At 40.6% G+C, this 532,347-nt stretch overlaps 4 protein-coding genes, 1 long non-coding RNA gene and 1 pseudogene across 14 annotated transcripts; 2 read left to right on the forward strand and 4 right to left on the reverse strand.

The window, feature by feature from the left end:
- Positions 1 to 13,815: 13,815 nt before the first annotated feature.
- LOC140464531 (CREB-binding protein-like) lies at positions 13,816 to 218,554 on the reverse strand. 5 transcript variants are annotated; one of them, XM_072559707.1, is made up of 31 exons: positions 217,777 to 218,554; positions 214,746 to 215,488; positions 157,017 to 157,193; positions 156,132 to 156,306; positions 146,255 to 146,368; positions 144,664 to 144,897; positions 131,438 to 131,543; positions 129,103 to 129,237; positions 128,194 to 128,311; positions 120,225 to 120,420; positions 99,452 to 99,505; positions 96,610 to 96,734; positions 95,027 to 95,212; positions 93,435 to 93,854; positions 91,819 to 91,998; positions 90,783 to 90,978; positions 90,187 to 90,305; positions 86,369 to 86,608; positions 85,120 to 85,208; positions 77,694 to 77,804; positions 70,152 to 70,208; positions 68,931 to 69,008; positions 58,741 to 58,808; positions 45,299 to 45,449; positions 43,784 to 43,930; positions 43,345 to 43,458; positions 41,882 to 42,047; positions 40,314 to 40,481; positions 26,115 to 26,276; positions 18,533 to 18,814; positions 13,816 to 17,808 (listed from the first exon to the last, which is right to left on the reverse strand). In XM_072559707.1, the coding sequence occupies exons 1-31, from the start codon at positions 217,859 to 217,861 to the stop codon at positions 15,619 to 15,621; spliced, it is 7,386 nt and encodes a 2,461-aa protein (XP_072415808.1). In that variant the 5' UTR covers positions 217,862 to 218,554; the 3' UTR covers positions 13,816 to 15,618. The 5 variants fall into 5 exon arrangements, with proteins under 5 accessions (XP_072415808.1, XP_072415807.1, XP_072415805.1 ...); XM_072559706.1 differs by having other exon boundaries at positions 13,817 to 17,808; positions 77,694 to 77,774; positions 156,039 to 156,306; XM_072559704.1 differs by having other exon boundaries at positions 13,817 to 17,808; positions 156,039 to 156,306.
- On the forward strand, positions 38,142 to 38,794 carry LOC140464770 (elongation factor 1-beta pseudogene; annotated as a pseudogene).
- A 12,078-nt stretch (positions 218,555 to 230,632) lies between the features above and the next one.
- adcy9 (adenylate cyclase 9) lies at positions 230,633 to 405,720 on the reverse strand. 3 transcript variants are annotated; one of them, XM_072559711.1, is made up of 10 exons: positions 403,649 to 405,717; positions 301,248 to 301,435; positions 283,648 to 283,752; positions 282,762 to 282,961; positions 271,881 to 271,983; positions 252,332 to 252,537; positions 248,214 to 248,373; positions 246,678 to 246,826; positions 238,348 to 238,386; positions 230,633 to 236,926 (listed from the first exon to the last, which is right to left on the reverse strand). In XM_072559711.1, exons 1-10 carry the CDS (start codon positions 405,360 to 405,362, stop codon positions 235,771 to 235,773), a joined length of 4,020 nt encoding a protein of 1,339 aa, XP_072415812.1. In that variant the 5' UTR covers positions 405,363 to 405,717; the 3' UTR covers positions 230,633 to 235,770. The 3 variants fall into 3 exon arrangements, with proteins under 3 accessions (XP_072415812.1, XP_072415811.1, XP_072415813.1); XM_072559710.1 differs by having other exon boundaries at positions 230,633 to 236,929; XM_072559712.1 differs by lacking the exons at positions 230,633 to 236,926; positions 238,348 to 238,386 and adding an exon at positions 239,077 to 239,970 and having other exon boundaries at positions 403,649 to 405,720.
- On the forward strand, positions 405,647 to 421,265 carry LOC140464534 (uncharacterized). The gene is made up of 3 exons (XR_011954940.1): positions 405,647 to 405,757; positions 417,024 to 417,143; positions 419,674 to 421,265. It is a non-coding gene; the product is annotated as an uncharacterized lncRNA (long non-coding RNA).
- On the reverse strand, positions 420,709 to 480,676 carry srl (sarcalumenin). 4 transcript variants are annotated; one of them, XM_072559716.1, is made up of 8 exons: positions 480,613 to 480,676; positions 461,890 to 461,949; positions 451,310 to 451,435; positions 443,384 to 443,479; positions 436,925 to 436,957; positions 432,538 to 432,654; positions 426,307 to 426,540; positions 420,709 to 425,276 (listed from the first exon to the last, which is right to left on the reverse strand). In XM_072559716.1, exons 1-8 carry the CDS (start codon positions 480,668 to 480,670, stop codon positions 424,465 to 424,467), a joined length of 1,536 nt encoding a protein of 511 aa, XP_072415817.1. In that variant the 5' UTR covers positions 480,671 to 480,676; the 3' UTR covers positions 420,709 to 424,464. The 4 variants fall into 4 exon arrangements, with proteins under 4 accessions (XP_072415817.1, XP_072415816.1, XP_072415814.1 ...); XM_072559715.1 differs by having other exon boundaries at positions 461,773 to 461,949; XM_072559713.1 differs by lacking the exons at positions 461,890 to 461,949; positions 480,613 to 480,676 and adding an exon at positions 460,813 to 461,766.
- A 6,721-nt stretch (positions 480,677 to 487,397) lies between these two features.
- tfap4 (transcription factor AP-4 (activating enhancer binding protein 4)) lies at positions 487,398 to 507,466 on the reverse strand. The gene is made up of 7 exons (XM_072559718.1): positions 506,966 to 507,466; positions 496,289 to 496,454; positions 495,759 to 495,857; positions 494,124 to 494,294; positions 492,979 to 493,122; positions 492,602 to 492,769; positions 487,398 to 488,145 (listed from the first exon to the last, which is right to left on the reverse strand). The coding sequence occupies exons 1-7, from the start codon at positions 507,403 to 507,405 to the stop codon at positions 487,978 to 487,980; spliced, it is 1,356 nt and encodes a 451-aa protein (XP_072415819.1). The 5' UTR covers positions 507,406 to 507,466; the 3' UTR covers positions 487,398 to 487,977.
- Between the last annotated feature and the right edge of the window lie 24,881 nt (positions 507,467 to 532,347).

Genomic DNA, 532,347 nt, shown 5'->3' on the forward strand with positions numbered 1-532,347 from the left:
ACGGTTCCCTCGTTCAATCACTCTCTGTTCTACAGATTCCTCAAAGGGTAATTAGTTCAGTTGAGAGACATAGTTTCGCAAGCGTGCTGGCAGGCAGAGTCCTCTGCACTGCATGGCAGGGTGGGGGGGTTGGTGTGATTGAGGTCCAAGTCCACTGAGCGGTACTGGGGGTTCGAGGTCCTTGAGGTGCGTTTGGGTTGAGGTTAGAGTCCTCTGCACGGTACTGGAGTTCAAGTCCCCTAAGGTGGGCTTGATTGGGGTTCAAGTCCTCTGCACGGTACTGGGGTTCAGGTCTACTGGGTGGGTGGATTTGAGGTTCAAGTCCTCTGCACTGTGCTGAGGTTCAAGCTCTCTGTGTTTAAGCAGGCTTCAAGCTGTGTTTAAGTGAGTTTCAAGCTCTGTGTTTAATTGGGATTTGGGTTATCTGTACTTAAGAGGGATTCGGGTTCTCTGCGTTTAAGAGGGATTCGGGTTCCCTGTGTTTAAATGAGATTCGGGTTCTCTGCATTTAAGTAGGATTCGGGTGCCCTGTGTTTGGTTGGGGTTCGAGCCCCTGTGAGGAGTAAAGTGAGAAAGGGGTTAAAGTCCTCTAGTGGCGAAATTTAAGCCTCTGAGTCTTTGTTCTGGGGGAAGACAGTGGCTTGGATTGCAGCACCATGTGGTCCACTGCGAGGGGTTTCTCTTTTTGTAAGGTTAATTTCAGAGAGAGGATGGGAAAAAAACACTGAGAAATGCTGAAATTAAAGGTGTACTAATACAGAATTTAGTGTGGTTAAATGTGTGACTGTCTTCATACTAATAACCACCTTGGCAAGGAAGGAATGAGTGGAAATGTAAAGATACTTTCAGCAGCTAACATCGTCTCTAGAATTCCTCCATTCACAGGTAAAGCATGCCTTCAGACCACCGCCCGCCCCTCCACAACCTGTTCCAACAGACTCAATCAGCTCCCCAGTCATGAGCATAAAGAGTGAAGTAGTTAACAACAGTGTATGTTTTTTGTCAGTAACCTTCCTACGGACATTAAACCACATGAGCCTTACCTTGTCTTTTGATCATTTAAGGGATATGAAGCTTCACTGATCAAGCTAACATCACAACAGCCAGTTGGCGTGGTTACATTTGACAGCAGAGTGGGAGCTGGAGCAGCAAACAATGCTGCATTCACCTAGCCCTGTTGATGCTGCACTGCACACTCAGATGTGCTGGTATCCTCCATCTGAAGCATCTCTGTAAGGACGGAAGTCTCGTCAGTTTTGTGAAGCATTTAACTGCCCTTACCCAAGGAATCAGGAGTGATGCAAGAACAGAATGAATTTTGTCTTCAGGTTGGACTTTACTGGAGACAACTTTGGAGAATTGGGTCATTTCCACTCAACTTGGAGGGGATGGAGTGGTCATTAAGAACTGTGGATTTACGAACTTTACTGGTGAAATTTTTTTCTACATGGGAGGATTCTTCAAATTCTAATTACTGTAATACACAAGTAATTTGTTTTGTTATAATCATTGTATGTTGTGTGTCAATAACGTTCTTAAATACTGGTTGTCAGAGTCTTAAGAAAGCTGGTAATGCCATCTTGGTGATTTTCATGAAATGACAAAAGGAGGGAATGAGAATGTGTATAAGGTATGAACAGGCAGGGAAAGAATTAAGTTCTGAGATTTGTGAACCAAGAGGTTCAGCTGAGCATGACCCAGATCAGATAAGAGCTTACAGTTAACAATGGAGTGCTGGAGGTGAGGATAATGGGTTAACAAGGTGGAAACGCAATCATTATGTAGAGCCATTTAACAAGATGAGATAGCATTCAGTATGCAACATCAGTTAACAAGGTGAAAAGTATTCATTATGTGAAGCCAGTTATTCATTGTATAACAGCAGATGGCTTAATCGTTACTACTGATACTTGCTGATCCAATTAATATGTATGTTGCCTTATCTGGATGCTCCTCCCTGTGAAATGACTATATGGTTCATTGAGAATCTGCTGTTCAAGTGAAGATCGAGAACTCCTGTCTCTGTGCACATGGGTGATCATTCTCTCTCCCTCCAGGGTCCAGAATAAAGATGAAGGAGGTAAAACTATACTGTGTCTCTGAGCATTTTGCTTTGACTGGGTTGGGGGAGAACAGGACAACAGACCAAATACTGTCCCATCAGTCTACTCTCGATCGGTAAAGTTATGGAAGGTGGTATCAACAGTGCAATCGAGCAGCACCTGCTCAGTGACGCCCAGGTTGGGTTCTGCCAGGGCCACTCAGCTCCTGATCTCATTACAGCCTTGGTTCAAACATGGACAAAAGAGCTGAATTCCAGAGGTGAGGTGAGAGTGACATCAAGGCTACATTTGATCGAGTGTGGCAGCAAGGAGCCTGAGCAAAACTGGAATCAATGGATATCAGGGGCAAACTCTCTGGTGGTTGGAGTCATATCTGACACATTGGAAGATGGTTGTAATTGTTCGAGGTGAGTCCTCTCAGCTGCAGGACATTTCTGCAAGAGTTCATCAGGATAGGATTCTAGGCCCAACCATCTATAGCTGCTTCATCAATAACCTTCCTTCAATCATAAGGTCAGAAGTGGGGATGTTCGCTGATGATTGCACCATGTTCAGCGCCAGTCACGACTTCTCAGACACTGAAGCAATGCATGTTCAAATGCAACAAGATCTAGACAATATCCAGGCATGCGTTGACAAGTGGCAAGTAACAATCGTGCCACACAAATGCCAGTCTATGATCATCGCCAATAAGAGACAATCTTACCACCATCCCTCAACATTCAATGGTGTTACCATCACTGAAACCCCACTAACAACGTCCTAAGGGTTATCATTGACCAGAAACTCAACTGGACTCACCACATAAGCACACTGGCTACAAGAACATGTCAGAAGCTATGAACACTGCTGTGAGTAACTCACCTCCTGACACCCCAAAGCCTGCCCACCATCTACAGGCACATGTCAGCAGTGTGATGGAATTATCTCCATTTGCCTGGATGAGTGCAGCCCCAACAACACTTAAGAAGCTTGACACCATCCAGAACAAAACAGCCCACTTGATTGGCACAGCATCCACTCCCTCCACCACTGATGCTCAGTAGCAGCAATGTGTACTATCTACAAGATGCACTGCAGAAAATCACCAAAGATCCTCAGAAACCACCTTCCAAACCCACGACCACTTCCATCTGCACGGACAAGGGCCATGGAAACACCATGACTTACAAGTTTCCATCCAAGTCACTCATCATGCTGATTTGGAAATATATTGTCGCTCCTTTATGGTTGCTGGGTCAACATCCTGGAATTCCCTCCCTAACAGTCAACGCACAGCAGGTGGACTGCAGTGGTTCAAGAAGGCAGCCCACCACCACCTTCTCAAGTAGTAGAGATGGGCAATAAATGCTGGTCAGCCATCAACATCCCACAAATTGTTACAACATGCTTACAACCCTTCTGCTAGTTAAACCAAACACCTAGAAAAAGCTCACCTTGCCTTGTAATCTAGTAAAGTATGAGTGATGGAGAACTCCCAAATTCCACTATTTAAAAGAAAAAAACATCAATTTATTCTTTAACTCTCAAAGTGAATACCAAAGAACAAGTATTTGCAACTCTCAGCTCCTTTCTCGTAAATATACTGTTCTAATAAAAACACATTAAAATTACATCAACTTAATTTCAAAACCACACAGCAGCTTTCGTCATTGGTGTCTCTCTTCTTTCGGCTGAAGATCTTCCTGGATCATCATCTTTCTTTTACTGCGAATGTTTTTCATACAAAAAAGGTAGCTTTGATAGAGAGTGTTTTTGCATGGCAATCTTTCCTGAAGGCAATTACTACGTTGATTGCAGTTACTCTCTGTCTAACTTTTCCAAATGTCTGCTTCTTTATACCCCAAACATTGGATTGTCTCATTGGTTCAATGTTGGCAAAACAATACATTCAAAATTGATTGGGTTTTAGTATCCAAGGGCATAGTTTCAACTGATTCGTTAAATTCGTTTAGTCTGAACTAGCATTACCCATAAGTCCTCTGACCACTCCATCTGCCTAGACAATTTTTCAAATGAAATAAAGGCTTCGACATCTTTCTCATCAAAATGTGGCAGTGTTTTAACATTTGTATATCTCACTATCTTCGCTCTTCATCGCTATCCTGTTATTTTGACTTTGTTGACTAATTTGCAACTTCTGAAGTTCAAACTCTCCCGTGCTTTCTTTCTTCTCTCTTTGCTTCCCTAAGAACTCACTCTCTCTTTTTCCTCTTTCTCTCCCCTTTTCTTCTCTCATGGCTCTTCTTTCCCTTTCTTTACCTTCTAACTCCATTTTCCTCAATTGTAATTTAGATTTTTCTAACTTATTTGTTTCCCTGACTCTCCTAAATTTTCTTGACAATTTCAACTTTACTTACTTTGATTAGACCCAATTTGAACCTCTTTGCTGATTCTAAAAGTATGGCTTTTTTCTATCATTCTAAACTTTTTTGTCAAATTTAGGAATCATCTTCAAACTCCAGAACCTCTTTAGCCATTTTAAGAGCCATTACTCTCACTTTTAATTTAACCAATGACAAGTAAGTGATATTAAACAATTTGTCACACTTATGTTATATTTAAAGTTGTCAGGACAGTGAAATCACTACAACTGTTCTTCAAACTTCCATTGCTCTGAGGTTTATTTGGAACAAAGTAGTGGAAGTAAATGGCTTGCTGCTGTCTATTGATAGAAACCGGTGTAGTGTTGTAAGCTTTCACCTGTAACCATTGTTTCCACTTTCTTTTCCTCGCCATATCCAAACACACACAGGTGTTGCTATTATTTCAATAACTTCTGCCATTTCAGGGAAAACCCTGGTCTTTTAGGGTCCTACCTTAAGCTTCTATTCTTTGTTTCTTTTGCTCCTTTGCTGGTTGACTATTTTCTTCTGCTCCATTATGTTGGACCTTGGGTCCTTTAACTGCTCATACACTACCACATACTTTCTAGGGGTCTCTGTGAGCCACAAAGCCTTTCCAGGCATTTATTCAAATGATGTTAATCCAGTTGTCTGCTGCACGTTGCTCTCAGTTGCTTTATTGTTAAGACTATCCATCCACCCTCTCCCTGTCTGTTCCATTTTATCAACATTTAGTTAATTTGTTCCAATGTGCTTGAATTCTGGAAATATAATATAGGACATCCTGCTTTACTAGTAGTAATTGGCATACTTTCTTCATGAAATGGTTTTCTTGATCCAAATCTATTTGGAGAGATATTCCTCATCATGACTTCTCTTAGAATTCTTGCTGTTGTCAGGGCTAAGCACTGGGAATGCCTCCATTCTTTGCATCATTAGTTCATTGTTTACTAGACAGGTTTTCCTTCTACTATTAGTTAGGGTACTGTGAAATCAATCTGTAAATTCTTCCAAGGGTGCTTTGATCTAGACTGGTTGGCTAACTTGACTTTATTAGCCTTTTCTGTAATATGTTTTTCTTTTGACAATACTTAGCTATAGCCCAGCATAGCTGAAAAATGTGTTGCTGGAAAAGCGCAGCAGGTCAGGTAGCATCCAAGGAACAGGAGAATCGACGTTTCGGGCATAAGCCCTTCCTCAGGAATCATATAGCCCAGCATATTCTAGGCTACCACCAATAATGGTCCAAAAGCTGCTAAAAAGCATTCCTTCCTGTTGCAAAGAGCCCACAATATAGTTCCAACAAGTTCTACCTGGAATCATAGGGCGACCATTCTACTCTATTTTCTCCAAACACCTCCTGTGTAGGCCCCTTTCCTTTCCCACTCATGTGCTTAGCAGCATGGTGTAAACATGACAATCTCTCCATCAACATCAGCAAAATAAAGGAGCTGGTCATTGATTTCAGGAAGCGGTGTGGAGGTCTGCATCAATGGTGCTGAGATGTAGATGGTTGAGAGTTTCAAGTTCCTGAGAGTGATGATCAGGATGATGAGGAAATTCAGCATGTTGTTATGAAGGTGTAAGTGTATACTGTACTTTTAAGAAAATTGAAAAACAAGCAAGAACTGACAAAGCACAGAGAGTCCTGAACAAAGTAAAAATGTAACACTTGGTCGAAACAAATAGCTGCAGAAAAGTTGGCAGAAAACAAAAACAGATTCAAATTTGGCCAGTTTCAATTATGCCCCAAGATACCGAAATCCACTCAAACTTGAATTTATAGTTTGACATCAAAACCAATGAAATGATCTGATGTTTTGGGGTATCAAACCGGACATGTTGAACAGTTAGGAGGAGAACTGCCAAAGACCAACAAATGTAGACAGCTAGCTGAAGAGCTTTCTGAAAGGTACCTTGGGGAGTTTGTGCAGCAGAACATTGATGCCGACCTGGAGAGAATCTACAGAGGAAAATCTACAAAGAGAATTGGCAAAGCTGGCTGGTTTTGAAATGTGATTTTGTTATTGTAAATCTTAATTGGGATTTAAACAAAATCTGACTAGTATTGTAGAGTAGGAGGTAAAAGATAGATTTAAGAGAAAGGAGTTGTAAATAGTTGTTCGTTTTAATATTTTCTGTTGGACTTAAAGAATGAAGTCGTTAATTTTTACTTTAAATAGTGACTTCTGGGATAGTTCTTTGCCTCTTGAAATTTAACAGTTTACAGCACATGGTGAATCTTTACTATGTTGCTGGTTTAAATTAGCAGAGGAATTTATCCCATGTTGTAACAATGTCAACAAGAACTCTTAAAAACTTTTATAAATGCATCATAGAAAGCAATTTATCTAGATGCATCACAGCTTGGTATGCTAATTGCTCTTTCCAATAGCACAAGAAACTCCAAAGAGTCGTGAACTCAGCCTAGTCAATCACACAAACCAGCCTTCCATCCATCGACTCCATCTATACTTCCCACTGCTTTGGGAAAGCAACCAACATAAGCAAAGATTCCTCCCACTCCAGTTATACTCTCTTCTACCCTCTTCCATCAGGCAGAAGATATAAAAATCTGAATACATGTACAAATAGATTTAAGAATAGCTTCTTCCCAGCTGCTATCAGGCTTTTAAATGGGTCTTTCAAATATTAATTCTGATCTCTCTCTCTGCATCTTCTCTACAGCTGTAACACTATTTTGCACTCTGATGGGTAGCCTGTACGGGTACATTCTGTCTGTAAAGCAAACTTTTCCCTCAATCTCTGTATGTGACAATAAATCAATCTCCACAGAGTCTTTCCTCATGTAATTTTTAACAGTGACCTCTTCTGATCCAATAGCACTTGCAGACCACAACAATGAAATCGTTATTAGGGTTTTCAGGCATTTTTTTTGCCTGATCTGCTCACTGATTACTTTTTTGGATGGTGTCATTCTGTTAAGTTGGTCCTGACTTTTATGACTGCTAGGCAAAAATGAGGACTGCAGATGCTGGAGATCAGAGTCTAGTTTAGTGTGGTGCTGGAAAAGCACAGCAGGCCAGGCAGCATCCGAAGAGCAGGAAAATTGATGTTTCAGGCAAAAGCCCTTCATCAGGAAGGATGACTGCTGCCTTGCCTTGGAGACTCTGTCCTACAAGTGCTTGTGCACTCTCTTCATATTTGATGCGACATCTTCCTGATGTTACATATCTCCTCCTGGCCTTTGTCACCAAGTAATTGTGTACATTTTATTGGGACAGCCTGCATAAATATTTGCTCATTTCTATAACACCACTTTAATGTATGTGAATTCTACTAGTTTGGCTGCCTGAGCAGAGGATTCCCCTTCTTTGCTTCATTATTTTCCAATTCCGTTTTACAATGGATTAACCATCCTAGTGCTTCCCATCTATGTATCCTCCAGATTTCTATAAATGTCACTTCCCTTTCCTCATCTTTACCCAATATCCTGGAATGGGCCTCTCCCTCACCACCTATGGAGGCTGATGTAACCTAGTTACCTTTCCTGGATACTATCTTGATTATCTTCAAGACCTAACCATATAATTACAGCCAATATACTTTCCCTGATCTGGAATCCGATGGGGGCCACAACCTGCTTTTACACCCTTCTTATTCCGGGAATCCTTCAACTTATGGTTCTGCTTCCCCCAATAGCTGCACTTAGTATCTCCTCATCTCTTCTGTTTGCAATCCCTCATACAATACTCAGTCTTACGAGGAGTTAAACACTGGTCAGACGTGATGGTCTTATTTGATACTGTAGAAATGTCCACTGCTGCTTTGGTGGTGCTTGGGGCACAATTTGCTTGTTAAATGTCATTTGCATTTGTCCATTATAAGATGATGCCATAATCATAACTCAGATTCTCACCTAGGATTTTACTTTACAGGTTATGAACTCTTAATAATTTCAGATTTAACAGATTATTCCAGATGGGGAATGTGTGTTCAGGAGGATTAATTTTGTACCTATTCTTCTTTTGATATATTCAATGGAAGTTTCTTCAGGATTTTGGATACCTGATGATTATTGCTCCCCAATTAGCCTGTCTGTTATCCAATGTACCTGATACTGTATTCTTAAAACCATCAGATTTTTATTGGGACAGCAGTATTTGCTGCAGTTTCCCATGATCTGCCTTGGATATTAACCAGACATAATCCATTACTGCTTTTTGCTTGAACGATGGCATGCACATTTTTCATGGATTTCCTTCTTCGGATTGCTTCCAAAACATAGTATTGCCACAATTGAGCTACAGGTTGCCAGAGGTCTTTCATATCACATGCTTTTTAGCCAAGGTGAAAGTCTTCTATATGGTTTTGGTCAGTCAGGTTTTGTCAAGGGCTGTTAGGGACATTGCCCAGACCCTCTTATGCCTGGAGAAAAAGGATGGATAAAGGAACATCGTGAGGGCCCTTGGCTTTAGTGCTTAGCACACGTATTAGTATAAATTAAAGGTAACACTGGCATAATTATTCCTTTCCTTTTTTCTGAATTTTGAACTGTTCTTTCTCTGTCTGGGATCCATGAAGGATCTTAGCTATTTTACCCAGAATCATAGCTACCCAATAAAATTGTGACACCTTAGGCTGCCTACCTAAATCCTGTTGCATCACAACTGGAATCTCAAGTTAGTTACATGCCTTTTTTTGAGGGGGAATGCACTTGTCCTATTTTATCTTATGATAATCCTTATTCCCAGTTGGAATTAAACTTCTGTTTTTTTTAACCCAACTGCTATTCGTTAATCTGCTTGGTTTGCTCCTTGTTTACCCAAGCACCATACTGTCTTTAGTTATTTCACCTGCAGACTTGCTCTTTGGTTCAAATGTTTGAATTGACCTACCAGTTCCCTTGTCCTGAATGCCAACTTTCTTATCCACTAGGTAGTGAACCTACTAAGCCGTTACCTGATATCAGTATGCAAACTGGTATCAATGACTGAGCTTAGATTCCTATCAACTTCACCAACTGTTGGTGAAGAATGACTACCAGAATCTACGTGGCTCAAGCAAGCAAAGATTTCAATTGAAAATATGCAAGACTGAAGCTGATCTTAATTACCCACAAACCTTCTCAAAGTAGGTTTCAGCACACATTTACAATTCTCAAACTCTGATGCTTATGTTATCACAGCCTTGCTTCACGATGGGTTACATCAGGATCGCCAAAGCTTGGTTTGATCCTCTGGCTTTGTTTATTTTGATTCTGTAGCTAAGTGACAAAAAGTGTGCATGTCTATAATTGACACCTTATTCTGAGATACATCTTTCATGGGTTTGTTGAAGGGAGAAAATTGTCAGGAAACCAATTTTGAGTTGCCATATATTTTTTGAACTTGTATCACGGTGGTAACGTGATACAACATAATGGAAACTAATTTCAATCCGAAGTCAGGACTTAGTCTCTGCAAAAATACTACCATTGACAAATGTAATAGCACCAAGTAGTTGATGAAAGTAAGACTTCTCTCTTATGTTGAGAGAACACCTGATTATAGGCCCAGGATTCAGTCAATTCGGATAGAAATGATGCTACAAAACTATTGTTGGCAATGGACAGTGAATGTCTTTATCCACTTGCTACAAGCATTTCTCCCAAGTAATGATCATTCCAAAGGAGTACTGATTCCATCAACTGAAAGATGGCAGCAGCTTGTAATCAGCAGACTCCTTGCCCGTATCTGAAATGGACACAATTTTGAATATTTCCTGTGAAACATTTTGCAATGCTTTATTACAGACACTTTCTGTATGCAAATTGTTACAGATCTATCCTTTCAGTCAAGAAATAGTGCTGCTTTCCTACTAAAAGAGATTCTAACAAATTAATGGACTGGGACTTTTTTTTTGGAAGATGACATGGAGGTTTCCACTTGATAGACCCATACACTCCACCTATATAGACTGTAGAATCTCGACATTCCTTTCCAATAAATAAAGTCTTAGAATGTACTATCCTCAACACAAGGATTAGACAGTACTATGTTTTTCAACTCATATGTGTGAAATTTTGGATTGACTTTTAAAGTTCTGATTGCACACAAATATCCATGAGTCTTCACACACTCCCATGAAGCTGGGACTAGAATTGGAGAATTTTTAGAGATAGAGGGCTTAAAAATACAACAAAATAGAGACACTGGTTAATAATCACACATCTCCCACCAGGCCACAGATATCCACATCTGAACATACAAGAACAGATTGAATTATACATAGAAAGAACATGGAAACATAAAAAGCAGTAGCAGGCTAGTCCGCTCTGTAGGCCTGCTCCACCATTCTAGATCATTGATCTAATCTGTCTGGATCATCAGATAACATTCCGATGTTTTACCTAGATATGATTAAATAGATATCTTAAGAATTCTGTATCTCAGGTGACACATGTACTAGATTATATTTGTTCCTTGATAATGGCGACATCATAAAACTCATTCCCATTTGTTTTGATTAGAGGGCATTAGGTGTCAGCTATGCGTGTGGCACTGAATTGCCACATGTAGGACACACAAGTGCAAAGGATCATTTTGCTTTGGAAAAGGGTAGAGAGTATTAACGTTAGGATTCACAAGACTTTGCAATTGTGCAAGGCAAGGCAGAATGGATGAGAAGGTTTTATTTTAATTAACCTATTGCAGAGGTGGGTTATAGGAATATGTAGATAAACCTCTGTGATGATGTAACTTTAGTCATCATGTGTTTGTGTGTTGTTAAAAAGTTGGACATTGTATAGAATAGAACATATTGGTCTGTAGCTTTACCATCAAGTTCAGTGTAACGATGAACATGGTTTGACAGTTAGAGAGAAATCAGGCCTGAGCTTGTACTAAGTCCCAAAGAACCCATAACACACCACATTTAAACACCTATTATTGTTGCATATTAGTGATTGTGGAATGAGGTGTAGATTGTAGAATCCAGACAGTGTGGATGGGAGTCTTTTGGCCCATCAGGTCTGCACCAGCCCTATGGGGGATTCCTCCCCCCACCCCTCTCCACCACCACCACCCAGTCCCCATGCCCTGCATTTATCATGGCTAGTCTACCTAGCCTGCACATCTCCAGACACTATGGGGCAATTTGGTATGGCTGGTCTACCTGGCCTGCATGTCTTTGTACTGTGCGTGTGCACACGCATGTGTCTGTGTTGGGGGGTGGGGGGGGGGGGCGGCGGTGTTGGGGTACTTGCAGGATGCCCATGCAGGTTCTGTGCAGGCAGTGTGGGGTTCAGCTGAGACCCTGGTGCTGTGGGGCAGCAATGCTGCCTATTGAGCCATTTCACTGCCCAGTTAATCCCCAGCTTTCTTGTCCTTTCCCAAAGTTGTTTGATATCTCTTGTAAAATCCCTTTTCTTTCGTTTGGCATCCATTTTTGTCCTGATTGCCCTTTGTGCAATGCTGCATTTATCTGTACATCACATTCTACAAATGCATAGTCAGCTTCCTGTGGCTCAGTCCTTGTCTCACTCCAGAATTTGATAACCATGGAAGGTGTGCTGATAAGGTGGCCAAAAAAAAACTGAGTTCTAACCAGAAAATGCTATCAACACATGTTGGTGGCAGCCATTAGGAAGAGAGAGAATCCTGGTTAGCAGTGATGGGAATACATAGAAGCCTTTACACATCATTATCTAGACGTGATACTTATTTACACAAGATTTCAATTTCTTGCAGCTTCTGCTATTAAAGCTTTAACAGTCTGCATGCTAGTCACTTCAATTGGCTTGCAGAAAGTGAAACATTATAAGTGAATGACTTTTTAAAAACTTTGTTCGTAAACCCATCCGAATTGTCACTATCGGGTTTGTTGCTCTAACATCACTAACTATAGCTGTGGATCAAAGAATAAAGTCACCATAGTCCCATTGGGTGGCTCTCTCATTAGAGAGAGACGATTTTGGGCAAGTTTCACAGGCTACCACTTCACCACAGCACAGGAAGAAGGAAGCATTGATGAAATCATCGCTTTACAGGTAGTAGGAGAGGCTGGATAGGTTGGGACTTTTTTCACTGGAGTGTAGGAGGTTGAGGAGTGACCTTACAGAAGTTTATAAAATCATGAAGGGCATTGATAAGGTGAACAGCAAAGGTCTTTTCCCTAGGGTTGGGGAGTTCAAAACGGGAGGGCATAAATTTAAAATGAGAGGAGAAAGATTTAAAAGGGGCCCGAGGGGCAACTTTTTCACAGAGGGTGGCTCGTATGTGGAATGAACAACCAAAGGAAGTGGTAGACAGTACAGTTACAACATTTAAAAGACATTTGGACAAGTATATGAAAGGAAAGGTTTAGCAGGATATGGGCCAAATGCAGGCAAATGGGACTAGTTTACCTTGGGAAACTTGGTTTGTATGGACAAGTTGGACCAAATGGTCTGTTTCCATGCTCTTTAACTCTGTGACTCTAGGTTAAATAAAGGTTGCAAAACCCCTCCCTCTTCCAGTTAGCTTTGTCACAGTAACCTCAGGAAGAGTAGCAGTGGTGGAAGTCCCTTTTGGTTCCAAGGACATAGATGTGTTCCAAATATATCTCAACAACATACTTTCAGTGCCAGGCCTTTTTCCATTGCAGTTCTGTCCGACTGCCACGTCCCACATCAGCTTCCTTGTTCCATTTCTCATCAGCAATGCCAAGTTACGCTTTATGTTGAATTCTATATCTTGGCATTGCTACTGTGCTACAAATGTCTACACTGGGTACTCCATTGTTTGTGAAGGTCAGCAAAGATGCTATCTAAAGGGACTAATCGGGAGGTCATTTTATTTGAGATTCTGCTGTGACGAGTGGTTATCCAATCATTCTGAACTTGTGCTAGGTCCCAGGGGTGACAAACGGAAGGTTATTACACAAGGAAAAACTACTTGCTTTAGAAGTCACAGATATCCTTTGAAACCAGTATAAGGTACATATTCCTTAAGCTCAAACAGCCCCTCTTCGTTGTTGGCTCAATGGAAGACAAAAGCTGCTACCTTCGGTTGTCAAGTCTGGAACCTCTCTCATCGGTCTCCTCACATTCACTTAAATTCAGATTCAACACATTCTCTACGATATGCATGAAAATCACTATGTCTACAGCATCGACATATGCTTTGGATACAACAGAACACCAGGTCAGTTCCTGGGGCTTCCTGGTGTCTTGATTTTAAATATATTTCCTCCAAATTAAACAGACATGTGCACTCCTTTCATGTTAATTTTAAAATAAATATTTGCAGCAAACAAGTACACAAATAAAATAAATTAAAAGCAACGTTAAATACTGGCAAGTTGTTTCACTGGGGAATGAAGAATAACGCACATTAAACAGACTCCAATTGTTGCAAACCACTTTTCAAAAACCAAATCTGATACAGAAGTTGAGTGGGTCAACAGAAAGAAGAGGAATAAACAAATACACAATTGCTGTAGCATTTTATACATGTTACAATAATGCAGCTTTTATTTTGATTGATCTTAACTGTAGTTTAAGTAGATCAGATGAATGGATCATCCAACTTTTGTAAAGAAAAAACGTGCAAGGATCCCACAGAAGGCAAATAAAAACTGTCTACCTTCCTATGCGTACACAGTAATATTGATACATAAAATGAAACACAAAGAGGAATACATAAAGCAAAAATAACAAAAGAAAGCCCCAAACACTCCGACCATCTGCTATTTGATATACCCAGTGATAGGGCATGAAGCTTAAACTTTTCACAGTTGAGTATCTCATCGATTTTGTATAGTTCACAAACATATACAGCAATGCCTGCATGCAGGCAGCTCAGATTAACTTTCAGAGAGTCCATGAAAATTTCAACAAATCCATCAATGGCAGCAAATGATTAGCAGTAACCATCCTTCTATATCCTCAGCTGAAGTAACACCACTGGTGAGAGTAGATTGAGGACGCATAGGAATTAAGTTTCTGAAACTTTACACCAGTTAAAAACTGCAGCAACACAATTTAATTTCTTGTTTTCTTAAAAAAGATAGTTTTAAAAATAAAAACACGACGACTTACTGAAAACTGCACAAAGGGAGAGCACAGCAGCAGGGACCATCTCTTCCAAATCACCGTTTATGACTCTGGTCGTCAATCCCCCCTTTCTCCTGGGGATTCTGACTGACAACAGGGAGGGAGGCATTTGTGTATTGGGGAAGAGTAAAGGAAAAGGATTAGTGAAAGGATAATCAGCGGAGGTCAATGGCTTAAAGCAAGTCTCAAAGTCCAGTTTTCAGTAGTTTCTATTCTCAAAAACCTTTTTAAGGATTAAGCTTTTTAGCTTTGGAAAACTGAATTGAAGCTTAACAGGACTCACTAAGACCGTTAACATGGGGATGTTTGATGGTGGTCAGGAGGCAGTGGGGGAGAATTTAAACACATATTCCCTTTTACTTTTCAACACACCTCTTTAAATACTGAAGAAGTACAAACCTGTTTTCTGTTGCACACAGTTTATTTAACAATATGGTATATAAGTAAGAAATGAGTTTTAACCAGTTTATACAGTGATTGAGAGTTTTGTTTCCTTATTTATAGTAATTATATAACTTGCATGATTTACACTATAATTGCTTTCTTCTCATTTCAAGTTTCACAGAGAATAAAGGAGGAAAGGAAAGGATATGTCTTCTATTAAAATCAGCACAATCTATCAGTGATCATCCTAGTTTCACTAAAACCAGTTTATCATGAAACAAAGCAACAATTTCTACATCTGCAAGACAAAGTTTGGCTTTTGCCAGTACGTGTGCAATGGTCTATTCCTATCTATACAAATTTAATACTTGAAACGTCCGCACAGACTTCACTATAGAAAAACCTTCCCAGAACACGTCAGAAAATTATTGGTATACATTATATGTTGCATTTTTCAGGAAATTTTCTTTCCTGGTTTTAAACACAAAAATGCTGAAAGTCTGAAAAATACAAAATAAAAATATGAATAATATAACGAACTTGCTTTTTCTCCATTTAAAAAAATTAGGCAATGAGTCATCAGCAACAAAAGCAAACAGGAAACAAAAAAGGGAAAAAAAAACACGACCAGAATGTGCAACCAGTCTGAACAAAAAATATATTCTTTGTGTTTTAACAGCAATTCATCCCTCAATGACTGAGGAAGTTGCAGTTCCTTCTAGGGATTGATCATCCCCAGACAGCTGAAATTTTCAGTACAAAAAGTCTCAGGAAAAATTGCTCCCAAATGCTACAAGTTTTCTTCCACAAACTTTTCTAGTGTGTCACATGTAATAGTGGAGCTCGATAGGCTGGAGCTATCAGTACCCAGTCCTAAGTCACCAGTGGCGCTATGAATAGCACTAATACCAGGATTAGTCAGTTGTGGAAGCATTGCATTCTGTTCTGGGGTGCTAAAATGTCCCTGATCCATGGGGTTAGCCTGGGGCGCAGCTAGTCCTGGGTGTGGGGAGCCAGTCTGGGGAGAGACATGGTGGGGAGAAGGTTGTGGCTGTATCCTTGGTGATGGGCTGGAATGTGGAGGCTGGGACTGAGGCCGTGGTGAGGGTACCGGCTGTGGAGACCGCACTTGGTTGCTGAGGGAAGTAGCAATCTGTTGGCTCTGAAGGTGAGATGACTGCGGCTGTCCTGAGAGCATGTGTTGCTGGGGGCTCATGGAGTTGGGCTGGCCCGGTGAGCCCATTTGCTGCTTCATCTGTTGCTGTTGCAGAATCCGCTGCTGTAGCGTCTGTTGGATGGTGGGAGTCCCATCGGCTCCCATCCCTGGTTGATTCAGCTGGTTTAACTGTCCCATTTGGGTGATTTGTCCCAGAGGCCCACCTTGCATGGGCATGTGTTGCTGCATTCGTTGCTGTGGCATTGTTTGTGGGTAAGCTGGTCCTTGTGGTTGCTGGAACTGTGTGTGACCTGCTATTCCTCCAGCCATGCCAGTTCCCTGCTGCTGCTGTATGAGCTGGCACCTGATGAACAGCTCCCTGTACTGTGGGCTAATAGTTGCCAAGTTAGGGTTGTGTCCAGGGTTCATCATGTTCATTGTTTGACTCTGGGTATTCATGTTGCCCAAGTTTTGCTGCTGCGGGGATAAGGTAGGCCGCTGAGCAGCTGCCTGCAAAGGATTCAGATTCTGCAGTTGATTCTGCATACCTGCTTGAGTATGCATGCCTGCTTGTTGCATTCTTGGCTGAGGTTGAGGTTGCATTCCAGGTTGTGACTGCATGCCAGGTTGGTTAGCCTGGTACTTAGCTGTTCGTTGCTTTATGAATGCTGCCATAAGTTGTGGGTTGGATTTCAAAATATTAAGCACCTGTTGTTGTTGCTGTGGGGAACTAGGTGATTTCAATGTTCGTAAGAGGTCCTGGAGAGCATTTGGGGAGATGCTGCTACGTGGAGATTGCTGGGCTCCTGGCATTCTCTGCCCTGATGCCTGTGCTGAAGTCATTTGCATGCCACTTCTGGGCACGCCAGTCTGCACAGGCTGTGACTGTGATAGTGTCGTTCCTTGTGGCCACTGTCCAGGTTGCATGCCAGGAATTACCTGACCCATTGGAGGCCGAGTGACTTTCATACCAACAGCTGGCATCTGATTGACAGGCCCAATCTGTTGCCCAATCATGTTTTGCCGTGCTATTCCTAAACCATTATTCATATTTGCCATTTGGTAAAGCTGCTGCTGCTGTTGGGCCTCCAACTCAATCTGCCTAGCCACTTCCAATGCTGCAGCTGGTGGAGGTTGAGCAGGAAGGGCCTGGGGAAGTGGTGATACCTGGCTTGTGGGCTTTCCTTGTGAAACAGTGGTTGGGGTTTGCGTCCTTGGTGGATTGGGGAAGCCACTTGGCAGGGTGTTGGATGGTGGGGTCAGAGGTGGAGGTTGAGGCTGTGGTGTCTGAGGGGTGCCGGGTTGCTGTTGTCCAGTGGGTGTAACAGGCGCGGTTGAGGTAGGAGAAGGCAAACTTTGCTGAGGCACATTTCCGCGCTGCATGGTGGCCATCCTTCTTCGGAGCATCTGCGCTTGCTGCAGCCGGTGTTGCAGCTGCTGCTGACGCAGCTTGTGTTTGATGTTGAGACAGAATGGCACAGGACATTTGTTCTCTTGGCAGTGTTTTGCATGATAACAGCAGAGGGCAATTAACTGCTTACAGACAGGGCAGCCTCCATTAGTCTTGCGTTTGCAGCCCTTGGTGTGCTGGACAACTCGCTTCATTTTCTGGCAGGATGGTAATGAGCAATTGGCATTGCGGCACTGGCAAGCATGAACCAAAGACTGGATGCAACGCTGGATGCTGAGGCGGCGAGATTCTTGTGGACTCTTGGAAAGTGGATCTGGTTGGTTACTGCTCTCATCATCTAATCCTAAGCCCCATTTAACCATTTTGTGCTCATGGCCTTTAATGTTGTGGCAGTTGACACATAGATCATAGTCCTGGAGAAGAGGAGAATAATGAAAAGTGAGAACTACTACATTTTGACAAACATCTGAAAATTTATCAGTAGCTGACAAATAATGCATATCAAGACTTTATTATATGTATATAATGTAAATATATCCATTATCTTCATAATTCAACACATTTATCATTTTGATGTTTAGAATATAAATATTGAAAACAATTACTAACATACATTAGAAAGGAACTGAATGAAAGATCTGTGTTCTTAAAAGCTGCGGTAGGGAGAACATTTCTGGCACTTGTCATACCTTTCTTCCCAAAAGGTGCCTAGTATTACTAGGCTATAAGGTCAAGACACCTTTTAGTGCCTTTATCCAATATGTATTCTCCACATCTGTGATTGTGGGCTGTAAGCATCGGTAGGCTAAATGAACTTATTGGACATTACTGGTAAGCTCCCTCTCATCGCTACCCATTTACTGATACAAATTTACGTGAGATGATGATTTTGCACCCTCATTTCTCAGTGATTCTGCAGGCAAAAGGCAGCGATTCTTGCTGGGTTAACTGAATCAACCCAGTGACTTGTGACCTGAATGTTGCAGCTGTACTTCACCAACCAAAGCTGGCTAACACATACTTCAAATTATCATCCCTTTAAAAAAAACTCTCGAACAAGAAATTAAACATTTTCAAGGATCACTTAATTTAAAATACTTTAAAAACAGAGGAATGGCAGGAGTTAGCAAATCTCACCTCACAGACTGTACAGTGCCATCGTGTTTCTACGTGATGCTTGCATTCGTTGCACGTGTAGACAAATCGGTCCTGGCCTTGATTGTGCAACTCCACCAGCATACACATGGTGGACCACTTCGCACGGCGCAATGATGAAAACTCCAAATGCTTGTCCCTGGCCAGTGTCAGGAATGCGTCACGGCCATCCATCAAATCACAGCTCAGCAAGGCGTCAGGATCCACAACGGAAGGCAATGTGTTCACCACTGGTCCAGCATGGAAGTGGATCACAAAAAATACCTGTAACAAATTGTGCTATTAGAATGGAACAAGGAAGACTGGGAGAAGTGATGCATTTCTTGCTCAATAGCGTTAATCTAAAGAATAAATTTAGCTAAACCAAAAATAGGTAAGTTTGTTCACAACTATTTCACAGAAATGGAACCATGCCACACCCTAATATCCCACCTCAGACACTCCAATATATAATCACATTCCATTTACAATTATAATATGAGGATAAAGGGAATTTCTGTAACTGTCTTCTTGGATCTGATCACAAACTTCTACAGACAAAACATCTTATACCTTGATGATTACTACAGGTCTTGATTCACAAGGACTAAGTGGGGTCGTGGGTTTTAGATGGTTGTCTTATTATGGGTATCTGTCTGGAGCTGGCAGGGATGATGAGTTCATACAATATACTTCATCCTAAATAACAGAGAAAGAGGCACCACTGAAATCCTCACAGCAAAACACCAACTTAACCAGTCAAAAGGGGATAACATACCTGAAATGGTCAAAGCTAGGAAAAAAAAGTTCCATGCTCTAGTTGACCTTAGCATTACCAGGTTAGCCAAAACAGTCTGAATAACAAGTGATCCACCATCTAACTTCTAAGTTAGGTTTTAAACTCAGCCTTGAAAGAGTAACTGAAAAGTAACACTCCTTTTTGATTATGTCCCCTCTCTTCCTCCCCATTTCAAATCAGGGAGTGGAAATGCTGCAACTTACAAAGCTCTTCAGACTACTGATACAGGAACAAGTGAGATCCCAGGGTGAAATGTGGCTCAACAGACTGTATTTTGTTTTGTTCTTAATTTAATGGGGAACTCCATCACTGAAACACAATGCTGCAGATTTGAGTGCTAAAAAATACACTCATGCCAAAAAATGCTAAATTTCACATTTTGTCTAAGGCATGGGAAAATCCCAAATTTCCTTTGCACTCACTTCTCTTAATGCTACTTGCCTTTTCCTACATGTGGCCTTGATAAGTCACTTTTACTTTGGCAAATTCACTTTTAGCCAGATTTATAATCAGATTGGCTTTTTGTAAACAGTCAAATAGTTCTGTCAAGTGGTGTGAATGTTGTTCTCAGATTTGGTTAAATACAACCAAATTGTTGCTGCAATCCATACAACTTTTTATCGGTTACTTATAACACTGAATAGTACAGCATGGAACATGACACCAAATTAAACTAATCCCTTCTGCCTGCCCTTGGTCCATATCCCTCTATTCCTTGCATATTCATGTGCTTATCCAAAAGTCCTTTAAATGCCCCTATCATATCTACCTCAACAACATGTTCCAAACTCCTACTACATGTGTAAAAAAACTTGCCCCCCGCATCTCCTTTGAACATTCCCCCTTCACCTTAAATGCACACCCCCTAGTATTCAGACATGTTCAAAGGTCACTTGTCTATTTTACATTCAACAGCATGTCTTTACATCGAAGAGATTCATTCAAAGTTACAAAAGCCCTTACTTATTCACTCTACCAGCCAATGAAACTTGCCAAAATACTTTTATTGTGCTTGTCCAATTCGTTCAACGCAGCTTTCCAATCTTGGAATAGGGTTGGAGTCCACTTTTATTATCACGATGACACTGGATTAAACTATATAGAGTTTCTGTGATCAAACTAGTTTTGGCACCATCATGATTGTAAGCTTTACCCATAACATTATTCAATTATGCCATTGCCCATCATAAACTGATTCTCTTCCCTGACGACCTAACCTATCTGGATTGAGTCTGTCAGAATGTTGTGATACACAGACACTCCACCCCATCATTAACAATATGAACAGCCAAAACTGTTTCTCCTGGATTATTCATACAAGTGGATTTATTATTTTCCTTCATAAGTCATTACAATAGGTTCCTGGTAGATAAAACACAGTGCCATCTAACCTTTTAAGCACATCTATTATCCAATCCAATTGAAAGCTTAACTTTTGAATTTTTAACTTCAGATTCACTATCCAATTAGCCTGATGTTTCTATTTCACTTTCTTCTACTTTCATCATTCCTTTAACTACTGTCAACAATCATGATATCTAATATGCTAACTTGATATGACTACTGATTTTTTTTCTTGTCTGGAGGATTTACTACATAATTCATATCGTAAGAGTTGCTTTTTGATTCGATACGCAGCATTCCTATTTATCTGAGATCCACGTACAGCAGCAGCAGCTTCCAGAACCAAAGTCAATGCTGAACAGCATGCTGTTGCCTATTGCTCTCACTGAACCTTGCAGTGGGCGTGTATACAAACACACAACTTAGAGTTGTTGATACGGTCAAATGAATCTTGCGTTGAATGGTTCCTCAGAGATGGATAACAACACTAACTTCATTTCAAGCAATAACATTTTGAACTTGAAAACTTGAAGCACAGACTGCAAGTTTAATCTGAGCTATGGCTTATCAAATTTTCTTTACTAGTTTAAGTGGTCCTCTCATCTCATGTCTATATATTAGTTCAAAAGAACTAAACCCTGTGAACTCATTTGGAGTGCCCCTAAATGGGCAACAATGACAAAGGAATGCCCTTGTCCTCATCATTAGGACATCATTGGCAATAAACTCTGAGCATGGTCTTCAAAATCTGATGCCATATTTCCAATGGACCTTGAAACTAAGAGAGATAGAAAGACGTAAATTGTTTTATTCCCAAACTAGTCACCATTTCTTTGAATATTTGCAGCATAAAATTTGAACCTTGATCTAATTGTATTTCTTTGGGTAATCCACATCTTGTAAATAATTGAACTAACTTTTCAGCTACTTTTTTTGCAGTAATTTTTCCTAAGGGTACTGTTTCTGTAAATTGTGTGGATACTACCATTCCTATCTTAAGGTAGGGGTCCTACACTGTCTATCAAGACTTAACTAAACTAATTTTCAAAAGCTGGTACTGGACTTAAAGGCGCAGGTTTAATTAATTAGGGTTTCCCACATATGGTATATCCAGCAAAGTTGGACCACATCTTTATGTAATCCTGGACAATAAAAATATTTTACCATTTTAACTTGTGTTTTCCAAATATATAAATGACCAACCATTAGAATCTTGGGAGCTACTTGAAGATTTCATGGTAACCCGATAGAGCTATCACCTGATAGATCACTGACCATTCCTTATCAGTTAGTATTTGAGATGGCTTCAAATTTTCTCATTATTACCTAGCTTTTCAAATAATAATACTCAAGCATAGTTTCTGATTTAATGTGAGTTGGCTCTTACTAACAATTCTTTCAATTCATATTAAAGATGGGATAAACATATCCACCTTATTCTCTTTACTTGCATCCTTTTTAATTATATTTTCAAAAATGTATGCAAATACTGAATCACCAAATCATCTCCCTGTTTCATAGGTTCATTTCTTTCTTGTCTAAATCTATTAGCCTGAAATCCAGTCACAATGCAGTCAGGTAACAACCCAACGTGTTCCTCCTGAAATATTTCAGCTTCTTTTACCTTCAATCATTAGTAAGGCCAATATCCTTAAATTTGTCCAATAATTTCCCAAAGTAAAAACAAATTCCTTCTACAGGAATTAATCACACTATTCCCACTACAAATTCTCCAGTTATAAAGTCATATTAGTTTACTTTCCTAATTTGAAGCATAGGAAGATACACTTCTTTTGATACAATACTCAGAAACACAAATGGTCTGTTTCTTCTTCTCAATTTTTAAATTAGAATTCTCACGACTGTCCTGCGCCATCACTCTCTTCTTAGTACATTCCAAAGAAATGTGTTCTCTTTGTACCACTGCTACAGTTTTAATTTAAACCTCTTTTCCTGATGCCCCCCTTTTTTGGAGATTCCTTAGATATTTGTACTACTGCAACTGGTCTCTCATTTTAATGCCTTGGAATTGGCTTTGGGATGTCCATTCACATTACAAGTGAAGCAAGTTAATATCTTTATATCACTTTTTTGGTTTTAACCTTTGTCCTTTATTACTTTGTGGTATATTTCTGTCTATTCTTTAAAACTCTCTCTTGCATTCCTAGATTTTCTATACCTCCAAATTTCACTGAGGATTTTAATATAACCATCTTTCCACCTATTACATATCTGAGAGAGATATCATGGGTATCTGTCAGAACTGCTGATTCTTGGTCTTTAATATTTGATGCACATCTAAATAAGTTTTAAGTTTACAGGAATGCTAATTCTGAATTCTTTCATAATCACAATTCTCCTTACATTCTCAATTTTTTTTCTCCAGCTTTAGTGATCTTAAACCTTGACCCCAGACATTTGTTTTTGTTTGCCAGTTCTGCAAAAGGTCCAATTAGGTTTCTTTCTTGTAGCTTCAATTGATAAGTTACTGGGAAGTGTTTGTAAGCATCGAGTATTGCCTTTTTGACAGTTTCATACTCTGCAGATGGCATTTCTGACAAAATGGTTTTCACAGTCATTGTTGTATCTGTCAAAACACTATCATTAAGGACCAAATATCTTTTTGCCATTCGATCTGTTTAGTTGCCTTCTTTTGACTCCGTCCACAGAAAACTTAGGCATTTAGTGCAGGTTTTTAGTGAAATCAAATTCCTCCTCGGAATCAGAATTATCCTCAGACTTACTGCCTCCCCCTCCTTCCTTTACTCGAAGCTTTCCTTTGGCCAACTCATATTCTCTATGATCCCTACCTCACTGGAGTTCAAATTTTCTTAATTTACCTCTCTTTGCTTTTCTTTCTCCTCCTCCCTTCCATTTTAAGTTTTCTTAATTCTATTGCCCATTTCCATTATCTTCTGATTTTCTTTGTCCTCTAAAGTTTTTTTAATTTCTAACTGTATCTAAACTAATTCCAGTTGTGATGCCTCAATTTCAGGTTTACCTTCTTCCAATTTTAAATGTCATATAATCGTACAAAGCAACTCATCCTTATGTGATCCTGCTTTTAAACAGAGAACAAAGAACAGCACAGCACAGCACAGCACAGCACAGCACAGAAACAGGGCCTTTGGCCCACCAAGACTGCACTGATACATAATATCTTTCTAAACTAAAAACCTTTTGTGTCTATGCGGTTTGTATCCCTTTACCTCCTATTCATTTATCTATCAAAGGTGCCTCTTAAACATTGCAATTGTATCCACCTCTACCACTTTCTCTGGCAGTGCATTCTGGGTTAAAAAAAACCCTGCCTTTCACATCTTTAGAAACTCACCCCCTTTAACTGTAAACCTACATCCCCTGGTAACTGACATTTCTACGTGGGGAAAATGACTCTTTTACTTCTAAGTTTTCTACTAACTGTCTCAGTTTAGCTTTAATCAACTATTTCAGATAACCCACAATTAGATTTTCCACTTCCAGAAAGCCCTTTGCAATATTCAAAGCCATCTTCAAAATTTGTGCAGTAAACGTCACTTCAATGCATCTATTTTGTGTCTAGAACCACCACATAATACTTATTTTAACAAAGGAACAGAAATCGCTCTCAAATCCTGTGAACCCAAATTCTGCAAGAGCCCCACTTATGATGTTATTATTATTGGACAAGCTAGACCTCAGACTAAAATCTAATTGACACACTATCATATTAAAAACACTCAATGCTGTAGAGTAGGTTTTAACAATAAAACAAAAATCTATTATGCTAAAAATGTAGAATAGAATAAACCAAGCTTTTTATATATAATAATTTGTAAGATTTTAAAATAGTCCCATTTGTCCAAAAATTACCACTTTATTTTATTTATTTTTTATTTAGATTCCCTACAGCATGCAAACAGGCCATTTGGCCCAACCACTCCACACTGAACCTCCGAAGAGTATCCCATCCAGATCCATTCCCCTACATTTACCCCTGATTAATGAACCTAGCACTATGGGCAATTTATTATGGCCAATTCACCTGACCTTCCCATCTTTTTGATTGTGGGAGGAAACCTACGCAGATACAGAGATACATGCAAACTCCACATAGACAGCGGCTTGAGGTGGGAATTGAATCTGGGTCCCTGGCGCTGTGAGGTAGCAGTGCTAACCACGGAGCCACTGTGCTGCCCCAACAGTGCACAAACATGAGATCATTCCTTTCTCTATCAGATCCATAAGTTTGACTTACATTTCTTTCAATTCCTGGTCTTGAAAGTGGAACAACCTTTTTCTTGATTAGTTACATAATTGAGGTGAGACTTTCTAAACTCTGAATAACTCCTTCAGGGTTCTAACCGAACACTTCTGGTCTGAAGCTTTCAACTTACATTAAGATAACCTATTTACAACCTAAGTGAATTATTTTCTCCAGGAGTAAAGGCTCATACATTTAACTTCAACCAGAACTTCTGCAAATAACTTTGCAAGTTATGATATTTTCCAGCCTTGAAGCAAATAAAAATCAATTCCTGATTCTTCTAATCTGAAAGCAAGCAAATGTATGCAATGTTTGCTTTGTCCAACCATAAAACTCTCAATTCCCAATATCACTCCATGAACTCTCTTTCTCATGTTTTTTTAAAAAATCAGGGCTCTAGAAATACTGACAGGTCAAACATTAATAGAAAGTGAGGACTGCAGATGTTGGAGATCAGAGTCGAGAGTGTAGTGGTGGAAAAGCACAGCAGGTCAGGCAGCATCTGAGGAGCAGGAGAACTGACGTTTTGAGCATAAGCCCGAAAATGTCCATCCTCCTGCTTGTCGGATAGTGACTGACCTCCAGGTCAAATATTAAACCATCCTCACACAGACACACAAAAATTCACATATCATTAGCTAAAAATCCAAACTCCCAATGTTCTAAAACTTTAGTACCCAGCAATGTTGCTGGTTAAGTTCAGGAGACAGCAAAACAGAATCAATATAACATGTATAAAAGTTTAACTGATATCTCAAGGTATAATATGATTGAATTGGATTATTCGGAAATCTGAAATGTTAGCCTTCATTCTTTAACTTCCACCTTATTAATTTTTTCCTAGCCTCTCAAGTGAATGCTGATGCTTCCCAGCGTGCAGGCTATGTTCTGTATATTTATTGAGGCATTATTCTTGGTTGTGCATTGATCATGATGATGAATGAGTTGTCTGGTCCTAGTTGATGGTTTTCCCCTGAAGTTCAGTTGAACTTAATCATTGTTTATAAATGGACATCTAAACACAAACTGCTGTGTAACAAGCAAGTCAGTGACCTTTCTCCTCTTAGGGGATGCTAATTTTAAAAGAAAAATCATATTAAAGACATATGTACCCCATATTTTCCAAAAAAGTCAAATGTACAGGAGGAAAAGGAAACATATTTAATTAGGCAGAATTTAAGAATTACTTCCAGTACCTCTTTATGCTTTTCCATGGTTGCATACAACTTCTGTGACAAGTCGTTAGCTACATTTGGCATTCCAGGTTTTTTCTTGTTGGCCCGGCTAATGCTGCTTTTATTCTTATTTGTTTTTTTGTTGTTCTTTTTCTTTGCATTTTTGCTGTCTCCTTTCTTTCCCTGGAAATGGGTATAAAAAGGATAATTAACAATCTTAGATGCCTAACACAGAACAGCAATCCACCATGACTGTTCTTCTAAAGAATATTTTAAATATAGAATGCAACTAAAAAAATCTTGACAGCTTTATTTTCATATACATGCTAAGATTTTGTGCTTGGAGTCTACTTCACTGCAGACTCTTCGATCACAGCATATGGATTTAAGAGCATAAGAATTACAGGAGGTAGTTCATATGACTTATCAAGTCATAGTTAATCTATCTCAATTCCATTTTCCTGTCCATTCCTTATATTCCTTGATTCCCTCAGATCAAAAATCTGTCACCCTCAAACCTGAACATATTCAACGACGGAGTACTCACAGCTCTCCAAGGTAAAGAATTCTAAAGATTTTCAATGCTGTGTGAAGAAATTACATCTTAGTGCAGCTCTGAATGATATGCCTCACCCTGAGGCTGCCATGTTGCGCCAGTTTTCTCAGGCAGGGGAAACAACCCAAGTATTTGCCCTGTTAAGCTCCTTCAGAATCCTGTACGTTACAATAACATCACCTCTCATTCTTCTAAACCCCAGAGAGTACAGTTCCAATTTGTTCAGCCTCTCATCACAGCACAACCTTCTCATCCCAGGAACCAATTTAGTCAATCTTTGCTGTATGACCTCCCTCAAAAATAGAGACCAAAACTACACATAATATTCCAGTTGTGTACCCCACACAACTGTATATAAGCAAAAGTGTTGCATATGCCTATAAATCTGAAACAAGCATAGAGAATGCTGGAGAAACTCAGGTCTGGAACAATCTGTGGAGAGGGCAAAACAGAATTAATGTTTTGAGCCTGACATTAAAAGTCATTAAAGACTTGAAACATCAACTCTGTTTTTCTCTCCACAGATGCTGCCAGACCTGCTCAGTTTCTCGAGCATTTTCTACATTTGTCCCATATTATTGTAGCAAGATTTCTTTGACTTGCATTCTGGTCTCCTTCCAACAAAGGTCAATGCACTATTTGCATTTCTAATCACTTGATGTACCTGCAGGTTTTGTTTCTTGTAAAAGTTCAGGCCTCTCTAAACATCAACGTTTAAATGTTTAATGTTTTTAACAAATATGCTCTTCTGTTACTACAACTCAACTGAAAAACCACACACATCCTGTAATTAACCTCCATTATTCCATCTTGTTGCCCAATCACTTAACTGTTATATTTTTTCTGGCTCGTCATGTGCCCTACTCACATTGCTTATTAACATATCTCTTGAATAGTAGAACTGTATGCCTTTTTTTGTTAGCTCCTCTAATTGTGGGGCGGCACGGTGGCAAGGTGCTTAGCACTGCTGCCTCACAGCACCAGAGACCTGGGTTCAATTCTCGCCTCAGGCGACTGACTGTGTGGAGTTTGCACGTTCTCCCCGTGTCTGCGTTGGTTTCATCCGGGTGCTCCGGTTTCCTCCCACAGTCCAAAGATGTGCAGGTCAGGTGAATTGGCCATACTAAATTGCCTGTAGTGTTAGGTAAGGGGTAAATGTAAATGTAGGGGTAGGGTATGGGTGGGTTGCGCTTTGGCGGGTCGGTGTGGACTTGTTGGGCCGAAGGGCCTGTTTCCACACTGTAATCTAATCTAATCATAATCTTGACCAAGGTCTAAATTCACATTAACCATTTACCAAAGCAGAGATTAAAGCTTGAATCACAACTTTAAATGGTCACATTTCTCAAGTGCAGATCATAACCAAGTTATCAAACCACCATGCTGATTCCATGTGAAGACTGAATTAGAAACTCATCACCAACAGACTTCACTTCTATTAAACATGGTAGAAGGATCAATTTTTAAATCATGGTTGGATCAAATAGAGTCATAGAGACATACTGCATGGAAATAGACCCTTCGATTCAATTCGCCCATGCTGACCAGATATCCTAAATTAATCTACTCCCACGTGTTAACAATTGGCTCATATCCCTCTAAACCTTTCCTATCCATATGCGCATCCTTTTAAATGTCATTATTTACCAGGCTTCACCACTTCCTCTGGCAGCTTATCCCATGTATACACTACCCTCTGTGTGAAAATGTTGCCCCTTTTGTCCCTTTTAAATCTTTATTCTCTCACCTTAAACCAATGCCCTCTCGTTTTGGACTCGCACACCCTGGGGAAAAGACCTTGGCTATTCACCCTGTCCATGTCTATGATTTTATAAACTTCTATAACGTGCTTCTGATGCTCCAGGGAAAGTAGCCCCAGCCTAATCAGCCTTTCCCTATAGCTCAAACCCTCCAACCCTGGCAATATCCTTCTAAATCTTTTCTGAGCCCCTTCAAGTTTCACAACATCCTTCTAGGATGATCAGGGAGATCAGAACTGCATGCAGTATTCCAAAAGTGGCCTAACCAATGTCCTCGCAACTACTACACTCAATGCACTGTTCAATAAAGACTAGTATATCAAACACCTTCTTAACTACCCTATCTATCTGTGACTCAACTTTCAAGAAACTATGAACTTGCACTCCAAGGTCTCTTTCTTCAGCAACAATCCCCAAGACCTTACCATTAAGTGTATTAGTCCTGCCCTGATTTACTTTTCCAAAACACAGCACCTCATATTTATCTAAAGTAACCTCCATCTGCCACTCTTCGGCCCATTGACCCAACTGATCAAGATCCTGTTATACTGAGATAACCTTCCTCATTGTCTCTACCTTCAATTTTGGTGTCATCTGCAAACTTACTAACCTTACTTCCTACATTTACATCCAAATAATTTATATAAATGACAAAAAGCAGTGGACCCAGCACCAATCCTTGTGGCACACTGATGGTCACAGGTTTCCAGTCTGAAAACAAACCCACCACCACCACCCTGTTATCTACCTTCGAACCAGTTCTGAATCCAAATGGCTAGTTCTCCCTGTATTCCATGTGGTCTAACCTTGCTAACCAGCCTACTATGAGAAATCTTTTTGAACGCCTTACTGAAGTCCATATGGATCATGTTCATTGATCTGCCCTCATCAATCTTCTTTGTTACTTCTTCAAAAAACTCAACAGGTTAGTGAGACTTGATTTCTCACTGCAAAACCACACTGATTATCCCTAATCAGTCCTTGTCTTTCCAAATACATGTAAATCGTGTCCCTCAGGACTCCCTCCAATAACCTGCCCGCCACTGATTTTAAGCTCACTGGTCTATAGTTCCCTAGCCTTTCCTTCCCACCTTTCTTAAATAGTGGCACCATGTTAGTCAACCTCCAAACTTCTTGCATCTCATCTGTGACTGTCCATTATACAAGTATCTCAGCAAGGGGCCGAGCAACTACTTCCCTAGCTTCCCACAGAGTTCTAGGGTACACCTGATCAGGTCCTGGGGATTTATCTACCTTTATGTGTTTTAAGATGTCCAGCGTCTCCTCCTCTGTAACGTGGACATTTTTCAAGATATAACTATTTATTTCTCCACGTTCTCTATTTTCCATACCCTTTTCCATAGCAAACACTGATGCAAAATACTTGTTTAGTACCTCCCCTATTTCCTGTGGTTCCACACATAGGTGGCCTTGCTGATCTAGTTACTCTTTTGTCCTTAATGTTAGTGGAATCCCTTTGGATTCTCCTGAACACTATTTGCCAAATCTATCTCATGTCCCCTTTTTGCCCTCCTAATTTCCCTCGAGGATGGGAATCACTCTATCTCTGCTGTCTATACCTGATCTATGCTTCCTTCTTTTTCCTGACCAAAAACTCAATTTCTCTAGCCATCCAGCATTCCCTACACCTACAACTTCACTCTAAGAGGAACATACTGTCTCTGGTCTCTCGTTATCTCATTTTTGAAAGTTTCCCATTTTCCAGACGTCCCTTGGCAAACGTCTGTCCCCAATCATCCTTTGAAAGTTCTGGCCTAATTAATACAGTCAAAATTGGCCTTCCCCCAATTTAGAACGTCAACTTTCAGATCCAGTCTATCTTTTTCGATCATTATTTCAAAACAAATAGAATTATAGTCATTGGCAGCAAAATGCTCCCCCACTGACACCTCAGTCACCTGCCCTACCTATTTCCCAGGAGTAGGTCAAGTTTTGCACCTTGTTTTGTAGGTACATTCGCATACTCAGTCACAGAGATGTACAGCATGGAAACAGACCCTTCAGTCTAACCCGTCCATGCCTACCAGATATCCCAACACAATCTAGTCCCACCTGCCAGCACTCGGCCCATATCCCTCCAAACCCTTCCTATTCATATACCCATCCAAATGCCTCTTAAATGTTGCAATTGTGCCAGCCTCCACCACATCCTCTGGCAGCTCATTCCATACACGTACTACTCTGTGTGAAAAAGCTGCCCCGTAGGTCTCTTTTATATCTTTCCCCTCTCACCCTAAACCTATGCCCTCTAGTTCTAGACTCCCCAACCCCAGGGAAGAGACATGCCCCTCATAATTTTGTAAACCTCTATAAGGTCACCCCTCAGCCTCTGACACTCCAGGGAAAACTGCCCCAGCCTATTCAGCCTTTCCCTATAGCTCAAATCCTCCAACCCTGGCAACATCCTTGTAAACCTTTACTGAACCCTTTCAAATTTCACAACATCTCTCCGATAGGAAGGAGACCAGAATTCACGCAATATCCCAACAGAGGCCTAACCAATATCCTGTACTGCCGCAACATGACCTGTACTCAATACTCTGACCAATAAAGGAAAGCATACCAAACGCCTTCTTCACTATCCTATCTACCTGCGACTCCACTTTCAAGGAGCTACGAACCTGCACTCCAAGGTCTCTTTGTTCAGCCACACTTCCTAGGACCTTACCATTAAGTCCTACAAAGATTTGCTTTCCTGAAATGCAACACTTCGCATTTATCTGAATTAAACTCCATCTGCCACTTCTCAGCCCATTGGCAATCTGGTCAAGATCCTGTTGTAATTTGAGGTAACCCTCTTCGCTGTCCACTACACCTCCAATTTTGGTGTCATCTGCAAAATTACTAACTGCACCTCTTATGATCGCATCCAAATTATTTATGTAAATGACAAAAAGTAGAGGACCAAGAACTGATCCTTGTGGCACTCCACTGGTCACAGGCCTCCAGTCTGAAAAACATCCCTCCACCACCACCCTCTGTCTTCTACCTTTGAGCCAGTTCTGTATCCAAATGGCTAGCTCTCCCTGTATTCCGTGAGATTTAACCTTGCTAATCAGTCTCCCATGGAGAACCTTGACGAACACCTTATTGAAGTCCACATAGATCACACCTACTGCTCTGCCCTCATCAATCCTCTTTGTTACTTCCTCAAAAAACTCAATCAAGTTTGTGAGTCATGATTTCCCATGCACAAAGCCATGTTGACTATCCCTAATCAGTCCTTGACTTTCCAAATACATGTACATCATGTCCCTCAGGATTCCCTCCAACAACTTGCCCACCACCGAGGTCAGGCTCACTGGTCTATAGTTCCCTGGCTTGTCCTTACCATCTTTCTTAAACAGTGGCACCACATAAGCCAACCTCCAGTCTTCCAGCACCTCACCTGTGACTGTCGATGATACAAATATCAGAAAATTTTCTTGCACAAATTCCTTTCCATCTAAACCCTCAACACTATGGGAGTCCAAGTCTACATTTGGAAAGTTAAAATCACTTACCATAACCACTCTATTATTCTTACAGATAACGGAGTCCTCCTTACAAACTTGTTTTCAATTTTTCAATGACTATTGGGGGGAGTCTATAGTCTAATCCCAGTAAGGTCATCATCCTCTTATTTCTCAGTTTCACCCAAATAACTTCCTTGAACATATCCCCAGGAATGTCCTCCCTAAGTATAGCTATAATGCTATCCCTGATCAAAAACAGCACTCCTCCCTCCTCTCTTGCCCCCTTTCTATCCTTCCTACAGCATCTGTACCCTGGAAAGGTGTAAAAATTGAAACAAGTATTTTCATTCTTCCGTACAAGTATTTTTGTTCACAATTAGTAAATTTGAAAAGTACAAATAAGGGAAAATGCTGCTTGATCTCAAATTCACACATCTCAACATTACAAAGCAAATACATTTCCAAAATGTAAAGTCTCATTTGGCCATGCAGCAATTTCAGAATGGTTGGGACTACTGCTAATTCCCAGCTTGTCTGTGAAGACTGAAAGTAAACTTCAATTATAGGATGATGACATGTCCACTCTCTGAAAGCAATTCACCATCTCCTTTGTTTTATCACATTTTTTTGAAAATATAATCATCCAATTCTGTTTTGAAAGTGAGGATTGAAACTTCCTCCATAATTTTCTCAGGTGGTGATTCCAGATATTAACCAATGACATTTTCCTCATGTCATACAGCACAGAAGCAAGCTCTTTGGCCCACCATGTAAATGGCGACCAATAAACATCAAACTATACTAATCCCACTTACCGAAATTTGGTCCATAGCCTATTATGCCCTGACATTTCTTATCCAGATATGTCTTAAATGTTGCCAGAGCATTGGCCTCCAACATACTCTGATAACATGCTTATTTCTGGGTAAAAACAAAGTTCTTCGGATCACGTCTATCCACTCACTCCACTACGTCCTCTAATTTTAAATACGTCTGTATGAGGAAAAGATTCTCACAATCTGCTCTATCTCTGCCTTTCATAATTTTTTGTACGTCAATCAGACCACCCCTCAACCTCTCCTGCTCCAGGGAAAACAAACCCAGCCTATCAGGACAAGATTCTGGTTAATTTCCTCCGCATCATCTCCAGAGCAACAAAGTCCTTCTGACAGTGTGGCAACCAGAACTACACACAGTATTCCATCTGTAGCTATCCAATGTCTTGTAAAGTTGCAACAAGACTTCCCAACTCCTATATCCTGGTTAATGAAGGCAACCATCATGTACATGCCTTCTTCACCACTCTGTCCACCTATGGCCTTGTACATCAAGGTTCCTTTGCTCCTCAATACACCTTAGAGACTTACCATTCATTGTCTAAATCCTTCCCCCTAATAGACCTCCCAAAATGCATTACCTTGTCAGGAGTAAATTCTATCTAGGATATAATGAGGACTGCAGATGCTGGAAAGTCAGTTAGTGAAGTGTGGAGCTAGAAAAAGCAGCAGGTCAAGCAGTTCTCATGACAGATCCCAATCTGAAGCATCACTGCCCTGCTCCTTTCATGCTGCTTGACCTGCTGTACTTTTTCTAGCTCCACACTTTACTGACACTTAAATTCTATTTATCGTTGCTCTGCCCAATTTACCAGTTGATCAATATCAGACTGCAGCTTGAGACCATCGTCCTCATCATCAACACCTCCACCAATTTTCGTGGTTTTTACGAATCTATTAATACCACCCTTTACATTCACATCCAAGACATTAATATACACAACAAAACAAGAGTCCTAGCCCTTACTGCTGGTCAGAAGCTTAATATCACAAAGGCAACCATCCATCATCATCTTTTGCCTCCTATTTGTAAGCCCATTTTGGATTATGTTTGCAACTTGCCTGGATCCCATGGCTTGTGGACCAGCCTTCCATGTGGAACTTTGTCAATGGCCTTGCTGAAGTCCATGTAAGCAACATCAACTGCACCACCCGTATCAATATATTTCATCACTTTTTCAAAAAACAATTAAATTAGTCCGACAGGATTTCCCTTGAAAAAAATCCATTCTGACTATCCCCAATCAATCCCTGCCTTTCAATGTGTTGACGAATTCTGTCCTTGGAACCTTTTCTAATAATTTCCCTACCTTGGGCCTAACTGGTCTATAATTTCCTGGCCTATTCTTGCTGTATTTCTCACATATCCGCTACTCGCCAGTCATCTGGTACTTAACATGTGGTCATTAAAGTGTTTTATATATATCTCTGCTTGGGTCCCAGCAATCTCTTCCTTTGCCTTCCACAGCAGCCTGGGAAACATCTCATCAGACCCTGGAGATTTATGCACCTTTATGCCTGCTAAAATATTCCTCCTTCAAATTAATCTTAACATGCTCATGAACCTCATCATCCCAATTGCAAACTCCAGCTCAAAGTCTTTCTCCTTTGTGAAGTTTCTCACTCTCCAGAGTGAGAAATATTCTCTTAAAACCTCGTCAATGTCCTCTGGCTCTACTCAGATTAGCCTTTTGGTGTCCAGTAGGCTTAACTCTTAACCCTTAACACTTACTCTTTATGCACTTGAAAAATGTTTGGAGATTTTCTTAAGTGCCAAAGATATTTGTGGACCCTCATTGCCTTCCTAACTCCTTTTTTTTAGGTACCCACCTATTACACACTCGAAATTCCCAATTTTTAATGCTCTGTACCTAACACATGCTTCCTTCTTTTTCTTTCGATATCTAGGATTCCCTGGATTTGCTGTCCTTTCCCTTCATTTTGAAGAGATATACGCTGGCCTTGAACTCTCACTGCACTACTTTTAAACGAGTCTCACTTTTTGAAGTATAGACTTACTTGCAAGTAGCTGCTCCCAGTCTATGCTTGCCAGATCCTGTTTAATGATATTGAAATTGGCCTTTGTCAACTTTTAAACACCTAATTTGTGCACTATCCTGATCTCTTTCCATAATTACTTTGAAACTTAAGAGTTATGGTCACTATCCTCAAGAAATTCAGCCACCAAAACTTTAACTACCTGACTAGCTTCATTCCCAAGGATAAGGTCAAGCATTGCCCCATTTCTAGTAGGACTATCTACATAGTGGCACACAAAGCTCTCCTGGATCCACTTTAAAAGTTCCATTCAGTCTAATCTTTTCACACTTGCTCGATCCCAGTTAATGTTGGCAAAGATGAAAGCCCCTACTTGTACAACTCTATTCCTTTAACACCTGTTTGTAACTTGCTTACTGATTTGCCCCTCTAACTCATTGACTGTTGGGAAGCTTGTAATATAATCTCAGCAAAGTGACCATCCTTTTTTTATTTTAAGCTCTACGCAGATGACCTCATTTGAAGAGCCTTCTAAGACATTATTGCTGTGGTCATCATTGCTTTTTTTTCATCTCAATTGCCATCTTCTGGTTTTTGAGCTATATGCAAATGTGAATAGTTTCTCTTCAGACACTGTGACCATACTATGGCTTTAATCAGTATATTATGTGCTGGTATGAAGGTTGAGACAGAAGTAATGAGCAGTCTGCTAAAACTCAATAAACAGCTTGAGAGGCCTTGGAGTTCTATTAAAAAAAGTTGGAACAATAGAAGTAGCCAGAGTGGGTAGGGTCAAGCTCCCACAGAACCAGAATTTTTAGTGGCTTTCTGCAGTTGCTGGGGTCTTGAAGCTGGATGAGTATGTTCTTATACCTTCCTGTTACAACTAAAAGCCAGGGTTCTCTTCCTGCTGTTAGAGTTGCATGTTAGACAATCTCTTTTACTTTTGCCTTCGCCAAAAGGTGTGTTTCTGGGATGCTACTTTATTAGAACAGTTAATTCCCAATAATTATTAATAAAAATATTATTTTGATAAACATTTTAATGGAGTTACAGTTAAGCCAATTTTTCTCTTGTTTTTATTTTGTATGTTAACTGAAGTGTTTAAAAAGTCAATAACTTGATCAATCAAATTGCATATGGAACTCAAAGCCTTATCCTTACCTTTAAAATAAGAAAAAAAGTTAGGTCTAGACTAGCTTCTTAATATATTTTGCAAGAGTTTGGTCTGGTTCATAACAAACTGGGGGGATCCTGTCAGATCAAGATCTCTAATTCCAGGTTGGGTTTAGGAAAGACAGTGAGTGGCGAGAGCTGTTTTTTTAAAATTTCAGGTGTTGCATTCAGCTGGCTTAAACAGGATGTACCATACGTAATAATGGTTCTTTCAGTCACTCAGTTTCCTGGAGGTGAAAGAAGTCACTTCGGATGTTTTACAGAAAGTTAGCAAAGCTTTCGGAATTGGGAAACAAATTGAAGTGTTGCCTGTGTCTGCGAAGAAAGGGGAAATAATTACAGTAATAGCTCTACATTTATAGCAGGCAGAATACATCAGAATGATTGGAGATTGCTAAAATTCAATTGCAAATGAAGCAGCTTGAATTAGAGGCAATGGCAAGGGAAAAGGAAATACAGCCCTGGCAGAACAAAGAGAGAAAGAAAAGTAAATGAAACAGTTTGAATTACAATTAAAAACAAAGAAAAAAGGGAGCTTCCTTGCAGAAGGGAGAAAGAGAGTGTTTTTGAACTTCAGAGATTGGAACCAAAAATTCAAAGTCTATTTAAAATGGCAGAGGTTGAGATCAAAGGTAGGAGTATTGACAAGGGCAATCCCATTGTACGCCAAAGACCTGATGAGGGTCTGTTTAAATATTCCAAGTGTCATCTCAGCTCAACAAGAAGGATGTAGAAGTTTTTTTCAATTCATTTCAGAAAATGGCTAAACAAATGGAAGGGCTGCTGACCCTTTGGTTTTGCTGATTCAAACAAAGTTGGTAGCTAGAGCTAGTGAGGTACTTGTGTCACTATCAGAGGAGTTTTCTGGGGAGCATGAGGTACTTAAGAAAGCCACCTTAAGTGCATATGAGTTAGTACCAGAAGCCTTCTGTCAACATCTTAGGAATTTAATGAGGGAACCTAGTCAAATGTATATAGAGTTTGAAAGGATCAAACAAAGTAATTTTACTGAGTGGATAAGGACATTGAAAATACATCAAAAATATATGCGTAAACCTTACTCACACAAGTAAATTCTTTAGAGATCGGGCACTTTCTTCTCAGCCAACCTGATCAGGTTGTACATTCTTTTACAACTTTTTAGCTTCCAAAGAGAGAGAAACCATTATTTTGGAGGAGCTAAAAAATTCACTTCGTGAATTACCGAGAACTCATGTGGAAGAGCAGAGAGTGAAAACTGCAAGATTAGCAGCAGAAGTGGCAGAGGATTAAGAGTTTGTTTATAAATCAAAGTTTGGCTTCCGACATCAATTTCAATCTGTAAAGGCTAGAAATTGGGGAAAAGAGAAATCCTCAAGCGACAAGGGAAAAGGAGATCTCATTGATGATAGCAAAGATAGCTTACCACAGGGTAAAAAGGAAATCCATGAGGGGGAAGAGAAGTAAAAAAGCTCAATGCTTTCACTGCAATAAAGTAAGCCACATGAAATCGCGGTGTTAGTGGTTTAGAAAATGCACTGGGAAGATGGATGTGGGAAAACAGATTAAGCCTGTGAATTTTGTTGAATTGGTAAAGGAAAGCATAGTGGAAGTTAGAAAGCTGCTTTTTAACCAAGTTGGCTGACAAGAAAGTACCAGATCTCTAAAGAATTTACTTGTATAAGTAAAGTTTACTAATGTATGCCAGGAGGAGTGGTTAAAGAAATTAAGATTTTTAGAGATACAGGACCAAGTCAATTGTTGACACTGAGAGGTGAGGAGATAGGTAATTCAAGCAAAGGATAGTGGAATCAAGGGTTATGGAGATAAGGCAGGAACAGGATACTGATTAAGGATGATCAGCCATGATCATATTGAATGGTTGTGCAAAATCGAAGGGCAGAATGGCCTACTCCTGCACCTATTGTCTACTGCACTAGACTGGCCCTAATCTTAACCTAGTCATTCTTTTATTCCTGACATAACTATAGAAAGCTTTAGGGTTTTCCTTCATTCAACGACTTCTTATGTCCCCTCCTAGCTCTTCTTAGCTCTCTCCTTTAGGTCCATCCTCGCTAACTTGTAACTCTGAAGCACCCTAACTGAGCTTTCACATCTTATCTTTACATAAGCCTCCTTCGCATGTGACGCAGACAGGTCATTGGAGACTGGGAGCTGCTGAACTTGCCCACCTGCCCCCTCTCACACATACAGACAGAATTAGGCCACCTGCTCCTCAGTGCCTTCCCACCCCTCCCCTCACACACATGGGATTCAGCGACCTCAAATCCCCCTCCAGCTGCAAGGTGCTGAATGACTACCTGGCGGACAGGAGCTACATAGAGGGGCATGTTCCATCTCAAGCTGACATAGCTGTGTTTGAAGCTCTTGATGCTCCATCATCAGTTGATTTCTCCCATGCACTTTGTTGGTACAGTAATTTTCTATCTTACGAAAGCACCAAGGCTTGCCTTCCAGGAGTTAAGCAATCCCTCGGTAAAAATGGTCCACAAAATGTAGCAGATACAACATCAGCAAAAGCTGTGGATGATGATGACAACGACAAATGATATCAATCTCTAAAATGCAGAGGCTAAAAGGCTCAAAGAAGAACGTCTAGCTCAATACGAAGTCCAAAAAGCCAGCACTTATTGCAAAATCATCTATTTTGTTGGATGTAAAACCATGGGATGATGAAATTGACATGGTCAAATTGGAAGAATGTGTATATTCAGTGACAATGGATGGCTTACTTTAGGGTACCTCCAAATTGGTTCCTGTGGGCTATGGCATCAAAAAGTTACAGATTCAATGTGTAGTTGAAGATGACAAGGTGGAAACAGATATGCTGGAAGAAGCTGTTGTTGCATTTGAAGATTATGTACAATTAGTTGATGCTGCAGCCTTCAACAAAGTGTAGAATGACAACAAACGAACACTTAATAAAAACTGACACGTCCAGGAAAAAAAGTCTCCTTCTTCCTTGATAAAAGATTCAACTTATTTAATAAACCACAGTTCCCTTGCACAACCACTTCCTCCCTACCTGACAGGTACATACTTAACAAGGACATGCAGTAGCTGTTCCTTGAACATGCTCCACATTTCAATCGTGTCCATCCTCTGCAGTTTCCTTCCCCATTCTATGCATCCTAAATCTTGCCAATCTGCATAATTGCCTTTCCCTCAACTACAACTCTTGCCCTGCAGAATATACCTATCCCTTTCCATTGTTAAAGTAAATGTAACCAAAGTGCTCACTTTCCTTCAAATCTAACTCCTGGCCTGGTTCATAACACAGTACCAAATCCAAAGTGGCCTCACTTCTTGATGGCTTATCTACATACTATGTCAGGAAAACCTCCTGCACACATTGGACAAAAACTGACCCATGCCAAAAATTGTGGTGCTGGAAAAACACAGCCGGTCAAGCAGCATCCGAGGAGCAGGAAAGTCAAAATTTCGAGCATAAGCTCTTCATCAGGACTCTGATTTTCAGCATCTGCAGTCCTCACTTTCTCCTCCAAAAACTGACTCACCTAAAGTACTTGAACTATAGCATTTCCAGTCAATATTTGGAAAAGTAACCTGTTACTTTCGCTCCTATCCAGGAATCATCTTTCCAATCTTTTCCTCTATATCTCTGGAACTATTCGGAGGTCGATAGAAAAATCCCAACAGGGTGATCTCTCTTTTCCTGTTTCTAACCTCAGCCCATACTACCTCAGTAGATGAGTCCTCAAACAAGGACAAGTAATACTGTCCTTGACTAACAGTGGAAGGCATGTGGAAGGCATTTGGCAGCCTGAAAGCTGTGTTAACCACTGTCCCAGTGTTAGCCACACCTAATTATGCAATGACATTCACGGTAGTTATCAATGCTAGTGATGTGGGTGTCTATGCTGTACTCTTGCAAGACGACAAGATGATAGAAAGATCTGTTGGGTATTTTTTCAGAAAACTGAATAATCATCAACAGAAATATTCCACAATTGAGAAGGAGATCTTACGTTGGGTGTTGGCGTTACAATATTTCAACATTTATGTTTTTAGTAATGTGTGTGAGACAATTACATATACTGATCATAACTCCAGAAAGTTTTTGGTGAAGTTTAAGGTTAAAAACTCCAGACTGTTTATATGGAGCTTATTGCTGCAGCCGTTCAATTTGAAAATCATACATGTGGCAGAAAACTTAACTGCAGACACGTTACCACAATTTTGAAGGAGGAAGACAGTGGCAGCAATGGCAGGAAAAAACAGACTGAAATGGACTGTCATAGTGAATGCTTGCATGCTTAAAGTCAACGTAATGTTTACATATTGTAGTGTACTAATAGGGTAAGGCTCAAGATTTTTTAAAAATGAAGCCATCTTTGTATATTAAAAAAAATCAATGACCCAGAAAATCCTCAGCACAGTCTCCTCAAAAAACTCACATCAGGGGTTTCACTGGGGATGCTGTTCTCTTCCCTCTTGCGTTCCTCTTCTTCCTGCTCCAATTCTTTTATGCTTTCTTCTAGTACATTGGGCCAAAAGTCACCCTCAAAATAAGGCAATTCATTTGCACTGGTCAGACGGTCCTCTGTTGCCTGTTTGAAGATATCCTGTCAGCAAAGCAAAAAGAAATCACCATTAAACAACACACAGTCTCTTGCACAAAACAATAAAGCAGGAAGAGGCTTTGCTTAAGTTTATATTATTAGTATGGAAAATGATCAAGGAAGGCCACAGAATTCGTCATTCTGCTATTTCAAAGAACAGAAACTGATTATTATTTTACAAATCAAATACATACCAACTATTCAACACTGATTAATTGTCTTAAAACTAATTAACATCATTGCTCCGTTGGAAGTATTGTCATTTCTACTTGAAACTTTTGTTGGTGTATTACTGCATTCAAGATACTATCATTCAGCTTTTGACCTATTTAGAAAGTGCAACATTTCAATCTATTTAGTATAATTTGCTGAGCACTGGCTGATAATCATGCATTCACAGGGACCCCGCATTGATTAACACTAGTTAGACTAATTTGGTTGACTTTAAGGAGGAATTTGCAGGAAAAATCAACTGATTTGGTGAGAAAGGCAGACCTAAATAGATAGTTTTAGTGTTGATAATTTAAATGAAGTGTTCAGTAATCAACTTTAAAGGAGGAATTGAGCAATCTAAGGATCTATTACACGGCTACTGAAGAATAGCTGAGTGTGCAGATAACTCTTGAACAGATATCTTTAGCTGTACGCACACGAATACTGCCTTGTACTCCATTTGACATGTCTGAACTTTATGTTTAATCAAGACTACAAAATTTTGGATCTGCACCATACTGGAACCATCAGAAAAGTCTACAAGAACTACTGCACAAAGTTTACTACAACATAAATGTATCGTGGGTCATTTATTAATCATTAAAAGTACTGGCCTCCTATTTCAGGGACTTGAAGACAACACACAGAAAGTGATGACAAATTGATGAGAAAGTACCTGAATGATAACATACTTTAAGACTTTAACCTGGCAAAAAAGTGTCAGATAATTGTATTTTGTGAATCTCTCTGCCTGATTATATTATCAAAAAGCAGTGAATATTACAAGTTGTTAAGGACCATGTGAAGTGTAATCTGCAATTTGCCCTGACCCTTGGTAAGATGGAGAACATGTGTCTGCCTGAACCAGACATGTTAATTATACAGATATTTTTAGCAGTTTGTCCAGATAGGATTTTCAGTTTTCCAAATAAAATAATTTTTATACGACTAGGGGCACCTTTCACAGAAATCTTTCCTGCATAGACCTGAAAAGTGAAACGCCATTTCACCTTCTAAGATCAAGATGAAGTCAAGCAGTTTAGGAAAGCGTACCTTTGAATACTATAGTTATACAAACGAACAGTGGGTGGCATCACAAATTACTATCACACTGAAGGGATTGAACTACTTTAGAGGCTGCGTGAAATATTTTTAAAACCTTAGGATGAAAACAGAACTTCAGAACAAACCTTATAATCATGAATGATTCGCTCAGCAAAAGCTTTATCCAGCATTTTCTTGTACCATTCCTGCAATCGTTTGGGTTTGGGGATTTTCTGATCTGCTGGGTGGCAGTGAAAGATGTAATCGTCACCTTCACTGGGAGGGCAAGCCCAGATATGGCCCTGTGTAAAGCTGTGGGAAACAGAACAAAATGAACTGTTACGGCAATAACCTAAATCACAAGAAAAACAGCAAAGAGATTTACTGATTTCAGTTTAAGTTCAAAATCAAAAACCTTAACTGTAAATAACAAAATGTAATTACTGTGAATTTTGGAAATCTGAAATTGACACAAAATGCTGGAATTATTCAGCAGGTGAAGCAGCAGTTATAGGAAGAGAAAGAGAGTTAAAATTTCAGAACGATAAAACTTGCATCAGAATTAAAAGGAACAGATACATTAAAAAGTTTAAAGCAATGGAAAGAGGGAAGGTGAAAAAAGAAAAGGAAAAGCCTTTGATCAGGTGAAAGGCGCAAGAGATTAAATGAAAAATAGATAACTTTTAAAGATACTCAATGACTGAGAACCTAGAATTCTTAGGGTACAGAATTCTAAGAATGACAAAGAAATTTCTTCTCACCCTCTGTCCTAAATGGTTGACCCCTTATCCTGAGACGAAGAACTGGGGCTTTAGACTGTTCAAGGAGAAAGTGAGGACTGCAGATGCTGGAGATCAGAGCTGAAAACGTGTTGCTGGAAAAGCGCAGCAGGTCAGGCAGCATCCAAGGAACAGGAGAATCGACATTTCGGGCATCAGCCCTTCTTCAGGGATCACTTCCTGAAGAAGGGCTGATGCCCGAAACGTCGATTCTCCTGTTCCTTGGATGCTGCCTGACCTGCAGCGCTTTTCCAGCAACACATTTTCAGCTTTAGATTGAAAGGAGTTTTTTGGGTGAACAATGTGCAAAATGCTGTCAAATATAACTTTGCAAAGCTAAAAATTTATTGCTTCTGTAGTTTGTAGCCACCATCACAAAATCTGCTGTTATGGTAGGTCTGGCCAGTCTGGTTTGTGGCACCGTCACACAATCACTGCAGCTCAAGAGATGATTAAGACTGGTACCGCTTACCTGGATAAACCGAAGCATGAAGTATAGGAGTTGGGAGGTCATGTTGTGCCGTACAGGACATTGGTTAGGCCACTTTTGGAATACTGTGTGCAATTCTGATCTCCTTCCTATCGGAAGGATGTTATGAAACTTGAAAGGGTTCAGAAAAGACTTACAAGAATGTTGCCAGGGTTGGAGGATTTGAGCTATATGGAGAGGCTGAATATTCTGGGGCTGTTTTCCCTGGAGCGTTGGAGGCTGATGGGTGACCTTACAGAGGTTTATAAATCATGAAGGGCCAAACTTATATGCATTTTTTCCCCAGTTACATAAAGACAAATAAATTACAAAGTTCAGCTTTTATTAAGATCAAACTTACCCAAGTTTTTTCACATATTCCAGATAACCAATTAAGATTTCATGATAAACTGCAGTTCGGAGGCATCTTGGGCGGAAGAAGTGAATACTGTCGAGGTAAGATATGTACACACGTCTGCAAAATTGTATAAGAATAACAGAATCAGCCACTAGCTTGGGATTAGAAAGGCCATGTTCTTCATTCATTAAAATAAATACTCGCCTTATGGGGCCAAAATAGAGCGAGTACCAGTTTAAAATACATGTTTCTCCTGCAACAAAAATTATCTTTGCTGGTGATTCGATCAGTTTTAATCATACTTACCCACTCTTTTAACAAAGATGAAATTTTTATTTTTCTATTGTGAAAACTGCTACCATTACAAACAGAGGAAAAAAGGGAACTAAAACAGACTCTCCAAATAATTTCCTAAGATACTGAGTGCACAGTTTCACACTACCTTGTATTAGGAGTTGGACAGTCTGATCCATATTCCTGTACATGCATTCCAAAGAAGCAGACATCCACACCATCAATCTCCTCAAAAGCAAAAAGTGCTTTGGTTCTATACGGAAAGGTCTCTGACATTTCACCTGTGTCCACAAACCTGAAACAAGAAAAGGGCCATCTTTATGCACAATCTGAAGGGTGGACACATTAGAACACAATACTGGATTAGTGGTGCTGGAAGAGCACAGCAGTTCAGGCAGCATCCAACGAGCAGCGAAATCGACGTTTCGGGCAAAAGCCCTTCATCAGGAATAAAGGCAGTGAGCCTGAAGCGTGGAGAGATAAGCTAGAGGAGGGTGGGGGTGGGGCTTTTTACCTTGTTTTTACCTTTTACATTAGAACACAATCCTCTCAGCTGCAGATGCAAAAGAAAATCTACTGGTTAACAAACAAAACAAGCCAAAGCAGAGTAGGAATTGAAAAAATTGTATCAGAACTCCAACTTATATTGATGCAAAAGGTCAGAAAGTGAAACATGCTTTGAGTTTATTTTCTCCTCCACATTAGTAATTTACACATTTACAAAAGTAAAGCTGGAAGTTAAATGTAGGCTTCATACATCAATGGGTCTAGTTAATCTTATGAATCCAAAATCAACACCCAGCAGGCAATGTAGCAACATCACAACTGTGCCTTATTTTAAAAAAAACTTTCTCAGACTTAGACCATCTGCACAACTGTGTTTTCCAATTCTTCCCCTTCTTTACCAATGCTACTTCCAATTTACCCAGTTTGCTCGAAATTCCATGTCACTCATTGTTTGCTCTCTCTAATCCTTTCCACTCAACTCATGACCATCTATTCCTTTATCCGGCCTATTTTCACACTAACATCAGACTCATTGCCTTTCTTAAATCCTTCTCTTCAAAACTGACACCATCTTCTCTCAAGAAATTCATTTTAACCCATCAGTCCTCCAGCAATGATACCACATTTGACTTTACTTTCCTTTCAAAGCTCCTCAAACACATCATTGTGTATTAATTAAGTATTCAACTGGACATTAACTGAGGATTCACGTTGCTTATTCATATGGGACCAGGCTGAAACTTGTGTTGGAAGTAGACAATATTTAATGTCTAATAAAAACTTTAAACATATAAATATTTGGTGCACTATTCTAGTTTTCACATCACCTGGTGACCGAAGTTCTAACATTTACCACAATCCCAGGGCAGTAACCATTCCACTCAAAATCCCAGTTGACTCATCTCTGCCCTGAATTGAAATGAATGGATTAGTTCTTACATCATCCCTCCTTGTCCTATCTGTTATTCACCTGTTATCATCACCACCTCCTGATCTACAAGGTGCCTCTCAACACCATCATCTGCAAACACCAGTTTAACTTCCACGAGTTTTGTCTGGCAGAAATTAATTATAAAACTCACCAGGTAACCATATTTTTCATTTCGTTATATATGGAGAATAAATTTAATAACTTTCATATGTTCCCTTTACTTGCCTGCTTTTCATTCCTGGTTTAACTTCCACAGTTTTATCAGAGCTGGATACCACACGAACATATACTTCGCCTGCTTCAGGATGATTCTGGCGTCGCAGAAATTTGTTCACTCTGTCTTCTAAATGATTCCCTAACCTGGTTGTTTGTAATCCTATGAACAGAAACAATATAAGCAAATATGAGAAGCAGAATGAAATCCAGTTTACAATCTGCCAATTTCTCAAGTTATTAGTTATTACTATCAACAATAATTAGTTGATAGTAAGCAATATCATAATTGAAGTACGACAGCCACATTGTACAAGATCGAAAATCTAATCAGCACATATTTATGCAACAGAATCTTTTGTCCCTGTTGAGGACAAATTGGGAGATAGCCATTTTATAGAAGGGTAAAGGCTTCCCTCATGATTCCTATGCAGTCAAGCAATCCTATCAAAGAGAATGCAACAGCACCATATCCCCAACAGCTCCTGCTAGTTCAGCCTGGTCTGACTCACTTCAAGATTCTAGTATTACTTCCCATAACGAGCAACCAGCCAGATAGATATGAGTTTTCAAATCAATAATGAAAGCCTGCACTGAGATTGGGTAAAAAAAAGAGTTTAATCAATTTTCTGAAAGATGAAGACTGCAGGTAAAGTTCTGCCATGCTATTTTACACAGGATAACAATTACTGCATTAACTATGTAAAGTAGCAGTGTAATATGGCATGAAAACAGACCCTTTGGTCCAATGAGTCCATGACAACATAATCACAAGCTAAACTAGTCCCACCTGCCTGTGCTTGGCCCATATCCCTCAAAACTTTCCTTATTCATGGTACTTATCTAGATGCCTTTTAAAGTTGTAACTGTACTTCCTCTGTGTTTTTCAAAAAGATACCCTGGTCTTTTTAAAAAGTTTCCTCCTCTCACCTTAATAATATGGAGAAAGTGAAGACTGCTGATGCTGGAGATCAGAGTCGAGAGTGTGGTGCTGAAAAAACTAAGCACGTCAGGCAGTTTCCGAAGAACAGGAGAATTGACGTTTTGGGCATAAGCCCTTCACCAGGGAGGGCTTACGCCCGAAACGTCGATTCTCCTGCTCCTTGGATGCTGCCTGACCTGCTGTGCTTTTCCAGTACCACTCTCTCGACTCACCTTAAACAACATGCCCCCGAGTCTTGAAGCTCTCCACCCTAGGGAAAAGTCACCTGCCATTCACCTTATCAATACCCTTCAGGATTTTATAAAGCTCTATAAGGTTACCTCTCAAGCTCATACACTCCAGTGAAGAAAGTCCCAGCCTATCTAGCCTCCCATTGTAACTCAAACCTTCCATTCCCTGCAACATCCTGGTAAATCTTTCTAGCTTAATATCCTTCTTTTAAGATGACAACCAAAACTGGACACAGTACTCCAGAAGAGACCTCACTAACGTCCTGTATAACCCCAACATAACCTCTCAACTCCGATACTCAAAGGTCTGAACAATGAAGGTAAGCATGCTAAATAAATGCCTTTTTAACCACCCTATCTATGTGTGGGATATAAACGTCAAAGAATTATGTATCTGGACCCCTCAGTCTCTCTGCAACACCACCTAAGGCCCTACTTTTAATTGTATAAGCTCTGCCTTTGTTTTACCAAAATGTAATTCCTTGTGTTTATCCAAATTAAACTTCATCCGCCAGTCTTCAACCCCATTGACCCAAATGATAGATATCTTTGTAATCTTAGATAACCTTCTTCACTGTACACTATACCATCAATTTTGGTGTCACCTGCAAACCTTCTAACCATGCCTTCTTTAATTCTCATCTGAATCATTTGTATATATGACAAACAAAAAAGTGGATTGAGCACTGATCCATGTGGAACACTGCTGGTCATGGGCCTCCAGTCTGAAAAACAACCCTCCACCATCACACTGTCTCCTGCTACTAAACCAATTTTGTATCTAATTGGCAAGTTCATCCTGGATCCCATGTGATCTGACTTTACTCATCAGTCTACCATGTGGAATCTTGTCAAAGGCTTTACTAAAGTTCAAGTAAACACTATTCTCATCAACCTTCATGGTTACTTCCTTAAAATAATCAATTAAGTTTGAGAAACACAATTTCCCTTGCCCAAAACCATGCTGAATATTCCTAATCATTCCTTGCCTCTCCAAATGCATATAAAACCTTCCTTTCAGAAACACTTCCATCAACTTACCCACCACCCAGGTCAGACTCACAGGTCTATAGTTCCCAGGCTTCTCCTTACATCCCTTCTCAAGGCACTACATAAGCCACTCCAGTCATCCGGCACATGACTTGCAGTTATACAAATATTGCTGCAGGAGCCCCCCGCAATTTCCTCCCTAACCTCTCATGTCTTAAGATACACTAGATCAGGTGGAGATTTATCCACCTTTATATTTAAGGCTTCCAGCCTTCCCCTTCTGTAGTGTGAATAGTTTACAAAACATCAATATTTATTTCCGAGTTCTCTAGTGTCCATTTCTTTCTCCACAGTAAAAACTGAGAATTTAAAATGCATATTCTTCACTCAAAGGATTTCACTGAGTGGTAGTCATTAATTGTTAATCAGAACCCATTTTTAATTCAACCATATAACATTTGATAACCTACGGCAATATCCTCTATATATTATTTTAAATGCATACTGCTAAGAATAAATGTAATTTGGCTGAGGTTAAGTTTAAGCTTGACTTAAACTCTGAAAAGGAATTTATTTCAAGTTTTGTGGACTTATCTGGGACGTTTACTGTGGAAAATGGAAATTTTTCTTTAAATAAGACTTCCTCGAAATCTCAGGTATGACGATAACTGCTTAAACCCAGCCAAGACTGGTCTGAACAGTGATTGGCTTGGAGAGGTTCTTGTTTCATCTGGTTCAATTGGAGGAAGGTCCGAGAACAACAGAACGTCCTGTGTTTTATCATTTTTGCCTTCAGGAATAATTCATAGATCAAAGTTATTTTCTTCTAGAAAGTAAATCTCTACAGAGAAATCCTTTTCTCTCTAGTGTTTTGTGCAGAGTGAACACACGCATTATGTTCGAGTTTGCGTTTTTGAAGTTATTTAGAGGGATAAACACTTATACTTCTACATTACTTACTGAATGAATGGTGATCATTTATTACATCTTTACTGAATATTTTTGCTTTGATAATAAACTCAATTGTGTTTATTAAGAAGCCTCGTTCAAAGATCATTTTGCTTAAAGCTAGCTAAGAAGAAGCTGCCTGAGTGATTGATGTCATTTCTGTAAAGAAAAAGTCATCTACATTGATTAAGGTGATTCTCATTTGTTCTTTTCAAAGAATGACTTACAGAATATTTCTTGAGGAAACTGTCTCTGCAGGACTTCAGAGACTGTGCATAATTAGTGACGTGATCCCCACATGCCATAACATTAGGGATTGTTCTAGATTAGGTATTTAATTAGTTATCATGGTAACTGGAAAAGGTATTTTTATTTTATGGTGTGACCTGTGGTGCAGTGGGACTAGAGTATTAGTGCACTCCAGCTATAACCCCTAAGTCTTATAGTAACTTGTCTCTAAGCCACTTTGTTTTATATTCCAAAACAGTTGGTTGCAAGGAACAGGAGATCAGGCATAAGATGCAGAAATTTCTTTGATATGATATAATGTTCCCATTCATATCAGACTGGAGTGGAAGTGGAGAGGAATGGTGCCAAGAACTAGCTGACCTCGAGGAAAACTAGCTAAGAAGAAGCTGCCTGAGTGATTGATGTCATTTCTGTAAAGAAAAAGTCATCTACATTGATTAAGGTGATTCTCATTTGTTCTTTTCAAAGAATGACTTACAGAATATTTCTTGAGGAAACTGTCTCTGCAGGACTTCAGAGACTGTGCATAATTAGTGACGTGATCCCCACATGCCATAACATTAGAGCAACAGACACTGAAACATCCCAGACTTGATCCCTTTGTCTTCAAGAATAATCCATTGGCCAAAGTGACTTTTGTTTTTAAAACAATAATCTCTGTAGATAAATCATTTTATCTCTTTTCTTCTAGAATGTGCCTTTGTTTTCGATGATACTAAAAGGATAAGCATTCCTATTACTGACTATGTAAGTTAACCAATTATTGCACCTTTACTGAATAAATTGTATTTTATCAATAAACTCATTATTTTGTTATTAAGAAACTGGTTGATAGAACTTTTTGTTTAACTGGGCATCTTGGCAGTTGGAAAAACTACTTTTATTTATATTCCAACCAATGGAGCAGTGGGACGAGGGCAATATTGTACTTTTTCAGCTTCTGTGGGTAACATTAAAAAGAAGGGGCTTAAATGGGATATTCAATTACAACATTGTTTAATTGAAAAAGTGGGGCATTTATAACTGGAAAAAGATGAATTCATCAGGTTCTTCATACTTTAATTTTTGCAAACTGGTTTTGACAGTTGCAAGACTCTTCCGTCAGTGAAAGATTTATTCATGAATGATTTGCAATGTATAACTAAGGTGAAGCTAATTGAACTGCCTAGAATATTGGTGCTGGAATCACAGAATTTTGCAGTACAGGAGGAGGCCATTTGACCCATCATGTCTGTGCCAGCTCCTAGAAGAGCTACCCAGCTAGTCCCACTCTCCAGCCCTATTTTTGTAGCCCACAACTTCACTTTCAAACATATATACCAAACTCTGAGTTAGAGTTATAAACAGCTAGGGAAGCTGATGTAATTGAGGTAAAAGCCCATCATTCGAAGAATATCAACATAAATCAGATTAGATTTGATTTATTATTGTCATACATACTGTGTTTGTGCAAAGTTCGAGTTTGGTGTTTAATTGGGATTCGAGTCCCCGTGATGAGTAAAGTGAGAAAGGGGTTAAAGAATGGTGAAATTTGAGACTCAAGTCTTTGTTCAGGGGGAAGACAATAGCTTGGACTGTGGCGCCATGTGGTCCGCTGAGAGGGCTTTCTCGTTTTGTAAGTGTTACTTCAGTGAGATGATGCCAAAAAAAAACGAGAAACGCTGAAATTAAGGTTGTACGAATACCTGGGTCAGAAAAGGAAGTTTCAATGTAAGTTTGCCATGCTGAGAGTGTTTGAATTTTAAATACTTTGGTTTGTTTGATTTTAGGACCATTGATCGTTGTTTATAATTGAATTGTTTAAGCAGTACAATTTAGAAGTTTATGGATTGTATAAAACTTGATAATGTCATACTGGCAGACACAATTTAGTGTAGTTAAATGTGTGACTGCCTTCATATTGATAACCACCTTGGCAAAAAAGGAATGAGTGGAAATGTAAAGATACTTTCAGCAGCTAACATCATCTCTAGAATTTCTCCATTCACAGGTAAAGCATACCTTCAGACCACTGCCTGCCCCTCCACAACCTGTTCCAACAGACTCAATCAGTTCCCCAGTCATGAGCATGAAAAGTGAAGTTAACAACAGTGAAGAGGAGGTCTGTACATTTTTTGTCAGTGGCCTTCCTACAGACATTAAACCACATGAGCCTTACCTTGTCTTTAAGGGATATGAAGGTTCACTGATTATGCTTACATCACAACAGTCATTTGGCTTTGTTACATTTAACAGCACAGCAGGAGCAGAAGCAACAAAGAATGCTGTGTTTGCCTAGTCTGCTGCTGCAGTCATGCTCAGATGTGCTGGTATCCTCCATCTGAAATATCTCCGAAAGGTCGGAAGTTTCGTCAGTTTTGTTAAGTACTTAACTGCCCTTACCCAAGAATTCAGATTTCTCCATAAGGTGGTGTGCAGAAGAACAGACTGAATTTTGTTTTCAGGTTGGACTTTACTAAAAGAGACTTTGGAGAACTGGCTCGTTTCCACTCGACTTGGAGGGCATGGACTAGTCATTAAGGACTGTGGATTTATGAACTTTACTGGTGAATTTTTTTTCCACATGGGAAGATTCTTCAAGTTCTATTTATTGTAAGTGGCTAGTAATTTTTTCTGTTGTAATCATTGTATGCTGTGTGTCAATAACTTGCTTAAAGACTGGCTGCCAGAGTCTTATAAAATTGATGCCATTGGTCATCATGAAATGATAAAAGGAGGGAATGAGAATGTGTATAGGGTATAAGCAGGTAGGGAAAGAGTGAAGTTTTGTGAAACTCAACTGAGCATGACTCAGATCAGATAGGAACCTGTTGTTAACAATGGAGTGCTGGAGGCAAAGGTAGTAGGTTAACAAGGTGGAAAAGCATTCATTATGTAGAGCTATTTAACAATATTGGAAACATTCAATATGCAAGGTCACTTTAACAAGGTGAAAAGTATTTGTTATGTGAAGCGAGTTAAGGTTAAGAACGTCCACTGTGCAACAGCAGATGGCTTAATCTTTACTATTGACACTTGCTGATGGCAACGGTAAACCAAACAATATGTATGTTGCCTTGTCTGGATGTTCCTCCCTGTAAAATGATTATATAATTCAGTAAGAAACTGATGTTCGAGAGAAAAGACTGAGAACTCATGTCTCTGTGCACAAAGGGGGACGTTCTCTCTATCTCCAGAGCCTGGAATAAAGCTGAAGGAGGTAAAACAGCATTGTGCCTGAGTGTTTTGCTTCGACTGAGGGGGGAGCGGGACGACATACTGAGATACAGTGAAAAGTATTACTTTGCATACTATTCAGGCAAATCATACCTTACGCAAGTAATTGATGGCAATAGATGGTGAGTCAATGAAATCAGCAAGAATTCAACTGCAGTTGAAGCAGTTTGAAATAGAAATGGAAATTTATTGCCAGGTGGTGATGAGCAGCCTTCTTGAACTGCTGCAGACATGGAGAAGTGGGAACACACACAGTCCTGTAAGGAAGTGGTTAGCACTGCTGCCTCACAGCGCCAGAGACCCGGGTTCAATTCCCACCTCGGGCGACTGACTGTGTGAAGTTTGCACGTTCTCCCCGTGTCTGCGTGGGTTTCCTCCGGGTGCTCCGGTTTCCTCCCACAGTCCAAAGATGTGCAGGGTCAGGTGAATTGGCCATGCTAAATTGCCCGTAGTGTTAGGTAAGGGGTAAATGTAGGGGAATGGGTGGGCTGCGCTTCGGCGGGTCGGTGTGGACTTGTTGGGCCGAAGGGCCTGTTTCCACACTGTAAGTCTAATCTAATCTAATCTAAAGATTTTGACTCTGCAACAGTGAAGGGACTGTGATAAAGCTCCAAGTCAGGATACTGGAGCTTGAAGGGGAAAATTCAGGTGAAGGTGCCCATGTAGCTGTTGCCCTTGTCCTTCTAGGTGGTAGAAGTCATGAATTTGAAAGAAGCTTTTAGAGGAGCCTGGATGAGTGACTGCAGCACATCATGTACATCTTAAACCAGATGGCTGGGTCTGAATCAAGCAGACTGCTTTGTCCTGGATGGTGTCAAGTTTTGAGACTGTTGTTGGAGCACAGATCTAGGCAAGTCAATAATATTTCATTACATGCCATACTTGTACTTTGTAGACACTGGGGAGACAGATGTTGCTCACTGCAGAATCCCAAACCTCTGACTTGCTCCTATAGGGAAATTATTCATTTGGCTGAAACAAAAATTGCAATAGCTGGCAAAACTCAGGTCTGGCAACATCTGCGGACAGAAATCAGAGTTAACCTTTCAGGCTGAATGTCACTCGACCAGAAATGTGAGATTTCTCTCCACAGATGCTGCCAGACCTGCTGAGCTTTTCCAGCAACTTCTATTTTGGTTTCTGATTTACAGCATTCGCTGTTCTTTTCATTTTTCTTTATATGGCCGTCCAGTTCAGTTTCTAGTCAATGGTAACTGAATGTGTGTTGATAATGATGGATTCAGCAATACAATTGCTATTGAACATCAATGGTTAGATTTTTTTTGGTGGAGACAGTCATTGCTTGGTACTTACACTGTGCGAACATTAAATGTCTGCTATCAGTCCAAGCCTGCATGCTGTCTTGGTCTTGCTGTACATGGACACAGACTGCTTCAAATCTAAGCTGTGAATAGCACAAAACATTGTGCAATCAGCAGCAATAGTCCTAACTCTGAACTTATGATAGAGGGAAGGTTATTGACAAAGCAATTGAAAAAGTGTAGGCCTAGGACGTAACTACCTGGAAGAACTCCTGCAAAGTCCTTGGGCTGAGATGATTGACCTACAACAACCACAACTATCTTCCAATTATCAAACTGAAGTTGAAGCTGAAGGAGTTCTGGAATATTTGTATGTGAAAAAGGGGATTCTAATGAAGTGAAGTGGAGACCTGCTCATAAACCTGCAGACAAGGAATGGATGGTGGTTCACCAGATAGTGACACCACCTAAGTATCATCAAGAAATATGAGTGATAACCCGTGAAGATATACAAGTTGATATTTGCACTGGTCAGGTCTTTACAAGGATGTGGTAAAACATACGATGTACGTCAGGATGTGGGAAAGCTACATGCGGTCAAAGTTACATGCTTAAATTGTATACCGGTTTTTGAGGAACTGTGTAGTGGGGTGGTGGTGGATTGTGTGGGACTCTGATAAAACAAAAATGGGACACTAATTTATCTGTATTATCAAAGGATTTGGCTATTCAATTCCCAGAGATCATATCCTTAAGAAGAATTACGTCTAAGGCAAGGTTAGAAAAGTTAGCTCAGCTCTTCAGTCAAATCATGGTTCCAATTTAGTATCTAAATTTTTTCAGTATGTTATGAGTAGTCTGAGTATAAGTGCTAAAGCCTTCAGCATATAGCCCAGACACAAGGAGCTTTAGAAAGGTACCAAACAATCAACCGTATGCCCTGATCATCATGTTATGAATATCCTCATCATTGGCACAAAAATGAATTATGACAATGCTTCAACGGAAGGTGCAGTGATGATGTTATCCAGCACAGTGACTAAACGCCTGCATACTAACCGATTAGCTTGGCGGGCAAACCAACTATTGTAACTTGAATTTCTTTTGTCATTCAGACAGAATTCATTAATCTACTAGTTTTAGCCCCTTTAAAACAACAGGCCTAAAAAGCATCCCAAATCCCAAACATTTCAACTGGGGACCATGTTTTAGTCCTTTACAAAGTGAACGACTGGAAGGATGGTCCAGTGGTTCATATAAGGTAGTTAAAAGAATTAGTAAATTGATTCCCATAAAAAGAATCAGCTTCACGTCAGAATCTGTGTTGCATTAATATGTTGAAGCATCATCACCATCAAGTGTTGGATATGCAAATACAGGTGTGTCAGGTTGTAAGCACAGTGGAGGATGAAAGTAATAGGAGGAGGACTGGACATTTTCCAGATTTAACCACCTACTATCCAAACAGCTAACACTAAATTGTTAGGAAAGATATACATCATGCTTTCATATTTAGAAGCAAAAGAACAAAAAGACCTAACAAAGTTACTCTTTAAGTTTAATGGAGTCTCTAGGGACAAACTAGGGTGTGAAGGTTTAGCCACATATGTTGTAATATAGGAGGATATATCCTTATCATCTAGGCTGAAAGAATTATGGTCAGGTGAAAGCAGAAATCCAATATACATTTGAAAATCATCGAATTAAACCCCTCAAAGCAGTTGGAGTTTCCAGTAATATTAGTACTGAAGCCTGATGGTTCAATCTAATTCTGCATCAACTACAGAAAGGCAGACTCCTACTCAATTCCTTAATAGGAGTGGTAGTGCTAGATTTCTCCAAATTAGTTTTATCAATGAGATAGGGGTAAGGTCCTTTAACATTCAGAGGTGAGGAGATATCTGCCTTTGCAAATGCAGATAGTCTTATTCAATGCTTAGTATACTATTGGGTCTTAAAAAAAAGTTCTTTAGCAACTGTCCACAGACTGACCGAGCAAGTGGTAGACAGTGTTCCTCATGGAATAGTTTATCTCAATGACATATTCAGTGTCAGAAAGGAAGACACCTTGAAACAATTAGAAGTTTTGTTTAGAAAATTACAATTGGCTGATTTGGTGATAAACCTTGTCATAGTGAACTTACAGAAGTATGAGAAACTTACACAGGATGTATCGTTGAGCAAAGACAACTGCTGCAAAGAATACCAAGTACAAACATTAATGGAGCTCCCTGATTCTTTAGCTAAACGGAGGATTTTAGAATTTTTAGAATTAGAATCCCAACAATATGGAAATAGGCCCTTCAGCCCAACAAGTCCACACCAACCCTGCGAACAGTAACCCACCCTGACCCATTCCCCCTGAATGATGCACCTAACCTACACATGATGGCAATTTAGCATGGTCAATTCACCTAACCAGCACATCTTTGGCCTGTGGGAGGAAATCAGAGCATCCAGAGGAAATCCATGCAGACACAGGGAGAACGTGCAAACTCCACACAGACATTAGCCTGAGGCTGGAATTGAACCTGCATCCCTGGCGCTGTGAGGCAGCAGTGCTCACCATTAAGCCACCGTGCTGCCCTGGTTTTTGGGTGTGTGAGGGTTTTATTACAAATTTCAGCATTAAAACTGCCCACTGACAAATTTTCCTGAAAAGAAAGTCAAGGGAGTACCAGGCATCTTTTAAGAAGTTGAAAACAGTATTAATCCATGCTGGCTACACAAAACTTCAATCAATGCTTTAAGCACCAATTGATGCTAGTGATTGGGAGTGAGTGCATTCTATTATAAGAAAATGGGCTAAGCATAGAGAAGACAGGAAGGTACTTTTCTGGAAAACTAAACAGACACGAAAGGAAATCCTGCTACTAGTTCTTAAACATTTTGAAGGATATACCTGCCATAGTTACAGAAAGACATTGGCACATATTGATTATAACCTCAAAGCCACTGTGGAAAAATGTAAAAACAAAAATGTCAGACTATTTTGACAGAGATGCTTTTCCAGTCTTATCTTTCAAAGACTATTCTTAATACAAGGAAAAACAATGGAGTGGCCAATGCTTTGTCAAGAATGCAATCTCATTAGAGGTATGTAAGCATCAGAGATAATCACACAGGTTACATATAAAGTGTGTGTGAATGGCTTAATTTTAAAGTATACATTTTCCCGTGAAATACACTGAAAAACAGAATTTCATTTTTCCAAGGGTGGAGGTTTTATGAAGATGTTTTATATTGAATATTGTTTGAAAGACTTATGAGTTGAAGAACTGTGGAAATGGGAACTTAATTCAAGTTTTATAGACATACTTAAAATGGCTCGCTTAAAAGAGGTCACTCAATCTAAAAAAAATGCGAGTAATAACTGCTTCACTAGCTATAGAGCCTAGATTAGAGTGGTGCTGGAAGCACAGCAGGTCAGGCAGCATCCGAGGAGCAGGAAAATCGACGTTTCAGGCAAAAGCCCTTCATCAGCATCTGTAGTACCAACCCAGTTTGCTGAGGTTGTTTTGAACAGTGACTACTTGGACAAGTTCTTGTTTTTCTGAGTCAATTAGAAACAATTCTGCTAAGAACAAGCTGGGTTGGAGGAAGTTGCGTAAGTGGGAGCTTGCTAAGAACTAATTGAATTGAGGGAAGCATGCAGTGAAGAAACTGCTTAGATGATCTCTTCCATTTCTGAAAACAGATTCAGGGTAAAATCTATTTGTTCTTCTGAAATAGTGATTAAAAAAATCTCTGCGGAATGTATTTCTTGAGCAAGCTCTCAGCATGCATGATCAGTAACATACCTACATTCAAGGGAGGCAATGGCCTTGTGGTATTATCGCTGGACTGCTAATCCAGAGGCCCAGATAATGTTCTGAAACCTGGATTCAAATCTTTCCATGGCAGATGCTGTAATTTGAATTCAGTAATAAAAAAAATCCGGAAACAAGGTTCTAATGATACTAAAACCCATCGCTCATTGTCAGGAAAACCCATATGGATCACTAATGTGCTTACTCCAGACCCACAGTAGTGTGGTGGACTTTTAACTACTCTCCGTGCAATTAGGGATGGTCAATAAATGCTTCCCTTGCCAGTGATGCCCTCATCCCGTGAATGAATAAACAGAAGTGTCAGAACATCAAAGCAACAGACTTCAAAATATCCAATCCTTTTGTCTTCAAGAAAATCCACTAATCAATAAAATTGGTCATATTGGTAACTAGAAAAAGTATTATTTTATGTTGTGATTAGTAGCATAGTGGGACTAGAGTGACAATGCAGTCATAGAGTCAAACAGCACAGAACAGACCATTTGGTCCAACCAGTCCATGCTGAACATAATCCAAACTAAACTACGCTCACCTGCCTGCTCCTGGTCCCTATCTCTCCTAAACTTTCCTATTCATGTATGGATCCAAATTTTAACATCCACTCAAGCAGACAAATATAGCCTCGTTTAACATCTCCTTCAAATCACAACACCAGTCTGTGCAGTCAGTAATTCAGTGGAGTGCCATTGCTGATTTTTCAAGCCCTCTAGGAGGACATGAGCCTGGAACATGATGATTCAGAGGTTGGTGTGCTATCAACTGAGCCATAGCTAACTCACTTGAAATAGGAAACTAAACTACATGATTTTCAATGGCATTGCCTGTATTTTAACATTTAGGAAAGGAGGGAAATTGTTTCCTTTCCATACAACCTGGAACACGAGTAGGTTTTAACCCCCTGAACCAGTTCCACCCATTTAATAAGATCCTGGTTGATCTGATTGTAATCACAAATCCACATTCTCACCTACATATGAAAGCCCTTCACTCCCTTGCTTACCAAAAGTTTATCCACCTCTGCCTTAAAAATATTCAAAGACTAATTTCACTGCCTTTTCAGAAATGGAATTTCATAGACTCATGCCCCTCAGAGATTAAAAAAAGCTCATCTCATCTGTTTAAAATGGGCAACCCTTGCTTTTAAACAATGACTCCACTTTTAGATTCTCCCACAGGAGTAAACATTTACTCTAAATCTGTCCTGTCAAGTCCCCTCAGGATGATACATGCTTCAAACAAGTCATATATTACTCTTCTAAACTCCATGTGATACAAACTTAGTCTGTCTAATGCTTCCTAAAAAGACAACCTAGCCATTTAAGGCATTAGAATGGCACACTTTCTCTGAACTGGTCAATATAATGATATCCTTCCTTAGGAAAGGTGACCAATATTGAACAAAGTACTCCAGATGCAGTCTCATCAGTGCAACGTAAGGAGAACTTTCCCAAGTTCTTTTTACAACTTAAACGGTCCATTTTTCAACCTGTTTTAAATTTTCGTTTCAATTTGTTTCAGCCTGTCAATAAAACGTACTCTAACATTTACCCAACAAAGTCATATACAGATTTTGCTCGAAGACTCTTAATGTTTTTATTTATCGACTCTTCAGAATACAAAGATGATGAAAGGCAAAAATGGAATCTAATGAGCAGTAGCATTTTCATTTTGAATAATAAGTACTTTTGAAGATTTACAAGTTCTAAACAAATCATTTTAGCTGCCAATTAAATGTTGGTGACATCAGTTCCCTATTGAAAGGCTTAAAAAGGATATGAATACTTACTTTTGGAGCTGAATTTGTTCTCTTTCCTGGTTTTACCAGCTTTCTTCAAGCAATTGTCACAAACAAAGCTGTAGAAAGAAATTTAAAACCAAAAATAGAAGTTTGCACACAAAATGCTTGCTTACATGGTTAAGTTCTGCAGGTAGTTATCATCAAAAAGACAAAAACTAAATCTTTAAATAAGCTAGTTTTCTACAAAACAATTATGTGCACTACACTGATTAATTTATTTATTTATTCATACTTAAGATATTATTAGGAAATATTGGGTCAGTTAGAAAAAAGGATAACATTAAGAATCCAGCAAAAGTGCAGAGTGATCGATAGAGAGGTAGTAAAAGAGAAATTCACATATTGGGCCCCAAATTAAAGCCCTTCCCTAAGTTGCCTTACCAAATGAGCCTGAGATTGGAGTTGACTGTCTCAACAGTTTTATGGAATTGATTAACAAAGCAAGTACGCAGAGTAGAAACAGCTTACAAGAGTTTCTTGAATATTACAAGACAATTTCAGTGTGGCTTTGCGATCCTTGCATTATCCACAGTTCCAGGCAATTAGTAATGACTGACAAGAAGCTTGGTGACCGAGTAGGCATAGAAACAAAATTAGCCATCACCAGGTAAAACAGTTTCACATGTGTGGGGAGTGGAGGGAGGAATGGGGGAGAAATTGCTTCACCAGCAAGACTACTTATGGAGATTATGTCCCAAACTGACCTGGGCTATTTGAAGACACATGGTAAAACATACAACTTACTTTGAGTCACAAATGGAGAAACGTTGTTACAAAGTCGTACCTTTTTAATTGGTTAAAAAAAACTAGAACATTATTAAAATGAAGAAACCTTAGTGTGGTTGTAAAGGAGAAAGGTTTAAAAGAAATGTTCATTACATTGAACACTCCTGACTGAAATATAATCATGTGACAGGTATTAATTGGGGACTCAATGTGCGTACATATGTATGATTTTGTTAGAAGTGTGGACTGTGTCTCTCTGTAAATACAAGTATAGAGAATGAAGACTAGGCATCATGCCATCCCTCACCACTGCACTCTGCATTTTGACATTGGTAGGGATATTCAATGAGGCAACCACACATTCCATTGTGGGATACACAAATACACATTTATAATTAGACCACAAGATACAGCAGCAGAATTAGTCCCACTGAATCTGCTCCACCATTCAATTATGGCTGCTATGTTACTCAACCCCATTCTCCTGCCTTCTCCCCATAACCCTAATGCTTTCACCAATCAAGAATCTATCTAGTTCAGTCTTAAATGCACTCAATGACTTGGCCTTTACAGCCTTCTGTGGCAATAACTTCCACAGCTGTAACATCCTTTGGCTAAATAAATTCCTTTCATTTCAGTTCTAAAGGGGTGTTCCTTCACTCTAAGGCTGTGTCCTCATTCCTAGTCTCACCCACTAATGAAAATATCTTCCCAACATCCAGGCCTCTCAGTATTCTGGAAGTTTCAATGAGATTCCCCATATACTTCTAACCTCCAATGAGTACAGACCCAGAGTCTTCAACTGCTCCTCATACGAACAAAGAACAAAACAGCACTGGATCAGGAATTCAGCCCATCAAGCCTGTGCCAATTCCTGTTCCTTACTTAGACCTGTTAATTATTGTCCACACATGGTTTCTATCCCTCTGTTCGCCTCCCATTCATGTGTCTATCAAGATACACCTTGAATGTTGCTAACGTGCCTGCTTCCAACATCGCCACCTATAGTGCATTCCAGGCACCCACCGCACTCAAATTTTCCCTGCATATCTCCTCTAAAGTTTCTGCTTCTCACCTTGAACCTGTGCCTTCCTGTAGTTAACCTTTCCACCCTGGGAAAAATTCTGACTATCCATTCTTCAATACAGAACATAGAATATAGAAAAGTACAGCACAGAACAGGCCCTTTGGCCCATGATGTTGTGCCAAGGTTTAATCCTGATGTAAAATATAACAACTTAACCCATGCCCCCCCAAATCAATGCTTTCCACGTGCATGTCCAGCAGTCACTTAAATGTCCCTAATGACTCTGCTTCCACCACTACAGCTGGCAACACATTCCATGCATTCACAACTCTCTGCAGAAAGAACCTACTTCTGACGTCTCCTTTATACCTTCCTCCTAATATCTTCAAACTATGACTCCTTGAACCAGTCAATCCTGCCCTGGGGAAAAAGTCTCTGGCTTTAGACGCTATCTATTCCACTCATTACCTTGTATACCTCAATCAGGTCTATTCGCTTCCTTCTTCTCTCCAGAGAAAAAGGTCTGAGCTTATTCAACCTTTCTTCATAAGGCAAGCCCTCCAGTCCAGGCAACATCCTGATAAACCTTCTTTGCACCCTCTCCAAAGCCTCTGTATCTTTCCTATAGTAGTGCGACCAGAACTGAACACAAGTGTGGTCTCACCAGGGACTTGTACAGCTGTAGCAAAACCTCGCGGCTCTTAAACTTGATCCCCCTGTTTATGAAAGCCAAAACACCATATGCTTTCTTAACAACCCTATTCACTTGGGTGGCAACTTTGAGGGATCTATGTACTTGCACACCCAGATCCCTCTGTTCCTCCACAGGTTGAACTCCAGCTCTGCATCCTGTCTATGTCTATCCTGCTCCTCTGTTCTCGTCATCCAAGGTTCCTTAATCTTACCCCTTCTTACCTGTCTCAGAGGAACAAATCCGTGCATCACTCGCAACAACTGCTCCTTAAATAGTCTCCACATTTCTGCTGTGCTCTTTCTGTGGAACAATTACTCCCAGTCTGTACTTCCCAATTCCTGTCTCATAGCATCATAAATTTCCTTTTCCCCAATTAAATATCTTCCCTCTGTAACTGCTCCTTTCCCTCTCCAAGGCTATGGTTAATGTCTCTCATAATTTTGTAAATCTCTATCAGGTTGCCCCTCAGCCTCCATCTCTCCAGTGCGAACATTCAGAGTTGATACAACCTCTAGTCATTCTAAAACCCTCAAGGCAACACCCTGGTAAACGTTCTCTGCACCCTCTCCAAAGCATCCATATTGTAACCAGAACTGCATGCAATATTCTAAATGTAGCCTAACTAATGTTTTATACAGCTGTAACATAACTTGCCAACTTATATGGTCGATGCCCCAGTCAATGAAGACAAGTGTGCTGTATGCCTTCTTGACTACCATATCCAGGAGTGTTGCTCCTTTCAGGGATCTGTGGACCTGCACATCCAAATCTGATTATCAATACTCCTAAAAGGTTCTGCCATTTATTGTATAATTCACACCTGAATTTGAGCTTCCAAAATTCATCATTTAGCATTTGTCCGGATTAAACTCCATCTGCCATTTCTCTGTCCAAATCCATAATTTATCTATAGTCTGCTGTAACCTGACAATCCACCTTACTATCTGCAACTTCGCCAATTTTGGTGTCATCTGCAACTTTTTAACCAAACCACCTAAATTTTCCTCCGCATCATTTATACATATTACAAAACTATAAAAAAGGACCCACACCTAGGTATTATCTCCAATCTGAAAAGCACCTGTCCACCACTACTGTGTCTTCAGTTTTGTATCCATCCAGCCATCACACCCTGGACACCTTGAGACTCCATCTTTTGTACCAGCCTGCCAGGAGGTACTTTATCAAACGCCTCACTAAAGTCCATGTAGACAACATCCATTGCCCTTCCCTCATCAATCATTCTTGTTACGTCCTCAAAAAACTTAATCAAGTTTGTGATTCATGACCTTCCCCATACAAACTCATGTTGCCTATCACTAACAAATCCACCCGCTTCCAAGTGTGAATAAATCCTGCCTCTCAGCATCTTTTCCAACAGCTTCCACTGATGTCAGGCTCACTAGCATATAATTACCTGGATTATCTCTAAAGGTTTCCCTTCTTAAACAAGGGAACGACATTGGCCATTCTCTAGTCCTCTGGAATCTTGCCTAATGCCAAAGAGGATGCAAAAATGTCTGTTGAGCCCCTAGCTATTTTCTCCCTTGGCTCTCACAGTATCCTACGATAAATTCCATTTGGCTGTGGGACTTGTCTACCTTAACGCATTTCAAGACACCAACGACACCACCACAGAGTATTCACGCATCTTTCCCAAACCTCAACATCTCTCATGTCCCTCTCTTCAATGAATACTGATTCATTAAGGATCTCACCAATTTCCTCTGGCTCCACTCACAATCTCTCTCCTTTCACCTCGAGTGGGCCTACTCTTTCCCTAACTACCCTCTTGCTTCTAATACAAGTATAAAGTGTTGTGCGATTCTCCTTAACCTGGATGGCCGACATTTCATGACCTGTTTTAGCCCTCCTTACTCCCCATTTGAACTCCTTCCTATACTTTCTCTATATTCTTCAAGGACTTCATCTGTTTTTAGTTGCCTTGACCTGAGATATGCTTCCTTTTTTTATGACTAAGCTGATAATTTCCTGTCATCCAAGGTTCCCGAATCTTGCCAATCCTGTCCTTCATTTTCACAGGAACATGCCTGCCCTGTACTCTAATCAACTGGTCTTAAAGGACTCAGATGTGGGTTTAGTCACAAACAGCCACTCCCAATCCACATTCTCCAATTCTCGCCTAATTCAATTATAGTTGGCTTTCTCCCAATGTAATACCTTCATTGAAGGTCCATTCATGTCCTTATCCATAAAGATCTAAAAACTTAAGGAAGTGTGGTCACTATTCCAAAAATGCTCCTAACTGCAACTTTGATCACCTAGCCAGGGCTCATTTCCCAATACCAGGTCCAGGACGGGCCCCTCCCTCACTGGACTATCCACAAACTGTTTAAAAAATAACCATCCTGGACACAACTAACAAATTGCTCCCCATCCAAACCCTTGGCACTAACGGAGTCTCAGTCAATATGGGGCAAGTTAAAATCACCAACCATAACAAGCCCTTGACCCACTAAATCATTCTTGTAAATCTCCTTTGACTCCCTCCATCACCAGCACATCATTGCTTAGATACAGGCCCAAAACTGCTTGCAATATTTCAAATGTCTGATTAGAATCTTATAATGCCTCAGAAGTCCATCTCTGCTCTTGTACTGTACCCATCTGAAATGAATTGCATTTGCCTTCCTCAATGCCACATGAACCGATATGTTAACCTTAAGAAAATTCTGAACTAGGACTCCCAACACTGACCTCTGTGGAATTCCACTGGTCACTGGCTGCCATTCTGAAAAACACCCCTTTATCACCTCTCTGCCTTCTGCCAGCCAATCTCTATCCATGCAAGCAGCTTGCGCTTTATCTTATTTTATGGGCTCTTATCTTATTTAGCAACCTCCTGTGTAACACTGTGTCAAAGGCCTTTGGAAATCCAAATAGATCACATGTAGTGGCTCTCCTTTGTCTAACTTGCTTGTTATCGCTTCAAAAAATTCAAACACATTTGTCAGGTATGACCTCCCCTTGACAAAGCTGTGTTGAATCAGCTCGATTTTACCATGCACTTTCAAATGCTTCACAATCTCATCCTTAATAATGGACTCTAAAATTTTACCAATGACCTAGGTAAGGTTAACTGGCCTATAGTGTCTCTTCTGTCTCCATCCCTTCTTAAACAGAGGTGTTACATTAGCCATTCTCCAATCCTCTGGGAGCTTCTCTGACTCTAGTGATTCCGGAAAGATCATCACCAATGGCTCTACAAGCTCCTCAGCTATCTCCTTCAGAACTCTGGGATGTACTCCACCTGTTCTGATGATTTATCTATTTTCAGACTTTCAACTTCCTCAGCACTTTCTCTTCAGCGATTACCATTACACTCACCCTCTGCTTCCTGACTTTCTTGAAGTTTTGGTATGCTGTTGGTGTCTTCCATTGTGCAAACTGCAAAATGCCTAATCAGCTCCTCCGCCAATTCTTTTGCTCCCATTACTACTTCTCCAGCCTTATTTTCCAGTGGTCCGATGTCCACTCTTGCCCCTCTCTTACCTTTTATACATCTAAAAAAGACTTGTGCAATCTTCTTTTATTTACTAAGTAGCTTAACAACATGTTTCAGCTCCCCCCCACCCCCCCAAACCCCCAATGCCATTTTTAAGCTACCCTCCCATGGTTTTCAAAAAGGCTTCTCAATCCTCTGGATTCCCACTTTTCTTCACCACATTGTATGCTTTTTCTTTTGCTTTTATACTGTCCTCGTGTCTCTGTAGTTACCTTTATTCAGTTGTAAGAGGGTTACATCTGATTCAACCTTCTCCCTCTCAATCTACAGGGAGAATTCTATCATATTATAGTCACTGCCCCCCCAAGGGTTCCTTCACCTTAAACTCCCTAATTAAGTCTGCCTCATTTCCAAATCCAGAACTGTCTATGTCCTAGTGGGCTCTTCCACAAGTCTTCTAGGAGAAAGTGAGGACTGCAGATGCTGGAGATCAGAGCTGAAAATGTGTTGCTGGAAAAGCGTAGCAGGTCAGGCAGCATCCAAGGAGCAGGGGAATCGACGTTTCGGGCATGAGCCCTTCTTCAGGAAGAAGGGCTCATGCCCGAAACGTCGATTCCCCTGCTCCTTGGATGCTGCCTGACCTGCTGCGCTTTTCCAGCAACACATTTTCAGCTCTTCCAAAAGTTTCTCCATTTCTGGCACACAAAGCACATGGAATCCATATATCCATAAGAAATTAAAGTAAGAGCAGGCCATATAGCCTCTAATCTTGATCGGCCATTAAACAAAATATTGCTGAACTGATTTCAACCTTAACCCACTTTCTTCCTTGTCCCTCATTACCCTGGAAATCAATTTAACTCAGCTTTGAATATATTCTCAGACTTAAGTAGGAGATTCCTTACCTTGAAGCTGCGCTCAATTTCTAGATGACCGTTGTGGGAGTGGTCAATATTCTCAGACTCTCAGAATCCCTACAGTGTGGAAGCAGGCTGTTTGGCCTATCAAGTCCACACAGACCATCCAAAGAGCTTCCCACCCCCACCCTATCCCTGTAGCCCTGCATTTCCCGAGGCCAATCCACCTAACCTGCACAGCTTTGATCTGCAGGAGGAAATCAAAGCACCCAGAGGAAACCCACGCAAGAGAAAATGTGTGAACTCCACACAGACAGTTGCCTGAAGCTGGAATCAAACCAGGGTCCCTGCTGCTGTGAGGCAGCAGCGCTAACCACTGAGCTATCACGCTGCCCCTAAATACTAGAACAGAGAAAATTTACAGCCCAGGAACAGGCCCTTCGGCCCTCCAAGACTGAGCCGATCCAAGTGTACTGTCTAAACCTGTCGGTCAATTCCTAAGCACCTGTATCCCTCTGCTCCCCACCTACTCATGCATCTGTCCAGACGCATCTTAAATGAATCCACCGTGCCGGCCTCTACCAATTCTGCTGGCAACACTTTCCAGATGCCCACCACTCTGTGTGAAGTACCTGCCATGTGTATCCCCCTTAAACTTTCCACCTCTCACCTTGAAAACGTGACCTCTCGTTATGGGATCCTTCACCCTGGGATAAAGCTTGTCTCTATCCACCCTGTCTATATCCTTCATGATTTTGTAAACCTCAATCAGGTCCCCCCCTCAATCTCGTTGTTTCAAATGAAAATAAACCTAACCTACTCAACCTCTCTTCATAGCTAGCACCTTCCATACCAGGCAACATCTTCATAAACCTTCTCTGCACTCTCTCCAAAGTGTCCACATCCTTTTGGTAATGTGGTGACCAGAACTGTACACAGTATTCCAAATGCGGCCGAACCAACATAGTGTACAATTTTAACATGACTTGCCAGCTCTTATACTCACTACCCCGACCAATGAAGGCAAGCATACTATATCCCTTCTTGACCACTCTCTCCATCTGTGCAGCAACCTCCAGGATACAATGGACCTGCAGTCCCACATCTTTCTGCCCATCAACTTTTCCCAAGGCTCTTCCGTTCATTGTATAAATGGCTCTAGAATTAGTCTTGCCTAAATGCATTACTTCACATTTGTCTGGATCGAAATCAATCTGCCACTTTTCTGCCCAACTCTCCAGCCTATCTGTATCTTCCTGTATTCTTTAGCATTCCTCTATGCTTTCTGCTACTCAACCAATCTTCGTGTCATCAGTAACCTTGCTGATCATACCAACAGTGCCCTCTTCCAGATCATTTATGTATATTACAAACAACAGTGGCCCCAACATTGACCCCTGTGGAACACCACTGGCCACCTTTCTCCATTTCAAGAAGCTCCCTTCAACTACTACTCTGTCTCCTGTTGCTCAACCAGTTCTTTATCCACCTAACTAGAACACCTTGCACACCATGTGACTTTACTTTCTCCATTAGTCTACCATGGGGAATCTTATCAAATGCCTTACTAAAGTACATGTATATGACATCAACTTGGCCACTTCCTCAAAGAACTCTATTAAGTTGGTAAGGCACAATCTCCCCACACAAAACCATGCTGCCTATCACTGAAAAGCCCATTCTTTTCTAAATATAAATAGATCCTATTCCTCTGTATCCTCTCCAGCAACTTTCCTACCATCGACGTCAGGCTCACTGGTCTGTAGTTACCCAGGATATCCCTACTACCCTTTTTGTTGAGGGGGACAACATGAGAAATCTTCCAGTCCTCCAGCACCTCACCTGTATTTAAGGATGCCACAAAGATATCTGTCAGGGCCCCAGCTATTTCCTCTCTTGCCTCCCTTAGCTACCTGGGATAGATCCCATCCGGTCCTGGAGATTTGTCCACCTTAATAACCTCTAGCCTACCCAACACATCTTCCCTACTTACGCCAACGTGATCCAGACTAATCAAATTTCTATGTCTAATTTCAAGATTCACCATGTTCCTCTCCACAGTGAACACTGATGCAAAGCAATTATTCAGAATCTTACCCATTCTCTCAGGTTCGACACACAGCCTTCCTTCATTATCCTTTAGTGGACCAATCCTTTCTCTAGATACCCGATTGCTTCTTATATAAGAATAAAATGCTTTGGGATTCTTTTTAATTCTGCTTGCTAAAGCTATTTCATAACCCCTTTTAACCCACTTGATTCCTCGTTTAAGACTTTTCTGATATTCCATCAGGGCCTGTTCTGTTCTTAGCTGCCTAGACCTTATGTATGCTCCCCTTTTCCTCTTGGCTAGTAGTACAATTTCTCCTGTCATTCATGAATCTTGCCCTTCCTATCCTTTGCCTTCAATGGGACATGCCTGTCCTGCACTATCTTTGAAAGCCTCCCACATCTCACATGTGGACTTCCCTTCAAATAGCTGTGTCCAATCCACATTTCCGAGCTCCCGCCTAATTTTGATATAATTGACCTTGGCCCAGTTTAGTACTCTTCCCTTAGATACAGATGAGAGAGGTCCTATGAGTATTCTAAAACTTACAGAATTGTGGTCACTGTTCCCAAGGAAATCCTCCACCGCACCTTCTACCACCTGTCCTGGCTCGTTCCCCAATACCAGGTCCAATATGACCCCTGCCCTCGTCAGACTATTGACATACTGCTCTCGAAAACTCTCCTGGACGCTTCTTACAAATTCTACCCGATCCTCTCAGCGTGTATCCTGTCAAGCCTCCTCAGAATTTTATATATTTAAAAATCCCAGTCATAAATAAAAGATAAACCTCACAGATATAGAGGTTATTTTGTGACTTGTCATTTGTCATTCATTGTATCTGAAGACTGTCAGTAAACAAAAGCAAAGCAATTTAGATATTTTATGCTAGCAAGTCAACAGAGTTGACCATCCCCAGATCATGTTAAGTTCTGCAAGAGTGTTCCTGGACTGTCACTAAGACCACGTGCAGCTCTGATTAACACAATGCAAGTGGTTAATTCTGGCTCAGGTTATTAGAACAAGAACTCATGTCAAAAGTTACAGAAATGGCAACTTAGGATTCTTCAGTCTTACAAAGGGAGATTGTATCATAAAAATAATACATAGGCACTGGATATTTAATAGACTGAAGTAAAAGCTAAACATTTTCAGATATGTAAAGACAGCTGTCAGAAAAGATTCATTCAACAGGGTGGTCAACAACTGGAATAGGTTCCTGGAGGGACTGGAGTTGAGTATACCTAAACTACTTAAAGAAAGAGTCAAACCTAATGAGATGATGGAATTTAGGAAATAAGAAACCTTTTAACCAAAAAATCAACTAGGTCAGCTAATGACTCAACAATACCACCTACCCTGAAGGCCAGATAGTTTCATTATGAAGAACGCAGATTTGATGCATTTTGCGAGCACATTCTTTACATTCAACAAAGCTAAAATGAGAAAATAAAATGTCAGGCTCCCAATATTGCAATTGTAATGATATTAATCAAAGTTGCTAACTGTACCAAATGATTAAATTTTAGAGTAATAAAATAGTTCTACAAATAACCTATAGCAAATCTGTTTCATTATTACAAGATGGGACAAAACAACCACAGACCACCCCAATAATTAAAATTGAGATAATTTGTTAGCAGTCTTGGAAGAATATTTAATTGGAACAAGAAACCAGAAAAGCTACTAAAGTCTGATTAATTGGTGCGGAGTAACTATTCCGAATGCTAAAATAGCTGCCGACTCCCATCGATAAGGGCCAATGACCTCAACTGGTTGCAAAAGTCTTCATGTCCAGGTTTGGTTACACATGCGCTGATGTCAGCATGTTCTATGTACAATGATGTCAGCGCCAGTGCTTGCTCAAACTGCTCTGTCTTTATTTCACATTCGCGTTCTCTCCCTCATCTTGATTTAGTCTGGATCACAGGAGGGGACAGCAGCTGATAGGTCTCTTTAGCAGTCTATTTTGTTCTCTTTGGCACTTTTGCTCCTCGCTAAATATTAAACTTGCTGTAATGACTCAGTAAACCCCTCTGTTCTGTTGCTTCCCAAACAACTGGCAACTCTTGTCCTAGCAGCACACCATGAGCAGTGATTGCTGCTAGGACTGCATTAGTTACTTATGAAGCTATTCAACAGCAGAAGCCAGACTGAAAGGGGAACCTAACATCTTGTTGCTGCGAGATTGGGGGGTCTCCCATGGACACATGAGGTAGCTCCTACTATGCAGTTTAGAGATTGTAGTTCAACCTAGCTCCTCTGGGCTTTTGATCAGTTGTCTTAAGCAGGGTCGCAGTCATAAATCTTAGGTGCTGGAACTGATCCCACATGCAGCATGTCTGGCCCCTGATCAGACCACAGTTTTTGAGCTCTTATTCCAGGCCCTGAATCTGGAGTCTCAATCAACTCATGAGTAAGAAGGCCACCGAATGACTTCCCCGTTATGGGTAAAATAATTGTGGGGCAGGCTCTGGCATATTACTACATTTTATGCATCTCCATTTGCCATTCCACTCCAGGGTAGTACAAAATCCCAATTCAAGTGACTGGGAATAATGGATATTGAGGATACTTACGGCTCAGGATCCAATGTATCATTTTTCTTCTTTTCAAACTGATCTTTTGAAATGGTTCTGTAGAAAGGCAATAAAAAGAAAACGGATTCTGATTTAGAAACCAATACACTACATTTTGCCTCCAACGTTAATAGTGCTTACATGACAGACTACACCTGCATGCTTCCCTATCCACACAACCAATCCATAATATTTTCTAGTCCTATATACAATATTCAATTTTGTTTGCAACATGCCAGCCAAAGTACAGTTTCCTTGTCCTTCGAATACTCCAAAAAAAATTGGAAACACAGTCATTAATAGGTTAATTTCTACAATGACTTGAGATGTACCTTTCCCATGTTACTTTCAAAAATGTTTATTTGAGTAAAATTAGCTAATTGATTCTTCTTTCTTACAGAAAGTGACAGAATAACTAACAAAGTTGCATTCAATGAAAATTGTGCATTGAAGGAAAGTAACCATTTACGTGCGCAAATCACTAAGACAAAACCATCTAATATGAATAAAACCACGAAGTTGGAACTGTTATCTGGAAAGTAGATAAACATGTAGAAAACCTTCAGGTTGCATGCAAGGGCCTTGGCTGATGTAGTGACTCAATGTTTTTCAAAGTAATTATGACAAAGGCAGAAACAATATTCTGATTCTTGATTTTCTAATCAAATAAAACTCGAGTAAGACTTATGATGAAAATATCTAACCAAAACTTTGGTCTCTCCTATTTGAATATCAAGTATTTGATGAGTCGGATCATCCAAAGCCCACCAGCTGTGAGCAAAAGTACACAGAAACCTTATGAAAAGCATAAAATAAATAACAAAACAGAAATGTCTCAAAGGAATCTAGAACAAACATAAAGAAAAAGATACAAGCTCAATTATACTATGTCTGCAGGCAAGTAGATACATCTTCCTGGGACCATGATGAACTCAAACATTGAGTGTTCGCTAATTGAATTCCCTGATTAAAGTGGATGGTATATTCTACTTAAATTAGCAAAACAGCCATAACTGAGCAGGGGAGAACTTATTTTTCAAAGTAGCAAATCAAGATGATCAGGAAATTATTGTTTGAAGGGGAGGTACAAGCAGATTCAGCAGTAATTTTCAAAACAAAACTGTATAAATATTTGAAGAGAGAGTATAAAACAATGGAGAATGAATAAGACTCTCTTTCGAGAGAGTTATCACAGACACAATGGACCAAATGGCCACCTTCAGATTGTAAGATTCAACGACGTGAGCTATTTCATGAACTTTTTGGAAACTTCAATGAGCTAGAAATTGGAACTTCATGTTCAAGAAGTTGCAACTGCCTTAAGCACTGCTTGCACAGAGGTCCCAAAAACCTTCTAAACAGGTCAACTTGTATACACATGAAGGGTGGAATTGTGCACTTTAAGAGTGATAGTGCTACATTTGAGCCCCGTGCGTGTCCAAATTATACATTCTTAGATGAAGGAGCTGGTAAGAAACAGAAAGAGGAGACCATTGAACCTGCTCTATTAATCAGTATTCAAAATACTCATGGATGAATCATTAGCTTCAACTCCACATCCCATCCACTCCCTATTTTTCTCAATTCCTTGAAAAATCAAGCCTTTACATCATCCTTAAATGTAGTGAGTAATGGTGCATTCACAACCCTTGGCAGTAGAGAATTCCAAAGATTCCTAATTTCTTTGAAATTTTTCCTGTCTGAGTTAGTCCCATATCCTAAAACTATGTTCCCATATTCTAGATTACCACGTGAGGAGACGACGAATACATATCTTACCAAATTCCTTCATAATCTTTTATGTTTCAATTATATCACCTCTCATTCTTCTAAACTTCAGAGAATAGAGTCATAGATGCAGAGCCAATTTGGTCATCATAATTCAACATGCTCATACTAGGAACCAATCCAGTGATATTATGTAGTATTGCCTTCACTGCAAGTACAGCAAACTTTGTTTAACTGGCACTCTCAATAAACTGGCAATTATATGGATGTGGGCATTGGGTATTCGCCAAGCTGGTGTGTTTTTCTGCAAAGGTTTTGCCACCTCGTTGGTGCTCTGTCTGCCTGGCATTTATATGTCTCTGTTTGTTGGTACGTGTGGTTCTGTATCTGAGTGATTTGTACATGACATCCAGTTTATTGTGTCTATTGATTTGAGTTCTGGTTGGAGTGCCAGGCTTCAAGGAATTCTCTGACATGTCACTGGTTCGCCTGTGCTTGGATGCTTACATTGTCCCAGTATGGTAATTATATATCTGAAATACCGGAGGTTTACTGTATTATCACTATCTCTGCAATGTCCAAGTCGTCAGCTGAGTGTGAGAGTGCAAAGGCTCTCTGCCTGCATATTTTCTTTAAGGCAACGTTTATTAGTATTTAAATTACCTACGCTGTAAATAAAACATAATAGTGATGTGTGTATCCTCTGCGTTACATTTCTATTCCTTAGTGTATGTTTTTATGCTGGTTGTATGGACTTCTTTAAAACCAGAATATCTGATCAACCAGCACACTCCTGGTTGCCTTGGTGCCGGTTAATAAAAAGTTTATTGGACATCCTTCCTTCATTTTGGAGACTGCAAACAGAATTCCACATGAAGTCCCACCAAATCCATTGAAGTGTAGCAAGTCATCTTTATTTTTGTATTCCAACTTTGGGTGTCACAGTGGTTAGCACTGTTGCCTCAGCACCAGGGATCCAGGTTTGATTCCAGCTTCAGGTAACTGACTGTGTCAAGTTTGTACATTCTCCCTGTGTCTGCGTGACTTTCTTCTGGGTGCACCGGTTTCCTCCCACAATCCAAAGATGTGCAGGTTATGTAGATTGGCCATGCTAAATTGTCTAGGAGAAAGTGAGGACTGCAGATGCTGGAGATCAGAACTGAAAATGTGTTGCTGGAAAAGCGCAGCAGGTCAGGCAGCATCCAAGGAACAGAAGAATCGACGTTTCGGACATGAGCCCTTCTTCAGGAATGAGGAAAGTGTGCCAAGCAGGCTAAGATAAAAAGGTAGGGAGGAGGGAATTGGGGGAGGGGCGTTGGAAATGCGATACGTGGAAGGAGGTTAAGGTGAGGGTGATAGGCCGGAGTGGGGATGGGGGCGGAGAGGTCAGGAAGAAGATTGCAGGTAAGGAAGGTGGTGCTGAGTTTGAGAGTTGGGACTGAGACAAGGTGGGAGGAGGGGAAATGAGGAAACTGGAGAAATCTGAGTTCATCCCTTGTGGTTGGAGGGTTCCTAGGTGGAAGATGAGGCGCTCTTCCTCCAGCCGTCATGTTGCTATGGTCTGGCGATGGAGGAGTCCAAGGACCTTGGTGGAGTGTGAGGGGGAGTTGAAGTGTTGAGCCACGGGGTGGTTGGGCTGGTTGGTCCAGGTGTCCCAGAGGTGTTCTCTGAAACATTCTGCAAGTAGGCTAAATTGTCCACAGTGTTCAGGGATGTGTATGTTGGGTGCATTAGTCAGGAGTTAAATTTAGGGGGTTGGGTCTGGGTGGGCGAGTCTTTGGAGGGTTGGTGTAGATTTGTTGAGCTGAAGGGTCTGTTTCCACACTGTAGGAATTCTAATTCTAATCCGCATCCCCCTTGCAATAAAGGCCAACATACCATTCGCTTTCCTAATTGCCTGTTGTATCTTCATGTTAACGCTGCGTGCATCTTTTGAGCACACCTAAGTTTGTATGAACATGAAGATTCTTTCCCTTTTAGAAGAAATCTGATTTCTATTCTTATGATCTCACATTGCCCTACATTATACTCTCTGTGCCACATTGTTCTCCATTTACCTATTCTGTCTATTCTCTTTATATCCTCCTCAAAGTTTATATTCCCACCAAATTTTGTATCATTTGCATGACATATAAGCTCAGTGAGTCAAGAATGAATTTCAAGATCTACACATTCTTCTGAGATTATGGTTGATACAGTTTCCAAAAGTAGGCAGACATTCTTAGCTGGATTTGAAGGATGACATTGTATGAGAAAACTACATAAATGCATGGAGAAATATCCCTAATCCAGGATACCAAAATATTACCTTAAAATAAAATGTGTCCTGGCAAACTTTACAGCAGGATAGAAGATTTCTAGGATATATCATTTATCAAAATGAAACAGTGCAGCTAGACACAGGTTTACTTGTAACTGGATGTCACTTGTTCTCAAAATGTGTTGTAATTTATTAGTTAATCTCAAATTTTAAAAAAGAAAGACAATGGTGTTTTTCAACACTAGAGCTACATCATTTGGTCTTTGTTTACGGCTGCAGGAACTAAAAGTCTTGAAAATAAATTTGCATTTATATAGAACTGCTCATGGTGCACAAAATATTCTTTGCACACTTTATTAAATTAATCATTACATTACTACATTGAAGTGATATTATGAATAGAAGACGGGTGAATGTTTTAAAACAAAGTCTTTCTGACTTCAAGCCAATTAAGGTGTCTGGGCACTTGGAGTTAGTTTGGTGCACCTACAAGTGAGTGAATTTAGAATATTGTGAATTGTGAAGGATACAGACACGAGGCTATATTGGGAAAGGGGACATATGAATTATGTCAAACTAGGGAATGATGAAAATCAAAGGATATCCCCTACCTGTGGGATCTTGCGCAATGGTGGCGGTGTCCCCAACCTCTGAGTCAGGAGATCTGGGTTCAAGTTTCACCTGCTCCACAGGTGTGTAAATAACATCTCTGAACAGGTTGATTAGAACTTTTTTATCCTGCACTGCCAGTATGTTTGATACATAATGCAACAGTGACTTTAGGATTACAAAATAGAAGGCAAGAAGAACTGTATTTTACAACCAGTAGAACGCAACAGGGAAATAGTCATTTTGAACCTGTACAGTGCACTAGCCAAGATGGGAAGATCTTAAAATTGGTATCATAGTATGTTCAATAGCCAATTTAGAATGCAAAAATCAAATGATTCGTTTGAGACCAGTTAAGTTGATAATTTTAGTTGAATTGAAGTTGATGACTTTGCAAAGTGAAACATTTTGTTTTAAAAATAGATAGAGACTGTTATGAAATTGTGTACAATATTCATGAATTGAAAGCCAGTGGGTGGTCGCTTTAAAAGACCGTGTTTTATCGGTGTGTGGAAGTTTCCAAACATTGTACAGACAGCCTCAAAACGGAAACAAATATATTGAAGGGCCTTACAGCTGGCAGACAAAACAGCAGTCTTGTTTTAAAGTTTTGGTAAAAAGCTGGACTCAACCAATTAATTTAAGCAAAGCCCTTAGATACTGAAAGCCGATCAAGTTTAAATTTGATGGTGTTGACAACCTTGAACCAAACTGACAGTAAAGAAATTAATAGGTAACCAAGGATATAAAAGATGCGGGCATTTTGAAAATTGGGGACAGCCAATTGCCATTTGAAGAGATAAGAACTTTCCAGTTCTCAGAGGAAAAAAAAGCACCATTTATCTATAAAGGTACATGGCATGTCTAGTGAATATTCTTGGCACCAGAAAATGATTGAGAAGGCATTTTGGACAGAGGAGATGACTGAAGAAGATACAGAAAGTTCAGGAGGATCCATTATGTGTGAACTTTGAGAGACTAAGTTTCAATTTATTGTTCTTATTACTTGGACTTATATAAGTGGGACCTGTGTTATTGGAACAGCAAACCAATAGAATTTAATTCAATTAGGGAATAGGTAGTAGTTAGGAAGCAACTGCTCAGTTTGTTAGAAATTCTGGTAACTTGGTCATTGTTGGAGTTAAATAATAAATTAGTTGTTAGCTGTAGAATGAATGAAAGGATTTCATTTTATTTAATCGCCCCTTTATAACAGATTGTATGGGTGAGGGGTAGGTTATACCACTTGTTACATTATATCAGATTATGAGGCAAGATACTCCTTTCTGTTTTGGTTTTAATTATCAAAAGGGTGCCGATCTCCGCTTCGTAACAAGACATCCAAAAATTTATCAGAGAACTATTCAGAAAGACCCAGGGCTGTTCAGATAGGTTGACCACAACATTATTCTAGTACACAATGCTGTTGTCACCTAGGGGTGAGGGGAGAACGTATTTACATAGCACTTTTACAACCACCCTACATACCTCAAAGTGCTTTACAGTTAATGAAGTATTTTGAAATGCAGTTAATAGAATCACAGAGATGTACAGCATTGAAACAGGACTTTTGGTTCAACTTATCCATGCCAATCACCTATTCTAAATTAAGCTAGTCCCATTGCCAGCATTTAGCCATATCCCTCTAAACCTTTCCTACTCACGTACCCATCCAGATTAATGTTTCAAGTGAGAAACACAGTAGCCAAATTGTACATAAACTTACACAAACTGCAACATGATATTTTGTGATGTTGATTCATCGCAACACAGAACAGGAACAGGCTATTCAGACCCTTCAGCCTGTTCCGTTATTCAATTCTGTCACATATCAAGACTGATCTGCGGCCTAACTTCATATACTTGCCTTTAGTTCATATGGCTTAATATCACTGCTAAGCAAAAAATTATCTATCTCAGATTTAAAACAAAACAACTGATATTGCATTAACTTTGTGTGTAGAAGTGCTTCCTAACATTTTCCTGAATTCTTAAGAAGAATTGTAGTTTGGATTGTGGATGAAGTAGTGGATTCATTTGCCAAGTTGGTGTGTTTTTCTGCAAGGGCTGGGTTTAACAACACATCCCCAAAAGCCTGCACCTCTGACAGTGCAGCACTCTTTCAGTACAGTACTGCAGTATCAACTCTGATTTTGGTTCTTAAGCCTCGAGTGGGACTTGAACCTGGAGTCTTGTGACTCAAATGTTCTCCCAACCGCACCATGATGACATACAACTAAAATTCTACCATTTCTCTCTTTTACCCAATCTTTCCAAAAAAGTAGGCACACTTCTTTGGTAAAATGGTATCAATGTTTAAGTTGCCAAAGTCTTAACTGAACAATATATTAGTGGCTTTTCCAAATTTTAACAGCAACTTCTTTGGGACAAAAGCAGTTAGGAAACTGGACTTAAGAGGAGATTGTAGCGTAGTTAACAGATCTATCTTAGCTGATTTAAAATACAGAAAATTCTCAGTTGCTTACAATACTTATTTACTTATTTGAGAAAACCTAAATGTCTAAGGTTAATAAAACCTGCACTCCAAACATGTTTAATATTTCAGCGATAAACTACAAGAACTGCCCTAATTGTCAAAGTAGTTCTGGATTTCTCAAAAAACATTTTCCTTCACACAGATTTAAGCCTTACATTTTGGCGTCAAACAAACACATTTTGACAGGACCATTAACTATTGCTAATTCTTAGCAAATACAAGTGATATTGGTTAAAAAAAATAAATGTTTCCCAAAGTTTTAGAATTATTCACCCAAGGCCACATTTCCAAACATTTCTCAGTTCTGTCAGTAAGGGGTACTTGGGAAAAAAACAGCTCCCAGGTTTGATGAAAAACATGAAGAAAAAAAACTGTTGAGGTAGCCAGTGCTAATTCCATTTTACACAGGAAATGGTAACACATGGAAACAAGTAAAGTTGTTACTTACGTTTGTGGTTGTGCAGGATCGTCACCCAGAGTGACACTGTCGCCTTGGATCTCATTGAAGCACTTCTCACAGAAGTGATACCTGTCAGCAAGAAGGCCATATTTGGGTGAACTGCTCGTCCACACAACACAGCCAGCCCAGCAACGGAGCCACCAATCAGAGAGGAAGGCAGATCACCACGGCGAGAGGATTGGTTGGTTGATTGATGATATTACAGGTCAGTGTATTACCAGGTTGGGTCAGGTCAATGTGGACAATGGGGTGGGGCAGGTTAAGAAAAAAAGGGAAGGGACAAACAGCACAGACAAAGTAAGACGGAACACCAAGACAACACAGAGCAGAAAGCCAAGGCAAAGCATAGATTAGCATTTGGTCTCATTGGACAGGTTAAAAAGCAACACCACTACATAATTAAATCATTAAAATTTGATTCATGGGCATCTTGAATCTTTTGGATTACTAATATTTTTACCAATCAATCTTTAGCATGTTCCTTGGGTTAGTTTATGGTTACTGTGCTTGGTTAATAACTACTCTGTACCAAGTGCCAGTATATTTATTTTTAAATTACTTGGAAAGGTTCACATTAAGTCATTGGCAGTTAAATGAAAATTAAAAGTTACAGTTTACCAAGCTTCATTCTTAATCAATATTCTAAACTGCATGCTTCTGTGCAAATATTCAACAGACACTTGGCAATTTTGTCCACACAAGTGGCATGTAGCTTTCTTCCTGATAATCTTTAGAGCCCAGTATAACCTGATTTATTAGAAGCGACAAAATTTTGGATCGCACAATTATGATTTTGAAAGATCATGGACAATACTTTGCGACTCAGAAACTGTAGTTTATTAAAAAGGTTCCTGGGTAACATACTTTGTTTCTAGGGGATCCTTGGCCTCAATGGAATTAGCAGGGAGGCAAGACAGAGGTCAAAACACTATTGCCATGAAAATATCCATGTATGAGTGAATTGTGTCAGAGTTAATAACATTTCATGAAGCATTATATTTGCAATGACATTGTTATTTGAAAAAAATTGACCCTATCCCAAAAAGGTTTTATCGCCATCTAAAATGGCCTGATTCTTGCATCCAGTCATTCCACTGAATGCCTTGGTAAGTAAACTGTCAAAACAGGACGAACTTGCACTATAATTACATTAAACTAACAGAAATCAAATTTACATGGTATCATTCAAATTCTCAATTATTATTTGAATGTTATGTATTGTAATGTACAGCGTTTGGAGTTTCTGAACTGTCATGAGTGCATTTTGCCATAAAGAATCTATTTTGGACCAACTTAGTAACCCAATTTTTCAGTGCCTTTAACTTGGGGGAAAAAAATCTGCAAAAAGATGAGGTTGGCTCGTGTATCCCACATAGGGTTTAACACCAAGGTTACCTTGCATCTAAGCTGCCTCATTTTTATCTGAAGTAACACCCAAAAACATGTTGAACGGAAAGCCCTGGGCAGGTAGACCAAAATGATGGGGGCTATACTTTGCTACTACCTGGCAAGCATTCTGAAGAGCCCTAAAATGGACAATTTGTTTTCAAAAACCTCCCTGGTAAGACCTCTCCACAGACTGCTTGCAGTGAAAGGTCAAATTTGAAAGAAATATGGAATTTGTTCCTCTGCAAGGCCATGGATCCTGGGGCAGATGTCATACTGAGACCAACAGAGATTTTTATTGATACTCTTATCTAAATGAAGCAAATAGGTGGAGGAATGGAACTGAGGTACAGATTAGACACTTCATAATTGAATGGTAGAACAAGTAGGAAAGCCTGAGTGGTCTTTTCCTATTCCTTAGCTCCTGTCAATTATTTTTGGTATTCCTACTTGCAGAACAATAATTCTTTGCCAGTTTTGTTTTTACTTTTAATAGAAAATTTCTCTCAAACCAAAACATCAAGGTAAAATTTGAACCATTTACCAAGCAGCTCCTTCACCTGGATGATGTTATTGATCTTTAATTCAAAATAGTACCCACCAGTGTGCACTCTCGACCATGAGAAAACCCAAATGCATGCTAAAAATTTGAGAGATAAAATAACAAAGAAGCTGGCTGGGCTGCGATAAGCTGCATGGCCACAGAACAAAGCAAATCTGGTCACCTGTAGTAGAAGTGAGGGTAACTATGCAAGACAAAGATTCATGGGAGTTTGAAGGTGAAGGGTGAGCAAAGGGACTGTGAATGCATCCACAAAGCAGTACCAAATATTACACAGCAGATACATATGCATATAATCGAGAAATCTACATTAGAACTAAGGGTGTCACAATCGAAAAGCCTAACATTACAACATTAGGATTTGAGAGATTTATAAATTAGAAATTTGTATACATAATTAAACATTTATCTCTGCCGCAACAATAGCTACCACATGGGGGTTAATTAAAGCAAAATTCCTTTGCAGTTTTTAAACGTATTTGTAATTCGTTAATACTACTCCATGAGGTTGGATTACCTTTTCTGTGCAGTACATCCTGAGACGCAAGGTGCACTTGCGCACAAACAACTTTGTCTCCATGCACACAATTCTTGGATGGTGTCAAGACATTTTTTTTGGGGTGGGGGTGGGGTGTGGAAACAGGGTATAGGCTTCTTCAGCATTGTTTTTCTGCTGCTCCATGTTAAGACACCAGGAATATACAACTATTAACTGTGGCTGCCAAACTTTCCCTGTGACAGATTTTCTTGCCCCTTGGGTAAGATTCATTCATTGCTGGCTTAGCTAGCATCTACTGCCCATCTCTAACTGCCATTGAGAAGGTGATGGTGAGCTGCTTCTTGAACCACCCCAGTCCATTTAGTGTAAGTACATCTGCAATGTTGTTAGGGAGGGAGTTCAAGGATTGTGATCCAGTAACAGTAAGCTGCTACATCTTGGACTTGTTTGCAGAGAAAGGTGGTCGCCTAATACAAATGTTGTCCACAGCTCTGTAACATCAGGAGCATCAACATTTCATGAAAGATAAATATTAATATTGAAAATCAAAATTACTTTTGAAAAGCCTGAAATGGATAATGATAAAAAGTATATGTTTCACAGGATAATATTGTGTCAACTTTATTACTAGGGCCTTCTGTTTCACCAAGGTGACTGGCAGTACAGGTCTTTCTGCTATAACATGCATTTCGATAACACAAATATGCTGTAATGCGATTGACGAATTAGGGACATTGTTTCTAAAGTGCAAACTTTTAAAATGTGTGTTGGCTGTAATGCGACTACATAGTCAACACTTTTAAGCGCTGTTTCTAAATAGCGGGGTTGCACAAGAATGCAACCATTGTGTTGTAGAAGAATGACCTGTACTGCAATACTTACTCCAGAGTTGTAATGCTTTCCAAATTTCGATTAGGAGCAAAATGATGGCAAAATGCAATTTGAAGGTTTTAAAACGTCAGCTAATAAGGATCTGTCTATTATGTAAATAGTCTAAATTGTCTATCGTACATTCAACAGGAGCAGCTAAGCTCTGGTTTAAATAGCAAATTCAGTACTGGAACGAGAGCCGCTCAGCCATTTAAGGGCACATCAAATATCCCTACAGTGGCCAGTCCAAAGTAACAATTTCATCAAAAATTTAAATAATTGGTTTAACTATTGTGGCACCCTTAGGCCTAAGCAAACATTGTGTGGTTCCTGTAAATTGTTTAATTATTTACCAAATGTTGTTCTTAAACAGAACATGATACAGATTGTGAATAATGCAGTAATAGACATTGATTGGAAACTGAGCAGTTATAATTTGGCAACAGAATGGTGTGTCCATCCGATGTCAAGCAATCTGGCACATTATTCAATGCCACAGGTGCAATAATGAATACTGCTAGTAAAAGGTCACCAGTGTAATTAACAGACTTAAAGTAGATCTTGTTAACTGATCCCAATCTTTTATTTTCTTTAGGAATTTTATATTCAACAAGTCAAAATTGAGAATGTCCTTAATCCACAAAATAAAACGGCTGTACATTTGTCCAAATCAGTTTAGTATAACCAAAGGACTAAGCTGCACCATAATAAATTTAAGTTCAATCCTTCATATGAAGCATTAAATTGCAGAATGTTCTTTTGTAAAGGCAAATTCATGATACATTTACTGAAACCACACTTTCAAAAGATTATTCTGTCCTTCAACCAATTTTGAGGTCTATGGTTATAACCAGACACTGCTTTCTGGTAAAAGCTTTGGTACTGCTGTGAATTCAGTTGTGTCCACATGACCATTAAAAAAACAAGAAACAACCAGTAGGTGAATGAAGAGCGTGAACTGACACCCTCTTGTTGGCTCTCTCATGCACACACACCCAAACTCCTGCCTCACTGTAAGGTTCTGAATGGCACCAGCAAGTTCATTCAACTATCTATATAACACACAGAAACACTTACAAACGCATACACACAATCTCACTCAAATAATAGCAGTGAATTGACATATACGTACATTCTGGGAAAAAAAACAGCATTTAATTTCGTTGTAACAGCATATCACAAACTTACATTAAACTGGTGTACATATTTGCAAAGCGATAACATTTCTGGCAGTCAAACTGATATCAAGCCTGTGTATCTTCATCCAGAATCACTTACAAAATCAATCAATCTTATTTTGAGCATTATTCTCTGCAAAACATTGAGATCGCAGTCTGATATTTGCTTTATTGGCAGAATTGCTCCTCAAAGAGCACATCCCACACATCAAATTTCTAAAGAACTTCAGTTAATTTGCTTAAGATGAATGGACATTGATTACTCATCTGGGTAATTACAAAACTGTCACTTAAAGCTTAGGTGAGATTTGAAGATGACAAACGTACATGTGCATAGCAATATTATGACATCTGAAACACAAGAATACAATCTTATAACAAGGCTAGTATCTGAAATGCTAAAGCACAGTGTTCATTCACGGTTGCAGACCCTTGTTTGTGACCCATTATTTCTAATTTTATTTGGCAAATAGAATGGTCTCTGGCACAAGATGAATTATTGATTTAGTACTCAAGACATTTATTGCCACTGATGTGTAAATCTTGCTCATTATTCAGCAATGTTAGAGCATGCTTGAGGAGTCATTCACGCACAGACTTGCAATGCATTTGGATATGTTTTTGGAGCCAAAACTATTCATACATAGTGCTTACTTGGAGTACAAATAAAAGTTTTAAAAGCAAAACAATGGACAACAGTATCTGGGACTTTGTGCACCCAGAGTTCCTTGCTGGTGCCAATTAGAACCTTGCCTATGACTTTTTTCCGTCCAGCAGCTCTCACAGCCACAGCTCTGCACACAAAATATGCTAAATTCAACACAGCAACAAAAGGAAATTGATATTAGACAATATGTTTAAGATTTGGCTACATCAATCCCAAACAGATTCTCCAAAACAAGTTAATTGGAAACTCTATTGGATGACAAACCATGTCCATGAACTGGTTAAATCACCTGTGTCACTGCACATGTTTCTGCTCTATGTCTCCCCTTTAATTAGTACTATTTTCAGAAAACTGAAAGCTGCCATTACTCAGTCAAATTCCAAATGATTTTAAATGGGTTAAACTACATGCAGAAAAATGTTTGGTAGTGAAGTAGTAAAGGTAGTATCTCAATTGTTTTTGTGTTGATATTAACATTGGACTGCAAGTTAGCATAGCTGCAAATTTAGTTTAAAAACTATCAAATAACTAAAATATTGGATTGATTCAGTCAGCTCTTTGAAGGGCTAATGCTAAATGTAGCCATTAACATTTTATCAATGTTTCAACTTCAAGTGATCTACTTATCTGATGATGCAGCACCACCCTGCTCTTTCCAGTACTCCCAAAGGATTTGGTTGTTTTTGATTAACTCCTCAGCTGATCTCAAGTGTCAGCCACCATTAATGTGAACAAAACTACTCCTAGATCAAAGTGACCCCAACATTATATACAAGAACTTGAGGATGGAATAGTGACTTAGGAAGAAAACCTATGCAAAGTTGTTACAGGAACAAGATTTTAGAACAGCCAACTTAAATATGAGTCAAGATGAGAGACTTAAGAAACAATTCAGGTCTTTTTCAATATATAATTTCAGTTACATCACACTGTAAACTTTTGCTATAAATTCTGCGTCTTACAATCTTATTCTCCACAATCACCTGATGAAGGAGCAGTGCTCCGAAAGCTAGTGCTTCCAAATAAACCTGTTGGGACTATAACTTGGTGTTGTGAGATTTTTAACTTTTCCAGCAGAGATAAATATCACACTTTGAAGAATATATAATGAACAAGAGCCTAAGATGTTATTGATTTTACCAATATCAACAGTTGGAATCAGGGGCCCTCCAAATTAATAAAAATTCTCCAATCAGGCAGTTGAGAATAAATATGAAGACCCCAATAAAACAGCACAACTAATGCAAATAAACAAATGCCTATCAACTCAAATCTTAATTCTTTCACGCTCATAACTGAAGTAAAAAAAAAATTAGTTGCTAAGAGCACGAAGAAACAAACTTTTTTTGAGAGCAATTTAATAAACAACCAATTCTTCTGACCCCAACATTTGTTTTATCTCATTCAGTGCTGTTTCTTTCTCTGCTCCATTTGACAGTTTACTATTTTAGCGAATAGAAATTTTAGCCCCCAGTGCTGCAAACAACTTAGTAAAAGGACAACACAGCAGCTAATGATGGTACAAGTACATATAGAACAAGGACTGCAAAACAGAATGCAAACTTTTAGCATTACACTTTTGTGCCGAGCAAAAAGATGGACTTGAGCTTTCAGAAAGTGCTATGATTTCTGAAAAACAGCATTTCCAAACACTGAAAGCACATCTCACAGCAATCTGGTTTTCAAAAAGATCCCAAAGATGTGACAAAAAGAAATTCATGAAGCTGCATTAGACTCTCAAAATTGTAAATTGTCATTGCTCTCCCTTTGACATATTTAAGACAGACATTTACATATTTATCTTCTCCACCTTTGAAACAATTCAAACATCATCTCAAACTCAGCAATGCATTAAACATATTTCACAAATAGTTCAGCCTGAAAGCACTCTTTGTGAACACTGATCTACACTAGCACATCTAATACAAGCTCCAAAGTACGTAACACAAACAAGGACCAAAATAAATAAATCTCTCACAAATTAAAACCTATAACTGCGCAAAATCACATAATTTAATATGCCCAAAGTCACTGGTTTCCATTCTTTACAGTTTTAATCAACCCTACAGTTCTTTTGTACTTTCAATTTATGTGCAGTTACAAGAGACCGAACGGAAGCATCATGCTTTCTTAAAGTTGCAGCCAGGTAATGAACTTGGTTTGTCACTGGGAGGAGAATCATATTTTATTTGTCTCTGCCTGCCTGCCTCCCTTCCATCCCTCAACATATTATTTAGATTCCATGTACTTACCTGTTCTGATAGCTGAAATAAGTGGCATCACGTGGGATTGTACACAACTGTTTGCCATAGCAGCACAATGTCTGAGGAGAGAACTCGTACTGTGAAGTAAAGGCAAAACAACAAATTAATATGATTTACACCGTGATAATTTGGATCAGATGCAAACATTTTGAAGTGGGATTCTCAGCATTCTCACCTTTTGAGAGTCTTGCACTGTGGTGTCAGTGCACCTATCTCCGAGCCAGGATGAGTGGGTTCAAGTCCTAACAGCGTTATAATGTCTGAACAGGTTGATTCAAACATCAGCCTTCTCAGCTCTACATCAAAATGTAGCAATGACATGAACCATCTGTGCTACTTTAAATACAGACTATGAATCACAAAAAAAAAGCTCCGGCTATCCATGATCAAAGGGTGGGCCACGTGGGTACTCCTTTAGATTTTGTATAGTGAATTAGTTGACCAAAAATTGGGAGTTGCATAATTTTAACATTTTCCATTTCTAATATCAGGAACAGAAGATCCTTCAGCCATAGGGCCAGGCTATCAAGCTTTACTTTTCCATTATTTTGATTATGATTGGACACGCTCCACCTTTTTGATGTTTATCAACACCATCTTTTCTTAACTTGCTTAACTTAACTTAACTTTCTTAACTTTTCTTAACTACAAACCTCTGGAAAAGATGGGATTTGAACTCTGGCCTTTTGGAGCAAAGGACACCACCACAAGCCCCTTTACTTAGTATGCAACCATTTAAACAACCAATTCAGTTGTCTTTATTGGCAATTAATTACAATCCTATTATAATTGGTGAAAATCCCCATTTCCTACTCTTAACTAATTTGTACTTGCAATGGAGACCTCTCCTTAGTGAAAACAATTGCTCAGTCAAATTTATCTTACGGCTTTAATCTTTAGAGACTAGAGGTCAACAGAAGCAATTTATAGAAAAAGCAAAGGGAAATAAGTTTGACGAAGAGAAAAATGTAGAGAAAACATAACACAAATTTCATTCAATAGTTCCTGTTGTAGGCAAAGAAATATTGGCTTCTGCAAACTCTCACTCTTATCTCGTCATTTTTGAACATGCCTACTTCACAGTTGGAATGGAAATGATGGATAATAGCACATTACACCAATAAGTCAAGAAACGTATCAAAAATTGATGAAATTTTATCAAAACTCTATTCCTTCAGTTACAGTTTAATAAATTTTTATTTCAACACAAAATGTTCATTTTTCATAAAAAACTTACCTTACGTCCACAGCAGTAGCCTAGAGACTGCATGACTGGATCAATCTCCAGCTCAAAGACCTCAGCCAATTTTGTACAGTATTTATATACACGTGAGGTCTTGCGGTTGTACAACCAAGCATTATTGAACATTAACCATACATCTTCCACATACTGCCACGGCTCCTGGTATTGCCCAGTGTCCAGCTTGCGTTTTATTGTTGATAGATCCATGGGGTTTTTCACTATGTCAAAATAGTCCTTTGCACATTGTGGGAGTGGGTAAAACAAAACAAACACTGAATAACAAATTGTAATGCTCTACAGTGTCGAACAGAGTCTACAGCATCACATTTATTTTTCAGCTTGAGAGAAATATAACAGCAGGAAAAATCTGAGTAACTGTTAACCACTGTTCAAAAATCAGACTTGAATAAAATGTTCAAAACAATATGTAGGTGAGCTTTTTCGATCCTTAATGACATAGAAAATTGCATGCATCAAATATTGTTGATGGTGTCTGTTCTATGCACGTACCTGAAGCAAAATTTGTAATGGACCCTTTCATAAGATTTGAAAAAGCTAAGAGGAATTTGGGAAATAGAAGTAGGCCATTTGTTTTGCCATTCAATAAAATCATGCTGATCTAATTACAGTCTTAACTCCACTTTCTTGCAATAACCCCCATAACCCTTAATTCCCTTGTCAATCAAACTTCTGTTTGCCTCAACCTTAAATATATACAATTACTGAGCACCTACTGCTTTCTACAGAACGGAGTTCCAATGACTAATGATCCTCTGAGACACAAAATTATACTTAGCAAATGACATAAATGAAGGTCATTTTAAAAATATGAACTGTGTCCCCAGTTCTAAATACCCCACAGAAGCTCTAATCATTTCTAGCTTGTATCCTGTTAAGCTCCTTCATGATCTTACATATTTTAGCAAGATCAACTCTCATTTTCTAAATTCCAAAGGTATATGTCCAATCTTTCAACCTTTCCTCATAAGATAACTCTTAAAACCAAGAAACAAGTTGTGAATCCTCAGAGCTGCATCCAAAGCAAATATCCTCTTCCTTATGTAACGGGACTAAAACTATACACTAAGTTGGTTCAATCTCACCAATGTCTCACTGTACACTTTGAACAAAATTTTAGTTTTATACATCAAACTGCTTGCAATAAAGGTCAACAATGCATTTGCATTCCTAATTACATGCTATTTTGTGACACAGATATATGCACAGGAACACTAAGATCCCTCTGTACCACAGAATTGTGCAATCTCCTTTCATTCAAATACATTTTACTTTTACTTTTCTATTCTTCTCAAAGCCAGCAACCATATGCTTTATTTCATCTGACAAAATTTTGCAGACTTTTTGTATCCTCTTCACAACTTGCTTTCCTAACCATCATTCAATCATCTGTAAATTTGGGTACAATAAAGTTGGCTGCTTCACCCAAGTCACTAATATAGACTGAAATTGTTGAAGAACCAGCACTAATCCCTCTAGCAGTTCATTTTTTAGTGTACTAACATGAAAATGATCTATTTATTCTGATTTGATTTATATTAGCCAGGCAATCAACTCTCCATGTTAAAATATCACACAAACACTCTGACATCTCATCTTTTGTGGCAACTATTTGAGTGGCACTTCATTAAATTTGGAAATCCAAATATAATGCATTCATTGGTTCCCCCTTTTCAACCCTTGTTACATGCTCAAAAAACTTTAATAGATTTGTCAAGCATATTCCCTTTCACACAACTATATTGACTCTGTCTGACTATATTATGGTTTTTAAGAGACAGTTATACAGCATGGAAACAGACCCTTTGGCCGAACATTATCCCAAACTAAACTAGCCCTACCTGCCTGCTCATGGCCTGTATCCCTCCAAACCTTTCCTACTCATGCACTTATCCAAATGTTTTTTCTACACTGTAACTGCACTTGCATTCACCACTTCGTCTGAAAGTTCATTCCAGATGTAAACCACTCTCTGTAAAAAGTTGCCCCTCGTGTCTTCTTTAAATCTTTCTCCTCTCATTTGAAAAATACGCTCCCTGGTCTTGAAATTCCCCACCCTAGGGAAAAGACAGCTACCATTAACTCAATCTACATCTCTCATTATTTTATAAACTTCTATAAGGTCATCTCTCAACCTCCTATGCTCCAGTGAAAAAAGTCCCAGCCTATCTTTATAACTCAAACCCTCCATTTCCTGGCAAATCTCTTCTAAACCCTCTCCAGCTTAATAATTTTCTTCCTATAACTGGATGACCTGAACTGCACACAGTATTTCAAAAGAGGCCTCATCAATATCCTGTACAACTTCAACATGACTTCCTAACTCCTATACTCAAAAGACTGAGCAATGGATGTAAGTGCGCCAAATGCCTTTTTAACCACCCTGAATATATATGAGACGTGAACTTCAAAAGAATAATATACCTGAACCTCTAAGTCTCTCTGTTCTACAACATTAACCAGTGCCTTACCATTAATTGTACAAATCCTACCCTTGTTGGTTTTACCAAAATGCAATACCTCACGTTTATCCAAATTAAACTCCATCTGCCATTTTTCAGCCCATTGATCCAATTAATCAAAATCCCTTTGTAATCTTAGGTAACCTTCTTTACTATCCACAATGCCATCAATTTCAGTGTCATTTGCAAACTTACTAACCTCTGATCTCCTTAGTGAATTCGAGCATTTTCACAATAACAGATGTTAGATTAACTGCCCTAGAGTTTGTAGCATTTCGTCTCTCTCCTTTCTTGAATAGGAGCAAAAGTAGACCTTGGTGTGCTCCACCATTTGATAGCTGATCTGATTATCCTCAACTGCACATTCCTGCCTTTTCCCCATAATCCTTGATTCTTTTATTGATTAAAAAATCTATGTCAGTCTTGAATACAGTTAACAACCCAATTTTCAATATAGTTAACAACCCAGACTTGATAGCCCTCCGCAGTAAAAAAAACCTACAAATTCACAACCCTCAAAGAACCTCGTTCTCATTTTCATCTTAAATTCATGAACCCTTCGTTTGAGATTAGGTGTTGTTCTTAAGGTTCTCACAGAAGGGAATCAACCTTTCAGCATCAACTCTGTCAAGTACCCTAAAGAACTGTGCATGTTTTCATAAAGTCACATCGCATTCACCTATATCCTAACAAATACAGACTCAACTTCTCTTCATCAGTCAGTCCCTCCAAACCTGGTAATAAGCATAGTGAATATTCTCTGGACTGCCCCTATTGCCAGTATATTTTTATTTAAATAAGGGGCCCAAAAGTGTTTATAGTTTTCCAGTTCTGGTCTGACTAATGCGCTGTATAGTTTTAGCAAACCTCCCTTACTTTTATACTCCATTCCATTTGAAATAAAGGCCAACATCCCATTAGCTTTCCTTATTTCTCTTTGGACTTGTATGCTGGCTTCTGGTGATTCATGGATGAAGACTCCTAAATCTCTGTTGCATAGCTTTCTGCATTGTTTCTCCATTGATATAATATTCAGTTCTTTTACTCTTTCTAAGTTGCATAATCTCATATTTCCCCACAATAAATGCCATCTACCAAGTTTTTGTCCATTCATTTAACCTATTTGGCAACTATCTCCTTCACAGCCCTAAGCCAGTGTCCTCTGTATTCCGTGAACAAATAAAAGAAGCTCTCGTAAAATTATGCTGCAAATAACCCATTACTCTTATAAAAACATTTAACAATTCAAAACGCTTTGAATTCAATTCAATGAAAACTGTCTATAGTTACTTTCTCAACTGGAAAAAATTTAGCTGCCATTACTGTACTTACTGGAATTCCTAAAAGTGAAGGATCCACTGGTTGCCGGAATGGCAATGATTCTGGGTCCTGACGATACAATGCTTCAAGTGTGGGCATAAGAGCTTGTCTTAGTTCCTCTGGTTTGAAAACTACAGAGAAAAGACAAAAGTTGACATAGCTTATCAAGTAATTGCACCTGTTACAGAGACAGTCCCTCTGCCTAAGCAACAAAACTATGACACACTGCAGTTCTAGAGCAGTTAACTATGCTTTAATTAAAACTTTGCAGTAGTTTTTAATATATTAAAGAAACTCATCAGGAGTTACATCTAATCAGTATGTTTCAGGCTGCAACTGTCATTTATAACTGGACCATCTATTAAAATTAGTTTTGTAAACCATGTGTAGCTTTACAAAGCTTAACTATTCATAAGGTCACAAGCAGATCCAATCCTAATGCAAAACTTCCCAGCTACGTCATGCTAATGTGCAACAGGAATTTCACAAGTGGAGAAATGAATTTTCTTATTGTATCTTTGAATCTCCCATCTCCGCACGGACAAAATAATGTTGATAATAATATAATATCTGCAGTATTTTATTTCTGTTCACTGACAAACACATACACTTTCTCCGTGACTGAGATGGTGAAGCTGATGACTGAGAAGATGCATTGGCTTCGGCCTCCTCCTCCTCTTTGGGCTCAATTTTGATCTCTGGTTTCTCCTCCTCCTCCTCCTCTTCCTCTTCCATAGGTTCTTGCTTAGCTGCAAGACTCTCATTAGTTTCTTCCTTCAATTGAGGACAAGAAGAAACATCATTCTGCAGGTAGAAAAGAGTTATAAATAGCAATTATGTTTGCAGTGTCATATCTGTCACCTTTTAAATCACGGTATTAATATTATTAAATTAGGCTATACTTTTAAAAGCCTGTGACAATAATGAACTTTACTGCCAAAAAGGCATTTGGAAGCTTTTAGTTAGGTTGCTTAAGTACTTCGGCCACTACATATAATTCAGTAGTCCCAGCAGCTTGAGGTTAGCATTCTATTATAACAGCTAGTCAGTTCAACAAGTGCTGCAATTTCTTAAAGAATTTCTTCACCTCCAATTCCAGCTGCCCTATCACATAGTCCTTTCCTGTACCCATACCAAACTCCAGTAAAGCAACTTGAACATTCGGGTTTTCAAACATCTTACTGTCATGCTGAGGCAATCTCAGTGATTTTGTCTACTGCTACTTCTACCCCAAACCATTCTCTACATTCCACTGACTCCAAGTACTTTGTTTCCTCAGGCAGGCTGGGTCAATCCTAAGTTGCTCAAGCCAGAGAAAATAAATGCATTAAAGGCAGGTTCCTGCTACATCCACAGGATATAAATGGAATCGAAAGGTGGCCAAATATCAATACTCCACATTTGTAGCTAACATCTTATGTCTGGAGTCCAAGTCAGTGCCTGTAAAATTCCATAATATGGTAACCAAGACTCAGGTAAACTGCAATTTCAGTTCCCAAATTTTGTGAAATACAACAAAAACAATGATGTTGATTTAGGAAAATGTCCAATTCATTTTGGATTACATTAGGTCAACTCACCAAAGGATAAGTTTATACTTACAACACATGAAATGGCTAAGGCAATATCTGTTAGTCCTTGTACCTCAGTTTTGATATCCGTCTGTGTTTCTGGTACTTCTGATTCAATTTCTTCCACTTTGACTTCTGACTTGGCATTAGACGGTGGTGCTTCAGCTATGAGTTGCTGTGAATTTGTGTCTGTACTAGTCACGGAGGCTGGGGTAGCTACTTTACCATCTGCACTTGCTGCAGAGTGAGACAGCTTTAAATTTAGGAAAGAAATAAAAATATTCAGCTGCGAAAACAAAATCTTTCTAGCACAACGAGCAGCTGTGAACATAATCTTGAACAGCTGAGTTACAAAAGTTAACAAGTGGTGTGCAGATCATAGTTATTAATGTGGTATATCATTTACGGCATACAAAAAAAATGAAAATATTATTTTTGGTATAAATTGTGCCACAGATGCATGCAGAAATGTTACTGCTGGCCTGATGATGCCAGATTGTACAGCAAGCAGTGTAAGTATACCCATGATACTAAATACATCTAACATCTTAGCATAATGAACACCGCAGATAGAACTGTTTCTTATATTTAAGGCTTTTGCAAAAAGGACACACCCTTGAGCAGGTTATCAACTGGAATGGTACTGGTAAAAATAGTTGGGTTAGGGAGGTTATAATAGTCCAATGGTGCAAGACAGAAAAACTGTCTTCTACCAGCTAGCATCTGAAAAGGCAGGAGACGCTTTTTACTCTACCCAAGTCTGAATACCTACAGCCAACAAAACCCCCAGAAAGCGCCAGGCTCCCATTGCTTTGCCTTATCTTTTTAAAGCAGAAAGCACTTCTGGAAGTTTAAATTTCAGTTCTTTATTTGTTTAGTTAATGTAAACCCATGAAACCAAGTAATAGCTTCCTTATGTGCTCAGTTATTTGCCACTAAGCCTGTAAAAGGGACAGTCCTTGGTGATGTGCAGTATGTTTGTAATGGCCCTCCAAGGGCATAACAGTTTTTACTGAGGTTCTAGTTATGGAAGTTGGCTGTGCAGGTGCCTTGACTTGCCTTAAACCTGTTTTGGAAGGGCAACTCTCAATACAGTAGTTCAACCTTGCCATTTGACAGACAGGGTTGTCACAAGAAACTTGTTAGTGACTTTCCATGTATCCCATTTCCTGATCCAAAGGATGAAAGAAATCTCAGTTTCAGACCATTAGTTTGACACTTTTCAATCCATGACCCTATCAAAATAACAGTATAGTACTCAATTAGCAGTTTCATGATGTAGACCTATATTCATAGGATCAAGGTTGAGACTGGCCAAACCCAAATTCACATCAGATATTCAGCAAAAAGTAAAGTACCTTCCTATAGTCCTCAAGTGAGAACAGCCTTTTTTGGATAGCTCAATTATGTGTTTTTGTCATTCATGTACTTTAAATGAGTAGAAACACACAGAAAATTTCCAGTCATGGGATTAACAAACAGTAAAAGACGTGGAAAACATCCTGGTTTAACTTGCAATATTGAGAACTTCTCCATATTTATGATAACACTCAAATTATTAGGGAATACAGTGATTAAAATATTTTCCAGTGTAGAAAGAAACAAAATTGATTCAATAACTACCACTGGCTAAACTCTCATATTGCTATTGCATAAGCAAGACCTTCATTTGGTTCTAAGACTACTTACTGGAGTGGCAGGCTGAAGTGGCCCAGTAGCCTGCTGCATTGGTTGTGGTGTTGCTACTGTTTGCTGAGATTGTACTGGAGTTGGAGGCCGTGTTGGAGTTTGGGTCCGAGGTGGAGTCTGATTTGGGGTTGTGCTCTGCACTGGAGTTGGCGTTGAGGCTCGCCCTGAGGAGGAAGCTGGAGTGGAGGCCTGAGACTGGGAGGTTGTTGGTTGAGGAGAAGTCATGCTGGATGGGGCTGAGTGCTGGATAGATGGCATACTTCCTGCTGCAGTGACAACAACAGGGGCGGAAACAGATGCTGGAGAAGGAGCTTGCCGAAGAGTTGGCTGAGAAACCGGTGCACAATGCATTTGAGCACTGGGTAGTCCAATCATGCTTACAGAATTGTTCAAAGGAAGTGAAGTGCCAGGTACCTGATTCTGTTCCAAAACACAAGTACAAACATTTCACTAACTCATAAGTACTGTTACTGTAATAATTGAGAAGTTTAAATAGTTAAATTAACTATGTTTTACATGCAAGAGCTTTTAAAAATATAAAAAGCACAATAGCACACAATCAGAAAACTCCAGAGTGGCAACTGTTGTGCACCAGCATACGGACAACATTCTTAATCCTCACCATTTGTCAGCATTCAAGACATTTCAGATTGTTTCTTCAATCATGAGCGTGAAGCATTGAGAAAAGTTTGCAATGAAAGCTATATAAAATTCTGGTTTTCAGAGCTTTTTTTTAATGTGTAAGCAGTGGCATATTGGTAATCTTACTGCACTAATAATCCTGAGACCCTGGAGAAATGCACTGAAATCCCATCATGTGAGCTAATGGAAGTTAAATTCAATTAATTAATTAATTATTGGAATAAAAAGCTAATTTGATAGAACAAAAAAGATACCAAGCAGTCTATTCTGCATTACATATCTTGGATTTTATCTACCCTCTGACAACACACAGCTTTCGTTATAGTCAATGAATTGATGCTGGTTAGTGAGGGGAGAATAAAAAAGAAAGCCAACAAAAGTTCTTTTGTAAACAAGATACCAAGAGAAAGCAAAAATAAGTTTTGAAAGCACACTGTTGAAATTTTAAGGAAAAGCAAACATATAGCATTTCACTGGAACTTAAGGCTTATAGTGACTTGAAACAAAGGTAGAAGTTGCTGGTGAAGCTCAGCATGTCTGGCAGCATCTGTGGAGAGAAAGTAGAGTTCATGTTTCAAGTGTCACTGAACTTGAAATGTTAACTCTGCTTTCTCTCCACAGATGCTGCAGACCTGTCAATGTTTTCCAGATTTATGCTTTTGCTTCAGAACTTCAGCATCCACAATTCTTTGTTTTATAATTGTGATTTGATACTGCCATAAGTACTTAGCTAAAAATGAGTCTAATTAAAAGCACTTAAAACTGAGTTTTAACACTCCCTTTTAAAACCATGGTTGTTTCTACAAAAACAATATGCACTAAATTTATTTAAAAGTACAATGTTACAACACAAGAAAAGTTAAGGAACTACACTTACTGTCTTTTCTTTTATACTCCACCAACAGTACCTGAATTAATAAGTGCACTTGATGTGGTTGTGCTAACTATACCTGATTCATTCCAGACTGGTTTGCTGTTTGAGATATGCCCACATTATTCACATTCATTCCAGCAGAGGCTGCAGAGAACTGGTTCTGGCTCATAAACTGGTTCTGTGGGGAAGACTGACCAATGCTATTGGCGTGCACTCCCAGCATACCCTGGGGCTGTGGCAATCGGGAAGGTGATATTCCCATCTGCAAGAAATTAAACAATATCACAATTCACACTAAGATAAATGAAGAAAAATAAACTGACGTTGCCTTGCATTCATAAAGCATTTTTGACATAGTAGAACTGGATATTTCTCTTCCCACCCTCATCATGTAAAATATATTGGTTTGATGAGAAGATATGACATGAACAATGTTAACTTTCCCTCTGGCATTTTTCCCAGAAGATAGTATTTCTATTAGGAAAACAGGAGTTTAGATAAGAAATTCAATTAGGCCAAGAATTATAAATATGAGACATCAATGATGGCCTGGGGCAATAGGCAGGTCGTTGGATATTATGAAAAGTTAAATGAACTGAAGAATGTGAAGTATGAACTATGAGAAGAGAGTAGGAGAGCATTGGAATAATCAAGCCTGGTGGTGGAGGGATCAATTATTAGGGGACATAGGTCCAAGGTTAAAAGAGATGTGCGAGGCATGTTTTTCACACAAAGTGTGGTGAGTACCTGGAACTTGCTGACAGAGGTAGTGGTGGAAGCAGAGAACAGCAGCATTCAAGAAGCACTTGGATGAATACATGAATAGGAAGGGAATAGAAGGATATGGATCCTGTAAGCGAAGACAGCTTTAGTATGGAAAGACCAAATTCTATCGGCGCAGGCTTAGAGGGCAATAGACCCTGTTCCTATGCCGTAATGCTCTTAGTTCTTTGATGACAAAGCCATGAAGGATGGTGCCATCTGCAGATAGGTGAAGAGTAACATGAAGAACCACACCTAGGGAAAGAAGCATGGTTGAATGGTAGCATCTTATCTTGATGACAACTAATGTTCCTTCCTCAACGAATACAACTTTAAAAAAATGATCGAACACTCTCCTCCAATGTTTTCCAGCTTACTGATGATTTGGTTGGTTGTTACACCTGTCTGCGTGTCAATGCACTTTAAGTTTCAACTGAAAAGCCTTAAACACAAGACCAAGCATGTGACCTTTTATCAGTAAGTTTAATCATGGTTATTGAACCTTGCAGACTATGATAGTGTAAACACAGTTATTTTAGTACAAAAGTAAAGACACAGCCAACATTTAAATACTAAGGACATTTAGGTGCATTGATTAGTACTGGTTTGGAACAGCCTTACTATATGTAGAGGATGGCAAGTAGAAAGACAACAACATGGTCAGGATTCTGAAATACTATATGGCAGGTTTCTTTGATTGCTGTCATGCAGGAGGATTTTACAATTTCTGGAACACTTAACCTTCACTTACATAGGGCTATGACTTGTAAATTTGGCACATGAATGATATTTTTAAAGTGACTTGAGATTTTTTCCTTATGAGCAAATATGTCTGATGTAATGGTGATTTTCTCGCCTCATTAGCAACAAAATGGCTGAATAAAAAAATGTAATTACCGCTGGAATAGATCCCATGTTGCTCATCTGTACAGTATGGTTCATGGGAGGTGTTCCACGTGGTCCCATGGGCCCCTGTGGCATTTGCACATTCCCCAATGCCATGGAACCAAACTGGTTTATACCTGAGAAAACAAACGTATTCTTCTCATTAATTAAGATAGAACTACACTAAATTAATATTTGGAAAATGGGAGGCGCTTTATTATCATAACAACAAAAAAGAACCAAACTAATTCTTTTCAACACACACCAAATTCAGAATCTGGTTCATATTTCCTCAGTGAATCAGTCCACTCCTCCAAAAAATAAACCACTGCCTCTACCCGTACCTTCTCAATTGAATATGGTACGTATCAATGGGTGTCGGGGATATTCTGTTGTCATGAAAGTGTTCATAAACACACACTCTTGTCTGTGATTCTTGCTGATGACCACTCCTTCTAACCCAGCTTACAATCCTTCGTCATTTCCAGGTTTGCTTACTTCAATATTCTCCTATACTCCTCCACACTACCCACGTCCATCAAGCCTGTCCTCACTCATCTACGTGGTGTGCTTTTTCCCACAGTTTGAATTCTCATCTGTGTTCAACTCTTCCCACCATCTCTAACACTCCACAGCCATACAACCTTACTTAAACCATCAACGCCAACTTCTGTGCATATGCCCTTCTTTCAGCTCATCTCTTCCTGTTTTCCCTTCACATACCTTAGGCCTGTCAAAACTCAGACTGTCAAGGAGTAAAGGCAGAAAGGATCAAAGCCAAGTCTTTTTAAAAAAAAAACTTAACAGCTTTCACTTGCAGCGATTATATCCAGTGTGCTTTCTTTTTCTTTCAGTTTGAGCCCACATCTAATACATTTCATGGGCCAAACAGACTCCTTTTGAGACACAAGGCCTCCATGGGTCTACACATGTGCAGGTGACTCCCCCCAAACTCCAACAGAGTATAAACAATACCAAATAGCTATACAATTATCAATCTACACATGGAAATTATCTATCCCAAGACTCACTTCAATCAAATGTTTGGTTATACTTTCTAACCTGTGTATTTATGCTTCATCTTGCAGCTCTAAGAAGAGCTTTCCAAAGAATTTCAATGTTAAAGGCACTCAAAATGCAAGTTGTTATTGTTGAAGGGGAAAGCAGAAGTGTGTACAAAAAATGACATTTCCAATGGAGAGCCCCTGATTAATGGTCAGGAGTAGGAACATATCTTTCCTCTCATTAAATGCAGGGCACAGGGGACAAAAGCATCTCTGTAGTGGAGATAAGTTAACTCATTGGAAAAAAAAGGCTTAAATCCTGGAACCTTAACCAGTTAATCACTGGGTAAACTGATATATTAGGGCAACTGCAAACCCTTTTCCAAAAATAAAAGCCAGTTTGTTTCATTATAGTACTCAAATGTTGGGATCATCAATTGATAGAGGAACTGGATGTAGATTTGAGCGTCCCACAGTTAATGCGAAATAAACAACTATATCTGTTCTGTGGTTACACGGCTCACTGGCCTATTAAAAGAATTTGCCATGTAGTATCTGGAGGTATTACTTTGTATCCATAATGGAGAAGAAAAGGAATTTGCTCTTTACATACTGCTTTTCTTGACTTTAGGGTATTTCAAACATCTACAGTCAATGAAGTACTTTTTGACACACAGTTATTGTCATGATGCAGGATGTGTGGCAGCCAGTTCGTGTGCAGTGAGTTCCCACAAACAGCAATGTAATAGTGACAGTATTTTTGATATTGCTTGAGGGATAAATATTGACCAGGATATCAAGGATAACTCTCTGTCAAGGGACCTTTGATATTCATCTCAGAAAGCAAACAAGTCTTGGTTTTTGACTCATTTGAAAGATGGTACCTCTGAATGTACATCATTCTCTTTGTGCTAGATTGGACTTTTGGTATATATGTGATGCTCAATTCTCTGGAATGGGATTTGAAACCATGAGTATATGACCCAGAGGTAAGAGTTATCACCGAGTCACAATTCATTTTATAATTCCAAACACAAAAAATATTTACCGTAGGGAATGGAGGAAATACAGAGCCAAGGGATATTACTCTGAAGCTCACAAGTTTTCCAAAAGGGGAGAACAGATGAATGATGAAAAAATTAACAGTGGTTAGTGCTGAGTATTTTAAAGAAATTGCAGTAATGAAACACTAACTAAATATTAACTTACACAAGATCCTTCAACTTCACAAGATGTGAGAAATCTTAAACTGTAATGTAAAAACATTATATTTACAAGTTCTCAATCTTCGAACAATTAACAGAAACTAATGCTTTGATTGTTTTTTGTTGGTCACATAAGATTTTGTACCTGTTGAAAATTCAGTGGGCAGGCACTGCAACCAAAAATACCAAAACGCTACATTTTCACCTTCTCTCACAAAGGTAATATGAAGTTTTAACATTGAAGCTAAATGTTAAGGGGCTCTTGTACAGAAGCTCTACGGTCAGATTTGGACAGGCGCATAAAAAGGAAATGTTTAGAGGGAAATGGGCCATACACAGACAAATGGGACAATGACTCTTATAATCATTTCCATAAAATACCCATCCCAGCATGGATCACAGAATCCGAAGGTAGAACTATTTTCTTTCACAAGCGATTAATAAAACACATTTTTAACATTGAGAAGGTGCCATCTACAGGTGCAGAAAAATATTGCCATTAAAGATATACTTTTTCCAGAAACAGTCTGTTATAGGAGTTCTCAGAACATCAAGAAATGGAGTGCTGTGACCCATTTGTTGATTTTAATAAACAATATTTTGTTACTTATTATAAAAGGGAAAAAATATGGAACATTTACTTGCCTTGAGATCCTGGCATTCGATTTATGATCTGATTTGGCATAGACAAAGGTCCATCTTGAAAAAGATAAAATTATTGTAAGAATTATATCTTCTACAAGTTCTCTTACAAAAAGCATTCAGCAGAAGCACTGACTTACTATGTCACTCAAAGTAACCACTAAAACTAATACTTTTAAAATTGATGTAGATACCTTCCAATCCCTTGGACAATTCAAATGATATAGTTAAGTCTACGCAAGGGCAGTATGTAAAAATATGAAAGCCAAACAAAGCTATCAATATGCAGGATATCCAGCTTCCACACAGAGGGTGGGCTCCTTTATGAGAGTAAATCTGATGTGAAGATCCCAAAGTCTGATTTTCAGTGTTTTATCTACAGTAATACATATTCTCCACAGCTGCATTCTATCTTTAAGGATCCCAGTTCCTTCTGATTCATTTGAAAGTACAACTAGACTTATTTCCCCCCAAAAAAGGAATAAATAGTAGGATAAATAGTATTCTCCACACTCTGGCCTCAATGAGAAGATGGTCAGTTAAATTCTCTTTCATTCTTCATTTTTTTTGGACAATGGTGGAACTGGATTAAACAGCACAGGTGACAGGTCATTCTTCAGAAGTGATACTGGAATGGAAGCATATACCATCTACGTTTACTAGATCACTCTGAAGTTCTGTAAAAACATGTTCATTATCTTGTATACATCTGGCAGATATTCAACTGAAAGCTGCTTTAAATCTTTGCAAAATTAGTTCAAGGACTTTTGCTTTATTGACGCTACATACCTGTTGGTGGTGGAACTATACTTCCAAAATTATTTGTACTGAGCATTAAGACAGAAGATTGTTTTCAAAAATGTAATTTGCAATTTTCTGCAAATCTGTTCAGATTTAATTTTATTTTATAGCCCTAGCCACAGTTTGACTGTCAATGTACTGAGTGTCACCAAAGTTTTTTGTGCAAGTAACTCAAAGTAAGGTTCACTTTTACAGGTATTTATATCTACTAAAAAGAAAAATATTTGGGACAAACTCTCAAAATGCATCACTTTACTCTTAGAGCAAAGGGGATATCAGTCATAGCACAAACTTTTGATTGCGAGCAAATGATGAAATTCTCCCCACCTGCCTGAACAAGCGCAGCTCCAATAACTCTCAAGTTTGGCATCACCCAAGACAAAGCAGTTCAGTTGATTAGCATCCACTTTTTCACTCATACACAATGATAGCAGGATCTACAATCCACAAGATACTCTGTAGCGACTTTTCAACACTTCTCTAACAACACCTTCCAAGCCTATGGCACCTCTAACATCTAAATGGACAAGGATAGGACACAGAAGGAATACCATTACCTGTAAGCTCTGCACCAAGCAACACACCATTCTGAACTGGAGCCATGTAGCCATCCCTTTACTATTGTTGGATAAATATCTTGATTCTTCTTATGCATGGCAAAGTACAGCATTGAGCACGTAAGCACAGCACACAGGCTGCAGTTGTTCGTACCACCATCTTTTCAAGGTCAATTAGGGATGGGCAATAAATATTGGTCAAATCGATTGCACCCACATTTCTTGAACCAATGAAAATAAATCAGTAGGAAATGAAGAAAGGACAGGACTGAGAATTACTGTGATGTTCTTTATGCAGGAGTTTTAAGAAAAGTGTTACAGTAGCCAGTGTGTTGCTGACGTCCATGGAATCACAGTTGAGCAAGACACAGCCTTTGGCAATGGAAGAGGAAAAAGATAAAAGATATATCCAATAGCCCACCTTGAGTGCAAGGGTCACTGGAAAGTGAACTGGCTTGGGAGAGGAGAAATGTAGGCTTACAAATCAAGAGGATATAGCAGCTATATGGCTATCGATATCCAGTGTGAGACAGGAAGGGACAGAATGTAAAAAACAGCAGTAAATAGGGTCAAAGGGAGTAAAAATAGTAAAAGGTAAAATTAATGGCTCTTGAATGTGATTATTATTAGAATTAAAATAAATGCACAAAGACAGGTAACAATGTTTGCTCTTAGAGCCATTATGGAGACAGTTGCAAGATAAAGAAAACTGGGAACTAAATATTCAGGGTTTGTAACTTTTCGAAAGGATAAGCAGGAAGAAAAGGTTGGTGGGGTAGTATTGTTAGTAGGGGATGGAATAAGCAAGAAATGATCTCGGACCAGAAGTTGCGCAATCCATTTGGACGGACGAGAGATCACATTTGGAATGAGATACAGTCCTAGTGAGTATATAGTTCGGGGAATTTGGAGGCAACTGGGAGTTGGTACAGAGGGGAAGAGGTGTTTCTTGCGAAGAGGAGAAAGGGAAATGTGCCTGTAATTGGTGATAGCATTGTCAGCAGACTGGACACTCTTCTCTATAGCCAGGAATGAAAGTCCCAAAGGCTATGTGGCCTGCTTGGTGTCCACATTTAAGACATCTAATCTGGGCTGCAGAGGAACCTGGGAGTGGAAGGGCAAAGATCCAGTTGTTGTGGTCCACATATATACCATGATATGTAGAAAGAGGAAAGAGGTTCTGCTGAGGGAATATCAGTCGCTAGGGGCTAAATTAAAAAGCAGAACCAAAAAGGTAATAATTACAATTTACTATCTAAGCCACAAACTAAATAGCACAGGATTAATAAGATTAAAGAGGGAAATGCATTGCTCAAACATTGGTGTGGGAGAATTCATGGGACATTGACACCACTACTGGGGAAGGAGGAAAGGAGTTATTCTTTTGGGACAAGCTCCACTGAATCATGCTGGGACCAGAATCCAGTTAATTACATTCCTCGAGCTGTGGATAGGGTTTTAAACTAAACAGTGTTTTTTTGGTGGTGGTGGGGGCTGGGGTTAGCTGCATGGGAAACTATGGAAAAGTTAAAGTAGTTGGGCAGGGATGCTTTGCAGAAGTTGTTCAAGTTTCCACACCAAGTAATGAGAGAGCACATGGAAAGGCTCAGACATTTAACTTTGGACACAGCAGATGTCTGGAGGGGGGGGGGGGGGGGGGGGGGGGGGAGAGGCGTCATAACAGGACTGAAGGTGTTGTACATAATATGTGTGCTGTGTGCAGTATGCAACACAAGGTAAATGAACCTGTAGCAGTTTTAAATTGGTAAATGTGATGCTGTAGGTATCAAAAATCTGGCTACAAGGGATCAGGGCTGGGTACTAAATACTGAACGATGCACACCCTATCGAAAGAACATGTAGATGGACAGAGGGCTGGGACTGCAACGTTCGCAAGAAATGAAATTAAATTCATAGCAAGAAGGGATTATAAATTCCGAAGGCATAGAATCTGTGTATGTAGAGTAGAGGAACATAAAAGAAAAAAGACACTAATAGGAATTATGAAAGTCCTCCTGGCAGTAGTCACTATGTGGGAAATAGATCAGGAAATAGAAAAGGCATGTAAGAAAGACATTATTACAATAATCATGGGGGACTTCAACATATAAGTGGACTGGGAAAATATGGTTGGTAGCAGATCCCAAGAAAACAAATTTGTGGCATGTCTATGAGATATTTATTTTGGTGCAGCTTATGGTAGAGCCCACTAGGGAACAGGCAATTCTGTATTTAGTGATGTCTAATGAAGCAGACTTGATTAAGGAGATGAAAGGTGAAGGAACTCCTAGGAGGTAGTAACCATAATAATAATAGAATGTATCCTGCAGTTTGAGAGAGAGAAGCTGGAATCAGATGTAATGGTATTACAACTGAGTAAAAGGTAATTACAAAACCATGAGGGAGGAACTGACAAGAGTTGAGTAGAAAGAGTCTGGCAGAGAAGACAATGGAACAGCAATGGCAGGAGTTTCTGGGGGTAATTCGGGAGGCACACCAGAAATTCATTCCAAGGTAGAAACAAAATACTAAAGGGAAGATGAGGCAACAATGGCTGACAAAGGAAGTGAGGGACAGCATAAAAAGCAAACCAATAAAAAAGTATACATAGTAGTACAAGATTAGTGGGAAGCCTTTAAAAACAAGCAGAGGTCAACTAAAAAAAAAGCAATGAGTGGGGGAAGATGAAATATGATGGCAAGCTAGCCTGTAATGTACAAGAGGATTGCAAGAGTATTTTTACCTATGTATAAAGTAAGGAAGAGACAAGTGTGGACATTGAATTGCTGGAATAGAGGCCTGAGAAGTAGTAAGGGGGAACAAAGAAATGGTTGAGGACCTGAACAGGCATTTTGCGTCAGTTTTTGTGGTGGAAGCCTCGAAAGGTCTGCCAGAACTTCAAGAATCAGGGGCAGGAGTGTGTGTAGTGGTGATCACTAAAGGAGGTGGTGCTGGGGAAGCTGAAAGAGCTGAAGGTAAATAACCCACCTGGATCAGGTGGACTGTACTCCAGGGTTCTGAAGGAGAGAGCGGAAGAGATTGTGCAGGCATTGATGGTGATCTTTCAGGAATCAGCACTTTGGAAAATGGATAATGTAACGCCTTTGTTTTAAAAGGAAAGGAGACAGAAGACGGGAAATTAAAGATCATGGAGGCTAACTTTGGTCGATGGTAAGATTTTAGTGTCCAATATTAATGATGACATTTGGGAATACTTGGTAAAATAAAATAAAGAAAAATAGGTCTAAGTCAGCATGGCTTTGTCAAATGGAGGTCATGCCTGACAAATCTGTTAGAATTCAGTGAGGTGGGAATGAACAAAGGAGAGCAAGTGGATGTGATCTATTTGGATTTCCAGAAGGTCTTTAACAAGATACTGCACAGGAAGCTATTAAGTAAAATAAGAGCCTCTGGTGTGAGGGGCAAGATATTGGCATGGATAGAGGATTTGCGCTCTGGTTGAAGGCACACAGTGGGAAGAAAGGGATCTTTTTCAGAATGGCTGCTGATACATAGTGGGATTGCGCAGCAGTCAGTGTTGGGATCACAACTATTCATGTTATACATTAATGATCTGGACGAAAGAATTGAGGGCATTGTTGCTAAGTCTGCAGATGACACAAAAGATAAGGTAGCATTTAGAAAGCTGAGAGGCAGGAGGCGGACTTGGACAGGTTAGGTGAGTGGCCAAAGGAGTGGCAAATGGAACATAATGTGGGAAAGTGAGAAGTTATGCACTTTGGTAGCAAGAATAGAGGCATAGATTTCCAAATGGGGAAAAGCTTCGGAAATATGAAGCACAAAGGGACATTGGAGTCCTAGCACAGGATTCTCTCAAGGTTAACATGTAGGTTCAGATAGCAATTAGGAAGACAAAAACATGTTTAGATTAGCTTACTTACAGTGTGGAAACAGGCCCTTCAGCCCAACAAGTTCACACTGACCCGCCGAAGCGCAAACCAACCAGGCCCATTTCCTTACATTTACCCCTTCACCTAACACTACCTAACAACTTAGCATGGCCAATTCACCTAACCTGCACATCTTTGGATTGTGGGAGGAAACCGGAGCACCCGGAGGAAACCCATGCAGACACGGGGAGAATGTGCAAACTCCACACAGTCAGTCACCTGAGGTGGGAACTGAACCCGGGTCTCTGGCGCTGCGAGGCAGCAGTGCTAACCATTGTGCCAGAGTTATGGTATAACAGCAGAGGTGTACTGCTGAGACTGGATATGGCTCTGGTCAGAAACACAAACAAAAGAAGATGTGGAAAAGTTTAGCAGGTCTGACAGCATCTGTGAAGAGAAATCAGGGTTAACGTTTTGGGTCCGGTGACCCATCCTCAGAACCAAGGACCTTTCCGTGGAAGGGTTAGCAGAACGGAAATGTTAACTCTTATTTCTCTTCACAGATGCTGTCAGACCTGCTAAACTTTTCCAGCAACTTTTGTTTTTGCTTCTGATTTACAGCATCCACAGTTCTTTCAGTTTTATTTAGTATTTAACTCTCTGCCACTTCTCTTCTAAGCATGCATACCTTGAAGTTCTACTTCTCTCTTCGACATAATTTCCAACCTTTTTTCTTAGACACTGACATTAATTTCATAGTCACTCCTGGTGTCTGACCAAGTATTTACTAAAACTCATTTACATCGCCATATTACTTTCCTCAGTGACTGCCTCCAGCTCAGGCTCACCCCACATGGATTCCAATTGAAGTTTCATCCCTTGTGATTTGAATCCACCCAGGATCACAGGTACCTTCTTGATGTTTAAAGTTCCACAGACAGCTGCTCTCGCTGCATCCTCAATGCCATGGGGTGTCACATGTGCACACTCGACTTTTATTTCACAGCATTTCAACATGCTGGCTCAGGGTTGCACCACTCCGCAGTTCCACTTTATCCTCCAGCTCATTTGCTGTGCTAATAAGAAACTTTTCCTTTCAGGCATCAAGGCCTAAGATGCAACCACTCAGATACCATGGCTCTCTGGAATCTTACTCCCTTCCTCTTCACTCTAACTTCATCCCCTCCCCCAACACTGGATAAAAGCAAATTACTGCGGATGCTGGAATCTGAAACCAAAAGAGAAAATGCTGGAAAATCTCAGTAGGTCTGGCAGCATCTGTAAGGAGAGAAAAGAGCTGATGTTTCAAGTTGACAAAGGGTCAGTTAGACTCGAAACGTCAGCTCTTTTCTCCCCTCCCCCAACACTACTTCCGGTCAGGTATTCACCATCCCTCCTAACCTCCCCCCTCTGATGCTGAATGTTCTGTATTCAGCAGAAGTCTCAGCTTTATCCCTCTGCATCCCCACCTTAACGAATTTCGGGCATGACATGACATCAAACTCTTCTTCCGTCATCTTTGCTTCCATGCCCATTTGTTTAGACAAGAGTCCTCTCCCCAACCCACAGACCCCTTCGCACAGCTCCAACACTCCCCCCTTCACCTAGACAACTCCTTCTGGCATTTACCTGCACTCCATCAGTTCGTTGAGGACTCTCAATGTGACATGGGTTACCTCAATTTCTACTCCACCCTCACCCAATCTGCCCTTTCTCCCTCCAAAATGACTGCACTCCATGTGCTTAGATCTAACCCTGACTTTGTTATTGGACCTGCCAATAGGAGTGGTGCTATCTTCGTCTGGTGTACTGACCTCTACATTGCAGAGGCTGAGCGCCAGCTCTCAGGTACCTCCTGTGATCTTCCCCGGACCATGAACCCACTATGGTAATTAGGTCATTGTATCAACTATGGTCACCGACTCACTTCATCTGGGGACCTCTCCCTGACTCCAAGGTGACATTCCTCAGCACTGCATAGCTCGCTTCTGCCTCCTTCTGAAAATTCACAAACAGACTGCCAGGCAGACCATTGTTTCTGCTTTTTCTTGCCCCACAGAACTCATCTCTTCCTACCCTGACTCAGTCTTTTCTCCCCGGTCCAGTCCCTGTTCACATACATCTGTGATTCCTTGAACACTCTATGCCAGTTTTAGAATTTCCAGTTTGCAGGCTCCAGCCGCCTTCTGTTTAGCATAGATGTGCAATGCCTTTATACACCTATACCCCATGAGGATAGTGTCAGGGTTCTTTGCTTCTTCTTGGAGAAAGGCCTGAATCGACCCCACCCACCACTACCCTTCTCCACTTAGCTGATCTCATCCTCACCTTCTCTTTTAACTCTTCTTATTTTCTTCAGGTCAGAACGGCAGCCATGGGTACCTGTATGGCCCCAGTTATGCCTGGCTGTTTGCTGGGTGCATGGAACACTCCTTGTTCCAGTCCTATTCTGGCCCCCACCCACAACTCTTTCTCCGATAAGCTGATGATATTATCGGTGCTGCTTTCCTCTCTCGTCCGGAATTGGAAAAGTTAATCAATTTCACTTCCAATTTCCAACTCCTCCCTTCCCTTCCTTGACAACTGTTTCCATTTCTGGGGATAGACTTGCCACTAATATCCACTATAAACCCACACTCTCCCACAGGTACCTGGACTAAACATCGTTGCATCCTGCTTCTTGTAAAGACTCCATTCCGTTCTCTCTGTTCCTTCGTCTCTGTCACATTTGTTAAAGTTAGCCTCAGGAGAACATGAAAACCCCGAAATGTCCACCTTCTTCCTCAACTGAGGATTCCCCAACACCATTGCTGACAGGGCCCTCAACCATGTCTCACTCATCTCCTGCACTTCTGTCCTCACCTGCTCTCTTGCCTCCCACAACAGTAACAGGGTTCCTCTTGTCCTTATCAATCATTCCATCAGCATTCACATCCAGAAGATCAACTGCCAATTTCTGCCAAATACAGTGAGATGCCACCACCAGACACATTTTTCCCTCTCCTTCCTTGTCTGCCTTCTGCAGGGACTGTTCCTTCTGGAATATCCTGGTCCACTCTTCCTTCACTCCCAACACATTCCCACAGCACCTTTCACTGCAACTGCCTGAAGTGTAACACCTGCCCATTTATCTCCTCTGTTCTCAGTATCCAAGGGCCCAAACATAGGTGAAGTAGCACTTTACCTGCAGTTCTCACAATTTAATCTACTGCATTCGTTGCTCACCATGTGGTCTCCTCTACATTGGTGAAACGAAGCAGAGACTGGGTGACCACTTCACAGAATACCGACACTCTGCCTTCAAAAAAGTCCGTGAGCTTCCAGTTGCTTGCCACTTTAACACACCACCCGGTTGCCTGGACAACATCTCTGTCTCAGGCTTGTTATAGTGTTCCAGTGAAGGTCAGCACAAGTCAGAGATGTATAGCATGGAAACTGACCCTTCGTTTCAATTAGTCCATGCTGACCAAATACCCCAACCTAATCTAGTCCCATTTGCCAGCACTTGGTCCACTCTGTCTAGTTAACCTATCCATGCCCTTTCATGATTTTGTAAACCTCTATAAAGGTCACCCCTCAGCCTCCGCGCTCCAGGGAAAACAGTCCTAGTCTGTTCAGCCTCTCCCTGTAACTCAGATCCTCCAACCCTGGCAACATCTTTATAAATCTTTTCTGAACCCTTTCAAGTTTCACAACATGTTTCCCATAGGAAGGAGACCAGAATTGCATGCAATATTCCAACAGTGGCCTAACTAATGTCTTACACAGCAGCATGATCTCCCAATGCCTGTACTCAATACGTTGACCTATAAAGGAAAGCATACCAAATGCCTTCTTCGCTATCCCATCTACCTGCGACTCCACTTTCAAGGAGCTATGAACCTGCACTCCAAGGTCTCTTTGTTCAGCAACATTCCCTAGGACCTTACCGTTAAGTGTATGAGTACTGCTAAGATTTGCTTTCTCAAAATGCAGCACCTCGCATTTATCTGAATTAAACTCCATCTGCCACTTCTCGACCCATTGGCCCATCTAATCAAAATGCTGTTGTAATCGGAGGTAACCTTCTTCACTGTCCACTACACCTCCAATTTTGGTGTCATCTGCAAACTTACTAACTATACCTCTTATAGAGTCAGAGATGTACAGCATGGAAATAGACCCTTCAGTCCAACCTGTCCATGCCGACCAGATATCCTAACCCAATCTAGTCCCACCTGCCAGCACCTGGCCCATATCCCTCCAAACCCTTCCTATTCACATACCCATCCAAATGCCTCTTTAATGTTGCAATAGTACCAGCCTCCACCACTTCCTCTGGCAGCTCATTCTATACACGTATCACCCTCGGTAAAAAAGTTGCCCCTTAGATCTCTTTCCCCTCTCACCCTAAACCTATGCCCTCTAGTTCTGGACTCCCCAACCCCAGGGAAAAGTCTTTGTCTATTTATCCTATCCATGCCCCTCAAAATTTTGTAAACCTCACCCCTCAGCCTCCGACGCTCCAGGGAAAACAACCCCAGCTGTTCAGCCCCTCCCTGTAGCTCAAATCCTCCAACCCTGGCAACAAACTTGTAAATCATGCAAATCATTTATGTAAATGACAAAAAGTAGAGGACCCAGCACCGATCCTTGTGGCACTCCACTGGTCACAGGCCTCCAGTCTGAAAAACAACCCTCCACCACCACCCTCTGTCTTCTACCTTTGAGCCAGTTCTGTATCCAAATAGCCACTTCTCCCTGTATCCCATGAGATCTAATCTTGCTTACCAGTCTCCCATGGGGAACTTTGCCAAACGCCTTACTGAAGTCCATATAGATCACATCTACTGCTCTACCCTCATCAATTCTTTTTGTTACTTAAAAAAAACTCAATCAAGTTTGTGAGACATGATTTCCCACACACAAAGCCATGTTGACTATCCCTAATCAGTCCGTGCCTTTCCAAATACATGAACATCCTGTCCCTTACGATTCCCTCCAATAACATGCCCACCACTGACATCAGGCTCACTGGTCCCTACCACCCTTCTTAAACAGTGGCACCATGTTAGCCAACCACCTCACCTGTGACTATCGATGATACAAATATCTCAGCAAAAGTCCCAGCAATTACTTCTCTAGCTTCCCACAGAGTTCTAGGCTACACCAGGTCCTGAGGATGTATCCACTTTTATGCGTTTCAAGGCATCCAGCACTGCCTCCTCTGTAGTATAAACATTTTGCAAGATGTCACCATCTATTTCTCTACTTTCTATATCTTCCATATCCTTTTCCACAGTAAACACTGATGCAAAATACTCATTTAGTATCTCTCCCATCACCTATGGCTCCAAACAAAGGCTGCCTTGCTGATTTTAAGGGGCCCTACTCTCTCCCTAGTTACGATTTTGTCCTTAAATGTATTTATAAAAACCCTTTGGATTCTCCTTAATTCTATTTGCCAAAGCTATCTCATGTCCCCCTTTTGCCCTCCTGATTTCCCTCTTAAGTATAATCTTCTAAGGATTCACTTGACCTATACCTAACACATGCTTCCTTCTTTTTCTTAACCAAACCCTCAATTTCTCTTGTCATCCAGCATTTCTTACACCTACTAGCCTTTCCTTTCACCCCAACAGGAATATACTTTCTCTGGATTCTTGTTATCTCATTTCTGAAGGCTTCCCATTTTCCAGTCACTCCTTTACCTGTGAACATCTGCCCACAATCAGTGTTTGAAAGTTTTTGCCTCCTACTGTCAAAATTGGCCTTTCTCCAATTTAGAACTTCAACTTTTAGATCTGGTCTATCCTTTTCCATCACTATTTTAAATCTAATAGAATTATGGTCGCTGGCCCTAAAGTGCTCCCCCTCTGAAAACTCAGTCACCTGCCCTGCCTTATTTCTCAAGAGTAGGTCAAGTATTGCACCTTCTCTAGTACATACATTCACATACTGAATCAGAAAACTTTCTTGCATACACTTAACAAATTCCTCTCCATTCCTTCACACTACGGCAGTCCCAGTCGACGTTTGGAAAGTTAAAATCCCCTACCATAACTACCCTATTATTCTTACAGAAAGATGAGATCTCCTTACAAGTTTGTTTCTCAATTTCCCTCTGACTATTAGGGGGTCTATAATACAATCCCAATAAGGTGATCATCCCTTTCTTATCTCAGTTCCACCCAAATAACTTCCCTGGATGTATTTCCGGGAATATCCTTCAGTACAGCAATAATGCTATCCCTTATCAAAAACGCCACTCCCCTCCTCTCTTGCCTCCCTTGCTATCCTTCCTGTAGCCTGGAACATTAAGCTACCAGTCCTGCCCATCCCTAAGCCATGTTTCTGTAACTGCTATGATATCCCAGTCCCATGTTCGTAACCATGCCCGGAGTATATCTGCCTTTCCTGTTAGGCCCCTTGCATTGAAATAATTTATTAGTCCTAACTTGTCCCTGCCTGCCCTGACTGTTTGACTCACTTCTGCTCTCAAATGCATCAGTCTCAGATTGATCTCTTTCCTCACTATCTCCCTGGGTCCCACCACCACCCCCCTCCCTCCCCCACCTTACTAGATTAAATCCTCCTGAGCAGTTCTAGCAAATCTCCCTGCCAGTATATTAGTCCCCTTCCAATTTAGGTGCAATCCGTCCTTCTTGTACAGGTCACTTCTACCCCAAAAGAGATTCCAATGATCCAAAAATGAGAATCCTCCTCCTATACGAACTAGAGGGCATAGGTTTAGGGTGAGAGGGGAATATATAAAAGAGACTTAAGGGGCAACGTTTTCATACTGGGGTGGTACATGTAGGGAATGAGCTGTCAGAGGAAGTGGTGGAGACTGGTACAATTGCAACATTTAAAAGGCATTTGGATGGGTATATGAATAGGAAGGGTTTGGAGGGATATGGGCCGGGTGCTGGCGAGGTGGGACTAGATTGGGTTGGGATATCTGGTCGGCATAGACGGGTCAGACCGAAGGGTCTGTTTCCGTCCTGTACATCTCTATGACGAAACCCTTCCTCTTCATATACTCATCCAGATGCCTTTTAAATGTTGCAATTGTACCAACCTCCACCACTTCCTCTGACATCCCATTCCATTCATGCACCACACACTGCGTGAAAAAGTTGCCCGTTAGGTCTCTTTTATATCTTTCCCCTCTCATCCTAAACCTATGCCCTCTAGTTGTGGACTCCCCCACCCCAGGGAAAAGACTTTGTCTCTTTATCCTATCCATGCCCCTCATGATTTTGTAAACTTCTATGAGGTCACCCCTCAGCTTTCGATGCTCCAAGGAAAAGAGTACCAGCCTATTCAATCTCTTCCTATAGCTCCAATTTAGAACTTCAACTTTTAGAAATGGTCTATCCTTTTCCATCACTATTTTAAATCTAATAGAATTATGGCCGCTAGCCCCAAAGTGCTCCCCCTATGAAAACTCAGTCACCTGCCCTGCCTTATTTCCAACCTGGCAACATCCTCATAAATCTTTTCTGAATCCTTTCAAGTTTCACAACATCCTTCCAATAGGAAGGAGACCAGAATTCCACGCAATATTCCAAAAGTGGCCTAACCAGTGTCCTGTAGTGCTGCAACTTGACCTCCCAACTCCTGTACTCAATACTCTGACCAATAAAGCAAAGCATTCCAAATGCCTTCTTCACTAACCTATCTACCTGCGACTCCACTTTCAAGGAGTTATGAACCTGCGCTCCAAGGACTTTGTTCAGCAACACTCCCTTGGACCTTACCATTAAATGTCTAAGTTCTGCTCTGACAAGCTGGAACAACACCTCATTTTCCACTTGGGGACACTACAGCTTTCCAGACTCAAAATTGAGTTCAATAACTTTAGGGTTTGAACTCTATGTCTTAGCCCCTACCCCACACACCAGGCCTTGTTATCACATAGTTTGCTATTACACAGGACCTATTTTTAGCTACTAACAGTCTCCATTAAGAGCTATTCACCCTCCAGCCAGATCATTATCCACTCCTTTGTGTGTCCAACTGTTCTTCTGTTTCTCTGGGTTCTCTCCCCACTTATCATGAACTCTTTACCCTTTCCAACCCTATCTTCTGCATAAAAACCTACATTTCCCTAGCTGCCATCCATTCTGAGGGTCACTGGACTGGAAATGTTAAATTTGATTTCTCCCCACAGATACTCCCAGACCTGCCGAGCTTTTCCAGCAATTTGTTTATGTTTCTGATTTCCAGCATCCTCAGTTCCTTCCGTTTTTATAGATAGGTTCTTGATTAATACAGGGATCAAGGGTTCTGGGGAGAAGGCAGAAGAATGGGATTGAGAAACAGTGCCCATGATCGAATGATGGAGCAGACTCGATGAACCGAGTGGCCTAATTCTGCTCCCGCATCTTATTGTCTATTGAAGATAAGAAATAACATCGAATGAAGAGACTGGTAGGAATAGTATACAGGTGCTCTAAATGGTAGTTATTCAGTAGCACAGAGAATAAAAGCCACAATGAGAGCACGTCAAGAAAAGCAGAACATTAATTAGTAGTCATACAGAGAGGGATAGCCAGATTGGCAGCAATAGCCATGAGGAAGAATTCACAGTGTGTTCGAGACAGTTTCCTAAAACAATAGAACCAGGAATCATACAATTGTGGATCTGGTGATGGAGAAAGGAGCAGGTTTTAAAAGTGATGTCAGAGTAAAAGATCCCTTCAGAAACAGTTACCTTAATGTGGCAGAATTTAGTGTTCAGTTTGAAAGGGAGGGAACGTGGGTGAAAACGGAATAAGGTTTGAGCTAGCTGGAATGGACTGAGAAAAAAGTTTAGCAGCAAAGACTAAACAAAGGCTGAGGAACAAGAGCAAGCATTTAAGAAAATAGTTTGTGGCTCACAGCAAAGGTTATCCGAGTGAGAAAGGAGGATTCTCTGAAGGTGACAAGGCAATTATTATTAACAAGTTAAAGAGAGCATGAAGTTGTAAGACGAGGGCTCTCTTGGCACAATAGTAGCATCCCTACCCTTGGACCGGGAGGCCAGAGTCCAATTCCCACCTGTTCCAAAAGGTCAGCGTCATACGGTTTTACATCATGGAAACAGACTCTTCGGTCCTACATATCCATGCTGACAAGATATCTTAAACGGATCTAGTCCCATTTATCAGCATTTTCCCCATTTCCCTCTAAACCCTTCCTATTCATGTACTCATCCAGATGCCTTTCAAATGTTGTAATTGTACCAGCTTCTACCACTTCCTTTGGCAGCTCACTCCATACAGACACCACCCAATGTGTGAAAATGTTGTCCTTCTTGTGCGTAATAACATCTCTGAACAGGTTGCTTAGAAAAATAGTTCATTTTTTCTAATTGTAAGGCAAAAACATACAATGTATCAAAGATCTGTGGTAAGTCAGGATTATGAAAGGGTTAAGAAAAGAAAACGATAACCAAAAAAAAAGCTAAGATATCTTTTGAAGTTAACTTTCAAGTAATAACAAGACAGATGGTCTGAACTTCTTTAATTATAAGAATGTAAAAAACGAATAGAGAACCAAAGCTAACATAAGCCCTTTAGAGAATGAAGTGGGGCAAATAATGGGGATGCAGGAAAGGCAGTATCTTCACAGCAGAAGACACTAATAGCATTAAAAGATTACTAAACAACTAAGTAGTAAAGGAGGAAAGGCAATAAACACAACAACTATTGCTTAGAGAAAAAGTGCTAGTGATAGGGCGGCACGGTGGCTCAGAGGTTAGCACTGCTACCTCACAGCACCAGGGTCCCAGGTTCAATTCCAGCCTTGGGTGACTGTCTGTGTAGAGTTTGCACAATCTCCCCGTGTCTGCATGGGTTCCTAAGGATGCTCCGGTTTCCTCCCACAAGTCCAAAGATGTGCAGTTCAGGTGAATTGGCCATGCTAAATTGCCTATAGTGTTAGCCAGAGGGAAATGGGACTGGGTGGGTTACTCCCTGGAGGGTCGGTGTGGACTTGTTGGGCCGAAGGGCCTGTTTCCACATTGTAGGGAATCTTAAAAAAAACTAATGGAGCTAAAGACCGATATTTCCCCTGGATCTGATGGTGTGCATTCTAGGATATTTCAAGTAGCTTCAGAGATAGTGAATGAACTGATAGCAATGTTCCAAGAGTCCTTAGATTCTGGAAAAGTCCCAGAGGATTGGAAAACAACCAACTTTTATTTAAAAGAAAAAGTGACAAAATACAGGCAGGCTAGTTAGCTTAATGTCCATTATTAAGAAAATATTTGAGTAATAGCAGAACATTTAGAAATAAAGAATATGGTAATTCAGTCTGCATAGCTTCAAGAAGGGGAAAACACATCAGAATCTTTTAAGGAAGTAACAAGCAGGATAAAGGAGAAGCAGTATGACGAAGAGTATCACACATTAGGCTACTTAATAAACTAAGATCTTACATTATTAGAAGTAGTAAATAAATATGGACAAAGGATTGGATAACTAAAAGGTAGAAAGTTGGAACTAGGAGGCCATTTTCAGTATGGCAACCTTTAAACAGTGGAGTGCCACAGATTAATGCTAGGAGCCACAGTTATTTACAATATATGTTAATAACTTGCAGAGGAAAGTGAATGTACTCTAGCCAAGTTTGCAGATGACACAAAACTACACAAAGAGGATGACAGAAATAATCTACAGAGGGATATAGACAGGTTAATTGAGTGGGCAAAGACTTGATAGATGAATTAGATAGAATGTAGTGAAATGAGGGGTTATACACTTTGGCAGGAAAAATGAACTGAATATTACTTATATGGAGAAATACAGCAGAAAACTATAGAACAAGGGATTCGGGAGCATAAATCTCAAAAGGCTAACATTCAACAGGTAACAGGGAAGGCAAATGATATCCTGGCTTTTATTTCAAAAGGAATGGAGTATAATACAAGTGAGGTTTTCCTAAAACGATACAAGGCACCAGTCAGACCACAGCTGGAATACTGTAAAGAGTTTTGGGTCTCTAATTTGAATAAAAACATACTGGCATTGGAGGCAGTGCAGAGAATGTTGGCTTAGCTGATCTGGGTGTGGAAACAATGTCTTATGAGGAGAGGTTAAGTAGGTTGGGTCTGTACAGGTCATTCTGCTATAATGTGGGTTTCATCAGTGCAAATTGGCTATAATGCAATTGATGAACAGTGAACATTGTTTGAATAATGCAAACTTTCTACTGAACGGGTTGGGTGATTTTCTATTAGCAATCGTCTAAAGCGCAATTTTCTATAGTGTGAGGCTGCTGAAGAACACAACTGTTGCATCATAGCAGAACAACTTGTACTCACTGGAGTTATGAAAGGCAACCTTATTGAAACATGTAAGCTTCTTAGGGAACTTGATAAGTTAGATACAGAAAGGTTATTTCCCCTCATGGGAGAGTTTAGGACAAGAGGGCGTAATCTCAGAATAAGGGGTTGCACATTCAAGACAGAGATGAGGAATTTTGTCGCTCAGACAGTAGTGAACTTGTGTAACTGCTTACCACAGATGGCTGTCAAAGTTGGATTGTTAAGTATATTTGGAGTGGGGACAGGCAGATTTTTAAATCAGTCAGCGAATCAGGAGTTATGGGGAAAATTGGAGTTAGGAATAATAAGATCAGCCACGATCTCAATGAATGGTGGAGCAGACTCAATGGGCTGAATGCCCTGTTTCTATTGTTATTTATGATCATCTACTATAGCATCTATAATGTGTTCCATTTGATTTTGAATTACCCACTATAAGTTGAAGCAAATGATACATACTTAAACTCAGTACTCTATGAAAACACAGTTTGCAATTCTGAATCTACATTTAAATTGCCACACTGCATATACTAAAAAAAGGATGAATAAACAAACTACAGAAGGCAGCAAGGAAACCTCAATGAAATTAGAGATTATTGAGTATTGAGGAAAATTGGAGAGAAATCCTGAAAATGAAGAATGGAAAACGCACTTAAAAATACTTAATCATAGATACAAATATAGCTTTTCACAAAGCACAACCACATTCCATTTCTACAGCACCTTTCACAATTTTAGGATCTCCCAAAGGTGTTATTTAGCTCAACTGGCTAGATGGCTAAAGCGTGGTGCAAAATAAAACCAAGAGTGAGAGCTCAATCCTGTTACTGGGTGAGGTAGTTCTTGGGGTCTGGCTCCTTGTCATGACCCACAGTGTTGGTATAATCCATGATTAGTGAGCCTTGGATAAGAGGATGCTACATGAACAGAGAAAGACAATGCTTCCCAGCCAATAAAGTGTTTTTGATACGTAGAAATTATAGCACTAATTTGAACACAGTGAGATCCCATAAACAGCAACAACAAAATCAATCTTAAAATTAGATTTCAGTATTGAGGTGTGTAATTAGGAAGATTTTTTTTCTCATAAAAGCAATAAAAACTTGAAGGTGTCTTCCCAAAAGGCTAATGGATTACTTGAAAATTTCAAGAGTGGAAGCAAAACTTTCTGTTGGCAAGATCATCAAGAAATAAGGTGCAACGATGGGGAAATAGATTTGTAAATACACATTAGCCACAATTTAATGGAATAGTTGAATATTCTTGAAGGGTGATTAACCTTCCCCCTGGTCCTGTTGTGCTGACGAGGAAATATTGGTCAGGACATAGAGTCGTAGAGTTATACAACACAGAAACCAACCCTTCGGTCTAACCATGCCAACCATAAGTCCAAAATAAACTAGTCCCACCTGCCTATATTTGGCCCATATCCCTCCAAACACTTCTTATTCATGTCTTTTACCGAAATGTCTTTTAAACGTTAAAAATCACACAACATCCAAGTTCAACCTATTTATGTGGAAACACTTGCTTTCAAAGCGCTGCTCCTTCATCAGGTGGTTGTGAAGTCTAAGATCATGAGACATAGAATTTATAGCAAAAGATTACAGTGTCATACAGAGATATATTGAACAAACCTGGATTGCGAAGTCTTTCATCTTTTCGAATACAGGTTTCGGTTCATAATATGTAAATCGCAGAACCTCATTTAAAGTCACCTTCTCGAGATAACTTAAGATTTTATTTAAAAAAAAAGTGATATCTCAGCTCAGACAATAAATTAACATGTGAGATCAGAGTTTGTCTGTATACCAATCTTGAGTCAGACTGGTTCTATTTCCAAAGTGGAATTTACAAAATATTACATGGATTGACTGCCTGCAAATACAAATTCACCCAATAGACTCATATGTGCATGCATGCATGTGGTGTGTGTATGGGGTGGGGGTGGTGGTGGAGTTTTTTTTGGGGGGGGGGCGGAGGGGGGGCATGCACACATATATGAGTGTGTGCTTGCACATGAGAGTGTGTGTTTGTGTGAGAGAGAGCCTGGTAAAGTGTCTGTGTGTGTTTCTGTGGGTGTGTGCGCTTGTGTTCAGAGATGGAATCTAAGCCTGTGAGAGGGTTTGTGCATGGGTGAGAGCGTGGGAGGTGTATGAGGCAGGTTCTGCATGAATGTGACAATAAGAAAATGTGCGTATGTGTGCCTGTTTGAGAGAGAGTGTACAGTGTAGTGGGATCACCCTGTAGTGCTACATGAACACAAGATCCTGGTTGAGGCCATCCTCATGGATACTGAACTTGGCTATCAACCTCTGCTCAGTTACTTTGCATTGTTGCCTATCCTGAAGTCCACCTTGGAAGACAGTCACCCAAAGACCCAAGGCCAAATGTCTATGACTGCTGAAGTGCTCCCCGACTGGGAGGGAACACCCCAGCCCGTTCAGCCTCTCCCTATAGCTCAGATCCTCCAACCCTGGCAACATCCTTATAAATCTTTTCTGACCCTTTTAAGTTTCACAGCATCGACTCATTGGCCCATCTGGTCCAGGTCCTGTTGTAATCTGAGGTAACCCTCTTCGCTGTCCACTACACCTCCAATTTTGGTGCCATCTGCAAACATACTAACTGTACCTCTTATGCTCGCATCCAATTCATTTACGTAAATGGCAAAGGGTAGAGGGCCCAGCACCGCTCCTGTGGCACTCCACTGGTCACAGGCCTCCAGTCTGAACAACAACCCTCCACCACCACCACCCTCTGTCCTCCACCTTTGAGCTAGATCTGCAACCAAATGGCAAGTTCTTCCTGTATTCTATGAGATCTAACCTTGCTCACCAGTCTCCCATGGAGAACCTCGTCGAACGCCTTACTGAAGTCCATATAGATCACATCTACCGCTCTGCCCTCATCAATCTTCTTTGTTACTTCTTCAAAAAAACTCAATCAAGTTTGTGAGACATGATTTCCCACACACAAAGCCATGTTGACTTTCCCTAATCAGTCCTTACCTTTCCAAATACATGTACATCCTGTCCCTCAGGACTCCCTCCAAAAACTTGCCCACGACCGACGTCAGGCTCACTGGTCTATAGTTCCCTAGCTTGTCCTTACTTTCTTTCTAAAAGAGTGGCACCACGTTAGCCAACCTCCAGTCTTCTGGCACCTCACCTGTGACTGTTGATGATACAAATATCTCAGCAAGAGGCCCAGAAATCTCACACACATACCCATCCTCTCTCAGGCTTATACTCCCAACACATCCACACACACACTTTACCAAGCTTCACAAGCACAAACACACCTTTCTCATGTGCACTCATGCTCACTCTCATGCATGCACACACATGCACAAGTCTATGGGGGTGAATTTGTATTTGCAGATATATTCTATTTTACTCAAAAAATGCATAATCTGCAGGCAGTCAACCCATGTGATATTTTGTAAATTCCACCTTGGAAATATAACCAGTCTGACTCAAGATTGGGATACAGAGAGACTCTGACCTCACACCTTTAATGCATTGTCTGAGCTGAGATGTCACTTCTTTTTATAAAACCTTAAGTTATCTCGAGAAGGTGACTTAAATGAAGTTCTGGGATTTAGATATTAATGAACCAAAATCTGCATTCTGAAAGATGAAAGACTTAACAATCCAGGTTTGTTAAATGTATCACTGTATGACACTATAATCTTTTACTCTAAATTCTGTGTCTTATGATGTTACACTCCACAACCACTTGATGAAGGAGCAGTGCTCAGGAAGCTAGTGTTTTCAAATAAACCTGTTGGACTATAAACTGGTGCTGTGTGATTTTTAACTTTGATAACCCCAGTCCAATACCAGTTCCTCCACATCATGGCTACCAATGCTTTTAAATGTTGTAACTGTATCTGAATCCACCACTTCCTCTGGAAGTTCATTCCGCCCATGAACCACTCCAACATCTGGAGGATATCCACAATCCCCTTTAAATAGTGCTATGCAATTGTTTATATCCACCTGATGGGTGGTCAAGGTGTATTCAAAGTCTCATCTGAAAAATGACACCACTGACAATGCAGTATTCCTTCATGATTGCAATGAAGTTTCAGCCCAAACTACGTACTCAAGTTCTGGAGTGGAGCTTAAAACAACAAATTTTTGACTCGAGATGGGAGCGCTAGCAGAGCCAAATCAGACAGCTAGCTTTTGAAGTGCTTGTTTTATGAAGTCCAACATTCCTTTTAAGTGAGAGATTACCTTTTGTTCATCAAGCAGGAATATACTTACTAGGTGGTCGGACAGGTTGGACCTGAGCCATGCCTGGCGCCTGCGACATGCCAGGTGGCTGGCCACCTGGACCTGTCAAGGTTCCCTGGTTTGGCAACATTCCCTGCTGCTGTTTTTGAAGCCGAGAGCGCCTTTTTTCCTCAAGCTCTTTCTGAATCTTGTAAATCTTCTCTGCGAGTAGGTGATAGTATTCATCCTAAATAAAGGCAATAGAAAAATCAAGATTTAATGTATGCTTCTACCAGTTATCAGTGTATCATCTAGTTACTATTTTTGCTTAGGGTGTTTTTTTTTTAGTTCGCACACCACCAAACTGTTTAATTTTATACAAGTTAAGAGACCAGATAAGAAGATAAATTAATAGGCATCAAACTCAATGCACATTTTCCTCAATGCACAGGAAAACAAATCATCAGCAAGCTGTTTTTAAGATCAACATCTGATTTGATTTCAAATTACAAGAGGAGGGAAACTTGCTTGGTGGGTGAATTGAAAATACAATGGCTGTTAATTTCATGTTAAATTAATGAAAAGTCACAAGTTTTCTTAAGTATAATATTTCTACCAAATGCAAACTGAGCAGCATATTTAGCTTGGAAGCCGTGCTGCAATACTTTTTAAATATAAGCTTTAATGTTCAAAAGTGTTATACAGTTTTGTGGTATTCCAGTACAGAAATACCCAACTGCTAGCCAGATACAAATACTGCTTGCCTTTCTGCACCCTCACCTCAGATCTAGCTTCTATTAATGACCACCATATTCAAGCATACCAAAAGCTTAAAGTGAAGTACAGAATTGGAAATGCAACAAGAAAAAGTCTGATACAATAAAACCAACACCTTAAATTACAAGATGAATAAAATGTTAAAAAAAAAAAGGTACAACACCTGTGGTCTCTATCACAATCGCATATTATTTGTGCGCACCTCACTTATAGAGAAACAATTCAGAGCATCTGTTGAACAGTGGCCATCTGAATACCCATTTATTGCTTCTCTCCACAGGACTAACGTTCTAAGATGCCCTTATTTAAAACAACACATAACATGCAAAATAATACTAAGATTCTGCAAAGATTTCCTGTGTTTTCTGAAGACTCTCAGTCTTTCTTTTTCCTTTAAAATCAATATATGACAGGAATACATGAAAGGCAACTCCAAAAGGTTTAAGTGGGAACGCCGTGAACGTCAAACAGTTCTTAGGTTCAATTCCTGGCTTCTGTTGAGCTAACTTCACCTCACAGACACCTGGAGAAGGGTCACTTGAGCTGCAATACTGACACTTCTTTGTCTCCACAACAGCTGCTAGATCTGCTGAGTCTCTGCAGCAATTTGTTTTTGTATATGCAGAAACTTGACAGTTACTATCAGCAGTTCTGGGGTTGTCTGGTCAAGTGGGGTATGATGAAAGTATTTTATGTTTAATCAGCTTGTTTAGATATGTTATGACACACCTCCATGGCCATCACATCCTGAAATGGAACATGGATCGCCTGGCCCAGACTGAGGGGTATAGCCACTGCACTACAATGTACAGATCAATTTCATTAGGAATTTGGTTTGATATTCCCAATGTTCAAATAGCCTGACACTCAGTCTAAGATCACAGAGGAAAAATGAATACCTGAGTTCATGGAACCTGTGGAATCATATCCCAAAATGAGACAGCTTTTGGAGAGGAGACATGAAGTTAAAATTGGCTGATGGGCGGAAGAAAGACATTAATATATGTCTTTCTCAGAGGTGTTTAATTTATTTTATGGAAAGATCCTATTAATGGCACTTGATGCATTTCAGAAAGCTTTTTGAACTTTTGTTTGCTCCAGAAGTACATGAATCTAATCAGGTTAATCCGTTAAAACAGAAAACCAATTTAACTAAATTAAGAATATAGTGAGAAATGATGGCGATGCACAACAAGTCAGGCAAGATTCGAAAAAGGAAGATTATTGGTTCAGATGGAAACATTTCATAGAACGGTTCCAGTAAACAGTTTCTAATAATTCATCAACTGATTGACTTGCTTTGCACGTTGACAATTTTTAGCCTGAATTTTATTTTCACCAACACCTCTTATGTTTAATAGTTGCAATTTCTTTTAAAAATTGGAATTAAACATTTGAGGGGAAACAGATGAAATGTCCCAGCTGTAAAATCAAGATTTGTGATAAATCTTGGAGAACGCAAACCCAAAGTGCTCAATTCCAGATTTAATCAATGAACGAGCATCATTTAAAATTAATAATTATCCCACTTGAATGCAGCGTCCTTTGAAGATGTGGCAGTTGGTTAGCAAGCTGAGCTGTTGAGTTATCATGCAGAAATTTCATTACCATTCTGGGTAACGTCATCAGTATGACTTCCGTGTAACCATCCAGATGCCTCTTAAATGTTGCCAATGGGCCTGCTTCCACCACCTCTTTCGGTAGTGCGTTCCAGGCTTCAACCAAATCATGCTGATGATGTCACCCAGTATGGTAATAAAACATCTGCACGATAACCCAGCAGCTCGGCTTCATCTGCAACCCGAGTTACAGACCTCCGCAAAAACCTCTGAAGATGGGCATCATAGTTTTATTTCAAAGTTACTGACAAATTACTTGAATTATTTCAAAAGGAAATAATAATGTGCAGTGGTAGAAATCCTACCACTGAACCAGGAGGTCCAGGTTCAAATCCCACCGGCCCCAATGGAGTGAACATCTCTGAACTGGATGATCAGAAAATGTCTACATTTCTCTAAATAATTAGCAAGTCAAATAGAATGTTGGCATTTATTATAAGGAAATGGAATCTAACAATTGTAACAGTAAGGTTGAAAAGAAAATACTAATATGAGCTGGTAGGTTTTTGTTGCAGTTGTACATATCTTTGGAGAGACCACATCTGGAACACGGAGGACAGGTTTGGTCTCGTTATTTGAAAATAAAAAATTGGTTTAGAGAATTTCACACAAGGTTCACTCAACTCATTCCTAGGATGAAAACTCATCTCAAGAAGAAAAGCTGAACAGGTTAGTCTCTATTCACTGGAGTTTATAGAAATGAGCGGTGACTTTACTTAACGATGCCACATCCTGAGAGGACTAGACAAGGTGGATGTCAGGTGCACGTTTCTTTACCCGTGAGTAATGAAAACACGGGGGCACAGTTTAAGATAAGAGGTCTTCCTTTTAAGAGAGATAAGACTTTTCTTCTCAGAGGCTTATTCAGAGTGAAATTTTCTTCCCCAGAAGCTAGTGGAGGCCAGGTCTTTTACATTTATTCAACGACGAGTTAGATTTTTGTTTCATGAGGATGTCATATGTTATGGGGTGCAGAAGCAGATCTAAGACCAAAACCAGCTCAGCCAAGATTGCACTGAATAGGGCAGCAGGCTCACAGGACTTAATGGTATACTTCTGTTCCTATGTTCCATGATTTTCCTCCACTATAGTCAGACATGGAGCACGTTAACTTCAGGAACATTCCTTCTAGTCAGCATTTATTCCCAATATAATTAAAATTTAAAAGATTCCCCTGTTCTACTAAGAACAAAGAGAAAACAGCACAGGAACAGGTCATTTGGCCTTCCAAGCCTGTGCCGATCATCATGCCCTAACCAAAGTAAAAAAAACCTTCTGCCCTTATTTGGTCCATATCCTTCTATTCCCTCCCTATTCACATAAACGGGAGAAAGTGAGGACTGCAGATGCTGGAGATCAAAATCAAGAGTGGGATGACAGAAAAGCACAGCAGGTCAGGGAGCAGCCGAGGAGCAGAATAAATCGATGATTTGGGCATAAGCCCTTCAGGAAGGAAGGAGGCCTAATCCCTGGTGAAGAGCTTATGCCCGAAATGTCGATTTCCTGTTCCTCGGATGCTGCCTGACCTGCTGTGTTTTTCCAGCACCACACTCTTCATGTAATCGTTCAGTCACCAACATGCCTGCTTCCACCACCTCTTCTGGCAGTGCAATCCAAACTCCTACCATTCTTGTAACGTTAAAAGATTCAATTGCACTCTCTCGCTGGACATTAACGTAATGTCAAAGGGTTAAACAGTACAGTTTTTTCTCCAAGCTGAACATTCTGGAAGTAGGTGGGGATGACATTCTGTCTCACAGACAGCATGCAGGAATATGGATGACTATCCATCGTAATCCACACTTCATTTGGGAAGCCATTTACTACTATTCTACTGCCATAATCAAATTAAACTCTCATTCAGTCCCCTCCATTGAGAAATGCTTTCATAGCCATCCCCAGTCAATCAAATCCATTTGCGTGATCACCCCATGAGACTGAAGCATATGACACCTACATTGTCTTGGGGAATCACGAAGTCAGGAAATCATTTGCAAAAAGATTCCTTAGAATTAGGACATTTACATTATCTCAGGGGATGACCTCATCCTGCCGTTGTACGTGGGATAACTTGTTATGACGGGGGGGGGGGGGGGGGGGGGGGGGGGCGGTGCTAGGGAGTACCTGTGAGCTTTACCAACTGACCTGTATAAATGGGATGTGTTTCCTTTGTTCGGGGCCTCTTTTGACTTGACTTCGCACACCTGCGAACAGTGTCGGGGGGGGGCGTCAACTAGCTTATAGAGGCTTTAACTGTTTGCAGAAGTTGGTGTGTGCAAATTGCATCACCTGTGTGAAACCTCAGGAAAAGAACCTAACACACTCTGCATGAAAACATTTCCTTGCACATCTCCCTAAAATTTCTCTCTCACCTTGAACCGTGCCCCCTTGTAACTGAAACTTCAATCCTGGGATAAAGCCTCTGACTATCTACCTATCCAAGCCTCTCATAATTGTGTACACCTTATCAGGTCTCCTCTCAGTTGCCATTTTTTCAGTGAAAACAATCCTAGTCTATTTTAACTTTTCCTCATAGCCAATGCAGAGACCATGCAACATTCTGGTGAACCTTCTCTGCAAAGCTTCCACATCCTTCTAATAGTGTTGCGACCAAAACTGCACACAATACTCAAAATGCAGTCTACTAAGAGTTTTATATAGCTGCAACATGGTCTGCCAACTCTTGTTCTCCTGGCTGATGAAAGCGAGCATGCCATATGCCTTCTTAATCACCTTGGCCACCTGCGTTGCCATTTTTAGGGTACTGTGGACCTGCACACCAAGATCCATCGGTATGTTACGAATTCTCCAGATCATTCATATATACTACAAACAACAGAGAACTGAAGAAGATCTCTGTGGAATACCACTAGCTACCGGTCTCCCCTCTGGAAACAAAACCCTTCCACTACTACCCTCTGTCTTCTATAGCAAATTTTGTATTCATATAGCCAGCCTAACCAGAATCTATGTAATTTTAGTTTTTGTATCAATCTGCCATGTGGGCCTTTATCAAATGCCTTACTAAAGTCTATAAAAACTAAATCCACATAGCACTAAACAAGATTACATTTACCTCACCTGCTCTAAAACAACTAAAGATTAAACATAAACGAGAAAATATTGGAAAGAAATATGGAGCAAAAGTAGGACATTCAGCCCTTCAAGCTCTGTTCTGCCATTTTGACAGCTGGCCTTAAGGTTAAAGTCAAGCATCCTGCTCTATCCCCACATCCCTCGATTTTTATACCTTACAAAAGTTTAAAATTTTCAAACTTTAATATACCCAACAACAGAGCATTCATGGTTTATAGGGCAAAGAATTCCGAAGATTCACTTTTCTTTGAGTGAAGATATTCCTTATCACAGCCCTAAATTACCAATCTCTTAGCCCAACACTATACTACTAGCTCTGGTTTCCCAACATTTACATTAAAGCCTAGCATATTTCAATTAGATCATCATTCATTTTCCTAAATTGTATGAAATAGAAGTCATTCTACTCAATCAATTCTCAAAGGAAAACTCTTTGATCTCAGGAATCAATCTAGTGAACTATCACGCCACTCACTTTGAAGCTCTCTTGATTTGGTGAGGGCTTCAATCAATTTTTGGTTTAATTCTAGTATTTTAGCATAAGCCGAATTTTGCATTTGCTATCAATTTAATTGCTCGTTGACTCATCATATTTCTGAACCTCAAAATGCTTGTTTATCTAGAATTATAATGAAACCACTTGTGAGTGTTACAAAACAGTCTGTATGTTCAGTAAAGTGACAAGGGTTTTCAATGCTCCCATTTTCATAGCTGCTACTGATTGGAATATTATTTCATGTAATTCAACATAGCAGTAAGTGTTTTGTTATTTTAAAAAGGAGAAATTTTGTATGTGTTGCAACGTTAAGATTTTTAAAAATTATATCATTTTAAGATTCTGCTAAGCACTACAAAATACCTCTAACAAAATGAATCTAACTTACTCTCTACTGCCAAATTGTGTACATTTTGTCAGCATGTGTAAGGTGGGGTAAAGGGATTGAAAATAAAGCAAAAGTCAACCACGTTTTCACATAAACAACCTAAAATTGTTTTAGGGAGGAAGGAATTACTTCCAATCACCACAGGCAATTAAGTAGCCATGGTGTACAACAGGTTCTGAACAATCATTTGTTTCTGAGTATTACACTTAATCAAAGAAGAAAACTCAAAGATTAAAAGAATCAGGACACAGTACAGAAGCAGTCATTTTGGAACAAACCATGACTCGCAGAAAAAGCAGCAAGAGTAGACCTTCAATAGGATCATGGCTGATCATCAATGTCACTTAATACATTCCTGCTTTCTTTTAATACCCCTTGATATCTTTAAACTTTAGAAATTTATCTGTTATGAAAATATTCACTGACTTAGCCACCACAGCTTTCTGTGGTAGAGGATTCCACAGATTCATTATCCTTTGAGTGAAGAAATCTTTCCTCATCTCAGTCTGAAGTGGTCAACCTCATACCCAATCCACTGGTTCTAGACTCTCCCAACCAGAGAAATCTTCCTCCCCTGAATCGAGCCTATACAGCCCTGTTAGACTTTTAAACATTTCAATCAAATGCACTTTTAAATTCCAGTGAATACAGGCTCAGTCGAATCAATTTTTCCTTGTAAGATAATCCTGCCATCCCTAAGATATTCCTTATGTTCCTCCAGTGCACAGCCTCTATGGCAAGCATACCCTTGTTGGGTAGGGAGATCAAAACTGCACACAGTATTCCAGGGTCTGTACGACTTCAGTAAGACATTCCTATTTTGAACTCAAATCCTTTTGCAATGATGGTTAGTATATCATTTATCTTCCTAACTGCTTTTTGCACCTGTCTATCTACTTTCATTGACTGGTGTAGAAGGACACTCAGATCTCTTTATACATCCACACTTCCTAATATATCACCATTCAAATAATACTTTCTTCATTCTGTTTTTTAAATTGAAATGCATAACTTCTGTTCAACACCATTTACTGAACAACACCAACAGCAGGTCTGTGATTCCAGTGAAACTTAATTATGACAGTTCCACACAGGTTAGTCTAAAGGTCAACTGCATTAATTCTTTGAAATCAGGACTACTTCTAATGAATGTGTGGGCAAATTCCTTCAAAATGCGGCAGCGAATTTGACTAACGTTATTCATTATGATAAACACTTTTGCTCAATGCAGCAGGTACTAGCCACTTAATTGAAGAATAAGACCCTTAACTCTTGGTCCTCAGACCAATTATATGTAATGCACTTGTACATTTCGTAAAACTATGCTCTTTGTTATTAGAGTATACTGCTTAGCTTTAGCTGGGCACCTCAAGTTATTTAGAAACTGCAAATATATAGCAGACCCTTCATTATCTTATGAGTAATATTAATGCTACATGTAAAAATCTTTTATCAACATTCACCCACCTGAAATGTTAAGCACTTTCTTGATATTGATGGACCAGCTGTACATCTGTTTCAAGTTCGTATTATTTTACACACGCAGCTTTCTTTCTTATTTCAAAATGTGACATTTAAATGATATTGTAAGCAGTCTGTGCTGATGTAAGAAGTGGCAAAGTTCATTTTCATAAGACTGCTTACCCTGCTATTAGCAGATTCATACATATCTCCTTCCACTTTCCGAGCATATGCCACAAGGTTTTCCATGCGACGATCCTTCAGTGCTGCTGGGTCAGGAGTTGGAAATATGGCTTGCACACTATGAAAAATGGGGGGTGGTGATGATTAATCTACTTAACCATGAAAGAAACTTATATCACTCTTTACAAATTTCCCAATGCTTTTGAAAGCTATAATCTAAGAAATGCAGCAGCCAGTATGCACACAGCAATCTCCCACCACAAATTCAGTATTAAGATAATCTTTTACTGATATTGGTTGAGAGATAAATATTGCTCAGGACATGGAGGACAACTCCCTCCTTTTACTGAAATAGTTCCATGGGATTCACTGTCCTTCCAATCTGAAGATAGAAGGTATATGGTTCTAAAGGAGAGTCATATTAGACATAAACATTAACTCTGCTTCTTGGTCCACAGATGCTGCCAAACTGGCTGAGTTTCTCCAGTATTTTCTGTTTTTATTTATTATTGAAGGTAGGCAGGGCCCTTGGTTTAACATCTCAACTATAAATATTTAAAGTTCCACCATATATAGATAACTATGCTACTTGAACATTGTTAATGAAGATCATTGCTGTATTGCATGCATTTAACATTCAATAATGTTTCTGCTAGAGATTTTCAACCAGTTTTCACACAACCATGTTTAACATATATCTGACATACACAACTCAGAAATTTACTTATTCAGTTCAGCCTGGCTACAACTTCAGCCTTACAACTGCCTCCACTCTGAACAAAATCTGTCATTTGCATACAAATTGATGAATTCAAAAAAGGATTAGAGTCACAGCGTTGCAGTCATTCAGAATTCTTGCATTGAGAACAAGGGATTTCTTAACATTTTAATTAAGTATTGGATACTCACAGCTTATGAACCAGGTGATTGCGTAGATCCTGAGTTACATGTTCATGCCACGGTTTACGTACAGCACTGGTGGAAGGTGCTGCTGTTGGCAATGTGCTAATATTACCAACATTTGTGCCATCACTCATCATTTGACTTAAAGAAAGTAGGGAGACAGGTATTATTTAAAAGGAATTCAATGACATTGCAGTTTATAAAGTTCAATCTTTAGAATCTTGGAACAGTTACAGCATAGGAGGAGGCCATTCAATCACTAAGTTTGCACTAGCTCCAATAGAAATTCAGTTAGTCTCCAGTACTTTGACTGCAATCTTCCAATTTTTTTTTCATCTTTCAGTGCATATTCAACTTCCATTGAACTATCAATCAGGGCATTCTAGATCCAACTGCTCACTGTGAGAAACATGTTCTCTCCAGCACTTTTTATTTTGTCTATCACCTCAAAGTCATGTCCGATGCTTCTTGATCCTCCTGACAATGAAAAGTAGTTCCTTTCTATCCACTCTGGTTGGACCCATGATTCTGAATTTCATTATCAAATCATCTGTAAAGCTCCTTTCTCCAAGGAAAACACGACCTGCTTCTCATATCTATCCTCATATTTGAAGTCCTTCACAACCTTTTTCAAGAGCTGTGCTATATTTAGACAAAATACTCTATTTGAGCTTAAAACAGTATTTCATAAAATTTCTCATAACTTCCTTGTTTTTGTGCTCTATGCCTCTATTCATGAAGCCCTGGAACCTTTCAACAATTTTGCACGTATATCTCCAGGTCCTTTAGAATTGGAGGCTTCAGTTCATACTCCTTCCTTAGGTTCTTTATACGAAACTTTACTGAATTAAAGTTCATCTATCATGCGTCCAACCTATTCCATTCCACCAGCCTATCCATGCCCCTCAGAATCTGTCACTATTTCTAATTTTGAAATTGTGCCCTGCACCCAAAGGCCAGGCTTCTAATATATATCAAGAAAATCAGTAATTCTGGTACTGTATTTTTTCCTCCAACCAAACACCAACAGCACTTCAAAGTGTTAATTAAACTTTGTTTTGTCATTCAATCAGCTTTGTACGATGTCACCACTATCCCTTTACTTCCATGAGTCATAATTTTGTGAACAAACCTGTTGTGTAGCAGTTTATCAAAAAAATACTCCTTGGAAGACCACATACAAGACAACAACTGTACCCTCATCAATCTTCTGTGATCTCAAAATCCCAATCAAGTTCGTGAAACAAAATTTGCTTTTAACTAACGTGTATTGGATTTCCTTGAATGTATACTCGTCGAAGTAGCTAATTTTATTTTAATTTTATCCCCTCTCAAAAATTTCTCAACAATAAGGTTAAATTGATTGGTCTATCAACACCTCCATTTCCACCAAAAAAGACACTCATTTGAAATGAATGGCAGGTTTTGGAAGTTTTCATGGAAAATTTTGTTCAGCAATCCATAATTCATATCAAATTCTATAATTAACTACAAATTAACTGCTTGACTAAGCTAAATCCAGAAGATAAAACAATGAATAAACAACTTTGCAGATACATTCTAAGACATTGGAAATTTATTTCCAATAATAATATTACTATATTCAACAGGTGACTTTGGCAACACCTGCCCTTTAGCACAAAATGAATTTACAAAGACAAACCAAGCTTATTCCATACAGGAGTAATTATAAAACAAATTGAATTCATCACATAACGAGCTACTTTGACAGGTATTTAAAAATGTGTTCAAAGTGGTAAATGATAGGAAGTATCTTAAAAAGGACGGTTTGTGGGCACATGGGTGAAGGTGAGACAGAGCGAGAGGGGGGATGGGGGTGATGGGAGAGGCACCAAGAGAGATAAATATAGAGACAGAGGGAGAGATTGTGAAAGTAAAGAAGGGGCAAGGCGCAGGGGTGGGTTAACAGAGGCAGAGCACAAGTGTTGAGGAGAGGAAAACGAGAGAGGGAGTAGGGGTGGGGTAAGAGACAGAACAAGACTGAAAGTGCAGGTATGGAGGAGAGATAGTGCCAGAGAATGTGGAGGGAAGGGGCAGAATGATTATAGAGGTGTGGGAGAGGAAGAACAATGTGGGGCTGTGGAGGGGTAAAGCAATTTTGTACATGGATATGGCAGGGGAGGGAGGAGGCAGTGCAAAAGAGAGCATGTGGGAATAGAGACAGTGCATCAGAGACCACAGGACAGCATTCAGCAGAAACCAGTCAAACATGGAACTTTGCAGATCCAGCTCACATTTTCTATGTTGACTGCAATACAGAATGACAAACCAGAAACCAAATTATGCTGCTTCAAGTTTTTGAAGAATGAAAATTTCTTACTTTGGTGTACCAAGGGAAGGTGGAAGAGCAGAGTCAGACATCAAGTTTGACTGATCAGGGGTTGGAACTCCCATCCCTCCTACCACATTTATCTGGTTAGTAGCTGCTGAGAGAAAGTAATAGTCAGTAAAGTAAAGCCAATTCATAATTCAAAAGCTTGACTTTTCACTTGTATCCTACTGGAGTCATCCCAACAAATAGGTTACAATCCTTTTTTTTAGAAATAAACTAATTATTGGAAACAAAAGAAAGCCACAAATTGGAATTTTGTGTTAAAAGTGTAAAAATAATTTGCTCATTCAAGTCAGCTTCCTGACACACACAGCCTGTTAAATGATCAATTTGGAGATGCTGGTGTTGGACTGGTAACTGGTAATAATTACACAACACACAACTAGTAGTTGCAAATAAACCTGTTGGACTATAATTTGGAGATGTGTGATTTTTAATTTTGTTATATGATTGATAGACTCATCTTGCAACTTTGGGGATTAGATGGTAAGTGATGTAAACAACCTAGGGGAGGAAATCACAGGACAGAAAACCAGCCCTTACTCCCTCACTTATGAGAATATGTTTTCTGTCAAATAGTATTGTATAACCTACCAGAGGCATTTTTTTCAAATTAACAATACCACAGAGCCTTTGGCAAGTATCCACAGCCTGCCCTCCCTCACGGACTACTGGCTGGTCGTGCAGAAAACACTGACAAAGTTTTCTCTCCTCAACTGGAAAACGATCAATGCAAGCCAAGCAAGAGAATTTTTAAAATAGTGTTGAAAACAGATATTCCCTCAGATTTGCTTCTTACTTTTCTGTATACATATTTGCCCAACAGAGTTCCAAAACTGCTGCCAAAGATGCTCTCTGGTCACCAAAAGATTTATTGTGGTATAATTTCTGCGGAGGCATTTGTTTGCAGTGGAAACCAAAGTAAGTGGCAGAGGATCAAAAAGCGCACAGAACTTCTGTCTTCTTGGTCTGTACTTATATGCTTTCAACATAGAGGCCGATTCTGCCAAGACAACTTGAATCCAGTCATCATTACACAACAGACAACAGCAGCATGGACAGAAGAGCCCTTTGTTGAGGCCATCATTATTTTTATGTCATCTTTTTGGTTTGGGAATGCGAACTGTAAGCCATGAGCTTTTGGACTGATGTTCAGCTTGTTTTAAAAAAATGAAGAACGAACAAACTGATATTTGCTCATCAGGTGAAGCCTTGATTCTTGTTCAAAGCACTCTCTAGATGCTTCGGTTCTGGAGATACACTCTGCTCAAACATATGGCAGATGTCTGAATCTTAACTTGGGTCTCACAGGGAAGTATGGTGCCAGTCTAAAAAGGTAAATGTTGGAAAAAAAAATCAGAAATTGAAACCAAAGTTTGAAATGAGTTTGGCACTGTATTTAAGTCATAAGGATTGCGGCAATGAAGGCTACAGAACAATGGCTTACTGATCCCTGGTTATCCTTTCATTATCAATTTATTGAAAGTTTGGAGAATAACATCTCAATGATAAGTGAATATTCCTTGGAACCTACTAAAAGATGTTTGCACGTATCGATCTCATCAAAATCAAGGAAGATACAATCTTGTATGTTATGTGATGTTGATGTTATGGATCATGGATCTACTTAAGTTAACTGGTCAGTTACATTTCATTTATTTACCTTTTAACTGTTTGGCTGTCTGTCTTTGAGAGACTTGGGGCTAGAATCAAAGAGGAGTGGGCTTAAATAACAGATATTAATGAGATTACTTGTTGCTTAACTTTACCCTGCTAAAGCTACTGTAGTATTAATAAACTGTTAATAATTTTGTTTAAGCTATAATTTTGGTGCCCAGAATTGGTTCACAAAGTTTGATATTTGTTGCTTAAAATGTTAGGAACCATTGGGCAATTTGAAAGGTCGAGTGTTGCAAATATAAGGATAGGGAGGCTGATTTGATTTGGCTGTCTATCTCCATGTTGCAACACCTTGAATGCAAGACAGTATTGACAGAATTTGGCATCAAAAATAAATAGTAACAGGAATCAATAGGATTCAAGGGTTCAGGGGAAAAACACTCCTCTGCCTGAAGTCATATCTAGCACAAACAATGTTGAGGTTGTTGAAAGGATCACCATCTCAGTTACAAGGTAATGTCCTGAGCCTAAAACCCTTTAGCATTTTTTTCCCCCAAATTATTTGCATGATCATAGGATGTGGGCATCACCGGCAAAATTCTTAATTGTGCCTGACGAGATGGTGATGATCTACGTCCTTGAACTGCCACGGTCTTTGTGATAAAGGTACTTAATCATAGAGAGCTCCAGGATATTGAACCAGAGGTGAAGAAAAGGTAATAAAGTGCCAGGATCAGACAGTGTACGACTTGGAGGGCAACACAGATGTCATGGCACTCCCAGAAGCCTGCTGCCCTTGGCATAGCAGATGGCAAAGATTGAGAGATTTTGAAAGAATTTTAGTGAGTTGCTACAGTGTGTCTTATTTACTGCGCGCACAATTGCCAGAGTGCATTGGGCTGAGTTACTTCCTGCAAAACTTCCACCCTCTGACCTGTTCATTACTTCATATGATGAGTGTCACTGCAAAAAAGTTGTTCCCCATCCCTAATTTGTATTTCAAATGGTGTGGGATGTCTTCTTGAGTACTGCAATCCATCTACTGTTAGTAGACCCACAGTACTGTTAGGAAGGGAGTTCCAGGTGAATGCACAACAACAGTGAATGAATGGCAATATAGGTCCAAGTCCGAACACCAGGCAACTTGGGTGAAATTTACAACTGGTCTTCCCCAGTTTTGCTTCTAGGTATTAGAGAAATTGCAAGTTTGGAAGGCACTGTCAAAGGTTGCTTGGACTGTTGACACAGTTCATCATGTCGATGGTACACAATGCTGTCAATGGTGGAGGAAAAAAAATTATTTAAAGTACAGAATAGGAAGTTGATCAAGCGGGCTGTTTGGTTCTGGATGGCACGATCTCCTATTGCTGCTAGAGCTACAAATTCAGGAAGTGGAAATTATTCCATCACAATTATATCAGTCCAAGTCTGAGTGTTGTCCAGGTCTTGCTGCATTTGGACAGACTGGTTCAGTGCCAGAAAAGTTGCAAATGGCATAGACCATGATTCAATCATCAGCAAACATTCCTAATTATGACCTGATGATGGAGTGAAGGACATTGACGAAACAGTTGAAGATGTTTGATCTAGCCGAACCTGAAACTTTTATAGCAATGTCTTATGGGTAAAATAATTAGCCTCCAATAAGCACAACCATCTTCCTTTGACTATAACCAGTGGAGAATCTCTGAATTCCCTGACTTCAATTCTCCTACAACTCCCTTTGATATCTTATTCTGACAAATGTTAATATCAAGGGCAGTCAATCTCATGCTACTGGAATTCTGCTCTTTTGTTCATGTTTGGCCAAGATTTGAAATACGATCTGGAGATGAGTTGTCCGAAAAGAACCCAAAAATGAGCATCCATGAGCGAATTATTGGTGATCAGATGCTGCTTGATACTACTGTCTATGATCTCGACCATCATTTTGATTGAAAGTACAAAGTACAATGATGGGACAGTAATGAGTTTGGATATATCATTTTCATTTTTAATGAAGGTATATGTTGACAATTATCAAAGTTGTTGGGGGAGGCCAGCATCACAGCTGTATTAATCAGAGGCACAATTCAAGTCTTCACTGGAACAGCCAGGATGTTGTCAGGGCTCACAGACTTGAATGCCCCACTACACTTAGATCATGGCTCGAGCGGTAACACACCTACCCAAGTCACAGGGTTCCAAGTACAAGTCCAGGCCAGGGTTTAAGCACAAACAAAAATGCTTATACTTCAATGCAGGATTAAGGAGGTACTGCATGGTCAAAAGCACCATTTCCTCAAATGCAATATTAAACCAAGGATCTATCTGCCTATTTGAGTACTTTATACATAATTATTTTGGATGAGATGTGCAGTTGGCCCTAATGTTCTGGCCAATATTTATCACTCAAACAGGTCACTGAACTTTGTTGTGTTCTCTCCATTTCAACAATGACTATATTTCAAAAGTACTACACTGATCATGAAGCATTCTGAGATGTCTCCTAATTCTGATGATCTTTGTAAAAACGCAAGTATCTTCATTTCTTGGTACTACTGAGTCAACTGAATTGACTGAAAATTGGCATCTGTGAAGATGGAGACCTCAGAAGAAGGCAGAAATAGAACATCTGCTTAGCACTTCTGGTTGCAAGTGCTTCAGCTTTGGCTGTTGCATTCAGTTGTTGGGATCCAACGCATTAAGGATAGGGATATTCATGGAGCTTCCTCTCCCCATTTGTTGTTTAATTTTCCACCACTATTCATGACTGGACCTGTTAAGTCTCCATGAGTTTTTAAAATCAGATCTGTTATAATCAGCTTATACAACTTTTTAAAAAAAAAATAGCATGTGGATTCAGCTGTTTAACATTCATGCAGTTCAGTGCTGAAGCTTCACCAGACTGATAACTCATTCTCAGTCTACCTGGTGCTGCCTCAGGCATGCTATCCTATAGTCATCGTTGGACCACAGGCTTGGTTGTAAGGGTACAGCGAAGGATATCTTGTCATGAGGTTATCAATAGCACTGAAAATTAAGTCTGCTGTTGCTGATGGTCCTAAGCGCCAAATGGTTGCGTAGTTTTGAGCTCAACGATGCACCATGAATCTAGCTTATCCTGCAAAACATGATAGAAGTATCCTTAAAGTGAAGCCCAGATTCTGCTATACTATTATGAAAAGATGAACCTGCAAGTGGTAGATTGGCAAGGGCTGAGTCAGTGTCGACGAATACGATAATCTTCTCTCCATTGTAAAATCAGTTCCATCCAAATGCCTCTGAAAATGGGGTAATATTTGCCCGCATGCAGCAACAGCTGGCAAAACTTTAAGATTTTGGCTGATAATTTGCAACAAAATATCTGTTGGGCACAGTGGTATACAACTGGGAGAGTTGCACTGGGAGTCCTCAACATTAACTCCAGACTTATGAAGTCTCATGGCTTTAGGTAAAACATGAGCAAGGAAACTTCCTGATTACCACATATCATCCTCACTTGGCTGATGAATCGATACTTCTCCATGTTGAACAACACTTAGAGGATGCATGGAGGGTGGCAAGGTGCAGAATATACTGTGGGTGGGAGATTTTAATATCCACCAAGAGTGGCGCAGTAGCAGTACTACAGATCGAGCCGGTAGGGTTTTAAAGGTCATAGCTAGACTGGGTCTGCAGCAGGTGTTGAGGGAACCAACAAGAGGGAAAAACATGCTTGACCTAATCCTTACTAAACTACTGGCTGCAGATGCATCTGTCCATGAGAGCATTGGTAAGAGAAACCACTGCACAGTCCTTGTTGGGACAAAGTCCCTCCTTCACATTGAGAATATCCACCTTCATGTTGGGTAGCACTGTCACCATTCTAAATGGGACAGATTTTAAACAGATCTGGCATCTCAAGACTGGGCATCTTTGAGGCACTGTGGCCCATCTACAGCAGCAAAGTCATACTCCAGCACAATGTGCAATCTCATGACCCAGCATATCCCCAATCAATCATTTCAATCAAGCCAGGGAACAACCCTGGTTCAATGGATAATGCAGGAGTGCAGGCCAAAAGCAGCATGAGTCACATCTGAAAATGAGTTGTCCACCAGGTGAAGGTACCAAACAAGACTACGTACGTGCCAAACAGCATAAGCAATAAATGAGAGAGAGAGCTAAAGGATACGACAACCAATGGGCCAGATCTCTAAGCTCTACAGTCCTGCCACATCCAATCTTGAATGGTGGTGGACAATTCACTGGAGGAGGAGACTTCATAGTTATCCCGATCCTAAATGGTGGGAGAGCCAAGTGCATCAGTGCAAACCATAGGGCTGAAGAATTCACAGAAACCTTCAGCGAGAAGGTTTCTCGCTGTCTCCCTCCAGTGGTCCCCAGCAGATGCCAATCTTCAGTCATAGAGATGTACAGCACGGAAACAGACCCTTCGGTCCAACTCGTCCATACCAACCAGATATCCTAATCTAATTTAGTCCCATTTGCCAGCATATGGCAACATTTGCCAGCAATATCCCTCCAAACCCCTCCTACTCACATACCCATCCAAATGCCTTTTAAATGCTGTAATCGTATCAGTCTCCACCACTTCCACTGGCAGCTCATTCCATACACATACCACCCTCTGTGTGAAAAAGACCCTTAGGTCCCTTTTATATCTTTCCCCCCTCACCCTAAACCTATGCCCTCTGGTTCTGGACTCCCCCATCCCAGGGAAAAGATCTGTTTATTTACCCTATCCATGCCTCTTGTGATTTATAAACCTATATGAGGTCACCCCTCAGCCTCTGATGCTCCAGGGAAAAATACCCCTGCCTATTCAGCTTCTCCCTGTAGCTCAAAACCTCCAACCCAGGCAACATCCTTGTAAATCTTTTCTGAACCCTTTCACGTTTCACAACATCCTTCTGATAGGAAGACCTAATAGGAAATGCACACAATATTACACATATAGCCTAAACTATGTTTTGCACAGCCGCAACATGACGTCCCAAATGCTATACTCAATGCTCTAACCCATAAAGGAAAGCATACCAAAGGCCTTCTTCACTGTCCTATCTACCTGCGACTCTACTTTCAAGGAACTATGAACCTTCACTCCAAGGTCTCTTTCTTCAGCAACACTCCCCAGGACCTTATCATAAAGTGTATAAGTCCTGCTCTGATTTGCTTTTTTAAAATGCAGTACCTCACATTTATCTAAATTAAACTCCCATCTACCACTCCTCAGCCCATTGGTCCATCTGATCAAGATCCCGTTGCAACCTGAGGTAACCTTCTTTGCCGTCCATTACACAATTTTGATGTCATCTGCAAATTTACTAATTATACCTCCCAAGTTCATATCCAAATCATTTATATAAATGACAAAATGTAGTGGATCCAACACCAAATCTTGGGGAATTCCACTGGTGACAGGCCTCCAGTTTGAAAAGGAACCCTCCACCACCACCCTCTGTCTTCTATCTTCGAGCCAGTTCTGCATCCAAATTACTAATTCTCCCTATATTCCATGAGATCTAACATTGCTAACCAGTGTCCCATGATGAACTTTATTGAACGCCTTACTGACATCCATATAGATCACGTCCACCGCTCTGCTCTCATCAATCCTCTTTGTTACTTCTTCAAAAATGTCAATCAAGTTCGTGAGACATGATTTCCCACGCACAAATCCATGCTGACTATCCCTAATCAGTCCTTGCCATTCCAAATACACATAAATCCTGTCCCTCAGGATTTCTACTGACAACCTGCCCACTACTGAAGTTCGGCTCACCGGTGTATAGTACCCTGGATTGTCCTTACCACCTTTCTTAAATAGTGCCATCATGTTTGCCAACCTACAGTCTTCTGGCACCTCATCTGCGACGATCAATGATGCAAATATATCAACAAGGGGCCCAGCAATCACTTCCCTAGCTTCGCAGAGTTCGAGGGTACACCTCAACAGATCCTGGGGAGTTATGCACTTTTATCCAGCACCTCCTTCTCTGCAATTTAGACACTTTTCAAGATGTCAACATCTATTTTCCCACATTCCATATCTTCCATGCGCTTCTGCATAGTAAACAATGATGTAAAATACTTGTTTAGTATCACCCCCATCTCCTGCTGCTCCACACATAGGCTGTCTTGCTGATCTTTTAGGGGCCCTATTCTTTCCCTAGTTACTCTTTTATCCTTAATGTATTTATAAAAATCTTTTGGATTCTTCTTAAACCTATTTGCCAAAGCTATGTCATATCCCCTTTGTGCCCTCCTGATTTCCCTCTTAAATATATTCCTACTGCTTTTATACTATTCTAATGATTCACTTGATCTATCCTGTCTATACCTTACATATGCTTCCTCCTTTTTCTTAACCTAAATCTCAATTTCTTGAGTTATCCAGCATTCCATACACCTACCAGTCTTTCCTTTCACCTTAACAGGAATGTACTGTCTCTGGACTCTCGTTATCTCATTTCTGGAGGCTTCCCATTTTCCAGTTGTACCTTTACCTGCAAACATCTGCTCCCATTCTGATTTTGAAAGTTTTACCTAATACCATCAAAATTAGCCTTCCTCCAGTTTAGAACTTGAACTTTTAGATCTGATCTATTCTTTTCCATTACTATTTTAAAACTAAGAATTATGGTCGCTGGCCCCAAAGTGCTCCCCCATTGACACCTCAGTCACCTGTCAGGCCTTAGTCCCAAGAGTAGGTAAAGTTTCGCCCCTTCTCTAGTAGGTACAAACATATACTGAATCAGAAAACTTTCTTGTACACACTTTACAAATTTCTGTCTATCCAAACCCTTAACACTATGGCAGTCCCAGTCTATGTTTGGAAAGTTAAAATCCACTACCATAACCATCCTATTATTCTTACAGATAACTAAAATCTCCTTACAAATTTGTTTTTCAATTTCCTGCTGAGTATTGGGGGGGGGGGGGAAGAGTTTGTTTATAATATAATCCCAATAAAGTCAACATCCCTTTCTTATTTCTCAGTTCCACTCAAATAACTTCCCTGGATGTATTTTTGAGAATATCCTCCCTCAGTATAACAATAATGCTATCCCTTATCAAAAATGCTAACCCCTCCTCTCTTGCCTCTCTTTCTGTCCTTTCTGTAGCATTAAGCTGCCAGTCCTGCCCATTCCTGAGCCATGTTTCTGTAATTACTACGAAATTTCAGTCAAATGCTCCTAACCATGCCCTGAGTTCATCTGCCTTTCCTGTTAGGCCCCTTGCATTGAAGCAAATGCAGTTTAATTTATCAGTAATAGAGTCATAGAGATGTACAGCATGGAAACAGACCCTTGGGTCCAACCTGTCCATGCCGACCAGATATCCCAACCCAATCTAGTCCCACCTGCCAGCACCCGGCCCATATCCCTCCAAACCCTGCCTATTCATATACCCATCCAAATATCTCTTAAATGTTGCAATTCTGCTTTGTTCCTGCCTGTCCTGACTATTTGACTCACTCCCTTTCCCAACTGTACCAGTCTCAGATTGATTTCTTTTCTCACTATCTCCCTGGATTCCACTCCCCCACTGTACTAGTTTAAAATCCTCCCGAGCAGTTCTAGCAAATCTCCCTGCCAGTATATTAGCCCCCTTCCAATGCAGGTGCAATCCACCCTTCTTGTACATGTCACTTCTACCCCAAAAGAGATTCCAATAATCCAAAAATGTATACCCTTCTCCCCTGCATCAGCTCCTCAGTCATGCATTTATCTGTTCTGTCCTATTCCTACTCTCACTAGCTCGTAGCACCGGGAGTTGTAATCCAGATATTACTACCCTCGAGGAACTCCTTTTTCAATTCCTGCCTAACTGTCTATATTCTCCCTTCAGAATCTCATCCATTTCCCTTTTTATGTCATTAATTCCGATGTGTACAATGACCTCCCACTGGTCCCTCTCCAAGCTATCCTTGATCTTGGCACCACGGAGGCAACACACCATTCTGAATTTTTCACTGCTAGCCGCAGAAATGTCTCTCTGTGCCTCTGACTACAGAGCCCCCTAACACAATTGATCACTTAGAACCCGACGTACCCCTCACTGCATTAGAACTAGTCTTGATACTAGAAACTTGACTGTTTGTGCTACATTCCTCTGAGAGTCTATCACCCCCTACATTTTCCAAAACAGCACACTTGTTTGAAATGGGGAAAGCCACAGAAGACTCCTGCACTATCTGCCCACGCCATCTACCTTTCCAGGAGTTAACCCATCTGCCTGACTGTATCTGCGGCTTTTCTCCTTTCCTCTAACTGCCATCCATCACACCACCTCGCTCTTGTGGATTCATCATTGCCTGTAATTGCCATTCCAATTGATCTGTGAGATCTGATGGGGTTCGCAACCAAATACACTTCCTGCAGACATAATAATCCGTAACATGGAAACTCTCCCTAAACTCCCACATCTGACAGGAAGAGTACATCACTCTAATAAAGGCCATCTTTGCTCCTTCACAATCTACAGACCCAGAAAATAGCACTGCCTTTTTGCTCTGAAAAAGTGCTCTAGGATAACTTAGTACTTATGGTTTATATTTTTAAAATTTAATCAAGAGACAGATCTCAATAAAACATATAATCAAGAACCATTCTACTTGCTACTGTAGACTTACAGCAAGGTTACATGTTAAAAACTATGCACTTATCTGTCCCTGTGCTGTGAGATCTCCCACCCAGATTCCTCCAGGTCAGCTGTGAATCTAGCTGCTTGTAAACCTTTCCTCGATGCTCTCCAAAATCCAGACACAGATGAATTCAAACAGCAAAGGCTGTAACTGTGCAGATTCACAGCAGTCAGTAAGCAGCGTAAGTTTCTTTCTCTCACTCCTTCACTGACTGTGTACTCACTGCCTTTTGTCTGTCTTTCTCCTTTTAAAAATACCGTTATTTTGATCTTCTTTCCCAAAAGTTCCAAAACAATGTAACAGTTTATAAAACAGTAATTGCTGCTCCTGGAATTCGAGGAAATCACCCCCAACATCTAAAATACCTCAAAAAAAGGAGCAGCTCTTACAGAATTTGATTCACTGCACATGAAGTCAAGATATGGTTGGAGACACTGGATACCGTGATGACTATGGGCCCTGACAACATTCCAGCAAGAATACTGAAGATTTACTCCGGAACTTGCTGCTCCCCCGCCAAGGTCTTCTAGAACAACACAGACATTTACCTGACAATGTGGAAAATTGCCCAGGTAAGTGCTGTTTCAAGAAGCAGGACAAATCCAATCTGGTTAATTACTGCCTCATCAGACCACTCTCAATCATCAGTAAATTGATGGAAGGTGTCATTAACAATGCTATCAAGTAGCACTCGCTTAGCAATAACCTGCTTGGTGGTGCCCAGTTTGGTATCTGCCAGGGCCACTCAGCTCTTGACCTCATTACAGCCTTAGTTCAAACATGGACAAAAGAGCTGAATTCTAGAGGTGAGTTGAGAGTGACAGCCCTTGACATTAAGGGTGCATTTGACTAAGTATGGCATCAAGAAGCTCTAGCAAAACTGGAATAAATGGGTATCGGGGAAAAAATCTCTGCTGGTTGGAGTCATACCTGACACAGACACATGGCTGCGTATGTTGGAGATTAGTCATCCAAGACATCTCTACATAAGTTCCTCAGGATAGTGTCCTAGGCCCAACCATCTTCAGCCGCTTCCTCAATCACGTTCCCTCCATCATAAAGTCAGAAGTGTGATGTTCACCAATGATTGCAAATGTTCAGCACCATTCGCGACTCCTCAGATATTGAAGCAGTCTATGCTCAAATGCAACAAGATCTGGACAATATCCTACTTTGGGCTGACAAGTGGCAAGTAACATTCACACCGGACAAATGCCAGGCTATGATCATCACCTATAAAGAGATAACCTAACTACCACTCCTTGACATTCAATGGTGCTACCATCACTGAATCCCTACTAGCAACATCCTCGGGGGCGAACCATTGACCAGGGACTCAACTGGACTTGCCATATAAACACAGTTGCTACAAGATCAGGTGAGTGGCTAAGAATACTGCAGCAAGTAACTCACCGCCTGACTCCCTAAAGCCTGGCCACCATCTATAAAGCACAAGTCAGGAGTATGATGGAAATCTTCCCAGTTTGCTGGGTGGGTGCAGCTCCAACAAAACTCAAGAGACTTGACACCATCCAGGACAAAGCAGCTCGCTTGATTGCCACCACATCCACATGCATCCATTCCCATCATCACCAACACTCAGTAACAATAGTGTGTACTAACTACAAGATGCACAGAAGAAATTCACGATAGCAACTTCCAAACTCATGACAACTTTCAGCTAGAAGGACAAGGTAAGCAGATACATGGGAACATTACCACCATCAAGTAACCTTCCAAGCTATTCACTACCCTGACTTAGAAATATATCGCCATTCCTTCACTATTGCTGTGTCAAATTCCTGGAATGCCCTCCCTTGTGGGTCAACCCATAGGAGTGGATTGCAGCAATTGAAGAAAGCAGCTCACAACCACCTTCTCAAGGGAACCAGGGTCGGGATGACCTGCCAGCAACACACACATACCACAAATGGGGATAGCGGTTTAACCCACTGATCAGAAGCAGAACTGGTCAAGCCATATAAATAATGCAGCTATAAGAGCAGATTAGCAATTCTGCAATGAGTAACTCACTTTCTGACTCTGCGAAATCTTTCTACAATTTATAAGGCACAACTGAGGAGTATGATGGAATATTGTCCACTAGCCTGGATGAGTACAGCTGCATCAGCACGTAAGCTCAACAGCATCTTGCTCGATTGGCAATCCATTCACTACTGGTTCAGTACGCGTACCATCTCAAAGACGTACTGAGGTAATTAGCCAAGCCTATTCAATAGTGCCAACCAAGCACATGACTTTTATCACCTAGAAGATACAGGGTGCAGATATCTATGAATTACAAGCCATTCTGGATGAGTGCAGCTCCATCAACATTCAACAAGTTCAACATCACCCAAGACAAAGCAATCAGCTTGATCAGCATTTAATTGGTTAACAGCACACAGTCATAGGAGTGTATACCACACAACTCGTGAACATTCCTTCAACAGCACTTTCCAAATCCAGAAGAACTGCAGCAAACACATAGGAGTACCAACAACTGTAAATTCTCCTCGGAATCACACACATTCAGAAATATAAATCAGCTGAGTCTGGACCAAATTTCTGAAACTGCTTACTTATCAGCAGCGTAGAAGTATCTTCCCACATGAAGTTCAGTGATTCAAGGAGGTGGCTTAGCATCACTTCTCAATGGGAATTGGGGAATGACAATAAATGCAGGCCTTACCAGCAACATCCACATCCTACAAATGAATAAAGAGTGCACTGTGCCAGTTTTGGTATATGTAATGTGAGGATAGAAAGCAATTTAAAATTGGAGAAACAAATAAGTTTTTCACTGAGTATTACAAGGTATCTCCATCATAAGTAAAACTGTTAGAAAACATGACCAAAGTGCTGCAAGCCCTAATAGAACTGAGGAAAAATATGCTTTAGCATACTTTCAGTTTTGCTTTTGTGGTTAAGCCATGAACTGACAGTCTATCACCATTCTTACCCAATGGGTTGGGCCTCATTGATTGATGGACTTGAGGCTGTGTTGGCTGTTGGCCTTGTACCTGAGGCTGCGGCTGCGCTTGTGGCTGATTACCATAGGGCAGTCCAAGTGCGGCATATGCTCTCTGCATTGAGCTGGGATCGATAGGGTTTGAATTAGTGGATGTACCTTGCGGACCACTTCCAACTGCACCGACTGCATTTGGTAACCCACTTGACAGAGAACCTAATAAGGCTGTAAAATCAGATACAACAAATTTGTATGAAAGTTACTGGTCAATCAATACACAACGCCCATTTTGATTAACAGTTAGATTGCAAGAACATCTTGCATTTCTATTTCATTGAAGTGCAATGTAATACAAACAAAAACAAAACGGGCGATGCTAGAAAAGCAGAAAGTGCTGGAGAAGATCTGGTAGCATCTATTAAAAAAAAACACAGCTAATGCCAAGGGTAACTGGATTTGAAATATTAACTATGTTTTTCTCTTTACAGATGCTGTCTGACCTTCTGAGCTTCTCTCACTGTCTATTACTGTTGTGATGTAATACGAGTTGATAAAATATAAATGAATGCTTTTTCAGAGTGAAGCAGTTTATGATTTGAAAGGAGTACAGTCCATGCTTAGGCATGAAAGGCTTACCCTCCCCCACACCTATATACTATAGTAGATGGGGCATAATTTAAAAAATTTAGTCACAAATTCAAATGAATTCACTTCCTCTTGGCTATTCCACAGTAATGTGTTTGGCTAATTTTAAGTCTCCTACATTAAACATTTGAACAGAAACAACCAGTTTCAGAAAATAAAAGGTAAACCTTGATTCTCCTTCCTAATAGATAACAGATGAAAAATATTTCAGCTAGCATGTTAAGTTTCCAAGGTCATTTTCCAGTTTTATAATCAATAAAAGAGCACAACAGGAGTTTGATATGGTATCAAAATTTGAATGCAAATGATTCAAAAGTACTCACAAAGTTTGAAAAATTAAAAGATGCAATGCTGTACAAGTGCTATTCAAAATCAATCACAAAAGCTCCATTATCTAAAATTTCTGTCCTTATTATGCAGATCATGAAAGAAGGGGAATTGCATATGAATTGTAAATACATGTAGCTGTTTTTTTGTACAGATCACAAGATCTTGGTGTTCTGATTTAGGATTTACTTACTGATGAGGCAACTGTGCCAAGTCCAAATGTCAAGGCTTAATAAATTTAAATAAGTTAAACCAACAAGTAACCAACAGAATGCATAAAGAGGTATATCAGATCATTAGTTTGTTTTGCTATTTACCAGGGAGATTGAACAGGCAGATATGAAAGAAATGTATTTAAGTAAAAGAACTGAATAAACAAAACAAACTCTACATGCAAATTGAGCCAACACTTATGACATTTAACATCATAGAAATAACATTCCAAGATAACAAGCTACACCTTAGACAGGCACACACATTATCTTGCCCATATCTTAAACTTTGTAACTGCTGTTGAGCTAATTTCTACATTTAAATAAGAAGAATTTGGAAAACACATTTTCTAATAATTTATTACATGCATATGACATTGTGAATCAATGGCACTTACTCTGTTGATTCCTCTTGTCACTGGCATTTTTCAGGGGTAGACATACAGGACAGTCATGTCGAGTGCAGTTTTTCCAGTGGGAGATGATTTGCCTTGATGATGCACAGTGAGCAACTGTTTAAACAAACAGGCAGATTTCTAATATTAAACTTATGAAATCAGGATCAGATCAAACTGGATAACTACAATTAAACTGCTTTTAAAATGTCATTTAATGAAACAATGTTAAAAGGCTGCTGTGGCTGAGTGGGTCAGCACAAGACAACATGAAGCCATAGTAAATATTATCAGCAGACCATCTCATGCAGGCCCAACTTTTCCAACTGAGGAAAAGCATTTGGTACAGGGAAGCAAAGCATTTTGCTTTTAAAAATGAAATGATGGGCCACAGGACCACCTTGCAGAAAATTTAATTTTCTCACTCTGCTGAGCACCCAGTCTCTGCTCCAAAATTGTTGAGAGAAGATGCTTTGTAAGATGCTTTCCATTAGAACACGCATAGAGTAGAGGAGAGAAAAGAGAGGAGCGTTACTCAGCAATACATACACACAGCCAGAAAACTACTCAAGCCCTCCTCACCACCTGGAGGTTACTTGCACCAAGGCGCCTGGAGGGGCAGGTGTGAAAAGGGGAGAAAAAATATTTTTCAGAGAATATGCAAAACACATTAAAAAAAAATTGTTAAAACTAAGTTTTGCTTCATCCTGTTGGCCAAGACTTTTTTTGTGAAGTTTACACACTAATGTAAATTTGAAATCAGCAGCTATGGACACAGTTACAGTGACATGAAGCCATTTGGAATTATAAAGAACACCATAACAGAAAAGATTGAACTATTTCTGCAGTTGTCAAACATGACAGCTCGATTAGAACACAAAGTGCAAAGGGATATGTGTGAATTCTCCAACCCTGTGTTGATTGCAAACATAATTTAGATCTTACTTTAGAGTAATTAGCAGAGAAATTTAAATATTCTCAGATCCTCAGACTAGAGCACACTGAGGAAACTCCTATGAAAGAGGAGAGAGATTGTACTGGCATAATTATCTAATCATTGCGTTAAAAGCATGTGAACATGTATTTTTCACTACTACCAGCATTCTTGTGCTCGTTTGTGTTTTTACAATTAAACCAAAGGCAGTGTGTGCATATACTCTCAGCAAATGGAACAGTTACATTTTTGGATATTCACAATGAATTAAAACCACTTAAGACATTGTAACCATAGGCTCAGGAGCATGTCATTCAAACGATCACATCTGTCTCACTATTCAAGCTATGCAACTCCTATTCTGCACATCAATTTCAAATCCCTGATTCCCTTAGATGACAAAGATCAATAAATCCTAGCCTTAGATTTTAATGAACCAATATCTACAGCCTGTTCAGAGGGATATTTCAGATTTTTTGCTTTTACTCATGGGATGTAGGCATCACTGACTGGCCAGTATTTATTGCCTGTCCCTAATTGCTGTTGAAAAGGTGGCGGTGAGCTGCCTTCTTAACCATTGCAGTTCAGGTGCTGTAGGTTAACACAGCAACAGTGAAGGAACAGCTGTATATTTCCAAGTTAGAATGGGGAGTTGCTTGGAGAGGGGCTTGCAGCATTCCTTGCATGGGTTTGGAAGGAACTTTTTCAGAATTTTTGGTGATTTTCTGCGATGGATCTTGTAGATAGTACATACTGCTGTGACTGAGTGTTAGCGATAGAGGGAATGGATGCTCATGGATGTAGTGCCAAAAAAGCAGACCACTTTGTTCTGGATGATGTCAAACTTCGAGTGCTGTTGGAGCTACACCCACTCAGAAGAATGGACACTATTCTGACTTGCACCTTCTAGATAGTGGACGGGCTCTGGGGAGTCAGAAGGTGAGTTACCGCAGTATTCCTAGCCTCTCATCTGCTCTTGTTTAGGTGACGAGTCCAGTTGAGTTTCTGGTCAATGGTAACCCCCAAGATGTTGCTAATGTGGATTAGTTGATGGTAACACACTCTTAATGTTAAGGATGGTGATTAGTCGGTCTTTTACTGAAGATGATCATTGCTTCGTAATTATGTGGCGCAAATGTTACTTGCCACTTGTGAGTCCAAGCCTGGATATTGTCCAATTCTTGTTGTATTTGAACACGGATTGCTTCATTTTCTGAGGAGTCACAAACGGTGAGAGGCCATTTGTGAACATTGCGTAAACATAGGTGAACATCCTCACTTCTGATGTTATGATGGAGGGAATGTCATTGATGAAATAGCTGAAGATAGTTAGGCCTAGGACAATACCCTGAGGAACTCTTGCAGAGATGCCCTGGAGCTGTGATGGCTGACCTCCTACCACAACCACTTTTCTCTGAGCCAGGTATGACTCCAACCAGCACAGTCACCCCAATACTCACTGATTCCAGTTTTGCTAGGACTCAGTGATGCCACATTCAGTCAAATGCAGCTTTGCTGTCAAAGGGTATCACTTTCATTTCACCTCTGGAATTCAGCTTTTTTATTCATGTTTGAATCAAGGTTGTAATGAAGTCAGGAGTTGAGTGGACCTGCAGAACTCAAAATTGGGCATCAGTGAGCAGGTTATTGCGAAGCAGGTGCTGCTTCATAGCACTATTGATGACACCTTCCATCACTTTACTAATGATTGAGAATAGACTGATGAGACAGTAATTGGCCAGGTTGGATTTGTCCAGCTGTGTGTGTACAGCACATACCTGGGCAATTTTCCACATTGTCAGGTAAATGCCAGTGCTGCAACTGCACTGGAAGAGCTTGGTTAGAGCAGCAGCAAGTTCTGGAGCACAAGTCTTCAGTACTATTGCTGGAATGTTGTCAAGGCCCAGAACCTTTGTGCATTCAGTGCCTCCAACCATTTCTTGATATCACATGGAGTGAACTGAATTGGCTGAGGATTGGCATCTGTAATGCTGGGGACCACTAGAGAAGGCTGAGATGGATCATCCATTTGGTACTTCTGCCTGAAGATTGTTGCAAATTTTTCAGCCTTATCTTTGCACTTATGTTGGGCTCTTCCATCTTTGAGGATAGGGATATTTATAGAGTTCCCATCTCCAGTGAGTTGTTTAAATTATCCACCACCATTCGCACTGGATGCGGCATGATTATAGAAGTTTAAATCTGATTTGTTGGTTGTGGGATGCTTAGCTCTGCCGATCACTTATTGCCTAGCATACAAGGAATCCCATTTGGTGGCTTACCAAATTGACAACTCATTTTCAGGTACACCTGATGCTGCTTCTGGCGTGACCTCCTGCACTCTCCACTCAACCAGAGTTGATCCCCTGGCTTGGTGGTAATGGTTGACTGCTGTATACGCTGGGCCATGAGACTGTAGATTGTGCTGAAATACAAATCCTCATGGATGCACAGTCTTGAGTTACTAGACCTGTTTGAAATCTGCCCCACTTAGCATGGTAATTGTGATGTGAAAGTGGGACTTTGCTTTCACAAGGACCGTGTGGTGATCACTTTAATGACGCTGTCACGGACAGACGCATCTGTAGCCGGCAGAGTGTTAAGGATAAAGTTGAGTACATTTTTTTCCTTGATGGATCCTTCACCACCCGCCGTAGACTCAGTCTAGCAGCTATGTCCTTTAAAACCAGACCAGCTCAATCAGTAGTGCTACTGCCGAGCCAACCATGATGACAAACATAGAAATGCCCCACCAAGAGTAGATTCTGCACCCTTTCCATCTTCACTGCTTCCAAGTGTTGCTTAACATGGAGGAGTACTGAATCATCAGCTCAGGGAGGATAGTGTGTGGTAATCAGCAGGAGGTTTCCTTGTTCATGTTTAACCTGAAGCCATGAGAATTCATGGGCGTCGGAGTCAACATTGAGGTCTCCCAGGGCAACGACCTCCCGGCTGTATACCACTTGTGCTGCAAACTCTGCTAGTCCCCGTCGGTAGGACAGGATATATCCAAGGATGATGATGGCGTTGTATGGGACATTATCTGTATTGTCTAATTTCATGAGTATGACTATGTTGTGTTGTTGTTTGAGGAGTCTGTGAGACAGCTCTCTCAACTTTGGCACTAGCCCCCAGATGTTAGTAAGGGTGTGTTTTGCAGGGTGAACAGGGCTGTTTGCACCGTTATCTTTTTTGGTGCCTATGTTAATGCCAGGTGGTCCATCCAGGAGGTCTTAACTCTTTGTTGAGACTTCATAGTGACTGCTACAATGAATAGCTGGCAAGGCTCTTTCAGAGGCACTTGACAGTCAACCACACTGTTGTTTGCATCACAGTGCAAGATAAAGAATCCTCCCTAATTTCACTCTTCTATGACCTAGTGCTCATTTTAAGACTCTCCACGTTTATTCAGGATTCTCCTCCAAAGGGAAAAAAACACTCTAAAGTCATTCTGTTATAACGCGTGTTTTGCGAACGCGAATTCGCTGTAACATGATTGATGAATTGGGGATGTTGTTTCTACAGCACAAACTTTTAAATGTGTGTTGGTTGAAACACGACTACAGCACCAACACGTTAAGCACTGTTTATTAAGAGCATCATTCTATCACGTGGGATTGCACAAGAATGCAACCATTGTGTTATAGAAGAATTGACGACATCTACAAAATCAAGTATTGATTAAATTAAGTATCTTGATTAGTGGTTTCCTAAATGTTCCAACAGCTAAACACAACTGTGAATTATGCACCTGCGAGATGGATACCTTATTGTCTGTGCTTGATGCTCTCTTGCAGTCTCTTGTCATAGGTGAGTTGGATGAAAAGTCCTCATCTCATGAATTCAAGGCGGTAGCAGATTGATCAAGAAATAGAAAAGCTCCTGGCAAGGATGGAATTGGAACTGAACTCTTCAAGCACTGAAGTCCCATCTATGACCACCTCCTCCGCTAAAGGTAACCTTCCTTGCACAGGAGATGACTGAATCAAAGATGACTGCACCATACAAAACAAAGGCAACGGGGAGACTCCAACAACCACAGGAAAACCTTACTCCTTAACATACTGCTAAGGCCTTTGCTAAGTACATACTTAAAAGCACCATCTACTTGCAATTGTGCAGTCTCTGTGCTGACAGATCTTCTGTGGAAACGAGCTTCTCTATATGCCAACAAGAGGCGATGCGGAAGTGCCGGTGTTGGACTGGGGTGGACAAAGTCCACCAGTTTACTGATCTCCCCTTACCCCACCTTATCCCAGATCCAACCTCCAACTCAGCACCACCCTCTTGAACTGCCCTAACTGTCCATCCTTCTTCCCACCTGTGCGTTCTATCCTCCACTCCGACCTATCACCATCACCCACCACCTTCATCTACCTATCGCATTCCCAGCTAACTTCTCCCCAGCCCCATCCCCTCCCATTTATCTCTCAGCCTCCTCTGGCTCCCCCAACATTCCTGATGAAGAGTTTATGCTCAAAATGTATACTCTCCCACTCCTCGGATGCTGCCTGACCGGCTGTGCTTTTCCAGCACCACACCTCTTGACTCTGATCTCCAGCATCTGCAGTCATCACTTTCTCCTGGACAAAGAAAGAGGTCACATGATACCCAGTTGTAGTCCAACAGGTTTAGTTGAAATCACAAGCTTTCAGAGCATGGCCCCTTCATCATGTGAAGGGCAATAGTGGAAGGATGCTTGTCAGCCTGGAGGCCTGTGACGAGTGGAGTGCCTCAGGGGTTGATGCTGGGCCCATTGCAGTTTGTTATCTACATCAAAGATTTGGAATGAGAATGTGAATGTATAAGGCATGATTAGTAAGGTTGATTAGTTAATATAGTCAAATCAAGGTAGGAATTTCATGGTGAATGGTAGGGCCTTAAGGAGTGTAGTGGAACAGAGGGATCTTGGAGTTCAGGTTCATAGTTCTCTGAAAGTAGAGTCACAGGTAGACAGGGCAGTGAAGGCAGCTTTTGGCACACTGGCCTTTATCAGTCAGAACTGATGTACAGAAGTTGGGAAGTTATGTTGTACTTATGCAAGACACTGGTGAGGCTGCACTTGGAGCACTGTGTTCAATTTTGGTCACCTTGTTACAGGAAAGATGTTATTAAACTGGAAAAAGTGCAGAAGTTACAAGGATGTTGCCTGGACTTAATGGTCAAGTTATAGGGAGAGGTTGGACAAGCTAGGACTGAGGGTAGACCATATAAAATCATGAGAGGCATGGATAGGGTGAATGCACTCAGTCTTTTTCCCCAGGGTTGGGGAATCGAGGATGAGAGGGCATCAGTTTAAGGTTAGTGGGGAAAGAATAAGAGAACTTGAGGGGCAACTTTTTTTTTAAACACAGAGGGTGGTACACATATGGAATGAGGTGCCACCGGAAGTGGTTGAGACAGGTACATTATCAACATTTAAAAGGCATTTGGACAAATACATGGATAGGAAAGGATTAGAAGGATATGGGCCAAGTGCAGGGAAATGGAGTTAACATGGACGAGTTTGGGCCAAAGTGCCTGTTTACGTGCTATAGTATTCTATAAGAAGCACACAGATACAGAATTTATAGGCAGAGAGATCAAAAGATCATACAATGGTGTAAGTGGAGTCTCAAATAATAAATTTTTGCAGGTGATTACTCATATCATCTGGCACTTTTAAAATGTCAACAGCTGAATAACAAGTGAAGAGATGACCTAAAATCTGATTAAGTGAGGCAGAGAGATAATTATAAAAAATTAAAATAAGGTGGGTCTGGAGTCAACAATGTAAGGAAGATTTTACAGATACAGAACAGTGTGGAGGGGTCACGAACCCAAGATCATGGTGGAGGCCATCTTTATCAATGTCTTCCAGTCATTTGGTTTATTACTTTTTAATTTTTTGTAATTATCATCTCTCTGCCTCATTTAATCAGATTATAGGTCACCCTTTCACTTGTTGCTCAGCTGTTGATACTGTACTGACATCATCTGATACGTTTGATCACCTGCAGAGACTTATTATTCAACACTCCACTCACCATTTGTATGATCTTTTGATCTCTGTCTATAAACTGTGCCTGTGTACTTTTTGCTCACGTCACCTGATGAAGAGGCTATGCTCCAAAAGCCTGACTATAATCTGGTGTCGTGTGACTTCTGACTTTGGCCAACAAGAGAAGCAGTGTAGGATATTTTTCTTTAGCTTACTTTCTTAGATCGCTTAAAGGAATTTGATACCATCTTCAAGATTAGAGGGAAAACTGGGTGTCCACCAAAGCTTCTCCATCTTAGACCTAATCCACTGTTTTACAAGCAAAAGACAATTTGTAAGTCATCCTCCAACTACTCAAACCTTTTGTACACGTATATGGTGTTTAAGCACAATTCAAATCATATTTATGGATTCTTTCACAAGGAATCTGCCAATGCACCCATAATGGCCTGTTTGAGACTGACCCAGCACAAACACAGTTATCATTTTTGAAGAAGTCATTTTCTTAAGACACTTAGATAGTTGGTTCAAACTATAATTAATACATTTGTGATTTAAAGCACAGAATCAATTGTAAAGTGTTCCTCTTTGTAATTGGCATACTTTCCTTTAGTACAGGTCCGCATGGTGTTGAAAAGTTGTTTTAGGTTTTTAGACTAATAACACTCTATCTCACTGTGAGTATCAAATTGAAATATTCTGAAATCATATGAACATCCATTCAGGAAAAACATAGCTTCTATTTATATTGCACCTTTAAATTAATAAAATGCCGAAGGCACTTTTCAGGAATATGCAAGACAAAATAGCATACGCAAACCACAAAAAACATTAGGTCAGGTGATCAACAACTTGATCAAAATGTAAGTTTTAACGAACATCTTAAAGGAAGAATATGGGGTGGAGATATAAAGGGAAGGTATTTCAGTATTTGGAAGCTTGACAGTTAATGGTACAGTTCCAATGATGCTGCAATTAGAATTAGGAATGCACAGGTGGCTGGCAGAGATGTTTGGAGGAGTGTGGAGATGGAAGGGATTACTAAAGGGAGCACAAATTCATGCAGGAAATTTTACATTAGAGATGCAAAATTTAGAGCGAAAAAGTTTCTTGGCTCTGAGCCAATACAGATCAGCAAACACAATATTAGGGTATTGGGACTTGCTGAAAGTTAAGACATGAACAGCAGAATTCTGGGTTCTCACAATTTCATGGAGTGTACAATGGAGGAATTTCTGGTTGCACATCAGTCCTAGTCTACTGACACTGTGTGGAGAGGTGTTGGGCACAAGGGCCTCCTTGTGGGCCAGTGCCTGGCCAAACTGGTCATCAAACTGTCTAGGCAGCAAGTTAAGGAGGGGGTCACCTGTCTGCACCTCTTTCATAGATGTGCCTGTGTTCAATGTCCATTGAGGGGGAACAGAAAGTGCTCACCACCACAGCTGAGGCTTTTAGAGATTGGTGGGCACAATATCATCTCCCTGGGTAATAACATTTTGATAAGATTCCATTGACTCACCGTTTTTGTTACAATGCTCCCACAGGGTTGGTCTAACTTGATTAATGTTTTATTTGAAAGAGCAGAATGGAAACAGCTAGGTGAGCATTGCAATAAGTTAGTCTGTACTAATAGAAGTACACTTCAGCAGTAGACGGCATGTGAGAAAGGTGAAGCTGGACAATGATACAGAAGTGGAAATAAGTGGTTTTAATGTTGGCAAAAATAAGGTCAGAAGTTCAACTTGGGATCAAATGTGTTGGGATCAGATTTTGAATTTATAGGCTTAATCGCAAACTATTGCCAGGGAGAATAATGGAGATTACAATTGGACAGGACATCTAGAACAAGTTCCTACTTTTGGCATTCCCAATGTTTAATTGGAAGAAATCTTTGCTCATCCAGCATTGGTTGTCGAAAAGCGATTTGATAATGCAGTAATAGTGGAGGTGCTGATAAGAATGGTGGTGAGGTAAAGATGAGCTTTTGATAGCATTCATATGAAAACTAACACTCTTTTTATGGATAATGTTGTTGAGGGGCTACATGAGAAATGGAAGGGAATAAATAATAGATCCTTGAAGGGCAGTCACAAGAGGTAATGATGTTTCTTGGCTCTGAAACTAGAAACTACTGCAAGCAGTTTTCTGACTACTATTAAAATAATAGAACTAGGTTAGAACAGTCCTACCCAACTGGACAAAACCAAAGCAGCAGCAGAACAGGATGATGTGGCCAATGATATGACAGAATGCAGATCGATTAAGAAAGATGAACAAGGCAAGTTACCTTGGTCAGTATCACACTGGATATCATTTCTAATTCTAATAAGACACCTGCTTTATTACTATTTTCAGAAACCATGGAAGTTCAACTGGGATCAGGTATGAAGAGCAATAGTAATGATACCAAATAAGTAATCAAATGATTGATTTTCATGCTCACAAATATGCAAATAAAATGAAGTTCTGTTTAGTATATGTTGCCTCAAATTAGCGTGGTAGGAAGAAGGTTCACTACTGGAAACCAACCTGCATGGTTAGCCAGAAAGACAGTCCTTCATAGCCACTTGCAGGGGCTCAAATAAAATTTAAAGTACTATATACTTTTCAAATCTGCTCTGTTATATCCACTATGACAAAGAGCTAGACTTTTGCAATGTGCTCTTCAAGATATATGTTTGTCATGTCACCAACATTATACTTCTGTTTAAAAAATGCTGAGACATTTAAAATCAAATGTCTATTATCACACTCAGAACAGATTTTGATTAAAGGATATTTTCATGAGATTCAAGAGGACTGCATTTGAACCCTTGGCCACCTGGCTCATTAAAAGCATGTAGGTGGTGCACAAACTAATCAAGTACACTTACCCTGGCAGGACTTGCCTGCCTGACAGTGAGTCATGTGATTCAGGACGTTTTTCATGGTTCGGCAGTGGGGCAGCGCACAGGGTCGCACCTCACCGTTTGCCTGTTCTCTTCGCTGACACTTGTGGGCATGAAGCAGTAGGACCAGCTGCTGCTGAATCAGTTTGCGCTTCTCCGGATCTGCTGTCGGTGCAGATCCCATTCCTTGCGTTGGTACCTGGGATGGTACTTGTACCATCCCAACCTGTTGAACCTGGGACTGTTGCTGTGACTTGGAAAGAAACAAACAAATGAAAGAAGGCTCAAAATCCAGAGACAATTTCTAAACAAGAGGAGGGAAAAAAACAAAATAGCTTCTAAACAAAGTTGAACATTGAGAAAAAACAGAGCAGCACTGCTGCATTGGCAAGATGATGCAACATAAAATTTCTCTCAAGGATTGAACATTTTTATTTCAGGCAAGTACATCATTATGATGCTTTTTTTCAAACAAGTCCAAGCTGGCAATTAACACCAAGTAAAGTTATTTTCATCCAAGCATTGTAGGAAGAAGGTTCACTATTGGAAAACAACCTGCATAGTTAGTCAGGCAGACAATAATCCTTCGCAGCCACCTGCAGGGGCTCAAGTGAAGTTTAAAGTACTACACACCTTTCAAAGGGAAAAGGGTGAAAAAAATACAGGGCATATAAAAATAAAACACCAACTTTAACTCTGATCTCTCTGTTAGTAACTAATATTTGCAGCTAAGTTGGAAGGACATACAAGTTACTATACAGCTGAAAGATATTCCAAAATATTTCTTCTTATTAAATCATATGAATTACTCATCTTATAAGTAGCTAACATTTTCAACATGCAATGAGTTATTAGATTTTATATACTATTGAAAACATTTCCAAAATTCAAATTCTAAAATTCTTTCTACAAAGAATTTCAATTTCCTCGCCCAGCATATTTAGAACATAGAGCTTTACTTACCATGTTTGGCACATTTGTAACTTGAGTGCCTTTCAAATCAGCTGGAAAAGGAGGCAGGCTATTGGAAAGATTGCTTTTGTTTTGTAATTGAGGTCCAACCCCTGCAGTGCCTAATTGCTGCCCACCAGTTTGGCCATAGCCTTGTCCAAATAGGCTTGCATTACCTGAAATCCCCATCTGCAAAGAAAGAAAGGAAATCTAATTATTCCAGTCATACGTACACGCCTGAAATAATAAAAATCTTGAATAAAAATTTGAATCCTTTCAAAACAGAAACAAAGTCTTAAAACCGATAACATGGCCTGCTTCCGATGGATGAATTGTGACTATGTGAAAGAAACACCAGAAAATTTGCAAGCAATGTAATTTTTCTTTGCAATGAAATTATTTTCTCCTGTCAAAATGTTGATCTATATATAGTACAGATAGATACAGTTTTATAGGAAGGGTATAAAGGAATGAGTCAAAAATTAATTTCAAAAAACCATTCTCTGCTACATGTTAAAATAATCTCAATTTTTGAATAAGCAGAAATTAATTATCTAAAAAAAATTAAAGGACACGCTATCACAGTTGAGTTTGATCATTTCAGCTGGAAAACAGCGTACGGGGAATAGTTAAGGTTCTTCTCACTGATCTTTATCCAGTAGTCTACACTGGATAAGCAAAAGAAATTGCAGAGGATTGTGCTCATGTTACCACACAAGGTAAACCACCATGCTTAATTTAACCCAGCAACACAGAAAAGATATATCCTCTGCAGTAAATGTGTGAAAATTCGATAGGCCAAGAACTAGCTAAAGTAAAAGTAACAAATTTATTTCTTAGAGTATAACAGTGAATAATTAACTAACAACTATTTACAACTCTTTCTCTCACCTATCTTTTACTTTCCCTGCTATGATAAAACCCTCAGATTAAGACTGACCAAAATTCAATTTTTCAAAAACCAGCCAGATGTTCTTTTCTTCTGAGGGATTTCTGCTTCACAGGCTACTGATCAACAAAGGAACCTTTGAGAGAGCTATTTTTCAGGTAGTCTCTTTACATGCTGGTGGTTTGGCAGCTCTCTTCCCAACTGTTCAACTTTCCCCAATCTTATCTTCCCAGCACTGGACTGTGTCATTGGCTTTTAAGATTGTCAATATACTCAATTCAAACTTGATTGGAATTTGGTACTTTTCAGGGTATAATTAAACTGATTGGCCTAAGTCGAATCTGTTTTGTTGTTTCCAGGCAACCAGCTAATTTGGCTTTCAACCAAGTGTTACACTGTTATCTTATTGAGAACACTTGGTGCTGTCAGGTAGCTCTACCAGCTTTTAACTCTCTTAAAGGTACAGTACACTCACACCTTCGTAACACTCAACTATACAGTTTGTCAGATTCTCATCATTCATTGCCAAGAATGGGGAGGTAATAGTCTTGTGGTGTTATCGCTAAATTAGTAACCACAGAGAGCGAAGTAATGTTCTGGACATCCCAGTCGAACTTTACCATGACAGGTGGTGGAATTTAAATTCAATAAAAATATGGAATTAAAAGCCAGATTGTTATAGGTCATAAAAACCCCTGGTTCACAAATTTTTTTTTCAGAAAAAGGAACCGCTAGCCCAGTAAGCTATTCAGGTATAACAACTGCTATGAAGTCTCAAAATAGGCATGAAAACAGATGGCCTATTTTGTGGTATCAACCAATGCCATTAAGAGTGTGTGTGAGTGAGTGTGAGTGTATTGGGTGGGGGGGGGTCTTTCTCTGTGGGGTTAGTGCCAAAACAAGGAAAGTTGCCTTACAGACTCATCAAGCTTCGGGCATTGGTCACAGAAACAGAATCATAACTTCCAAACAATGTCATAGGCATCCCACTCACAGATCAGACCCAACAGAGATGGCACCATATTGGCATATAATCAGGAAGAAGTTGTCCTAGAACACCTGAGAGGCATTTGTTAAGTGTGTACAAGAAAATTTTCTGATTCAGTATATGGATATACCTACTAGAGAAGGTGCAAAACTTGACCTACTCTTGGGAAATAAGGCAGGGCAGGTGACTGAGGTGTCAGCGGGCGAGCATTTTGGGGCCAGTGACCATAATTCTATTAGTTTTAAAATAGTGATGGTAAAGGATAGACCGGATCTAAAAGTTGAAGTTCTAAACCGGAGGAAGGCAAATTTTGACGGTATTAGGCAAAACTTTCAAAATATGATTGGGGGCAGATGTTTGCAGGTAAAGGGACAGCTGGAAAATGGGAAGCCTTCAGAAATGAGATAACGTGAGTACAGAGATAGCACATTCCTGTTAGGGTGAAAGGAAAGACTGGTAGTCGTACGGAATGCTGGTTGACGACAGAAAGTGAGGTCTCAGTTAAGAAAAAGGAAGCATATGTCAGGTATAGACAAGAAAAATCAAGTGAATCCTTAGAAAAATATAAAAGCAATTGTGGTAAACTTAAGAGGAAATCAGGAGGGCAGAAATGGGATGTGAGATTAGATTAGATTAGATTACTTACAGTGTGGAAACAGGCCCTTCAGCCCAACAAGTCCACACCGCACCCGCCGAAGCGCAACCCACCCATACCCCTACATCTACCCCTTACCTAACACTACGGGCAATTTAGCATGGCCAATTCACCTGACCAGCACATCCTTGGAGTGTGGGAGGAAACCGGAGCACCTGGAGGAAACCCACGCAGACACGGGGAGAACGTGCAAACTCCACACAGAGTCGCCTGAGGCGGGAATTGAACCCGGATCTCTGGCGCTGTGAGGCAGCAGTGCTAACCACTGTACCACAGTGCCGCCCACTAGCTTTGGCAAATAGAGTTAAGGGAATCCAAAGGGGTTTTATAAATACATTAAGGACAAAAGGGTAACCTGGAGAGAACAGGGCCCCTCAAAAGATCAGCAAGGCAGCCTGTGTGTGGAGCTGCAGGAGATGAGGAAGATACTAAATGAGTATTTTGCATCAGTATTTACTGTGGAAAAGGACATGGAAGATATAGAATTTTGAAAAATGTCCATATTAGAGAGAGAGGTGGTGGCGCTGGATGCCTTGAAACATAAAAGTGGATAAATCCTCACAACCTGATCAGGTGTATCCTTGAACTCTGTGGGAGGCTAGGAAAAGGATTGCTGGGCCTCTTGCTGAGATATTTGTATCATCGATTGTCACAGATGAGGTGTCAGAAGACTGGAGGCTGGCTAACATGGTGACATTATTTATGAAAGGTGGTAAGGAAAGGCCAGGGAACTATAGACCAGTGAGCCTGATGTCAGTGGTGGGAAACTTGCTGGAAGGAATCCTGAAGGACAGGATTTACATGTATTTGGAAATGTAAGAACTCATTAGGGATGGTCAGCTTGGCTTTGTGCATGGGAAATCATGTCCCATAAACCTGATTGAGTTTTTGAAGTAACAAAGGAGGATTGATAAGGGTAGAGCGGTGGACATGATCTATATGGACTTCAGTAAGGTGTTCGACAAGTTTCCCCATGGGAGACTGGTTAGCATGGTTAGATCTCATGTAATACAGGGAGAACTAGCCATTTGGATACAGAACTAGCTCAAAGGTAGAAGACAGAGGGTGGTGGTGGTGGAGGGTTGTTTTTCAGACTGGAGACCTGTGACCAGTGGAGTGCCACAAGGATCGGTGCTGAGTCCACTACATTTTGTCATTTATATAAATGATTTGGATGCAAATATAGGTGGTGTAGTAAGTTTGCAGATGACACCAAAATTGGGATGTAATGGACAGCGAAGGTTACCTCAGTGTACAACGGGATCTTGATCAGATGGGCCAGTGGGCTGAGTAGCAGCAGATGGGAGTTTAATTTAGATAAATGTGAACTGCTTCATTTTGGAAAAGCAAATCAGAGCAGGATTTATACATTTAATGGTAAGGTACTAGGGAATGTTGCTGAACAAAGAGAGTGCAGGTTCATAGCTCCTTGAAAGTAGAGTCGCAAGTAGAAAGGACAGTGAAGAAGGCATTTGGTATGTTTTCTTTTATTGGTCAGAAATTGAGTACAGAAATTGGGAGGTCATGTTGTGACTGTACAGGACATTGGTTAGGCCACTGTTGGAATATTGCATGCAATTCTGGTCTCCTTCCCATTGGAAAGATATTGTGAAACTTGAGAGGGTTCAGAAAAGATTTACAAGGACGTTGCCAGGGTTGGAGGATCTGAGCTACAGGGAGAGGTTGAATAAGCTGGGGCTGTTTTCCCTGGGAGCATCGGAGACTGAGGTGTGATTGTATGGAGGTTTATAAAATCATGAGGGATATGGATAAGATAAACAAACAAAGTCTTTTCCTTGGGTGGGGGGAGTCCAGAACTAGCGGGCATAGGTTTAGGCTGAGAGGGGAAAGATATAAAAGGGACCTAAAGGGGCAATTTTTTCAAGTAGAGGATTGTGCATGTATGGAATGAGCTGCCACAGAAAGTGCTGGATGCTGGTACAATTGCAATATTTAGAGTCATAGAGATGCTCAGTGTTACTTATTAAATAAGACTTCTTTTGCTACAGGCATTCTATGTCTCTGTTTAATAAGAAAGGAGTGCACTGCATTACAAATCAGACTTAGAGTCAGAGATGTACAGCATGTAAACAGACCCTTTGGTCCAGCCTGTCCAACCCAATCAGATATCCCAACCCAATCTAGTCGCACCTGCCAGCACCTGGCCCACATCCCTCCAAACCCTTCCTATTCATATACGCATTCAAATGCCTTTTAAATGTTGCAATTGTACTAACCTCCACCACATCCTCTGGCAGCTCATTCCATACATGTATCACCCTATGCGTGAAAAAGTTGCCCCTTAGGTCTCTTTTTATATCTTTCCCTGCTCATCCTAAACCTATACCCTCTAGTTCTGGACTTCCCCACCCCAGGGAAAAGACTTTGTCTATTTATCCTATCCATGCCCCTCAATTTTGTAATTAAAAGGCATCTGGATGGGTATATGAATTAGAAGGGTTCAGAGTGCCGGCCAAGTGTTGGCAAATGGGACTAGATTAGGTTGAGATATTTGGTCAGCATGGACAAGTTGGACTGCAGGGTCTATTTCCATGCTGTACATCTCTTTGACTGTAAGTTGGCAAACTGGATCCAAAATTGGCTTGCAAACTTGAGGCAAAGGGTGATGGTGGAGAAATGTTTTCATGATTAGAAGCTTGTGACCAGTGGTGTACCACTGGGATCAATGCTGGAACCCTTGCTGTTTGTTAGGTTCATCAACGACTCAGATGTGAGGATAGAAGCATAAATTAGTATGTTTACAGTTGACATGAAAATTGATGGTGCTATTGATAGGAGGAGGACAGTCTCAGGCTGCTGTCTGATGTTGATCAGTTGGTGAATTGGGCACAACAACTTCAGGTGGAATTTAAAGTGTGAAATGATGCATTTTGGGAGGTTCAATAGGGGAAGGAGATACACAATGAATGGTAGGTTCCCAGGGAGCACCTTTGGAACAAAATACTTGATGTACAAGTCCATACATTCTTGAAAGTGTCGGCACAAGTAGATTGCCTTCATTAGCCGGGAAGTAGAATATTAGAGCAAGGAACTCTTTTACAACTTTATAAAACATTGGACAGATCACAGATAGAGTACTGTCTGTATTTCTGGCCACCAAACTATCAGAAGGATGAGACTGCACTGGGCATGGTGCAGAGGTGATTCATCAGGATGTTACCTTGGATAGGGAGCTTCAGTTGTAAGCAAAGACTGGATAGGCTGGGTTTACTTTCCTTGAAGCAGGGAAGGATGAAGGGGCTCTGACTGAGGTATACAAAATCATGAGAGGCACAGAGCGGAGGTGATAGAGTCATCAAGATGTACAGCATGGAAACAGACCTTTCGGTCCAACCCATCCATGCCAAACAGTTATCCCAACCCAATCTAGTCCCACCTGCTAGCACCCAGCCCACATCCCTCCAAACCCTTCCTATTCATATACCCATCCAAATGCCTTTTAAACATTGCAATTGTACTAGCCTCCACCACATCCTCTGGCAGCTCATTCCATACACGTACCACCCTCTGTGTGAAAAAGTTGTCCCTTGGGTCTCTTTTATATCTTTCCCCTCTCACCCTAAACCTATTCCCTCTAGTTCTGGACTCACATCCGAATTATTAATATACGACGAAAAATAGTGGACCCAGCACTGATCCTTGTAGCACTCCACTGGTCACAGGTCTCCAGTCTGAAAAACAACCCTCCTCCACCACCCTCTGGTTTCTACCTTTCAGCCAGTTCTGTGTCCACATGACTAGTTCTCCCTGTATTCCGTGAGATCTAATCTTGTTAACCAGTCTCCCATGGGGAACCTTGTCGAACACCTTCGTGAGAATCTTTTCTCCATGGTAGACATGTCCAACACCAGATGGCATAAATGTAAGATGATCAGCAAGTGGTTTAGAAGAGATCTGACAAAAACATTTTTCATCCAGGCAACCAAAATATGGAATGTGCTGCCTGAGAGGGTTGTACTTTTGCAACATTTAAGAAGCATCGAGAAGAGCACTAAAATTGCCATGGCACTGTAGGCCATGGACCAAGTTCAGGTAAATGGGATTAGTGTAGTTTGGTGCGTGTTGATCAGCATTGACATGGTGGAATAAAGCATGACTGTATGACTAGGAGTTCCTCCTCAACAAATTTGCCTATCACAGATACACGTGTCCATGACAGTACTGGTAAAAGTGATTACCACAGAGTCCTCATCAAGGCAAAGTCACTCCTCACATTGAAAATATCCTCCATCATGTTATGCATCATGCTGCATCATAACCATTACCATGTTAAATGGGACAGACTTCAAATAGATCTCGCAACTTGAGAATGGGTATTTGAATGGCATTCCGTCAGTCATCAACAGCCACAGAATTATACGCCACAACCTGAAACTTAATGGCCCAACATATCCAGCCACTTTATCATTATAATCAAATGAAAGGATAAACTCTGGTATAATGAAGAGCACAGGTAGACATGCCTACCGGGAGCAGAACCAGACATATTTAAAATGAGATGTCAACCTGGACAAGTTACAAAACAGGACTCGAATGACAAGTAGAGTAAGCAGCAAGTGACAGAGTGAAGTGATTCCATAAACAATGGATCGATCTAAGCTCTGCTGACCTACCACATGTATGATGTGGACAACTAAACAATTCATTGGAGAAAAAAATGCCACAATTATTTCCATCCTCAATAATGGGGACTCCAGTACATCATTGCAAAAAAAAAAGTCTGAAGCATTTGCAACAATCTTGTCAAGTGGATAATCCATCCAGTATTGCCTCCCTCCAAAGGTCCCCAGCATCAAAGATGACAGTCTTTAGTCATTTTGATTTACTTCATGTGGTATCAAGGAATGAGCGGAGGCACTGGATACTACAAAGGCTACGGACCCTGACAACCTTCCATCAATAATGACTTGTGCCCTCAAACTTGCTATGTTTCTAGCCAAGCTATTCTAGTGCAATTCCAACACTGGGATCGAACTGATAATGTGAAAGATCGCCTAGGTTTGCCCTGCAAATATTTGAAAAAAAGAGGACAAATCCAACCAGGTCGATTACCACCTCAGTCATCCCTTGATCATCGGTAAAGTGATAGAAAATGTCTCCAAAGTGCTATCAAGCAGCACTTGCTAAGAAATAATCTGCTCAGTGACTGTCAACTTGGGTTCCATCAGGGTCACTCAGCTCCTGACCTCATTACAGCCTTGGTTCCAAGACAGACAAATGATCTGAATTCCAGAAGTAAGGTGACGCTGATTGCCCTTGAAAACAAAGCTGCATCTGACCAAGTGTGGCATCAAAGAGCACTAGCAAAACTGGAGTCAGTGGCAACAGGGGTAAAACTCACCTGTGACTGCAGTTTCAGAATAAGGGGAAAACCATTTAGATCTCTGGAAGTTCAGTCATTGAGTATGTTCAACACAGATAGCAATATATTCATGGATACTAATGACATCACTGCTATCTAAAGATATTGGGATAATATGAAAATGTGGTATTGAATTGGATAATCAGCTATAATCTAACATGGCAGAGCAGGCTCAATGGACCAAATGGTTTACTCCAGCTCCAAGTTTTAAACTTTGATCCTTGCTGGAAAGTGTATGTGCTAGAGACCATGGAAACTGACCAAAGAGCAAGATATTTTTAAAATGGACCCCAAAGTATTAGGGGGCGTTTTTCAATCATAGAATTGAGATGCAGGAAACAATTGAAATAGGGTGACAACAAAGTCAAGTAATTCAGGAAAAGCAAACTATCATTTCTTTCATGTTGCACATACAACCTTAGCACAGCAATCGTAAAATGACAACGTTATCCAAGCAAGCCCAAAACTGTTACACTGCATACCTCGAAATTGTTAAAAATCACACAACGCTAGTTTATAGTCCAACAGGTTTAATTGGAAGCACACTAGCTTTCGGAGCGACGCTCCTTCATCAGGTGATTGTCACCTGATGAAAGAGCGTCACTCCGAAAGCTAGTGTGCTTCCAATTAAACCTGTTGGACTATAACCTGGTGTGGTGTGATTTTTAACTTTGCACACCCCAGTCCAACACCGGCATCTCGAAATTGTTGAGGGATTACCAATACCACAAACTCAGTACTCAAAAAATTAAATACCTATTCCACCTAGGGCAATTATTAAGTACACACCTATCACCAAATAAGGAAATGCTTATTTGTGCAATGATGATTTGTGATTTGAGAGTTTCAATAAGTTAAGACAAATAACTGATCAGTTTCTTATCTCAGTTTTTTTCTTCACTTCCCATAAGTACTCATATCACAACAGCTTCACATGAATCATTTTGACAGTATTACTATTTATCTTCTACAATTTAACTTTCTGCTATTATCACTGCAGTTGCAATGTTTATATCCTTCAGTATTATTTCCACATGATGACACAGCATTAGCACTCAGATTTAAATTCACCTTGCACCTCAATTTCCTTACCCAACAAATTTGTGCTAGCAAACCAGGTTTTAATTTGAGACAATACTCACAGCTGTTCCACAAGCACACAATTCTAAACAGAACATTTGCAGAAAGCAGTATATCAGGCAGCATCCAAGAAGCAGGAGAATCAATGTTCTTATGCCCGAAACGTCAATTCTTCTGCTCCTTGGATGCTTCCTGACCTGCTGCGCTTTTCTAGCACCACATGTTTCGGCTCTGATCTCCAGCATCTGCAGTCCTCACTTTCTCCTAGAAAGCAGTATACCCTATTTTTCTTAATTACTTATAGTTGGGCATTGAAGACATAGGAAACATTTATTGCCCACCTTGATTTCCTTTAAGAAGCTGGGTGGTAAATCTCCTTGAACCACTTTGGTCCATGTGAGAAAGGCACATTCACAGTTTTAAGAGACAATAATAGCAAGTAATTAAGCAGATTATTAGTGCTGAATTATTAATTGATTGGATAGATATAAATGGAAAAAATGGGATTAGTACCAGTGTAAGACCAAGTAGTTAAGGACTGGAAATACTACAGTATTAGTAATTTAGATGGTCAGTTTTTGTCCAATGTGTGCAGGAGGGTTTCCTGACACAGTATGTAGACTGACCAACAAGGGGCAAGGTCACATTGGATTTGGTACTGGGTGATGAACCTGGCTATGTGTTAGATTTGGAGGTAGGTCAGCACTTTGGCGATAGTGACCACAATTCTGTTATATTTACTTTAGCAATGGAAATGGATAGGTATATACAGCAGGGAGAGTGTAATAACTGGGGAAAGGCAATGGCAATAATGATGCAATGAAGCAAGATTTAGCATGCATAGGATGGGGAAGGAAACTGCAGGGGATAGGCACAATTGAAATGTGGAGCTTATTCAAGGAACAGCTCGATGTGGCAAGCAGGCAGGAAGTGGCCGAGCGAGGGTTACGTGGTTTACTAAACAAGCCGAGTCTCTTGTCAAGAGGAAGGAGGAGATTTATGTTAGGACAGGGATCAGTGCTGGGTCCACTACTTTTCATCGTATATTAATAATTCGGATGTGAGTCCAGAACTAGAGGGCATAGGTTTAGGGTGAGAGGGGAAAGATATGAGAGACACCTCAGGGGCAACTTTTTCACACAGAGGGTGATACATGTATTGAATGAGCTCCAGAGGAAGTAGTGGAGGCTAGTACAATTGCAACATTTAAGAGGCATTTGGATGGGTATATGAATAGGAAGAGTTTGAAGGAATACGGGCAGAGTGCTGGCAGGCGGGGCTAGATTGGGTTGGGATATCTGGTCGACATGGACGGGTTGGATCGAAGGGTCTGTTCCCATGCTGTACATCTCTATGACTCGAGCAGGAGAGGTGAAGGCTCAGTTAGGATGCTTCAGACTTACAAGTTAACCAGGTAGGTTACAAGTTAACCTAAAAGAGAGAGAACTAAGAAGAGCCAGGAGGGGACATGAGACATCGTTGGCAGATGGGATCAAGAAAAACCTGGGGCAGCAAGGTGGCTCAGTGGTTAGCACTATTGCCTCACAGCACCAGGGACTTGGGTTTGATTCCTGCCTCGGGCAACTGTCTATGTGAAATATGTACATTTTCCCCGTGTCTGCGTGGATTTCCTCCGGGTACTCCAGTTTCCTCCCACAATCCAAAGGATGTGCAGATTAGGTGAATTTGCCATGCTAAAATTGCCCATAGATTAGGTGTAGTAGTCAGGGGTAAATATTGGGGCGGGTAAATATTGGGGCAGGGAATGGGTCTGCGTCAGTTACTCTTCAGAGGGTCAGTGTGGACTTGTTGGACCAAATGGCCTGTTTCCACACTGTAGGTAATCTAATCAATTGGAAAACCCTAAAGCTTTCTATAGGCATATTAGGAATAAAAGAATGACGAAAGTAAGATTAGGGCCAATCAAGGACAGCAGTGGGAAGTTGTGTGTGGAGTAAGAGGAGATAGGGGAAGCACTAAATGAGTATTTTTTGTCAGTATTCACATTAGAAAAAGACAATATTGTTGAGGAGAATATTGAGATACAGACTACTAGACCAGATGGGATTGAGGTTCACAAGGATAAGGTGTTAACAACTTTGCAAAGTGTGAAAATAGATAAATCCCCTGGGCTGGATGGGAATTTCCTAGGATTCTCTGGGAAGCCAGGGAGTAGCCTTTGGCTTTGATGCTAGTGAGCCTTACTTCGGTTGTGGGCAATGTTTTGGAACAGTTTATAAGAGATAGGATTTATAATCATCTCGAAAGGAATAAGTTGATTAGGGATATTCAACACAGTTTTGTGAAGGGTAGGTCATGCCTCACAAACCTTATTGAGTTCTTTAAGAAGGTGAACAAACAGGTGGATGAGGGTAAAGCAGTTGATATAGTGTATATGGATTTCAGTAAGGCATTTGATAAGATTCCCCATGGTAGGCTATTGCACAAAATACAGAGGTGTGGGATTGAGGGTGATTTAGTGGTTTTGATCAGACATTGGCTAGCTGAAAGATGACAGGAGGGTGGTGGTTAATTGTGTTAGGTTCCCTTCTTGAGATTCTTACACACTTGATGCAACTGCAATACACAAACTTCTACGAATAGCCACGATTTATTTCAGCAAGTACAAGCTTTTGAAGGATCACTTAACATTCTTTGCGATGCTTGCGGAGCTGTGTTATGAGACGTTCCCACCCCACCCCGATTAAGGGAACAGTCCTCCCTTTATACAGGATTTTACATCACAGTCAGTCATACACACAAGACACCACCCCTGCCACACCCCAGAGTCACATGCTACCCAAAAACCTTGTAAAGTGATTAGGTTATTCCTCAAACTGCAACACTTATAGAGTATGATTAGATAGTCACATCCTGCCTGCAAGACAGAAAATCACACCTCCCAGAACATCCAGTCTCTTACATGTCAGCAAAACAAATTAACCCTTTAACATCTCAATGGGAAATGTTCGTCATGGAGTTCAATTACTAGTGGTGTACCACAAAGATGTGTTTTGAGGCCACTGCTGTTTGTCATTTTTATAAATGACCTGGATGAGGATATAGAAGGTTGGGTTTTAAATTTGCGGATGAAACTAAAGTTGGTGGAGTTGTAGATAGTGCCGAAGGATGTTGCAGGTTACAGAGGGACACAGTATCTGCAGAGCTGGACAGAGAGGTGGCAAATGGAGTTTACTGCAGAGAAGCATGAGGTGATTCACTTTGGAAGGAGCAACAAGAATAAAGACTACTGGGCTAATGGTAAGATTCTTGGTAGCATAGATGTCCATGTATATAAATTCCTGAAAATTGCCACTCGGGTTGATAGGATTGTTAAGAAGGCGTATGGTGTGTTAGCTTTTATTCGTAGAGAGATTGAGTTTTGCAGCCATGAAGTCATGTTACAGCTGTACGAAACTCTGGTGCCACCGCACTTGGAGTATTGCATATAGTTCTGGTCACTGCCCTATATAAAGGATGTGGAAGTTTTGGAAAGGATTCAGAGGAGCTTTACTAAGATGTTGCCTGGTATGGAGGGAAGATCTTTTGAGGAAAGGTTGAGAGACTTAAGGCTGTTTTTGTTAGAGAGAAGAAGATTGAAATGTGATTAATTGAGACATAAGATAATCAGAGGTTAGATAGGTTGGACAGTGAGTGCCTTTTTCTTCGGATGGTGATGGCTAGCATGAGGAGACATAGCTGTAAATTGAGGGGTGATAGACATAGCGCAGATGTCAGAAGTAGTTTCTTTCCTCAGAGAGTAGTAGGGGCTTGGAACACACTGCCTGCAACAGTGGTAGACTTGCCAACTTGAAGACCACTTAAATGGTCATTGGATAAACATATGGATGAAAATGGAATAGTACAGGTTAGATGAGCTTCAGACTAGTTCCACAGATAGGCACAACATCGAGGGCCAAAAAGGCCTGTACTACGCTGTAATGTTCTGTGTTCTACAATTTTTGTGGTGCAGTGGTAGTGTCCCTATTTCTGAGCCATAAAACCTAGATTCAAGTCCCACCTGCTTCAGAGGTATAAACAGAATCTCTGAGCAGGTTGATTAAAGTAACTAGATTCTAATCTGGAAAAGCAAAGTCAATTGCTATGCGTCATGAAAAATAGCTAACCAACTTGAAGTTAATAGAACAAATTTGAAGCTCATTTTGCACAGTGGTTGTGCTCCTACCTCTAGACCAGGAAGTCTGGGTTCAAGTCCCACATGCTCTAGAGGCGTGTCATGATATCTCTAAAACAGGTTGATCAGAAAACTGAAAATAAAACAAAGTGGTTTATAAAAGCTATCCACAAAGAAAGGTGAATGGGGTTCTATGTCACTGATCAGCTTATATCTGATTTGACATTGTTAGCAGAGGATGGCGGCTGAAAGGTGAAGATTGGATACTAAATGTTATTTTCTGATAAAAGATAGTAATTTGAACATCTTTTGAGAAGAATGTCTGAAATGAAGTATAAAAGCGTTGGAGTATGATTTTCAATTGGAATTAACATGGACCTTAAAATCAATGGAGAAATTAAGTAGACATATGGACATTGGTTATGACTCTACCACACAGAAAGCAAGGTATGGTGTTGGTACTGTTTCCTGCTTTAAGAATTAGGTGGAAAGAACTCTCACAGCTACAGGCTCAATATTTGGACATATAGGAAGGTGTAGATAAAATATCAACAGTGATAGAGAAAATGTATTTTAAAAATCTTCTGTTAAATGCATACAGAGGCAATGGCAAACTCTGATAAATTTAACAAGTTGGAGAGTTAGTCCACAGAAAGATGTATAATGGAATTTAACAAATGGCATTCAAGATTGAAAAAAAATCTACATGGAGGTTCCTAAATCAATGATTGCCTTGAAGTTGCTGGACTGTGCTAAGGTGTCAACATAATTAGACTCCTAGTATTAACTAGAGTTAGATTTTGAAGAAAAACATGTTTTAAACAGTTTTCCTAAGCCTTTAAAAATAAATCTCAGAAAACATTCATTTCAGCGACCTTTATGGCTCAAATGGGACATTTAGCAGCAACACAAAGAACGGAGATTCATGGCACTGTGAGATCACCAAAAGAAAACAAGCTAAAATTGTCAATATGAGTGGAGAATCATTACTAGATTTTAGAGGCAATTAGAGCATTAATTATACATAGACAACAGAAATTGGGAAACTCTAACTGAAAAATGAATCCCTGAAATATCCAAAATATTGTCAACAAATCTTTTAGCTGCCACTCAAAATGCTATTAAGCAATGAAGAGTCCTAAATGTAATAACAAGGTTTTAACATAAGTTTGAAATGACATGACGGTGACACTGATCAGACACAAAATTCTATAAGTTACATGAAATAGCCCAGTAATAAATGCTTTCATTGCAGGGTAATTCAATTGCACTGCATTGTACAAGAGACACACAACCATAGCACATGCAGTGGATTGGTCAAAGATCTTTAAATATTAAGCACTGAAGTAAGGTTAAGAAATTTGAGCATTCTACTCAATTTAAAGATTGGGAATGGCGTGTTTAAATCACTAAAGAGTGGTGATTCCCTGCAAAATAGATAGGACAAACCACTTTATCACAGTATCAAGTGAAATACCCTGGACATGAACCATAAGGTAATTATTTTGGCAAGTCTTTGAATTTACCAAACCACAACTTCTCGAATAAAAATATTAAAGGTAGTGTTACTAGCATCAGGGAATAGTAGTTTAAAAGGAGAAAGGCTAATTATATTAAAACTACATCAGCAGTCTGTCTACCCATTTTCAAGTTCCTAAATTTGTAGAAAATATGTGTTAAATGTAATATGTAAACAATATATGAGTACACTATCTCAACCAATAGTGACTCTCCCATCAATGAGACTAAGTCTGTTGCTACAACTTTGTTAACGTTATGTGATAAGACAAAAAAAGTCACCTTGCAATTCACAGACAAGGCATCTAGATTTAGTCAGTTTACAACAATATATAGTAAAGAGAAAAGATAAATAACAGGCGAGGTATTGGAAAAATAAATAGGGATACTAAAGTCCTAACTGAAAACCTGAAGGAGTTTGCCAATTCATGGAATACATGTGAAAATATGAATACTGTAGCACTGCACATGACAGCACACAGTCCTTTGTTAAAGAATTCCTGTGGGAATGAGTGATTACACAGCAGTCTTGAAGGGACTACAATCAGTACTATTTCTACTCACTGCATGCAGGTGTAAAAGGCACTCAAAAAGGCTGAGGATTCAGAGAAAATTCAGACAGCCTCACAACATTGAAAACCGATCAGAAATATGCTTTAATCCATGAAACATTGGTATCATGCAAAAATAAAGAGCAGAAAGAGTGGAAAGTTCAGCTAAGGATTTGGAAAACAGCAATTTTATAGCATGGCAATGAAACTGTTGGGTATATTGCTCAAAGTTAATTGACACTGACTGCACGCTTACAAAATCTCAACCACATATTGGGACAGTTACACGGTCAAGATGATAGCAGGTAGAGAGGAACCTCTATTATTCAGCATTCAATTAACTGAATGTCAGATTATCTGAACAAGATCGCAAAGTCTGATGCTTGGCTAACGATGTTAATCCTGTATTTGATTAACCGAACCAAAGACTCCCTACCCGTGTCCTTTGGATAATCTAAGGATGGCTGTAGAAGGTTGGCTGAATATGAGCAAAGTGATGCAGTGACATGGGAAAAAGCTATTTGTCCAGAGAACAAGAACTGAAAGCAGTCACCAAAGTAACACGTGTGCCAGAATGGGGCAGTGAATGGAGGAATGGCACCATTCTAGGGAGAGCAAGAAAAGGTAGTAAATGTGTGAGATGAGAGCTGGAAAGGATTTGGTATATAGTGCATATAGAAGATCCCAGTTGGGAAGAGACAGTTTTAATATATAGATGGATATGCACAGGGAAAAAAGTTCTCCTGGTGGGACATATGTAGCTAGATTTAGTCACTTTACAATAACACCTAGTAAAGAGAAGAGAAAAATAGTGGGCAAGGTAATGGAGAAAGAGTGTGGACTGGACTGGTGATACCAGCTAAAGTGTTAGCTGAAAATCTGGAGGAATTTGCCAATGTTGGAGATACATGTGAAAATATGAATACTGTAGTAATGCACATGGCAGCAGAAAGTCCTTTAGTAATGGAACTTGTGAAAGCTAAAGCCAGACTAGTAGCTCAGGGCTTTAAAAAGAGAAACTTGGTCAATTTGATCAAGTGGATTATGTACTGCAGTAAAGGTGATCTTAAAGACCTTCTTACCGTTTTACACAACATATTCCTAGGAACATAATTCAGTTGATTTAAAAGCTTCATTTCTGCAGCATGAAAAGTTTCAACATGAAGCATTTATGAAACCACCTTAAAAAGGTGACAAGAACGGAAACTACAGAAATCAAACAAATGTTTTAATGGATTGAATGATGCAGTTTTACCATTTACATCAACTAGTTAGATGAAGGGATTGAAAATGTGATTGCTAAATTTGCAGATTACACAAAGGTGGGCAGGAAAATATTGTTGCAAGAAACAATAATGTACCCAATAAAGATCAAGTGAGTGAGTAAAATCTTACAGATGGAGTAGAATGTGGGAAAATGTGAAGTTGTTCATTTTAGTAGGAAGAATAAAAAAGGCACAATTTAAATGGAGAATGACTGCAGATTTGAGGTGCAGAGGGATTTTGGCACAAAAAGTTAGCTTATAGGTACAGAAAGTGATTAAAACAGTAATGGAATGCTTATCTTTATTACAAGAGCAACTGAACATAAAAATAGAGATGTCATGCTTCAGTTACAATGGGCATTTCTGAGATCACATCATGAATGCTGTGTGACATAGATACACTGGTGGTGGCTGAGAGGAGGTCTACTAGATTGACACATGAAGCACTGAATAGGCTGAGCTTGTTTTTCTACTGAAGTTTAATATAGTGAGGATTGAGCTTCATTTATAAGCACCTGAATGGTTTTAATAAGGTAGACATGGAATTGATGTTTACTGTTGGGGGTGGATCCAGAACTAGGTGTCACTGCTTTAAAATTAGGAGGCGCCCTTAAAGGTCCGAAGATGCGCAGGTTAGGATGGATAAGCCATGCTAAAACTACCCATAGTGTCCAGGGATGTTCAGGCTAGATGGATTATCCATGGAAATTTAAATTTGAATGATTGTTACTTGCATTTTACAGGGATTAACACAGTAAAATACACTGAAAAGACTTCAACTGTTGCCACAATATGGTGACATTTTTTAATAGTTTAAGAGTAAGAAGAGTAAAAACATATAACGATCTCATGTCCATCTTCATTCCGCTGCCTCCACCAGGAGTCACAAATCAGCTCACCAGTGACACCATCACCTCGCTGCTGTCTGTACTGGACACATCAACACAGGAGTCGCCACTTATTGGCGCCTTTTTTTATTACTGGGCGAACCTTGCCATGCCATGTCCCATGCTGAATCTACATTTGCCCTGCACCTAGGAGTCACCAACTCTGCTGCCACCTTGCTGATAACCAGGAATCTCCACTCTGTGCCTAACTGCAACTGCAATCAGGAGCCCCTGGCTCTGCTACTGCCTCGATGACCCCAAGAGTCCCTACTCTGAGCATAGCATGTGGTCGCCACCTCACCAATGCCAGGAGACCCTGCTCTGGGCCCTACTGCAATCGACAGTCCCGCTCCAGCTGCCCTCCTCCAAGATGTCATCTTATCAGTACCACACATTTTGAAGTGTCACTGCTGCCACTTCCAATCACTGGAGGAGCTTTTCTGCTGCTGCTGCCTACCCCAAACGAGGATATTCTTTCTGCTTCCACCACTCCTCTCTCAGCCCATCGATGCTGCCAACTAACCACCAAAGAAAATAAAAATGAAAGAAAGAGCAGAAGAAAAAAGGAAAAAAAGCAAGCAGATGGAGAAAATGAGTCCCGGCCAAGAGCCCGCATGCAGCTCTGCTACTGCGCCATCTTGGGACTAGAAGAGTATATGAACCTGTATGGCAACAATTTTTCTCCACTTCCTATAAAAACATTCAAACTGTTTTTACATAACCATTTTGGCAGTTTAATTATTTACATTTAATATATTTTTTTCCAATCTCACTTCAATTCCATTTCAATATTCCTACATAACTGAACAGTATTAACAATCAAATGAAAATGCATCAGCAATATTCTTTACTTGTATTTAATGACTGAATCATGAACAAAACAATAAAATATTTAAACTTAATTACAATACTAAACGAGAAAAAAAAATTGATTTAATGTCTCATTTCAAGTTTGCAACACACCAGCATCCACAACCTGATCCTCAACCACCGGGAAATGTTGATCACCCCCAAAACAGAACCAGACTTTGGAACGTTTCACCGGCTTTGTTGCTTTCAGAACCCAATCAAACACCCAGACAGGACAGGGAACGAGCCCTTTTGAGGGACACAGGGGACAGAACAATTTATTCTATAACACTAACACAGTTAGTAGTACTGAACATGACGAGTCTCACCATTATGATCCTGAAGAGGATGACAATGTTGTGAAAGGACTGAGGCTGGTACAATTGCAACATTTAAGAGGCATTTGGATGGGTATATGAATAGGAAGGGCTTGTAGGGATATGGGTGGGGTGCTGGCAGGTGGGGCTAGATTGGGTTGGGATATCTAGTTGGCATGGATGGGTTGGACCGAAGGGTCTGTTGCCATGCTGTATACCTCTGACTCTATGACTGGTCGATCCTAGCCCTTCCCACCAGAGAAGAGGAAGGATTCCAATAACCACAGACTGAGACAGTTCCCTACTGAGATAGCCCCTAACTCAACCCTGGAGGGGTAAGCAAAGCCACTATGAAAGTTTACACTCCTTGGAAACCCCAAGAGGCATACTTAATTATGTCTGACACCCCAAACTGAAAAGCCCGGCGGATTTTATAGATTAATTATTGGCACAATCCAGATGAGTCAGGCTACACCTCAAAGTCTTTTCAGTTTGTGCTGTATAGCATTGACCCTGAACAAGGGATTTTGATGGAAAACCCAGTTGGGAGGACATAATTATTGGGCAGCCCTTTGTTGGTGCAGGTCCCCAGCCTACGGATCAAATCCAGGCAACTGGAGGGCTCTTCAAAGGACCTTGCAACAATCTGTGTATATAACTAAAGTACTAGACCCTAATACAGTAGGCAACCTTTCTCCACCAGTAACCATTTCTCAGCCCTACTATCCGCCCTTCCAATTTACCCCATATTGATGAAGGAACCAGAGGAGGAACCAATAGCCTGCTTGCCCAGTGAGGGTAACAAAATCCCCTTTATGATTGAACCTGTGGCACTGGTATCAACGCTTGAAACCTCCTGTGTGCACCACCACAGGTTTAGATTCTCACCCACCTTTATGAACATTAGCAGCCTAATCGGAAAGGAGAGACCATATCCCCTGACAGAACTACTAACTGTTCAATTTGGCTTCCAGACCTGTACTGTCCAATTCGCCCAAACCCCTGATTTAGGGAACGACCTAGCAGGAAGAAATTTATTGCGTTCCCTCAGAGTGGAGATTCTCTGCTTTGAAGAGGTCATTACCATTAAAAACATCATCACTTAGAGACAATTTTGGATTTACTGTGGCCACCAGTGGTGGGCTGTTGATTTACAGTCATAGAGTTGTACAGCATGGAAATAGACCCTTCAGTCCAACCAGTCTATGCTGACCAGATATCCCAACCCAATCTAGTCCACCTGCCATCACCCGGCCCATATCCCTTCCTATTCATATACCCATCTAGATGCCTTTTAAATGTTACAATTGCACTAGCCTTCACCACTTCCTCTGGCAGCTCATTTCACACCCATACCACCCTCTGCGTGAAAATTTTGCCCTTTTAGGTCTCTTTTATATCTTTGCCCTCTCACCATAAACCCATGCTCTCCAGTTCTGAACTCCCCCACCCCAGGGAAAAGACCTTGTCTATTTATCCTATCCATGCCCCTCATGATTTTATAAACCTCCATATGGTCACCTCTTAGCCTCAGAAGCTCAGGGCAAACAGCCCCAGCCTTTTCAACCTCTCCCTATAGCTCAAACCCTCCAACCCTGGCAACATCCTTGTAAATCTTTTCTGAATCCTTTCAAGTTTCACAACATCTTTCCGATAGGATTACATGCAATATTCCGAAAGTGGCCTAACCATGTTGTAGTTGTACAGGACATGTCCTCCCAACTCCTGTACTCAATACTCTGACCAATAAAGGAAAGCATACCAAATGCCTTCTTCAATATCCTATCTAACTGCAACTCCACTTTCACGGAGCTATGAACCTGCACTCCAAGGTCTCTTTGTTCAGCAACACTTCCGAGGACCTTACCATTAAGTGGATAAGTCCCGCTAAGACTTGCTTTCCCCAAAATGCAGCACCTCACATTTATCTGAATTAAACTCCCATCTGCCACTTCTTAGCTCATTGGCCCATCTGATCAAGATCAGAGGCCAGAGGACTTTACTCCTCCACTGCAGGCCCCCCGATCCCCATGTAACCTTTCACTATGATTCCACTGGAGTTTCCACTCAGCTGGCAGCCACCTTTGCTCCCTTCCTAGGATCGGCTGTCACTGTCACTATTACCATTATGGAGGACACTGAAGGTAAGGAGGGATCTGGTTTCTCCCCGTATTACCTTGTCTGTGAACAAGGGATATAAAGCAAAGTCCCTGGGATTCTTAGCACACCATTTACAGCAACGGTCAGACCCCAGTGTCACCGACGTGGCCCAACAGCTAACTGAAGGGTATTTAACTTATTATTCCAGCCCTTTCACTGTAGCAAGCGTACTTTGCCACCTGAATGCCGACACGATCCCTCGGAAGAACCCTTTCCCGATCTCTAGTCGGCCTCTAAGCATGAAGTAGGATGCACTCCTATGGAGCCTATATGAGGGGCAAAACTGCCTACAATGTCCCAGCACCCCCGAAGACCAGAAGCAATAGAAGGGATATCAACCTTGATAGATTTGTTCCACCGACAAGACATTCTAGTTCCCTGCCAAATCGCCTTGCAATTCCCCATTCTACTTCTCCCAAAGCCAGGACACCCAGAATGGAGATTAGTACAGGATCTCAGGCAGATTAATAGAATAGTTTGTCTTTACACTCAGTTGTGCCAAAGCCTAAGACAATTCTTAGCAGCATCTCCGCTACTGCCTGCATTTTCACCCTGGTTGACCTACCGCATGCTTTCTTTGCTCTCCCTCTAGCAGCGGATTCCCAATATTTGTTTGTCTTTACCTTCAAACATCAGCAGTACACTTGGATGCGCCTCCTCAGGGATTTGTCCATTCACCCACTTTATTCTCATAGGTATTGCACCAGCAGCTTTCAGAGCTTTGGATCCTGGGCAGCTCCACCATTGTCCAATATGTTGATGACTTTCTCCTAGCTGTCCTTTGGAATCTGCTAACGTTACAGATAACAACTGTCTTCTGAACGCCCTCCATCCTTGGGGGTATACCTTATCAACCAGCAAGGTTCAGTGCATCCTGCGCTGAGTCACATTCCTGGGAACCTTGCTCAGTGCTTCTGACTGACAGTTAACCCCAGAGTGTATCACACCCATTCTAGCTACCCCCTCTCTCCAAACGCCAAGCAAGTGCGTGCCTTCTTAGGTCTAGTTAACTACTGCCGAAGTGGCTCCCTCACATAACACTTTCCAAACAGTTAACCCCTTTGACCTCAAGCAAGCTTCAAAGACCCTCACCCTAAAAGAAGAACAAAAGTCAACTTTCACTGAATTAAAAATGGCCCTTGCCAGCACACCAGCCCTTGGAAGACCATTGTAATGACAGGCCTTCCAGTTGTACGGCAGTATCCTAGAGGACTGTGCAACTGCTGTTTTAATCCAAACCCATGGGGATTGCAAGATACCAGTGGCCTATTACTCAACTCGTTTTGACCATGTTGCCATGGGCCTCCCACCCTGCTCACAAATTCTCCTGGCTATCTACTCCCTTGTAACAGCCGCTTTCAATATTACTCTCCAAAAACTCCTGACTATCTATTCGTCACATGCTATTGTAGCCCTCCTGACGTCCCATCAGACCCAACACCTTACACAAACTCGACTTAGCCATTATAAAAGTAGCTCTTCTCTATAAAACCCCCTTCTGACTTTCTTCTACTGTTCAACTGTGAACCCAGCGACCTCCCCAGGTACCCCTCCAGGGAAGCTCTCAGAGTTCCCACCTCCCCACCATGACTGCCTTTTGCGCAATCACATCTTAACCTCCCCTCAACCAGATCTTGTAGACACCCCATTACCCACACCGGATCTTACCCTCTTTGTGGATGGCGGTTCTTCGATATCACCCTTTCAGGGTTCCTCTTTCAGGGTATGCAATCGTGAACCACATAGACAGCTCAGAATCAGCCTCCTTCGATCACCTGGTATCTGCTCAGAAAGCAGAATTCTTTGATCTAACACAGGCTTGTATCCTGACTGCAGGAAAATTGGTACATGTATACATGGACTCGTGGTATTGGTGTGGTCCATGACTTCGGCCAGCTATAGTCACAACGCAGATTTCTGACCTCCTCGGGGTCACCTATTCAAAACTCACTATATGTCTGAAATCTCCTCAAAGCCATCCTCCCCCTCCCCCTCCCCTCCCCCAAGCAATTGGCCATAATCAGATGTGCTGCCCATGTAATGAACAATACGGACATCAGCAATGGCAATGCCAGAGCTGATGCAGCTGCCAAAGATGCAAAGATGCAACACCAGCTCGCAATACTATTGTGTGCTCTATGAACCAGCAGGCACTAAAATCGATCACCTGCCTCGAAAAAACAAGCACTGTCACTGTGCAGCGTTTGCAGGGGACTCCCCGACCCAGAGAAACAAACATTGGAGATGCATGGGTGTTTGCACGCTGCAAGAAAAGGCCTTTGGATCATCCCAACCAGCCAAGTATGTATACCTGATGTTTTATTATCAATGCTGATTGACTGTCTTCATACTGATACCTACTCTTGCAAGGAGGAAATTAGTAATATCATATTGCATACCTGGTGGCAGCCCCAACTAACTGAGGCAGCCCAAACACGTTTAACATGTCAGCAAAATGATGCAGGCCAAGGGGTGCAGTGTGCAACAGGGAGAACACCCTTGCCAGGTAGTCCATTCAAATGCATCCAGCTTGATTTCATTGAACTACCACGTGTACATTGTTGTAAACACTATCTTGTTATTACTGACGTATTTAGTAGATGGATCAAAGCCTTTCCGAACACTAATAATAAAGCCTCAACTGTAGTAAAATCACTCCTGACCAAGATCATACTGAGGTTTGGGGTGCCTTGACAGCTTAGGTCAGATAATGCCTCCACTTTGTAGGGAAAATCAACAACAAGCTACGTGAGGTGCTGAATATCCAGCAGCAATTCCATTGTGCTTACCACCCTCAGGTAGCAGGCAGAGTGGAAAGAGCGAACGGGACTCTTAAAACCAAACTAACTAAGTTAATGTCTGAAACAGGCCTCAACTAGATGAAAGTCTTATTTTTAGCCCAGTATCACATAAGGATTACCCCACACTCAACCACTGGACTATAGGCAGCTGAAATTATTTATGGCTGACCTAGTAGCACCCCTTGGGATGCAAACTCAGACCCACTCACCCATCTAGACTTAAATATTATGGGAGAGGAAATGTAGAGATACTTCCAGCAGCTTGCATTGTCCCTAAAGTTTCTCCACTCACAGGTAAAGCACGCCTTCGAACCACTGACTGGATCGCTCCAAGTTCAGACACAGGTGGAAAAAGACCATTCCAGGTCCTCCTGCAGATGCCAACGGCAGTCAAGTCCAAGGACGGAGTTGCTGGCTCCACCTGAGGTGACTGTAAATGATGGCCCCTCAGATGGCCTAAAGGCTACACTTGCATTCTACAGTATCATGGCTGCCGTCGCAGTATTAGGCCTGGAGGACAATTTATTTTGCAAGAATCGTATACTTTTACATGGTAATCTTGCCCAGTCAGTAGAGGCATTATTTGTAGCCATTCCTGGGTGGAACTCCCTCAACCCATACACCACAGATACTTCAGATGCCCCCTGCGTAGGTCAAAGCAGGAAGTTTAGAAGAATGCCATCGGACAGCTGATAGATTCAGATAAGACTTAGCACCCTAGCTGCACAGGGACCCGGGGAAAAATGATACAACTTGCTATGATCCCCTGAGCTATGCACTTTGTTTCTCAGGACAGGCATGGGACTGTCCCTATGCTTTGGTTCCCACAAATACCCCGTGATCAAAAACAATGCACCCGCAGGCTTTGCCACGTGAGCAATGGAATATTCACCTGCGCCGGTGACAAGGAAAGACATTTAAATGTTACTGCAGGAAGGCAGTCCATTTGTGGGCATTGCAATGGAACCCATGTGAGCTTAGCCTTTTAGTTATATCCTTTTTACAATTACCAACTGATTGGATCAGGAGAATGCCCCAGTTGGAGAGAAACTAGAGATATAAACAGTTCACGACTGCCAACAACTGAGCGGTGAAATTCTACTGGACCAAAAGGTTTGTTCCTTCTCAACGGGACCTTTACTACGACCACCCCTATTCTCCCGGTCATGTTTGCTATAGGGACAGTACAGCGCCTCACTGCCACATGCCCACAGAAGTCACCTACCTGCCACAGAATAGTAACCCGAGCTACTAGTCAGGGGTTTGGTGCAGATTGGAAGGATCCAGTGGCTCTGGGCTCTTCCCTTGGCTACGGGTTCCTGGGGGTGCTGTACCTCGGAGGATCGGCAAGAATGATGACAGCAAAGAACTGAAATTACCTTATTTGTGGGTTAACCATCCCGGAAACAATAGTGAGGGTACTAGACACGATTAATTGGCAATTGGTGTTCAGGCTCTACACACAACAGACCAGATATGTGGTTGACTATCTTTTGGCCCAACAAGGGCAGGTGTGTACAATAGTGGGGGACAAATACATCACCCAGAGTACGGATGAATCATACAACATAACCTGCATCATTCAATCTATTCAGGACCAATTGGATAATTTTAGACAAGGCGCTAAGAACGGAGATGGATGGCAAGGATGGTTACTGGGAGGATCCTGGAGATCCTATCTACTGCATGGGCTAATGATTTTTGTTGTTATAATCATTGTATGTTGTGTGTCAATAACTTAAGTAATGGCTGTATGATTAGATTCCCTACAGTGTGGAAACAGGCCTTTCTGCCCAACAGTCCACACTGACCCACCAAAGAGTAACCCACCCAAACCTCTTCTCCCTCTGACTAATGCACCTAATTGACAATTTAAGCATGGCCAATTCACCTAACCTGCACATCTTTGGACTGTGGGAGGAAACCGGCGCACCCGGACGAAACCCACGCAGACACAGGGAGAATGTGCAAACTCCACACAAACAGACAGTCACCTAAGGTTGGAATCAAACCTGGGATGCTGGTGCTGAGAGACAACGTGCTAACCACTGAGCCACCATGCCGCCCTTATGAATAAATTGGTAGCGCCTTTCTCCATCATGGTTATCATGGAATGATAAGAGGGAATGAGATATTAACAAGTTAATTTGCTCTGCTGATCTGCAGGATATTGGATATCCTGAGACCAAGGTAGGATGTCTCTGTCTTAGGAATAGAATGCAAGGAATTTACATTCCCATCCCTTGCCATCTAAAGCCATTTGCATCATCATCCTATTCAAAATCAATAAGAATATTACAATTGGAATTTTGACTACTCCCTGCAGTTTAAAAAAAAATTCACAACAGATTTGACCATTAAGGGATGTTTTACATTATAGTGCCTCTGCAAATGATACGGTGACTACTAGCGTCTCGAATGGTATGTCTATGAGGGAGTGGGTTGTCTTGTGGGCATTACTGATTATGTTGTAAAGATTTCGTATAAAGGAAGGACTGTTTCCTTTGCTCAGGGAGATCCCTCGACATGGTTCGCAAACATTGAGAAGTGTATTAAACAATTTCTCCAGAAAACTTGTACTGTACTGTGCTTAATAAACTTTTGCCTGTGCACAGAAGTTGGTGTGCTGCAGTTGCATCAAGTGTGTAAGAATCTCAGGAAAAATAACTTAATATGTGGATCCTCCAGGTGATCCACAGGCTAGGTAAAAGAATAACGCATGCACAATGCATGGTTGAAAGATGCCAGAACATTCCAGTGACTCCCATGACATTGTACAAACGTGATGCTCATGTGCATATGAGTCATCCAGCTTGGAATTAAACATCACCTCATCAGTATCTCATTAAAAACAGTACAACTCTTTGCTTTAAATTGTGATAACACTTGTGCAGAGGCTAGCAGAAGCAGTCAGAAGACATAGCATTAGTCCAGGAGGCCTTTTGCACCACACCTAATAGTCATGATCTATAGCTCTAAGTTGGGCATACTAGATCAACCAGTAGACAGTGCTCCACAGAGGGGTCTAGTAATACTTATGAATCACCATTTCAGTAGTGATAGAAATATAATTCAACAAGGATGATTCTAGGTAATCCAAGATGGAGGAGGAGAAAAAATTGTGGTTGTAAGAGCTGCTCCATCTTTTGAGGTATTTTCACCGTTGGAGATTATTTCCTTGAATTCTAGAAGCAGTAATTACTGTTTTATAAGCTGTTGTGTTGTTTTGAAACTTTGGGGAAAAAAGATCAAAACAACGGCACTTTAAAAAGGTCGATGAGACACAAAGGCAGTGACCACGTAGTAACTTAATCAAACAGAGAAACAAAGCTGCACCATTGTCTGACCCAGCAGTGAATCTTCATAGCTGACTGTTTCTGCTGTTTGATTTCAAGTATCTCTGGACATCGGAGTTCATCTAAGAAAAGTAACCAGTCAGCAAAATTCAGAGCTGGCCTTGGAGAAACCTGTGTGGGGGAGCTCACAGCAGGGGAGCAGCTAAGTGGTTAGCTTTAAAGTGTAACCTTACTTTTTTTTTGTAAATCTGAATCGGTGAGTGGACTGGGTTCTTTTTTGATTATAGGTACTATGTTAACTTGGAGCAGTGTTTTTAGAGCAGTAGGACTGTGCTATTTTCTTTCTGTAGATGGTGCAGAAGGTGCAAAGATGGCCTTTAATAGAGTGATGTGCTCTTCCTATTCAATGTGAGAGATTAGGGAGAGTTTCCATGTTATTGATGATTATGCCTGCAGGAAGTGCATTTGGTTGTGAATCCTAGTGGATCGCATGGAGAGGTTGGAGCTGCAATTAGAGGCAATGAGGAATTTACAGAATCCAGAGAGAGTGTGATGGATGGCAGTTTTAGGAAGGTTAAAAAAAAATTTGCAGGTACAGTCGTCAGGTAGATGGGTTACCTCTAGAAAAGAAAAGTGGGGGGGGGGCGTGGTAGGCAGATAGTGCAGGAGTCTCCTGTGGCTATCCTCATCTCAAACACATTTTGAAAAATGTAGGGGGTGATGGACTCTCAGGGGCATGTGGCACTGACACTCAGGTTTCTAGTACAATGACTGGTTCTAATGTAACGAGGGATACATCAAATTCCAAGCAATCGAATATGATAGGGGACTCTCTAGTCAGAGGAACATATAGGCATTTTATACGGACAACATCAAGACATCAGAATGGCGTGTTGCCTTCCCTGGTGCCAAGATCAAGAATATCACGGAGAGAGTGCAGAATATTCCCAAAGGGGAGAAGGACCAGAAGGAGGTTGCTTTCCCCAATAGAACTAATGACATCGGAAGAGAGAAGGATGAGATTCTCATGAGAGAATAGAGGAAATTAGGCAGGAATTTTTTTTAAAAATGAGACCCCCTGGAGGGTAGTAATGCCTCGAGCTAGTGAGGATAGTAATAGGAGGACAGAGCAGATGAATGCATGACTGAGGTGCTAGTGCAGGGGTGAAGGATTCACATTTTTGGATCATTGGAATCTCTTTTGGGGTAAAAGTGACCTGTATAAGAAGGACCGCAATTGAATTGGAGGGGGACTAATATACTGGAGGGGAGATTTGCTCGAGCTTTTCTCAGGTGAAGAAAAACTCTTGTTGGTTGCATTTAAATTTTGCATGCTCAGATTTTCACTAACTGAATTAGGAATTATTCACCCTTTAGATAGGAAAAGTCAAAAATGACTAAAAGGTCCACAATACAGGTAACATTATAAATTTCAACCAAGTTTGCTGTTTCATTAATAGCCTGCCATGACTAAATCAGGTTAGTGAGTCTTCCAACATGACATGATTACACCTCAAATGTACTTAGGGAAGCGCTGTGGTAATGAAATAGTGCCACTAGATCCAACATGGAGGTGATGACCTTGCGGTATTACTCAACTATTAACTCAGAAACTCAGCTAATGCTCTGACTGCCAAGGTTTGGATCCTGTCAAGGCAGATGATGGAATCAGAATTCAATAAAAGTCTGGAATTAGGAACGTACTGATCATAAAAGCATTACAGATTTATCAGAAAAACCTGTCTGGTTCATAACGTCCTTCAGGAAAAGAAATCTGCCATTCTCACCTAGTCTGGACCCACAGTAATGTGGTTGACTCTCAACTGCCCCCTGAAAGAGCCTAACATCTCACCTGGTTAGCAAGCCATAGCTACAAAGTCTCAGCAAAGAAATGAAACCAGCCTGACATGGACATCAGAAACAACAATGACAAAAACAGTCCTGTCAACCCCAGCAAAGTCCCCCTCACTAACATCTGGGGTCGAATGCCAAAATTGGGAGAGCTGTCTCACAGACTATTCAAGGTACAGCCTGAAAGTTTTCTGCACACAATCATATCTCACACTCAGTATCTGGGACATTATCACCATCCTTGGATATGCCCTGTCCACCAGCAGGACAGGCGCAGAAGTGGTGGCATACTGGCATAAAGTCAGGCAGGAGTTGCCCTGGGAGTCGGCTTGGGAGTCTTTAACATTGATTCCGCACCCCATTAAGACTTGTGGCTTTTGTTTAAACATGGGCAAGAAAACTTTCTGCTGATCATGGAGCACATAATAAGTAAGACTCAACACTTTTTCTTTCTCTCTATTTTTCTGCCTTTATATGCTATGTTATGGTTTATTTTTCTGTGTAGTTAAGATGATGCCAGAGTGTGGCAACACTTTTCACTATTTTGTTATAAAATACACGCAACAACAAATAAACCAAATCAAACTTGGATGAAACTCGGAGGGTGGCAAGAACACAGAATGTATGGGAAATTTTAACATCCGCCTGAAGGGTGGCTTGGCAGCAGCACTACAGGCGGAGCTGTTCAGGGCTTAAGCTACAAGATGGGTTCGCAGTAGGTGATGATGGAAAAATATACTTGACCCAATCTTCACCACTGTGCCAGGTGCATCCTTATAGAGATGAAGTCCTGCCTTTACATTGAGGAAACCCTCCACAATGTTGTGTGGCATTATCATACTAAACAGGACAAGACTTCGAACAGTATCGGCAACTCAGGATTGGGTAGCTATGGAGGTGCTGTTAGCCAGTAACAGCAGTAAGATGATACTCCAACACAATCTACAACCTTATGGTGCAGAATATATCCCACTCAATCATATTAAACCGAGATATCGACCCTGGTTCAATGGACAGTGCAAGAGGGCTTGTCCGGAGTAGCATGAGACAAATGTTAAGATGAGTTGTGAAGCTACTAAACAGGACTACCTGCAAGTGAAACAGCATAAGCAACAAGACAGAACTAAGTGATCCCACAACCAATGGATCAAGTCTAAGCTTTACAGTCCTGACAAATCCAATCATGAATAGTGGTGGACAATTAAAATAATTCACTGAAGAAGGCAGCTCCACAAATATCCCAATCCTCAATGACAGAAGAACCCACCTGGCACATCTGTGAAACCAAGATAAGGCAGAAGAATTCACAGCAATCTTCAGCCAGAAGTGCCAAGTAGACGATTCATTTTGGCCTTGTTCAGTGATCCCCAGCATCACAGATACCAATCTTCAGCCAATTTGATTCACTTCACATGATATCAATAAACAGAAAGAGGCACTGATTACTGCAAAAGCGCTAGGCTCTGACAACATTCCGGCAATTGTACTGAAGTGTTATGTTCCAGAACTTGCAACTCCCCTAGCCAAGCTTGTCCATCTACATGCTTGGCATCTACCAGAAATAGGGAAAATTACCCAGGTAGATCTTGTACACAAAAACAGCAGGACAAAGCCAAGCTGGCCAATTACCATCTCATCAGTCAACTCTCAATCATCAGTAAATTGATGGAAGGTGTCATCAATAGCCCTAGCAAGCAACACTTGCAGTGACCTTCAGGTTTTGGTTCTGATAGGGCCACTCAGCTCCTGACCTCATTACAGTCTTGGTTCAAACATGGAGGAAAGAACGGAATTCCAGAGGTGAGCCAAGTGTGACAGCCCTTGACTTTAAGGCCATATTTGATGGCGTGTGGCATCAAGGAACATGAGCAAAATTGGAATAAATGGTAATAAGATGACAAATTCTCTGCAAGTTGGAGTCATACCTGGCACATAGGAAGATGGGTGTGGTTGTTAGAGGTCAGCCACCTCAGCTCTAGGACATCTCTGCAGGAGTTCCTCAGGGTAGTGTTCTAGGTCCAAACATCTTCAGCTACTTCAATGACTTCCCTCCATCATTATGTCAGAAGTGGGGATGTTTGCCAATGATTGCACAATCTTTGAAACCATTCGTATTCCTCAGATACTGAAGCAGTCTGTGTTCAAATGCAACAATACTTGGACAACATCCAGGCTTGGGCTGACAAGTGGCAACTAATATTGGCACCACACAAATGCCAGGCAATGACCATCTCCTATTAAGACAGAAAATCTAACCAACACCCCCTGAAATTCAACCTATTGCCATCACTGAATTCCTTATCAACATTCTGGGGGGTCACCACTGACCAGGAGCTCGACTGTACTCATCATATAAATACAGTGGTTACAACAGCAGGTCAGAGGATAGGAACACTAAAGTAACTCACCTCCTGACTCCCCAAAGCTTGTCCACCATCTTCAATGCACAAGTCTGGAGTGTGCTGGAATAATCCCCACTTGCCTAGATAAGGTCAGCAAGAAACACTCAACACTCAAGAAATATTACACCAACCAGAAGAAAGCAGCCAATGTGACTGGCACCACATCCAGAAGCATCCACTCCCTCCACCACCAAGGCTCAGTAGCAGGACTACCTATGAGATGCACTGCAGAAATTCATAAAAAAGATTCTTAGACAGTGCCTTCCAAGCCCACAATCACCATCTAGAAGGACAAGGGCAGCAGAAACACGGGAACACCATAAACTGCAAGTTTCCCTCCAAATCACTCTCCATCCTGACTTGAAAACATAATGCTATTCCTTCACTGTCACTAGCTCAAAATCCTGGATATTCCATCCAAAAGGGGCATTGTGGGTCTACCTACACCATATAGACTTCAGTGATTCAAGAGGCAGTTCTTCATCACCTTCTCAACAACAACTAGGGACAATGACTGCTGACCAGCCAATGATCATGTCCCATAAGTGAATAAAAAAATGTCTTCCTTAGCAAAGTTGAACAACAACTAATCTGCAATGATCATCCAACAATAATTTATTTTAGATTCAAATGATTAAGACTTGAATTAAGAGAAAGCCTGAAATATATTCCAAAATAATTTGCATTATGTTTAAAGAGTCAGCTTTTTGATTTACTTGCTTTTCAAATGATAAATCTCTGATGTAAAAATTTAAAAATCGGAGTTAAAAAATTCAAAGGAACTAATCTTCATTGCACTGTAAGTGAGCCATAGACACAAAATAAAACCTAATTCTGATTCATAGTGGCTTCTCTTAAAGTACATTATCTTTTATAGCAAAGGCATGAGGAAGAAAAACACGACTTTAGTTGTTAATAGAGCTACTACTAACCTACAAGTATGAAAACATTACCTACTTTAAAATGAGGCCTGTTTTACATCTGCTCTTCATGATAAACAGTTTTCTTCTCATTCCACAATTTCATTTGACCTAAATACAATATTTTGATTCTCTATGTGTAATGGCATAGAAGATCACCCCAACAAGGTCCGAGCAATCACAAGAAATGAAATTAAATTGCTCAGCAATATTTTTAGGGCACACGTGTCACCAAAAATCATTACTTCTCCCAAATACTGTTGATGCATCCCATCTTAACTTACTCGTAATATTCTACCTTGTAACTCACTGATGATTATTGTTTCGTTTATAATAATATGTCAGATTTTCTCATAAAACACGCCCTTATGCTGCAATCCCACAACTTATTTGCATAGAGAAGCTGGTCAAAAGCCTGGGTCCATCTACATATCTTCAGACAAAAAAGAACTTGCCAAACTTTTGATCCTGGTAAGGGTTTATTGCATGTAAACAAACCATTGATGTTAATATTAGTTGCTAGCAGGATTCAAGGTAATCCAAATGTGGGAATTTAAAATACAAGACAATTGAAGATAGTATAAATCTTGCAATCAAAGTACAGAGGGGATTTAACTATTATTTGTAAATTCAAAACAATTTGCAAATTGTCCAAGTTTGCTTCTCAAAGCTTTAGGGAATGCAGAAGAAACATGACTGCAATCCACAATTACAAGAAACAATGTCAATGAAGTAATCTGAAGTGCAGACTTGCACACTCATTCTAAGCTGCAATTCATATTTCTGAATCTACCTTTTCATAAGTATTTGTTTCTTCACCTGATTATTTTTCTTTTACTGGTTAGGCTCTTGACAGCGTGCACATATTATATTTTCCCTAAATGTACTTACAATATCATCCTTTTCATCCAAAGCTACTTCAGATAAATTGTCCAATTGTCCACGTAGTCCTAATCTTCAACAAGTACAAAATTAGGGTGCATCATACTTTATGCTGAGTATACACAATAAGCAGCTCTTTAATACAAACACATGTGCAAGAGTAAGAAAGAAATCAAATATTATATTTTACTGAACAACCACTCCACCTTAAAAACAAAACAAAATCACAAGAATACAACAGAAAATTTACAAACTGATACTAGGATCTCTCATTGGAGACAACATTCAAAGACTTCAATTATTATATAGCAACAATTATGGTTAGTTTATATTGAATCTTCTATTAGAACCACTGAACTTGATGCCACTTTACTCTTAGCCAATGCACCATCCGTTTGATCCATGACATAACTGAAGAGTGTGGCTCTTGTTAAAAGAACAGATTTAAGAAATACAGCAGATTCACAAACGTGACGTTCCTCTCCTGGCTATGAGAAATGTAAAAAATAACAATGGCTGAGTGGATCAGCACACTTCAGTCTTAACTCCATCAGAACAATCTGCATTTATACTGTGTCTTAATGTGGCAAAACATTCCAAGGAACTTCACAGGTACGTTCTCAAACAAATTTTGAATCTAAGCCATATAATGAGATATTGAGACAGGTAAACAAAAGCTTGGTCAAGGAGGTAGGCTTTAAGACACGCTTTAAGAAATGAGAGTTAGGGAGGGAATTTCTAAGCTTAGTAACTCGGCAGCTGGAGATGCAGCAACCAAACAGAGAGGCACATGAGGCCAAAGTGGAGAACTATAAACCTAAAGAGCTAATTGGTTAGGGTGGTTACGGATAGTGATGATGCCATCCACAAACTTTAAAGCATAGTTGAAAACTTTAAATTGAGACATTGCTTCACCATGCAGCACCTTAAACCAAACGTGCTTAATACATCCTAACAATTTTGACTGGGAAAAAGACCAATTTCATCATAAATCAATGATATCACTCAGGTCATAAATAGGAGGAGAGAGAAAATTTGATTTGCTGCAGATATGAACACATGGTACAGTACTACATTACAGTACTAATTTAGCCAAGATGCAGACTTGGGGGTTTCTTTATACTGAAGTGAGTTTAAAAATTTGAAGCTTATATTTACATAGAAAAGCAAAGTACAGTTATTAAGTCCAAAAATGCATCCAATAAAATGTTTGCAAAGAACACTTAGCTTCCAATTCATTTAATATGTATTAACATAGAGTCCTAAAGTCATACAGCACAGAAGCAGACCCTTCAGTTCAACCAGTTCATTCCAAACATGAACACTGGCCCATATCCCTCCAAACCTTTCTTACTCATGCACTTACCTAAGCGCCTTTTAAAACACTGTAACTGTGTCCATATCCACCACTTCCTCATGAAGTTCATTCCATACCCAAACTACTCTTTGTAAAAAATTTGCCTAACTCTCCTCTCACCTGAGAAATACACTCTCCAGTCTTGAAACCCTCTCCATCCCAAGGAAAAGACAACTACCATTAATCCTATCTATACTCCCGAGGATCTTATACACCTCTATAAGGTCATCTCTCAACCTCCTTCACTCTCGTGAAAAAGTCCCAGTCTATCCAACCTTTCTTTATAACTTAAACCTTCTACACCTGGCAACATCCTTGTAAATCTTTTCTGAACCCTCTCGATCTTAATAATTTCCTTCCAATAACAGGTAATCAAAATTGGAAACAGTACTCCAGAAGAGGCCTCATCTATGTCCTGTACAACCTCAACAGGATTTCCTCACTCAAAGGATTGAGCAATAAAGGCAAACGTGGTAAACAACTTCTTAACCATCCTGCCTATGTGATACAAACTTCAAACAATTATGTACCTGAACCCTAAGGTCTATCGTTTCTACAAAACAATGCAAGACCCTACTAAGAATGCCTATAAAAGGTATGAGCAGGTAGGGAAAGAGTTAAGTTGTTTCACAAAAACTCAAAAGAGGCTCAGCTGAGCATGACTCAAATCGGATAAGAACTTGCAGTTATCAATGGGGTGCTAGAGGCAAGGGTAATGAGTTAACAAGGTGGCAAAGCAGTTGTCATGTAGAGCCATTTAACAATATTGTAAGCGTTCAGTATGTAAGGTCAGTTAACAAGGGGGAAAAGTATCCATTCTGTGAAGACTGTTAACAAGATTACGAACATTCACCACATAACAGCAGAAGGCTTAACCTCTACTATTGACACTTGTAGATTGTAACGGTCACCCGATCAATATGTTGCCTTTTTCTTTTACTGGTTATGCTCTTGACAGCGCGCACATTTTTTTCCCCTAAATGTACGAACAATATCATCTTTCTAGTTCAAAGCTACTTTAGATAAAGTCATCTGTCCAATTGTCCATGCAACAAATGCAATACCTCGTATTTATCCAAATTGAACTCCATCTGCAATTTTTCAACCCATTTGATCAAAACCCCTTTGCAATCTCAGAAAACCTTCCTCACTATCTACTATGCCACCAATTTTGGTGTTATCCGCAAACGTAATAACCATGCTTTCTATGTTCTCATACAAATCACTAACATAAATGACAAATAAAAGAGGACCCAAAACCGATCCATGTGGAACACTACTGGTGACAGGTCTCCAGTTCAAAAAACAAATCTTCTACCACCATCTCCTGCTGTTAAGCCAATTATGTATCAAATTGATACACTTGCCCTGAATCCCACATGACCTAACTTTACTAAAATAGTTTAACATGCAGAACCTTCTCAAAGGCTTTACTAAAGTCCAAGTAAACAACATCTACTGCTCTGTGCTCAATATTTTTGGTAACTTCCTCAAAACATTCAATCAAGTTTGTGAGACACAATTTTCCGCACACAAAACCATGCTGATGATCCCTGATCAATTTTTGCCTAAATGTTTAAAAATCCTATCTTTTAGAATCACCTCCAACGACGTACCCACAGACGAAAGACAGATGCATAGATCTACCGTTCCTCGGTTTCTCCTTAGAACCCTTCTTAGGCAAAGGCACAACATTAACCATCCTCCAGTCATCAGACATCTCATCCATAGTTATTGATGATGGAAGTATTTCTGCAAGGGGCCTCGCAATTCACTCCCTTACTTCCCACCTCAGTCTGGGATACATTAGAGTCATTAGATCAGGTCCCAGAGATTTCTCCACTTTTATATTCTCTACGGCCTCCACAACCTTCTGTAATGTGAATTGTTTTTAAAATATCAAAATTTATCTCCTGAGTTCTCTAACCTCCATGTCTTTCTCTACAATAAAAACTGACAAAATATTTAATGTATATCTCTATGACTATGACTTTCTCTCCCCCACCCTCAACACAAAGACAGCCTCCTTGATCTTTAAGGCGCCCTACCAAAAATTGTATAAGTGTCCCCTTACTCTTAATGTACTTGTAGAATCTCTTTGGATTACTCTTAACCTTATTTGCTAATGCTATCTTGTATTCCCTCTCTGCTTTCCTTATGTCCTTGCACTCTTTAAATTGATTAAGAGATTAATTTGAACCCGGTTGTCTATATCTAATACAATATTCTCTTTTATTCTTGAATTGAACCTCAATATATTTATTCATCCAATGTTCCTTAATCTTACCAGCCTTACCCTTCTCTTTAACCAAAACATTATTGTCGTCCTGTTCCCCCCTCAGTCGAAGCAAAATGCTTAGAGACATAGTATAGTTTTACCTCCATCTTTATTCCGGGCTCTAGACGGAGGGAGAACGATCGCCTGTGTGCACAGAGACAAGAGTTCTCGGTCTTCTCTGGAACAGCAGTTTCTTAATGAATTATATAATCATTTTACAGAGAGGTGCATCCAGATAAGGAAACATACATATTGATCAGGTGACAGTTACAATCAACGAGTTTCAATCGTAAAGATTAAGCCATCTGCAGTTACACAATGAATCTTCTTCACGTTAACTAGTTTCACATAATGAATACTTATCACTGTGTTTAACAAACCTGTTAAATGGCTACAATGAATAATGAATGCTTTTTCACCTTGTTAACCCATTATTCTTGCCTCCAGCACCCCACTGTTAACTGCAAAATCTTATCTGATCTGGGTCATGCTCAGCTGAACATCCTGTTTCGCAAAACTCAAAACTTAATTCTTTCCCTACCTGCTCATACACTCTAAAATTTCTCAACATAATGCCTCTGAACTCATGCTATTACATTCTTGATAGCCTCCCAATTGTCAGATGGACTTTTACTTGAGAACAGTTTACTCCAATTAACTTTTGAAAGTTCGTCTCATACCATTAAAATTGTCTTATCCAAATTAAAAACTCGAACCTTTATGGAAGGCTTATCCTTTTCCATAGACATTTTAAAAATAATAGAATTATGATCGCTAGACCCAACATGTTCTCTTACTTTCACTTCAGTCACCTGCCCTACCTTACTGTGACAAAAACGATGGTGAACTTTATTCTTCTGCAATTGTTAATAAGTAATTTTCTTTATAAAAAGTTTGTACTTTGACATGATTTCAAACATGCCAATCTTCACAACGAGCCAAGAATTTGGTGGAGAAAGTCAATGATACATTAAAAATTCCAAGACAACTTCACCACAGATATCCAATCTATGGAAAGGAAAACCATTATTTGCTTAACTTTTGTTCAGGACATAGTTTTCAAAAGAACCATGAGCCTTGACTAATAACTTGCTCATTAAATGTAACACAGCCTTGTTATAAAATTAAGCCACAAGCGGCAGGAACAAAAAGTACAAATTGAGAATAGGCAACATCAAAACTTATATCAGAATCCACTTCAAAAAAGTGACAACCACAATAATGGTGAGTGGAGGCAACAACTCTGGAATTATTAAAAAGAAAAAGTGTTAAATCTTATTACAAGGGGATTCCATGAGTTATATGAATGATGTAACCTTGAACAGTTTGGACAAGTTAAGCATGAAATTCAAAAGGTAAGTTTGCACATCTTACTCAAAGATTGATTTGTTCGTATTTCAAAATAATTGCAACAGAAACTGACATACAATAATGCTGACAGTAATTAAGTATAGGATGTAGGGTGAAGCATGAAAGTCAAGGTCAAAACTTTCCTACATCACTAATCAACAGATTATAGACCCAAAGTAAAGATCTTTGCACTTTAAACTGAAATACCATTACAACAGGTCAAACGGGGCGGTTGATTACTGCCTTTTGCTCCCCTTCAGTTCTCTTCCAAATACAGCTCTACTTGTTACGGGTTACTTCATCCACATAGCTCACGGAATCCTCTTGTAATAGGATTTAACACTTTTCTTTTTAATAATTTCAGAGGTGTTGCCTCCACTCACCATTAGTGTGGCTGTTATTTTTTCTTATGAAGAAGCCCATTCTGATTTAAGTCTTGACATTACCTATTCTCAGAAAGTGGCATAAGCATGTCACATATCCTGTGTGGGGCAATGTCAGTGTCAATTAACAACAGTGGCTTAGTAGCACCACTACTGTGGGCGGCACGGTGGCATAGTGGTTAGCACTGCTGCCTCACAGCGCCAGAGACCCGGGTTCAATTCCCGCCTCAGGCGACTGACTGTGTGGAGTTTGCACGTTCTCCCCGTGTCTGCGTGGGTTTCCTCCGGGTGCTCCGGTTTCCTCCCACAGTCCAAAGATGTGCAGGTCAGGTGAATTGGCCATGCTAAATTGCCCGTAGTGTTAGGTAAGGGGTATCTGTAGATGTAGATGTAGGGGTATGGGTTACGCTTCGGCGGGGCGGCGTGGACTTGTTGGGCCGAAGGGCCTGTTTCCACACTGTAAGTAATCTAATCTAATCTACTGTCTGAATGGGCTTCAGCCATAGCTGAAGGCATAGCTGCTAGACTGGCTCTGTAAGCAGGTTGTGAGGGAAACAACAAGAGGGAAATAAAAGTGCTCAATCTTGTCATCACCAATCTACCAATAGTAGATGCGCCTGTCCACGATACTATTAGTGGAATGACCACTCTGCTGTCCTTGCAGAAACAAAGCCCAACCATCACAGATGCCAGCTTTCAACCAATTTGATTCATGTCATGTGATATAAAAAAACAACTGAAGACACTGGATATCAAAAAGGCTATGGCTCTGACAACATTCTGATGATAATACTGAAGACCCATGCTGCAGAACTGGCCCTGTTCCTGGCCATATTTTTTTTCAGTACAGCTACAACACTGGCATTTACCCAGTAATGTAAAAAACTGCCCTGATACTCAATGCTATCTATGACAAAGCAGTTGTTTAGTTGATGCCCCATACAACTCTTTCAATAGTTGCTCACTTTACTACTTGCACACAGGACTGTGCAACACCTTCAATTTGCAGGAGTCACCAAAGCTTCTCAGCCAGCACCTTTCAGCCCCACTTTCTATCACCTAGAAGGACAAGGGCAGCAGATAATTAAAAACACCACCTCCTGCAGGTTCATCTAAACTCACATACAATCTTGACTAGGAACTATTGACAATCCTTCAGTGTCGTTGACTCAAAATTTTGAAACCCACTTCTTAACACTAATTATAGTATACATACCAATAGCCTGCAGCAGTTCAAGGCAGCTCACTACCACCTTCTCAAGGGAAATTTGGGATGGAATAGAAATGCTAGCTTAGCATATCCATATCCCACAAAAGAAAGAAAACAAAATCACAAACTTTTGTAATGCTTATTTCTATGTGACCATAATTTTCATAGGAGTGGAAGTAAGGCCATTCGGCCCATCGAGTCCACTCCGCCATTCAATCATGGCTGATGGGCATTTCAACTCCACTTACCCGCATTCTCCCCATAGCCCTTAATTCCTTGTGACATCAAGAATTTATCAATCACTGCCTTGAAGCCATTTAGCGTCCCGGCCTCCACTGCACTCTGCAGCAATGAATTCCACAGGCCCACCACTTTCTGGCTGAAGAAATGTCTCCACATTTCTGTTCTGAATTTACCCCCTCTAATTCTAAGGCTGTGTCCACAGGTCCTAGTCTCCTCGCCTAACGGAAACAATTTCCTAGCGTCCACCCTTTCCAAGCCATGTATTACCTTGTAAGTTTCTATTAGATCTCCCCTTAATCTTCTAAACTCCAATGAATACAACCCCAGGATCCTCAGCTGTTCCTCTGAATCTCCGCTGGACACGCTCCAGTGCCAGTATGTCCTTCCTGAGGTGTGGGGACCAAAACTGGACACAATGGGGCCTAACCAGAGCTTTATAAAGTCTCAGTAGCACATCGGTGCTTTTATATTCCAACCCTTTTGAGATAAATGACAACATTGCATTCGCTTTCTTAATCACGGACTCAACCTGCATGTTTACCTTTAGAGAATCCTCGACTAGCACTCCCAGATCCCTTTGTACTTTGGCTTTATGAATTTTCTCACCGTTTAGAAAGTAGTCCATGCTTGTATTCTTTTTTCCAAAGTGCAAGACCTCGTATTTGCTCACATTGAATTCCATCAGCCATTACCTGGACCACTCTCCCAAATTGTCTAGATCCTTCTGCCCGCTCCGTGGCCCAACATTTCTACGCCTCCTCCCACTCTGCCGAGGACATGGAGGTCCTGGGCCTCCTTCATCGCCGCTCCCTCACCACCAGACGCCTGGAGGAAGAACGCCTCATCTTCCGCCTCGGAACACTTCAACCCCAGGGCATCAATGTGGACTTCAACAGTTTCCTCATTTCCCCTTCCCCTACCTCACCCTAGTTCTAAACTTCCAGCTCAGTAACTGTCCCCATAACTTGTCCAGGGACTTGTCCTACCTGCTATCTTCTTTTCCACCTATCCACTCCACCCTCTCCTCCTTGACCTATCACCTTCATCCCCTCCCCCACTCACCCATTGTACTCTATGCTACTTTATCCCTACCCCTACCCTCCTCTAGCTTATCTCTCCACGCTTCAGGCTCACTGCCTTTATTCTTGATGAAGGGCTTTTGCCCGAAACGTCGATTTCGAAGCTACTTGGATGCTGCCTGAACTGCTGTGCTCTTCCAGCACCACTAATCCAGAATCTGGTTTCCAGCATCTGCAGTCATTGTTTTTATCTTTTAGATCCTTCTGTAGCCTCCCCACCTGCTCAGTACTATCTGCCTGTCGACCTAACTTCGTATCATCGGCAAACTTTGCTAGAATGCCCCCAGTCCCTTCATCCACATCATTAATATATAACATGAACAGCTGCGGCCCCAACACTGAACCCTGCGGGACACCGCTTGTCACCGGCTGCCATTCCGAAAAAGAACCTTTTATCCCAACTCTGCCTTCTGTCAGACAGCTAATCCTCAACCCATACCAGTAGCTCACCTCGAACACCATGGGCCCTCACCTTGCTCAGCAGCCTCCCGTGTGGCACCTTATCAAAGGCCTTTTGGAAGTCTAGATAGACCACATCCACTGGGTTTCCCTGGTCTAACCTACTTGTCACCTCTTCAAAGAATTCCAACAGATTTGTCAGACACGATATCCCCTTACTAAATCCATGTTGACTTGTTCTAATCCGACCCTGCTCTTCCAAGAATTTAGAAACCTCATCCTTAATGATGGATTCTAGAATTTTACCAACAACAGAGGTTAGGCTAATTGGCCTATAACTTTCCATCTTTTGTCTTGATCCTTTCTTGAACAAGGGGGTTACAACAGCGATCTTCCAATCATCCGGGACTTTCCCTGACTCCAGTGACTTTTGAAAGATCTCAACCAACGCCTCCGCTATTTCCTCAGCCACCTCCCTTAGAACTCTAGGATGTAGCCCATCGGGGCCAGGAGATTTATCAATGTTAAGACCTTTTAGCTTTTCTAGCACTTTCTCTTTTGCAATGGCAACCAGACTCAACTCAGCCTCCTGACTCCCCTTAATTGTTGGGATATTACTCATGTCTTCTACTGTGAAGACTGAGGCAAAGTACTTATTAAGTTCTCCAGCTATTTCCTTATCTCCCATCACTAGGCTTCTAGCATCAGTTTGAAGTGGCCCATTGTCTACTTTTGCCTCTCGTTTGTTTCTTATGTATTGAAATAAACTTTTACTATCATTTCTAATATTTCTGGCTAGCCTACCTTCATATTTGATCCTCTCCTTCCTTATTTCTTTCTTTGTTATCCTCTGTTTGTTTTTGTAGCCTTCCCAATCTTCTGATTTCCCAGTGCTCTTGGCCACTTTATAGGATCTCTTTTTCTTTAATACATTTCCTGACTTCCTTTGTCAGCCATGGCTGTCTAATCCCTCCCCGGATAATCTTTCTTTTCTTGGGGATGAACCTCTGTACAGTGTCCTCAATTATACCCACAAACTCCTGCCATTTTTGCTCTACTGTCTTCCCCGCTAGGCTCTGCTTCCAGTCTATTTTCATCAGTTCCTCTCTCATACAGTTAAATAAAGGTAATTATGAGAGTAACACCATTACATCCAATTTTGCCTTCTCTCTTTCAAACTGCAGACTGAACTCTACCATATTATGATCACTGCTTCCGAAGTGTTCCCTTACTTTAAAATTTTTTATAAAGTCTGGTTCATTACATAGCACTAGGTCCAGAATAGCCTGCTCCCTTGTGGGCTCCATGACAAGCTGTTCCAAAAAAACATCCTGTAAGCATTCCATGAATTCCCTTTCTTTGGATCCACTGGCAAGATTATTTATCCAGTCGACCTGCATATTGAAGTCTCCCATGATCACCGTGACCTTGCCTTTCTGACATGCCTTCTCTATTTCCCGGTACATACTGCGCCCCTGGTCCTGACCACTGTTAGGAGGTCTGTACATAACTCCCATTATGGTTTTTTCACCTTTGTAGTTCCTCAATTCCACCCACACAGACTCCACATCATCTTCACTGCAACGTATTAGTAGCAGCTTTAATTGTTGATTTAACAATTCATATCTTCTTACTTTGGTTCAACTCAAGGAAAGAAGAGTTTCTTGTTTGTGTCCATTCCAGCATGGACAAAAAAATGTGGAGTTCAGGTCACAGTTATCATGATCTTATTGAATGGCGCAGCAGGCTTGTGGGACCAGATGACCTACTCCTGCTCCTAATTTGTTGGCCACAGTTGTATGCCATTTTTCAGTTGACACTGACTCACATATTTATATAGTATGAAAGTATTACTGACAAGAAATGACTTTGTTATGAGGACACACTTCTAATTAGTATTACTAAATATGTACTTAACAGAAACCAATCCTACCAAAGAATTATTCTAGAATGAACACCAAATCTGAAAGGGTACTGCTTAACAATTTAGAAATTGTAAGTTTACCTAGGCCCAAGGTAACTGTAAATATTTACTAATTAAACTTAAATTAAAATCTTTAAGTTAATGAAATTGACCAAGGCAGAAAATAGGTAAACTGTAAAGATCTACTAAATTCAATCCCCGCCACTTAATAAAAAACTGTTTGCAAAGCCCTCAAGAAATACACTAAAACCTTCAAATAGACCAAAAACCACTTGTCAGTAGCTGGTGTAAATTCCTAGCTATGTGCCATCCATACCTTTGGTTTTTCTAAACTCAATTAAAAGAGACTCTTGGCTGGCCTCCCAACTTCCACACTTCACAAGTTTAAGTAATCTCCTCTACCCTCAGAACACTGAGGTATCTGCTCTCATCTAATTCTGGCCTTTAGGACACCCGATTTAAATCATTCCACTATTGGCAGCTGCACCTTTATTTGCCAAAGTCCCCACAAGGAAATCTCCTTGCTCACCCCAAAAACTCTTCCACGTGCTTTCCTCCTTTGAGATGCTTATTAAATTTTTTTTTCTGACAAAACATTAGGCTGCCTTCCCTATACAGACTTGATATCAAGGTTTGTTTGATAAATCATCCATGAAATGCCTTAGGATATTTGATTATGCTAAAGATGGTACATAAATGCTGCATTTGAGATTGCTGCAAATATGACAATGCATAACAGCAAAAAAATCAAAATTCTTTATAAAATTGATCTTAACTTTCATAATAGCATGACAAAACTGTCAATACATGCTTATTATGCACCCATTAAAAACAAAAATCAAAATGTAACTTTACCACATTTGGCAAGCCCATAGAGCACAGATTTTACTTCTGAGTGGCGACTATGGAATCATCCTCCTTTCCATTTAAGCGAGCATTTATTGTCTATCATGGTTGTGAAAGTGGTGATTAGTTATCTTCATTAACTGCTGCAGTCCATTTCGTGCAGGTACACAAACGAAGCTGGGGGGCAGGTGCAATACGTGCTAGGACTCTTCCGGGCTAACTCATACAGATGCAGTTTAATGTGAATAAATGTATAGTTATCCACTTTGGTGGCAAGAACAGGAAGGCAGATTACGACCTCAATGGAATCAATTTACGTAAAGGGGCTGTACAGAGAGATCTGGGTGTTCTTGTACACCAGTCAATGAAGGCAAGCATGCAGATCCAGCAGGTAGTGAAGAAGGCTAACAGCATACTGGCCTTCATAACAAGAGGGATTGAGTATAGAAGCAAAGAGGTGCTTCTGCAGCTGTACAGGGCCCAGGTAAGACCACACCTGGAGTACTGTGTGCAGTTCTGGTCTCCAAATTTGAGGAAAGACATTCTAGCTATTGAGGGAGTGCAGCGTAGGTTCACGAGGTCAATTCCTGGAATGGCGGGATTACCTTACACTGAAAGACTGAAGCGACTGGGCTTGTATACCCTTGAGTCTAGAAGACTGAGAGGGGATCAGATTGAGACATACAAGATTATGAAAGGATTGGACACTCTGGCAGCAGGAAACATATTTCCGTTGATGGGTGAGTGCCGAACCAGAGGACACAGCTTAAAAATACGGAGTAGACCATTTAGGACAGAGATGAGAAGAAACTTCTTCACCCAGAGAGTGGTGGCTGTGTGGAATGCTCTGCCCCAGAGGGCAGTGGAGGCCCAGTCGCTGGATTCATTTAAGAAAGAGTTGGATAGAGCTCTCAAAGATAGTGGAATCAAGGGTTATGGAGATAAGGCAGGAAGAGGATACTGATTAGGAATGATCAGCCATGATCATATTGAATGGCGGTGCAGGCTCGAAGGGCAGAATGGCCTACTCCTGCACCTATTGTCTATTTTCAGGTAAGGAAGTTAAGTGGCTTGGAGGAGAACTTGTCGGCCAAGGTGTTTCCCTGTATTTGCTGCCCTTCTCATGTCCTTACTTGGATGAGGAAGGTGCAAAGGTGCCTTAGTGAAATCCCATAGGTGATACACACACTTGCTACTAAGCATGGGTGGTAGAATCAAACAGGTCACTTTGTCCTCAATGGTGTCAAACTTAAGTGTTTTTGGAGCTGCATTCATCCAGCCAAGTGGAGAGTTGCTCAATAGCAGTCCTGACTTGAGCACTGTAGTTGATGGACAGATCTGGGGAGTCAGGAGTTGCGTTACATGCCACAGGATTCCAAGCTTTCTCTTGTAGTTGACTGATTAAATGGTCTCATTCACTTTCAATACAGTCACCATGCATAATATTACAAATACACTATTTTAAAAGGGGACCAAGCATGAACATAAAATAATTAGCAATTTAAGGAATTCTCAAAGATGAACAAGAATTTCTAAAGAAAACCAAATTCCAAAGCCAAAACAGACCAGTACTTCTGCCTATCCTGCAACCTTCTTCATAATTAACACCCTCATAAGTGCTGCCAAAATATCAGAATATCAGCGCAATCGCATTGAATTCTATAAGAACTTGTTTTTATGACACATTAATGTTGAACTAAAATTAGTCAAAACCTTAAATAGATTTGCTTGGACATGAAACAGTCATAGAATTATAAGATAAATATTTTTGAAACTATTTTACTGGTACCATTTTCCAATCTTCCTATGATTTTTGCTGCTTACTAGATAATTCAACCTATCCTCTTATAACAAACAACAGCATATTCAGTAGATTGTATTTATGCACATCAATTCAAAACGATACTGTATTTGAATGTAAACACTATTTTAAAAACTGACTACAGTGGACTCCACACATTAATGATTTAGTAAAATTTATTACAGTGTTGTGGGCTTCCATGCAGTATGGTAATAACCATTGATTTTATCTTATCTAGAATTTACTATACATATTATGATTCCACTCTAACATCTGTTGCAAATTCAATTCCATCTCTAGGGACTACAATAATGTTTATATCAAATTGCTGCACAACATGAAGTGCTACAAGTTAACAGCAAGTGGATACTTTTGATATTAATATTTCTGGGATAATGTGCATTCCTGAAACAATCAGACCAAAGTATCTTAAAATAGAGTTCATTACCACTGTGCACTTCCACTCTGCAGCTTCATCTCCCTTGAATAACCTCATACCCTCAGTGCTTCTACTGGCATCCCCAAAGGCCCCCTGAGATGCTTTTTACGAGTTCCTCATCACCAGCAAACCCATCTTGCTTATCCTCACTCTGGTCAAATTCCCAACTGGGGCCCAATCTTGCCAACCCTCTCTCTCTCTCTCTCTCTCTCACACACACACACACACACAGTACCTACCATTAGCCATTGGAACTGTACCACTGAATCACTGCCCACTCCTCTGTTCCCTTTAGAATCTCCACTTACCTCATGGACAAGTCACTACCTATTCACAGCCTTAATATGAATCAATACATGACATGCTACTTTTGACTGAATTGTGAGGAGGATGCAGAGGTGCTTCAGTGTGATTTAGACAATAGAGTGAGTTAACAAGTGCTTAACAGATGAAGTATAATATGGATAAATGTGAGGTTGTTTAACAACAAAAATAGGAAGTAAAAATCCGAGGAGCAGGAACGTCGATTCTCCTGCTCCTCAGATGCTGCCTTGCCTGCTATGTTTTTCCAGCACGACATTTTTCAACTCTGGTACTCCAGCATCTGCAGTCCTCACTTACTCCAAACAAAAATAGGAAGGCAGTTATCCAATTGGAAAAAGAGAGCTGCTTCAACATGACTTGGGTGTCCTCATACACCAGTCACTGAAAGTAAGCATGCAGGTGAATGCAGCAAATGGCATTCCAGTGAGAGGAATCAAGTACAGGAGCAGGGATGTGTTGCTGCAATTGTATGGGCCTTGTTGAGAAAGGTAGAATTCTGTGAAGTTTTGGTCTCCTTATCTGGGGATGGATATTCTTATCAGAGAGTATGCAACAATGGTTTACCCCGAGACTTATTCCTGAGATGACAGGACTGACATATAAAGAGGGTGGATTAGTGGTGCTGGAAGAGCACAGCAGTTCAGGCAGCATCCAAGTAGCTTCGAAATCGACGTTTCGGGCAAAGGCCCTTCATCAGGAATAAAGGCAGTGAGCCTGAAGCGTGGAGAGATAAGCTGGAGGAGGGTGGGGGTGGGGATAAAGTAGCATAGAGTACAATGGGTGAGTGGGGGAGGGGATGAAGGTGATAGGTCAAGGAGGAGAGGGTGGAGTGGATAGGTGGAAAAGAAGATAGGCAGGTAGGACAAGTCCGGACAAGTTATGGGGACAGTTACTGAGTTGGAAGTTTAGAACTAGGGTGAGGTGGGGAAAGGGGAAATGAGGTAACTGTTGAAGTCCACATTGATGCCCTGGGGTTGAAGTGTTCCGAGGCGGAAGATGAGGCGTTCTTCCTCCAGGCGTCTGGTGGTGAGGGAGCAGCGGTGAAGGAGGCCCAGGACCTCCATGTCCTTGGCAGAGTGGGAGGGGGAGTTGAAATGTTGGGCCACGGGGCGGTGTGGTTGATTGGTGCGGGTGTCCCGGAGATGTTCCCTAAAGTGCTCTGCTAGGAGGCGCCCAGTCTTCCCAATGTAGAGGAGACCGCATCGCGAGCAACGGATACAATAAATGACATTAGTGGATGTGCAAGTAAAACTTTGATGGATGTGGAAGGCTCCTTTAGGGCCTTGGATAGAGGTGAGTGAGGAGGTGTGGGCGCAGGTTTTACAGTTCCTGCGGTGGCAGGGGAAAGTGCCAGGATTGGAGGGTGGGTTGTTTGGGGGCGTGGACCTGACCAGGTCGTCGCGAAGGGAACGGTCTTTGCAGAAGGCGGAGAGAGGTGGGGAAGGAAATATATCCCTGGTAGTGGGGTCTGTTTGGAGGTGGCAGAAATGTCGGCGGATGATTTGGTTTAGGGTGGATTGGTTAGATTAGATTAGATTAGTTTAGTTTACTTACAGTGTGGAAACAGGCCCTTCGGCCCAACAAGTCCACAAGCTGAAGTGCAACCCACCCAGACCCATTCCCCTAACACTACAGGCAATTTAGCATGGCCAATTCACCTAACCTGCACATTTTTGGAGTGGGGGAGGAAACCGGAGCACCTGGAGGAAACCCACGCAGACACGGGGAGAATGTGCAAACTCCACACAGTCAGTCGGCTGAGCCAGGAATTGAACCCAGGTCTCTGGTGCTGTGAGGCAGCAGTGCTAACCACTGTGCCACCATGCCACCCATGGTTAGGTGGGGGGGGAGAGGGGATGAGATAGACTCAGGCGACTGACTGTGTGGAGTTTGCACGTTCTCCCCGTGTCTGCGTGGGTTTCCTCCGGGTGCTCCGGTTTCCTCCCACAGTCACAAAGATGTGCAGGTTAGGGTGAATTGGCCATGCTAAATTGCCCGTAGTGTTAGGTAAGGGGTAAATGTAGGGGTATGGGTGGGTTGCGCTTCGGCGGGTCGGTGTGGACTTGTTGGGCCGAAGGGCCCGTTTCCACACTGTAAAATAATCTAATCTAATCTAATCTAATCTAATCATAAAAACCTATAAAACTCTAACTAGATCAGATAAACACAAGGATGTTCCTCACTACCAGGGAGTCTAGAACCAGGGGACACAACCTAAGGACACGGGGAAGGCCATTTACTTCTGAGATGTGAAGAAATTATTTCACAAAGAGAATGGTGAGTCTGTGAATTCTCTGTCACAGAAAGTGGTTGACAACAGAACGTCAAGTGTTTTCAAGGACATAGATATAGTTCTTAGGGCTAAAAGGGATCAAAGGGTATGTAGCAAAAGCAGGAAAGGGATACTGAGCTGGATGATCAGCTATGATCACGAAGAGCAGAGCAGGCTCAAAGAGCTGAATGGCCGAATCCTGTTCCTATTTTTTCTGTTTCTGCATTGGCACATTGGTGACCACAGCTCAGTGAAGGCATAATTCCTGGCTTTACCTTCCACAATCAGTTACAACCAAAGTCCCAATGCAACGCTGAGGGACTTCTGAAGTTTCAACTTTGGTAAAATCAGTGGAGCAATGCGAGTACAGTTTATCAATGTTAAATCCTTGATCTCTTCTTAGATTCATTTCAAGTTTCTCATTGGAGGCACCACCAGTTGGTTTTTCCTCGCAATGACTTTGAACTAATTGCAAAACCACTGTTTGAGCCTTTGCTGGGTTTTAAACATTGCACTCACTCACTACAAAGCCTTATTCCCACTTATAACATTGTCCGCTTTTACCTCAGCTGAGTAGCTGTTGGAATCCTTTATCAAGCTTTTGTTATCTCCAAATTCAATTACTTTAATCATCCAGTAGTCACCCATCCTCAACAAAAATTAGCTCAATAAAAAACTGCTGTGTGCATCTTCAATTGCTGAGTTTGATGATGAAATATATCAAATTATGTACATTGTGCGTGGGATTTCAAGATTTCACTAATGCACAATTACACAAACCAAAACCTGCCATTAATAAATTTATATGTCAAGAAAACTGATGTCATACAGCTATTTCTTATGGAAAAAGGCAGAAGTCCTACTTAGTCAAAACTTGCATCAACTCTCCTTTGAAAGGATCTTTACCTTTCGAAGATAACGTCGTGCATGAATTATTTCAACAAAATGTGATGCATTTTTGATCAGATCATCATTATGCTGCTAACACAACTGATTGCAAGGGATACCATATTTGTTCATGCATGGATACAGATATCAAGCTCACTCATGTGGTTTGATAACACCATCTTGAGAGTGAATTGGTATCGACAAGCCATGATGTAGCTTCTGAACACAACCTAACGTGCACACCACAACAGCAAGTGCTTAATTTCAGCACTCAACGTTCTGCCTGGTGCAGTTATTTGGAAGTATGCGCACATCGATTGTTGTATTCTTTAACCAACTAACTTGTACAAAAATACAAGCTAACACTTACCTGACAAAATTTAGGAGGTTATGAAATGACTAATGTATGAAGGAAAATGGATGTGAAAGTTCCTGCTGTATGAGTCAACTGATGGATCGGGCTACAATCTGAGGCTGATGTTCAAGTATTCGTGCAGCTCTTGTCCTAACTCACCTCAAAACATGGTATACTATTAGAAGCATTTCTCATGCGAGCTCTTCCTTTCAACACACCAAAACAAACTGATTTCTCAACAGTGTGAAATGGAGGAATTGTAATTGAAAGCAACACACAATTATAGTCATAGAGATGTACAGCATGGAAACAGACCCTTCGGTCCAACCTGCGCACGCCTACCAGATATCCCAACCCAATCTAATCCCACCTGCCAGCACTCAGCCCATATCCCTCGAAACCCTTCCTATTCATATACCCATCCAAATGCCTCTTAAATGTTGCAATTGTACCAGCCTCCACCACATCCTCTGGCAGCTCACTCCATACACGTGCCACTCACTGCGTGAAAAAGTTGTCCCTTAGGTCTCTTTTATATCTTTCCCCTCTCACCCTAAACCTATGCCCTCTAGTTCTGGACTCCCCCAACACCAGGGAAAAGACATTGTCTATTTATCCTACCCATAGCCCTCAATTTTGTAAACCTCTATAAGGTCACCCCTCAGCCTCTGACGCTCCAGGGAAAACAGCCCCAGCCTGTTCAGCCTCTCCCTATAGCTCAAATCCTCCAACCCTGGCAACATCCTTGTAAATCTTTTCTGAACCCTTTCAAGTTTCCTTCCGATAGGAAGGAGACCAGAAATGCACGCAATATTCCAACAGCGGCCTAACCAATGTTCTGTACAGCCGCAACTCCTGTACTCAATACTCTGACCAATAAAGGAAAGCATACCAAACGCCTTCGTCACTATCCTATCTACCTGCGACTCCATTTTCAAGGAGCTATGAACCTGCACTCCACGGTCTCTTTGTTCAGTTACACTCCCTAGGACCTTACCATTAAGTGTATAAGTCCTGCTAAGATTTGCTTCCCCAAAATGTAGCACCTCACATTTATCTGAATTAATCTCCATTGGCCACGTCTCAGCCCACTGGCTCATCTGGTCAAGATCCTGTTGTAATCTGAGGTAACCCTCTTTGCTGTCCACACCACCACCAATTTTGGTGTCATCTGCAAACTTACTAACTGCACCTCTTATGCTCATATCCAAATAATTCATGTAAATGACAAAAAGTAGAGGACCCAGCACCAATCCTTGTGGCACTCCACTGGTCATAGGCCTCCAGTCTGAAAAACAACCCATCCACCATCACCCTGTGTCTTCTACCTTTGAGCCAGATCTGTATCCAAACGGCTAGTTCTCCCTTTATTCCATGAGATCTAACCTTGATAATCAGTCTCCCATGGGGAACCTTGTCAACACCTTACTGAAGTCCATAAAGATCACATCTACTGCTCTGCCCTCATCAAACCTCTTTGTTACTTCTTCAAAAAACGCAATAAAGTTTGTGAGACATGATTTCCCAAACACCAAGCCATTTTGACTATCCCTAAACAGTCCTTGCCTTTCCAAATACATGTACATCCTGTCCCTCAGGATTCTCTCCAACAACTTGGCCACCACCGAGGTCAGGCTCACCGGTCTACAGTTCCCTCGCTTATCTTTAATGCTCTTCTTAAACAATGGCACCACATTTTCCAACCTCCAGTCTTCCGGCATCTCACCTGTGACTATCGATTATACAAATATCTCAGCAAGAGACCCAGCAATCACTTCTCTAGCTTCCTACAGAGTTCTCAGGTACACCTGATCAGGTCCTGGGGATTTATCCACCTTTAACTGTTTCAAGACATCTAGCACTTCCTCCTCTGTAATCTGGCCATTTTGCAAGATGTCACCATCTATTTCCCTACAGTCTATATCTTCCATATCCTTTTCCACAATAAATACTGATGCAAAATGTTCATTTTGTATCTCCCCCATTTTCTGTGGCTCCACACAAAGGCCGCCTTCTGATCTTTGAGGGGCCCTATTCTCTCCCTAGTTACGCTTTTGTCCTTAATATATTTGTAAAAAACCCTTTGGATTCTCCTTAATTCTATTTGCCAAAGCTACCTCATGTCCCCTTTTTGCCCTCCTGATTTCCCTCTCAAGTATACTCCTACTTTCTTTATACTCTAAGGATTCACTTGATCTATCCTGTCTATACCTGACATCTGCTTCCTTCTTTTTCCTAACCAAACTCTCAATTTCTTCAGTCATCCAGCATTCCCTATACCTACCAGCCTCCCTTTCACCCTGACAGGAATATACTTTCTCTGGATTCTTGTTATCTCATTTCTGAAGGTTTCCCATTTTCCAGCCGTCCCCTTACCTGCGAACATCTGTCCCCAATCAGCTTTCGAAAGTTCTTGCCTAATTCTGTCAAAATTGGCCTTTCTCCAATTTAGAACTTCAACTTTTAGATCTGGTCTATCCTTTTTCAACACTATTTTAAAACGAATAGAATTATGGTCACTGGCCCCACTGACACCTCCGTCACCTGCCCTGCCTTATTTCCCAAGAGTAGATCAAGTTTTGTACCTTCACTCGTAGGTACATCCACATACTGAATCAGAAAATTGTCTTGTACGCACTTAACAAATTCCTCTCCATCTAAACCTTTAACACTATGGCAGTCCCAGTCAATGCTCGGAAAGTTAAAATCCTCTACCAGAACTACCCTATTATTCTTACAGATAGCTGAGATCTCCTTACAAGTTTGTTTCTCAATTTCCCTCTGACTATTAGAGGGTCTATAATACAATCCCAATAAGATGATCATCCCTTTCCTATTGTCAGTTCCACCCAACTAACTTCCCTGGATGTATTGCCAGGATTTTCCTCCCTCAACACAACTGTAATGCTATGTCTCATCAAAAATGTCACTCCCCCTCTCTTGCCTCCCTTTCTATCCTTCCTGCAGCATTTGTATCCTGGAACATTAAGCTGCCAGTCCTGCCCATCCCTAAGCCATATTTCTGTAAATGCTATGATATCCCAGTCCCAGGTTCCTAACCATGCCCCAAGTTCATCTGCCTTCCCTGTTAGGCCCCTTGCATTGAAATAAATGCAGTTTAATTTATTAGTCCTACCTTGCCCCTGCCTGTTTGACTCACTTCTGTTCTCAACTGTACCAGTCTCAGATTGATCTCTTTCCTCACTATCTCCCTGGGTCCCCCCCTTACTAATTTAAATCCTCCCAAACAGTTCTAGCAAATTTCCCTGCCAGTATATTAGTCCCCTTCCATGTTAGGTGCAATCTGCCTTTCTTGTACAGGTCACTTCTACCCCAAAAGAGATTCCAATGATCCAAAAATGTGAATCTTTCTCCCAAACACCAGCTCCTCAGCCATGCATTCATCTGCTCTATCCTCCTATTCTTGCCCTCACTAGCTCGTAGCACTGGGAGTAATCCAGATATTACTACCCTTGAGGACCTCCTTTTTAAATTTCTGCCTAACTCTCTGTAATCTCCCTTCAGAACCTCAACTTTTTCCCTTCCTATATCGTTGGTTCCAATATGGACAATGACCTCCTGCTGGCCCCTCTCCCCCGTGAGAACATTCTGTACCCTCTCTGAGACATCCTTGATCCTAGCACCAGGGAAACAACACACCATTCTGCTTTTTCACTGCTAGCCACAGAAAAGTCTGTCTGTACCTTGGACTAGAGAATCCCCCAACACAATTGATCTCTTGGAACCCGACATACCCCTTGTTGCACTAGAGACAGTCTCAATACCAGAAACTTGGCTGTTTGTGCTACGTTCCCCTGAGAATCCATCACCCCCTACATTTTCCAAAACAGCATACCTGTTTGAAATGGGTATATCCACAAAAGACTCCTGCCCTAAGTGCCGATCTCTCTTACCCTTCCTGGAGTTAACCCATCTATGTGACCGTATCTGAGACTTTCCCCCCTTCCTATAACTGCCACCCATCACATACTGTTGCTGTTGCAAATTCCTCATCACTTCTATCTGTCTCTCCAACCAATCCACTCGATCTGATAAGATTCGCATCCAACAGCATTTATGGCAGATATAATCTGCAGTCACCTTAAACTCTCTTTAAACTCCCACATCTGACAAGAAGTACATATCACTGCAAAGGCCATTTTTGCTCCTTCACAATCTACAAACCCAGAAAATAACACCATCTTATTCCTCTACAAAACACTGCACCAGGTTAAATTAATAGCTATGGCTTATATTTTAAGTTTAATCAAAAGACTTCTCTCCAAAAACACAATCAAGAAAGAACCCACTGTACTCACTAATACAGCCTTTCTCTTGGACAGACTTAAAACAACAATTAACTTATCTGATTCTGTGTTGTGAACTTCGCCCAAACTGGTTCCTCCAAGATTAGTTGTGAAATTCATTGTTTGTTAATCTTCCCAGATGCACTCTGATGTCCAATGACACATGAATTCAAAAGGCAAAGGCAGTAACTGTGCAGGTTCTCTCTCTCTCTTGCACTGTCCTCACCATATGCTCCCTTTGTCTGCTCTTCTCCCTTTTAAAACTGCTGTTGTTTTGACTTTTTTTTCCCAAAGTTCCAAAACAATGCAAGAGCATATAAAACAGTAATTGCTGCTCCTGGAATTTGAGGAAATCACCTCCAGCACCCAAAATACCTCAAAAGAAAAGGAGCAGCTCTTACGGCCAGAAATTTTTCCCATTCTCCATCTTGGATTACCCAGAATCCTATAAGAAAGCAACCCACAATGTGACATTCTGAAATCTACATGCAAGGAAGAACAGAATTAAGTTGCCCAACAACAAAAATAGAAATTGCTGGAATTCCCACCTATCCACTTCACCTTCTTCTCTGACCTATCACCTCCCCCTCCCCCCCACCATTCATCTCTCCACCCCAGAGGTTCCCTGCCTTCATTCCTGATTAAGGGCTTTTGCCTGAAAAGTTGATTTTCCTGCTCCTCGGATGCTGCCTGACCTGTTGTGCTTTTCCAGCACCATTCTAATCTAGACTCTGATTTTCAGCATCTGCAGTCCTCACTTTTGCCTAGTTCTGAGAAAGGGTTATTGGGCCAAAATGTTAACTCAGCGGGTCTGGCAGCATCTATAGGGAGAATTCAGAGTTAACATTTTGGCCCAATGACCTTTCTTCAGAACTGCTGAAGTTTTAATTAAGTTTTTATTAAGTTGCCCAAGTCAGCAGAGTTTCAAACTGATCATGGTGGAAGGTCAAAGGAAATATTCTGCTTTAAGATACAACATTAAGTTTTGGACTAAACTATAATTTGGAAAAATCTACCCCTAAAAATCATTAAAACTAATTTATTTTATGACTAACTCATTTGCACTTTGCACATCCATTCAAGAACTGGATGTTCTAAATATCACAAAAACAGATCATTTTTATATGGCAGTTACAAAAAATTTTTACAAAGTCTTACTTCATACTTGAAACAGTTCTCTTCCTTGGCCTCGGAGAATAATACCTGATCTGATCTAACTAAGCCAGGGGAGATGTTCACTTTGGGTAATTCTTTCAATGTTCTTAGCCCCAGAATCTCTGACAGAGCAGTAACCGCAGACAGGAGACTTTGCACTCCACATCTCCACAAGCTTCATTCTCTGACAAATTGGAATAAAAAGAAACAAAACGTTGGAAATACTCAACAGGTCAGGCAGAATCTGTGGAAAGAAACAAACATTTCCTGGAACATTAACAGCTTCCCTTCTCAGATGCTGCCTGGCAAACGGACTATTTCCAATTTATTTTTTTTATTTCAGATTTCCAACATTCTCAGTATTTCTTTTTGTCTAATATTTAGGCTTCCTCAACATTTTCCATGAAACTCCAAAGAAAAATTGCTACCTCCCATGTTCAGACCCCAGTAACCTTTGTATATCCCCAGTTACTCAACATTTAATATTGTCAGATTTCACAAGATCAGGTGTCAAACAGCGCTGTGAAGCAAGGAGATCCCTACTAAGTGTTCGAAGTACGGTCATCCATACTTCTTTTCGCGATGTATGATTCTTCAATTCAGCATACTTTAATCAAGTCAGGAAAAGGACAGAATGAAGTTCAACATCAGCATAATAAGTCAGCTTCACAGAGTCATACAGCACAGAAACAGAACCTTCAGTCCAAACAGGACATGCCAAACGTAACTCCAAACTAAACTAGTCCCACCTGCCTCCTCTTGGCTTATATTCCTCCAAACCTTTCTTATTCATGTATCCATCCAAACGCCTTTTAAACATCGTAATTGTACCTGCATCCACCACTTCTACAGGAAGTTCATTCCACACTCATACCACCCTCTCTGTAAAAATTTTGTTTTTTTTTAAATCCCTCTCCTCTCACCTTAAAAATGTGCCCTCTAGTTTTGAGATTTCCCATCTTAGAGAAAAGACAACTACCATCCAAGGTAGAAGATGGAAACTATGAACCCCATTTCAGCAAGGCTAATATTTCAGTGCAGCGAGGGAATGTTTGAAGATGCTAACTTTTGGTTCAGATGTTAAACTGAAGTCCATTAAACTTAATCCAGCAACCTACTTGGACAAAGATGATGTCAGTGACATACTGAAGGTTCTCCTGAGCCAATATTACTCCTCAAATAAAATCAACAAAAACATAATTGAACTTGGCATTCATTGCCTTTGTTTTGGAAGACCTTGCAGTAGGCAGGTTGGTTGCCAATAAAATGGCACCTGCACTACAAAAGCAAATCATTGGCTGTGAACTGCTTTGAGATGCCTCAGAGACATGACTGATTAAATAGAAAAGCACACTCTCTTCATTTTGTTATGATCAATTCTATCTCCTTTGCTGGATTCCATGCTTCTACAATTCTGCCCTGTTTTAGCTAAACTATAATGGACTGTCTTAACTTGCCTCAGACACTAATCTCTCCTGGTAGATTCATCTGTCTGTTCCACTTCTGTCTGCACTTCGTCTGATGCAGCAACTGGCTAAACAGCTCACTTTTTGCCATCTCAAATGTATTTTCAAAACTGTTCACGGTATCCTAGGTACATTCTACTGGTCCCTTGTACAGTTTTAGCACAACTTCCCTATAAATATACTCTGTTGACTTTGAAATTAAGGCTAGTATTCCATTTGCCTTCTCTGTTGCGTTCTGAACTTGTATGCTAGCTTTTTGTGATTTATACATGAGGATCAAGTTTACTTTGGGTACATGGTCAGCATGGACTGGCTGGATGATGCAGTACGACTGTACCTTGTCTGTGATTTCATTTTTGGTTTAAAATTAGACACAAATTGAATAAATGGGTAAAGGACCACAAGACGTATGCAAACATAGTGCAATGCATAAAGACATGAGCTGGGGAAATTAGACTTGCAGAAAACAAAAAGGGTACGGAGAACGTGTGCACGCAAATAAGAAAAAGATACATTCAGGCGAGTATGAGACCAGGTACTCTGAACTAAAACACTTTAAGCAGCCTAAGATTAATAACAGTCAATGATACACACAACATACTCATGTCCCGAAACACCACAAAAATCATCCTTCAACCATGTATTCAACACATTGATTGGTCTCTTGTCTTGCCAGAAAAAGGTGCAGAAGAACATACTATAGCCTGTGAGTTTTGAAATCAATCATTGCTGGGAGATGATAGCTGTATCATTAGACAATAGATACAAAATCATTCAAGTATGAAAATCAATGGTTACAACAGTATCAATAACAAATGCTAAAAAAAATTACCTACCTTTGCCATAGCTCCAGCTTGCTGCGTGTTTAAACCCGTGTGTGCACCCATCTGTGCTGATCCCTGGGCTAAAGTCTCTGCTAACACACTACCAGAGTTGCCCAGGCCAGAGTTTGAATACTGCATACTCCCTCGTCCCCTGCCAGCGGCTCCCAATGAGCCATTCAGCACCTGGCCCTGTCCTTGTTGCGACTGCTGCATTAGACCTTGGCTGTTGCTGCTGTTCAATAGAGCTTGATGCGTGTGACTGAGATTGGTATTTATGCCAATTCCACCTGGCCCAGTCTGAGCAGCTGGGCTGCTATTGGCAGACACCATACCCGATGCTGCAGCATTGAGAAGTTTCGACTCTCCATGTTTTTGTGCTTGTGTGTTCAGTGCTTGAGAGCCAGGGGTTGAGGAACTTGAACCGCTGGCAGCCATCCCCAGAACAGAAGATGAAGTCAGCCCTTGATTGTGAGGGCTTTTGCCCAGGTTGGAGCTGTTCTGCTGGCCCTGACCAGGACTGTCCAAAGATCTGCCTGGGTTGTTGCTGGAGTTTACGTTGCCTAGTCCTCCAGAGAGATTGGAACCACTGCCAGCCCGTAAGAGCTCCGAGAGCTGCTTGTGTTTAGAAGCAGCATCCTGACCAATGGTGCTGTTTAACTGGCTCAGTTCACCACCATTGGACAGTGCTAAAGGGTCAGATGATCTGATCAACTCATCAGGTAAATCATTTTCCAAATCAAATGGTGATCCAAAATCTGTAAAACAGAAGTTATTCATGTTTAGCATTTGATTTGTAGAAGAGCACTATGTACATATTATAAGCATTTTGTATTAAAGATAAAATCTACTCAAAAATACACAAAACACAAAGGCATGGATTTAACACAATATATCAATGTATGTTCTTTAAAACCCATTTAAAAAGGACCAATATCTTGCTAAGTATTTACTTTAACATACCAAACCAACCCTAACTTAATCTTTGTTAATGAACTTCCAAACGTATTAAGATTTGTATGGCAATCAGCTATGTCTGTTAGTCCCCACTTTGAAACAGTTTGGAAAATAGCCACTTTTTAAAAAAAATTTTTTTGTCATTCAATTACAGAACGTCTCAATATTATTTATCCCAACACTTGCATTAAGTATTGGCTTCACATTAAATACTGAATAACAAGCCAAAACTTTTTGTAGACAATACACTAAATTTGACCAGTGCCTGATGCTACCTTAGGAAGATTAATCTGTTCAGCAAACCACTAGTACAACTTATTCAAACCTCATAACCATATGTGTATCCTTGTTTGTTTTAATGGTAAGCATTGCTGAAATGTGTAATGTGTTTCAAATAAAAACATTTACAGTGACTTGTAACAGTTTTAGAAGCCAAAACACAAGTCTGACATTGCATATTGTGAAAAGAGACTTTATACTACAATGGTGGGTGTAGCTCCAAAGGTAAAAGGTCAGGAAATAATATATGATTAAGTTAAACCTTGGTTTCACACTGGATTCATAAACCTGTGTATCAAATGATACCGTACAACCAGCATAACTGTCTGTGAACATATAAATGACCTGTGTTTCTTCAATGTGGTGCTGCATAATTTAAAACATCATATGCTGCAGTTCAAGCTTCAGAGACAGAATGCGCCAAAGTATCCACCACCCACAGTGATTGTACATGTCCACAAGTGTAGCATTCGACAATTACTTGCCAAAAGATGAAAGTCAAGTTTAAAATATTCATTTGCTCTCATATTTTAATGGCATAAAGTGGTAAATTGATTACCGAAGTAAATCTTGGTAAACGCTTCGTTTTGTTTTTATTTGTCCATTGCAAACATCAAACATGCAGAATTAATAGTTCAATACACTAGTTTAAAAATCTTACCCATAAATTCAACTGCCCAAAGTCATTACTGCCTTTCAATATACCCTAGTGTCAGTTGGGATATTCAATTTAAATTACTGCAGAACAAAAAAAAATGCACAGGCAACTGCAGTTTTGTTGGTTCTCTCCCGTTAAATGTGGGCATTTCGGACGGCAAACTGCAATTATTACTCAAAAGATTTTGACGATGACATCGATTTTTCGGCTCACCAGAATCCACAGGACAGTAACACGGAGGTGTCATTGTGTCAGTAGACAGCACAGAAATCAATTTAAATCACTGGGCTTCCGCCAACTACCACCAGCCATAATGCAGTCCACCGCTACAAGTTTCTATTTACAAAATAATGACCAAAATACGGAGACTGCTACTTCCAACATGCACGTTTTACACAGTGTATCAGATGTATATTTTCCAAGAAACGCTACAATCTTAGATTAATTCATTTTTTAAACGTAAAGATAACAAGTTACGACGTCATTTGTCTCGTCAGTTGAAAGACTAAACAACTTTAACCAGCAAACATTTCATAAATATATTCTACTATATTACGTATCCCATTAGTTTCAACGAAACGCTTTCCACACAGCGAAATTCAGCAATAGTCTAATTTCTCCAATGTAAGAATACTTGACTTGAAACAAATATGCGAGACAAACTTTATTTCATCATACCGAAACCAAGGTCTAACTTTATTAGCATTCTATGTGAAAATAATTGTGCAAGTCTATCACTACCGACCATAAACTGCTCGAAATAAGTTACGTAACCAATACTAAAGAATCACTTTACACCAAGCAATATTCTCCCAAAAGTAATTCATAACTCCTTATTCGTCTCTTAAATATACGACATCGAAGAACACCTTATGATCTTCCAGCGTTACTGGGCCATTCTCCCTCAAACCTCGCCAATTATACGATTGCAAAGACTGCCAGTTTTACTTTGTGAGGTCAGGAGATGGAGAGAGGGAATGAGCAAAACCTATCAATATTCTCTAAATAAAACACGGTTTTAAATTTCTACCAAAATCTTTAATTTCAAAACATACACATTCCATTCTTATTTACTACCTACAAAAAGGGGTGTTGGGAAGGTATGCAACTACCTATACTCCCCGGTTGTCCCAGGCGACATCTCCTCCTTACCTGTACTGTCACTGGCAGAGAGCGCCGGCGAGTTGAGTTTGGGCCGTTTGGCAGACGGCGGTCCATCCAGCAGGTTCTCGGCCATTTTATTATATATATCTTATATATCTGTATGTGTAAATTGTTCCCCCCTCCCTTTTCAAGCTAGTTTCATATAAAGAACATGAAAGGTGAGGGGGGGTGGTGGGCGGGATAAAGACGGACACAGCAGCGACTTTGGCAGGCCCTGGGGCCTTTGACGAGCACCGAGAGCCCGCTCCTCCTCAGCCACAGCGCCATTCCCCTAACGCGACACCCTGCTCCGCCATTCCACTCCCCCCTCACACAGGGGAAAAAAAAAGCTTTCCAACCCCTATCTTTACTTTAATATGCAGTTAGAAAAAAAACAAATTCGAGCCAATCAGTCAGGCCGCATTTTCGGCAGAGGGCCGGGACCAGGCCGGGGACTGACGCCAGACCGCTGCCGGCTCAGCCGATGAAAACAATACTTCACCCGGAGACTTGGTACGGCGGAACGAAGGGGATACGGATTTTTAAACACCACCTCCCCCCTCCCCTTCAGCCGGTCCCCTTTCTCTTATCGCTTTTCCACGGTTTGAGGCGCCCGGACCCGCAGTAATTTGACGACTGTATGGATTTCGTAACCGAATATGGGTTTTCAGGAATACTCTAGGCAGCGAGCACAGCTCCCGACGCCGTTCAATTCCTCCGAAATTTCGGATGAAATTTTCCACCAAAATGGCGGCTGTTGATCTTAAAGTTTTTTTTCCTCCTGACGTTCCGTCCACCGAGGGAGGGGGGGGGGGGCAGTGAGGGGAGGATGGGAGGAGGAGGCGGAGCCAAGTTCACGAAACCGACCGAATTCGTCATTGCTGCTCGTCGGAAACACCCGAACTACGTTTCCACGGGACGATAACGACTCCGCGTGATCCGTGCGCCGCCTGCCGATTGGCCGAGTTCGTAAGAAATAAGGGTGCAAGAGGCCGAACGTATATTACGTCAATAGTATCCCATAAGCATTGTGGGATTACTATCAAATTGACATGCGCATACAACTTAGAGCTGTGAATGAGTTGGAATATTCAAGTGTTTATAGCTGTACGTTATTAAACGTGTATTATTATTTCACGGTATTCACTTAATAATTACATTAGCACAATTAAAACCATTCGAAATATTGACTTACTACCACTTCCGATGGGCAGTTATAAATGTGATATCCGCTTAGGAGTTCTCGAAATAACTATTTTCAAAAAGTGTTTCTAAATTAAATGGGCGGGAAAATACAAATAATCAAAGTCACACCTCAGTTTTCGAGAGATGTCCTTTCGGTGGTCCAGAGTTAACGAAGCTTGAACATTTCCTTAGAGGGAGATTTTGATTCACAAACTGAGGTTGCATAAAGGGCTCGGATATCTTCCAACTGCTCTAGATTGAAACATGTATCATGCTGTGCTCTTCCAGCACCACTAATCCAGTATATGTATCATTCATCGCCAACTGAATCAGTCTCCCTCGAATTTTGGGTGTCCTGGAGTCGCAGATGAAAAGTCGTTTGTATTCTTTATTTTTTCTTAGACGTTCTACTTCAATGACTTGTTATTTTAAAAGTTTGTTTTTTATGGCACCTTCAACATTGAAAAATGTCTCAAGGCCCTTCACAGAAACATCAAACAACATGACACTTTCATAAGACAGTATTAGACAGATGACCAGAAGCATGGTCAAATAAGCAAAATGTAAGAAGTGTGTTTTAGAGGAGGTAAGAGATGGCGATGTAAAGAAGTGTAGAAAGTAAATTTCACACGTTAGTACTTTGGCAGCTTAGGGCAACTGCCACACTAGCAGAATCGTTAAAATCTAAATGCGTAAGTAGCTAATCATCTAGACGCGAAACGTTAGCTTCCATTCTCTCCACAGACGTGAACTGACCAGTTGCGATCTTCAGCATTGTTTTGTTTTCAGTGCCAATTTATGAAACGTTGGAAAAGTTAGTTTATGGGAAATACGGGATCGTTGTTACGGGATCCTCAGACTTGCTCTCTCCCCATGGATGCTACCTGATCCACTGTGATCACCAGTATTTTTTTTTGTTTTCAGTACAGATGCCAGCATCTGCAGTAATTTGCTCCTATTTTGATTTGGTATTAGGTTTGGGAGGAATAAGACCATAAGACCATAAGACATAGGAGTGGAAGTAAGGCCATTCGGCCCATCGAGTCCACTCCGCCATTCAATCATGGCTGATGCGCATTTCAGCTCCACTTGCCAGCGTTCTCCCCGTAGCCCTTAATTCCTCTAGACAACAAGAACCTATCAATCTCGGCCTTGAAGACATTTAGCGTCCCGGCTTCCACTGCACTCCGTGGCAATGAATTCCACAGGCCCACCACTCTCTGGCTGAAGAAATGTCTCCGCATTTCCGTTCTGAAATGACCCCCTCTAATTCTAAGGCTGTGTCCACGGGTCCTAGTCTCCTCGCCTAACAGAAACAATTTTCTAGCATCCACCTTTTCAAAGCCATGTATTATTTTGTACGTCTCTATTAGATCTCCCCTTAATCTTCTAAACTCCAACGAATACAACCCCAGTATCCTCAGCCGTTCCTCATATGCTAGACCTGTCATTCCAGGGATCATCCGTGTGAATCTCCGCTGGACACGTTCCAGTGCCAGTATGTCCTTCCTGAGGTGTGGGGACCAAAACTGGACACAGTACTCCAAATGGGGCCTAACCAGAGCTTTATAAAGTCTTAGTAGTACATCTCTGCTTTTATATTCCAACCCTCTTGAGATAAGAGACAACATTGCATTCGCTTTCTTAATCACAGACTCAACCTGCATGTTTACCTTTAGAGAATCCTCGACTAGCACTCCCAGATCCCTTTGTGCTTTGGCTTTATTAAGTTTCTCACCATTTAGAAAGTAGTCCATTCCTATATTCTTTTTGCCAAAGTGCAAGACCTCGCACTTGCTCACGTTAAATTCCATCAGCCATTTCCTGGACCACTCTCCCAACCTGTCTAGATCCTTCTGTAGCCTCCCCACTTCCTCAGTACTACCTGCCTGTCTACCTAACTTTGTATCATCGGCAAACTTCGCTAGAATGCCCCCGGTTCCCTCATCCAAATCATTAATATATAATGCGAACAGCTGTGGCCCCAGCACCGAACCCTGCGGGACACCGCTCGTCACCGGCTGCCATTCTGAAAAAGAACCTTTTATCCCAACTCTCTGCCTTCTGTTAGATAGCCAATCCTCAATCCATCCCAGCAGCTCACCTCGAACACCATGGGCCCTCACCTTGCTCAGCAGTCTCCCGTGTGGCACCTTATCAAAGGCCTTTTGAAAGTCCAGATAGACCACATCCACTGGGTTCCCCTGGTCTAACCTACTTGTTACCTCTTCAAAAAATTCCAACAGGTTTGTCAGGCATGACCTCCCTTTACTAAATCCATGTTGACTTGTTCTAATCAGACTCTGCTCTTCCAAGAATTTAGAAACCTCATCCTTAATGATGGATTCTAGAATTTTACCAACAACCGAGGTTAAGCTGATTGGCCTATAATTTTCCATCTTTTGCCTTGATCCTTTCTTGAACAAGGGGGTTACTACAGCCATCTTCCAATCGTCCGGGACCTTTCCTGACTCCAGTGACTCTTGAAAGATCTCAACCAATGCCTCTGCTATTTCCTCAGCAACCTCTCTCAGAAATAAATAAATACAATGTGGAAAGGATCAGTTAGAAATAAGTTACAGTAGCACACTTTTAAAATCTTATGAGCTGAAAAAGCGAGCACAATACAGTGCAAACATCTGACATCTTTCCAAGATAGATGGTAGATAGGCAACACATTTAATTCAGAGTTTGTTTTTATTTGATTTCCAGAGTCATAGAATTGTCATGCACAGAAACAGACCCTTTGGTTCAACTTCTCCACGCCAATCAGATATATTACATTAATCTCAACCCATTTACTAGCATTTGGCCCACATCCCTCTAAACCTTTCTTATGCATGTACCCATCCAGATGCTTTTTAAATTTTGTCATTGTACCGGCCTCCACTAGCAGCTCATTCCTTACAAACACCCACCGCTGGATAGAAAAGGTTGCCCCTTAGGTCCCTTTAAGATCTTTCCCATTGCACCTTAAACATATGTCCTCCAGTGTTGCACTCCACACCCCAGGAAAAAGAATTTGGCCCGTTCAACCTATCAGTGTCCCTTATGATTTTATAAACCTCTAAGGTTTTCCCTCAGCCTCTGAAGGTCCAGGAAAAATAGTCCCAGTCTATTTATTCAGCCTCCCCCATAGCTCAAAACCTTCAATCCTGGCTAAAAAAAAATCACACAACACCAGGTTATAGGCCAACAGGTTTTAATTTTGTACACCCCAGTCCAACACCGGCATCTCCAAATCATTTCAACCCTGGCAACATCCTTGCAAAGCTTTCCTGAACGCTTTCAATTTTGACATCTTTCCTACAGCAGGAAGGCCAGAATTTAATCCTATACTCAATACACTGACCAATAAAGGCAAGCATACCAAACACATTTTTCATGACCCTGTCAACCTGCAACTCCACTTTCAAAGAACTATGAAACTGCACCCCAAAGTTTTTGTTCAGCAACATACCCCAGGATATGCCATCAACTGCTGAAGTCCTGCCCTGATTTGCCTTAGCAAATCTGCAGCATTTTGCTTCATCTAATAGGGTGTATTGGCTAAGGAGGCATGTATAAGTGCTTCATGTGACGCTGTCGTAGTTTTAATGGGTCATAACATTGAACATTGCCTGGTGTGCAAAACTATAATGATCAGTGGCCAACACAAGGCAATCAGAAGTGTTGCTAATTTCCCACAGGTGATAATCTAGGGCCTCCACAGCACATTTGAAGGCATCCTTCAAATAAGCTTTGAGCATCCTGCCAATCACCTGGTTCACATCATCACAGCAAACAACAAATCCTAGGGTATGAGGCCATTTTCCACCTTGTGGTAACGTTCAAACCATGAAGGCACCCAATGATTTTTGGACCCTTTTCATTAGCCTAACCTGAGCCACATCAATGATGTGTCCTACATCTGATGTCGAAGTTAGTATGTCTGATCCTGCTGTGCAATCCAAACATTTTATATGCCAGATCCCTCATCAGTGAGGAAAACTAAAATTCCCATAAGTCACCAGACACTAGAGTCATAGAGATGTACAGCATCGGTCCAACTTGTCCATGCCAACCAGATATCCCAACCTAATCTCGTCCCATTTGCCAGCACCTGGCCCATATCCCTCCAAACCCTTCCTATTTGTATACCCATCCAGATGCCTTTTTAAATGTTGCAAATGTACCAGCCTCTACCACTTCCTCTGGCAGCTCATTCTATACATCCTCCACCCTCTGCGTGAAAATGTTGTCCTGAGGTCTCCTATCTTTCCTATCTCACCGTAAACCTATGCCCTCTAGTTCTGGATTCCCCAACCCCAGGGAAAAAACTTTGTTTATTTACCCTATCCACGCCACTCATGATTCGAGAGAAACCGTGTGGGAGGAGTTGAAATAATAGGGTCACTTACTCCCTTGAATCCCATGCCATTCTCCCATTTCAAGGTATTAAAGGTGCCCTTCAAGCAGAGCTAGAAGTAAATAGGACCCTATTTTAAATACTTGGTACTTAACCACAATTTATTTGTGTTTCTTTATGGTCTTGAACTGATTTCTAGGTCTCAAAAGTAGTCTCAATGCTGCAACATTTTGCCTCAGGCTGAAGGTTACGGGTTCAAATCTCACTCCAGATAATCTAAGTTGACCCATAAGAATAATACAGAGGGAATGGTGTATGATCAGAACCTTTCTGGCAGCTCAGATGAAAAGAAAATATCATGCCATTATTTCAAAAAGCAGAAGAGGTGTTTAAAAGTTTATTTAAAATAGACAGTTAATTGTAAACAAGGGCTTGTTGGGTTCTTTACCCAGAACTGGATTTGCCTGCAATTCTGTAAAACAAAAAAAAATTCAATGTCGATAAGCTATAGTCATTTAATCAACTAGAGCAAAGGAATCCTGATTTAGCAGCTTCAATGCCAGTAGAAAATTTCCATTCTTTTTCACTCAATTAGATGGAAATTTAGGTCTTTATGCTGTAGAGTTATTATCTACTTTCAGGGATTTATTTTAAATGCAACTAAACGTTTACACAGAAACTGAAGAGACATAATTATAGATTCATCATTTGCACCACCCAATTTTTATTGATCTGCAGCTGTTCTACAAATTGAAATTTAAACTGGAAATGTGAGCAATAGCACAAGTGAAGAAAGAACCAGTGCAAACTAGCATAGAATTACTCAACATTCACAGGACACGAAAGCCATCTAAGATAAAGGAACTCTTCTAGTAAGGATCCGCATTATAACACGGTCCAAGATTAAAAATCCTTGTTGGTCATGGGAGACAACGGAAAATATCTTCAAGCACAGATTGTTTAAAAGAACCTTAAATCAGGGAAGACTCTTGCTCCAATTATGATCCAAATCAGAGCCAATGGAAAGGGAAATTGTGGTATAACTTTAACTGGATTAAACATCAGCATCTAGCTCCTCTCCATCCTTGGATAACTAAAAAAAGAATGGGAGGAGATATTAGACAAAGGTAGTACTTGACACATCTTTAGTGCAATCAAGAATCATTCCAATAGAAAGGCTTTAAATTGGAGAGAAGGCTCATCAGAAAGACAAAATTGAATCAAGCATATAAGAAAGAGATGCAAATTATAGCATTTTTAAAATGGTTGCCAATCATAGTCACAAGCAGCTATCACAGTGAATGATAATAACAGAAGGTTAGTGATATTGGACAAATACAACACCAACCTGCACTATGAGCACTACTAACATTGCAAAACATCCCAAGGCACTTCCTGGGAGTGTTAGAACAAAATTTGACAAAAAATGCAATTAATATTAGGACAGATGACTAAAAGCTTGGTCAAAAAGGCAGGTTTTATAGAAATGGAAATAGAGGACAGGTTTAAAGATAAATATCTAGATTTGACTCAGGTGGCTGGATGGCTGCCAATGGTGGCGCAATAAGTTTGTGGGGAAATCATGAATAGAATTGAAGGTGCACTTGTCAATGAGTTGTTAGGTTATCCAATAATCCAAAGTTAAAGGTCCAGTTAAAAAGATAAGAACTCTTGGTGATGGAATTTCCATTGACACAAATGGTCCAGTCATTTAAGATTTGTAGTGATTCTGAATTTACTCTTCAAATAGTAGAGATTTTAGTAAACAGAGCCAGGAACCATTAATTCAGCATGGAGCAGCTTTTCTGAGGCAGATGAATAGGATTCTGTCTGATAGACCATACTCATGTTTCCTAGTTGAGGAATCTTACTGATGGCAGTAGTTAAGGTTGATTCTTTGAGCTTTTGTAAAATTTCATGAGTAATCCAAAAAAGGACAGAAATCCAAAAAAGACGACAAATCTGCTTCCCACAAATTATTCCTGAGTGGATGAGTCCAAGGAATGACCTATTCCAGCCCAGCTTGTATTGTTAGGATCGAAGAACTATTATGACTTGAAAATGATTTATTGCGTCTCAGCACGCAGAAATTTGTATTTATACAGAAAGCAGTGTTTAATTCAACCAAAAAACTGAGGCAGTGTCGAATTTTAACAAAGACTTCCCATTATTGAAATTTAAGCAAAGCTAATAGATGATACAAAAATAATATCCACTAAACAGCTGACAATTTGAAGAGATCATAAAGAAATTCTACAGAAATCTGTTCTGGAGTAGAGAACTAAAAAGAAAATCAAAGGATGCAGCACAAAACACAGATAGTAGCGAGTTTTGAGAAGATTTATCTCTCAGGTTAAGATCCTGGATGTAGATTTGCTCACTGAACCGGAAGGTTCATTTCCAGACATTTCATCACCCTACTAGGTAACATATTCAGTGGACCTCCAGGCGAGGCACTGCTAACAATTCCTGCTCTCTATTTATATGTTCGGGTTTCTTTGGATTGGTGGAGTCATTTCCTGCTCTTTTTCTCAGTGAGTGACATAAAATTCACTAAAGAGGAAAACAACAACAAACTGCCATTCCTAGATGTCAGAGTAGAGTGAACAGCCAATGGGGAACTTCAAACCAGCGTCTACAGGAAAACAACACAGACGCACCAAATATTGAACTACAGAAGCAAATCACCCCAACATCCACAAACGAAGCTGCATCAGAACATTATTTCAACAAGCCAACACACACTGCAGCACAAACTACGCAGAGCAGAGAAAAATCACCTATACCGTGGATTCAAAAAAGAACGGGTACCCAATGAACACAGTCTGCTAATTTCTCAGCAACAAACCTAAACAAGCAGACAAAACACGTCCAGAAACCCTAGCCACTCTCCCCTATAAAGGGGATCTCTGAAATGAGTGCCAGACTACTCAGACCCCTTGGCATCACGATAGCCCACAAACCATCAACACACAAAACCAGCAGCTAATGAACTTAAAAGACCCTATATACAGCCAACAAGCAAAACTAATGTCATTTCCAAAATACCATGCAAGGACTGTAACAAACACAATATTGGACAAACAGAAAACTAGCCACCAGGATACATGAACACCAACAAAACAACATGACCCTCTCTCACTAGTATCCTTACATACAGATAAGGAAGGACACAATTTCAACTGGGACAACACATTCATCCTAGATCAAACTAGACAGAGACATGCACGAGAACAAACACATTGAGTTAGACCCCATCTACCACCTCCTGAGAAAAAGAAAAGGAAATGACTCCATCACAGGAAATGACATCACCAACCCATTAAAAAACCCAAACATATAAATAGAAAGCAGGAATTATCAGTGGTGCTTTGCCTGGAGGCCCACTGAAGATGTTACCTAGTAGGGGGACAAAATGTCTGGAAATGAACCTTCCAGCTCAGCGAGCAAACCTACATCCAGAACACAGTGTTATAAATAAGTGCTCACTATAGGTAACTAACCCATTACTTTTATTTGTATTACAAAAATCCAAAATCAATGTTTCTTTTATTTCATTATTTGCTTCTAAATTAAGCCTACGATCCAATGTTCATGAGTTACATTCTTGGAAAATAACATCATGAACAAGGCAATGGTAAATTATCAAGTATAACAAGGAACTGTTAGTTGAGTATACATTGCAGCACAGGCAGAATATGGAGAATTCAGCTCCTGGATCACAGGCAGTAATGGTCCATTAATATGAATTGATGACACTGTCAAGACATGACTACATCATCAAACATTTCAGCAGGAACCAGATCCATTGTGTGCCTTTGGATGACTGAGAATGATGTCAAGTCTTCTCCAGCTTTCTCTTTCTGCTATTCTTGAACAAAGAGGTATACAAATTTCATGAAAGCCACATTCTGGAAACATTATTTTTTGCTTTGGAAATCAGTGAGCTTTAAAAATTTTGTTCATCAGATGCAAATGACACTGGCAAATTTGTGGCCCATCCCAACCTAACCTTGAGAGGATGGTTGTTGACTTTCTCTTTGAACTGCTGCAGTCCAATAGATGTAAGCATACCCAAACTGAAGTTAGATAGTGTTCCAAGGCTTTGACTGCATGTGATTAAGTAATGGCCTTTGTTTCCAAACTGGGATACAGTGGAATTTGGAAGTGAAGACTGTTATGAGATCAGCAGCCTGAAGGTAGAAGGTGGCTTCAGGTAGTGATGACTTGGCCAAGTATCAGCAAATTCATTTTATGCAAGATTGTGCTGTCTGTGAACTGGGTATAAACAAACAGTCTCACAGTCCTCTGTCACTGAAGATCTTTGATGAAAGCAGAGTCAGAGTCAGCCATTTGCAGGTCTGGAGACCATTCAGCCAATAAAGTCTGGAACTTCAGTCCATTATATCGCTATAGCCCTCCAAGTTCTTCAAATTCCTTCAATTTCCTTTGAAATTGAACAGGATTATTTTTGCTTTCATTACCTTCATAGAAGTTTCAGGTCATCACTCACTGTGTAAGAAGAACATTTCCCTGGTATCTCCAAAGTTTTAAATCAGTTTCTCTATTGCTTGAAATATCAGCGAATGTAAGCAGTTTTCATTGTCAACCTTATCCAAGCCTGCCATAATTTTGTACACTTCTATCACACCTCCCTCAATTAGCTTTGCTCCAAAACGTGCCCCAACTTTATATTGTATTAAACACCCCTATCTCTCATCCTTTCCACTCTCTCTCCACCCACCTTCACAAAAAAATTCCAAAGTTGTCATGCGGAACTTGAAACATGAACATTCTCCCTCCACAAATGATGCCAAATTTACAGAGATTTCCCAACACTCTGAAATGAAAACAATATCTCCTCAGGTTGTGCACTTGACATGAAGTGGATATTGTAACTACAAACTACAGTTCCAAGTATAATGAAATGCCTCAGTTAAGGTTGATGCAGCATTGAGAGAAATGGATCTGTTTTGAACTTCAGGTAATGTCAATTTCAAACTATTCATCCATAAAATATGTAGAGCTATGTGTGTATACTTTTGAAAACGATTGGAAGGGCACCTACAGGTGGTGGTGTTCCCATTAATCTGCTGCTTTTGATTTTCTAGATAAGAGTGCGCAGATTTGGGAGGTGCTATCAAAGAAGGCTTAACCAGTTGCTACAGTGCATCATGTAAATAATACACTTCAACCAAAGTGCATTGATTGCAAAAGGACAGAATTCTTAAGGCAGTGCATTAGGTACCAATCAGGTAGGTTGCTCGGTCCTGGATTGTGTGAAACCTCAAGTTATCTTAAAGTTTGAGTGCCTAAGTGGAAAATACTGACTTATAGGAGCTTCCATGACCTTCCTCTGAGCAATATAGTGTTTGGGTGGCTACCCCAGTTAAGTTTATGATTAATAGTGACTCCCAGGATGGTGATGCTGGAGAATTCAGCAACAGTAATGTCCATCATTAAAGGGGAAGTAACTAAACTAGCACTAGGTTGATGCACACATTACTTATCAATTAAAAATGCTGCATGTAAATACAATCAGGGAAAAGCTAGTAAATGTAAGAACAAAAAGATGGTTTTAGGATAGCTCTTTATACAAAGCTGTGTAGTCAGAGACATCCAAGAAAAAAAGTGTGAACACAACAAACTCAAATAAATGTGTGTCAGTACAATTAAAGCTACAGTGCAATCATTAGCAAATATCCCAACATCTGAAGAAGGGAGATAATCTTCAGTGCCTGCTTTAATTGAGCCTAAAACACTATCCTACTCCTGTAGCATTGTCCTGGAGCAGAGGCGATTGTCGAAGAACAACCATTTTTTTTGTGGTTGGTATGGCTCCAACCACTGTCGAGTAATCTCAGAAAAAAGCAGGGTAAGCCATCTATTTTGCTGCAACCCATATGTTCAGATGTTATTTGGTATCATGTTATATAAAGACTGATATCTGTGATGGTTGGGACCTTGGGAGGAAGTGAAATAATCATCTAGTTGACATTTCTGGCTGAGGATGGTGTTTATCAATTAGCCACCAGAGTTAGGAAGGTACTGCATTATATTTTATTACAATGGGAATTTAAGTTATGCAAGACTTGGCAAGATCCCACAAAGAGATTAATGGCTAGTTCTGACAAAGAGCCACTGAACTCAAAATGTTAACTCTATTTATCCCTCTACAGATGCTACCAGACTGTTGAGTTGCTCCAGCACTATGCTTTGCTTTCAGATTTCCAGCATCCACAGTTTTTTTTTGATTTTATATTAATGGCTGGATCATTTGTTTTAGTGACCCTGTCTTTGAGACAATGTTGCCTAGGCTGCATTCAGATTTTTTACTTCCACCCAAGGGGTCAGACAGAAATAAATGTCGCAACTGATAATCAGCATGAATGCAGCACTTCCTCTGCACTGGAATATCAGTCTGGACCATGTACTCAAATTTGCAGAATGGACATCAAGCTGAACTTTCCAGCTTGGCTGAGCATGCTATCACTGAACCAAGACTAACACATAAAATGCACTATCAAGTTTGTTGATTTAATGGAACTTACGTTTAGCAGATCGGAAACAAGTCAAAAGGTGTCCTGTAAGGATATGGCACTTATCCTTTAAAAATTAAGTCCAGCATTGTACTATTTTACACAAATTTTCATTTGCAGATCAATAACTCAATCAGCGGAGCAAGAAAACAGCTTCACTCAAGTTTGAAGATCCTGGGATATGCAAAATATGAGATAAGAAAACCCACCTGTACAAATGGATTAACAACTTTTTCCTTAGGAAGTATTCCTTCTTATAGCGGGACGAAATATTCTTACAGTTCAGCAGTATCATTATGTCAAACAATGATTTTTTAAGATTCTCCAAGATCTGCAAAGTTTAATTTCGCTGACAGTAGGAATATTTAATTCCATTTTTAAAACATGCATTACTCATTGAAGTAAAGACAATCAAGGAAAGCTAGTAAATATAAATACAAAAATAAACACTATTTTAGGAGAGCTCTTAACACAGAACCACGTTTTCAGAGACAGCCAAGAAAAAAATGATCACAATGTAAATTAATATATATCGATGTGCATCAGTATAATTAAGAGTTGGGTAAGAGTCTTTTGCTGTTGAAAACATTGGGGGATGGATGCTCCCTGTTTTTTAAAATGACACGCACACGGACAGTTGAACTTACCAGCCAAGTATGATTCAGTCCTCATTGTCCAGATTCCCACAGTGAAATACTTGTGCCTCACAGCACAACTCATGTTTAGCTTTATTATGAATACTGTACCAATTGACAGATGGTACTCTGAACATTTACAGTGAAATTATGTCCTGTTATTCACAGTAAAATGGTTTTTAATATACAATTGATTACAGATTGGTAGTAATAAGTCATATATTGCTTATCTATATACATATAGCTTAATATTTCACATACATTTTATCAAAGCATAGGCAAACTATTTACAAGTTAAACCAACTGCAAAGCAGCACTCCCCTTTCCACAACGCATAAACCCCATACACCCAACAGGCCACACAGTCACTGTCTTTAGTGTTGCTCAGAGAACTGCTCCTTCATGACTACCACAAGCTAGGGCTATGTTCTAGCAGCAGCTGGCAGGTCTCAGCAGCTGTGCTTAGGCCAGTTTGGTATTCCAAGATCCATCTTTGCATTGGCTGTAGCTATGTAATTTTGCAAATGTCACTGCATGGCTCAAGCTAGTGTGTGATGACATTCTTCAGGCAGAGTCTCAAATGGACAAGTGTGATTCCATATTTGGTTATTTGGGCTGAAAGTGGAAGTGCAAGGACTCCTTCAATTAAATGTTTTGCAACAAAATTATTGGGAAGATCAAATGCCAAGGTACAACAGAAAAGATTATCTAATCAAAGTGGGCTGGTCTGCATTATCTACAATTCCCCCAGCTACCCTCCAGACCAAATAACTAGCCAACCCTGTTTGCTCATCACTGGAGTGTCTCAGCACGTGGTAATTAGGATATATAAGGATTCAAGATGGCTAATTCTGATAAATATCAGTTATATGCTGTGATGGGGAGGGGAATAGGGAAGGAGAGAAACAAGAACAAAATTTGGAACAGTGTCTCTCAAAAACAGACAACACTTTTGAGAAAGGTAATAAAATTCCACAGTGATGCATTCTCAATTTGTAAAGTCTGCACTGATAGAAACTGCACACATCGTGCAAGTACGGGTCTGAACCCTGATTATCTGTTTTAATGGAAGGGTCTGTGTACAAAGTCTGTCCATATATGTGAGGTAGGAGAAAGAGGCCATTGAATCCACATATATAATGTTCAGCTGAATCCCACTCAAAAACAGACTTTGAGTGCACTTTCTCTGCACTCCAGCAATATCAAATTAGGATGGTCAAAGCACTAAAAGGATGAAATTGTTCAGCTTGGAGCAATTTGCATTCAACAGCACTGCCATACCTCAATAGAGCTGTCATGGTTATGCCCAAGTGTAAACAATATATAATACAAAGTGGGGGATGTTTATTTAAATGCAGTAGACTTTACAACAACAGTTGTTATACAATAATTAAAACCAACACCCTTTTGTCTTAAAAAGTACTGATTTGTCCTTTAATGGTCAGTTTTGGCAAATTACTTAGGGCAGGTAGGTGAGCGAGAAATTGAAAACTAACAGCTAGAATAGCGTATGCCACAAAAGATTATCCTGAAAAGTGGTGGGGTGGGCGGTGGGGAGGCTGTTGAGTGTTCACTGCTATTGTTGCAAAGCCTGACTTCAATTATGCAGAGCTTCTTATGGACAAACTACTGATCAAATAATTTATACAACTATTAAATTTAAATAGAGTTGAAAAATACTGAACAGCTGTCCAGTCTGCTAGAACCTGCAACAGATTGCTGGAATACAGGCTCCATCACTTCTGATGTGCTAATTGGATGTCATGTGTTGGTGTCACTATTACTGGAAGTAGTATAGAGCAGGCTTCCTGGCCAGAACTACAGTGACTTAGATGATGAATTGGAAAGAAATACACACATGAAACAAAAACTTGCCATATATCTGGAAAATGTGCTGAAACCTCACAGGTGGGAATTTCACTGTAAACCATGTGCAAACCTTAAGGAGATAAACTGTGGGGAGCAAGACAAATTTTTTCATTAAAAGCTATAACTTGTCTGAGAGATCAGGTAATGTTTTCCACTCACTCAGACCTTTTGGACCCTGCTGTAAAAGACGAGATTTTTCCCATGAGGAGTTGAAGCAGTCCAGGTGACATATTCTAGTAAACCCCAGCAGGCCAGGACTGGTTGGTAATCTCACACCATTATTTCTAGGCCTCAGACAAAAGATTTGAGTATGAATTATACAAAGATGAGATATATTTCATTCATTAATACAAGGTATCTTCATTCCACTTTTAACAGTGCAATTAGGGCAGAAGTTTCAATGTGAGTGAACTTGAGAGGATAATTGTCTGCAGAAAGACAGAGTACCTAGGGCTTAGAATTAACTGCAGAGCTCTTGCTCAGATACCCAGGTGATAAATTGAGAGAACAGCAACTTCTCATTCCGACTATTAGATGATCTCTGAATCAGAAATCTGGTTACTGATGTAGAACTTACTAGTGTTACAGTTCAATCTTTAATATAAATCCAACATTTAAATATTAAATATGGAATCAAATCATACTACACAATTATGATAATTTGAGGATACAAGTGGCCTAATCCCTTTGTAGTTTTTATAGTTTTACTTTTGTGTATTAAATATTCAAGGACCCATCAGAAGAAACACACTATCAAATCAAAGTATGTGTACACACAAGTTGTTTGATTGAAGGCCAGATTTGGAAAATTTGGAGATGGTTTGGACTAAAATAATGAAGCTGAGTGAAACCAAAGGCAGCTTAAAACGAATTTAGGCATTTTGTCATTTTTTATAAAAATGTATTTCATCTGATCATTTCATCAGAAAGATGCAATCGATTAAAGGGGTGACTAAATACCTCACTCATCCTTAGATTTTTGACCTGATGACCAATTTGGTTAAGAGTGTCTTGTTTACTTACTGGTGGAGAGGCATTGATCAGATCAAATACTTGAAACCTTGCCAAGACGATTATCAATTGCACTATCGTGCTGCTTGAATATGCAGTTACATACTGATCCATGCTGAACAAGTTCCCTATGTGAGTTGAGCACCCAGGATGCCACAATCAAGACCTTGTTATAAAGTAGGAATCTAGAACAATGTCATTTCAAGCCCCAATGCATCTGGATTTCAGATCTCACGAGAGAGGGTGCACAAAACATGGTCAAAGAATCTCAAACTAGATCCATCTACTTAAACCATCAGAACCTGAAAATACCATGCCACAGATCCCCATAAATATCATTTTGGGGTTGTTCAGTTTAATACTGTTCAATAAAACATAAATCCAACACTGGTTTATCATTATTACAAACATCTTAACGTTATTCCATACATTGTTTGACACTGCATCCTCAAATTGCATTTTTTAAAATATCTATCAATTCTCACCCAATGTTGGGGAAAGACACAGTCATATTAAGGGTAAATTCCAGCAGGACAGTTTTCCAATAGTTCACCCAGAGTGTCTGTGTACTTAGTGGGAAAATGTAAACCAGTACTCCACTTGATGAAATGTCAAGAATCAAGTTAAATGAAGAACTGATTTTTAAAGTGTGACAATTCATTGACACCTCACAATAAGGAGTCTGAAGAACAAATCACAGTATCAGAATGGCTTACATTTCCTGACAGTCTCAAAGTGTCAACAGTTGCTTGTTACAGGTTTCAATATGCATAAACCAAAAACTTCAAACAAAAGCAGAACTGAAATAAAATACACCATAGAGTTTATGTTGGAAATAAGAGAGACAACGAGTTGGGGAAAATCTCTTATTAACACCAGTAGTAACACAGATCTGAACAATGTATACTATTTTTAAGGGATGCACACAATTCAATCCGTACACTCTCTGAACTAGTGTGAAAACTGCATCAATAATGTACATTATTCAATTTGGTAAGATAAAGGAGGTGCCATTATTTGCATACTGTCCATCACCACATGCAGAATTTTTGTAATGATGGAATGTTTACTGAACCCTTTTATATCAAAAATCATTACAATGAAATAAATGTCATTTGTTGCTTTCATAAATTTAAGTCCAGCCTTCCAAAAACATTTAAATAAAGGCTTTGTTAGCGACAATTTTTGTCATTTGCACATTAGCCCACCATAGCCTTCCTAGAGTTAAGAGGAAGGAACAGACAACTCCATCGCTTTTGGAAATGCTGCACATGTGGTTTGGCAGAAATGTTCCTTTTGTGTAGTGATCAGACTATTCTGCTTTCCCCTTCTTGAAGGCTGGAAAGTGACTTGTTACTGCAGCAAAACCTGACTGCTGCAAGACAAAACATTACTCCGTGGGTAGCTTGTGGTCAGGTGGACCATGACTGGAATCTGCTCAGCAGTAAGAGTCTCCCACTGGTATGGGTAGTAGTCCTGCCTTATTCCACACCTCGATTTCTAACTATAGTTAACTTTAAGAACTGAAAGTAGATCTTGAATCAGAATGTGTCAGGGTTTTTAATGAGAACATTTAGCTTTTGGGGATAATCAAAACATCTGTTATTCTAACCTGGAACCAATGCAAATATTTACATTAATTCAACTCTCTATACTGAATAAGGCTGTTCAACATTCAAAACTTTTCTTATACAGATTTGAACAAACACTGAAATCAAGACTTATATTGACTGAAAAGAATTTAAAAGAATCAGAGCTCTCTAAACACCAGCATGGAAGAGTGCATATGAAACCCATCCACAGTCTGCTTTCAACATGTGGTTTGTAGGTACAGTCAAAGAAAATGAAAGACAGGGCTCTGTCCTCAAGGTTGAACTGGCATATTCATTTCATAATTTGGAATAAATCAGGACTTACTCAGGGATTGTTAATAATTTACTTGACCAGATCCCTCCCACTCCTTGTGTACTGAATGCTTTCACCAACATCCACCCTCAGTGGTTGTTTTCAGATGCCCAAATTAAAAGATTACCTTAACTACAGGTACAAAAAGTACAAGAAATAAAATTGCACGGAGGAAGAAAATGAGACAGGAGTGAGGTGTATGGACAACAGAAAAGGTGGAGGAAGGATGTAACCATAGCTTTATCCAGGGTTCTAAAATTAAGCCATGCTTTCAGTTACCTCCATCCATTCTACCTGAAGTACATACTTCAGTTTTTCCAAAGGCACTTAATATCAAAAAACAGCACAGACATTTGCAATGGAGCTGAATCCTGTGTTACTGTGATCCACACAGCAATCAGGACGTAAAATGAAATATTAAAAACCAGAAAGATAATTATCACGTCACGCAGACTACCAACGTGAACTGATTCCTCCCGGGTGAAGCCGGTTTGTGGTATGAAAAGATGCATCATAGTTGGCTAGATATTTGTAACTTTGTCAGTTCATTCATTTCCTCTGGATCCTCATCACCCACTTTGTCATCAGCTTCCTTAATCTGCTCTTTCGTGACCTTCTGACATGCAGAGGATGAGTCATTAGCCTCAGTATTAGCAGAGCAGTGACCGGATCTGTCCAAGACTGGCAGAGAAGGCACAAGATTGGCAAGCTCATCTGTAGGTGACCGCCCAATACTTCCGTCCACTTGCACTCGGATGTCTGGAGACACTGAGTGCTGGTGTGATGGGATGATCCCAGTGTTTGTGCTTTTTGGGTACAGGTATGTTTTCATCTGACCTTTACCCTTAACGTTGACCGTCCCTCGGTAATCAAAGTCATAGCCCATCTCGCTCAATATTCGATAGCTCTCTTCACTCACCTGGATCCTACACTCCACTCCTGTAGTGTCCATCCTACTAGCAATGTTGACAGTGTCACCCCATATGTCATACAGTAGCTTTGTAGTGCCAATAACTCCTGCAGTGAGGGGTCCATGGTTGAAACCAATCCTTAATTTAAAGTTGAACCATAGCATGTCCTTGTTGAACTCATCTACGACCTTCATCATTTCTTTGGCAAACTCAAAAAGTGTCTGTAGGTGACTATGCGGATGGTTGCTATCACGCCGCTGTGATGGATTCAGCCCAGAAGCTGCCATGTAAGTAGCTCCAATAGTTTTAATCTTTTCAATATTGCTGTTATATTGGGGTTTGCTCAATAATTCATCAAAATCACCAATAAGTTCATTCAGCACCCGGTAGCACTCCTTTCCCCCTTCATAGTTCTCCTCATAAAATTCACTGAAATTAACTATGCTGGCAAAAATAACTCCAACATCTTCGTGGTTTTTGGAGTAATGAGGAGTTACCTTGAGCTGATCAGCCACATGGGCTGGGATGATGTTATGAAGAAGCCAGTCTGCTTGATCCTTCATGCTCTGTATCTTGTGCCGATGAAGATCTGCCTCCACATTTCCATGGTAATTGAGACGGTAACTAACCTCAAACTCTCGGTTCAGGAACCAGACAAGCAGAAGCAACAAGACAATATCCAGAATCACCTCATGTCTGATCAACTCCAGATTCTTTGAACTCCAAGTTGGCATTGAAATATTGCACCCAGCTTCTCTGCTTTTGGGGGAGAGAAAGGGGGCATGGAGAGAGATGGATATGGTGAATTAGTTTTCTTTATGACAAGCAAAAACAAATAACTAGATGTCATGCTTTACTATACAGAATGGATTCAAAGCAAAGAACTGCCTGTAATAAACATGGATGCTCAACTGGATAACACTTTCTAACTTAGATTAATGTTACAAGGATGAAAAAGTCAAAATGATTGTGGAAATAGCAGGGGGGGAATAATGTAAATGTGCATGCTTTCAAATGAGGTTGAGAAGCTTTTAAATAGACTAAACGTTCTAATTCCTGATGAAGGGCTCCTGCCCGAAACGTCGATTTTCCTGCTCCTTGGATGCTACTTGACCTGCTGTGCATCTCCAGCACTACTCTAATTTTGACTCTAAGCTCCAGCATCTGCAGTCCTCACTTTTGCCTAAATGTTGTTCTAAGACAAGTTACAACCTGTCCAGGCCACAGGAGCCACAGACTGTGTTTATAGGCCTGCTTTTAAAACGATCCAATATTAGGTAGCCAGGATAACTCAACATAGGAAAAGGAGTAGGCCATTTAGTTCCTCAAGCCCATTCCACCATTCAATGAAATAATGGCTGATCTGTGGCCTAGCTGCATATATCTGCCTTTGGTCCATACCTCTTAATACCTTTGCTAAAAGAAAAAAATGTATTTCAGATTTAAAATTAATTCAGGGTCCTGAGGTCCAAGTGTATAGGAAACTGTGTCTTTAATGTCCTAAGGATGTCTCAAAGCACTTTACAGCCAATGAATTACTTCTAAAGTATTGTCAGTGTGACACAGGAAAATGTGGTAACCAATATGGCACATTATATCAAAGTAGAAAATTGATTCAATATACACTGAACTGTCCAAATAGTATTTGTTGAAGGATGAATGATGCTAAAACACCAACAGAACTGGTGACTCTCCTTGAAATATTGCTTTGGGATCTTTAAAAATCTAAATTCATAGGAAACTTACTGCAGAGAAAAGGAAGTCAGTTTGGCTCATGTGTCTGCTTTGCCAAAGGAACTAATGGACAGTATCTTTGCAACTTGTCACACTACAAATGTATTTTAAAATAATTTTTTTTAAGGCAAAAAGAGTTCCTCTTCCTTCCATTGTTTCAGGCAATGAGTACCAGGCCCCAGCACTCTCTAGGTTTAAAACTCTCAATATCTTGCTAAGCTTTGTGCTAATTACTTTGAATTTATGCACTTGGTTATCAATGGCAATATAGTGTGAAATGTCATTCTTCAACCCCACTTCCCTAGGGTCTGAAAGAAAGATTAACATCATGTGATATCTGCACTGACTGAAGTGTTTGATAAAATAATAATCATTAAATTAGTTGCTGAAAACCAACTTTCCACAACTAATCTTAAGAGTCATGACATGATCTTAAATCTTACCTGAATGATTCTATAGGTTCAGATGTGGGTTCTGGAAAGCTGCAAGTAAAGAACATATGTCTGAAAGCAGTTTTCTTTGTCAGGCATGTCACTTTTTCACTTCCCAACCCATCTAACTTCTTACAGCTAACCTGTTAGCCTAAAGTGCAGTTTCTACAGGTTTAATCATTAGTTTACTCAAGTTATTCATTTTCCTGTTAACTTCACTCCCGTACTACAGTGACATTACTCATAGACCACCTAGGACCAGCATGTTTACTAAAATATTGTTTTAAGAAAACAATTGATCTAAGGGCTTAGAGATTTGTTCAACTCTCTCTAAAATGTATTTCAAAATCTAGTTCCAGGTATTTGTCTTTTCTGTACCTCACTAGGTTGACTCACACTTTAAAGACAATTTGCTCTCCATCAGTTCTTCATTTTTTCGTTATTATTTATATGTGGTGAAAGATATCCCATCTTGTTTTACACAGTGGATCTTTAGCTCCTGCTGAAGCCATCACTGTAACACTGTCCACTACCAATGGCCAACAACTGAACAAATGGTAATTTCCCTTGCCCAGGTGCAAACATCAGTTGCAAGTCAGTAGCACGGAACTGTCGATTCAAATTCCCAGCTGCAAATTGAATCTTGGATATATATGGGTAAAACCTTGGGACAAAGTGATTTTATCAAAAACAGAATTATATGATTTAACATGCTTTTTGGAATTAATTCAGGAAGATTATAGACTAACTTTTGAAATTTGGAAATTTTCCTTTTCCAGCTATTTATTTATACATTATTGGCATTTAGATATTAGATTAATTTACATCAGAACTTAAGAAACAGGAGCAGAAACAGACCAATTGGTGCCTTAAGTTTGCTCCAGATAGTTGATTTAATTATTCCCTCAGCCTCACTTTCTGTTCTCCATAAACAGATTTCTGATCCACGGGTTAAGTCAATCTTGAAAATAGTTCCTAGAACTTAGCCTTCACCACTTTGTGACACTGGGTAGGGGAGTTTGTTGCTCTTGTCATCGTCCTTGGCGAAAGTGTCATTACTTAAAAGGTGACTTTCAATAGACAATAGGTGCAGGAGTAAGCCAATTGGCCCTTCCAGCCAGCACCATCTTTCATTATGATCATGGCTGATCATCCATGATCCCTTTCAGATGTGACAAGATATACAAATATGAATTGAAGGGATGGCTATTCAGCTCCCTGGGCCTACTCTACCACTCAGTAGGGCATGAATGATCTGCACTCAAATCTACATTCCTGTCAATTCCTGATATCTTTTAAACTCCTTACTTAACAGGAATCTATTTCTTTAAAAATACTTAAGGATCATACTTCCACTACCTTCTCAAGAAAAAAAGTACCAAAGACTCGTGCCCCTCACCAGTTTTAAATGGGTGACCACTGATTTTTAAACAGTGATCAAAAATTCCAGATACTTCCATAACAGGAAACATCCTCTCCAAATCCTCAGGATTTTTCATGTTTCAATGAAGTTGCCTCTCATTCTTCTAAACTCTATTAGATACAAGCCTACCCTCTCCAGCCTTTCCTCATAACATTCCAGGTATTGGTCTGGTAAACTTTCTCTGAACGGCCTCCAAAATATTTACATTCTTCCTGAAATAAAGTAACAATAATGTACACATTACTCCAGATGTTACATCAACTGATCCTTCGTCAGAACTGGTTCTTTTGGTTTTTATTTAGCTTTACCAATTCCTTGTTGTACTTGCATACTAATCTTCTGCAACTCATGTATGAGGACATGTATGTGCATCTGAGCTCAGCAATCTCTTCCCATTTAGAAAATGTACTACTTTTCATTCTTCCTGCCAAAGTGGATAATTTCACATTTTCCACATTATACCGAGTTTGCCTTGCCTTCGCCCACTCACTTAACCTATCTATATATTTCGTAGTCTTGTCCTCTTCACAATGTACTTTCCTACCCAACCTTATGTCATCAGAAAATTTGGCAATGATATCTTCCATCCCTTCACTTATACCATTTATATAAATTGCAAATAGTTGAGGTCTCAGCACCAATCCATGTTGCACAAGCTCACTGCATCTTGCCAATCTGAAAATGACTAATTTATGCTTCCTCGCTTTATCTCTCCTTCCTGTTAGCCAGCCAATCTTCTATCCATGTCAATATGCTACCCCTGCATCACAAAGTTTAACAATAGTTTCTATTATTTTCACTGCGATAGATGTAAAGCTTCCTGTTTTCAGTCTCACTCCCTTTTTTAAAAAAAAATAACGAATTCACCATCTTCTAATCTAATGGGACCATCCCTAAGAAAAAGGAATTTCAAAAAATTAAAGCCAATACATCAGCTCTCTCACAAGACACTTCTTTTAATACTATAGGATGAAGTCCTTCAGGACCTGAGCATTTGTCAGTCCGCATTTCCCACAGTTTACTTAGCACCATTTGTCAGGGGATTGAGATTCATCAGGTTTCTCCCTCCTTTCATTTCCTGATTTATTACTGCTTCTAGGACATTACTTGATTATTTTATATTAAAGATCAATACTGAATACCTATTCAATTCATCTGTCATTTCTTTATTTTGCAATATCAATTCTCCAGTCTTACTTTCTATAGGAGCAACACTCACTAATTCTTCTTTAAATGTCTTACCATCTGTTTTTATACTTCTGGCTAGCTTGCTCATGTACTGTAATTTTCTTTTTTTAAAAAAAGTTATTCTTTTGTTTTTATTGGTGCTACCTAGGGTTGCCTTCACTAGAAGATCATTAATTAATTCTACCTCATTGCACCATACCAGGTCATGCATACTTCCACTTTGGATGGTTCTGAACATTGCTGTTCAGAAAACTTTCTATGAACTCATCATGTCTGTGCCTGCTGATAATTGATGTGGTAATGTTGCTCTCAGTATTGACTTTTGGTTTCATAAGTTACACACAAATCTGGATAAATGCGCAAAGAAAAGTATAAAAAGGAACATAGCTTCTCAGCTAAGTTACATTTGCCCATCCACTTTCTCAGCTGATAGGTAGATTAATACCTTCCACTATCACCATGTTTTTCTGACAAGCATTCATTCATGCTCCACACTGCCACGTCATTACTGTTAGAAGCCCTGCATACCACTCCTGCAAGTGACATCTTACCTTTATCATTTCTTGCCAAACTGTTACCACATTTTGGTTTTCTGAACTTAGATCATCCTTCTCTTCGGTGCTAATACCATTATCTAACAGAGCCACCCATCCATCTTTTCCTATTTTTCCTGTCCTTCCTAAGTGTTCTGTAGCCATCAAGATTCAGGTCCCAATCCATTTCCTTCTGCAGCCATTTCTCTGCAATGGCTACCATATCATACAAGTATGTCTTTGTGCTTTCAGCTTAGACATTTTATTTTGAAAGTTGCATGCACTCAGATGCAGAGCCTTCAGTTTTATCTTCCTACCCTTTGCAAATTTTCATCTTATCAAATTGTTGCCTCTTAGATTTTTACATTATTCGTTACTATCATGATTTCGTCTGTTAGTATTTTTCTCTTTGGCCTGATTCTAATCTGATTTATGCCTTCCCAAATTTGATCCCTTATATCCACTGTTTAGTTTAAACTCCTCACTATTTCACTAGTTATGAATTTGACAAGAACACCAGCCAAAGCATGGTTCAGATACAGACTCTCTCTTCATTACATATCTCATTTCCCACAGTACTTGCACAGACATGGATTATTCATACAGCTTGAATCTAAGACTATCCATCTGAAGAATTTGCAGTCTTGTTCATGCAGGAAATTCCTTAAGCATACTGAAGCTTAAGCTGCAGTTCTCACTGTCATCATCAAATTAGGTTTCTAATCAGTTCGTTTTCTAATCAGAAGAAACTGTACTATCCCTAATTCTTAGATGTCCCCTCCCCTCGAATTGATACATGAACATAAAGAAAAGACAGGTAGATTGTTCAGCCCCATGAGACTACCTTGCCATTCAATCAGATCTTGGTTGAGCAGTTTGTCTTCTGAATTCAATATTCCCATCGAGGTGTAATAACCCTTAATTCCCTTGCATAACAAAAACCTACCAAGTGCCACCTTAAAAATATTCAATGATTCTCTCTTCACTTCTGTGACAGAGTGTGCCAAAGCTGCTGATTGTTGAGAAAAAATTATCCTAATCTCTATCCTAAAAGGGCAGCCTCAAAGTGCCCTCTAATTGTGAACTTACCCAGAAGAGGAAACAATTTTCACATCCACATCAAGATTTACACAGTTTAATGAAGTCACCACTCATGCTTCTAAAATTCAATAAAAATACCCTAGTCTTTCTAACCTACCCTCATGAGGCAGCTTGCTCATTCCAGGCATCAATCTAGTGAATTTCCTCCTAAATGCCTCTAACATATTGAGATAGTTCCTTGGCTGGGAGCTGATGAATTTATATGAAGAGGTAACCTAAAACCTATTTTTCCTGTAATTTAGTAATTCGCTTAAACTGCAATATTTAGTTAAGAGAAGTTTTATTGCAACCTTAAATCAGGAAAATAGACACACTGAGAAAAGTTGCAGCTAGTTAATTATTAGCTGGTTTAATCCAGTTTGTTGAACCTTCAGTTTTCAGGGAGTCTAAACAAATGCTTCCATTGATGTTGCTTTGGCTTTACAATGTTTAAAATTGGATTTTTTGAGTTAGGAGTAAGTATATATGCACGCATCGAGTGGGGACCTTTACTCTCCTAACATTTTCATCCTCCTGTAGTTCTCGCTTTCTCTGCGGGGGAGAAAGGTAATTCACGAGCATTGAAAATTTTTCTATTATTCCATTGTAATTAGTAGCGCTTAAAATTACAAGATTGCAGGTCTACTTAACCAACTGGAATATACATCCTGCAGTGAAAAAAGTCATGGATACACTATATACACCAGACTAATGTATCTGCACAAATTGCCACCAGCTACACAAGCTTGAGCTCTGGGTTTTGAAACTTTACTTCATGGATACATAACAGAGGCTGCAGCTGGAGCTCAAGCTGAAGATCCAAATGGAGAGCCAGTTTAAGGAGGTGATCACACCACAGGTGAGAAGTATATAAGTGAGTGAATAGATATCCGCCCAGCTTACCACCAAGTAGACAATGCAAGAGCCCAAAGAATATTTTGCTTGCTATTCAGTATTTCATTTTGGAAACTGGTAAGAGAAATGACAAGTGGATGGCATCAGGGTGAGACAGACAGAGAAGGAGCAATAAGATTTGAGGTTTTTGAGATCAGAGATCAAAGAAGTTTTTGACATTATCCAGGATGGTACCATACTTCCCTGGTGCCAAAATAAAAGAGATGTTACAGAGCAGAGACAGGCATTCTGCTGGGGCAGGGTACTCAGGAGGGTAGCAAGTTTCTGGGGCATTGGAACTTAGATGGCTTACAATTAAACAATACCCTTGCAAAGAAATTTGCTAGTACTGTTGGGGCGGCTTTAAACAAATTTGGCAAAAGGTTTGGAATCTAGGGGCAGATTCAGAGCAGGAAACAGTAAGCAGTACTTCGCATGTAACCTCAGCTTTAAGAGTCAAACTCACAGTATACGTAAAAGGAATTTAGCAATATTAAATCATTATAATAAACCATTTTACATATAACACAAGGAATACAGCAAATAAAACCAACAAGTTGGGGACACAGATAGATGCATGACAACATATCTTTGTGATAACTGAAACTGCTTCACTTTAAAGTAGGATAAGGATGGCAGTTCTTTTGATACTGGACAGGGATGTTGAGTTCTCAAGCTTAATACAGGTAGGGATTTTAAAAAAGATGGAGCATAGCTTTATTGGTTAAAGAATCAATTACAGCTGAGATGAGGGATGGAATGGTAATGGCTGATGGGTGTTTTTTCCAAATGGAAAGCCATTTTCAATGGTGTCCCACAGGGATCAGTGTTGCATTCCTTGCCATTTGTGGTAGATATTAATGATTTAGACTGAAATATGGTTGAGAATGTGATTGAGAACTGGCCAGGTACTGACAGTGACTAGGATGGCTGTGGACTGTAGGATGGTATCAATGGTTTGGTTTTTATGTAGTCTGTTTGGACTGCAGCAAGGTTTTTGATAAGGTCCCACATTGGAAACGGATAGCAAAGTTAAGGGCCCAAGGAATCGAATTAAATTTGGCTAATTGGAGCCACAATTGGTTGAATTGCAGGAAGCAGAGGTTCATGGTGGGGGGAGGAAGAGAGGTTTCTGACTGAACTTAAGGTAATTGGTAGAAAGGTAGAGGGGACAACAGGAAAGTGTGTTTTTTACCCATAGCATAGCATGTGTCTGGAATTCACTGCCTACTTTGCCATGAGGTAGAAACAGTCAACTCATTTAAAAGGAACATGGATTTGCACCTGAAGCACTGTAACTTACAAGGCTATGAATCAGATTCTGGAATGTGGGATTAGAATGGGCAGCTAGTAATTCAGCTGGCATTCACATGATGGATTGAATGATCTCAAATGGAATAGGATTTCATTTGCTGTCTTGATTACTTGTTGTACCTGCATACTTTCTGTAACTCATGCACAAAAATACCTAGATCTCTGTGCACCTTGGAATTCTGCAGTTCAACTGTTTTGGTGACACACTTTCTTACTTTTCTGCCAAAGTGAACAATTTCACATTTTCCCATATTTTATTTCATCTGACAGATTTTCTGCCCATTCAAAACCTCAATCTACAACCTCCTTACGTCATCACAACATACTTTCTTCGCTGTCTTTCCATCATCTGCAAATTTAGCTAATATGCCTTTGATCCCCTCATCCATCTAAGTCGTTGATACAAGTTAAGAAGAGCTAAGGCACCAATACAAACCCCTGCAGGGCTCCTATTGTCACATTGTGGCACTCTGAAAAATACGTATTTATGCATACTGTTTCCTGCTAGCCAATCTTCTAACCATGCTGGCACGTTACCTACAGTGGCATGTGTCTATTTTGCATAATAAGCTTTACATGGGACTTTGACAAAAGCCTTCTGGGAATCCTAGTAGAGTACATCAATGGGCTGTCCCTTATCCATGGCATATTTTACTCCTTCAAAGCAGTTCAATAAACCAGTTTAATACAACTTATCTTTGCCAAACTATGCCAACTCTTTGCGATTACCATGAGCTTTTCTAAGCACCTGCCTATAACCTCCTTAATGATTAATTCATCACCTCGTCACTCTGGTTTCATGGTTTCTGCCTCTCTTGAATACCTCTCTTTATAGTCTGATTGGAGACTAACCCAGCCTTTCCAGAATGGAGCAAATGTTGGAAAATTAATGTCAACCTATTTACTATATTATTAGCCACCATGTTTTACAAATCTAGGATGAAGCCCATCAGGACCAAGGACTCATCAGTCCACAGCTCCATCCATTTACACAGTATTGCTTGTGGTTGTAATTTCACCAAATTCCTCTCTTGCTTCCATCCCCTGATGATAGCTATACTGGGATGTTTTTTATATGCTCTATAATGAAGACAAACAAAATACTTGTTCATTTCATCCACAATTTCTTTATTATTATTATTATTTTATTAACACTGCATTTGCATGCTTTAGAGGACCAAAATTCACTTTGTTTGCTTTTTTTTAAAAAGAAAAGGTAGATGCAGGAACTCCTGCTTTTTTTTTAACATTTATTTCTAGCTTCCTCCCACACTTAATTTCTTCCTAATGAACCTTTTAGTCGTTCTTTATCTTTCCTTATATTCTGACTTGCCACTCACCTTTGTGCATTTGTATTTTTTCCTTAATTCTGGTGCTTTAATTTCTTCAGATAACCATTAATGATTGATCCACTCCTTGATTTTTTTCTTTTCCGGAGATAAACACTTAGAGTATTCTGAATTCATCCCCTTAAAATTTTTCCATTGCTTCCCTATATTCCATCCCAGTGACTCAGATCACTTCGGCTAGATCAACTGCATACCCACATAGTTGCCCTTATTTCAAGTTTAAAGTACTAAACTTAGACCCACTCTTGCCCCATTTTAACTGGATGTAAAGTTCAATCAATCAATCATAATGTGGGCACTGCTGTTTCTCTGAAAACAACCTAGAGATATTCTATGTTCTATCCTTGCTCCCTTCTGGACAGTGCATTCAGGTATAAACCCAATTTCTACTATCTTGTAGCTGATATAGTGTTGCCTCAAACCCATTTCATAGAATTCTACATTTTAAAACAAAATCAAATAAAGTCATATCACCAAACAGTTGTCAAAAGTATGAGTGGTGAACAACATTTATAAAGGAATCCAACCTTGTATCAGATGTGAAAAGGATACAATACTCACATGGAAGGACATAGTGTCACATACAGCAGGATGAGAAGTGATATGCCTACTATCGTGGCCAGAGAGAATCTCATCCAGGAGCTCAACTGACAGAAGTTACAGTAGTGAATGAAAGTAATGATCATTGCACAACAGAAGAACATGGTAACCTGCAGAAAGAGCAACATGTAAAACAAGTTAAAAAGTTAAAGAGCCACGAGTTAACATAATACAGGCCAAACTGCTTCTGGTTCACAAATATCATGTGCACAAATAAAAACAAAGTATGTGGAAACGGAGCAGATTTGGAAACATCTGTGGACAAAGAAAGAGTCAGAATTTAGTGTCCAAAATGACTCTTCTACAGTTCTGAATAAGATGCTACCATACTTGCCGAGTTTCCTTAACACTGCTTTTATTTCAGATCTCCAGCATGAGCAGTATTTTGCGTTTCATTTGAGTGGCAAGCATAAGTTTGTTTTTGTTTAAAAAAAAATGTAGTAAAGTGCCTTCATCTGAAAGTCCCTCTCAAGTCAGAGCATAACAATGATCAAGATCATGAGTCATATATAACACAGGTGGAGGCCTTCAGCCCAACATAGCCAGTCTTTGAAAGAATATAAGAACTAGAAGTAGTTGGCATCTGGTCCCTCAAACCCACTCCGCTATTCAACATGATCATGGCTGGTCTTTCCATGGCTTCAGCTTCACTTATCCACCCTCTCTCCATAACTCTTAATTCCCTCACTGTTCAAAACGTATCTATCTTAAAAACATTTACTTAGGAAGCCTCAACTACTTCAATAGGCAGGAAATTCCATAGATTCACAACCCTTTGGGCAAAGAAGTTCCTCCTCAATTTGGTCCTAAATCTGCTCCCCCTAATTTTGAGGTTATGCCCTCTTGTCCTAGTTTCACCTGTCAATGGAAACACCCTCTCTACCTCTATCTTATCTACTCCCTTCACAATTTTATATATTTCTGTAAGATCCCCCTTCATTTTTCTAAATTCCAATCAATATAATCCCAGTCGACTCAGTCTCTCCTCATAAGCCAACCCTCTTAACTCCAGAAACAACCTAGTGAACCGTTCTGCACCCTCTTCAGTGCCACGATATCCTTCTCAAGGGCTACCAATTAATCCCACTATCCCAATTGCCCTGTAGATCTCTTTCAGCAGTTACTGTTTAATCTGCTTCCACCATTCTTTCAATGTAACCTTGAAATCCCAAATAAGCAATCTATAAAAGGATTTACTACTTATTTTAAACAAAATCAGAATTTGAGAGAGAAACTCAGGTGGGTCCAGCAGCATTTGCAGAGAGAAAACAGTTAATATTTTGAGTCTAGTGACCCTTCTTCAGATGCTGCCTGACCTGCTGAGTTTCTCTAGCAAATTCTGATTTTGTTAAAAACAAGTGGTAAATCCTTTTTGATTACATTCTTAATTCTAGTTGAATAGAGTTTCGCCAACAATTTGTTCTTGTTTGCTTCGGATCTTCAGCACCGTGTTTCTTTGGTTTATTTATCTTCCCAATACAATGCAAAGATACTCACATTTATATTGGTTTTAAATTCACATGTAAACTGAGAGAACACAGCAACTGCAGGGAGAGAGATGAGAATGGCTCCGAAAAAATGACGAGGCAGCCAACCAGAGATCGCCTTCATTAGTCGTTTAGTGCATGGCATCACGTCATCCAGGTAAAATGCCATTCTACAATGGAATATTGGGCTGAGGTTAGAACAGGGGAGTTAAGAATTAAATCAGCAGTTCTAAATAATTTCATGAAGTTGCTGCAACTTACCACAGCCATTATATTTAAACTAAGTAGGTTTAGAACCACAGAATAAAGAATAACTTTGGTAGTACAAATAACCAGACCCAACTCTGAACTGTGCCTGCACTTTGTTATCCTGTATTCTAACACAAACTGAGAAATCTCTGAAGTCTACATGAAAAATTAAAGATCAACCTGAAGTGTTTATCCTATCTAGCTGTGTTGACAAATGCTTCCTGACGTGTTATGCTTCCAGCAATTGATCTCATTTGCTCTGTGTGTGTGCATATGTGCGTGTGCGCATGTGTGTACGCAGTACCAATCATTTTCAGGAGATGGAGCTAGATAGTCTTCCAGTGAAGGCTGGAGTTGACCATGAAACTGAACTAACCAGAGGTGAACAATCCATTGGAAATAGAACAATTTGCCATTTCACTTTGAAACGTAGCTCCTGCTTTGCAATTCAATATACTATTACCAAAGCTTTTAAGGAAAAAAACTGTAAAATGTAAGAAAACTGCACAATTATCACTGTATCACACACAAGCTGCATTGCAAAGTTCCAGATCTTTGCCACCCAAAACTCCAAAATAAGCATTTTACATCATGTTGGCCCAAGTTTTGGAAAGAATGGAAGAAAAAGAATTAATAAATAATTGACCGAAGTTAGAAACAATGCTGTGCACCATAATGGAATTCCAGTTCATAGACTGCAGTAGTCCATATTCAACCTTATTGCAATGAGAAGCAAATAGCTGTGGTGTCATTACTAGTCACCTTATAAGGGATAGCTTGCATTATTGCTAGTCTGGGACCTGGAAATTAAGGTTCAGTGCAATTGTGCCAGTCTAGAATCTTAATCATAGAATCCCTAAGGTGTGGAAACAGACCCTTCAACCCAACAAGTCCACACTGACCCTCCGAAGAATATCCCACCCAAACCCATTCCCCATTACTCTACATTTACCCCTGACGAAACTACACATCCCTAACACATTGGGCAATTCAGCGTGGCCAATTAGGCTAACCTGCACCACTTTGGGTTAGATTTTCCCTGTACATACAGTGAATTGTTGTAATGTGGAATGTGCCACCTGAAAGGATGGGGAGTCTTAATCAAGAAGAGCTTCAAAAGAGAATTGGATAAAAACCTGAAGGGTTATTAAGCAAAGTCATCCCATTCTTACCAGACCATGGGGCTTCTCTCTCATTAGGGAGAGACGACTGGTGGTGGCTTAACCGGAGGGTCACCGTGCTTCAGGTGAAGGGAGAGGTTGAGGAGGAGAGTCAGAGAATCCCGACAGTGCAGTCGGAGGCCTTTCGGCCCATTGAGTCTACACGCCACCCTCCGAAGAATATCCCACATGATTCTCAGGACCCTGCATTTGCCATGGCCAATCCACTTAGTCCTTTGTGATAAACCTCAGCCAGTAAAGGGTTTGAACCCAGGCTGTCGGCTTCAGAAAGCAGCCGACTGAGCTAAACCCATCCCCAGGAGCAGAAAGAAGGGGCAATGGAGTGGAAGCAATTATAATGTCAGTCTCATGTTGTGATTGTGCGTCAAATCTTGCCCACAGATCGTGAAAAGGCCAGTGTTGAGAAAGATTGCCAGAATGGTAATTGAGTGATTAAACTGTCCCTGGGCCCTCTGAGTAACTCGAATACAGGAGTTGAGTGGCTCCTATCACCTCTGCAGCTTCCTCCCCTCACAGTTTTTAATGACTATCTGAGCAGGCAAGCAGTGACATTCAAAGATGTCGATGCCTTTCTAATAAAGGCATTTGTTTGCAGAAGATAGGGACAAGAGTTGTTGGTAGCAATCGAGTAAGTCCATCACGATCTTGAATTCTTTACGAGAGGGCTTGCTAGGCAATTGGTGACATCCAGCACATTCACAAAATGCTCAATATTTACTCAGCTATTCAGTCTTATTTCTGAAAGATTTGCTGCTTGGCTAAAAGCTCGCCAAGATCTGGTGTCTCACATGTAATCACATTAAAGATTCCGCATGGCTGATAGATGTGTGGTAATGAGATTACGTTAAGTTTTATTTTGTGTGCAATTATAAGACACCTCAGGATTATAAGAGGATGAAACTTTGCCTAAAACTTCAGCACACAGAAGTGTCAATAATTTCAAGAAGCTGAGAGGATTTGTTTTGTTGATATTGTTTCCCATTTCTTATCCATATACAGTGGAAACGCGATTAACCAAACATGATGGACGGGCACTATTTCGTTCGGATAATCTATTTTTCGGTGAATCGATTAAATGCCTTTCCTCTGAGGCTCAGAGTTTTAAAGTCTGCTCCCTATTCAGGAGACTGCAGCAGCACACAGCGCTCGAAACCCTGCCCCCCCCCCACACCCCCCCCCCATCCCCACCAACCCGTCCAAAACCGCCGCCAAACCCAATCCAGCACCTCGCCCACTCTCCAGCGCAAAGCTCGCGAGTCCCTGCCCCAAACCCGGTCCAAATACGACCCTACTCCCAACCCTGTCCCCCAACCTGGTTCAAGCCCAACCTCCCCACCGTCTCCAGGGCATCTGGACTACATACCAACAACATCCACACTGTAAGTAATCTAATCTAATCTAATCTAATCTAATCTAAAAACAACACTGCTGCTGCTGTCTTTGTGGGGTAAGTCTCCAAATAGTGCACAGATATACACACACACAGCCACACACACAATCTTTTACTGCAAATTTTTGAAAGGTTCCATGTTTGCTCTGTACAGGACAATGTTGGAGAGATTATTCCTGGGAAGCAGTGGGGTTAGGATACAACCCTCTGTAGAACTCCAAGGAAAGTGTTGGGAGAGAGGTCAGCCATTTGGAGACGGTGCCTGTTTAATCACTGTAAACAAAAAATGCGATCACTGTTGGAAACAAGTCTTTGATGTAATGTTTCTATTGGGACCTCGAGATCTCCTTCGGATAATCTGATTTTCGGATAATTGGTATTCGGATAATCGAGATTCCTCTCGACAGTGCAACTATCTTGTCTCAGGACTTTCCCCATAAATATGATACAATGGGGAGAATGAGGGAATATGGCAGGCAGAAGAGGAGATATTGTGTTGAAACTTTTCATATTATTAATGAAAATGGTCCTTATATTTTTATCTTGGTGTTGAAATATGTTCAACAAGAGAATCAGCCAAATTCAAGTATAGATCAATTGCTGACTTGCAGGTAATGTTTCTGATTTAAACCATTTCATCATGGCTTCCTGGCCTTAACAAAAGAGATTCACTGTGATACCTGGTGAAGAGGCTAAAAAATTCAGTTTGGTACTCCAGTGCAAACTGAGGAACCACCATCTGCATGTTGACATCAACTGTGTCGCCCTACTGCCTTGACTGAGATCAGATAACTCAACACTGAAGCACCAGGATAGTTACTTCAGGACAAGGCGTCAACCCATATCCCTTCAGAAACATTAAACCAGAGACCATTAAACATGCAACAGTCTGATTCAGTATCCTGAAACATAACTCCCAGTAATCTGTGAACAATTCAGACATCTAAGTAAAAGTTGAAGTAGATAGTCTAATCCAAAGTTAAATTACCTAATTAAGGAATTTGAATTTTAAAAGCATTAATACTCAAGATTGTTGCAATAAAATGCTGCATCAATAAAATTCATGAGAGTGAGACTTATGACACTGGCCTCCTTGATTTGTGTTTTATCATCTCAAGCTTTTTAACAAAGATGCACATTTAAAGCTGACCAACTTATGGGTAGAACCCAATGTATAAGCCAGAGTCGATGCATTCAGACATTCACACAAACAATGGTTTATGGAGGGAATTGACATTATGCCAGCTCTTTCCCAAAAAGCATGGACCCCAAATGCATACAGCCCTCCATACAGAATGCTCTTCTCACCTGATGGAGATAACCAAGGAAAGAACTTGAAGCAGAATCGCAAGGACAAAAACCACAACAGAGGCATGCGAAGGAGATGCACACAATCCCTGCTTCATGAAACATGTGATGGAGAGAAAGAGGAAGACTATGGTGGAGAGAAAGACATCAAGGAGTGAACTGAATGTGGCACTGGCAAACGTCTTCTCTGATGCATTGTTCACAACCTATTGGGGGAAAGAAAGAAAAATAAAAAATACTGTACATGTTCAACAAGTTCAAATACCAGAACATTACAAACATGTAAAGCAGAACAGATGGGAAACATAATGACCCAAATGAACAATTCCATGTATAAAATGCTTAATGTAAAGAAATTGGTTAAAGCAAGCAATGGTACCACCAGTCTGTTACATCCAAGCTTAATTAAATATTGTCCTATAAATGTTAATCTCGTAGTATTTCAGATGCCTGGTGTTAACTTTGTGTTATAGCCATGGGTGATCTATTCACTTCTTTCATCTGGTTTGGATAATTTCTGCTCATTCAAAATATTTTGCAAGCCTAATTAGAACTCTATCTTCTTCAGCAAAACTGGACAGCTGAGCAAGTCTCGTTATATTTCAGCACAGCTGGGGGCAAAGTAGTCATAAAGGCTGAAACATACAAAATTACATCAGAATAATGGGATGCAAGTCAATTAAAAGGCAGTTCAGGATAACCAAAATGAGCAACAGGTTTTAAAATACAAACACTGAACTCAGTAAAACAGATCCAAAAATGCAGCATAAAAGGGCATTGTCAGGCATATGTTGCATCAAAAGAGGAACTTGACACAACCCAGCCAAAGCAACCCATTCACCCTTATAAATATCCATTCCCTCCACTGCCAGTGCTCAGTAGCAACCATGTACTATCCACAAGATGAACTGCACCAAGTTCTCAAATTTCCTTCAACAACGAGAGATTTAATCTCTACTACAGAGAACAAGTGCAACAAGAAAATACAGAATAGCACCAACATTAAGCCTCCCTCCAAGTCACACAGCATCTTGATTTGTAACTGTCATTGTTCCACCGCTGCTCGATCAAAAATTTCCAACAGGACTACGTTAGATAGACTGCAATAGCTGAAAATTATAGCTCACTAACACCTCCACAAGGGCAAATGGATATGGTACTTTAATCCTGATGTTGCTAGTAAGGTTCCTCTCAAAGTAAATTTTAAAAAGAACAAATCCTCAAGGAAAACTGGATTGGGTCACTAGTGAACAAATCATATTTCTGAAAGCAAGCTGCATACTATAAAGCATGAGGTTTTGTTTAAGCTGAAGGACCCAGGCAATTACATCAGAGGGCAGCTCCACAGAAGGAAAAATCAGGAGCTTTGCCATAGCAACTGTGAACATATTCTAGTTAATACAACTATCAATGTATGTTAGTTATAAATGTAACTGGTTCTTTCTGTTCCTCTACATCAAGTTGATAGAGTAGACAGCAGGTGGAGACAAACTGGGTATTCTCATCACTTGGTTAACATATACAAAAGAATATGACCAAGAATTAACAGTTTTCTCAAGCAGGAAGGGAAATAAGAGAGACTTAGTGTGATACTTTGGAAATTTCATTACACATCATATCTAAAAGAAACAAACATTTACATACCAATGGCACATCCATAATACTATAAAAATCGATGAATTTCTTTCTGTAGCTAATCACTTAAATATTTTGCATACAGCAACATCTTAAACGGAAGTGATAACTGTTCTCGTCATTTTTTTTAATGGCAGTGATTTCAGTATAATTACTGTTCAGCACATCAGGAGATGGATCTGGTTAGTTAACTTCAGGTGAAGAAATCAGAAAACAAGCAAAGCCATTCAAACTCTGTCAGTCTAACACTGATAGGGATTAAGACTTAGTTCTAAATTCCACTGTCTGATCATGAACTATCCTCACGTTGCAGATATCAAAAAAATACAAATCTTTTGGAAATCTATAAAAGGGAGAATAATTGGTAATTCATTCCACACATAGTTTTGGCAGATGAGGAATTAAAAGGGATACTTTCTCTCTGCATGTGAACATTGATCAAATCTAACACAGAATGCAATGCCTCCTTGTCCAAAGCTTTGTAGACAATCTTCCTTCTTACAAAACAGAATCTAAAGCATCAATCGGATTCTAAAACTACAGAAATAGAGTTTTGTAAAATCAAAGACAATTTCACTAAAGGTGTGTTAATATAAACTGCTAGATTTCAAAGAAATTTATTACATTTTTATATGGTCATACAGTATGGAAACAAGCCCTTCAGCCCAACCCGCCCATGCCAACCAAGTTTCCTAAAAGGAACCAGTCCCATTCCTCAGTGTTTGGCCTATATCTCTCCAAACCGTTCCTATTCACGTCCTTGTACCCAATGTCTTGTATAGCTATTACATGATTCTTGAACTCAGTGCTCTGACTGATGACAGGTAAATTGAGTATGCAATACATTGCAACTGGAGAAAAATGATTAAGCTTAATTAATTTTTTAAAACCTAACAAATTAAACATTTTTAAAAATACCAAGGGATATGGACTTAAAGTCAATGACACAGCAAGCTAATGGGATCTCTTAGATCAACTAGGCATAAATGTCAGAAATGCAGATCCCAATAAAGCAAACATCTTTCTTTAAAGCTTCTCTCACTTCATATTTACTAAGATGCAAATCAAAGGTGAGCTATTGGTTTTTGGGAGCAATAAATTTCATTTCAAACAACCATCTGCGCTTTCCATATAATTCGACATTGTGCAACTTGTTGGCAAGCATCTAGGAAAGTAACTTGTACATTACTGCAAAAGAGATAAAAACAGCATTAGTGCACAAGTGATAGAACATATGCAGTGTACACCCACATAACTAGGTGAAAGTAAGGACTACAGATGTTGGAGATTAGAATCGAGTGTGGGGTGCTGGAAAAGCACAGCAGGTCAAGCAGCATCCGAGGAGCAGGAGCAGAACCATCCTGACTGAAGGGATTTTGGCCAAAACGTCAATTCTCCTGCTCCTTGGATGCTGTCTGACCTGCTGCACTTTTCCAGTGCCACACTCTTGACCCCCACGTACAACTAATTGATTACTGGAATGTGGGACTGAACCAGGGACCTTTAGATCTCCAGTCTAACGCACTCCAAACAGGTCTATTTCAGTTGAGCACAAGACACAAATAGATCAACCCTACAGTTGATTGAGAGCTGGTGATGCTCTCATTGGACTCTTGTATTTCAGAATCAAGTGTGTGATGCTGGAAATGCACAGGTCAGACTGCATCTGAGGAGCAGGAGATTCGAAGTTTTGGACAAAAGCCCTTCATCATGACCTTTCTGATGGAGGGCTTTTGGCCGAAACATTGATTCTCCGGCTCCTCGGATGCTGACAGACCTGCTGTGCTTTTCCGCCACCACACATTCTATTCTAATCTCGAGCATCTACAGTCCTCACTTTCATCCTCTTGTATTTCAGAGCCGAGTTCTTAGAAATATTGGATTCAAATTCCACCTCCTCCAGAGGGGAGTTGTAAGATGTATGAACAATATGATTAAAAATAAATCTTCTAGAATGGAGCTCTTCACTAGTGGGCTGTTTATTTCAAGACATGGAAAGGTCTAGAAGGGAAGGGTGAAAACTACTGTTGCACTGTACTGTAGATTTACAGAAAAATCTTTTGAAATCTGAAAATCTTTTGCTGCTAATTCAACATACTGATAGCAGTGAATACAACATGGAGACATTTCATATCTGCCATAATGTATAGAATAGAAATAACCCCCAAATCAGTTCCAAGTCAGCTACAAATGTCACAGCTGTAGAAGTGATTTAGATTGATTTCAAAACTGACTCTGCTCAAAGAGCAACTTTCAATCCCTGACAGTGTAGCCAGGTAATTCACCCATACATGTGATTGCATTTCTTGTGCACTGATTTATTATGTTTGCATGTTTGGAAAGAGCTACTTCTTCATCTGGTTATCCAGCAGAATTCAGTGATAAATCTGAAAACGCAACAACACAATCTAAGTTACCAACAATTTGAGATGCATATAAATTAACAGAAATGTGGATTTTAAACTTTAGATGTGATCCAGGCTTACTAAACACCCATGCAGAACCAACAATTTTGTGTGAACAGTCCATACTTTATTCTTACAACTGCCAAGAACATTTAAGTGTTAGTTTCAACAAAGAAAAGTAACCGATTGGAAATATGTTGAGTAAACTGAAGTGAATACAGGGCTGTAGGTGATAAGTTTTAGTATTTTATCTTGAGACCCACTTCAAGCAGCTCTGCATTATACAGACAAAAGTTAGCAAGTACATTAAACAGAATAAAAACTAGATCACTATTAGCTTATCCAGATTGCAGTGCAGTGCTGTGCTTTATTACTGATTCAATACTGCTTTCAATTAGGAAAGCTGTTCTCAAACTTCCACATAACTCCATATTAATATTATACTAAGGAAATGAAATGGATCATTCTTCTCAATTTCATTAGTATTAAAAGTACTTTAAGGGTGACAAAGCAAGATGAGCTGGGTTGAGGCTAGAATCATTCAATTTTGTTTTTAAAATTTAGGGAGTGTTTGCTACTATGTGCTGCAAAACCTGGTAGTTCCACTGTTGAACTTTACAGATATGAGTGTGCATTGTTTAAGAGTGATGTACAGTCAGCAATTCATTCCTAGGAAGATTCTTCTTATATACTTTTTGTGGGCAGCACGGTGGCACAGTGGTTAGCACTGCTGCCTCACAGTGCCGGAGAACCGGGTTCAATTCCCGCCTTAGGCGACTGACTGTGTGGAGTTTGCAAGTTCTCTGCGTGGGTTTCCTCCCACAGTCCCACAGGTGAGTTGGCCATGCTAAATTGCCCGTAGTGTTAGGTAAGGGGTAAATGTAGGGGTATGGATGGGTTGCGCTTCGGCGGGTCAGTGTGGACTTGTTGGGCTGAAGGGTCTGTAGATTAATCTAATCTAATCTAATACTGGGAAGATTAGATGATGTAATGCTAATGCACATAACAGAGTACCTTGAGGCATTTATAAATTGGTATTAAATGCTATATAGAACACTGTAATAGAGTGATCACACGTTTCACACTCATTGCAGGATGTCAGATTTCAGAACAAGGAGAGTTTAACTACAAGAAATGTGCATGCGCAGTTTCTTACCCTAACAATTTTGAGAGTCTATGACAACCCTGGTTTGAACCATCTGACATTTTAAAAAATCTGAGCACCTAGCTAATTTATTGACAGAATTAGACCACTGTTGGAATATTGCGCACAATTCTGGTCTCCTTCCTATTGGAATGACGCTATGAAACTTGACAGGGTTCAGAAAAGATTTACAAGGATGTTGCCAGGGTTGGAGGATTTGAGCTATAGGTAGAGTCGACTAGACTAAGGCTGTTTCCCCTGGAGCGCCGGAGGCTCAGGGGTGACCTTACAGAGGTTTATAAAATCATGAGAGGCATGGATAGGATAAAGAGACAAAGTCTTTTCCCTGCACAGGGGAGTTCAGAACTAGAAGGCACTGGTTTAGGGTGAGAGAAGAAAAACTTTAAAGGGACCTATGGGGTAACTTTTTCATGCAGAATGTGGTATGCGTATGAAATGCGCTGCCAGAGAAAGTGGTGGAGGCTGGTACAATTACAACGTTTAGTAGCCATCAGGATGGATTTACGAATTGGAAAGGTTTAGAGGGATATAGACTAAATGCTGGCAAATGGAACTAGATTAATTTAGGATATCGGATCGGCATGGACCAAAGGGCCTGTTTCCATATTGTACGTTTCTGAGACTACTTCGAAATTTCTTTTTGAATAGATACCTAAGGCACCTATATTAAATTTTCCATAATACAATGAAGCATGAGTCAAAGTTGATAATCTGTGCCTGATAAAAATAGACATGGTTGAATGTGGTGAGGTGAACAGGAAGCTTCACCTCAATGTACTGCACCATGTGATGTCTGAGTTTACAACTGTTTCCACATCTCAGTTCTAGATCAATATTAGTGTGGAAAGCAGACGCAAATTGTGTGCTTTTCCACAAGAAAGAAGCTGCTCACCTGCCTCCAGTTTAAATTATTGGCTTCTCGCTTCTTGACCACGGGTGGAGCAAAGATCCAAAAAAAAAAAGAATTCTTTACCAGGATTCAGATCAGTTGTGCTGCAGAATTATGTTTTAAATTACTGGTAAGGAGACACTGAACAGGGATATATTCCAACAGTTGACTGCTCTACTGCAAGTGTCACAGATCTGAAATAACCACCTTATTTCTTTTGTAACATTCTTCTGCTGAGCATTTCCAGCATATCATGTCCTGTTTTTGCTCCAACAACCTGCACGTTTGCAGCCAAGATGCATTAGACCAAAGTAAGATGGGTCAGAAAGACCTGAGATAAAACATGCATGTGGTATAACAGGCTGGATTAATGCTATAAGTTCCGATTCAATGCACCAACTTGTGACAAAAGAAATACACAATGCCAAATGGAAATATTGCAACACAATTTTTAAAAGAATTCATTCACAAGATGTGGGTGTCATTGGCTAAGCCTGCATTTATTGCCCACCCTTAATTGCCGAGGGCAGTTAAAAGTCAACCACATTGCTATGGGTGTGGAGTCAGATGTAGGCCAGACAGGGTAAAGATGGCAATCTCCTTCCCTGAAGGACATTAGTGAGCCAGAAGGGTTTTTCTGACAATCAACAACGGTTTCATGATGATTAGCTTCTAATTCTAGGTTTTTATTGAATTCAAAGTCCATCTGCCATGGCAGAATTTGAACCCAGGTCTCTCGAACGTTAGCTGGATTGCTGGATTAATAGTCTATTGATAATACCATGAGGCCATTGCCCCCCCCACCCACCCCAGCAAGGACTGTTCACTTGAATTGAGGAGCAAAACCTAGACATTAAGAATTCATCATTCACGGGTGAAATCAGTGAAATTATCATCTTTGTTGCCTTCAGCTCCTTCTAGATCCTGGAAACTAAAATTCAATCTTGCATAGGCCTGGATAATTCAATCAAGGTCAGAAACTTTATTTCTGACCCTGAACAGACAAGAAAAAAATAAACAGCTACGTTTGCAGGGGTTATACAGTCATAGAGATATACAGCACAGAAACAGACCCTTCAGTCCAATGCATCTGCACAGACCAGATATTCTAAATTAATCTAGTCCCATGTGACAGCACTTGGCCAATAACCCTTCTAAACCCTTCCTATTCATCCACCCATCCAGATGCCTTTTAAATGCTACAATTGTTCCAGCTTCCACCACTTACTCTGGCAACTCATTCGATACAAGCACCACCCTCTGTGTGAAACCCTAGCAACATCCTTTTAAATCTTATCTAAGCACTTTCAAGTTTCACATCATCCTTCCGATAGGAAGGAGACCAAAACAGCACACAAACTTGCCTGTACAGCCACAACATGGCCTCCCAACTCCTGTACTCAATAGTCTGATCAATAAAAGAAAGCATACCAAAACATCATCTTCACTATTCTATCTACCTACGACTCCACTTTCAAGGAACTATAAACCTGCACTTCAAGGTCTCTTTGTTCAGCAACACTCCCTAGAACCTTATCATTTAGTGCATAAGTCCTGCTCTTACATACTTTTCCAAAATGCAGCACTTCACATTTTTTTTTTGAGAGACAGAGAGTCACAGCATTTATCTAAATTAAACTCCATTTGCCAATCCTCGGCCCATCTGATCAAGATACTTATATCCTGAGAAAACTTTTTTCACTGTCCACTATGCCTCACATTTTGGTGTCATCTGCAAACTTACTAACTATACCTCTTATAGTCACATCCAAATAATTTACGTAAATAATGAAATGTAGTGGACCCAGCACTGATCCTTGTGGCACTTCACTGGTCACAGGCCTCCAGTCTGAAAAGTAACCCTCTCCCACCCTGCCTGCTACCTTCGAGCCAGTTCTGTACTCAAATGGCTAGTTCGCCCTGTATTCCATGAGATTTAACCTTGCTAATCAGTCTAATCTTGTTAAAAGCCTTACAAAAATCCAGTGATGAGGCTCTGCCCTCACCATTACTTCTGCAAAAAACTCAATCAAGTACGTGAAATATGATTTCCCATGCACAAAGCCATACTGACTATCCCTAATCAGTCCTTGCCTTTTCAAATACATGTAAATCCTGTCCCTCAGGATTCCCTCCAACAACTTGCCCACCACCGATGTCAGGCTCATCAGTCTATAGTTCCCTGGCTTCTCCTTACCGTCTTTCTTCAAAATAGTGGTTCCAAGTTAGCCAACCTTCAGTCTTCTAGCACTTCACCTGTGACTATCAATGATACAAATATGTCAGCAAAGAGCCCAGGAATCACTTCCCTAGCTTCCCACAGAGTTCTAGGGTACACCTGATCATGTCCTGGGGAATTATCCATTTTTATGCATTTCAAGACAACCAGCACCACCTTTCAACATGTCACCACCTATTTCTCCACTTCTATATCTTCCATGGCTTTCTCCACAGTAAACACTGATGCAAAATAATCATTTAGTTTCTCAGAACGAACGCCTGGACCAGGACCCTTTCCAGCTGAAATGGTCTAATCCAGGCAGGGAATCCTGCTCAGCCAGGATACTGATGTCATATTCTAAGAATTAAAGATCTCTGAGGCACTTTAACAAATGCTGAGTGAAGTTTAGAACACCAGGTAAGGTGGAGAGGTAAGGAACACAGAACACTACAGTGTTCTGCCTTCGATGTTGCACCAACCTGTGGAACCAATCTAAAGCCCATCAAACCTACACTATTCCAATATCATCCATTTATTGATCCAATGACTATTTAAATGTCCTTAAAAGTTGGCTAGTCCACTACTGTTGCAGGTAGGACATTCCCACGCCCTTTCTACTGAGCAAAAGAACTACCTCTGACATCTGCTCAATATCTTTCATCCCTCAATTTAAAGCTATGTCCCCTCATGCTAGCCATCATCATTCGAGGAAAAAGGCTTTCACTGTCCACCCTATCTAATCCTCTGATCATCCTGTATCCCACTATTATGTCACCTCAACCTTCTTCTCTCTAATGAAAACAGCCTCAAGTCCTTCAGCCTGTCCTCATAAGACCTTCCCTCCATACCAGGCAACTTCCAGGTAAATCTCCTCTGCACCCTTTCCAATGCATCCACATCCTTCCTATAATGCAGCAACCAGAAGTGCACGTAATACTCCAAGTACACCCGCACCAGAGTCTTATACACCTGCAACATGACCTCATGGCTCCGAAACTCAATCCCTCTACCAATAAGAGCTAACACACTTGTACTCCTTCTTAATAACCCTATCAACCTGGGTGGCAACTTTCAGGGATCTATGCATATGGACACAAATCTCTCTGCTCATCCACATTACCAAGAACCTTACCATTCGCCCATTAGACTTTATGTCTGTTACTCCTTCCAAAGTGAATCACCTCATACCTTTCCACATTAAACTCCATTTGCCACCTCTCAGCCCAATTCTGCAACTTATCTACATCCCTCTATATCCTGCAACATCCTTCCACACTGTCCACAACACCAACTTTAGTGTCATCTGTAAATTTACATACCCATCCTTCTCCGTCCTCATCCAGGTCATTTAAAAAAAATGATAAACAGCAGTGGCCCCAAAACAGATCTTTGCAGTACGCCACTAGTAACTGAACTCCAGAAGGAATATTTCCCATCAACCATTACTCTCTGCCTTCTTACAGCTAGTCAATTTCTGATCCAAACCGCTAAATCACCCTCTATCCCATGCCTCCATATTTTCAGCAGTAGCCTACTGTGGGGTACCTTATCAAATGTTTTACTGAAATCCACATACAGCACATCAACTGCTTTACCCTCATCCACCTGTTTGGTCACCTTCTCAAACAACTCGAAGGTTTGTGAGGCATGACCCACCCTTCACAAAACCGTGTTGACTATCCCTAATCAAATTATTCCTTTCTAGATGATTATTAATCTCTCTTTAATATTCCTTTCCAAAACTTTGCTCACAACAGAAGTAAGGCTCGCTGGTCTATAATTACCAGTGTTGCCTCTACTCTTCTTGAACAAGGGGATAACATTTGCTACCCTCCAGTCTTCTGGCACTATTCCTGTAGACAATGACAACATAAAGATCAAAGCCAAAGGGTCTGCAATCTCCTCTCCAGCTTCCCAGAGACTCCTAGGATAAATCCCATCTGGCCCGGGGACTTAGCTATTTTCACACTTTCCAGAATTGCTCACACCACCTCATGAACCTCAATCGCGTCTTGTCTAATGGCCTGTATCTCAGCACTCTCCTTGGCAATTTCCCTTGTGAATACTCAAAAAATTCATTTTGCGCCTCTCTTATCTCTTTGAAGTCCATGTACAACTTCCCACTACTGTCCTTGACTGGCCCTAATCTTACCCATCATTCTTTTAGTCCTGACATACCTATAGAAAGCTGTAGGGTTTTCCTTAATCCTACCTGGAAAGAAGGTGAGTTGCAGCATGGCAGGTGGGATAACATGGGGCGCATGTCATGTGGTGGCATGGAGTACGAGCATGCCAGCTGGTGGGGTGTAGCCCATCAGGTGAGGTCGCAGCAGGGAAAACATGCCACTTAAGTGTGAGAGAGGATAGGGTAGGTCAAAATGGTCAGTGAGTGTGATCAAGGGTCAGTTTCATAGTCAGCTAAGAATCAAAGCAGGTTTTAATTCCTCTAACTTCAAGAGGAAACGGGTTAGCCAGGCAAGTTAAGTAAATCAGATATAATCTCAAGGAATCGCAGATGTTTTACTGTGTGAAAGGAGGCCATTTAGCCATCAATAGACAAGCATTGTTACATTTTGCCAATTTCCAATTTTTCCTATACTTTTTTTCTAATTCAAATAATCACCTTGAATGCCTCTCCACAGTTCCAGGCAGTGCATTCCATATCATAAGTACTCACTGACTGAAAATGCTTCAGTTCATCTGTGCATCTTTTGCAGGTCACTTTAGATCTAAACTTTCTTGCTCCTTTTATAAGAAGGAACATTTCCCCCCCCTCCTCCCCATTTACTCTATTTAGCCCAATCACAATTTTGAAAATCCCGCTTTTAAGATCTCCTCTTAAGCAGTCTTTTTTCCAAGGGGAACAGCTCCAATTTCTTAAATCTATCCTCATAACTGGTCACTCCTCACCTTTGGAACCATTCTCCAATACATTCACATCCTCCCTGTACTGTGGCACAATACTGTGGCTGAGGCCGAACAAGTGTCTTGCTCAAGTTCAACATTACCTCTTTGCTCTTGTACTCTATGTCTGTATTAACAAAGCTGAGGATAACTGCATGATTTACTTAGTGCTCTCTCTCCTGTTCTGGCACTTTTAATGATCTGTCTCCATCTACACCTTCTGCTCCTGCACAATCCTTAGAATTAAACCCCTTATTTTTATACTGTCTTTCATTGTTCCTCCTACTAAAGGCATCACTTCACACTCCTCTATACTGAAACACACGTGCCACCTATCTGACTATTTAACAAACTTGTCTACGTCCTAAGTTTGACATTGTCCTTACAGTTCACAATTCTTCCTGGTTTTGTGTCATCTGCAAGCTTTGAAATTGCCTCCTGCACATCAATTTCATGATCATTAATATAAATTATGAAAAACAAGAATCTCAAATACCAACCTCTGGGCAACTCCACAACAAAACTTACCCTACGCTGAAAAACACTGACCATTATTGTTTCCCATAACTCAGCCGATTTCCTATTAGTGTTACTATTGATTCTATCATTCCATGCCCCAGAAACTTTCTTCACATGCCTGTTGTGTAACACTGTTCAAACTCCTTCAGAAAGTCTAAGTATGCCACACTAATAGCAAGATTAAAAAGATAAGTTACCACTGTTTTAACAGGCCTTCACCTGATGCAAGAGCACTGCTCTGAATACTTATGATTGCAAGTAAATCTGTTGGAGTATAACCTGGTGTCATGTGACTTCTGACTTTGCCCACCCCATTCCAACACAGTCACCTCCACATCATGATTACCAAACCTTAGGGCTGCTCTACCATTAGTAAGTCACAAAGTCATAGAGACATACACCACAGAAACAGACCCTTTGGTCCAACACAGCTATGCCAACTTGATATTCTATATTAATCTAGCCCCATTTGCCAGCATTTAGTCCCTAATCATCTAAACCCTTCCTATTCATAAACACATTCAGATGCCCTTTAAATGTTGTATTTGATCCAGCCGTCATCACTTCCTCTGGCAGTTCATTCCAGATACATACCATCTCCATGTGAAAAAGTTGTCCCTTAGGTCCCTTTTAAATCTTTCTCCTCTCATCTTAAATCTATGTCCTCTAGTTTTGGACTCCCTTACCACGTGGAAAAAACATTGACTATTCACCCTACCCATGCCCCTCATGATTTTATAAACCTCTGTAAGGTCACTCCTCTGCCTCTGATGCTCCAGAGAAAATACCCCTGCCTATTCAGCCTCTCCTTGTAACTCAAACTCTGGCAACATCCTTGTGAATCTTTCCTGAACTCTTTCAATTTTCACAAAACCTTTCTGATACCGGGGAGACCAGAAATGAATGCAGTATTCCAAAAGTGGCCTAACCAATGTCCTGTACAGCTGCAACGCGACCTGCCAGTGCCTATATCCAATACACTAAACAAAGGCAAGTGAACCACATGTCTTCTTCACTATTCAGTCTGCCTGTGACTCAACCTTCAAGTGGAGCTACAAACCTGCACTCCAAGATCTCTTTGTTCAGCATCGCTCCCCTGGACCTTACCATTTAGTCTATAAGTCCTGTCCTGATTTGCCTTTCCAAAATGGAGCACCTCACATTTATCTAAATTAAACTCCATCTGCCTCAACCCATCTATATTAAGGTGCTGTTGTACTCAGAGGTAACCTTTTGCACTTTCCACTCCACCACTACTTTTGTTCTCATCTGCAAATTTATAACCAAACTCTGTATATTCAAATCCAGATTATTTCTATAAATGACAAAATGCAGTGAACCCAGAACCGATCCTTGCAGAACATCACTGTCACAGACCTCCAGTCCAAAAAGCAACCCTCTGTCTCCTACCTTCAAGCCAGTCTTGTACCCAGATGGCTAGTTCTCCCTGTATTCCATGCGATCTAACCTTGTTAATCAGGCTACCATGGGGGACCTTGTCGAATGCCTCACTGAAGACCATATAGAAAACGTCCACCATTCTGCCATCAATCCTCATCATCACATAGAACCATAGAACATTACAGTGCAGTGCAGGCCATTCGGCCCTCGATGTTGTGCCAACCTGTGGAACCAATCTGGAGCATATCTAACTTACAATATTCCATTCTCGTTCATATGCCTATCCAATGACCATTTAAATGCCCTTAAAGTTGGCAAGTCTACTACTGTTGCAGGCAGTGCGTTCCACACCTCTACTACAGAGTAAAGAAATTACCTCTGACATCTGTCCTATATTTATCACCCCTCAATTCAAAGCTATGTCCCCTAGTGCACGGGATCACTATCTGAGGAAAAAGGCCGTCACTGTCCAACCTATTTAACCCTCTGATTATCTTATATGTCTCAATTAAGTCACCTCTCAACCTTCTTCTCCCTAATGAAAACAGCCTGAAGTCCTTCAGCCTTTCCTTGTAAGACCTTACCTCCACTCCAGGCAACATCCTAATAAACCTCCTCTGAACCCTTTCCAAAGCTTCCACATCCTTCCTATAATGCGGTGACCAGAACTGTACGCAATACTCCAAGTGTGGCTGCACCAGAGTTTTGTACAGCTGCAGCAGGATCTCATGGTTCAGAAACTTGATCCCTCTACCAAAAGGTAACACACCGTATTAATGGAGTCATGATGCACAATTCCTCCAACAGCACTCGCCATGAACTCCAATCAATGGAAAATAGAATTTGAAAAAATTAAAATGCCCTTGCATTAATTAAAAACATGCCAATACTGTTTAAATCAGAATTAAGATTACTAACCTCCCCCTCTTCATCCTCTCTTTCAATGGGATGATAGAAATCTAAGAGTTTGACAGCCAAGGCTAATAGTGGTATCTGCTGGAAAGTATAAAGGCTCATCCTCATGAGGCATTATTCAAGTGAGTGAGACATGATTTCCCACGCACAAAGCCATGTTGATTATCCCTAATCTGTCCTTGCCTTTCCAAATACATGTAAATCCTGTCCCTCAGAATCTCCTCCAACAACTTGCCCACCACTGAAGTCAGGCTTAACAATCTATAGTTCCCTGGCTATTCCTTACTACCTGTCTAGAATAGTGGCACCACTCTAGCCAAACTCCAGTCATCCGACACCTTACTCATGGCTATCGATGATACAAATATTGCAGCAAAGAGCCCAACAATCACTTCGAGCTTCCCACGAAGTTTTATGGTACACCTGATCAATTCAAGGGCATTTAAACAAATTTATGCATTTTAAGACGTTCAGCATCACCTCCTCTGTAATAATGGACACATTTCAAGATATGGTGGTAAAAACAATGACTGCAGATGCTTGAAACCAGATTCTGGATTAGTGGTGCTCGAGGAGCACAGCAGTTCAGGCAGCATCCAAGGAGCAGTGAAATCGACATTTTGGGCAAAAGCCCTTCATCAGGAATAAAGGCAGTGAGCCTGAAGCGTGGAGAGATAAGCTAGAGGAGGGTGGGGGTGGGGAGAAAGTAGCATAGAGTACAATGGGCGAGTGGGGGAGGGGATGAAGGTGATAGGTCAAGGAGGAGAGGGTGGAGTGGATAGGTGGAAAAGGAGATAGGCAGGTAGGACAAGTCATGGGGACAGTGCTGAGCTGGAAGTTTGGAACTGGGGTGAGGTGGGGGAAAGGGGAAATGAGGAAACTGTTGAAGTCCACATTGATGCCCTGGGGTTGAAGTGTTCTGAGGCGGATGATGAGGCGTCTGGTGTCTGATGGTGAGGGAGCTGCGGTGAAGGAGGCCCAGGACCTCCATGTCCTCGGCAAAGTGGGAGGGGGAGTTGAAATGTTGGGCCACGGGGCGGTGTGGTTGATTGGTGCGGGTGTCCTGGAAATGTTCCCTAAAGCGCTCTGCTAGGAGGCGCCCAGTCTCCCCAATGTAGAGGAGACCGCATCGGGATATCACTATTTCCCCAAATCACGAGCTTTCATATCCTTCTTCACAGTAAACATTGATACAAAATACTCATTTAGTATCTCAGCCATCTCCTGCCAAACTTAAGTGGCTTTGCTGACCCTATTTACCAAAGCTATCTCATGTTCCCATTTTGCCCTCCTGATCTTCCTCTTAAGTGTACTCCTACTGCCCTTATTCTCATCTAGGGATTCACTTGATCCCTGCTGTGTACATCTGACATATGCTTCAATTTTCCTAGTGATCCAGCATTCCATACGTCTATCAGCCTTGCTCTTTACACAAACAAGAACATACTGTCTCTGGAGTCGCATTCTAATTTTTCAAGGTTTTCCACTTTCCAGCCATCCCTTTACCTGCGAATAACCACCAAACCCTTCCCTTCCATCATCTTTTGAAGGTTCTTGCCTAATACTGTCAAAATTAGGCTTCCTCCAATTTAGAACTTTAATTTCTGTATCAGGTCTATCCTTTTTCATAACTATTTTAAAACTAACAGAATTTTGATCACTGGCCCCAAAGTGCTCCCCCTCCACTGACATCTCAGTCACTTTCCCTGCCTTATTTCCCAAAGAGAAGATCAAGTTTTGCTCCTTCTCTAATAGGTACATCCACATACTGAATGATAAAGTTTTCTTATTCACACTTAAATTCCTCTATCCAAGCCATTAACACTATGGCAGTTGAGTCGATGTTTGGAAAGTTAAAACTCCCTACCATTTCAACCCTATATATTCTCACAAATAACTGACATCGTGCTGCAAATTTCCTTCTCAATTTCCCACTGACGATGTGGGGAGCTATAGTACAATCCTAATAAGGTGATCGCCCCTTCTCTATTTCTCAGCCTCACCCAAATAACTTCACTGGATGTGCTCCCCAGAATATTCACTCAAAATACAGCCATAATGTTATCCCTAATCAAAAACAACACTCCTTTCCTCTCTTGCAATCCCTCCCCTTTTCTTTTAGTAACCACCACCCCCATCCTTCCTTTAGTATCTACACCCTGGAACAATAAGCTGCCAGTCCTGTCCATCCCTGAGCCACATCTCTGAAATAGCTAAGATATCCCAGTCCCATGCTCTCAGCCATGCCCGGAATTCACCTGCCTTACCTGTCAGGACTCTTGCACTGAAATAAATGCAGTTTAATTGATCAGTCCTATCTCATTCTCTGCATTGATCCTAGCTGCTTTGACAATTTGACTTGCTCCTTTTCCAACTGCACAAATCTCAGATTGATCTCTTTTCTCACTATCTCTCTGGGTCCTACGACATCAATTGCTCAGAACCTGATGCACCCCTTTGCAGTGGAGCCAGTCTCGGTACTGGAAACTCGGGCTACATTCTAGAGAGTCCATCATGTTCCAAAAGAGCACACTTGTTTGAGATGGGGATAGCCACAGAGAATCCTGTACTACCTGCTGATCTCTCTTACCTTTCCTAGCAACAATCCATCTACCAGACTGTATCTGTGGCTTTTTACCTTTCTGAAACTGCATTTATCACACCCCACTAGCTTCTGTAAATTTCTCATTGCCTCCAACTGCTGCTTGAACCTGTCCATATGACCTGATAGGATTCACAACCAAACACACTTTCTGTAGAAGACATAATCCTCAGTGACATTGAAGTTCTCCCTCATCTCCCACACCTGACAGGAAGAGCACATCAGTCTACTAAAGGTCATCTTTGCACCTTAGCAATCTACAGACCAAGAAAATAGCACAGTCTTACTGCTCTAAAACCACTGCTCTAGGATAACTTGGTACCTATGTTTTGTATGCTATAAGAGTTTAATCTAGAGACAAATCTCAATAAAAAATAGAAACAAAATAAAAATTTATCCCACCCACTACTGTAGTTTCATTAAGTAAAACTGAGTATGGTTAGATTTTTTTAAAAATCACAGCTGTTCCCCTGCTGTGAGCAACCCTGATATTGAGTTTTCTCCAAGGTCAGTTGTGAATTTAATTGTTTATTTGTCTTAGACCAAACTCAGATGTCCAGAAATGCTTGCACGGGCAGATGACTGGTGGCAGTTTAACTTGATGGTGACCACGACTCAGGTGAGGTGAGAGAGGTTGAGGAGAGTCCTTCATGGTAACCTCAGCTGGTGTCGTCTTTGAACCCAAGCTACTGACATCACTGCACCAAAATCAACTGAGCTAATCAAGCCTATGGTTACCTTTTCAAAAAAACTCTAGCAAGTTAGTAAAAACACGATTTCCCCTTTCTTCCTAATCAACCCATCTTTTTTAATTTTATCACAAATACCTGCTTTCCCACCACTGAGAACTCAGCAAGTCTAGTAGCATCTGTGAAGAGAGAAACAGTTAACATTGAGTCCACTATGGCTGTTCTTTCAAAATGAAAGGGTTTGGAAAATAGTCATTTTTATCCTGTTGACAGAGATAGAGGACTGAGTGGAATAAACAATGAGGGTGCCCAACTCAAGTTGGAGAAGCAACACATCAATTCCCAGTTAGGCACATCACAGTCTCTAGGACTCCACATTGAGTTCACAACTCCTAAGTATGATCGCCAATCTTCACCTCATAATTCATTTCTTTCGCCGGCTATGCTGCTAGACCTGCCGGGTTTCTCCAGCATTTTCTGTTTTTATTTAAGACTTCCAGCATCCGCAGTATTCTGCTTTTACAGAAATAAGTCAAATCCTCTGAAGTATCTGACACAAACTTAAAGTTGGGAAACCAGAGTTGATTGCAGTAGTCAGGTAATTACTCAGGCATTTCAACTCACCAAAAAAGTTACAAATATAGTACTAGAACATCCACATGGTCCTGGCATGCATCTTCCAAGGACTCTAATTATCTAGGATCAGAGATTTAGACCATTATCGCACATTAAGATTTGCTATTTTACACTCATCTAGACGAAGTGAATGCCAAAGTTTCAGTTTATTTGAATAACATTCACGTCTAGATGAAAAATAGCAAAAGATCCAGCAATGAAACTTGTGATATCTCACTGGATACAGGTTTCCAGTGACAAAAGCAATCTTTGACTATCATCCTATGCCTCCTCCCATGAAGCCAATTTTAGATCCAATTTGCCAAACTGTCCTGGATCCCACAGGCTCTTACCTTCTTGACCAATCTGCTACGCAAGACCCTGTCAAAAGCCTTACCGAAATCCACATCCATTGCATTCGATGCATGGATGAGGGTAGTCATCTCCTTGAAAAACTCAAACTAACCTGTGAGAAGTGATCATTCACTGACAAAGCCATGTTGATTATCTTTTATTGCTCCAAGTGGAGATTTATTCTGTCGCTCAGAATTTTTTTTCAAAAGGTCCCCACCTGTTGATATCAGACTCATTGACTTATAGTTGTCCAGTTTATCCCTCCCAACATTCTTGAATAATAATAACACATTAGCTGCTCCAGTCCTCAGCAACCTCTCACATAGTTTGAGAGGATTTGAAAAATAATTTTAAGGCCTCCTTCTTTGCCTCTCCTAGCAGCCTGAGATAAATTTCATCTGGGTCTGGTTATTTAATCAATGTCTGCTAAAACCTCCTCCAACTTAATTGCCATTTTTTCCCAAGTATATCATAGCCGTCTTTCCTGAGTTCTAGACATACACTGTTCTTCTTCATTATGAATATAATTGTAGAGCAGTCATTTAAAACCTTATCTACATTTCCTGGTCCCAACCACAGTTTGCCACTTAAATCCCTCATTAGCTTATTCCTAATAGGTTTATGAAATGCATTATGGATTTTATCTGCCAGTGATTTTTCAGGTCTTCTTCACTTACCTAATTTTTTTTAAAAAGTACTCCCCTGCATTTTATGTACGCCTCAACAGCTTGTTGTTCTAAGCCTTTGGTATCTACAAGTTTCCCTTTTTATCCTCATCCAATCCTGTACATTCTTCACCATCCAGTGTTCTCTGGAATTGAAGTTGCACTTCATCTTTAAGGCACGTGTTGGTTCCGCACTTCTAATATTTGAAAGACTCTGCCTGCTCCAGGGCAGATTTTCCTACAAGTAGCAGCTTCCAGCACACTTTTGCCAGATCTCATCTTGGCATATTAACATCAGCCTTTGTCCCAATTCAATTCAATTGTCTGCTAGCTCATGACTAAGTAATTATCTTCAAAAAGCATATCCCAAGTCAAGAGTTGAAATCAAAATTGATTTTAGTTTATAGCAAAATGTGCCATCAGATATACTATTACTCCACAGTGAACACAACTGAGTAGCAGAAATTGTTTTAAGGGATTATCTTATTGGTTAGAAGAAAAGGCTATATGACAGTAAAGCACAGCAAACATTCCAATCAGTTCATCAATGAACGAAGGCTATACCCATACCTCATCTTGATAGCTGCCCCTATAGGCTTTCTCCAAGCCAAAGTCCAAGAAATTCAAGCTGAATTTGTTAATTGGAGGTTTGAAGAAGTATTCATCCATTAGTCTATAAATGGAGAAAACCAGATCAGATCAGAATTAATGTTAAAAAAATGAAACTCATTGACAAAAACTGGTACCTGAACATGGCAGAGGAGACGAACAAACTGCCACTGCCATTTTAAAAATCAAAGAAGAAACATATAACCATAAAGCACTCTGAAGTCCTTTATTATTTCACAGACAATCAATTGCAGCTTTGCTGTTGAATGAGGGAGAAATATTGGCTCAGACACCTGAAGGACTCCACTGCTCTTTGAATAGTGCTATGGAACCCTTTGCACCTACTTGTAACAGACAAATAAGCCATTATCATTTCATCAAAAAAAAACAGCACTCCCTCAGGGTCAGCATAGATTATGGCTCCAAGTTATCTGCAAGCCCAAGGAGTTTCAGGACTTGCACTCTCAACAGACTAAGCAGGAATTACAGAATTTCCTAAAACTTCCATGAAATTCCATAAAATGTGAAATCCTCAATTTGATTTGTTTTAAGAAGGGAGCAATCTAATTCTGATTACAATTATGAAACAGACAATTCCAACATTGCAAGCTGGTAGCATTCATGTTTGCCCAAAAATAGGGGACATGCTTATAGAGAGGGAGAGCAAGCGAGGGTGGAGCATTAAGATAGCTGTACCTGCTGGGAAGGCAGCTCAACTGCACAGATTCAGTTTTTGGAGACTTTGAAGTGCGTAATGTACCTGGACGGCTATAATGTTAGAACTCAAGAGGAAGTTTAGAAAATTAATGAGGTAGCCAAGTTTAGCAACATGATTCAGAAGAAATCCTAGGGAACGACAAACTGGGATAGTTGATGGCTGTGTTGGGGGAAGTCATGACGAGCTCTGAAGAAGCCAGTGAGCAATACTATCTCAGCACAACTGGAAGAGTGAGGCTTGAAAAACTCTCAAGCAGTACTTGGCAACTGAAGTATTGGAGCTCAGCGACAGTTCTAGCATGGTGAAGTTAGCTGCCACTTGAGGTTGCTTGAAGGCAAGATTGAATAAAGAGAAGAATTATGATCCCTTGTGATGTTTAATGAATTTCAATAATCTGCCATTTCAGTCACATTTGAGGGGAATTGCTGAGAAATCAGAGGTCTATATTTTGATGGCACTTGCTACTGGACATGCATCACTGTGTTTAATAAGCAGTTAATACCCATATGAACCATTTTAATTTTGAGTGTTAAAAACAAGGTATACAGAGGAACTTTAATTATCCGAAGGCCACGAGCAGGGAGTATTTCATTCAGTTAATCAAATGCTGGATGACATAGTTTAGCCATGCGTCGGGACCTTGCGATCTTGTTTGGATAATCTGAAATTCGGATAATCGAATGCCAGATAATACAGGTTCCTCTGTACAGAATAACCGTGATTATCAGAACGAGATGGGTGGGGAGTATTTTGTTTGGATAACTGATCAGGGTTCCCGTGGCTGCAGCAATAGCAGGAACAGGGGGCCCCAGTGGCGGCAGCAATAGCAGGAACAGGGGGCCCCGGTGGCGGCGGCAATAGCAGGAACAGGGGGCCCCGGTGGCGGCGGCAATAGCAGGAACAAGGGCCCCGGTGGCGATGGCAATAGCAGGAACAGGGGCCCTGGTGGCAACTGCAATAGCAGAAACAGGGAGCCCCTTAGTGGCGGCAATAGCAGGAAAAGGGACCCCGGTGGTGGCGGCAGTAGCAGGAACAGGGGGCTCCTTGGCAGTGACAATAGCAGGAACAGGGGGCCCCTTGGCTGCAACAATAGCAAGAACAGAGGGCCCCTTGGCGACAGCAATAGCAGGAACAGGGTGCGCCGGTGGCGGTGACAATAGCAGGAACAGGGGCCCCGGTGCAGTGGCAATAGCAGGAACAGGGGCCCCGGTGCAGTGGCAATAGCAGGAACAGGGGCCCCGGTGACGACAGCAATATCAAGAACAGGGTCCCATGACAATCCTGTCCCTGCTCCCGCAGCCAGACCAGGCTGCTTGCTCTCGCTGTGCTTTTATTTAAATTTAATAAAATTTTTACAGGACCTTGAGATCTTGTTCGGATAATCTGAAATTCGGATAACCAAGGTTGTTCTGTATATGCAACCTATATTGTAATAACATTCTACAGTTGTAAAATAAAAGTTTATTGTTGTTTGCTTAAAACTGTAGAATCTTATGGCTTTATTCTCTTAGTACATCCCCTGTACCTTTCATGTTGTCTACTTTAAGAATACACTACTGGTCTCTAGGAGAAAGTGAGGACTGCAGATACTGGAGATCAGAGCTGAAAATGTGTTGCTGGAAAAGCGCAGCAGGTCAGGCAGCATCCAAGGAACAGGAGAATCGACGTTTCGGGCATAAGCCTTCATTCCTGAAGAAGGGCTTATGCCCAAAACGTTGATTCTCCTGTTCCTTGGATGATGCCTGACCTGCTGCGCTTTTCCAGCAACACATTTTCAGCTCACTACTGGTCTCTAGCCAAATCATATCAAATTTGACAGTCCAGTCCACCAAGCGTATAACATGCGATCAGCAACAATTGTTAAGGTAGTTAGGAGTATGCAGCAAGTAATAATGGAAGAGAATGTGGTTGTAGGCTTCCCTCTGAATTCCTGATTTTGTCAGTATTTACGGTGGAGAAAGACATGTAAGCTAGAGAATTTGGGGAAATAAATGGTGATGTCTTGGGGAAAAAAAAAAGACCACATTACAGAAAAGATGGTGCTGGAGGTCTAAAGGTAGATAAATCCCTGGGACCCTCATCAAGTCCACCTCAGGACATTAAGAGAAGCTGGGACCATTGCAGGGTCCTAGTGAAGCTATTTGTATCATTGACAGCCACAGGTGAGGTGCCAGAAGACTGGAGGGTGGCTAATGTAATGCCATTATTTAAGAACTGCTGCAAGGAAAAAGCCAAGGAACCACAGATGAACTAAGTTGAAAGGGATTCAGAGACAGAATTAACATGCATTTGGAAAGGCAAGGACTGATTAGGGATAGTCAGTATAGCTTTATGCGTGGGAAATAGTGTCTCATTAACGTGATTTGAGTTTTTTGAAGTGGCAACCAAAAGATAGATAAGGCAGAGCAGTAGAGATTGTACACATGAACTTAGCGAGGCATTCAACAAGATTCCGCATGATAGATTGGTTAGTAAGGTTAGGTCACATGGGATCCAGGGATAGCTAGCCAATTGGATACAAGATTGGCTTGAAGTTAGGAAACAGAGGGTGGTGGTGAAGGTTTGTTGTTCAGACCAGAGGCCTGTGACCAGCGGTGTGTCGCAAGGATCAATGCTGGATCCACTGCTGTTCATTACTTACATAAATGGTTTGGATTAGAAGATTGGAGGCATGGTCAGTAAATTTGTGGACAACACCAAAATTAGTAGCATAAGAGGAAATCAGAGGTTATCTAAGGGTACAATAGGATCTTGATCAACTGGACCAGTGTGCTGTGGAATAGTAGATGAAGTATAAAGCAGATAAATACGAGGTGTTGCATTTTGGTAAGAAAAACCATGGGAAAGCTTACGCAATTAATGGTAGAGCCCTGGAGAGTGTTGTCGAACAGTGGACCTAAGGGTGCAGGTGCACAGTTCCTTGAAAGTGGCATCACAGGTAGACAGGGTGATGAAGGTAGTGCTTGCCTTTATCAGTCAAACTATTGAGCACAAGAGTTGCGATATCACGTTACATCTGTATGAAACATTGACAAGGCCACATTTGGCACAATTTGGGTCAATTCTGGTTACCCTGCTATAGGAAGTATGTCATTAAACTCAAAAGGGGGAAAAAATAATTTACAAGGATGTTACCAAAATACGAAGGTTTGAATTAAGGCTGGATAGGCTGGGACTCTTTTTTTTCCCCTTGAAGCAAATGAGAGGTGACTTCCTACAAGCTTATGAAATCATGAGGGACATAGATAAGGTGAATAACCAAGGTCTTTACCACAAGATAGGGCAGTTCAAAACTAGAGGGCATAGGTTTAAGGTGAGAGGGGAAAGATTTTAAAGGAACCTGATGGGCAATGTTTTCATAAAAAGGGTGGTATGTGTAAGGAACAAGCTGCCAGAGGAAATGATAGAGGCATTACAATTACAACATTTCAGACATTTGGACAGGTACTTGAATAGGAAAAGTTTCGAAGAATATGGGCCAAACACAGCCAAATGAGACTAGTTCAATTTGAGACAAGTTGGGCCTGCTTCCATGTTAGGAGAAAGTGAGGACTGCAGATGCTGGAGATCAGAGCTAAAAAATGTGTTGCTGGAAAAGCATAGGTCAGGCAGCATCCAAGGAGCAGGGGAATCGACATTTCGGGCATAAGCCCTGAGGAGGGTGTGCCAAGCAGGCTAAGATAAAAGGTAGGGAGGAGGGACTTTTGTGGGGGGGGGGGGGGGGGGAAAGAGAAGGGGCATTGGGAATGGAAGGAGGTTAAGGTGAGGGTGATAGGCCGGAGTGGGGGTGGGAGTGGAGAGGTCGGGAAGAAGATTGCAGGTCAAGAAGGTGGTGCTGAGTCCGAGGGTTGGGACGGAGATAAGGTGGGGGGAGGGGAAATGCGGAAGGTGGAGAAATCTGCATTCATCCCTTATGGTTGGAGGGTTCCTAAGCGGAAGACGAGGCGCTCTTACTCCAGGCGTTGTGTTGCCATGGTCTGGCGATGGAGGAGGCTAAGGACCTGCATGTCCTTGGCAAAGTGGGAGGGGGAGTTAAAGTGTTCGGCCACTGGGCGGTTGGATTGATTGGTGTGGGTGTCCCAGAGGTGTTCTCTGGGACCTTCCGCAAGTAGGCGGCCTGTCTCCCCAATGTAGAGGAGGCCACATTGGGCGCAGCGGATGCAGTAAATGATGTGTGTGGAGGTGCAGGTGAATTTGGGCCTTGGAGGGAAGTGAGGGGGGAGGTGAGGGCGCAAGTTTTGCATTTCTTGCGGCTGCAGGGGAAGGTGCCGGGAGTGGAGGTTGGGTTGGTGGGGGGTGTGGACCTGACAAGGGAGTCACTGAGGGAGTGATCTTTCTAGAACGCTGATAAGGGAGGGGAGGGAAATATATCCTTGATGGTGGGGTCTGTTTGGAGGTGGCAGAAATGACGAAGGATGATACGATGTATCTGGAGGTTGGTGGGGTGGCTTCCCGCTCCTCCGCCCTTGAACCCCACCCCCTCCAATCGCCACCAGGACAGAACCCCACTGGTCCTCACCTACCACCCCACCAACCTCCAGATACATCGTATCATCCTTCGTCATTTCCGCCACCTCCAAACAGACCCCACCACCAAGGATATATTTCTCTCCCCTCCCCTATCAGCGTTCCGGAAAGACCACTCCCTCCACTACTCAGTCAGCAGGTCCACACCCCCACCAACCCAACCTCCACTCCTGGGACCTTCCCCTGCATCCACAAGAAATGCAAAACTTGCACCCACACCTCCCCTCTTACTTCCCTCCAAGGCCCCAAGGGATCTTTCCATATCCGTCACAAATTCACCTGCACCTCCACACACATCATTTGCTGCACCCGATGTGGCCTCCTCTATATTGGGGAGACAGGCCGCCTACTTGCGGAACGTTTCAGAGAACACCTCTGGGACACCCACACCAACCAATCCAACCGCTCCGTGGTCGAACACTTTAACTCCCCCTCCCACTTTGCTAAGGACATGCAGGTCCTTGGCCTCCTCCATCACTAGATCATGGCAACACGGTGCCTGGAGGAAGAGCACCTCATCTTCCACCTAGGAACCCTCCAACCACAAGGGATGAATGCAGATTTCTCCAGCTTCCTCATTTCCCCTCCCCCCCACCTTATCTCAGTCCAACCCTCAGACTCAGCACCACCTTCTTGACCTGCAAGCTTCTTCCCGACCTCTCCGCCCCCACCCCCTCTCCGGTCTATCACCCTCATCTTAACCTCCTTCCACCTATCGCATTCCCAATCACCCTCCCCCAAGTCCCTCCTCCCTACCTTTTATCTTAGCCTGCTTGGCACACCTTCCTCATTCCTGAAGCAGGGCTTATGTCCGAAACGTCAATTCTCCTGCTCCTTGGATGCTGCCTGACCTGCTGCGCTTTTCAAGCAACACATTTTTCAGCTCTGTTTCCATGCTGTATGACTATGACTATAATCAATTTCAAACTACTTCATTATAAGGACACTAAAGATGCTGAACATCTGTTAATACAAGTTTAAGTTCTGGGAATGCCAGAAGCCAGTCTCTTCTGTGTTATATTCCATCACACACATTTCCCTTTTGTTCTTTTCTCCTTCCCTCCCTTTTCACCTTTTCCTAACTGGCTTAAAAAAGCCATTTATATCTAGAAGAATCTCCAATGTGAGGGGATTCCAATGATGACAGTTCTATAGATCTTATACCATATAACAGCCATGCTTCATGTTAAACAGATGAACCAAGACAAGGTAATCCAGAATAAGTTTAAACAAAAATCAAGAAGGAAAATTGCAAGTAACCAAGTAGCTAAGGGGAACATGTGGACAGCCAATGCTTTGTTTCCAACTAGGGATGCCCTCCCTAATCATGCTAGCCTATAAGTGATATGATTCAGTCTGATGAATTTACATAAGGACCTAATTATATCTCCTCAACCATTCCTAATGTGCCCAATTCTTAATTTGGTTGTGTCCCAAAGAGATTAGTCAAATCAACCACTAAGTACAGTACTTTTAATACAATAAGATTTTCTAAAGTACCTTTAATGAACACAATTAAAGCAAGCTTTACACGAAGCCATATTGAGAAAAAAAGAGGGGGAAAATTTGGTCGAAAGTTTTAAAATGCATCTTTGAGGAAGCGATGTCGAGCTTTGGAGAGGTTTAGGGACGGAGTTCCAAAGGCAATAAGATATATTAACTGAACTTGGCTATTCAGCTGATCAAGTTTGCTCCACTTTGGTTGGTATGTTTCTCAACTCTTGCCTCCTACCTGTAACCCTTGATCCCCTTAACAAACAAGGACTTTTCTATTTCTGTCTTGAATGCACTCAACGACTTGGGCTCCACAGTCCTCTGTGGCAATGAGTTCCACAAATAACCACCCTCTGACTATGCTCTAAAGAGCCATTCCTTTACTGAGGCTGTGCCCTTGAGTCAGAGTCTTTCAGACTAATGGAAACATCTCCATGTCCACTCTATCCAGGCCTCTCAGTATTCTGCATATTTCAATCAGATTCCCCCTCATTCTTCTAAATTCCATTGAATACAGATCCAAAGTCCTCAACTGCTCCTCATATGATGAAGCCCTTCATTCCTGGGATCATTCTTGTAAACCTCCTTTGGTCTCCTCCAATGCCAGCACCTCCTTCCTCAGATATTGCTCTCAATATTCCAAATGTTGTCTGACCAGACCCTTATACAGCCTCAGAAGTACATTTCTGCTCTTGCATTCTAGCCCTTTTGCAATGAGTGCTACTATTGCATTTGCCTTCGCAACTGCCAAGTGGAACTGCACATCAAACTTAAAAGAATCTTGAACTAGCATCTTAAGTGCTTCAGATTTCTGAGGCCTTTCTCCACTTAAAAAAATAGTCTATGCCTCTATTCTTCCAACCAAAGAGCATAACCTCATACTTTTCCACACTGTATTCCATCTGCCACTTCTTTGTCCAGTCTCCTGTGCAGGTCCTTCTGCAGCTTCCAGATTCTTCAATACTACTTGTCCATCCTTCTATCTTTGTGTTCTGCAACATTAGCAACAATACTCTCATTTCCTTTGTCCAGATAGTTAATGTATAACTATGAATAGTTGTGGGCACAACACTGACTCCCATCCTGAAAAAGACCCCTTTATCCCTGTTTTCTGCCAGTCAGCCAATCTTCTATCTATGCCAGTACCTTGCCCCTAGCACCTTGGGCTCTTAACTAATTTAACAGTATCCTGCGTACCAACTTGTCAAAGGCCTTCTGGAAATCCAAACAGAATGCCCATTGGCTCACCTTTATCTAACTTACTCATTACTTCCTCAAAGAATTCTAACAGATTTGTCAGACATTACTTCTCTTGATGAAGCAGTGTTAACTCAGATCTATTTTACGAGGCACTTACTAGTACTTAATAATGCACTCTAAAACCTTGACAATACCCAAGGTCAGGCTGACTGGCCTATGGTTTCCTGTCTTCTGCCTCCATCCCTTCTTAAACAGGGGTGTCATTACATAGCTCCCAGTCCTCTGGAACCCTCCCGGATTCCAGTGATTCCTGAAAGATGACCACTAATGCCACTAATTCCAACTATCTCCTTCAGAACTCTGGGTGTGGACAATCTGATCAGGGTGATGTATCCACCTTCAGACTTTTCCAATTCCCCAGCACCTTCTCCTTGGTGATGACCACTACATTCACTTCTGTCCCCTGACACTCAGTTCTGGTATGCTGCTGGTGTCTTGCACCGTGAAAACTGATGCAAAGTACCTATTCAGTTCCTCAGCTATTTCAATATTCCCCATTACCACTTCCTCGGCCTCATTTTCCAGTGGAGGAACGTTCACCCTTGCGCCTCTCTTACCTATTAGATATCAAAAGAAAAGTCTTACAATCCACTTTTACATTACTAGCTACCTTACCCTCTTTTTCATCTGCCCTCTTATTGCTTTCCTAGTTATTTTCTGTTGGTTTTTAAAAGGCTTCCCACTAATCTTCACCACATTGTATGCTTTCTCGTTGCTTTTATGCTGTCCTTGACATTCCCTCGTATTCTTCTTCTTCCTTGGGATGATTTGCTGCTGTGCCTCCCAAACTCCCCCCAAAAATCTCCTGCCATTATTGCTCCACCATGCTAGGATCCCCTTCCAATCAACTCTGTCCAGCACCTCCCTCATGTCTTTGTATTGCCTTTACTCAATTCTAAAACCACTGCATCCAATTCCAGCTCTCAAACTGCAGGGTGAATTTTATCAGATTATGGTTACTGCCCCTTAGAGGTTCCTTCACCTTAAGCTCCCTAATCAAGTCTGCCTCATTATATATCAAAGCCAGAACTCCTGTTCCCTAGTAGACTCTGCCACAAACTGCTCCAAAAAAACCTAAAAGAATAGCTGACCATAGTGTAGCTCATAAAAGTAGGGAGGCATAGGATGTCAGAATTAGAGCGCAGTAGGTTACACAGTTAAGAAATGGAGGGGCAATGGAACTATTTGAAAACAGAGAATCTTAACATTAAATTGCTGAACTGGGCACCAAAGAAAGAACAAAATGAGTTAGGATGGACAGAAGTGGACAGTTAGTGGACAGAAAAAGTTTGATGAGCTTATGTTCATTAAGGACAGCCAGAAACCAACAGAAGAAATTAGTCTAAATGCGCATTGAAAAAATATCAGAGTCTGAATCCACAAAGCTGTTTTTCACTGGTTGAACATAAATGTTTACTTTCAATTAATTCAATTTTCTGTACAGCTTTGGATAAGCTCATGCACTTTACAACCTTTAAAGTGTGGATTAAGACACAAACAAGGGCGCTTGTCAGGTAGCTGGCTTTATTTTACAAACTAGTAACTGGTCAGAGCAACAGGATATTGTTGTTTTACTCAGGACATGCTACTCAGTCTCTCAAAGGGGGGTGATCAGAAAATAGCTATGAGTTGGGTTCAAATTTTCAGGGGAAGAGGAACATGATAGATTGTGGAAATGTTAGAACCAAGGAAGGGAAGATTTTTTTCAAAATATTCATTCTTAGGATCTGAACCTTGCTAGCAAGGTCAGCATTAATTGTCCACTCCTGGTTGCTCAGGAAAAGGTGATAGCTGTTTCTTGAACTGTAGCAATTCAGCTGGTCCATCCACAATATAGATAAAAGGAGAGCGTTCCAGGATTTTGACTCAGAAGTACAATTCCAAGTCAAAGTGTCAAGAGATGTGAATTTACTGTCAAAGCAGGAGGAGAAAGTGAGGACTGCAGATGCTGGAGATCAGAGCTGAAAATGTGTTGCTGGAAAAGCGCAGGTCAGGCAGCATCCAAGGAACATCAGCTCGAAACGTCGATTCTCCTGTTCCTTGGATGTTGCCTGACCTGCTGCGCTTTTCCAGCAACACATTTCCAGTTACTGTCAAAGCAATCTTGGTGAGTTGCCAGGGCATTTTCTAGATGGTACAATGCCCTCATCACTCTGTACTAGTGTGGGAGGAGGGAATATTTAAGGTTGTAGTTGGAGTGCCTAAAAAGAAGGTTGCTCTATTTCAGATGATTTCCAGCTTCTAGAGAATTGTTGGAACTTCACTTATCAAAGCAAGAGGAGTGTATTTCATCACATTCCTGATGTATAGATGCTAGCTTGTTAGTTCTAACAAACTTTTTTGTTCATAAATGAATGCGAATGTGTGTCAAAATTGTCAAGTCAATACGGTTCAGAACAAAACATTGGCAGTGTGGTTTGAACTACATTTTCAGTCAACTAAGCATAAAGGCAAAAACCTCATACTAGTAACTAAAAGGAAATTGAAGGAAAACTATGTTCTATTCTTGCAAATGGTTAAATAGTATAACTTATAAAATAGAGCTATTAAGCACATTTCTGTAATTCATAGCCTTCAACTTTGCTGATAATTAGTATAACAAGTCAGAGGCAGGGAACTTCTGTCCACTCAAAGTTAGAGGGGAACTTCATAATTTACAATGCAAGTCAACAAACTGGACGCAAAGCTGCACAAGTGTACCGCTTGCCCTTTCTCCAAAGGAACAGGCCATTGCACCCTTCAAACCTGTTCTGTCATTCAATTAAATTACAACTAATCAGTTCCTCAATTCCATCCATGAGCCTTGATCCGTAACACTTAAACACTTGCCTAACAGATCATACCTGTCCTCCTTAATGACACTGACAAACTGAGCATCTGTTTTCTCCCGGATCTGCTTCGAGCGTAGTGGAAGCAATCCATCCAGCTGCCTCTCACTCTGCAGCATTTCAAACAGTGATGTCTGGCTGTTGTTTAACTTTTCTTCCTCTGGGGGACTTAGTAAGCCATTTTGGGCCTTCAGACTTCGCCCTGCTGATGGTGCCTACATGAGAAAAAAAGGTTCCATGACCTCACCACTTCACAGAATAGACAGACAGATGTTTAGACGGTGTTACATAGCTAATCTGTGCTTTAATAAACTTTAGTAAATGCAGCCAATGTGAAAATATAGATTATACTAAAGATGCTCAAAACATTAAATATATTATAAGGAAATGGTCTTGATTACAACATATAATCAATGCTTAAGAAATAATCTTAATAATCCAAACAATTCTAGCTCCAGATGGGGGAAAAAAGCCATTGTTGAAACGTTTCCACCTTTTACTCAGGAGTTAAAGTCAAATTTGCAGTACAGAAATAGGCCTTTGAACCAAGTACCCCTGTAATGTGTGCATTGTTTATGTTTCACCCGAGCTTCTTCCTTTAACATCATCTAACCTATGAACATATCATTAGATTATTTTCTCTATATATTTCCCCATAAACTTATTACAAGCCATTACACAAACCATTAACTAAGATATTCCACACACCACAAGCTTATGGCAGGATGGTATTACCATTGAGTCAAAACCTAAATTCAGGTGGCAAATTACATAACTGGATACAAAACGTAATAATCAATTCAATTTTTTTAAATATTTTAATTTTGTGCAACATTTGCTATTCACCATAACAATTCTGTAATGCTGTGATACAGGACCTACATTTGTTTTGGATTGGTACCTTGGCATTTTTACGCTCATCTTGACAACCATTCTGTGCAGCAGTTTCCTCTGTACTGGCACTGGATCCAGGAATGAGCATTATACTACAGGATGGACACATGGGCTGTAAAACAAAATACAGGATACGGATTAAAACGAACATACATTTTTAACCTATTGTTGTAATCAACTAGGTAAAAACAATGACTGCGGATGCTGGAAACCAGATTCTGGGTTAGTGGTGCTGGAAGAGCACAGCAGTTCAGGCAGCATCCAAGTACAATAGGTGAGTGGGGGAGGGGATGAAGGTGATAGGTCGGGGGCAGGGGGAGGGTGGAGTGGATAGGTGGAAAAGAAGATAGGCAGGTAGGACAAGTCATGGGCATGACTTGTCCTACCTGCCTATCACCTTTTCCACCTATCCACTCCCCCCTCCCCATCACCTTCATTCACTCCCCCACTCACCTATTGTACTCTATGCTACTTTCTCCCCACCCCCACCCTCCTCTAGCTTATCTCTCCACGCTTCAGGCTCTCTGCCTTTATTCCTGATGAAGGGCTTTTGCCCGAAACGTCGATTTTACTGCTCCTCGGAAGCTGCCTGAACTGCTGTGCTCTTCCAGCACCACTAATCCAGAATCTATATTTGTGTAATCAACCTGCTCAAAGATGTCATTACACAGCTCTGGAGCAAGTGAGACTTGAACACAGGTGTCCCGATCCAGGGGTAAGGACACTATCACTGTGCCACAAGAGAGCCCCAAGAAGCCTTCAATAATGCCCAGTTTTCATGCAAGGCTCAATTCAACTGTTGCGCAGTTAATGAATGGATGGAGAAAAAATTCACTCTCACTAGTTATATATGGTTTCTATATACCTAGTTTTAGTAGGATAGTTAATTAGGAAAATATTAAATCATCTCGGTTTCAACAGTATATCAGCCTCCACACTCACTACACTGTGAAGGGCTATGTTATGATATCCTTTATGGTTGAAATGCTAGCAATCATTGTTTAGCTTGCACATAAGGGTGGCCACCTCCTTTCCCAAGGTAATGTTACTAACATGCATTATACCGATTCCTCTTAGAAAAGACAGGAAGAATCCTGCACTTTAATACAATCCAAAATATTCTTGCTAGTTAACAGCTGAAATAAAAAAGACTTAATTTTTTTTTACTACATTTCCAAACATTTATACTCGTTCTCAAATTCTGTTCGGCACAAAGCTTTCAGCAAGGAAAAACAATACATCCATGTACTAAATATCACTACAGAACTTTACACTATAATGAAAGAATTTGTAAGCCACACAAGAGTAGAACAAGAACGAGTGCAGTGTTTCATTTTTCCCAAACAAGAGAAAATATTTTTCACCACTGAAGCTGGAGTAGAAACATACCACAGTGGTATATTACCTCACTCTTGGTATTGTTCATTGTCTTAAAGTTCAGCCACAACATAGGGTTCAAAAAAAGCATCAAATTAAATTACGTTAGACCTTTGATCACTTACATGCCCACATTACAGTGTGAATCATAGAAACATGCAGTAATGAGGCCCTTTGGCCCATCAAGCCTGCATCAACATTGTTGGATACAATAGTAGGTATTAAGCACTTAGCCTGGACTAGATTCAAGTTTCTTGGTCATTGAGAGCGCTAATCCAATTAAAACATGGGTTTTGATCCAGAACACTACGTGATCCAGGAATCTTGCTAAACAAACATGTGTCTTGGAAAATCCTGGCTGAAAATAAATAAAAAATGAATGATTACCTCTACTTATTAACCTCTCAAAACAAAAAGAACTGCGGATGCTGGAAGTCAAGCAAAACAGAAATTACTAGAAAATCTCAGCAGGTCTGGTAGCATCTGTGGAGAGAAATCAGAGTTAATGTTTGTGAACCTTCTTCAGAACTAGTTCAGAACTTCAATTCTGGAGGGGGGTCACTGGACCCAAAACATTCATTCTGATTTCTCTCCACAGTCCATTTCAAGATTGGTCTAATACCAGGGACATGTTCAGAATATTGGGAAACTTGTACAGAATGCATATCCTACAGGAAACTGTTATGAAGACACGGGTGTAATGTACCTTTCAGAAAGTTAAAAGCAACAGAACTACCTGACAGAACCAAGTGTTCTGAAACAAAAAAATAATGTAACATTTAGTCGAACAACTCTTAGCTGGTTGCCTGGAAATGATAAAACAGATTGAATTAGGCCAGTTTAAATTATACCCCGAAAAATACCAAACTCCAATCCAGTTTGAATTTATGTATAGACAATCTTAAAAGTTAATTATATAATCCGATGCTTTTTGGGGGTGGGGGTTATAAGACTGAGGAAAATTTAACAGTTGAGAGGAGAACTGCCAAGTTACCAGCATGCAAAAACTGCCTGAAAAATAGCTCTCTTAAAAAGGTAGCTTTATTAATCAGTAATCTGTAAAACAGAATCCCCAAGACAACGACGACGACAGGAATACAGAGAAAACCGAAAGCCGCCTGGTTTTGAGATAAGAAGTTTTGTTTTGAAAATCTTAATCAGGGGCTTTATTGGACTCATATTGTAGAAAGGAAGGATAAAAGACAGGCTTGAGAGGAAGAAGTTGTAAACTGTTGTTAGCTAATTATTCTCTTGTCATACTTTAAGAAACAAAGTTGTTAATTTTTACTTTAAATAGTTCTTGGCCTCTCAAATTTTCAGATTACTACATGGGATAAATAATCTGCCTTGCTGTTTTAAACTAAGCAGGAATGTTTACCCCATGTCGTAACAAAACAGACATGCTCTCCATCTACATTCATTACGATCCAAATTAAAGAGAAAAAAAGGGTTTGTCAGGCCAAAAATTCAGCTCTCAAGAACATTTAGGTAGGCGACAACAGTTCAACTTCAAGCAAAGTGTATGCTTCAAGACAAAGGACTGGGTTCAGAAACTTATCCATCCTGTTCCAAATAGAAATTCAGATCCTACATGTCTCCATCCCAAACTAATCTCTGACAGGGAGGCTACTCTCTATTAGTTTCTTGCACAAATAGTCCAAGTCTATTTACTGGAAAAATCAGTTTTAGAAATTCACAATCTAATGAAAGTAAGTTTGTGCTCATCGGCTGTCCTTTGGTTTGCAGATCATGGAATCTTACAGCACAGAAAATGTTCCTCAGCCCATCAAATCTGCACCACCAAAAACATACTACTACCTACACTAATTCTACTTTCACACACTAGGCCCATAGTCTTGAATATTATGACACTTCAAGTGCTCAAAGTACTTTTTAAAGGTTGAGAGGTTACCCACCTCAATTACCCTCCCAGACAGCACATTTCAGATCCCCACCACCTTCAGTGAAAAATGTTTTTCCTTAAATTCCCTCTAAACCTATCTTTCGCTTTAAAATCATGCCCCTTGCGATTGACCCTTCACTTAAGGAGAACCACTGTTTTCTATTCACACTGCTTATGTTCTTCGATCTATTGCACCTGCAAAAGGTCGTCCCCTTAACCTTCTCTGCTCTAAAATAATTCGAGCTTATCCAGCCTCTTTTCATAGCTGAAATGTTCTACCCCAAGCAATACCCTCCAATGCAATCACATCCTTTCCACAGTATGATGAATAGAAAAACACACCTGTGGTCTAGCTAAAGTTCTGTTCAATTTCAACATGACCTGTCTAGGCCAAGCTAAAGGTAAGCATCCCATATGCCTTAACTATCCTATTAACTTGCATTGCCACCTTCCGGAATGTGTGGACAAGCACCCCAAGATCCCTATGTTCCTCTGAGCTTCCTAATATTTTGTCATTCATTGACTCTTTTGTTCCTTCTTCCAAAATGCATCATCTCAGATTTATCAGGGTTAAATTTCATCTGCCACTGATCTGCCCATCTGACTAATCCATTTATGTCATCCTGTAACCTAACACCTTCCTCCTCAATGTTAACCACCAGATCAACCTTTGTGTCATCTGTGAACTTACTTTCATCCATCCCCATTCTCACCTACATCTATTCAGGGTCCTGATTTTCTGTCATGGATCACGTGACTGAACAAACTACTTCCCTACCTGCAGATCCTTGGACTCATTGGCGTACAAGTGGTCCCTTAATATAATTAAGCAGTTAACAAGTCAATGGTAAATAATGATAACAAAAAGAGAAATGTGCTATTAGAAGTGTCATGCTGTGGTCTCGTTAAGGGCCTTCATGCTGACATTCCTAAGTTAACAAAATGTTGCCTCATACCCTCTTATCTACATAATTCTCTGACAAGGTTTAGCAAATTTTACCCAGCATGAAATAAGGTAAAAGACACCCTCTGACAGAGTTAGGAAAGGGTGGGGGGAAGCAACAAAGCTATTCAAACAAACAGTTGATTGAAGAGGAGGGAAAAACAACCCTGACAAATAAAGTAAATTAACGGATGCTCCAGGGTTGGGATACACTCTTTAGCAGGCCAGGAAAACGGAGGAAGAACAAGGAAAGCAGGGAGGAGCTTCTTAACACTGGCTTGAATGCAGGAACTGCCGGCTCAATTGATAGAGACCATTAGCAAACTGCACCATCCATCTGGTTTTCTCCACGATCATTAAATCAGCCTCACCTGTCATTGTTCATATACTTTTTCTGGACTCCGATCACACATCATATCTGAACTATTGTTTCAGAATAAACTACACAATAAGTTCTTGACTGCCTTTTTAAACAAAGCACAACTCCCAAACTCAATCTAAACCTTACAAATAGGACAACCGACTAGCTAGATGGATCCAGTGTACACTATGTGTTTCCTTTCCTTATAAAATTCCAAAGGAGATAACTACAGGAAGGTGAAGCATGTGCTGGCGATGATTTTCAAACAATCCCTATACACTGGAAAGATTCCATCAGGTTGGAAGGTAGCAATGTGACAGCTGAAAGAGATAGAAAATCAGGAACTACAGATCAGTTAGCCCGAGTTAATGGACAAGTGCTGGATTACTATCAATAAGGAGGTCTAACTATGATTGAGTGCACTGTATGATCAGAAGTATCAATGTGATTTTCTCAAAGGGAAATCATGTGACAGATTTATTGGAGGTTTTTGAGGATCTAACTAATAGGTAGCGAGCAACCAGTAGATCTAGAATACCCTCGATTCCCAAAAAGCATTCAGTAACGTGCCAATGATTTTACAGATAAGATGAGGATGTTTGTAGCTAGGGATAGAAGGTAATGTCACGACAGTCTTCCTAGAATATAGGGCTGCTCTTTCTTTAGAGATAGACACCTGGTGGTTGCTTAAGCTAAGGGTGACCATGCCTCAGGCAAGGGGAGAGATTGAGGAGGAAACACCTTCACGGAAACCTCAGAAGATGCAGGAATTAAATCCATGCTGTTGACATCACTCTGCTTCACAAATCAGCAGAGGTGGGGTTAAGGAATAGACATTTTCAGGTTTGTAAGCTGTGATTGATGGAATGCTGCAGGAATTAATGCTACACTTCAGTTATATATACTAACGAACTGGGAAAAGGGACTGAGTGTAATATATCCAAGTCTGCCAATAATAAAAAGCTCTGCAAGAATGCAAGCTCAAAGTAAGACACGGGGAGGTTGCAAAAAGAATTAGGCTAAATGAGCAAGCAACAAGGTAGCAGATGGGGTATAATATAGAAAGTGTTAAGCTATTTATTCTGGTTCTAAGAATAGAAAAGCAGAATATTTAAAAAAGCATGAAATTTGATACTCAGAGAAACTTGAGCATACTCATAAGGAACAAAGGTGGCACGCAATTATGGCAAGCAATTACTAAGGCAGATTACATGTTGGTCTTTATTGTAAGTGGATTGAAGCACAGGAATAATCTTGTAACAATTACAGGACCTTGGAGAGGCCACACCTAGGTGCAATTCTGATTGCCATATTTAAAGCAACTATATTGCAGATGTCACCCACAAGTCAACAGTTAGAAGCCTTGAAAAATCCTTTCGAAACAGAGATTAACTTATATACCAAGTATAAAAGTGAAGTACAGGCATGAGTATTCGGATACAATACAATGTTAAACTCCAATGCAGCCAGTGTTGCCTGCTTGATCCTGTATGCTTACTGTAGCATGCTATGGTTGAAAAGGGGATCCACTTGTATGCCAAATATATGTAAAAACATTTTCGTGGCTAGAAAACTTGGGATTGTCTAACATGCTGCAATTCAAAGTACATGCTTTGGAGGCAATGTAACAAAAGTTAATTAGACGAATGCCTAACAAAAGGGCTGTTCAACGAGACAGGCAAAGTAAACTGGGTTCATATTCTCTGGAATTTACAAGAACAAGACGTAATTTAATGAACATACAAGATTCCTAAGAGTGGCTTTGTGGCAGAATGGCACCGTCCCTGCCTTTGGTCCAGAAAGCCATCAAATCTTGAGGAGTGTCTTACAATGTCCCGGTTGATTTAAAACAAAAACTATTAGGAAGTCTCATGGTGCAGTACCTCTGAGCCAAATGGCCTGGGTTCAGGACCCACCTGCTCCAAAGGCTGTCATTACTTACCTAAACAGGTTGATTTTAAAAATCCACAACATTCTGAAGAGGGCTCGTGTGGCTCAGTTTTACTTACCCAGACATGCCACAATATGACTGAATTAGTTGGTTCAAAATATCTGCAAAATTCTGAAAGTTTATAGTATTACGACTGGGAAATCTAAACCATGGAAGCACAGTCTCAGGATTTAAAAACATTTAGGATGAGAGGAGTTTTTTTTAAAAACTTTTTTTTTAAATTCACTTCTGGGATGTAGACTTCTCCGGCTAAGCTAACATTTATTGCTCATCCCTAATTGCCCAGAGGGCAGTTAAGACTCAACCACATTGTTGTAGGTCTGGAGTTACATGTAGGTCAGACTAGATGAGATGCCACTGACAGATTTCCTTCCCTTAAAGGGATATTAGTGAACCAGATGGGCTTTTCTGACAATCAACAATTGTTTAGCTATCATTAGACGCATTGTCCAGGGCACAATCCTCCATCCAAGATGGTGGCTGAACTCCTCACCAGAGTTTGATCGCTCCGACATTTTTTTTCCTGTTTTTTTCTCTTTTGCTCTCTCTTTTAGCTGTTTGGTGTTCGGTCATGGCAACAGCAGCAGCTGGGGGACTTTAACGGTCAGCCACAAAGCAGTGGGTTCTGGTTGGTGGCAATGTGACTTCATTGATGTCTGGAGTTGGATTCTGTCATGATTTACATGTAGGCCAAACCAGACAAGATGCCAGTTTCCCTCCCAAAAGGACATTAGTGATCCAGATGAGCTTTTCCTGACAGTTGACAATGGATTCGTGGACATCAATACACTCTTAATACTAGTTTTTATTTTACTGAACAAAATTCCACCATATGCTGTGGCGGGATTTTAACAAGGGTCCTCAGACCAAAACTGGGTCTATGGATTAACAGTCCAGCGATAATACTATTGGGTCATCACTTTCCCCGGCAGCAGATGGGACCCAGTATGGGTCCGGATGGTAGTAGCCACAGTGCAGTGGCAAAGTCTGGCAGTAGCAGCAGCCAGTTGCGAAGGATGGTGGAAGCAATGAGGCAGCAGTCACACAGAGGTCTTGCGAGCAGTGGCAAGTTCCTGGCGCAGCCAGTGAAGGTCAGCAGTGGCAGTTGGCAGTGAGGGCACTGGTGAAAACAGGTGATTCTTAGCCCAGCGTGGCAAAGTCTTTCTCACCACCAGCCAAGTGATGTCTTGGTGTTTGTTGGAACATTCTGGTAATAAGGCACTCTGCCAAATGCTTTGACAGTCTGCTTAGGGAACAACACAACAGGACGCACCCTCTTCTTTTCCAGCAGGGTCTCAAGGACACTATGTGCTGACCACTTCTTGATGGACTTGCGGCCAAAAGATATTTTTCTTTGTAAATTTCTCCACAATGGACAGGTGATACGGAAATCGGTTTAGAAATATGGAAAATTCATGGTCCAGAAGGTAACCATTTGGCCAGTTGCATTTATGCTGGTCAATAAATCATCAGCTTATCATACCACTTCATCTGCACTTCCAATGCTTAATTTCAGCGCTTCAAAGGCCTATCCAGAAGAGCTTTACATTTAATAACTAGTTGTGCCCCAGGACCTATTCCCTTATCAGGTCCCTCAGAAGTTTTAATTCTTCTGTTAAATCTCCTCTGAGCTTCTTCTGCTCCAAAGAAAACAACCTCATCCTATCCAATATAGTAAAAGCAAGAACTGCAGATGCTGGATAAGAAATTTTTAAAAATCTAACCAATCATTCCTAATGGCTAAAGTGCTCCATTCCTGGTAACATCCTTGTAAGTCCTCTCTGTACTCCCTACTGCACTTACTTTTAATAATATCTGGCAATGTATGCTGTACTCTAGTTGTGGCTTAACCAGTGTTTTACACAGTTCTAAATTAACTTTCCCGTTCATGTATTCTGTAATTTAGAGAATAAAGGAAAATGTCCATCTGCTGCCATAACCACATAATCTACCAGTCCTGTTATGGTTCTGACCATGCACTCTAAATTCTCACTGTTCTTCTACACTTCCGTCTTGCCCCTTTATTGATATAGTGCCATTGCTTTGTTTTCCCTCCCCAAACCTAAAACTTCTCGACTGAACTGCAATTTACCACTTTACTGTCCAGCTGACAAGTCAATTGATATCTTTCTGCAGTATACAGCGTAATTCCTCACTATTGACAATCGAAAAATCTTATAAATTTATAAAATACAGAGGAACCTCGATTATCCGAATTTCAGATTATCCGAAGATGATCTCAAGGTCCTATAAAGACTTTACATCAAAAAGGTAAGTGAATTCGGATTACCTGTACTGAAGAACATATGAAAATGCTGGCAAAAACAAAGAAACACAAACACTTCAAGCAACAGTGACTGGATTTTTTTTTTAACGTGAAGGTTAGTTACACAGCCCTTTGCAAAAGTAAACGCTTTAGTCCCATCACTTTACTGGGCCGTTCATGAGAAATATGGCAGAGAAAGTAAACGCAGGCACAGGGTGGTACTTATTTCTTTCTATCGCGATACTGAGTTCACGGAAACTGGTAAATGCTCTTGTGATTGTCGAAGCTGTTTGGGATCTTGTTTAACACTGGGATTTCATATATTTATGTGATAGTAAGGGTTTAGCCCTTCTCAGTTTAACCTGCAATTTGCAAAATGCAAAAATTAGTTGTTTAAATAGCAGACTCATCAAAATAATAGATTTAAACAAACACTCCAGTAGAGCACAGTGTTCGATCAGCATGGCTTCCCTTGTTTAAGGTCAAATCGATTATCCGACGAAATAGTGCCCATCCATCTTGTTCAGGTTCCTCTGCACCCTAATTATCACATTATGCTTCAGTCTAAGATATTGATACTTACAAGAAATAAATACTGAAATAAAACATAGTACTGGAAATACTTAGGTTTAGGAGCATTTGTGGAGAGAGATACAAAGATAGTGTTACAAGTAGGTTTTGACTCTCATCAGATTAGGGGAGAGCAGGCCTTTGGGGGCAAGGGCACCGATGATGGGGATTTCGTCCCATTTCCCTATCCCCATATCAGTTGAAGCAAACACAGAGACACAGTACGGCTTTACCTCCTTCATCTTTATTCCAGGCCTTGCAGGGAGAGAGAACAATTGTCCATGTGCACAGAGACATGAGTTCTCAGTCTTCTCTTGAACAGCAGATTCTTAAGGAATTATATAGTCACTTACAGGGAGCAGCTTCCAAATAAGGCACCATCTGTATTGACTGGGTGACCGTTAAAATCAGCAAACATCAACAGTAAAGATTAAGCCATCTGGCATTATACAATGAATGTTCTTAACCTTGTTAACTGGCATTACATAATTGATGCTTTTCACCTCGTTAACCGACTACCCTTGCCTCCAGTACCTCATTGTTTACTGCAAGTGCTTATCTGGTCAAAGACATGTGAGCTGAGCCTTTGTAACACAACCCAAAATTTAACTCTTTCCTGGTAACCTGCTCATACCTTATACACTTTCTGAGAGACAAGGGCGCATGAGCGGCTGCATGGAAAAAGTTTCCTCTCAGGTGCCTTTTAAATCTTTGCCCTCTCATTTTAAGCCTATGCCTTCTAGTTCTGGACTCACCTATCCTGAGAAAAACATTGGCTATTCATCTTATCCATGCCACTTGTGACCTTATAAATCTTTATAAGATCAAATAGAGTCAGAGAGTCATCAAGATGTACAGCATGGAAACAGACCTTTCGGTCCAACCCATCCATGTCAACCAGTTATTCCAACCCAATCTAGTCCCACCTGCCAGCACCCAGCCCATATCCCTCCAAACCCTTCCTACTCATATACCCATCCAAATGCCTTTTAAATGTTGCAATTGTACCAGTCTCCTCCACTTCCTCTGGCAGCTCACTCCATATACGTACTACCCTCTGCATGCAAAACCTGCCCCTTAGGTCTCTTGTATCTTTCCCCTCTCACTCTAAACCTATGCCTTCTAGTTCTGGACTCCCCAACACCAGGGAAAAGACTTTGTCTATTTATCCTATCCATACCCCTCATAATTTTGTAAACCTCTATAAGGTCACCCCTCAGCCTCCGCACTCCAGGGAAAACAGCCCCAGCCAGTTCAGCCTCTCCCTATAGCTCAAATCCTCCAACCCTGGCAACATCCTTGTAAATCTGTTCTGAACCCTTTCAAGTTTCACAACATCTTTCCGATAGGAAGGAGATCAGAATTGCACACAATATTCCAACAGTGGCCTAACCAATGTCCTGTACAGCCACAACATGACCTCCCAACTCAATACTCTGACCAATAAAGGAAAGCATACCAAACGCCTTCTTCACTATCCTATCTACCTGCGACTCCACTTTCAAGGAGCTATGAACCTGCACTCCAAGGTCTCTTTGTTCAGCAACACCCCCTAGGACCTTACCATTCAGTGTATAAGTCCTGCTAAGACTTGCTTTCCCAAAATGCAGCACCTCACATTTATCTGAATTAAACTCCATCTGCCACTTCTCAGCCCATTTGCCCATCTGATCAAGATCCTGTTGTAATCTAAGGTAACCCTAAGGTCCACTACACCTGCAATTTTGGTGTCATCTGCAAGCTTACTAACTCTACCTCTTATGTTCACATCCAAATCATTTACATAAATGACGAAAAGTAGAGGACCTCTCCGTGTCGGACACTCCAGGGCCCCCAGTCTATGCAGTCTCTCCATAAAGCTCAAACCCTGCTACCTTGGCAAGATCCTTGTTAATCTTATCTGAACTCTTTCAAGTTTTAGCATCATTCTTACAGCAGGGAAACGAGAACAGACCACAATATTCTAAAAGTTCTGCGTTTCTTTCAGAAAAAGCATGCACAGATGGACTGCTAGTCAGAAGTTTGAACATAATATTAAATAAAGTAAAGATAACTAAAAAATTTGAAAAACAATGAAAAATAAATAATCTAAACAAGCAAGAAAACTTCAAGTATGAGACAAAACCAGCAAGAAATATAAAATCAGATATTAACACTTTCTACAAATGTTTAGAAGAGTTAGTGAGTATTGGTCCCATAGCAAGTTAGTCAGGGGTATTAACAATGGAAGTTAAAGGAGATAAGAGATGAATTGAGCTGGCAGTTCGTATCAGTTTTTGCTATGGAGTTATCAAGTTAGATCTGACAAATTGCTGCAAATCAGGAAATGGAAGGGAGATATTCAAGAAAATTACAATCACCAAGGAAGTAGTTCCAAGCTAATTGCTGAAGCTGTGGGCCAATAAACCCCTTGGTCTCAATGGATTACACCCTCTGGATTTAAAGCAAATGATTAGTTAGGTAGTTGTTGTAGTGGCTTCAATTTTCCCAAATTCACCAGATTTGAGAAAGGTTCAATTAGTTTGGAAAATTATAAATCTAACTGCATCTTAAAAAAAATAAAGGAAGCCAAAGCAAGAAATTATAAAACAGTTTGCTTAACATCATTCAATGGGAAGAATTTAGAAGCAATTATGAAAGATGCTCAAACAGGACTCCTGGATAAGTTCATGGTAATCAGAATCAACAAGGTTTTGTGAAAAGGAAAGAGTGTTGAGCTAAATTATTGGAATTTTTTGAGAAATAATAGCGCTGTGAATAAAGGAGAACCAATGGATACACTGCACGGAGATTCCCAGAAGATAGTCGATAAGATGTCATCAAGATCATAGCAGAAGATAAAAACTCACGTAATGGCAATAATATATTGATCCGAGTAGGCTAATAGGAAACAGTAGGCGTAAATGGGATAAATTAGTAAGTTACTGATTGCAAAACATAAATAGTGTGTCACGGTGAACAGACTTCAACTTTTTACAATTTTTATAGACAACATAGATGAAGGGACTGAAGATAAGGTAGATGAATTTGGTGATACTTACTTGTCTACCTAAAAAGAAAATATTGAGAATTCAAACAGATGTAGATAGGGTGAGCAATCAAAGGTTTGGCAAACACAATGATGTAGAAAAATGTAAAAATGTCCACTTTTGCAGGAAGAGAATTTAAAAAGTGTATTTCTTAAACAGTGGGAGACTGCAGAGCTCAGAGGTGCACAGGAATCTGGGGGCTTTAGTGCACAAAAAGTTCAATATGCCAACACAGCAATTAGAGAATTAGAAAAGTTAATAGAATGCTAATGTTCACTGTGTGGGGATTTCAATACAGCTTCAGGCTGACTCAAATTATTTGCATTTGCACAGCTCACTGGATCTTCCAATCAGAGGCCAGTGTTTGGTGCTCATTAGCGAAAGCAGGAGAAAAACAGTTTCTGATTAATAAAACATCTTGTAGAAGCTTCTGGTTCTCCTGCCTGTATTTGGAACACCAGCATAGCAGGTCAGTTAGGACCCCCTTGGAAGGGTGCATTGTGATTCATCGGCCAATTGTTGTTAGTAGCAGTGGGAGTGAAAGCTTGGGGTGGTGAATGGGGTGTTGTTGAAACCAACTGCTTTGTCCAAGTTAGCATTTCAATTCATGATCCGCCCTCCCTGCTCTCCCAAGACTTGGAGCTATCGCAGTCATAGTTCTCCAAACTTGTTCTAATGCATTTCTATTTTGTTATTAGAATGACCTCATCACTGTTTGATTCCTTCCCCATGACCTTCAACTCCACTTTCTCTCTCATTTCCCACCTTTTAGCCCAGTTCCCCAGAGATAGATTGGATTGACTACAATGGGACTGGTAATTGACTTTCTGCGTCTGTCCAGCTCTGTTGTCAAATCAAGTCTTCAGGGAGTACTATTGGTATGTTTTAATTTCATATTGTGAATCTGTACACATATTAAATGATTTGTATACGTAAAAGGCTTGTGTAGAAACAAAACTAATGTTCTAAATAGATGAGTTTTCACAGGGTAAGATTTCCTATTTAATATCACCTTATCCTTGGAGATCCTGGTAACAGCCAAAATTATACACAAGGAGGCCATCAAAAAATCACATGGCTTTTTTTTTGTTACACAGAATATGCAGTTTAACATCAACACACACAACTCACTCAAATATCAACTTGGGCAACTTTTCAAAAGTAAAAATCACCATTTGGAACTATTCCAAAATAGATATCAAAATGGGGTATGCAGCTGGCTTGATTACTATTTTCTAAAACTTGGCCCTAACTGATTTCTAGCATTTCACCTTGAAGTATAATCTCTCAGTTAACTTATTCCATTTTAAACAAATTCTCACTGCCAAATTTTAGGTATCATTATGATGGAAACGTTTATACTGAATAGGAAGATTTATCTAAAGGGCCCTTTTACAAAAGCAAACTTTCATTGATCCAACTAAAATAACCAAACATCTCAAGATACTTTGCAAAGAGATAAATTTGGATTAACATCATGATGAGATGCTTTTTGAGAAGAAACAAAGATAGAAATTGCAGGAAAAACACTACAGGTCTGGCAGCATCTGTGGAAATAAATCAGAGTTAACTTTTCAGATCCAGTGACCCTTCTTCAGAAGGGATTGTAGTGAGGAAAAAGTTTGGGACGGATTGGGGGGAGAATAAAGAAAAGGTGGCGGGGGGGGGGGGGGTAAACAACAAGTGGAGATTGAGCTCAGAGAGACAGCAGAACAGTTTGGCAGACAAAGGAATTGGTAAAGGTCAGCCTGGCAGCCTCAATGAATAAAAACCAAAAGAACTGCATTTGTTAGAAATCAGAAATAAAAACAGAAATTGCTAGAAAAGCTCAATGTCTGGCAGCATCTGAGGAGAGAAATCAGTGTTAACGTTTCAGATCCAGTGACCTTTCCTCAGAACGGATGACAGCTAGTAAAATGTTGTTTTTTATGCAGAAGGTGGTGGAGATAGAGCCTAAAGAGAGAATAAACGTTGGACAGACAAATAAGGATTATGTGAATAAATAGCTATTATTAGTGACTTGTTAGGTAACAGCTTTGCACCACCCTTGGGTTGGGGATTGGACATGGAAGGAGCTGCTCACGTACTAAAATCATTGAACTCAATATTGAGTGCAGAAGGCTGCAGGGCACCCAAGGGGAAAATGAGGTGTTGTTCTTCCAGGTTGTGCTTCCTTAACTGTAGCACCACAGCAGGCCAGAGACAGAGACATTGGCTACGGAACCAGAAGCTCAAGATCATTTTTCTTAGATTACATTACTTACAGTGTGGAAACAGGCCCTTCAGCCCAACAAGTCTACACCAACCCTTCGAAGAGCAACCCACCCAGACCCATTCCCCTACATTTACCCCTTCACCTAACACTACGGGCAATTTAGCATGGCCAATTCACCTAATTTGCAGATTTTTGGACTGTGGGAGGAAACCAGAGCACCCGGAGGAAACCCACGCAGACACGGGGAGAATGTGCAAACTTCACACAGACAGTAGCTTGAGGCGGGAATTGATTTGCAGATAGAACATAGGTACTCTGTTTCGCTGTCGCTCACTCTGCACTCCGTCTGCCCAATGTAGAGGAGACTGCATTGAGAGCAGCAGTTTACAGTCGACTAGATTAAGAGATATGAAGGTAAATCACTGCTTCACCTGGAAGGTGTGCCTGGGATCTTGAATAGTGAGGAACTAAAAAGGCAGGTGTTAAACCATCTGCAATTTAATGGGATGGTGCTGTAGGGGTGTGGGAAGATGTTGGGAAATGGAACAATCCCTGTGAAGGGTTGAGAAGGGAGGAGATGGGAATGTTCTTCTGAAGGTGGCATCCCATTGGAGGTGACGGAAATGGTATCCTTTGGATGTGGCTGCTAGTGGGACAGTAAATGAGGACAAGGGGGACCCCATCGCTGTTATGGGAGGGAAAAGAAGGGGTGAGGGCTGAAGTGCAGAAGATGGGCCAAACATGACTAAGGCCTTGTCAACCATGGCAGTCAGGAATCCTTAGTTGAGGAAGAAGATGGACTTTTCGGAGGCTGCCTTATCAAAGTTTGCATCAGAACAGCTGTGATGGAGACAAAGGAACAGGGAGAATGGAACAGAGTCTTTACAGGATGCAGGATATGAGGATGTATAGTCATGGTAACTGTGGGAGTCAGTGAGTTTGTAGTGGATATTGGTGGCCAGCCTATCCCAAAAATATCAAATGGAAATGAGGAGTCAGAGACGAACCAGGCGAAGGTGAGAGCAGGATGGAAATTGGAAGCAAAATTGATAAATGCTTCCAACACTGAATGAGAGGGGGAAGAAGCACTGATGATTTATTGATGTACTAGAGAAAGAATTGTGGGTGGGGGAGTAGGACTGAAACAAGCATTGTTCCACATACCTTACAAAAGACAGGCACAACCGGGACCCATGCATGTACCCATGGTCAGCCCACTGACCTGAAATAATTGGCAGGAGTTAAAGGAGAAGTTGGTCAAAGTGAGGACAAGCTTAGCCAGGATGGTGGAGGATGGAGGTAGTTCAGACCATTTTTCAAGAAGCAGCAGAAAGCCCTGAGACCATCCTGATGGGGAATGGACTATATACAAACTGAATGTGCATATAAAGAGGCGGCAGCTGAAGCCCACAAACTGGAAATTCTGAAATTGATGTAAAGCATTTTGAAAAGAGTTTTAAGAGTAGGGTTTTTAAAAAATCAAGACGCAAGGCTTAAGGAGAGTTTTGCAGAGCAGAGATGCAACAACTGAAGGCTGCAATTGTATCAAGTTAGAGTTTGGAATTAACAGTTTATCAGAGTAAACAGCAGATAAAATTAAGGAGGACTGCAAGACAGTGTTTAGGTATAGAACAAGATACTTTTCATTCTTGAATACAGTGAAAGCGCCAAAAAAGAAAAATGGAGTGCTTTTATTACTGGAGAACATTCAACACTAACAGAAATCAAATCCAAAACAACATGTAAATATCAGGGGAGGCAATGGCTTGGTGATATCATCACTGGACTAGTAATCCAGAGACCGAGATAATGCTCTGGGGACCCAGTACTAAATCCCTCTGACTTCAAATGGATCACAGAATCAAATAACCTGTTCACCCACTTACAAGGCAGAAGTAAAGAATTTGATGGAATACTCTGTCCCATCCTTGCCTGGATGAGTCTAGCTCCAATATTTAAGCAGCTTGACACTATCCAGGAGTTAGCAGCCCATTTGATTGGCAACATATTCAGAATGATTTACTCCCTTCATCACTAATGCACACCTAGGGTGGACTGCAGAAATTCGCCAAGGCTCATTAGACTGCACCACTTCCATTGAGAATGCACCAGCTATATGGAAATATCACCAACTGGACACTCACCACCCCAAGTTGGAAATGTATCATCAGCTCTTCACTGTTTGGTCAAAATTCTAGAACTGTCTCTAACAGAATTGTGGATGCACCTACACCAAATGGACAGCAGCAGTTCTTGGACAATTAAATAAGTACGACCAAACCAACAATATCAATATCCCTGAATAAATGAAAATATATATTTAAAAAACTAGCAGCACAAATGATTAATGCTTGATTGGAACAACTGCATAGATTTATTTCCCTCAATGTCTGCACTGATAACTTATTCAAATTGGGTTCTTCTAACCATAACCGTACCTATGCATCTCATTTTATAAACTATCGAGTTGGACTAAAAAGAAAATTGAGGTAGTAAAAGGATTGACAGGCAGAATCTTTTCTCCCCCCAGAGTCAAAGATGTCTAATACTTTGGGGCATGAATTTCACGTGAGAGGGAAAAGTTCAAAGGAGATGTGAGGAGCAGTTTTTTAAAAAAATACAGAGAGTGGGTTAGGAGTCTGGAATGTGCTGCCAGGGGTGGTGATGGAGTAAGATATGATATGATAAGGGCATTTATGGGACTTTTGGATAAGCACATGAATATGCAAGGAATGGAGGGATGTGGACTAAGGACTGGCAGAAGAGATTAGTTTCATTTGGCGTCACGTTCAGCACAGCATCATGGGCCGAAGCACCCCATTCCTGTGCTAAACTGTTCTATGTATTTCCTATATCATAATTAATTGCCTTTAAACAAGTTTAATACTCCTTGGACAGTTCACTACTTTTCATATCTCTACTTCCCTGTTGAAATTATTTCCATAAAACGTAACTATGGTCTTACTTTAGTTCAAAATACTTATACACTCACCTTAGCTTTAGCCATGATGTTGCTAGCTTCTCCCACTTCAGTGGAAGTCTCACTTGTAATTTCTCGGTTCTGCATGGGGACTGTAAGAGGACTCGAGTCTCCCCTATCAAGGTGAGGTAATATCTTGAGAGAGCAGGTACACACTGAATGAGCCAGCTTTCTGCCAGAAATAAGGAATGTCTGCAATCCTGTCAAGAAAATAAACAGGAAAATTTCAAACTTAAATTTTTTTGCCATATCAGAAAATATGCAGCTAGAGTCTGAACACGTTGCAAATCAAAACCGAAATGTAATCCTGAACAAACTGAACCACAAAGAGAAATTGTTTTGTGTGGGGAGAACTATGAAGTTTTCAGTACAAAGTCAACTACAATCTCATGGAGGTTTGTAAAATTGCTGGCAAAGAAAATAATTTGTTTTATGCCCCATGTGTGACATACTAGTTAATTTGAACTCAGAAAAAAAACATGAGCGCTGAACTAATTTTGGAATACAGTCCAGTACATAAAACAAATATTGTTAGAAACAATAACAAAAGGATAATTTAATAATCCTTTCTGAAGCCACAGAATAAATGCATCCATTTTCTGATTGAGAATCTTGGGTATAGAAATTTCATTATGTTGAGCATTCTTAAATCAAAATCTGGTACTCTCTCAATTCCCAATATGAATTTCAACACCTTCAAAAATATCTAAGCAGGCTGCTCATATTCAATTGAACACTCATAAGATGCAGCCAACATAATAATCATGTAAAATAAATTTAAATTCAAACATCCATCATCACATTAGTGTAATTCCAAGAGCCAAAAAACAACTACAGAAATGGGGATAAATTGAAAAGAAATAAATCTGAAATAACAGCCCATGCAAGAAATGCACATTAAGCAGAAGCAACCAATGAACATTGGATCTGCAGTGATGATTTCCATTTACTGTGAAATGCTATTGCTCTGAGGATGAACATTATTTGTCTATTATGGATGCCATATCTTACTGCACATTTCAAGCATTTCTTTGCTGATTATCAATGTAATCTCACAGTGAATCATGGAAGTAGTAATTATAACCTTGACATCTAGTCAATTATACTAGCACTGCAGAACGTAGATTTAAAGGTTGTGGGCAAGATATGCAACTAGAAGGATGCCATTGAGAGATGATGGACAGGGAGCACACAATCCATTTAGGTGGGGTGTCTTTATTTGGTGCACCTTTGTTTATAGTCATGAAGATCAAAAGCTACAAGTGCCACAAATGAAGTTGTCAGGTAATGTTTTAGTGGTAACAAAGGATTGATGAAGGCAGGGTGGTGGACGTGATCTACAAGGACTTCAGCAAGGTAAACTGATCAGCATGGGTAGATCACATTGAATACAGGGAGAACGAGCCACTTGGGTACAGAACCGGCTTGAAGGTAGAAGACACAGGGTGGTTGCTTTTCAGACTGGAGGTCTGTGACCAGTGGTATGCCTCAAGGATTGGTGCTGCGTCCACTGTTTGTCATTTATATAAAATGATTTTGAAGTGAACATAGGAGGAATGGTTAGCAAGTTTACAGATGACACCAAACTTAGTGGTGTAGTGGACCATGAAGGTGGTTACCTCATATTACAATAGGACCTTGATCAGATGGGCCAATGGGCTGAGGAATGGCAGGTGGAATTTAATTTAAATAAGTAGGAGATGCTGCATTTTGGGAAGGTAAATCAGGACACACATCCTGGCAAACCACAATGGACCATGCCAGTATCACCTCAAAATGCAATAACCTGTAAAGTTTACAAACATTGCACCCAAAATAAGTTAAAATAAATTCACGGTATAAGATGAATAGAGGACAGACCCAAAAACTCCAGTTTTAAATATATGGTATGACTTCAGAATAATGATCCAAAACATTACTAGTTCTACAGCTAGAGGTTTTAACACAGCTAGTATTGTTTTAAAGTAAATATTACATTGTAACCCTAAGTAAATTAAGCTAAATTATGCATTACAGAAACCAAGAACATGTGGCCTTAATTCACAGATTCTAATAGTTACAGTCCTTGCCCTTCTTATGCCTCATAAAGGCACCTTGCCCATTATGATACTTCAAGTTAAAGCCGGGGAGCTACAAAGAACAATTTTAACCATATAACCACTTGTACTTCAAAATCACAGTTCATAAAGTAGGACTAGATAGCTGGTATGTGATTTATAATATCTTTCCTCTTTCAAGCATCAACCAAATGGTTAATATGCAGATTTCCATCCCCCACCTAGGACACCTTTCCCTAACAATGGACAATATTTATAAGCCCTTAAGAATTGAAAGCTTATCTAATTGGCTCTTGAGGTAACTTTTGCAGACAAACACCATAAATCTCAATTTATAAATAAACCCTAAAGCGTCTAAAATTCATCCAAAAATTTGCATACAGGGTAACATGAATTGGCTGTCACCATTTTGAAGAAAGAAAATAAAACAATGAAATGAGAAAACAACACCAGTAATTCATAGCAAACAAACTGTGTGACACCAAAGTAATAAATCCAATTGTATAAAATTAAATGTAATCACATTGAAAGTTTTAAATCTCAAATTCATCATCTTTGGCATCCGAAAGTTCGTTAAATTCACTCCCAGATATTTTGTATCACATCACAAGAATTCCACACCAAATGAAATGTGGCACCGAGAATATGCATAGGGTATAAACTGTTAGGGAAAGAGTTAAGTTCTGACTTTTGTGAAACAAGAGATTCAGCTGAGCAAGGTTAGAGTCCTCTGCACGGTACTAGGATTCGGGTCCCCAGGGATGGGTGTGATTGAAGTTAGAGTCCGCTGCGCGGGACGGGTTCAGGTCCCCTTGGGTGGGTGTGATTGAGGTTCGAGTCCTCTGTGCTGTACCAGGTTTCGAGTCCCCTGTAGTGGGTTTGGTTGAAGCTCGAGCCCCCTGTGCAGTACTGGGGTTCGAGACCACTGGGTGGGTTGATTTGAGGTTCAAGTGCTCTGCACTGTGCTGAGCTTCGAGCCCCCATGAGGAGTAAAGTGAGAAAGGGGTTAAAGTCCCCTAGCGGCAAAATTTGATGCTCTGCAAATTTTTGTTCTGGGTGAAGACAGTGGCTTGGATTGCGGCGTTTTGTGGTCCGCTATGAGGGCTCTCTCTTTTTATAAGTGTAACCTCAGTGAGGGGATGCATAAAAAAAAGAGAAAACATTGAAATTAAGATTGTACTAATACTTGGGTCGGGTGTGTGTGTGTGTGTGTGTCAGTCAGTCAGTCAGTCAGTCAGTCAATGTGAATTGTGCCATGCTGAGAATGTCTGATGTTCAGAAAATCCTTTTAAGTAACTGTTTTGCCTTGATTGAATCAGGATCTCAATACAATGTTTTGTTGGCTATGTAACTGGGCAGATTTTGTTTTTACATTGAAATTGTACAACATAATGTCCTTTTTACAATGATCAAACTTGTAACCTTAAAACAGATTGTGCCCCTGATTTGTTTGAAATTCTACAGTGCCTGTTTAAAAATAACAGTTGGGTCAGTGGTCATGCTGTAGCCAGATAACAGTACTGTACGAAAATGTCTTTGCCGCTGTGTATTTAATGCAGAGTGTTCACAAAAAAACTGCATTTTGAATTTGAAGTTTTGTTAAAATTTTAGAGAATATTAGAACTTGAGGCTGAGTGGTTTCAGTTCTGTTAATTATTGTTAAGACTTCATTAGCCCCCTTCGTATTGCAAATTCAAAGAATGTTGATCTCTACCAAAGTTGCCACTGTAATTCGAACTGTTTTATTTGGAAAGTTTATTTGGAGAACATTATTTTAAAACATTCAGCATTTGTTTCCCACAAAAATTTGAGATTTAAATCTGAACTGAAACTGCCTCTTCAATTGCTAAAGCACAGTAAACATTTTGTTGTTTTCTTGCTGTTCTAGGTTTTGGAAATATTTTTCCTGATAGGTTCCACATTAGCCAAGCATCAATTTGTTAAAGGAAAATAATTTTTGAATAACCCAATTGAGGTACCCGAAGGTTTGATTTTAGGACCACTGATTGTTGTTTATAATTGACAGAATTGTTTGGGCATTACAATTTAAAAGTTTATGGACTGTATAAAACTAGATAATGTCATAAATAGTGAACAGAGTAACAGACTTCAAGATGACTGAAAATGTTGAAAAAGGCAGGCAATTTAGTGTAGTTAAATGTGTGACTGTCTTCATACTGATACCCATCTTGGCAAGGGAGGAATGAGAGAAGAAATGCAAAGATACTTTCAGCTACTAACATAGTCGCTAGAGTTCCTCCATTCACAGGTAAAGCGTGCCTTTGGACCACTGCCCACCCCTCCACAACATGATCCGACAGATTCAATCAGCTTCCCAATCATGTGCATTAAAAGTGAAGTAGCTAACATTAGTGAAGAGGAAGATGGTAGGCTTTTTGTCAGTGACCTTCCTGCAGACATTTAAAACATGTGGGCTTTACTTTGTCTTTGGATCATTTAAGGGATATGAGGGTTCACTAATCAAGCTAACATCAAAACAGGCAGTTGGCGTTGTTACATTTAACAGCACAGCGATAGCAGATGCAGCAAAGAATGCTACACTCACGTAGCCTGCTGCTGCACTGCACACTCAGATGCACTGGTATCCTCCATCTGAAGGATCTCTGAGAGAACGGAAATCTTGTCCGTTTTATGAAGCATTTAACTGCCCTTCTACAAGGGATCAGATTTCCTTGTGTGCAAGGACAAACTGAACTTTGTTTTCAGGTTGGACTTTCATGAAGGAGAGATTTTGGAGAACTGGCTCATTTCCAATCGACTTGGAAGGGATGGAGTGGTCAATAAGGACTGTGGATTTAAGAGCTTTACTGGTGATTTTTTTTCCACATGGGAGGATTCTTCAAATTCTATTTACTGTAACAGACTAGTAACTTATGTTGTTATAATCATCATATGCTGCTTGCTTAACTTGCTTCAATACTGGGTGGTTAGAGTCTTATGAAAGCTGGTAGTGCCATCGCAGTGGTGATCATGAAATAATATAAGAAGGGAATGAGAAGGTGTATAGGGTACGAGCAGGCTGAAAAGAGGTAAGTTCTGAGTTTTGTGCAATGCGGTTCAGCTGAGGCTGACTCAGATCAGCTAAGAACTTAGTTAACAATTGGATGCTGGAGGCAGGGGTAATGAGTTAACAAGATGGAAAAACAGTCATTATGCAGAGCCATTTAATAATATTGGAAGCATTCAGTATGCAAGGTCAGCTAACAAGGGGGAAAAGTATCCACTGTATGAATCCAGTTAACGAAGTTAAGAACATTCATTGTATAACTTGGCTTGTTCTCTGCTATTGATTGTAACAGTCACCCAATTAATATGTATGTTGCCTTATCTGGATGCTCTTCTCTGTAAAATGACTGTATAGTTCATTGAGAAACTGCTCTTCCAGAGAAGACCGAGAACTCATGTCTCTGTGCGCATAGATGATCGTTCTCTATCCCACCCGGGCACAGATGGTGGCTTGTGGGTCAGGAAACTGAGGATCCAGTTACAGAGAGTGGAGCTTAGTCTAAGATCACTAAGTTTAGTATCAATCTCGAGGGGGTAATAGTGCTGAAGGCTGAACTGTAGTCAATGAGTAGCATTCTTACGTAACTGTTCTTGGTGTCAAGATGTTCTAGGGAGGAGTGAAGAGCAAGTGATATGGCATCTGACGTGTATCTGTTGGTCCAATAGGCAAATTGGAGTGGGTCAAGAGCACTGGGGAGGCTGGGAGTTAATTAATGCCATGACCAGCTTTTCAAAGCATTTCATGACCACTGCAGTTAGGCCACTGCATGGTAGTCATTGAGGCATGCTGCATGAGCCTTCTTAGGCACTGGGATGATGTTGGTCCTCTTGAAACAGGCAGGGTCAGTGGCCTGCTGCTGGGGGATGTTGAAGATGTCCAAGAAGACCTCTGCCAGTTGATCTGCACATGCTCTGACTGCATGGCCTGGTATTCAGTCTGGTCCCATCACTTTCATTGGATTCACACGAAGGAAAGCTGATCTGATCTCTGATGCACTGATTGTTGGGATAAGTTCGTCAAGACTTGTTGGAATAGGTGATACCTCTTGCTGAAATTCTGCTCAAAGCGAGCATAGAAGGCGTTGAGATGATCTGGGAGGGACATGTCATTGTCTGCTATCTTGCATGTCTCTTTTTAGAACCTGTGATTAGCTGTGCTCTAAAGGTTTTGCTAAATTCAGGCATTGTTTTGGACCAGATCATTATGTATATTCACATTGCATTTCTGGTGATAACAACAGTATTCTTAACAATTCAAAGAACCACTCTGATAATATTTCTCAACATCAGGCCAGTGACTTGCAAGAGTTGGAGGATTTGAGCTATAGGGAGAGGCTGTTTTCCTGGAATTTCTGAGGCTGAGGGATGACCTTAAAGAGGTTCATAAAATCATGAAGGGGAAGAATAGGATAAATAGTCAAGATGGAGTAGGGAAGTCCAGAACCAGAGGGCATAGGTTTGGGTGAGAGGGGGAAAATTTAAAAGGGGCCTAAGGGGTAAACTTTTCACACAGAGTGTGGTGGATGTACAGAAAATGCAGACAGAGGAAATGGTGGAAGCTGGTACAATTACAACATTTAAAAAGCATCTGGATGTCTTTATGACAGACTGATCACTTTGGTCATGCCAAATTTGGTCTTGGATATTTTCTTCAGGGCAAATTCCTTCTTCCACTCTTGGTGGGGTAGTGTGCAAGAAATTGAGCCTACTAGCCTTTGTGATATTTCTGGGAATAAAGATTTTATGAAGTCTGCAAACTTCCCCAATTTCTAACTTTCAGACATGGTTGATATAAAGTATGGATCAGGTTTCAGTACTGAACAATAATGACTACTTATTACAAGTCATTAGACTCCAACAGGTAATAAGACGTCAGAATACAACACTGCTAATTAAAACTCTAATCCCCTTATAAACTCCCTCTTACACACAGAAAATATAGGTTATTGAGCAGAAGAAAATTGGAAAGCTAACTCAGGATGTTGCTGAAACTGGAGAGTTAGGCAGGCAAGTCTGGGATGTTTTCTACAGGAGCGTTGGAAGTTGAGGGCTGACCTTATTGAGGTTTATAAAATCATGAGGGGCACGGATAAGGTGAATAGCAATGGTCTTTCCTTTAGGGTGGGTGAGTTCAAAACTAGGGGTCAAATGTTTAAGGTGAGAGGAGAAAGATTTAAAAGGGGCCTGAGAGGTAGCCTTTTTACACAGAGGGTGATTTGCGTGTGGAATGAACAGCCAGAGGAAGTGATGAATGCAGGTACAATAACAACATATAAAAAGACATTTGGACAGGTACATGAAATAGGAAAGGTTTAGAGGTATATGGGCCATAGACAACTAAGTGAGACTAGTGTAGTTTGGGAAACTTGGTCAGCATGGACCAAGGGTCTTTTTCTGTGCTGTATGACTATGACTCTATAGTTCAGTAGTTTTTGTTCCCAGGTTCTGTTGTTGAGATGATCCTTATGATTCATCTGTTGGCATGATACTTCAGTCACCTTTCCCTGAATACTCCCACTGGCTTGAAAGACACACAAGTTGGCTAGTTAATTATAAAAAAAAACTGGCTTATTAGTTAAAAGTCACAACATACAACAATCACTACAAGACAGACAAACTGGTGTTCTGACTGTAGAGACTACCCCTAAGCTGGGAAAGAACTGAATGTTTCTCTGTGTAACCTGTTCCTAGAAGCAAACTGTTCAGTTACCAAAGATCCAATCCCAGACTTGCTGCCATACAAAAGATCTGTCCTCAATAACTGGTCACTAGCCCAGAGAGCAATCAAATTCTTGTTTTGATCAAAGCCCCATCTGTACATTGCCTTGGCTCCAAACACAACTTCAATTACTGCTGCTTTAAACATCAATTACACAACATTTGGCATTGATGAAAGTTTACTTGCTTTCAAAACATATAGCCACCCTTTCAAACATTGATTTTTAAAATGGCTTTCATTTTATTTCAGTTTTTGTTTTAAAAACGTAACATAAAAAGACAATCCTTACATCACACCAACCTGTTTTTCACTAACGCTGAATCCCCTAGTCTCACAGTTGTGTCACAAGTTTTTAAAATGTTACAACATATAAATTGAAACCAGCTTAAGATTTTATAGTTTTGTTGGAAGACCCATTTATTTTCAATGTTTACCATAGAAGGTCTGCTCTGTGTGGGCATTTTAAACACTCATGCATCTTTGCAACACAGCCAGTAACACTGCTTGATTTATTGTGCCTGATTATAAAACAAGTAAAACATGCATGCATGGAGGGAAAAAAAAACTGAGGTTGACTGCTAATGCCTTTAAGATCATTCTGCTATAAGACGTGTTTCGTTAATGTGAATACACTGTACGCAATTGACGAATTGAGGACAGTTTCTAAAATGCAAACTTTTAAAGCGAGTTTTGAGAAGAAGATTTGTAGCTTTGCCCACTGAGCTGCAAGGCTCATTTCCAGACATTTTGTTACCTTTCTAGATAACATCTTCAGTGGGCCTCAGGCGAAACAATGCTGAAAATTCCTGCTTTCTATTTATATGTTTTGGGTTTCTTTGGGTTGGTGGTGTCATTGCCTGTGGTGACCCCATCTACTACCCCCTGAGAAAAGGGGCAGGAAATGACTTCACCACAGGAAATAACATCACCACAGGCAATGACACCACCAACCCAAAGAAACCCAAAACATATAAATAGAAAGCAGGAATTTTCAGCATTGCTTTGCCCGAGGCCCACTGAAGATGTGACCTTGAAAGGTAACGAAACGCCTGGAAATGAACCTTGCAGCTCAGTGAGCAAACCTACATCCAAAACCACAAACTTTTAAAAGGTATGTGTTGGGTATAATGCAATTACATCACCAACACTAGAAGCTGTTTTTAAAGCGAAATTTTTCTACAATGAGAGGTTGCACAAGAACGCAACCATTACATTATAGAAGAACTACCTGTATAGCATATTGCGGCTGAAAGATGGGAGAGGTCAACTTCTGCCGAGCGTAAGAAACACATTTTTGAGCCTTAGAAAATTGGATCACAGGAACAGGAGTAGGACATACAGCTCTTCCAGAGACATCATATGGCCTAACCCCATTATAATGCTTGTTGCTTAAATCACCTCTAACACTTCGTTTAACAAAAGTTTATCTCAGATTTAAAATTAACTGATTCAGTATCCTTTGCCATTTGTGGAACAGAGTTCCAAACACTTATCAATATTTGTGTATAGTATTGCTTCAGAACACCTCTTCTAGTCCCACTTGCCTGCACTTGGCCCATATTCCCCTAAACCTTTCCTAATCGTGCATCTGCCCAAATGTCTTTTAAATGTTGTAACCTACCTTCATTCACCACTACTTCTGGAGGTTCAGACAAACCATTCTCTGTGTGGAAAGTGTTGCCCCTCAGATTCCTTTGAAATCCTTCTCTCATCTTAAAAATATATCTAATTTTGAACTCCCTGATAAAAGGAAAAGACTTTTGCTGTTCACTTTATCTGTGTCCCTCATGATCTTATGGTCACCTATGCTCCAGTGAAACGTGTCCCAGTCTATCCATCCTCTCCTTATAACTCAAACTCGATAGTCCTGGCAACATCCTGGTAAATCTTTTCTGAACCCTCTCAAATTTAATATTAACCTTGCTACTGCAGGGCAACCAGAACTGTATACAGTAGTCCAAAAGTGGCCTCACCAACATCTTGTACAACCTCAAATGACTTCCCAACTCCTATACTCAACGGTCTGAGCAATGAAGGCAAACGTGCTAAATGCCTTACTTACCACCTGTGACACAACTTCCAAAGAATTACGTACCTTAACATCTATGTCTCTCTGTTCGACACTACCCAGAGCCCCACCATTTACTGCATTATTTGCATTACCAAAATGCAATGCCTCACATTTATTGAAATTGAACTCCATCGTCCAATTCTCAGCCCATTGGCCTAATTGATCAAGATCTCTTTGTAATTTTAGATAAACTTCTTCACTATCTACTATACCACCAATTTTAGTCTAGAACAGCCATTCTCATGGGGGCCCTGGCACATGAAAAGGGGGTCACAGACTGAAAACTGAGAAGGGGAGCCCCAAGGATTTATGGGGGCTCTGGTAACTGAACTGATGAAATACCCATGCCTAACCTAATTTGGAACCAGGTATCATGAAACTTGCAGAAAAGCACCAAGCTCAAGGATCACATTAGGCCTGATAGATTTTTAATGTCAGAGTTTTTTTTAAAAAGTTTTGTCCAGTATGTCAGAATGTTCAAGTTTTCTTCGTGTTCAATAATAAATGATTTTCTATCTGTTTGTGTTGTATCCCTGTTTGAAAGGGGTGCCCTGGAACCTGACAAGAGCTCCAGGGGTGGCTAAAAAATAGTTCAGAATCACCGGTCTAGAATGTCCAACCAATGGGAATAGCTTACTATCCACTATCTTTTCCTGTTATCTTACTGAATATTTCGATCAGCAAATCTCTTAATCTTGTAAATTCTAGAAAAAACCAGGCCTAATTTGGATAAACTGTCATAACTTAACCCTTGAAGTCCAAGTATAACTCTTATAAACCTACATTGTACTTTGCACTCTTCTCCACCCCTCCCCCCAGGCCAATGTGTCCTTCCTGAGGTGCCCAGATCTGCTCATATACTTCAAATGAGATCTAACCAGGGTTTTTCTTATAACTGCAGCACAGCTTCTGCATCATTATACATTCAAGTCCTCTAGAAAAAGCCCAGTACTCCATCAGTTTTTTTTTGATTATTTTCTGTATTTGTTGTGACATTTTAAAAGATCTATGCATCTGAACCCCCAAGTCTTTTTGGAATCCACAATATTTAGCTTTATACCCTCAAAAAATTATGATCTATTCTTTTTCAGTCCAAAATGGACAACCACGAACTTGCTTATGTTGAACTCCATCTGCTACAGTTCTGCCCATTCACTTGGTCTATCAATATTCCTTTGTAACTTTATACTATCTACACAGCCTACAATGCCGCCTAATGCCTTATACACTCGGTCAACTTATACACTGATGTATAGGCCATCACAATTGTTCTTCTCATCAAGAGATAAACGCTAAATATTTTACATACTTTTGCAGTGCATTTTGGAAGGGATGTGAAATTTATCTGCACCAATGCTCTGTGCTTCTATACTGATCTTGGTCTCCAATGTCCCAAAGGCCCAAAAAAGGTAGATATTGAAAAGAAATGAGAGAACTGGGTCCCGCTTTCAAACTGATGAACTAGTGCCTTCAGGTCTTTGGGTTCTCTTTACTCAATTGAGAAATGCGTGGGAGATCTCAAAAGTAGAACAACCACCTCACACACGCCATTTCAGAGGGACTATTTCACACCATGTTAAAATATTCAGTATCATCTATCGTCCTGCTTCAAATGGAGGAGGGGGAGTAGAAAAGGGAATTCATTGAGCTGTCACAATCTACAGAAATAAAGCATCAGAGTTTCAGCAACTTGAAAGCAAGATGTCATTAACCATCAATTCAGATCACCCCAGATTCATGCATCTTGAAACGGGAAATCTTGCTTTCTCACCAGATAAGTTAGACAGCTACTTGGAGATTCTTCCCTAAATCCTTTGCAATATGTTGGAAACAAAAAGCAGGCAGGAAATTTAAATTCAACAAGTGGTTCAATATTTATTACAGCATAACACAGTAGTGTGTTGAAAATTCCCAACAAGTTCAACAACCAAGATCTCTAACAAATTGATCAAACTGGGCTAATATTGCATATTAATAGACAGAAATTTATTGAAAGATGAAAATTGCAAATGCATTCAATTATTTAAATTATATCACAGCTCAATTTTAGTTCTTTTTTTTACTTCAGCTCTCTATTGATAGCAAATTATTTGCCATTAGGCACTTCTAATTTCTATCTAGACTAAATTGAGCCTTGAGGAAATTATTTGGATATCTAGAGAACAATCTAGTCCAGTTGGCAATTGCCATGGGAATTAAGTAACTTATTTCAAAATCTAGTGGTCATTAGTCAGGCCCAATTGCAGAGGGTTTTACCAAGCACTAAAAGTTTGGCTCCTGAGGTTTCCTAGGTGTTATCTACTGGCAGAATGCAAAGGACAAACTAATAAATTTAGAATTGAATTGGGTGTAGTCTGGCACTCCAGTACATAATGCCTCAGCAAGTTCAGAAGGTAATTAACATGTATAGACTACCACTCTACTGGTCTTGGGTACAGGTAGTTCTGGAATAACATGCATTTCAGCAGCACGATTTAGCTATTACCACTGAAGAATTAGATAACGGTATTTTGGAAAAGTTTACCTCTGTTAGCAACAGCATGATTTCAGTGGGGATCAGTTCATGTGTTTTGTTCTGGGCACATGCCAATGTGTGCGCCAAAATCTCCGTGCTGTTCTGCACATGCACTGGTGTCCACGCATGCACAACGTCAGTGCCGGTCTTCCTACAGTGCGCGTGTGATGAAGACTGTGCCATTCTGCGCATGCACGATGCCAGCGCTGAAGCCTGTGCATGCACAGGACGGCACAATGTCAGCGTCAGTCTTTGTGCCATTCTGCACACGTGCTAATGTCAGCTGCAGACAGAGCAGCTTCCTATGAGAAGTACTGTACTGAAAGCAGTTTGCTTACTTTTTTTTTAAATGCACTGTGTTAAATTTACTTTCGTTTTGTTAATAAATATGATTTCAACTTTCATTCGGGCTGTGCTATAGAGTCAGAGAGATTTACAACATGGAAACAGAACCTTCGGTCCAACCCGTCCATGCCGACTAGATATCCCAACCCAATCTAGTCCCACTTGCCAGCACCCGGCCCATTTCCCTCCAAACCCTTCCTATTCATATACATATCCAAATGCCTCTTAAATTTTGCAATTGTACCAGCCTCCACCACTTCCTCTGGCAGCTCATTCCATTCATCTACCATCCTCTGCATGAAAAAGGTCTCTTTTTTATCTTTCCCCCTCACCCTAAACCTATGCCCTCTAGTTCTGGACTCCCCGACCCCAGGGGAAAGACTTTGCCTATTTATCCTATCCATGCCTCTCATAATTTTGTAAACCTCTATAAGGTCACCCCTCAGCCTCCGACGTTCCAGGGAAAACAGCCCCAGCCTGTTCAGCCTCTCCCTGAAGCTCAGATCCTCCAACCCTGGCAACATCCTTGTAACTTTGCATTAGACTTTTGGGTGATTTTTGAGCAATCGTGAGTGATATTGTTTGCTGGTTCGCCCATTACCCCATTTTTCCCATAATAATTATTCCTATTAAGCATTTTTGTCTTAAGCGAGGTGTCACTGGAATGCAACCACGGTGTTATAGGAAAACTACCTGAACACTGCTGAGATGTAATAAGCAAGGGCCACATTCCATCCAAGAACGGACATGAGAAAACATTCAAGATAACTAACCAAAATAAAAAGAAAATGTGAAGAAATTCATACTAAAAATTGGACTTGAATTTTGGGTAAACTGAGTTCTAGCCCTGGATCTTGATAAATTATATAACCAGCATGATGGCTCAGTAATGAGTACGATGGCTCAGTAATGAGCACTACTGCCTCAACGCCAGGGACCCGGGTTCAATTCCGGCCCCTGGCGACTGTCTGTGCGGAGTCTGAACATTCTCTCAGTGTCTGCGTGGGTTTCCTCCAGGTGCTCCAGTTTCCTCCCACAGTCCAAACATATACAGGTTAGGTGAATTGGCCAAGCTAAATTACCCATAGTGTTCAGGGATGTGTAGGTTAGGTGCATTAGTCATGGGAAATGTAGAGTAATAGGGTAGGGGAATGGGAAAGGGTCTTGGAGGGTTGGTGTGGACCTGTTGGACCAAATGGCCTGTTTCCACACTGCAGGGATTCTATGACTCTTCTATATGTCAAAAAGAAAACAAAAAGCTAAATGAATACTTTTGCAATACGAAAACATCTCTTTTGCTGCTCTGGTTAATCAATTCACAGAATATTGCTATACAATCCTTTCAAAAGGAACTCTAAATCATATGAAAGATGATTACATTATCTCAAGGACAAAGACATGGAGTAAAACTTAGTTGCACAGCACTTCACACAGCAACCAGGCAACAAAGTGCTCAAAAGAAATGATGTAAATTGAAGATGAGTCACTACAGTAATGTTAGAATGCAGCTGCCAATTTGCACACAAGCTCCCATAAATATCCAAGTATGGCCAAATTATCCTGTGCTGATCAAAGAGATAAACATCAGCCATGATATTGCAAATACCTCCCTACTTTTCCTTTCAAATACTACGTAAGGCTGTATTACATGTGCCCGCAGGGGCCACGCAAAGCTTCATTTTAATGAAACATCCTAAAAGGGGGCATCACTGACAATGAAGCATTCCTTAGTAATGCACTGGAGTATTCATCTCTACTTACTTTGAGTCCTGAACTGGGATTTAAAAACATAAGCTTTTGACTCAAAGCTAAGAATGCTACCACAGATATGATTGGCACACGAGGAAAGCACCAAAGCTGATTCTTGTTCCATTTTCAGTTAAATATTCATATTGGACAAGAGTCAGGTGACAACTGATATGATAACTTTACTTTGGGGAGACTCAATGAATCAAACGGTACAAAGTTTTTTTTTAAAATTCCATTCATCTGGACAGTGTGCATGCATTGGGCAGATAGGTCGAAACTTAACAATAACAGTACAGTAGGAAAAGCACAGCTGGTCAGGCAGCATCTGAGGAGAGTCAACGGTTCAAGCATAAGCTCTTCATCAGGAAGGCCACATTTCCGATGAAGAGCTTATGCTCGAAATGTCAATTCTCCTGCTCCTCAGATGCTGCCTGACCGACTGTGCTTTTCCAGCACCACACATTTTGGCTCTAATCTCCAGCATCTGCAGTCCTCACTTTCTCCAGATAATGACACAGTAGTCAGTCTATGATAGTTTTGACAGCAAACCAAAACATCTCCTGCCTGACTCACCTAACAGTCTTACAATTTTACGCTTTTAACATAAAATTCAGTTGTGGATCTAATGAGTCACAATTCCCAAATAACTTACACAAAAGTAGAGGACAAATAAACCCATCATAACGATTTTGTTTTATTCTTTTGTCGGACCCAAATATAACTGGTTTACAAAATTCTATAATTGCTATAATATGAATTTTATTCAAACTAGGTTTTGACCAAATATTGGAGACATTTCTGAACATGTGGGGCAACATACAAGATGAACTGGTCACTATAATACAAACCTTGCTTTATCTTAAAGGTTAGCCTAGCGGCCTTATGAAAAATTAATCAAAATATATGTCAATTTAAGTTCTCCTTCTTTAATTATGTCTTCAATAAAGTTTGTGTTGGTATGCAAACCCTTGTTGCATACTTGATAAATGCTTTTAGAATCCAGGAATACAGTTTCGAGTGACAATTTTACTTGAACCAATCACACAATTAGCTCACAAAACACAATGTCTTATTGTCTTTAACTCACAAGTAACTAATTCTGTTAGTAGGATGCTAACAGACTCCTTTTTTCAGAAAAAAAATCATTCATAAGAAAATATGCAAACAAATTTTAAATAAAAAGGATAAGAGAAGCCAAGTGAACAAAAGGGCCTTAAAGACTAAAGCTTGAGAAAGAATAACTGGGACCTAAGAAACGACAGAAGAGTTGAATGAATACTTACTATCAGCCTTCAGAATAGAAGCCACAGATAGGATTCCAAAGTTGCTAATTACTCAAGGGACAAAACGAGCAAATGAAATGAATACAGTAACTATCACTAACTAGCCACGAAACGACACGACCAGCTATCCTTCGTAGCCACACACGCAGATGACAAGCAACATGAATTCAAATGGGACAACACTACGATTATAGGACAAGCCAAACAGAGAACAACCATGGAATTCCTAGAGGCATGGCACTCATCCACAGATTCAATTAATAAGCACATCGACCTGGACCCAATATACCGACCACTGCAACGGACAGCTGGAACTGACAACCGGAAGCGGCAGATTCAAAGTACTATAAATACCGGAGGAAACATCACAGAAGCGCTTCATAGGAGGCTCCCAAGCACTGAGGATGTCACCTAGACAGGGGACGAAACGTCTGCAACACAAATTCCCAGCTCGGCGAACAGATCCACAACAGCCTGTATCTCTGTATTCTCACTAACATTGCCTTTTCCAATGTGAATATTTTGACGAAAAGTATTCATTCCCCCATATCCTCAGAATCCACACACAACTTCTCACTACTATCTTTGATTGGCCCTAATCTTACCTATAGAAGGCCTTAGGGTCTTCCTTGATGCTATCTGCCAACAACTTCTCATGTCCCCTTCTAGCTCTTTTTAGCCCCCGCTTTAGATCTTTTCTGGCTAACTTGTAACTCTCAAGCCCCCTAACTGAGCCTTCACACCACAGCCTCACATAAGCCTCCTTCTTCCTCTTGACAAGAGCTTTAACTTCTTTAGTGAACTATGGCTCCCTCTCTCGACAACTATCTCCCTGCCTGATAGGTGGTATACTTATCAAGGACCCGCAGTACCTGTTCCTGGAATAAGCTCCACATTTCAAGTGTGCCCATCCCCTGCAGTTCTCTTCCCCATGCTATGCATCCTAAATCTTGCCTAATCACATCATAATTGCCTTTCCCCCAGTTACACCTCTTTCCCTGCAGTATATACCTATCCCTGCCCATTGCCATTGTAAACATAACCAAACTGTGGTCACCATTGCCAAAGTGCTCACCTACCTCCAAATCTAACACCTGCCCAGGTTCATTCCCCAGTACCAAATACAATATGGCATTGCCCCTTGTTGGCCTGTCTACATACCGTGTCAGAAAACCCTCCTGCACATATTGAACAAAAACTATTCCATCTAAACTACTTGAACAATAATATTCCCAGTCAATGTTGGACAAGTTAAAGCCCTCCATAACAACTACCCTGTTACTCTCACTCCTATCCTATCCTTTCCTCTACATCCCTGGAACAATTTGGAGGCCTACAGAAAACTCCCAACAGGGTGTCCTCTCCTTTCCTGTTTCTGACCTCAGCCCAAACTACCTCAGTGGATGAGTCCTCTCATGTTATCTCAGCTGCTACAATACTACCCTTGATTAACAATGCCACACCCCCTTTTTTTAAAACCATCTTCTCTGTTCTTACTGAAACATTTAAATCCCAGAATCTACAACAACCATTCCTGTCCCTCCTCCAGCCATGTCTCTGAAATGGCCACAACATTGAAATCCCAGGTACCAACCCATGCTGCAAGTTCACCCACCTTATTCTGGATGATCCTGGCATATTTCAAACCAACACTCTGATTGCCGGTGCCCTCTCTCGATCTTGTAAACCTATCCCTGACCTCACTACCCTCAGCCTCCTATACACTGTACATTTGAAGAGAAAATGTCAAAGAGATTACAACATCAATATTACTTTGATCTCTCAAACGGTCATCAGAAGTCACACGACACCAGGTTATAGTCCACATGTTTATTTGAAATCACAAGTTTTCGATGCATTGCTCCTTCATCAAGTGATGTTCACTTCACCTGATGAAGGAGCAACGCTCTGAAAGCTTGTAATTCCAAATAAACCTATTGGACTATAACCTGGTGTTGTGTGGTTTCTGATCTTGTCCACCCCAGTCCAAAACCAACCTCCACATCAATTCATTATAACAAAAGGCATCTCTGTTTGAGGACATCTAACATCTTTTTCAGCAAAAATCTCCATTGGTGAAGCGATCTAATAACGGATTCTATGCTTCAGCCCATTTTGGTTTTAAAAGTTCCTTTCTTTCCAAGATCTCTTTTATAGTTGGGTGATCTCAAATCCTCAATCTCTTTTCTGCAACTGTCTTGGTCAAGTGGATGCTGTCCCAGAACAAAGAATCAATATAGCATTCTATAGGCAAATCCTCACCCCTGCCATTTGGTTTCTGCTCAGGGTGATATTCAATATTGATGCTGTACTCCTATTCTGTACCATATTTCTTGACCTTGTTAAACTTCACCCTTTATCTTTCCTTCTGTTACAAGACCGCTGCTATTTTATCTCCCCCTCACACTAATAGGATTCCTTTTACAGTCTATGATTTCTTTTTAGAAGAATGCTCATTCCGAGAGCCACTGCCTAAGCTTAACTGCACTTTCTTCCCTTCTATTTTTGTACTTCACATTCACAATCCATAGGCCTAACCTCCTGCCCTTCATCCTCCATAAGCAAAGAGCTTTTATCTTTGTCATGCCTCATTGGGTTAGCTCACTTTTACTTTAGCCCACTATTGCCAGAGACATCACAAAAATTGAAGATATTTTCAAAGTTTTATCAAATATATAAAAAGATTTCCTAATTTATCTGAATTTTAAGAGCAGGATTTGTGAATGAGAAATTTTAACAACCATAAACAAAACTGATAAAGGAGAATCAGTAGACAAGACATGGATTTTCAGAAGAGTTTTGATAAATTCCACCACAGCAGACTGGTTAGAAAGATTAAAGCACATGCGATAGGTGATAATGTACTGGTATGGATTAATGATAAACAGACAGAAAACTAAGAATAAGATGGGCCAGTCTAACATCAACAGGCTGTGATGACTGGAATAGTAAGGACCTGTTACTTGTGACACAATACATATCAATTACCTGGAACAAATGTTACATTTCCAGATTGTATATAGTACAATGCAAATAAAAGGATGAGGTAATATGTATTGTGAAGAAGATGTAAAGTGGGTTCAGGAAGATATAAACAGGTTTAATGGAGATAATGATAAATGGAATATAATATGAAAAATATAAGGTTATCTATTTAGTAGGAGAAACAGATTGTACATTGTTTGCTAAATAAGAGGTTGGAACATATAGATGTGCAAAAAGATTAGTGTCCTGTCAATGAGTCACAAAGCTAACAAACAAGTGGAGGATGTATTAGGAAGGCTAATGGAAAAATGGCAAATACTGCAAGACGATGATAGTACAGAAGTAGTGAAATCTTGTTTCAACTCTATAGGCACTTAACTAGACAGCACCCAGAGTATGGTAGCATTGGTCTTCTTACCTTAGGAAAGATATTATTGATTTGGAGAAAAGGCAACGAAGATTCACCATACTTGTTCCCAGGACAGCAGCACTAACCTGGGCAAACTGTGCCCGCACTCTCTAGAATCATAGAGCCACAGGGTCATACCGCACAGACTTGTCCATGTTGACCAAGTTTCCATTGCTTGCATTTGGCTCATATCCCTCAAAAGCTTTCCTATCCAAGTACCTGTCGAAATGTCTTTTAAATGCTGTAATTGCAACAGCCTCTACCACTACTTCCGGCAGGTTATTCCTATATATGCACTACTCAGATAAAGTCGCACCTTAAGTCCCTTGTAAATCTAACCCTTCTCATCTTAAACCTATGCCTTATGGCTCTGAGAAATTAAAAGAATGAGTTGCCTCACTGAAGCATAAAAAATATTTAAAGGGACAGACAGGGTTTATGCAAGTCTCTCCTGGTTGGGGAGTGTGGAACCAGGGGACACGATTTAAAAATAACAGGGAATCCACATATCTAGGATGAGGAGACATTTTTCCACTCAGGGCTGTGAACCTTTGGAATTCTTACCAAAGGAAGTTACAGAAACTCAGTCTTTGAGTATGTATAAGAAAGAGATTGACAGGTTTTGGAGTGAGTGGCAGACAAGGTTGTGGGATGGGGGAATCCATTTCTCCAACTTCTTCCTCTGTATTCCATTCCAAATTTAGTTTCAAATACTTCATTTTATCAGTTGAGGGAGTTCATGGCATGATGATACTTTGATTCACACCTGAAACATCAATTAAGTATTCCTAGGGCATTTCTAGGATTCATTCTCTTATTGTAGATAAAAAATTGTTTCTACTTTCTTTTAGTTATAGCTCAAATGGTCTCCGTCTTAGTGACAAAGCAGCCTGGGAGCTCTTCACATTTGTTGGAAATGCAAGTAGAGAAAACAAGATGAGTTTAAGAATATTGTTCACAGTGAAGTAAGGTTGTCTTGCTCTCCAGGATGGTCCTGCTTTAATTAATCATCAGATTTGGCAGTAATTGGCTGTACCATTTCACTGCCAAATCCATTCATGTTCTTGTCAGGCGTTCATAGAAAAGTACAGCACAGAAACAGACCCTTTGATCTAACTCGTCCAAATCAACTAGATATCCTAAATTAATCTAGTCCCATTTGCCAGCACTTGGCCCATATCTCTCTAACCCCTCCTATTCACTTGCCCATCTAGATGCCCTTTAAACTTTGTAAATGTTCCAGCCTCCACCACTTCCCGTTGCAGTTCATTCCATACAAACACCACTCTCTACATCAAAAGTTGTCTCTCCGTTCCCTTTTAATTCTTTCCCTTCTCACCCTAAACCTTCTAGCTTTGGACTGCCCCATCCCAGGGAAAAAACCTTAGCTATTCACCCCATCCATGCCTTCCCGTGATTTTATAAACTTCTGTAAGGTCACCTCTCAGCCTCAGACGGTCCGGGGAAAACAGCCCCAGCCTATTCAGTCTCTCCTGGTAGCTCAAATTCTCCAATGGTAACATTCTTGTAAATCTTGTTTGAGCCCTTTCAAGTTTCACAAGATCCTTCCTACAGCAGGGAGCCCAGAACTGAACATAGTATTCCAAAAGTGGCCAAACCAATGTCCTATACAGCCACATGAGGACAAGCCAACTCCTATGCTCAATGCACTGACCAATAAAGGCAAGTGTACCAAAAGCTTTCTTCACGATCCTGTCTAGCTAGGATTCCACTTTCATGAAACTTTGAACCTGGACTCCAAGAATTCTTTGTTCAACAACACTACCCCAGGACCTTACCGACCAGTGTGTAAAACCTGAGCTGACTTGCCTTCTCAAAACTCCGCACCTCACATTTATCTAGATTAAACTCCATCTGCCACTCCTTAGCTCATTGGCTGATGTGATTGAGTCCAATTGTACTTGGAAGTAAGCTTTTTTGTTGTCCATCACACCACTAATTTTGATGTCATCAGCAAACTTACTAACTATAGCTGTGTTCACATCCAAATAATTTATATTAATGATAAAACAGTGCACCTAGCACCATTTCTTGTGGCACATCACTGGTCATAGGCTTCCAGTCTGAAAAGTAACACTCCAACACCCTATCTCTACCTTCAAGGCAGTTCTGTATCCAAATGGCTCGTTCTCCCCATATTCCATGAGTTTTAACCTTGCTAACCAGTCTATCATGAGGAACCTTGTCGAATATTTTAAAGTCCATATAGATCATATCCACCATTCTGCCCTCAATCCTCTCCATTGCCTTTTTTGAAGAAGTAATCAAGCTAGTGAGACAGGATTTCCCAAGCACAAAGCCATGTTGACTATCCCTAATCAGTCCTTGCCTTTCAAAATCCATGCCAATCCATGTCCCTCACAATTCCCTCCAACAAATTGCCTACCACTGATGTCAGGCTCACTGGTCTGTAGTTCCCTGGCTTTTCCTTAACAGACCCCTCCTTACAAATTTGCTTCTACAATGTATAGTACAATCCCAATAAGATGATCATCCGTTACTCATTTCTCGGTTTAACCCAAATAACTTCACTGTATGTACTCCCCAGAATATCCTCCCTACGTACAACCATAACATTTGTGGGCGGCACGGTGGCACAGTGGTTAGCACTGCTGCCTCACAGCGCCAGAGACCCAGGTTCAATTCCCGCCTCAGGCGACTAACTGTGTGGAGTTTGCACGTCCTCCCCGTGTCAGCGTAGGTTTCCTCCGGGTGCTCTGGTTTCCTCCCACAGTCCAAAGATGTGCAGGTCAGGTGAATTGGCCATGCTAAATTGCCCGTAGTGTTTGGTAAGGGGTAAATGTAGGGGTATGGGTGGGTTCCGCTTCAGTGGGGCGGTGTGGACTTGTTGGGCCGAAGGGCCTGTTTCCACACTGTGAGTAATCTAATCTAATTCCTAATCAAATGACCCCCTCCCCACCCCAAAGCCTCCTGTAGCATCTATACCCTGGAACATTAAGCTGCCTGTCCTATCCACCCCTGAGCCACATCTCTGTAATCGCTATGATATCCGACTCCCATGTTCCCAGCCATGCCCGGAGTTCATCTGCCTTACCTGTCAAGCCTCTTGTGTTGAAATAAATGCAGTTTAACTTATCAGTCCTACCTTGTTCTTTGCTTTGCTCTTGCCTGCCTTGACTTGCTCCTTTTCCCAACACCACCAGCCTCAGTGATCTCTCTTCTCTCACTCTCTTTGGGTCCTCACACCAATCCTCTTTACTAGTTTAAACCCTCATGAGTGGCTATAATAAAGCTCCCCACTGTTATATTTTCCCCCTGCCATTTCAGACGCAACTCATCCTTCTTAGAGGTCACTTCTACCCTAGAATAGATTCCAATTATCCGAAAATGTGTATCTTTCTCCCCTATACCAGGTCCTCAGCCACGCATTCATCTGCTCTATCCTTCTATAACTACTCTCACTAGCATGAGGTACCAGAAATAATCCAGATATTACTACTCTCAGGAACTACTTTATAACTTCGTAATTTCCTATATTCTCACCTCAGAACCTCATCCTTTTCTGTTATGTCATTGGTTCCAAAGTTTACAACTACCTCCTGCTAGTTATTCTCTCCATTTGAGAATATTCTGCACCCTCTCAGATATTCTCGACCCTGGTACCAGGAATGCAACATACCATTTTGATGTCTTGTTGCCAGCTGCAGAAACGCCCATCTCTGGCTGACTAAACAGTCTCCTATCACAATCGATCTCCTGGAAACTGACATACCCCTTGTTATAGAAGAGCCAGTCTCGGTACCAGAAACTTAGCTGTCTGTGCTACGTTCACCTGAGGGTCCATCACCTCCTACATTGTTCAAAATAGCACACTTGCTCGAAATACGAATAGCCACAGGAGACTCCTGCACTACCTGTCCACCTCTCTTACCTTTCCTAGAGGTAATCCATCTACCCAACTGTTTTTCTACCTTCCTGAAACTGCAATCCATCACACTCCCTGGTTCCTGTAAATGCCTCTGTCTCTAACTGCCACTCCAACCTATCCATGCAATTTGATAGGATTTGCAAACACACACAGTCGCTGCAACCATAATCGTCAGGAACATGGAAATTCTTCCTAATCTCCGATAGGAAGAGGCCATGTTTACACTTAATCTACAGACCCAGAAAATAGCATAGTCTTACTGCTCTAAAAACACTGCTCTAGCATAACTTGGTACCTATTTTTATGTTTTATACAAGTTTAATCTAGAGACAGATCTCAATAAAACAAAAAACCCTACTCACCACTGTATGTTTACAAGAACAAAACAGCGCATGATAAGACTTAAAGACACTTAGCTGTTCCCCTGCTGTGAGCAGCTCCCGATATTGAGGTTTCTCCAAGGTCAGCTTCGAATTTTATTGTGTTTATTCTTCTTAGACCAAACTCCAACGTCCAGAGGTGCTTGTAATTACACAGCATAGGCAGTCAGCTATGCAAGTTCATTGCTTTTTCCTCACCTCCCACTCAATACTTCTCTCTTTCCTCTCATTTTTAAGTTCTTAATCTTTTTCCCAAAGTTCCAAAACAATGTAACAGCTTATAACATAATAATTACTGCTCCAAGAAAATCCAGGAAATCTGTTCCAACAATGAAGAAATCTCAAAGGAACAGCTCAAAAGCCACAATTTTCTCCTGTCCTCCATCTTGGAATCTCCACAATCCATTCTTGCTTTTGAACATAAGGAAGTAGATATGAGGACATTATTGGGGAAATGCCCAGAGTAAGAAAGCATAATGGTTCTACTGGGGCCTATCGATCATAAGTGGAGGAGAGGCTTCTGTTCACTAAATCAGTAGCTACAGAAATCTTATGGTGAATCGAGAACCAAAAGTCATGGGATTTCGCATTATCTTGATTTATCCTAAAGAATTGCCATTTGAGGGAGATATTTCCACCAGTCCATGCAAAATGGTTACCCAGCATGAGTTAGCGTGGGGGGGGGGGGGGAAAAGAGATGGGTCAGGAAAAAGTACAGATTTGAGTTTCTGATATAGCAACCTCAGATAATCTGTTTACACCAGCGTTTGTTTGGCAGGTATGAGCTATCACTTTCTTGATGGATGGATTTGAAGTCATGTTGGTCCTTTAAGTATGACAATGTCCTTAAATGAAAAAGGTGAGCCCTTGAGTTTTGGTAATTACTCGGATTATGTTGTGCTGATTATAGTAGAAACCCTTGATGGAGGCCACGGGAGAGAATTATCTAGCCAACATGCTGAACTAGATATTCAAAAATAACTTTAGATGGAGCATATTGCTGACTCTGAAAACACTGAAATGCTGTTCTACTGCTGAGTAGCATAACACCCGATTGGCAATAGATGCTGCTTGCTTTTGCTTGAGTGATCATCTTAGGTAGACTGCTGAAAACATTCAAAGTCCAGAGCATCATAATGTTTGTAGAGAAAATCCATGCAGAGCCTCAGGATACATAGGACATACTGCTGAAATATAGCGTAGTCTGTATTCTGAAGGACCAAGGCTAAATGTGTCTATTAAAGCCTCTTGGTTTTATAACAAGGCCAAGCTTCTCCCACACTTGCACAGCCCACCTATCTGCCTGCACCACACGAAAAAGTCTTTTCTCTGTGTATTCAAGAGTTTACAACAATGTCTACTCTGTTCAAGAATTAGACAGGCCCAATCTGATCAGTGAGCATTCTGATATTTACTGATGTCTGTCTGAATTTTGTTTTTTTAAGAAATGAAGGGTCACTTGACCCAAAGTATTAACTCTGCATTCTTTCCACAGATGCTGCCCCTGCTGAGTTTCTCCAGTAATTTCTATTTTTATAGCATTAAACACCAATTCAGAAAAGGGTGATAGTGGAAAATACACACTAAATATGCTTGGTTTACTTTACATTAATGCAAGTGCCTGCAACACAATGAATGCGGCCTGTGAGCTGCAGGTACAAGCAACCACGTGCTATTTGTGACATAGTGAAAAGAGCGTGAGATCTAGATCAAATTGGGACAGCTGGGTACTTAATATTCCCCATTAGAACGTTTTCAGGAAAGATCAGGTGGGGAATAAAAAAGGTGCCAGCATTACTCAAAGATACTGCTAGCACTAGAAAAGGATAATGCAGCTGGATGTTTCAAAGATGAAATTTGGTTAGAATTAAGCAGCTGTTGGGTGCTTATTTCAGACTACCAGATAGTGGGAAAGAGAGCATTTTCCTGATCCAGACAAACTTGGAGAAGATCATTAGAGTTAACTTTGAGGGATGAAAGGGGACAGGTTGAGCATATTGCTTGCTGAAATACAAAAAGGAATCACAACACTATTAGAATTAAAATATAAATATCTTAAATAGCACTATTTAAAACTAAATGACAATCCAAATTAATGAGCATATTTTAAAATGCAGTCACCGTTGCAGCAGTGCTAACAAGATGCACTGCAGTACCTCATCAAGGTTCTTCCTGTATAGTATCTTCCAAACCCACAATCTCTACCATCCAAAGACAAGGACAGCTGATGCATGGGAAAACCACCATCTAAAATTATCTTACAAATTACACACTGTCACTTCATTGTCAATTGGTTAAAATCCTGGAACTCCATTCTGAACAGCATTGTAGGTGTTGCTATGCGCCAACTTCAACAATGTTTCAAAAAGACAACTTCCCATCACCTTCTTCAAGGCAATTAGGGATGAGCAATCTCATGAACAAAACAAATTTAAGAAGTCAATTTCCATGCAAGGTTTCACAAACAGCAATGCTGGTATTAATGACAAGATCATCAACTTCAATGATACTATTGGAAGGATTTTTTAAAAATGGGCCAGGTTCAGGTTTTAAAAAACCTCCTTGCTCTTTGTTAAAACATTGCAATGGGATAATTTAGATCCACCTCAGAACAGACAGACAATCTCACCATTTCATCTTATCTGTACTATATATGGAATTTATATGAAGCCTCACCTCTCATCTAATCCTTCTAATTACTCTAAATACACAGTCAGCTCTGATATAATTCAATAGCTCCGTTCTCGTGAGATTTCATGTTAAGAAAATCACGCAATGACCATGTCATTTAAACTAATGGGCCAGAATCGCGTTATAGCCAATACTTTTTTTTTATTTCAAAAATATACTTTAGTCATAAAATGATTTGATGGTCTGTACATTTGGTCATGCCATACATATGTCCACATTTACAAACACAGATCAGAATTTATCATTGCTTTTTACAGGTCTGTGCATTTCTCAATCTTATGCATATTTTGGCTGAGGCATCAGCAGAGCCCAAAAAACGTCCGCATGGGCCCCCTGTTCTTCTTTAGGCAGGCCGGTCTTACATGGTGGTCTTTCCCCACCGCGCCTTGGCAGCAGCTGCCTCAAGCTCCAGAGCCTACCTCAACACGTAGTCTTGGACCTTGGAATGTGCCAGTCTGCAACACTCAGTCAGGGTCAACTCCTTCAGCTGGAAGATCAACAGGTTTCGGACCGCCCAGAGAGCATCCTTCACCGAGTTGATGATCTTCCAGGCACAGTTAATGTTCGTCTCGGTGTGAGTCCTGGGGAACAGGCCGTAGAGCACGGAGTCCCGCGTCACGGCGCTGCTCGGGACGAACCTCGACAAGCACCACTGCATTCCTCTCCAGACTTCCTCTGCATAGGCACATTCCAGAAGGAGGTGTGTGACAGTCTCGTCCCCACCGCAGCCACTTCGAGGGTAGCGTGCGGTGCGGCAGAGAGTCCGGGCGTGCATGAAGGATCTCACAGGCAGAGCCCTTCCCACCACCAGCCAAGCCACGTCTTGGTGCTTGTTGGAAAGTTCTGGCGATGAGGCATTCTGCCAAATGGCTTTGACAGTCTGCTCAGGGAACCGCTCGATAGGATCCGCCCTCTCCTTTTCCCGAAGGGTCTCAAGGACACTACGTGCTGACCACTTCCTGATGGACTTGTGGTCAAAGGTGTTTTTCCAGATAAATTTCTCCACGAAGGACAGGTGATACGGAACGGTCCAACTACTCGGAGCGTTCCGCGGCAGCGAGGCCAGGCCCATCCTTCGCAACACCGGGGACAGGTAGAACCTCAGTACGTAGTGACACTTGGTGTTTGCGTACCGGGGATCCACGCACAGCTTGATGCAGCCACACACAAAGGTGGCCATCAGGGTGAGGGTGGCATTGGGCGTGTTTTTTCCTCCATTGCACCGGTCTTTGTACATTGTGTCTCTTCGGACCCAGTCCATCTTTGATCTCCAAATGAATTGGAAGATTGCCCGGGTGACTGCAATGGCACAGGTTCTGGGGATAGGCCAGACCTGTGCCACATATAGCAAGACTGAGAGTACCTCACACCCGATGACCAGTTTTTTTCCCGCGATGGAGAGCGACTGTTGTCCCCATCTGCCTAGTTTCTGTCTCATCTTTCTGATCCGCTCCGCCCAGGTCTTAGCGCACGCCCCAGCCCCCCCCGAACCAAATACCCAGCACTTTCAGGTGGTCAGTCCTGACGGTGAAGGGGATAGAGGATTGGTCGGCCCAGTTCCCAAAGAGCATGGCCTCGCTCTTGCCTCGGTTTACCTTGGCCCCCGAGGCCCATTCGAACTGGTCACAGATGCACACGAGTCTGTGCACGGACAGCGGATCCGAGCAGAAAACAGCAACGTCATCCATGTACAGGGAGGCCTTAACCTGCAGGCCCCCTGCCAGGAATAGTCACCCCTCTCAGGCTCGCATCCTTCCTGATGGATTCAGCAAATGGCTCTATGCAACACACAAACAAGGCGGGTGAGAGGGGGCATCCCTGCCTGACTCCAGATCTTACAGGGAAGCTATCTGATTCCCACCCATTGATTGAGACTGCACTGACAATGTTGGTGTAGAGCAGTCTGATCCAATTTCCGATTCCCTCCCCAAAGCCCATTTTGGAGAGGACATCCCTCATATATGTATGTGATATCCTGTCAAAGGCTTTCTCCTGGTCCAGGCTGATGAGGCAGGTGTCCACCCCCCTGTCCTGCACATAGGCGATCGTATCCCTGAGGAGTGCGAGACTATCAGAGACCTTCCTGCCCGGTACAGCACAGGTTTGGTCCGGGTGGATCACCGATCCCAGAGCAGACCTGACCCGGATGGCGATGACCTTTGACAAGATTTTGTAGTCTGCATTTAACAGTGAGATCGGTCTCCAATTTCTAATTTCCTCCCTCTCCCCCTTCCGCTTGTAGATGAGGGTGATGATGCCTTTCCTCATGGATTCGCTCATGGTACCTGCCCGAAGCATACTGACATACACCTCCAGCAGGTCCTGGCTGATCAAGTCCCAAAGAGCGGAATAAATCTCGACCGGTAAGCCGTCGCTTCCAGGAGTTTTATTCTTTTCGAAGGACTCAAGGGCCTTGGTCAGCTCATCCAGAGATAGCGGCTGGTCCAGCCTCTCTCGTGTTCCGTCATCTAGGACCTCCGTGATAGAGGACAGGAACGACTGGGAGGCCGCGCTGTCGGTTCGCTTCGAGTCATACAGGCTGGCATAGAAGGATTTGCTGATCCTCATGACGTCAGCCTGAGATGACGTTACCGAGCCATCTTCTTTCTTCAGGCTGCTGAGCACGGAGCTCTCTTTGTGCACCTTCTGGAAGATGAAACATGAGCACGTCTCGTCCTGCTCCACCGAGCGGACCCTGGACCGGAAGATTATCCTGGAGGCCTCAGAGGCAAAGAGCGAGGCTTGCTGGCCCTTCACCTCCTTGAAGTCCTCCGTGACATCGACCCCCATCGTCTGCAGCAGGAGCAGGTTCTGCATACTTTCCTGGAGCTGGGACAGTTTTCCCCGCCTCTCTCTTGCCTCCTGGACACCTTTGAGGATAAAGAACCTCTTGATGTTCCCTTTTACCGTTTCCCACCAGTCCGCTGGAGACTCAAAGAGGGGCTTCACGGTTCTCCAACCTGCGTAATCCCTCTTGAGCTCTTCGATGTTTCCCGGGGTCAACAGCTTAGTGTTCAGTTTCCACGTTCCCTTGCCCGCCCGCTGTTCGTCCTGTAGGTGACAGTCGGCCAGCAGGAGGCAGTGGTCAGAGAAGAACACCGGCCTGACGTCGATGGATCTGACCGAGAGCGTTCGGGACACAAACAGGTAATCTATCCTTGAGCGGATAGACCCGTCTGCCCGTGACCAGGTGTATCTACGCTGCGCTCCATCTGCAGGGGTGCTGAAGACGTCGTGCAGCTTGGCGTCTTTGACCGTTTCCATCAGGGCTCTGGACGTAGCGTCCGGTTTACTGTCCCCCCCCCCGCCGGATCATCCATCTGCATCAATGATGCAGTTGAAGTCTCCGGCCAGAATGACCCGCGTTATAGCCAATACAGGTAAGGAAAGTTTGCATTCTACAAATAACAGTCTGAATTCTTCAGTTGTGTTAAAGCCAATTTACAGTGAAGAAATGCATGTTATAGTTGGACTGACTGTACACCAAGTAAATCTCTCCTCAGCCTCCTCTGTTCGAAAGAAAACTCTTTAGCAACAAAAAAATTGATTTTATACTGTAGTGAGTGTTATAAGGATGAACGGAGACAACTTGTATTAGATATGGTTCATAACATAAGTGGTTGAATGCATCAAAGCATATCATTAAATGCCACAAGTTTACATCTGAAACGGAGGAAAGTATACAACATTAGACAACAATTTAAGTGGGTCACTTATGAGGAACCAATTATCAAAGAACTCTAGATTTAAGATTGAACATGTTAAATTACACAATTGAAAATTAATAGAAAGCAACCATTTTGATAATCCACATAGGTACAAATACTCTTCATTTCACAAATACTGTAATCTAAGAGTGGGCTCTATCAATAGATTTAGCTGCAACTATGATTTAGGATGTCAGACATGACATCCCTTTGCCTTGTCTCAACTGGTGATAAAAACCACTTGGCGCAAAAATACTAAAAATGTTGATGAACTAATGCTAGAGCTGGGAAAAAAAAGAGAGCAGGAATCTAATTATCTTATGTATTTAGAAACTAATATTTTTCCCAACAAAGTCACCACTACTACTGCAAACTCAATGCTCTCAAGATCAGCTCAACTTAATAAAATCTATATCTAGAGTATTGGGGATTTGCTATATTTCAAATGAAATCCCAAAACATTTTGTGCTGAAGAATCAACTACTCCTGTGGAATGGAAACATCAAAGCTGTATAGAAAGGAAAAATTTGCAGATAACACAGGAAACAGTGCACTAAACATTCCAGCACAAATGAGGCACACTGAAAATAATCTAAATGCCTCCTTTATTCACCAAAGAATGGTTGAAAAGCAAAATATAAAAAGTGAAAAGAAAAAATGATACTGTATGAAAATCAATGCCAACAGAACAAATCATCTGCATAAATAGCATCATCCTCAACCTGACAGTCACCTGAAGACCAAAAAGTAAAACTAGGTTGGAAGATTAAGAGAATATCAAAGCGATAATGGACAGAGGATAAAGGCAAGTTGCCATCAAGAATGAAGCCCTTCTCATTCTTGCTCAATCTACAGTTAACTTCAGTCTCTCACTACATGCGGTGATTGAACACACGCAAAGTGGTCTTGTCAAGCTATCCATTGCAGACAATCGGATAGATCTTTCAGCAATCACCCAAATATTACATCAGACTGCTTTCCCATAGTTTTCTTTGCTAAACATTCAACGCTTGTGCCCAAGTTGGAAAAGCTGTTCACAGACTAGCCAAGTGAGGTCATACTCAGCACAAATTCAATACAAGCTCTCAGGGACAAAGACTACAAATCAAGATTAGAGTGAAATGATTAGATTAGATTACTTACAGTGTGGAAACAGGCCCTTCGGCCCAACAAGTCCACACCGACCCGCCCAAGCACAACCCACCCAGACACATTCCCCTACATTTATCCCTTCACCCTAACACTACAGGCAATTTAGCATGGCCAATTCACCTAACCTGCACATTTTTGGTCTGTGGGAGGAAACTGGAGCACCCAGAGGAAACCCATGTAGACACGGAGAGAATGTGCAAACTCCACACAGTCAGTCGTCTGAGGCGGGAATTGAGCCCAGGTCTCTGGTGCGGTGAGGTAGCAGTGCTAACCACTGTGCCACCCATAAATGTTGAAAGTAGTAAGAGGCGTTTGGAAACCAGCATTATTTTACTCCTTAATGAATTAATTATACATTTCAAACACGCTTAACAGATAGAAAAAAATGCAAAACTTTATCTGGGTTATGATTTGAATGACAGATTTCAAACAATGTCAGTCCTAAAACCAACTATCAGTAGGAACAAACAAAAAACTTGACTAAACATTCATTTAAAAAGCACTACATAGCTTGGAAAACAAGTAATTCTGAAGCAATATGGCAGAAGTTTCATGTTGCACATGCTCATCAGGACAAATACAAAAATGTTAAATTTCAAACGGGTGCGACATTATAAATAAGTTAATCTTCCTACAAGAATTAAAAATTGAACAAAGACTGCTTGATGTAATGATTTGCAGTGTTTATAATGAAAGTTTAGATTGCCAAGAACTAGAAGTACTTTAGCCTGCAGCAACTGGCAATGCAGCCAACATGTCACCCCATTAAGCACTGCCAAAGGTCACCATTTTACCCATCCACAACCTCTCATGACTCAGTTCTAGCCAACATCACCAATCCAGATTTCAATTTTTGAATTAATTTGAAATAGCACTGAAATTTCTTGCTCCCACAACCGTATTCAAGTATTTCGCTTAGCTCAGCTATTTTCAACCCAACCTGTGCGTCAAGAACAGCCAGTAACTGTATCCAACAGAAATCCGATAATCCAAAAACCATGCTCTGTTTTCACTTCTTCTGGGTGCAAAGCTGTGGGAGTTGAGTGCACAGATGTAATACAGGGTAACTTCAGCATGTACACTTTTCAAATATTTATGGGAAATTTTCAGAGACTTGTTGCTCAAGGTCTAGTTGTGTTGCCCACTTTTGACCTAATACAGATACAATTCAAGATCATAGTACTAAGATTGTAGGCATTTACTATGTCAGTGAATACATTTTTTTAAACTTGATATAATTGCCACTGAAATAATAGGAGAGTCAAATTTGCTTAAAATATAGCAACAGTTTCCTTAAACAAGTATATTAGACTAATAAATGCTGTGTACAATATGTAATTATGACAAAATATACCAAATGTAGAAAAATAGACAAAGAGTCAAGGTTTCTGTGATGTACTCAAACCACGGTAGGCATTTAGTCATTTCAAGTAGTTGGTTAGATTTGGCAATTTTTTTCAGGCTAGCTCCAGTGTGGAAACAGGCCATCTGGCCCAACAAATCCACAGTGACCCTCCGATATTCCCACTTAAGAAAATAATGGTTCCCAAGAGCATTGCTTTCCAGAACCTTATATGTCTCTTTTATGGCCCAAACACGAAGCATTTTCAAAACATCATAAATGGGGCCTGCAGTAAAAACAGGAGAGATACCAAGGTTTCATTTGACAGGAATTACTCTAACAGTTACTTTGAAAATCTATTGCACTTCCTGCATATTCGTTCGTGCATTCCAATCTCACTGCTCATTTTCACATTTGAAAGATTTAGTTTTTAAAATTAGTGTAACCTCTCTGGGAACGATGACACATAAAACTGTCAGTTTCTTGCAAATAAGGGAAAAACATTCTGGAATAAATTCTCCAGAAATGTATCAATTATCCTACAAGACAATAAAATCAGATAATTCCTCACAACATTCAGTACGACAGAAATACATCTGGCAGGTTTCAAAACGTTTTGGTGACTGGCTCACGTGGCACTCCGCACAACCATGTTAGTGTAACATGGTGAAGAATAAAAGGTAAATGATTCTCCACAGCAAGGGATCATGGAATAGTTACTCTCAGTTACTTCTGAGCTTCAAGCAATCAGCTAGAGAACAAGGTTGAAAGTCAGTAGCCAAATCAGTATAATTTAGAAGACGACTATTGTTTAGAGACCAAGAAAGTGGAGTAGGTGTAAAAGTATCTGTTTCAAAGTAACCATTGTAATGGGGAGGAATAATGTTAAAGTTAACAGTTTCCAAATATAAATTTTTAATAATTACAAAATATGTTATGCATCTCTTGACGATCTTGTTTCTCATTTGGTATGGTACCAGTGTGCCCTATAGCTCTCACACCTTATCCAAATAGACATATTCGTGCATCAGCCTGTTTAAATAGCAGCAGGCTATGCTGTATTGAAAAGAGGAAATCATTTCAGATCCAATTTGCATTCTCATTCAAAGCAACATAGAAGCACTAGTGGGAGGAGTATTGTGGTGCAGCGTAAGAACATCCACTTCTGGGCCAGAAGGTCAAGGTTCAAGTCCCACTTCAAGACCCACTTCAAGAATGATGGCCATGGAAGTATGTCAACCTGCTCCTATAACATCAGCATAAACGAAATCTGATTAAACAAAATAAATGCCTTAAAGCATTGTTTATATAGAGATTGGGGCACCTGCTCTTCAGGAACTGATCGTACAAAATGCCTCACTGAACCAGATTATAAATGGGGGCTTGGAATTATGTGGACAAACCAAAATTCCACTAATAGTAAATAGCAACTGCAATCCACAGCAGGTAGATAGCAGCGGATCAAGGAGGACAAATAAGAAGAGGCAATAAATGCTGGCCAGCCAGCAATGTCCACAGTCCATGAATGAACAAAAATAAGTAACTTCAGAGTGAAAGGCAAGGCTGATAAGATTAGGGAACAATGGATGTATAAAGATATTATGGTTCAAGTCAAGAATAAAAATTACATTAGATACAGACAACTGGAATTGTGTGAAGGGGGCGCCAAGAAGGGGGGCGCAAGAGAGAAGGGGGCGAGGGAAATAGTAGGCACCCTTAAAGATCAAGGAGGTCATCTTTGTGTTAAACCTTAAGAGACGTAATATTCATTTAATATCTCTCACATGTCAGCTGTTTTTAATGAGAAAGAAATAAAGGCTTTGGAACTTAGGTAAATAAACACTGGCATTTTGAAAACCGTTCACAAAACTGAAGGGAAAGGTTGGAGGTCTTAAAAAACAAAGGTAGATAAATCTCCAGGACCTGATCAACTGTATCCCAGGATGCTGTGGGAAGATAGGGAGACAATTGCAGGGGCAAATTTGGTAGTTCAAAACTAGATTAGATCCCCTACAGTGTGGAAACAGGCCCTTCGGCCCAACAAGTCCACACTGACCCTCCAAAGAGTAACCCCACCCAGACCCATTCTCTCTGACTAATGCACCAAACACTATGGGCAATTTAGCATGGCCAATCCACCTGACCTGCACATCTTTGGACTGTGGGAGGAAACCAGAGCACCCGGAGGAAACCCACGCAGACACAGGGAGAATGTCTGTGTGGAGTTTGCACAGTCACCCGAGGCTGGAATCAAACCTAGGTCCCTGGCACTGTGCGGCTGCAGTGCTAACACTGAGCCACCATGCAACTAGGTGGCTATATTTTGAAGGTATGAGGACAAAGGACGAGGGGCAACTTTTTCTCCACAGACTGGTTCATGTGTGGAATGAACTGCCAGAGAAAGTGATGGATGCAGGTACGGTTACAGTACAAGGTTTAAAAGACATTTGGATAAGTTCAGGAATGTGAAACATTTGGGAGGAATTTGGGCCAAGCCCAGGCAGCTGGGACTAGTTGATCTGAGAACACAGTTGGCATGGACTGGTTGGACCAAAAGATCTGTTTCCATTCAGTGTGACTCATAGGAGGAACAATATAGGAAGGCAAAGAATGGAAATGGAAATGGAAATGGAGATGGAAAAAGTAGAGAGCAGCAAAGGGAAGGAGGAAAAACATGGCAGGGAGAATACAATGCAAAAACTAGCCGGTATATTTGGGAATGGACTGGGTTTGAAGCTGGTCAGCTTTTGCTCATTCCTTTACTCCCAAATGTAGTGGATGAGACAGACAATAAATTTTCAGTGCTGAGGTGATTGTTGGTAGGCAAGGACATCAAGGTACGAAACACAAGAGGTAAACAGAGTTCAAGTTTTAATCTGGCATGATTTCTGAATGGAAAATGGTTCAAAAGGTCTAAATGGTTCACGCCTGCTTCTGTGAATAAGCTGCCCATCTGATCATCCCATTTCTTAAAAAAAAATCCTCTTGCTGAATTCAACGTAAAACCTATTTGCTCTTTCGAAAAAATTATTCAAAAAGAATACCAAGATTGTATTTCCTGAGGTGAGACATAACCCTGCATGATTAGCAATGTGATCAGAACATCAAAGCAACAAACTCCAGAACATCTTATGCTTTATACTTTTGCCATCAACAGAAACACATTGGCCAAAGCATTGTGATCAGAAAGCCAATTTCTACAGAGGGAGTGAGAGTTTGCAAGTATTTTGGCAATTCTTAGGAGAAATATTAATGTTTCTACATTACTGACTGTACGTATTAGCCAGTTATTACATCTTTACTGAACAAGTGCTGTTTTGATAAGCCCACAAATGAACTTGAAATCTGGTTTAAACTAGATACAAATTAGATATTTAATCAAGGTCATCTTAGTAACTGGACAGTATTTGCATTTTATGTCGAGATCCAGTTATAGGAAGATTATTATTAAGCTGGAGAGGGTTCAGAAAAGATTTACTAGGATGTTGTCAGGAATGGAAGATGTGAGCTATAAAGAAAAGCCAAATAGGCTGGGACCTTTCTTACTGGAGCATAGGAGTTTGAGAGGTGACCTTATAGAAGTTTATAAAATAATGAGGGGTATAGATAGGGTTAATGACAGTTGTCTTCTCCCTAGGATGGAACATGCCAAGACTACGGGGTACATTAAGGTGGGAGGAGAAAGATTTTAAAAAGACGAGGGACTTTTTTTTAAAAAAACAATGGGAGTTTCACATGGGGAATTAACTTCCTGAGGAAGTGGTGGATGGGGAGTACAATTACAACGTTTAAAATTGATGAATAGGAAAGGGATATGGGCCAGGGGCCAGCAAGTAGGACTAGTAAGTTTGGGATTATGTTCAGCACTGTCTGGTTGGTCCAAAGGGTGCATTTCCATGCTATATGACCCGTGGAGTAGCTAGACCAAAAAAACAAGCACTCCTCTACCCTGGTCAAAACAGGTTGAAAAATGTGTGCAGGGTCAGGTGGACCTGGTGGATCACATGCCTATATCCTAGAAAACAGGACATCATGGATAGTTAGGTAAGAAAATAGGATTTTAAACTGCATTGAGATGGGAAATGCAGAACAAGTATAAAGCTCTGATTAGGCAAGACCTAGAGTTCTGATCAAGTTCTGTCACTACATTTTAGGACATGAAATTCCAGACAGTTGCAGAAGTTACTTACCAAATTGATCCCAGGAAATACAAAATGAGGTGCTATATTTGAGAATCAAGGAGGGTAAAACCTCAAGACATTTAGACAACATTTAGATACGCATTTGAAATACTATAACTTAGAAGGCAACAAATCAAGAACTGAGAAATAAAATTAGGTTGGATGGGTGTTTGTCAACCAGCACAGACATGTTTGGCCTTGATAAATGATGTAGACTCTAGTTTTTAATAGACTGAGGGGAGATCTGATAGATATAAGATTTGATCGAATTCAACAAGTAAACAAAAATTGTTCCCAAGGACAGAGGACTATTTTTGGGGGGTTTGGGTAAGAAATGCAGGGGGAAATGAGAGGCAATTTTTTTTTTAAATCCAGAATTTGACAACAACTAGAACAGTTTGTCTACATGTGTAGTGGAAGCAAAGATAATGATTTGTTTCATTTGGAGAATGGATAAGTACTTGGACAAAATAAACTTGCCCGGCTATGGGTATACAGTGCAAGTATAGGACTCCTCTGTGTTCTCTAAAGGAAGCCTAACAAGGATTAACTGAGCTGAATGCTCTCCTTTGTGCCAAAATTACTAACTAAACTCCAAATTCATTGCAGTACAGAAACCACAAAAATACACCTCATAAACAAGCTAACAGGTTTGAAAACCTGAAATTGTTTGTCTTTAATCTGCGTTTTCAAAGCATCCTAAAAAGATGTTCACAAACAAGCAATTCCTATCTAACAATGTTTTCAAACCATGATCATAAGGAGTAGCAATCCCAGTTCAAATATCCAGAGATAGAAACCTAGAATAATTACCTAAACTGGATTACATAAACTTGGTCAGGCTCATTGAAAACTATACTGCTCAAATCCAAAGTCAGGCCAGGTTCCATCCACCCGCGATTGCTAAGTATCGGTTCCTTCAATAACACCTCAATTTTAAAGTTCTCATTTCTTTTCCCAAATTCACCCAAGGCCCCACGCTTCCTTATTTCTGTAATCTTCTACAAACCCTACAAAACAGTGATTTCTGTATTCCTGGTATTCGAGCCTCTGGTTCTTATTGCAAAGGGAGACAGCCAAATCAAACCAGCCCCTCTATCCCTGTATTTGCAACACCGTAAAATGATTCCAATGGATCCTAACTATATTTCATGAACATCTGATACCAGACACTAGGTTTATTGCTTAAACAAAATATTGTAAAGTGTAAGAACTTACAAAGTTAAGCAACATGGCAATCTAATTAATGTCTAGGATTTAAACCCAACCTTCTTTGATTCTATCCCCCATTCACAAAGGTAGACAAACACACACAGTTAAGGGATAAATCAAATGAAAAATAAGTGAGATGTACCTGACCAGTTCTCACAATCTGTAATCTCACAGGCACATGGGGGTTGTTTTTTTTTATTTCTGGGATGTGAGCATCACTGGCTAGGCCAGCATTCATTGCCCATCCTTAACTGCTCAGAAGAGTCACCCACATTGTTGTGGGTCTGGAGTGACAGGTAGGCCAGACTGGGTAAGGATGGCAGTTACCTTCCCTAAAGGACATTAACATTCCAAATGTTTATTTCCAACAATTGACAATATTTTCATGATCATTAATTCCAGTTTTTTTTTTAAATCAAATTCAAATTCCACCATCAGCTATGATGAGATGTGAATATGGTCCCCAGAACATTACATGAGTCTCTGGATTAATAGTCTAGTGATAATACCACTACCTCATCACCTCTCTATGCACATTGCTTGTTTCCTGAAAATTGGGAATATTTTAGTTCAAGTAGAAGTAATATATTGTGATAAAAAGGAAGAAAGTTCCTTCAATTTAACAATTTGAATTGGTAAAAGTTTGTGTTTCAGTTGCAAAAACACAGTGTCCATGACCTGCCATACCTGAGCTTGTATGCAGGAAAGAGCAACGAGAACGGATGTAGCTTGTGCCTTTAGCATTGTGAAATGCCCCAAGGAGCTCTACAGAAGTAGCACCAAAGTATGAGACACCAAGTTATAACTCGTCATGAGGGCAGTTGACCAAAGTAGTAAGTTTTATGGAGCACCTTAAGAGATGAGGAGGTGGTAAAGAGACAGAGTGATTTATAGAGATCATTCCAGAGCTTATGGCTGAGGTGCCTGATGGCTGGTACAGCAAATTAAAAGAATGCAGAGATTGTCATGACTTTATTTTTTTCTAAATCATTTTTGGTTTGGAGCTGTGAACTGTGAGCTGAAGGTGATCTTTGGACTTGAGAAATAGCTGATTTTCTAAAAAAAATGAAAAACTGATATTTGTTTGATGCCAGGTTTGGAATTTAATTGTAGGTTTATTCTTGTTCAAGGAACTCTCAAGATGTTTTGATTGACATTTAAAGATGCATTATACTCAAGCTACAGATCTGAACTTAAGTACTTGATCTAGGCTAATGGAAAAAGGTTTTGTTTAAAACAAGCTGTATTGTCAGAGTTGGTGAACTTTGGATTAGAACATGAAGCTATCAACATCTGTGTCAGTGGCTGATGTGGACTTTATAGACTCTATAGCATTGTTATTTGCAAAACATTTCTAGCAGATACCTGTACAACCTCATTTAACAATGATGATTTGAAGATGCCAGTGTTGGACTCGGGTTTCCAAAGTTAAAAATCACACAACACCAGCTTATAGTCCAACAGGTTTAATTGGAAGCACACTAGCTTTTGGACACAATTGTGTCCTCCACAATCATCTGGTAAAGGAATGACGCTCCGAAAGCTAATGTGCTTCCAATTAAACCTGTTGGACTATAACCTGGTGTTGTGTCATTTAACAATAGATTTTAAAAGTTGCTTGTTGATTTTTGCGGTGCATAAAGCCAGTCGCACTTAAGCCAGTATACTTCAACTGTGTTTTTGCATGTAGGAAATGCAAAGCCACATTGAAGACTGTTGATGTGTGAATGAAAAATGTTTACTACCTTTATACTGGTACTTTATAAAGAAAATACATGTATTATGATTACCACATAGCCTTAAAACTTACATGCACATAAGGTATACTTTTATTATGTACGCACACAAAAAAGACTGAGCAGGACTGACACTTAGTTATAATATTTTACAAAACATGGCTACTCAACTCTTATCAATATTGATTCCTAATTAACTGGAGTTAACTTGCTTTTACCTCTTAGGTCAACTAAGAGCTGTAACAACTCATCATCTCCAATCAGCAATTAACCTGATATGTATTCTAGTTAACAATGTTTTCCAAAGTGAAACAATTAAGATTACCACAGCGAGGTAATTCACAGCCAAACTGAACCAGGATATTTTACTATTTTCCACAATGGAACATACTTCTTCATTGCCTTCTAATTTAACCTCAGAGTTAAATGGGGAATCTTACCAATACTTATTTGCCTTATCTATAATTATAGGTTCAATATATTTAAAGCATTTGCCCATTGTACAGTGTTAAATTTTAAGGCCTCTTGCACTAAAAGGAGAGGAGGGATTAAATAGAAAGTGTGTGAAATGGAGTTTTGCATTTAGAACAAAATCTAGAATTGTAACGGTGGGTTTTCTTCAGTTTACGTAGGTACAAGATACACATTTCACAATGCTACTGGTATACGATGGTTTTACATAGTGTTTAAGATAAGCAATAAAAGATGTAATCCAGCTGCTCAAGGTTGCTATGACAAATAATTTACACCAAAGTTCTGTACAAATGCAAACTTTGCAAGTCTACAACTTAGTGAGTACGTAGATATTTTTAATCAACTTGTGCAGGCATAACACACAGCTTGACCATGTGGGATTTCAAATCAAGCTTTCTGGACCATAGGTAGGGACACCACCTCTGTAGCACAACAGCCCCCTTGAGTTTATCGGTTTTGGTCATTCTGCATCACTTGGAATAGGCAATTGAGTCCGATTTCTAAATGGACAGATGAAACAATCATAAAAGTTGGTCACAAAAATAGAAATTGCTGGGTAAACTCAGGTCTGGAAGCATCCGTGGGAAAAGGCAGAGTTAAAGTTTCACAAGATGAGTTCAGAGGAAGGTAGGAATAAATTACAGCAGATACTGAAGTCTATACTGAAAGTTACAAATGAAGATCACAGCAGGTCAAGCAGCATCCATAGAGAGCGAGCAAGCTAACATTTTAAGTCGAGATGACTCTTCAGAGCTGAAGTGAAGTGTGGTGTGGAGGGAGACAACATTTGTGCTATAGTTCGACATCCCCACCACAAATGTCCAATCCTTCTATACCTCCATTCCCTGCCAGGATGGCCTGAGATCTCAGCTTCTTCCTCGATCAGAGGCCTGAACAGTCCCCACCCACCACCGCTCTCCTCCACTTGGCGGAACATGTTCTCTCACTGAACATTTTCTCCTTTAATTAATCTCACTTCCACCAAGTCAAAAGGTTGGCTATGGGCACCCGCATGGGTCCCAGTAATGCTTGCCTCTTTATGGGATATGTGGAACAATCCTTGTTCCAGTCTAACACTTGTCACCTCCTACAACCTTTTTCTCAGTACACTGACAACTGCTTCAGCGACGCTTCATACTCCCGCCAGGATCTTGAAAACTTTATTCATTTTGCTTTCAATTTATACCCTGCTATAACTTTCACATCGTCAATTTCCAACACTTCGTTTCATTTCCTTGACCGCCTCTGTCTCAATTTCGGAGAAATAAACTGTCCACTGCCATCCACTACAAAGCCACAGTCTCCCATAGCTACGTTCACAAAGCACATCACACCCCTCGTCCTGCAAGGTCTCTAACCCATTCTCCCAGATCTTGACTTATGTTGCATCGGTTCAGATGATGCCAACTTCCAAAAGTGCGCTGTTGACATGGGATGCTTTTTCCATGACCATGGTTTCCCATCCACTGTGGTTGACAGGAGCCTCAACCACATCTGACCTATCACCTATGCTTCCACTCTTGCCTCTTCTCATTATTCTCAACAGTGCGATCAGGTTCCCCTTGTCCTCACTTTGCATCCCACCAACCTCCGCATTCACAGCATCATTCTCCACCATTTCGGACACTCCAGCAGAATGCCACCACCAAACACATCTGCCCCTCACTCCCCATCTGCATTTCACAGGGATCGTTCCCTCCAGGATACCCTAGTGCCTTCCACAACCACCAACACCACCACCTCCTTTCCAAGGCATCTTCCCACGTAACCTCAGACAGTGCAACACTTGCCTCTTTACCTCTTCCCTGCCCACCATCCAAGAGCCTAAACAGTATTTCCAGGTGAAGCAACATTTCACCTGTATCCCCTCCAATCTGGTGTATTGTTTTTGTTGCACCCAATATGAACTACTCTACACTGGAGAAACCAAATGCAGACCAGGTGACCACTTTGTGGGACACCTCTGGTCTGTGCGCAAACAGGACCTCAACCTTCCCATAGCCAGTCAATTTAACAGTGCCCTGCTTGCATGCCCACATGTTATCTGTCGTCAGCATGCTGCAGTGTTCCAGTTAAGACATAGCACAAACTGGAAGATCAACATCTCATCTTAAGACTAGTTACTTTACAGCCTTCTGGACTTAATATTGGGGTCAGTTCTTTCCTTTCTTTTAGCTTGTTATCATGCCTCCCCCTCCTCCATCCCACCTACTGTCCTTTGAAGTCTGGTAAGAGACACACCGTTGTTCGACCATTCTCACATTCTGATCACAATATAGACGTCTTTGCTCCAACAGCAACCTACAATCACTAAACCTCCCCACGAACACTCTCCCCAACTACAGCATAAATGCTGTCACTAAACCAGAAACATTAACTCTGCTTTCTCTTGACAGATGCTGCCAGACATGAGTTTTCCCAGCAATTTGCTTTTATTTCTAATTTCTAGCATCCGCAGTTCTGTTTTTATATAGAAAAATTGGTCATCTTGCCAGGGGTTCTTCTAACAGTGGTAGTGTCCCTAACTCTGAACAAGTCCCAGGGTTCATCAAACAACCCTACCTCTCTTGCAGCCCCTCTTTTTCGCACTTCGTCACTTCTGTTGCAATTCACAGCTCCCGCCCCTACACTCAATCTCCTTTGCAATCTGTCTCCCTCCAAGTACACCTTGCAGCACCCTTATACCCCCTTCCCAAAAAGCAGACTACCTCAGCGAAAAGGTGCTGCTGAAGTCTCCCCCTACCTCCTGCCCTCACAGTAAAGGCATTTCCTGTATTCCAATCTCCCTCTTCCCAGCAACTCTCTTTCAGCCAGCTCTTTGGCTTCCTGCCCCTTCAATCACAGGCTCCATTGCATCACATTTGTTGCTGATGGTTCGCATGAATGAACATATCAGTGGTTAGCAAGGAAGAGAACCAACTTGTGATTGGATGAGCAGTTCCTCACCATTTCCTTCCATTCAACCTGTAGGGTTGACATTTCTCCCACTGGTCAGCTCATGAACTTTCTGAACAATTTGGGAACTTTCAGGGACAGTATCACCCATTGGCTACATTAAAACATGCTTTCTTTATTCTTTCATGGAATGTGTGCATCACTGGCTAGTTCAGCCTAATGACCCTTGAACTCAGTGGCTTGTTAAGCCATTTCAGAAAGCAGTTAAGTGTCAATCACATTGCCACGGCTCTGTAGTTAATAAGCCAGACAGAGTAAGAATGACAAATTTCCTTCCCAAAAAGGATGGTATTCAAACAGATGAGTTTTACAACAATGATAGCTGTCATGGTCAACTAGCTTTACATTCTAAACTTCACAATTGAATTTGAATCTATGTTCCCACAGCATTAACCTGGCCTTTTGAATTACTAGAGCAGTAACACTACCACTGCCACCACACTCCCACTCCCATTATCTACAGTCTCTGAAGAGGTGCCAAACTAATCAGAGCATGACAAAGATCAAAGATCGAATTTCATTTTCAGGTAAGTAAACACAAACAAGGATGCAGCTACAAAATACAAATTCTAATTTGGTACACTATTCTTTCCTAATTATTGGGTTTCCTGTTTGCAATGGATTCTCTCTGCTTCCAACTAATTACTTATTGTTATAAAATGGGCATAACTAGTCATAGAAGGGGAAGGATGAAAATCTCATTTCCCAAAATACACTGTCAAACTTTCTAACTGCTGGAACAGAAACTGATGTGGCTTCCAATATCACATGATACAAATAGGTTAATTGCAGAGGGCAGTTAAGAATCAATCACACCAATGTGGGGCTTAAGGTATAAACTGGTTTGAGCTGGGACAAGCAGATTTCCTTCTCTATGGTACAGCAGTGAATCAGTCAGATGTTTTACAACAAGTGGACAGCATCATAGTCATTTCCATGAGTAAACTTTCAGGTTTTTGAAACTTAATTGAAATCAAACTCAATTTACCTCTTACTCATTAATAGAATACGACATCATTGGCTGGGCCATTTATTACCCATCCATAGCAGCCCTTGAGATGCGTTCTTCAACCATCAGTCTATTTGATGTAGATACACCCACAATGCCATTACAGAAGAGTTTCCAGGAATTTTATCCAGAAAGCACTGAAGGAAAATAAAAAAATTTCCAAATCTAGATGGTGAGTGATTTGAAGGGGCACTTGCAGGTGTTGGAGATCTCAACACAGGAACACTTAAGTGCATAGTTTTTACATGTAACCTTGCTGTAAGTCTACAGTTGTGAGTAGAATGGGTTCTTTCTTAATTATGTTTTATTGAGATCTGTTTTGATTAAATTTTAAAAACATAAACCATAAGTACTAAATTAGCCAGGAGCACTTTTTTTTTAAAAAAAGAACAATACGAAGATGCTATTTTTGGGAACTGTAGATTTTGAATGAGCAAAGATGTCCTTTAGTAGAGTGATGTGCTCTCCCTATTGGATGTGGGAGATTAGGGAGAGTTTCATGTTACTGATCATGTTTGCAGGAAGTGTCTTTAGTTGCAAATCCTATCAGATTGCATGGATCGGTTGGAGCAGCAGTTGAGGCAATGAGGAATTTACAAGAGCAAGGTGGTGTGATGCATTACAGTTATACAAAGTGAGATAAGCCGCATATAGTTGGATAGATGGGTTAACTCCAGGAAAGGGAGGAGGGGTAGGCAGGTAGTGCAGGAGTCTTCCATGGCTATCCCCATCTCAAGCAAGTACGTTGTTTTGAAAAATGTAGGGAATGATGGACTCTCAGGGGAATATACCACAAACAGCTAAGTTTCTGGAATCAAGACTGGCTCGAAGGTAATGAGGGGTACGTTGAGTTCAAAGTGATTGACTGTGATAGGGACTGTTTAGTCAGAGGCACAGACAGATTTTTCTGTGGCCAGCAATGAAAAATCAGAATGGTATGTTACCTCCCAGGTGCCAGGATCAAGGATATTTTGGAGAAGGTGCAGAATGTTCTCAAAGGGGAGAGGGACCAGCAGAAGGTCATTGTACACATTGGAACTAATGATATATGAAGGGAAAAGGATGAAAATCTGGAGAGAGAATACAGAAAGTTAGGCAGGAATTCTTTTTTTAAAAAAAAAAAGAGGTCCTCGAGGGTAATAATGTTTGATTTACTCCTGGTGTTACGAGCTAGTGAGGGTAGGAATAGGAGGATAGAGCAGATGAATGCGTGGCTGAGTAGCTGGTGCAAGAGAGAAGGGTTCACATTTTTGGATCACTGGAATCTCTTCTGGGGTAGAAGTGACCTGTACAAGAAGAATGGATTGCACCTGAATTGGAAGGAGACTAATTATACTGGCAGGGAGGTTTGCTATAGAGCTGCTCAGGAGGATTTAAACAAATAAGGTGGGATGGGGTGGGGAGGTGAGACCCAAGGAAATAGTAAAGAAAGAAATCAGAGACTGGAACAGTTGGGAAAAGAAGCCAGTCAAAGAGTCAGGGCAGGCAGGAACAACGCAGAGAACATGGTAGGCCTGATACATTAAACTGCATTTACTTCAATACAAGAGGCCTAACAGGGAAGGCAGATGAACTCAGGTATGTGGGACTGGGATATCATAACAATTACAGAGATGTGGCTCAGGGATGGACAGGACTGGCAGTTTAATATTCCTGGATACAAATGCAACAGGAAGGATAGCAGGGGTGGGGGAGGGGACACAAGAAATGAAGGGGAGTGACGTTTTTGATAAGGGCTAACATTCCAGCTGTACTTCAGGAGGATATTCCTGGGAATACATCCAAGGAAGTTATTTGGATAGAACTGAGAAATAAGGGATGATCACCTCATTATAGAACCCCCAATAGTCTGCAGGAAATTGAGAAACAAACTTCTAAGGAAATTTCAGTTATCTGTAAGAATAATAGGGTGGTTGTGGTAGGGAATTTTAACATTCCAAACATAGACTGGGACTGCCATAGTGTTAAGGGTTTAGATGAACAGGAATTTAAGTGTGTACAAGAAAATTCTGATTCAGTATGTGGACGTACCTACTAGACAAGGTGCAAAACCTGACCTACTTTTGGGAAATAAGGCAAGGCAGGTGACTGAGGTGTCAGTGGGGGTACACTTTGGGGCATCAACCAGCATTCTATTAGTTTTAAAATAGTGAAGGAAAAGGATAGACCTAAAAGTTGAAGTTCTAAATTGGAAGGCTAATTTTGACAGTATTAGGCAAACTTTCAAAAGTTGACTGGGGGTAGAAGTTCACAGGTAAAGGGAAATGGAAAGCCTTAAAAAATGAGACAACATTGATTCAGAGACAATATATTCCTGTTAGGGTGAAATGAAAGGCTACTAGGTATAAGGAACGCTAGATGACTAGAGAAATTGAGGTTTTGGTTCAGAAAAAGGAGGAAGCATATGTCAGGCATAGACAGCAGAGTTCAAGTGAATCCTGAGAAGAGTAGAAAGGCAGTAGGAGTAAACCTAAAGAGGGAAATCAGGAGAGCAAAAAAGGGACATGAGATGGTTTTGGCAAAGGGTTAAGGAGAATCCAAAGGGATTTTATAAATATATCAAGGACAAAAGGGTAACTAGGGATAGAATTGGGCCCCTCAAAGATAAACAAGGCAGCCTATGTGTGGAGCGACAGGACACGGGAGAGATACTAAACTAGTACTTTGCATTGGTGTTTACTGTGGAGAAGGATATGGGAAATATTGAATGTGGGGAAATAGATGGTGATATCATGAAAAATGTCCATATTACAGAGGTGCTGATTAAGAAAGCGAATGCAATGTTGTCTCTTATCTCAAGAGGGTTGGAATATAAAAGCAGAGATGTACTACTAAGACTTTATAAAGCTCTGGTTAGGCCCCATTTGGAGTACTGTGTCCAGTTTTGGTCCCCACACCTCAGGAAGGACATACTGGCACTGGAACGTGTCCAGCGGAGATTCACACGGATGATCCCTGGAATGACAGGTCTAGCATATGAGGAACGGCTGAGGATACTGGGGTTGTATTCGTTGGAGTTTAGAAGATTAAGGGGAGATCTAATAGAGACGTACAAAATAATACATGGCTTTGAAAAGGTGGATGCTAGAAAATTGTTTCTGTTAGGCGAGGAGACTAGGACCCGTGGACACAGCCTTAGAATTAGAGGGGGTCATTTCAGAACGGAAATGCGGAGACATTTCTTCAGCCAGAGAGTGGTGGGCCTGTGGAATTCATTGCCACGGAGTGCAGTGGAAGCCGGGACGCTAAATGTCTTCAAGGCCGAGATTGATAGGTTCTTGTTGTCTAGAGGAATTAAGGGCTACGGGGAGAACGCTGGCAAGTGGAGCTGAAATGCGCATCAGCCATGATTGAATGGCGGAGTGGACTCGATGGGCCGAATAGCCTTACTTCCACTCCTATGTCTTATGGTCTTATGGTCTTATAGATGCCTTAAAATGCATAAAGGTGGATAAATCCCCAGGACCTCATCAGATGTACCCTAGAACTCTGTGGGAAGCTCAGGGAAGTGATTGCTGGGCCCCTTGCTCAGATATATGTATTATCCAATAATCACTGGTCAAGTGCCAGAAGACTAGAGGTTGGCTAATGTGGTACCACTATTTAAGAAAGACGGTACGGAAAAACCAAGGAACTGTAGACCATTGAGCCTGACATCAGTGGTGGGCAAGTTGTTGGAGGGAATCCTGAGGGACAGGATATACATTTATTTGGAAATGCAAGGACCAATTAGGAATAGTCAGCATGGCTTTCTGCATGGGAAATAATGTCTCACTAACTTGAGTGAGATTTTTTAAAGTAACAAAGAGGATTGATGAGGGCAGAGTGATGGACGTGATCTATATGAACTTCAGTAATGCATTCAACAAGATTCTTCATGAGACTGATTAGCAGGATTAGATCTCATGGAATACAGGGATAACTGACTCGAAGGTAGAAGACAGAGTGTGGTAGTGGCAGGTTGTTTTCCAGACTGGAGGCCCTTGACCAGTGGTGTGCCACAAGAATCTGTGCTGGGTCCACTGCTTTTCATTATTTATGTAAATGATTTGGATGTGAACGTAGGAGGTATAGTTAGTAAGTTTGCAGATGACACCAAAATTGGAGGTGTAGCGGACAGTGAAAAGGTCACCTCAGTGTACAACAGGATCTTGATCAGATGGGCCAAAGGGCCGAGGACTGGCAGATGGAGTTTAATTTAGGTAAATGTGAGGTGCTGCATTTTGGGAAAGCAGATCTTAGCAGGACTGAAATAGTTAACAGCAAGGTCCTGGTGAGTTTTGCTGGAAAAAAAAGACCTTGGAGTGCAGGTTCATAGATCCTTAAAGTAGAGTCTCAGGTAGATAGGATAGTGAAGAAGACATGCTTTCCTTTATTGGTCAGAGCATTGACTGTAGGAGTTGTGAGGTCATATTGTGGCTGTACAGGACTTTGGTTAGGCCACTTTTGGAAGGATGTTGTGGAACTTGTAGGGGTTCAGATTTACAAGGATGTTGCCAGGGTTGGAGGACTTGAGCTACAGGGCTGGGGCTGTCTTCCCTGGAGTTAAATAGGCTGGGGCTGTCTTCCCTGGAGCATCAGAGGCTGAACTACTTGCGGAATGTTTCAGAGAACACCTCTGGGACACCCGGACCAACCAACCCAACCACCCCGTGGCTCAACACTTCAACTCCCCCTCCCACTCCACCAAGGACATGCAGGTCCTTGGATTCCTCCATCGCCAGACCATAGCAACACAACGGTTGGAGGAAGAGCGCCTCATCTTCCACCAAGGAACCCTCCAACCTCAAGGGATGAACTCAGATTTCTCCAGTTTCCTCATTTCCCCTCCCACCACCTTGTCTCAGTCAAATCCCTCAAACTCAGCACCGCCATCCTAACCTGCAATCTTCTTCCTGACCTCTCCGCCCCCACCCCACTCTGGCCTATCACCCTCACCTTGACCTCCTTCCACCTATCGCATTTCCAACGCCCCTCCCCCAAGTCCCTCCTCCCTACCTTTTATCTTAGCCTGCTGGACACACTTTTCTCATTCCTGAAGAAGGGCTTATGCCCGAAACGTCGATTCTCCTGTTCCTTGGATGCTGCCTGACCTGCTGCACTTTTCCAGCAATACATTTTCAGCTAGAGAAATGATAAATGGAGTTCAATCTGGGCAAATGCAAGGTGATGAATTTTAGAAGATCCAGCTCAACAGGGAACTATATGGTAAATGGAAAAGGCCTGGGGAAAACTGATTTGCAGAGAGATCGGGCTGTTCAGGTCCATTGTATGCTGAAGATGGCAACGTAGCTTGATAGAGTGGTCAAGAAAGCATACTGCATGCTTTCCTTCATGAGACAGAGTACTGAGTACAAGAGTTGGCAGGTTATGTTACAGTTGTATAGGACCTTGGTTCTGCCACATTTGGAATATTGCGTACAGTTCTGGTCGCCACATTACTAGAAAAATGTGGATGCTTTGGAGAAGGTGCAGAGGAGGTTCACCAGAATGTTGCCTGCTATAGAGGGTACTAGCTATGAAGAGAGGTTGAGTAGATTACATTACTTTTCATTAGAAACCTGAAGGATATGGGGGGACCTGATTGAGGTCTGCAAAATCATGAGGGGTACAGACAGGGTGGAGAGCAAGACGCTTTTACCTTCCAGAGTGGGGGACTCAATTACTAGGGGTCACAAGTGCAAGGCGAGTGTGGAAAGTTTAAGGGAAATATGCCCGGAAAGTTCTTTATGCAGAGGGTGTGGGTACCTGGAATGGGTCACCAGTGGAGCTGGTAGAGGCACACATGATAGCATCATTTAAGACGTATCTAGACAGATACATGAATTGGCAAGGAGCAGAGGGATACAGATCCTTGGAAAATAGGCAACAGATTTAGATAGAAGATCTGGATCAGCGCAAATTTGAAGGGTGAAGGGCCTGCTCCTGTGCTGTAATTTTCTTTGTTCTTGTACAGATAGTTCAGTTTCCATGTGAAATGTGGCTTCATTTCTGGAGTTGTCCTGTGATCTTGCCACAAAGTATCATCTTCAATTACTTTTGATAGCAATGGATGATTTCATAGAACATTACAGTGTTGTGCTGAGGATTTATCTTAATCCAAGATCAACTTAACCTACACATCCTCAATTTAGTGCTGTCCATGAGCTTGTCCAACAGTTGTTTAAATGTCCCTAATGTCTCTGACTCTATATCACCACTGGCAATGCTTTCCACGCACCCACCACTATCTGCGTAAAGAACCTACCTCTGACATCGTCCCTACACCTTCTTCCAATCACCTTAAAATTATGACCACTCATGACAGCCATTTCTGCCCGGAAAAGTCTCCAGCTATCTACTCTATCAATGCCTCTCATTACCTTGTATACCTCTATCAAGTCACCGCTCTTCCTTCTTCTCTCCAGTATGGAAAGCCCTAGCTCACTCAACCGCTCTTCATAATAGAAGTCCTACAATCCAGGCAGCATCCTGGTAAATCTCCTCTGCATCCTCACTAAAGCATCTACATCCTTCCTATGAGGCAACCAGAACTGGACACAATATTCCAAGTGTGATCTAACGTGGGTTTTATAAAGCTGGAGCAAAACCTCACGGCTGTTAAACTTAATCCCCCTGATAATGAATACCAAAAGACCATAAGCCTTCTTAACAACCCTATCAAGCTGGGTGACAACTTTGAGGGATGTACATGGACCCCAAGATCCTGCTGTCCCTCCACACTGCCAAGAATCCTGTCCTTTACCCTGTATTCAGCATTCAAATTTGACCCTCCAAAATTAATCACTTCACATTTATCCAGGGTGAACTCTGCCACTTCTAAGCCTAGCTCTGCAACCTGACAGAGCTATGATGGACACTGCCCTGAGAAATTCCTGCATTAACAACAAAAGCCATCTTCCTTTGTATAACTCCAACCAGCAGAACCTTATCTCTCAATTCCCATTAATTCTAGTTTTTTTGCTGTGGTCCTTTGATGCCACACTACCAAATGCAGTCTCAATGGCAAGAACAGTCACTCTCACCTATTCCTCAGGTACTCAGTAACATCCTCAATGGCTGTAAACTGGGAAAGGGGAGTGTGTAGCAGGACCTGGGTGCCCTTGTGCTGAGAATATGTACAGGGTATGAGCAGGTAGGGAAAGAGTTGAGTATTGTGAAGCAAGAGGTTCAGCTGAGCATGATTCAGATCAGATAAAATTTTGCAGTTAACTATGGAGTGGTGGAGGCAAAGGTAATGGGTTAACAAGATGGAAAAGCATTCATTATGTAGAGTCCTTTAACAAGATGAGGTGGCATTCAGTATGTAAAGTCAGCTAACAAGGTGAAAAGTATTCATTATGTGAAGCCAGTTATTTGTTGTGTAACACCAGATGGCTTAAACTTTGCTGTTGACACTCGCTGATTATAACTGTACCCCAATCAATATATATGTTGCCTTATCTGGATAATCCTCCTAGTAAGTGACTACACAATTCATTAAGAAACTGTTGTTCGAGAGAGAAGACAGAGAACTCCTGTTTCTGTGTACATGCATGATCATTCTTTCTCCCTCCAGGGCCCAGAATAAAGATGAAGAAGGAAAACTATACTGTATCTCTGAGCACTTTACTTTCACTAAGGTAGGAACAGGACAACAGTTAAGATAAACATGCAGGTGCAGCAGGTAGTAACGAACGCAAATGGCATGTTGGCCTTCATTGTGACAGGTTGAGTACAGGAGCAGGGATGTACTGTTGTAGTTTTATCGGGCCTTGGTGAGGCCACACCTCGAATACCGAGCGCAGTTTTGTTCTCCCTTTGAGGAAGGATGCTCTTACTCACTAGGGAATGCAGCGAACATTTACCAGGCTGATTCCATGGATAGCAGGACTGACATATAAGGAGAAGTTGACTAGGCAAGGATTGTTTTCGCTGGAGTTCAGAATCGCAGAGACTTATACAATTCTAACAGGACTAAGTCTCTTCCCTGGGATGGGGGAGTCCAGAACAAGAGGGCATAGGATGAGGGTGAAGGGGAAAGATATAAAAGAGACCTAAGAGGGTTGTGTGTGTATGGAATGAACTGCCAGAGAAAGTGGTGGAGGCTAGTACAATTGAAACATTTAAAAGGCATCTGGATGGGTTTATGAACAGGAAGGGCTTGGGGGGATATGAGCTGGGTGCTGGCAAGTGGGACTAGATTGGGTTTGTATATCTGGTCAGCATGGGCGAGTTTGTCCGAAGGGTCTGTTTCCTTGCTGTACATCTCGATGACTCTGATTAGACAGGGTAGACACAGGGAGGACGTTCCTGCTGGTGGGTGCATCCAGAACCATGCTTCAGAGTCTGAGGATTCCAGGTTGACTATTTAGGGTGGATGTGGAGGAGACATTGCTTCACCCAAAGAGTGGTGGGCCGATGAAATTCATTGCCATAGGAAGCAGTTGATTCCAAAACATTGAACGTATTCAAGGGGCAGCTAAATTTTGCTCGGGGATGGGACCAAAGGTTATGGGGAGAAAGTAGGATTAGGCTCTTAAGTTAGACAATCAGCCGTGATTGTGATGTATGGTGGAGCATGCTTTTAGGGCTGAAGTACCTCCTCCTATCTCCTGTGTGTTTGTTTTTCTATCCATGCCCCTACAGCAGAGAGGCAATAGACCACCCTGGATTTAAGGCTACCGCCACAAAAACGTGTCTGTTCCTCTGTATAACTGAACCAACTGTGAGGCCTCAGACTTGGTTGCAGCTGCACCCTGAAGATAAGTGATTATCTCATCATTATCCAGAAATGATTACTGGTTGGGGAATGAGATGCACTCAGTACAATGTAAAAACAAACTTTATGAAGTTGAGATTGTGAAATTAGGAATTAAGTTACTGATTAGGTTTGATGGCAATGTTACTTTTGACCTTGGTGAAAAAATGGTCTGCCTTCTTAAAACATTACAGGGACTAATGAAAGTAAGTAGAGTTCCAGTATTGTGATTCAGTTGCAGGGGTGGAACAATAACTAAAGGTCCAAGATAGAATAATCGATGATTTGGTGGGGGTCCTGTTCCAATGCACTTGGTGGCATTGTTTTTTTGGTGGTAATCCTTGGTGAGTTGTAGGTTACAATGCATAGGACAGACTGCAAGTATGGTGCACTAGTGAAAAAGGTTAATGGATGCTTAAGTTCCTCAGTATGTGCTAGTCAGCCACTATTGGGAACAAAGAGTGAGCATTGGTCAGGAAGATGGGCAATCATATGTTGCAACTAAAGAGGCTTGCACTACATCCAAAATTATTCTGTCTATATCTAGAGCAAACATTTAGGAGAACCAGATGTACACCCAGAAGTAAAATTTGGAGGTCAGAATATGAACTGGCAGTTCGCTGATGACATTTTGCTGCTTGCAGAATTAGAAAAGACCTTGCAAAATATCACAGACCACAAAATCTACATGGAAACTTTGAATATGGATTGATTAAAAACACCAAAAAGACAGGAAACAACATTAGTCAGAAGGAATACATCAGAAGAAACTAGAAGATTGGAGAGGAAGGTGCCACATTGGAACAAGCAGATAATTTTCCTTATGACAAATGAAAACAAATGGTAAATGATGTCACCCAGAGGGGGGGGGGGGGGAAAAGAGAGTTTGGAAAGATTCCAAAAAGGATGGCAGAGTCAAAAGCTCTCATAATATTGAAATAATCAGATATTGACTTGCATTGCCCTAGTTTCCAAAACCTGAAAAATGGGATTAATGACCAGTACACATAATAAACCAACTGACCTCCTTCTGTACTACAAGTGTGTATTAGTCTATAAAATGGTAGATGCAATGTCAAAGTCAGAAGGATAGTGAAAGTCAGAGATAATTTCAAGATGATGATGGATGTCTTATGGTCTTAGGATGTGGTAACAAGAAGAAAACTCATGGGGTAAGGCAACAGCCTAGTGGTATTAATAGTTAGACTATTAATCCAGAAAATCAGATGATGTTCTGAGAACCCAGGTTCGAATCCCACCACAGCAAATGATGGAATGTCAATAAATAAATAAATCTACAATTAGAAATTTACTGATGGCCATTAAACCATTGTTGATTGTCAGAAAAACCCATCAGGTTCACTAATGTCCTTCAGGGAAGGAAATCTGCCATTCTAACCTGGTCTGATCTACATGTGTCTCCAGACCTGCAGCAATGTGATTGACTCTCAATTGCCCTCTGAAATGACCTAGCAAACAATTCCATTGTACGAACAGCTACAAAGTCTCAAAGAAATGAACCCGGACGGATTGCCAAGCATCAACCTAAGCACCGGAAAAGACAAAGGTAGAAACGGCCTGTAGACTCTGCAAAGTTCTCCTCACTAACATTTGGGGGGCTAGTGCCAAAATTGGGAGAGCTCTCTCATAGACTAGTCAAGCAACAGCCTGACTCAGTTATACTCACGGAATCATACTTTACAGACAATGTCGCAGACACCATCACCATCCCTGGATATCTCCTATCTCACCAGCAAGACAGACCCAGCAGAGGTGGCAGCACAGTGGTGTACAGTTAGGAGGGAGTTGCCGTGAGAGTTCTCAACATTGACTCCAGACCCCATGAGGTCTCAAAGCTTCACGTTAAACATGGGCAAGGAAACCTCCTGCTGATTACCACATACCATCCTCTCTCAGCTAACGATGCGGCACTCCTCCATGCTGAGCAACACTTGAAGGAACCACTGAGAATGGTAAGGGCACAAAACATACTAGAGGTGGGGGATTTCAATGTCCAGCACCAAGAGTGGATTGGCAGCAGTACTGACCGAGTTGGTCGAGTCCTAAAAGACATAGCTGCTAGACTGGGTCTGCAGCAGGTAGTGTGTGAACCAACAAGAGGGAAAAAAAATACTTGAGCTCATCCTTACCAATCTGCTGTTTGCAGATGCATTTGTCCATGACAGTATTGGTAACAGTGACCACGATACAGCCCTTTTGGTAACCAAGCTCCACCTTCACATCAAGAATAGCCTTCATCATGTGTGGCACTATCGCCATGCTAAATGGGACAGACATTGAACAGACCAGTAACTCAAGACTGGGCATCCATGAGGGCCATCAACAGCAGCAGAATTGTACTCTAGCACAATCTGTAATCTCATGGCCCAGTATATTCCCCCACTCAACCATTACCATCAATCCAATGGGATTAACCCTGGTTCAATGGAGAGTGCAAGGGGGCATACCAGGAGCAGCACCAGGCATATCTGAAGATGCTGCGTCAACTTGAAGCCACTAAACAGGACTATTTGCATGCCAAACAACATAAGCAGCAAGTGATAGACAGAGCTAAGTGATCCCACAACCAATGGATCAGATCTAAGCTCCACAGTCCTGCTACATACAGTCATGAATGATGGTGGACGATTTTTAAACAACTCACTGGAGGAAGAGGCTCTACAAATATCTCCACCCTCAATGATGAAAGATCCCAGCACATCAGTGCAAAAGATAAGGCTGAAACATTCACCGCAATCTTCAGCCAGAAGTGCAACATGGACGATCTCGCTCAGCCTCCTCAAATGGTCGTCAGCATTACAGATACCAGCCAAATCGATTCACTCCACATGATATCAAGAAACAACTGGAGGCACTGGATACTGCAAAGACTACAGGTCCTGAAAGCATTCCGGCATTAGAACTGAAGACTTCTGCTCCAGAACTTGCTGATCCCCTAGCCAACTTGTTCCAATATATTTACAACAGTGGCATCTAATCAACAATGTGGAAAACTGCACAAGTATGTCTGTACACAAAGAGCAGGACAAATCCAACCCAGCCAATTACTGCCCCATATTCCGACTGTTAGTTATCAGTAAAGTGATAGGTGTCATCATGAACAGAACAGTGCTATCAAACAGCACCTGCTCAGTGACCTCCAGTTTGGGTTCCACCAGGGCCACTCAGCTCCTGAGCTTATTACAGTCTTGGTTCAAATATGCACAAAAGAGCTGAATTCCAGAGGTGAGGTGAGAAGGAAAAACTCTCCGGTGGTCAGTCATACCTGGGATGGTTGTGCTTGTTGAAGGTCAATCATCTTAGCTCCAAAACAACTCTGCAGGAGTTCTTCAAGGTAGTGACCTAGGCCCAACCATCTTCAGCTGCTTCATCAATGACTTCACCACACCTCCTCCTCCTCCTCCTCCTCCTCCACCCACCTCACTGCACCCCCCCACCCCCCCACCCAATCATAAGGTCAGAAGTGGGGATGTTCACTGACGATTGCACAATGTTCAGCACCATTCATGACTCCTCAGATACAGAAGCAGTCCATGTGCAAACGTAAGAAGATCTGGACAATATCTCCTGGGCTTGGGCTGACCAGCGACAAGTAACCTTCACACCACACATATGCCAGGCTGTTACCATCACTGAATCCCCCACTATCAATACCCTGGGGAGTTATCCATGATGAGAAACTCAATTGGACTGACCACATAAATGCCGTGGCTACAAGAGCAGGTCTGAGGCTAGGAATACTGTGACAAGTAACTCCGCTCCTGACTCCCCAAGGTCTGTCCAACATCTACAAGACGCAAGTCAGGAATGTGACAGAATACTCCCCACTTGCCTGGATGAGTACAGTCCCAACAACATTAAAGAAGCTTGACGCCATTCAAAATAAAACAGCTCATATAATTGGCATCCAAAAGCATGCATTTCCTCCACCACAGACATTCAGTCGTAGCAGTGAGTACTATCTACAAGATGCACTGCAGAAATTCAAAGATCCTCAGACAGCAGCTTCCAAACCCACAACCACTTCCATCTAGAAGGACAAAGGCAGCAGCTATATGGGAACACCACCATCTTCAAGTTCCCTCCAAACCACTCACCATCCTGACTTGGAAATATAGTGGAGTCATAGAGATGTACAGCATGGAAACAGATCCTTCGGTCCAACTCGTCCATGCCGGCCAGATATCCCAACCCAATCTAGTACCACCTGCCGGCACCTGGTCCATATCCCTCCAAACCCTTCCTATTAATATACCCATCCAAATGCCTCTTAAATGTTGCAATTGTACCAGCCTCCACCACTTCCTCTGGCAGCTCATTCCATACTCGTACCACCCTCTGCGTGAAAAAGTTGCCCCTTAGGTCTCTTTTATATCTTTCCCCTTTCACCCTAAACCTATGCCCTCTAGTTCTGGATTCCCCAATCCCAGGGAAAAGACTTTGTCTATTTATCCTATCCATGCCCCTCAGCCTCCGACGCTCCAGGGAAAACAGCCCCAGCCTGTTCAGCCTACCCTTATGGCTCAAATCCTCCAACCCTGGCAACATCCTTTTCTGAACCCTTTCAAGTTTCACAGCATCTTTCCGATAGGAAGGAGATCAGAATTGCACGCAATATTCCAACAGTGGCCTAACCAATGTCCTGTACAGCCGCAACATGACCTCCCAACTCCTGTACTCAATACTCTGACCAATAAAGGAAAGCATACCAAACGCCTTCTTCACTATCCTATCTACCTGCGACTCCACTTTCAAGGAGCTATGAACGTGCACTCCAAGGTCTCTTTGTTCAGCAACATTTCCTAGGACCTTACCATTAAGTGTATAAGTCCTGCTAAGATTTGCTTTCCCAAAATGCAGCACCTCGCATTTTCTGAATTAAACTCCATCTGCCACTTCTCAGCCCCATTGGCTCATCTGGTCAAAATCCTGGCGTCATCTGAGGTAACCCTCTTCACTGTCCACTACACCTCCAATTTTGGTGTCATCTGCAAACTTACTTATGCTCGCATCCAATTCATTTATGTAAATGACAAAAAGTAGAGGACCCAGCACCGATCCTTGTGGCACTCCACTGGTCACAGGCCTCCAGTGTGAAAACCAATCCTCCACCACCACCACCCTCTGTCTTCTACCTTTGAGCCAGTTCTGTATTCAAATGGCTAGCTCTCCCTTTATTCCATGAGATCTAACCTTGCTAATCAGTCTCCCATGGGGAACCTTGTCAAACGCCTTACTGAAGTCCATATAGATCTGCCCTCACCAATCCTCTTTGTTACTTCTTCAAAAAACTCAATCAAGTTTGTGAGACATGATTTCCCACGCACAAAGCTATGTTGACTATCCCTGATCTGTCCTTGCCTTTCCAAATACATGTACATCCTGTCCCTCAGGATTCCCTCCAATAACTTGCCCACCACGGAGGTCAGCCTCACCGGTCTGTAGTTCCCTGGCTTGTGTTTACCACCCTTCTTAAAACAGTGGCACCACGTTTGCCAACCTCCAGTCTTCCGGCACCTCACCTGCGACTATCGATGATACAAATATCTCAGCAAGAGGCCCAGCAATCACTTCTCTAGCTTGCCACAGAGTTCTTGAGTACGCATGATCAGGTCCTGGGGATTTATCCACCTTTAACCATTTCAAGACATCCAGCACTTCCTCCTCTGTAATCTGGACATTTTGCAAGATGTCACCATCTATTTCCCTACAGTCTATATCTTCCATATCCTTTTTAATCACTGCTCCTTCATGATCATTATGTCAAAATCCTGGAATTCCCTCCCTCATGTCATTGTTGGTCAACCCACGGCACGTGAACTGCAGCAGTTCAAGAAGGCAACTCACAATCTTCTCAAGGGCAACTAGAGATGGGCAATAAATGCTAGCCAGCCAGCAATGCCCAGATCCCACAAATGAATAAATAAAACGATGCAATATTCTATTCACTTGTACGTGTACCTCAAAATCTCAGACAATAAAGGAAGATTCATGGAAGAAAATAAGGCTCTGAAAATCTTAAACTAAGACATATGCTTTATTTCTATATCCAGCTCGAAGACAAATGAAATTTCAAGAGCTAAAAGAAATCTTTACAAAAAAAAAAGACACCCACAGAATAAAATGCCAACACCTCAGCGATTTGATCATAGCTGAAAAGTTAAAGACACCTCTACTAGAGGGTACTGTGGAGGGCCAGAGAGATCAGGTTATGTCCAGCTGAATGATATTACATAGCAGTTGCAGGTGAGTCACAGTGGATGCGTGAGGATGATGCAAGCTTGGCATATCATGTCAACAGATCTCATGAGTAACTACAAGCAGAACAGTTAGCTAAGTTTATGGGCTACATAACGGCATTGCAACTTAATGTTAAAGAGAAGTGGTTAAGCTTTCTTTTTTGGGGTGGTCAACACCTCACTTGTGTGGCAAAATGTTTACTGACCAAAGTTCAGATGTTCTCTACATTTTATTGCATTGAGGAAATGAACAGCTTCATTTTCTAAGGAATTGTAAATGGAACCAAATAAACATTGTGCAATAATTCCCTGTTCTGACAAAGTTCATCGGCAGTCAGCTTAAGATAATTGGGCCTAGCATAGGATTCTGATGAACTGGTATCTCCTGTGGCACAGTGGTAGAATCCCCACCGCTGAACCAGGAGACCCAGGGTTCAAGTCCCAACTGCTCCAGAAGTGCATAACAATATGTCTAAACAGGTCAATTAAAAATATCTGTCCTGATGAATGGGGTCTTTTGTGGCGAATGAGTAATGCTCCTATGTCTAGCTAGGAAGCCTGGATTCAAGTACCACCTGCTGAGAGGACTGTAATATCTTCTCTGAATAGGTTCATTATAACGTGTTGCAACATATGAACAGATTGATAAAAAAAATTTATCCTGATGAACTAAAGGCTCTTGTGGTGCAGTGGGTATTGCCACCTGCCCCACGGTTATATCCATGTTCAAGCAGTTTGATTAAAATAACTACCAAGGTTACATTAGTCACCTCAACTTCATAACCTCTCTATTTTAAAATTAGATGAGTCTTGCAGCACAAAACAGCGGTGTCTCTACACACCAGGTAGCAAGTATAAGTCCCACCTACATCAGAAATGTCTCCCAAACAAGTTGATTCAAAATACTTAAGGCCATAGTGAGAATAGGTTGTGTACAATGTTAGCCTTCTTACAGAGGAAAGATGTATTTGCCTTGCTGGGAAAGCAAGTGTTTACTATACAGATTCCTGAATTGAAGAGACAGTGATATGAGATACTAAATGGATTGGGACTAAATTTTGTATAATTTACAAGAATGAGGTGTGCTCATTGAAATATATAAAATTAAGAGTTAGGTCAGCTGCTTGAAGATGTTTGTCCCAACTGGAGAACAAAAATCTGTTTCAGAATAAGAGACAGGCACTTTAGGATTGTGATTAGGAGAAAATTCTTGAGATTTGAGTCCCAGAATTTCCTACCACAACCACTGTGGATGCTCAGGTGAATTTATTCTAGACTAACGTCAGAAGATATTTGGGAAGTAAAAAGACATGAGAATCACGTGGGAAGATGGAATAGAAATTAGTGATAATTGCATTGACTAATGAAGAAGCCTTAAGGCATCAAATGGCCTACTCTTGCTCTAATTAATGAAACTAGATTTGGCGAAGGCGATGGGGACTCAAACTCATCATGTACCCAATTCATCAGGAAAGGGACTGAGCTGTGCATTTGGGAATGCGAACTTAAACATCTTTAAAATTAAGCTGGGAAGTGTGTAGACTTGTAAGCAACATTCCTACCAACTACTTTTCTGTGCGAATATTCGAGGTCTATGCATGGCAGCAACATCCTAAACCAGACGTCAATACCACAAATGGTGCTGACACGCTGATCACAGACCCTAGTGACTGCATCTGCGCTTAAAGCCTCATAGGCTCAACCTACAGTCATGGATGGGAAACAGAATTTCCAGGTGGTTCCGCAGAACTAAATCTACTGACCTCAATGATTCGGGATGTTGCGATTTGCCACTGTTTCAAATCATTATCACCTTACTATTAATAAAATGAATCTTAATTTTACAAAAAATATATGGCATTAAATGCCATATATTGAAAAATTAAACATACATTTACAGAATTCTGTTTTACATCAATTCCTTTATCACCCATGCTTGGTGACCTAAACTACCTCCTGTTCATGCAACATCTGACGTTTTCACCCTTTTATCAAATCCTTCCATGAGCTCAGCTTATTCCTCTGTACCTCTAATCCCTTGCACCCCTAGGACATTTGCAATCATGTAATTAAGGTCTTAGAACATTCCTGATTTTAATCATTGCACATTGGTGAAGCCCTCATTTGCTCAAGAGGCAAATGCTGGAATAATCTCCCAATACCTCTACCTCACAATCATCCTGAAAGATATTGTAAACTTTACCACTGGTCAAACCTTTGTTTATCTGACCTGTCTCATTCTAACTCAGCATCATTCTGCAATTGTTTTATAATGTTCATGAAGCACCTCAGGATGTTTTACATTAAAAGGTACTATGTAAACATGCAATTATTTCATTCAAGAATTCAATCAAGTTAGTACAGCTGACTCCTACAGAACATTGGATAACCAAGGTTTATCCGTACCTTCCCAAGCACTCAGATTATCCAAATCATAAACTTTAGTATGAGCAAGTACAAATGGGAAGCAGGTTTTTAACAGGATATCTAAGCTATCAATAATTAGCTGAGATCTCTCCGTATGCACTTAGTTCATTATTCAGCCTATTAATATGAAGACATATTTTCCTGTTTGATCACAGTACAGATTCTCAGTATTTTTCTCCATTCTTACTTGTTATAGCAATACTAGGACCACTCCAAATACTTGTCTCAAATTAAGGAAAAAAAGTTCCACCCAATAAACTCCTGCAGTGCCAGGCTCAACATATCTGCCTGTATCAGAGTGAAACAAGTAGCTGCAGCACACACAACCCCCACCTCATTCCCATTCATCCACACATCCAACATCAGGAATAAATTACAGGGGTAAAAAGATCATTACGACTTTGTTCCAAAGGCTTAGATTGATTAGTGTCTTTCACATTCCAGGGTGTCCCAGAGTACATTATGGCCAATTAATATGCTTTGAAATGCAGCCACTTTGTAAAATGGGAAAGACCTTCATATGTAATGTGGTGGAAACAGTTTTTCTTAACTGCCATGTAATCTCAAAATGAGAGAGACATTCATCTATCACATTTGAAGTCTTTTGGCATCTATACGAATTAAAGATTCCACAAATAATTCAGGTGTCCCCTTTGCTGATCACAACTTTTCTCTACACTAACACAGATCTCCATTTGCTGGAAACCTGAAACAAAAACAGAAATTGCTGGAGAAACTCAGTAGGTCTGGCAGCATCTGTTGTGAGAAAACAGTTAACATTTGAAGTTCGGTTTTGAAGAAGGGTCACTGGATTCAAAATGTTAACAGTGATTGAAGAGGCTATGAACTTCCCACTGTTCAACCCTAGAGGGTTTGGTACTTTATGCAGCATAATACTACTGCACTCTGCTTTTATTTGGGAAGGCCTGTTAAAAGTATTTGTGACATTTTAAACATATTAGGTTTGGGTATATTGCAACACAAGCAATATCATCAGAGATAATTTGAGTGACAAGAATAAAAGTAGTACTATATGGTTTTATTTTTCTACCCAGGTCCTGGAGAAAATCGCTTGCAGCATCTGTGGAGAGAAAAATTTAGGGTTTTAAGTCAACGAAGATTCTTTTACAGAACTGGCTTTCTTATACAAGGCTGGCGGTAGTTAGATTGTTGTGAAGTGATTTTACACAATATCCTATGGCTGTTCGCTGCACAAGAAAAGAACAATACGCTTAAAATAAAGGTTACTTTAGCAGATTAGATATTTCATACAAAAAAAACACATCTGTTGCCCTTGCACAGCAAGAGTTTGAAATGTGAAGTCTGCGCATCAGAGATGGATTATAGCTGCTTAAACCACAACAAAACACTCATCAATTCCCACGGTTATAATGGGAATATTTGGAGGCAAAGCATGTTTATTTTGGGTTTAAAGGGAACACAGTTTGCTGACATCGCAGCTACATTCTAAGGGAACACAAAGGACTCAAGCATTCCAATAATTCCAGCGTGTGCTTCTTGGAAAAAAACAAGGACTTACCCACAGACACTGTGGACTAAAGTCACTAAAAAAAACTTCCAAAGGGTACCTATACCAAAAATGGTCAAGAGGCAATAGTGGATATAACTGACGTGATTTATGCTCTAAACAAGCAGCATATCACAGAATCCTCTAGAGACAACTTGCCTTTTTTCTCCAAAAAAAAATCAAGGAATGAGAGTCCTGCATTTATTTCCATTTCTAATACTCAAGGCAGCAGTGGGCTACCTTTTACCTGGTTTAGGTCAACACACGGTGCTATTAGGAGGCAGTTTCAGTATTTTGTCCCAGTTACAGTGAAGAAACGATGATATAATTCAAAGTCAAGATATGATGTAGCTTTTAGGGGAACTTTCAAGGTGGTGTTCCATGTGCCATTATCCTTCTAGGTCAAGACTTCCTAAAGTGAGGATCTAGACTCCAAGTGGGGTCACAAGCTGAAATTTTGGGGTCCCGAGCTTTGATGCAGCAATAGTCACCATGGACCTATGCTCTCACTTTTGTGACAATTAAGTCTTGACATAGGGTCACAATGAGTAGTAATTGGGACCTCAGTTCTAGGTGATGAAGCTGTGGATTTGGAAGGTGCAGTCAAAAAGCTCAGTGAGTTGTTAAAATTGTGCCAAACAAAGCATTCCTTTCCCTCCATAAATAAATATATAAACTTAAGTGTTCACTGCTAACTACTCACACAAGAATCATGGGCCATTCAGCCCCTCCAATCTGCCCAACCATTCAATAAAATTATGGTTCATCTTCCTCAGAGCTCAACTCCACCTTTGTACCAGATGCTGACAGCCCTCAACCTGATGCTTCAAAAATGTACTTCCACCTCAAACACATTCCAGTGATCTAGCTTCCACAACTACATAAAGAATTCCATACATTCACTACTCAGAAAAACTTCTTTCAAATCTCAGTTATAAATTAGGAGTCTCCTTATCTGGTAATTATGTCCCTTCACTTGAGATTATGCCACCAGTGAAAACATCTTTTCAACTTTTACCCTGTTAAGCTGCCTTAGAATCTTGAATGTTTCAAGAAGATTACCCATTATTTTTCTAAACTGAAATGAATAAATGCCTAACTTGTTAAGCCACACTTGACAAGTAAATCCCTTCATCCTAGAAATCAGCTTAGTGAATCATATTGGAATTGCTTTCAATAGCAGCATAAAAACTTCTTAAAATAGAGATACTAAAACTGTACACCAAAAAACATCTCATCGCAGGTTCAACACACTCCATCTACTCAGTACAGGAATTCCTCAACAACAGCGATACAAAAATCGATGAGGATGAAACTATTGTCTCTTTCAACATTACAGTGCTGTTCACTTCTATTAATGTAACACTGGCAAAGGAAACACTGACTGCACTTCTAGACAAACTGATAACACAGACCGCCAATGAAACGATCAGCAAAGATAATATGCTGAAATGACTGGACCTATGCCTGACCACGCACTGTCTTTAATGAACAAGTGTACAAACAAATTAATGGGACACCCATGGGCTACCCATCTCTGCACTCATTGCTGAAGCAATAATGCAAATTCTAGAAAGCACATCCCTCACCCAGGTCCAGCCCAAACTATGGATCAGATAAGTTGACGATACCTTTCTGATAATTAAAACAGTCCAAGTTAGAAAGCACACACCATCTTAGTGGAATATTCACCAGAGAAGATGAGAACTACAACAAACTCCCGTTCTTAGACATACTGGTAGAACAAACAACGGTGAATTCCTTACCACAGTGTACAGAAAGGCTACACATACAGACCAGATTCTTAATTACAACAATAGCCACGCTAACATCCACTCTCAGCTATGTCAAGACTCTGTTTAAATGAGCTATATCACATTGCAAAACCCAAACCTCCACAAAAAAAAGAAGAGGAATATCTATACAAAGTCTGCTAATAATGGGTACTCTAACAGCTACATCTGCCAATGCCTAGCATATAAACAACACCAAAAAGACACTATGTGCCCTAACATACTGACCACCCTATCCTATATTAAAAACGTCTCAGAACGGATTACAAGACTCCTACATCCTCTGGGAATAACGACAGCACACAAACCAACTGCCACATTTCGCCAGCCACTATCAGAGACCGCATACCCACAACATGCAGGACGAATGTGATACATAAAATACCATGCAGCAACCGAGAGAAACATTATATAGAACAAATGGGTAGGAAACTCGCCACCAGAATACATGATTATCAGCCTGCAATAAAACAACACAACCAGTTCTCCCTCATGTCAATACAGGACATCAATTCAACTGGGACAGGCAAACAAAGACAAGCTCAGGAATTTCTGGATGCCTGGTATTCATCCACATGTGCCACAAACAAACATGTTGAAAGATCACTACAGTACAAAACTGGAAATACAACCTCCCCCACCCATGACAAACAGGCATACAAATTCTGAGAATGATTATACAGCACTTAATCCAGAGGCTACACAGGACTGAATAAGTCACCCAGTAAGGGGACAAAACGTTTGCAAAAAAACCGAATGACCTGGCAAACCGACCAACAACTCCAACTGTACACCAGATGCAGTCTCACCAACATCCTGGACAATTGCAAGCTTCCTATTTTAAACTGTAACCGCCCTTAGAAATATAGTTCAAAATTCCATTTCTTGCTACACCTGCATGTTAACATTTTATATTTCATGCACAAGAACATGCAGATCCCTGAGCATTGCACGTTTTTAGAGTCTCTCTCCAGTTAAATAATAGTCTGCCCTTTGATTCTTCCTATCAGAGTGCATTCCTATATTAAACTCCATCTACCAAGTTTTTAACCTCTCATTCAACTTATCTATATACCCCCACCCTTCCAGATACCTTATAGTCCTCCTGCCTATTTTGAGATCAGCAGTAAATTTAGGTACATTATTCTCTACACCTCCTCAGAGTCATTAGCATAGCTAGTAAATTATTGAAACTCTAGGGACTCTTGACCCTTGAGGTACTCCACTAGTTATACCTTTCCAATCTGCAAAAGATCCGTTAATGCCAACTCTTTGTCTTCTTTACGTCAACCAATCCTCAACCCATTCTAATGAATTATCCCCATCAGCTCCTATCTTGTGCAATAACCTTTTGTGTAACACATTTTCTAAAGGATATTCAATATCCACATACATCTACTCTGGTTGTTATATCTTCAAAAGAACTCCAGCAAATTTGTCAACACTGATTTTCCTTTCACAAAATCATGCTGACTGCAGTAGGCTTTTCTAAAAGGTGCAGCTATTTCTTCTTGAACAATGGACGCTATCCTGATGACAGATGTTAGCTAACTGGTCTACAGTGTCCTGCTTTCTGTCTCCCTCCCTTCTCTACAGGAGCATCACTTTAACAGTTTACCAAACCCTTTCCAGAAACCAATGAATTCAACAATACACTATTTCGATTAAAGCCTCCATTATCTCTACATCCAATTCCATTAAAACTCTTGGATGCAGGCCATCAGGTCCTGGTGATTTGTCTACCTTATCAAATATTTTAATGGAGACAGTTACAAGATCTGACTTATCTGTTACCTTTGAGCTGTTTGTAGTGTCCTCCACTGTGAGGACAACTCAAATTATTTGCTATTTTGTGTAATTAATTTCTTCATGACATCCTCCAAGAGAAGTCTACTTTCTTTTTATAAATCCACAAAACCTTTTGCTGTTTGGCTTTATATTTCTTGCCGATTCCCTTTCATAAATCAATTTTCTTCGTCTTTACTCATTTTTTAGTCATCTGCTAACAGCTCATAAAGGAGCCTCAATCCTTATAGCACTTTTTGTATCCTTCAAACGAATGCTGGCACAAATGGTTTCATCCATCATTTCCAGTTATCAATTAACTTCCCATTCTCACACTCCCAAGGATCAACAATTACTTTACTTTATTTCCTCCTTTAATACCTGCAGAAACTCTTGCCGATTTGCACAACCCAAGCAAGCTTCATATCTTACCAGATTTCTTCCTCCTGATTACACTTTTAGTCATTTTTGACAATTCTCTATATTCTGATCAAAGATACTGGCACTCATCTCTGCATAGCTATATGGATTTTCCTTCAATTCAATGTTGTTCCTAACTCTAGTTAACTACAAATAATGCATCCTCATTTACATTTTTTTAGTGGGAATATCCCCTTGAACATCCACAAAAAAAGATTTCTGGGAAATCCAAGATGGAGGACGAAAAAAATTGTGACTAAGAGCTGCTCCTTTTTTGAGATATTTTAGGCACACGAGTGCTGATTTCTGCGAATTCCAGGATCAGTAATTACTGTTTTATAAGCTGTTGCATAGTTTTCGAACTTAGAGGCAAAAAGAATCACAACAACTGCACTTTAAAAAAGGAGGAATAGAGACAAAGGCAGGGGCCATACGGTCAATGAGTGAGAGAGACAGAGGGTGCGTGTAAGACAGAGGGACAATAATTCTATTAGTCTTAAAGTAGTGATGGAAAAGGATAGATAGATTGAAAAAGTTAAGTTCTAAATTGGAGGAAGGCCAATTTTGATGGTATTAGGAAAGAACTTTCAAAAGGTTTCAAAGAGGTAAGTGTGGATAACAGATCAGCACAGGGTGCCCAGGTGGATGGGGTGTGTTCGAGACAAGAGAAGGGGTCCTTGCTGGTTGGGCGGGAGTCTTGAAAAAGTCTTGAAAGAACTTTCTAAAGTTGATTAGGGGACGTTCGCAGGTAACAGGACAGCTTGAAAATAGAAAGCCTTCAAAAATGAGATAACAAGAAGCCAGAGACAGTATGTTCCAGGTAGGGCAAAAGGAAAGGCTGGTAGGTATTTGGAATGCTAGATGACAAGAGAAATTGAGGGATTGGTCCGCGGAGGAGTTTGGCTGGGGGGGGGGGGGGGGGGGGGTGGAGGAGGCAGGGAGCATACGTCAGCTATGGACAGCAGAGATTGAGTGAATCCTCATAAGAGTACAAAGGCAGTAGAAGTATACTTAAGAGGGAAATCAGGAGGTCAAAAAGGGGACAGCAGAAAGCTTTGGCAAATAGGATTAAGGAGAATCCAAAGGGATTCTACAAATATATTAAGGACAAAAAAGTAGCTAGGGAGAGAATAGGACCCCTCAAAGATCAGCAAGGCAGTCTGTGTGTGGAATTGCTGGAGGTGGGGGAGATCCTAAACAAGTATTTTGCATCAGTGTTTACTGTGGATAAGGACATGGAAGATATGGAATGTGGGGAAATAAATGGTGACATCTTGAAAAATGTCCATATTACAGAGGTGGTGGTGCTAGATGTCTTAAAACGCATAAAAGTGGATAAATCCATAGGAGCTGATCAGGTGCACACAAGAAGCTAGGGAAGTAATTGTTGGGCCCCTTGCTGAGATGTTTGGATCATCATTGGTTACAGGGGAGGTGCCAGAAGACTGGAAGCTTGCTAATGTGGTGCCACTATTTAAGAAGGTGGTAAGGAAAAACCAGGGAACTATAGATCAGCAAGCCTGATGTCGGTGGTGGGCAGGTGGTTGGAATGAATCCGGAGGGACAGGATTTACATGCATTTTGATAAGCAAGGACTGATTAGGGATAGTCAGTATGGCTTTGAGAGTGGGAAATCATGTCTCACTAACTTGATTAAGTTTTTTTGGAAGAAGTAACGACGAGGGCAGAGTGGTGAATGTAGTCTATATGGACGTCAGTAAGGCACTTGACAAGATTCCTCATGGTAGATTGATTAGCAAGGTTAGATAGATCACATGGAATATAAGGAGAACTGGCCATTTGGCTACAGAACTGGCTCAAAGGTAGAAGACAGAGGGTAGTGGTGAGGGGTTCCTTTTCAGACTAGATGCCTGTGACCAGTAGTGTGCCACAAAGACCAGTGCTGGGTCCACTGTTTTTAATCATTTATATAAATTATTTGGATGTGAACACAGGAGGTATATTTAGTAAGTTTGCAGATGACACTAAAATTAGAGGTGTAGTGAACAGTGAAGGAGGTTACTTCAGAGTACAAACAAGATCTTGATCAGATGGGCTAATGAGCCGAGGAGTGGCTGATGGAGTTTAATTTAGATAAATGTGAGGTGCTGCATTATGGAAAGGCAAATTAGGCAGGACTTATACACTTAATGATAAGGTCCTGGGGAGTGTTGCTGAACAAAGGGACCTTCGAGTACAGGTTCATAATTCCTTGAAAGTGAAACCTCAGATAGATAGGACAGTGTAGAAGGCATTTAGTATGCTTTCCTTTGTTAGTCATGTTGCAGCTGTACAGGACATTAGTGAGGCCACTTTTGGAATATTGCGTGCAATTCTGGTCTCCCTCTCATAGGGAGAATGTTGTAAAACTTGAAAGGGATTAGAAAAGATTTACATGGATGTTACCAGGGTAGAGTTTGAGCTATAGGGAGAAGCTGAATGGGCTGTTTTTCCTGGATCGTCAGAGGCTGAGGGACATGGGTAACAAATAGGCAACATCTTTTCCCTGATGTGGAGTAGCCTAGAACTAGAGGGTATAGGTTTAGCATGAGAGGGGAAAGATTTAAAAAGGGACCTAAGGGGCAACATTTTCACGAAGAGGGTGGTGCATGTATGGAATTAGCTGCCACAGGCAATATTTAAGACATCAGGATGGGTGTGTGAATAGGAAGGGTTTAGAGGGATATGAGTCAAGTGCTAGCAAATGTGTCTAGATTAATTTAGGATATCTGGTCGGCATGAACGAGTTGGACCAAAAGTTCGGTTTCTGAGCTGTACATCTCTATGACTAACTGTCTCTCTATAGATTGATCCCCCTAGTCAGCATGCCAATTCACTTCAGCTAGCTCAGTTTTCAAGCCTACATAATTGCTCTTATTTAGATTTATAATCTCAGCCTTAATCCCCATCGTACAGTTTTCAAATTGCATGTAAAATTCACTGAAGTTATGGATGCCTTAACACAAAGGTCATTAATTAATCCTGTCACTTTAAACCATACCAAATCTATTAAAACTAGCCCTCTCTGGTTGATTCAAACTCAAGCTGCTCTTCAAAATCATTAAAACTCTCAAACGTATTCTACAGACTTCTCATCCAGGGTAGCAGTGTCATCCTGTTTGCCCCCTCAGTCGAAGCAAAATGCTCAGAGACAGAGTACAGTTTTACCTCCATCTTTATTCTGGGCCCTGGAAGGAGAGAGAACAATCGCCCATGTGCACAGAGACATGAGTTATCTGACTTCTCTCTCAAACAGCAATTTCTTAATGAATTAAGAAGTCATTTTACAGGGAGGAGCATCCAGATAAGGCAACATATATGGTGATTGGGTGACTGTTACAAATCAGTGAGTGTCAATAATAAAGATTAAGTATTCTGACATTATACAATGAATGTTCTTAACCTTAACTGACTTCATATAACGAATACTTTCCACCTTGTTAAACTGACCTTACATACTGATTGCTACCTCATGTTAAATGGCTCTACATAATGACTGCTTTTCCACCTTGTTAACTCATTACCCTTGCCTCCAGCACCCCACTGTTAACTGTGAGTTCTTATCTGATCACAGTCATGCTCAGCTGAACCTCTTGTTTCACAAAACTCAAAACTTAACTCTTTCCCTACCTGCTTATACTTTTTACATTAGACTAGATTTCCTACAGTATGGAAACAGGACCTTTGGTCCAACTAGTCCACATCAGCCTTCCGAAATGTAACCCATTCCCCCTAACTAACGCACCTAACTCTACGGGCAATTTAGCATGACCAATTCACCTAACCTGCACATCTTTGGACTGCGGGAGGAAACCGAGCACCCGGAGGAAACCCATGCAGACACAGAGAACATGCAAACTCCGCACACTCAGTTGCCAGAGGCTGGAATCGAACCCGGGTCCTGGCGCTGTGAGGCAGCAATGCTAACCACTGAGCCAGCGTTCCACCTATACATATTCTCACTACCACCAATCTGATTTTTCCAGTTACATGGAAATTAAAGTCACCCATGATTACTATCATCACTTTGTCAGAAGCATCCAATCTTTCTTCTTGTATACTTTGTCCTACATTGCAAACACTGTTCAGCCACCTGTAGTTCATTGCCACTCATGACTTCTTTAGCATACTTTTTCCTCATCTGCACCGAAACCAATTCTACATCCTGATCCACTAAACCAAAGTTATCTCCAACTTTTGTACAAACCATATCTCTACCATTATCTAGCTTTCTAGTTTTGCTGACCTCTCAATATTCAAGACCCAATTCTCATTATCTTGGAGCAATGCCTCAGTAATAACTATCAGATCATATGTATTGACTTCAACATGCATAACTTGCCTACTTAGTTATGACCACTACCCACATTCAGATAGTCTTTATTTTTGCTTTTTTGTTATTTAAGTAATATCTAGTTTTAATTGTGTATTCCCAGTGCTTTTTCTCTCTGCCCCTTCCTGCCATTCCAACACTCTTTTCTTCTTAGCTCATCTATGATGTTTGATATACAGCTTTCCAAATGTGCTCTCTTGCAACATCCCCACCTGCAACCTTTGAGATTCTGCTTTCAATTTAAATCCTAACTCCTCACACTCTCATTACAGAATCTCTTTTCTAGTTCTACCTCTGTTGTTGGTACCTACATAGGCCATAATCATTCAATCCTCCACCTCGTATTCGAAGGTCCTTTTCAGACCTGGCACCGGGCAGACAACACAGCCATTTGGACTTATTTTTGCAGAAGGCAGAATCAATCTCCCTCACTATACTATACCCACTACTACATTCCTGGTTGCTCCTTCCACACAAATGGCTTCCTTTATTACAATGCCAACAGTTTGGTTAACAAGAGGATGAAATTGATTACCAAGAGGATGAAATATCAGGACATGCAAGAATGTAAAGTCGAGGTTAAAATCAAATGAGTCACGATTTATTGAATGGCACAGCAGGCTTGAAGAGTCTAGTATCCTACTGTTGTTTGTATGCTACATGGTTTGTTCATTGACAATCTCATGTCTATGGCTATATTGCAAGGAAAAGCTATCAATGTGAAACATTTTTCTCTCTGCACATGCCATCTGACTGGCTAAATATTGCCAGCACTCTGTTACTAATTTGGATTTCCAGCATCTGCCAGTTTGTGGTTCAGACATCACTGCTCATTTAATTCAGATTTCTTGAGTAAGCCCATTTTAATCAGTCCACCTTTGACGATCAAACCTTCAGTTGTTATATTCCCCAAAGAGTTGGATTCCCTCACTACACCTCTCCACCCCTTGAACTTACATTCCTTTTAGATTTTCAAAAATCTCACTTTGATCAAGTTTTCAGTCATCAGACCTAACATCCTCATCATGTGGCTCAATGTCATTTCATTTGACAATACTGTACAGTCAAGTGTCTCAAGGCTTTTATGATTTAAAGATGTTTGTGGGTACAAGTTGTTGGTTATCAGGGGAGGATACCCTGAAGATGAAGACATTGATGGGGTCCAGCAGAACACTTGACAGAAACACTTTGGCCATAAAAATGTATCTTGAATTAATCTTGGTTAATCTTGAATTAACTTATTCTTCTAATAAGTTCTGAATTTTACTTTAATAGGTTATACAGTGAAATGTGCATATCAGAGTTTGCTTTGGTAGCATGAGGGGAGGTGGAAAACTAAAATGTGGATAACTGTTGTCTATAGAGTCATATAGCATTGAATCAGGCCCATTGGCCCAACTTGTCAAAGCTGACCAGGTTTCCAAAGCTGAACTAGTCCTATTTGCCTAATTTTGCCCTGATGCCCTGCATCTTTCCTATCCTAAAAGATATCTTTTAAATGCTGTAAATGCACACACCTTTACCACTTCCTCTGGCAGCTCGTTTCACATACACACTTTCCATATGAATAAGTTGCCCCTCAGGTCCCTTTAAAATCTTTCTCCTCTTACCATAAACATATTACCTTTTGGCTTTGGATTCCCCTACCATGAAGAAAAGAACTTGGCTATTTACCTTATCCATGCCAGTCATGATTTTATAAACTTCTATAAAGTCATCCTCAGCCTCCAATGCTCAGGGAAGAAAGCCCAGCTGATTTAGCCACTCCTTATAGCTCAAACTCTACAATCCCAGGAACATCATTGTAAATCTTTTCTGAACCTTTTTCAGAAGAGTCATACAACATGGAAACAGACCCTTCGGTCCAATTAGTCCATGCTGACCAGGATCCCAAACTAAACTAGCCCCACATGCCTGTGCTTGGCCCATACCAAACCTTTCCTATTCATGTACTTATCTAACCAAATGTCTTTTAAATGCTGTAACTGTACTTGCATTCACCACCACCTCTGGCAGTTAATTCCAAACACAAAATCACTAAAAAAAGAAAGAAAGTTGCCCCTCATGTTCTTTATAAAACATTCTCCTCTCACCTTAACAACATGCCAACTAGCTTTGAACTTACCTACCCAAGGAAAAAGACCTTGGCTATTCACCCTATCCATGCCTCCCATGATTTTATAAACCTCAAAAGGTGACCCCTCAACCTCCTACGCTCTAGTGAAAAATTTCCCAACTTATCCAGCCTCTCCTTATACCTGCATTCCCAACAACATCCTGGTCAATCTTTCCTGAACCCTCACCAATTTAATCATATCCTTCCTATAGTAGGGCGACCAGAACTGCACACTGTACTCCAGAAGAGGCCTCACCAATGTCCTGTAAAATCTCAACATGACATCCCAACTCCTATACTCAAAGGTCTAAGCAATGAAGGGAAGCATGTGAAACAACTCCTTAACCATCGTCTTCCTGAGACACAAATTTTAAAGAATTAAGTACCTGAATCTCTAGATGTCTCTGTTCTACAACACTACCCAGGCCCTACCATTAATTGCATAGGTCATGCACTTGTTTGGTTTACAAAAATGCAATACCTCTCATTTATTCAAATCAAATTCCATCTGCCACTCAGCCCATTGACCCACTTGATCAAGATCTCCTTGTAACCTTAAATAACCTTCTTCAACGTCTACTAAACCAATTTTGGTGTCATCCGCAAACTTACAAACCATGCCTTCCACATATTCATGCAAGTTGTTAATATAAATGAAAAATAAAAGTGGACCCAGTACAGGTCCCTGTGGAATACCTCTGGTCACAGGCCTGTAGTCAGAAAAACAACCCTTCACCACCACCCTCTGTCTCCTAAAGTCAAGTCAATTTTGTATTCAATTAGCAAGCTCACCCTCAATCCCATGTGATTGAACTTTACGAATTAGTCTACCATAACATCCTTCCTATAGCAGGACAACCAGATTTGTACGCAGTACTCCAAATGTGGCCAATATCTTGTACAGATGTTACATGATATCTCACCTTCTATGGTTAGTGCAGGAGTTAAGTTCAGAATGCAATATAATGCAACTTGAGAAAAATTATCAAGCTCCTTAATTTTTAAAAACCTGACAAAACAGACATTTTTAAAAATACCAAAAATAGGGCCTTAACTTCGATGGTAGAACAAGACTGCAATCTCATAGATCAACCAGGCAAAGAAATGTTAGAAATGCAGGTACGATTAAAGCAAAAAATGTTTTTCTTTATAGATTCTCTCACTTCATATTTTCCAAGAAACAAATCAAATTTTAGCCACTGGTTTATGGGGATTAGTGAGCAATATTTACATGTATAAGGATATAAAGTTTACATTGGAGTAGAATTTGAAATATTTAGAACTCATTTCAAACAAACATCTACACTTTAATACAATAAGACATTTTGCAACTTGTTGGCAAGCATATAGAAAAGTAACTTGCACATAGCATTATTGCACAAATGATGGAACGTATGCAGTGTACAGCAATGTACAACTGATTAATTATTGAAATGTGGACTGGATAAGGTACCTTTGGATCTCTAGTCTAATGCACTCCAAACTGATCTACTTTAATTGAGTACAAATCACAAATAGATCACGTCCAGAGTTGATTGACAGCAGTTGATGCTCTCATTAGACTTTTATATTTCAGCACTGAGTTGTTAGAGATACTGGATTCAAATTCCATCTGTTCCAGAGGTGAGCTGCAAGATGTATGAACAATATAATTAAAAATATATCTTTTAGAACAGGGCTCTTCACTAATGGATTGTTGATTACTAACATAGAAAGGGACTATAAGGGAATGGTATAAACTGTTGTACTGAAGCGTAGGCTTCAAGAAATCTTTAGAAATGTGAAAGTCTTCTACTGCTAATTCAACACATGGATAGCAGTAAATACAACAAAGGCATTTCAAAATCTATCTGTCATAATGTAAAGCATTAGAAAAAAAATCCTAAATTAGTTCTAATTCACCTACAAATGTCAGAGTTATAGAAGTGATTTAGATTAATTTCAAAACTGACTCTGCTCAAAGAACAACTTTCATTCCCTGACAGTGTAGCCAGGTAACTCATCCATACATGTGATTGCATTTCTTGCAAACAGAATAAATCAGTGCACCTGTTTGGAAAAAGCTACTTCTTCATCTGGTTATCCAGCAGAATTAGGTGATAAATCCCAAAACATAACACCACAATCTAATAGTTACCAACAATTTGACATGTATATAAAAAAATTAACAGAAATGTGAATTTTAAATTTTAGATGTGATCCAAGGTTTAATAAATACCCATGCAGAACCAACAATTTTGTTAACAGTTCATACCTCATTCCTACAACTGCCAAGAACATTTAATTGTTAGGTTTAACAAACAAAAGTAACTGATTGGAACTATGTTGAGTAAACAAAAGTGATTACAGGGTTGTAAGTGATTAGTTTTAGTATTTTATCTTGGGGACACACGTCAAGTAGTCCTGCATTATACAGACAAAAGTTAGCAAGTACATTAAACAAGATAAAATCTAGATCGCTATTAGCTTATCCAGATTGCAGTGAGTGCTGTGTTTTATTTCTGATCCAATACAGTTTCAATTAGGAAAGCGGATCTCAAATTTTCACATCACTCTTGAGTAATACTATGCTAAGGAAAGGAAATGGAAATGTGAAAGGCAGATGGTGTCTCTGTTTGATCATTGTTCTCAACTTCATTCGTACTAAAAGTACTTTAAGGGTGCCATGGCAAGATAAAGTGGATGGAGGCTGGAATCATTCAATTTTGTTTAGGGAATGTCTGCTACTTTGATTCTGTACTGCAAAGCCGGTAGTTTCACTGCTGAAGTTTACAGATATGAGTGTGCATTGTTTGACAGTGATGTACAGTCAGCGATTCATTCCTAGGAAGACGTTCTTTATATTGGGAAGATTAGATGATGTGATGTTAACGCACATGTAGAATACCTGAAGACTTTTACAGATTAATATTAAAATGCTATATAGCGCACTTATGTAGTGACCACACTTTTCACACTCATCACAGGACATCAGACTTCAGAACTATTAGAGTTTAACTACAAGAAATATGCATGTGGACTTCCACTAAGAAGATGGAGATGCTGTTACAAACCTGTTAGAAACCATCAAATGTTTAAAAAATTCTGAGCACCTAACAGTTTATTGACAGAACTACACCACAAAACTCTACTTTTATATGCACAATATAGTTTTTTTTAAAAAGTACAATTAACTTAACATTGTAATTTATTTCAAGTCACAAAGTTGCCAGATACAGACACTTCAGTCCAAGTCATCCTTGCCAAGCAGACGTCCCAAGCTGACCTAGTCCCATTTGCCAACATTTGGCACCAAGCCCTCTAAAACCTTCCTATTAATATAACCATCCAGATGCCTTTTAAATGTTGTAACTATACCAGTCTCCACCAGCTCCTCTGACAGCTCACTCCATACATGCATCACCCTCTACACCAAAAGGTTACCTATTATGCCTTTTTTACATCTTTCCTTCTCATCTTAAACCTATGTCCTCTCATTTTAGACTCCTTCACCCTAGGAGACAGAAGTTGACTATTCAGCCCATTCATGATTTTAAGAACTTCTCTAAGATCACTCCTCAGCCTCTGACACTAGAAAGAAAATAAGCTCTAGTCTATTCAGCCTCTCTCTATTGCTCAAACCCTGCGGACCCGGCAATATCCTTATAAATCTTTTCTGCACCCTCTCAAGTTTAACAATGTCTTTCCTTCAGGAGGGTGACTAGAATTTTACACAGTATTCCAAAAATGGCCTCACCACTGTTCTGTATAGCTGCAACATGATATCTCAACTTGTTTACTCAATATTCTGATCAATGAAGGCAAACGTGCTAAATTCCTTCTTTATCAGCCTGTCTACCTGCAATTGCACTTCCAAGGAACTGTACACCTGCATTGCAAAGTCTCTTTGTTTGACAACACTCTCCAGGGCCATAATATTAACAGTACAAGCCCTGCCCTGGTTTATCTTACCAAAATGCAACACCTCATTTTTATCTAAATTAAACTTCATGTGCCACTCTTCAGCCAACTGGCACAGTTGGTCCCATTGTACTCAGATAAGTTTCGTCACTATCCACTACACACCTGTTTTGGTGTCATCTGAAAACTTACTAACCATGCCTCCTATACTACCATCCGAAATTGTTTTTGTAAATGACAAACAGTGGACCCAGCACTGACCCTTTGTGGCCCATCACTGGTCACAGGCCTCCAGTCCAAAAAAACTCTTCACCACCCACTAACCCTCTGTCTCCTGCCTTCAAACCAACTTTGTATTGAATTGGCTAGGTCCCCCAGATCCACACACATACAGACAAACAGAGAGGGCAAGCCACAATGGCATGGAAAGATCAACTGACCAACATTTGCTTAGTTATTTTTCTATTCAACTCATCACCTTTCCTTTACACACTTCATGACTATGAATGCCTCAGCTTCTTATTACAGTTGCGAACAGATACCAAACTATCTTCCCACATCTTCTCAAGCTAATGTTGTTGACTGTTTTGTTAAAAAACAGTGTGGACCATTGCAGGTTTCTTCCTACAGCTACAAGCTAATCTTCTAGTTGTTTACCCGTCATGATCCAAACTGAGATATAGCCCCATCCACAATCTATGTAAGGCACAATGAAGGTAGCATTTTCCTTATTTGAAAAGCAGGTCAAACTTACATTTTCTTTGGCTCTTGCAGCTCAATAAGTTGCAGCCTAAACCTAAACCAAAACAGAGAGAGAGAGAGAGAGAGAGAGAGAGAGAGACAGACAAGACAATCTCCATCTATTCTCAAACTGAAATGCTTACTCCCGTCAACGCAGTAAAATTAAACGAAAGAGTATTTGAGCTACAGGGAGAGGCTGAACAGGCTGGGGCTGTTTTCCCTGGAGTGTTGGACGCTGAGGGGTGACCTTTTAGAGGTTTGCAAAATTATGAGGGGCATGGATAGGATAAATAGACAAAGTCTTTTCCCTGGGGTCGGGGAGTCCAGAACTAGAGGGCATAGGTTTAGGGTGAGAGGGGAAAGATATAAAAGAGCCCTAAGGGGTAACCTTTTCACACAGAGGGTGGTATATGTATGGAATGAGCTGCCAGAGGAAGTGGTGGAGGCTAGTACAATTGCAACATTTAAGAGACATTTGGATGGGTATATGACGAGGAAGGGTTTGGAGGGATATGGGCCGGGTGCTGGCAGGTGGGGCTAGATTGCTTTGGATTATCTGGTCAGCATGGACTCGTTGGACCAAACAAACAGTCTGTTTCCATGTTGTACATCTCTATCACTCTAATGACTCTAACTTGCTACCTCCACAGTTTGGCTGCATAATAAAATATCATGCCCTTGGATGCCCCAAAAAAATTTTCCCTTCAACAACTGATTCTGTAACCACATAAATAATTGGTCTCTAATGGAACTTTCAAAACCCTTATCCAGAATCACTAGTTTTTAGCTTATTTTATGAGCATAACATTATCTACAAAAAGATCCAGAAATGGGTGCCTATTGTTCCATTCTTTTTCACTATGCATTCTGACCTTAAAAGTTAGCCTGTGCTTATCTTACAAATACAATAAACCCTAGTTCATTTGAATTACATTTGAAGAGTAATCACTTTTACACATGCCCACTTATTGTACATTTCACACTTCACCCTCTAAACTAATAGCATTATTCCTGAATTAAGTGATTCTTTTGCAATAACACACGCAACAAATGTTGGCCTACAGTGTTTAACAATGTCAATATCTACAAGGAGAGAAAAAAAATCTGCTGTATAAAGCAACTGGACTCAGTCCAATCAAAAGCTTTGGAATAGCTCAGCATACATATACATGACCGACTGTTTCGGCTGGGCTACTCAATTTATTGTTAGCTGTTTAACAATTCCATAGTCCACAGTCACACAGCGAGGATCTAATTACTCTCTAATGGGATATAATAACATCTCTTGTTCTGTATCAAATTCTAAGCAAATGTAACCTGCTGTTACCTTACTAATATGTAATAAATGTCTTGTTACTCAAGTAAGTGCCTCTTCTGTCAAAACAAATAGTATTGAAGTCTCAAGTCCTGTAGACTAGCACCTCCACATCTCTTTTCTAGATCACTTGCTCAACTGTTGCCAAGAAATCCAACAGCGGAGAGCTATCATTCCTACGATCTTATTCAGTGAGCTGAGCAACGCTTGCTACAAATAGAATAGCTATAATATAGGGATGGTTAATGTTCTTGGATACTGTAAAGAGGATGCTTGCCTTTTGAAATTTCATTGCATCATTCATCAAAATGAACCTTAGAAATGTTGGGCTTTCATGCCTGTCATGAAGCTTTGAGGTTTCAAGCATGAACATTAAAATTCATGCACCAATTTACACACAGTCAAAAAAATCTGATTAAGGACTTAGTAATGAGACCTTCTGATTTTCTGCATAGTTCCCTGAATTTCCAGGAGAGACACGATTACTAAATCCTACAAAACTATTAATGGGAGAAAGCACTCAAGTAACTCATCAGTTTGGTCTTTCTAGCAAATGGGCCATTGAACCTAGACAGATTAACAATGGAAGAGAAGTTGAAAGAGAGCTCTTGCAGCTTTGTGTCTAATCCACACTGCACTGCCCAATCTCCAAAATGTGCAGACAGTTTCAAAAGTTTCCAACGAAAATTTTAGAAACTTAAGAAATGAGAGAAGGAAAGGCCATTCAGCCACTTAAACCTGCCACACCACAAGACTATGACAGTTTGCGATCTAACCACATTGTAGATCATAAACTTTCAAACTAGCCATGAATCAATTTAAATGACCCAGTTTCCACTAATGATGTGTGTGCAAAATGTTAAAAGACCTCAAAAGAAAATTTTTATCCATTTTAAATGAGACTCTGACTTTATTCTGAAGCTATGCCCCCATTTCTAGATTCCCCCATCCTCAGTATCTTCCTGCCTTCAGAATTTTTTTTTTCCTGATTATATATTTATGGATTTCCAAAAGTTGATTCACTAACATTACCGGTCATTCTTCTAAATGAAGTGTGGGCCCAACCGACTCAACCTTTCCTCATGAAACAATCCCTTCATCCAAAGAATCAGCCTAATGAACAGCCACCTTTCAAATATATCTTTCCTTCAATAAGAAACCAAAACTGCACAGTACTCTAAATGTGATCACACCAACATACTCAACAATTTGTACTTCTCTGAAGACCAAATTTCATTTGTTTTTCAAGTTAGTGCTATACAATACTTACATACTACATTTGTGTTTCAAGTAAGAGGACATCCAAATTCCTCTGTAGCGCAGCATCTTTGGTCTCCCTCTGTGTGAATAATACCATACTTTTCTACACTATTTGTCATTGTGGACAACCTCACATTTTCCCACATTCATGTGTCATATTTTTGCTCTCACGACCAATCTATATTGCTTTGCTAAACTCAACTTATTTTACTACCTATGCTAATTATATTACATTCAATATAATGAGGTCTCATCTTATGCATAGTAACCTTGCTTATAGTAAATGCACATTATCAAATGCATTTAAGAAGCCCAGGTACATTACATTAAATAATTTTCTGATCCATCTTGCTTTCTATGAAGAACTTGCTAAACACTATTTGTCAATCATAAATGAGTGTCCTATAAATATCACTGATAGCAATGGGAAGCTTGTGAATGCCCAACCAAAGGTAATCCTGCAGCATCTAAAATGCCTTGTATGACAAAATGAACTTTATTTTGTTATTTATTTTTCTTCCTTGTAGCATCATTCGCCTTCTCCATTTCTCTCTTGGCCCCAGCACAATCTCCCAATCATACCCCAGCTTTTATGTTACTCCCAGTGTAGCACCACTAATTCATAAAACCATGCTAATTCTACACACAATTGTTTTATGCATTTTCTAAATGTCCTGCTCCTACTTCCTTAATGATGGACTTTTGCAAGTGTCCAAGTGACAGAGAGTCATAGAGATGTACCGCAAGGAAACTGACTCTTTGGTCCAACTCATCCATGCCAACCAGATTTCCTAACCTAATCTAGTCCCATTTGCCAGCACATGGCCCATTTCTCTCTAAACCCTTCCTATTCATATACCCATCCAGAGGCCTTTTTAATACTGCAATGGTACCAGCATCCACCACTTCCTCTGGTAGTGCATTCCATACATGCATCACCCTCTGTATTAAAAAGATGCTCCTTAGGCCCCTTTTAAATTTTTCCCCCTCACCCAAACCTAATATCCTCTAGTTCTGGATTCCCCACCCCAGGGTAAAGACCTTATCTATTTACCCTATCCATGCCCCTCACAATTTTATAAACCTCCTATAAAGGTCACCCCTCAGTATCTGACATTCCAAGGAAAACAGCCCCAGCCTGTTCAGCCTCTCCCTGTAGCTCAAACCCTCCAACTCTGGCAACATCCCTGTAAATCTTTTCTGAACCCTTTCAAGTTTCACAACATCCTTCCAATACAAGAGACACCAGAATTGCACACAATATTTGAAAACTGGCCTCACAAATGCCCTGCACGGCGTACCAAACACCACCTTCACTGTCCTATCTACCTCTGACTGGATGTTAGGCAATATGACTTAGGCAAGTTTCCTTTGTGTCTCCCACCTTTCTTGTTTAGGAGTAGTACATATATGGCTTTCCAATTTACTACAACTTTACAGATTCTAGAGAATTATGAAAGATTGTAACCAATGCATCCATTCCTTTCAAGATACTAAGATGCAGATGATCATGTCCAAGGGACTTGCCAGCCTTTCGTCCTATTAGGCTTCCTTCAGTTTCAAATGTCTTACTACCCTTTTTGCATGCTGGGATGTTGAGAGGACAGATTCAAAATACTCCTTCAAAGTGTCTGCTAATTCCTTTTTATTTGCAACTTGAAATTCTTACTGCACATTTTTCTTGGTAGCTTGCAAAATTTTCTCAAGCTTCTAACCTACCACTAATTTCACAGGATTGCTCTTTCAATTTGATACTGTTCTGAAATTACTTAGCTAGCTGCTGATGGTTCATCATGATTTAGTATGAATTATCTCCTTAAACCGTCTGCCACTCATTATGTATTGTCTCACCTTTTAACCTGTTTTTCCAGTCTACCTTAGATAACTCAGACATCATATTTTTAAAACTGAAGACGCTAGCTTCAGACTAAACTTTTCACAACCTCGACTGAACGTACAATCTGCTTTTCAATTTAGCACCTTCGCAAAACCTTGGTTTTCATCCTTTCTTAGTCATCGGTCCCCAAGTGGACCATGTCAATTGATCCATTACCTCCACTTCAAACTGTTCTTCAACCTCAAGGAGATCATTGAGCACAACAATTCTAAGACCATACAGCATTCTTCCTCAATGGCTCAAGTTCCCATAGAACAAAGTAATAAAGTTTGCCAACTTTTTCAAATGAGTCAGCCTGTGTCTCAAACACAAGAAAATGTGATAAGGAGGAAAAGAAACTGCAAACCCACCCAAAAAATCTCTCAACTTTCAGGCCATGAGTGTACTGCCAAAATTTGAGGGTTTTCTTTGGTAAGTACAGCTTTATAGTATTGATCCATGCTTGAATACTAAACTGTTGTTCACTAACTTTTACTTCCTGGCTCATAAGCTCTTTTGGACACAAAGTAACAGAAGGGATTGATTATATTATGTTACATTATAATAACCAAGCTGACCAACAACTGCACCCACACTATTGTCCAAAAGGTAGTTCCTGACAATTAATTTACATGCAAGCTTGAGAATTCTTTTAATTTAATTCAATTCTATTCAATAACCACACTCGACTCTGAAGGCATTGCCTTCAACTGTAGCATAGGTGGAATTTATTAGTTCAGCATGACCTTGTTGACTGGACTGAATAATCAGCACCCAACCCTGCAGTTCATTTAATGGGTTGGAGGGGATAATGGGCACACTTGCCCCTTTGAATCTTCAAAATACCTGGACAAATTAAACTACATGGCAACATGAAAGCCAAGAAAAGATACAGACAAGGGGCAGTTGAATAGAGACAAAGTGGAACAAAAATGAAATTGTTGGAAAAGCTCAGCAAGTCTGGCAGCATTTGTGGACAGAAAGCAGATTTAATGTTTTGGATTGGGTGACGCTTCCTTAGAACTTAGGGTAGAATCTGACCAAGTTACAGGGGTGAAAATAGGTGCCCCTAGTGATAGTTCCAAGCTCATCTCAAAATCAAATTTGATGCCAAGAAAAGTTTCAAGAAAAGCAATGAGTCTGATAATTTAGGAACACTAGAGTAGTTCAAAAGAATTGCAGTGAAGTGGAATTACATTTTATCAGCATACTTGTGCAGCCTGACATGTTCACATTATTTTGCTGAAAGGCAACACACAGATGACAGACATCAGACAAGGCCAAGAATAGATACTTAGGGAAAAAAGGAGTAGTAAGAAAAGCTATTATAGTAGCACTCTGACTGCAATTAGAAAAGAATGATGTCAGACCCACCTTCCTTCCTCCAATACCCCTCTTCTGTCATCCAAACTGGATGACAGTAGAGGGAGACTGGAGGAAGGACGGTGTGATCAACAGTGCCAAAGCCATCAATGGCTACTTTGTCTTTGCCAGAATCACAGGATGCAATTTGCACCTTGGACAAGAGCTGTTTAAGAACTGTCGCAGGAACAGTATTGCAGGGATTCAAAATGGAGTTTGGGGGAAAAATGGGCATCAATTTAGAGATGACAACATACTCAAAGACTTGAGGAACAGGTGGTAATAGATTAACAATAGTTTGCAAGAACAGTGAAGTTGAGTTTTGTTTTGAGGGGGCTGATAACAGTAGCTTTGAAAGAGGGTAACAGTTGTGAAGACAGAATCAACCCTAGTCCCCCATTAGTATGGGGTCTTGGAAAGGTAGTTAAGTGTCACCAGGAGATAGTGGGAAGAAATCAAGTTTCCATCTCGCCTCTCCCAGTAAAAACATAACACCAATATTTTCTTTCAAAGCCACTGGACAGAAGCAATAAAAGCCAGTTCAGTCAGACTCCAAAAGGAAAATTAACTTTTATAGGCATATTGAAGCACACTCTAAATTCCTTGTTTAGTCCATGCAAGTGTTGACAAATTTGGAACAGTCCCAAATATACAGACATATGCACAAATTTTAAACTTTATTAGCCAGTTCTTTAGTGAATTATATTTAAGGAGGAGTGAGCACTTCATCAAAGAGCACCAAACTGGAGCAGGAAAGCAAAGTGGTGTTGTTGCAATTGGTCTTTTATTTCAGGGGTTCTTTGTTTTGAAAAAGAGAAACTGCTGGAAGATATTAGCAAACTCTTCCCACTCCATGCTGCTTAATGTCTCATTGATATTTATATCTACAGTTCCAAAATCTGTTCTAACTCAGCTGTTACAAAATGAAGACATTAACTAGTTTATTTATAAGACATGATTTGGAGGTGTCAGTGTTGGACTGGGGTGAACAAAATTTAAAATCACACAGTACCAGGTTATAGTCTAACAGATTTATTTGGAAGTACTAGCTTTCGGAGCACTGCCCCTTCACCACCTGATGAAGGACAGCGCTCCGAAAGCTAGTTCATTTACAAGTGAAGGGATTAACTTTCATTTCAGTAGTCACTGTACAGGATGCCTTGAATACTACTGCAAGTAACGAAAAGAGAAATCAAGTAGGAAGGACGGAAGGAAAAAAAGTGAGAGAAAGTAGATGGGGTTGCTGTGAAGTAAAAGCATGATACGTACGCTGCTTTAGGCTTTTTAGAACAAGTAGGGAAATGCACAAACCAAACATGCTAAGGAAGTTCAAGGGCACGAGTACAGTGATATACAGTGATTGTTGAATTTGGGAATAGATATGGGGAATAGCTCAGTGCAGGAATAGAGATTTACACAGTATATCTGGTAAAAAATCAATGAGATCATCTTAGCTGTGCCCATACATATCCTGCCTGAACAATAATGGACAAAATGCAGAATATACATCCATGAAACATTCCCCAAAACACCATTCTCTCCTTTTCCCAAAACAAAGTTTACATTCAAGTCAATGCAAACCGGTGAAGACTATACGAATAAAATTTAACAAAAAGTTTGATTATTTTCCTGAAACAGCCAGCAAGAGCACCAGCACAGAACTTTCAGGGATGTTCAACAAGTTCTGTGTAACAAATAGCATGGATGCTTGCCTTTATAGTAATCCACACAATGTGGACGTGTTCCAGGCAAAGCTAGGTTTTCTTCTATTGTCAACCCCTAACTACCTTATAGAAGTGTATAAGGTCATGAGAGGCATGGATAGGGTGAATACACTCAGTCTTTTACCCAGGGTTGGGGAATCAAGGACATCAGTTTAAGGTTAGAGGGGAAAGAAAAAAGGGGAACTTGAGGGGGCAACCTCTTTTTTTTAAAAACAGAAGGTGGCACGCATATGGAATGCGCTGCCAGTAGAAGTGGTTGAGGTGGGTACATTAACAACATTTCAAAGGCATTTGGACAAATACAAGGATAGGAAAGGGTTAGAAGAATATGGGCCAAGTGCAAGGAAATGGGGTTAGCATGGACAGACATTTGGTTGGCATGGACCAGTTTGGGCCAAAGGACTTGTCTCAATGCTGTAGGACTCTGTGACTATGATGCAGCACGTGGCTCAGTGGTTAGCACTGCTGCCTCACAGTGCCAGGGACCCAGGTTCGATTCCAGCCTTGGGCAACTGTCTGGGTGGAGTTTGCACACTCTCCCCATATCCACGTGGATTTTCTCCAGGTGCTCCGGTTTACTCCCACAATCCAAAGATGTGCAGGTTAGGTGAATTGGCCATGCTAAATTGTCCCATAGTATTCAGGGATGTAGGTTAGGTGCATTAGGCAGAGGTATATGTAGGGGAATGGGTCTGGGTGAGTTACTGTTTTTAGGGGTGTGGGGATGTGGGGGGGGGTGGTGGAAAGAGAGGTCGGTGTGGATTTGTTGGGCCAAAGGCCTATTTACACATTGTAGGGATTCTATGACTACCTTTGGGAAATTGCTGGTGGCCCACAGAGTTGAAACACTGCTGTTCACATGGTGAAAGTACTCCCACAGTGTTATTAGGCAGAGAATTCAGGATTTGGAAATTTAGCATAGTAGATGCAGAGTTCACATTCTCTCCCCCTCTCTCACATGTGTATGTTATTCTTTCTCTTCTAAGCTTACTGAACAATGCACCATTTATCAATAAATGCAATCAAATTAATCCTTGATGCGGGGAAACTCTTAGAAATAATAAATCTTACAATCACTTGAGGACAAACATGGATAAAGTGAGAAATACCAGAATGGATTTTAATGGCAAATCACATTTAACTAACTTGAGGTTTGGGATGAAAGGACAAAAGATTTTGAGAGTAACACTGCTGATATGACGTCCATAGACGTTGAAAAGACATTTTAAAGTTCAACATGATAAATTGTTAAAGTTAGAACCCAATAGATAAAAGGGACAGTAGCAACATGGATACAGAATTAGGTGTTACCAGAAATATGGTAGAAGTAAATAATTGTTCTTTGAATTGCAGGAAGGTTTTAGTGGAGCTCCACGGTGGTTGGTGTTAAGGTGTCTGCTAATGTATATTTATGACTTAAATTTGGATGCACTTGACAGAATTTCAACAACTGCAGTTGACAAAAATTAGAATAATTCAGAATTGGGAAGAGGATAGTGATGAACGTGAAGAGGACAGATAGGCTATTGGAATGGGCAAACAGGTGGCACATAAACTTCATTGGAGAGAAGTGTAAAAAGTGATTCATTTTGGTAGGAAGATGACAACTTAAAATAAGGGCACTATTCATTTGGGATGAGCAGCAGCAGAGGAACCTGGGGTGTATGTATACAATCACTGAAGATAGCGAGGAAAGTTGAGAAAGTTGATTAATAAAGGATTTGGGATCCTAGAATTTACAAATAGGGAAAGTTATGAAAGATCTCTAACACACCAATTGAGACAAAACCAATTTCTAGATACTTCAGAAAGCATCAGACAGGATGCAGAAAAGACTGACAATTACAATTCCAGTGATGAGGAACTTTAGTTATGTGGATAGATTGGAGAAAGTGGTATTGATGTCCTTAAAGAGAAGATATGACAGAGGCAGGTAAAATAATGAGAGGCAAAAATAACAATAATGGCCTGTGTAGAAACCGCTCAGTCATGTCTGTGCCAGCCCCATCTTATCCCACATGCAGTGAATAGTCTGCAACCCAGAACACAGCCTTCAGGTAGGGAGAAACTGCTCCCACTGGTAAAAGGGCAAGAACCAGAGCACATCAATTTACATATGACTGACAATGCCCTTAGCAGTATTCAACCCATATCCTGCATTTCTGCCCTCATCCCTTTCCTTCTCTTCCACAACAATGATTGGATCCCCCAGTCCTCACTTACCTCAGCTTCCAAAAGATTGTCAGCTGTCATTTCCATCAATTCCAACAGACCAGAAACATATTCCCGTCCCTAGTTAGCAAAGCACAGGGATCATCTCTCTGGGAAATTCTGGTCCGCGCCTCCTCCATTCCCAACACCACTTCACACCCCCCAAGGCACCTTCCCATGCAATTGCAAGTGTAACACCTGCACCTTACTTCCTCCCTCCTCGACACTGAAAGCCAAGTCATAGCTTCCAGGTGAAGCAACAATTTACCTGCACTTCGTTTAATCTAGTCTCCTGTATTTGCTGTTCACAGTGTGATCTCTACATTGGGGAGATGAAACGCAGTTTGGTTGACCGCTTTGCAGAATATCTATGTTCTGCCCACAAAAATGACCAGTGCTTCCAGTTGCCAGCCACTGCAACATACCAGTGTATTCCCATGCCAGTATTTCTGTCACAAGCCTTCTGCAGTGTTCCAGCAAGCTCAGAGAACAATATATCATTTTCCACATCAAGGACTCAACATAGTGTTTAATAACTTCAGAGCTGGATTTTAACCTTCCATATTTTTAACCCACCTTCATCTGGTTCTGTTATGACATGGGTTGCTTTCAGCACTGCCATTGTCAGTACTCTTAGCTTTTATCAATTAATCAACTTTTCTTTGGTCCTGGCATACTATCTATAATTTTTATTTTCCTAACCCTTTCACATTATTCTCTCCATGCTTCTATCTCTCCCTGGAATCCATCTTCACCTATCCACTCACCTCTCCCATTCCCCCCACATCTTCAGCACAAATGCTTCCTTTTCCTAGCTGCTAACAGTTCTGACTATGATCCACCAGAAACAAAATGTTTATTCTGCTTTCTTTCCACAAATGCTGCCAGACCTGCTGAGTTTTGCCAGCAATCTGTTTTTGATACCAATTTAACGTGGCTGACAAAAACAATGGCCCATGGAAGATTTTTTTTTAAATAACGCAAGTGGTTAGTATCCAAAATACACAGTCCAAAATGAGGTGGTGGTAGTAGGAGCAACTATAAGACTACAGAAAAGCAAGACAAGTCACTTGTGCAAAGAGATGACAATGACACCATGGGCCAAATGGCTGCCTTTGTGCCATAACCATTCCATGGTTTTAACATTCTATGATTGGAGTGACATTAGTTGTTAACACTGCTGCCTCACAGCTTATGTGTAGTTTCTCCTGTGTCCACGTGAGTTTCCTCCCTATGCTCCAGTTTCTTCCCAAAGTCCAAAGATATTCAAGCTAGATGGATTGGCCTTGCTAAATTGACTATAGTGTCCAGGGATGTGCAGGATGGGTGAATTAACTATGGGAACTGCAGGGTTACAGGGATAGGGTAGGTGGTAGGTTTGGGTGGGATGCTCTTTGGAGGTTCGTGTGGACTCAATGGACCAAATGGCCTGCTTTCACACTGTAGGGATTCCATGATTTCTATGCCAAACTGAAGAAAAACCTCTCCATCCAAACAACTGGCAATCTAAATTATTAATAATCCATACATAGTCAGGGCATTCTTCGGTTTTGAAAATCACAAGAAAAGGAGGGTTGACCATAAAGAAATCAAGTAGCTGAGCTTTACATTCTCAGATTAAACTTCAGACATTCTGGAGTTTAAATTTAACTGCCGAATGTTTTAATGAATCAGCACCAATATCATAGAACTGCCTTTTAAGAACTGTGAACCACTACAAAATAAAAGTCACCTACAACCATTCAGAATTGTTACGGCATTACAGGCCACCACACAACCTTCTCTTGTCTGCGCTCTCTCAAAGCAGGAACAATTAACAAAATGCCACTCCTCAATCCTCCATCTGCAACACTGCAAATCTTCTCTTTACATAAGTATCCAATTGTCCTTTGAAAACCTTAACTGAATCTACCTCCACCATTCTGTCAGACATCATCCAGGATGGTTACCCTCCTTACAAAGAGGGCCAGTGCCTGGGAACTGAAGGAAGTAATTCACTACCTGATTCCTCAAAGCTATCCACCATCTATAATGCAGAACTCAGGACTGTGGTAGAATAACCTCCATTTGCTTCAATGAATGCAGCAGTAGCACCACTCAAAAGCTCAACACCACCATTCAGGACAAACTAGGCAGGCTGAATGCCACCCTGTCACCTTCAACATTGACAAGATGTACTGGAAGAACTTGCCACAGCTCCTAGACAGCACTTTCCAAGCCTGTGACATCTACCATCTAAGAACAAGGGCAGCAGACACATGATTAACATCACAATTTACCTGTTCCCCTCCTCTCTCTAAGTGAAGTGATGGCCTAGTGATATTATCACCAGACTAGTAATCTTCAAACCTTGCTATGACAAATGGTGGAATTTGAATTCATTAAAAAACTGGAATTGAGAGTCTAATGATGACTATAAAACTGTTGCCAAATGCTGAAAAAAAAACTGATCTGGGGTTCACTAATGTCCTTCAGTAATGGCCCACACATGAATCTAGAGACACAAATGTGGTTAACTGTTAACTGCCCTCTGAGTAATTAGGAATGGGCAACAAATGCAGGCATAGCCAGCAATGCCCACATCCTGAGAGTGAACAATTTTAAAGCTACTCACCATTATAACTTGGAAAGGAGCAGCTCACCAGCTTTTCCATCCCAGGAAAGAATTTTTAAAAACTCACTGCAAAACAAACTCTGCACTGCAAGACTCAAAGGCTACCCCTGGTAAAACAGAGGTAACAGATTGATCACTCCATGAGAGTCAATCGGCTTCCAGTTGGTGCAGGAGCACAAAGGTATCTAGTTAAATCTTTTGGAGAAGAACATGTATAAGTTGAAGAAAATGCAATCATTCATATACCACTTGTTATCTGCCAAAATAGGCAAAGTCCAAGCAGTGTAATACTAAGACACATATCTGTCGACCCTGTTCAGTGCTAAAGTTAGCTACAATACTATTGTGACATTACAACTGACCTCAATGCTCAAGGAGTAGGAATCGCAATATTTTTAAGAGATTGCTATCTGCTCTCAAAACACTTTCCAGAAGGTGCATTGCATGCAGACAGTGATTACAGAATCTAACTATATGGTAAAGACTTTTGTCACCTTTCTAATCCATAAAAGTTGAATGAGAGACTCTCCAGCGAGATGTCAAGAGTCAATTACTTGCTCAAGTGCTGGACATGTGAACTCAACACAAACCTGACTGAAAGAATGAATCCAGCCACTTTCATTCTCAGGTATATTATTTTATTATTGCTGCTTTACTAAGATTCTTATAATCAGTTACATAAACACAGATAACAGCAATTAGCAAAAGAAAAGCTTTACCTCTTATGCAGAATAAGAGATAGATTAACAATTTTATCAAAGTTCTGTCAGCTCACGTGAAGAAATACTACATTAGGCTTTACAAACAGGCAATTAAATTGCAGGGATGATTATAATTCTATGACTCTACGACAATGAAATACAGTGAACATGGAGCAGAATTCACAAGTCCAATTTTCACAACAGCACACTCAAAGTAACCATACAACGCAAACCAAAAAGAGATTATTTGAAGGTGGGGAGGACATTGCAAATCTGCATTGTTTTGTCTTAAAAGTTTCCTCCGAGCTGTAACCTTAATAAGATTCCCTTTAATTGGGAAATAATGCTTCAAAATAATTCTCTAACAGTAAGAATTAGAGTGCTGTTTAATTGACTATTTACAACATGGGTCAGTTCACTCAAAACACATGCAGTGCTTTAAAGGTCATTTCTGGTTATCCAATCCTGTCCAACCACGGGGAAAACCACAAGGATCCGGACCGTCTGTGACCAGAAAAAAAAATCATAATTCCTATCAGTGTCACTGTGCCACTACCTCCACTTCATTTCCCACTTGTGAGAAAACCATCTCTCTGGGGGCTTCCAAAGTCTGAAAAGCACCAACACTGTTTGATTTATGAAATATCTCACAAGGGTGGCAGTGGTTCAGTGGTTAGCACTGCTGCCTTATAGTGCCAGCGACCCAGGTTCAATTGCAGCCTTGTGCAACTGTCTGTGTGGAGTTTGCACATTCTCCCAGCGTCTGCATGGTTCATCTGGGTGCTTTGGTTTCCTCCCACAGTCCAAAGATTTGCAGGTTAAGTGTATTGGCTACACTAAATTGCCCGTAATGTCCTTAGATGTGCAAGCTAGTGGATTAGCTATGAGAAATGTAGGGTTACAGAGGGTAAGCCTGGTGGGATGCTCTTCAGAGGGTCAGTGTGGACTCAATGGGCCGAATGGCATACTTCCACACTGTAGAGATTCTATGATTCATCTTTTATTTTAATAAATGTTAAAAAAAATTAAAATAACCACTATTTTAAACCAAAAATAATTACTATATATGGCTCAAAACATTTAAGAGAACAGAATCAATAAATATCATGTCAAAGACATTTGCATCATGAGATCATAAAAGCCTGCATTCAGTCAAGTGTTACTGCTACAAACATTAATAGGTACAAAATAGGCCTTTACAGCATATTTCCGCTAACTGTCATACTTATCAGAACCAGGTTTGAAACATGCTGTAATGCAAAAACCCCGCTAGCTTGTAAATATAAAGTGGCATATTTCCAACTGGAAACAACGTTTCACAACATTTTAAAATTCGGAAAACATTTACAGTATACTTATTACATTCCAGCCACCGATCAACAGCTAACAGCTCAGCATTTATAATAGTAAGACTATGGGTATCATTTAAAACTGCATACCACACAATAACTCTTCATTGCGTCTAGCTAATTATGAAGGAGTTGGCACTCCCCAAACAGTCAACATATTTCATAAATCAAGGAGAGAACAGCATCACGTTTTGCCTATTGGCAAATTAAGTGGCTGATGTCTTTAAAGCCACTTCATACATACCATGATGGGATAATGTTTTAGATATGTAGAGTTCCAGCCATTAGGAAAGCTAGCTGACCTGAAATAATGACAATTGAAAAATGTTTAATGAAGGGAAAGATGATAATTTGCTACAACCTAGAAAGGGGATATTTTTGGATAAATGAGTGTGTGGTAAGGAAGTAAGGCTAAACAAAAAACAGCATTAGCATAGTCAAATCCAGAGGAAACAAAAACAAATGAGGGTTTCAGCAGGTAGCCGGCTCCACATTTCCATAAGTAAAAACCACTTGGACAGGCACGCACTTCCATTTCTTCATCCAGTTCTTGTGGTAAATAGTAGTTATTTATAGACTAGCAGCATATTAATGAATTCCTGCTTTAGAGATTGTATTCTTAAAAAAAAACACGATTTTTCTTTCTCATCTGCCCTATTTCAATTGTTAAAGCAAGTAAATTATAATTCTATTTGAACCTTATTCTGAAATTCCTCTTTGAAAACAGCAAATTTGAGGTTTGCAAAGCATCTATTCAAATGCCACATGTGAAAAAGTCCTACAGCTACCCCCTATAACCCTAACCCATGGTCTATATGTGGTCTACACATGACCGCAAGCTGGTTCATAAAGCACAAGCTCTGCATCAATTAGCACTTAAATTATTTGTCTGCAAGCTAGTCCTTTGTAAAATTCTGTGAACTTGAAATTGTCAAGACTGTTTATTGCTGTTATCACATTACTAGGTAAAGCCCATATTGTAATGACAAGAGTCATTGATAGCCAGAATTCAAGCTATACGCTTTCGTTCCCATGGCACAGGTGTGAACAGCCCAACAGGTGACTATGAGCTTTGGAGGAAATAAAATGTTATTGTTTCAGCATTACTGCATGTTAATCTGTCTAAACTCACTCGTTTTGTATTAAATCTTATAACTGACAGACTGCAAAGCTGCTTTGAAGTTAGTTATGGATGAAATGACATTAGGTTTACCCATTACAACATCTTATCAGGAAAGAGATTCACATTTTCTGCTGCCTCGACAGCAAACATATACTTTTCCTGCCAACTTGAGGAAATTCCACTATGGGAACTGCCTAAAATGCTGGAAAACATGCTGAAACAAATTGCATGTTAGCAAAGATGCATCACCTTTAAGTTATCATAACTATTTTGATCACCTTTTCTGGCAATGTACTCCACATCATAATTCTACGTAAAAGATCTTCTTCACTCTGGTTCTCTTGACAACTATCTTAAATCTGTCCCCTCTGGTTTACAATGCACTGTACAGTGAAAATGTTTTCTCCAAACTCCTCAAAAGTCCTTGATTTTAAATCTCTCTTAAATGCCCCTTTAACATTATTTAAAAAGATCAATATTAGCTTCTCTAATCTTGTCATACAAGTGAATTCCCTGAACCTTCATGTCATTAAAATAGATGGGACAAAAACCAACAGTTACCAAATATAACATCCTTTGCCTGCCTACCACTTAAAATATTTGGCACCTTTTGTATGGCCTAATGTGCAATAATGATGTACCAATTTGAGAAACTTTCATTCACAAATTTATACATTTCTATTTCCTTAAATAGTCCCTCTCCACAGGTTTGATCTCTACCAAAGTGTGGGATCAAGTTATAAAACTCAACCCAATGAGCGAACTTAATGTAATCTCTTCTGTTTGTGCTTTTAATTCTGAAGAAAACCTCTTGGAAAAGTGTTTGTGAAACTTTATTATCAACAATGCTATTGTGAAGAACTTGCAGCCTTTTATTTGAGTTGATGAAATTGGGCTTGATAAATTGACAGGCAATATTCAATTTGTTTAACTTATGGTTAACAGACTGGATATTCAAAAGAAGTTACTGCAAGAGAACAACATTCACAATTGCAAATGTGTCAACTGCACGAAATGCGCAAAGGCTACAATGTTATTTAATGAGGTGCTGAATTTTATTTTCCCCTGGAAGTTATAAGAGACACCCTGAACAAAGCCAAAATTTATTCCTCTCAATTTCTGCTTATAACGGAGTCATCTAGCTGAACGTATATATTTTGAAATCATGCTGCTACAGTCCTGAATATTGGGTTACGATGTCACATTACACATAATATTGCATTGCTTATTATGTTGAATTTCTGCTGAATATGTATTTGGACTAGTATAAAGATGAAATATATATAAGCTACTATTTCCTAGTCTTTTTGACATACAAAACAGGCTTCAGTAGAAGTTAGAGATTATTTCAAGAGTAGATTACAAGCAAAGAATTTGTCCTCGACAACAATCATCTCTTTCCATTCTACAGTCCTTTGCAGACAATGGCAGTGCAGTGGTAATGATGCACTGATTTTCAGGAAATTGGCAAATGACAACAAAGGAGATAGGAAAGCCTTCTCACACATCAAGTAGTTCAGATCTGGAACATACTATGGTAGAGGCAGGTTCAAACAAGGCATTCAAGTGTGAACTGGATTACCTGAAAATTATGAATATTCAGATCTATTGGGAGAAGGCCAGGAAGATGCACTAAGTGTTACTTCAGAGAGCCAGTGTGAATATAATGTGACCTGCCTGCGATTCTATTTTTCGTGTTCTACGTTCCAAAGTGAACAAGTCACAGGCCTTCTGCCAAATCCAAATTACCCAATGCCTGTTGGAAGAATGCCTCATCTTCGGCCTTGGGACCCTCCAACCACACGGCATCAACGTCAACTCCACCAGTTTCCTCATCTCCCCCGCCCCCACCACATCCCAGATCCAACCCTCCAACTTGGCACCGCATTCTTGAACTATCCTACCTACCCATCTTACTTCCCACCTATCCATTCCCATTCAACCTGTCACCATCACCCCACACCTGAATCTACCTAATGCCTTCCCAGCAACATTCCACCCTGACCCTCTTATTTACTTTTCAGCCCTCTTCCCCCTACCACATTCCTGATGATGGGCTTATGCCGAAATGTCGATTCTCCAGCTCCTTGGATGCTGCCTGACCTACTGTGCTTTTCCAGCTCCACACTTTCAACTCTGGATCTCCAGCATCTGCAGTCCTCACTTTGGCCAAATCACAAACCCTAGCTAGTAATCCAAGAGAAAATCTAGTGACACTCAAGCCATCTTTATACATAGCTGTATTTAATTAAAAGATTAGCAACAAAAACTCTCCTTCCTCATTTGCATGTGTTGCAGAGATGAGTTGATATGCTGGACTAAAAGTTTAATTCATCTGTGAAACAGACAATATTTTTGACAACCTAAGTGCCAAATACAAAAATAGTCAGATTCATAAATTCCAACTAATACCATCTTAAACCCAAGAACAATGTCCCAAGTTGTTTCACCAGCACTTTATAAAACAAAATATGACACTGAGCACATAGGACAGAAGATAAAAGACACCAAAAGATGTAGAATTTAAGGAGTGCCTTCCAAAAGAAAAGCAAGGTAGACAGGTGAAGAAGGAATTCTGGGGCTTAGAGCCCAGGCAGCTGGAAACATGGTCATTAATGCAAATTAAACAAAAGATGCCCAGAATTAGATAAGATTAGATCAGATCAGATTTGAGGGGCCAGAGGAGATTATACAGCAAAAGGGGCGAGATTATGCAAAGTTTTAAAAACAGGAATAAGGAATTGTGAAATTCAAGAGTTGCTGAAACAGGAGCCAACACAGGTCAGTTAGCATAGAGGTGATAGGTAAATAAAACCTGGTGGAAGTGAGGACACAGACAGGAGGTTTAGATGACTGAGTTTATGCAGGATACAATGTGAGAGACCAGCTGATACTATGTTGAAGCAACCAACTCTAGAGGTTTTAAAAAAAATGATTTTCAGATGAGCTGAAACTGGGTGATTTTTACAAAGGATAGAATAGGAAATCTTCCCAATAGTTTTAATATATGATCAGAAGCTCATCTCAATATCAAAAATAACAATGCTGTGAACAATCTGAGTCGCAGATAGTTTGCCACAGATAGTGAGAGGATCAGTAGCTGGGAAATCAAATGGAGCAGGGATCAAAAACAATGGCTTCAGTCTTCCCAATATAGAATTGGCACAAACAGACTGATTACATTAAACTTGAAAATACTGTTCAGTTGTGTGCCACTACAATGAAGCAGTACTGTATATAATCTATTGCGTAAGCTAAAATTCAATAGGATATGTAGCAACTTATTTATAATGAGCGTAAGACATTGGTTGATCTTAAAAGAATCAAATCTTCAAACCACTTAAGACAAGTTCATGTCATATACTTACTGTCACATACAGTAACCTAATCTAGGCTGATCTTCAAGCTACATTTCAAACATTTCCAGAATGCTTTTGATAGCACTCTCACAGTGAAGTTAAAAATGTTGTAGGTACCAGCCATGGACTTTACTGGGAGTGCTGCATAATCAGACATGCGGAACTTTGAATGAGATTGTTTAGCAAAACCTACAATTGTGAAAGAAAATCTCCAAAATAGATCAACTGAACATTTATGCAGTTATTCAAGCAGCTCAATATTCCACAAGTTCATTAAGTTCAACCCTTTAATCAGATTTGGGAGTGTTGAGGAATCAGTGCTGACCAAAGATACCAAACGAACCCCGCTTCTCTTCAAACAAAAATAGTGAATATTTTAAAGACGACATCCAAATACCCAAATGAACTTTCGAACTGAGCACCAATTCTTTACACTTTTTGGGGCCACGGAAACGTATAAAGTCATACAGCACGGAAATAGACCCTTCGGTTCAACCAATCCATATCAACCAGATATGCTGATATAACCTAGTGCCATTTGCCAGCATTTCACTCAAATCCCTCTAAACCCTTCCTATTCATACATCCATCCAGATGTCTTTTAAATGTTGTAATTGCACCTAGCTCCACCACTTCCTCTGGCAGTATGCACTATACACACCTCTGCGACAGGATAGGCAGACACTACAAATGAATATTCTACACAGAGATCTTGGAGTGCAGTTTCATAGTTCCTTGAAAGTAGAATTGTAGGTTGGCAGGATAGTGAAGGCGGCATGTCAACGCTTGCCTTTATTGGTCAGTTCATTGAGTAGAGGAGTTGGGAGGTCATGTTGTGGCTGTACAGGATGTTGGTTAGGTCATTCTTGGAATATTGCATTCAATTCTAGTCTCCCTGCTATAGAAGGTTGTTGTGAAACTTGAAAGGGTTCAGAAAAGGTTTTCAAGGATGTTGCCAGAGTTGGAGATATGGGTAGAGGCTGAATAGTCTGGGGCTATTTTCCAAAGAGCATTGGAGGCTGAGGGGTGGCCTTCTTGAGATTTAAAAACTCATGAGGGGCAAGGATAGGATTAATAGACAAGGTCTTTTCCCAGAGGTGGGGGTGGGGGGTCCAAAGCTAGAGGGCATAGGTTTCAGGAGGGATGGGAAACATTTAAAAAGGACCCAATGGGTACATTTTTCACACAGAGGGTGGTGCATGCATGGAATGAGCTACCAGAGGAACTGGTGGAGGCTGGTACAATTACAACATTTAAAAGGCATCAGGCTGGGTAGGGTTTCAAGGATATGGGCCAAATGCTAGCAAATGGTACTAGATTGATTTAGGATATCTAGTCAGCATGGACGAGTCAGACCAAAAAGTCAGTTTCCATGCTGTACAACTCTATGCCTCATTAGCATTTTAAAGCTGCCCCAGATGCTTGGAAAAGCTTTAGCTAACAATTCAGTAACAGAGAGCCAAAGAAATAGTCAATTGAGTTCAGATGCTCGTTTGTCTCAAACTAAAGTGGTGTCAATCAGATTGAGACATGCAAGCTTATTGTCCTAAAAATTAGGTAGTGTTAAATGATCAACTAAAAATTATTGATGACCACTGGATCCATAGAGGCGCACGTGACATCTAGTTCTGTCGTCCTATTCCCCCCCTCAGTCAAAACAAAACGCTCAGAGATACAGTATAGTTTTACCACCTCCATCTTTATTCTGGGCTCTGGAGGGAGAGAGAACGATCACCCATTTGCACAGAGACATAAGTTCACGGTTTTCTATGGAGCAGCAGTTTCTCAATGAACTAGTCATTTTCCAGGGCGAAGCACCCAGATAAGGCAACATACATACTGATTGGGTGACCTAGTTGCATTGTCACTCGACTGTTAATCCAGAGATACAGGTAATGTTCTGGGGAACCTGGGTTCGAAGCCGACCATGGTAATTTGAATTCAGTAAAATCTGAAATTAGGAGTCTAACAATGACCACGAATCCATCGTAGATTGCTGGAAAAAACCCCATCTGGTTCACTAATGTCATTTAGGGAAAGAAGCTGCCATTCTTACCCAGTCTGCCCTACCTGTGACTCCAGACTCATAGCAATATGGTTAACTCTTAACTGCCCTCTAGGCAATTAGGGATGAGCAATAAATGCTGGCTTGGCCAGGAACACCCTCATCCCTGAATGAATAAGAAAAAAAAAATCACATGAGGTACTGAGGCCAAATGACTGAATATGTTTGAGAGAGAGACAGATTTCTAGAGAATTGTGTCAGGAGTTTGGGGAAAGAATGGATCCCGGGTGCTGAGACAGATGAATGCAGAGCATGTTCGACAGGTCAAATGACCCATTCCTGCTCCTTTTTTTAAAAAAAATATCTGGTAGTGTTATCACACTGGCTTCTTGTTTATATACAGATTTCAGCTTCGACTTTTTTTCAACTAACTGTAGTGAGTAAACTTTTTCATGCAGAAATGTTTCTTGCCCAAAAATTACATTTTTGAATTGAAAAACTATTGCTGGACTCCCCTTCTTATTCTAAGCAATTCTTACAAAGTGAGGAATAAAATCAGAATTCTATAGACAAGTTTTCAGTTATCTCAACCCCAGTGCTGTAATCCTTTTATTTCTCAACAGATCTAGAAGTAGTTTAGTTTTTCAATGATGCTGGCAGTGTGACTGAAAATATTTTTATAGTGAATCATACAAAGTGCTTGTTTACAATTTATTCAGACTTAGCTCTTTACATACATTAAGAAAAATATTACAACTTTAAATTTTTGGTTTCCCTGATCTAAACTTTCGGTGTTCCAATGCATGAACTGTAGAACAGATTATAAAACAAATCACTCTTCCAAAGATTAAATTCATTATTTTATTGACATTTTGGTTCAAATTAGAATTTTAAAAAGGTGCTTGAAGAGAGATTTTCCTGTATGAAAATGCTGCACGTTTAGCCCCTACATTTCTGCCTCATATGGCACTTAATTTAATAACCCAGAGTGTTCATCCTTTTGATCTATCACAGATTCAGTGATACAACTTTCTGTAAAGTCAAAAATCACTCAACTAACTACTGGACTTACTGCTTTGGTAATAATACACGATGAAAAAAATGGGGGTACTTGCAAGATGTTCAATTTCCAACTGAAATTATTTTCACTCCACCCAGTATTTCATTATAGTGCTAAATAGTAAAAGTATCCCCCCAATGACAACCTACCTTTTAAAGTACAAAACCTTTAGTTGCATGGCTGTCATTTTAAATGGTCAAACATCAACTTCACAGACCAATTAAACTTTAGTTCAGTGATAAGACAGCTTAAGCACAGTTTAGAAACAAATTAATCTTTTTAATTCCTGGTGCTCCAAAAAATTTAGAAGAGATGCACTGGAACTTCACAAAACAGGATGGATACACCTTTTAAGAAAGGTAGTATATTATATTCAAATGAAATTACATGTCAGTATCAATCACACTAGCATTGTATTTGCAAAGCACCCAAATATAAGAGATGCCACTTACTGAAAACAAGCTAATGACAGCAGCAAATGTAAATCAATAAATTAAAAGCTTTTACTAATTAAACAGCTAGAATATAGTTTTAAAGCAATGCTTATACATTAGTAAACTTTTAGTAAAGACTATAAGTGTTAAATGAAGTAATAAATTTCAAACAAGAAAAATTACAGCAGAGCACATTGTTAATTTTTTCCAATCAAAACTTATGTTCAGAATTTAACAGTGACCAAGAAATCAATTCCCTCATTCCTTCTTGTCACTAAACCTGTTCGGTACTAAAACTTTACAGAAATCTTAAAGTTAGAACCACAGAAGAGTTATAGCACAGAAAGAGACCATTCAGGCCATTGCATTTGCAGTAGCTGAATAAACTAGCCAACCAATTTAATCCTACACTGGCACAGCAGCTCAGTGTTTAGCACTGCTCCTCATAGCCCCAGGGACATGGTTTTGATTCCAACCTCAGATGACTGTGTAAATTCCATACAGACATTTTCCCAGTGCCTGCATAGGATTCCTTTGGGTACTCCGTTTCCCTCCCACAGTCCAAAAATGTGCAGGTAAGTGGATTAGCCATGGAAAATGCAGAGTTATAGGGATAAGTAGGGGAACGGATCTGAGTGGGAGGCTCTTCAAAGGGTCAGTGTGGACTTGATGGGCCAAACAGCCCGCTTCCACACTGCAGGGATTCTATTATCCAGCACCTGGTCCAGAGTATTGCAGTTTACAGTATTTCAGGTACTGACCCAAGTTCCTTTAAATGTGTCAAGAATTCTCATGTCAACCATCAAATTGAACAGTAAACTCCAGATAGCTATCACCCTGTGGGTGAAAAGGATTTTCTTCTCATCCCCTCTAATCTTTCCATTGATCACCTTAAATCTGTACTCTTGGTAAATGATTTTTCATTAGGGAAATATGTCTTCTCTGCCCATTCTATACAAGCCTCTCATTAGTTTGTATACGTTAATTCAACCCCCTTCCTAAGGGCAATATCCCTAGCCTACCCAGTATTCCCTCAGCTGTAACTTTCAAGCCCTGACACATGCTTGTAAATATCCACTGTATTTTCTCCAGAGTAATTACATCCTTCCAGTAAAATGGCAACCAGAAAAGTACAAATCATTTATTTGGGGCATTACCAGTGTCTTATATAGATGCAGCACTGCATGTGCACTCAATACGTCACCAATACTGCCTTAACTACCTGTTCCTGCCACCTTCAGTAACCTGTAGGCATGCACTCTAATGTCTCTCAGTTTACTGTGCAGTTATTGTGTATTCCATGCTTTCTTATCCTCCCTAAACTTGTCACATTACACTTCTGGAGACAGAATCCCATTTGTAACCTTTCCACCCACTCACATCATTGATCTCATCCTGTAAAGAACTCGACCCAACAATCACAAAGGCCAACCTCCCATCTATAGAATCCATCTACCAGGGGAAAGGCCGCCAGCATTCTCAAAGATCCATCCCACCCTGGCTATGCTTTTCCACAACCTCTACCATTGGGGAGAACGTACAGAAGTCTGAAAACACACACACGCACACACCCCAGCCAGTTTCAAAACAGTTTCTACCCTATTGTTGTGAAAATGCTGAATGGACTCAAATTCTTAGCATTCGTCTGTATCTGTGTTTTGGTTTTTGCTGCTATTTACTTATTATTTACTTATCTATGTTACTTAACTATGTGATCTGTCTGTATTGTTCACAAGACAAAGCTTTTCACTGAGTCCCGGTACACGTGACAATAAATTCAATTCAATTCAATTCATAGTGGCAAACATAACTATGGATATATTGCTAGCCAATAAAACAATTTTATAAACTATATCTTATTTTGCACGAACACAATTTCATAGGATATGAAACAAATAGATTGCTGGAAAAACTCAGATCTGGCAGCATCGGCAGAGAGAGAAACAGTTAATATTTTGAGTCCAGTATAACTCAACTTCATATCATACGAAGTCAGTTTGACTTAGAATCAAGGACCCAACTTTAACATTTCATTCATCACTATATAGAAAGAAAGAAAATTAGTTACCTTTCAGTTGATCAGCCACCACACTTTGTGTGCCAACCCTTTCCATCACTTTCCCATCCTCTTTCAGATAACGTTCATCCAAATACTTGGCCGTAACTTCCGAAAGGTGGACCTTTCCGGCCACCCCAAGCTGTTCCATCAAATTGGCCAAGTTCACATCGTTGGACCAAACGTCAAACTTAAAGCGTTTCATTCCCAAAATACCACACAGGACAGTACCCGTGTGCACTCCGACCCTCATGTTAACCATTTCTTTTTTCTCTTGACAAAACTGTTCAATGGCCTGGATCATGCCCAATCCCATCTCGATGCAACAATACGCGTGGTCAGAGCGGGGTTCGGGGCAGCCAGCCACACAGTAGTAGCAATCGCCCAAGGTGCTTATCTTCTCGCATCCTGTGCCTTCGCAGAGACGATCGAACCGTCCGAAAAGGTCGTTGAGGAGACCGACCAGCAGGTGGGCGGATTTATTGGCGCTCATTTTAGTGAAGCCCACGATATCTGCGAAGAGGATGCTGACGGGTTCCATGCGTTGCATGGTGAAGGGCCTGAAGATTATATGCGCTCTCTGTATAGAGGTTTTCTTCTTCTTACTTTTCGGGCTGGAGGTGGAGTAACGCTTGAAGGAATTCTCGCTCTCGTCGTCTCCTTGCTTCATCAACTCGTCTGCCACCATCCTGGGCATAACCGAGTGGATCATGCGTTCCTTCAGGGCTTTCTCCACTTCCAGGTCCTTGCCGTGCATGATAGACTGGCCCACTTTCAGGAACGTGGTACGAGAGCGTACTTGTGACATGATGAAGAGGTGGATGCCCACTGCATGCACACAGGCATGTAAGAAAAGCTTGGCCGTAGCTTCCAACAGCAGATGCTGGCCAGAACCTGGCGGTTGGGGCCACTCCACGCTGCCTAGATGATAGCCCAACAGTTCGAACAATAGCGAGTAAGAAACGCCGAAGATAAAACAGAGATAGAGAGGCAGCGGCATGACCGTGTAGAGTAGCAGCAGCACCTCCACGCAGATGGAAAAACTCCCAACTGGCGATAAGTAGTTCCAGCAGGGAAATGAGTCTTGGCTGTCATTCCCGCTACAGCCCAGACCGCTGCCAGTGCCGGCCTGGAAACGAGTGGCCAGCGACAAGGCGAAGACCAGTAACGTGAAGAGCAGAGAGATTCGGACATAGTAATGGGAGTAGAGTCCACTGAAGGTGACCGCCAACAGGCCGGCACAACACAGCAGAAAGAGTAGGGTGGGCGCCAGGAAAGCGGCCCCAAGAGCCTGGCCCTTGTCCTTCACGCTGCAGCCGAAGTAAATGGCCCAGAGCAGTGCAGCCACCATGAGGTAGAGCAACGCGTACCTAAAGCGGCGCTGGGTCTGCGGGAAGCAGCGCTCCAAACACGCGTCCTCCAGGTTCCGAGAGTCGAAGGCGGGATCCCACCACTTGCCCGATGCCCGCTCGAAGAGCTGAGGAAACTTGCGCCGGCGACGCCGGGGACTACGGGCCGCCCGCTTGACTGACTCCCCAGAACTACAGCTGGACGAGATGCTGTACTTGGTGGGCCCAGGGCCTTGGTGTTGGAGCTGAGGAGCCGACGTCTCCTCCTCCTCCTGCTGATGCTGAATATTATGGCTTTTGATCTTGACAGCAACATGGTTGCAGTCTCCGCTGGCGTCGCAGTAAACCTCGGTACCGCGCAGTTGCTGGGTCGCCATGTAGAGTGTCCGCGATCTGCGGGAGACTGTGGTGGGAGCCGAAATCGGCGCCCTGTCGCTAACGTTGTCGCCGTGTCGTGTTCTGAACTGTACGGCCGCTCACTTGCTCCATCCACCATTTCCGCCGCGGCCGGGACTGAGGGAAGGGGGGCTCATCCGGGAATTCGCTACCGGAAAGAGGTCCCTCTCTCCCACCCTCCCGCTCATGCGCACGCGCATTCTGACGGTCTCCCTCCTTCAATCAAATCAAACCCGAACCGCCATCGGCATAAGTCACGTGATCTGCTCGTGCTTGTAGGCTGCGCTGCGCAGGCGCTGGAAAAGAAAGGCGAGGATGTCTGGATGTTGAGGTAGAAATGTGGTTCGATGACAGGTTATAGTTCCTGAGGTGTAGGGTAAGTTTATAATTTGTCATTTACTAGAGCACTACTAAGCATTCCTGGTTTTGGTTTTATGGAGAGACCGCAATTGTTATTCTTTCAGCAAAGAAGATTGAGGAAATTTGATAAGAGATGTTCAGTTGTGAAATATTTTAGTTAGCAAAAAGTCAATGACCAGAGGACGTGAAAGGAACCGAATTTTTCTATAGTACACAACATAGTTGTTGAGAATTTAAATTGAGTCATAGAAATTTATAGCACGGAAACGGACCTTTTGGTTCAGCTCGTCCATGGCGACTAGATGTTCTAAATTAACCTAGTCCCATTTGCCAGCATTTGGCTCATAGTCCTCTGAACCCTTCCTATTCACGCACCCATCTAGATGTCCTTTAAATGTTGTAGTTATACCTGTCTCCACCACCACCTCTGGTAGCTCATTCCATGCTTCCATGCATACACCATCTTCTGTGTGAAAACATCTGGTCCTTTTTTAAAATCTTTCCTCTATCCTCTTAAACCTATACTTTCTCTAGTTTTAAACCCCCTTACCCTGGGGAAAAGACCTTGGCTATTCACCCTATCCATGCCCCTCATGATTTTGTAAACTTCAAAAGGTCACCCCTCAGTCTCTGACACTCCAGGGAAAATAGCCCCAGCTTTTCAACCTCTCCCTATAGCTCTAACTCTTGCAACTCTCATAAATCTTTTCTGAAACCTTTTAAGTTTCACAGTGTCTTTCCTTGAGCCAGGAGACTAGAACTGAACTCAGTGTTCCAAAAGTGGCCAATGCCTTAGATAGCTGCACCTACCTGAAAAGGATGATGGAAATAGATTAAAGCTAATGAAAATAGGGAATCTCTCCACTGATTGGAATTATGCCTAACACAAGAAAGAAGGTTATGATTGTTGGAAGCCAATCATTCCACCCTCAAGACAGCACTGCAAAGTTTATCAGGCTGGTTTTTACCTGGTGTCCCAGACCAGTTCATCTTCAGCTCCTTCATCAATGGCCTTACTTCTGTCAGATATGAATATTCATTGTACAGTCCCAAGTCACAACTGTCCAAATAACAAAAGGGGTTGTGCTCATTTGCAACAAGGCATGGTCAGCATTAGGCTCAAGTTGTTAAAGTGCTCTTTGTGAATCACCACCTTGCCATGATAGAGAGATTAGTGTGCTATAACAGTCCTTTGAACAATGAATTGGGAGCTCCTTGCTACATGGTAGCAAGCACAGGACCAGTGTCAGAGTAAGTATGGTCCAAAAGTTCTCAACAGAAGAAGAGATGAAGGAGGATTCTGCGTCTGGAAGAAGGCTGCAAATGCAAGGTGGTTCTGGCCATCTGATTTCAGTATGTCACTAAGGCCATAGCACAATCTGTTAAGATTATTTGGATAATAACTGTGTTGCAAGGCCCTCATGTTAAACTAAAAGACATGCAGGCTTCTGTCAAGGTCTTGGAATGATGCAGAATTATCAACAAGGTCAATGGGCAGCATGGTGGCTCAGTGGTTAGCACTGCTGCCTCACTGCATCAGGGTTCCAGGTTTGATTCCAGCCTTGGGCGATTTACTGTGTGGAGTTAGCACATTTTCCCTGTGTCGGTGCGGGTTTCCTCTGGGTCCTCTGTTTCCTCCCACAGTCCAAAGATGTGTAGGTCAGGTGAATTGGCCATGCTAAATTGCTCATAGTGTTAGGTGCATTAGTCAGAGGGAAATGACTAATGGTGGGTGTGTTACTCTTCGGCGGGTCGGTGTGGACTTGTTGGGCCGAAGAGCCTGTTTCCACACTAAGTAATCTAATCTAAACCAGGGACCTGGGATTCCTTGCTAAGAATCAACCCACAGACGACAGAAATGTCAAATCTTTCCCTGGGAAGGGGTTAAAAATCACAACACCAGGTTATAGTCCAACAGGTTTACTTCAAAGTACTAGTTTTCAGAGCATTGCTCTTTCATCAGCTAGTTGTGGAGCCAGACCATAAGACATACAATTTATTTAAAAAATTAGTGTCATGCAACTGAAATTATATATTGAACAAACCAAGACTGTTGTTAAGTCTTTCATCTTCTAGAATGGGTTGAAAGTTTTCATTCACTAATATGTAAATCCCATAACTTCTTTCAGGTCACATTCTCCAGATAACTTAAGGTTTTATTTTTTTAAAAAGTGACCCCTCCGCTTAGACAATGCATTAAAGGTATGAGGTTAGAGTCTGTCTGTATCCCAATCATGATTCAGACTGGTTCTATTTCCAAGGTGGAATTTACAAAATATTACATGGATTGACTGTATGCAGGTTGTGTTTTTTTTTGAGCAAAATAGAATGTATCTGCAACTATAATTCTATAGTTGCAAATTCACTCCATAGACTTGTGTGTGCATGAGACAGACAGTGAGTTTGTGTGCACATGAGAGAATGTATGTTTGTGTTTGCAAGGTGGAGTATAAGCCTGTGGGGGGGGGGAGGAGGGAGGTGGGTGGGTGTGTAAGAAAGACAGTCTGTGTGTGTGTGTGTGTGTGTGTGTGTGTGTGTGTGTGTGTGTGTGTGTGAGAGAGAGAGAGAGACAAGGAGGGGGTTGGGGAAAGAGTATAGTGTAGTGAGTCACCAGTAGTGTGACATGACCCCAAGGTCCCGGTTGAGGCCATCCTCATGGGTACCGAACCTGACTCTCAGCCTCTACTCAGACATTTAATCACCAGACAGGGGTGTTCCCTCCCAGTCAAAAAAAACTTCAGCAGTCAGAGATATTCGGCCTTGGATCTTCGGGTGACCATCTCCAAGGCGACGTCGGGATAGGCAACAATGCAAAGTGACTGAGAGCCAAGTCTATACCCATAAGGATGGCCTCAACTGGGACCTTGGATTCATGTCACACTACAGGTAACCCACTACACTACACACTCATGCAGACCCTCTGTCATACACATGCTTTCTGTCATTAACACATGCACCTCCCATACATTCTCACGCACACACCTTCTCAGATTTCTACTTCATCACACTCACACACACTCGCACTTTCTTTCTCCCTCTCATGTATGCACACATACAAGTATGTGGGGTGAATTTGTATTTGCAAAATTATATTTGCAGATACATTCTATTTTGCACAAAAAATGCACAACCGCAGGCAGTCAATCCATGTAATATTTTGTAAATTCCATCTTGGAAATAGAACCAGTCTGACTCAAGATTGGGATACAGACAGACTCTAACCTTATAACTTTTAATGCATTGTCTAAGCTGGGATGTCACTTTTTTTTAATAAAACCTTAAGTTATCTCGAGAATGTGACTTAAAAGTTCTGGGAATTACATACTAATGAACCAAACCTGCCAACCCATTCTAAAAGATGAAAGGTTTAACAACAATCTAGATTTGCTCAATATATCATTTCAGTTGCATGACACAAATCTTTTGTTATAAACTGTGTCTGTTATGGTCCTGCACTACAACCGTCTGATGAAGGAGCAGCGCTCCAAAAACTAGTGCTTCCAAATAAAGCTGTTGGACTGCAACCTGCTGTTGTGTGATTTTTAACTTTGTCCATCCAGTCCAACACTGGCTTTTCCACACCATTCCTGGGAAGGATCAGCTGAAGGCACAAACAGGAGGATGCATTTCTATTGGAAAGGAAAGGTTGAGCATGATCCTTATTCCCATGCCCTAATTTTTGCCACCAGAATAGTATCTTGGATACACTACCAGAATTTCGTATTGTACACATGAAAGCCTCCTGAGACTTCGCTACAGGACAACCATGTACAATATAACCAATGTCAATGCCACAATCCTTGACAATGAAGATGTGAAGGAAAAGTTAACATTATATCCTAACATTAGTGAAATCCTCACTGCCACTCTAAAATAAAATAAAAGATCATCCTTCAGAAGTATCTCAAGACTGACGTTACCCCTTAAGTTTGTGGTTGGAGTGGAAGCTTTGTGAAACCAATACAAGTTGTATCTTGTTCAGCATCGCCTGACTATAACAAACGCCTCCTTCCATTAGAAGGCAAAATCACACTCCAGGACTTCCCACTGTAGTGGGCACTGAAGGAACACTGTAATGTCAAGTGCCATCTTTCAGATTAGATGTTAAACTGATGATGTCAGGTGGACATAGAAGATCACACAACACTGTTTCAAAGAAAAAAAAGGGAATTTTTTTTTGCTGTTGATCTAACCAATATTTGTTCTACAATCAACATCACGAAACAATGATCTGGTCATTATCACATTGCTGTGTGCAAATTGGTTGTCATGTTTCCAACAGTACAACAGTGACTATACTTCAAAAGTACTTAATTGGCTGTAGAGTATTTGAACTGACTTGAGATCATGAAAGGTGCTTTATAAATGCAAGCCATTTTTCTTGCTAAGGTCGGTGGAGTTGTTGGATAGTGATGAAGGATGTAGTAGGTTGCAGAGATACATAGATAGGATGCAGAGCTGGGCTGAGAGGTGGCAAATGGAGTTTAATGTGGACAAGTGTGAGATGATACACTTTGGATGCAGTAATCGGACTGCAAAGTACTGGGCTAATGATAAGATTCTTGGGAGTGCAGATGAGCAGAGAGATCTGTGTCCATGTACACAGATCCCTGAAAGTTGCCACCCAGATTGACAAGGTTGTTAAGAAGGCATACAGTGTTTTGGCCTTTATTAATAAAGGGATTGAGTTCCGGAACCAGGAGGTTATGCTGCAGCTGTACAAAGCTCTGGTACGGCCACACTTGGAGTATTGTGTACAGTCTGGTCACCGCGTTATAAGAAGGATGTAGAAGTTTTGGAAAGGGTGCAGAGGAGATTTACTAGGATGCTGCCTGGTATGGAAGGAATGTCTTATGAGGAAAGGCTGAGGGCCTTGAGACTGTTCTTGTTAGAGGGAAGATGATTGAGAGGTGACTTAATAGAGACATACAAGATAATCAGAGGGTTAGATAGGTTGTACAGGGAGAGCCTTTTTCCAAGTATGGGAACGGCAAACACAAGGGGACACAACTTTAAAGTGAGGGGAGATAGGTATAAGACAGGTGTCAGAGGTAGTTTCTTTACTCAGAGTAGTAAGGGTATGGAATGCTTTGCCTGCAACGGGAGTAGATTCGCCAAGTTTAAGTGCATTTAACTTGTCATAGACAGGCATATGGACGTACATGGAATAGTGTAGGTGGGATGGGCTTCAGATTAGTATGACAGGGCGCCGCAACATCGAGGGCCTAAGAACATTACAGCGCAGTGCAGGCTCTATGTTCTTATGAGTTGGCATACTACTCCTGCAATGGGGGCATCACCATTTAATTCAATCCTATCTTTAATCAACAACCGTAAATAGGCACTTTCCCACAGCTATTGCCAGATGACATTCAGGAATTGAAATTTGGCTGAACATTTCTCTTTAATCCAGGCACATTAAAACCAGTTCATGATACCAAATTACTGAAATAAATGGACTTAGCATAGACTAGGAGTAAAAGCTAGGATCTTCAGATTTGGTTCAATACACATCATATCCATTTATTCACCAAGCCATTTATGGAACTTGAAGATTTTAACTGTTTGTAATTTTGTTTTCACTGGCATCTATTATCAGAAATGTATATCCTAAATGTTTGTTAGAAATGTTACGACTGAGGATAAAAGCTATATTGATATTTTTTCTGGTCTTACTCTTCTACTGCTAATTATAGATTATTAATATGGAGAATTGTATTTGTTTTGGTCTGGTTTAGTATTAGAAGAAAAGTCAGCTAGGTTTCTTTAGTCAACAAAGAATAACAAGTTTATTATGAATAAAAATTACTCAAACATGCTTAGATTATCGCACAGGTGGATATGATTTGCAATCTAATACTAAAAATTTAACATGAGTAAAAGATGGGTGATAGACGAACTATGGTTGAACACCCCATAGAGGACATCAAGTGGTAAACATGATCAATGCGTATCATGTGCATTTCTGAGCAATCACCCCAGCTATTAGAGAGACAATTATCAAAGCACATTAAAACTTCACACATGATTACATTTTTTTTATCATTTAGCATTGAAACTCCCTTGAGACATTATGTCATGGACTGCCCTAACAATTGCTCACGTTCTGGGTTTGTCTTCCCTGGGATTATGTTCCCCAAGATTCTTGGAAACAGCACTCCAGTACTTACAGGCAATATTACAGCTTTTCACAAACAGTGAGATTAACCAAGTCGTCTTTTTGCCTTAGCTCTAATTTGGCTGAGTTGCACAAAACAATTATTATTTTAAGTTTCCTTCACTGTTACTCACTGTGGTAAAGATAAAGTGATCATTGGGCTGCTCTCTCATTGGTGGGTTAACCTGAAGGCCATCACACTGCAGGCAAGGGCAGAGGTTGAGCAGAAGAGTCCTTCGTGGTAACTGTCAGCCATCAATCATCACTGGATCAAAATCCTGGAATTCCCTCCTGAATGGCATTGAGGTTCAACCCACAGCAGGAGGACTGCAGCTCATCACCATCTTCTCAAGGGCAATTAGGAATGGGCAATAAATGTTGACCAGCCAGCAATGCTCACGTCCCGCAAATGCATTTTTAAAAAAATAAGCCAGTGCAAAAATTGAACCCAAGCTATTGGCATTACCAACCAGCTGTCAAGCCAACTGAGCTAACCGACCTCCTTACTAAACTATTAATGACACATGTTTTCTTCTGACCCTCATTTATCCCAGGATTTTTCTAGAGCCCTGACTCCAACATTTTGTTGTGTACTAATTGCTAGAATTTCTTCCTGCATTCCAGTGGCACAGAATCATCCAGTTGTTCTTTACTTCACTGAGTCACAAACTGCATAGACTCCAAGTAGTTCAGTTTCCTTAACAGTATAACTTAACTCCTGCAGAAAAGAACTGTTTGCTTCTGTTTTGGTCTGTTTTCTTCTCCAACCAACAAAGTCAGGAACTACTGTTTAAAGAATTCTGATCTGTTTTGACTTATTGGAATTTTGCAACAAGTGCCTCCCATAATTAATATTTTGTAACAATAAAATGTAGCAATCAACAGTGGGATTCAATGTATCAACCACAATTTGTCTTCACCTTGTGGCAAAATACTAGCAAATCATCAGTGCCATTGCTTTCTGGCTGAGGTAAGAGTTAGTTGTGAAGAGAATGATGAGCTCAGCCCTGCATCATCCTCATCCCAATACCTTCTGTTGGAGAACCAGTCTGTCAGGTGAAAGTGAGGACTGTAGATGCTGGAGAGTCAGAATTGAAAAGTGTGGTGCTAGAAAAGCACAGCAAGCACACAGCATCAGAGGAGCAGGAGAGTCAACATTTCAGGCTTAAGCCCTTCATTCCTGATGAGGGGCTTATGCCCAAAAAGTATATCCTCCTGCTCCTCAGATGCTGCCTGACCTGCTGTGCTTTTCTAGCACCACACTTTTCGAACCAGTCAATCAGTTCAGTAGCATATTCCTTGAGAATTTGGTCACGGGCTCAGCTCTTGGCAGCATTTTGTCTAATAGGTTGTATTTCAAATTGAACTTCGGTCTAATTGATTTTATTTCATATGTGTTTATCTTTCAATTATAACAAGGGCTTTATTACTTAAGGTGACTATTTAAAGTTTCATTAATTGTTCACCTGAACGTAGTTCAAATGAGTGCAAACCCAATACAATCAGCTTGTTGGAACCATTGAGTGCAACAATGAAGTCCAGGTAACACGTTATACATTCACTATCTGGATGAAGAAACTGATGGCATTGTTGCTAAGTTTGCAGATGGCAAAGATAGGTAGAGAGACAGTTTTGAGGAGGTGGGATGGCTGCAGATGGATTTAGACAAGCTAGGAGAGTGGGAAAAGATCTGGCAAATCGAATACAATGTGGGGAAGTGTGAGGTTAAGCATTGGTAAGAAGAATAGAGGTGCAGACTATTTTCTAAATGGCGAAGTGCTCCAGAAATCTGAAGCATAAAGGAACTTAGTACACATTCAAAATTCTCCTTAGGTTAACAAACAGGTTCAATTTGCAGTTAGGAAGGCAAATGGAATGTTAGCAATAATTTCAAGAGAACTGGAATACTAGAGTAGGGATGTACTGCCAAGTCTGTATAAGGCTGTGGTCAGAACGCATTTTTGAATATGTTGAGTAGTTATGGGCTCTGTATCTACGAAAGGATATGCTGACCTTGGACAGCGTCCAGAAGAGATGTACAAGAACAATCTCTGGAATGAAGGGCTTGTCGTATGAGTAACAAATGAGGACTCTTGGTCTGTACCCAATGGAGTTTAGAAGGATGATGGGGGAGTCTTATTACAATGTGCAGAATATTGAGACATTTGGTTGGAGTGGACATGGAGAAGATGTTTCCACTGGTAGCAGAGACTAGGACCCAAGGGCCTAGCCTCAATGAAGAGTCAACCCTTTAGAAAGCTGATGAGGAATTTCTTCAGCCAGAGGATGGTTAATCTGTGGAGTTCATTGCCACAAAAGACCTTGGACACCAAATCATTTAAGTATATGCAAGACAGAGATTCTTGATTAGTAAGGGGATTGAAGGTCATGTGGCAAAGGCAAGAGAATGGGGTTGAGAAATACATCAGCTGTGATTGAATGGTCGAGTAGACTCTATGGGCAGAATGGTCTATGGTTGTAATGAACATGCAGTCTAACAGCAAGAGCTGAACAGAAAAAAAACTGTCAAATTAAATCACTTCAGACTAGCACAGCATCATATAAAAATAAATCCCAGTAAATTGTAAAACAGAGTACTGGGGTATAAGTAAAGACTGGCTTCAATCCAGGAAATTATTTCTGATGAATGTTCCAGAATAAACTCAGCCCAAGAGATATTAGATGGGATAAAAGTCACTTTACACCATTTTAAATAGAGAGACAATCCAAAACTGATGGTATAAAGTGCAACAAATATGTTGTCCTATTATAGCAATGTTAATAAGAAAACTTCAGTTGATCTTGGTAACAAATAATCTTTTCAACAATGGAATTGTTCTCTTAACACTAAAGAATCACAGTAACAAATCTCATTCAAACTTTAGCAAGCTGCTTTTAGAAATAGTAACCAGGTCATCTACTGGTAGTAAGAATGCAGGAAGATCAAATGAGTAGGAGTACACACTGTACCTAAAGTTATATTTGATTTTTCTATCCACTTAAATTAATAGTGAGAAAATCATTTGGGCTCCTCTAGACTTATTGGATTATAAATCTATGTATAAGTATTGGAGTTGTACCTGAACTGACAACCCTCTGACTCTGAGCACAGAAACACACACACACTTTCCTTCTCACAGAGTAGCTCTTGCATTTGTGTTGAGTTCATCCTTTGCTTGAAAACAGAGAAATCTTCATTTAAAATTTCATTTTATTATCAGAAACTCTAAGCACACAATTTATCCTCTGGATTAAACATTGATGGATGGACCAGGCTGACATTACAAGGCAGAGGCCTTAATTAAAAATTGAAAAGCCTCAGTTGAAAGAGGCTCCAAAAGATAAGCTGGCAGATTCAGTTTAGGAAGACAATGATATCACATGGTGATTGTCTATTTTCTGCCAGGAACTGTACAGAACTGTATCATTCTACATGTTCAAGGAAGCTTTACTCCTGGGTAGCTTGATGAATGGGTGAAACACAGAAAATAAGAGCAGGAGTAGGCTAATTGGTCTTTCTAGTCTGCTCTGCCATTCAATATGATCATGATTGATTATCCTATTCAATATCCTGTTCTCACTTTCTCCCCATACCCTTTGATCCCTTCAGCTCTAAGAGCTATATCTAACTCCTTCTTGAAAATATTCGATGCTTTTGCCTTACCACTTTCTGTGGCAGAAAACTCCAGAACTGCTTATCCTCTGGCTGAAGAAATTTCTCTTTATCTCAATCCTAAATGGCCCCCCTATTCATCAGGAATGTCCTTCCTGTGAATACCCTGCCCAATCCTGTTTGAATTTTATAAGTTTCCCTCATTCTTCTGAACTCCAGTGAATATTTTCCTAATCAATTCGGCTTCTCTTCATATGTCAGACCGGCCATCCCAGAAATTGGATTGGTCAAAGAACAGAATAATAACCATGGAGGGATATAATTGGTGTTATAAAAGCTGTCTTAAGCTTAACAGTGCTTAGAAAGGGTCTGAAACTCACTGCTGCAAAATGACTGTCCTGTCCATTCTCATTTCTGTGAAGTTTTACTGCTACATTAAAGTGTGTAAAATATTGCTTCAAAAAAGCTTTCTGCTTCTGTTAAGGATATTATTGTTACATTGGAACTGAAATTGGAATAATGCCAGCAGCAGTACTCTTATTAATGTTTTGGGTTGTTGGTGGAGACTATCAATTTTCCACCACATTTGGTGGTAAGAGAACACCAAGGACAAAGGACCTGGCTCCATATTCAGCAGTTCTGTCTCGAAGAAAGGAATGCTTTTATGTTCCTATTCGTGGTATGTCATGCACATCTGTCTTACACGGTTCTCGCATATCCTCTGTATCTTGACTGTAGCTAATCACTTTGTAATGCCTGTCATCCAACGATGCCTAACTTGATCGCTCTTTCTGCTACTCTCTACTTTGTCCTATGAAAGGACTGTCATAGCTTTTCAGCTCTGTTCAAATGTCCTAAATCATTATTTTCTTTTCTGGATGTCACTTTCTAGAAAGTTATTTTTGCTCTGCATTTTCAAGCACTTATTCGTTCATTTTCTGGTTTGTTAAATTTTAAGTAAGTGACTTAATATCCACGATTCAAAGATCTCATTTTTTTCCCCACTTTTTTTTATTGTCCAAATTTCAGGCACATGTATAGAATGTAGCATCTTATGAGTTGTTTTCAGTGCTAATAGCTTGGATTTTCTTGTTAACACATTGTTCACCTTCACAAAATGGTGTCTGATTATCTCCAGCCTTCTGACTTTGGCATCACATCGACCATGTTCTATTATCTCTTGTCTTAAATAGTCGTTTATTTACCTGTTCCAATGTGATACCATCTACTTCAATTTTCACACTAGCTTTCTTCCAATGTATTAGTTCTGTCTAATATCATTTTTGTATTAGGATAATCCATATCCTAAACTTGTAGATTTTATTTCATCTATAATATTTTGTGGAACCTCATGATTCGATAAGTAGTGCTTTGTTGTCAGCATACCACCTTTTGTACCACAGGTCTGCAATAAGTAGACCTGACTCTGAATATTAATTTTCTGTACAAGTGTGATTAATTTTGACAGCACACAGCCTTGTTATACTTTTCTGTCTTTACTTCTCCCATCAGACTAGAAGGTGGACAGTCATATTATGGTTGGATCCAAAGCAGCCCTGGATAAATCTTACTGGAGTATCGTGTTTCTTTCATAAACACAATCAACTACTTTTCATAATCTATGAAATATATGTAAGTGTTCTTGTTGACTGTTGGATACTTATTCAAGATTTTTTTTTGTTAATTGTCCCACTCTTGTTCTCTGAATCTAAATCCAGGATGCATTTCATCAATTCCTATTTCAAATATATTATATCTTTTATTGCAATTTTCAATATCTTTTAAATGAGATGACGCTATAAGCTATAGTTCTACAAGCCATTCATAATTTTAACTTTAAGTATCTTAACAAATGACTGTCTCAAGTCACTTGGAATATGTCCTTTGGTATACGTTGTGTATGTTATGACTTCTGTTTGTTTCTTCAGAAACTTTTAGGTGTTCTGATGTTACTTAATCTATGCCTGGAGCTTCACCAGTACTCTATTTCAAAGCATTCTTTACCTCTGATATCATAATGTTTAGTCCATCATTTGCCTCTATACCTTGAAATTCCACGATTTATGCCATTGTGCAATTCATTTTTATATTCTATCTTTCTTGTTGCTGCATCTCTTTCAAATATTTTTCCAGAATAATAAAATTGTGGATACTGAAAATCTGAAACAAAAACAGAAATTTCTGGAGAAACTCAACAGACCTGGCAGTATTTTTGGAGAGAAAGCATTCACCATTCACAAGAACAATATTTTTCCATCTTTCTGCTGCATAGCTTTCATTTTTGTCCCAGTCACAATACTTCATTTGCACATCTCATTGAAAGAAAATAGTGTATTAAAAACCAAACTTGAAGTAAACTATGTTGTGCCTGCATGGATGTAAATTTAAATTACATTAAGTTAAACATAGCATCTTATGATTAATTTTTCTTAATGTTTGCCAGAGTAGATGTTTTTTTATCTGGCACTGGTATGAATTGTGTTTTGGCCATTGAATAAGTGTGTGGCATGGTGGCTCAGTGGCTCAGTGGTTAACACTGCTGCCTCATAGTACCAGAGACCAGTGTTCAATTCCACACTCAGGCAAGTGTCTGTGTGGAGTTTGCACATTCTTCCCATATCTGGGTGGGTTTCCTCCCACGGTCTAAAGATTGGCCATGCTAAATTGCCCTTTGTGTCCAGGTATATGCAAGGCTAGGTAGATTAACCATGGCGAAATTCAGGCTTACAGGACTAAGGTGGGGGAGTATCTCTGGATGGGATGCTATTTGGAGGGTTGGAGTGGACTCAATAGGCTAAATGGCCTGCTTACATGCTATAGGGATTCTGAGTTGCTGTTTAACTTGCAAGTAGTAGTTTGGTCTCCTAGCGCAACCTGCAGATGATTTGGTGTAAATACATAGCAGCTGCATTTGGTACATTGTAAACATTTGAAATAAATGAAGACAAACAGTAAGTTCTCCCTAAATAATTCATCAGACTTAAAACCATTTGTAATCAAGCTCTATTCTCAGCACTGAACCAAAGTGGCTAGCTTTCCCAGATTGTATACAATGTATTTTAGTGATCACTGACTTTTCATCACCATGGTTCATGGTAGAGATTCCTCTTTAAGCATCTAAACAATTTTCAGCATTGTGTGTTCCATTTTGAGCTGAGATGTAATCCTAAAATGGCATTTTGCTGTTTCAATCCAATCGCTCGCTCTCACTCTCTGAAAAGCCTTTAATTTGACTTCCGCTTTTTCCTGACAGTTAGTTCTTGCTGTTTATCAAAAATATTCTGATTGTCAAAATTCGAATTTATTGTCATTTAAGATAGATTTTTCTCATTGAAGGAACAGGATGGTGAAGACTGATGTGTCTTCGCACAATCAAATAAAATCTCCGACTCTAATTTAGTCTGAAAGTAAAGCTGCTAATTTATGACATGCATCCTTGTTGCTTCAAAAAAATTAACACTCTGAATATGTCCTGAGGTACTTCAAAAGAATGATTAAACAAATATTTACACCAACACACTTAAAGAGAAAAAAGCTGCTATTTGAGATAGAGACAAAGAAGCTACTGCAATGGACAAACCGGCTATTCTTTTCATGTTAGCAATTAAACAGGGTGCTTGTAAAAGTTTTGTTGAAAGGGAACAGAGCAGATCTTGAAGATTTAAGGAACAAGGAGTGAATGAATTCTGTCTTGGTGGTGATAATCAGATCCAAAAACCTCTTATTGGTAGTGGAACAATTGTTGAAGAGAACTAGAAATTCCAACCTGACATTGGTAATATTAAATCTGCTGGAGCACCAGGTGTGACTGTTGAGCAGTTCCTATGCAATTATATATCTGCCAGAATGACGAATTACAGTGAAAGCGTTTCAAAACATCTCTTTTTGTTGTGTTGGTAAGTTAGTTAATGCAGAAGTAGTTTTTCTTTAATTTGTCATATTAATGACCTGTTAAGTAATGTTTAATCTATGTTGATTTTAGTTTGTTACAATAAACATTTAAAATGTATCATCTTAACCTTTTAGTTCCTTCCAATGACCAGTGGGAAACTAATCTCTTTTTCAAAGTTATGTCTCTGTAGAGTTCATAACATACTAAAATTACCTTGTCAATTACAGCAGTCTATTTAACACATCAACATTTCCATCATCTCTTTCCCAGGTAAGGAGTACAAGACTTGCATCCTCAATATTCTTAGTACTGCAAGGGTTTTAACCTCAGCAAGAGGAGGAGCATTAATCCAGTATCTTGCCAGCAAGCTTATCTGAAATTTTAGGATATATTTCTCGTTCTTTGAGTACTATTTCAATGGTGTTCTCCCACACTACCAGTCTAACAAGCAACAGATCAGCGGAATATTTTTCTCCAATGCTTAGATTAATCTCCTGCTGAAGTTATAGTGGGAAGATTCTACGAAAGTCTCAAGCACTTATATATGGAAGAATTGTTTCCCTGTATTTAATTTTCTTGAACCTAGTTGTATTGGAATTATTTAATACAAATAAATTCATCAGTCCTGTCCTAACTTCTGAAAGTTTCAATTTCCTTGGACTATAACACCAATTGAGGTCAGCAATGCCCGGTGTGAATTAAACTTTGTTCAACATTGGGTTCTGGAGTGACCTCATTACAGCCAAGGTCCAGACGTGGATAAGGCAATGTATTACAGATGTAAAATGAGACTGACTGCTATTGAGATCAAGGCAGCATTTGACTGAGTATAACATCAAGGAGCCTGTGGACAGGAATTGGAAATTTCTACTGGTTGGAATTGTACCTAGCAGAGAGGTAGATGGTTGCGGTTGTTAGACACCAGTTATCTCAATCCTCGGTCAATACTGCCAGAGAACCTAAAGTTAGATATTTTCTATTCGACACTGTCACAGGAACCCTTAAGATCAGGATAGATATCTTTTTTGATAATCAACCTGTTCAGAGATGTTATTACATTCCCCTGCTGGATCCTGAACCCATGTCTAGAGGTAGAGACACTACCACTATACCACATGAGCCCAACTGAGATCCTCAGCTTAGTGTCCTAGAGGCAACCATTTGTAGCTGCTTCATCAAGTACCATACCTCTACCTTTGCATAACGTGCAATATTGTGATGTTTGCTGATGATCAGTGTTCAGTATCATTCGCAACTCCTCAGACAATGACACAGATACTTGCATCCAGGAAGAGGCGGACAACATTTACATTTGGGTTGTTCACATTCATGTTCAAATTAATAACCATATCCAAGAATGGAGAATTACCAAAACTGATTCTCCCACCTTCAACAGTCTACAGGTCACATTGATTAGGACTGCAGTAATTCAAGTAGACAGCTCACCGTCACCATCTCAGGGCAATTACGAATGCGTAGTAAATGCTGGGTTTACCAGTGACACTCATTTCCATGAAAATGTGCATGGTGCATCAACTGACTAAGGCATCAGATCAGTAATTTAGACTTAATTTTTTAATAGTTATTACTGGATTTCCTCAGGCTTCCGCATTGACTCAAACTTCTGTACTCTGTAGAGCAGAAAAACATTTTGCAAATACTTTACAAAGGCGTATGGGCTACAACTAGGAGTTTCCAGAGGAGATAACAGGTGGAGAACTGGAGTTAGTGTACACAAAAAGGATACATTTTATTCTAAAGAGCTGAATTGTTAGCAAGTCAACCTTTTAATATTAAATGGAACTAACTTGCAGTTAAATAGATTCGATTTGTGCAAATTCAAGTGAGATACTAACTCGGGAAAACTAAAACTGAAGGACAAAATGTGGTGTTTGATAATTAGCTTTATTAGAAGGGCCTGCATTGTCTACAAACTGCATTATTCTTTAATTTATTGTGTGGCTGAACCTGAATATCAACAGCAAAAGACTGGTTTTGGGACATTTCTAAGCTTTCAGATTTTTAGACGTTGCCTGCAATCAAACCATCTGAAAAGATTATTTCCAAAATTCAGGTTCAATCTAATAAAATTCCTTAGAAGCCAAATTAAATCTTTAAATAGGCACTGTAACTGCCATAAATGGTTACACTGACATGCAACCCACCCCTATGCTAGATGTAAACTTCCCTTATTGATTTAGCTGATCGCCTCCTGCCCCGTTAAGCCTGCTGTTTTGGGTTTAAAACCGTATGATTCATTTTTGAGCCAAAGGAGCATAAATTTTCTCACTGCCAAGTTAATCCAAATTTTTAACATGAATTTATTTGGGGGCATGAGGACACTGAGAATTAGAAGGTTTAAATGCAAGTTATACAAATGTGCATTTCTAACAATTTTGCATCCATTAAACATATTGCAGTCCCTGGTCACAATGCCCCAATATATTTCCAATGGGCAAGACCTCTCACCAAAAACATGCACTCATGCAACTGATCATGTTGAATTTTGATTATCTTGAGAGATCATTTGCTTAGAAATGGGTTTTCTCCAAACAGTAAGAAACACACAGCATACAGGAAATGCATTGTTTTCTGGCAAAGTATAGTTATAAACAGCATATCTTTCACAGCTTAAAGACGTACAACTTTGTCTGTTTGAATTAAACCAAACAATCATAATGCCTCCAAATCTGCATCTAAACCATATGGCCAAATTGTCATACTTCACCAAGATCCAGAATTCACAGGTCAGAGTCACCGTTATCAGATCATTAATGGTCTTCATTTTCCATCCTTAAAAGGTTCTGTGGATGCTGTACGATTTGTACTTGGCTATTTACCATCCACAACTAACAGGCCAAATGACACTCTGTCATTAAATAAATTCTGTCATTGTCCAGGAAGAATGTAGATACAGTATACAGTTTTAAAATAAATGTAGATTGCTAACAGAATTTAACACCAACAGTTCCCAAATCATCATCAGCTATGTCCTTTACATCTCTTAGAACTTTAGCACCAGTAATTCAAAATAATAGAGAAGATTATACTGTTATGCAGGGTATATTTGAACAAAGTTTGGGGCATTGCAAAACCTTCATCTCAACTGCTCCATTTTCCTAATTGAATATTATATTAGATCCCTTATGATCGTCGTTTTCCAGTGACTGAATGAATCAACATTTGTTTTAACCTGCTATGTTGCCCAAGCTCACTTCTGGCTACCCAACTGCATTGTTGCTGAGAATTGGGTAAGATGCAAGATGAAACCTTTCAGAAAAATTAGTTTGTTGCTAATTGAATCTGACTGTCCAAGATTCAACCTGACTGACCAAGAGAAATTCTCTCACATGCTGCAGGCTTTTATTAACAAGCCACTGAAATTTGTTTGCTCACTGAGTGACCAGCAACTAACCAGTATTTTGTCACTTTTACACAAATACCATAATATTCCCCACTGATCTGAGGCCTATTTTTAACACGCTTATCAAAGTTGTCTCTCTCTTTCTACTTACGTGCACATTTCTCTGTTTCAATTGATTTCTTAGTCCATTAAAGGAAACTCCTTCATTTCCCACAGCTGAATCATTGTTTTTAGTACCATATTAGTGGAAACTTATTGAGTGGAGATGATGTGAGATTTTTCATGTGCCATAACTGTAGGTCATAGAGGGAAGCCATGATGAGGATTAGTTTGCTATATTAGATTAACAACCAAAGGGATGATTGGGCAAACTATAAAGGGAGGCACATTTAAAAGAAATGGAGAAAAGAGCAAGCTGAAACAACAAATAATCTTATTATCTCTAGAGTAGCCTTCATCTTAGCTGTGCCGTGTTCTAGACCTACAACATATACATTTCACCTTCAGAGTTGTCTTGTGTGCAGTTAAGAACTTTATAAGGTCATCCTCTAACCTGAATAACCATAAGATTGCACCTCAAAACCATTTGTGATTAAGCTCATTAACACATCATACAGATGTCAGTGCAGAATGCTTGTATCATGTAAATACAGAATATTGAAGTATTTCAAGAAAAACTGAATGCAGAGTGACTGCATGAGTCTTGATTAGCAGTCTTAAGCACTTGGTATATCCACTCCACAGGCAATTATGTTTGGCAGCTCAAATAAGATTAATTGAAAGAAAAAATGAATGGAACAAAAATGGAGAAAAGACAACTAATCCAATTGCCTACAAGTTTGCCACAACCTATAATCTTATGCCAGGACTGGGATAAACATTCATGAAACAACTAATGTTTGTGAAAGTAAAAGTCTGTTTATGTGTTTGTAATAGTTTTTTTTCCTACTCACCAATGCCCTTTACTCTCTGTTTGCTACTTCAGAACACAGACATCTGAGAAAATCTGTATGATTCAGCAGTGGAACCAACAGCAATGGTCGCTAAGTTTCCAAAAGGCCTGTAATTGAACACTTTAAAGCATGTGTGGCCTCTTTCAGGACCTGTGGATAATTTGACATTCAAATTAATGATGATCCAATGATCTGGGGTGGCAAGAGAGGGAAACTTGGTTACTTAGCTAGAGAATAGGTTGGGTGAAAGTGGAAACTTAGTGTTTTAAACACAGCAAGCAGATCAAGGTGACAAGGAATAACTAATGGGGGAGGGGGGAATGAAATTAAAAAGGTACATGAACAAAATGTTAGCAGCAAGAACTGGGAGTCACCATGCTCCAAACAGGCAGAAGTGCCGTCAAAGCTCTATTCAAAACATGCACTGAGACACACTAACCACTTGCCACATTGCAAATAAATTAACCCTCTGAGCCCTTTATAAATCTTAAGCTGTATCAAAAAATGACCAGGTTCGTACATCTTTGTTCAGAGAATGCTATTCATTGAAAAATATTTCTTGTGATTCCTTATTTTCTGTTATATATGGTACAGATTTGATAAAAGTTTGTTTTAATGTTCTTTTAAGGTATACAACAGGTTCTTGGATGCTGAAAGCTCAGTTCTCAAAGGGTTAATGAACCATGGCTTCTTGGACATAAGACATAAACTATTTCACCCATGAATAATGTAATAGCTCCTTGTTCAGGGCTTTCTGTATCGGTTCTTTGGTGTTACTCCACATCCGGTGATATCACAGGATGAAAGAGATGGGTTTTTCCCAGCAGTGATGGTTCCCAATAAAGCAGGAAGCTCATGGGTGATGATACGCTCGATTTTCTCCAGCAGACATCCTCCCATGTATGAGCACTGTGCTGACAGCAATTTGAAAGTATTAATGGAATTAATGCCAAAGAAATCTTTATAGACATTAGGATTGGGAAGATCAAACTTGCTGACGTTGGTTTTAGCCAAGATGGATTTAAAGATGTAGAATTTGTCTGGTTCTTCCAATATTTCATTGAAGACCAGCTCAGGATCACTGAAGAAGGTCATTTTATCTTTAAAAGTCTGCAAATATCGATCCACAAGAAGGGCATGAATGCGCACACGTATGGCATGCTGACGGATGAAGGCAATTTTGTTCTCCAGCCTATTCTCAATGACTTGGTTGAGATCCTCCAGGAGGGAGACCTCTTCTTTCAGGAATAGGTTTTGGTTTGTATCAGGTTGGTATTCATATGGCCAAAAAGAACTAACGTAGACTCTTGGTGGTTCTGTGACATTGATTAATGGTGCCAGGCTCCAGAAGAGAGCTCCATAGACTCGCATCAGTTCCTGAGTGGCGACATTGTCAGCTTTATTTAGAATTATTCTGATTTGAGACTCACGACCCTTCAACTGACGGAACAGCATCTCTAATTCCAATCCAACGTCCAGTTTAGTAGGGTCAAACACAACAAATATGAGGTCAGCTCGATCTATAAACCATTGGCAAACATCATTGAAGGGATAACCTATGAAAGGTAGAAAATTATGAAACAGCTTATTTCAAAATATAGAAATATCAATGGGTCTCTAGAATGGTTACAACCACATTTGGAGTAGCAATACATCATTTTGGTGAAGGGGGTACAAATCCCTCTATGTACTATTTTTAGGGAATTTAATGAAAATCCTCTCTTCCTTAGTAGTATTGCTTTCAAACTCCCTTCATGTGTTCTAGCCAACCTCTTGAATAATCTTTTGTTCCATTTCAAGGTTTGTTCCTTAATAGGTCTGGTAAAGTATTTCCTACTCTCCATCATTCTCACTCCACTTTTAAATGCCTTCTCCAACCCTCCCTAGGTCACCTCCCTGAATACCAGCACTTATTACAGATGTACTTGACAGCGCAATTTAGTTATTTTTTCAATCATAGGCTATTACATTGGTGAAGTACTTCATCTGTTAAATTAGATCGGCTATATATGTTGGAAAATACCCTGGCACGATAAAATATCTAAATATGTTTGCAGTTTCGCATTTTAATTCCTTAATATCATATCGTCTCTCATATTCTATGACCATTGCCTTGTATGTGATACAGTAGAGAGCAGTCATCAGGCCCCATCCTTCCTAATCACCACCTCATTTACTAGAAGCATTGAGGGTACAGTCCCCACAAGTTCACAACCTGCACTTTATTTTTGAGTGATAGTCTTCACTAAAATTCCCTAAATGTGAAATCAATCCTATTGTATTAAAGTATCACAGGATAGCCAGGCTAGGATTGGCTGTATCTTCTATGATCTATTACATTAACCAGGGGTATATGAGAACCCAGAATATTTATTCCCATTTCTCCAAGGTAACCTGTGCCATTCACAGTTAATAGCTGCCCATTCTGGTTGAATGCTGGTGCTTTTGAACATAACCCCTCTCTCCCCACACCACCCTCATCCCATCCTATAAATCGAGGCTAGAATTAGATACAATTCCCCAACCATATCACACCTCACCTAAGTGAGTCATCACAGCAAATATTAGCAGACTTCCTATTATTACCTCTTTCTTGCTGTTTGCGATTTTCAATTATTCCAGGTGTGTCCACGATTGTCACTCGTTCCAGCAGTTTGTGTGGGAGCTCAATTCCAACAAGTTTCTCCAGAAAGTTCTGACCAAACTTTTCCAAGGGAGAGAAAGACCGAGTACTATCAGCAGCCATGACAATTCCCTCCACTGTGCGTATCTTAGACCCATGCATCAAAACAGTAAATTCTGATGTAGTTGGCTCTGCACCTATGGGCAGCAAAATAGAGAATGTAAGATGTTTAGGGACATCAGACCATTCAAACCTACCCAACCATCCAATTTATGGCTGCTCCACACCTCAACTCCATTTAGTTATCCTTACTACACAACCCTGATCAAAAATCTACAAAAGCAAAATACCGTGGATACTGGAAATAGAATACTCTGGAAATATTCAGTCTTTGGAATAATATCGGTGGAGAGAGAAACAGAGTTCACATTGCATTCATCACAACACAGAACACATCTTGGTCTTGATAATCACAGTTGTTCCATCCTACATAGTATTTTCTGGAGGGAGTTGGAGTGGTGGTAGTATTTCTAAATTTCTATGATTAGGAAGGTTATTTCAGTGTTCTGGGGGAAATGCATCCTCGATTGTAGGTTCAGGCAGTAAAGTGTTCAGAAAGTCTACCAGCAGGAAACATTTGCCTGATGCCTCCTAATATCAGGCAGCAGTTGCACGTTTTTGACTGACTCCGTATACAATGACACTGGCCATTCAAAATGCTACCCTATAGATTTCTGTGGCCATGACTGAGCTTTATTTTGTTTAAATCAAAAAAAATGTTATTTGCCATAGAGATAATATCAGTGAAAAGTGATAATTAATCATATTTTTAAAGAAATAGACTGCAACACTAAAATGGTTGAACAAGTAATACATTCTTAAGGTGTTACATGTATTGATTTTATCCTTCCTGAAGAACGGCTCATGCCCGAAACATCGATTCTCCTACTCCTTGGATGGTGCCTGACCTGCTGTGCTTTTCCAGCAACACATTATCAGCTCTGATCTACAGCATCTGCAGTCCTCACTTTCTCCTCGTTGATTTTATCCAACCAAGTTCTTACAATCTGAAACACAGTCTGTAAAAGGATAATGGAAACAGATTCTATATTGATTGTAATGAGGCCAGCTAGTTGGACCTCATAGACTGGGGTTGTTAATCTGTTCCAATCAGGGAGCCATGGTTGATAAATAAGGTGTGTCAGAGATATTAACACTCTGGTATCTGATTCTGAATGAGGCAAGATTATAGTCAAGGACTGTTCATGTGTAAATAAAGGGTGACTTAGTTAAGGGATACCAGCCTCTGTGGAGTTATTTCAGTGGCAGTGAGAGTGGGATTTGGGGTAATGTCAGCCTATTAAATTTTTTAATAGACAATAGAAAACATTTTACAAGGTGTACCTCAGGTCACCATTTACATGGAGGACATCTTAAATCTAATACAGAACACTTAGAGAATTTAGATAAAGTTCTAAGGGCTTTTTTCCAAGGCAAATGTAGGCTTGAGAAGGGAAAATTGTGTATTCCAGGCTTCCCAAGTGACCTACATGGGCTACAGAATCTACAAGACCGGGTTACACTCATTGGAAGATAAAGTGAGGGCAATCAAAGGTGCCCCAATTCCTACATCTGCCCAGGAGCTTAGGTCAATTCTTGGGTAAATTATTATGGAAATTTCATACTTAATCAGGCAATCCATCCTGGCATCTTTGCATTAGCTCCTAAAAAAAGTGTCAGCCTTCGAAACGGTCGCATAGACAAGCCCTTGCTTTCAAAGAAGTAAAAACAAACACCTATTATCCTCATAGATGTTGGCACACTCTGGTCCCAAGAAAGATCTGGTGTTGACGTGCAATGCATCGGGTGGTAATAGCTCAGAGGTGGCCCAATGGAGAAGAATGCACAACGGTTTATGCATCCAGGACTTTGGCTGATACAGAGTATAAATACACCCAGATAGTAAAAAAAGTTTGACGGTCATATTTGGAGTCATGAAGTTCCACCAATACATCTATGGATGTAACTTTGTGAAAATCGCAGATCACAAACCTTTAGTTGGTCCTCTTAAAGAGTACAAGGTCAGTGCCTGCCCACAGCATCAGGCCCCATTCAACGGTGGGTCCTAATATTAAGTGTTTATAATTACAAGTTATAACACACCCAGAGGCCAAGGAGCAAATGCAGATGCATTGAGCTAGCTCCTATTAGCAGATACACCACTGGTGGTACCCTAGAATGTAAATGAGGACAACAAATGACTGATAGCAGCTCCCCTACATCTGTGGGAATGGCCAAGTAATTGGACTCACTTGCACGTCGACTATGCAGGTCCTTTCATGGGTTCAATGTTCTTAGCCATTGTAGATGCCCACTCAGACTGGTTGGGTCTGCATAGGGTCCATTCATCAAAGACTGGGATGATGATAGAAAAGTTGCATGCATCTTTTTCAACACAGAGTTCAGAAATGTTGGCTACAGATAATGGGCCATTATTTCTAACAGGAAATTTGCTAATTTTTAAAAATTTAAATGGGATTCAACATACAAGAACAGCTCTGTACCACCCATTAGTCAATAACCTGACAAAAAAAAAGTCCAAACTTTGAAGACTGGCTTGAAGAAACAGCCTATAATTTTGGTGGTTTTCCAAGAAAAAGAACTGACCTATGTCCTCTGACTCAGAGCAAAAGAGATGTAGTGATTGTAATGAGGTCAGCCAGGTGGACCTTGTGGAATGAGTTTCCTGATTGGGCTGATTGGACCACATAATCAAGGAGCCCTGACTGGCATATAAAAAGAGTGTCAGAGATACTGACATTCTGGCACCTAACTCTGAATGGGGCAGTACTATAGTCAAGAATTGGTCATGTGTAGATAAAGGGTGACTTGGTGACAAGATACTGGCCTCTGTGGAGTTATTTCAGATTCAATACTAATTTTTTACATAAAATTGAGTATGTACTTTGAAAGGAAAAGAAATTGAAGGCCTGTGGAGAAATAGCAACAGAGTGCAACTAAATTGATGGGCTGTATGGTCCTATGAAGTGCTTTGTAGTTAAAATACCCCCTCATTTATGGCTATAGAAGGGAGTACTTGAAAAATTTGTTCAATTTATAAATTTTCGCACCACTCTTGTTCTATACTTAACTGATTAACTAGTACCAAGGTTTCTGAGCATTGGTATCTCCTAATTGGATTCCAGTATCAGAAAGAAACCTGTGTGTACTTTTTGGTTGCTCTGGGCTTTCCTTTCACTTAGTTGACCAGCTCTGTGGAGATTTCAGTTTGCATATTGCCTCACTAAAAGGTTGATCAATTTACTTCTGCACATTTTTCTCCTTCTCCAAGCATGAGCACAAGGTAAATGATCTCTAGCAGTTCTGAGGAAGGGTCACTGGACCTGAAACATTAACTGTGATTTCTCTCCACAGATGCTGCCAGACCTGCAGAGCTTTTTCTAGCAATTTCTGTTTCTGATTTACAGCAGTTCTTTTGTTTTCTATAGAGTTTTTAAAATAAATTTTATAAAGTTGTAGCTGAGTGTCATTGTCATATGTCTAAAACTCATAAGGAATAGGAGGAGTAAGCAACTCCACAATTCAGTAAAAGCATAACTGATCTATTATCTCAAATTTATGTTCCTACCCTATCCACATATTCCTCAATTTGCTTAGGACCCAAAACCTTCTACTGAAAAACCTCCATGTTAAATCTAGTCAAAACTAAGCAGTTACCATTATCTTGAGTATTGAGTAAATTCAAAAGATTCACAAATCTCTAAGTAAATGCATTTCTCTCACCTCAGTCCTAAATGGCCAACCACTTATTCCAAGACAACGATTCTTAATTCCAGAATTTCCATTTCCCAGGAAAACATTGTCTCAGCCCTGTCAAAACCTTAATAATTTTATACATTTCTTAAATCACTGATAATTCCTCTGAATTGTAAGAAATGTAAGGCTAGACTAAATCAATCTCTCTAACAATTTGAAAAAGGAGAATGTTGATTCTAAACTTAATGTTTTCAACCTAAGTAGAGGAAACCTATAATGATGATATGAAGGCAGAGCTAGCTAAAGTGAACTAGGAAACTGTATTAGTACATTAAAGATGTAGTGGCAGACTATCAAGGAGATATTTAATACAAGTTAGCAAAGATTCATCTCAGTGAGGAAGTCTTTGAGAAGGATGCATCCTCCTTTGCTAAATTAGGTGATTAAAAGTAGTTGCAAAGGTTAATGATAAGCAAAAAGATTGGTCAGTTTAATAATGAGCAAAGAAGGGAGAACCAGTTACAAAACGGAGAAAGCAATGCATGAGAGAAAGTTAGCCATTAATATAAAAATACATTGAGAAGTTCTATTTTTATTTAAATAGGAAAAGAGTAACTCCATTTAGTGCACTCTTTGAGTGAGTCTGGACAATTGGTAGATTCATGTCTTGAACAGGTATTTTGTATCTGTTTTCACTGTGCAAGACTTAGAAAGTTTCCCAAAAAGACTTGAAAAATCAAAAGGTGTTAAGGAGGAAGAGACTTAAACCAGAGGAAAGATGTTGGGAAATTCCTTGGACCTTAAAAACTGATGAGTTCCCAGAAGCAGACCGCATGCTCCCTCCAATATAAAAAGAAGTAGCTGGAAAGATAGTACAGGCATTGATTACAAACTTTAAAATTCACTGCATTCTGGAAGGGTCCCAGTAAAATTAAACAAAGCTAATGTAATATCAAGTAAAGAGGGGTTCAGAAAGTAGGGAAGCATAGGCCAGTTAACCTAATATATTTCATCATGAAATTGCTAGAATCCATTAAGGAATTTATTGCAGGATACTTGGAAAGTCATAATGTGATCTGGAAGAGTAAACATGGCATTGTGAAAGATAAATCAGATTTAACTCCTCTCATAACATTTTATTTGAGGAAGTAACAAGAAGGTGAATGAAGGGGAACCTATGGATGTTCTGTGCTTGTATTTTAAAAAGGCATTTGATAAAGTACCACATAAAAGGAAGTAGAGAGTACCAAAAAAAATTCAGGTCCTTTTCAGTTTGGCAAGCCATAGCTAATGGAGAACCATAGGAATCTGTACTGGGTTCTCAACGATTTACAATCTATATACCAATGATTCGAATGAGGGAATTGAATGCACGGTAGCTAATTTAATGATAATGCAAGGATAAATAAGTAAGTTGTCAATAGGAAGTAGAGAATCTGCAAAGGAATTTGGACAGCCTAAGCAAGTGGACAAAAAGTTGCACAAAGAATATAATGTGTGAAAATGTAAATTTGAACCCAAGTTTAAATGAATGAGTGTGACTGCTATTGAAACATACAGAACCTGAAGGGAATTTGACAGGGAAAACTCTGAGAGGATGTATCCCCTTGTGGGGATTCTAGAACTGAGGGACAATGTTTAAGAATATAATGTCTCACTTTTTAAGATGAGGATGAGAAATGTTTTCTCTCTTGGATTATTGGTCAATAGAATTTCTTCCCCAAAAAACAAGGGAGACTAGGTATTTGAGTTTACTCAAGGTTGGATTAGATTTTTGATTGATAGGAGAGTCCAGGTTTTTTTGTGGGATTAGGGGCAGGAGGCAGGAAAGAGGAGTTGAGACCAGTCATAATTTTGCTGAATGATGAAACAAACTCATGTTGTAAAATGTCAGAGTCTAGATTAGAATGGTGATGGAAAAGCACAGCAGGTCAGACAGCATCCGAGGAGCAGGAAATCAATGTTTCAGGCGAAAGCCCTTCATCAGGAATGGCTTTGCCCGAAAAGTCAATTTTCCTGCTCCTCGGATGCTGCCTGACCTACTGTGCTTTTCCAGCATCACTGTAATCTAGACTCTGATCACCAGCATCTGCAGTCCTCACTTTAATCATGTTGTAAAATGGTCTACTCTCATATCATATTCCCTGTCTCACTACCTGTGTAAAGCTTAAAAACAAAAAAAATGCTGGAGGTCACAGCAGGTCAGGCAGCATCCATGGAGAGAAAACAAGCTAATGTTTGGAGTCTAGATGATTCTTCATCAGAGCTGATTTTCATCAGATCTCAGCTCTGATGAAGGGTCATCTAGACTCAAAATGTCAGCTTGCTTTCTCTCCATGGATGTTGCCTGACCTGCTGTGATCTCCAGCATTTTGTTTTCAGTTCAGATTCCATCATCTGCCATAATTTGCTCCTACCTGTATAAAGCTGATAGATATTCTCGTCCAGTCCCAGGAGGTAGTTGACCATGGTGGATTTCCCAACACTCCATGGTCCCAAGAACAGCACCATTGGTTTTGACACAATTTCTCCGTCTGGAAACACAACAATTCTTACAGTAGCAGTTACCAATTCATTGTAACACAACTAAGCCATATTGTGAAGCTAAAAGAAGCTTCTTCCAAACAGTTGATAATGCAAATAGTTTTTGCAAGTAGGTGCAAATCACAGTGGAAACTAATGGGGTCAGGTTTGGCTCAGTAGTAGATCCTAATCTCTGAGTCACAAAGTTATGCGTTCAAGTCCCTGTCCAGAAATTTCCCAGATCCCCCAAAGCATAAGTAGTGCCTATAAGATAAGCGTTTAAAACAATGTTATTTGATCATCTTAGGTGAAACTAAAATATCCTACATTACTTTTCTGAAGACGAACACAGGAGATCCCCTCCCCCGCCCAATCAATACCTAATCCTCAGGAACTGTAAACAGAATGTGTTTATTATCATATTATTATTTATTACACATTGCTGTGGTAATTTGGCTGCCGTGTGTTGCCTCATTATAACTGTAGGTTATAAACGTGCTTAATTGACTGTGAAACTTATCTTCTCTGGATATGAAATACAAATTCTTCCTTTCATATACATGACTGAATCTCTAATGGAGAACCAAGTTATCAAATTTTCCAACGGATCTCAATGTGAACCCATTCGTTCAAGAACTTGAAAGATTGGAACATCTATTTTTGGAAATCGCCTGACAGCTGTTAACCTGTAGAAATGTTTACTGAAAACAATAAATGCTGGAGATCACAGTAGGTCAGGCAGCATCAAGCTAGATGACTGTTCAACGTTAGCGTGCTCTCTGTCCGTGGATGCTGCCTGACCCGCTGTGATCTCCAGCATTTGTTGTTTTCAAGCTGTTGATATAATTCCCTAAATTAACTAGACTGTTAGTGCCAAGTCCTGACCAGATGGCTATGAATAGTGTTTGAGGTATAGAAAGCGAGTATTGCTATGGAGAATACAAAAAAAAATCAGAAATTGCTGGAAAAGCTCAGCAGATCTGGAAATTCCGAGTTAAAAATCACGCAACACCAAGTTATAGTCCAACAGGTTTAAGTGGAAGCACTAGCTTTCCAAGTGCTGCTCCTTCAGTAGGTGCTTGTGGAGTACACGATTGTAAGAGACAGAATTTATAGCAAATGTTTACAGTGTGATGTAACTGAAATTTTACATTGAAAAATACCTTGTTTATTAAGTCTCTCATCTGTTAGAATATGCATGATAGTTTCACTTTTTTCATTTGTAAATCACAAAACTTTTTTTAAAATTACATTCTCCAGTTAACTTTAACAATTGGTGTCAGCCCAGATAATGTATTGAAGGTGTTAGCCCCCTGTGTGCTGTTGTCTGTGCCACAATCTTTAGACTGATTCTAATCTAAAAAAAATGAGTTAACAGAGTCTTACATGAAATCATGCAGTTTTTGAGCAAAGTACAATGTAACTCTGCAATCCCCCACAATATGGATGACACAACCATTCCTCTGAAAGGTGCTCTGAAAGCTAGGGCTTCCAATTAAACCTGTTGGACTATAACCTGGTGTTGTGTGATTTTTAACTTTGTACACCCCAGCTCAACACCGGCATCTCCAAATCATTGCAATTCTGAAGAAGAGTCACTGGTCCCCATACGTTAACTCTGCTTTTTCTCCACAGATGCCAGACGTGCTGATTTTTTCCAGCAATTTCTGTTTTTGTTTCTGATTTCTAGCATCCCCGCATTTTTTTAGTACGTAGCATCACGTTGCCCATTCCAGTCTATGATTAAACTTCCTACTTAGGCTTTAGTAATGTTAATCTAGAAGTTCAAGAACGGATGAGTCATCCCAAAAATGCATAGAAAGTGGATAGAGTAACTTAAAGAAGATAAACAGTACTAAAATAACGCAAAATAGCGGGAAACCGAAGAAACAAGACAGAAGCAGAGAGACATTGAAAGCGAGAGGACAACAGACGTTTTGAATCAGAACACGACGAAAAAACAGACACTGGAACACAGAACCAGGCGGAGAGCAAAATCAAACGGAAGGACTGAAAAAGAAACAAAAGTTGAGATGAGGAAGGAGAAGCGGAAGCGGTGAGATCAATTTGAATCCAGCCTGGATCAAAACACCAATCCTGATAGCTGAGCTGTGAAGGATGTAGGGGATGGAATGATGATAGGCAGAAATATCCTCACGGATGATAACTATGTTCAGTCTATTCATGAAATCTCATTGGAGAAAAAAAAACAAATATCATGCTTTCTCTATCTCTGGAACATCGCAAATCCTTCACACCAGTTTCACGTGTTGTTAATATGTCTGGCCATGGATGAGAATCCCTGTTGAACCCACAGTTTCAAAATTTGAGAATCTTTGTATTTGAAGCGTTTAGATGTGTGGGTGGGGTAGTGAAAATTTTCAGAAAGTAAATGTCTAGATCCTCGACCAGAACAAAGTTCTCGTTCTGCGGAAATGCATTAGTTAGTCTCCAGCACAGAAATCAAACATACAGTCGCAATTTTCAAAAGTGTTTTTTTCAAACATGGAACATCACTAGCTGACTGCAATTCTTTCAACGTCATAGGAACAACTTAAAGAGTAGCATTCCCCAATATTTTATCTAACACCACGGAGAATTTTCCTGGGTCTGTGCCTGGTTTAAATAAATTGACTTGAGTGAAGCTAGTACATAACCCAGGCGGGTTATTTTACAGGTGTCCCTTCCATTCCTTTCATTTTCAGGGTTTTTTTTTGCTGCAGCGAAGCAATTCAGCATACTTAGATACACAGCTAGGAAATCGCTCATGTTTTTATTAGGATTCCAATCGTGAACCCTGCCGATGGCTGCACCTGTTACGAAAGGTGTCGAATAATTTTCTTACTGATACACTTGATTCCGAGTTCAACCAATATACATCATATTTGTACTGTCCACATGGGCAAATTGTCCTCAGGAAGTGAGGCAGACAATAACAGTGCACTTACACACCAACTTCAAGTGGAAAGGTAAAGTAAAAGGTACATGCACGGGCCAATTGTTTGCCAGCTGCTACTGAGTGAGCATTAGTAAAGACGACATCAAATCCACACCATCAGAATATGGATTGAGCACAACTTTCTCCAGTGTGTTTTTATCCCTCATGCTTCTGGGATAACGCTACTTAGAAAGAGCGGAGTATTTATGCATGAGACTGCTGCGCCTCACATTTGTGATAATCAGCGGTATTGGAATTCAACATTTAAAGTTTTATTTTTATTTCTGTGAATCGGTAATACTGTAATGTAATTTGTTCCACTTTTTTTGTAACCTATTGTTAGCGTCAAACTCCATCAAGGCAGATATAGCTTGGGTTAGATTCAAAGTAAATTTTCATCTGTTCTGGTTTATCAAACTCTACAGGAACATGTCTAACATGGGTTAGATGCAGATTAAAACTTCATCCAAACTATCCCATCAAACACTCAAGATAGTACTGGTTTATGTACACTCCCTAACAACGTGCTTCATGCTGATTCTCGCTGGACTTCTGGAGCAGTTCAGCCCTCTGAACTGCCCTCACTATCTGCCCTCACGACCAACCAGATCACTTGTACATTAACCCTATCCCCGTCATTGCCTTTAGTGGAAGAGGAAGGAGCTCAGAGTATGCACGTTTACTTTGCACGTGCAGGTTCTAATTAGTTCTACAAGTTTCAAACCCATAGTGACATCTTCAATCCTCTTCCAATTTTCGTGAAATCGCAGGCGAAGTTGCTCTCGATTGCGTGAATAATTAATGTTTGGTTATTGGAATCAGGGGATTGAACAAACTATTCCAAAAACAATTTTTTTCGAGCTATTACGAATTGCCTACTTATATTTTAGATATAACGCTGGGAGATTGGAGTTAAACACAAGTCCTGCATTGATAGTCAAACTTTCTTCGTTTCGTCCAGTTTTAGTTCGTTAGCTATACTTCTAAATATTGAGAGATTGCAAACTGATTTTTCCATGTTATTCAATTTTTGGCCAAAACATCAAAGTACTGGCGCTTCTAAATCCTTGTGTACTTTGAAGTTCGTGGTTGGGGGAGTGGGGCGGAGGAGCGAGCATAAACTTAAGTGGAGCTGACAGAAGTACAGGAGTAGTCTTGATATGTGATCGAGGGAACCCGATTCAAGCAGAAGCTGAGGGCTGCCGAAGGATTAATTTCTGGCCCCTTTCCAAAGGCATTTCTTCAGCCTAGTTGCACGCTTGCTCAGTTGTGTTACTGCTTTTGGCCCCATAACAGTTAGAAGGCTGGGCTTGAACATGCAAGAGGCACATAATGTCACCAACCTTGGAATGAGTTCATGGAACGTCCTGGGTAGGCTGTTAGACGGGAGGGGAAGAAAAAAGCAGAGTGAGTGGAGTAAAGCAAAGGGAAAGAAATGAAATCAGTAAAGAGAGAAAGAGAGAAGCAGAAATGGTGACAACAAAATGTGAAACAAACACACGAAAGCCGATAACTCAGAGCATGCTAATCCGTTCTAGATGTACAGCTTGTGTGTTTATCACTTCTATAGTCTGAGTTTTTTCCCCCTCAAAGGAGCTACTTTGAGCCAGTGTTGGATTGAACAGCTATTCAAGTGAAACATAAGCCCTGGTTTTAACCGGGGTCCAGGAGTGGTGTACGTTGGTAAGTGGAGAAGTTTGGCAGGGGGTGGTGCTGGTTTGGCTGATTTAGTTTAGATTAGATTAGATTACTTACAGTGTGGAAACAGGCCCTTCGGCCCAACAAATCCACACCGACCCGCCAAAGCGCAACCCACCCAGACCCATTCCCCTACATTTACCCCTTCACCTAACACTATGGGCAATTTAGCATGGCCAATTCACCCAACCTGCACATTTTTGGACTGTGGGAGGAAACCCACGCAGACACAGGGAGAATGTACAAACTCCACACAATCAGTCACCTGAGGATGGATCCAAGATGGGCGTCAAACTGACAGAATCTTCGCATTATACGGTTTTGGAAATATTACTGTTACGGTTTCAGACGTCACCTGCAGATAATCAACTCCCTTGTACTCCCCCCCCCAAAAAAAAACTGGCTATTGACGGTAAGCACGACTCCTGCGATTAGAAGGAATGGGATGATGCCTGCAGCCTGGGAGGATGCCTCAGCCTGGGATAGGGAAGTTCAGTTCATGTGGCTTGGAGGAAGAATCCCGCTTCTCGGAGATCTGCAAGAATTTTTTTTCATTAATGAAAAGGCTTGGCCGTTGAATCTATGACTCAATCTCCACTTATTTAGCCTGGTTTAAAGTTCCCAATGCTTTCCCACGCACGTCTCCAGTTAAATGGGGCACTGGCCGATATTTTATGTCATCGGATTCCAAGTTGTATCTTTAAAGAACCATTTTGCAGGTTCCCAGTGACTGTCCTTCTCGCCTCTTCAGAAGAACAGGTTAAAACTACAACCGGAACATTGGTGCATGACATCAGCAGATGAATCATTAGCAATTTTAAACTGAATGGCCTGTTGCCGTCCATCAGACAGGGTTTTGAATCGTCTAAAGTAGAATCGAGAATATCCCTGGGCAATTGGATCTAAACATTAAAATAGTGATTATATAGCCCAACCACTCCTGGGCCCTTCTCTGTGCCTAAAGCCATGAGCAAAAGGCAATATAAGAGGAAAATACCTACGGCACAAAAATCTCTTCAGTGTATTGACGAGCTGGGATTGTCTTATGATAAATTGACTGATGTCAGTAAGTGGAGCAAGAGTCTGCTTCAAGGTGGCGCTGTGCATAGCCCACACTACTGGCCCTTAGAGATTGTAGACTAACTGTGGAAAGTAGCACATTGTGAAGAGTCTCAGTTTCTCCAGAGTCGCACTTTTCTAAAAGCAAAGCGACTGAATACGCCTCAGGAGCAGGAACGTTTGCAGGTATTCCCCCATCGCCATGACACATAAACCACTGGTAATCCACCTAGATTCAACGGAAATATTTCAACAAGTTCAAATTGGGCTGTTTGTTATTTTTTTTAATTGTCTACCAGCACAATATTTTCCTGCCGTGTTTCACACCCTCTTAGAATGTGCAATGTTAAAGTTTCCGATAATTTCCCTCATTATATTGTTGCAGCCTCTGGACATGCATGTAGAAATTTCTCAGTTGCTCAAGCAATTCCAGCAGCTATTCTATTTATCTCAGTGTATTTCCAGTTTCTCAGGTATTTAAAATTCAATATTCAGGTATTTGACCCAATAAAGGAGGTACCCATAGTCCGCTTGTCTGTTGGGTCTCCAAACCGCTGAAAGATAATTCAGGCTGATCACTGCATGAAGACAGCATTAAGAAGTTTATCAATTATTAAAATAAATGACATCACAACACAAGGCTTAAAGCAGAACTACTACCTCTTATGGGCGCATAACTGAAGACCTAGTGCCTTGTGTGACAATGCTGCTCCTTTAACAAGGTTATGTTGTTTTTTTCCCCCAGAGGGCTCATAAAAGACACTGACCTCAAAAAGTTTAGATTTGGATGGGTTTAAGGGCCAGTTTGATTATAGCTAACAAATACTGCCTGAGGCAAAAGGCTTTCACTTTTTTTAAAAAAGGCTTGTACAATGAAAGGGGAGTGACCAGTTTTCCCAGCTCAGCTTTTTCCCTGGTTTGATTTAATTTTTGGGTTGGTCTGGCTATTCACTAAAAACAGTCAGGTAGTTGTGAAGCTGCTGGACCCAAAGAAGCAGGTCCATGCTGGTACCCTCTCTCTGATATCTCTCCTACCTTTTGTGCAAATGGGTGTTTATGGGGATTGTTGCAAGTATTTGGAACAACATCATTAATTTGGGATGATTTGGTTTCTCGGATAGGTTAAGTTAGTTAGTATTCGGTTCTCTTTTGTTTACGCTTCATACAGTAATCTTGTAAATAAATTGTTTTTGTTTAAAACTACATGGTTTGACCAATTACATCCCTCCTGGAATATCCATGTTACACCTGCTTAAAACAATTAGCAAATATTAGGGTCTAGGCTACTTTCTTGAAATGTTTGGGGGGTTCTGGTTTGGCCTGTAATACTTATTTAGAATGTAGATTTTACAATCCTTCAGTTTCCTGTTAATCATCAACAGTATATGTTTAACCATTTTTTTTAGAATTTTGCCATAGGTGACATATTTGAGAGACAGCTACTGTTCAGATTTCCATCCAATGTCTATACAAAAGGATTGGTGCTGGATACACCTGTTTTTTGTCATTTATATAAATGATTTCGATGTGAACAAAAGATGTACAGAGGACACCAAAATTGGCAGTGTAGTGGACAGCAAAGAAGGTTACCTCAGAATACAATGGGATCTTGATCAGAATGGCCAATGGGCTGAGGAGTGGCAGATGGAATTTAATTTAGATAAATATGAGGTGCTGCATTTTGGAAAAGCAAATCAAAGCAGGACATAATGGCAAGGTTCTGGGAAGTGTTGCTGAACAGCGATCTTGGAGTGCAGGTTCACAGTTTCTTGAAAGTAGAGTTATAGGTAGATAGGATAGTAAAGATGATGTTTGGTATGTAGTCCTTTATTGGTCAGAGCATTGAGTATAGGAGTTGGGAGGTCATGTTGCAGCTATACAGGGCATTAGTTAGCCCACTTTTGGAATAGTGTGTGCAATTCTGGTCTTCCTCCGATCAGAAAGATGTTGTGAAATTTGAAAGGGTTCAGAAAAGATTTACAAGGACGTTGCCAGAGCTGGAGGATTTCAGCTACAAGGAGAGGCTGAATAGGCTGGGGCTTTTTCCCCGGAGTGTTGGAGGCTGAGGGGTGACTTATAGAGATTTATAAAATCATGAGAGGCATGGATAGGGTAATTAAACAAGATATTTTCCCTGGAGTAGGGGAATCCAGAACTAGAATGCATAGGTTAAGGTGAGAGGGAAAAGTTTAAAAGGGACCTATCTGGCAACATTTTCATGTAAAGGGTGGTGCGTGTATGGAATGAGCTGCCAGAGGAAGTGGAGGAAGCTGGTACAATAACAACATTTTAAAAACATCTGGATAGGTATATGAATAGAAAGGGTTTAGAGGGATGTGAACCAAGTGTTGGCAAATGGGACTAGATTAGGTTAGGATATCTGGTCAGCTTGGACAAGTTGGACCGAAGGTTCTGTTTTTGCGCTGTACATCTCTATGACGCTACATGCGTTTTCTAATGTGAACCATTGTAAAAGGAACACTAATTCATGCCTTTCTTCCTCCCAGCCCAAGTATAATGAAACAACTTTAGTTCACATATCATGTTGACTAACTCAGCAGCAGCCATTTCTTGATCAGTGCTACCTCACCCAATGCTTTCACCCTCATCGGTCACCAAGAGAACTGAATCATTCCTAAATCTTCATTTTAAAAATCTCAGATCTGTTACTTAATTCAACAGTTCAGTCCTGAACACTGATTTATAATAAAGAATCAACGGAACTGGTCACAGGAGCAATAGCAAGATTGAACTGAGAAGCGTGGAAATGTGTGTGTCTATGGTTGAAACAAAATGTCTTAGCACTTCAGTACATATCCTTACATCATTGTCTGAGTGCTACTTTAACAGAAATCTTTTGACTGCAAACATTTGTCAGATTATTCTTGGACTACCTCCCATAGCTAAACTGATAGTTAACAGGTTCACTAATACTTTCATCTGTGACAACCACATCACACGGTCATGGTTTGAACTGATATTTTGCAGAATAAAGTGTAATACTATTTATTGGCACAAACTCAATTCAACTTCAAATGGCAAGTAGCACAGATGTATAGATATTAATAAAAAATGAAACAAATGCAAATATAAAAAAAGGTAGTGCAGCAGGAGAACAAGAAAATAACAAATTAATATCCCATGGAGATCCTTTATCAGAAGTGGAAAATGGGATCTAAACAGTCAGTTTGGGTGTTGGCTGTGAGCTCAGTTGGTAGTGCTCATACTTTAGGGTCAGAAGGTTGAGAGTTCAAGTTCCATTTGAGAGACAAATGTGTAATCCAGGCTAAAGTCCAATGCTGTTCTAAGAATTCTAGATAGGAGTGGTATAACGTGGTCCATTTTAACAATGAGCATTTCCTTAGCATTTTGTGTTATAGAATGTTTTCCATAATTTCTCAATCCCCCACAATATGGATGACACAACCACCTGATGAAGGAGCGGCACTCTGAAAGCTAGTGCTTCCAATTAAACCTGTTGGACTATAACCGGTTGTGAGATTTTTAATTTTCCACAATATGGACAAATGCTTTGGTCAGAAGACCCTGAGGTCTTTGAGGAGTTACAGTTTGTCCTCTCTGGTGAGAGGCTTTGAGAGTCACATGACAAAATTCTGGATGTTTTCTGGTAGCCATCCACAAGTTTCCTCCATCTAAAATATATTGTTGCTCCTTCACACTTCAGGGCTATGTCACAATAGCATCAGCGACAAAACCCACTGGGGCTCAAATACACTCAATGTTGAATCAAACCACCCCTGTGAGTTCTGATATATATTTAAACAAAATGGTCACTGGGGAGTTATATCCCAAATAATCTCATTTGAAATTCATTTGTAACAACTCCCTTCTAATATACTGCAATATCCTCTTAAACCCATTGGTTAGACAGTGCTTTAGAATCAATGAATAATAGCCAGGTCTTGGATCTGGGCATAAGCAAGTTTTTGCTAACCTTGAGTTGACTGATTTTCATCGAACAAACATTCCTTTTGAGATATAGATGGACCGGTTAAATTATTCAACAATGAATATTTTGAAATTACCAAACACAATGAAAGGAAAAATAGACAGTTAAAGGCAATAGGAGGGACTGAAAGGCAAAAATATTCAGTATTGGTTTACTGATAATCACAAAGTACTACTAACAGATCTAAACATGATCAAGAATATGGCTGAATAATATAATCACGTGTATTAGTTTGAAAATAATTGTATAATATAGTCATATGTATTAATTTGAACATGAATGGATGATATAGTCATTTGTACTAAACTGGATCATGAATTATGCAAATACAACTGGGTGGAGATAGAGGCATGTATATGTATAACTTTTTGATTGCAAATGATTATCTGTAGGAATAGTCCATTGGAAGCTTATTATCTGTAAAAATAGTGTAAACTTTTGTTCTTGCATAAAAATTTGAGCTGTACACCATTGGGATATGTACATTTCCCATGCATGTATGAATAAACAAACATTTTAACAAAGCAACCCGAGTCTCCTCTGGTCTAAGAGGAAATAAAGAGTTAAACTCACCCTGTCAATGACATCCCACTTATAATGATAACAGAGCTGCCTGACTGTTAAGACCTGTTATCGCTGTAATGTTACTTTCCTGGACTTTAGCTCCATGATGTGTTCACTAGTTGTAACTAAAACAACAATGCTTGAATTCACTGTCATTTATATTAAACTTGCACAATAAACTACATTTTCATTCAATAGTATTAACTTCAGGTGCTAAAAGGGTTGCATTATATAAAGGGATAAGGCCAATAGAAAATATGTTTTAATATAATATTAATGACGTGACAGCCATTTTGTGGGTGACAAAGCTCTATTTCTGGCACAATCAATTGTATAGCTGAAATTCTGGTCTGCATTACTTAGAAATTTCATTTTATAATGTTTGCTACTCCTCTACATCCCTATTGAAGGTCATGGTATGCCTAACTTTATACCATTTCTTATCAACTCGTGAGACAGTCAAAGTTCAGACTTTCAACCAATGTTCATATGCATTTTCCTCTTGTCCTACCTGTGATTTCGTGTTGCCTCAGTTCATTGTACTTGTATGCTTGTTCCAGTGGTCTAATGGCATTGTGGTATATCTTCCGTAACCGCTGCAGCACACCTAGTGAGGGGTTGGGGAGAAGAATGTAGAGGACACTGATGTTAATTTAGATCTAAAACAAGAGAGAGAAGCCAAGACACCTTTCTGAGGGAATTTACTTCATTAACTATTCAGTCTTGTAGATACTTTCTAATCAACCTTTTCAGTGATAGTATTATTTCTGGAGCAGGTGGGATTTGAACCTAGGCATACTGGCTCTGAGGTAGGGACACTACCACTGTGCAACAAGCACCCTTGTTCCCCTTTTCTATCTATCCAGTCAATCAATTAATCCCAATTACCTGCTTAACAGGTTGCTATATTATCAGAGTCCCCTCTTCTCTTTAAATAAACTTTGAAAAACTAACTTCATGAGAAGTAAAACAAAATAATGTTTACATATCCTGCATTTTATTTCATAATACAACTGATCAATAACAAAGATCAGGCATCATGTGGCTCAGTGGTTAGCATGGTTGCCTCACAGCACCAGAGACCTGGGTTTGATTCCCGCCTTGGGCGACTGTCCGTCTCGAGTTTGCACATTCTCCCAGTGTCTGCGTGGTTCCCTCCAGGTGCTCTGGTTTCCTCCCACAATCCAAAGATGTGCAGGTCAGGTGAATTGGCTATGCTAAATTGCCCATAGTATTAGGTGGATCAGTCAGGGGTAAATGGGTAGGGGAATGGGTCTGGGTGGGTTGCTCTTCGGAGGTTGGTGTGAACTTGTTGGGCCAAAGGGCCTGTATACATACTGTAAGAATTCTATTCTATGTATTTTTGCATATTCCTTATAATTCATTCAATCAGCCTTTTTTGAAAAAAACAAGATTGTAATATATTTGTACATAAAGCAATCCAAACAAAACTGGCTTATTTCATTGTTTTCTCTAACTCCTTATACCAGATGTCCTTCTTGAAGGATTTCCTGTAATTTCTTGGAGCAAGCACCTTTTATTGTGAAACAATCTACTAACTGCTGACTTGCATTCATCTACTTTATTTAACATTTCTCTAACATTTCATTTGTCCTAACGTTTTCTCAATGACATCCTTTGCAACATGTGCATTATCCCAAAGCCAACAATTATCCAGCAACATCCAAAAAAGCAAACTTTTCTTGGATTGATCCTTGTATGAAATTTATTTTTAACTGTTGGATAAAAAAAAAACACTCATTTATCCATAGTTTCTATTAGCACCAATGTTTCAGCAGCTAAAGTTACTTTAAAATCACACATGATATTTTCTCAGTTTCCCAGGCCAACAGACAACATTTATTGTTCTTTTCCATCAAAGGCATGATAAATCTAGCTGGATTTGAATAGCCATCTAGAAGATTAGCATGAGAAGCATTGCTAAAAAGGGTGAGCTTCATATTTTGTGTCATCCATAACCAGAATTATGAATATGCATTTTTCTGCATTTAATTTCTTTAATGTTTTATTTGCTCTCAATACTTCCTCAACTGTGGTATGTTCCATCATCGTACTCCTTTCCAATTGGTCATTACTGGTATTGGCTCAAGCTTAAGTGCACAACCAGTTTAACTGTCCAGTCAAACCTCTTTTTGATCTGTTTCTTCCTTGGACAGAAAAATGTTTTATTCTGTGAGGACCTGGTCTGATTTAATGGGATGTTAACACTTTTCAGATAAGTCTACTGATCCAAAGTCACTCTTGATTTATTTGGCTTAATGTCTAACTCTACATATTTAAATGGCCCCCAAAGCCTGACTTTCAGTCTCAAAATTCTCTTTTTATTTTATCCATTATTCATTGCTCATATTCAACAAAAACCCTCCAGAGAAAATCAGTGTGTGTCATAAAGATACCTCTGGTCAGTTTCTCACTGGGAAAGCAGTAAAACAATCCTGGATCTTCTTTAAGCTGAATGCAACCTACTTCCAACAAGACAGATTGAACTGAGGAATACCATACCTTACTGCATCATTCAACCCATAAGCATGTTTGCTTCATTTCAATAGTTTCACAGTCTAAGTTGTTTCAAAAATACTTCCCTTTGAAATTTTGCATCCTGAAAGAAATGCAGCTTTTATATCAATTGACTTAGCTCACTTAGCAATATGCAAGTAGTAAGGTCTTCAGGTAATTAATCAAAAGTAGGCGAATCCGGTCTTATTCTGCACTACTACTACAAGATCTCCCACACCTCGGAGCAGAATTTATTTAGCAAGATCATAAACGTATCTTCGGCTGGTGTTCACACGATACCCTGTCGGACTGTATACTGTGTTTTCTGGACTTCCACATTCTTACCTTACTTTGCTAATCCATGATCTTACTTCCTGTCCCTCATTTTGCATACTTAACCAATGTTTGTATTTCCTAGTGGCTTCTCATACCCTCCCCATTATACTGTCCCTCCGTTCACTATCTCCTTCTCGCACATATGTTATTTTGGTGTCAACTTATTTTTTGTCTTCTGATGCAAGTAGTCTTGTTCTGCATCTCTGTAAGGCATTTGTCATATTCAGTCAGCCCTTTATCTGCCATAGTCTGGTCCTCATCATTGTCCAAAACTTGTATTTGCAAAATGTGAAGCCTAAATCACTCACTATGACTTGTTCAGATTCTGTAAATCGAACATAGAATGGTACAGCACAGTGTAGACCCTTCGATGTTGTGCTGACCTTTTATCCTACTTGAAGATCAAAAAAACCTATATACCCTTCATTTTCTATCATCCATATGCCTATCCAAGAGTTGCTTAAATGAATCTAATGTATCAGATTCTTCTACCACTGCTGGCAGAGCAATCCACCCACCTACCACATTAAGTATAAAGACCTTACCTCTGACATCTTCCCTAAACCTTTCTCCAATCACCTTAAAATTATGCCCCCTCGTGATAGCCATTTCCACCCTTTGAAAATGTCTCTGACTATCCACTATCTATGCCTCTCATCATCTTGTACACCTCTATTAAGTCACCTCTCATCTTTCTTCGCTCCAGTGAGAAAAGCCATAGCTTCCTCAACCTTTCTCCAGTCCAGGCAGCATTCTGATAAATCTCTAAAGCTTCCACACCCTTCCTATAATGGGGCAACCAGAACTGGGGCAATGTTCCACATGTCATCTAACCATGGCTTTAGAGAGCTGCAGCTTAACCTCATAGCTCAATCCCCCTGCTAATGAAAGCCATACATCTTCTTAACTTAGGTGGCATCAACTTAGGTGGCAACTTTGAAGGACCTATGGATGTGGACCCAAAGATCCCTCCATTCCTCCACACTGCTAAGAATCCTGCCTTTAACCCTATATTCTGCATTCAAATTCGACCTTCCAAAATGAATCACTTCACACTTTTCCAGGTTGAACTTCATCTGCCACTTCAGCCCAGCTCTGCATCCTGTCAATGTTCTATAGCAAACTACAACAATCCTCCACACTATCCACAATTCCACCAACATTTGCATCATCGGCAAACTTACTAACTCACACTTCCACTTCCCCATCCAAGTCATTTATAAAAACCACAAATAACAGAGGTCCCAGAAAAGATCCCAGCAGAACACCACTGGTCACCAAGTTCCAGGCTGAATACTTTCCATCTACTACCACCCTCTGTCCTCTATGGGCCAGCCAATTCTGTGCCCAGACAGCTAGATTTCCCTATATCCCATGCCTCCTTACTTTCTGAATAAATCTACTAGAGAGAACCTTATCAAAAGCCTTGCGATATCCATATACACCACATCCACTGCTTACCTTCATCAACAGTGTGTTGTCACATCAAGGAATTCAATAAGGCTTTGAAGCATAACCTGCCCCTCACAAAGCCATGCTGACTGTCTCTAATAAAAGTATGCTTTTTCAAAATGATCATAAATCCTGTCTCTCAGAATCCTCTCCAATAATTTGCCCAGCACTGAAGACAGACTGACAGGTCTGTAATTCCAAGATTATTCCTTCTTTTTCTTGAACAAAGGAACAAGATTTATCACTCTCCAATCATCTGGTACTACTTCAGTGGACTGTAAGAACATAAAGATCATCGCCAAAGGTGCAGCAATCTCTTCCCTCATTTCCCGTAGTAACCTTGGGTATATTCAGTCTGGCCCAGGGGACTTATCGATCCTCATGTTTTTCAAAATTTCCAGCATATTCTCCTTCCTGTTTCACACAGATTTCACAAATGACAAGGTCCCTCTCAGTAGTGAATACTGAAGCAAGGTATTCATTAAAAGGACCTCATCCACCTCCTCCAACTCCAGCCACAAGTTCTCTCCATGATCCCTGATCATCCCTACCCTCACTCTGGCTGTCCTTTTGTTCCTCACAAACGTAGAATGCCTTGGTTTTCCTTAATCCTACCTGCCAAGGCTTTTTCATGCCCTCTTCTAGCTTTCCTAAGTCCATTCTTCAGTTCCTTCCTGGCTACTTTGTAATCCCCAGAGTCCTGTCTGATCCTTGCTTCCTCAACCTTAAGTAAGCTTCCTTCTTCCTCTTGACTAGATGTTCCACATTTCTTGTCATCCAAGGTTCCTTCACCCTACCATCCTTTCCTTGCCTTAGTGGGAAAAACTTATCCAGCACTCACAGCAAGTGCTCCTGAAACAACCCCAACATTTCTGTCATGCATTTCCCTGAGAACATCTGTTCCCAATTTAAGCTCCTACTAACATTGTAATTTGCCCTCCCCTAATTATATACTCCTCCATACCATCTGCTTCTATCCCTCTCCATGACTATAGTAAAGGTCAGGGAATTGTGATCACCTATCACCGAAATGCTCTCCCACCGAGTGATCTGTCACCTGACCTGGTTCATTGTCAAGTACCAAATCCAAAATGGCCTCCCATCTTGTCAGCCTATCTACATACTGTGTCAGGAATTCTTCCTAGACACGCCTGACAAAATCTGCTCCATCCAAACTATTTTCACTAAGGAGTCTCCAATCAATATTAGGGAATTTGAAGTCACCCATGACAACATATGTAATCAGTTTTTTAATGCCTGTTAACTTTGAGCAATACACCTTATTAGTTTGTTTCCCATGCTAAACTTGCTATTCTTCCATCACTTACCCTGAACTTTCCACTCATTCTGTCCTTCTCTTTGATAATATTCAATGTCCACTGGATTGAAATTTTTTTCCTGATGGATTTATATGATGCCATTAGGCTCACCGAGTGTTTTTCTCCTTGCATGCAAGGTATTCAATTACCCAGGAAAAGTGGAGGTAAATGTAATCCCTTCCAAGCTCAACATGATCACTCATTCACAAAGGAGTTTTTAAAAAATGTTTTTCCCAAAAATAAAATCAATATGGACTGAGACACTCAACTATTTGCAGTGAGTTCTTTGCATGGACCGCCCATACCAGGGCTCATATTAATTTACAATTTTGTTAGCCTGCTAGAATTCTACCAAACACCTCATCTTTTACCATGTCATCTCTTTCATACATCTGTGATTACAGGGGCTTTCTGCTGCTGTGTTCATTGCTGCAATGTTCATAGCTGCAATGTTCATATTTTGCGCATTGATCCATTAATTACTTGTTGGAAGATCCCCCTGCCTCCTGTTGTCAGTTAGGAAGTTAGCCAGGTAGCCAGTCCATATCTCCTTTATTTTATCCACTTTTATCATTTTCTCTTTACTGCATATTATAGGATAACTCAATCTAGTTTTCATATCTAGAAAATGCAAGATTAAAATATTTTTCCTTCAATCTTATTTCAAGTCTGTTGCTACAACTTAACTAAAATCTGTTGCTAATGGGACATAGGCTAACATTACAGTCTATATTTTTACATATCTCATTTTCGCTCATCTCTTCTAGAAGTTTAGGGTACTTGTTATCCCTTACTCCTGTGTCCTAAAATAGAATTGTTAACCTGTGGACATATATTAAAAACTATATCAATAACTATATATAACAGCACTCACAGCAAGTGCTCCTGAAACAACCCCAACATTTCTGTCATGCATTTCCCTGCATATAACTTTATCCTTTAAACTCCTATCTCTGGTTGCCAATACCATCTACTTAACATTTTTATTAGAAAAGTTAGCTCGTTAACACCATACAAATAATGTCGGGATCGCCTTTACAGTACATCAATTGACTAGCCATATCATGCTGCATATTTGGTTTCATTTGAGCCAGCCATTTTCGTGGGATGCCTGCTCACCAGTCAGGATATTTCACTTTATAGTATATCTGTGCTGATAAAATGATTTATACCAGCTATTTAATACAGAATCAGAATTCTTTGCAGTGATTTAAGCATATTATTCCCAAATGTGAAGCAGGTTGAAATCTCAAATTCCTTAGCTTTACTTTAGTCCTTATTATTAAAAAAATGTAGTAGGATCTTCACCCAATCCACTCCACTTTAGATGTGCATCCATTGTCCAATATAAGGCAGTTGAATGAGTCTGTGATGAAAGCCTTAGTTTCTCAACATCTTGTAACATCTTTCTGATTAGTATCACTACCTTTTCATTCTGATCCTACCATGTTGTGCATAACTAAAAAATCTTGTTATTCCAAGAAAGAAAATTCATTCCATGATTGAATTGAAGGTTGCATCTAAAATGCTTGTTGACTATATCTCAGGCATTCCGGTGATTCAGTTATAGTTTCCCAATTCCTATTATTGGATAATAGGCATCTCTATTCTCATACTTTTACCAATGATTCTCGTTTCATATTGATGACTTCAGCTTATCTCTAGGCCTTTTTTTGCCACTACCACAGAATCCTCTATCCTTTGTGGGTTGAATGCCCCACTTGAACCATGAAAGTCACTGGGAATGAATGTTTTTAAGGCTTCAAACATCTGTTCCAAATAAAAAGTGTCTCTTTTTGAAAATCTAACCCTAATTTATGCTAGGAATGTACTCATGTTCAACATCCTAGCACTGTACAAAATTTAAAAGACAAACACTGAATTAAGAGTCTCTAAGTGGACTCTTTACAGTCTTGCATAGTCTGTTAAGTTCCATTACATATTCAATAGAATGAATTTAGAAAGAAGAATTGACAAAGTCTGACCATATCTCATATATATTAAAATTTATAATAAAAACAACAACATTTCCAAATCTTCAGGGTCCAATTGTCAAACCGTTAGGTCAGAATATTTTCAATAGATCTTAGTTCTGGTGGTAAGTAACAATGCCAAGACCATACCTTGCTTCTTCTTTGGTAAAGACATAACCTATGTTTACAGATCCACTTCTGTTTTCTAGTGTTCATACTTCCAGCTTCAAAAAATATTGGCGGGAAGTGATAATTGAACACTTTTCACTGGCTTCAGCTGAAATAGATATGGGAGATTTTCCTCCATAATGAGGACTTCACCCACTCCCATTGTAGTAATGTTAAAACACCAAGAAAATCTGGGGACCTATTTACTGTTGCTCTGGAAGTTGTTTAAAATATTTTAAAGCAAATAATTTTGAAATGACTAATCTTGAGCAGATTTCAAGAAAATTAAGCAAATGGCCATCATTTTTAAATTTGAAAAACTTGTAGAGCCAAAAATACCAGGACAGGAAACAACTAAAAAGTTTTTTAAAAAACCAAACTTTTCTGCATTGTTTATAGCCAAGACACCAGTAGAAAATAATTCCTGTGACAAGCACTGATATTTCTGCTTGCAGCATCCAATTTATGAAGGAATGGTAGTTGTAATTACAATTTAAGCTAAAATTTCATGTCCCACTACACTTTCATTGTAATTATTTCTTTGAGTTGTCAAGGTTTTTCAAACTTTATTTAGCTTAGGTTTGTCACATTTTTGCATTTGAGAGATAACCTGAAAATATTATACTGCTTTTACAGATCTAGAATCTTTCCCCTCCCCAGCAGTTAATTTACCACTATAATCATCGGATGGCGCCTTCTCATCTAGCCGTAGAGTTTTCTCAATGTGAGATCGATCTCTGAAAGGTAGCAGGAGCTGCGGCTGCTCTTCCCCCTCCAGCTCAGCCTCATCACCTTCATCTGCAGGCAAAAAGAAAGAAAATCATCTGTAACAACATCTACATTTTAATACTCTGAATTCCCTACTCCAAAGATTTGCTAGAACAACGTTCACAACCTTATGTTAATGACAGCATTATCACTTTTTTTGTCCCATTCCTGAGGTTTGAACTCATAATCCAGGCTCATGCTCTTAGTATAGTACTGAGCAAGTACTTCACTGTAATAGGTGCTGATATTCAGCTGAGATATCCTGTCTAAAGGTTTTTTTGTCTGCCCTGCCGAAAAAAATGTAACAATCCTCGAGGCACTATTTTCAATAAAGAGCAGCAAAATTCTTCGCATGATCCTGGCTACTTTAATCTTTCATCAACTATTTCAAACCAGATTACATTGTCATTCAACTCAATGTAATTTGTTGAATTTTGCTCCACGCAGATTGGCTTCTACATTTTGCTGTAGCAAAACATTGAGTGTAATGAAAATAAAATTCAGTGAGATGTTCTTTGACAACCCAAGGATATGAAAGCAAGGATATAAATGCAAATTCCTTCCATTCTCTGCACAGTGATGGTAAAATGACATTCTTGGCATTGCTTATGCAACATTGTGCTTTTCTTCCCCCCACAACTTCCTTCTCTTCTGAAGACACTGACTTCTAACAATAGTCTGGTTTCATACAGGTCACATGTTGTTGACAGGCTGCTCCATACCAAGGACAACTCCAAGTGCCCAAAAGTTTAAAATAAAAACAAATCTGATTCAGTGTTTTCAAAAATATCAATGTGATATTCTGTTTTTTCCCAGGACTCTTGGGATTTGTCATAGGAGCAGGTGCAACCATCTTGATCCTGTTAGAGAATGAATTATTTTTATTTCTCTTCCATTTACCTGCCTTTAAATCAGTATTCCTTAAAAACTTACACCCAAAATTTGCTGGAAATTTTAATTGACATTCAGCAACCGCAATTCTTTGAGATGTTTCCAGATACCTACTGCTCTTTGTATGGATAAATGCATGTTGATTTTGTTCCTGAATTGTCTTACATTTTAAGAATTTTAATGTCCGTCCTGTTTGGAATGGTAGCGGGGATATGGAGTATGGCTGATTTCCAGAGGTGACTCTTAGGAATTTTCCTTCATCAACAATAGTGAATGTTATAGCCTGTCCTCAATGGCCTAGATGATGTAAAGGAACATAGAAAGGAGGAGAAAGAGTATACCATTTGATCTATCAAGACTGCTGCATCATTCAACATGATCATAGCTGATCCTCTGTCTTAATGCTATACTCCTACTCTTTCCCATTATCCCTTGAAACCTCTAGCCTTTATAAATCTGTATTTCTTTATTAAATATATTTAGTGGTTTAGCCTTCACAGCCTTCTGTGAAGAGATTTCTACTGGTTCACTACCTTCTGAGTAAATAGATTTCTTATTTCAGTCCAAAATGTCTTGCCATTACCTGAAACAGTGACCCCCTAATTCTGGCTAAATGAAACATCATCCCTGCATCCAGTCTGTCTGGCTCAATTGGAAGTTATGTTTCAGTGCAATCCCCTCATTCTTTTACACTCAAATGAATACAGGCTCAAGTGACCCAATCTCTCCTCATATGACAAATCTGCTAGCCCAGGAATCAGTCTGGTGAACCCTTGCTATACCCCCGATGAGACAAGTGTGAATTTTCTTAGGGAAGGTGTTCCAGAACTGAAACAGTACACCAAGCATGCTGTCATGATGGCCCTCTACAGTTGCTCAGGTTAGCATCCTAGACCCAAACGTCTTCTGCTGCTTCATCATTGACCTTCTCTCCGTCATAAGGTCAGTAGTGGGAACTATTGCACAATGTTTATCGCCATTCCTAACTCCTCAGATACTGAAATCAGTCCATGTCCAAAAGCAACAAGAGCAGGACAATATCCAGACATGGGCTGAAAAGTGGCAAATAACAATTGTGCCAGGCACTTGCTATCTCCAGTAAAAGAGAAATCTAACCACCAACCCTTTGACATTCAATGGCTTTCCCATCACTGAATCCCTCACTATCTACATTCTGGGGGAGGGGGAAGGGTTACCATTTACCAGAAAAATGGACTAGGCTCCCCATATAAATGTAGTGGTTAGAAGAGAAGATCAGAAGCTAAGAATCCTGCAGTGCGTAACTTACCTCCTGACTCCCTAAAGACCTCCACCATCTACAAGGCACAAATCAGGAATGTGTGGCTCACCACTTGCCTGGATGAGTGTAGCTTCAACAACACTTAAGAAGCTTGATACTATCCAGGACAAAACAGTCACTTCCACCACCAACACTTATTATCAGCGATAATGTACCATCCACATCATACACTGCAGAACTTTGCCAAAAGATCCTTAGACAGCACCTTCCAAACCCACAACTAATTAAATCTCAAAGGACATGTCAGTCATAAAGATGTACAGCACTGAAACAGACCATTCGTCCCTGCCAACCAGATATACTAAATAAATCTAGTCCCATTTGCCAGCACTTGGCCCATATCCCTCTAAACCCTTCCTATTCATATACTCACCAGATGCCTTTTAAATGCTGCAATTGTACTAGCCTCTATCACTTACTCTAGCAGCTCATTCCATACATGCACTAACTTCTGTGTTGCCCAATTTAAATTTTTCCCCCCCTCTCACCTTAACCCTACGCCCTCTATTTTTGGACTCCCCCATCCTGGGTATGAGATCTTGTCTATTTATCCGATGCCAATCATGATTTTATCAATCTCCAGCCTCCAGGTAAAATACCCCAAATCTATTCAGTATTTCCCTTTCGTTCAAACTCTCCAACACTGGCAACATCATGTAAATGTTTTCTGAACCCTTTCAAATTTCGCAACCACCTTCCTATAGCAGGGAGGCCAGAATTGCACAGAGTATTCCTAAAGAGGCCTCACCAATGTCCTGTATGGCAGCAATATGACGTCCAACTCCTACACTCAATGCATTGACCAATGAAGGAAAGCATACCAAACACCTTTTTCACTATTCTAATCTACCTGTGACTCCACTTTCAAGGAGCTATGAATATGCACTCTAAGATCTTCGTTCAGAAATACTCCATAGGACCTTACCATTAAAGTGTATAAGTTCTGCCCTGATTTGCCTTTCCAAAGTGCAGCACCTCACATTTATCTAAATTAAACTCCATCAGCCACTTCTTGGCCCATTGGCTCATCTGATCAAGAACCTGTTGTATTCTTCTTCATTGGTCACTCCACCTCTTATTTTGGTGTCATCTGAAAAATGTACTAACCATACTTTATATGTTCACATCCAAAATTATTTATATAAATTACAAAAAGCAGTGCACCCAGCATTGATTCTTGTGGCTAGTCATAGGCCTCAAGTCTGAAAAACAACCCTCCACCATCACCCTCTGTCTTCTACCTTCGGGCCATTTGTATATCCAAATGGCTAGTTCTCCCTGTATTCCACATGATCTAACCATGCTAACCAGTTTACCATTAGGAACTTGTCAAACACCTTACTGAAGTCCATATTGATCACATCCACCACTCTGCCCTTAATTCTCTTCATTACTTCTTCAAAAAAAACTGTTAAGTGAGACATGATTTCCCACACACAGAGCTATATTGACTAACCAAAATCAGTCCTTGCCTTTCCAAATACGTGTAAAATCCTGTCCCTCAGGATTCCTACATAGGAACACCATACCCAAAGTTCCCCTCCAAGCCACTCTCCATCCTGACTTGGAAATATGTTGCCATTCTTTCACTATTGAGGGGTCAGAATCCTGGAATTCACTCCCTAATGGCAGTAGGAGTCTACCTACAACACATGGACTGTTGTGGTTCAAGAGGTAGCTCACCATCACCTTCTCAAGGGCAACTAGGGACAGACAATAAATGCTGGGCCACCATAGACATCCATATATTGTAAGAGAATAAAAAAAAGCTGCAATAAGACTTTGTTGCTTCTGCACTCAAAATTCTCTAGCAATGAAAGCCTACATATCACTTTCCTTCCTAACTTTGTTGCACCTGCATGCTCGTTTCCAATGACTGGTGTACAAGGACATTCAGGTCCCTTTTGTACATCAACACTTTACCATTAAAATAATACTCTGCCATTCTACTTTCTGACTAAAGTGGACAGCTTCAAAACTTATCCACATCATTCTATATCTACCACAATGTTTGACCACTCAACTTGTTTAAAATGGCTCGAGGCCTCTTTACATCACCACTCACATTCGATTCTCTCTTTGAACAGTGTTATTGTGAACGTGACTCAGCAAAAGCCTTTTCTCTTTGATTTAAGACAAATTCTTGCGTTAAATGTGAATAGTAATGACATAATTTACAGTACTGGGGAGGCACTTCACCACTGTGCTGGTAAAAGGACATTTTCACATATTTCACCAATTTTCTGGACTGTTGCACTAACGTAAGGTTTTTCACTGACAATTGTGGCTGCCTGGTAAAGGTTCACTCTGCTCAAAAGTAGTCATTCTCTCCATATGAGCTTATACAAAAGACTGTAAATAGGATGCTGTTCCAAGGTAGGTATCAGTTCTCCACCCAATGCTATCCTTACCTCATCAAGTACACTTGTTCCAACTGAGGTGATGAGAAAATAATAATAAAGTTGATTTTACCCTACAAGAATGTCAGTTTAATCACATTTCTGGCTGTAAGGCAGAACTGTAGGTTCAAACTCAATGATGGTTTACGCCCATAACCTAGGCTGAGGCAGTGTTTCTTTGTGAGAGGTACGGTTTCTTGGAAGATATATTAAAAAAGGTGTGGTTTGCCTCTTCAAGGGAACATAATGTCAAATGCTCTACACTCGACAAAAAGCATTTGGTTTTCTGGCGTCTTGGCCTACATGCCTCCCTCAATTGGAGTCAATTATAAAGGATGAAATTATGACACATCTGGATAGCAGTAACAGGATAGCTCAGAGTCAGCATGGATTTATGAAGGGGAAATCATGCTTGACTAATCTTCTGGAATTTGTTGAGGATGTAACTCTGAAGATGGACAAGGGAGATCCAGTGGATATAGTGTACCTGGACTTTCAGAAAGCCTTTGATAAAGACCCACATAGGAGGTTAGTGAGCAAAATTAGGGCACATGGTATTGGGGGCAAAACACTGTCTTGGATTTAAAATTGGTTGGCTGACAGGAAACAAAAAAGAGTAGTGATAAATGGCTCCCTTTTGGAATGGCAGGCAGTGACCAGTGGGGTACCGCAAGGATCAGTGCTGTGATCGCAGCTTTTTACAATATACATTAATGATATAGATGATGGTATTAAATGTAATATGAGCAAATTTGCTGATGATACAAAGCTGGGTGGCAGGGTGAAATGTGAGGAGGATGTTAGGAGATTACAGGGTGACCTGGACAGGCTAGGTGAGTGGTCAGATGCAGTTTAATGTGGATAAATGTATGGTTATCCACTTTGGTGGCAAGAACAGGAAGGCAGATTACTACCTAAATGGAGTCAAGTTAGGTAAAGGGGCAGTACAAAGATCTAGGTGTTCTTGTACATCAGTCAATGAAGGTAAGGATGCAGGTACAGCAGGTAGTGAAGGCGGCTAATAGCATGCTGGCATTCATAACAAGAGGAATTGAGAATAGAAGCAAAGAGGTTCTTCTGCAGCTGTACAGGGCCCTGGTGAGACCACACCTGGCATACTGTCTGCAGGTTTGGTCTCTAAATTTGAGGAAAGACATTCTGGCTATTGAGGGAGTGCAGCGAAGGTTCATGAGGTCAATTCCTGGAATGGCGGGACTATCTTACGTTGAAAGATTGGAATGGCTGGGCTTGTATACCCTTGAGTTTAGAAGGCTGAGAGGGGATCTGATTGAGACACAAGATTACTAAAGGATTGGACACTCTAGAGGCAGGAAGCAAGTTTCCACTGATGGGGGGAGTCCCGAACCAGAGGACACAGTTTAAAAATAAAAGGGTAGGCCATTTAGAACAGAGTTGAGGAGAAACTTCTTCACCCAGAGGGTGGTGAGTGTGTGGAATGCTCTGCCCCAGAAGGCTGTGGAGGCCAAGTCTCTGGATACTTTCAAGAAAGAGTTGGATAGAGCTCTTAAGGATAGTGGAATCAAGGGTTATGGGGATAAGGCAGGAACAGGATACGGATTGAAGGTGATCAATCATGATCATAATGAATGGTGGTGCTGGCTCAAGGGGCAGAATGGCCTACTCCTGCACCTATTGTCTAACTAACATTTGCTTTTCGTCTGACTTTATTACATAAAAATTTGTTGCTGTACTTACCAATACAACGTAGTAACTGCACTTTAGTCCACTTAGTTATGTTAGGGATCCTGATGAAATGATGAAGCACCACATACGGGGAACTAAGAGTCACATTAGCTAAACCATCATAGACAATGAATAAAACTAAGATTGGTTGGTTGAATTTGGCATTTGTTTTAAAATGTCCCAAGTGTGTCAGTGTGTGATGTGAAGACAAGTTCATTGCACAGAACCAGTCCCTGCAATCTGTTGGTGTTATAAAAAGAGAAAAGTTAGCTGAGTTTGAAGGCTGCTATTGGGAGACCAGGAGAGAGCCATAGAGCATGGAAACAGAGCCTTTGGTCCAACTAGTCCACGCCGATCATGTTCCTAAACTAAACTAGTCCCACTTGCTTGAGTTTGGCACATATCCCCTCAAACCTTTTCTATTCATGAACTTATCCAAATATTTTAAATGTTGTAATGGTACTTGCATCCACCACTTCCACTTTGGGACGACATGGTGGCTCAGTGGTTAGCACTACTGCCTCACAGCACCAGGGACCCGGGTTCGATTTCATCCTCGGGTGACTGCTTGTGTGGGGTTTGCACATTCTCCAAGTGTCTGTGTGGGTTTCCTCTGGGTGCCCTGGTTTCCTCCCACAGTCCAAAGATGTGTAGATCAGGTGAATTGGCCATGCTAAATCGCCCAGAGTATTAGTGCATTAGTCATAGGGAAATGGGTCTGGGTGGGTTACTCTTTGAAGGGTTAGTGTGGACTTGTTGGGCTGAAGAGCCTGTTTCCACACTGTAGGGAATTTAGTCTAATCTTCTGTAGTTCATTCCACACATGAACTACATTGTAAAAAAATTGTCCCTCATGTCCTTTTTAAAACTAACTCTTCTAACCTTAAAAATAGCACGTCAGTTTTGAACTCTGACCGTAGGGAAAAGACCCTTGCTATTCACCTTATCAATACCCTTCATGGGGATGATTCACTGTCCCTTTAGTTTAAATCATTCACATTTGTAACCTTTATGTCCATAGCTCCAAAGTCATCTGCTCTTCCCAAGCAGCTTACACGTATTACAAGAGTTGCAATTGTAATCCAAAATCTTATTTTCTAAATTAAACCTGTATAAGTGGTCTTTAAATTAATTAATATTGTTGATTTTCACCATCCACCTTGGAACCTGTACTTTAGATTAATTGCTCATCCAATTAAATATTTCACAAATTTGTTTTGCTCTATCTCCCTTTCAAGCATAGCCCACATTCTTTGGTTCTACTGTTCTGGACAATGGTCTCTTAGTTCCAAACCCAAAAGCAGCAATCAGATCACTGCTCAATTTTTAAAAAGTTACTTATCTATTGTTACCTTTATACATCTGAATATTGATGCTGTTTGCTTTCCTTTCCGTGCACAAAAGCAGATGAAGGATGACAGATTTAACCCAGCAGCATAAGCAGAAGATTGGATTAAAGTAGAAATACATTTATTTGAAAGACCCATGCCTAAAAAAGGACTATGGTGAACAACACTATGGTTAGAAAGAAAAGCTCAGGGACTGTGGAAATGTATTCCTTAGTTTACAACTATAACAGTTCCCTGTGGTGTAAACCTTGACGAATAGTAATAATGGTCTTTTAAAAGATTTGATTGAATCTAGCTTTTTTATCTAAGAAAATAGGAACAGGGGAGTAGGCCGTTCAACTCTGTGCCTGCCTTTCAATAAGATCATGGCTGATCATCCCATTCTTGAACCTGTTCCCATTTTCCCTCCATACCCTTTAGTCCTAAGAACTATATTTAGTTTCTTCTTGAAAACATTTGATGTTTTGGCATCAACTGCTTTCTTTGACAGTGATTCTACAGGCTCACAGGGAAGAAATTTCTCCCCATTTCAGTCCTAAAATGGCTGACCCCATACCTCAGACAATGACCCCTGGTTCTGGACACCTCCCCACCATCAAGAACATCCTTTCAGCATTTCTTCTATTTAAGCTTATTAGTACTTTACATGAACTAATGCACAATGATAGAGTATTTTATTGCACTAAAGTATATACTCAGATTGCACTGTTGCCTTAAGAATACTGAACATACACATAGGAACTCTGACAACATAAGAGAATAAATCTACAACTAAGTGTGAATGAAAATTGGACAAAACTTCAACTAATCTGTTATATAGGACTGGGGGATGCAGGGAGTTAGGATATTTTCCTTTAATTTTTGAACCCCTGTTTTGAATCCAGTTCAGGAAAGGTGCTTCCTGCCTATAGGGTCTGATAGAGAATCCATTCCCTCAGTTTCACTGCAGTTGCTAGGAGTCTTAAATGAATGTTGCTCATGTTGATAACTCCTTCCATGCAGCACAGACAATGTGCAAAGTCAACATGTTATTCTAGCATAACATAAAAATAGATTGCTTTTTTGAGGATGCAATTAAGGAACTTCTTTTGAGCGTAGTATAAAGGCTAGCATCTACTAGCATGCAATGTAGAAGGAGTTTTATTCTGCATCTAACCAATGTTTCCTTCCCTGGGTGTGTTTGATGTGGAAGGAGCTTTATGCTGTATCTAACCTGTGTTGTACGTATCCTGCAATGTCTTGGAACTATGGAGAGAGAGTTTTACCTCATGTAAATTGTAGGGTTTTGACTGACAAGACACTGGTTGCACAAGTGTAGTTTCTCTCATTTTAATTAACACATTGAGTAAGCAAACTGTTTGTTGTATGAGCACAGTTCTAATTTCACTGATCTAGTGTTTAATTCTGCATTGTAGTAATTGTTTTAAGTATTATCTTGAAATAAGGCATCACATTGATGGCAGAGACAGTAATCTTCTGAAGCAAATTTCTGTGCACAAATATTAGAGATAAAGAAGATCAAACCACAATGAAACCATGCATAATGTGAAAAAATGTGATATTAATGAATTACTCTAGGTGTTAATGGTGAAGTTAGTGGCATCACAAGCAGAAAATCCAAATATAACTCCATTCCATTGGTCAGCCTCACTCATATGGCTGAAATGTTAGAAGAAGTTGATGTGGGAAGCCCAAAGAATATAATGAAATTCCATGGCTAAACATGTTGGTGCTATGTTAAGTGATGAGTCTTCAATGACTCACCATCTTTCTTCTGCTCCTTTGCTTCAGGAGGTAGCCCTATGTTATCACCAGTGCTGTCAGGCATTCTTCCTTCAAAATTTGCAGCTTTCTCCTTTCCTGTGGTCTCAGATCCTAGAAAGGAAGCTGCTTCATCAATAATGAAGCCTGGCTTAATAATCTCCTCCTCAGAAACTCTGATTTCTTCTATCTTTTGATCCAATACTTGCACTTCATTTGTAAATGCTACGTTCTTATCACCACCTTCCTCAGATTCTTTGCCATTGTCACTTTTTGCAATCTCTAAAATGTCCTGACTATCAGAAGCTTCAGATTCTATTACTTTTTCCTCAACTGTTCCAATCTCCGATTTATTGTCAATTCCCTCATCATTTTGCTGTTGTCCCTCAGATTCACCATTCCTTATATTAGCTTCTTGCTCGGAATCAGCTGCTTCCTGACTATCCAATTCTTCCTCTTCCAGCACCTTTGACTTGTCCATTTCTTGGCTTTTTGTCTTATCCTCTGTTTCCTTTGAAAAATATTCCTTGTGATACAAGTCATCATTGGAATCATCCTCCTCAGGCCAATGCTCACTTCCATTGCCATTTAGTTCATTTTGTTCTTCAGAATCTGCAGCACGTTCAGTGGCCCCACTTTGTGCTGGCTTTCTTGGTTCGGTTTCTTCACCTTCATGGGATTTGTCGTCATTATTTTCTTCACTTTCATTTTCTGTGCTGTTGTGATCCAATTCTTGTGAATTACCATTCATGTTATCAGCAGGAACACTACCCTTGACATCAGTAGTGTCAGATGCTAGGCTTTCAATTATTTCAGAATTTATAACCAACACCTCACTGTCATTTTTGAAGTTGGCTTCATTGCTTTGAGATTCTTGATCTTTTACATCACACTTAACCACATTATCATGTACAGCAGCACATCTTGAACATGCTGCTACACAGTTATCAATGTGTGACTGACCTTTTTCTTCTTTGTCAAATAATTCCACTGTGGAACTGTGTGATCCCAAGCCTGAACTACCATCAGATGCTGAGTCTGCAGACAGTGAGGGATTGGCTTTTTCTCCTTCCTGCTTACCATTCATAAACTTCTCATCATTCACGTTGACACTTGGGTCTGTGGCCAAGGCTTGGTTTCCTGCAAGAACGACAACATCTTCACTTTTGAGATTAATGAAATCTTGGGTCTGGCTCTAAATGATCAGACATTATCACTAAGTTCAAGACCAATTTTCTGTTTCAATGTGTTTTTGTTAAATATAATTTAGAGGGAAAATAAAAATTCAAAGAAATGCTGTTAGACTTAGAAATGTTTGAAGAACAGGTATTGCTACACATATTGAGCTATATAGGCCTGTGTCACTCAATAGTGAAACATTGATTGTGAGGACAGTCTATTAAAACTAACACTAAAATCTGTATGCCCCTTTCTAGCATGGTTTTCCAGTAAAAAGGACTTTCATGAGGCAGCAACAAGTAATTGAATTGTGATTAGCACCTTTAGTAAAACTATTTGTCATAGTATTGTTACTCACTGCATTCTAACTGCATTTTTCCAATCCTTCTGGGACAATTTAAACCAAAGTTAAGTGTTGGGAATATTTAAGTATCAATTCTTACAAGTATCAGCAAACAATAATAGAAGTTGGTAAAATGGCAGTACATGTTAATATTGTTCTGGAGAGAGAAAATCACCTAGGCTGTTGTCTCTAGGCATTATCAAACTTCTGGTTTTCATCATTAAAGGAAAATGTTGAGGGAAATGGCATTGAGTGTTACAATAATGTCACAGGCTGGATCAATCCGAAATTTGACTGTTAGTGGGGAGGGATCATAGGACACAGAATTTATAAGAAAAGATCAGTGTCATACAACTGATGTGATATTTTGAAAAAAACCTAGATTGCTGTTAAGTCTTTAACCACTTAGGTTTTAATTCATTAATGTGTAAATCCCAGAACTTCTTTCAAGTCACAGTCCTGAGTTAATTTAAGATTTATTAAAAGTCACATCTCTGCTCAAACAATGCATTAAAGGTTTGAGATTAGAGTCTGTCTGTATCCCAACCTTGTCAGACTGGTTCTCTGACTCAAGGTTGGCATACAGACAGACTCTAACCTCACACCTTTAATGCATTGTCTGAGCTGAGATGTTACCTTTTGTTAAAATATAAAATCTTACATGATCTCAGGACTATGACTTGAAAGAGGTTCTGGGATTTACATATTAAATCAAAACCTGCAACCCCATTTTAAGTGATTAAAGACTTAACAGCAATTGAGGTTTGTTCAATGCATTGTGCAACACTGATCTTTTCCAATAAATTCTGTGTCCTATGACCCTGTCCCACCTGCTATCTGATGAAGAAGCAGCGCTTTTAAAGCTTGTGCTTCCAAATAAACCTGTTGGACTATAACTTGGTGTTGTGTGATTTGTAACTTTGTCCACCGTAGTCCAACACCAGCTCCTCCACGTGACTATCTCTTGTGGTATTTCATATAAGAAGCCAAACCAACTTTAGTCTTCATGCAAAGGAAAGGTTGGAAGGTGAAGGATAAATTCTCTCTGGGCATGTAACAAAGTCCCAGCTTTTAATTCATATATTGTTTATATAACATTTCTTACCTGAACACACACTGTTGTCAATCTTTTCCATCATTACTTATTTTGGTCACCTTTGCAAGGGAAATATCCTATGTAAATCTGCCACATGATAGTTACATGCTCACACCAATGGAAAGGATTGCATTCTAATTTACACCATGCATCAAATCTCACTATTCTCCTAATTTAAAAAGAATGTGATATAACAGCAAGAATTCTTTGAAACAAAAAAGTACCAAGCAATTGTTCTTTGAAACAATGTATTGATTCCACATTATGTCCAACCCCCAGAAACACTCACTCCATTAGAAAACTTTACACAGTTTATGAATTCAAAATGTGAAAAAGTCTATGTTTAACCATGGATATTTTCAATATGAATTCTTTCCGCCCTGGCTATTTGAGTTAAAGAGCCAGAGTTTCATGAAATTGGAAAGGCTCCATGGACCTTTAAAGTTAGCAGGTCGGACCCAAATGTAGACATCGCCTCCCATTTCAGGTTCAATATTTTCCAGTAGAGAAGAAGTGATAGAGTGTGTCAGCAGAACCATTTGAACTCAATTTTGGGTTCAAACATTTCCTATGTTGTCAGGTCCAAGAGCCTTACCCTGCAGTATGGAAGCTATGAATTGATGGAGTGGATAGAATGCCTTCAAAGAGTAGGTAAAGTTTGTACAACTGTCATGACATGAAGGTTTTAAAATGATCTGAACTTTAAATTTAAAGTAGGCCATTAATGAATGAGAGTTAAAGACAAAAAACCTTTTTTGGAATGTTTTTATGGGTAGTAGATTAGAATAAAAAGTAGCACGGTTTCAATGTAGGTCTTTGTTGACCTTTCCCTAAAAGTGAATGTTATGTCATTATGAATGCTTTTTGTGTTTCAAAAGCTACACAGTTATTTCACTGAGGGTTCCAAGTTCACAATTTGGTTGAGACTTTAAAGATGTTATAAGCGTTAGCTGTCTTTGATAATGACATATGAAGAGAAATTGATTTGATTTTTGACAGATTTATAATGTTTTAAACTAATTCATGGAATGACAATGTCACTAGCTAAATGATTGAGGAGATTTAAAAGCATTAAATGGATTTTATGAATGAAAGTTCTTTCACTATCACATCTCTAGCAAAAGAGCTCTCAGCAGTTTAATTTTCCAACTTTACATGACTCCTACGGTCTACCATAGTGGATACTTAATAAGAAGTTATGGATGAGGCATAAAGAGTATGAGAAGCTGTTGGGATGGGTGGGGCATGAATTGGCATTAAATCAGCTTCATGGGTAATGAGAGGCCATCCAGTTTGTGGGGTGGTGGAGACGGAATGAATGGGTAACAAATAGAGCTCTGATAAATTCAAAACCAACTAGGAAAAAAGTCCCAGAGGATTAAGGTGGGCCTTCCAACCACACCCCCATTGGTCCATGTCTCCATGGCTGCCTACAATTTGATTATGTGGTCAGCGAGGTCAACTACGTTCTGCACCCTGCATTTTGGGTGCTTCTTTTCCCCCCCAGGGAGTCTGAGAAATATCTTGCCTTGTCAATTTGAGCTACCCAATTCAGTAGTCCATTCGTTTTCTAATTTTCCCTGTAAAAGACAGTGATCTTTACATCATGAAGGACTCCTGCCCAAAACATCGATTTTCCTGCTCCTCAGATGCTGCCTAACCTGCTATGCTTTTCCAGCACCAAACACTCTCGACAAAGTAAATAACTGTCAACTTTAAAGAGGTACAACCACAAAATAGCCTGGTATTGGAGCACATCATATCTCATTCACTAGTTTATAATGTTGACATACTACCTCTGTCTATTGGCAGGAGACCATCATTGTGGATTAAGAGGTCAGTAACATCTGTGCAACCACTACCAAATGTTTGTACCCAATCCCAAATTTCTGGGTCAGCAAGCTACTTAGTTGGAAATGAGCCTTGTTCAACATGATCAAAAGTGTGGCTTGCAAAATTTAGTGATCTACTTTGCAAATAAGTCTAACTAATTTCAAATCAAAGGAAGTTCTCAGCTTTCTTTTTAAAATATTAAAACAAGGTGGTCACAAAGTGACCAAATGGAGGCCAAGAGTTTCTCCACAGACAGGGATACTGATGGATGACAGGCTGTTTGCCTCACCCCCAGACATAAACCAAACCCTTCAATGTCATACAGACTTGTGTGGCAGCCTTTTCTCATTCTAAGAAAACATTTTCCCTCTGGAGAACTAGAAACAATTTCAAAAAGCTGACAACACAGCCCACATTTTGGAATTTGTCTTTTCCATGCATTGGCTTTCAACAGTCAGAATTGTTTTGTTTTACCAACGCAGATGAGCATTACCCTTCATGGGAGAATCTGGGATCAGCAACATCCTCAAGACAGCCAATAATGAAATTATACTTTCAAAGTTTCAAACTAGGTTTCTTTTAGTCCTACACTACAGCTAAAGCAGAAGGATGACAATCCCTAAAAATTTGTTAAAATAATTGCTGACACCAAGCCTGGATTTCCATGAAAATTGTGGAAAAAAAATCTCCACTTGGAATGTCAAAAGATTGACTTCATGTGATGAAATGGGTCTTGCCTGGTAGCAGGAAATGGTGAATCAGTAAGCCTTTATGTACCACGCCAGAATTTATTTTCCATTCAGGTCAATTGGACCAGAATTTGTAATCCTTCTTATTTTATACATACACCATACAAACCCCATTACTAGATTCCAGTCAGTAATTCATTCCCAGATTACTGCTATTCTCTCTGCATTTACCCTTGATTTTAAAGTAATTCACACCAGATTAGCAGTTAATCTGTATGTATGTCCTTTCACTAAAACCAGTTTGTGATTCACTCTAGGGGTATTACACAAGCATCTCAGTTAGTTCTGTTCCTGAATATCCAAAATTATATATATATGGACAACCCAAACCCCTCAAATTGATTCTGTAACCTAGTTCAGTGTTCTACATATAAGCAGGCCTTTGAGTGTATGGGTTTATATGTTGCCATTTCTATTACAATGCACTCAACTTACTGCCTGTTTAAAGAACCAGGGAAGCAGTATTGGAAATCCATAAAACATTCTAGCAGAAGCAATGCAGACTAGGTAGCATGTCCAGATAGATTAGGAGTTAAAATTACATGTTCAGATTATGTCCATTACAGTTTTACCAGAGGTATAGATCAACTTCCTTTTCACCTGGAGGCATTGTCTACAGATATGAACACTATTAGCAGTGATTTCTAAGCTTTTGTTTTGTAGAGTGATGATCTGTTACTGCTTCAGCAATCATGTCCTGCTCATGAATTTTCTTTTCTATATCATATTCCCTCTATCATTATTCCTATATTCGGGAATTTACTGTTTGTGCAGTTCCAAGGCACCTCATCCAAATTGCCTATTCGTCACCTGTCTATTAAGATAATTATTCAAATGTTGCAATTGTACCAGCCTCCACCATAGAGGCTGAACTGTGCAGGTTCACTGCTCTGAGATATTGGCTTAAATTATTGTATGATATTGAGAGAGAGTGCTGTTCTGTCAGATATTCTGTCTTGCAGATGAAATATAAAGTGAATGTTTAAAAAAGACAGTGGTACTATTATCACCTGAATAACATTTGTCCTACAACTAACATTACCAAAAAATAGACTTACTGGTCTTTTTACATATTGCTGTTTGTAGAATCTTGCTGGGCACATATTGCTGCCCAAACTTCCTGGAAAATATTAGCGACTACATTTCAGATTGAATAATTGACTATAAGACCATAAGAGATATGAGCAGAAATTAAGCCCATCAATTGTGGAATCCTTTGGGTTATCCAGAAAACAGGAATCAGAGCAATATATAAATATGGGATCTTTCTTTTCATGAATTACCCTGGAGGTTTTACCTTCATTACATACATACAGGCCCAACAAGTGATGGGTGATTGGAATGCTTTTGAAATTCAAAGCGGTTTCATCTCATGAAACCACACTTACATGTTTCACTGAGTTAGTGCAGATGTCATGTACATGTCTCACTAGACTATCTTTCTATGATTCTTGCAAAAACTAGCAATTCTCGCAACCAACTTTCTAGAATTCCTTTAGTTGCTATGGCAATTGGTCATGTTTCTATTTGCATAATTTTCTCATTTGGCAAGATTTGCTAGTAGTTGGGTGTTTTCTTTACTTTTCAATGAGCCACAATTAGCAGTTTGTGTCGCATGCCGTACTGCCCTCACCGCTATCTTGTCACTATTATCAACAAATACTGCTGTGCTTTCATTGCTTATGTTACACTTAGTTATACCTGAAAAGTAATTTTTCAAGTTGGCACAGTCAATCAGTAGGAATTTCTTCCCTCAAAAAAAAACAGGATTATACAGTCCACTTGTGCGTTTGGGGTTGGGGGATTGGCACCTGCCTAACTGCCTACCCCAACCTGTGTCATTTTATGTGGAGTAACCAAAGTTCAATTGTCCCAACTGAGCTGCTTAAATGGACACAAGGGTTATTTTCTTCCCTTTTAAAAACTGGTAGGACAAATTCAAGAGTAGGCAGAAACCTGGCAAATCACTGTGTTTGGGCATCAGGTGGGAAAGTGTCAGGGTACACCTCCCACAAAGATCTCTTTTCAATATCAGGTGACCCGCCCCAACCAGTGCCACTCAATCTTAGTAAGAAACAAAAAGTCCTGTCTGCATCTAATCAAAGCTCCTTGGGACGTTAAAGGATGGCAGAGAGGCTATGATCAACAGGATCATTTCCCTGATGACTGTTTAGGTAATAGAGTGGGAAGCTCTGGCATCCAAAAAAAGGTCTTGCTGATAGGGTTGTGAATTTTTTTAATTTGCTGCCCCAGCAGACTGTGGAGTCTCATTCATCCAGTATATTCAGGACTGTTATCTATCAACTTTTTGATCTTGAGGGATTTATGGTGTATAGGTATGAAATGGAGCTGAATTAAGATATCAGTCATGATGTTTTTGATTAATTGGGTGGACTCAAGAGGTAATTTGGCATACATCTACCCCTATTTCTTATGTTCTTGATTTATGTTAAAGGACAAATTAAGAAGAAAGGAAATAGTGCTTGAGTTGATGTCACAACTTTAGGAAGTTAATTCCCAATTAACTTGGGTCAAAAGCTCATCATCTACTGTATTACATCAAGATATGGAGGTGCTGGTGTTGGACTGGGGTGGACAAAGTCAGAAGTCACACAATGCCAGGTTATAGTCCACTTCACCGAATGAAGATTCTATACTCTGAAAGCTTGTGATTTCAAATACACCTGTTGGAATATAACCTGATGTCATTTGAACTTCTGACTTTGCATAACATCAAGACTTGAATAAGCCTATTTTCCAGAAAATTGATGCTGTTCTTGGTTTTAGATCTTGTAGAACCTTGAAGCGTGCAACAACAGTCCCTCCTAGCTGCCACCTCAGTCAGAATCAAATGACCCACCCACTTCAAACTAACCTTTTATACAGACTTTTAAGTCTGTATTTTTCCATATCCTGAACATTGGAACTTCCAGACAAGAAACGATGAACACCCATCTAATTCACCATCTATTATCATGGTAAATGTGATACGATGATGCTGTGGCTATCAACAGACCATTGCAATAATTCTATAAATGAGTTGACAGCAGATCCATACTTGCTACAAGGACAATCTCAGTGATAGAATGATTTTAGGAATCAAACATTACTGCGCCTCTTAAGCACATTACACTTACCAAAATTTCTGGCTGTAAGAGCTGCTCCTTTTTGAGGTATTTTAGGTGTTGGAGGTGATTTCCTTGAAATCCAGGAGCAGCAGTTACTGTTTCATATGCTGCTGCATTGTTTTGGAACTTTGGAAAAAAAAGCCAAAACACCAGCAGTTTTAAAAGGAAGAGCAGACAGAGGAAGCACATGGTGAGGACAGTGCAGGAGAGAGAGAGAGAGAGCCTGCACAGTTACTGGCTTGTTGTTTGAATTCATGGATTGCTAGACAATCAGAATGCACCTGGGAAAATTAACAAACAGTGAAATTCACAACTAATCTTGGAGGAACTGTTGGGTGAAGTTCACAGCACAAAATCAGATAAGTTAATTGTTGTTTTAAATCTGTCCAAGAGAAAGGTGGGGGGGGGGGGGGGAGGAGGAGTCTCAGATACAGTCACATCGATGGGTTAACTCCAGGAAGGGTAAGAGAGGTAGGCAGTTAGTGCAGGAGTCTTTTGTGGATATACCCATTTCAAACAGGTGTACTGTTTTGGAAAATGTAAGGGGTGATGGATTCTCAGGGGAACGTAGCACAAACAGCCAAGTTTCTGGTATTGAGACTGGCTCTAATGCAATGAGGGGTACGTCAGGTTCCAAGAGATCAATTGTGTTAGGGGATTCTGTAGTCAAAGGTACAGACAGACGTTTCTGTGGCCTGCAGAGAAAAAGCAGAATGGTGTGTTGCTTTCCTGGTGCCAGGATCAAGGATGTCTCAGAGAGGGTGCAGAATGTTCTCACGGGGGGGGGGGGCCATCAGGAGGTCATTGTCCATATTGGAACCAACAACATTGGAAGGGAAAAGATTGAGATTCTGAAGGGAGATTACAGAGAGTTAGGCAGAAATTTAAAAAGGAGGTCCTCAAGGGTAGTAATATCTGGATTACTCCCAGTGCTACGAGCTAGTGAGGGCAAGAATAGGAGGATAGAGCAGATGAATGCATGGCTGAGGAGCTGGTGTATGGGAGAAGGATTCACATTTTTGGATCATTGGAATCTCTTTTGGGGTAGAAGTGACCTGTACAAGAAGGACAGATTGCACCTAATTGGAAGGGGACGAATATACTGGCAGGGAAATTTGCTAGAACTGCTTGGGAAGATTTAAACTAGTAAGGGGGGGGACCCAGGGCGATAGTGAGGAAAGAGATCGATCTGAGACTGGTACAGCTGAGAACAGAAATGAGTCAAACAGTCAGGGCAGGCAGGGACAAGGTAGGACTAATAAATTAAACTGCATTTATTTCAATGCAAGGGGTCTAGCAGGGAAGGCAGATTAACTCAGGGCATGGTAAGCAACATGGGACTGGGATATCATAGCATTTACAGAAACATGGCTCAGGGATGGGCAGGACTGGCAGCTTAATGTTCCAGGATACAAATGCTACAGGAAGGATAGAAAGGGAGGCAAGAGAGGAGAGGCAGTGGCACTTTTGATGTGGGATAGCATTACAGCTGTGCTGAGGGAGGATATTCCTGGAAATACATCCAGGGAAGTTATTTGGGTGGAATTGAGAAATAAGAAAGGGATGATCACCTCATTAGGATGGTATTATAGACCCCCCAATAGTCAGAGGGAAATTGAGAAACAAACTTGTAAGGAGATCTCAGCTATCTGTAAGAATAATAGGGTAGTTATGGTAGGGGATTTTAACTTTCCAAACATAGACTGGGACTGCCATAGTGTTAAAGGTTTAGATGGAAAGGAATTTCTTAAGTGTGTACAAGACAATTTTGATTCAGTATGTGGATGTACCTACTAGAGAAAGTGCAAAACTTGACCTACTCTTGGGAAATAAGGCAGGGCAGGTGACGGAGGTGTCGGTGGGGGGGTACTTTGGGGCCAGCGACCATAATTCTATTAGATTTAAAATAACGATGGAAAAGGATAGACCAGATCTGAAAGTTGAAGATCTAAATTGGAGAAAGGCCAATTTTGACAGTATTAGGCAAGAACTTTCGAAAGCTGATTGGAGGCAGATGTTCACAGGTAAAGGGATGGCTGGAAAATGGGAAACCTTCAGAAATGAGATAACAAGAATCCAGAGAAAGTATATTCCTGTCAGGGTGAAAGGGAAGGCTGGTAGGTATAGGGAATGCTGAATGGCGAGAGAAATAGAGGGTTTGGTTAAGAAAAAGGAAGCATATGTCAGGTATAGACAGGATAGATCAAGTGAATCCTTAGAAGAGTATAAAGAAAGTAGGAGTATACTTAAGAGGGAAATCAGGAGGGCAAAAAGGGGACATGAGATAGCTTTGGCAAATAGAATTAAGGAGAATCCAAAGGGTTTTTACAAAATATATTAAGGACAAAAAGGGTAACTAGGGAGAGAATAGGGACCCTCAAAGATCAGCAAGGTGGCCTTTGTGTGGAGCCTCAGAAAATGGGGGTGATACTAAATGAATATTTTGCATCAGTATTTATTATGGAAAAGGATATGGAAGATATAGACTGGAGGGAAATAGATGGTGGCATCTTGCAAAATGTCAAGAGTACAGAGGAGGAAGTGCTGGATGTTTTGAAACGGTTAAAAGTGGATAAATCCCCATGACCTGATCAGGTGTACCTGAGAACTCTGTAGGAAGCTAGAGAAGTGATTGCTGGGCCTCTTACTGAGATATTTGTATCATCGATAGTCACAGGTGAGGTGCCGGAAGACTGGAGGTTGGAAAACGTGGCGCCACTGTTTAAGAAGGGCGGTAAAGACAAGCCAGGGAACTATAGACCGGTGAGCCTGACCTCAGCTGTGGGCAAGTTGTTGGAGGGAATCCTGAGAGACAGGATGTACATGTATTTGGAAAGGCAAGGACTGATTCAGGATAATTAACATGGCTTTGTGCGTGGGAAATCATGTCTCACAAACTTGATTGTGTTTTTTGAAGTAGTAACAAAAAAGATTGATGAGGGAACAGCAGTAGATGTGATCTATATGGACTTCAGTAAGGCATTCAACAAGGTTCCCCATGGGAGACTGGTTAGGGAGTCTGATCTCATGGAATACAGGGAAAACTAGCCATTTGGATACAGAACTGGCTCAAAAGGTAGAAGACAGAGGGTGGTGGTGGAGGGTCATTATTCAGACTGGAGGCCTATGACCAGTGGAGTGCCACAAGGATCGGTGCTGGGCCCTCTATGTTTTGTCATTTACATAAATGATTTGGATGCAAGCATAAGAGGTACAGTTAGTAAGTTTGCAGGTGACACCAAAATTGGAGGTGTAGTAGGCAGCGAAGAGGGTTACCTCAGATTACAACAGGATCTGGACCCGATGGGCCAATGGGCTGAGAAGTGGCAGATGGAGTTTAATTCAGATAAATTCGAGGTGCTGCATTTTGGGAAAGCAAATCTTAGCATGACTTATACACTGAATGGTAAGGTCCTAGGGAGTGTTGCTGAACAAAGAGACCTTGGAGTGCAGGTTCATAGCTCCTTGAAAGTGGAGTCACAGGTAGATAGGATAGTGAAGAAGGCATTTGGTATGCTTTCCTTTATTGGTCAGAGTATTGAGTACAAGAGTTGGGAGGTCATGTTGCGGCTGTTCAGGATATTGGTTAGGCCACTGTTGGAATATTGCGTGCAGTTCTGGTCTCCTTCCTATCGGAAAGCTGTTGTGAAATTTGAAAGGGTTCAGAAAAGATTTACAAGGATGTTGCCGGGGTTGGAGAATCTGAGCTACAGGGAGAGGCTGAACAGGCTGGGCAGTTTTCCCTGGAGCGTCAGAGGCTGAGGGGTGACCTTATAGAGGTTTACAAAATCATGAGGGGCATGAATAGGATAAATAGACAAAGTCTTTTCCCTGGGGTTGGGGAGTCCAGAACTACAAGTCATAGGTTTAGGGTGAGAGGGGAAAGATATAAAAAAAGAGACCTAAGGGGCAACTTTTTCACGCAGGGGGTGGTACGTGTATGGAATGATCTGCCAGAGGATGTGGTGGAGGCTGGTACATTTGCAATATTTAAGAGGCATTTGGATGGGTATATGAACAGGAAAGGTTTGGAGGGATATGGGCCGCGTGCTGGCAGGTGGGACTAGATTGGGTTGGGATAGCTGGTTGGCACGGACGGGTTGAACCATGCTGTTTCCATGCTGTACATCTCTATGACTATATGCCATTGAACATTCATGCTCTTACCTCTCTTCTCCTGTCACTGAAAGCATCATATTTGCTTTCAGGCTATCAAAGATACACTTTTCAATGTCTTTTCCTCCTTCCTTCCCAAACTCCAATTAACCCAAAACTGGATTCCTTTCCAACATTGGATAACACACTCCCTGGAGTCTTTGCCTTTGACAGATTGTAATGGTTCCCAGTTCCTCTCCATCTCCTAGCCTTTCCTTCCTATGTCATCTTTCATCACGTTCCAGGCCCTGTGACTCTGACAAGCTGCTTTTCCCTCTAACTCTCAACCATACTGCCCTAACCTCCTCCTCCTCCTCCTCCTCCCCTTCCCCCTCCCCACCTTTCCCCCCCCAACATTAAATCACATTGAAACAGGTGAGAGAAGTGGTGACACAAAAACCTCAGACAAAAATTAAGTCAGATTTCTCCAACTTGTTTGCCAATTTCTCAGCTTTTATCGTGCTGCACCTCCTCACATTGTCAAAACCTTAGATGGCTTCCCATATGTAAAGGTATTTGGATAAATGTAATTGTTGAATAAAATTGACAGCTCCAAACATTAAACCTTGTTTAGTCAGATTTGTCACATTACCTTGTTATTTTTCCATGATTTTATTCAATAGGTTAGATACGGTGAAACTCTCTCTTCAGGTGAATTAATATGTCTGTATTTCAATCTGGGGATATATTTTAGAGTTCAGATTCATAAGCCGACAGCGAGTAGAATAGTGCATTCCAAGCATGTACAATTCAAACAAGAAAATTTGGTAAACAACATACAAGTACAACACTGCAACAGGACTACATTTCAAGAAGACTGAGCAGAAAATCTCGGCTGACACTCCAGCATGTACTGATAGAGGTGCCATCTTTTGGATGAGACATTGACCCAAGATTCCATCCGCCCTGTCAGGTGACTGTAAAATATTTAATAGCACTACTTCAAAGAAAAGAGGTTTTCCCTGGTGTACTAGGCCAATTACAATCACTTCAAACAATACTTCAAGCCATAGTACTGTGTGTGAGTTTACTGTGTGCAAATTGGCTAAGTGTTTCATTAGCTTTTACATACTTTAGGTGGTTTAAGGCTTTTAAGGGTGCTATAGAAATACAAGTCATTCTTTCTACTTACACAAGACTGGGCTGCCTGAGGTTTAACAACTGGCTTTCCTATCTTTGGGTTGGATCTTGCGAACCTATTCAGTGATGCTATAGTTTTTGTAGAAATAAATCATGACAGGCTATTCAGATCAACCAAACTAGCACCTCAATTGCAGCACTCAAATTTAAATCTCCTTTTCCTGTGTTTTCCCCAGAATTAATTCAATGTTTTGGAGGGGATCTTTGATACATACTGACAAAGTCCTGCGACGCTCAACAATTCTGATACAACTCTGGGGGTCCCATACAAACACTGGCATATTTCTGTGGAACCAATTCAAAGACTGACACCCTCTTGTGGACACCAAGCAATACTGCCTCACTGCTGCTACTACTTACTAATATTTGTCAGGCTCCAATGACAGTTATCCTATGAATATTGACCAATTCCTTGGGAACTAATCCAAGTATTGGCATACTTCTGGGAATCCATTTAAATATTGGCAACCTCTTGGGAATCCCTCATCAATATTGGCAGATTCTTTGGGACAGCATCAATTTAGCCCCACCCCTCATCCTATCCTGGCATACTCCCAATGGGCATCAATTAATATTGACATTCTTTGGGAACTCATTCAAACAAATATTTGCACATTCTTGGCACTCTTGATACCAACATTGGCACAATTCTGGAAGCATGTGTTCTAACCTCAAATGTTTGAAATAAAAATCCTGAACAAAAAAACAAAGGTTACGGGAAAAGGCAGGAAAGTGAATCTGAGAAATGTCAGATAAGCCATGATCCTGTTGAATAGCAGAGCAGGCTCAAGGGGCTAAACAGCCTATTTCTGTTCCTATTTTCTATGGCCAAGTACCCAAACAATATCCCTGGTCAAGTAGGAGGTACTGTACACCAGAGCTTGAAGGATCCAACTGCAGCCTAAAGGTGGCCAATTAGTGACTACATTTAAAACATTATTTATATTTTTAAACTCTTATGGGATATGGGCTTCAATGGCAAGCCTGACATTTATTGGGTAGTTGCTAAGTAATTTCAGCCAACAATTAAGTGTCAAATAAATTGCTGTGGATCTTCTGTTACATGTCAGTCAGATTTCCTTCCCTAAAGGGCATTCATGAACCAGATGGGTTTCAGTGATAGTTTCATGGTCACCATTATTAGCTTTCAGTAGCAAATTTTATTTGTTCAATTTACACCAACGGCCAGCGTGTGATTGGAATCCCTATCTGCAGAGGCATTCAGTTGAAAGCATATCTGCATTCTAATCCATTGACATTACCACTAGAGCAGCAACACAACTGTTTGCAGTCCAGATTGAGAACTTTCCAGCATACTCTACCTGTTGCAGCATTATCATTAATTAGGGCTTCAAGAGCTTTGTTTATGGTAACTCATTACTATCTTGTGCCCATTCCCTTACTATTGTTGTAGTTGTTCAAGCTTACAAATAAATTATGAAGCAGCCAATAGTAAGTGCACACCAACAACTATACTACATTCTGAGCTGAGAGAAAGTGAGGACTGCAGATGCTGGAGATCAGAGTCGAGAGTGTGGTGCTGGAAAAGCACAGCAGGTCAGGCAGCATCCAAGGAGCAGGAGAATCAACATTTCAGGCATAAGCCCTTCCCGATGAAGGGCTTATGCCCGAAACATCGATTCTAGCATCACTCGACTACATACTGAGCTGTTCTAGTCTACATTTTATCTAAATAGATAGAGGCACTGGTATGTAACAAAACAAATTTATGAGGATATAACCAGAAGTTAGAGGTTACTAATCTGAGGAAGACTGAACAGTCTGAGGTTCTTTTCTTCATGACCTGATAAGTCTTTAAAATTATGAAGGCATATTAATTTAAAGAGGATGTCTCCATTTGTGGACAGGAATGCAAAACTAGAGGTCATACATAATGTACTAATAAATCTAGTAGAATTGGAAGAGAAATGTCTTTACCCAGAGAATGGAGAGAATGTGGAATTCATTATCACATGGTGCAGTTTAGGGTATTAGCAGTTTTCAGGAAAGTTAGGTGAATATATGAAGAAAAAAAAAAATCACTGGAAGGATGTGTTTGGTAACATTAGATCAGTTAGGGTGGAAAGAGGCTCAAATACCAGCCTGGATAAGAAGAGTTTAATAACCTGTTCTTGTTGTGTGCTATATCCAGAAGTGCTCTTATACACGTAAAAAGATTCTTCCCCCCCCCCCTCCCAATCAGCAAATCACCTATGGTTTTTTTTTCCATTTGCTAACCACCACCCGTATTTCCCATTGAATAGTTTTCATGTTTTTTTTTAAAATTAACCTGTTCAGAGATGTTCTTACACACTTCTGGAGTAGGTGGAACCCAAACTTGGCTTCCAGAGGCAGGAACACTACAACTGTGCCGCAAGAGCTTAGCTTTCAATGTAGAATGGATCAGTCCATTCAGAAATATTACTATGCACCTCTAGCGAGAGGTGGAACTTAAATTTGGGTTTCCTGACTCAGAGGTAGGGACACTACACTGAGCCACAAGAGCACCTAGCTTTCTATGTATAAAGCAACTCCAATATTGGAACAGATGTTCATCCAAAAGCACCTGTTACCCAGAATTCTGGGGAATGCAATTAAATATAAATAGAGATCCACACCAGCTAAATTTAGCAACAGCTCCTGAAACATTAAGAACCTTGACCAAAACATACTGAGATTGTTAGACTTCAGTAACACAACAAAAAATTTAGATCTTGTTTTATAAATTATGATGCTTCATTTATAAGTAACTATGTTCCTTCTTCATTTTATAATTGTTTCCTTCCTATTCTTTCTCATCAAAATATGACTCATCTTTGAGATTAGAAATCCATGTTGCGTTTTGGCTGTGAATTATCTCACCACTCAATTCATCCTTGCTTGCTTCAATCCTCATCTCTATACTACCTGATTCATCTTGCATCCCACACAAGTGTCTTGTCTTTCATGCGTCCAATAATGTGTCTTTCCTGTAGTTTGTCCCTATAGTCCTCACCACTTGAATTCCTCTCCCTCATCTCTGCTTTATATCCATTTAACTCACACCTGATTCTTCACCTCTCCATTTTCTTATCATTTCAGTCACACTTTATATAGTTCTTCATCTCTAATCTCTTACCCTGCCACGTCCTCACTTGGCATGAAGCCACATTTCATGCATGAACTAACAGAGAATCTTAAAGGGAATTCAATATTAGAAGCATATTCACAACTGAAACTCATTCTGTTCTAACATCCTCAGATACATATGCATAAGCATGAGCAGGAGCTGTGTACCTAAATATTTTAAACAATTCCTGCACAGCAGTAATAAGAATAAGGAACACCATTAACGAACTATTTGCAGGTTGAGGGTTTGGCCTGTAAATAGGTCAGTTCACTAGTATTTAGTGGTACTTGTACAACTTGGCATCAAGTGTCAAATGATTGACAGACAGTAACATAAGATTACAAAATGACATAAAAAGGAGCTGGCCTTTGACCCTACAGTGACATAAACATGATTAAGTTACATGTGACACGAAGCGATGATCTGGGGATGCTGGAAAGCATTAATTCATTGCAGCATGAACTAGGACTCCAATTTTCAACACTGGTCTCAGTGGTGTCCCTTCATGGTATATTGCCAAGATGCAGTTGGAAATAGAAACAAAAAATGGAGCAAGAGAAATGGAATCTGTGGACACTGTTTGACTGTGTTTTTCTATAGTCCCCTAGTATTCCAATCGTAGTGCAAACATTTTGCCCTTGGTTAATACGATGAGTCAACAAAAATCTGTTGACCACTTGACTCTCCAATGGTTAACAGGCAGAAACTAACTGGATAAAACAACCAAGGGCTTCAACACCATCCAGAACAGAACAAGTCACTCGACAGGCGCTCTAGCTTCTGGACTTAATGTCCAAGCTTTCCATCACTGTGGCTGCAAGCTGAAGGATCTCCACAATGTATTGCAGCAACAGTCAAAAAAATTACTTCAATGACAACTCTCTTCCCTGTAACCTCTACTATTGAGAAGGATAAGAGTTGCAATAACGTTGGGATGTTACCTCTTCCAAGTTGCTAACTTAGAAATATATTATTCTTCCTTTATGGTCTTGGGATGATATTGTGGATTTTCTGATTCAGCATGGTTTTAGGAGGACTTCCATTGAATGGACTGGGGAGGTCCAACACTGCCCACTCAAGGGAAACTAACAATGGACAATTATTGAAACCTTATCCATGTTGTGCATATTCAGGAAAATTCATTAATTTCAGTTGCAGTCTGTACAATTGAGCACTTTGCAAACTAAGCCCAGATCTCCCCCTGCTGGCTGCATATTAGAAAGTCATGGATCTATGGGTTGGGGAGTGGGGAAGAAAGTTGGAATTCAAGCTTAAGTCTGAGGAAATCCTCTGGAAAGCCCCCACTCAAAATCAGATTGTCTGTCCATGAACTAACAGCAGAATCCAGTCTCAATATGTTTTTGGTGACCGGAATCGATTTTATCTCCTTGTTAATTGCACTTATTTTACCTGTTTATGTAAACTTTCTTTCATGCCTACAGAATTTCTGTCAATTATACGTTTGTTCTCTTTGTATCAACAATACTGAATTTCAGAGTATTTCTTTGTGTGAAGCAGTATAAGATATTTTGATGAGGTAACACACATATTAGTAGAATTAATAGAAAGTATTGGATCCAACCTTTTATGACGGGTTCCTTAACCCTCCATTTCAGTCATTCATTCATTCATTCATTCAGTTAGCTACAGATTGAAGACTGGTCTGTGCTGTAAATCTATATAATTAAAAATATTTAATCATTTATCAATCTTAAAGGGTCAAGTGTGAGGTGGCAATGAATCATCAGGTCAGTCTCTGGTTCAAAGTGGTGGATTTAGCACCTCTGAATGGATCATACTAAGGCCCCCTCATTGCACTACTTGGAAGAGGAGATAAATTGTCCCCGTGTCCTCGCCACATTTACTCATCATCAACATCAATAAAACAGATTATTGCTCATTATTACATGCTGTTTGTGGGAGCTTGCTGTGCGCAAATTGCTTTCAGCACTTCCTACATTACGACAGTGACTAAATTTCAAACATACTTCAACGGTAGTGAAAGTTGTTAAACATTTTGAGTTCATTAAAGGCACTATCTAAATGCAAATTCTTCCCTCCTTACAAACTGGATATATTGTATGCCAGTCTATGGTGTCATCTGGTGGAACCAGGCAATTGAATGAAGCAGGTGCTGGGGATTTGGGAATTCTAACACCAACCCAAATCCAACAAACTGCCAACACAATCTGAGAGAGAGGAAAATGGGAACAGCTAAAAACTGGAATTCCTAACAGAACAGAGTCCCACACTCACCAAACCTGGTGAAGGGTGTCTGTGTCTCGACAAGTTGAGGGGCACACTAGATTCTGTTGTTCAAAACATTTCAATTCTTTTGAAACTTAAAAAATGTCCTTAAATGGTCAGGAAGATGGGATGAATTTGTGTGACAGCGCACGGAGCCAGCAACTGCCGCTGGCTGGGTGAGGCGATCGGCTAGGACTGGTGTCCAGTTACAAAGCCATTTCCATACTTAGTTCCTTTACACTAACCCAGAATACTCGGACATGAGCAACAGCAGACTCGCTAGATCAAATTAACCCAAGGGCGCACAAGGGTAACTAGAACAGTTCCCTCCCCCACCCCACAAAAAAGAACTTTTATATTAATCGCAAGAAAATAGTAAAAATAACCCTTTTAAATTCCACTCAGTATGTTCCAAGAGGAACAGTCGCCCTATTCAGTCTTATGCGTTTTACTTTAACAAACTCTCCTCACATTTTGCAGCTGGGCACTATTTGTTTAAGTAGAAGGGATGGTCACACAAAAAAAAACATTTTTAATTCCCAAACCCTCAAACTCAGCCTGCAGTGCCGAGATGAGCTTTAAGTTTAAGAACTCGCTTCCCTAAATGTATCTTTTTACAGAATCGGTTGCTCGGAGGTTAAACATTCCAGTTGCTGTTCGTGCCACTGCTGAGTAGCCTCAATCCAGACTCTTCATTGAAGCAAATTTTAAAGTTTCCAGTTCACAAATACTATGACATCGATGCACAATGCAAAACACAAAATAAAAGAAGCAAGTTTGGGGAATGCTGTCAACCTACGAATGAGTTAAAAAGAGGGACTTACCTGGCGTCACGAAGACGAGCAGAGAGAGGAAGATACTCAATGAGACCAGTCCCTTCATTTTGACTGTCAGGAACAACCTGTCAGCGAGCAGTAATATATAGGGGAGAAGGTTGGAGGTCAGAGGGTGCCCTTAAAAGGCGGAATCAAAGGTCAAGAGTCTATCATGACAATTATCATTCAGTAGGAGATCCATTGACCAAGATCAGATGTTTGTTCTGTTTTTGAACTGTGTTCAATCCAACATTGGTAGATTTGATTGTGAAATTTAATGTTATATCTATCCTTTATACCCTTAAGCTTAAGTTACCCAAACTCTGAAATGATACCTCTATCCGAGTGTGCAATGTCATCTATTTTCAATGTTATTTTAAATAGCTTTAAAGCAGTGAACCCGCGAGCGGCTAAGAATGAGAAATACATTAGTGGAATATCACATATGCAATCTGATTTTGCGTGTATGAAATATTTTAGTATTATTTTGAAAAACAAAATATTTGTGACCTTGTGATATTTTGCTTTCATAGAGTCGTAGAGTTGTACAGCGCAGAAACAGACCTCTTGGTCCAACTTATCCATGGTGACCAGATATCCTAAATTAATCTAGTCTCATTTGCCAACATTTGGCCCATATTTCTCTAATCTAATCTAATCTAAACCCTTCCTATTCATATACCTTTCCAGATGCCTTTTAAAATGTTGTAATTGCACCCACCTCCACCACTTCCTCTGGCAGCTCATTTCCACATACACACCACCCTTTGCGTGAAAACTTTTTCCCTTTGGTCCCTTTTAAATCTTTCCGCTCTCACCTTAAACCCTAATGCCCTCTAGTTTTGGACTCCACTGTCTTGTGGAAAAGGCCTTGATTTTTCACCCTATCCATGCCCATCATGATTTTATAAACTTCTATAAGGTCACCCCTCATCCTCCAAAGCTTCAGGAAAAATAGCCCCACCTTTTTCAGCCACTTCCTCCAGCTCAAACCCTCAAACTCTGACAACATCCTTGTAAATCTTTTCTGAATGCTTTCAAGTTTCACAACATAGAGTCATAGAGATGTACAGCATAGAAACAGACCCTTTCGTCCAACCCGTTCATGCCGACCAAATATCCCAACCCAATCTAGTCCCACCTGCCAGCACCTGGCCCATATCCCTCCAAACCGTTCCTTTTCATATATCCATCCAGGTGCCTTTTAAATGTTGCAATTGTACCAGCCTCCACCACTTCTTCTGGCAGCTCATTCCATACACGTACCACACTCTGAGTGAAAACATTGCCTCTTTGGTCTCTTTTATATCTTTCCCCTCTCACCCTAAACCTATGACCTCTAGTTCTGGACTCCCCAACCCCACAGAAAAGACTTTGTCTATTTATCCTATCCATGCCCCTCAGGATTTTATAAACCTCTGTAAGGTCACCCCTCAGCCTCCGACGCTCCAGGGACAACAGCTCCAGCCTATTCAACCTCTCCCTGTAGCTCAAATCCTTCAAACCTGGCAACATACTTGTAAATCTTATCTGAACCCTTTCAAGTTTCACAACATCTTTCCGATAGGAAGGAGACCAGAATTGCACACAATATTCCAACAGTGGCCTAACCAATGTCCTGTACAGCAGCAACATGACCTCCCAACTCATTACTCTGACCAATAAAGGAAAGCATACCAAACACCTTCTTCACTATCCTATCTACCTGCAACTCCACTTTCAAGGAGCATCTTTACTATAGCGGAAAGACCAGAATTGAACACAGTATTCTAAAAGTGACCTAACCAGTGTCCTGTACTGCCACAACATGACATCCCAATTCCTATACTCAATGCACTGACCAATGAAGGCAAGTGTAGCAAAAGCCTTTTTCACTACCCTGTCTACCTGCAACACCACTTTCAAGGAACTGCACTCCAAGGTCTCTTTGTTCCACAGTACTCCCCTGGACTTTACCATTCAGTGTATTAGTATTAGGAGATCGCCCTGTGGCTGACCACTTCAACTCCCCCTCCTGCTCTGCCAAAGACATGCAAGTCGTGGGCCTCCTCCACTGCCAAACTCTAGCCACCCACTGCCTGGAGGAAGAACACCTCATCTGCCACCTTGGAACTCTCCAATCACATGGGATCAATATGGATTTCACCAGTTTCCTGATCTACCTTCCCCCCACCTTATCCCAGATCTAACCCTCCAACTCGGCTCTGCCCTCAACTGTCCTACCTGTCCATCTTCCTTCCCATCTATCCACTCCACTCTCCACTCCGACCTATCATCATCACCCCCCCCACCTTCATCTACCTATCGCTTCCCAGCTACCTTCCCCTCAGCCCCCAACTCCTCCAATTTATCTGTCAGCCCCTTGGGCACCCCCCCACGCCCACATTCCTGATGAAGAGCTTGTGCTCAAAAAGTCGACTCTCCTGCTCTTCGGATGCTGCCTGACCGGCTGTGTTTTTCCAGCGCCACACCTTTTGACTCTGATCTCCAGCATCTGCCGTCCTCACTTTCTCTCTCTTTATTTCTAGTTCCGTAACTAAGATTTTATACCCAGATATTTTGTACCTAAGATGGTGTCATGTGTGGCAACATTATACACTTTTTCAATGCATTCTTGTACCCTGTACTTCAGTACACATGACAATAAAATATAAATGTAAATCTAATCTAAATGTAACCATACTTCCTACATTCACATCCTATTATTTACATAAATGACAAAAAGCAATGGACTCAGCACCAATCCTTGTGGCACACCGCTGGTCACAGGCCTCTTGTCTGAAAAGCAACCCTCCACCACTAACTTCTATCTTCCTGTATCCCCTGTGACCTAACCTTGCTAACCAGTCTAGTGTCTCTTCCATCTGTCACTGTACAACAGGACTTAATCTGCAACATAAATCCTGAGATAAGCAGGATCTGTGTCTAACTGCTGTCCACTTTACTGGGCTAGTTGTCAGCTCCTCTTTCTCTCCTTCCATCTTTCATTTTTTCTCTATTACCCAGTCTTTGTTTTTATCACTCCGTGGAGTACTATATCTATTTCTTCCTCTCTCTTTCACTAACTCCCTGTTTCTCTCTGTCTTTAATCAGAGTTCCAGAAGCTTAAATACTGAATAAAGATTATTCAGAGTGATGAGTTACAAAGTGGAATTTAATGGGGATAGGGTTGGATGGTGCTAGGTTTTTTTATACATGGAATAATATGTGTTCAGAATTGAGTTAAAGAAACAATCAAATCACAGTGACAACTCACTAGAAAAAGATAGATCCTTAGAGATGAGCACTAAAGCTGAGAATTGTCCCTGGTTTGTTTACTGGCCTGTGCTGAGTTAATTAATTTTATTCAGGATTGTGATTGATAGAATTTGTGTTGCGTGCACTAGACTCAGCGCAGAACAAGAAAATCAGTCAGAGTTATTGCCCAGTGACCATTGGAAAATGGGCATTGTGGACTGAACATTGCATACATGTGATGCCATCTGTGGTAAGAGTCCATCATCAATGGCTGGTATGAGACTGTGAGATAAAGAAAAACCAACCAGCAGTTGTAACCTGGGAGCATCCTGCTCTCCTTTGACATGTTTTGCCTGCCTTAGCTGCTGGTTTTGACTGAGTGTGCTGTAACTAGTCAGGGATTTGGGCAGTTGGGGTTGGAGGGGAGTGGAGCTGTCCTCCTGGTGCTAACACGGCTCAGACATTCCAGTGTAGTCTCAGGGGATTAATCTTCCTCTGCAGTTACTAACATGCAAGGAAGGGACTGTCTTTCAATTGAACAGGGACACCTGCTGCTGCTGCTGAAAATGGCAGAGAGTAGTGCCAGAGGGGATTAGCACCATATAAATAGCAGTGGATGCCATTATTCATCACACCCACGTCACAGGATTGCCATTTCAAAATCTAGCCCCCTCTGGTACTCTCTGACCAATCATATGCTGCCACAGCAAAGAAAAGGGGTCACGTGACCTGCCGCCTGCCACTCAGCAACATTCTGTGCTGATTCTGTTGGCTAACAAAAACAGCTAGATTTTTAATTCCATGCATTTACTTTTATTTTGTTTTCTTTCCCCCTTTTTCTCCTCTGCTCTCGACCCAACATAATCTTAAATTGAAAATCTTAAAATGTTCTCCTCAATCTGTTCACCTCTGGAGCAAGTGGGACATGAACGCAGGTCTCTAGGCTCAGAAGTAGGGGCATTACCACTTCATCACAAGGGCCCTATAAATCTAAAATTTAGGTATTTCTAATCTACCTGTTCAGAGTTGCTGTTACACATTTCTGAAGCAAATATGGCTTGAACCTCAGCCTCCCAATTCAGAAATAGGGACACTACCAGTGTGTCACAAGAGCATGATAAATTTAAATTTTACATCCTCTTGTTCAATTCACCTATTCCTATTTTCTTACATTCTTTAGCTGCACAAATCTCCATCATTTCTACTTTGTTACAATTGTGAGCTCTTATTTAAGCTGACTTTTCATCAATCCATTGTTTATGCCTGTGCCTTCAGCTGGCCATGCTTCAGCTTCTTGCTTTGATGCTAACATTTCTGTCCTAGGTCTACTGCAGTACTCCGACCAAGCCCAAACACAAGAAGCAGCACCTCACTTTCCACTTAGGCACATTACAGCCTTCAGGACTCAACGTTAAATTCAACAATTTCAGAGCATGAACACCATCCTCCATTTGGACTATTTCCTCCATCAGTGTCCTGATGGCATTGCTTTTCTCTAAGCAGAGTTGACCTATTTTCTACCAAAAGCACCCACCATTAACATTAGTTACACATCCACATCCCTTCCTTACACTCCCTTAATCTTTTGCTCATGGCACTCTGACCATCTGTTCCAGTTTCTCCTCCAGCTCCTCTGTCAGCACCACACACAAAAATAACAGCAATTTCCAGCCCCTTCAATACCAAAGAAAGATTAGAAACATTAATTCTGTTTCTTTCTCCACTGATGCTTCCAGACCTGCTGGGTTTCTCCAGCACTTTGAGATCTTATTTTAATCTCTAGCATCCACAGTGTTTTGCTTTTATTGTGAACAAAAGTGCTGGGATTTCCTCCTTAAAGCTCTTTAACCCTGGCTCCACCTTTAACTTGGAGAAAGTGAGGATTGCAGATGCTGGAGATCAGAGCTGAAAAATGTGTTGCTGGAAATGTGTTCCTCCCACCCTGTCCCCTGTATAAACGCCATCCCATATTCTCAATTCCTTCGCCTCTGCCGCATCTGCTCCCAGGACGACCGATTCCAATACCGAACAACCCAGATGGCCTCCTTCTTCAAAGACCGCAATTTCTCCTCAGACGTGGTTGACGATGCTATCCAGTGCATCTCCTCCACTCTTGAACCCCACCCCTCCAATCACCACCAGGACAGAACCCCACTGGTCCTCACCTACCACCCCACCAACCTCCAGATACATCATATCATCCTTCGTCATTTCCGCCACCTCCAAACAGACCCCACCACCAAGGATATATTTCCCTCCCCTATCAGTGTTCCAGAAAGATCACTCCCTCTGTGACTCCCTCGTCAGGTCCACACCCCCCACCAACCCAACCTCCACTCCCAGCACCTTCCCCTGCAACCGCAAGAAATGCAAAACTTGCGCCCACACCTCCCCCCTTACTTCCCTCCAAGGCTCCAAGGGATCCTTCCATGTCCATCACAAATTCACCTGCACCTCCACACACATTTACTGCATCCGCTGCACCCGATGTGGCCTCCTATACGTTGGGGAGACAGGCCGCCTACTTGCGGAACATTTCAGAGAACGCCTCTGGGACACCCACACCAACCAACCCAACTGCCCCGTGGCGGAACACTAACTCCCCCTCCCACTCCGCCAAGGACATGCAGGTCCTTGGCCTCCTCCATCGCCAGACCATGGCAACACAATGCCTGGAGGAAGAGCGCCTCATCTTCCGCCTAGGAACCCTCCAACCACAAGGGATGAACTCAGATTTCTCCAGTTTCCTCATTTCCCCTCCCCTCACCTTTTCTCAGTCCCAACCCTCGGACTCAGCACCACCTTCTTGACCTGCAATCTTCTTCCCGACCTCTCCGCCCCCAACCCCTCTCCGGCCTATCACCCTCACCGTAACCTCCTTCCACCTATTGCATTCCCAACACCCCTCCCCCAAGTCCCTCCTCCCTATCTTTTATCTTAGCCTGCTTGGCACACCTTCCTCATTCCTGAAGAAGGGCCAAAACGTCAATTCTCCTGCTCCTTTGATGCTGCCTGACCTGCTGCGCTTTTCCAGCGACACATTTTTCAGCTCCACATTTAACTTGACTTTAAAAACAAAAAAATCCCACTCTAGATCACCTTTTCTAATATCTGATGTAGCTCAGTGTCAAACTTTATTTGTCGACATTCATAGTGAGCATCATGTGATCTATTACCATGTTCAACATACTACATAAATGTGGTGTTGTTGATTGAAGGAGAAAGTTGGCCTTGTATTCAGACAGCCAATGAGAGCATTGGTAGGCTTTTAGATCACTGGTGGTATTAGACCCACACTGTAGTCCTGTTCTCACAGGTACAACGTAAGGTAGGTGTCATGGAGCAATAATTTAGGAACAGGAATCCTAGTGCTAACAGAACTAGGAAGACATGTAAAACCAATTCATGACTTTCCTACTTCACACCCATTGCAAAATGTCAAACATTCCCTATTTATTCCAAATTTGACAATAGTCTTCCAATCTGTATTCATTTGATGTATTTCTGCACATATATTTAACAGCTGCCCATAGAAAAACACATGCACACAAAAAAAATAGTTAAAAAAAAACAAAGTACAAACTTTATTTCTCTCTGCAAGGCAAGTGCCTTTTTCCCCCCGCTTTCTTAACAAAATAGAAGTTTTTCCAATGAACACAAACCTTGTATCAACGTAAAACTCGATTATGGATACAGGGAAAAATGGAAGGAACTAACAAACTAACTACATGAAAGGACATTGCTTAAAAACCATCTACATCAGTACAAATGGGGGTGGGGGCAGTGATTGTAGAAGTGGGCCCACAGTTCTCACTGGGAGGAAGTTACCCCCACTGGACTGAACAAATTGGTAAGTGCTTGAAACGCCCACCCCTCCCCAAAACGTAAAAAAATAAAAGGATGCTAAAATGTCCCTCAGCAACACTTCAGCTATGAATTCCAAGGTAGTCATGAGCACAAGAAGAAAGGATTTTACATCCCTTCTGGTATGGTCCAGATTTTTGATAAACTCTCATTCCAGACTGAGACTGTTTACAGTATTGGGAAGGTCAAAAAGAGACCAAAATTTTTTTCCTTTTGCGAGAAAAACATTGGGAACGATGTTTGAATTAATCCCGGCCTGGTATAGTTGTAGTGTCACGGAAGAACCCTCTCCATGGGCCCCTTCTCATCACGCGGCACAAGTGCTTCTGTCACTTCTTTCTCAGATTCAGCGCCTGACCAAACACGGGTAGGCTGGACAATGACTACTCGCCGCTGCTCCTCTTCCTGTTTCTCTTGTGTTCCTTCAATGTGCTGGATTGCCTGCGATTTAAATAAAAAGAAACTCAGTGGTCGACAACTCATTGAGGTAAGGGAGAGATACAAAAGGTGGTTACAGGGTACAGAAAGAAATTCTTATAAAAGCTCCAACGTTTCAGTTATTGATTAAATTACCGACAGCTTTAGTGACCAGAGGTTCAAACTGCGGCTTCATAAGTCAAATAGACCTGCCTGAGTGGCCACAGTTGGTGTCAGTGACTCTAGGCAACAATTTGACAGGATTCCCACTTGTAATAAAGACAACAAAATGCTGGAAATACTCAGTAGTAAAGATGGAAAAATAAAACAGTTAACAGTTTAATTTGATGACCTTTCAAAACTGGAAAAATATAAAAATGTAACAGCTTTTAAGCTAGTGAAAAGGGGCTGTGTGGGAAAGGGGTGAGGTTTAGGGGAAAAAGAAAGGAAACGACTGTGATAGGGTGGAAGACAAGAAAGATTAAATGACATAAGGTTCTTGATGCAAGACAAAAGGGAGAAGCGGGGGAGAAAAATGTGCGCCTTGCAGAATTGTGAATGGCAGAGTGATGAACAGCTACAATTAAAGGGGAAAAATAATGAAAAATGAAAACCAGAGAAGAAAAAGGGAACCAAAATGCAGACCTATTACAAGTGCTGTTCCTCAAGCTTGACTCAAGATTCATTGGAACACTAGGAGGCCGAAGACAACGAGGCTGAGGACAATGAGGCCAGTATGGGAGCAAGGTAGGGATCACTGGCAGACCACCAGAAACTTGAGGTCACATTTATAACTGAGCACAAGTGTTCTGCAACTTACTCATTCATGTTTTGCTGACTGCATTGAATGTGACGAACACAGGACACCAAACTGAAAGAAGTAAAAGTAAATGGTAAAACATTGACTGTAATCCTTGATGAGAGTTTGAGGGATAATTGCCAGTGTGGCAATTACCATATTTTACAAAGATGGACCATGAACACAAGGTGTCCAGTGCGGAGATCTCAGAAAGGATGCAGCTGATCTGTACATAGATAAAGATTTTGGGAGTAAGACCAAGGACAATGGAGAAGAACCACTGGGTGAGACAAACATTGCAGATGGGTAACATGTTATTTAGGAATTAATTTGGAGTCACAAGAGAAAGGAAATGAGACTGTTCCTATCCTCTTACTTCTTCAAATCAATTGCTGTTTTCCTTGAAATTATTATTTATTTTTAAAAGAATTAATTAGTGAGCTGGTCCAATGGGTAGCACAGTGGCTCAGTGGTTAGCACGGGAGCCTCAGCGCCAGGGACCCGGTTCGATTCCAGCCTCCGACAACTGTGTCGGGAGTTTACACATTCTCCGTGTCTACGTGGGTCTCTCCGGGTACTCTGGTTTTCTCCCACAATTCAAAGATGTGCAGATTAGATGAATTGACCATGATAAGTTACCCATAGTATTAGATGCATTAGTCAGAGGGAAATGGGTTTGGGTGGGTTACTCTTTAGGAGGGTCGGTATGGAGTTGTTGGGAATCTAAAAAAAAATTTAGTGTGCATTCTAAGATATCCTTGAGAAAGTGGTGAGCTGCCTTCTTGAACCACTGCAGCCCATTTGGTGAAGGTACACCCACAATGTCATGAGGGAGAGGGTTTGAAGAATTTGACCCAGCAATACTGAAGAAGTGATATATTTCCAAGTCAGGGTGGTGAGGCGAGTGTTTGGTGCTTTGCACAGCTTGTGTTGCATCAAATGGACTCGCATGGGAGGGGAAGGAAAGGAAATGACTGAGAAGTGAATGCTTCAAAATGCCAAAGGGGAAGACAAGGGTGTATTTGGTAATGATGCCAAAACTGGAGGTGCTGGAAAGGCAGAGGACAATCCGTTCAATGTAGATGTTTTTGCATTAAGATGTGGACAAGGAGAACCCTATCATCACTCCAGGAGGGAGGGGAACAGATGAGAACAAAGTCCAGGAACAGGCATAGCCAATTATAGAAGTGGGAGAGGTGGGGAATCCTCCATAAAAGGAAATATGCAGACATATTGGAAGCATTGTAAGAACAGAGATATCAGAAATGGAAAACTGGTACAATGGAGGAGTCCTTGCAGGAATAAATGCAGTTAAACTGAGCTAGGAAGTTAGGGGGCGGTTTCCAGTATAGGCTGAGTAAAGGAAGGAGTGTCAGACGTGGACTTGTGATTGCAAGGGTGTAAATTAAAGGCAAATTTGGTAGAATAATCCAATTGCACTGATTGTTCAGAGATATTCCACTCTGTTTGAAACAGCTGGCTATTTTCAGCCAGGAGACATATCCCTCGATTTGAGAAGAAAAAGCAAAGCAGCGCCCACTCTCTATATAAAATTAGGAGGCACAGGAAACTATGTAGATGGGAGTAGGATGCAACAAAAGGAGCACAGACATTATAAATAAGTGCTAAAGTACAGCACATGCAGTTCAATCTAGAAAAAAAAATCAAGCAATTGTGATAGATGAGTGAGAATATTTCTTAAATGGGGAGAGACTAGGAACTGTGGAGATGTGTCCAAGTATACAAATCATCAAGAACTAGATCATTGGTATAAATCATCGGTTCAATGTCTAAAGCATTGTGATCCTGTTTAGACACCATCTGGAACAACTGTGTTCAATTCTAGCATATTTGCAAGAAGGAGGTCTTCCTGAGATAGTTAGATTTCAGGATATTAAACATATCAAGTGATATGGGGGAAGCAGTGCAGGGAAACAGCATTGAGATAGAAAATCAGCTGTCACCTAGTTGAATTATGGCAGTGGCTAGAGGAACTGAATGCCTTACTCCTGCTTCTATATGCTTTATCCGGAATGATTGGCATGGTTCCAGCAAATACACAGATTGAAGCTTATTGGCTCAGCATTGGCTCTCCTTGAATTTTTTTCCTCTGGCTCTGTGCTGCACTGTTTTGAACCACATGTAATGAGGTCCTCTCAGGTCTCAAAGTCAAAACCAAAACTGTGAAGTGATATCTTTGGAAAGTCCTTGTGGTGCTTTCTTAGGCCACCATCACAGCACATGGACCCCAAATTCAAGTTCCGTTTTGATGTGTTTAGGATCTAAAACTGGGGCCTCCCAAAGTAACATTGCTGGAGCCCACGGAACGTTTTGTAAAAAATCTATTTACAGATTGCTCTACATACACTTTCTCTTCACTCCAGGTTAAATCATCTGCTCACTTCCCGAGTACTCTACTTAAATGTGACTCTGCCATCATCATTACATTAACATTCTACAGGCTATGGATGCAAATCCCATGACTCTGTACCCTCTGCAAAAGATTCACTCAGTGTCAGGCACTCTGGTCACATACCAAACCAGCTCAGCTGTGACCTTGGTTTTGTCCTGCCATCTGACATTCAGAAGTTTGAAGGTAGTTTATGAGAAAGTAGCTGAGCTTCTTGGCAATACTCTGGTACATAATTCAAATCTTGCAGTCCAAAAGTAGAATTTGAAGGACTATTGCTCAATTTGTTTTTATTTGATTAGGCATATTTATTCCTCTTCTTTCTCAGACTTACATTTTAAGCCTCCCTAAGACTATGCCTGCTTTGGTAATTCTTGGATGTGTCTTGTCATCAAAGACAGAGAATGTGATGTCAACGTAAGTACACTTACCCCAAGCTGACAGTTTCTAGTCATGGCCTGAAATATTGGTCACAAGATAGGGCTTTCATGGAGTAGGCTAGTACATTGCTTCAGCTTTCTTCATGCTAATCATAAGCTCCTAATTGTTACATGCACTGGGGAACAAGTCCCTGTTGCATTGCCTGTCCAGTTCTGAATCAGCAGCTAACGTACTGACGTCAGGAAACAGAAAATTTCTAAAATATGGTCTTATAGACTTTGGTCATTGCCTGAAGTTGGTTCAGATTAAACAGCCTCCCACATGTGTGATATTGGATTTTGATGCCAAATTCAACATCAGGGAAGATATCAGACAGGTATGACAGAGAAAACATGAACCATGTTGGAGTTAGCACACATCCCTGTTTAACTATGTTAATAATGGGCTTGAGTCAGAAGATGCAACATGTAGGGCATATGCGACCATGTTTTCATAGAGCTATCAAACCTTTGTGATGAATTCAAAAAGTTCTTTCAGCTGACTGTCAAAGGCCTTGGTCAATTTAACAAAATGTTGTTTAGAGGGTCCATATTGTATCTTGACATTTCGCCTGGAGCTGTATAACTGCAAACACCAAATCAGTGGTTAGGATATTGTCTGATAGCACAATGACGTAATAGCAGCCAATCCTGTTTGAGATGTTACACTAAGTAATTCAAAAAAATTCTGGTGATGAAGAGAGGGGAGATTGCTCGTTGCCACAGACTGACAAGTTCCTTTCTGAGTGGGGTGGGGTGGAGTGGAGCAGAGCGGGCTGAGCATGTCTGTCTTTTGGAGGTAGGAGTTTGTCTGTGATGATCTTTATCAGTATTGCATCTACATGGCCATACCTGCACAATGGTGTCTAGGTTCTGTCTCGATGTAGTGGAAGGGCTATTGATGACTGAGGATGGTCCCATTGTCACCACGGTAACTTGATGCGAAGCCGGTGGGGGTGGAGTCTGCACAATGACAGTTGGATGGTGGGTTGATGCCGGGAAAACATGTGCTGGCAGGAGCTGAGAGTTGCAAAACAAAGAACAATCATTAAATGCATCACATCAACTTGCTAACCTTTTAGAGACCCATAGTTGTCATTGGCTAAAGACTCACATGAATATTAATAAAGATTCTTGTTCTGATTTTAGAAGAGGCATGACCCCTGTGTAATCATGAATCAATACTACTGGGAATGCATAGCTTTAACACTAATGAGGCAAGTGCTGACCTGCGTCATAAGTTGGGATTCGGGTTCCTGTTGCTCCTCCTGTTGAAGGATCTTGGTTTGTTCCTGATGCCGTTGCTGCAGCTGTACTTGTTGTGCAATGGCCTTTAATTTCTCAGGGTACATGTGGGCATCCAGTGAACGAACCTGCCAACAAATGCACCTCATCAATTTCAGAGGGACAGTGACAAGCTTTACAGAGTTCAAATTAGAATAGGCTTTGGAGGAGCTTAGTCTCTGATGCACTGAAGGGCTCCTGTTTCACACAAGGTGCTGCAAGTCTTACAGGATGTGTCTGCTGCACCATTGCCCTCACTACTCCCTTACACCATTCCACAGCTGTGCCCCTGTGGTTTGTTTAAGAGACTACTGCATGTCCAGTCAGTCAGTGTCCGTTTGCCATTTAGGAGTAAGGTAGTATAGTGATTAAGGTCAGAGTATGAGTGATCCAGAGGCCCGGACTATTGAGCAGGTGACTCAAATTAAAATTTCACCAGAACTGGGGAATATGTATTCAGTTAATTAAATCTCAAATATAAAGCTTGTGGGGGGGGTCTTGTGGTGCAGTGGTAGTGTACCTACCTCTGGGCCAGGAGACAAATTCCACCTGCTCCAGAGATGTGTATTAACATTTCTGAACAGATTGATGAGAAAGTTAAGTTAAATCATAAGAAAAGATTGCATCGGAGATGGTGGTCATGAATGGCCAATTGCTGTAAATTCCCATCTAGTTCACTCATGCTGTTTATTGGAGGAAATCTACCATCCTTATTTGGCCTACAAGCATCTCCAGATCCACAGCAATGGTATTGATTCTTAGCCGCCCTTTAAAATGATCCAGTAAGTCACTCAGTTTACCATCATTACTTCTTAAGAATAAATACTGGCCTTGCCATCAATGCCCAACTTCATACATGAATGGAATAAAAAGGATAATATGAGGCACTGCAACTAACTCAATGTCACTGGCCAACATCCAAGAAATCAAACAAGGGGATTACGTTGCCTTCTGAGGCAGGGTAGTAAAGCAACTGTGATCAGTGGACTCAGCACAAAGACCAAATCTGGGACTTTCTGGCCTATGTGCCTTAGAATGCATTTGGTGCTGCTTTCATCTGTGCAAGAGCTTCAAAGCAAGTGCCACCAACCTGTTCCTCCAACATCATCCTGACCGAACGCTCCTTGTCCAACTGCTGCCGAAGTTCAATCATTTCCCTTTTCAGGTCCTCCAGCTTCTCATCCTCCCAAACATCTGGGGAGCCAATCCCTTCATCCTTATCCTCTGCTCGTCTCCGCTTAGGGGAGGAACCACTATACTCCTGGAAGGCAAAGTTCTGTTAAACTCGGAGCCAGCTAATTCAGGGGTGATCACAAATTAAACTCAGACTCAGAGGAAAGGGTGTTACCAGTGAACCAAATCAGCCTCAAAGTCAAAATGTTTGTGCTTTCACAGGCTCAAGACTTAAGCATAAATCCTGGCTGACACTCAGGGCAGTGAGAACGCTCCACCATTGACAGATGAGATGTTACGTAGGTTCTCCCATTTGTCTTCAGCAATATTTAATTTCCAAAGATTTGTCATGTACCTTATTGTTGTTAGTGAAAGATTGCTGTATTTAAATTGATTGTCTCTTCAGACACAGTACCTACACACAATTACTGTTAAAAACATCTTGTAATCATTAATCACATGTATACTTCACAAGCAAGCTGGGGGGGGGGGGGGAAAAGAGAGAGAGAAGAGAAAAAAAAAGAAGAGGTGGGGAGACTCATCATCAGGGAGGTAATGTCACTGGATTAGTAATTCAGAAACCCAGGCTGATGTTCTGGAGACATGGGATAGTATGCCACCATGATGAATGGTGAAATAGATTTCAATAAAAAGCTGACCTAATGAAAACCATTGGTGACTAATTAAAAAAAAAGAAAACCCATCATCATGTTCACGAATGCCCTTCAGGGAAGGAAATCTGCTACCCATATCTGGTCTGGTCCGGTCCGGTCCACACACAACTCCAGACCCATAGCAGTATGGTTGACCCTTAAATGCCCTCAAAAATAAATGCTGGCCTAGCCATTGATTCCTTCATACAATGAATAAAAAACCTTCAGTCAAGTCCAAGATCAAAAAATGCTTCAAGTCTAAGACAACCAAAGAATATAGACTTGGAGGTGCCAGCATTGGACTGGGGTGGACAAAGTCAAAAAATGACAACAACAGGTTTCAAAGCACTGCTTCTTCCTCAGGTGGTTGAGGCACTTGAGTTGAATGGCCTTCTTCTATATGTTTGAAAAGCACTGACTTCAATGAACATTCACCACTCAAACAAAGATATACATTCCCCAGTATTCATTATAGCTATGGTCAACTGTCCTCTTTGCATTTGCTAATGTCACATTTTTCAATGACTCTCTGGGGTCATTGATGCAGTAGCCAGTTAAACAGTTCTCTGTTGTCAGAAGAGATTGGTGTCCTGCAAATTTCAATGAGTTGCCCTTTGTCTTATTTTCAGGGTTGGTGCTCCTTTGCCCACCACTTGTTGTCTCCAGGGCAAGATGTGCTCTCCATGAACAGGTTCCTTCAGTAGGCGGTATGCAGTTCATCACCAACATTAACCACAAAAACCCAATCAAACTGCACCACCTCCAAATCAAATGATACACACAAACACATTGATTCAGCAGGGGCTGTGTCCAGCAGCATACCTGGTGTCCAAGGAAAATATGACCAATAGTCAGCACCATGTCATCCCCTCCCCATAAATTCAGAGCACAGTGCCCACCTGAATGAAACGCTTCAGCTGAGAGTTCTGTTGAAGTAACCGAGTTTTCTCTTGCTCTAGCGAAAAGATATATTCTGCTGTTTGCTGCAAAATGGCTGCCTGTGGGGAAGAGAAATCACATGGGCATGAACTCAGTCCCTCCAAGCAGCTCATCACCGAACCAAAATATCTTCAATCACTGGGAGTAAACTGACTTGTGAATGAAGCAGATTGTTGGGGTTTTTTCCAATGATACATTTTAAATAGTTGACAACAGGACCCCATCATTTGTAGCATGGAAAGCCTTTCCTCCATCATTCAATTGGACAAATTGGCTTTTTCACTGTTAAAACTCATTGTTTTACACATTGACCAATACAAAAGAGAAGATATTTGAATCAAGCCCCTACCCTCACCCTCTGCAATTCCAAGTGATGTTAACCAGTGTCTGATTCAGTGTTGCTTATCAAAGCACCTCAACCTTCTCTGATCTGACCCCTCCCACAAACAGCACAAGCGGATATAAAGGGGAGGACCAGTCTGTGCCTGACCTTGCTGAGTTTCTCGCCATCCGTGTGGGGTATCAGTGTTTTCAGGGACTGGAAGCCAGCGTTGATGCTTTGCATTCTGCGGCGCTCGTTGCTGTTGGCAATCTCTCTCCGTATCCTCCTTTCCTGGTCTCTCTGGGATTCCTGGGTCAGTGGGATATTAGCCAGACTGGAAAAGTTACCAAGACATTAATAACATTATTCTCCCACCTCATTTTCTACTAATTCCTTTCACAGTTGCTCACTTGGGTCACGGTTAACAAAAACTGAAATTGCCAAAAAGGGTCACAAGATTCGAAACATTAATTGTTTTCTCTCCACTGATGCTGCCCAACCTGCTGAGTTTCTCAAATAATTTCTGATCTTTGTTTAAGATCTCCAGCATTTGCAGTCTTTTGTTTTATAACAGATTGAAAGAAATACAAGTAAAATGCTGCTTCACATTTAAGGAGCATTTGGGGCCTTGAGGGCGGAGGAGGTAAAAGAGCAAGTGTGAAATTGCGTGGGAAGGGACTGATATGTTCGGGCTGATTGGAGGAGGAGAGGACCAGGTTGTTGAGGAGGTCATAGGGAGGGAAAGAGAAGATTGGTTTGCTAGTGATACCTTGCTGGAGGTGGCGAAATTGATGGAGGATGACCATGGATAGTGAGGACAATGACAACCCTTACATGGTGGTAGTGGTGGGGGTGGCAGTGGCGGCAGGTGGGGGCAGAAGTACAGGGAATGGGTTACATATCATTGAAGGCCATTTCAATCCTCAACTGAAGGAGAAGGAAGATATGACAGGAGTGCCAGCTTGAAAAGCAGCAGCATCATCAAAACAGATGCAATGGAGACAGTCAAACTATGAGAATGGAATGGAGTCCTTGCAGGAAGCAGGAAATTCTGAAAGCCAAGAGTCAGAAAACAAAAGATACCTATTGGCCCTGATTTTGAGGTTTTTTCCCCCCAAATGTCTAAATCGATAGTGAAACTGTCGCTATTGGGACTAGATTGGTTTGGGATATCTGGTCAGCATGGACGGGTTGGACCGAAGGGTCTGTTTCCATGCCGTACATCTCTATGACTATTAAGTCATTAGACTGGAATTATTACTTCCTGTCAGAGGTGGTGTGGCACACAGAGGTGTTACAAATTACAGTGAGACACATTGTACACTTTTGCCCTAGAAATGTAAATATGAATTTATAATGGTAACTGTCAACAGGAAATACAAGCAGATGCAATATCTCCATTATCTTATATTGATCCTTCCTTTTAAAATGAAAAAGGAATATTACCAAAAATACAATTTAATTCTGCAATCCTCAAAATTTCAGCCATAAATTGACATGTACTCTTCAACCACACAATTTCCTGACTCAACAACAATGATACATCTCTACTCCAATCTGTTCCTTAGCCTCTGCCATGCATAGATACAAACCTGGCTGAATGAAAGGTAACAGAGGTGAATGATACTGCTAAAGAGGGGATGTGATAACACCACATTATCAATGAGGATGAGCACCTCGCCAAGACCTTCCCCATACCTCCACTGCTCGCCTTTAAACCACCAAACCTCAAACAGATCATTGTTCGTAGCAAGCTGCCCAGCTTTCAGGACAACTCCATATAACCCTGTCACGATAGGCGCTGCAAGACGTGTCACAGCATGGACATGGACACTACCATTACACGTGGGGGTACCTCCCACCATGTATGTGACAGGTACTCATGTGGCTCAGCCAACGTTGTCTATCTTGTACGCTGCAGGCAAGGATGTCCTGAGGCATGGTACATTGGGGAAACCGAGCAAAGGCTACGGCAACGGATGATTGGGCACCGCACAACAATCAACAGACAGGAGTGTTCCCTCCCAGTTGGGGAACACTTCAGCAATCCAGGACATTCGACCCCAGACCTTAGGGTGACCATCCTTCAAGGCGGACTTCGGGACAGGCAGCAGCAAAAAGTGGCCAAGCTAATAGCCAAGGTCCATACCCATAGGCAGGGCTTCAACCAGGACCTTGGGTTCATGTCACCATACAGGTGACCACCACTGCACCCCACACACACACACACACACACACACACACACACTTCCTCCTAGACTTAGATCACTTTACATATACACTCTCTCACAGCCACTCAATCCCCCACCCTAGACACACACACTCCTACAGACAGGCACACATGCACCCTCTCACAGACTTAGATACTTTACACTCACATATACAACCCCCCACCCCAAATAGACAGACACACAAAAACCCACATGCAACATATACATATATGTTTGTGGGGTGAATTTGTACTTGCAGAGTTACATTGAACTTTGCTCAAAAACTGCATGAATCCATGTAAGACTCTGTTAACTCACTTTTCAGATTAGAATCAGTCTAAACATTATGGCACAAACAGGGAACACAGGGAGCTAACACCTTCAACATATTATCTGGCTGACACCAATTGTTACAGTTAACCTGAGAATGTAACTTTTAAAAGAAAGGTTGTGATTTACATATGAAAGAAGTGAAACTATCATGGGTCATTCTAACAGATGAAAGACTCAAACAATCAATGTATAATTTCAGTTACATCACAATGTAAACTTTTGCTATAAATTCTGTGTCTTACAATTGTGTCCTCCACAACCACCTATTGAAGGAGCAGGGCTCCAAAAGCTAGTGCTTCCATTTAAACCTGTTGGACTATAACCTGGTGTTGTGTGATTTTTAACTTAAAATTCACTACTCTAAATAATTCCTACTAACATCAGTCATAAATGCCCTACCCCTTATTCTAAGAGTTTGACTCCTGGTTCTAGATTCTCCATACAGAAGAAATCTTCGATATAAATGTGGCAAGTTTCAATGAGATCAACTCTCATTCTTCCAAACTCTACAGAATAATTCAAGCTCTTCTCATAAAATAACCCCTCTATTCCCCGGGATTGATCTGGTGAACCTCTGTTGGTCTCTCTCTTTTACAAGGATAACCTTGTAAGGAGTCCAAAATTGTACACAAGACTCCAAGCGAAGTCACACTAGGGCTCTACACAACAGCAGCAAGACAGCTTTACTCCTGTACTCAAATTCCCTTGTTATGTTGGCCTTCATTACATTTATCTTCCCAACAGCTTGCTGTGCTTGCATGCGAACTTTTAGCTACTCCTGAACAAGGACACCCAGATCCCTTTGGCACCAAGTATTTTTCTAACCATTTAAGAAACATTCTGCCTTTTTTTAAACCAGAGTAGATAACTTTGTAATTATTTGCATTATATTCCATCTTTTATGTCTAGCTCATTCACTTAGCCTCTTCTGTCCCCTTAAAACAACCCTGCTTCCCCATCAAAATTTGTATTGTCATCCAGTTTTGTCATTTGTAAATTTGAAAAATTAGAATTGTTCCCCAAACTTCAAACTAATTTGATTCACTCATATCAAGAAATGACTTAACAAAACTGGAATCTGCAAAGGCAATGATTCATAACAACATTCTAGCAATATTACTAAAGAATTGTGCTCCAGAACTAACCATGTTCTGTCCTAGTACAACCATAACTTTGGCAAAATGGAAAATTGTTCTGTATGTCCTATTCAGGAAAAGCAGAACGAATCAAACATAGCCAACTACCACCCTGTCTACTCTTGATCATCAAAAAAAGGGCTTGATGGAAGGAGTCATTGGCAGTTCTATCGAGTGGCACTTGCAAAGGAATAACCTACTCACTGACACTCAGTTTGATCTCTGCCAGAGATAATTGATTTCTGACCTCTTTGTAATCTTGGTCTAAACATGGAGAAATGAGCTGTACTCTAGGAGATGAGAGTGACTGCCCTTGGTCAAATATGGCATCAAGGAGTTCTAGCAAAACTGAAATCAATGGGAATTACGGGACAAACTCCATTGATTGAAGTCAAATTGGACAAAGGAAGATGGTTGTAGTTGTTAGAAGTCAATCATCTCAGCCTCAGAACATCACAGTGAGAATTCTTCAGGGTAGTGTCCTAGGTTCAACCATCTTCCACTGCTTCATCAATGTCCTTCTTTTATCACAGGGTTAGAAATGGGGATGTTCACTGGTGATTGTGCAATGGTCAGCACCATACTTAACTCATTAGATACTAAAGCTGTTCCATGTCCTTATATAGCAAGACCTGAACAATACCCTGATTTGGGCTGACAAGAGTCAATTAACATTCACACCAAGCAAGTGCCAGGCAATGGCCATCTCCAACAAGAGAATCTAATATTGATATGCAATGGCATTGGCATCACTGAATCCCCCATTATAGTCATACTAGGAGTTGTCATTGATCAGAAACTGAACTGGACTAGATGTAAATACTGTAGCCCCAGCACAGGTCAGAGACTAGGAATTCTGCATCTCCTGTTGTGTCAATGCCAGGCTACCATCTACAAGTCAAGAGTATGATGGAATACACTTAAGTGCATAGATGAACTTTTAAAACAGTCAAGAAGCTTGACACCATCCAGGACAAAGCAGTCCACTTGATTAGCAACCAACCACATTCAACATTCACTCCCTCCAACATCATATAGTAGTAGCGTTGTGTACCATCTAAAAGATGCACTGCAGAAATTCACAAAGGCACCTTCAGTACCATTCACCAAACACAGATCTCCCACTTAGAAGGGCAAAGACAGCAGTTGCACAGGAACACCTTTATTTGCAAATTCCCCTCCAAGCCACTCATCATCTCAACTTAGAAATACATCATTGTTCTTTCCTGGAACTTGCATACAAGAAGCATTGTAGATGTCCCTACACCCAAAGACTGCAGCAGGTTAAGAAGGAGTTTGCCCCCACTTTCTCGAAGACAATTAGGGATGGACAATAAATCTAGATTACCAACACCACGCAACTTATTTTTGCAAATTGTAAAAATTTTGTCCCTTGCACCAATCCTTGGAGTACCTCACTAGTAACAGTTTGTTATACTGAAAATTATCTATTCATCCTTTCTCTCTGCGTTCTGTCTGTTAACCAGTTTGCAATGCATACTAGTACATGAGCCCCAATCCTATTCACTTTTGTTCTGAAGGACATTTAAGTATGACAGATTTTTACTAAAATCTGGTCATTTTATTTAAATTCCCCAGCTCCTCTGATACACTGAATTTCAGTTTTCTAGTAATGCTGTAAATATTTAATGACCAATCTAGAAAGATTACTACTGGGGGCCAGTTAGCTCCATTAGCTGTGATTCAAACACCAATAATAGCATCGTTTTAATTCCCATTCTTGCTAAGTTGAGTTAGAACAGGCATCCTAGCTCTGTAACAGAAGGTAATGACAAACCAAAATTGATAGAACTGCCAAGAAAACTGAAGTTTAAAAATCAGCTTCAATGAGCCAAGAAACTGTCTTTGGGCTGAGCAAATGTCACTCACTCATTAACACAAACTACTATTCTGCATCCCCTTGAGTTACAAAGATAGATTGGAGGACTCGGAGCTGTTCTCCCTGGGAGGAGAAGTCTGAGAGGGGATTTAACAGAGGTGTTCAAAATCATGAACGATCTGAACAAAGCAGATAAGATCAGTGGAAAGATTGAGAACCAGAGGATACTTTAATTGAAAAAACAACAGCAGGAGGGAAAACATTTTTTTAAATGAAGCCACTAGTTCGAATCTGGAATGCATTTCCTGTGTGAGATTGAGACACATTAAATTGGGTGTTTCAAAAAGGAATAAGATTATGGGCGGCACGGTGGCACAGTGGTTAGCACTGCTGCCTCACAGCGCCAGAGACCCGGGTTCAATTCCCGCCTCAGGCGACTGACTGTGTGGAGTTTGCATATTCTCCCCGTGTCTGTGTGGGTTTCCTCCGGGTGCTCCGGTTTCCTCCCACACTCCAAAGATGTGCAGGCCAGGTGAATTGGCCATGCTAAATTGCCCGTAGTGTTAGGTAAGGGGTAGATCTAGCTGTAGATGTAGGGGTATGGGGTTACGCTTCGGTGGGGCAGTGTGGACTTGTTGGGCCGAAGGGCCTGTTTCCACACTGTAAGTAATCTAATAATTATCTGATGAAATAAACAAGTGCATGTCCTATAGAGAAAATGCAGGGGAGTGAGACTGGCTGAGTAACTCTCAGAGAGCAGACACATATATTGAATAAAACAGCTTCCTTCTGTACTGTGATTATTCTGAACTCCAGGAAACAATACAAGGGTACCAAACACTGCAAGAGGATGCTACAAAATACCGCAACATGCTACTATCGTATACAGAAAGAAAACATGATAGAAAAAAAATTATGTACAAGTAATTTCTACAGATGTCACACTTAAAGTCCAGTGAACACTCTCCACCACAACAGATCAGCTGGTGGGAGCATTCACAGACATCTTTAACCTCTACTTCCTCCAGTGTGAGGCTTCCACTATCAGCCCAGTGCCAAAGTAATATCAGGCTCCGGTCTTTAGTGATTACAATCTGGTGGCTATGGCATCCATCATTATGAAGTGCTTCGACAGGTTAGTAAAGTTACTCATTAACTCCAGCCTCCACTACAATTTGCCTACTGTCACAACAGGCCCACAGCAGACACCACCACATTGGCCTTACACTCCGTCTCTAGAACATCTGGATAACAAGGACACCTACGACAGACTCCTATTCATTGACTTCAGCACCATAATTCCAACCAAACACATCTCCAAACTCCGAGACCTGGACTCTGCTGCCCCCTCTGCAACTGGGTCCTCGATTTCCTGACCCGCGGACTGCAATCAGTAAGGATAGGTGACAAAACCTTCACGATTATCTCAACACCGGTGCCCTGCAAGGCTGTGTACTCAATCTCTTATAAACACATGACTGTGGCCAAATTCAGCTTTAACTCTATTTATAAATGTGTTAATGACACCAGATTAAGTACTGAAAAGAGACAGACAGCTTAGTGGCATGGAGTAAAGACAACAAACTCTCCCTCAATGTCAGCAAACGAAGGAGCTGGTCATCAACTTCAAGAAGCAGAGTGGAAGGCATGTCCCTGTCTGTATCAATAGTTCGGAGATAGAATTGGTGGAGAGCTTCAAGTTCCTAGGAATAAGTATCACCAACAATCTGTCCTGACTCATCCACTTTGATGCTATAGTCAAGAAAGCACACCAGCACCTCTACTCCCGCAGAAAGCTAAGGAAGTTCACTATGTCCACAATGACTCTTACCAATTTTTATAGATGCACCAGAGAAAGCATCCTATCTGGATGTATCACAGCTTGGTACGGCAACTGCCCTGTCCAAGACCCCAAAAAATTACAGAGGGTTGTGAGCACAGCCCAGTTCATCACAAGACCATTCATTCCTTCCATTGACTCCATCTATATTTCCCATGGCCTCAAGAAAGCAGTGAACAATCAAAAACCACTTCCATCCCAGTAATACTTCTCGATTTCTAAATTCTTGGAAGTGCAGGGTCGGATTAGAAAAAGTCAGCATGGATTTAGTAAAGGGAGGTTGTGCCTGACAAACCTGTTAGAATTCTTTGAAGAGGACAAATAGGTTAGATCAGGGACACCCAGTGGATGTTATCTATCTAGACTTCCAAAAGGCCTTTAATAAGGTGTCTCACGGGAGGCTGCTGAGTAAGATGAGGACCAATGGTGTTCAAGGTGAGCTACTGGCATAGATTGAGGATTGGCTGTCTGACAAAAGGCAGAGAGTTGGGATAAAAGATTCTTTTTCAGAATGGCAGCTAGTGACAAGTGGTGTTCCACAGGGTTCAGTGTTGGGGCCGCAGCTGTTCACTTTATATATTAAATGATCTGGATGAAGGAAATGGGAGCACTGGCAAAGTTCACCAATGATACGAAGTAAGGTGACAGGCAGGTAGTACTGAGGAGGAAGGGAGGCTGCAGAAAGATTTAGACAGTTTAGGAGAGTAGTCCAGGAAATGGCTGATGAAATTCAAAGTGAGCAAATGTGAGTCTTGCACTTTGGAAAAAAAGAATACAGGCATGGACTATTTTCTAAATGGTGAGAAAATTCAAAATGTCAAAGTACAAAGGGATCTGGGAGTGCTAGTCCAGGATTCTCTAAAGGTGGACTTGTAGCTTGAATCCGTGATTAAGAAAGCAAATGTAATGTTGTCATTTATCTCAAGAGGGTTGGAATTTAAAAGCAACAATATGCTTCTGAGACTTTATGAAGGTCTAGTTAGGCCCCATTTAGAATACTGTGTCCAATTTTGGGCCCCACACCTCAGGGAGGACATACTGGCACTGAAGCATGTCCAGTGGAGAATCACGCAAATTATCCCTGAAATTGTAGGTCTAACATACAATGAGGATCCTGGGATTGTATTCATTAGAATTGAAAAGGTTGAGGGGAGATCTAATAGAAACTTACAAGATAATGAATGGCTTAGAAAGGATGGACACTAGGAAATTGTTTCTGTTAGGCAGGGAGACTAGGACCCATGGAAACAGCCTTAGAATTGGAGGGGGTCAATTTAGAATGGAAATGAGGAGACATTTCTTCAGCCAGAGAGTGGTGAGCCTGTGGAATTCATTGCCACGGAGAGCAGTGGAGGCTGAGACATTAAATGTCTTCAAGGCAGAAATTAATAAATTCTTGATCTCACAAGTAATTCAGGGCTATTGGGGGAGGGGGAAAAGAGGAGTGCAGGTAAGTGGAGTTGAAATTTTTTTTTAAGATTACTTATAGTGTGGAAACAGGCCCTTCGGCCCAACAAGTCCACACCGACCCGCCGAAGCGTATACCACCCAAACCCATACTCCTACATTTACCCCTTCACCTAACACTACGGGCAATTTAGCATGGCCAATTCAGCTAACCTAAATGCCTATTATCCATGATTAAATGGCAGAGTGGACTTGATGGGCTGAATGGCCCATCTTCCACTCCTATGTCTTATACTCTCATTCGCCCTCTACTATCTGTCTTAAGATACAAAAGTTTGAAAACACGTACCAACAGATTCAACTACAGCTTCTTCCTCTCTGTTATCCAACTTAAGAACGGACCTCTCACATATTAGAGTTGATCTTTCTCTACACCTTTTCTGTAGCTGTAACATTATATTCTGCATTCTGTTCTATTACCTTTATGTACTGATGTAAGGTATAATTTGTTTTGACAGCACACAAAACAATACTTTTCACTGTATCTCAATCAATCTGATAATAATAAATATATTCAAATAATAGTCTCATTAAATATTCCCAGGGTAGGTACCAAATGATTTAGGTACAAAGTAATGTTCCTTCTACACTGTACCATCAATCGCTCCTAAGACAGGTTAGTTACTGACTAAAGCCATTCTCCCCTGTCACGAACCAAACACTCCAGGGGTAGATGTAACACAGGTTGTATTATACTGTGAACGTGGTGACCCTTGTAGATTTAAAAAGAGACTTAATACATAAATGAGAGAGAAGGACTGTGCATGTATATATAAAATTTGGCATTGACCAGATAAGCCAATTAGCCTGTTTCTCTGCTTTAAATTCTGTACAATCAAGTGCCAATGATTGCAATAGCAAGTTGTAAATAACCAGTTCACAGATAAGATATCAGTAATACAGTAAGCACCATTGACAATCCCACATAATATATTCAATAATAAACAAAGATTGGAAATCCAGACAGACATACACAGGAATTACATCACAGAAACTGACCATTCAGCCCAACAGAGTTACCTATTCCACACAAGCAGGTCTGGCAGAATTTGAGACGACTGAAACAAGAATTAATGTTTCACGTTAATGACTGAATTCTGATAAAAGTCATCGACCAAACACTAACTACTTTGCTCTCCACAGATGCTGCCAGTATTTCCAGCATCCACCGTAATTTTGTTTTTGATGCTTGTATATTCAAAATAATTTAAACATCAAACGTCGTAGAATTGCAATCCTTTGCAGTGTTGATAAGCAGAGGAAATAGATTGGGTTAAATATAATTGAGAATGGAATCTTTCGGCAAGTAAAAAGGAAACTACAACTCCCAGAATTCGGAGCGGCCAAAATGGACTACAGCTCCCGGTTTGCCCCACGCCCGCTACCTCTAGCTGGGCTGCAGAGGAACAGGCAGGCCCAAACTACTGCTCGGCCCCAACTCCGGGGACGGAAGAGTCGATCAATGCTTCATCTTGCAGCTGAACAGTCGAGTGGAAGAGGAAATCTTTCCAACACCCTCATCCTGGGTGTTTTTAATTCGACCGCCCACCCTCAAACTCCACCCGGAAAGTGACCACTTTTTGGACGCACGTGGGCCCCTGGGTGAGGAGTTTTATTTGGATAACCGTTGAGGGGGAGAGGAGTGGGGAAGGAGTAATCGGAAATTGGTTTTCGCCTGCCCCTCCTTTAACCAGTTCGGGGAACGTGGCTGCAGCTCTTTCCACGTGGGTGTGTTTGGAACCTCCGAATGTATCCATTCCACTTTGGAATGTTGCCTGGAGCCGCTGCGTTCCAAACCCCGAATCCACGTGGAACCCTTCCTGGCCGCTGCAGCCCCGTCACTCAGCAAACAGCAGCAGCAGCAACAGCAACAACAACAACAACACCGCATCCCCCACCTCCTCCTGGGGCTGTGCGAGCTCCTCCATGCAGACAGCAGATGGAGCCTCGCTTGTTAGTAGCAAAAGAAAAATAAGGAATATATTAAAAATTTATAAATGGGGAGAGAAAAGTACACACCTACAGAGACCTCCTATCACTTCTTTCTCACTCTTCCTGAAATCCTGGAATGAAGGTACCTTTTGAGTCGGCACCACGAAATATTCCATGTCTTGCACCTGGAGAAAATAATTGTGCACAAATAATAATAATCGTCTTAAATAAAAGGCTGGCTGAGTTCTGGTTCTCTGTGTGTGTTTCCAGCTGATCGCTCTATCAGATGGTTGTAAATGGCGGGAAACAGCTGGTGCCTTCGCAGCACCGCCGCCTCCTTCCGCCGGGACCGGGATTGCATGTAAACAAAGGACTATTCCCCGGTCCTGGCCGAGCCCCCGGACAGGGCGCAACCAGAGTCCGGTTTGCTTCTGCAAATTGGGAAGAAAGATGCTACCGGCGTCAACGGAGAGGGAAGGAAATGGGCAATGGTCAGTTAAAGGTGGGTGGGGGGTATGTTTCTGCATACGCCACTACGTGTGTGGGGTGAAGCGGCTCATCAGCTGACGGGCTGGCAACGCCGAGAGGAAAAGCAACAGCTTCTGTGACATTGGAGCAGCTGAGAACACAGAGACGCAAATCCAACCCCCACCCGCCCACTTACTCCAACTCTGCTTTAAAGAGATACCACATATCATCTTGCACGTTTCAAGGCAGCATTCGGATGCTATTTTACCTAGCATACTTAAGAGAAAGCTTCGATCTTGACCAGTAAGGAAAGAACTCCGGGGGAATCAAGTGCAACAAACCCAAGAATTCCAATGTTAAAATATTGGAAGGCTGACCGATCCTTGTAGCACCACAGAAAAACAACATTCTATTTTCTCCTCTGAAAGGAATAGAAATTTGCTGAATTTCCACTGCCTATTAACTCAGGGTAGGGTGATGCTGCCCGCCTACCACAAAGAAATAGTTGCTTAGAAAAAGTAGAATAAAGTACCTGCCAAGCAGGTGGTCACAAAGTTCCATGCCATTGTTCCTGACATTTAGACAATTCACAGTGTGATTCAGTCATTTGGGGTTTGTTTTTGTAGCTTTGTAAATCCCAGGATTTTTCGTCCCATTGTTAAGACAGTGAGACAGATTGACCAATAATGGTTCCCTTCGCTGCCACCCCCCACAAACACACACACACACGATTACCAACTACTCGTGTGGGAATTACTTGATAATTTATCACTTTGATTTAACTCATAGGTAGCAACTTTGTGACAGGATTAAAAATCAATCGTTGCTACAATAATTTGCATTAGTATAGCGCCATTAATGGCCCAAGGCATTTTATGGGACGTTGCGGAGCGACATTTCATCATGCGCCACATAACATTATATTAGGTCGGATGACCTAAAATATTGTCGAAGAGGTAGACTTTAAGGAATGTGGGAAGAAATAAGAGAGAGGCAGAGGTTTATGGAAGGAATTACAGAATTTGAAACCTATAAACAAGTTTCTAAATTTCTTCATCGGACGCAGCATGTTGCTGGCTAATCCAGCACAGGTTCCCCATTCCTAATGTGCTGGAGGAGGTGGTGATAAACTGCAGTCCTTGGGCTAGGTACACTCCTGGTGCTGTTAAAGGCGAAGCTCCAGGATTTTGAAGGAGCAAAGTCCGGCTTCTGTGTGACTTAGAAGGGCATTTGCTGCTAGTGGTATTCCCATGCATATGCTGTCATTGAACTTTCATATGGTAGAGATCATGGATTGGGGAGGCAGATTCTCCAGTGGTGGAAACCGGAGTGATGGCAATCCGGAAAGTTGAGAAGGCCAGGATTTGTGGTACACAGGGAGTAGTTAGAGAGCTGACAGAGCTTGAGATGCGATACACTTCATGGAATGGCTGAAATGGATAAGAAATTTGATGAGATGACTTGGTTCTGACACACATGGCAGAGCTTTGAATGATCTCAAGTTTATGGAAGCTAGAACATGGACAGTTGGTAAGAAATGCATTGGGATAGTCAAGTTCTGGGTTAGCAAAGACAGAGGTGGGAATTTCAGTAGCGGATAAGCTCTGGCCAAGCTGAAATCACGCAAAGTTATTCTGGTGGAAGCAAGCAGTTGTAATGATTGTAGGTGCATAGTTCTTTTCAGAGTTATATAAAACACTCAATTTGTGAACAGTCTAGTTCCACTTCAAACGGGGGCTTGTGATGGGGGAAAAAAACAAGCACCTCTGCCTTTAACTGGACGAAATAACTGTTTACTGGGGCTATTTTCACTGGAGCGTCAGAGGCTGAGGGGTGACCTTATAGAGGTTTATAAAATCATGAGGGGTATGGATAGGGTAAATAGACAAGGTATTTTCCTCTGAGTGGGGGAGTCCAAAACTAGAGGGCATAGGTTTAAGGTGCAAGGAGAAAGATTCAAAAAGGACCTAATGGGCAACTTTTTCATGCAGAGGGTGGTGTTTGTATGGAATGGGCTGCCAAAGGAACTGATGGAGGCTGGTGCAATTACAAGCTTTAAAAGGCAACTGGTTGGTATATGAATAGGAAGGGTTTAGATGGATATGGGCTAAATGTTGGCAAATGGGATTAGATTAATTTAGCATATCTGATCAGCATGGACAATCTGGACCGAAGGGTCTGTTTCCGTGCTGTATATCTCTATGACTCAATGACCTGGTTCTGGGTGTCTGAACAGCAGTCAGACAATATAGAAAAAGAAGTAGAACTTAATATCATCAATGAACTTATGGAAATTGACACCATGCTTTTAAATGATGCCACCAAGGAATAGATGAGAAAAAAAGGCCCATGATGTCAATGAGGGACATGTCTATGGAATATTAGAATGAAGAAGTGTAATAGTTTCAGAGATAGAGAGACATGGATATCAAAAATCAAGAAAGTGTGACTTAGTCAATTAGTATCTGCTGAGATATCATGATTAATTAAAGGCTTAATGTTGGATAGTTGGGAATTTGAGCTGAGGAGATTGTGGAGGCATTGGTGGTGACATTTCAGGAATCACTGGAGTCAGGGAGGGTCCCAGAGGACTGGAAAATGGCTTATATAACACCTTTGTTTAAGAAGGGAGGGAGACAGGAGACAATAGACCAGTTAGCCTGAAATCAGTCGTTGGTAAGATTTTAGAGTCCTTTATTAAGGATGGGATTGCAGAGCACTTGGAAAAGATCTCTTATTTTCTATTACTAGCTAGCTCACCCTCATATTTCATCTTCTCACCCCTTATTGCTTTTTCAGTTGTTGATTTTTAAATACTTCCCAATCTTATGGCTTCCCACTAATCTTCACCACATTCTCATGTTTGTCCCCTTATCTGCTGTACCTGAAGTTAGATTCCTGACACTTTCCATACTCTCTGTACGATGACTTGTTCTCGAAACTTTAATAACCTCTCCTGAGCCCTGTCCCTCTTTAACTAGCTTAAAGTCCTTGTGACCTCAATTTGCACTATCTGTTCATTAACCTTACTCTGAATGCCTCATTAAGATACAAAACCTTTAAGGTTGATCTATTATCGAGTTTCCTACACTTTTATGGTTCCTTGTTGCAACATGACATTCACACATTCTGTCCCTTTCTTTTATCTCCTGCTAACAATCAGCCCTATCACAAACTAACAATCCTACCTTCTACTTTATCTTCGATTTTACAATTTTCCATGGAATTGAACCCATCCCATCCCTAAGTAGTTTAAAGCCACATCTGCAGCCCTAATTATGTTCTTCACTAGGTCTCTAGTTCCAGCACGATTCAGGTGGAATCCATCCCATTCGAACATTGCCATCTTTCCAGTACTGGTACCAATGAGCCATGAATTCGAACCTGTTTCTCCGATGCCAATCTTTGAGCGACACATTTACCTCCTTAATTTGTTGACTCTGTACCAACTGGTTTATGGCTCAGGTGGTAATCTGGAGATTACTACCATTTTTGTTCCGCTTTTTAATTTGGCCTCTCGCTGCTGATATTCCCTCATAGAACCTGTTTCCTCTTTCTATCTATATTATTGTTACCTACATGGACCATGACAACTGGACCTTTCCCCTTCCATTCTAAATTCCTCTGTAACCCAGATTAGATTCTGAACCCAGGCACCAGATTACTGTGTGCATTTCAATGCTCCGTTTTACAAAAACTGAGAGGTTTCATCTATCTTGAAAGACAAATAGGCTGAGGCTGTTTTCTCTGCAAAAGGGAAAGTTGAGTGGTGATTTTCAAATTTTGAACAGATTGCTGATCCTGATGTTTCAAATGTCAAAAAGATTTGTTAAGGTATATAGAAAGAATGAATTTTCTTTAATAGGGAGGCCAGAACAATGGGTCAAAATCTTAAAATGAGAGCTAGGATCAAGACAGCAAAACTATTTTAATTTAAGTGGGACTAAACTTAATGGTCTTATAAATATGAGATAGTCACTAAGAAATCTAATAAGGAAGTAAATTGGAAGATATGTAACCAGAGTTGGTAAGAATGTAGAACATTCTATCATAACTAGTTGCCAAATAGCACAGATTAATAGAAGGGGAGGCTGGATAAGCATGAGAAGGTGAAAGGGATAGAAGGATTGATAGGACTAGATGAAGAAGGATGGGAAGTAGGCTTTGCAGAACATAATCTCAACTAGAGCCAAGTGGCCATCTTTTGTGCATTAAATTCTACATAATTGAGGCAGCACGGTGGCTCAGTGGTTAGCACTACTGCCTCATAGCACCAGGGACTCAGGTTCTATTCCAGCCTTCGGCGACTGTCTGTGTGGAGTTTGCACATTCTCCCAGTGTCTGCGTGGGTTTCCTCTGGGTGCTCCAGTTTCCTCCCACAGTCCAAAGATGTGCAGGTCAGGTGAATTGGCCATGGTAAATTGCCCATAGTGTTAGGTGTATTAGTCAGAGGGAAATGGGTCTGGGTGGGCTACTCTTCGGAGGGTCGGTGTGGACTTGTTGGGCCAAAGGGCCTGTTTCCACACTGCAGTGAATCTAATCTAATCTATAACTCCCAATCAGTAGACCTGGCATGTTCACTTTGGAGTTGCAATGAGCAGCAACAGGAACTGCCGGCTCAAGAAATTAATGAAAACAACTCTTATTGTTTGAACATTGGGTTCATGAAATTCTCCCCATTCAGGTATCACTGAGGCTGGTTCCTCTAGAGAGACAGGACCAGGTGTAACCCAGCCTAGATTTCCATTGTTCAGATTTCCTCTGAAGATATAGTAACAGACTATGAAAACCCTCATAAAATTCCCAAGCCTAGGTCTTCAATTTTCAAAGTTAAATATTGCACAATACCAGGTTATAGTCCAACAGGTTTATTTGGAAGTACAAGCTTTCGGAGTGCTGTTCCTTCATAAGGTCGCGGGTGGGGCAGGATCATAGGACACAGAATTTATCGTAAAAGATCAAAGTGTTAATTCAACTGATGCGAAGTATTGAACAAACCTAGATTGCTGTTAAGTCTTTAATCACAGAGAATGGGGATGCAGGTTTTGAGTAATTAATATGTAAATCCCAAAACTTCTTTCAAGTCACAGTCCTGAGATAACTTAAGGTTTTATAAAAACATTGGTGACATCTCAGCTCAGACAATGCATTAAAGGTGAGATGTTAGAGTCTGTCTGTATCCTAACCTTTAGTCAGGCTGGTTCTATTTCCAAAGTAGGAATTTATAAAATATCACATGGACTGACTGCCTACGGATTCTGTGCTTTTTGAACAAAACAGCTACCTGAAGGAGCAGCACTCCGAAAGCTTGTACTTCCAAATAAACCTGTTGGACTATAACCTGGTGTTGTGTAATTTTTAACTTTGTACACCTCAGTCCAACACCGGCACCACATCATGGCTATCTTCAATTTTCAAATTAAAATCAAGGCTACTCACCTGTAAAACTGACACAAATCCTTTCACTTATTTAGATTTCCTTAAGTTGTCAGCTGTGCAATGAGGAAGTGTGGTTCCCAGGCAGCAGAAGACTTGTGAACACTGGAACCTTACAGTATTTAACTATCATATTATTAATACTTATTCATAAGAATCCCAGGAGAAACTGTTAAGCTGCTGTTAGCACTTTCATACTGTTGCATAATTCTGATGGCAGTCTGCATAAAGTTGCTTTCCCCTGGGTTTGCAATGTTTATCGTGATAATCTGATCTAGCTATTTGAAATGTGAAATGATTAATGGAAAGAAATTATTTCCTTTTTTGGGGAAGGCAGGAACAATGGATTAAATATTAAAATGAGTGTTTGACCATGTCCAGAAGCAAAATCAAAAACAGCATCTTCAAATAAAACCATAAGAAATAGGAGCAGAATTAGCTGTTCAGCTGATTGAGATTGCTCCACCATTTAATCATGGCTGATGTGTTTTTCAAACCCTTTCTCCTGCCTTCTTCATGTAACGTACAATCCCCTTATAACCAAGAATCTATCTATCTCTGTCTTAAAGACACTTAATAACTTGGCCTTCACAGCCATCTGTGGCAATGAGTTCCACAGATTCACCACCCTCTGATTGAAGACATTTCTCATCATCTCAGCCTTCACTAAGAGGCTGTGCCCTCTAGTCCTAGTCTCTACCACTAGTGGCAACATCTTCTCCATGTCCACTCTATTCAGGCCTCACAGTATTCCGTAAGTTTCTGTAAGGATAATAGAAATCTGTAACTCTTTCCCCTAAAAGCATTTAGTTGCCAGGGTTAAATGAAAATTTCAAAACCTGGATTGATAGAGTTTTGTTCATTAGGTGATATAACAAGGATACATAAATTGAAATGAAATGCACACTATACATGAACTATTTGAATGGTGAAACAAGTTGAAGGGTCCTAATGGCTGCTTCCGATGCTTATGATGTTTTTCTCTTCTTGCCTGTCTTAATGTTTTGCACCAAATTACTTATTGTTTCTTAATACTGTACACTTTTCTCATGGTCAGTAAAATACCTGGGATTGTAGTTTGGTTCTGTACTCATTGGAATATAGTAAAATGAGAGGTGACCTTATTGAAACATACAAGATTCTTGAAGAACATGACAGGGTAGATGGGAAATGGTTGTTTCCCTTTCTAAGACAGTCTAGAAGCAGAGGGCATAATGTCAGAATAAGGGGGAAACATTTTAGACAAGGTGAGGAAGAATGAGGGTGGCACAGTGGCTAGCACTGCTACCTCATAGCACCAGGGTCCCAGGTTTGATTCCAGCCTCAGGTGACTGTCTGTGTGGAGTTTGTACTCTCTCCCCATGTCTGCATGGGTTTCCTCCCACAGTCCAACGATGTGCAGGCTAGGTGAATTGGTCATACTAAATTGCCCATAGTGTTAGGTGCGTTAGTCAGAGGGAAATGGGTCTGGATGGGTTACTCTTCAGAGGGTCGGTGTGGACTTGTTGGGCTGAAGGCAATCTACACTGTAGGCAATCTAATTAATTTCTTCTCTCAGAGGGGAGTGAATCTGTGGAATTCTTTACTGTAGAGGACGATTATGGCTCAGTCATTGACCATATTCAAGGCTGAGATAGGCAAATTTTTAATCAGTAAGGGAATCAAGGGTTATGGGGAAAAGGCTGGAAAATGGAGTTGAGGATTAACAGATCGGCATGATCTCATTGAATGGTGGCACAGACTCAATGGTGTGAATGGCCTGATTCAGCTCCTATGTCTTAATATGCTAGACCAAAACATAAGACATTCAGAAACATTGGTGAACATGCCAAACAAAATGTCACAAAGCAGGTTTCTGATTGAGGCCATATTTTCAGACAATGTTTGGAAACATATCTCAGGCCTGCTTCATGTCAATAGCCTATCTAATACCTACCAGTCCCAAACTGGAATCTCCAGTGTGTTGGTATTAGACTGAATTGATGTGTGGGTATTTTCACTATCGTTAGCAAAAAGTGACATATATACCTATTAAAGCTGGCACAGCCACTGTCAGTAAGGGCAGGTCACATAGCACTAATAAATCCCTCAAAACCTTGAATCTGGGTGATCCATCTTTGGTGATCTTTGAGTTTATTAATGTCATTTAGGGAAGGGAATTTGTTGTCCATATCTGGTCTGGCCTCCATGTTACTCCATGACCACAGCAATGGGGTTGACTCTGAAATGGCCCAGTAAACCACTCAGCTTAAGGACATTAGAGATGGGCAACAAATGTTGGCCTAGTCAGCAATCCCCACTCAAACCTTCATTCCCAGCAATATCCTTGTGAATCTTTTCTGAACCTTCTCCAGTTTAATAATAACCTTCCTATAACAGGGCAACCAAAACTACACACAGTACTGCAGAATTGCCTCACTAATATCCTGTATAACCTCAACATGATGTCCCAACTCCTAAAATCGAAAGGTCTGAGCAATGAAAGCAAGTATGCTAAATGCCTTCGTAACCACTCTTTCTCTCTTTCTCTTTCTCTCTCTGAGAGAGAAAGGGACATGAGATAGCTTTGGCAAATAGGGTTAAGGAGAATCCAAATAGGTTCTACAAATACATTAAAGACAAAAGGATAACTAGGGAGACAATATGGCCCTTAAACATCACACCTTAAAGAGTTTTTTGAAGAAGTAACAAAGGATTGATGAGGGCAGAGCAGTAGATGTGATCTATATGGACTTCAATAAGGTGTTTGACAAGGTTTCCCATGGGAGACTGATTAGCAAGGTTAGAGCTTATGGAATACAGGGAAAACTAGCCATTTGGATACAGAGCTGGCTCAAAGGTAGAAGACAGAGGGTGGTGGTGGAGGATTGTTTTTCAGACTGGGGGCCTGTGACCAGTGGAGTTCCACAAGGATCGGTGCTGGGTCCTCTACTTTTTGTCATTTACATAAATGAATTGGATGCGAGCATAAGAGGTACAGTTATTAAGTTTGCAGATGACACCAAAATTGGAGGTGTAGTGGACAGCGAAGAGCGTTACCTCAGATTACAACAGGATCTGGACCAGATGGGCCAATGGGCTGACAAGTGGCAGATAGAGTTTAATTCAGATAAATGAGAGGTGCTGCATTTTGGGAAAGCAAATCTTAGCATGACTTATACACTTAATGGTAAGGTCCTAGGTAGTGTTGCTGAACAAAGAGACCTTGGAGTGCAGGTTCATTGCTCCTTGAATGTGGAGTCGCAGGCAGATAGGATAGTGAAGAAGGCGTTTGGTATGCTTTCCTTTATTGGTCAGAGTATTGAGTACAGGAGTTGGGAGGTCATGTTGCAGCTGTACAGGGCATTGGTTAGGCCACTGTTGGAATATTGCGTGCAATTCTGGTCTCCTTCCTATCGGAAAGATGTTGTGAAACTTGAGAGGGTTCAGAACAGATTTACAAGGATTTTGCCAGGGTTGGAGGATCTGAGCTACAGGGAGAGGCTGAACAGGCTGGGGCTGTTTTCCCTGGAGCGTCGGAGGCTGAGGGGTGACCTTATAGAGGTTTACAAAAGTATGAGGGGCATAGATAGGATAAATAGGCAAAGTCTTTTCTCTGGGGTCGGGGAGTCCAGAACTAGAGGGCATAGGTTTAGGGTGAGAGGGGAAAGGTATAAAAAAGACCTAAGGGGCAACTTTTTCACGCAGTGAGTGGTACGTGTATGGAATGAGCTGCCAGAGGATGTGGTGGAGGCTGGTACAATTGCAACATTTAAGAGGCATTTGGATGGGTATATGAATAGGAAGGGTTTGGAGGGATATGGGCCGGGTGCTGGCAGGTGGGACTAGATTGGGTTGGGATATCTGGTTGGCATGGACAGGTTGGACTGAAGGGTCTGTTTCCATGCTGTACATCTCTATGACTCTAAATACGACCATTCCACCCTTTTGGAGTTTGGCTAACATGGTGTCACTATTTTGAAAAGGTGCTAATGAAAAGCCAGGGGACTATAGACTGGCATGCCTGACATCTATGGTGGGTAAGTTGTTAAAGGGAATCCTGAGGGAGAGGATTTACATGTATTTGGAATGTCAAGGACTGATTAGGGATAGTCAACATGGCTTTGTACATGGAAAATCATGTCTCACAAACTTGATTGAGTTTTTTGAAGAAGTAGAAAGAGGATTGATGAGGGCAGAGCAGTGGACGTGATCTATATGGACTTTACTCAGGTATTCAACAAAGTTCCTCACGGTAGACTGGTTAGCAAGGTTAGATCAAATGGAATTCAATGAGAACTAGCTATTTGGATACTGAACAGGCTTGAAGGTAGAAGATATGGTGGTAGGGTGGTTGCTTTTCAGATTGGTGGCCTGTGACCAGTAATGTGCTACAAGAATTGGTGCTGGGTCCAACATTTCTTGTCACTTATGTGAATGACTTGGATGTGAACACAGGAAATATAGTTACTAAGTTTGCAGATGACACCAAAATTGGAGGTGCAGTGAACAGTGAAGAAGCTTACCTCAGAGTACAACTGGATCTTGATCAGATAGGCCAGTGGGCTAAGGAGTGGCAGATGGAGTTTAATTTAGATAAATGTGAGGTGCTGCATTTTGGAAAGGCAAATCAGGGCAGGATTTCGACACTTAATAGTAATGTCCTGGGGTGTACTGGTGAACAAAGAGACCTTGTGTGCAGATTCATAGCTCCTTGAAAGTGGAGTTGCAGGTAGATAGGATAGTGAAGAAGGTGTTTGGTATGCTTGCCTTTATTAGTCAGAACATTGAGTGTAGGAGTTGGGAAATCAGGTTGTGGTTGTAAAGGATATTGGTTAGGCCACTATTGGAATATTGCATGCAATTTTGGTCACCCTGGTATAGGATGGATGTTGCGGAACTTGAAAGGGTTCAGAAAAGATTTACAAGAATTTTAACAGGGTTAGGGGTTTTGAGCTATAGGGAGAGGCTGAATAGGCTGGGCTCTATTCCCTGGAGTGGGGGGTGTGACCTTATAGAGGTTTATAAAATCATGATGGGCAGGGATAGGAAAAATAGACAAGGTATTTTCTCCGGATTGGGGGAATCCAAAACTAGAGGGCATAGATTTAAGGTGAGAGGGAAAGGATTGAAAAGAGATCAAAGGGGTCTCTTTTTTCAAATGTATGTAATGAGCTGCCAGAGGAACTGGTGGAGGCTGGTACAATTACAACCTTTAAAAGACATCTGGATGGGTATATGAATAGAAAGGGTTTAGAGGGATATGGGCCAAATGCTGACAAATGGGACTAGATTAATTTAGAATATCTGGATGAGTCGGATCGAAGCATCTGTTTGTGTGCTGTATCACTCTATGAGGTATAAGTAAACTAAAGAAACTTTTTGAAGTTGTAGAGTTTGACTGGGATCTTTACTAGGAGTGGTTGAAACTGGAAACTGCAACCAAATGAATTGGGAATGTTTTGATGTTAGTTGCACAAGCTTTCAAATGGCTAAAGAGAGAAGACAAACTGAGGGGTAAGTACAGGTTGCATATTTTGCTGTTGCCTCTTGGTTCACAACCATATCCCACAGTGGAAGCAGTGTGCCTCTCTACCTCACTGATTCTCTCTCCTTTAAAGTATTCCTGAAAATCTACCTCTTTAACTGAGCTATTTATCATCTAATCTCATACCTGTCCATGTGGCTGTGTCAAATTGTTGTGAAGTACTCTGGAAAATAAATGCGTGTTGAAATAATGTTGATGACTCAGTAACGTGGAAGAGGTTGGACAGTTTATTCAAATACTAAGTGTGGAAATGATTGGCATTGAGCATTATCAGTCCCTAAGCTAGTGTCCACTGCACTAGATGGCAGTCTCCACTATGAAGCAACTACTCCATTAGTGAGTAAACAGTTCTTCAGCATTAGTTCTTACTTTCTTCATTTGCACTTGTCTAATTCTAATCTTTAATTTTTCAGAGAATCATCTCTCAAAATTCCCATGCCTAATTTCATCCTTCCATTAATTTGTCTTCTGGTTAAAATAATTTAAAGCTTCATCAGCCTCTCTTCACTGTTCAGTTATCTAATCTTTGACATTATTATTGTTGCCTCTTTCTCTTAATTCTTACCATTTTCTTCAGTTTTGTGGCCAATGTAAATGCAGGTTGGGTCTGAGGTACTCCCTGTCTGGCAGCCCTGAATTTATCAGGGTACATTTTTCAGTTGCTTGTTGCCTTTAGAGACCCTTTACAGAGCCAGGAGGAAGGCACAATTGGAAAGGTGCCTTGCTGGAAAGAAAGAAGCTTTATCTTATGTGCTGCTCCCTCAGTAATCTCAATCAGAGTGCTGCCCAGGAAATCATAGAACCTTACAGAGTGGAAGGCAGATATTTGGCCCAACCTGCAGAGGGCCAAGGTGACATCTTTTTGCTGAGTCTATCAGGAATGGTGCAAACCTGAGAGAGGTGTCATCCAGGCAGCGGAGGCTTGCAGGTCAAAGCCTCCATATGCATGGATGACATTACCGTTTACTGCTTGGGTTAGCTGTTGGTGTGCAGGCTCATGAGCATTTGTGACCAGTTCAAACTGGCCTCAGGAGGTGAGGTAAAGTGAGGCAAGAGCGAGGCCTTGTTCTTTGGGAACTGGGCCAACCAATCTTTTATCCCCTTAACTGTTGGGACAGATTACCCAAAGGTGCTGGGAATGGTTTGGAGAGGCTGGAGTGTGGGCAAAAACGTGAGAGGAGCGTATCACCAGGGTAAGGCTGAAACTGGCCTTTTGGAAGCACTGCTCCCTCTCCATTCTCTGTGTTATTATGCGAGGTGCAGATCTCGCCCATTCCTAGAACCTGCGCCGTTGCAGCTACCCAAACCGTCTTCCCCTTAATCTGGAGGTCTAAGATGGAGCATGTCTGCAGGGATACCATATACAAAACTCTGGATAAGGGAGGGAAAAAAATGTACCCAACACTGCCATCATCCTGATGCCACCTTTTTGTGAGGCTGTATCAAGTTGTGTGTAGACTCTCAGCACACACTCAGTGTCATTATAGAACATAGAACATAGAACATAGAACAGTACAGCACAGAACAGGCCCTTCAGCCCACGATGTTGTGCCAACCACTGATCCTTATGTATGCACCCTCAAATATCTGTGACCATATGCATGCCCAGTAGTCTATTAAATGTTCCCAATGACCTTGCTACCACAACTGCTGCTGGCAACGCATTCAACTCTCTGTGTAAAGAACCCGCCTCTGACATCCCCTCTATACTTTCCTCCAACCTGTTTAAAACTATGACCCCTCGTGTTAGTCATTTCTGCCCTGGGAAATAGTCTCTGGCTATCGACTCAATCTATGCCTCTCATTGTCTTGTATATCTCAATTAGGTCCCCTCTCCTCCTCCTTTTCTCCAATGAAAAAAGTCCGAGCTCAGTCAACCTTTCTTTATAAGATAAGCCCTCCAGACCAGGCAGTATCCTGGTAAACCTCCTCTGAACCCTCTCCAAAGCATCCACATCTTTCCTATTAAAGGGCAACCAGAACTGGATGCAGTATTCCAAGTGCGGTCTTACCAAAGTTTTATAGAGCTGCAACAAGATCTCATGACTCTTAAACTCAATCCCCCCGTTAATGAAAGCCAAAACACCATAGGCTTTCTTAACAACCCTGTCCACTTGGGTGGCCATTTTAAGGGATCTATGTACCTGCACACCAAGATCCCTCTGTTCCTCCACACTGCCAAGAATCCTATCCTTAATCCTGGACTCAGCTTTCAAATTTGACCTTCCAAGATGCATCACCTCGCACTTATCCAGGTTGAACTCCATCTGCCACCTCTCAGCCCATCTCTGCATCTTGTCAATGTCCCGCTGCAGCCTACAACAGCCCTCTATACTGTCAACGACACCTCCAACCTTTGTGTCGTCTGCAAATTTGCTGACCCATCCTTCAATCCCCTCATTCAAGCCATTAATAAAAATTACAAACAGTAAAGGCCCAAGGACAGAGCCCTGTGGAACACCACTCACCACTGACTTCCAGGCAGAATATTTTCCTTCTACTACCACTCGCTGCCTTCTGTTGGCCAGCCAATTCTGTTTCCAGACAGCTAAGTTCCCCTGAATCCCATTCCTCCTGACCTTCTGAATGAGCCTACCATGGGGAACCTTATCAAATGCCTTGCTGAAGTCCATATACACCACATCCACAGCTCAACCCTCATCAACCTTTCTAGTCACATCCTCAAAGAACTCGATAAGGTTTGTGAGGCATGACCTGCCCCTCACAAAGCCGTGTTGACTGCATTTAATTAAGCCATGCTCTTCCAGATGGTCATAAATCCTATCCCTCAGAATCCTTTCTAACACCTTGCAGACGACAGACGTGAGACTTACTGGTCTGTAATTGCCGGGGATTTCCCTATTTCCTTTCTTGAAGAGAGGAATTACATTTGCCTCTCTCCAGTCCTCAGGTACGACTCCAGTGGAGAGCGAGGATGCAAAGATCTTCGCAAGTGGCGAAGCAATTGCATTTCTCGTTTCCCAAAGCAGCTGAGGACAAATCTGGTCCGGGCCTGGCGACTTGTCAATCTTAATGTTTGACAAAATTTTCAGCACATCAGCTTCCTCTATCTCTATCCATTCCAGCATGCACACCTGCTCTTCAAAGGTTTCATTCACTACAAAGTTTGTTTCTTTCGTAAAGACAGAAGCAAAAAACTCATTTAGGGCTTCCCCTACCTCCTCAGACTCCACACACAAGTTCCCTATGCTATCCCTGATCGGCCCTACTCTTTCTTTGACCATTCTCTTATTCCTCACATAAGTGTAAAATGCCTTTATGTTCTCCCTAATCTGTTCTGCCAAGCCTTTCTCGTGCCCCCTCCTGGCTCTCCTCAGACCATTTTTGAGCTCCTTCCTCACCTGCCTGTAATCCCCTAGAGCTGAGCTTGACCCTAGCTTCCTCCACCTTATGTAAGCTACCTTTTTCCTTTTGACGAGAAGCTCCACCGCTCTCGTCATCCAAGGTTCCTTTATCTTACCCCTTCTTGCCTGTCTCAGAGGGACATATTTATTCATCACTTGCAACAACTGTTCCTTAAACAGTCTCCACATGTCTATAGTGCCTTTACCATGGAACAATTGCTCCCAATCCATGCTTCCTAACTCATGTCTAATCGCATCATAGTTTCCTCTTCCCCAATTAAATATCCTCCCATTTTGCCGAATCCTCTCCTTCTCCATAGCTATGTAGAATGTGAGGCAGTTGTGGTCACTATCACCAAAATGCTCTCCCACCACAAGATCTGATACCTGCCCCGGCTCATTGCTGAGCACCAAGTCTAGAATGGCCTCTCCCCTCGTCGGCCTGTCAACGTACTGAGTTATGAAACCCTCCTGAACACACCTTACAAAAACAGCTCCATTCAAATCTTCTGCTCGAAGGAGGTTCCAATCAATATTGGGAAAGTTCAAGTTACCCATTACAACAACCCTACTACGTCCACACTTTTCCAAAATCTGCTGACCTATGCTTTCTTCCATCTCCCTGCTGCTATTGGGGGGCCTGTAGTAAACCCCTAACAAGGTGACTGCTCCCTTGCTGTTCCTAATTTCCACCCATACTGACTCAGTAGGCAGATCTTCCTCGACAATGGAAGCTTCTGTAGCTGTGATACCCTCTCTGATTAATAGTGCTACACCCCCTCCTCTTTCTCCCCCCTCCCTATTCTTTTTAAATGCTCTAAACCCTGGAACATCCAGCAACCATTCCTGCCCCTGAGAAACCCATGTCTCCGTTATGGCCACAACATCATAGCACCAGGTACTGATCCATGCTCTAAGTTCATCACTTTTATTCCTGATACTCCTTGTGTTAAAGCAAACACACTTTAACTGATCCCTTGGTTCCTTCCCAGGAAAATCCTTCCCACTAGCTGGTCTACCTCTTGCTATTGCCTCATCTGCATCAACTCTCATCTCAGGTATACAGCTCAGGTTCCCATCCCCCTGCCATATTAGTTTAAAACCTCTCGAACTACTCGAGCAAACCTTCCACCCAGGACATTGGTCCCCTTCCAGTTCAGATGCAACCCGTCCTTCTTGTACAGGTCCCACCTTCCTCAGAAGGCATCCCAATTATCTACATATCTGAAGCCCTCCCTCCTACACCAGCTGCGCAGCCACGTATTAAGCTGCGCCCGCTCCCTGTTCCTTGCCTCGCTATCTCGTGGCACTGGTAGTAAACTAGAGAACACTACTCTGTTCGTCCTGCTTTGCAGCTTCCATCCTAACTCCCTGAAATCACTTTTTATATCCTCAATCCTTTTCCTGGCTATATCATTAGTGCCAATATGTAACACGATTTCTGGCTGTTCGCCCTCCCCTTTTAGAACCTTATACACCCGATCGGAGACGTCCCGGACCCTGGCACCAGGGAGGCAACATACCTTCCGGGAATCCCGATCCTGACCACAAAATCTCCTGTCGATTCCCCTAACTATCGAGTCCCCTACCACGAGTACTTTTCTATTCTGCCCCCTTCCCTTCTTTGCCACAGTGTCAGACTCAGTGCCAGAGAACTGACTGCTATGGCTTTCCTCTAGTAGGTCATTCCCCCCCCAGCAGTATCCAAAGTGGCATACTTATTGCTGAGGGGAATGTCCACAGGGGATCTCTGCACTGTCTGTCTGTCCCCTTTCCTCCCCCTAACTGTAACCCATCTATCCTTGTCCTGAGCCTTAGAGTGACCAACTCCTCTCAATTACCCCCTCAGCCTCCCGAATGATCCGTAGTTTATCCAGCTCCAGCTCCAATTCCCTAACATGGTTTTCAAGGAGCTGGAGTTGGGTGCACTTCCCCAGATGTAGCCAGCGGGAGATGTGTGCCATGTCTCCCACCTGCCACATTCTGCAGGAGGAGCAAGCAACTGCCCCAGCTTCCATACCCCACTTATCTGAACACCCACTCAGTACTAAAGTAGAAACCTTAGTTCAAGTTGCTATAAAATTAAGAACAAGCTTATATTCAATAGAGGAAGTTTAGAATGAACCTTACCTTATTAACTAGGTTAGAGGAGGAGGGCGGATGGCAGATACTACAGGTGTAGAGTCTCGGGTTTAGCCACCTTGCTGATATATATGGTCACTGCTTTCCTTCCCGGCTGCCCCTCTGGTCCTCATCACTTCCCCCGCTGCTCCCGCTCCTTCTGTGAAAGGGAAAACACCGCTGTCTGCTACCGGTAAGTAATTTTTTAAAAAACTGTCTTACCTTAGCTGCAGTCTTTTGTGTTCATCTTACCTTTGCTGCTGTTCACACTCAAAATGCACTGAGGTTCTACGTGTGCCCAGTGTTGCAAAGGACGAGACTGACCTTGTTGCCATGGAACACTCCAAGTATTTGGACCATTCCGTACCTTCTGTCCTTCATGGAGAAATTTGCAAAGAAAATGACCTTTGACCACAAGTCCATCAGGAAGTGGTCAGCACATGGTATCCTTGAAACCATGCGGAAAGATGAGAGGGTCGATCCTTTCAGGTTGTTCTCGGAGCAGAATGCCTCATCACTAGAACTTTGCAATAAGCCCCAAAACGTCTCTTGGTCGGTGGTGAGAAGGGCACTACCACTGAGATCCTTCATGTATGCTCAATCAGCCTGCACCACCCCATGCTGCTCTCAAACAGCTGCTGGAGGGGTAGAGACTGTCAAACATCTCCTTGTGGAATGTGCCTTTGCAAAGGAAGTCTGGAGAAAGATGCAATGGTTTCTGGCAAGGTTTGTCCCGAGCAACTCTGAGATTCAGGATTCTGTGCTCTTCTCTCTGTTCCCTGGGTCGGACACCAAGACAAACATTGACTGTGCCTGGAAGACCATCAATTTGGTGAAAGACACTCTTTGGTCTTTCTGAAACTTGTTGGTCTTGCGGAGCAAACAGTGTTGTAGACTGGCACATTACAAAGTCTTGGACAAGTAAAAAATGTCTTTGATTTGTTTGCTGGATAGAATCAAACTCCAATGTTTATTTTTTCTTCATATGCTACTATACAGAACCAAACTGCTTTAGTGACTATGTATGCATAAAAAGATATTTTTATAAATAAAACAATGATTGTAGTCACAAACTGGGGTGGCACTGTAGTGATTAAACAATGTCCCTGAAGCTGAGAGCAGAAAAATCAGTAAAGATCATTTATGGTGGGTCGAGGTGATGGATAGATTATGATAAGGCAGTACAGTGCCCCACACTTGGTTAAGTTACTATGTAGGCATGCCAGCTTACAATAGCTGTATAAGCTGCTGTAGTTGCCCATGATAAAGGTTGGTGTCATTATACTCTTTCAGTGTAGGAAACTAAGGGCCTGCTTGGTCTGGTGTGGAGAAGCAAAGCCACTTCATGGTCTAACTAGTTAACAAGATTCAGTTTATTGTATGTTAGCAACCAGTTACAGAGTACATCGATAGGCACATATTGTTACTGATGTTAGGTCTCACTCCTTCAAGATCATCAGCTATTCTAGCCGCAAGTCCACATGACATCACCATAGTGGATGGTGCTTATGGCACCCCTCAGTATTAACCTTATCTGACCCATTTCAGCAGCTATTGGCACTCACTTGTGAGTGAGGTGCTAGGAGGCTGATAGAACTTTGTGATATTGCAGCTCACCATAAGCTGAGCAGCAGCTGGAATAAAATAAAAACTATTTTCCCTGTCCATTCATTAGCTTTCAATCGCAGAATAAAATGAGAAATAATATGTTGCAGAGTAAATAAATTCCAGGTGAAAACATAAAGCCTCCTGCAGCCTATGGAGCACTCTGCTGGATGAAGTACAGTATTAAATCTAAGCTTTGTACTTTGGAGTGTGTGTGCCTGTTGATTGAAGAGCATGTTAAGGCTTGTACTATAGCAAAAGCTCAGCTTGGTTACTGACTGTTACCCAGTACAAGTCTCCAGAGACTTCTGTCTTCTTAATTCCACATTGATTATTTTTTGCAAGATGTTTCCCTTATTATAGAAGACTAGTTATTTGGGGTGTCATTCCATGAACTATATAAACACCGCGAAAAAAATAAAATGAATAATTAGACAGATCAATACACACATTAAGATTGACAAAACTTGTTGAATATATCCCAGAAGAGTTGATATGTGGCATTTGATCATGAGAGTTTTGATCATATGGGTATTCCAGATCCCCAGAGATAAAGGCCAACATTCTGTTAGCTTGTTTGATTACTGCTGTACCCACTAGCTTTTAAAAATTTGTGTACTTGAAACCTGATACCTTTCCCCCCGCAGGTCCTAGTATGTTACCATTAAGAAAATATTCCGATTTCATTTTCCTTGCATCCACTGTTGATAACCACACTTGCCCACTTGAACTCTGTCTGCAAAGGTTCAGCCCATTCACTTTAGTGTACCTACCCGTTGATAAGTTCCTACTCCCAGCTACACAATTAATTGTCATTTGCAAACCTGGACACTCAATTCTCTATTCCTTCATCTGGGAAACTGATGAAAGTATTGAAAGGCTGAGGATTCCGTACAGATTTCTGGGAAACACTGCACATTGCATCCCTTCCAAGAATCATTTCTTCCTACTCTGTATCTCCTAGCTCCCAATAAATTATCAGGTTTTTTTGCAGCAGTACAAACAAAATTAATCAAACCTCCTAGCAGCAAATCCTGGGTTTAGTAATCCCAGCGGTTCGGGGTTCCTTATCTGTTGAGGACACTGACCCATGTGTCTAGATCCATGAATTGGAAACTCCTCCATACTGCATCCGTTTTACCAGTCCTCACAATGACATCCATTTCTAGCAGCAGCCTTTGGAACAGGAAAGAAATTCAGGTGATTTATTTTTCTTGTTCTTCACTCTCTGGGACAGTAAGGTTATGTTTCTGCAGTTAACTTAGCACAGCCCGGAGATTTTAACCTAGGGTCTTGTGTCTTTTTACTTGTATATAATGCAGTGCATTTGTCCACAGAGCCAGATGCATGACAGCCAGGCAACACTGCATTTAAAGAAATTAATGTTTGTCAATACTTTCCAACTTTGGTAAAATGCAGACCAATCATACAGAATGCAAATCTGCCAGGGCCCTGATCCTGCTCTGCATTTGCTAGAGGAATTCCTCTATATTCCTGGGCAGGTTTGACTTGTTTCCTGTGTTGTCATCAATCAAAATGCATCATCTCAGTTTGCAAAAATTGCTATTATGTTGGCATGGAAATAAGTACAGTCCATAAGACCATAAGACATAGAGTGGAAGTAAGGCCATTCGGCCCATCGAGTCCACTCCACCATTTAATCATGGCTGATGGGCATTTCAACTCCACTTACCTGCATTCTCCCTGTAGCCCTTAATTCCTTGTGACATCAAGAATTTATCAATCTCTACCTTGAAGACATTTAGCGTCCCGGCCTCCACTGCACTCCGTGGCAATGAATTCCATAGGTCCACCACTCTCTGGCTGAAGAAATGTCTCTGCATTTCTGTTCTGAATTTACCCCCTCTAATTCTAAGGCTGTGCCCATGGGTCCTAGTCTCCTCGCCTAACGGAAACAATTTCTTAGCGTCCACCCTTTCTAAGCCATGTATTATCTAGTGCTCCATAGGCTGTAGTTGGTCAAGATCTGTCTGTGAGGAATGCATTAAAGCCTTCAAATTCCCTTTAGTGCAATGGAGGGATGGTGATTCTGTCACAGCTCTAGGTATAGGCCTAATAAACATTTTACAAGACCTCGTTCACTGCCTTAAATTTATAAACCATTTCCTATTTTCAACTGTGCTGCAGGTCAGGGTACGGCTGAAAGACATTAAAGTTATTCTCTACTGAGTTTCCACTGCTTAGAACTCTCTGTAACTAAATTCCACCACTCTCCACTACAGTACATCTCTCAACACCTTTAAAACTCTCCTCAGAGCTATTTAACATCACCTTTACTCCTAACTCTTTCACTGATGCTGAGTTCCTATGTGAAACATGGGCTCTTTGTTGTGTTCAGTCCTAGTTCAGTGGCAGCACTGAACTCTTGCTGACTCAAAAGATTATGGATCCCAGTCTTGTGCACAAAATATAGGCCAGTACACCTAGCATAGTGAGAGGATTGCAACACTTTTAGAGATGCCATTGTTTTAGTGAGATTTAAACTGTGGCCTGAGGTCTGGGCCTCTTCAGTGAATTACAGATATCTAATATTCTTTTAAGAAGTTCTCCCCTGTTTCCAGGTCAATATTTATCATTACTGTAACTTACATCATTACCAAACCATTAAGTCAGATAACCTGATCATTTATCTTGCTGATGTTTGTGAGTTTGCTGTGCACAAATTGGCTGCTATATTTCCTACATTGAAACAGTGACACACTTCAAAAGTACATAATCAGCTGTAGAGTGCATTCAGATATCCTCAGGTCACAAAAGTTAGAATATAAATGCAAGTCTCTCTTTCTTCCTTATTGATACTTGTTTGTTAGTGGTGTCTGACACTTGTCACAGGTCACCAAATGTTTGACTGAGGCCTTACCAACAGTATCCAGAAATATTATCACCAGCTTGCATTTTTTCTTAAAGAAATTTGTTAACTTACTCAAATGGCCATTTTTGATATGTCAGTTGATCCAGCGAGTGTCCAGGAGAGGAGTTTTGCGATAGTGACCCTACGTCAGGAGACCTAGGTCAAGTCCCACCTGCTCCAAAGGTGTGTAATAACCTGCCAGGTTGATTGGAAAATATCCAGGAGAGGAGGCAGATAAAATGTCATGCTTTGCAGTTTTTAGGTGAAATATTTTCCTTAGATTTAGTGTTATTAGTTACCTCCATAAATTGATTTCATGTCCCCCAAGAGCTTGATTAAACTACTACTGGCCAAAATCTAGGTAAATGTACTGAGGACCCTAGAGAACCTTTATCAGGACACTCTGAACAATTAAAGTATGACTCATTTTACCATGTGGACATCACAACTAAGCCTTACCTTGACATTCTGACTGATTGTTTCCGAGTACATGCACACAAAGGCATATGTAATGTTCCCTGAGCCTGATCTGTATGGCTATAGTTCCATACTGGATAGCTTCTTCATCAAACAAGACATTGAGAACACCAGTATTCCTCCCAATGAAATGCTCATGACATGAACTTACTACCATGAACCACATGATGGCATTGCAGTGGAAGATTTGGAGGAGGCTTATCTTGGATTTTAATATGCTGGATGCCACCTCTCAATACACTTACTGTCTCTAATTGGATACATTCAGGGAGATTTCATCACATGACCCATAACCAACATCTGCAGACTCCAATTGGCACGCCATTGGTTGCTTGACACACTCATTTTGAGCACCCTTTCTGCACTAATTGCAAAGCAAATAAAATTTTCATTCCCCAAATTGGATGATTCCTTACTGTCAGACAGACATAATTTTTTCTTTTCCATTTCCGCTCTCAGAAAGGTATTTGAAATGCTCTGCAGCTAATAAAGTTTGAATGTATCAGCCAATTTACACACAGCAAGCTTCCAGAACTAGAAATGCAATAATGTTTCATGATATTGGTTGAGATACAATTATTGGTCAGAATACAGAGTAAGATTTCCCTGTTGTTCTTCAAAATAGTGCCATGGGATCTTTGCATTCATCTAAATGGGCTTGGTTCTGTCTCCTTTGAAACACAGCACCTCCAAGGCACTCCCTTAGTACAACACTGGCTGTGTTAGTCTAGATATACATTTAACTACCTGTATCTGGAGTGGTATTTAAATCCATAACCTTCTGACTGACTGAGTAGTGTGCTATTCACTGAGTGAAGGATGACACTGGGTTAATGAATGTAACTAGTCATCTGTATCCATGAAAGCTGTTGGTTTGGTTAAAACAAAATTGCTGCACCTTGTAAGAAAGAAACCTGCATGTATCCTGCTTTTCTGAGGTGTTTGATTTGTGTGGACTCTGTACAAAGGTTCAACTTGAGGCCCCTAAAGCTTACTGAATAAAGATACTTAATTATTCTGACCAAAGTGACTGTCAATTCTGTACAGTAATAATTATAATCAGGTCTATTTGTGGTTTAAAGATAGTCACTAAATGATCAGGGATCTGCTGCAGAGGTGGTAGAGGTGTCTATTATATGATCTGCTCATGGACCTGACACAGGAACAGGATGAAACCATTCAGTCCCTTGAACTTGTTCTGCCATTTAATTAGTTCATGACTGATTGGTACCTTAATTTAAGCACCTTTATTCCACATCCCTTGATGAATTTTGGCCAGACTCTAATTTGAAGATTATTTTCTTTGTTCTGGAATTTGACACCAAATGAAATAGTTTTTTTGTAATTACCTAATCAATCCCTTTATAATTTTAATCACTTCAGTTAAATCACCCTTCAAACTTACATAATCAAAGCAATACAAATAAGGTCTACTCAAAATGTCCTTGTAATTCAGCTCAGAGTAACTTTTGATTCGGAAATTGCACAAGTACTAATCATCCTGCAGTTCCTTAATCCAAAACTGACTTTAATATTCCTTGCGCTGTACATTTGCCTGGTATGCTCATTCCCCAAAGCCAATAATAATAAAGTGCATATCCAACAAGGTTAGATTCAATCAGACCTAGGGGAAATCTCTCTACTGATAGGAGCCACACCTAGTACAAAGGAAGCAATGTGGATGTTGGAAATAAATTATCTTAGTTCCAGGGCAACACTGTAGGAATGCCTCAGAATAGTGTCCTAGACCCAAATATCTTCAGCTGCTGCCTTCCCTCTGTTATAAGGTCAGAAGTGAGAATGTTCACTGATGATTGCACAATGTTCAGCACCATTTACAATTCCACCTATACATGTTTGAGGAGAATATTACTTAGCATCTATCAGTTTAAGCCTGAATGTTGTCTGTGTTTTGCTATATAATGGACAAAAACTGCTTCAAATTATGAGGGATAAAAACAAAAAGTGCTTGAGAAACTCAGCAGGTCTGGCAGCATAAGGTGTAAACTAATAGATGGTAAGCAATTTTCTCATCAAACAAGTGCCTGGCAATGGCCACCCCCAATGAAAAGTTATCTAACCATTACAGCAATTACCATTGCTGAATTCCCCATGATTGACTTCCGGGGGGTTACTACTGATCAGAAACTAAACGGATCAGCCTTATAAATACAGTGGTGAAGAGCAGGTCAAAGGCTTGGAATTTTGTGGCGAGTAACTCACCTCCTGACTCCCTAATGTCTATTCACCATCTTCAAGGCACAAATACTCTTGACTTGATTGAAGGCTGCAGCTCCAACAACATTGGGACAAATCTGTTTGCTTAACTGGCACCTTATCCATCAAATTCAATCTTCACTCACCTTGTCTCCTTCAATAGCACCTTCCCAACCTGTGACCTCAGCAACCTAGAAAGATAAGGGCAGCAGATAGCTGGGAATACCATGCTCTGCAAGTTTTCCTCTAAGCCACGCACAACCCTGACTTGGAATTGTATCGCTGTTGCTGTGACAAGATCCTGGAACTCGCTCCCTAATGACGTTCTGGGTGTCCATACACTCCAAGGGCTGTAATGATTCAAGAAGGCAGCTCACTGCCACCTTCTCCAGGGCAATTAGGGAACAGGCAATACATGGCCACAACCTATGAATGAATAAAAAAAATCTTCATAGCTTTCATTTCCAATGTAATCAGATTGATTTGATTTGTAGTTTGAATAAAGAGCAATGGTGTAGAGGTAATGTCACTGGACGAATAATCTAGAAGCCCAGGCTAATGCCCTACTAACTAATGGCAACATGGGCTCAAATTGTATTAAGGCAGCAAAGAAAAATCACTCAGATTCTTTTGTTAAATAAATACAATATTAGTGATAGAAACATACAGGAGACATCTGTGAGGAATAATTATATCTTGCTGATACAGGTGAGACTCTGAGCATGGTACAGCCAATAGAACAGACCTGAGAACGTAACTTGCCTTTGCTAATTTCACAGAATCATAGAATTATTATGGCACAGTAGAAGACTATTCAGCCCACTGTGTCTACTCGCTGTCCAACAAGCATTACGATTTATTGCGATTAGCCTGCCCTTTTCTCATACCCAAAGCACATCTAGTTCACATTGACTTTGTTCACACTGTGGGATAATGGGGAACATTTGTAAGAATTAGAAAGTTGATTACAAATATTCCCTTTAATGAGTGTACTTTTATCATGAACTGGCCAATCTATATAAATCACTAACACAGGTGTCTGTTGATTCCCCTGCCTGTTGAGACCACTGGTTGAAGCAGGAGTGTTCAATAATAATAATCCAATGCTTCCAGGTAGAAGGCTCTTATGATGCAATGGCAGTGCACCTGTCTCTGGGCCAGGAGGCCCAGATTCAAAACCCACCTACTCCAGAAAGTGGGTAATGCCATCTCTGAGCAGGCTGATTAGAAAATATAAGGATGTGGTAATCAATAGGGTCACTGCACACTGGATGGTACTGGTCTGGAGCTGTTACCACTTCAAATGGAGAGATGAGGCTATTCCGTGGAAATGCACTTTACCAAGTGCCAACCCTGAGTCTGCAACAGTTTTGTATTGGCT

Source organism: Chiloscyllium punctatum, chromosome 40 (assembly GCF_047496795.1).
Source record: "Chiloscyllium punctatum isolate Juve2018m chromosome 40, sChiPun1.3, whole genome shotgun sequence".
NCBI classification, from domain to species: domain Eukaryota; kingdom Metazoa; phylum Chordata; class Chondrichthyes; order Orectolobiformes; family Hemiscylliidae; genus Chiloscyllium; species Chiloscyllium punctatum.

Bases quoted from the DNA above. Each gene is read 5' to 3' on its own strand.
- tfap4 (XM_072559718.1), bottom strand. From the start codon at position 507,405: ATGCAGAAACATACCCCCCACCCACCTTTAACTGACCATTGCCCATTT. The intron at 493,123-494,123 runs GTTGGTGGCACT...ATTTGTTGGCAG, and splicing joins GGATGATGTTGGAGGAACAG to GTTCGTTCACTGGATGCCCA. The intron at 492,770-492,978 runs GTCAGCACTTGC...TGCAACTCTCAG, and splicing joins AATCCCAACTTATGACGCAG to CTCCTGCCAGCACATGTTTT.
- LOC140464531 (XM_072559704.1), bottom strand. From the start codon at position 217,861: ATGGCCGAGAACCTGCTGGATGGACCGCCGTCTGCCAAACGGCCCAAA. The intron at 215,489-217,776 runs GTAAGGAGGAGA...TCTGTTTTACAG, and splicing joins CTCTGCCAGTGACAGTACAG to ATTTTGGATCACCATTTGAT. The intron at 90,979-91,818 runs GTACAAGGACTA...TTCTACCTGCAG, and splicing joins AGACGGATATCAAAACTGAG to AATGATGTTTCTTCTTGTCC.
- srl (XM_072559713.1), bottom strand. From the start codon at position 461,560: ATGAATGGTAATTCACAAGAATTGGATCACAACAGCACAGAAAATGAA. The intron at 432,655-436,924 runs GTTGGTGACATT...TTGTGTTTCCAG, and splicing joins TTCCATGAACTCATTCCAAG to ACGGAGAAATTGTGTCAAAA. The intron at 425,277-426,306 runs GTAATAATAGGA...TACCTTTCATAG, and splicing joins TCGCAAACAGCAAGAAAGAG to GTTATCCCTTCAATGATGTT.
- adcy9 (XM_072559710.1), bottom strand. From the start codon at position 405,362: ATGGCGACCCAGCAACTGCGCGGTACCGAGGTTTACTGCGACGCCAGC. The intron at 282,962-283,647 runs GTACCAATCCAA...TTTCTCATGTAG, and splicing joins ATGAGCGTAAAAATGCCAAG to GCACCATCAGCAGGGCGAAG. The intron at 236,930-238,347 runs GTAAGATTTAAG...CTCCCCCAAAAG, and splicing joins GAACCTATAGAATCATTCAG to CAGAGAAGCTGGGTGCAATA.